At 45.9% G+C, this 549194-nt stretch overlaps 167 protein-coding genes across 167 annotated transcripts; 83 read left to right on the forward strand and 84 right to left on the reverse strand.

The window, feature by feature from the left end:
- Nucleotides 1-313: 313 nt before the first annotated feature.
- On the forward strand, nucleotides 314-4379 carry N7537_011387 (uncharacterized protein; the record flags this gene model as incomplete). Its single annotated transcript, XM_056902441.1, has 3 exons — nucleotides 314-1298; nucleotides 1402-2013; nucleotides 2065-4379. 3 exons carry the CDS (start codon nucleotides 314-316, stop codon nucleotides 4377-4379), a joined length of 3912 nt encoding a protein of 1303 aa, XP_056747728.1.
- Nucleotides 4380-10123: 5744 nt separating this feature from the next.
- Nucleotides 10124-10615, forward strand: N7537_011388 (uncharacterized protein; the record flags this gene model as incomplete). The annotated part of the gene is made up of 1 exon (XM_056902442.1): nucleotides 10124-10615. The coding sequence occupies one exon, from the start codon at nucleotides 10124-10126 to the stop codon at nucleotides 10613-10615; it is 492 nt and encodes a 163-aa protein (XP_056747729.1).
- Nucleotides 10616-11120: 505 nt separating this feature from the next.
- Nucleotides 11121-12216, reverse strand: N7537_011389 (uncharacterized protein; the record flags this gene model as incomplete). The annotated part of the gene is made up of 2 exons (XM_056902443.1): nucleotides 11121-11933; nucleotides 11995-12216. 2 exons carry the CDS (start codon nucleotides 12214-12216, stop codon nucleotides 11121-11123), a joined length of 1035 nt encoding a protein of 344 aa, XP_056747730.1.
- Nucleotides 12217-12645: 429 nt separating this feature from the next.
- N7537_011390 (uncharacterized protein) lies at nucleotides 12646-12831 on the reverse strand (the record flags this gene model as incomplete). The annotated part of the gene is made up of 1 exon (XM_056902444.1): nucleotides 12646-12831. The coding sequence occupies one exon, from the start codon at nucleotides 12829-12831 to the stop codon at nucleotides 12646-12648; it is 186 nt and encodes a 61-aa protein (XP_056747731.1).
- A 3282-nt stretch (nucleotides 12832-16113) lies between these two features.
- N7537_011391 (uncharacterized protein) lies at nucleotides 16114-16674 on the reverse strand (the record flags this gene model as incomplete). The annotated part of the gene is made up of 1 exon (XM_056902445.1): nucleotides 16114-16674. The coding sequence occupies one exon, from the start codon at nucleotides 16672-16674 to the stop codon at nucleotides 16114-16116; it is 561 nt and encodes a 186-aa protein (XP_056747732.1).
- Nucleotides 16675-17769: 1095 nt separating this feature from the next.
- On the forward strand, nucleotides 17770-18159 carry N7537_011392 (uncharacterized protein; the record flags this gene model as incomplete). Its single annotated transcript, XM_056902446.1, has 2 exons — nucleotides 17770-17778; nucleotides 17815-18159. The coding sequence occupies 2 exons, from the start codon at nucleotides 17770-17772 to the stop codon at nucleotides 18157-18159; spliced, it is 354 nt and encodes a 117-aa protein (XP_056747733.1).
- Nucleotides 18160-18728: 569 nt separating this feature from the next.
- N7537_011393 (uncharacterized protein) lies at nucleotides 18729-20106 on the reverse strand (the record flags this gene model as incomplete). The annotated part of the gene is made up of 4 exons (XM_056902447.1): nucleotides 18729-18809; nucleotides 19018-19592; nucleotides 19668-19812; nucleotides 19864-20106. The coding sequence occupies 4 exons, from the start codon at nucleotides 20104-20106 to the stop codon at nucleotides 18729-18731; spliced, it is 1044 nt and encodes a 347-aa protein (XP_056747734.1).
- A 1282-nt stretch (nucleotides 20107-21388) lies between these two features.
- Nucleotides 21389-22225, reverse strand: N7537_011394 (NADPH oxidase family protein; the record flags this gene model as incomplete). Its single annotated transcript, XM_056902448.1, has 4 exons — nucleotides 21389-21486; nucleotides 21545-21728; nucleotides 21782-21849; nucleotides 21901-22225. 4 exons carry the CDS (start codon nucleotides 22223-22225, stop codon nucleotides 21389-21391), a joined length of 675 nt encoding a protein of 224 aa, XP_056747735.1.
- A 5200-nt stretch (nucleotides 22226-27425) lies between these two features.
- On the forward strand, nucleotides 27426-27893 carry N7537_011395 (uncharacterized protein; the record flags this gene model as incomplete). Its single annotated transcript, XM_056902449.1, has 1 exon — nucleotides 27426-27893. One exon carries the CDS (start codon nucleotides 27426-27428, stop codon nucleotides 27891-27893), a length of 468 nt encoding a protein of 155 aa, XP_056747736.1.
- Nucleotides 27894-29093: 1200 nt separating this feature from the next.
- N7537_011396 (uncharacterized protein) lies at nucleotides 29094-29469 on the forward strand (the record flags this gene model as incomplete). The annotated part of the gene is made up of 2 exons (XM_056902450.1): nucleotides 29094-29313; nucleotides 29423-29469. The coding sequence occupies 2 exons, from the start codon at nucleotides 29094-29096 to the stop codon at nucleotides 29467-29469; spliced, it is 267 nt and encodes an 88-aa protein (XP_056747737.1).
- Nucleotides 29470-30478: 1009 nt separating this feature from the next.
- On the reverse strand, nucleotides 30479-30949 carry N7537_011397 (uncharacterized protein; the record flags this gene model as incomplete). The annotated part of the gene is made up of 1 exon (XM_056902451.1): nucleotides 30479-30949. One exon carries the CDS (start codon nucleotides 30947-30949, stop codon nucleotides 30479-30481), a length of 471 nt encoding a protein of 156 aa, XP_056747738.1.
- A 1367-nt stretch (nucleotides 30950-32316) lies between these two features.
- On the forward strand, nucleotides 32317-35198 carry N7537_011398 (NACHT and WD40 domain protein; the record flags this gene model as incomplete). Its single annotated transcript, XM_056902452.1, has 4 exons — nucleotides 32317-32410; nucleotides 32460-33853; nucleotides 34065-34514; nucleotides 34536-35198. The coding sequence occupies 4 exons, from the start codon at nucleotides 32317-32319 to the stop codon at nucleotides 35196-35198; spliced, it is 2601 nt and encodes an 866-aa protein (XP_056747739.1).
- Nucleotides 35199-37024: 1826 nt separating this feature from the next.
- On the reverse strand, nucleotides 37025-37468 carry N7537_011399 (uncharacterized protein; the record flags this gene model as incomplete). Its single annotated transcript, XM_056902453.1, has 1 exon — nucleotides 37025-37468. The coding sequence occupies one exon, from the start codon at nucleotides 37466-37468 to the stop codon at nucleotides 37025-37027; it is 444 nt and encodes a 147-aa protein (XP_056747740.1).
- Nucleotides 37469-37857: 389 nt separating this feature from the next.
- N7537_011400 (uncharacterized protein) lies at nucleotides 37858-40657 on the forward strand (the record flags this gene model as incomplete). Its single annotated transcript, XM_056902454.1, has 5 exons — nucleotides 37858-38625; nucleotides 38720-38843; nucleotides 38927-39107; nucleotides 39178-39551; nucleotides 39603-40657. The coding sequence occupies 5 exons, from the start codon at nucleotides 37858-37860 to the stop codon at nucleotides 40655-40657; spliced, it is 2502 nt and encodes an 833-aa protein (XP_056747741.1).
- A 1587-nt stretch (nucleotides 40658-42244) lies between these two features.
- N7537_011401 (uncharacterized protein) lies at nucleotides 42245-43263 on the reverse strand (the record flags this gene model as incomplete). The annotated part of the gene is made up of 2 exons (XM_056902455.1): nucleotides 42245-43145; nucleotides 43235-43263. 2 exons carry the CDS (start codon nucleotides 43261-43263, stop codon nucleotides 42245-42247), a joined length of 930 nt encoding a protein of 309 aa, XP_056747742.1.
- A 2449-nt stretch (nucleotides 43264-45712) lies between these two features.
- On the forward strand, nucleotides 45713-46774 carry N7537_011402 (uncharacterized protein; the record flags this gene model as incomplete). The annotated part of the gene is made up of 1 exon (XM_056902456.1): nucleotides 45713-46774. The coding sequence occupies one exon, from the start codon at nucleotides 45713-45715 to the stop codon at nucleotides 46772-46774; it is 1062 nt and encodes a 353-aa protein (XP_056747743.1).
- A 703-nt stretch (nucleotides 46775-47477) lies between these two features.
- N7537_011403 (uncharacterized protein) lies at nucleotides 47478-48078 on the forward strand (the record flags this gene model as incomplete). The annotated part of the gene is made up of 3 exons (XM_056902457.1): nucleotides 47478-47573; nucleotides 47622-47721; nucleotides 47786-48078. The coding sequence occupies 3 exons, from the start codon at nucleotides 47478-47480 to the stop codon at nucleotides 48076-48078; spliced, it is 489 nt and encodes a 162-aa protein (XP_056747744.1).
- Nucleotides 48079-49230: 1152 nt separating this feature from the next.
- N7537_011404 (uncharacterized protein) lies at nucleotides 49231-50303 on the forward strand (the record flags this gene model as incomplete). The annotated part of the gene is made up of 2 exons (XM_056902458.1): nucleotides 49231-49242; nucleotides 49506-50303. The coding sequence occupies 2 exons, from the start codon at nucleotides 49231-49233 to the stop codon at nucleotides 50301-50303; spliced, it is 810 nt and encodes a 269-aa protein (XP_056747745.1).
- Nucleotides 50304-52178: 1875 nt separating this feature from the next.
- Nucleotides 52179-53314, reverse strand: N7537_011405 (uncharacterized protein; the record flags this gene model as incomplete). Its single annotated transcript, XM_056902459.1, has 4 exons — nucleotides 52179-52256; nucleotides 52594-52761; nucleotides 52872-53072; nucleotides 53126-53314. 4 exons carry the CDS (start codon nucleotides 53312-53314, stop codon nucleotides 52179-52181), a joined length of 636 nt encoding a protein of 211 aa, XP_056747746.1.
- Nucleotides 53315-55115: 1801 nt separating this feature from the next.
- N7537_011406 (uncharacterized protein) lies at nucleotides 55116-55535 on the forward strand (the record flags this gene model as incomplete). The annotated part of the gene is made up of 1 exon (XM_056902460.1): nucleotides 55116-55535. One exon carries the CDS (start codon nucleotides 55116-55118, stop codon nucleotides 55533-55535), a length of 420 nt encoding a protein of 139 aa, XP_056747747.1.
- Nucleotides 55536-57031: 1496 nt separating this feature from the next.
- Nucleotides 57032-57856, forward strand: N7537_011407 (tetratricopeptide repeat protein; the record flags this gene model as incomplete). The annotated part of the gene is made up of 1 exon (XM_056902461.1): nucleotides 57032-57856. The coding sequence occupies one exon, from the start codon at nucleotides 57032-57034 to the stop codon at nucleotides 57854-57856; it is 825 nt and encodes a 274-aa protein (XP_056747748.1).
- A 2315-nt stretch (nucleotides 57857-60171) lies between these two features.
- N7537_011408 (DUF3723 domain-containing protein) lies at nucleotides 60172-63420 on the reverse strand (the record flags this gene model as incomplete). Its single annotated transcript, XM_056902462.1, has 3 exons — nucleotides 60172-62595; nucleotides 62820-62953; nucleotides 63003-63420. The coding sequence occupies 3 exons, from the start codon at nucleotides 63418-63420 to the stop codon at nucleotides 60172-60174; spliced, it is 2976 nt and encodes a 991-aa protein (XP_056747749.1).
- A 251-nt stretch (nucleotides 63421-63671) lies between these two features.
- N7537_011409 (uncharacterized protein) lies at nucleotides 63672-64812 on the forward strand (the record flags this gene model as incomplete). Its single annotated transcript, XM_056902463.1, has 3 exons — nucleotides 63672-64232; nucleotides 64288-64387; nucleotides 64442-64812. 3 exons carry the CDS (start codon nucleotides 63672-63674, stop codon nucleotides 64810-64812), a joined length of 1032 nt encoding a protein of 343 aa, XP_056747750.1.
- A 276-nt stretch (nucleotides 64813-65088) lies between these two features.
- N7537_011410 (uncharacterized protein) lies at nucleotides 65089-67341 on the reverse strand (the record flags this gene model as incomplete). Its single annotated transcript, XM_056902464.1, has 6 exons — nucleotides 65089-65425; nucleotides 65476-66613; nucleotides 66674-66821; nucleotides 66974-67168; nucleotides 67214-67264; nucleotides 67315-67341. 6 exons carry the CDS (start codon nucleotides 67339-67341, stop codon nucleotides 65089-65091), a joined length of 1896 nt encoding a protein of 631 aa, XP_056747751.1.
- A 701-nt stretch (nucleotides 67342-68042) lies between these two features.
- Nucleotides 68043-69828, reverse strand: N7537_011411 (ferric reductase family protein; the record flags this gene model as incomplete). Its single annotated transcript, XM_056902465.1, has 5 exons — nucleotides 68043-68143; nucleotides 68197-68386; nucleotides 68442-68509; nucleotides 68559-69288; nucleotides 69340-69828. 5 exons carry the CDS (start codon nucleotides 69826-69828, stop codon nucleotides 68043-68045), a joined length of 1578 nt encoding a protein of 525 aa, XP_056747752.1.
- A 2964-nt stretch (nucleotides 69829-72792) lies between these two features.
- On the forward strand, nucleotides 72793-73167 carry N7537_011412 (uncharacterized protein; the record flags this gene model as incomplete). The annotated part of the gene is made up of 1 exon (XM_056902466.1): nucleotides 72793-73167. One exon carries the CDS (start codon nucleotides 72793-72795, stop codon nucleotides 73165-73167), a length of 375 nt encoding a protein of 124 aa, XP_056747753.1.
- Nucleotides 73168-73300: 133 nt separating this feature from the next.
- N7537_011413 (DUF3716 domain-containing protein) lies at nucleotides 73301-74335 on the forward strand (the record flags this gene model as incomplete). Its single annotated transcript, XM_056902467.1, has 2 exons — nucleotides 73301-73337; nucleotides 73395-74335. The coding sequence occupies 2 exons, from the start codon at nucleotides 73301-73303 to the stop codon at nucleotides 74333-74335; spliced, it is 978 nt and encodes a 325-aa protein (XP_056747754.1).
- A 202-nt stretch (nucleotides 74336-74537) lies between these two features.
- N7537_011414 (hAT family dimerization domain-containing protein) lies at nucleotides 74538-75961 on the forward strand (the record flags this gene model as incomplete). The annotated part of the gene is made up of 3 exons (XM_056902468.1): nucleotides 74538-74574; nucleotides 74661-75395; nucleotides 75456-75961. The coding sequence occupies 3 exons, from the start codon at nucleotides 74538-74540 to the stop codon at nucleotides 75959-75961; spliced, it is 1278 nt and encodes a 425-aa protein (XP_056747755.1).
- A 246-nt stretch (nucleotides 75962-76207) lies between these two features.
- On the reverse strand, nucleotides 76208-77716 carry N7537_011415 (uncharacterized protein; the record flags this gene model as incomplete). Its single annotated transcript, XM_056902469.1, has 4 exons — nucleotides 76208-76565; nucleotides 76619-77222; nucleotides 77286-77578; nucleotides 77640-77716. 4 exons carry the CDS (start codon nucleotides 77714-77716, stop codon nucleotides 76208-76210), a joined length of 1332 nt encoding a protein of 443 aa, XP_056747756.1.
- A 1019-nt stretch (nucleotides 77717-78735) lies between these two features.
- On the forward strand, nucleotides 78736-80392 carry N7537_011416 (WD40 repeat domain-containing protein; the record flags this gene model as incomplete). Its single annotated transcript, XM_056902470.1, has 2 exons — nucleotides 78736-78738; nucleotides 79412-80392. 2 exons carry the CDS (start codon nucleotides 78736-78738, stop codon nucleotides 80390-80392), a joined length of 984 nt encoding a protein of 327 aa, XP_056747757.1.
- A 929-nt stretch (nucleotides 80393-81321) lies between these two features.
- Nucleotides 81322-82104, reverse strand: N7537_011417 (uncharacterized protein; the record flags this gene model as incomplete). Its single annotated transcript, XM_056902471.1, has 2 exons — nucleotides 81322-82006; nucleotides 82061-82104. The coding sequence occupies 2 exons, from the start codon at nucleotides 82102-82104 to the stop codon at nucleotides 81322-81324; spliced, it is 729 nt and encodes a 242-aa protein (XP_056747758.1).
- Nucleotides 82105-89439: 7335 nt separating this feature from the next.
- On the forward strand, nucleotides 89440-90604 carry N7537_011418 (uncharacterized protein; the record flags this gene model as incomplete). The annotated part of the gene is made up of 2 exons (XM_056902472.1): nucleotides 89440-89443; nucleotides 90336-90604. The coding sequence occupies 2 exons, from the start codon at nucleotides 89440-89442 to the stop codon at nucleotides 90602-90604; spliced, it is 273 nt and encodes a 90-aa protein (XP_056747759.1).
- Nucleotides 90605-92489: 1885 nt separating this feature from the next.
- N7537_011419 (NACHT and WD40 repeat domain-containing protein) lies at nucleotides 92490-96406 on the reverse strand (the record flags this gene model as incomplete). The annotated part of the gene is made up of 3 exons (XM_056902473.1): nucleotides 92490-94682; nucleotides 94744-96269; nucleotides 96325-96406. 3 exons carry the CDS (start codon nucleotides 96404-96406, stop codon nucleotides 92490-92492), a joined length of 3801 nt encoding a protein of 1266 aa, XP_056747760.1.
- Nucleotides 96407-100700: 4294 nt separating this feature from the next.
- N7537_011420 (protein kinase subdomain-containing protein) lies at nucleotides 100701-105192 on the forward strand (the record flags this gene model as incomplete). The annotated part of the gene is made up of 8 exons (XM_056902474.1): nucleotides 100701-100921; nucleotides 100979-101239; nucleotides 101283-101863; nucleotides 101918-101952; nucleotides 102000-102033; nucleotides 102108-102743; nucleotides 102795-104953; nucleotides 105001-105192. 8 exons carry the CDS (start codon nucleotides 100701-100703, stop codon nucleotides 105190-105192), a joined length of 4119 nt encoding a protein of 1372 aa, XP_056747761.1.
- A 3958-nt stretch (nucleotides 105193-109150) lies between these two features.
- N7537_011421 (glycoside hydrolase family 71 protein) lies at nucleotides 109151-110728 on the forward strand (the record flags this gene model as incomplete). Its single annotated transcript, XM_056902475.1, has 4 exons — nucleotides 109151-109225; nucleotides 109276-109801; nucleotides 109849-110074; nucleotides 110128-110728. 4 exons carry the CDS (start codon nucleotides 109151-109153, stop codon nucleotides 110726-110728), a joined length of 1428 nt encoding a protein of 475 aa, XP_056747762.1.
- A 3334-nt stretch (nucleotides 110729-114062) lies between these two features.
- Nucleotides 114063-114538, forward strand: N7537_011422 (uncharacterized protein; the record flags this gene model as incomplete). The annotated part of the gene is made up of 2 exons (XM_056902476.1): nucleotides 114063-114257; nucleotides 114311-114538. Coding segments are annotated over 2 exons (423 nt in total), but the record flags the coding sequence as incomplete, so codon positions are not given.
- A 9668-nt stretch (nucleotides 114539-124206) lies between these two features.
- N7537_011423 (uncharacterized protein) lies at nucleotides 124207-124686 on the reverse strand (the record flags this gene model as incomplete). Its single annotated transcript, XM_056902477.1, has 1 exon — nucleotides 124207-124686. One exon carries the CDS (start codon nucleotides 124684-124686, stop codon nucleotides 124207-124209), a length of 480 nt encoding a protein of 159 aa, XP_056747764.1.
- Nucleotides 124687-125579: 893 nt separating this feature from the next.
- On the forward strand, nucleotides 125580-126245 carry N7537_011424 (uncharacterized protein; the record flags this gene model as incomplete). The annotated part of the gene is made up of 3 exons (XM_056902478.1): nucleotides 125580-125649; nucleotides 125696-125931; nucleotides 125991-126245. The coding sequence occupies 3 exons, from the start codon at nucleotides 125580-125582 to the stop codon at nucleotides 126243-126245; spliced, it is 561 nt and encodes a 186-aa protein (XP_056747765.1).
- Nucleotides 126246-135715: 9470 nt separating this feature from the next.
- On the reverse strand, nucleotides 135716-137252 carry N7537_011425 (glycoside hydrolase family 18 protein; the record flags this gene model as incomplete). The annotated part of the gene is made up of 6 exons (XM_056902479.1): nucleotides 135716-135814; nucleotides 135867-136402; nucleotides 136457-136526; nucleotides 136571-136630; nucleotides 136679-137050; nucleotides 137109-137252. The coding sequence occupies 6 exons, from the start codon at nucleotides 137250-137252 to the stop codon at nucleotides 135716-135718; spliced, it is 1281 nt and encodes a 426-aa protein (XP_056747766.1).
- Nucleotides 137253-141322: 4070 nt separating this feature from the next.
- Nucleotides 141323-142409, reverse strand: N7537_011426 (uncharacterized protein; the record flags this gene model as incomplete). The annotated part of the gene is made up of 3 exons (XM_056902480.1): nucleotides 141323-141387; nucleotides 141428-141694; nucleotides 141866-142409. The coding sequence occupies 3 exons, from the start codon at nucleotides 142407-142409 to the stop codon at nucleotides 141323-141325; spliced, it is 876 nt and encodes a 291-aa protein (XP_056747767.1).
- A 1671-nt stretch (nucleotides 142410-144080) lies between these two features.
- Nucleotides 144081-144321, reverse strand: N7537_011427 (uncharacterized protein; the record flags this gene model as incomplete). Its single annotated transcript, XM_056902481.1, has 2 exons — nucleotides 144081-144114; nucleotides 144170-144321. 2 exons carry the CDS (start codon nucleotides 144319-144321, stop codon nucleotides 144081-144083), a joined length of 186 nt encoding a protein of 61 aa, XP_056747768.1.
- A 974-nt stretch (nucleotides 144322-145295) lies between these two features.
- Nucleotides 145296-147113, forward strand: N7537_011428 (uncharacterized protein; the record flags this gene model as incomplete). Its single annotated transcript, XM_056902482.1, has 1 exon — nucleotides 145296-147113. The coding sequence occupies one exon, from the start codon at nucleotides 145296-145298 to the stop codon at nucleotides 147111-147113; it is 1818 nt and encodes a 605-aa protein (XP_056747769.1).
- Nucleotides 147114-150397: 3284 nt separating this feature from the next.
- Nucleotides 150398-150694, forward strand: N7537_011429 (uncharacterized protein; the record flags this gene model as incomplete). The annotated part of the gene is made up of 2 exons (XM_056902483.1): nucleotides 150398-150442; nucleotides 150500-150694. The coding sequence occupies 2 exons, from the start codon at nucleotides 150398-150400 to the stop codon at nucleotides 150692-150694; spliced, it is 240 nt and encodes a 79-aa protein (XP_056747770.1).
- A 1885-nt stretch (nucleotides 150695-152579) lies between these two features.
- Nucleotides 152580-153128, forward strand: N7537_011430 (uncharacterized protein; the record flags this gene model as incomplete). Its single annotated transcript, XM_056902484.1, has 1 exon — nucleotides 152580-153128. The coding sequence occupies one exon, from the start codon at nucleotides 152580-152582 to the stop codon at nucleotides 153126-153128; it is 549 nt and encodes a 182-aa protein (XP_056747771.1).
- Nucleotides 153129-153635: 507 nt separating this feature from the next.
- N7537_011431 (uncharacterized protein) lies at nucleotides 153636-154199 on the reverse strand (the record flags this gene model as incomplete). The annotated part of the gene is made up of 1 exon (XM_056902485.1): nucleotides 153636-154199. One exon carries the CDS (start codon nucleotides 154197-154199, stop codon nucleotides 153636-153638), a length of 564 nt encoding a protein of 187 aa, XP_056747772.1.
- An 8242-nt stretch (nucleotides 154200-162441) lies between these two features.
- N7537_011432 (uncharacterized protein) lies at nucleotides 162442-164018 on the forward strand (the record flags this gene model as incomplete). Its single annotated transcript, XM_056902486.1, has 3 exons — nucleotides 162442-162457; nucleotides 162519-162921; nucleotides 163091-164018. 3 exons carry the CDS (start codon nucleotides 162442-162444, stop codon nucleotides 164016-164018), a joined length of 1347 nt encoding a protein of 448 aa, XP_056747773.1.
- Nucleotides 164019-169917: 5899 nt separating this feature from the next.
- Nucleotides 169918-170271, forward strand: N7537_011433 (uncharacterized protein; the record flags this gene model as incomplete). Its single annotated transcript, XM_056902487.1, has 1 exon — nucleotides 169918-170271. The coding sequence occupies one exon, from the start codon at nucleotides 169918-169920 to the stop codon at nucleotides 170269-170271; it is 354 nt and encodes a 117-aa protein (XP_056747774.1).
- A 1442-nt stretch (nucleotides 170272-171713) lies between these two features.
- On the forward strand, nucleotides 171714-172326 carry N7537_011434 (uncharacterized protein; the record flags this gene model as incomplete). Its single annotated transcript, XM_056902488.1, has 3 exons — nucleotides 171714-171747; nucleotides 171794-172060; nucleotides 172136-172326. The coding sequence occupies 3 exons, from the start codon at nucleotides 171714-171716 to the stop codon at nucleotides 172324-172326; spliced, it is 492 nt and encodes a 163-aa protein (XP_056747775.1).
- A 538-nt stretch (nucleotides 172327-172864) lies between these two features.
- Nucleotides 172865-173354, forward strand: N7537_011435 (uncharacterized protein; the record flags this gene model as incomplete). Its single annotated transcript, XM_056902489.1, is given in 2 exon segments — nucleotides 172865-172963; nucleotides 172983-173354. Coding segments are annotated over 2 exon segments (471 nt in total), but the record flags the coding sequence as incomplete, so codon positions are not given.
- A 4491-nt stretch (nucleotides 173355-177845) lies between these two features.
- Nucleotides 177846-178775, reverse strand: N7537_011436 (BTB/POZ domain-containing protein; the record flags this gene model as incomplete). Its single annotated transcript, XM_056902490.1, has 4 exons — nucleotides 177846-177985; nucleotides 178051-178067; nucleotides 178129-178245; nucleotides 178303-178775. The coding sequence occupies 4 exons, from the start codon at nucleotides 178773-178775 to the stop codon at nucleotides 177846-177848; spliced, it is 747 nt and encodes a 248-aa protein (XP_056747777.1).
- A 2658-nt stretch (nucleotides 178776-181433) lies between these two features.
- Nucleotides 181434-186641, forward strand: N7537_011437 (NACHT nucleoside triphosphatase; the record flags this gene model as incomplete). Its single annotated transcript, XM_056902491.1, has 4 exons — nucleotides 181434-182457; nucleotides 182547-183390; nucleotides 183446-184077; nucleotides 184147-186641. The coding sequence occupies 4 exons, from the start codon at nucleotides 181434-181436 to the stop codon at nucleotides 186639-186641; spliced, it is 4995 nt and encodes a 1664-aa protein (XP_056747778.1).
- An 867-nt stretch (nucleotides 186642-187508) lies between these two features.
- Nucleotides 187509-189526, reverse strand: N7537_011438 (uncharacterized protein; the record flags this gene model as incomplete). Its single annotated transcript, XM_056902492.1, has 2 exons — nucleotides 187509-188885; nucleotides 188939-189526. 2 exons carry the CDS (start codon nucleotides 189524-189526, stop codon nucleotides 187509-187511), a joined length of 1965 nt encoding a protein of 654 aa, XP_056747779.1.
- Nucleotides 189527-190950: 1424 nt separating this feature from the next.
- N7537_011439 (uncharacterized protein) lies at nucleotides 190951-191412 on the forward strand (the record flags this gene model as incomplete). Its single annotated transcript, XM_056902493.1, has 1 exon — nucleotides 190951-191412. One exon carries the CDS (start codon nucleotides 190951-190953, stop codon nucleotides 191410-191412), a length of 462 nt encoding a protein of 153 aa, XP_056747780.1.
- A 1201-nt stretch (nucleotides 191413-192613) lies between these two features.
- Nucleotides 192614-193179, reverse strand: N7537_011440 (uncharacterized protein; the record flags this gene model as incomplete). The annotated part of the gene is made up of 2 exons (XM_056902494.1): nucleotides 192614-192913; nucleotides 192964-193179. The coding sequence occupies 2 exons, from the start codon at nucleotides 193177-193179 to the stop codon at nucleotides 192614-192616; spliced, it is 516 nt and encodes a 171-aa protein (XP_056747781.1).
- A 1578-nt stretch (nucleotides 193180-194757) lies between these two features.
- On the reverse strand, nucleotides 194758-195186 carry N7537_011441 (ankyrin repeat domain-containing protein; the record flags this gene model as incomplete). The annotated part of the gene is made up of 1 exon (XM_056902495.1): nucleotides 194758-195186. One exon carries the CDS (start codon nucleotides 195184-195186, stop codon nucleotides 194758-194760), a length of 429 nt encoding a protein of 142 aa, XP_056747782.1.
- A 2481-nt stretch (nucleotides 195187-197667) lies between these two features.
- On the reverse strand, nucleotides 197668-202418 carry N7537_011442 (uncharacterized protein; the record flags this gene model as incomplete). The annotated part of the gene is made up of 4 exons (XM_056902496.1): nucleotides 197668-198382; nucleotides 198461-199018; nucleotides 199076-202050; nucleotides 202116-202418. Coding segments are annotated over 4 exons (4551 nt in total), but the record flags the coding sequence as incomplete, so codon positions are not given.
- A 568-nt stretch (nucleotides 202419-202986) lies between these two features.
- N7537_011443 (oxidase ustYa family protein) lies at nucleotides 202987-204092 on the forward strand (the record flags this gene model as incomplete). Its single annotated transcript, XM_056902497.1, has 4 exons — nucleotides 202987-203218; nucleotides 203305-203430; nucleotides 203495-203829; nucleotides 204060-204092. 4 exons carry the CDS (start codon nucleotides 202987-202989, stop codon nucleotides 204090-204092), a joined length of 726 nt encoding a protein of 241 aa, XP_056747784.1.
- Nucleotides 204093-205569: 1477 nt separating this feature from the next.
- Nucleotides 205570-206543, reverse strand: N7537_011444 (oxidase ustYa family protein; the record flags this gene model as incomplete). Its single annotated transcript, XM_056902498.1, has 4 exons — nucleotides 205570-205839; nucleotides 205907-206043; nucleotides 206099-206221; nucleotides 206276-206543. 4 exons carry the CDS (start codon nucleotides 206541-206543, stop codon nucleotides 205570-205572), a joined length of 798 nt encoding a protein of 265 aa, XP_056747785.1.
- A 953-nt stretch (nucleotides 206544-207496) lies between these two features.
- On the forward strand, nucleotides 207497-207763 carry N7537_011445 (uncharacterized protein; the record flags this gene model as incomplete). The annotated part of the gene is made up of 1 exon (XM_056902499.1): nucleotides 207497-207763. One exon carries the CDS (start codon nucleotides 207497-207499, stop codon nucleotides 207761-207763), a length of 267 nt encoding a protein of 88 aa, XP_056747786.1.
- Nucleotides 207764-209093: 1330 nt separating this feature from the next.
- On the reverse strand, nucleotides 209094-213381 carry N7537_011446 (uncharacterized protein; the record flags this gene model as incomplete). Its single annotated transcript, XM_056902500.1, has 2 exons — nucleotides 209094-211806; nucleotides 212795-213381. 2 exons carry the CDS (start codon nucleotides 213379-213381, stop codon nucleotides 209094-209096), a joined length of 3300 nt encoding a protein of 1099 aa, XP_056747787.1.
- A 417-nt stretch (nucleotides 213382-213798) lies between these two features.
- Nucleotides 213799-218242, reverse strand: N7537_011447 (uncharacterized protein; the record flags this gene model as incomplete). Its single annotated transcript, XM_056902501.1, has 3 exons — nucleotides 213799-216491; nucleotides 216543-217178; nucleotides 217258-218242. The coding sequence occupies 3 exons, from the start codon at nucleotides 218240-218242 to the stop codon at nucleotides 213799-213801; spliced, it is 4314 nt and encodes a 1437-aa protein (XP_056747788.1).
- Nucleotides 218243-219782: 1540 nt separating this feature from the next.
- N7537_011448 (nucleic acid/nucleotide deaminase domain-containing protein) lies at nucleotides 219783-221264 on the forward strand (the record flags this gene model as incomplete). The annotated part of the gene is made up of 1 exon (XM_056902502.1): nucleotides 219783-221264. The coding sequence occupies one exon, from the start codon at nucleotides 219783-219785 to the stop codon at nucleotides 221262-221264; it is 1482 nt and encodes a 493-aa protein (XP_056747789.1).
- A 2093-nt stretch (nucleotides 221265-223357) lies between these two features.
- Nucleotides 223358-223554, forward strand: N7537_011449 (uncharacterized protein; the record flags this gene model as incomplete). Its single annotated transcript, XM_056902503.1, is given in 2 exon segments — nucleotides 223358-223393; nucleotides 223408-223554. 2 exon segments carry the CDS (start codon nucleotides 223358-223360, stop codon nucleotides 223552-223554), a joined length of 183 nt encoding a protein of 60 aa, XP_056747790.1.
- A 400-nt stretch (nucleotides 223555-223954) lies between these two features.
- N7537_011450 (uncharacterized protein) lies at nucleotides 223955-224871 on the forward strand (the record flags this gene model as incomplete). The annotated part of the gene is given in 4 exon segments (XM_056902504.1): nucleotides 223955-224153; nucleotides 224171-224385; nucleotides 224439-224644; nucleotides 224691-224871. 4 exon segments carry the CDS (start codon nucleotides 223955-223957, stop codon nucleotides 224869-224871), a joined length of 801 nt encoding a protein of 266 aa, XP_056747791.1.
- Nucleotides 224872-226706: 1835 nt separating this feature from the next.
- On the forward strand, nucleotides 226707-227629 carry N7537_011451 (aminoglycoside phosphotransferase family protein; the record flags this gene model as incomplete). Its single annotated transcript, XM_056902505.1, has 2 exons — nucleotides 226707-226736; nucleotides 226790-227629. The coding sequence occupies 2 exons, from the start codon at nucleotides 226707-226709 to the stop codon at nucleotides 227627-227629; spliced, it is 870 nt and encodes a 289-aa protein (XP_056747792.1).
- Nucleotides 227630-228889: 1260 nt separating this feature from the next.
- On the reverse strand, nucleotides 228890-229417 carry N7537_011452 (uncharacterized protein; the record flags this gene model as incomplete). The annotated part of the gene is made up of 1 exon (XM_056902506.1): nucleotides 228890-229417. One exon carries the CDS (start codon nucleotides 229415-229417, stop codon nucleotides 228890-228892), a length of 528 nt encoding a protein of 175 aa, XP_056747793.1.
- A 2850-nt stretch (nucleotides 229418-232267) lies between these two features.
- On the reverse strand, nucleotides 232268-232543 carry N7537_011453 (uncharacterized protein; the record flags this gene model as incomplete). Its single annotated transcript, XM_056902507.1, has 1 exon — nucleotides 232268-232543. The coding sequence occupies one exon, from the start codon at nucleotides 232541-232543 to the stop codon at nucleotides 232268-232270; it is 276 nt and encodes a 91-aa protein (XP_056747794.1).
- A 253-nt stretch (nucleotides 232544-232796) lies between these two features.
- N7537_011454 (uncharacterized protein) lies at nucleotides 232797-233255 on the reverse strand (the record flags this gene model as incomplete). The annotated part of the gene is made up of 2 exons (XM_056902508.1): nucleotides 232797-233024; nucleotides 233076-233255. The coding sequence occupies 2 exons, from the start codon at nucleotides 233253-233255 to the stop codon at nucleotides 232797-232799; spliced, it is 408 nt and encodes a 135-aa protein (XP_056747795.1).
- A 3467-nt stretch (nucleotides 233256-236722) lies between these two features.
- N7537_011455 (uncharacterized protein) lies at nucleotides 236723-237445 on the forward strand (the record flags this gene model as incomplete). The annotated part of the gene is made up of 1 exon (XM_056902509.1): nucleotides 236723-237445. One exon carries the CDS (start codon nucleotides 236723-236725, stop codon nucleotides 237443-237445), a length of 723 nt encoding a protein of 240 aa, XP_056747796.1.
- A 1751-nt stretch (nucleotides 237446-239196) lies between these two features.
- On the forward strand, nucleotides 239197-239565 carry N7537_011456 (uncharacterized protein; the record flags this gene model as incomplete). Its single annotated transcript, XM_056902510.1, has 1 exon — nucleotides 239197-239565. The coding sequence occupies one exon, from the start codon at nucleotides 239197-239199 to the stop codon at nucleotides 239563-239565; it is 369 nt and encodes a 122-aa protein (XP_056747797.1).
- A 111-nt stretch (nucleotides 239566-239676) lies between these two features.
- On the forward strand, nucleotides 239677-240126 carry N7537_011457 (uncharacterized protein; the record flags this gene model as incomplete). The annotated part of the gene is made up of 2 exons (XM_056902511.1): nucleotides 239677-239728; nucleotides 239780-240126. 2 exons carry the CDS (start codon nucleotides 239677-239679, stop codon nucleotides 240124-240126), a joined length of 399 nt encoding a protein of 132 aa, XP_056747798.1.
- Nucleotides 240127-241527: 1401 nt separating this feature from the next.
- N7537_011458 (uncharacterized protein) lies at nucleotides 241528-242409 on the forward strand (the record flags this gene model as incomplete). The annotated part of the gene is made up of 1 exon (XM_056902512.1): nucleotides 241528-242409. One exon carries the CDS (start codon nucleotides 241528-241530, stop codon nucleotides 242407-242409), a length of 882 nt encoding a protein of 293 aa, XP_056747799.1.
- Nucleotides 242410-243935: 1526 nt separating this feature from the next.
- On the forward strand, nucleotides 243936-244952 carry N7537_011459 (DUF3632 domain-containing protein; the record flags this gene model as incomplete). The annotated part of the gene is made up of 1 exon (XM_056902513.1): nucleotides 243936-244952. The coding sequence occupies one exon, from the start codon at nucleotides 243936-243938 to the stop codon at nucleotides 244950-244952; it is 1017 nt and encodes a 338-aa protein (XP_056747800.1).
- A 2152-nt stretch (nucleotides 244953-247104) lies between these two features.
- N7537_011460 (uncharacterized protein) lies at nucleotides 247105-248404 on the forward strand (the record flags this gene model as incomplete). The annotated part of the gene is made up of 3 exons (XM_056902514.1): nucleotides 247105-247152; nucleotides 247218-247431; nucleotides 247485-248404. 3 exons carry the CDS (start codon nucleotides 247105-247107, stop codon nucleotides 248402-248404), a joined length of 1182 nt encoding a protein of 393 aa, XP_056747801.1.
- A 301-nt stretch (nucleotides 248405-248705) lies between these two features.
- N7537_011461 (uncharacterized protein) lies at nucleotides 248706-249304 on the forward strand (the record flags this gene model as incomplete). The annotated part of the gene is made up of 2 exons (XM_056902515.1): nucleotides 248706-248894; nucleotides 248948-249304. 2 exons carry the CDS (start codon nucleotides 248706-248708, stop codon nucleotides 249302-249304), a joined length of 546 nt encoding a protein of 181 aa, XP_056747802.1.
- Nucleotides 249305-250011: 707 nt separating this feature from the next.
- N7537_011462 (TPR Domain containing protein) lies at nucleotides 250012-251766 on the reverse strand (the record flags this gene model as incomplete). The annotated part of the gene is made up of 1 exon (XM_056902516.1): nucleotides 250012-251766. The coding sequence occupies one exon, from the start codon at nucleotides 251764-251766 to the stop codon at nucleotides 250012-250014; it is 1755 nt and encodes a 584-aa protein (XP_056747803.1).
- Nucleotides 251767-252856: 1090 nt separating this feature from the next.
- Nucleotides 252857-253939, reverse strand: N7537_011463 (uncharacterized protein; the record flags this gene model as incomplete). Its single annotated transcript, XM_056902517.1, has 1 exon — nucleotides 252857-253939. One exon carries the CDS (start codon nucleotides 253937-253939, stop codon nucleotides 252857-252859), a length of 1083 nt encoding a protein of 360 aa, XP_056747804.1.
- Nucleotides 253940-256854: 2915 nt separating this feature from the next.
- Nucleotides 256855-258520, forward strand: N7537_011464 (uncharacterized protein; the record flags this gene model as incomplete). Its single annotated transcript, XM_056902518.1, has 2 exons — nucleotides 256855-257666; nucleotides 257716-258520. The coding sequence occupies 2 exons, from the start codon at nucleotides 256855-256857 to the stop codon at nucleotides 258518-258520; spliced, it is 1617 nt and encodes a 538-aa protein (XP_056747805.1).
- A 22-nt stretch (nucleotides 258521-258542) lies between these two features.
- Nucleotides 258543-259005, reverse strand: N7537_011465 (uncharacterized protein; the record flags this gene model as incomplete). The annotated part of the gene is made up of 2 exons (XM_056902519.1): nucleotides 258543-258767; nucleotides 258817-259005. The coding sequence occupies 2 exons, from the start codon at nucleotides 259003-259005 to the stop codon at nucleotides 258543-258545; spliced, it is 414 nt and encodes a 137-aa protein (XP_056747806.1).
- A 1362-nt stretch (nucleotides 259006-260367) lies between these two features.
- Nucleotides 260368-261198, reverse strand: N7537_011466 (uncharacterized protein; the record flags this gene model as incomplete). Its single annotated transcript, XM_056902520.1, has 1 exon — nucleotides 260368-261198. One exon carries the CDS (start codon nucleotides 261196-261198, stop codon nucleotides 260368-260370), a length of 831 nt encoding a protein of 276 aa, XP_056747807.1.
- A 1964-nt stretch (nucleotides 261199-263162) lies between these two features.
- Nucleotides 263163-263437, reverse strand: N7537_011467 (uncharacterized protein; the record flags this gene model as incomplete). The annotated part of the gene is made up of 2 exons (XM_056902521.1): nucleotides 263163-263186; nucleotides 263240-263437. 2 exons carry the CDS (start codon nucleotides 263435-263437, stop codon nucleotides 263163-263165), a joined length of 222 nt encoding a protein of 73 aa, XP_056747808.1.
- Nucleotides 263438-263933: 496 nt separating this feature from the next.
- N7537_011468 (uncharacterized protein) lies at nucleotides 263934-266114 on the forward strand (the record flags this gene model as incomplete). Its single annotated transcript, XM_056902522.1, has 1 exon — nucleotides 263934-266114. One exon carries the CDS (start codon nucleotides 263934-263936, stop codon nucleotides 266112-266114), a length of 2181 nt encoding a protein of 726 aa, XP_056747809.1.
- Nucleotides 266115-266594: 480 nt separating this feature from the next.
- Nucleotides 266595-268070, reverse strand: N7537_011469 (uncharacterized protein; the record flags this gene model as incomplete). Its single annotated transcript, XM_056902523.1, has 1 exon — nucleotides 266595-268070. One exon carries the CDS (start codon nucleotides 268068-268070, stop codon nucleotides 266595-266597), a length of 1476 nt encoding a protein of 491 aa, XP_056747810.1.
- Nucleotides 268071-288068: 19998 nt separating this feature from the next.
- Nucleotides 288069-288525, forward strand: N7537_011470 (uncharacterized protein; the record flags this gene model as incomplete). The annotated part of the gene is made up of 2 exons (XM_056902524.1): nucleotides 288069-288170; nucleotides 288427-288525. Coding segments are annotated over 2 exons (201 nt in total), but the record flags the coding sequence as incomplete, so codon positions are not given.
- A 23521-nt stretch (nucleotides 288526-312046) lies between these two features.
- Nucleotides 312047-313914, reverse strand: N7537_011471 (uncharacterized protein; the record flags this gene model as incomplete). The annotated part of the gene is given in 8 exon segments (XM_056902525.1): nucleotides 312047-312106; nucleotides 312216-312291; nucleotides 312310-312358; nucleotides 312419-312591; nucleotides 312925-313007; nucleotides 313289-313316; nucleotides 313495-313649; nucleotides 313897-313914. 8 exon segments carry the CDS (start codon nucleotides 313912-313914, stop codon nucleotides 312047-312049), a joined length of 642 nt encoding a protein of 213 aa, XP_056747812.1.
- An 8694-nt stretch (nucleotides 313915-322608) lies between these two features.
- Nucleotides 322609-324267, reverse strand: N7537_011472 (Zn(II)2Cys6 transcription factor; the record flags this gene model as incomplete). The annotated part of the gene is made up of 4 exons (XM_056902526.1): nucleotides 322609-323322; nucleotides 323387-323461; nucleotides 323514-324115; nucleotides 324189-324267. 4 exons carry the CDS (start codon nucleotides 324265-324267, stop codon nucleotides 322609-322611), a joined length of 1470 nt encoding a protein of 489 aa, XP_056747813.1.
- An 831-nt stretch (nucleotides 324268-325098) lies between these two features.
- Nucleotides 325099-325923, forward strand: N7537_011473 (uncharacterized protein; the record flags this gene model as incomplete). Its single annotated transcript, XM_056902527.1, has 2 exons — nucleotides 325099-325351; nucleotides 325424-325923. 2 exons carry the CDS (start codon nucleotides 325099-325101, stop codon nucleotides 325921-325923), a joined length of 753 nt encoding a protein of 250 aa, XP_056747814.1.
- Nucleotides 325924-332349: 6426 nt separating this feature from the next.
- On the reverse strand, nucleotides 332350-335664 carry N7537_011474 (uncharacterized protein; the record flags this gene model as incomplete). Its single annotated transcript, XM_056902528.1, has 1 exon — nucleotides 332350-335664. The coding sequence occupies one exon, from the start codon at nucleotides 335662-335664 to the stop codon at nucleotides 332350-332352; it is 3315 nt and encodes a 1104-aa protein (XP_056747815.1).
- Nucleotides 335665-336149: 485 nt separating this feature from the next.
- Nucleotides 336150-337391, reverse strand: N7537_011475 (esterase/lipase family protein; the record flags this gene model as incomplete). Its single annotated transcript, XM_056902529.1, has 3 exons — nucleotides 336150-336280; nucleotides 336344-336974; nucleotides 337071-337391. The coding sequence occupies 3 exons, from the start codon at nucleotides 337389-337391 to the stop codon at nucleotides 336150-336152; spliced, it is 1083 nt and encodes a 360-aa protein (XP_056747816.1).
- Nucleotides 337392-338447: 1056 nt separating this feature from the next.
- Nucleotides 338448-339564, reverse strand: N7537_011476 (putative mitochondrial methylglutaconyl-CoA hydratase (Auh); the record flags this gene model as incomplete). Its single annotated transcript, XM_056902530.1, has 2 exons — nucleotides 339116-339564; nucleotides 338448-339018 (listed from the first exon to the last, which is right to left on the reverse strand). The coding sequence occupies exons 1-2, from the start codon at nucleotides 339478-339480 to the stop codon at nucleotides 338448-338450; spliced, it is 936 nt and encodes a 311-aa protein (XP_056747817.1). The 5' UTR covers nucleotides 339481-339564.
- Nucleotides 339565-339719: 155 nt separating this feature from the next.
- N7537_011477 (uncharacterized protein) lies at nucleotides 339720-343153 on the reverse strand (the record flags this gene model as incomplete). The annotated part of the gene is made up of 3 exons (XM_056902531.1): nucleotides 339720-342734; nucleotides 342803-342868; nucleotides 343001-343153. 3 exons carry the CDS (start codon nucleotides 343151-343153, stop codon nucleotides 339720-339722), a joined length of 3234 nt encoding a protein of 1077 aa, XP_056747818.1.
- A 348-nt stretch (nucleotides 343154-343501) lies between these two features.
- N7537_011478 (uncharacterized protein) lies at nucleotides 343502-346023 on the forward strand (the record flags this gene model as incomplete). The annotated part of the gene is made up of 2 exons (XM_056902532.1): nucleotides 343502-343707; nucleotides 343761-346023. 2 exons carry the CDS (start codon nucleotides 343502-343504, stop codon nucleotides 346021-346023), a joined length of 2469 nt encoding a protein of 822 aa, XP_056747819.1.
- An 866-nt stretch (nucleotides 346024-346889) lies between these two features.
- Nucleotides 346890-348506, reverse strand: N7537_011479 (uncharacterized protein; the record flags this gene model as incomplete). Its single annotated transcript, XM_056902533.1, has 3 exons — nucleotides 346890-346932; nucleotides 346989-347373; nucleotides 347441-348506. 3 exons carry the CDS (start codon nucleotides 348504-348506, stop codon nucleotides 346890-346892), a joined length of 1494 nt encoding a protein of 497 aa, XP_056747820.1.
- A 1891-nt stretch (nucleotides 348507-350397) lies between these two features.
- Nucleotides 350398-352322, forward strand: N7537_011480 (glutamyl-tRNA(Gln) amidotransferase subunit PET112; the record flags this gene model as incomplete). The annotated part of the gene is made up of 4 exons (XM_056902534.1): nucleotides 350398-350695; nucleotides 350751-350827; nucleotides 350883-351024; nucleotides 351073-352322. The coding sequence occupies 4 exons, from the start codon at nucleotides 350398-350400 to the stop codon at nucleotides 352320-352322; spliced, it is 1767 nt and encodes a 588-aa protein (XP_056747821.1).
- A 579-nt stretch (nucleotides 352323-352901) lies between these two features.
- N7537_011481 (arginase) lies at nucleotides 352902-354005 on the forward strand (the record flags this gene model as incomplete). Its single annotated transcript, XM_056902535.1, has 3 exons — nucleotides 352902-352988; nucleotides 353047-353630; nucleotides 353702-354005. 3 exons carry the CDS (start codon nucleotides 352902-352904, stop codon nucleotides 354003-354005), a joined length of 975 nt encoding a protein of 324 aa, XP_056747822.1.
- A 587-nt stretch (nucleotides 354006-354592) lies between these two features.
- N7537_011482 (uncharacterized protein) lies at nucleotides 354593-355334 on the forward strand (the record flags this gene model as incomplete). Its single annotated transcript, XM_056902536.1, has 3 exons — nucleotides 354593-354753; nucleotides 354888-355162; nucleotides 355231-355334. The coding sequence occupies 3 exons, from the start codon at nucleotides 354593-354595 to the stop codon at nucleotides 355332-355334; spliced, it is 540 nt and encodes a 179-aa protein (XP_056747823.1).
- Nucleotides 355335-355730: 396 nt separating this feature from the next.
- fcpA (protein-serine/threonine phosphatase) lies at nucleotides 355731-358295 on the reverse strand (the record flags this gene model as incomplete). Its single annotated transcript, XM_056902537.1, has 3 exons — nucleotides 355731-357846; nucleotides 357905-357991; nucleotides 358048-358295. The coding sequence occupies 3 exons, from the start codon at nucleotides 358293-358295 to the stop codon at nucleotides 355731-355733; spliced, it is 2451 nt and encodes an 816-aa protein (XP_056747824.1).
- Nucleotides 358296-359413: 1118 nt separating this feature from the next.
- Nucleotides 359414-360782, reverse strand: N7537_011484 (uncharacterized protein; the record flags this gene model as incomplete). Its single annotated transcript, XM_056902538.1, has 4 exons — nucleotides 359414-359702; nucleotides 359759-360413; nucleotides 360469-360619; nucleotides 360678-360782. The coding sequence occupies 4 exons, from the start codon at nucleotides 360780-360782 to the stop codon at nucleotides 359414-359416; spliced, it is 1200 nt and encodes a 399-aa protein (XP_056747825.1).
- An 801-nt stretch (nucleotides 360783-361583) lies between these two features.
- N7537_011485 (uncharacterized protein) lies at nucleotides 361584-363169 on the reverse strand (the record flags this gene model as incomplete). Its single annotated transcript, XM_056902539.1, has 2 exons — nucleotides 361584-362881; nucleotides 362935-363169. 2 exons carry the CDS (start codon nucleotides 363167-363169, stop codon nucleotides 361584-361586), a joined length of 1533 nt encoding a protein of 510 aa, XP_056747826.1.
- Nucleotides 363170-363980: 811 nt separating this feature from the next.
- rpt3 (proteasome regulatory particle base subunit RPT3) lies at nucleotides 363981-365659 on the reverse strand. The gene is made up of 6 exons (XM_056902540.1): nucleotides 365488-365659; nucleotides 365392-365433; nucleotides 365228-365326; nucleotides 364879-365165; nucleotides 364162-364825; nucleotides 363981-364105 (listed from the first exon to the last, which is right to left on the reverse strand). Exons 1-6 carry the CDS (start codon nucleotides 365643-365645, stop codon nucleotides 364087-364089), a joined length of 1269 nt encoding a protein of 422 aa, XP_056747827.1. The 5' UTR covers nucleotides 365646-365659; the 3' UTR covers nucleotides 363981-364086.
- Nucleotides 365660-368131: 2472 nt separating this feature from the next.
- On the forward strand, nucleotides 368132-371059 carry N7537_011487 (putative ARID/BRIGHT domain protein (SWI1); the record flags this gene model as incomplete). The annotated part of the gene is made up of 1 exon (XM_056902541.1): nucleotides 368132-371059. One exon carries the CDS (start codon nucleotides 368132-368134, stop codon nucleotides 371057-371059), a length of 2928 nt encoding a protein of 975 aa, XP_056747828.1.
- A 755-nt stretch (nucleotides 371060-371814) lies between these two features.
- N7537_011488 (mitochondrial 54S ribosomal protein mL49) lies at nucleotides 371815-372987 on the reverse strand. Its single transcript, XM_056902542.1, has 3 exons — nucleotides 372783-372987; nucleotides 372211-372596; nucleotides 371815-372149 (listed from the first exon to the last, which is right to left on the reverse strand). The coding sequence occupies exons 1-3, from the start codon at nucleotides 372934-372936 to the stop codon at nucleotides 372099-372101; spliced, it is 591 nt and encodes a 196-aa protein (XP_056747829.1). The 5' UTR covers nucleotides 372937-372987; the 3' UTR covers nucleotides 371815-372098.
- Nucleotides 372988-373198: 211 nt separating this feature from the next.
- On the forward strand, nucleotides 373199-374620 carry N7537_011489 (eukaryotic translation initiation factor 3 subunit E; the record flags this gene model as incomplete). Its single annotated transcript, XM_056902543.1, has 2 exons — nucleotides 373199-374343; nucleotides 374407-374620. 2 exons carry the CDS (start codon nucleotides 373199-373201, stop codon nucleotides 374618-374620), a joined length of 1359 nt encoding a protein of 452 aa, XP_056747830.1.
- A 1222-nt stretch (nucleotides 374621-375842) lies between these two features.
- On the reverse strand, nucleotides 375843-376341 carry N7537_011490 (uncharacterized protein; the record flags this gene model as incomplete). The annotated part of the gene is made up of 3 exons (XM_056902544.1): nucleotides 375843-376028; nucleotides 376117-376158; nucleotides 376225-376341. 3 exons carry the CDS (start codon nucleotides 376339-376341, stop codon nucleotides 375843-375845), a joined length of 345 nt encoding a protein of 114 aa, XP_056747831.1.
- A 1370-nt stretch (nucleotides 376342-377711) lies between these two features.
- Nucleotides 377712-378799, reverse strand: N7537_011491 (ArsA family ATPase; the record flags this gene model as incomplete). The annotated part of the gene is made up of 2 exons (XM_056902545.1): nucleotides 377712-378344; nucleotides 378410-378799. 2 exons carry the CDS (start codon nucleotides 378797-378799, stop codon nucleotides 377712-377714), a joined length of 1023 nt encoding a protein of 340 aa, XP_056747832.1.
- A 518-nt stretch (nucleotides 378800-379317) lies between these two features.
- On the forward strand, nucleotides 379318-379866 carry N7537_011492 (hydroxyisourate hydrolase; the record flags this gene model as incomplete). The annotated part of the gene is made up of 1 exon (XM_056902546.1): nucleotides 379318-379866. The coding sequence occupies one exon, from the start codon at nucleotides 379318-379320 to the stop codon at nucleotides 379864-379866; it is 549 nt and encodes a 182-aa protein (XP_056747833.1).
- Nucleotides 379867-382301: 2435 nt separating this feature from the next.
- atfA (bZIP transcription factor atfA) lies at nucleotides 382302-383794 on the forward strand (the record flags this gene model as incomplete). The annotated part of the gene is made up of 3 exons (XM_056902547.1): nucleotides 382302-382335; nucleotides 382396-383431; nucleotides 383491-383794. The coding sequence occupies 3 exons, from the start codon at nucleotides 382302-382304 to the stop codon at nucleotides 383792-383794; spliced, it is 1374 nt and encodes a 457-aa protein (XP_056747834.1).
- A 760-nt stretch (nucleotides 383795-384554) lies between these two features.
- Nucleotides 384555-386070, reverse strand: N7537_011494 (uncharacterized protein; the record flags this gene model as incomplete). Its single annotated transcript, XM_056902548.1, has 2 exons — nucleotides 384555-384917; nucleotides 384970-386070. The coding sequence occupies 2 exons, from the start codon at nucleotides 386068-386070 to the stop codon at nucleotides 384555-384557; spliced, it is 1464 nt and encodes a 487-aa protein (XP_056747835.1).
- Nucleotides 386071-386948: 878 nt separating this feature from the next.
- N7537_011495 (tubulin gamma complex associated family protein) lies at nucleotides 386949-390106 on the forward strand (the record flags this gene model as incomplete). The annotated part of the gene is made up of 2 exons (XM_056902549.1): nucleotides 386949-388197; nucleotides 388251-390106. 2 exons carry the CDS (start codon nucleotides 386949-386951, stop codon nucleotides 390104-390106), a joined length of 3105 nt encoding a protein of 1034 aa, XP_056747836.1.
- A 1912-nt stretch (nucleotides 390107-392018) lies between these two features.
- Nucleotides 392019-393431, forward strand: N7537_011496 (WKF domain-containing protein; the record flags this gene model as incomplete). The annotated part of the gene is made up of 1 exon (XM_056902550.1): nucleotides 392019-393431. One exon carries the CDS (start codon nucleotides 392019-392021, stop codon nucleotides 393429-393431), a length of 1413 nt encoding a protein of 470 aa, XP_056747837.1.
- A 523-nt stretch (nucleotides 393432-393954) lies between these two features.
- prs2 (proteasome core particle subunit alpha 1) lies at nucleotides 393955-395028 on the forward strand (the record flags this gene model as incomplete). The annotated part of the gene is made up of 5 exons (XM_056902551.1): nucleotides 393955-393961; nucleotides 394037-394096; nucleotides 394193-394287; nucleotides 394350-394562; nucleotides 394642-395028. The coding sequence occupies 5 exons, from the start codon at nucleotides 393955-393957 to the stop codon at nucleotides 395026-395028; spliced, it is 762 nt and encodes a 253-aa protein (XP_056747838.1).
- A 1579-nt stretch (nucleotides 395029-396607) lies between these two features.
- N7537_011498 (uncharacterized protein) lies at nucleotides 396608-397256 on the forward strand (the record flags this gene model as incomplete). Its single annotated transcript, XM_056902552.1, has 3 exons — nucleotides 396608-396620; nucleotides 396684-396915; nucleotides 396977-397256. The coding sequence occupies 3 exons, from the start codon at nucleotides 396608-396610 to the stop codon at nucleotides 397254-397256; spliced, it is 525 nt and encodes a 174-aa protein (XP_056747839.1).
- Nucleotides 397257-399836: 2580 nt separating this feature from the next.
- N7537_011499 (glycoside hydrolase family 18 protein) lies at nucleotides 399837-401438 on the forward strand (the record flags this gene model as incomplete). The annotated part of the gene is made up of 7 exons (XM_056902553.1): nucleotides 399837-399875; nucleotides 400003-400103; nucleotides 400163-400416; nucleotides 400471-400500; nucleotides 400552-400601; nucleotides 400651-400711; nucleotides 400777-401438. The coding sequence occupies 7 exons, from the start codon at nucleotides 399837-399839 to the stop codon at nucleotides 401436-401438; spliced, it is 1197 nt and encodes a 398-aa protein (XP_056747840.1).
- Nucleotides 401439-403417: 1979 nt separating this feature from the next.
- Nucleotides 403418-405638, forward strand: ace2 (putative C2H2 transcription factor (Swi5); the record flags this gene model as incomplete). Its single annotated transcript, XM_056902554.1, has 2 exons — nucleotides 403418-404105; nucleotides 404158-405638. 2 exons carry the CDS (start codon nucleotides 403418-403420, stop codon nucleotides 405636-405638), a joined length of 2169 nt encoding a protein of 722 aa, XP_056747841.1.
- A 988-nt stretch (nucleotides 405639-406626) lies between these two features.
- N7537_011501 (T2 family ribonuclease) lies at nucleotides 406627-408188 on the reverse strand (the record flags this gene model as incomplete). The annotated part of the gene is made up of 6 exons (XM_056902555.1): nucleotides 406627-406767; nucleotides 406827-406924; nucleotides 406998-407237; nucleotides 407296-407488; nucleotides 407563-407857; nucleotides 407911-408188. 6 exons carry the CDS (start codon nucleotides 408186-408188, stop codon nucleotides 406627-406629), a joined length of 1245 nt encoding a protein of 414 aa, XP_056747842.1.
- A 400-nt stretch (nucleotides 408189-408588) lies between these two features.
- Nucleotides 408589-409943, reverse strand: N7537_011502 (RMD1 family protein; the record flags this gene model as incomplete). Its single annotated transcript, XM_056902556.1, has 2 exons — nucleotides 408589-409551; nucleotides 409611-409943. The coding sequence occupies 2 exons, from the start codon at nucleotides 409941-409943 to the stop codon at nucleotides 408589-408591; spliced, it is 1296 nt and encodes a 431-aa protein (XP_056747843.1).
- Nucleotides 409944-410146: 203 nt separating this feature from the next.
- On the forward strand, nucleotides 410147-414250 carry N7537_011503 (CLH domain-containing protein; the record flags this gene model as incomplete). The annotated part of the gene is made up of 5 exons (XM_056902557.1): nucleotides 410147-410458; nucleotides 410514-410540; nucleotides 410589-411553; nucleotides 411606-413878; nucleotides 413967-414250. The coding sequence occupies 5 exons, from the start codon at nucleotides 410147-410149 to the stop codon at nucleotides 414248-414250; spliced, it is 3861 nt and encodes a 1286-aa protein (XP_056747844.1).
- A 617-nt stretch (nucleotides 414251-414867) lies between these two features.
- Nucleotides 414868-417130, reverse strand: N7537_011504 (uncharacterized protein; the record flags this gene model as incomplete). Its single annotated transcript, XM_056902558.1, has 3 exons — nucleotides 414868-416723; nucleotides 416810-416992; nucleotides 417055-417130. 3 exons carry the CDS (start codon nucleotides 417128-417130, stop codon nucleotides 414868-414870), a joined length of 2115 nt encoding a protein of 704 aa, XP_056747845.1.
- Nucleotides 417131-419971: 2841 nt separating this feature from the next.
- On the forward strand, nucleotides 419972-420805 carry N7537_011505 (alpha/beta fold hydrolase; the record flags this gene model as incomplete). Its single annotated transcript, XM_056902559.1, has 1 exon — nucleotides 419972-420805. One exon carries the CDS (start codon nucleotides 419972-419974, stop codon nucleotides 420803-420805), a length of 834 nt encoding a protein of 277 aa, XP_056747846.1.
- A 1952-nt stretch (nucleotides 420806-422757) lies between these two features.
- On the reverse strand, nucleotides 422758-425211 carry N7537_011506 (grainyhead-like protein; the record flags this gene model as incomplete). The annotated part of the gene is made up of 5 exons (XM_056902560.1): nucleotides 422758-423062; nucleotides 423118-424307; nucleotides 424377-424913; nucleotides 424982-425125; nucleotides 425198-425211. 5 exons carry the CDS (start codon nucleotides 425209-425211, stop codon nucleotides 422758-422760), a joined length of 2190 nt encoding a protein of 729 aa, XP_056747847.1.
- A 4614-nt stretch (nucleotides 425212-429825) lies between these two features.
- N7537_011507 (zinc metalloproteinase family protein) lies at nucleotides 429826-432366 on the reverse strand (the record flags this gene model as incomplete). Its single annotated transcript, XM_056902561.1, has 4 exons — nucleotides 429826-429922; nucleotides 429982-431849; nucleotides 431932-432027; nucleotides 432094-432366. 4 exons carry the CDS (start codon nucleotides 432364-432366, stop codon nucleotides 429826-429828), a joined length of 2334 nt encoding a protein of 777 aa, XP_056747848.1.
- Nucleotides 432367-433853: 1487 nt separating this feature from the next.
- N7537_011508 (uncharacterized protein) lies at nucleotides 433854-435064 on the forward strand (the record flags this gene model as incomplete). Its single annotated transcript, XM_056902562.1, has 2 exons — nucleotides 433854-433913; nucleotides 434063-435064. The coding sequence occupies 2 exons, from the start codon at nucleotides 433854-433856 to the stop codon at nucleotides 435062-435064; spliced, it is 1062 nt and encodes a 353-aa protein (XP_056747849.1).
- A 1473-nt stretch (nucleotides 435065-436537) lies between these two features.
- N7537_011509 (uncharacterized protein) lies at nucleotides 436538-437158 on the reverse strand (the record flags this gene model as incomplete). Its single annotated transcript, XM_056902563.1, has 1 exon — nucleotides 436538-437158. One exon carries the CDS (start codon nucleotides 437156-437158, stop codon nucleotides 436538-436540), a length of 621 nt encoding a protein of 206 aa, XP_056747850.1.
- A 2044-nt stretch (nucleotides 437159-439202) lies between these two features.
- On the forward strand, nucleotides 439203-440561 carry N7537_011510 (SDR family oxidoreductase; the record flags this gene model as incomplete). The annotated part of the gene is made up of 4 exons (XM_056902564.1): nucleotides 439203-439321; nucleotides 439402-439684; nucleotides 439765-439948; nucleotides 440002-440561. 4 exons carry the CDS (start codon nucleotides 439203-439205, stop codon nucleotides 440559-440561), a joined length of 1146 nt encoding a protein of 381 aa, XP_056747851.1.
- Nucleotides 440562-440770: 209 nt separating this feature from the next.
- On the reverse strand, nucleotides 440771-443248 carry N7537_011511 (putative DNA ligase I; the record flags this gene model as incomplete). The annotated part of the gene is made up of 1 exon (XM_056902565.1): nucleotides 440771-443248. The coding sequence occupies one exon, from the start codon at nucleotides 443246-443248 to the stop codon at nucleotides 440771-440773; it is 2478 nt and encodes an 825-aa protein (XP_056747852.1).
- Nucleotides 443249-443369: 121 nt separating this feature from the next.
- On the forward strand, nucleotides 443370-446046 carry N7537_011512 (RINT-1 family protein; the record flags this gene model as incomplete). Its single annotated transcript, XM_056902566.1, has 5 exons — nucleotides 443370-443516; nucleotides 443582-443829; nucleotides 443883-444188; nucleotides 444242-444386; nucleotides 444439-446046. The coding sequence occupies 5 exons, from the start codon at nucleotides 443370-443372 to the stop codon at nucleotides 446044-446046; spliced, it is 2454 nt and encodes an 817-aa protein (XP_056747853.1).
- A 273-nt stretch (nucleotides 446047-446319) lies between these two features.
- On the reverse strand, nucleotides 446320-448084 carry N7537_011513 (pyridoxal phosphate-dependent decarboxylase family protein; the record flags this gene model as incomplete). The annotated part of the gene is made up of 2 exons (XM_056902567.1): nucleotides 446320-447957; nucleotides 448040-448084. 2 exons carry the CDS (start codon nucleotides 448082-448084, stop codon nucleotides 446320-446322), a joined length of 1683 nt encoding a protein of 560 aa, XP_056747854.1.
- A 1523-nt stretch (nucleotides 448085-449607) lies between these two features.
- On the reverse strand, nucleotides 449608-450741 carry N7537_011514 (uncharacterized protein; the record flags this gene model as incomplete). The annotated part of the gene is made up of 1 exon (XM_056902568.1): nucleotides 449608-450741. The coding sequence occupies one exon, from the start codon at nucleotides 450739-450741 to the stop codon at nucleotides 449608-449610; it is 1134 nt and encodes a 377-aa protein (XP_056747855.1).
- Nucleotides 450742-450783: 42 nt separating this feature from the next.
- On the reverse strand, nucleotides 450784-451375 carry N7537_011515 (uncharacterized protein; the record flags this gene model as incomplete). The annotated part of the gene is made up of 3 exons (XM_056902569.1): nucleotides 450784-450872; nucleotides 450942-451226; nucleotides 451291-451375. The coding sequence occupies 3 exons, from the start codon at nucleotides 451373-451375 to the stop codon at nucleotides 450784-450786; spliced, it is 459 nt and encodes a 152-aa protein (XP_056747856.1).
- Nucleotides 451376-452184: 809 nt separating this feature from the next.
- On the reverse strand, nucleotides 452185-452640 carry N7537_011516 (uncharacterized protein; the record flags this gene model as incomplete). The annotated part of the gene is made up of 1 exon (XM_056902570.1): nucleotides 452185-452640. The coding sequence occupies one exon, from the start codon at nucleotides 452638-452640 to the stop codon at nucleotides 452185-452187; it is 456 nt and encodes a 151-aa protein (XP_056747857.1).
- A 1930-nt stretch (nucleotides 452641-454570) lies between these two features.
- N7537_011517 (uncharacterized protein) lies at nucleotides 454571-455204 on the reverse strand (the record flags this gene model as incomplete). Its single annotated transcript, XM_056902571.1, is given in 5 exon segments — nucleotides 454571-454741; nucleotides 454761-454877; nucleotides 454917-455006; nucleotides 455086-455111; nucleotides 455168-455204. Coding segments are annotated over 5 exon segments (441 nt in total), but the record flags the coding sequence as incomplete, so codon positions are not given.
- Nucleotides 455205-455761: 557 nt separating this feature from the next.
- On the reverse strand, nucleotides 455762-457933 carry nop9 (RNA-binding RNA processing protein NOP9; the record flags this gene model as incomplete). Its single annotated transcript, XM_056902572.1, has 1 exon — nucleotides 455762-457933. The coding sequence occupies one exon, from the start codon at nucleotides 457931-457933 to the stop codon at nucleotides 455762-455764; it is 2172 nt and encodes a 723-aa protein (XP_056747859.1).
- A 213-nt stretch (nucleotides 457934-458146) lies between these two features.
- Nucleotides 458147-459862, reverse strand: N7537_011519 (RCC1 domain-containing protein; the record flags this gene model as incomplete). Its single annotated transcript, XM_056902573.1, has 1 exon — nucleotides 458147-459862. The coding sequence occupies one exon, from the start codon at nucleotides 459860-459862 to the stop codon at nucleotides 458147-458149; it is 1716 nt and encodes a 571-aa protein (XP_056747860.1).
- A 276-nt stretch (nucleotides 459863-460138) lies between these two features.
- Nucleotides 460139-462661, forward strand: N7537_011520 (Golgi transport complex subunit COG3; the record flags this gene model as incomplete). Its single annotated transcript, XM_056902574.1, has 4 exons — nucleotides 460139-460362; nucleotides 460416-460755; nucleotides 460808-461827; nucleotides 461882-462661. The coding sequence occupies 4 exons, from the start codon at nucleotides 460139-460141 to the stop codon at nucleotides 462659-462661; spliced, it is 2364 nt and encodes a 787-aa protein (XP_056747861.1).
- Nucleotides 462662-462935: 274 nt separating this feature from the next.
- On the reverse strand, nucleotides 462936-467932 carry bck1 (uncharacterized protein; the record flags this gene model as incomplete). Its single annotated transcript, XM_056902575.1, has 2 exons — nucleotides 462936-463151; nucleotides 463218-467932. The coding sequence occupies 2 exons, from the start codon at nucleotides 467930-467932 to the stop codon at nucleotides 463031-463033; spliced, it is 4836 nt and encodes a 1611-aa protein (XP_056747862.1). The 3' UTR covers nucleotides 462936-463030.
- A 136-nt stretch (nucleotides 467933-468068) lies between these two features.
- N7537_011522 (uncharacterized protein) lies at nucleotides 468069-468479 on the reverse strand (the record flags this gene model as incomplete). The annotated part of the gene is made up of 2 exons (XM_056902576.1): nucleotides 468069-468258; nucleotides 468469-468479. 2 exons carry the CDS (start codon nucleotides 468477-468479, stop codon nucleotides 468069-468071), a joined length of 201 nt encoding a protein of 66 aa, XP_056747863.1.
- Nucleotides 468480-469170: 691 nt separating this feature from the next.
- On the reverse strand, nucleotides 469171-471072 carry N7537_011523 (Major facilitator superfamily domain general substrate transporter; the record flags this gene model as incomplete). The annotated part of the gene is made up of 4 exons (XM_056902577.1): nucleotides 469171-470105; nucleotides 470158-470771; nucleotides 470823-470892; nucleotides 471000-471072. 4 exons carry the CDS (start codon nucleotides 471070-471072, stop codon nucleotides 469171-469173), a joined length of 1692 nt encoding a protein of 563 aa, XP_056747864.1.
- Nucleotides 471073-473353: 2281 nt separating this feature from the next.
- On the reverse strand, nucleotides 473354-475232 carry N7537_011524 (alpha-keto acid decarboxylase family protein; the record flags this gene model as incomplete). The annotated part of the gene is made up of 4 exons (XM_056902578.1): nucleotides 473354-473443; nucleotides 473495-473702; nucleotides 473756-474983; nucleotides 475040-475232. 4 exons carry the CDS (start codon nucleotides 475230-475232, stop codon nucleotides 473354-473356), a joined length of 1719 nt encoding a protein of 572 aa, XP_056747865.1.
- Nucleotides 475233-475628: 396 nt separating this feature from the next.
- N7537_011525 (THUMP domain-containing protein) lies at nucleotides 475629-476903 on the forward strand (the record flags this gene model as incomplete). The annotated part of the gene is made up of 6 exons (XM_056902579.1): nucleotides 475629-475725; nucleotides 475774-475905; nucleotides 475983-476133; nucleotides 476228-476442; nucleotides 476582-476722; nucleotides 476778-476903. Exons 1-6 carry the CDS (start codon nucleotides 475672-475674, stop codon nucleotides 476901-476903), a joined length of 819 nt encoding a protein of 272 aa, XP_056747866.1. The 5' UTR covers nucleotides 475629-475671.
- Nucleotides 476904-478540: 1637 nt separating this feature from the next.
- On the forward strand, nucleotides 478541-479654 carry N7537_011526 (phosphotransferase family protein; the record flags this gene model as incomplete). Its single annotated transcript, XM_056902580.1, has 2 exons — nucleotides 478541-479451; nucleotides 479522-479654. The coding sequence occupies 2 exons, from the start codon at nucleotides 478541-478543 to the stop codon at nucleotides 479652-479654; spliced, it is 1044 nt and encodes a 347-aa protein (XP_056747867.1).
- A 399-nt stretch (nucleotides 479655-480053) lies between these two features.
- Nucleotides 480054-483340, forward strand: N7537_011527 (uncharacterized protein; the record flags this gene model as incomplete). Its single annotated transcript, XM_056902581.1, has 6 exons — nucleotides 480054-480140; nucleotides 480199-480538; nucleotides 480592-482166; nucleotides 482222-482777; nucleotides 482834-482955; nucleotides 483009-483340. 6 exons carry the CDS (start codon nucleotides 480054-480056, stop codon nucleotides 483338-483340), a joined length of 3012 nt encoding a protein of 1003 aa, XP_056747868.1.
- An 805-nt stretch (nucleotides 483341-484145) lies between these two features.
- On the reverse strand, nucleotides 484146-485183 carry asf1 (nucleosome assembly factor ASF1; the record flags this gene model as incomplete). Its single annotated transcript, XM_056902582.1, has 4 exons — nucleotides 484146-484536; nucleotides 484606-484914; nucleotides 484977-485016; nucleotides 485075-485183. The coding sequence occupies 4 exons, from the start codon at nucleotides 485181-485183 to the stop codon at nucleotides 484146-484148; spliced, it is 849 nt and encodes a 282-aa protein (XP_056747869.1).
- Nucleotides 485184-485692: 509 nt separating this feature from the next.
- rna14 (cleavage polyadenylation factor subunit RNA14) lies at nucleotides 485693-488974 on the forward strand (the record flags this gene model as incomplete). Its single annotated transcript, XM_056902583.1, has 4 exons — nucleotides 485693-486598; nucleotides 486674-487105; nucleotides 487159-488152; nucleotides 488202-488974. The coding sequence occupies 4 exons, from the start codon at nucleotides 485693-485695 to the stop codon at nucleotides 488972-488974; spliced, it is 3105 nt and encodes a 1034-aa protein (XP_056747870.1).
- Nucleotides 488975-489844: 870 nt separating this feature from the next.
- N7537_011530 (uncharacterized protein) lies at nucleotides 489845-490413 on the reverse strand (the record flags this gene model as incomplete). Its single annotated transcript, XM_056902584.1, has 2 exons — nucleotides 489845-490068; nucleotides 490137-490413. The coding sequence occupies 2 exons, from the start codon at nucleotides 490411-490413 to the stop codon at nucleotides 489845-489847; spliced, it is 501 nt and encodes a 166-aa protein (XP_056747871.1).
- Nucleotides 490414-492747: 2334 nt separating this feature from the next.
- On the forward strand, nucleotides 492748-496313 carry N7537_011531 (putative eukaryotic translation initiation factor eIF-2C4; the record flags this gene model as incomplete). The annotated part of the gene is made up of 6 exons (XM_056902585.1): nucleotides 492748-493332; nucleotides 493420-493545; nucleotides 493598-493719; nucleotides 493774-493985; nucleotides 494047-494225; nucleotides 494283-496313. 6 exons carry the CDS (start codon nucleotides 492748-492750, stop codon nucleotides 496311-496313), a joined length of 3255 nt encoding a protein of 1084 aa, XP_056747872.1.
- A 1326-nt stretch (nucleotides 496314-497639) lies between these two features.
- N7537_011532 (SAGA histone acetyltransferase complex subunit SPT7) lies at nucleotides 497640-501121 on the reverse strand (the record flags this gene model as incomplete). The annotated part of the gene is made up of 3 exons (XM_056902586.1): nucleotides 497640-498806; nucleotides 498862-499997; nucleotides 500050-501121. 3 exons carry the CDS (start codon nucleotides 501119-501121, stop codon nucleotides 497640-497642), a joined length of 3375 nt encoding a protein of 1124 aa, XP_056747873.1.
- Nucleotides 501122-501703: 582 nt separating this feature from the next.
- Nucleotides 501704-502415, forward strand: N7537_011533 (VanZ family protein; the record flags this gene model as incomplete). The annotated part of the gene is made up of 2 exons (XM_056902587.1): nucleotides 501704-501728; nucleotides 501784-502415. The coding sequence occupies 2 exons, from the start codon at nucleotides 501704-501706 to the stop codon at nucleotides 502413-502415; spliced, it is 657 nt and encodes a 218-aa protein (XP_056747874.1).
- Nucleotides 502416-503139: 724 nt separating this feature from the next.
- On the reverse strand, nucleotides 503140-504561 carry ptpB (tyrosine protein phosphatase PTP1; the record flags this gene model as incomplete). Its single annotated transcript, XM_056902588.1, has 3 exons — nucleotides 503140-503994; nucleotides 504047-504312; nucleotides 504393-504561. 3 exons carry the CDS (start codon nucleotides 504559-504561, stop codon nucleotides 503140-503142), a joined length of 1290 nt encoding a protein of 429 aa, XP_056747875.1.
- A 1091-nt stretch (nucleotides 504562-505652) lies between these two features.
- On the forward strand, nucleotides 505653-507339 carry N7537_011535 (uncharacterized protein; the record flags this gene model as incomplete). Its single annotated transcript, XM_056902589.1, has 2 exons — nucleotides 505653-506126; nucleotides 506197-507339. 2 exons carry the CDS (start codon nucleotides 505653-505655, stop codon nucleotides 507337-507339), a joined length of 1617 nt encoding a protein of 538 aa, XP_056747876.1.
- A 575-nt stretch (nucleotides 507340-507914) lies between these two features.
- N7537_011536 (putative serine--tRNA ligase DIA4) lies at nucleotides 507915-509504 on the reverse strand (the record flags this gene model as incomplete). The annotated part of the gene is made up of 1 exon (XM_056902590.1): nucleotides 507915-509504. The coding sequence occupies one exon, from the start codon at nucleotides 509502-509504 to the stop codon at nucleotides 507915-507917; it is 1590 nt and encodes a 529-aa protein (XP_056747877.1).
- Nucleotides 509505-510359: 855 nt separating this feature from the next.
- Nucleotides 510360-511254, reverse strand: N7537_011537 (cytochrome b561 domain-containing protein; the record flags this gene model as incomplete). Its single annotated transcript, XM_056902591.1, has 4 exons — nucleotides 510360-510854; nucleotides 510921-510983; nucleotides 511037-511071; nucleotides 511122-511254. The coding sequence occupies 4 exons, from the start codon at nucleotides 511252-511254 to the stop codon at nucleotides 510360-510362; spliced, it is 726 nt and encodes a 241-aa protein (XP_056747878.1).
- Nucleotides 511255-511730: 476 nt separating this feature from the next.
- N7537_011538 (uncharacterized protein) lies at nucleotides 511731-512141 on the reverse strand (the record flags this gene model as incomplete). The annotated part of the gene is made up of 1 exon (XM_056902592.1): nucleotides 511731-512141. One exon carries the CDS (start codon nucleotides 512139-512141, stop codon nucleotides 511731-511733), a length of 411 nt encoding a protein of 136 aa, XP_056747879.1.
- A 360-nt stretch (nucleotides 512142-512501) lies between these two features.
- N7537_011539 (putative acyl-CoA:6-aminopenicillanic-acid-acyltransferase) lies at nucleotides 512502-513700 on the reverse strand (the record flags this gene model as incomplete). Its single annotated transcript, XM_056902593.1, has 3 exons — nucleotides 512502-513134; nucleotides 513191-513595; nucleotides 513650-513700. The coding sequence occupies 3 exons, from the start codon at nucleotides 513698-513700 to the stop codon at nucleotides 512502-512504; spliced, it is 1089 nt and encodes a 362-aa protein (XP_056747880.1).
- Nucleotides 513701-514072: 372 nt separating this feature from the next.
- Nucleotides 514073-515593, reverse strand: N7537_011540 (glycoside hydrolase family 1 protein; the record flags this gene model as incomplete). Its single annotated transcript, XM_056902594.1, has 2 exons — nucleotides 514073-514206; nucleotides 514261-515593. 2 exons carry the CDS (start codon nucleotides 515591-515593, stop codon nucleotides 514073-514075), a joined length of 1467 nt encoding a protein of 488 aa, XP_056747881.1.
- A 335-nt stretch (nucleotides 515594-515928) lies between these two features.
- On the reverse strand, nucleotides 515929-518151 carry N7537_011541 (glycoside hydrolase family 95 protein; the record flags this gene model as incomplete). Its single annotated transcript, XM_056902595.1, has 1 exon — nucleotides 515929-518151. The coding sequence occupies one exon, from the start codon at nucleotides 518149-518151 to the stop codon at nucleotides 515929-515931; it is 2223 nt and encodes a 740-aa protein (XP_056747882.1).
- Nucleotides 518152-518940: 789 nt separating this feature from the next.
- N7537_011542 (putative MFS sugar transporter protein) lies at nucleotides 518941-520607 on the forward strand (the record flags this gene model as incomplete). The annotated part of the gene is made up of 2 exons (XM_056902596.1): nucleotides 518941-519915; nucleotides 519966-520607. The coding sequence occupies 2 exons, from the start codon at nucleotides 518941-518943 to the stop codon at nucleotides 520605-520607; spliced, it is 1617 nt and encodes a 538-aa protein (XP_056747883.1).
- Nucleotides 520608-522845: 2238 nt separating this feature from the next.
- N7537_011543 (uncharacterized protein) lies at nucleotides 522846-523145 on the forward strand (the record flags this gene model as incomplete). The annotated part of the gene is made up of 1 exon (XM_056902597.1): nucleotides 522846-523145. One exon carries the CDS (start codon nucleotides 522846-522848, stop codon nucleotides 523143-523145), a length of 300 nt encoding a protein of 99 aa, XP_056747884.1.
- Nucleotides 523146-524348: 1203 nt separating this feature from the next.
- On the forward strand, nucleotides 524349-525419 carry N7537_011544 (allantoicase; the record flags this gene model as incomplete). Its single annotated transcript, XM_056902598.1, has 1 exon — nucleotides 524349-525419. One exon carries the CDS (start codon nucleotides 524349-524351, stop codon nucleotides 525417-525419), a length of 1071 nt encoding a protein of 356 aa, XP_056747885.1.
- A 381-nt stretch (nucleotides 525420-525800) lies between these two features.
- On the reverse strand, nucleotides 525801-528803 carry N7537_011545 (GAF domain-containing hybrid sensor histidine kinase/response regulator; the record flags this gene model as incomplete). Its single annotated transcript, XM_056902599.1, has 1 exon — nucleotides 525801-528803. One exon carries the CDS (start codon nucleotides 528801-528803, stop codon nucleotides 525801-525803), a length of 3003 nt encoding a protein of 1000 aa, XP_056747886.1.
- Nucleotides 528804-528817: 14 nt separating this feature from the next.
- On the reverse strand, nucleotides 528818-532902 carry N7537_011546 (uncharacterized protein; the record flags this gene model as incomplete). Its single annotated transcript, XM_056902600.1, has 2 exons — nucleotides 528818-529862; nucleotides 529919-532902. 2 exons carry the CDS (start codon nucleotides 532900-532902, stop codon nucleotides 528818-528820), a joined length of 4029 nt encoding a protein of 1342 aa, XP_056747887.1.
- Nucleotides 532903-533874: 972 nt separating this feature from the next.
- N7537_011547 (uncharacterized protein) lies at nucleotides 533875-535415 on the forward strand (the record flags this gene model as incomplete). The annotated part of the gene is made up of 2 exons (XM_056902601.1): nucleotides 533875-534368; nucleotides 534431-535415. The coding sequence occupies 2 exons, from the start codon at nucleotides 533875-533877 to the stop codon at nucleotides 535413-535415; spliced, it is 1479 nt and encodes a 492-aa protein (XP_056747888.1).
- Nucleotides 535416-535784: 369 nt separating this feature from the next.
- Nucleotides 535785-538228, reverse strand: N7537_011548 (uncharacterized protein; the record flags this gene model as incomplete). Its single annotated transcript, XM_056902602.1, has 2 exons — nucleotides 535785-537903; nucleotides 537960-538228. 2 exons carry the CDS (start codon nucleotides 538226-538228, stop codon nucleotides 535785-535787), a joined length of 2388 nt encoding a protein of 795 aa, XP_056747889.1.
- A 422-nt stretch (nucleotides 538229-538650) lies between these two features.
- Nucleotides 538651-539706, forward strand: N7537_011549 (uncharacterized protein; the record flags this gene model as incomplete). The annotated part of the gene is made up of 1 exon (XM_056902603.1): nucleotides 538651-539706. One exon carries the CDS (start codon nucleotides 538651-538653, stop codon nucleotides 539704-539706), a length of 1056 nt encoding a protein of 351 aa, XP_056747890.1.
- A 349-nt stretch (nucleotides 539707-540055) lies between these two features.
- N7537_011550 (uncharacterized protein) lies at nucleotides 540056-540268 on the forward strand (the record flags this gene model as incomplete). The annotated part of the gene is made up of 1 exon (XM_056902604.1): nucleotides 540056-540268. One exon carries the CDS (start codon nucleotides 540056-540058, stop codon nucleotides 540266-540268), a length of 213 nt encoding a protein of 70 aa, XP_056747891.1.
- A 15-nt stretch (nucleotides 540269-540283) lies between these two features.
- On the reverse strand, nucleotides 540284-544427 carry atg11 (autophagy protein ATG11; the record flags this gene model as incomplete). The annotated part of the gene is made up of 3 exons (XM_056902605.1): nucleotides 544297-544427; nucleotides 544085-544196; nucleotides 540284-544021 (listed from the first exon to the last, which is right to left on the reverse strand). Exons 1-3 carry the CDS (start codon nucleotides 544362-544364, stop codon nucleotides 540284-540286), a joined length of 3918 nt encoding a protein of 1305 aa, XP_056747892.1. The 5' UTR covers nucleotides 544365-544427.
- Nucleotides 544428-544434: 7 nt separating this feature from the next.
- N7537_011552 (centromere protein H) lies at nucleotides 544435-545493 on the forward strand (the record flags this gene model as incomplete). Its single annotated transcript, XM_056902606.1, has 3 exons — nucleotides 544435-544783; nucleotides 544895-545066; nucleotides 545124-545493. Coding segments are annotated over 3 exons (891 nt in total), but the record flags the coding sequence as incomplete, so codon positions are not given.
- A 2724-nt stretch (nucleotides 545494-548217) lies between these two features.
- nhp6 (high-mobility group nucleosome-binding protein) lies at nucleotides 548218-548651 on the forward strand (the record flags this gene model as incomplete). The annotated part of the gene is made up of 3 exons (XM_056902607.1): nucleotides 548218-548290; nucleotides 548343-548438; nucleotides 548491-548651. The coding sequence occupies 3 exons, from the start codon at nucleotides 548218-548220 to the stop codon at nucleotides 548649-548651; spliced, it is 330 nt and encodes a 109-aa protein (XP_056747894.1).
- Between the last annotated feature and the right edge of the window lie 543 nt (nucleotides 548652-549194).

The following is a 549194-nucleotide window of genomic DNA, read 5'->3' on the forward strand; positions in this document are numbered from 1 at the left end:
TAAATAACACGAGGTTTACGATACTAGTATGGAAGGTATAGAGTTTAGAAGCCTAATCGTGACTGGAAGATTCGATGCAAATCGAGCAAACATGGCGATCCTGGAACAGGCAATCTGTCAACAATTCCCATCCCCACTACAAAAAAGATGATTGGTTGTGAGAGTATTTCGCCTCAGCCTCACCTGTCAACTCCGCCCCTCTAATGAACTCTGGCATTCATTCCCAAAATCTGGGCTCCACAATGTCCTTCTTTGTCGCGTATTTTCCGTGAACTCAAAAATAGGCTATTCAGTCTTCATTTAATATTCCGTCATGGCAGCTAGGGCCTCTCAATCCCATGACGATTACACGGTCGGGTGGATATGCGCTTTACCTCTAGAGATGGCAGCCGCAAAGCTCATGCTGGATGCAATACACCCGAGCCTACCTCGCCAGCCGACCGATCAAAATACGTACATTCTGGGAAATATCGGGGATCACAACATCGTCATTGCCTGCTTGCCAAGTGGCGCATATGGCAATGTATCAGCTGCAACGGTAGCGATGCAGTTGCTCTCGAGTTTCCATTCCATCCGGTTCGGTCTGATGGTCGGTATCGGTGGTGGTGTACCAAGCAGCAGCGCAGACATTCGACTAGGCGATATTGTGGTGAGCCAGCCAGCGGACATATCTGGAGGCGTGATCCAATACGATCTTGGTAAAGCGTTAAGCGGCGGTCGATTTCAGCGAACAGGGATGCTTAATCGGCCACCTAAGGTTCTGCTGACTGCCCTCGCTACACTCCAAGCCCACCACTTCACAGAAGATAGTCGAGTTCTTGATTTTATCTCTGACCTCCAAGGCAAAACGACTCCGCGAAGAGCTGCAAATTTCACACGACCCACTCAAGAAGACCGTCTGTATCAAGCAGAATATGACCATGGAGCATCTGATACATGTATCGATTGTGATCAGTCCAATCTGACTTCACGGTCGTCACGAGACCATGACGAACCAGTGATACACTATGGACTGATTGCCTCTGCAAATCAGGTAGTGAAAGATGGCAGGCGGCGAGATCAGCTAGCTCAGGACTTAGGAGTGTACTGTGTGGAAATGGAAGCGGCGGGGCTCATGAATGACTTTCCATGTCTAGTCATTCGGGGTATTTGTGACTATGCTGACTCACACAAAAATAAGGCATGGCAGGGATATGCGGCAGTGGTGGCAGCAGCCTATGCTAAAGAGCTCGTCTTAGTGGTTCCGATCGATCAGGTTGAAACTACCCCAACAGCACGAGACACTCTAGCAGACTCTGGTGAGAGGTTCTAAATTCTACTCCGTGGTACTCCATACCTAGTTCGCATCGATGACTAAATAAAGTTTCTCGTTTGTAGTTCAGCGCTTTAATGTCCCCCTAGACCTTACCTTAGTTCCTGTGATTGAGAACTTCGTGGGCCGACAAGACGAGCTGGACAACTTGTGGCAGTATTTACAACCGACAAATTCGTCGTCACGGAAAGTTGCGATTCTCCACGGGCTTGGCGGAATGGGAAAGACGCAGCTAGCAATCCGCTTCGCGCGAGATCACAAAGATAATTTTACAGCTATCTTTTGGCTGAGTGGCAAGGATCGGGATGCGCTCTTGCGATCGTTGAGCTTTGCCTTGAATCGAGTACCAGGACAGCTGGGGGAAAGCGGGGCGACCGATGACAGAGAAGTGGAGCAACGAGCCAGGCATATGCTACGGTGGCTGGGGTTGGAGGGCAACTCGCGCTGGCTAATCATTTTTGACAACATTGATCAATACTCTCCCTTGAACAGCACTGTTGGTAACGGATATGATATTGCAGAACTCTTCCCTGCAGCGGACCATGGCTCCATCCTCATCACCTCTCGACTCCAAGGGTTGACTGAGCTAGGAGAGCCTTTCCCGGTCCGCAAACTTGACACTCATCACACCATTCGGCTACTGCTGCAAAGCAGCGGTCTGTCAGCCAAGAACACTACAAGAAAGCTTGAAGGCGACTCAGGTACTATGGCGCTTGATTGATATATGTTATAGATCACGCTAACAAGTGTAGATATATTTGCTCTTGCGAGTCGTCTGGATGGATTGCCTCTGGCAATTATCCTCGCTGGGGCTTTCATGCGTGAGACTGGAACTAGTATTACCGAGTACTTGAAGTTCTACCGCGAAACTTGGTCCGAGCTACAGTTGCAATCAAGTCCTGGTCGTCAGTACCAGCAAGGTAACGTGCTACAAACATGGATGATATCATACCTTGAAATCAAAAAGCGGGACCGGAATGCAGCAGCGCTGCTACTGCTACTTGCTCGCTTTGACAATCGAGATATCTGGTATGAGTTGGTAGAAAGTGGCAGCCATTGCTCGGATGTCCCAGTTTGGCTCGAAAGGGCCCTTTCAAGCGGCCTCGCGTTCAAAGTTGGTGTGAAGACTCTGATCGGATTCTCTCTTCTTGAGAGTAAGCAACAAGAAGGAAGCTATGCGATGCATCCAGTGGTACAAGACTGGTGTCTCCACCTTGCTAGCACAGACGAAAATGTGAATTCGATCCAGCTTAATGAATTGGCACTGATATCTGTTGGGTACACTGTGCCCAGTTCAAGTGAAAGGTATTATTCAGCGCTTCAGCAGAGGCTTATACCACACGCCAATTATGTACGTTATGGAGATCTGTCAGGCGAAGATGTTGCGTTATGGGGCGCTTTTCACAGCCTAGGGAATCTCTACTCTAATCAGGGCAAGCTGAAAGAGGCAGAGGAGATGTACCAGCGAGCATTGGAAGGCTATGAGAAGGCCCTCGGTCCAGATCATACGTCCACCCTCACGACAGTCAACAACCTTGGGAGTCTCTACAATGATCAGGGCAAGCTGAATGAGGCAGAGGAGATGTACCAGCGAGTATTGGAAGGCTATGAGAAGGCCCTCGGTCCAGATCATACGTCCACTCTCAGTACAGTCAACAACCTTGGCCTTCTCTACTCTAATCAAGGGAAGCTGAACGAGGCAGAGGGGATGTACCAGCGAGCAACGGCAGGCTATGAGAAGGCCCTTGGTCTAGATCATACGTCCACCCTCATGACAGTCAACAACCTTGGGAGTCTCTACACTGATCAGGGCAAGCTGAATGAGGCAGAGGAGATGTACCAGCGAGTATTGGAAGGCTATGAGAAGGCCCTCGGTCCAGATCATACGTCCACTCTCAGTACAGTCAACAACCTTGGCCTTCTCTACTCTAATCAAGGGAAGCTGAACGAGGCAGAGGGGATGTACCAGCGAGCACTGGCAGGCTATGAGAAGGCCCTCGGTCCAGATCATACGTCCACTCTCAGTACAGTCAACAACCTTGGGAGTCTCTACACTGATCAGGGCAAGCTGAATGAGGCAGAGGAGATGTACCAGCGAGCATTGGAAGGCTATGAGAAGGCCCTCGGTCCAGATCATACGTCCACCCTCACGACAGTCAACAACCTTGGGAGTCTCTACAATGATCAGGGCAAGCTGAATGAGGCAGAGGAGATGTACCAGCGAGTATTGGAAGGCTATGAGAAGGCCCTCGGTCCAGATCATACGTCCACTCTCAGTACAGTCAACAACCTTGGCCTTCTCTACAAGAACCAGGGCAAGCTGAACGAGGCAGAGGGGATGTACCAGCGAGCACTGGCAGGCAAGGAGAAGGCCCTTGGTCCAGATCATACGTCCACCCTCATGACAGTCAACAACCTTGGTCTTCTCTACACTGATCAGGGCAAGCTGAATGAGGCAGAGGGGATGTACCAGCGAGCACTGGCAGGCAAGGAGAAGGCCCTTGGTCCAGATCATACGTCCACTCTCAGTACAGTCAACAACCTTGGCCTTCTCTACAAGAACCAGGGCAAGCTGAACGAGGCAGAGGGGATGTACCAGCGAGCACTGGCAGGCAAGGAGAAGGCCCTTGGTCCAGATCATACGTCCACCCTCATGACAGTCAACAACCTTGGTCTTCTCTACACTGATCAGGGCAAGCTGAATGAGGCAGAGGGGATGTACCAGCGAGCACTGGCAGGCAAGGAGAAGGCCCTTGGTCCAGATCATACGTCCACTCTCAGTACAGTCAACAACCTTGGCCTTCTCTACAAGGACCAGGGCAAGCTGAATGAGGCAGAGGGGATGTACCAGCGAGCACTGGCAGGCTATGAGAAGGCCCTTGGTCCAGATCATACGTCCACTCTCGATATAGTCAACAACCTTGGTATTCTCTACAAGAACCAGGGCAAGCTGAAAGACGCAGAGGAGATGTACCAAACAACACCGTCAAACAGTCAGACGGTCTCACATCTTAATGCTAGCAAGGCACGGCGGGCTATGGAGAAATTCGCTCGATGGTTTAAATAACAGGACTGAAACAATTTCATGCCCCATAATGGGATTCAAAATGACACTTATTTCTTTTCAATATATTCTCTATATGACTTCAACAGGGATCGTATAATCACAGGGCAAAGTAGAGAAGGCCACGGCGAAATGATTGATGTAACCGAAGCCTGAACATATGTATCTTGTGGAAAGACAATATACGAAAGACAAGGGAATTTAAGAGTCCCGTTCGGCAGATACAGTAAGACCTGTTTAGTGCTGGGCCTGGTATGTTTTAGATCCGTACCACTAATTGTATAGATACCCAAGTTGGTAATTTACTGGTTCCGCGTCATACAATTCACCCTTGGAACCAGATATTGAAATTTCACTTAACCAAATATGGATTAGCGTACCATGTGATTAGGGTTTGAAAGAGCCTCTATGTGTTGTTCGATATGGAAGGCGATAGCGGTGGGCACTGTATCCCAGTCGAAACAGTGCTTGACCGAGGAAGATTAATTTCTGAAGACCGAATAATCAAACAATGGTGATAGAAAATTGTACCATGCTGAAGAAAATCTTAGGGATGTTATGAAAGTACGCATTCATAAAAGCGGGCCAGCGATCATTGGATTCTAATGGCACTGTGGGGACAACGGCAAATAAACCTAACGAGTGCCGGTCAATTGAACCATTCAATTAACCCTTCAAGATTACCGCGGTCATTCCTTTAGCATCCTGTTACTTGTTCTAAGCCCCAGTGACGGATCATGCAGCTCCACATTGATTGACAGTAGCGTCCGCTCCTTAATGGGACCGGAAAAATATTTCAAAGCACCTTACAAATTTGTGTTCAACTTCTAGAGTTCAACTCCAGTCTGTCTGACAGCAGTTGTTTTAGACGTGTCACCTCTGTAAATGATGGCACTTCTGGGGGATAAACTTCTATTACTCGCCACCTTGGCATCAGATTGGAGAGAAATATGACAATGCCTTGTCTTTCCTGGTACGGTAGAATTCGAAAACAGTTTACCCCTCAAGCACACACTCTTTGTTTCTTGGCTCGTACCCGAAATGGCTATAGTCTTTATTCGGATAAGTGGTAAGGTAATATCCCCTCGTAACCTAGTGCTTGAGGGCGGTAATCGAATGACTCATTTCTAGCATACAATCATTGTGATAACAGTTCTGCCATAATTAAGTGGCGGTGAACCAAGCCGGACCTAGCGCGTGTCGGAATTAAGTTTCTCTGAATCAAGACGAAAGAGTTCGGAGGTATACATAGCTGATTTCGAAAAGTACTGTAAAACTGATTTCGAATATCACTGTATCTGGGTCAGACCTGGATCATTCCACCAAATCAGACCCATTTCCAATGAAGATTGGAATTCCTCAAGCGAGGAGGAGAATTGGCAGATAGAAGATGAGGATTGTTGGGACACAGAGGATGAAGCGGAGGAGTCTAACGCAATTGATGATGCATATAAGATTCTAGAAGGCGACTGGTAAAAGATGATCCGCGCAGAAAGCAATGGCGGAGGTTAGGAAATGGTTGCCTGATGTCGAGCCTTACCTTCTATCCTGGCCCTAGTTAAATGAAAATATGGGCCATGTAAAATAAAGCAACTTTGTGATACAAATACGACATGTTACCGGCAGTCCTCTAGTGTTTTATGCCATATTATACTCGCAGTATTATGTTTTTTACCTGTCACTAATGAGGGTTAGAAAAGTCATTACGTTTTAGACATAGAAGGCAATAACTGCTAGTGCTGTATCAAATTGACCCTGGACACTGACTCGCTTCAGCAATGTAACTACAAGATGCAGAGGGGAAATTTTGACAGATCGCCTGTTCAAAGCCACTCTGTTTGCTCAATTTGCATCGAACTCCACAACCAGTCTAGGCGTCTAATTCTAGACCCTTGTATTTTTCATACCGGTATCTTACGCTTCTGGTAGGTATTAGATTGTTAGTTACAAATCGACTTGTAATGCGCTATTCTCTCTGTATTAGCGTTTCGTCTCTGTTCCTGACGTTGAAGTATAACTGCTCCTTATTTTTCCAAGACCCAAATTGGTGAAGGGCTCTCGGAAACACGGTAATGGGTCCTCGGAAGTGACATCAATAATGAGGTGAACATTGCCTTCGTACACCTATTCTAAAGGATAGGTACCCAATACCCTGGGCATTCGGAAGTTGAGAGCCTCAGCAATTTGACTTGTTTCACTACCCTCAATTATGAGGACGTGCGGGGAAGGTGGCACGGTTTATTAAGTTGACTGAGGCCCACCTACCACACCCAACCAATCACTGTGCAACTGGGAGTTGACAGCTATACCCCTATTTTTTTTTTCGTTTGGATTACTAGCTGGAATTTGCGTATAATAGATTTTTATATAGAATAGATTGGAAGTCCAAGAAACCTAATTCATTAACTTGCGCTAATGAATTGGAATTAAGCGCGCAATGGATGCTGAACCCATCTCGCCATGCTGGGAGCATGTGCGTATTAGAGACCTCAAGAAAGACTTCCATCGACCGGTTGTGTATCCTACCAATCCGATTCTATTAAGGAACCACCCTTCTCTCTATATCCGATCGATGAATCTGACGTCACCAAAATCTAAGATGCGGCGTGGGATACAGCAATCTGCGCTAATTGCACAGGACATTGCGTTGCCACAAGACATTTATTTCTCAACACCACCGATCTGATCAGTAATACGTTTCCGCCTTGCCATTTACACTTACATATACAATCGGGCTGACCTTGGATCTTTTGACATTGAAAACAGAAAATTCTTGCTCATAGCCTTTTTATGTTAAAAGTACTCTGTAAGCCGTGGAATCAGGTTCAGCGGGTTTCGACAACAGTTTACCCATCGGACCCTCACAGTTTGTTTGCCAGCCGGTACCTGTAATGAGCTTAATAGTTATTGGGACATGTGGTAAGGTATCTTCCACTTATAGATCGATCAGCTTAATTTACGCGCTAGTTGTATTTGGCCTAGCGTTGTCTCGGGCACGGCCCGACAAACAAAATGTGAGTGTCTGAGTAGTAAAGTATTTACGAAAATCGCTGTATGCTGTTAGATGGTATGTTGTTAGATGGATGCTAAAAGGATTCATAGTTTGAGGGTTCATGGTTTAAAGTCAGTGGTATTGCCCTACTGTCCCCAAAAATGAAGTTTGGCCCTCGAGTGATATAGCCTGTCAGTTTATTCTTCATGTCGAATCGTCGAATACCAAGTCGAATACATGGTAGAAACCAGGTACTTCGAGTACCACGCATACCATATATTACGTTTAGTCATCATTACCGCACAGATTGTTGAAATAGTTAGTGAGTTTTGTCACTTTAGTTGGAGTTGTCAACATTGGTCATCTATACCATACATTGTTCGTACACCAGCTTTCTGTCACTTTATACTACATTAGAACTCGAAAAAAGTTTACCCCTTAAGCACGCACACTTTGTTTGTCGGCCCGCACTCGAACCAAGTAGACTTTATATCTAGACAAGGGTACCCTATTGGCCGCTTAGAAACAAACGGTACTTATGACCTAACCGAATTAGGCACCAACCCGATTTAATTACGCAACGGTAAACAAAGTGTGAGTGCTTAATAAGTTATGTGGTAAACAGTTTTTGAATTTTACTGTAGTGAAAGGAGTCAGGTTTAACCCTATTCTATAAGTCGTGCGTTGAGAATAACCAAACAAAACCTGACCAGGGGCCAGGCATACTTGTTGACACAGCTACGCACGGGACACAATTGGTTATCCACATTCAGGAAGGCCATTGGCTTCCGCGACGACAATTCAGTGCGCGTGTGACACTCAAGGAACAGCCACCCACGTCTTGGTGGACTGCCCAATACTGCAGGGACTAAGAAGAGAATCAAGAGAGAACGTTGGAGACGCATTCAACATCATGTCGAATCTGCTGGGAGGCTGTTTCGGGCTAGTAGGACGGTCACGGCTGTGCTAGATTTCGCAGAGGCGTCACAACGGTTTCGAAGTCGCGCGCCATGAGGGCGGCCTAAGAACTAAAACGTAGGAGAAAGAGTGTAGAAAGATTCACTGCCGGCCAAAAATTTGCTTATGTCACCACATGCACCGCCAAATACGGCTATCGGATAAGGCATTTGGCGGGAATTTGGTATAGGATTTCTTGCAGCGCCAGCCCCCCCCCCCACCTTCTTCGCCCTGTCGATTCGGTTGTTGGACATTAACCGGGGTCCCCCTGCTCTTTCAGTGGCTGCACTTGACCAGGGTGCCTCGAGCAGCAAGGATCCCCTGCTTGTTCAGTTGTTGGTTTCGACCAGGATACTTACACCAGCAGGGACCACCAACCCGTTCGTGGGTCTGACTTTTAGCAACAACAGCAGGGACCCCCTGTTTGTTCGGTAGTTGGACTTGACTATGGTGCCTTGAGCAGCAGGGAACCCCGGTTAGTTTAACGGATTTAGTGGCAACATGTCAAGATGGATCCTGGCCTTGAGTCCAATCCGTGGCCCGGTCAGGGGTAGCAGCACAAATTTTGTTGAACTTATAGGAGCCAGTTAAATGTGCCCCGTTGGCGCTGTTGGTGTGATGTGACCAACATATTCGTTGGATATGCACCATCTAATTAGGCAACATCAAGTCGAAGCCTGTGAACGGAATCACATCGAGCAGGGGCCTCCTATTTGCCCAGCAGTTGAGTCTTGATTCCATAACCCAACATGCAGCAACAGAGGTACAAAATATTCGAACCAAAAGTCGCATCAACCATGTTTCATTGTTCGTCCAGCAATCGAGCCCAACCTCCGGTTGAACCTGTAGCAGCAGAAATTTCAACTCGAACGTTTTGAATAGCCCAACCGGATGAGAGTAGGGCTCGGTAGGGTTCAGCAGGCACCCTTGTGCCCTTTAGTCAATACGGTTATCAACGCCCAACACTACAACGCACCTCGTCTCCAACCACCCACTGGCTCGATGGCGCAGTATGGAGCTTGCATACCAGCGAATTCGAATGCACAGAGCAGCCTTTTTGATAATCCAAAAGGTCAGTGCATTCGCCAGCGTGGAGGCTAGATGGGATGTTATTGGCTCAGACGGAGACTCTGTAGATCGTCAAACCACACGCTAACTGGTAAGCATTATTCCATAGTTGCTTAAACGGAATATTCGATCTGGCCATATGCGACATGTGATGGAGTACCAGCTTGTAATACGAGAACTAGGGTGCTGGCTCGGGGGTTACATCCGAACATGGTAGTAATAAGGAAAAGGAGGGGAGGGCCAAGGATAGATAAGACATTAACGTTCATAAACAATACTTGTCCCGCTCCCCGCAGAGCCCGCAGACTATTAAAGAAACAGACCCTTGCGAGAGGCTTTCATGCAAAAAGTCGCCCAACCATTGAAATCTGAGAATACAACAACAGAACAACCAGAATGTCAGTTGATAAACGCATGTTGCAAGCAAGTGATTACCGGAGAATATTACGGCGTTTGAATCGCTTGACCGACTTCGCTGGAGGAAAAAGGAGGGTAGTATGGTTTCCTGCTATCTTTAGCTGTATTCCAGCTTCTGACGTGTGTCTTCTAGCAATCTCTTGTCACGGGACATTCAAGGTGCAATAAGTTGGCTATTAACTACTATCAAAGCCTTCAATGTCTATTAAGAAGATTGGAAATGACACAACAAGCAACCAAAGTAGATTCGCATCTCAGTGAGCAGTTAAGGGAATTAGGTTTTGACTCAATTATATTCAGTCCCTGCACTTCCATGGACAGCTGCCTACCTAAAGCTCAAACCTCACTGAACAATGGCCTGCCGGTTGACCAAGATTTGCACCAAGACCACACCTCAACACGACCTTGGCCAAAGCCTCAGTCTTTACCATTGAAACCTAGCGATTCCCGTGAAAATCGTGGTGTGGTTCATCCAAACTGGGAAGACCCTCTATTGGGTCAAAGCGAGCCCCTCTTCGCTGGGCATTCTAGACCCCACTTCCCCCTCTACGGGGGACAGTCACAGCAAGTAGCCATACCGACGCTGGGGCCAAATCAACATGAAACAGTGACTTTGAATGAATATCGGGGGCACGCTTGTGAGCAACATCGGTCTGAACAACCAACGGACATCATGCCAGTATCATCACAGTTCATGACCAGATCTCCTCCGGCGAATAAAATCGAGCAATCTCTGGACAAGTCGAGCGAGCTAGAGGACGAGGAAGATTCATGGCCGACAGAAGGTGATGAATGGTGGACCTAAATGGATCATTATAAGATGGAGCTGCTGAGTGTTTACTATTTTTTTGTGGTCTGCTGCCATTCCCTGCTCCTGAAATCAATTCTCGGACAAGCTCAATCCCTTTTTGTTTATAACTTGTCCAAAAGTCTTGGCCTGTATAGATACTGGGCCAAGAGCAGTAAAAGATGAACCCATTACGGGCCGTTGACTAAGCTGCTCCAGGCATGCGTGCCGGCGCTTGTATCCTCCGATATAGGATCATCGAACAGTCATTCAACAAAGATTCTTCTTTCCTTGCCTGACTCAGCTTTCTATGATGAATAGGTGTGATAAAAAGCCTGTGTTAACCAATTTTCGATTGATTAGGCACCAAGAAAAATATACTAAATTACTGCATAAGAAGACAAAAAATGGGATTGAAAATGTAAGGAAGAGATATTTAACCTTCTTTAGAAAAAGCGCAAGAAATCCGACATAATTTGAGCCATATTAACAGTGAATGTCTTGACTGCAGTTCCATCGTCAACTAGTCAGTGATTGATCCGATCGACAACACAGAGGCAGCCGGCAGGGAATGCTTGCTAGGGCTCCCAGCTTCCACTACTGTTCCGATGTCAGATTCAGCCAGACGGGACTCCCCCTCAAAATAGCGCTCTTCACTTCCGACAAATGTCAACATATCTTGCTTTCGACTAGATGTCTCCAAAGTTGATTCCGAATGTGCGGACTCGTAATTGCGGCTTACCCCTGCCGAATCCACCGTGGTTTGATCAAAGACAACTCCAAACGTGTCCAAAACCTTGGAGCGGTCTGGGGTTTTCCTGTATTTGTGTTTGTGTTTGGACGCGAGGTGACAGACAAATCCGTGCAAGGTTTGAAAGTCTTGTTTTCCGCATTCGGAAACGGGGCAAATAAGGTGAACTAGCTTTCGATCGGAATTGCGCATCCAAAAAGGGCGTCCACCGTCATCCCTACCCGCTGGAACCCCATATTTATTGGTATCAGGACGAGTCCGATCGCACTTAGTATCGTTTGGTTCTAAATTCGACAAGTTCGAAGAGTTCTCCGCGCTGTTAGTAGGAGAAGGATTCTGGCTCGATAGCGGTTGAGACACCGGGGTGTGCGAAGGTTGTTGCGGCGATTGTCTGTTTTGTGGGTGTGCGAAGTTTTGTCGATGAAGGTTTTCTGAAACTTCAAAGCCCTTTATGCCTTTTGCCATAGGCACTTCACATTGAATTTGGGGTGCGGGTTGAAGAGGTGAAAGCCGGATAGGAGTAGGGTTTGGATGCATTTTCAACCGCATCTCTCGCGGAATTTGCCACCATTGTCTTCGCAAGTCCTGAACAATAATAATCCCATTAGATGGTTCAAAGTAAAGTAATTTTATGGACCAGATTTACATTGCTCTCTGTTTGGAGTTCATTCGTTACACGATTAAACTCGTCATCTTCTTGCTGACGGGTAAAGAGAAGATATCCTCGAGATGCCATTATCGCTTGTCTGTTGCGCTCCAGGTAATCCATTGCACTTTCTATCCTCATTAGCGAGGGTGATTGGTGGTCTCCACCGTAGAACCTTTGCACATGGTGGGTATTGTGCAGCTGTTGCCGTTGGTTTTGCATTTTTTGGGAAGCAAAAATATAGGAAATAACTTGGTGGTGAAAAATGCTTGTTTGGCCTGGGGATTGCAAGGTATTTATGACGGAGTGATATTGGAGCAAAAGGCCCTATTAGTATATCTATCGGACCCACACCCACAGGGTTCTTGATAAACATGTCGCGGTTCTCTTGGCTTCCAGTACTAGGGTGTGTTTCTTTGTGAGAGTTATGTTCAAACCTGTTCACATCAGCAGGAAGAGAACGTAGACAATGTTCGATGTTCAGACCTTGGCATCCCTCAGCGCCAGCTGATGTTGAACTTTGCTTTCAGCCCCAAAAATAACGCCAAGCTTAGTAGACCTGTCGCACTTACTCTGGACGCAGGTGCCGTAGCGCACTCAGGGCGATGGAAAATTTGGTTGCGCGTTTAGTAGCCTGCTAGACGATTTTCCTTAACCGTAGCCCCCGCCAAAGATCACGCCTAGCAGCTTAGGTTTGGGCAGGGGTGAGATAACCTTCTCGCTCATGCCCACCTGGTGGGTGCTGTTCGCATCTTTTCCGGGTGAGGTAGATGAGCTCGGTCTTTTCCGCTGCAAAACAGATCCAGTTCGTCGGGCCCATGTTTCGATACGCGGCATGTCTTCCGACTGAATCTTGGCTTGGTTCTCCTCGGCCGAACGGCCTACTCTTGTCAGCGGAAGTAAGCGTCAATAAAGGCCGATGCGCCACCGTGAAAGAAAACCGGTTTAATGGCCGCAGAGTTGAAGAACGCGAATAGGATTGCGCACAGGTCGTGTGCTAATCCCTCATTCGCTAGTGGGGTCACCTCTGTGGAAATCGTCGAATCCTCTACTCGCGTGGCGATTGCCCACGAAGCTAGCGATCCGCCTTCGCGCTACTGTTGGTATTCCCTTGCCCGGAGGCGGCCGTCTAGGCTAACATTGTTTAGGCCTCGTTCATCTGTTAATAATCTTCGAATTACTTTGCAATCCAAGTCAACCAACCAGAAACAAATACGGGCGTAACAAAGTCGGTCATACAGACGGGCTCGAAATCAGTTCACAACTTTACTCTCTTCAATTATTTTCCAAATTTAGTCCTGAAACACGAGTCTGTGTAATTTATTGGAAATAATCACAATGAAGTTTCCTTCCTAGCATCGCTTGGCAGGTCACCTGAAAGCGGGGTACTTTGACGGTTCAGACGTATGCTTGCGACTACCCCTTCTAGAAACCACCTAGAGGATAATGGCATATACGACATCATATGACGGGACAAATTCTGGGGCCCAAGTTGGGCAGAACCTTGGTCATATCACTACCCTACTCAGTTCCGTAAGTGGGGCGTATACAGCAGCGACCGGCATCGCCTTCCATTGTCGGAAACAGAACGATGTTCTTTCAACCCTTAATCACATGATTCGCTGTACCAAACTTGGATTGGGCGTACCAAATTTATTTTATATCTGACATGGTTTAATACCAGACGTAGTAGCGAAACGAAACAAGCCCCTCCACTTCGTAAACGACTAAACTTCACAGAGAAATACCTGACTCTGTATTGTTTCGTTCGATATTACGTAGTTATATCTCATATGTACGATCGGGTGCCCATGTGGTTTTTGGCCGAGTGGGTGTTTTTGTCAAGTATAAACGAGATACACTGAGGTAACAAATCATAGAACTGATCACAAACGAAAGAAGCGAGGGATAATGGTACCGAGTTGTGTCCAATATATTACCAATTACTCCCATCATTTGCAGGACGTACCCATCCTCAGTCCTTATGGCATCTTTTACCACGCTTAATGTCCTTCCCGCCACATCCAACCATAGCGCAGCAATGCTCTTCATCAGATATTCGCCTATTTTCGTTGAACCCATAGGAGCCACTTCAACATGTCTCGTTGGCCCTATTGGTGTAATTAACCTTCCAAGGCTGCGAACAGATTCACATCAAAAACCTACAGGAGTCTAGATTCCAAGTCGAAGCCTGCGGACGAAATCACATCGAGATTGGTCCTCTCCTCCTCTTCATCACTGATTAAGATTTAGTTATGTGGCTGAGTGACATATAAACGTTGGTTATACGAATGATCTGAATCGACAAGTACGGTTCATTGTTTGTCCAGCGATCAAGCCCAATTTCCGGTTGAACCTGTATGAGCAAGGATTTCAACTCTCATGGTTTGAATAACGAGACCAGAGAAGGGTGGTGATCATCAGACACTCTTGTGCCTTTCAGCAAATGTCAACACCCAATCCCAGGGCCGCTGGGTGTGTAGCCAGAGGCAGGATTTCCACGGACCCCTGGTCGGCTCCTGCGCCGCGGTGTATTGTAGGCGCTGTAGCCGGCGAAAAGGGTCGAAGGTCTTATCGCATTTACTATGGTGTTTTGGGGTGCAGCGGTTCGCTTGTGTGGGCAGTTCGCTTGTGAAATATGACGGAAAGCTGGTGTACGAACAATGTATGGTATAAATGACCAATGTTGGCAACTCTAACTAACTAAAATGACAAAACCCGCTATTTCAACAATCTGTGCGGACCATGATGACTAACTGTAATATGCACTTTTGTATGGTATGCCTGGTACCCAATGTCACATGATGTTCCCGGTATATTACCTGGTTTCTACCATGTATTCGGACTTGGTATTCGACACACCCCCCAGTTCTTAAAGCCTGCATTTCCTGGCTTCAAGAGCTGTCAATTCCTTCATTTCTGAGCCTTCCAATGGCTTCAATTCCATCAATTTCTGCACTCTCTTCAAGCAGCCTCTGTTTCTCGGATCAGATGACTGATCTCTCTCATCCCAATCATACTTACATGATTGTTTCCATTCGGTGTATTCGCCTTCTCGGTAATCTTGTCTTATGTATCTTTCTACTGCCAAGAGTTCCACCAAAACTGGTATATTCTCAGGTAACATAATTTTGATGATATAAAAAGTCAATATTTGTCACTAGGTAGGCGAAATGATGCAACGTCATCTTTCCTATTCATTTCAGACGCTTTTGTGGATGATCTCGGCATCATAATAGCAAACGGTGCATTTTCTAGTACAGTATAGCAGTTTCTTGTAATTTACAAAAGATATGGTCCCACCCGCGTTATGTAAAAAACAGTTTCTATTTTAGGAACAAGGGGATCGACGAATATACCATATCTGGGCTAGCGTGTTTCAAATTAGGGTTTGCGAATTAATGTCGAAGAGTGTGGAGGTAAATCTGATTTCCAATACTACTGTAGCGCGTGCCGTCTTGTAATCCGCCACTTTAACAGTTTGTAATCTTTGTTTAAAAAAAGCATCGAATTGGAAATCAGATAATAACTGTTTCTGCTGCTCTCAGGCAATGTTCAATACATGGATTGGGGGTGACGGCGCTCAAATGTGCAGGTACCTGGTGGGCGTTTCATCACATAGGGCATTTCATCTCACCGGGATGGGGGTTACTACTGTTTAACTGATTTCGAAAACTATTGTGGGAGTAGCGCGTAAAATATTGGTTTTGTACTTTGTACATAACTAGGTTTGCATCGATTCTTCCAGTCCAGGCGTCTGGTTCTAGATTGTATTTTTCATATAGCTGTTTCAAGCTTCTGGTATTTACAGCGACTGGACATAACGTGCATACGAAGAAAGAGCGCTCTCAGGGACGGCCTTCATCTGCTTGTTCCTCATAGCTGAAGAACTCCAAAGTGAGACCTCACATAATATTTTTGCTGCTGGGTTGGTCTTCCGGTAACCCGAGGCTAGATCGTTCAGCGAAGTCGTCTTTATGACGATGAAATGTAATGCATATGCTTAGTTATATTCAAGTGAGCCGTAGGGAGTCAAATCAATGTATTCAACTTTTGCATGAAGTTCCAATCTCTGGCCGCGAACAGCCTCCCATTCTGGCAAAGCTGTTCCCGCCAGCTTCAGATCCAGGCAGTGGAAATTCGTTCACCGGGTTTGGGGTCCCAATGTTTTACCCATTTGTCAACCGCTGCGATTTCACGGGACTGAGATTCTTCCAGCGAAAGTTTTAGATCTCGGACGGCTTGAAGAATAAAGTCATGTTCTGGTGGGCATGTGGACAGCTCAAAATAATAATCTAACAGACGCGACTGGGACTGAGACGACAAATTCTGCGACGCCTTTACAGTGGCTAGCACCAGTTCTTCATAGATCTCAGTGCACTCTCCATAAAACTCATTTTCCCATTGAATGCCGGTCAGGTCATCCGCAAGGATCTTCTGATATTCGCAATCTGATTGAGGTTTAGAACGCTTTGCGATTTGTAACCGGCTGCCGGTAGATTCCAAGGCGGTGCTAAAACCCCTAGCGTCTCCAACTTTATGATCCGCCGACGTTATTTGGGGACAATCAGGCTCAGATGACACCGAGGAACTGGTTCCATTGTGAACCAGCTGAATGTCCAATCTCGGCGATCCTATCGATCGACTGTAGATACTGGATACTGTCGGACTTGGAGACATTTCGTGAAGTACAATCAAATCACAGGAAAATCTACATAGCTGAACTTCTCATTAATAAAGACGGCGTTGGGCTGTTATCGCACGATCGGCTTATGCGGCTGTTGTACAGGGGGTTCTCTGCTTCTAGAGGCGCCCTTGTCAAGTCCGACTGCCGAACGGGGCTCCCTGCTGTAACCACACACGAACACAGAAACCCTATCCCATGTGATTTCGTTCGCAGCCTTCAACTGATTATGGCTAATTATCTGATGCACATCCAACAAATATGTTGGTCACACTAATAGCCGCGACGGGGCAAATTCCACTGACTCATGTGGGTTAAAGGAAAATTTGACCTGCTACCCCCCAACCAGACCATAAAATGCAATCATAGGCTGGATCTATTTCGGCACGTGGCCACTAGATCCGTCAAATTGGAAATACGTTCCTGCTGCGGTAGGTACCCCGGTCAAGTCCATCCACCGAACGATGAGGTCCCCGCCAATGCCATGGTGAAACTACGGTTTGTTGTCAAATCTGCGGGTCAATATGCAGAGGCAGGGGTGTCAAATAAAATCCAGGCCTCCTATTCGCTCTGTAGTTGGCCTTGACCGGGTGCCTCGAGTAGCAGGGACACCCTGTCAGTACGGTGGTTAGACGTGACCAGGATACCTGCTGCAGCAGGGATTCCCTACCCGTTTGGGGGTTGAATTAAACTAGGATACCTGAAACAGCAGGAATCCCCTGCCCATTCGGGGCTCGGACTTGACCAGGCTGCCAGCGACAGCATGGATGTCAAATAAAGCCTGCGAACGGACTCCATAGAGCAGGACCTCTTATTTTTCTAACGGTTGAGTATTGATCCTGTGACCCAACATGTAGCAACAAAGATACAATCCGAACCGACAGAACATCAACCACGGTTCATATTTCGTCCGGCGATCGAGCCCAACCTCTGGTTGAACTTGTAGTAGCAGGGATTGAAATTATATGGTTTCAATAAAGCGACCGCGTGAGAGTGGGATTCAGTGGGGTTTATCAGGTACCCTTCGTCTTTCAGCCAATCTCGGTTGTCAACGCCCAACACTGCAGGCACCATGGTCGGCGAAGGGCACAATGCCCTTGGTAGGTTAGTAGAACAGGAACTAAGAACAGGACTAGGTGATCCGCTGTGCTATGGACCTTCTACGTTTCCAATGGCTATCCTACGTGTTTGGCGATCCCCTGGGGCCAATCCTAACTGGACCCGAATGTAACAACGCCCGACGCATCTCGTCCCCGATCACTCACTGGCTCGATGGCGGGTCCGTGAGCAGCGCTAACCTCGCTTCTGGGCGGCCCAACAGGATAGGTGAGCCATTATGGGCCAAGCCTGGACAGGTTCTGAGAATAGTTCGCATGGTGGTAACACCTCATCACCTCTATGTCGACAGTAGCAAAGATTCACAGGGTATCCGCACAAAAATTCGTAAAGTTGAGCTATCTCGTGGGGCCAAATCGACGTAGTAAAGGCTCAAAACCGTACGCATGATCTTAAATCGCTGTACTAACAGTCTACGATTAATGAGAAAGAAAACCATTGGTTGAATTCAGCTAGCTAACTGACAGTTCAAGGAATACCGCATCCGTTAAACTTCTCCCCAAGACATGGGATACGTTGAGTACCTATGAAAAGGGGTGGTTTTAAACCATCCACCTTGCTCTTCCTTGTTGTCTAAAAACCAAGCGGCATCCTTATTCTATTTGCATCATCCCCGCTATCTATATTTTTCTATATAGTTTTCTCTCCCCCCAGGCAACGCGCTCAATGGCAGCTATCAAGGCTACCAGATCCAGCGATTGGACTTCGAAAAGAAAATTGATGCGACAAAAGCAATGCCGTCGTAAAGCTAGTTTGATGAAAAAGGCATTCGAATATAGTAGGATGTGCAGCGCAGATGTATGCATGGGAATTCGTATCCGCGAGACGGGCCAGGTACATATTTTATCAGCGGATACTTCAGGATTTTGGGCTTTCCTCAGCTCGCAATTAGTATGTCTCAAAATATGGCACTGATGGAAAGAATACTGACCAATTAAGAAATCCTACTATCCAGCCCCAATGCTAGTGACAGGCCAGGATCTACAGCAGGCTGATACCGATACACCGCAACAACCTATATGAAGTAGTAAGGCCAAAGCGGAACTTCCACCAGAAGAACCCTGTTTTCTCATCGTCAACCAGAAATTATTACATGCAATTACTATCTTGATAGTCTTTTCACAGAGAATATAGCCGTTGACAGTGCAAATATGGCTTCCGTACACAGTAGTTCTCCAGACGGAAGAGGGCTCCGTAAGGAAGAAGACTACATGGATACTTACCATGCCAGGTGTCCGAATCGTTGGCATCGGAAGCACATCTTTTTCTTGATCCCACGTCGCTCCACGCTCCCTATATACCGTTTGTCGACCACGAAGCCCTTTTTGATGAAATGCTCCACCCCCCTCTGGGGAGTCGAGCCAGATTCCCAGGGATGCAAACTTCCCGACGGCCTTGTCTGCTCTCTTGAGCCATGCCACACCCTCGATGCAGTAGCCTCGTTCTGCCGGATCGTTTTCTTCTGTGATTTTCTCTATCACCTGATTGTAGTCAGTTTCTAGGTTGAGATCCTCCGTTGGAGTCCGATGCACGACCACACCAAATCGTGGCTTTACCAGTTTCGTGTTGTTGCCCATTTTTTCCAGCCATTCAGTGTTGGTGCGGGCCATTCCAGCCGATTCTGGGTCCTTGAACCTAACGACGTAGCCTCTCTTGGTGGTGCCAACCCCGGCTAACTGGGCGTCTTGCGTCAAGACAGCGTTTGTGAGTGCGGTCTGGATATGGGTGTATGCTGCTTCGATTGAGAGGTATCGTGCAAAGGTGTTTCCGTCGGTGTTCTCGTTGTCTCTCGGGTCGACTAATTTCCTCTGGGTGCTGATTCAGATGCACCTCTGTTCTTTCTCGGGTCGCTGAGGGGCTGTTTGGGACAAACCGTTGCTACCCCCTGCCGCAACTTCGGCCCAGGATCTGGCTGGGGCCGTCGGCGGAGCAGCTTCGATTCGAGCTTGCAGAGCCTTGAGTTCCTCATGGAGCTTCTCATTCTGTTCCTGTAGGATGTGCTGATTATGTTTGACCTCCTGTAGCTCGTTCTAAGTGGCTTCAATCGCTGCGGTTTGTTGGTGAATGACGTCCCTCAGGGAGCCGATGAGTTTCCACATCTCAGTGGTGATTCGACCCGCCGAGTCCGACGGTGTGAAGGCATCGCCACTCCGAGTTCGCTTCCGGTTCTCGTTCAGCAGGTTCGCCGTCTCAGTCTCATCTGTTCTCTTAAGGGTACGGTCAAAGATACAGGCATACAGGGGGAAACTCTCAGACAAGGAATCCACGCCCAGTGGAAGAAAGAATGGAACGAGTCGAGCACCGGCGCCCATCTGCGTCAAATCAACGACTCACTACCGACCAAGTATACCACACGGTTCTTTGGCTCTCTGCCTAGAAGTCGAGCGTACTTATTGATGCAGTTGCGAACCGGACACTGCGGGTTGTCAGCATACGCAAAGGCCTTCCGATTCCGAGTCGACGACCTTTGCGTCTGTGGCAACGGGAACGCGTTCACCACGTGTTTTTAGATTGCCCAAGATTGAGAATTATAAGGAGAGAGCTCCGAGGGAATGTTAACGACGCTTTCAACGGCATATCAATACTGTTAGGGGGGTCAGAAGAAGGATCAAGAGGTAAGATTGACAGCGCTTCACGGGCCAAGACAGTGGACGCTGTCTTGGATATTGCTGAAACATCGCAACCGTGTCAAATTTGCGCGCCACAAGGGCAGCACAAACATAACAACGGCACAGAGGCTCTAGGTTCGCTTAGAAAGTGGTATACGATCCATTTAAATAGGAAGATATATATAGTAGTTGTAGGCTGCATATCATTTCGACCAGAGGACAGCATAAATGAAATACGCACCACACACACTGTACTAGCAAAAATTCATAGCCTTGCCCCACGAACGTCTGATTCAGATAGATAGCCCATGGACATATGTTTTATGATCGAAAAAAAACATAGTAGATCTCGAATCTAGTTTACGATATGGATGGAACAACCTCAGATTCAGTTTGTTACTTTGATTTGAGATCTTCCAATAGTACAGTAGGTTTCCAAAACGGTTTCCCCTCAGAATCCCACATCTTATCCTCCTTCAGCCCGTGGCCGAAGCCATGCTAATTATTACTTTGGATCCACCAGCCGTCACGCCAGCGCCAGGTCTCGGGTGGAGAATCGGACCTCAATGGGAAGCTCATTGTTATGTTGTTTACTTTCTGTTGTTTACTTTCTTAGAATCATTTCCAGCTGATTGTCTCTCCTGCCAAATGTATTACACTGCAGTTTGGGTACTCTTTTTAAGCCTTGTTTATTCTCACCAACAACGAAAGAGAATCCCGAAATCCAAAAACCAAACAGCAATACGTGTTAAATATCTTCTATTCCTCTTATGCCACATTAACGCTGGCATTTTCCATCGTCCCTTAGCTTCAAATTCACCGGCCTAGTTTCAAGTAACAGCTTCAAAACGTCGCCTCATGTCCAAACTCTGTGATACCTGTTCCAGGAGATCATTCGCCCGGTGTGATCCTATTCGCTGAGGCAAATCTTTCGCCACCATGCTTGCCACTGCCTAGATAAAGTTATGCTTTTTAGTTGTCCCAATTAAGGTTGGTATTCCAACTCAATCATTTCTGCACGCCGACCAAGGTACATTCGCATGGTTCCCCGAAGTTCGTCCCTCAAATCATCGGTTACGGAGGCTACGCAATGAATTGGTAGTCAGCAGTTTTCCACACGCATACATTCATGTAGTCTCACCAATCAATAGCATTCGGCCATTGCCTGCCCCCATTCCAGCAGACTTTCCTCTGTCTCCTTTCAATACTTCATCAATAATCCTCATGTAGTCAGGAGCGCCTCGGTAAAGGGCTGCCCGTCTATTTTTACCGAAATGTGTTTCCAAAACATCAGCCTCTGCAATGTGAATGGAAATATTAAGAACCTAAAAAAGGCTTGTCAGTCACAGGTAAAAGGTCACCGCAAAGAAGCACTAACATAGCCATTACCCGACACACCGTCTTCTAAAAGCTGATTTAGTAATTCGCTACCCGATTTGACAAATTCTGTTGACTTTAGTCCACTTCACGCACGCTCTGAGAGACAATGGCACTTACCCAACGACTTTGCAGTCCATATTAACTTTACATGGCGGACATTAGATGTGCGGGTATCGTAAGCGTGAATTATTTCTTTTGCATACGGGACAATAGCTGCAATTCCTGCTCCGCTCGCCACCAGCAAAATATCTTGAAAACAACCCACTGGTTGGTTGATGCCATGAGGTCCAGTAAAGAACGCAGGCAAGGACATGTAACCTGTACCAGCCCTTTTCTCAAGACGAACGAGATCTGCAGAAAGCGTTCCATTAGGTTGGATTATGAGGTCAAGGACCTGTTGCCTCTCCTGACGTGACCATGATGTCACCATGAATGGGTGCATTTGTGCCCATGACCATATATTGATTGTTGGCAACCATATCTTGATGTATTGCCCAGGCGAAATCTCGAGTGGTCTGGGCAGAATAAGGCACATTTTGGTAAGCCTTTCGCTTTGTACTTGAGATTCAGTGTCATCTTTGCGGAGGTCTGTTGCTTGATTTTCTATTTCGCTTGCTATAACCACACAAGGCATCCCATTGCCAGAGAAAAGACCGTTGCGATAGAGAAAATAGATTGTTTGAATCAGCGATGTGCACGCAAGAACCCCGAGGGCAATGTATAAACAAGTTCGACAAATTAAGCTATCATTTGGGATATGGCACCAAATCCCATAGATGGTTGTAATAGTAAAGGCCTGGTGAGACCGCAAAAATAATTTATACGAAAACCGTCTGAAGTAAGGTAGTGCAAGTATCGTAAGCACACCTAGCGAAGTCGCAGCCTATAATGATATGTTAGAAAAAGGTAAACATTTGGAGGGCATTTCTCCGATTACAATCGTTCTTGCAACCAGTTGATCATTACCACCAACCACACTGGTGCGAGCTTGTGTGAGCGCGTCAGGCGTTATGAGCGCAACTGCAATATGGAATACCAATGAAGCAATGACTATCCAGCCTACGGCCCGGTGTATGCGCTGACAATTCCTAAAAGATAGGCCTATAATATCAGCCATATAGCTTAGGTGCGTAGCGGGTATAAGGAATATGAAGTTAATCATAGCGAGAACTCCTGCCCTTCGGCTGGAGTCAGTCAGCGATATGAAATGAAAAAACATAAGAAAAACATTGACCGTGGCATAGCTCGTGTGTAATGCAACGCTAGCTCGAGTCAACGGACCAAAATATTTATGACGGTTAACAACATAAGGATAAGTAAGATGCCGGGAAAGTAGCACGGTTATTGCGTAAAAATGTGGCCTTAGGGAGTGAATGGCTACTAAGCTAGCAAACAATCCCACCATTATAAGAGCATAAATAGCGAGAGTGTCCATAATATCTTTTACCAGTGTCCTAAGAGCTAGAGGTAATAGCGCTACCCTCAGTATAAAACACGGGCAAAGCACCCTGTACGAAGCTTGCGCCAATCGAGATTTATTCACTGAGAGTAGAGGTAAGATTGAACAACCGGATGAGACAAACAACATCACCCCCGCGACTGTCATGACTCTTTATGAGCTGATTGGAACTCGAAGCTTACATATTTACCCATCAAAGTTCTTACTTCTACTAGTACCTACCATCGGAAGCTGTTCCACGAAGTCTCGCCCGCTTTAAAAAGATTTTCCCTTAAGAAAAGAAGACAAACAAAAAAATTCCTTGTGAAAATCAGCATAGCACTAAACTAATTAAGGGTCGCATAAATGAGAATAGTCTGTAAAAAAAGAAGTGATACACACACAATTTATTAACGCCCGGCGGCTAAGCCGAAAGGGCAACTATCTCTGATCTACTATACATGTCATAATATGTATAGTGCCGTGTCTCCTCAAAGCCCATACATAAAGCCTTGCAATATATGTCATCTCAGATGTCCGTGTCGCAGCGGATCCTCGTGGGTTAGTAATTTTGTTAGTAGGCTGAAGAAGTGATACAGTGATATTCGAAATCAGCTTTACCTCGACAGTTACTACGCAAAAATTTTAACACCCTCGGCCCCCACCCCCCCCCCTAAAATTATATAATTTTCTGCCGGTATAAAACTCCATGGATTCAAACTATCTATCTAGTACGGCGTATACCACCCCTAACTCTCAATAATAGCTTCCACCCAGTTCGGCATAGTCTCAGATAGATGCCTTTGGTGATCTAGATCTAACTAATTCCCATACAAGGTGCCCGTGGGCTGGAAACTTTGGCATTGGATCGTTTTGCCGAAGTCGTACTGAATCACCCCACTTTGACCGTCGGAAGGAATGCTGACCACAATGTCGCCAAGGCGAAGCAAATATCATTATTGAGACTTGGGGATCCCCTTCCGATACCAGCCATCAAACCGATTCGAATGTTCGGGAAGCTATGCATCATGTCTTCTACGACCCTTGCTGCTGAAGACGTGCCGTATTCTCCCATATGTAGAACCGATATCACAATATTATGTTTACCCATTCTACCCAAGGTGTAGTCGTTTTTGTTCTGAGGTGATAAATACTCCGGACCTTCGTGCTTTTCATTGAGGAAGGCTTGAGCAGCAACATATTCAATGTTGATGGCGCAAATCCAGCCCACGGTGTAGTCCTTTGGATCAGACGTCTCGGAGCTGGGCTAGGGTGCGTATTGAAGTGCGAAGTGGGAAGAGCTAAGACTGCGAAGAGCTTGAACTCTTCTTATCTTATTGCTTCCTCCTTAAACAGCACGGACGCGGGGCATACCTCCTGCCCGTTCAGTCACGTGATACTGTCATACAGTTGAGAAATTTGTCGAATACCAGGTCCAAATACATGGTAGAAACCAGGTATTATACCAGAAACGTCATTTACTATGGTGTTATGGGTGGCCCACTCACTGGTGAAATACGTTAACGTATTCGGCAAGCGAGTGGCCACCTTACCCCCCCAAACACATAGTAAATGCGATAAATTATAACTTGTCATCTCAACAACGGCAGTCTATATAAAGATTTCCTTATAACTTAATGCTTTTTAGGTAGTTTCTAGCCTCTCTAGGGAGTTTGGGGAATATATTTGACTTTGTGGTTGTGATATATATATTCTTAGCGTTCTGCACTGTAATTTTCAATACCGTAATAATGCACGTCTTCGATTCTTTTTAAGATTGATATATAGTATTTAAAATTCTTATCAATAGCTATCAATAGGTAATGAGATCAAATACAAACGTGGTTGTTGAGATATCAGGTTGTAATTTATCGCATTTACTATGTGTTTGGGCAGGTGGCCACTCGCTTGCCGAATACGTTAGCGGGTTTTTTATTTTAGTTAAAGTCATCAACATTGACCATCTATACCATACATTGTTCGTACACCAGCTTTCTATCACTACACTCAAAACAGTCAAGATCCTGAGGCTCACAGCTACCAATATACACTACGATATCTCCGTTTCACCAGGCGGTGGCGAAGCTCGCCTGTACATAGATATTTTCCTAGTTGTGATATTCTGCTTATCGTTCAGGTTCAGTGAATGGTGCGTATGTGACGACATTGTAGCCAGCTATCTCGCAACACTATACATACACCCTAGGCCTTTTCGCTTCCTAAACAACCACCGCCAAACTCCTAAAACAAAAAAGTCTCCACCCTACTTTTCCCTCCCCTGAACAAGAAGTCTAGGATCCCAAAGAGTGATTTTGTCTCAGTCCATGGGTACAATATATTATTCTAATACACAATGAATATTCAAGCCTAGCGCAAATGATCTAGATAGTTCGCAAAAGTGCTTTCCAAATCTTTTCTCTCGTCTGCTTTTCTTTTGACTTCATCCATGAAGACTTGCTTTAGTAGGTAAATACGATAGTAATACACACAGAAGGCAATCCCTGCCGCGAAAACGAAAGACCCGGTAACAAATGCCGTAGTGGTTGACGTTACCGACCATGAACCTGCGCGATTCGTGTATACGTTGATTATAGTGTTGGCGAAGCCCGTAAGAGAATTAATGAGAACAGGTCTATAGAGTATTTAGCCCAACTTCCGTTCACATTCCCCCTTCGACATACAAGAATATTTTAGATTTAAGCCACAAAAAATTGGGGTTCGTTCTCCAGAGCCAAATATGACCACATAACCCAAGCAAGCAGACGACTCCGGCAATAGTTAGTAGTGGGATGTTGAGAACCAATTTATATGTAATCTCCCCTATGCCATTCTTGCCTGCTGATGATCGGAGCGAGTTTGAGGTTTGTAATGAAGTGAGTGTATTTGGGAAAACCAGATAACCCGCAAGAAGAATCCAGGAGAAAGCCGCAGCGAGAATGTTCTTCAGTAAATCTACATCCTCATACTCAAGTATCATTCGTGGGTACGCAGTTGGTAGAGGAGGCTTTCTGGCTTCCGGAAAAGTGTTCTTAATACTTCTCAGTATTCTATGGTAGAAAGCAAAGCCTCGCGAATAATATTGCGCCTTGCATGCCATCCCAGCTTAAAGTCAATGAAGCCTAACTTGCCAGTTTGCGCCTGATAATTCCTCCGCATAGATTGCGTCTTATCTTTGTCTAAGATAGCAGGGCTCAATTGGCTTCTGCGGCAATACACAAGCCTTAGTGCGGAGTCTTAGCTTATATGTGAGTGATTCTTGGAAATTATGGTCCCTAGAGTTCCTTGCTGTTTACTGGGGCAGAAGTCTTGCTCGAAATGAAGATGGAGCGGAGAAAGGAAGGTACATGTCTTTAAAAATGGCAGATGCATCATTTGGAGGCTTCCGAGATGTCGGAATACGGGTTTCATGATTATTGAGGCCCTCAATTTGAGGCCAATGGTGATATCCAAATTAGTCTTTTCAAAAAGGTTATAGAGTACCGCAGGTAAGCCTTCGACTAACTTAATTGTGCGAAAGCATAGAGTCGCTTACATTATCAACCCACCTAGGCATAATCTAGGTCATGACCGTGCCATCTAGTGAGAAAATTTGAAGAACGCTGAATGTCAGCCTTGTTGTGTTCAACCCAGCGCCATTTGAATGCCAGGTGAAACCGGGTGAGTAAAAGACTAAAAATATTATTGGATTATGTCGGCCTTCCTCTCTGTCGGCTCATACTGTTAGTCTAAGTTGAAAATTCGTGAGATTCCGCTCCCCCTCTTACCGTCACATTTTCCGTACCGGCTAATATATCAAACAGCGCATGAAAATGAACATATCAGCAGAATGCAAGTCCAGCCCAAGTAAATCAGTTCAAGAACCCTATTTCTTACTGCCCTCTAAGGCAATCTGAATCGGCACCATTTGTACGTCTGCCAAAAGTGACGCGTCTCTTAGCTGCACCCCGACTTTCGCAGTTACCGCATAAAAATTAGTGACCATGACCGTAAACCGGCTTCAATTATCTATATGAAACGAGCTTTTAGTTCCCAAATCTTTGAACTCGTTGGAAATTGGGATTTACTTTCTAACTGCGCTGGATACCCCCATTTATTTAATCGTCTATTACCAAAGCTGGTGGATAAGCTTATTATAATGCCTTTAGCTCCAGTCATACCCAATATTTATTTTACTGTAGCGCTTCTGGCTAATTCTGTTTTCTCAATGGACGGCAACCGTGGAACTATCACCTTACATAATAACTGCCAGTTTCCTTTATATGTGGAAGGAGTCGCAGGGGTTTCGTACCTCAAGACTGAACTTCAACCAGAGACTAATATCTCTGATCCATTTCGACTGACTATCAATGGCACTGGGAACTCCGTGAAGGTTGCAACCTACGACGGAAGCTCCGATATCACCCAAATAGAATACAGTGCGTGTTTTCAAAATGATAGGCATATCAACTGTCATCCGTCTAATATGATATTCTACGATATTTCTAAGATTAATGGACTGTCAAATACGGGATACGGAATACGCATTGTGCCAAGCCTTCAGGGATGTGCCACTGTCGATTGCCCCTCTGGGGTTGAAAAGTGTGACATGGTCTATTACCACCCCCACGACGACTATGCCACCAAAGCCTGCGATGTACGCGCAGATTTGAATGTCGAGTTTTGCGCAGCATGAATAACCTTTCCGCAGACCTCGATTCTACAATCCCCGTGGCTTGGCAGTCTGGATGATAGTGGTTGCCCGCTAATGTATTGGATGAATTGGGTATTTTAAGCGATCTTGGAAGGGATCAGCAATTTACATCTGACTGTACTATGTTTATTTACAACATTTATCGTGCTACTAATCAGTATTAACAGTATCATTGCTGGATTAGAAGTATGTCACTAGAAGGTGATTAGCCCTCATCTTGTAGCATGCTTATGGTAGTTGTACTTGAGCCAATAACCTTGCACATGCATAGCGATTAAGGTATTTGGTTGGTGGTTAGTTGGACTGGTGCTGCTCACGACTATATACAAGTAAATCGAGGTCTTCCTCCGTAGCCATCTTAAGATGGCCGCAATATTGTTGTTCTGGACAAGATTTGGTTGTGAAGGACTCATAGGTGGAGGTGTTGGCTTCACCCTCCCTTCCTCTCGCTTTTCCTATGAGAATAATTGTGACCACTCGGTCCAGTCAGGCTGCCTGGTCTTGATGTGCCCAGCATCCTTCATCGAGACCAGCGATACGCTTAGTATGTCGACAGGCTTCATCAATCAAAGCTTTACTTCGTACAAGATCTCGAAGCCCATCTAGCCCATGGCTTGCAGCCCTTTGTACTGTATTATCTAATAGTATTTCTCGTTACAGTTGTTTTCGAAATTAGTTATACCTCCCCATTCTTACGAATTCTTTCCTAAAAGATAGATCGAAGAGGTGCTAATCTGCTTTCGGCTACCGCTTTATGATGTAGGCAGAATGTCAATTGTAATTGCTGTACCGAACGGATGAGTCACCGTTATGATACCGTAAAGCCCCATAGAACTTCGCAGAATCGATAAAAGCGATCTGGCATGATCGTTGGCCTGCTCTCTTCTTGCCTACTGTATCTGTCTTCCTCATTCTTCCCTTCTCCGTCGCCGGCTTCATACTACGCCTAATAACCATTATAAAGAAAGGCGCGCTTATGCTATAGAGCGAACTCTAGTAGGCACGTGTATTTCTCTATCTGCATGGCTTGGATACCTACTCGCTTGTATCTGTTCCCTCGCTACGTCAATTGCCCAGCTCTCCCAATAAGCAAACTGGGTGTTTTCTAGTGACCTTTTTTGGTTGTTAGAGAACCGAAGTGATCGAAGTCGATTTTGAAACCTCAGCAGGTGTCTACCTATGATGGCGCGTATCGATACTCAGCCGCTTGAAGACTCTCTTTTCAAGGTCATTGGCAAATTTATGCACTATCACGCTGTATCACGCGAGTTAGTGGACGCAGCCTCCGAGACTATCCATACCTTATCGCTGGCGCTGAACAATATCAAACTATCCACTCAAGAAGAATTGCGACCTCCCTATATCATCAACCAACTGAAAGACTCACTTGATTGGATAAAACGTAAGAACAGCGAACTTCAAATCAGGCTCCAAAGCTGACAAGCGTTTTCAGTAAACAAGTTTATAGAAGAGCAACGACTTAAAAGGCCTTACCCCTTGTTCTTATATAGGGCGCATATGCATGGCGAATTATATCCTCGCTTCGTTGATTGCATAGCAGAACGATACTGTGATTCATTCGGATCGGATGATCATATATTTCAAGAATGGGAGAGCGAAAGTGAGCTCAGCGAGCCTATCATGGCAATGGAGGAAAGACTCTCCACAGTGGCAGAATTAGCGGATGAGGTCGGAAACCACCTTCCTAGAAAAGCTAGAAGTTACGTAAAAAGCATTAGCCTATAACGAAATCTCTATATAAACTGCCGTTGTTGAGAAATCAAGCTGTAATTTATCGCATTTACTATGTGTTTTGGGGTGGGCGGCTCGGTGGTGAAATACGTTATAATTTCACTCACAGACAGTTCGTCCATTTTATCTGTATGTTTCAAAATATAAACCACGTAGGTAAATAGGGGATGAAATACCGGATTGATCCCAATATTCTTAGATGTGGAAAAACTTTTGCTGAAAGATTGGTGTCTAATACCAAGGTACGAATACATGGTCGAAACCAGGTATCATACCGGAAACATCATGTGACATTGGGTACCAGGCATACCATACAAAGTGCATATTACAGTTAGTCATCAATGTCCGCACAGCTTGTTGAAATAGCGGGTTTTTGTTATTCTTGCTAAACGTAATATATAGTAACTACTCGAAGTCATATGATTGTTCGTACACTAGCTTTCTGTCAATTGGAATTGGCCTTGGCCTTTTTTGCCGGCTAACCACGGTAGGTTCAAGGACGAAAATGAAGGCGGGGATGTCTTCCTAAAAGTAATGGGCAAATACAATAGTCCTTTAAGTTGCATGGCAGATTACGGAGCCCTCACTATAACAATTTTGACGATTCATTGTTTTAAGTTATGTAGCACTTCCCTACCAAGCCAGTGGCGAGCGAGGCCTTTGAGCCTCTCAGAACGCATGTTACAGTACGATGGGTCTATCAAATGAGTGATGTCTACCAAGATGACAGCAGTATATCATGAGGAAAACGGGTCCTTCCACACTATTAAAAGCATCGTGTGATTTTCCACCAACCAACATTCCATAAATTTAGGCTAATCTGCCAAATGTATGCTCTCGTTATCCGCTTCCTGAAAGGCTCGCATCCAGTCGAACAAAAAGCCGATGTGTTCTCTATCAACCCATAATGTAATCTGATATTGAGTGATTGAACGTCGTTGTCGGTGAATCTTTCTTTCATCTAATATCTCAGGATTGAGAGTATCATCCTTGGTTGATATTAGTGATATATTTCCAGGTTTTACTGCATCACTGACCTCGCTTTCATCCGAAGTGTGCGTGGATTGCTCGGTATCGCAATCAGGGGGTTCATAATCAGAATCATCTTCTGGCTTGGTTAATTGAATGTCATCTGGAACAACGAATTCTTTGTCAGACTCGGTTTCTGAACAAGATGGTTCATCTTCGTCATCAGTGAATTGAATGTTAATGCTTTTTTCCTCTTCCGATAGCTCCCGAATGATACCTAGTGCAGCTGGACTGCGGTAGGGAAATTCTGTGTCCATAGCGATCTGTGTCTAGTATAGTTGGCAGTGATCAACCTCTTGCAGCATAAAATCAAGACCAGAGAGTGTAGCAATCAAGTATAGATTGGGTTGTCTCGAATTAAAATTATATACACTCATACAGGACAGCCGATCTATATTTTCTCTTCAGACGTAGGGATCAAATTAGTGCATGTAGGAGAAAGGTCGGACCGCATTTCCTTCCGAGAGATTACCTTCATTGGGATGTAATTAAACTGAGGGCATATTTATTTCACAAAACTGTCTTGTAACACAAACATGTTGAACCCAGAACAGTTAGAGCAACGCTGGGCCAATTTCAGTTTATACGAGGATAGGTAGTGGACTGCAGTCAACTTGAGCCTCAATGGCTAAATGCCACAGTAGGGACCGCTTTCGCCTTCCATGTGAAATAACAGAGAGGAGCTTTGTCAAACCCTAATCACATGCGGTGCCAAGCCGTATACAGTGATATTTGAAATTACCACGAGACCGTTGGACCACCCCGCCCCCCCCCCAAGTTTATGAAACACATTCATCTGTTCAATCGGTTTATTATATTCTAACAGAAAGCTGGTGTACGAACAATGGCACCCAATCAGGAACTTGAGGTTGAGCGATCGCGATCACTAAGGACAGCGAAAGGGACAACCGATAACCAGATAGGTTGCGGAGGTAGAAATCGCGTAACTCCGCATTTTGTTCCTTCGCAACTTGTCGAGCAGCTTTCTTAGACCACCCCACGGACGCTAGCGCCCGGCTGATGCTTTGAATCGACACATGTTTCCCAAATTCATCCCAGAGGAAGAGAGCCATTTCGTCTTGATATAAGGCCGGCTTCTCCATTAAATGTTCGCAAAGCGCTTCTAGCATAGGTGGTGTGATACTCCGCGGTCGTCCAACGCCATTTCGAGGGGCTCTAACGTTCCCGAACACTCGCAGGTTGGAGCGAATGTGGAGGATAGATTGATTGCTACAGTCCGCGGCACGAGCCATCTGAGACGATGTTAGCGAGTTACTCTGGAGCATATGATGGATAAATTCGAGACGATGTGGTTTCAAATTCGGCGCCATTCTGGTTAGTGTGAGGCGGCTATACCTCCTGCTGCTAACTTACGTGGACTCTCGACGCGAGATCATAAGCTTCCCTACGGACCGAGAATAATCCGAATGGAATGACATCATACAGGGCTGGCAAATGGCGCTGAAGTGACCGTGGTTGAGGCTGGTTGAGGCTGGCTCGGGCCGACGGTCATTCCGATGACCGGGCCAAAAGCTGACATGCAGACACGCGATCCGTGTGACTTGAGGTCGTTCAACCCCACACGTTCCTTCTGAGTGCTCAGGTTCCTTTACTTCCATGAATCATGGGTTCAACCGCATCATTCCGTGGCTCTAATTATGGATCACAGATAGGGGCCAACTACGGTTCGGTCACGAACGAGTTTCATCTGCCATGGAGTATTTTACGAGTCTTTATTCCATGTCGGTCGTGCTAACCTTTGTACAGATCTTGACGACAAGTTATCCCCTGTGCCTGGGGCTGCGTTCGATTCATACGTAGATCAGCATGAAGATCGATGTCTTCCCGGCACAAGAACCGATCTCCTCTCACAGATCAGCGAATGGGCTGCGTCACCACAGGCCAGATGCATATTCTGGTTGAGTGGAATAGCGGGAACAGGAAAATCGACCATCTCTCGAACCATGGCAGAATCATTCAGCCTATCCCAATCACTAGGAGCAACCTTTTTCTTTAAGAGAGGCGAAGGGGATCGAGGGAATGCAAGGAAATTTTTCCCGACAATCGCAAGGCAGCTGGCGATCAATATTCCTGAGATCGCTCCAGTCCTCCAGGAATCAGTCTGCGAGAACCCAGGTATCATAACAAAAACAATGCGGGAGCAATTCGAAAAACTCCTTCTTCAGCCACTCCACAGCATCGAGCGCTCTAAAACCCCTACTCTGGCTATCGTGATAGTAATTGACGCATTAGATAAATGTGAAGGAGATGGCGATATTCGGCTAATACTCCAACTTCTCCCCCGGCTACAAAATCTAGCGGCTAGGCGTCTACGAGTTCTCTTAACTAGCAGACCTGATCTACCGATTCGTCTTGGGTTTTTGAAGATTGCCAATGATGATCATAGTGACTTTGTTCTCCATGACATCCCTCTTGAAGTGATCAAGCATGATATATCGCTATTCTTTGATTACCGATTAACAGAGATCAGAACAGAACGCTTCTTACCATCAAACTGGCCCGGCGACGAAGGTTTACAGAAGCTAGTGGCGTTATCTATTCCGTTATTTATTTTTGCTGCAACTGTCTGTCGGATATTTGAGGAACTTGACTGGGACCCGGTGGACAGTCTTTCTGAGATCCTAACACGCCAACATGCCCAATCAAAGCTGGATAGTACGTATCTTCCAGTCCTTGATCGTCTTCTCGGCAGACAACACGAGAGACATAAAGAAAAACTGGTTTCCCAGTTCCAGCAAGTAATCGGAGCCATCGTGACGCTAGAGAGTCCACTCTCGGTTCCCTCACTTGCAAAGCTTCTGGACCTCCCGGAGCGGCTTGTTCGTCTTCGACTAGACCCACTTCACTCGGTGCTTAGAGTGCCAGATAACGAAACGCTACCCGTGCGGCTTTTTCACTTGTCATTTCGAGACTTTCTTCTTGATCCAGAGACCCGGGAAAAAACCCCTTTAGGGATAAACGAGACAGAGACGCACTATAAGTTGGCTAAAAAATGCCTCCTGATGTGTCAAAGTCTACGAAAAAATATCTGTGGCCTGCCAAGTGATGGAACCGAACGTACAGAGATTGATCGCCAGACTGTCGATAGCAGTCTTCCTCCGGAGCTACAGTACGCCTGTCGATACTGGGCATACCATATGGTAAAATGCGCCAACTCGGAGAATATGATATATAGTGCTTTATTATTACTCAAGAGGCATTTCCTACGGAAACATTTCCTACATTGGGTGGAAGCAATGAGCCTCATCGGTCTTACGTCGGAAATACTAGTTAGGCATTCTTGATCAGCTGCAAGCGACAATATCTGTAAGTTGTATAGAGAGGTGATATAGTTCAAACTAACAGCTCTAGGGCAATGACCCTCCTTCAACATCGGATTTTCTTCACGATGCAAAGCGATTTATTCTGAAAAACTACCAGATTATTGATCTAGCGCCCCTTCAAGTTTATTGTGCAGGCCTTATATTTGCACCCCGGACAGCAATAATCCGTGCACAGTTCAAACGAGAGATTCCAACTTCGATATGCCAGTTACCACGAGTCGAGGAAAGATGGGGCCCCGAACTACAGACGCTCGAGGGTCATTCGGGTTTCGTTGAGTCAGTGGCCTTCTCGCCCGACGGCCGACTACTCGCATCTGGCTCTGAAGACAAGACAATACGGCTTTGGAATCCGGTGACCGGCACGCTCATCCAGACGCTCGAAGGCCATTCGGGTTCGGTTCAGTCGGTATCCTTCTCGCCCGACGGCCGGTTGCTGGCGTCCGGCTCTGGAGATAGGATAGTGCGGCTCTGGGGCCCTGTAATAGGCGAGCTCACCTAGACGCTCGAAGGCCACTCGAGTTCGGTTCTGTCGGTGACCTTCTCGCCCGATAGTCGGGTGCTGGCGTCCGGCTCTAGAGATAAGACAGTACGGCTCTGGGATCCAGCAACGGGCGTACTCACCCAGACGCTCGAAGGCCACTCGAGTTCGGTTCTGTCGGTGACCTTCTCGCCCGATGGCCGGCTGCTAGCGTTGGGTTGCTACGATAAGACCATACAGCTCTGGGATCCAGCAACGGGCGTGCTCACCCAGACGCTCGAAGGCCACTCGAGTTCGGTTCTGTCGGTGACCTTCTCGCCCGATGGCCGGCTGCTGGCCTCCGGCTCCTTCGATAAGACAGTACGGCTCTGGGACCCGGCGACAGGCGCGCTTAGCCAGACGCTTGAAGGCCATTCGCGTTCATTTCAGTCGGTGACCTTCTCGCCCGACGGCCGGCTACTGGCTTCTGGCTCCGAAGGTAGCATAGTGCGGCTCTGGGATCTAGCAACGGGCGTGCTCACCCAGACGCTCGAAGGCCACTCGAGTTCAGTTCAGTCGGTGACCTTCTCGCCCGACAGCCGGCTGCTGGCCTCCGGCTCCTACGATAAGACAATACGGCTTTGGGATCCGGCAACGGGTGCGCTCACCCAGAGACTAGAAGGCCATTCGAGTTCAGTTTGGTAAATGTCCACCTGATTAAGAACTCATGCTGCAGACGAAAAGTTTGCAAAAACTCGCGAACGAGACACTACAGGCTTGGCAAACTGACACAACGTCCAGCAGCCAAACATATTCTTTCCATTAGCTTCACTATAACCAATCGTTATGATTCCATAAATCCACCAATTACACAATTGTAACCCTGTCATTTCCTTTGTAATAAGAACCGACCTCGAAGAACCACTAAAATCCGTCTATTTGCTTCCCTATCCAAGCAATCAGCGATATTTGAGACCTTTTATATTTGTACAACTGTATCTAACGAGATCCCTTATTAGCTATGAACGGACCCCATTACTTTCTCTCCGTATTATAACGCCTTGAATATTCGTCACTTTTTCTTCTTATGCCCGTACTAAGAAATAAATCCTTTATTCGCCTTTCTGCTCTATTTCTACTTGAATCTTCCATATGCCGTCAAATAAAAACTTTCCTACAGTTTTACATATTCGAGACTTCATTGAACAAGTCGAGCGAGACCCCACACGACCCGGAAAGGGACTTGCTTTACAACTTCGTATTTCACTCAATATTCCCGAGAAAGACACTCAATCAGACGATGTAGAGCAACAAGATATACCGACTATGATCCGTTTCTTCTCCGACCATGGACGATCCGATATATACAACGAAAATTGCTTCATTTATGCCTAGGGTTCTTTCTTAACAGCCACGACACAAGACCAAGGATTCCATATCCTTCTCCACGCTCACACTGTTGATCGGTACGTAACGTTCAGTAGTCTCCCAAACACATACTGAATTTCGCTAGACATCCTAGGAATCATGAAGACTCTGATTCATACTTTATACACTGCCCTGAGGCTGCACAACCAACCGTAACCTTCCTAGGCATTATTAATAAGCACGCAGGGGAACTCAACAACGGTTCAACGCTACTCCACTACTGCCTACAAGTAACGGTCTATAATACTTCTTCTCGAACCCAACACACATTCCCAATCACTATATACTTCAAAAATAGTCCACGGTGGGCAAACTTCCCTTAATTAGCGCCACAAACCCAGATATTCGTTACAGGACGCATATTCGGCACTAATAAAGAAAGCCAACAACTGGCCATACTAACGGACGATATACACTTCCTACCCAGTATATCGCCGCCTATACCACCAAGTCCAACTTCAACAAAGGGTAAACGAAAGCGACCTAACCGTTGGGCCCAACGAGCTGGACCCAGCACGCCGTCCAGCTCATCCCAGATCCATGGTACACTCTCCACCCTTACATGCCAAGATGACCCTACTACCACTTCCACCGATCCGGTCACTCCTGACCATACGGAACTTGCAATCTCAGAAGAAGATGAGACTCCAATGACATAGCCAGATACAGTATGTCCCAAAACTGGTGCGCCCACCTACACTCTTCCATTGTGTTTCAGACACTAATGCCAAGATACACTAGTCTAAAATAGCACTAGAGCCGGAACATCAATATTCCTGCATTATTCGTGATACAGTACTGTACTCTACTTAAACTACAATACATCGTTCCGTACTTGTATCCGTAATCGATAATCACTGGAACCTTCTATACTGAAGCAAATAGTTTAAACATATGAGCCAGAGAGAGCCCTGCCGACCGGTTGATGAAATCAACCTTTTACTGTATTCCTTTCTATTCGTTATTCTCTCTGTGTTCCCGACATAGCAGGCGATACCGGTCGCTACTGTACTACTACTTACTACCACTACTATTGTAAACAGATAATTCAAGCGAGTAAGATATCCAGATTCTCAGCCATCCTTTGAGCAGTTCTGACTAGATTACAGACTCGATGAGATACCAGGTTTGTCGTTGGCTTGCTCAGCGATAACTGCCTGCGATTTGGAAAGTTCTTGCGATAAGATCATGATTTCCTGAGTCTGCTCCTCAATTGTACGCCGTTGTCTCTGAACGAATTCGGAAAGGTACTCAATTTCACCTTTCGCGCGTTGAAGGTTCAGGAGGAGGCCCGGTGCGGCTACTCCGTAGACCCCAGGCAGTCCCGCAGCCAAGTAATCGACTGCAGGGGCAAGCCCTTCTAAAGCAGTGGCCGTGCCTTTGAGAGCGGCGCTTAGTAAAGGGTATAAAGGTCCCTCTTGCCCCTTGGTTGGTAAGCATCTAGTGCCCTGATAGGGTCGACCCGAATTTTGCCACATTCGATCGATCTGTGAGCCCCAAGCTTCCGTATCAGCGGATGGCACGAAGTCGGCATTAAAAGAAGGCATGATTGGAATAATCTCTACAGTTGTTTATAGCTCTCGCACCTACGCGACACTTGTGCGTTTCTATAGCGGGGTGAAACTGGTGTAATTGGACTCACCTCGGGAAGACACTGAGTGGTGAACATAAAACCTTAAGCATACATCGATGCAAATTGAGCAAACATGGCAGCCCTTGAAAGGGCAATCTGTCAACAGTTCCACTCTCCACGACACAAAAATGATTGGTTGTGGGAGCATTTTGACTTCGCCTCACTTTTTAACCCCGCTCTCCACTCCTGAACTAGAGCATTTCATTCCCCAAACTTAGGCCGTATAAGGAATCTGTTTGTCTCATGTTCAGAGAAATTCATAGGGTATTCGATCTTCAAACTTAAACGTTCTTTTTTCTCATCATGGCAGCCAGGTCCTTACTATCCCATGGCGATTACACGGTCGGATGGATATGCGCTTTACCCTTGGAGATGGCAGCCGCAAAGCTGCTGTTAGACTCCATACACCCGAGTCTACCACGGCCGCCGAAAGACCAAAATACGTACATTCTGGGAAATATCGGGGATCACAAAATTGTTATTGCCTGTTTACCAATCGGTGCTTATGGAAATGTATCAGCTGCTACAGTAGCGATGCAGTTGCTCTCCACTTTCCACTCTATCCGGTTCGGTCTAATGGTCAGTATCGGTGGAGGGGTACCAACCAGCAACGCAGATATTCGACTAGGCGACATTGTGGTGAGCCAGCCAGCGGACACATCTGGAGGCGTGATTCAATACGATCTTGGCAAAGCGTTAAGTGGTGGTCAATTCCAGCGAATAGGGATGCTGAATCGGCCACCTAAGGTCCTGCTGACTGCCCTCGCTACACTCCAAGCTCACCACTTCACCGCAGACAGTCGAGTCTTTGAATTCATATCCGAAATCCAAGCCAAAATAAAATCGCGGACGGCTGCGAATTTTGCACGACCGACTAAGGGCGACTTTTTATACCAAACTGAATATGACCATAGAGCATCAGCTACGTGCGTCGATTGTGATAAGTCAAAACTGATTCTACGGCCTTCTCGGGATCATGAAGAGCCAGTGATTCACTATGGACTGGTGGCATCTGGAAATCAAGTAGTGAAAGATGGCAAACAGAGAGATCAGCTAGCTCAGGAGCTAGGAGTGTGCTGTGTGGAAATGGAAGCGGCCGGGCTTATGAATGACTTTCCTTGCTTAGTCATCCGGGGCATTTTGCGACTATGCTGACTCACACAAGAACAAGGAATGGCAAGGATATGCGGCAGCAGTGGCAGCAGCCTATGCTAAGGACCTTGTTTTAATGGTTCCAATCGACCAGATTGAGACTACTCCAACAGCACGAAATACTCTAGCAGACTCTGGTAAGAGTTTCTAAATCTAAATTCGTGGCACTCCTTAGTTGTCTGATATGAATTGATGACTAAATCAAGCTTTCCGTGTATAGTCCACCGCTTCAACATCCCCCTGGACCTTACCGCAGTTCCTGTGATTGAGGAATTTATAGGGCGACAAAACGAGCTAGATAATCTATGGCAGTATCTCCAACCAACAAATTCGTCATCGCGGAAAGTTGCAATCCTTCATGGGCTTAAAAACACAGCTAGCGATTCGCTTCGCGCGAGATCGTAAAGATGATTTTACGGCTATCTTCTGGCTTAGTGGCAAGGATCGAGATACGCTCTTACAATTGTTAAGCTTTGCCTTAAACCGACTACCAGGACAGGGTTGGGATAGGGAGGCGACTAATGAAGGAGAGGTAGAGCAACGAGCCAGACATATGCTACGGTGGCTAGCATTGGAGGGCAACTCGCGCTGGCTGATCATTTTTGACAACATCGATCAATACTCCCCTTTTAATAGCGCTGCTGATAAGGGATACGATATTGCGGAATTTTTCCCCAAAGCAGACCATCGCTCTATCCTTATCACTTCTCGACTTCAAACTCTGAGTGAGCTAGGGAAGTCTTTCCCAGCTCACAGGCTTGACTCTCATAACTCAATTGCATTACTCCTACAAAGCAGTGGTTTATTAGCAAGAAACACCACCAGCAAATTTGATGTCAATCCAGGTACTAAACCACATCCAAAAAAGACGTTACAGATAATACTAATATATATAGATCTCCTTACTCTTACCAATCGTCTAGATGGACTACCTTTGGCCATTGTCATCGCCGGGGCTTTTATGCGGGAAACTGGAACCAGCATCACTAAGTACTTGCAGTACTACCAAGAAGCTTGGTCTAAGCTACAGCGGCAATCGAATCCTGGACGTCAGTACCAGCAAGGCAATATGCTACAAACATGGATGATCTCATATCGAGAAATCCAGAGGCGTGACCCAAGGGCAGCAGACCTTCTACTGCTACTTGCCTGCTTCGATAATCGTGATATTTGGTTCGAGTTATTAGAAAATGCGTCTAATAGCTCCGAAGTTCCAGATTGGCTCGAAAGAGCCATCTCAAGTGAACTTGGGTTTAGAGATTGCGTGAGACCGTTGATAGAATTCTCTCTTGTTTACACAAAGCAACAAAAGGGAAGCTATGCGATGCATCCTGTGGTACAGGATTGGTGCGTCCACATAGCCAGCACAGATAAAAGTGTGGATTCCCTCCAGCTTGATGAACTAGCACTCGTATGTGTTGGATACTCGGTCCCTAATGCAAGTGAACGCGATTATACGAGGCTAGAGCAACGGCTTATTCCACACGCGATTGCCGTACGCAATAGACAGTACTCTGCCGACAATCTTTCCATTTTGGGAGGGTTTCATGGACTTGGCAATCTCTACTCTGATAAAGGGAAGGTGAAAGAGGCAGAGGAGATGTACCAGCGAGCACTGGCAGGCTATGAGAAGGCCCTCGGCCCAGATCATACATCCACTCTTATAACAGTCAACAACCTTGGCAATCTCTACTCTAATCAAGGGAAGCTGAAAGAGGCAGAGGAGATGTACCAGCGAGCACTGGCAGGGTATGAGAAGGCCTTCGGCCCAGATCATACATCCACTCTAGATTCAGTCAACAACCTTGGCAGTCTCTACTCTGATCAAGGGAAGCTGAAAGAGGCAGAGGAGATCTACCAGCCAGCACTGCCAAACAATGAGAAGGTCGCACATCTCAATGCAAGTACGGCACGGCGGGCTATTAAGAAATTCGCTTTATTGTTTAAATAATAAGACTGCAAGAATTGCATGCCTGTAATGCAATTCGGAAAAATGGCTACATCACTGCAGTTTATCTTCTGTATGACTTAAACAGGATCATAATATCACAGCGTCAACGTAAAGAAGGCTACGGCGAAATCATTGGTATAACCGAAGCCTGAATATATCTATCCTGTGGACGGACGATGCACGAAAGATACTATTAATTTACTCAGAGTCCCGTGCGGTAGATGATACCTGTTTAATGGTTAACCTGGTATGTTTTAGATCTGTACTACTAAATGTATAGATACCCAAGTTGGTAATTTACTTGTTCCGAGTCATACCATCCACGCTTGAAACAGACATTGAAATATAACTTTAATCAAATATGGATTAGCGTATCATGTGATTAGGGTTCAAAAGAGCTTCTGTGTGTTGTTCGACATGGAAGGCGGTAGCGGTCGGCACTGTAGACGTACATATACTGCGAAACCGGTGCAACCGCCTCCACTCTTCCAGTAACTCTCAAGAGAGACTAGAATATATTAGGAATAGTCCCGAAACATCAATATTCCTGTATCAGTCTCGATACCATGATCCACTTTCATTGAATACTGTGCCTTGTTTCGTAAACAGTATTGGCGACCCTACGTAACTAGAATTTTCCATTGAGATGCAAAAATGTCAAACACTGGATCTGGGGATTGTCTCGAGAACCTACAAGATCCAGCTTGAGATATCGATCAACTACAAAGAGACAGTGGACCTGTTTTCTTCACATTCTTCAGAACAGACTGAGAGAGGAAAGTCATCGGTGGCCACACGAATGCTCGCTGACCGAGATTCTCAGATTGAAGCTAAGCAGGTCTAAGGCCAACGTTGCGTCTGACGCCACATGGATCGTGTTATGTGATGTTCGGGCCTCCATATCGCCTTGAAAGATAATATTGCTAGCAAGATCTGGGAAAAGGGCCCTCATGAAATATGTAGAGTAAGGTGGAGTTCTCGAGACCCATGCTGATGTCCCTGACAATTTTCGCGAGAGGGTAGATTCAAACAGATCGTCATCTCGGAATCGGAAAGCCTTAGCGTATATTGACAACCAGCAGTGTCCAGTTCGCAACTGCGTTAGTAAGTAGACTCGGTTTCTAGGCAGAGATCCGTAGAGCCGTCTCGTGTACTTAGCCGGCAGTGTGTTGTCAATCTGGCGCAAGTGGCCGCCGGTCTTCGACTCTTTCCACTCTCTTTCCCATTGAGCGTGAATTCCCTGCCTGATGTGTGCCCTCTCGCGTGATAGCAAAGAGCAGAACGGGTGTGTTTTGCCCGGTATGGCTGCCTCCTTGGCCAGCAGATCGGCGGTTTCATTTCCGGGAATTGAGCAGTGTCCGGGTATCCATTGTAGTCGAATCGATGTGCCGTGGGTCTCGGTGTTTCTGGCCGCTTGTAGAATGGCATGGATGATCTGTTGTCCCGATTTGTTCCCTGGGTTCTGGATGGCTTGCAGTGCCGACATGCTGTCGCTGAGGGTAGTGGCAGATCTCACTCGCATGTGAGCTGTTCTCCAGTGTCGGAGAGCGACCCTATTGATGATATTGATGGAGTACAGGATCCCAATCAGCTCGGCGGCGTGTACGGACCATCGGTCCATGGGTCCGACCCGAATTCGTATGCTGTCTGTTGTTTCCAGTGATTCGTTGAGCATGGCGGCTGCGACGCCCAGATGACCTTGTCGTCCCGAGGCGTCCGAGTATACCACGATATCCGAAGTTGACCGCGCAGCCTCGGCTCTTTCTCCGGTGATTCGGTGAGAGACTGTCCGGTGCTGATGCGGACGCAGTTCTTGTCTTTGTCGTTCTGTCGGTGGTTCTCCTGGGGTTGTAGTTTGTCTCTACCGAATGCAACGGCCGCCCAGGAGCGTGCTGGAGATGGTGCGTTCAGCTCGTTTAACTGCGTCCGTAGTGCCTGAACTTCCCCCTGTAACTTCTCGTTCTGAGCTTGGAGCTCATTCTGGCTATGTCTCACTCCTCTCAGTTCGGCCCGAGTGGCTTGTATGAGGGTGGTTTGCTCGTCGATAGTGTGTTGCAGGTGTTCGATAATATGCTGAATCTCTTTGGTTGTCACCCGTCCGCTGCTGGTTCCGGTGTTGGTCGATTCCAGGGATACCGGGGCTGCGTGGGTGTGTTCGTTTTCCACTCGTACACGTATTCTAATCCGGACTGCGGTCGTTGGTTCAAGGTTTTCCGGTTCGTCGATCCTTGTTCCTTTCTGCGTGTTTGTGGTTTCCTCTGTCGATGAAGATGGCTGGCGATGAAACGCTTGGAGCTTTTCTATTAATCGGCGCTGATCCGTTTCACGACATTCATCAAGTGCATCGAATATGCAAATCCTCTTCCATGATATGTCGGCTGATGTTGCCGCTATCAAGATCCGCCAAAGCTCGTCAACTTCTTGTCGGAGCGACCCCCCATTCTTTTCCCAGGTCGGAATGGCATGTGTCAAGAGGTCAGACTGCTGGCTGAAGAGCTGATGAAGTACCGAACATAGTGCCGTAGCAAGATTGTTTTGTTCATCATTGTCTTTAAAGAAAAAGTAACATATTCTCACATTTGGATGGGAGGTCTCTGAGTAATCATCGATTATTGATCTGGCTAAGACAGACTTGCCACAGCCTGGGTCAGCCGACACCTAGAGAAGGTTGTTGCAGTTGCTCTCCCACCAACGGATGTAGTCAGAGCTCTAGAAAGCCCATCGACAGGTTCCCTCAGCTTGTTTAGGGTTTATGTTCTTTTGCTCCGCATAGTTGACGACCTTGAACAGTTGGTAACGGCGCTGTTGATTCGTTAAGACTCTTGCTTTCTGTTCACTAAAGTGTCGTTCGTTTTGACTGTATGCTTGATCTAAGCGATGTTGGATGCCTTTCAGTTCCTCTAAGTAATGCCTAAGTCAATATTTGCTGACAAGATTATCCTCTCCTCGGCTTCAATTCTGTTGAGAGGAATTCTCTGTAGGAGATCCTTCGTATATGCAGCTGCCACCATAGCTGCATACCCTTGCCACTCTTTGTTCTTGTGTGAGTCCGAATAGTCACAGATACCACGGATGACTAGACATGGGAAAGTATTCATCAGCCCAGCGGCTTCCATTTCGAAACAGAGAACGTCTTTCTCCGCGGCAAGCCGATCTCGGATATAAGCATCCTTCATTAGCTGATTGCCAGAAGCAATCAGGCCATAGTAAATGGCAGGGTCATCTTCGTCGTCAGCGCGCTCGCTTCGTAATACCAACGTGGAAGGATCAACCGCATACATAGCACAGTCAGCTTGGTGATGGATAACTTCGGGGAGAAACAGCCTATCCGTGATTGGTTCTGGCCGTTTGTACTTCCGACGAAGTCTCATGTTCTTCCTAAAAATGCCGTTGATGGCCTCCTCAAGCTGATGCCCTTTTCTCTCGTATTGAGTTCGGATACCCGTCATTGCAGCGCGTAAAATAGCTAGTGGCTGGTTCAAGAACTGTGTGCTGAAAACTTTGGTCCTGGATCGACTTGCCAAAATCGTATTGGAACACACCACTCTCGCCATCGCGAGGCGCACTAACCACAACATCGCCCAGCCGAATATCATGGCTCTCGCTTGGTACACCCCCGCCAATCCCGACCATGAGGCCGATCCTAATGTTGTGAAAACTGTTGAGCATGTTTGTCGCTACACTAGCCGCGGAAGCTGTTCCATATTCACCATCGGGCAAGACAGCGATGACAACGTTGTGTTCGCCCATCCTGCCTAACGTATAGTCGTTGGTATCGTTTGGCGACACAAAGCTCGGTTTGTCGTGCTCTTTATTGAGGAATTCTTGTGCGGCAATGTATTCCACGGGTAAGGCGCAAATCCAGCCCAGTATACCCCGCAGGATCTGACATGGCTTCCACGCGAGAGAAAAAAGCCTGAAAATCAGTTACCCGCGTGACCTTTCGAAAGTCCTGATGTCTGTGTGTAATAGAGGCCTAACTCAAGGGGACAACATATGTCACTATGAGCAAAGGAGAGCGGAGGAGGCTTGGGAGAAGGATAGAAGCCCTGTAAGACAGGGGGAAAATGTTTGCCAACCGGGGAGGCTCAGCCTCATGATGAACGCGACGTGCAGCAGCGGGCGGTTAGAGAAACGACGCTATTGGCAGGAGCCGTCTTCTCCATCCTACCGAAGCAAAGAAATGCCAAGATCAGCCTTGGAATGCACCCATCTTGTCCAATATATTTTGTGAGGCAGTTGACGATTGTTGGTAGAGATATCTTGACTTCGATGACGTCCCATTCCTGGGGAAGTCTGTTCTGCGATATTGGCAACGGGGCGCGCGGCACCGGAACCCCCTCAAGGCCAAGTTTGGTCGACCCACTTCCACCGAAAGGGGCACTAATAACAAATCAACACCGCCTTGACCTCCCGAGGGAGGTCACGTGTTGTCTAACGAGATGGAAATACCATGATCCGCACCATCAAACCAGAATATCATATGATACTATCGGGGACAAGGACTCACTATTCTGTGATTTAGGTAAACATCAGCATCTAATCTTCGAATCATGAGGGCGGTCATAACTCTGCGTCCTTGGCCTAGGTCAAGACCGCACGTAACAGCGGAAATAAAAAAACTCTTCGAATTAGATGCAAGGGGAAAAATGATTTTACGGTGAACATAATCTTGAAATTTATTAGTTGATGTGGCTCAACGGACAATTATCCATGGAAGCAGTGACTTGAGGGCGGCAACTATCGATGGATCTTTTCTAGCCAGTCGCCTTGCGAGAAAATAATCGGTCACGTGCATTATGCAATATTGAGCAAATTCCAACCAAAAACCAGGCCTTACAATGCTGAGCTCATTTGAATTGGTACAGTCACTACGCAAAAGTTTTAACACCCCCTTTGGCCCCACCTATATACCGCCTTCTATTATAGTATACACCGCCCTATATTACGCGCTAATGAAGCTCAACTATGGCGCGTATATCTCGCGTTTTTCTACCTCTCTCTGCTCTCTCTCTCTGTGCTCTCTCTCTCTCTCTGCTCTCTCTCTCTCTAGCAATGCCTGCTAGATCTGAGCTCACCCCGGCTCTCAGAGAGAGGATATGTGAGCTTCACTCGGCTGTCCACTGGGGGTATAAGCGTATTCACAACCGGTATCCATGGATTTCTCTCTCTACAATCCGGTATACGATTAAAAAAGAGCACGAACGGCGTGCTGGTGTCACAAAACCTCGCTCTGGTCGACCAAAGAAGCTTGATGCTACCGACAAAGTACGTCTTTTGGATGCTATCTCGAACAATCCACGTATTACCTACGAAGACCTTCTTACTGAGGTATCTCATAAAGTGAAAATTGACTCAATTCGACGTCTTTTGAATGCCGAAAACCTCCGGAAATGGAGATGTAGCTGGAGGCCTTATTTAACTGAGGAAGCTGCACTTAAACGACTCCGTTGGGCTTTCCGTTACCGACACTTTACTCCTAAGGATTGGGCCCGTGTTTTTTGGTCTGATGAGTGTACGGTTGAGCGTGGGATTGGTGTTCGTCGAGAATGGACCTTTGTACGTCCAAGAGACCAGCCGAAGGAAGGACAATGTCAAGGGTTACCACACCGAGGCAAGCAAGTTAAGCAGATGTTTTGGGCTGCTTTTTCGGGAGCTATGCGTCGAACAGGGCTTATCCCGCTCTTTGGGAATCCTGATGCTGAGCGTACTGGTATTACTGGCTTTGTTATTGAAGAGTTATACCGCCGGATTCTACCTACTTTAGTATTAAATGAAGGGGCTATTTTTCAGCATGATAATGCTCCTATACATACTGCGTATGTTGTTCGGGATGCCTTACGTGAGATGAATATTGAGGTTATGGAATGGCCACCACACTCGCCTGATTTAAATCCAATTGAAAACCTCTGGGCGTTGTTGAAAGCCAAGATATATGAGCTTCGGCCTGATCTTATATATATGCGGAACAATGACACAACAAAGGAGATACTGGTGGCTACGGCGCAGCAGGCATGGGATGAATTAGATCTAGATCATCTAAAGCATCTCTCTGAGACTATGCCGAACAGGGTGGAGGCTATTATTGAGAGCCAGGGGTGGTATACGCCGTACTAGATAGATAGTTTGAATTCATGGAGTTTTATACCGGCAGAAAATTATATAATATAGGGGGTGTGGGGCCAGGGGTGTTAAAACTTTTGCGGAGTCACTGTAATTTCACTGTAAATTACAACTCGATACATTCAGGAGGGATTTTTTCATTGATACCAACTGTTGATGTGAAAGGTTACAGACCGAGCAAGAGGAAAACATTTTCATCGGCGCTGCAGGCCCGGCTACTAAGTGATTCTGTAGTCTAGAGGCACCGGTAAAGACAAAGAAAAGCGGGTTTCGCTGTCCGAGACTGTGGAGCGCCACGGCTTACAAATTATGCCAGTTTCTTTGTTCAGGTGTGCGAGGAATACGTCACACATCGCAAACCACCGTGACGCGAGTCATGATGCTTTTATTTCTTTGTTTGAAGCAAGGAACAGTTCCGCCGGGCTCTCGGAGTTCGTTCCATGCTACGACCCTTCTTTGTCTGCTGAAAGTATGAAACGGATTCCAGCAGTCCTACCCACAAATAAACAGGGGTATGCATTGCGATATAGCACAATCAAGTGAAACCACGGTGGACATTGGCGCCAGAAGAGCTGGACAACCCGCGAAGTATAAATATACTCTAAATATTCCTCCCGATATCGAAACCCAAACGTCCCAAATCCTCTCGGGCTCATCCAAACTCAAAAAGGATCAAGATATTGCTGCTTCTTCCATTATGCCCCACAACTCTAGTGTTATGTTGAACTCGGCATCCACTAGAGCACCGGCACAGAGTTCCAATACTCGTGAGCAAAGATCACTGGCCCATAACGTATGATACGCAAGGCTATGAAGCTAATCTGTGACGACAGCCCAGCAGATGTTGCGCCGGTCTTTGATCACGACTAGAGCAGTCATGGCAAAGTTACTGCCATACTATTTTATGTATTCTCTTGCGATCAGATATATCGAGGAGCAAAGTGAGTCTTTCTGAGGAGCTTGAGAAGAGAGAACAATTTGCTTATCGCTCCATTTTTATACTAGAATCCTCTACCAGACGCGAGTTAGATTTTCCCCCATATCCATGGTGGGAGGAACCGCAGTGTATTCTCGATGCCGATAGCTTTATATCTGACATCGAAGAATCAGTCAAGGACCAGCCTGAGACCGATGGATGGTTGCTGGAGCGAGGCGAACAAGATTCTTTGTTAGACCCGCACGAGCATGACGATGTTGTCGTTGCGCAGCGATTTATATCAGCTGTGGAAGACTGGCTTCACAGAGAAGTGAAATACCCGGATGAAGTGAGCCTAGTTGACGGAGATATGGACCCTTGAGTGTCCAGAAATCATTTCCTTGAGATGAAGGTGAATTTACCTCCGACTGTATCACTGTATCTACAATATTTGTCTAGAATGTCAACGAGATAAATGGGCATGTTGATGTTGATGCTAATAGGAAGAAGATGGATCAGCCGGTTGCGATGGTGTTGACAGTTCATGTCTTTATTCATTTGATTTGTTGCTCCTGTTAATTTACAGTGATATTCGAAATCAGCCTTCTCTTTGTTCCTCGGGCTCCACCCAAACCGCACTAGTCTAGATTAAGATATCTTTCCGCCAGCCTTGGATCTGCTGATATACCTTCGACGAGCTCGCGTAAATTATAGTTAGATTACATACCTTTTTTAAAATACGACAGTGTAATATGATCTCAAAGCTGCGGCTGGCGTTGATGGATCATACGGCGGCCGTGATGCAAGCTTCTTTGAAATACGAGACGGGCGACTCTCAGTTCAACTCCGTGCTGCTATTCATATAGAAAATGAAAAGTTCTCCGACGATATGAGGCAGCATGGCAAAAATCGAAAAATCGTCTCATCGGACCACCGAGATGTCGGCAAAGACAAAGGTGGACAACATTTCGTGACGAAAGAAGGGATGCTTGACTGGATTCGATATGTATGACTTTATGCTTCTAGATAACTTTCAATCAATCATATCTAATCAATGTAGGTATATGATCAAACGAGGGGCTAGGAGTTACCGGGTAACTACAACCAAGCTCTCCTGGCGGAGTTATTTCATGTGCAATCATTGCGATGGGCTGGAATTGCTCGAGAACATATCTTTGTCGTCTCCAAGATCGTTTTTCAGTTCGTAAATGCCGCGCTGGCTTACGCTATAAAAGATGGGAAGGTTCGTGGAAATATCGGGAGCCTAGTGAGCACTACATTGGAGGCAAATGTTGAAGCCGCGGAACACGAACTAGAAAGAATACTTCAAGACGAGACTCGACAGCCAATCACGTACAATCATCATTATACGGACAATCTCCAGAATTCGAGAATCGAAGCCTCGAAGAGCCTTATTGAGGGTTCTATACGTGATGCGATCCGAAATGATTAGGACGGTACTCTCTACTTGCAGAAAACAGAAAAAGACTATGTTAGATTGTTGTCATCCCTCAAAAAGCGTATCATCGTCGATATGAAGGAGCAAGTATGTTCTAAAGCAAAGACTGACTTAACTACTTATTACAAGGTCAGTTTTCGGCTTTTTTGAGTGGAAATCGCTCTGACATCTTATCTACTAGGTTGCACGTAAAACATTCGTGGATAATGTCTGTCGTTAAGTCATTGAGCGATATATCCTAGCCCGGCTGGCTGAGGCGTTAAGTCCTATGACTGTTGGCTTGTATTCGGAAGAGGAGCTTATCAACTTGGCGATTGAGTCTCCGCAATTTGAATACCAGTTACACACAGGAATGCCAGCTCAACTCTTTTCGACGGGCACTCAACCGAAACCAACTTGACAAATACCTACACAGCTTGCCTCGTGATCTAGATGAAACCTACGAACGCATGCTTTTTGACATCGATGAAACATATGTTGAGGATGTACGACGTATATTGACCGTCCTTAGTTTCGCTATCCGACCCCTCACTGTTAGTGAGTTGATCGACGCTCATGCAATGGAACTTGGTGAATCTCCGTATCTCGATCGTGATGGCAGATCCTATGAGCAAGATGATCTTGTTTATATCTGCCTTGGACTTATAGAGATAGTGGAAACCGACAATGATGATGGACAAACGATCTCGACTGCTCGCATCGCTCATTTCTCCGTCCAAGAGTATCTTCAATCAGATCGTATCCGACGGCAGAAAGCGGAAGGATTTGCTATTGATATTGGATCTGCAAACACAGAACTGGCGCAAATCTGCCTGGCCTATCTTTTACATCCAACGCTTTCTGGGGGCATCTTGGATAAGGTGAAGCTTCGGGATTTCCCACTTGCTCAGTTCGCTGCCATACATTGGTATCACTATTATCAACTATCCCAAGAGGGGAAGTTGAAAGCTGAGAAGCTCCTGTTGAGAATTTTCCAGAACGAGACAAATTCCTTCGTGACCTGGGCTAGGTTACATGCGATTGATCTTCCATGGAAAAGAGATGTCAGCTTTGAGAGACGCGTGGATGAAATTTCTTCGCCTATACATATCGAATCCAGTCAAGCATCCCTTCTTTCGTCACGAAATGTTGTCCACCTTTGTCTATGAGTGGTTGTAATTTTACCACTTATCTAAATAGAGACTATACCTGTCGACCCGAGAAACAAAGTGTGTGTGCCTGAGGTGTAAACTGATTTCGAATTATACTGTAGTGACTTTGTATTATTTTACTAATAAAGTGTAGGCTTGACAAAAGCAGCTCCGCAATTTTACAGAGTTTGAGCAGCTCTCCCATAGTACTGATGAATGAATGAATGTCATGGGCAACTGAGGTAGGAGTGAATCTTGTCAAGTACCGTACTTTAAGTAACGTGGATTTTCTAGAATTTGAGCATATAATTTGAGGAAGACTAGAGCGCCGCGACTGGTCTCAATTCATTCCTATCTTCAATTTAGGAAACATATTTACGAACGGTCTTCCAAGTCTCCCAACAACTTCACAATTTCCGATTTATGCCATTTCTGTGCCCACTCTAAAGCGGTGTCGCCATTCGCATCCTTCACGCCAGTGTCTGCTCCAAGATGGATCAGAAGACGGATCGCTTTTAAAACAGGCAAAGCATGGCCAGGGACGCCTCAAGGACAGTGTGGCTTCCAGGAATCAACTGAATTCTTTCCAATACCCATCAGCGAGATGTTCCTGTATATGCGCCAGGCTAAATCAAAGACGGTCGCGGGTCTTCTGGCTTGATTTTCCACATGTCACTTTTTATGAACTTGATTGACTAAGCTTAAAATTGCTCATTCCTATTTCTGGAACGGCTCTACCAAAACCTTTCCGGGCTGCCAACAACCAGATGGACGGCTAACCCAAAACAATTTCGACGGTTCCGCGCGGAACCGTCGAAATTGTTTTGGGTTAGTGGGTTAGTGGGTCAGTGCTCTGTCATGTGCCATGCAACTTAAAGAACTGCTGCATTGGTCCCTCTCTTTTCAGGAAGATATCCCCGCCTTTCACTTTCATCCTTAAACCTACCATGGCTCACCAAGGAAAAAAAGGCCAAGGCCAATCCCGTTCAAAGAGACTCACAAACGGCGAAGTTATTAATTTCTTGAAGACTCTTCCGGAAGGCGGCTCCTTTGGCCATTTAGAAGAGAGTCAAGATGATTACCAGGACGATAATCAGGATGGGCGTGAGTTCCTTCGACATTTATATGTTTCTCTCCGTGGCCTGTTTAGTGCTACCACGACCTCTTCTCGCGCGAACCACACCAGAATCTCGGATATCAAAGAACTTAAAGTTCTTCCAAGCTTGCAAGATAAATTTCCACAATTCAACGAGGACCCTTTGAAGTTTTGGAAAAGACACGACACAACGCTAGAGCCGTACAATAGGCACGTAGCCTTGCACAGGACAAAACTTTTCCTTGAAAATGCGGCTCAACTTGATTCCAAATTTCAGGAACAGGAGATACTTCGCAGATTTGTATCTGTCGGGGCTTGGAAGCTCTTCCAAAGAGCAATTCCGACATCGGGAAAGCGCGTCATGAAGACGAGTTTGAAACGATTCCTGGACCATGTGGGCATATCGTATTCAGAAAGAGTTGACAGCAGTACTAAGGCATACGAGGACATCATTCGTCGTGGACAGAGATGCGAACATTTCTGCCTGGAACTTGCTCTCGGAAAACCAAGCGATGAGAATATGGAGCAGAGTAGCACCAGAGTTGAAGCTGCGGCAAATCAAGCAAACAGATATGAGATCTTTGGACCCTTATTCTTCTCTTCAATTCCCGGCGCAATGTAAGCACCGATATAGACTCACTACCTACCTTTGCTTACAGATTCAGATTTGATGACAAATCTAAGCTTGTGGGGGACGAATACAAAAACAGCATACACCATCTTAAGCGTATGGATATTTTGGAGGCATCTAAAAAGTCAAATGCTACAGATACGACAAAAGCATTGCTCGACTTCCATCAAACGTTCTTTTGGGTCAATGAAGAGGCACCCTCCTCAAAGAAGAGGAGGCCCGGCGGAGAAGGCCACGAAACCGCCTATAGAAAACGAAGCAGACGCTCCTCCATCGTCAAATCTATTCACCATATTACTCAGGGAGCAGAATATTCTTTCGCCAAAGCCGCGGGAGAAGAGATTTTCCGGTCTAATATTACGACATTTGACCCAATTCCTAAGAGGCAGGGTTTAGAGACCAGGGCATTATGTGAAGGTCAAACAGCCTCACCGGCAACTCGCCAACAAGGAGAGCAAGAAGTCGGCTTTATTCATGGTGCAGAAGCCCAGTCTCGACCCGAGATGCTACATTTGGCTGCATACTCCGGAAGCTCCATGGAATGTGTCCTGCCAGAATCTGCACAATCTCAAATAACGCACTTCGATGCTACTGCGCTGGATGTCGTTACTCTTTCCCACATCACTTGTCCAGAATTCTTTGACGCTACTACTCTCGATTTTGTCGGCCCATTTCTCGAGGCGGCCGAGCTCGACTTTGTCGACCCGGAACCACCTGTGTTCGTAAATCCATTTTCTTAACAGAATCATCTGTGTTCATAAATCAATTCTCTTCAGTCAAAAATTTCGCACGATCCGAATTAATTATAGCAGGATGTCGCTTAAGAGTTTCTTTCATCGACTAATTTCTGTTTCCATACTAGATATAAGACATCTCCCCCGGCGAGCTCCACGTGAGCTTTCTTCAAGATGCACACCTTCTTCCCGCCTATAAGGGGATATGTGTGCTTTCCCACTTTGACGTTACAGCCGTCACTAGGAGAAATCGGAATGAGCTCTCCAACCCCAAGCCCAAGCTCCCAACCTGAGTGACGTGTCCTAAATGTAGCAACGCGGAAATTCTGCGATCATCAGAGCTAGATTCCCCTGATGGAAAACAGAAAGAAGAACGCACCTGGGCGAGTCTCTTTTGAATCTGTCGAAGATTTGTTTCTGGGCATTGTTCGACTAGTTTGAGGCCAGCAACTTCGTTCCACTGCGCTTGTGGATTCGCCTTCAGCCATTCTTCCAAATCTGCCACAACCGTTTGTTCATGGCAGTCAAGGTCTTTCTGAATAATTCCGTCGCTGTCGGGCGCGTTCATGTGTAGGTATTGATGATCTGATAAATGTGTTAGCCTGCTTTTAGGAAAATACTGCGGTCGCCATAGGCAATAACGGACTCAGCAGACCTTTCCTAGGCAAGTAGGTATCATTAATTTCGTACTGGTGCGACACGATAGCCGTCTTATCAGAACAAAACCTCTCAGCAAGTGGGCAAGGCTGATGTGAACAATTCTAAAGGAGGGCTCCGCGCCAAAAGCTCACCTGGAGACACAAATTTTATTAAGCGAAGACTTCGGGTAGCAAATCAGCACCTAATCCAAATAGAAAGTGCGTTTTGGGCGTCATATGGGTCATGGAATGGTTGTTATTCCCGACAGCCTTCGTGGCCGCGAAGACGATGGCCCCGCGCGGGTCTTTATAACGTGAACAGCGGTAAAATTCGGAAACAGATTACCCCTCCGACACACGCTTTCTTTCCCATTGGCCCGTTCCATTAGCGCTAAGCTGAAATCGCCCATGGAAAGTATGTTGGTAGGATGTAAAATGGATGTAAAAATAGTGGGTAGTGTAAAATTTACATGCAAGAGTGTATATTACGGTGTGGTAACCCAACACCTGAAAAGGGTAGGGTTACTTGGCAGGGCCGGATACCCTGCTGGTCCAGACCACGGAATTCAAGGGGCACGGCCGCTTTCGAGCTTAATGCAAAGATAGCGGGCACACACCAAGCCCCCTTCACTTTGGGCCAGGTCACAGATTGGGGCCGTTTGCCCTTTACATTGCATGGTTTCACGATCGTACCAGAGTTTTACCCTTTTAGGATTTTCCTTTGGGACCCTAGAAAAAGGTTACTAAAGGGTATAACAGCTCGGTAGATAAACACAACAGTGTCATAATTTGTCAATGCCAAGGTATCAACCTTGTTAGAGGACCAAAACAGCGCCCACATGTCTCTTTTGTTCTTCCGTCGCACTGATACATATATAATGTGCCTAGGCCTTGCACTTCTAACTTGAACTATTTCACTTCGTACTTGGTTACGTGACACTCCTGGTCCCTCTAAGTTCTCCTGTCCTGCCTCGAGTATCATAAGTGCGAAACAGGCAAAATGAGCCTTAATCAGGGTGCGTTCTTTTTTATCGATAGAAACATTGCTTGCTTACCTGGATGAGTGTTTTCTAAGCAGAGGGTGCAACTTTGCCAGAAGGCTTATTTTCCTCAACCGGGACTCGCGAGAATCCAGTGTTGCTTGATTGCGATGAGATATCTACTGAGATTCTCTCCAGAGATGGAGACCGCTCCGGGGGTAAAGATGAAACAGATTTTGGTTAGTAAAACTATTTTGGAAGTTGCGCTTCGCCATTTAGTAACCAGTGGCTCATAGATGTGTCCCGGAATAGATTCAACAATCCCACCCCCACCCCCCCTATTTTGCGGAGAAAGGCTTCTCAGATTTTTTCGGGGCTTTCTGGATCCCATAAACGCCTTTGTCCTGCAAATTCCAACGTCCAAACCTCCCAAGAGGATCCGCGAGGTCTCTTCGCAAGTGGTAACCCTGCGACCGGAATATCCCTAGTTGATAAAAATGCTGCTTCTTCTATCGTTATCTTCGAGGATATCGCATGCCTTTTAGAACGGAGGGAAACTGATGAAGCTTCCGTGCTCAGGAGCTACGAGCACTTGTCGAGCACAATGAAGACAGCTTCAGCGTGTGAAATACAAGAATTTCAGTCAAAGGCGACAAAGTGGCTGGTAAAGTTTTTGGGGGTAAATTTCATCAGCCTCAGTGTGAGAATTATAGAGTCAGAACTGCTGAAAGGGGTTTCACTCCGGAAGGTAATGAAAACCTCGGTCAAGCATGATTTGACGGTCTTCGAAAAGCTGATGACCCGGGAGGCGTATCTCAAGAAAGAGCGCGATGACGCCTTTTCTTTTGCCATTACGCTGAGCCAATGCTTGGATGAAATTTGCAGACTCGAGGGTGAACGCGTGTCTCTTGTCTCGAACATCTTACGGAATATTGATTCGGCCATCCAGGGGTCATCTAAAGAGGATATCAGAATGGTATTTTGGCATGTTCGCCATGCATTGATCCGTGCAATTGAGAAACAGGGATGTTTCGAAATTCTGCAAATCATTGATGTCAAATACTGGTCTGAATTGACGGCGAGCTATGTGTGTTTAGATGTGGCATGTGCACAAAAATTCGCGAACATGGACATTCCCGATGACCTGAGAGGACGTTTGAGATATTTTTAGCCAACATCTTCAATTCCAACCTCTTTAGAGGTGAGTTACTGCCTCATAACCATGGAACAATATAGGAGCTATCGAGAAAATGAAGAGGGTGGAAATAGGGGTTTTTGCCACATCATGTCCCCTAGATGAAAAGCTGAGCAATATGAGGTCACTAGTGTGACATCTCTTCCTTAGTCTAGTGGAGACATTCTCACTTATGTATTCAGCAGGTTATTACACAGTCTAATCAATTGCGGGGCCCTCTGCTGCCCAGGGCATGAGCCCACATACATGCTAGCTCCTCTTCCCTCGCCAAATTATTCTCTAGCAACTACTGTATAAGGACCCATGTCAAACGTCACTCGCAATGTGGCGAATTTATTCCTCATTTTAGTGACTGGATTTCCAAGTCCAGTGAAAACAAAGATCAGTTGCTGTCTATAGACTCAGATTTCTCTCATGCTAAAAATAACTGACAACTCAAAGTTCCAGCATTGCCACACCAGCTCTGCGGCGCCAATAGAATGAATAGGGTTCTATCTCTCGGGGCTCCAATACCCAGAATTAATTAATCGCGCGAAGGTGATATGTACCTGGCTCCCCTTCGAAACGCCTGGTAGTCCCGGTAATGTTGCTTGGGACTCCTATGTACCAGCGAGCACTGGTAGGCAGGGAGATGGCCCTCGGCCCAGATCATATATCCACTCTAATAACAGTTAACAACCTTGGCAATCTCTACTCTGATCAAGGGAAGCTGAAAGAGGCAGAGGATATGTACCAGCGAGCACTGGCAGGCAGGGAGAAGGCCCTCGGCCCAGATCATACATCCACTCTAAACACAGTTAACAACCTTGGCATTCTCTACAGAGATCAAGGGAAGCTGAAAGAGGCAGAGGAGATGTACCAGCGAGCACTGCCAAACAATGAGAAGGTCGCACATCTCAATGCAAGTACGGCACGGCGGGCTATTAAGAAATTCGCTTGATTGTTTAAATAATAAGACTGCAAGAATTGCATGCCTGTAATGCAATTCGGAAAAATGACTACATCACTGCAGTTTATCTTCTGTATGACTTAAACAGGATCATAATATCACAGCGTCAACGTAAAGAAGGCTACGGCGAAATCATTGGTATAACCGAAGCCTGAATATATCTATCCTGTGGACGGACGATGCACGAAAGATACGATTAATTTACTCAGAGTCCCGTGCGGTAGATGATACCTGTTTAATGGTTAACCTGGTATGTTTTAGATCTGTACTACTAAATGTATAGATACCCAAGTTGGTAATTTACTTGTTCCGAGTCATACCATCCACGCTTGAAACAGACATTGAAATATAACTTTAATCAAATATGGATTAGCGTATCATGTGATTAGGGTTCAAAAGAGCTTCTGTGTGTTGTTCGACATGGAAGGCGGTAGCGGTCGGCACTGTAACAAGTGTAGATATATTTGCTCTTGCGAGTCGTCTGGATGGATTGCCTTTGGCGATTGTCCTCGCTGGGGCTTTTATGCGTGAGACTGGAACTAGCATCAATGAATACTTAGAGTTTTACCGAGAAGCTTGGTCAGAACTACAGTTGCAATCACGTCCTGATCGTCAGTACCAGCAAGGCAACGTGATACAAACATGGATGATATCATATCTTGAGATCAAGAAGCGGGACCCAAATGCAGCAGCGCTGCTACTGCTACTTGCTCGCTTTGATAATCGAGATATCTGGTATGAGTTGGTAGAGAGTGGCCATCATAGCTCTAGCGTCCCCGACTGTCTCAAGGATGCTACATCGAGCGCACTCGCGTTCAAGATAGGTATGAGGTCTCTCGTTGGATTCTCTCTGCTTGAAAGTAAACAACAAGAGGGGAGCTATGCGATCCATCCTGTGGTACAGGACTGGTGCCTTCATATTGCCAACACGAGCAAATATGTGAATTGGATGCAGCTTAATGAGCTGGCGCTGATATCTGTTGGATACTCTGTGCCCAGTGCAAGTAATAGGAACTATTCAGAGCTTCAGCAACGGCTCCTTCCACATGCCAATTATGTATGTCATCTAGATTGGTCAGATGACAATATTGAGGTATGGGGGGCACTCCATGGTTTAGGGGATCTTTACTCTAATCAGGGCAAGTTGAAGGAGGCAGAGGAGATGTATGAGCAAGCACTAGCAGGATATGAGAAAGCCCTTGGTCCTGATCATATATCTACTCTTAATACAGCCAGTAACCTTGGCAGCCTCTACTCTAAGCAGGGCAAGCTAAAGGAGGCAGAGGAGATGTACCAGCGAGCTCTGGCAGGCAAGAAAAAGGCCCTGGGTCCAGATCACGATACATAGGACTCGGTGATTTGCGGAGACATTGAACGCATTAAACATTGCAGATGCAAAATAGTGCCTGATACTTCTCTGTAATATATTTTGTAAATGATTCCTTGTGCTAGAGTAACTACATCAAACTTGTCTAACAATTGTATACATCCATGCTACAAAGCTCACTCCCGTTTGCCACCACCGTCGCTTTTTGAGATCTACTGAGTCTGTAGCTATTGTTGTATCTTATGTATATTATTCATTTCTAGGGATCAATCTTTTGGCGATCTCTCGATAGGTCAGGATGTTCCTGTGAGAGTTGCAATGACGCGATGGTGATGGTGCGTCTGGTATTGTCTCTCAGAGCTGTAATAGAATACTTAGACTTTTCTTCGTTTTGTATTATACCATTCGGCCTTGTAACGGATCGTTCAATACGAGGTTAACTAAATACGGCTTAGTAAATCATGTGACTAGGGTTTGAAAGACTACTCTATCCCCTGGCCTGGCTGTTGATTTCAGGTACATGGGGCTTCTGGTATTTGCAACGATAACCCTGCTGTTAGACGCCGAGTCATTGGTACCACGCTAGCCTAGCATGTGATGCTCCTCGACGTAACTCTCCGTCAAAGCGTCTGGATTGATATATCTCCTGCTACAGGCCAAAACACAGCGGCCAGTCGCCGCTGAACGAAAATTAAGTGTAATAGATCCGAATTCATCTCGTTGAACTTATTGAGGTCAGTTAGCGTAATTTGAATACAAGCGGGCCATGCACAAACACCAAGCTTTGTTGAACTCTCTTGTACTTGTTTCTGAACTGGGGTATATAAAAGAAGGACAGATTAATTTGATGTTCATGGATAGTTGAGATAAGTAGATAGTTCACTTGTGGCAGTTCAACACGGGCAGTTCAAGGCACGGTCCGACTTGAACACAGTTGGCGAAATCGTAGGGTTGGACTCGAACCTGGAGATGGTCCATGCTTTGGGAGATGCCAAGCTATGCTTGAAACAGGCTAGACCACAATTAGCTAGGCCGCAAATCATACCCACCCTTTAGAATAGAAATGTAAAATATTTGACAATACCATTACAGTACGCGTCTATCAAATACCGTCCATTATGCCCCACCGGAGCCTAAGCGGTTGCGACCCATATCAATCCACAATTCTACTTTCCTTTTCGTCGACGGTAGCGCGAAGAGATTCGATTTGCGTTGAGGAGTCTCTCTGCTTTGCCTTTTCGTTCTGGTTGGCAACAAACATATCTTCAATCGCAGTTCTTTTTGTTTCCTTGATTTCGAGAATCTCCGAAGTTTTTTCAGCTCTTCATCTTGGAAGTGATTCTGCTCACGCTGTTGGGTGATCTCGCTAAGCACGGCGGATGCGAACTGAGATTCAGTATACCTATATATTTGATGAAATTTTCTAGGCTACCACTATTGACCAAAGGCAAGGAATCATGCTTGCCTGAATCCAAGGATGATGAATCGATCGAAGACATAACGATATGGCTTTGATACACTGGCTTGAGGGCGTCTGGAAGGACCGAAAAACCGACTGGCCTCCAACTTGTGTCAGAGAAGACAGGGCTTATATATTTCCGTATTTAGTCTGCGACGTGTTCTCGACATGCATATGTCGAATAACCAAGCTACCACGTGTCACTCAGGACGTGGTCGCATCACTGAGGCTGCTCCTCTATTTTTATTGACGAGATTGCCGAAGATAATTCCCCAATTTAGGACAAATTATATCTGATAAGGTACTGTCTAGCGTCCCCAGAGCGCTGCTATACTGACATCCAATAAAAGCCTCTGCAGAGACCCGCTGCTACAGCAGCTGATGATTCAATGAAATCAGTCCTCACTGAACACCGTCCGGCTAAATCGGCGGTCGCAACCCGTATAGTCACCTCTAGACCATCTCAGGATTGGTCTGGGCCTAGAATGATTGGACTAGAAGAGAAGTGGCACGAAGAGCCAGTTCATATGACGTGTAGCCTTCTATGTCGCCTATGCTCTTCAGCAGGCCCTACTGTGACTGATTCCCTCTCAAGAGGATTTTCCCATATGCTGAGCCCTCTCGGAAAGAGCCTCTTATTTTCTGCCTTTTATGTGATCCTGACTCCTGAAATGAGCTAGCTAAAAACAATCTGTTATCAACGTCCTTTTATGTTACCATTTACAGGATACTCTGCATAGCTCTATCATAGACACAAAAGCAGTCTTTCATCTCAGTACCACACCTATTAGATTCCTCTCAGGGTGTCATATATCCTGTCTGCAGTACGCTCTTATTTCAAGCCACATAGGTCTATTAAGGACCTGAAAGGAGAATCTCATGAGAACCTAGGATACCTTCCACCCTCTACCCGGTCTAATACTCGAGATGCCATACCTAGGAGTTTCTTCTCCTTTACAACTCGACCCTCTGCCGCAAGCTTCTTCTCCTCATACTCGGAAACTATGAAGAAGGCGTTACTGCCATCAGCTGTCGCTGCACGGTAACATTGGGCTGGCCTCAGGTTGTGCAAATTCTTATCGTATAGGGAATAATTCTTCCATAAATACTTTTGCGCGACTCGTTCCAGCGGCGATGGATCTGACGGATCGACGCGGAGCCGGTCTGACCGTCTCCACTCTCCTCGTTCAAGGGACCAGAGCTCGATCTCAATGTGCTGTTGAGGGGGCCGCTGCTCGACCGCCCTTGAGGGCATAAGACCGGCCACGGAGGAATCTGGGACAGAGGTATCTTCAGCAACTGGAGGAGTGGGGTGGGGATCTATCGCAGATCCTGGCGTTCCTGGGCGCAGAGGTTCTACCAACGCTTCGTGGGTGATGGCGTCTGAAGCCACTACGGCATCCACGACATGCCCATGCGCGGGTTCCTCGGATCGGTACTCAAGGCGCAGTGGCGATGAATCCTGTCTGTCTTCTTGTGGAGAAGGCTTCCCGTTCCGTGGTTGCTCTAGTTCGCCGAGCTCCTGATGAAGCCGCTCATTTTCCAACCTCTCTTCTAATTGTTCCTGTTCTTCCTGAGCTCTTCTTAAACCAGCAAGAAATTCATCTAGATTTTCCGGTGGGGGTTGGCTGTACACTGAGGAATTGTTTGCCTCTGATTCTGGAGAAACTCGCCGAACTTCACCGTCGACCCGTGTCTGCTCGTCTGGAGCATCGTCTTTATTAGCCTCTTCGGCCATTTTTTGCTCTTCCTGGTCCTCCACGAGCGGAACTACATCCAGTGAGACTTGTGTGCAGTCACTCCTACTGTCTTCAACATCTGGCACAGCAGAGGCAGGGGAAAAAAGCGTGATAGCCATCGCTGGTTCGACCGGCTCCGGCTGGCTTTGAGGCCCGACTGACATAGGATTTTCTTCAGGCGAACTGCTCTGGTTTAATATAACCTGGTCATGAATTTCGTCTGGCAGTTCCAACTCCATTGGCTCTCGGTCCATATCCCCCGCCGGGCGCGAGACAGCTGGGTGTATTTGAAAATTTCGCCTTCGTCGACGCCTCGCGTTTTCCTTTTGGTCCGTCCGCAATGGCTGCTGACTTTCACTGTCTCTTCGCCCCATAATCACTTCAGCTATCTGCTGCTGTGGCCCCCCCTGGTGCCCGTGAGGTGGTTGGGGGTCTGGTGCGGGCGTATGAGTAACAGGGGGGTCGTCCTCTTCGACGAACATTGGCGAAGGAGGTATCTCCCCCATCCCTTGATCTGGATCAGTGTCCTCAGCTTGGTCGACATTGCTAGTCACCACCCGGGCAGACTTTCCGAAAAATGCAAAATATACACAACGGCGGACGAAAAAGCTGGTGACATTGTCGGCAACCTCAACATCAGCGTGCAAACGGTCCAAGAAAAGCAAGGGTCCATCTTGCTTGTGAGTCCGTGTTTGGGGTTCCCCGGCACGGGTTTTTGGCTTCATTGCGCTATCCGCCAGAAGGCCCTGAGGCTGCTCCGGTCGGTCGGAAACAGCCTTGGCGAAACAGCTCACAATCGAATTGACCAAAAGATCAAAATCCTGGCTATCGTATCGATACCGGTGGGGCTTTCGGGCTTGTAGGAGAGCCGATCGTGCGATCTGATGATCGGGTGAGCTCTTGATCAGTGCATCGATTTCAGTGGACTGAAAGCCAAGCTGGTGAGCGAGTTCAGCCATTTCGTAAATCGCCCTCTCGTCGGGCTTGGAACGAGTTGATTTTGCTAACAACTCGTCATCGCTCTTTGGGTCCGGGGGCATCAAGGTATAGTGCCTCATCGCGTAAAGCCATATTTGTAAATATCCTGTCTCGAGGCGTTCCATATCAGTTGCCTGTTGGCGGCGGAAAGTAGACTCTGATGTCTGGATGAGCGAATCCACTGCTCCTGAAGTCGCGGTTCCCTCTTCTGAGGGTGGAATGAATATTGAACTCATGGTTCTCCAGATCGACATATCGATCGGACCACAGAGCCGCTTGACACAGTGGGCACAGGTCTCCAGGTACTTGAAGTCTTCGAAAAAGGTATACAAAGACGGGATCAGGCCATCAAAATTCTGCATTCGAGACCATATGATCCGTCGCTCTTCGTCGCTAAATTCGGCAAAAGCTTGGCCGCTTAGGATCATTCCACAGGCAGTTCTCCCATCAGTGCGTGATTTACCGGGCGCCAGCAGCTGCAGGGGATTCACGGTATTCTGGTCGATCTTCTTCAGTGAGGCGTGGTCCGAAGCGACCAGGGAGGACCAGAAGTCCCAGATATGTTGCAGATAAGTTATAGTCTCCTATAGCGAACGAAGCGTTCGATCAGCAAGGTGGAAAGAAGCCAGGTTTCTAGAACTCACTTCAATGCATCCGGAAGCTATTAGTCTGTGAAGTACACTGATTCTCATCCCCCCGGCCAAAGCCCGGGAATCGTCAGTAGCCTATCAAAAGCACCTCGAATGCGGCGGTTTTTCTTATTATCCAACTGATCCAAACGCTCTTGGTTGCTGCGCGATAGACGTACAAACCATCGCTCCCGGAAGGTTTCATCGTAATCGCCCTCGTATTGTCGAATCTTACGATAGATTTCACCGTCGGTCGGCTTCCTTTCGTTGGCGTATTCCTCCACTAAGGAAGTTCTAAGCTCTGCGCCAATATCTACATAATTGTTAGCACATGATTACCCATCTTTTCTCGGCATAGTTACCATCGGAGTAAAGATCCACCGTCCACCAACGATCAGCGGGAGGTAGCACCTCAGCTCCGGCCTGGACACGGTGACGACCATGAAGCCCAAGTAACTGCCCTTCCAGAAAACTAATTCTGGGTAGTTGACGAGCATCCGTCGTTAATAGTGACTGCTGTGATACGTTGGCCTTTCTCAACGCATTGGCGAGATCATGTGGCGACACGATAGCAGGGACATGATTGTCAACATCCAGACGGCGACAATGGTTCTGGCGGAAGACCCTGCGAAGTCTATCCAAATTTTTATCATCTAAATCCCGAGGCAAAGGAGGATCGAATTGGATTTGACTAATGTTGACTTTCGCTGTTCCAATATACTTCAGTTGCCGCTCACTTGCCAGTTGCACCTCTTCTTCGGTAAACAAAATGCGGCTCATTGCAAGATAAAGCAACTGGAAAGAATGGGATCTCACGGCATAATTCAGGATCGATCTTCATTTATACTTGCCCCGGCCAAATTCAGCCAATCTGCCTAGCGTGGTACTTCTTTGTTGCCACACCCCTGCAGGGCCCCTCAGTGACCCGCAGCACATCACGTCAGGGAGCCGTTAAAAGACTACAAGTAGGGCTTTGCAAAGCTGTTTTTTCTTTACTTTCTCACCTGGATTCAACTGTGAGCAGCTCCATCATGAAGTCGAATGCTGACAAGCGAGCTACAAGAGTCCAACCATCTCAGGTTGCACTGCTTCTATCCGAGAATGAAGGAGTATCGCAATTTTCCGACCCCAAATCGATGTCTGGCAATTTCGTTCCTAGTTCCCACCCAACTAAATCCCCTCCATCCTCACCCCCAGAGCCTGGCGGCAAGGTCATCAGAGGTTCGCCACGAGCTTTGGCTCTTCAAGCGAACAGCCGTACTGGCTCGGATTTTAATTTGCGGAACGAGTCCCCTTGGGACACTTACAAGAAACACTACGAATGTGATCTAGCTGGAACAGTTATTGTATGCGTCCGGTCTTCCGATGGATGTGCTGCACGGGCGATTCGTCAATTCTCAAGCATGGACTGCGACAAAATCCTTAGAGTTCTCCGTTCGACAAATCATAAGAATGTTGCTTCCGTCTGGGAATGTTTTTGCACCTCTGATTCCCTGTATACTCTAAGCGAATTTGACCCGTTGTCACTGGATCATATTGTTGCTTGCAAGGCTTTCCCTGACCAGCAACAGCTGGCTGCTATTATGTCCCAGGTCTGTGCCTTAAAGCATCTTTTCATAGAACGAATGAACCGTTGACAAAGTGCAGTTTCTGGAAGGACTAGCTCATTTGGTATCCCGGGGCTTCCGTCATTCTTCTTTGGATTGCTCCAGCATTCTCATGAATCTTAGTGGGGAGGTCAAGATCGGTAAGCTGAATGCAAGAACGCCTCTTCGGAAATGTTGCCTGACAGAACAAACAGCGCGGGTTGACTGCTGTATCCCCCGGCAGACAAGCCGAGTCCAAGCGAGTGACCTAGCACCTGTGTCGAGAATCATGATGGAGTTGATGCAAAAATATGCCAAGGACGACGGGGCAGTCGGTATTGATGATCTTGAACGCTGGTCAGCTTGCCCAGCTGCCATAGAATTTCTTTCCGCGATTACCTCAGCTAGCTCCTTTGGAGAACTGAAAAAGGTTTGTGAGCCGCCCGGTAATTTCGCTCCGAACTCGCTTACTATTTTTCAGCAACCCTTTTTGACAGAAATTCGGTGGAGTCCCGGCGATCTCATCGGCCTGGCCTGGTTTGCTCTGATATCCGCTCGTACGTTCTACTCGTACACACAGAATTAAAATGGCAATCCAGCGTAAAGGATGGGAGCAGGGTAGGGTGCACAGTCTGAAGTCTTTGGAAGCAGTTGGGACAAGAGAGGGCATTTAACGTGGCATGTATTGCAGTTATACTGTAACTGAGCTTTAGAACCAAATTGAGTCTTTCGTGTATGACAGCAGACCAAAAATTTCAGGTACGACAAGAGCATTCGGCAACAATATAATGTGAGGGGGTATCAACGATTGATGCTTTATCTGGTGCTTTTTTAAAAGAGTCACGACTTCGGGAGTCTCTCGTCACATTAGTGCTACGTTGTCGGGATTCCAGCCGAGAAGATTCGTCATTTTGCGCATTGCATACTTTTCAGCGTCCACTGCTTCCCAGGAATCCTGGGAAAGTTGAACTTTCAATGCTTGTTCGTCCTCATTCTGAATGCGCACCAGTTCTTCGTGCCGGAGGAGACCGACATCATTGTTGAAGAGAAGTTCGTGAAGATCGTCCGTCACTTGTCCAAACACAAGAGATTTTACTATAGACTCTGACGCTTCGAATGTACGCACAGTCCCCGGGCGTGTTTTCTGAGAGAAAGCGACGAAAGCTTGAATCTGAGGATTAGTGAACGACTTGTTGCACCTATTTATACGGGTCAGCCAAACCACACGATGAACCAACGGGGGACATACATGACGTCAACCAAAGAAGTATTGCCCAGCAAAAGTATGCCGACTCCTAGAGTACCTGCAAGCCTCCACCACCATCTGCCGCGGCGAACATGGTAGCCTGTTACCCTATCGCGCCGGCTCTGCAGTGATTTCGAATAGCGGGGATCATCCCAATAAGCAGCGAGGATACTATTCAGCACTTGAGTTGCATTGGCCTTTGACGAGGAACAGGAAAGGTGCCTATATGGGTGTCTGCAAAGCTCCTCGTAATTGAAGTATAGTAATACCTGCCCGATACGCTTTGCGATGGGGTTCAGATAGGGTGATTTCTGCTCGTAATCAAGCATTCGAAGGTAGTCCGCAGCTGCATCTATGCCTCTCCATTGTACCGGAAGTCCCAGCGCCGTCAGTTCAAGTGTCTTATAGGAATTCCAATGGTCAAACAGCGGACGTAGTATTTGATCGAGATCCTTCGCGAAGAGGGAATGGGCGCTAGTGTCGAGAATGCCCTGAGTTCGATTGTCATCGAGCGTAGCATCGCAAGAACGTAGTAAACATTTTAAGCTTTCCTCCGAGGAATTAAGCGTCATTGGACCGATTAGATGGTCTCCTCGGGTGCCGATGAGCTCATTCGTGCTTTCTGTTTGAATATCCGAGAGTCGTCTGGATTCCAGGGAAATGGGTTGCTGCCTCACACTAAGTTCTTCAACGTCAAACGAAGGCGGCCTCGGATAGCATAAAAGCCCTTCATCGAAACCAGGCGCGAAGACAGGTTTGGGCGACGCTATCGTGGTGTCTGGCTCCGAGTTGAGAAGCGTTCTTTCGTCTGGATTCGGACAGGGAGTAAAAGGCGTCGAATAAGATGGTGTTCCATCGCCAGGTGTAAATGTGTTCGCGGGTGAAGTCATTGCAAGGTGTGAATGAGAATTACTGGCGAGAATTGGTTCGCCCATGGGAGAAGCACTTTCCGAGAGAGTGTCGGTAGTAATGAAAGAACAGTCCGCCAGGCCAACGTCGGTGTTCTCCGGTGAATTCAGATAATCCATCCACGATAGAGAATCAGCGAACATCGATGATGCGTCGGGTTTCGGACAAGGGCTGACAGGAGGCTGAGGTGGTAGACGTGGAGCGGGTTGAATGGCATCGGTGAAGCAGTTCTCTTCAAATACGGTGAATAGTTAGATAAGGCGAGAAAGATCGGTATCGAAGTCAGTATTACCTGATGATACCAAACTATCCTGAATGGGTTCTAATACCGTAAAACCATCCACAAATCCAGCAGACTCTAGTCCAATAGCCACTTTGTACATCTGAGGCCTCGTCAACTTCCGAAGCTGTTCCAAATCAGCCCCAAAGCGCCGAACGAGCTACCAAAAGTTAGAACGAAGAATAGTAACTGTATAGAGTGACTTACAGCTGAAAGATGCTTCCTATCCAAAGTGAAAGGGTTCACCGCCGCATTGTGTTCCTGATACGTCAGCTACCAGCACCTGGGAGTGCCTAGGGAGAGAGTGCTCACCTCGAAGTTGACCGTGACACCAAACGAGGTATGGCCATCGTTTCGATAAGTTGACGAGAAACACGACCCATCGAGGGCAGTTAGCATATGCCATCGGGTAAAGCCAGCCCATTTAGCGCGCTCCAAGACTTCCACCATCTGCCCCTTATCTAATTGCCCGACTTTTTCCAAGCTTTTGCCAAAACGGTTCACCAGCTATTCTTGGATGAGCACTGTTCACAAGCGATGTGAGGTTCTTACATCAGAGGAATCATCTTCATTCCACTCTTGACCGCATTTCGGGTAAGAATCCTTTGGAATAAATGAGAGGAAAGTATCGAGTTTAAAGAACGGGCAGTTACCTGGAGACCGACGTAGAGAAAGGTCATTGAGATTTTGACAGCCCAAAAAGGCTTTCAGGTATGACAGATAAGGAAATGAAGGCGACCTGATGCTGATGAATTTCGACACGGAAGGAGAGGACGCTGTTTGGCAGCCAAGGAGAGAATACCAGCCTGACTTCCTGGAAGAGGGAAGCAAGAGGCGGCAAAGGGATTTATAAGGGCTTTGGGGTGACCGACCCTCCAAAAAAGGAGGGTCTCTAAAAAACCAGGTTGAAATCGGCGCAATCGTGGTCCGCCAGGAAGGACAGGGGCGCAAGCGCCAGGTCGCTGCAAGAAAGACTCATGATGCACGCGTCCAGAAGCTTTTTGACACACGAAAGCATAGAATTTCTCAGAGCAAGAGGAAGGTTCTCACCCCAAAAGGAAGTTAAGGGTGATGAGTGGGTGAGAACTCGGTGATATGGGTGAGCGCTATCTTACGCAAGAATCTCTAACGGACCCCTGAACCCACTCAGTTTGCCCGCTCGCACCTCGCATCGAAATCAGGGCATGTGGCCAATCAGCTAGCACCACTGCCTTGACTGAAACGGACCACGGTCAATTTTTGTTACACTTCTCTTCAACATCAAGAAAAGGAAGACAGACTTTGCGAAACATACGAATAAAATGTAATTTCTAGACTATGAACTATTTCAACAGCATCTGCGCATCCGTTATCGAAATTCGTAATAATCCGCCTAGTTTTCCTACTCAGGCTGATATTCCAGCTCTGAAAGCTCAACACCCTGGTGGAGATAGCCTCTTGCAATGTCGCGTAAGCGATCTCTAAGACCATCGCTTGCGGAAACTATGTAAATATTAGAAGTGGTGATAACCATGAGTTGATGGACGTCTCCTTACCCATTACAAGTGTTCGACCTGGCTCATCCGGGATGTTCGGCTGTCTCTCTATCTGACTCCCAGATGCTTCGGTTGAGATTATTTTGCGATAATCAGGTAAGCCCTGGTAGTAGCATATCCTCTCATGTTTTCCAACCGGTGTTCTGCTATTTGCAAGACCGTGCTCCACGTAAATAGATATGCTGAGTATCTAGTGTAGTATATCGTCAGTGACAAGGACAAACTCCATGAAAGATTCAACCAACATAACCCTTATCTATGATATCATCTTCAAGGACATCATTGATCTGCTCTTCGGCCGTGCTCACCATTTCTTCCTCATTAGCTTCGGTCGGACGAAGGGCCGTGGTAAATGCACATACCGATGGAATCTACCTGCCAGACCAGATGCAGTCGGCGAGTATGGGACGTGCATGTATTGTAGCCATGAATCATTTTCTTGAGATACGGGATCGAAGTCGCGATTCCAAATCCGGTCGCAATTATCAGGGTGGTTTCGTAGGGATCGACGTCTTCGGTGAGTCCATGAGGTCCGGTAAATAAGGCTAATAATGATACCGAGCTATCTGTGGGCAGCGCACCATGGCGTACGAGATCTGCAGTGAAGCCATTTCGAGGTTGCACAAGTAGCTTCAAAGTATCCTGTCTACCCCTGGACCAGGATGTGATGGTGAAAGGGTGCGTCTGAGTCCATGACCACAAACTTACCGATGGCATCCAGAGGTTGATGTATTGACCAGGCTCAACATGCACTGGTCGAGGTAAAATAATTTGGATATTTGCAGCTGTGATTCTGGGGAGGCTTTCCCCTGGTATTGAGAATGATACAAGGGCTCGAGGAGCACCACGGCCGGAAAATATCCCGTTGCGATATAAATGGTTCGCCAACTCCAGAAGCGTTGTTAGCCCCAGAATGCCCAGTGTCACATAGACGTACAGTCTCGCTGAGCTAGTGTGGGTGGGAAAATGCTGCCAGGTGCCATAGATAAAAAGTCCGGCAAGTATCTGATGGCTTCGGAGAAAGATCTCATAAGACCAACGACGAAAGTATGGAATGGAAAACAGAGCAAGGATACCGAGTGCAGAAGCACCCTGCATCTGTTAGCAAATCCAAATCCAAAATGTATTGAGAGGGGTGCATACGATAACAGTGAGCCGGTTTTGTGTCTCAGCGAGAGGAAACCTAGATGTTTTGCCTTGAAGTTCGGCGATGATGTGGAATGACAGCAGAGCAACAGCTGTCCAACCGGTTGCTCGATGGATCTTACGGCAAGTACGCCAGGTGATTCCAAGCAGTCCGGCCAGGAAACCAAGGTGGGCGGTTGATAGAGGAAAGATCATGTTGACGAGAGCCAGCTCGCCTGCCCGGCGGCCCGAGTCTACCAGCGATTCGGTACGCAAAAAGACCAGAGCGATGTTGACGGCAATGTAAGAGAGATGGACGAGGATACCAGCTCGGGTCCATGGTCCAAGGATTCGATGCCTACGAACAAGGATAGGGAGGGTCAGATGTCTGGAAAGTAAAACAAAAAATGATTCTGTCCAGTCAACTAGGACATAGCGGATTTGTATCAGAAACAGGGCCAGAAATATGCCGCCCGCAGCAATTGCGTAAATGGCGGGTATCTCCATACTCTATGTGGAGATGTAACGATGTGATTGCGATTTCGAAGGAAAGGAGGGGGCGGGTTTACCTCACGGAGATGAGAGAATCAGTCCCATTTTATGTCATGAACGGTCACTGAGGAAGCCTTCGCTGCGGTGGGCCTCCCTGTGGGAAGAGGGTGGCAGGGGGGTGCACTTCAGTTAACTGCCATGGCCCCTCAGGGACCGGCTGGGAATATATAATAGGCTGTTCTAGCTCGAGCCAAACTATGTTCATTTCGGTGTGTATTTTATGCTGAAGAAACCATGGTCGCAAAACGTCAGTCAGAGAGTGTTAGAGCCAAATCTTAGCAAAGATATAGGCGTAAGCGAAGTTTGTTCAAAAAAGCGAAGGAATTTTTCCTGGAATGTGAATCTGATGTCTTTATGGCCGTCCGAATCCGAAAAAATGGGCAAATATATATATTTGATTCCTCCATGCAGAACCAATGGCTCAGAGACCTTTCGAACCTTGTACATACTACTTATTTTACCTTCTTCAATAGCCGAGTGACTAACAAATAGTACAGGAGTCACAATACCCTCGCCCTATCCGCGAATCGGGTGAAAGCCTAGAGTAAGCTTGACTTGGCAGCAAGCCTCATACAGACGAACCGACCTCCCCAACGAGCTCTAGATTATGAAAGACAAGTGCCGTGTTTGATGAACTAGAATACGCCTAGGCAATGAAAAATATGATTGGGTGCCAAGCTTGTGGGCGAGGGTAATAGAGTATATCTATCTTAGCGCAACTTTAGAACAAGGCAAAGGTTTCCCATTCGCGCTCTCAATAGGAGTATAATGCCAAAAAAAAAAAATAACTTCTTTACTGTACCAAAGCTCCCGTAAGCTACAGCGATCGGCGCCGCGTAAGTGGGGCCGAAATCTTGTTGTTCCTAAGTGCCAGATAGATAGCTGAAAAGTGATCATGGATGCATGCATCTGCGCCCATGACCATAAACTCAGTGAAGACTGCCATATGCTGATTTAGTGTACAGCCATTGCTTTGAATGGCCTTGGTAGAATGAGGCGGACTCGAACTGGCGTTGTCCTCGTGTGTTGACCTGCTTTTTCTGCATCGCACACATTCCTATGGCAAACCCCGTAACCAGAGAGACAAAGAAACTGCTCATCGCAAACAATACACTTGTTCCCGCAATAACGGCAGGAAATAGCGGTGACTGAGAGGGATTACAGACACTATGCTACCTGTTTTGATCTAGTGACACTCTCAGCGAGAGTAAAAGATACGATAATCACATGTTGACGTCCTAGTTATCCAGCTCATACCATGTCTGCGCGGTTCTTTATCAAAACCGGATACAAATTTTATAACCGAGATGAAACTGTGAGGTTGTATTCATCTACTGTACTACTACTTACTACCGCTAATACAGTAGCGACCGCGTTCGCCTTCCATGTCAGAAACAGAGAGATCGTCTTTCAAACCCTAATCACATGATGCGCTAATCCAAACAAGAATAGCGCGTATATAATTCGTTTTTGTAGTGAACAAGGTAATCAATACCAGAAGATTAAAATACCAGTATGGAAGATACAAGTCTACAATTTGACGCCTAGACTGGAAGTTCGATGCAAATTGAGCAAACATGGCAGCCCTTGAAAGGGCAATCTGTCAACAGTTCCGGTTGTGAGAGTATTTTGACTTCGCCTCACTTTTTAACCTCGCTCTCCACTCCTGAACTCTGGCATTTCATTCCCCAAACTTAGGCTGTATAATGAATCTGTTTGTCTCATGTTCAGAGAAATTCATAGGCTATTCGATCTTCAAACCTAAACGTTCTTTTTTTCATCATGGCAGCCAGGGTCTCTCTATCCTATGGCGATTACACGGTCGGATGGATATGCGCTTTACCCTTGGAGATGGCAGCCGCAAAGCTGATGTTAGACTCTATACACCCGAGTCTACCACGGCCGCTAACAGACTAAAATACGTATATTCTGGGAAATATCGGGGATCACAACATCGTTATTGCCTGTTTACCAAGCGGTGCTTATGGAAACGTATCAGCTGCTACAGTAGCGATGCAGTTGCTCTCGACTTTCCACTCTATCCGGTTCGGTCTAATGGTCGGTATCGGTGGAGGGGTACTAAGCAGCAACGCAGATATTCGACTAGGCGACATTGTGGTGAGCCAGCTAGCGGACATATCTGGAGGCGTGATTCAATACGATCTTGGCAAAGCGTTAAGTGGTGGTCAATTCTAACGAACAGGGATGCTGAACCGGCCACCTAAGGTCCTGCTGACTGCCCTCGCTACACTCTAAGCCCACTACTTCACCGAAGACAGTCGAGTCTTTGAATTTATATCCGATATCTAAGCCAAAATAAAATCGCGGACGGCTGCGAATTTTGCACGACCGACTAAGGGCGACTTTTTATACCAAACTGAATATAACCATAGAGCATCAGGTACGTGCGTCGATTGTGATAAGTCAAAACTGATTATACAGCCTTCTCGGGATCATAAAGAGCCAGTGATTCACTATGGACTGGTTGCATCTGGAAATCAAGTAGCGAAAGATGGCAAACAGAGAGATAAGCTAGCTCAGGAGCTAGGGGTGTGCTGTGTGGAAATGGAAGCGGCCGGGCTTATGAATGACTTTCCTTGCTTAGTCATCCGGGGCATTTTGCGACTATGCTGACTCACACAAGAACAAGGAATGGCAAGGATATGCGGCAGCAGTGGCAGCAGCCTATGCTAAGGACCTTGTTTTAATGGTTCCAATCGACTAGATTGAGACTACTCCAACAGCACGGAATACTCTAGCAGACTCTGGTAAGAGTTTCGAAATCTAAATTCGTGGCACTCCTTATCTGATTTGAATTGATAACTGAATCAAGCTTTCCGTGTGTAGTCCACCGCTTCAACATCCCGCAGTTCCTGTGATTGAGGAATTTATAGGGCGACAAAACGAGCTAGATAATCTATGTCAGTATCTCCAACCAACGAATTCGCCATCGCGGAAGTTGCAATCCTTCTTAGGCTTGGTGGGATAGGAAAAACACAGCTAGCGATTCGCTTCGCGCGAGATCGTAAAAATGATTTTACGGCTATCTTCTGGCTTAGTGGCAAGGATCGAGATACGCTCTTACAATCGTTAAGCTTTGCCTTGAACCGACTACCAGGACAGGATTGGGATAGCGAGACGACCAATAAAGGAGAGGTAGAGCAACGAGCCAGACATATGCTACGGTGGCTAGTATTGGAGGGCAACTCGCGCTGGCTGATCATTTTTGAGAATTTCAACTTGATGAGTGATGGAGCTTCAAATCGGTATGCGAACGTTCAGTGGCGTGGGTAACGGAGTTGGTGAGGCCCTCTTCCTCCCACTCTCCGACGAACCATGGACCGTGCATTATGCAACTCCCGGTTAGGATCCTTTGTGCCCATGTTGCTGCACGTCTCCCTTGTCGGTGTCGCAAAACCCACTTGACATGGAGACCTCCTCCGTCGGAGCCTCGCAGCTTTCTGGTAAGTCTCACTTCCCACTCCACACTGGCTCCCCCGCTTGCTGACTGACTTATGTAGCCGACCAGTCTCCGTCCCCTCACTTCGTCAATCTTGACGCTGAGGATGCCACCGAGTTGCCAACTGGGGTCGATGATGCCCTGCAACCAGTCCTTCCCGATGAAGTGCGAGGTATGCTGGCTGCGTTGCAGGAAGAGTGGTTGAGGATCGGAGGTGATGTGGACTGGCCCCAAGTTGATGATACATTCCAACTTCGTGCGGTCACGTCCCACAACCATCAGGTGGCCGTCATTGGCCAGTGCATCGGTGTCGCTGCTCCCTCCGGGGATGAGTGTGCCCGGTGCCGACGCAGTGCTGGCTGCTTTGCTTCTTGCCGAGTCATAGCTTTCCGTGAAAGCTCGGTCAAGAGCACTGTGGTCAGCCTGGGTTCCTGCATGTGTTGTCACTTCGTAGGTGTGGCTCGCGCTTGCTCCTTGCGCGTTGATGCCCCTGCCTGGGCTCTGGACGCGCTTCGTGTGCACTCCCCCGAGTTCCAGTTCCCGGCGGTCACTCCCACTAGCAAGTCCCCTACCCAGCCCCCAACCCAGCCCCCAATCCAGCCCCCAATCCCCTCTACTCCCCCTCGCTCTGCTTCTTCCCGCTTCCTTAGTTCGGTTTCTACCCGCCTGTCTCGCAAACGCCCCCGCATCTCCCCCTCCGCCGCCAATATATCCCCTTCCCCCCATGTTGAATCAAGCGAGGAAGTGTCCGAGGAAGGTGCCCCCATTACCCCTAAGTGGCGCAGTGTGCTTACCCGTGGACTTTTTGAGGCCTCCCCAGATGTTAGGTTGCGGATGGAACGTCGTTTAACGGAGGAGATAGCTCAGATGCAAGTTAACATTGGTCTTGTTCGTCGGGATTTGCGTGGTTTGGAGTCACTTCGGGGTCAGGAAGCAATGGAGCGAGCTGTAGTTAGTGGAGAAGTGGATGCTGTTTGGGCTGATCACATTGACGATATCTAGGTTGCTGGGCACTTGTTGAAGCTTTTAAATTGTACTTGCCGAATACCAAGACTGTGGTTCTATCAATGACTTCCTCGTAGTCCCTTGTAGATTGTCTCTTCGTAGTATTTCGTAAGTCTTCGCTTGCTCGCTTCCTTGCTGCGGCAGCGGAATCCTTCTTATTGCGAATCCATCTCATAGCGACGTGGCCTGCGGAAAAGGTATGGAGATGCTTGCTGCAGCGTTGGAGCGTCCTCCATGTGCTGATCTCCTTGGCCATCCTTTTCAGGGGCGTTGTCGTCAACTAAGTTCTCTCGTGGAACCTCTTCTACCTCTGTCCGGGTAGGTATCCAGTCCTCTCGTTGTGACTCCTCCACCTCTCCCTGGGTCGATATCCGGTCTACTCGCTGGGACTCCTCTACCTCTCCCTGGGTGGTTGTCCAGTCCACTCGTTGGACTTCCTCTACCTCTCCTTGGGTACGCAGTTTCTTTCAGCCCTTCTGTGAGGAGTATGACTGTGAGGAGTATGACTGTGAGGAGATGTTGCTTGATAATCAAGAATGGCGTCAAATTGACTATCTTCTACAAATCACTCGGCCATTCTTTGACTACACAACAGAGCTCTCGAAGACAAAGGAGGTCACAACACATCTTGTCTTTAAGATTTACAATGCCCTCTTTGATCACCTACTTGAAGTAGAGGCGCTGCTCAAACGCAAGCGTGTTCTATGGAAATCAGACATGCTCAAAGCACTCATATCTGGTCGCTTGAAACTTGATGAGTACTACTCTCAAACCGACAATCTCAAAGGACATATCTATGCAGTTGGGACAATGCTGGCCCCTGACAGCAGACTTCAATTCTTTCTATCTGATAAATGGGAGCCTCACTGGCGTGATACCTACCGGAAATCGTTCCAGGAGTTATTAATTCCGTATCAAGAGCGTCTTACAACGAATCAAGGATCGACCAATACTCCAACAATAGCATCATCTACTTCTAGGCTGAACAAGATGCTAAAGAGCAATAAGATATCCGCAAAGCCAGCTGGTGATGAGATGACTCAATATCTCGATAGTGGTATGTTCATAATCTATTTCTTCCCTATATAGGATAATACTAATATATTTATACTACTAGACCTAATTGATATTGAACCTCTTCAATTCTGGCGGGAGAACCAATCTCGTTTCCCTGCGATCGCGTTACTTGCTCGCGATATTCTCTCTATCCTAGCAACTGGTGCTGGTGTCGAACGGCTCTTCAATACTGCTCGGGATGTTTGTCACTACCGCCGTGGTCGTCTGAAGTCCGAAACAATCGAGGAGCTTATGTTGTTTCTATGTGCAATAAGATTCAATCTTAAGGATGCTGAGGCAAAGCAGCTCGAGCAGTTCTTTAAATTAGCTGAGATCGAGTCGGCGAAGGAGCAGAACGATAATTATACAGAGGATGCTGAGCTTGACCTGATTAGTGACAATGAAGAGGAAGAGGGAGTAGATAATAGACCGCGAGAGACATCTCCTTATTTAATAGATATAGATATAGAGGTAACGGAGCCAGAGTTACCAGAGACTGTAACTCAGAGACGGCCCTCAGGGAGGAAGCGTAAGAGCAGAGCAGATGATGATTTTGAGCAATATTAGAGAAATATATCCTGATTGAATTATTTAATTCATTCTCAATTTATTCTGGACGAGCGCTGTAAGCAAAATACTCAATATTACAAGCAAAAAATGCATTAATTAATCCTATTCCACAAGCTCGGCTTTTCTAGAGATGACAACGTCTTATAACAATAGGCGAGACGAAGAAAAAATACAGCAAACAAGGTATCTCATTCAGAAACTTACCACCAAGAACTCATCATCAGCAGTAACTGCATCTAGTTGCTAGGAACAGCCTCTATCAGCCTTGGGGGGTTCCACAGCCTTCGGAGTGTGAGATTTGAGACCCTTCTGCATAGCCTCCAGGTGCTCAAACTTGTACGTATCCTCACCCAAACTCCAAGCCATGACACCACCAAGCTTCTTCTCCGCGACAATTTCCTTGAACTTGCGGGCAATAATCTCTGGGGTATCCCAGGTCCAGAAGAGGTTGATATCGCTGTCAAAGTAGTACTGACCACCGCCCTTCTCGTCAGTCTTGCCATTTTTCTGGGCTTTGCGCCATGAGTCAGTGATAGAGATACCCTTGCAGATGCCGTAGTCAGAGAGGCATCCAGTCTGGCAGAACTCATCGGTAGTACCACTGCAGAGGGTTAGTTCATATATCAATTAGAAGTAGGGGATGGTTATACATACCAGTAGCCGGAAGCACTGCAGCATTGTCCCGATGGGCATTTGGCCATGGCTCCATATCCACATGATCCATCGGTGCTGTCTATCAGATCTTTAGGCGCAGCAGCAACAATGCTAGCCTCAAAAGTCAAAGTACCAGACTTGCCGTTGTCGGTTCCATTGTCGTTCTCGAGCTTGGCAAGATGACAGCCGAGAGGGCTCTTATCACAATCGGAGTTGGGGTCGGTGGAAAACCATTTAGCGTAGTATGCAAAGCCAAGGTTGAGCTTAGCGGGATCAGCCCCAATCGCGAGATACTCATTGATAGTGTCCAAGGAACCCTGGATGCCGCTAGCGTGGTTCGTAACGGTATCGCGGCGGTTGGTCAGATCGTAGGACATGACATTGATCATATCGACAGACTGAAATATCTTAGGATCCTGTTCCTTAGTGAAAGCGATAAAGTCCTGCTTGCGACCGGGTACTGCGATAGAGAGGATCTTGTCACCAATTTCTTTGCGGAGAGCTTCGAGGAAGAGAGGATAGGTTTCAATCTCGCCTACTTTCTCAGAGTTAGGCACTTGTTTGTAGTCTTGGCCATTACCACCAGGATATTCCCAGTCAATATCTGTTTCTGAAACTTAGTAAACTTGCTTCCTTTGAATCTAGAAACTTTGTAGACATATCTTACCAACACCGTCGAATCCATGTGCATCCAACATAGAAGCGACATTCTTGGCATATCTCGTGCGCGAAACCTCGTCCTTTGCTCCCTCAGAGAAGCCAGCAGTGTCCCCCCAGCCACCAATGGCGACCATTAGCTTGGTATCCGGGCTGAAGCGCTTGCGCATGGTCTCGGGGGGCTCAAATGGCTTGTATGCCTCCGGCGAGTCAGAGTTGAATAGCTTCGATGCAGCGAAGCTCATGATAGCATAGTCAATACCCTCAGTCTTGTCCTGGCTTGGAAGAGCAGTTATATGGTACCTTGGGTAAGAATTAGCTGTAGGTTCGGGTATATAGATCAATTCCACGTGTTTGTACTGACTCGTCAATGTACATGGCAAAGCGTGTAGCAGCCACAAACTGAGCGGCCAACAGACCAAGTGCGAGGTGTTTGAACATGATGAGAATCAGTCAGACCACAGTCGTGATGTGTCTATAGACAGGCAGAAGGCAGAACCGATGACCAGGAAAGAACGTGTAAACAGATACCCTGTCTGTCTGTCGTCAAAATTCGAAATGCAACTTCAAGCCGCGAATAAATTGAACCAAACAAGGGAGAATAGAGAAAGACATTAGTAGTAGACGAAGGTCAGAAGGTCAGGTATATATCCGAGTTCTGCACAACGCGTGGACGCCGAAATATGCCGGAACGATCGTCTCGGGGCTGTCAAACATCATTGGTAATCCAGGTATTAAGCGTAGCGGCCGCGTGGTGTGCTTTCTAACATACATAAGTAATCGACGGTAGAGTATTTTGATTAACAAGGGCGCAGTGAACGTTCGTTTGGCGAGAACCTTGCTAGTGAGAGACCTAACAAAAACCCTGGCTACATTCGCTAGAAGGGGTCGAGAGTTGGTACTTGGATTTTGATACCCCCTATATCTTCGATTTCGTGACCTAGGACGGAACATAGAGTTACAACCACGGCGATCCTCTCCAACAGCAGATCAGCCTTGCAAGCAATCTAGAACCCAGAAAACAAATTACAGTACGTCCCGTAACTGGTGTCACCACTACACTTTTCCATTGTTTCTCGAACCTTAATTGCCAAGACACGCTAGTCTATATTACTGGTTTTTCCGGGCTATCCCTGTCAGTGGGGCTTGTATTGTTTCGTACACAGAATACCTAGAGCGCGTGGGGTGTGTATCCACTTGTAATCTCGATACGGCTGATACCTCGATACCCCAATTCGAAAATCATCGTCCCTCAGTCCGCGCTAATATCAAATTAATCACCAGCGGCCACCCTGCGCGTTGACATCCGCTCCATTGTATAAGAGAAGTTTGACTATTTCTTGATCACCTCCCCATGAGGCGGAGTAGAGAGCTTTGCCGTAGTAGCCACCCTGCGTGTTGACATCCGCACCTTTACCAATAAGCTCTGGTGCTGACGCTGCGAGCCCAATACAGCAAGCATGGTAGAGCCTGGATCCTCACGGAGGACCAGGATTACTGTCCCAACTCCTATGAGCCTGATACAGACGAGCCTAGCGTTGGAATGCTGCTTCCTTTTCTAGGAATCTGACTGTCATCCAAACTACATCTTCGGAAGCCTGGGCGGGCGAACCATGGCTTGCCAAAAGTTCCGCCGCACGCCCTGCCATTAAGTTCGATTTCTCTGTTGCTACCCGTAATATCTGTAAGATAAGTCAAGCACGTCTTCGTGATTGAAATACTGGCAGTTGTGGTCTCGAATTCATTCTTACCGAGAAGGTACTCTTTGACGGAAAAGTGGGCAAGATGTAGCTCTTTCCTAGTGGCGTGAACGGCTGTCACTAAGCAGGGACAGTAATCTATAATATCATTCTCGCAAAACAGTCGGCGCTTGATGTCAAACCCTCGCGCCTCATTCTCGATATGTGTTGTTATTACTTCTCTAGCCTCAGCTAGCGTGATAGGTCGCTTAGAGTGTACTAGGAATTGTAGTAGACGTATCGCGTCACTTTTTAGCTCCGTCGGTAAGCTTGCAATCATGTGCCGATATGTTTCATTAAGATTTAGCGGCAAAGACTAGCCATCCAGAAGCTTGAGTTTCTGTTACAGGTATATATTGGACACAAGGTCTATGATAACATTCTAATATCACCACAGAAGCGATCAAGAGCAACGGAACTGCAGGAGCTGGTTCACGATGCGTACCGATTTATACGCTACCATCGAGTTGCAATCGAGCAGAGCCCTCTCCAGGCGTACGGTTCGGCGATGATATTCAGCCCAACGCGGAGTGAGATCAAGCAGCTGTTCAAGCACGAGTGGCCTTGTAACATCACAATTGCGCCAGAGATGGGAGATGACTGGGATGTGCACACCGGGGCCTGCCTGCAGACGCTGGAGGGCCATGATAAGTGGATCATGTCAGTGGTGTTCTCCCACGACAGCAGCCGCGTCGCGTCCGGGTCGGGTAACAAGACGATCAAGATCTGGGATACGCACACCGGGGCCTGCCTGCAGACGCTGGAGGGCCATGGCAACTATGTCACCTCAGTGGTGTTCTCCCACGACAGCAGCCGCGTCGCGTCCGGGTCGGGTGACAACACGATCAAGATCTGGGATGAGCACACCGGGGCCTGCCTACAGACGCTGGAGGGCCATAATAGCTCGGTCAGCTCAGTTGTGTTCTCCCACGACAGCAGCCGCGTCGCGTCCGGGTCGGACGACAAGACGATCAAGATCTGGGATACGCACACCGGGGCCTGCCTGCAAACCCTCACCGTCGGCTCTGCTGTATACAATTCGTCTTTCGACACCACCGGTTCTTCTCTTTTCACTGACGTTGGAATTGTCGCCCTTCGCGACTCGCCGACACCTACCCTTACCACCTCGAAAAACGTTGCGGCTTCAGAACTTCAATTCCTTCGGGCAAGCCAGTCGTCGGAAAGTCCTGGATATCAAGGTTATGGTATCAGTTCCGATAAGTTCTGGATCACACGGGGTTCACAGAATTGGCTATGGCTACCTCCTGCATATCGCCCAATCTGTTCTGTTGTAGGACGGTCTGGAATAGCCGTGGTGCTTGGCTGCCAGTCTGGACGTGTCTTGATCTTCGAATTCGCGCCTAATGATCCTAACTGAGTTTTCGAAACCAGCTATACCTCCATCCTCTTACTTCTTGATTCGGAGAAACTAAATCCGATACGCGCTAGGCTGATCTGGCCTACCTCCTAATGATTCTGGCAGAACTGTCATCGTATTGACTGTTTTACTATCAATAAGCAATAAGTTACCGTTATATTACCGTAATGCTATAGACCCATTTAGAATTGTTTTTAGATCAGGCGATCTGGCAAGATCGCCAGCTAGCCACTCTCTAGCCATGGTTTACGTAGGTGGCCCACTGGCTGGCCCACTTCGATGCCCAATCAATAGAAGCGTGGTACTGTAGTAAACGCTCGTCTCGCTCTCTTTCAATCATCACTCACGAGGACTCTGGTGTCCGCTTCCTGTAAATTGCACGACTCACCAACCATGGTGAACAGAGGGGAGGTTTTTATGAAATGAACGGCCAAGCCTTGGTATTTTCCAGTCCTCGAGCGGATTATCTTGCAATGCGGAGCCCGCATCGCTGCATTCATTGTGGCGGGTGTACTAAAAGGCTATTCGCGCGTTACCTATCATACTTATTCTGATTGCAACGATTTGAATTGCTAAGAAGATATGCGTGATATATTAGCAAAATATCCAACATGCTTCTGTGGCTACGGGATGCAGCCCAAGAGACACATCCGTAGCAGGTGCGATTGACGGGGAAATGAAGGCTCCGGAGTCAATCCTTCTATCACTGCACCACAGAAAATGTATATTTCTCGACAATATGATGGTCTACTCTGATACAGGAGGGCTCTGGTCTACGATGGCCCAGGCTCTCCACATATTTGCTAACTTTGGGTTTTCTACCATCTTGACTTTGCCAGGATTCACGCTTCTTAGATGTCAACATTACTTGTCTTGTATACAAAAACGCCTCCACGAGGAAAGCTTTCATCCATGCAACCGGCTTACTCCTAGTAAAATACGTTCGAGTTTAGCTCTGATCTTTCCCCGCTGATAGGGTCCTCAAAAGTGGCAGTCCGGAGGGGCTCCACCCTATGTAGGACAAGCATAGTCTCTTGGAGAAGGTCGGCTCCGAACGAAGGGTAGGCGTGAATGTCTTCGCTGAACTTGGGTTCTGCGCTTCGAAGGAAGCCTTCAACGGATGCCGCAGCCACAACACTTCGCACTGGATGCTCTCGAGGCAACAATGCTGCTGAGGCAATATGATCAGGTGTGAGATAGTAAGTGTTGGTATCAAAATGTCGCCAACACCCATTGTTCTGTGAATTAGGGCTGTGTTTCAAGATGTTCTTGATGTATTCGGCCACTGTCGTTTCCAAGCCAACAATATCGTACTTGTCTGCAAGCCTTGCGAGCTCCATGGCGGCCGAAATATGCTCTCCTGGGTCTTCTATCCCAAATCTGACAGTGCGTTGGTAAAGCCATTGAAAGAGTGCTTCAAGGCTACGCACCGAGACATCGTCCCCTGTCTCTTCTAGAGTGGCTGTCTGCTGCTGTGACTCAAGAAATTCACCGTTGAACATTTTCGAGAAGACCGACGATTCCGCGCAGAGAAGGCTTTTGGAAATTAGATATTCCTGGTTGCTAGGCTGTATTCGAAGTTTGACGGAAGGGCCTTGGTAGAGGGGAAGGATACTACAAAATAAAGTGGTCAGATAACTCCTTCCCAAAGACATCTCAGGCACTTACTTGGCTACGAAGTGCTCAGCACTTGCCTCGGATGCGTTGGTCATTGTTTTGAAACGAAGTGTCCAACCGTTGGTGGAACAGTATGGAGGCAGTGAGCACTAGACAGGCCAATGGTGAGAATGTCGTATCAGCTCATGTGTACATGTAACTCTAGAGCGTGCAATAATGCTGTGGCAGACAGAAAGAGGGAACATAGCAAGGCGCATTCTTGCATTGTACGGCCAATTTCGTGTAAAATACACCCAGTGGTGTCTTAACTTACTACTGTACTGTAAGATTCGCCTACCGGTCAAGAGCGGTCTGAAAAGCGGCCCCTGGCATCGGTCCAATCAGTACTCACGACTGCCGGAACTATTATCCGGGAATCAAGTCGCAAGAGTGCGGCGGTATAACTGAATTCGAATATTACTGTAACACAAGATTGTCCTTTGTACTCATCTATGACGCCTGAGTGGGTGATCTTGGCGTCCCAGTAGTCGACGGAAGATCTCCTGGGGGTACATGAAGTCGTGTACTTTCGCATCGGGACACAGTATTTTTAATGTTTCTCAAGAGCAGTGATACGAAAGGTGACCTAATCAACGTACTCACTATTTTCAGATAACAATTAGTATGTGGTGAGAGGACAAGGATGCGCGACAGTGCAAGTACCTCGCGGCTGTTTCATCACATAGGGCGTTTCATATCGCCGGGAGGGGGGTTAGTTCGTCGGGAGGAAGCTGATTTCGCTAATGACTGTAGTAGTATTCATTTAAACTGGCCCCTCGCCGAAGCGATATGCAGTATACGACAACTATATCTCCGAGTACTAGCCGTCAACCCTCGCTTCGCTCGGGTGGCTTCTCAGGAAGCTAATAAGCTCTGAAAAGGGTGAAAACAAAAAGCATATTTTGAGCAGGTATACATATTATGGTAAGCCTTTTTCTCGCGTTCTTCGTGAACGTCGTATCACAGTGGGAGTGTGTTCAAGATCATCCGTATCTGGCTATGTCATTGGAGTCTCATCTTCTTCTGAGATTGCAAGTTCCGTATGGTCAGGAGTGACCGGATCGGTGGAAGTGGTAGTAGGGTCATCTTGGCATGTAAGGGTGGAGATTGTACCATGGATCTGGGATGAGCTGGACGGCGTGCTGGGTCCAGCTCGTTGGGCCCAATGGTTAGGTCGCTTTCGTTTACCCTTTGTTTCTCGGCTCGTATCTAAAACGAGTGAAGCATTTATTTAGACAAGTGGTACAGTAGCGCCCGACATCGCCTTCAATGTCGGAAACATGGAGATGCTGTTTCAAACTCTAATCACATGCGTATCAGAAATAAGCGGGGCGGTCCTCGCCGAGCTTCGTCTTGCGAGTCTGCATGATCTGTATAAGAAGTTGTTCCGCCTCCTCAGCCCTACATCCTACATATCGGCCGGTGTTAGCTATATCTACTAACGCGTTGAAACGTTTCAAACCAAATGTTCTTTTCTTGTCTTGGGCACTTGGGTTGACTTCGATGTCGCAACAACTATTTGTAGTAGGGATCCCTGGGCAGGGATTGTTATTCTTGGATCAGTAATAATAAATATTGAATTTTATCGTTCAAAACCGAAACATGATCTAAAGTACGGGAGTAACCATGTAACCATATCTGGATTGAGAAGAGCATGTAATTCGACCAGCACTCGACACAGTTGTGGAGAAGCTTACGAAAGCAACAGCTCAGGCCGTCGACCAGTTCACACCAAACTCACGACTATCACCGTATGCTAAACAGCGGTTTACCCCGGACCTTAAAGCTCAACAGGTCGGCAGCAAGCTAAGGAACGAAATGCGGACTATATATATTATGAAAAGTATAGTAGATCAGAGATAGTTGCCCTTTCGACTTAGCCACCGGGCGTTAATAAATTGTGTGTGTGTGTGTACCTTTCATGTCGGATACTCTAAATTTATTTTGGCGACATCCAGGCCCCAAGGCTCCCAAGCACCATAAAGCTCTCACGACGGTATGTGGCAAAACATGACATGTGTTTTCTGACGACACTCTTTGCTGCTCTAGGAATTTTGACTCCCATAAACATATAACCGCGAATTTGATTGGATAATGCCCCCTGACATACACACGCACTATTAACGCCCGGTGGCTAAGCCGAAAGGGCAACTATCGCTGATTTACTATACATGTCATTATATATACAGTACGTCTCGTAAGTGTATGAGGAATTCATAGTAGACTAGCGTCTTTCATAGGAATGTAAACATTTCATAAATAAACCCAACAGTGAATAATCTTCATTTCATCGCGGAAAAATGAGAGCAAGAATAAAAAAAGCGGGTTGAAGGTTAATTGGAAAAGAGTGGTGATGGTTTAGAGTGGTCGATCGCGGTTAACCATTTCCCTTTTTTGTTAAAAAAAAAAAAAATTTTGGACTAAGTTCAGGTCCACATTCAGAGAATGCTTTTCTGGCGGGTCCCCAATGAATCCTTTGATCCTAAATAAATAATCGCATTTCCCTTTCGCAATACATATTTATACTTGGAATGGCCACAGCTTCTTCAGGTTGAAGAACTTGCCCAACCCACTACACGTACACAAGCCCATCGCACCTCCAAGATATCATGGGAAGATTCCGTCAGATTATTATGCGTGAGATATCCTGTCTTCATTACTTTGAAGTAGACTAACCACGAGGTTAGCGTGGAGGAAGGGAGCGCAAAATAAGCACCGCATAAAGCCTGATCCGCCATTCATTCTTAAAGTCTCTCCGGGCCTTCCACAGTCATGGCTGGATAAAAGGATTTTCACTCCTAAGTGGGAGCTAAGGTCAGACTGGGAAAAGGTCCCGAACCGGGCTTGTTATATCTATACTTTGAACAGCGAGGAAGAATATAGTGGAGCCGATTTGGCCGAAATCAGAGGTAGAGATTTCCACGAATATGAGAAGGGAAAGTATGTATACGCTCCTAATGGCAACGGAAAAGCTTTGTACTAAGCTTTACAATCCATTTCAATTTATTGATACCGTGGGGGAGTGAATGTGTTAGTGAAGGACCCTCATGATAAACTCTTTTTCTTCTCCTATTCAGATCACTGAAGTGGCACGTTGTATGTTTGAGGTCGGCTTGTGCTGTTGGGCTTACATGTATCTTACAAACTCAGGAGCGATTCAATGGGATTCTTTTGTCTTGAAATATTAAACGGGACAATAGTAATGGGTAATTTCTCTACAGGCTTGTGGTCAAAAAGCGAGGCAGCTTAAGGTGAAAAGCACTGGTGATTAAACGTTCCGCCCTCTGAATGGTGTGAATATATGGTACATATAATCTTTATTGAGCCATGTTATTAGACTTCTTTTAGTTATCAGTTATTATGATTCGAACATAAACAATCTCCAACCCAAATGAAGCGACTAACCATCGGACACTAACCTGGAAGACCTATATCGTATTTACCGTAAGGCCTTGCCAAATTCAGACTTGTCAAGGGAACAGCCCGATTGGGATCTCAAGACCGCAGTGCAAGCGGCACTCAACGACAACTTCGACGATGAGGGATCGTATATCAATGCTGAGATTGTCATCGCCCCTTCATGCTGTGAAAAATGACACCTAGAAAGTCGCACTTTGGATTTACCCAGCTCTACACGCCGGACAACAACGAGCGAGTGGTTGCTGAGTAAGGACTATGCCTTTAAATTCGTTTCGAGTGCGGGCTGAGAAACATAATTTGTCTGCGGAAGGGGTCAACTGTTCTCGAATTTCACTGTAAGGTAACACACCGATGACTCATCCTTAGAAATACAATTATTACGAAGAGGATTCTGTAATAATTACAAAGCGATGAGAAACAATTGGTTAACGCTTTTCGTATTTACTTTTCGGGAATGAAGTCGCAAGAGTGTGGAAGTATACAGTGATATTCGAAATCAGTTTTAACTCAATTCTCATACTCTTTATCTCCCAAGGACCCACCCCACACTCTAGTCCATATTAGGATATCATTCCGCCAACCTCACATTTGTGCATGTATCTTTGACGAGCCAGTGTAAATTAAAGTAATCTCATCTCTTGACAATCCCACAACCCATCACAGCTACGCCATGAGGGCAGCCTAATACCGCAAATGGCAACAAGGCCACAACAGGCTTTACCAGGTGAGGCTCAAAGTTCACCATTTAGGCAGTTTGGAAGAATCTCAGGGATCAATCAAGATATTAGAGACTCATTTGCCTCTTCAGACCCAGCCGGCCGAGTAGACCTTGCCAACTCCTAGACTGCGACATTGCCCGTCCATGGGCACTAGGAAGTGTCCACGGCCCGTGGGCATTTTGAAAATTGACGCTCACCGCCCATCATTATGCAAAATTAATGTAAAGATTACCCTACTAGGCTATTTTATGTACATAACTGATCCTTGGCAGTATCCACTCTGCCAAGAGTGCCCACGGATGTCTTGGTGACGATAAAAGTGTTTCCACTTTAATGGGTATTGTCGCAGTCTACGCATAACTTTGACAAGGATTTTCTATTTCGGCTGTATAAATCTGCTAGGTAATAGGTAAATTTTTAATTATGGAAGGAATTTCTATATACCTTGTACAAGTCACGTTTTTCTGTATGTTTGCATTGTTTACAGTTCCATGGGAGCAGAATAGCATGTCACTCCCATACCTTGGCACTCCCATGTAAGGTTGGCGGAAATATATCCGAATACGGACTAGTGCGCCTGGGGTGGGGCGGGAAAGAGAGTGAGAGTTGAGTTAACGATTTCGAATATCACTGTAACTGATTTATACATAGTCCCACTGTCTATTCAACGCCTGTTCCATACAACTTGGACATTATGTGGGAGATATTCAGCTTATCACCTCGGGTTGGTAAGGTGGTTATCTGTTCGCATAAATTATTAAAGAATCTCTGGGCCAGTGAGTCTTCTGGTAGGATATGTTTGCCTGCTTTTTGTTGAATAACTTGGCTAGCCACCCTGCATACCTTAGAACAGAAACTAAGTAGTTCAAAGTAAGAAATTACATGTTTTATAAGAGTCTTTCCATTTGCCACTAATCCGTTTCCCTTGGCCAGGATACATGCTGGACAGCTGTGGATAGTGGTATAGGGTTTATCCCGTGAGGTTTGAGCGATATTTGATTTGTGGGGAGTGGTGATATCAGAAAATAAATAGGATTTTTCCAAGATGTCAAGCGTAAGTTTGAATGTCTGTGTGGGTTTTATAACCTTTATGAAGACAGAGGAAGGCTTTGACGAGTATGAATGTACCACGGTACCACCCCAGCTGGAAAGTCTAACTAAGTCAGATTAGTTAATTGATGCCTGTTATTATTATCAGGCTATATTTACCCGGGCTGTTTAGCAACACATAATCTTTCGCGTAATCGGTAAGATTTAGGCACATTGAAATAACTCGCCCACACTTAGACCTTCTGGCACTATTCGAAGGTATAGGCACTTTAAAAATCCACCCTGTGGGACTAGTTTGCAGGCCGGGTATAATTTTGTCTGCCGTGGGACACCCGGTTTAAGATTAGACATTGTTTTTGATAGTCGTTGTTTCTTTTGGCACTGGATTTGCGAAAGAAATACATCCGAATGGCTAATGATAAAATGACAGAGATCTTCTCAATGCCTAATACCATTCGCTTAGGTCCCGTTGCCGCATTCTAGTCTTGCTAATCTTCAACTCGATGTCGAACCCTCTTTAACTAAACAATGTCATATTTGATCTGTAAAATACCAGTAAGTAGCTAGAAATGAATTTGATAGAATGTGACTAACTGTGTGCTCGATAGATTCCTTGTCAGAGCGAACCGAGCCCCCCGTCTGACCTTGTGGATACTGATGTAAGTAAAGTATTTATGCGGATATGTGTTCCAATGCTTACTAGAGTTCCGTTTCTAAGGCAGCCGATCTTTTAATCGAGACTGTACTTCATCTAGACCAACTAGATTCTTATTCCAGGAAGGCAATAGCGAATTATGTCGAACAAAAATGCCCTCTTTTCACTATCCAGAACCACGTTTACTGTGAACCACAAAGCTGTGAAACCAACTTACAGACCTTAACGTTGCATCCGCAAGACGCAACTTCTGAAGTACAGTCGACTTACTTTATAGCGCCAAACGCCCCGGCCGATCCGTCGAGACATCAGGCATCCGATAACGCAAGCCCAACTCCACAACCATCTTTTGATGCTTATCTAGACTACTCAGCCTACAACCCAGCTTGCGATTTCTTTCAATCCATCAAGGCAGAGATTGATCCTTTATACCATGGAGCCCTCGATTACATGGCATCCCAAAACATGCTTTTTGATGATATGGACCACGATTGGAGCAGAGCCACATGTGCCATCAAAGTAGGGTTATCATGGCTCCGACGTGATATGAGACAGTTCATTGATATCCACCTCTCGTCTTGGCTAGAACATGGACTTTGGCCAAAAGACCCAGTTTTTGAGAGGGACGAGCCAGGAAATTTAAAGGATCTCTCTTTGGATATGATATACACAGGTTTAGATAAAGACCCTGAAACACAGAGGGTTCTTCAGCGGCTGTCAAGAATCCGATTGTTCTTATGGTTTGAAAAATGCAGAATGATGTTTGCTGGTCGGGTCGATGGACTGTCTTCGAACCCGGGCTCTTCGGTAGTAGACTATCTCCTACGACACTACCATACCAACTGGGACAGAATGGATAAAAGCATAAAAGACACCTATCGGCAACGCCTCTATACAGAGAGAAGCAGAGGGAAACGATGGGCTCAAATGGTGAACTATCTCGGAGCAGGCATCCTTCTCACTTGTGGAAAAGATATGGATACTCAATTGTGCTGTCTTCCGCCCCTGAACCATTGATTGCATGATATTGATAAAGATTTACAGGAACAAGAGCACCTGTTCGATGAAGATGCTGCATGTTGCGGTAAATATTATCATCAACATTTTTCCAGCCTCACAATTAGTTGTGCAGGAGTTCAGCGAGGCCGCAGTGAAATTTTTGAGAAAAGACCATTTCTCGCAAGAGAGTTATCACAATTGGATTGCTTCGATTCAAAATCTCCCTCTAGAAGAAGGCCTTCAAGCTTCCGGCGAAAGTCAATTGCAACAACGACTATGGCATAATGTAGCTGACCTGGGTAATGTGGATTTGACAAGGGGTGAACTTGAGCTCTGATTTTATAACAATAGAGCAACTTCTAAATTAAACCATTATCGATTCGATTGGTATAGACATGCTTTAAATCGGTTTCACCTCCTTACTATCTTCGATTCTTTGCTGAACTCTACTTTACGTAACGACATAACTTTGGCGGTTAGCCTACACCTGATCCCTTCTCGATAGTATCTAAGCACAGTAATAAGTAACGGCATATAAATTGCACAATATGCGTATGTCTATTGGGTGGGCCATGGTCATTTTGGACAGGCAGGCACCACAATAGAAAGGGCTCCAGTGATTCTCGCAGTGGACGAATGTGTGTATAAATTGCAACTCAGGTAGGGTGACAATATATTTCACTAGACGATATCTCTCGAGAACAGAGATTTCCCCATTTTAAGAAAAAAGATCACTGCGTAGAATGCGCGAGACAATTAACCATACACATAAGAAAAATGTGTTGTTTACTTAGATAATCAATGCGCATTCACTTGTTATACAATATACGTTGATGATTTGAATGCAACAATCAAGGTCCAAAGCTAATAAATATATCTTCAATACTGGTCGCTACTGTAGCAAAATGTAACATTCGAACATATGAAATTGATCTAGATTATCCCTATGCAACCGTTTTATTGCAATATCTAAGCTAGAATATTTGCTTCGCTTGGTTTCCTCATACACCTCAAGACATTCAGCAACAAAAAGAAAATAGAATAAGTGGGGCTACTATATGATCGATCCCCGTCAAGCAAAAAATCCCACCTTCGTCAAAATAAGCGCTGGGACACCTGTAGCAGTTACAATGAAAATATTAATGTTGTAATATTTTGCATAGGGATATCTCTATCATATAGCTTACGAGAAGCTTGTAAAAAAAAAACTGCGAATGAAAGAATATAAAAGCATGGTTTATTAACTATCTAAGCTTCAATTAACTCAAAAGAAAACACATACTTGATCTAGAAACCTGATAAGTAGACGGATAAATCCAATAACTATCCTTTCTTTATATTGTCCCAGGAGATCTACTTCCAACTGAATTTGCTATATTGCAGATCTGAGCGCCTCTCTTTCAATATGGTGTCCCCAAGGCCCACTATTTTGCACAACCTGTAGGTGTCACAGACGTTGAGACTGTAGAAAATGTTGTTATTATTTTCAATGACACCGACGTTGACTCTGCCGACGTTGATCCTGCCGACGTTGACTCTGCCGACGTTGATCCTGCCGACGTTGACTCTGCCGACGTTGATCCTGCCGACGTTGATCCTGCCGACGTTGATTCTTCAGATGACATGCCCGAGTTCTCCACATCGCAAGAAGTCGGAATATTCTTCATATTAACAGAGCACTTTGCCACGTCTCCTCCAGAGTTCGCCCAGTAAACAGTTCCCCTTTTTGACTGGTCATCATAACTCAGAATTATCCATGCGGAGGTGCAGAGATCCTTCTGAATGGAAAAGCTTCTGGATGGCCAATCTGAGCTACTATGTCATTATGATATCTTCTATTTGAGAAAAATTATATACTTGCCGAACGAATTAGTTTCGCCGCTGCAGCCATGAACACCATCGGCTTTGATTTTGAATTGTTTATTCGCAGTCTGATCAAATGTAAACTTCTGTCCAAGGACAAGACTGGAACTTAAGGCAGCTATAAAGAGATAAGTTGGAAGCTGCATTTTGTACTGTGGCAACCGGTTTAAATTCGAATGATGGGCTTCCAGGGAAAGCAAAGCTATTTATAGTCATCAATAGAGATGATAAATAGGGTAAAGCAAACATAGTTATGAGCAATTCCTCTCTTTTTGGCTACACAGTAACCATTTGATTTTCATTCCACAGAGAAAAAGGAACACCGCTAATTTCTTGATACAGGTTACTCACAAATGCCGACAAGTGGAAAAAATGCATACATCTCATATAATAACTGTCAATTTCATTGGGCGCGGGTGGGCGATACAGGGGTGTTAATCTACGGACCCGAACTTACCCTAGCTTGAAAACTTGCTAAAAAACAAATATACTTTTTGTTACATGCATATCTGAGGGTGGGGAAAGTACGAGGGTAATTCATCCTACGCCCGCATTTCGGTTAAGGTAAACGTCGCGAAAGTAAGTGACAAGTTTGTTGAACAGGCGTTTCCAGCGTAGGAGGGGTTGCGAAGATAATGGGGGTATGTTAAAACTATCCTGTGAGGCAACACGGTGTTACACTTCGCGGAGGAATCGTATCGGTCGGTTTCGAAACCGCTCGCCCGGAGGGCAGCCGATTGGGAACAAGGGGAATTGAATCCCGAACGGCTTTCGGGATTCTCTTGATCCATCTTAGAAAGAGTTGGAACAATCTGACATGTGAGATACATATTTCTGGGGTATGTATTGTTTTTTGCATACAGTCACTAGCGAAATCAGCTTCCTCGCTACTGACTGCTTTTCTTCCCTCAGGCCCCAGTAGGGAGGAAGCTGATTTCGCTAGTGACTGTAACGTTCTCATAATTGAGAGATGTTGCTTCAATTAAATCGGCAATGCTTGAACACTAAGAGATTGATACAGACGCGCTCGAAATCAGTTTCACCTCTTTAGTCTCTTCAATTCTTTGTTGAACTCTGTTTTGCATGACGCCATACCCTTTACGGTTAGCCTACCCCTGACCCACACTTTTGGCAATATGTTAGTACGGTAATAAATTATGGCATAAAAATAGCTATCGTATCATGGTAGTATGGGCCAGGCCCCAGTTGGCAGGATTCGGTCGGTTGTTTGCCACAACACCTCTCATCTTGGTCAACCACGTTCACTCTCCTAACACAGTGGACGAGTAAAGACCTACGTAGATACAATACTGGTTGGGTAAAACTTTTCTGTACAACCGACTTATCCGCCCTACGAATTGCTGGATTCCTTGGGTCCCACCCTCTCTGAACCCTGGGTGACCAAAATGTGCTGAAGTTGATTTACTAGGAAATTGAGGACGATGATTAACCACTCCTATCCCAACGGTGATGAAGTTCGAGCGCAGGATCCCGATTCTTCAGATCGTGCGTTAAGTCTCTCTTAGGTGGTTAACTACCGGTTGCCCTAGCGTTTGAATGTATTGATCTGCGGCTTGAAAGCCCTCAATTTGATCGCGCAGGCAGTCCCGATTCGGGATTCTACAGTCTCACGACTTCTTTTTATTAAAGGCGATCCTGGGCATAAGCATATAGGCTATTCAAGATGAAACGTATATAGGAAAGGCACAGGGATCTGAAGCAATATAAACATTGATCAAAGGCGAGGGATGGGACTCTGTTGCGTAAGCGCGAGAAATATGACAACACCAGACGAACAACCGATCGCCAAATTTGTTGCAGACATAGTAAAAAGAGAGGAATGAGTTGGTCGGTAATCGGAAGGCAACCAAAGGAGGTTGACGCCATTATAGGTTATCCAGGAACGGTCTTCATTCAAACCATACCCGTGTTGCGGGAAGGTCGAACAGCGAGGAGTGGACGTGACAATACCAGTGAATCCTATATCAAATGTACCAATTGACGAGTGTAGATGATTGAAATTGACTTTATCAAATTGAAGGAAGGCGGAGGAGCTGATATGCAGTGTTGTTTCGCACTGGCCGGTGGCCGGATCCCAGATCCTGACGGTGTTATCATCCGACGCTGACGCGAGTCGGATTCCATCTTGCGACCAGGCAATCGAGTTGACCCGATGGCTATGCCCCTCGAGGGTTGACGCGCACTGCCCGGTAGCCGGATCCCAGATCCTGACGGTCTTATCATCCGACGCTGATGCGAGTCGGCTTTCATCTTGCGACCAGGCAATCGAGTTGACCCGATCGCTATGCCCCTCGAGGGTTGACGCGCACTGCCCGGTGACCGGATCCCAGATCCTAACGGTGTTATCCGTTGACCCTGTTACGAGTCGGATTCCATCTTGCGACCAGGCAATAAAGTTGACCGACTCGCTATGCCCCTCGAGGGTTGACGCGCACTGCCCGGTGGCCGGATCCCAGATCCTAACGGTGTTATCAGCGGACCCTGATGCGAGTCGGATTCCATCTTGCGACCAGGCAATAAAGTTGACCGACTCGCTATGCCCCTCGAGGGTTGACGCGCACTGCCCGGTGGCCGGATCCCAGATCCTAACGGTGTTATCAGCGGACCCTGATGCGAGTCGGATTCCATCTTGCGACCAGGCAATAAAGTTGACCGACTCGCTATGCCCCTCGAGGGTTGACGCGCACTGCCCGGTGGCCGGATCCCAGATCCTGACGGTGTTATCAAAGGACGCTGATGCAAGTCGGATTCCATCTTGTGACCAGGCAATCAAGTTGACCCAACTGCTATGCCCCTCGAGGGTTGACGCGTACTGCCCGGTAGTCGGATCCCAGATCCTAACGGTGTTATCAACGGACCCTGATGCGAGTCGGATTCCATCTTGCGACCAGGCAATCGACTTGACCCCACGGCTATGCCCCACGAGGGATGACGCGCACTGCGCGGTGGCCGGATCCCAGATCCTGACGGTGTTATCACCCGATGCTGACGCGAGTCGGCTTCCATCTTGCGACCAGGCAATCGAGTTGACCCAATGGCTATGTCCCTCGAGGGTTGATACGCACTGACCAGTGACCGGATCCCAGATCCGGACGGTGTTATCAGAGGACGCTGATGCGAGTCGGCTTCCATCTTGCGACCAGGCAATAAAGTTGACCCAATCACTATGCCCCTCGAGGGTTGATACGCACTGGCCAGTGGCCGGATCCCAGATCCTGACGGCGTTATTAAAGGACGCTGATGCGAGTCGGATTCTATCTTGCGACCAGGCAATCGAGTTGACTAAATGGCTATACCCCTCGAGGGTTGACGCGCACTGGCCGGTGGCCGGATCCCAGATCCTGACGGCGTTAGTAAAGGACGCTGATGCAAGTCGGCTTCCATCTTGCGACCAGGCAATCGAATTGACCCAATGGCTATGCCCCTCGAGGGTTGACGCGCACTGCCCGGTAGCCGGATCCCAGATCCTGACGGTCTTATCATCCGACGCTGATGCGAGTCGGCTTTCATCTTGCGACCAGGCAATCGAGTTGACTGAACCGCTATGCCCCTCAAGGGTTGATACGCACTGGCCGGTGGCTGGATCCCAGATCCTGACGGTGTTATCCTTTGACCCTGATGCGAGTCGGCTTCTATCCTGCGACCAGGCAATCGAGTTGACCGAACTGCTATGCCCCTCGAGGGTTTGAAGACATGGACTCCAATCTTTGTCCACCAGTGGCTCATTCAAAACCCAATCGGGTCTCTCCTTTTGATAACATCTTCTCGTGAGGCTCAACATGGGGCTAAAGATCAGAGGTGAACTGTATACTTGAAGGGGGCTACTTTCAATTGCTAGCCTGTGGTATCGAATGAACCGAGAGGCGTCTTGAACCCGATATAAAAGGGCAGGTGGTTCGCTTTTTCCCTAGTATAGTAGTTGTAACGTCAGAAGTAGAGATTGTTTCGGTATATGAGCAATTAATCACCTGAAGTAAGTCATCGAGCTTTAGCATAGCTGCTATGCCTTGCGATACGCTTCCTAGAATGCTCAGGGCTTCAAGCCAGTGAAGGTATTTCTTTTCTAGAAAATCACCTATACGTTTTCTATCACCAACGGTAAGATCATCTTTTTCATGGCATCCGCTATGATGAAGATGGTCAACCCAATAGACACACGCATATTTTGCAGCTGTTAATGGGTTCGGACTGGGTGGTATAACTTTCTCAATCGGGAATCCAGGAAACTTAAGTTGAAAGATATCGCGTCGAAGTGTCTTGAACATGGCTAGTAGAGAGCGAGAGAAAATTTTGTGGTGCTCAGTTTCTATACCTCCAGTAAAAACCTCATTTTGCGTTTCTCTAAGCAGAAATTCCTTTGCAGACTGATGGACGAAAATGATAGTGTCTTCGCGCACAGTTAGAAACGAGCCACAAATCGCGATAATCTCTGGTAGGGCTTCAGAGTCACCAGAGAGATCATCAGGTAGTTCAACAAGAGAGGCCAGTTCGTCAAACGCGATAGGCCGATACACTATGGACATGGCAGCCAGTATTCGCTTGCAGGGCTCGGCATCTTCCGAGTTACGAACCTGATCGATCATCCGATTGTACAAGGCATCCAGTCCAGGAGGAAACGCCTCCAGCTTCTTAAGAGCGTGCCTCCGCGATGTTCTATCAAGATCTTGACAGACCAAGGCTACCCAAAGGAATGTGCCTTGCGAGTTGGATAACAAGTGACGGCAGATCGTATCACGAGTTTCATCGCTATACTTCTTAACTTTCGCTAGATAGTGAACCTTGTGTTCAATGAATTTGCACACAGCTTCAGATATAGACGCCTCATTTAGCTCTAATGATATTGGAGCGGTCTGGGTAGTGTCAAGACGCTCTTCGATATCAGGCCAGTTGCGGCTTGAGACAATCCACTTTATCTGTGGGTAAGCAGACGGTATCCGAGTAATCAAGTCGAGAAGTGAAGGTAGCCCTGATGTGCACTCATCTAGCGCATCGATAATCAAATAGGTGCTTTGTAGGGCCGAGTCTTTCAGGATATCCGTGAAGATCCTCGAGAGGGCATTCCATGCGTTTATGTCCTCGAACAATGCTTTTCCCGCTTTATCATACTGTCTTTGTACATGGGAGAGAAGAGATAGCTGCTTCTCGACAAGCGAATATATCAAGCCACGGAGAACAGCCGTGGCATTATTGATTCGTACGTCTGTAGCTTGGCAAAAAAAGAACGAGACATTCGCAGTGTCCCCAAATGTTCGTGTTAATTCATCGATGATACCGCACAGCAGCATTGTCTTGCCTTTGCCCGGATCACCTCTGATCCAGAGGAGACAGTTGCTCTGGTTGTCTCGCCATTGTTGAAACCCCTCGTTGTCGAGAACCCAGCAGTATGAATCTTTGAGCAGCCCTCCGTTGGTGTTCTGAATACGGTCTTTGTCATGGTGAGGATCAGTCGTCCGCAGATCCCGCAGGCACGCTTGATTCAATGCTTCCGATTGTACTTGAGCAGTCACACCGGTTAGGTACGTTCTTTTAGAGTCATGCGCCCCACTCACAGAACTGATTAGTGATATGACCAAGGTTCTGTCCAACTTGGAACCCAGAGTTTGACCCGTCATATGATGTCGTGTATGCCATTATTGCAGCCAGGTAATTCTTAGAAGGGTTAGTCGGGAGCACATGGCTAAGTCGTTGAAGTACCCCGCTGAGGGGTATCGAGATATAGGGTATCAATCGTATGATTATTTCCAATATATTAAACAGTACTTCATCATGTGATTTGAAGTTACAATACGTTTCGATACTCTGAAATGTCCTAAGCCGAACACAGACTAGCGTGTTTCAGGATAAAGTTTGGCAAAGAAACGAAGAGAGTAAAATGGTGAAACTGATTTCGAGCACGTCTGTAAAAGGAAACAGAAAAGAGAACAGAAAAGAATTGATAGGAAATAAAAAATGTCTTCATTTCTACAGGTATTTACACTGAGATTGAAAGCCACCGTACATTCTTATAAGAGGTTACTCTCGCAGCTCTTCAATTCTGAAACCTGGAATCCCTCACAGAGATAGTTCACACAAAATCATAATGGCAAATTTCAACATATATTTTATTTCTTTCCTGCCTTATATTTTTGTCATAACATCATCCATCCTGTTAGTATTTATTGGGATCGGCTGTACGGGGCAACCAAGTTCTCAGAGCAGCTTATTCTTTGTAAAGGTCAACATCTACACTCAAGCTTAGAGGTCAATGCTTACAATGACTAGGCAAATCTGACCGGGTCCTCAGCTGAAGCAGAGAAAGTTGTAGGAAAAGCTATGAGTGGAGAATTACTGGTAAATGAGGTATCCTTGACATAATGAGCAAAGAACTTGTAATCTCACAAAAAAGAATAAATGATCAGATTGCAGGCATTTCTTATTCTGGTACGACAAGTTATGATGGACACAACGAAAGTAGTGTTACCGAAGACCTCTTAAGGTTGAAGTCAAACCTAGCGGATTTTTATGTGATCGGTCTTTGGGGATATTGCGAAGGGAGGTCCGATACATTGAGAAGGCAGATCACCAGCTGTACTAATCCAGAATTCGGGTTTTGGTTCAATTTCACGGACGTGTTCGGACTTCAAGGCCCATGGGCAGACAGGTTAAATCCGCCCGAGGTTCAAACAGCGGAACACGTCTATCGTATAGCGTCGAAAGGGATGAAATCAGCCTATATAATCGCTTTCATCTCAAGTAGTGTGATGTCTTCTGTCGGAATAATCTTTGGCTTGACAGTTCAGTCCTCCGCAGGGGGGAGTGTAGTAATAAATATAATTGCAGGAGTAAGTCATAATCCTCCAGTCGCTTCCAATGCAGGTCTGACATTTATGCAGATCTCTACAGTAGCAAGCATGATTGCCTCTGGGTTGGCTACAGGGGTCTATGTGTCCCTTGCTGAAGCTTTGAATGTCATTTCAACTGCAAGTGGTTTCCAATTCTCAATTGGCCGACAAATGGTAATTATGATGTGGCTATCGGCTTCGTTCTGCCTTGCCTCCTTGGTCTTCTCCTTGATCAATGGGAATGGTAGGAAATGTTCGCATGCCCCATCCCCTCGAATATAACTTACTTCCTTGCACAGGATGTACGTGCAACACAGGAAGGAAAGGTAACCCTTGAAGCCCAATAACCTTTGTACAAAATGACAGAAAGATGGTGTGCGAACAATGTATGGTATACAGCCATTCTCGAAATCGCCTTGACCAGTACACACTGAGACTCTCTTTCTCAGCCACACCGCCAAGGCCTTAGCGCAGATCATCTATTGAGCAGGCCGCACTTAGTTGAGGACGGTTGTAACATATATCTTGAATGGTATTGTATCCCCTGGTATAAGATTGCAGCCTGCGCTTTGATTCCTCGGGTATGAATCACTGTCCTATACAAGTCCCAATTTACGGCGGCCCTCAACTAAGTATGGTCTGTCAAGGCGATTTGAGAATGACTGTATTTTGTAACACGCTATTAGATATAATAATGGAGAACTCAGAGTTGTTGTCAATGAATGAAGGCTAATTCAACAGAAGATAGATCATTCACAAATAAAACAGCCCCTGATAACTACTATTATATGATGAAATGAATTCATGGATTGATCATGAAGCGGTGGCCAGGTCCTTGTTTCCCTATATCAGCAAGGTGGTAGAATTGAATACGGGCTCGGGATGAGCGGGATGCTTGACAACACAGCTCTTCAGCAACTCGATCGCTTGGGAGTATCACGTGCTTAGATGCTCTGTGCCAAGCTTCGCCTTATGAATATCCACAAGCTGTATATCTAGCTGATCGGCTTCCTCCAACCGTCACTGAGTCCTTTACGTCGACGCAACCTTAGCTCTGCTGTTAAGGCCTTATGGGAGCCACTAGGTTTTGCTCCCTCTCTGAGGGCCCTTTTCAGCGGTAGTAGATGATGACGGCAAGCTTCACGCGACCTTGGCCTATGATAACCAGAAAAATCGAACACCACTCCAGCCAAAACATCTAAAGACGCTCCTTTCGAGAACAGCCAGCGAAATCTTTCAAAATCGTCTTGCTCGTATGCTTCGCAACAGAGCCTATCGATACCACCTTGAACCTCTCGAAAAGAAGCACCATGATCGATCAACCAACTTAAAAGCTTTTTGTAATTGTGTGAACGAGCTGCGCGCTCAACCATGTCGCCACAAGGAATGTGCTTCAAAGATGCTCCAAGCTGGACTAGATTATCCACCTTTGGAATCGAACCATTCTTTCGATAGGCGTGAGATAAGATATGGCCTCGCGATATGTAATGACATTTGAATTGACAATCCTCGTATCGCACTTCCGAAGTATCGTTTTTAAAGGTCTGGATCTTTTTCAAAATGGGTGCAAGGGCCGAACAGCCGAACAAAGACCATGTCCAATGGCAAAGCGCACGGAAATGTAAGTAATCAGGAAGGTAAAGATTCATTGCGATCGATTCCAAGATCTCCTGCGGTAGGTCATAGAAAGAAGCCTTCCTCTTATCTGTATGGTCCATATTGAGGCTTGTATATGATATATAGTAGATGTTTGGTCTTGGCTCAATGTTAGAGGATGGGAGGCGTTCGAGTGTCACCGAATTGATGGCTGTTACTCCGGATTGTGGCAGGATAACGCGGGCTACATCCAGCAATATTATAGTAGCGACCGCAATCGCCTTCTACATTGTAAACACAGAGAGACTGTTTCAAACCCTAGTCATGTGATACGCTAATTCAGATCTGAATCGCTGTAATTAACCCGTTTTATATCTGACCAGGTAAATAATACTAGAATCTTAAATTACTAGTACGAAATATGCAGTGTGCTCTAGACCTTTTAGCCTGGAAATTCCAGGCTGGAATGTTCTATGCAAACCCTGCAAACACGGCGGTTTTTGAATAGGCAATCTGTCAACAGTTCCTCACGGTATGTCGCGCCCCTAGGAGCGTAGAGAGTCTGGTGCTTTCCGGTGGTCTGTTTGGGACCAGTTTCATGGGGAAGGCTGCACAGTACGGCTTTTCATAAGCCCCAAACTCGATATCAAGCATTTTTGGGCTCCACTTAGAGGCCACAAATCATTTGCTAATACTTCCCTGTCCGATCTGTCTACTAAAGAATACCATGGAGTAACGTGGGTCTCCGCAAATCAGCTCTAACCCTGTTTGCAGAAGATCTGTCTAGAAGCCTATCCTTTCAGCCCCACCCCTCAAACGAACTCGATTCATTCGCTCTGTGCATTCTTCTTTCTCTCACAGGTCACAACTGAACGGCGCTGCTGCCAGCAATCTTGAGAAGTCATGAGTGAATCAGAGAGATTATCTCGATGTAAGGCCACGAGACTCGACCCCATATTACCAAACAGTCATCAATGAGGCCTCTGGTGAGCATGAACACGTGTAGGTTTAGGCGCAGCCCAGGTGGGTCGGTCCGGCGCCATCTGATTGACTTTTACTGGGCAAAGTGAGACGCCTCACCAGCTGAAACTCGGTGTGCGGCTGAGACCTAGCCAGAGGGAATGACAGCTCACAATTCAAAAAGGGGAAAAAGATTGCACACCAGATGGCATGAAAAGGAGGGGCTGGATGGTTGCCAGGAGAGGATGGCTGTGCTTGTACATCCATTAAAAAAGCATGACGCCGGATCTGTGACGAAGGTGCATGAAACGACTTGGCATCGACGGCAAAGTGGAGCAGAATGGAAGAATTAAGCGATGTGATATGTTTGACATGAGGTGCGTTGGTCACGGGCGCATAGCTATCGACCCAACAAGACGCCGTACCTACCCCGCCCGGCGGCTTTTATGCTGCCCATCTCCAGCCCAGCAAACTAAAAACAATTTTCTTCCATACGTGGTCCTTCAGTTTCCAAAGCTAAAATTCCAGTCTGAAGAAAGAACTCAAAAATGCAGAAAGAAGCGACTATTCAGGGTAGGGGCCCAAACCCAGTTGACACCACTGGCCTATGCCTACTGTCCCTTGATGGCGGAGGTGTGCGAGGCCTCTCATCACTCTACATCCTAAAGAGTATTATGGACCAACTCAACCATGCTCGGGCCCGGGTCGAGCTCCCTCCTGTGAAGCCGTGCGAAGTGTTCGACCTTATTGGGGGCACAAGCACCGGTGGGTGAGTGAACTTCCAAGCGCACGCTATCTTTTATTTGACTGGCTAACTATCAGCTAGGCTTATTGCGATCATGCTCGGCCGGCTCGGGATGGATGTCGATAGCTGTATTGCCGCTTATAGCGATCTCGCAGCAGCAGTGTTTGGTGAGAAGCTGCGCTCAATTCCCATGAACTTCAAATGGGATATCAAAGCCAAGTTCGACTCGGAGAAGTTGGAGCGCGCGATCCAAAAGGTTATTGAGGACAGTGGTGCTTCCAATCAGGATCCTTTCAACGACGGCACTGGACTGAGAGATGGTACTGCGCGCGGATGCAGAACGTAAGTAGATGTCCAACCAGGGAGATGTCTCTAACCTAGCCAGTTTCGTTTGCTCCGCCGACCGCTATACAAAGGACATAGTTCGCCTGCGAAGCTACAGCCTCCCGCATGAGCCAAACATCAGCACAACCATATGCCAAGCCGCCCTTGCAACATCTGCCGCCTCAACCTTTTTTGAACCAGTTAGCATCGGGGATCGATCATTTGCTGATGGTGGACTGGGCGCGAATAACCCTGTGGACGAAGTGGAGGGCGAGGCGTCGAACATATGGTGCTCTGAGACGGGAGACTTGAAACCACTAGTCAAATGCTTCATCTCGATCGGAACAGGAAATCCAGGCAAGAAGCCGTTCAAGGATAATATGGTCACGTTTCTCGGGCAGACAGTCGTACAGATCGCAACCGAGACAGAGAACACGGAGAAAAGATTCATAGCGAGGTGGGCCAAGCATTATGATGAGAAGCGGTACTTCCGGTTTAATGTCGATCAGGGGCTGCAGGAGATTGGGCTTGAGGAGTACAAGAAGAAGGGACCGATGGAGGCGGCGACGGAGGGATATCTCACGCATATAGCACAAAAGTTTCGTGTGCGGGACTGCATTCAGAACATGAGACTCAAAGAAAGTGTGTGTCTCGAGGACTTTTCATAGCGAATAAACATTTAGCTGATGCTCGCAGACAAAACCGAGGACTGTTTCGCCACTATCATAGAAGTAGGCATATCATTGTTGGCAGGGCTTCGTCTTACTAAATTTCTCAGGAATATAAAATCCGCACTATTCGACAACAGCCAGGTACGAAGGCCATGAGCTGACCATAAAACTCCCACTTCCTGTTCTTGATCATTGACTTGTCTACTTTAATAAAGTTGATCGCTTCTATGTCCCTCTAGACCTTACCGCAGTGCCTGTGATTGCAAATTTCGTGGGACGGCAAGACGTGCTAGACAATCTGTGGCAGTATTTACAGCCGACAGATCCACCGTCACAGAAAGTTGCAATTCTTCATGGGCTTGGCGGAATGGGAAAGACGCAGCTAGCGATTCGCTTCGCGCGAGATCATAGAGATGATTTTACGGCGATCTTCTGGCTCAGTGGCAAGGATCGCGATGCGCTCTTGCAATCGTTGAGCTTTGCCTTGAACCGATTACCAGGACAGGTTTCGGATAGCGAGACGAGTCATGATACAGATGTGGAGCAACAAGCCAGACATATGTTACGATGGCTAGCATTGGATGGCAACTCGCGCTGGCTAATCATTTTTGACAACATCGATCAATACTCCCCCTTCAACAGCGCTGTTGGTGATAGATATGACATTGGAGAATTTTTCCCTAAAGCAGACCATGGCTCCATCCTTATCACTTCTCGACTTCAAGGGCTGACTGAGCTAGGGGAGCCTTTCCTGGTGCAAGGGCTTGACTCTCATAACTCAGTTCAACTACTCCTGCAAAGCAGTGGTCTATTAGCAAGGAGCACCACTAGCAAACTTGAAAGCAATCCAGGTAATATGGCACTTGATGAATATATGTTACAGATCATGCTAACATATGTAGATATCCTTACTCTTGCCAATCGTTTGGATGGACTACCTTTAGCTATTGTTATCGCCGGGGCGTTTATGCGTGAGACTGGAACCAGTATCACTGAGTACTTGCAGTACTACCAAGAATCTTGGTCTGAGCTACAGCTGCAATCGAATCCTGGTCGTCAGTACCAGCAAGGCAATATGCTGCAAACATGGATGATCTCATATCTTGAGATCCAGAAGCGTGACCCGAGCGCAGCAGACCTTCTATTGCTACTTGCTCATTTTGATAATCGTGATATTTGGTACGACTTAATGAAGAGTGGCCGTCACAGCTCGAACGTCCCGGACTGGCTCAAAAATGCTATATCAAGCGGACTCGCTTTCAAAATTGGTGTGAAGACTCTCATCGGATTCTCTCTTCTTGAGAGTAAGCAACAAGGAGGAAACTATGCGATGCATCCAGTGGTACAAGACTGGTGCCTTCATATTGCTAGCACAAACGAAAATGTGAATTCGATGCAGCTTAATGAACTAGCACTGATATCCGTTGGGTACACTGTCCCTAATTCGAGTGACAGAAATTATTCCAGGCTTCAGCAACGGCTTATTCCACACGCCAATTATGTACGTCATCGAGATTGGTCAGGTGACAATATTGCGTTATGGGGAGCATTCCATGGTTTAGGGCGTCTCTATATAGACCAGGGCAAGCTGAAGGACGCAGAGGAGATGTACCAGCGAGCACTAGCAGGCCGTGAGAAGGCCCTAGGTCCAGATCATACGTCCACTCTCGGTACAGTTAACAACCTTGGCAATCTCTACAAGGCTCAGGGCAAGCTGAAGGAGGCAGAAGAGATGTACCAGCGAGCACTGGCAGGATATGAGAAGGCCCTAGATCCTGATCATACATCTACTCTCGATACAGTCAACAACCTTGGCCTTCTCTACAAGGCTCAGGGTAAGCTGAAGGACGCAGAGGAGATATACCAGCGAGTACTAGCAGGCCGTGAGAAGGCCCTAGGTCCAGATCATACGTCCACTCTCGGTACAGTTAACAACCTTGGCAATCTCTACAAGGCTCAGGGCAAGCTAAAGGAGGCAGAAGAGATGTACCAGCGAGCACTGGCAGGATATAAGAAGGCCCTAGATCCTGATCATACATCTACTCTCGATACAGTCAACAACCTTGGCCTTCTCTACAAGGCTCAGGGTAAGCTAAAGGACGCAGAGGAGATGTACCAGCGAGCACTAGCAGGCCGTGAGAAGGCCCTAGGTCCAGATCATACGTCCACTCTCGGTACAGTTAACAACCTTGGCAATCTCTACAAGGCTCAGGGCAAGCTGAAGGAGGCAGAAGAGATGTACCAGCGAGCACTGGCAGGATATGAGAAGGCCCTAGATCCTGATCATACATCTACTCTTATAACAGTCAACAACCTTGGCAATCTCTACTCTAATCAGGGCAAGCTGAAGGACGCAGAGGAGATGTACCAGCGAGCACTAGCAGGCCGTGAGAAGGCCCTAGGTCCAGATCATACGTCCACTCTCGGTACAGTCAACAACCTTGGCCTTCTCTATAAGGCTCAGGGCAAGCTGAAGGAGGCAGAAGAGATGTACCAGCGAGCACTAGCAGGATATGAGAAGGCCCTAGATCCTGATCATACATCTACTCTTATAATAGTCAACAACCTTGGCAATCTCTACTCTGATCAGGGCAAGCTGAAGGACGCAGAAGAGATGTACCAGCGAGCACTGGCAGGATATGAGAAGGCCCTAGATCCTGATCATACATCTACTCTCGATACAGTCAACAACCTTGGCCTTCTCTACAAGGCTCAGGGCAAGCTGAAGGAGGCAGAAGAGATGTACCAGCGAGCACTGGCAGGATATGAGAAGGCCCTAGATCCTGATCATACATCTACTCTTATAACAGTCAACAACCTTGGCAATCTCTACTCTGATCAGGGCAAGCTGAAGGACGCAGAGGAGATGTACCAGCGAGCACTAGCAGGCCGTGAGAAGGCCCTAGGTCCAGATCATACGTCCACTCTCGGTACAGTCAACAACCTTGGCCTTCTCTATAAGGCTCAGGGCAAGCTAAAGGAGGCAGAAGAGATGTACCAGCGAGCACTGGCAGGATATGAGAAGGCCCTAGATCCTGATCATACATCTACTCTCGATACAGTCAACAACCTTAGCCTTCTCTATAAGGCTCAGGCAAGCTGAAGGAGGCAGAAGAGATGTACCAGCGAGCACTAGCAGGATATGAGAAGGCCCTAGGTCCTGATCATACATCTACTCTTATAACAGTCAACAACCTTGGCAATCTCTACTCTGGTCAGGGCAAGCTGAAGGAGGCAGAAGAGATGTACCAGCGAGCACTGGCAGGATACGAGGAGGCCCTGGGTCCAGATCATGCATGATATTACTCGGTGGCTTGCGGAGATGCTGAACATATTAAGCATTGCAGATGCAAAATAGTGCTCAATAATCCTCTATAATATCTTTTGTAAATGATACCTTGTGAACTAGTAGGGTAGATCTGACTTGCCGAACAATTGCATGTGTTCATGCTACAATGCTCACTACCCTTGCCACCGTCGCTTTTTGATATCTAGTGAGTCAGTAGCTAGCGTTGTATCGCATTTATATTAATTTCCAGGGATCAAGCTTTCGGTAGGTCGGGATTTTTGTGTGAGAGTTGCAACGACGTGATGGTGAGTTTGGTATTGTCATCTCAGAGCTGTAATAGTAAATTGGCACTTACAATACTTAGCCTTCTCTTCGTTTTGTATTATACCATTCGGTCTTGTGACGGATCGTTCAATACGAGATTAACCAAATACGGCTTAGCAACTCATGTGACTAGGGTTTGAAAAAGCTCCTCTGCGGTGTCCGACATGGAAGGCGCAAGCGGTCGTCACTGTAGCAATCTGGGACGTGGTGAGTGATTTGCTCAAGACAGTACCTGGGATAAAGTCTCAGATAAAATTTTGAGAGGATACTATCAAGGTCGGAGCTATTGTGCCTATGCTTTGTCTCGTTGCGAGGATGGTGAGATGAAAGGGACAACGTGGCACTGGTAAAGGCGGACAGCAGGGCTTTGGCAGAAATCGTATTATTGGAATACATGATTACAGAAACAAGGCGGTACAGTAATACTGTGCCCCTCAAAATGATGCGGCCTGTCGAATAATTATTCTACGCTAAGGCCTTGGCAGTGGGGCCATAAAAGAGTTATTAAGTGTTTATCGGTCAAGCCGATTTCGAGAACGACTGTAGATGACCAATGTTGACAACTCTAACTAAAATGACAAAACCCGCTTTTTCAACAATCTGTGCGGACCATGATGACTAGCTGTAATATGCACTTTTGTATGGTATGCCTGGTACCTAATGTCACATGTTTCCGGTATATTACCTGGTTTCTACCATGTAGTCGGACTTGGTATTCGACATAAAACTCTAATTCGGCCCAGTGATAAAGGCTGCAGAGCATATTTAACAGACAGGAGTAGGGCAATCGCAATCAACCCCAGTAGATGACCCATACTTTTACAGTATGGACGGATAGATAACCAAATAGGGTTCTCGAATCAAGTCGCAAGAGTGGGGTTAAAATTCTACTGTAAATTGCTCCAAAATCCCGTGCGTTGATTTATATCTAAAGGTGGAGTAATGTCACAGAAATATAAGTTTAATTCCCGCGTTCGGTACAGTATAATCCTCCCGTGTGTTGAACAACCCTTGCAAACTGTGATCGAAAATCAACGCACACTTCGTGCCATTTTTGCCCATAGCTTGCTTTTCATATGACTTGAAAGAATGACGTGCTTTGTCTTCATATCCTTGTTCAAAAGTGTAACCCTGCAACCGTTTTTTATGTCCCTACCCTTGCAGGCGGGACCATTCCACCTACCACGCGCATGTGGATGCGGCCTGTAGTCAGGATCCAATTCCGCGATATCGGATGACCGGAGTTCCTTTATCGCCGGATATATGTAGTAACAGTATTCCGAGTAGAGTCCTTGCTTTGTGATTGTAAAAACCTTTTCCAAAGGTAGCTTTACCGATTCATGACATTCAATAACATCGTAAATATTCAAGGTAATGCCAGACGGGAATCGCACCTCATATCTATTCTTGTTATATTTCCAGCCATGTTGAAGAGCGGCAAAGAACTTTTCACTTTTGTAAATGAGATCGCCTGAATAATCACCTGCGATAAGAGCAAGGTAGAGACGAGTTGACGATTCTCTCGGGCGATAGGCGCTCAAGTTATGGCCAATAAGAACTGGAGAACATCCATCAAATGTCAGGGCAAACTCCAGCCAACTAGTATCTTTGAAGATCTGTTTCCAGAGGATAGAACTGGTGTTTATGATGTTTTCGACATCTGCTGGCGTCAGAAAATCTTTGATACTTAACCAAATATCAAGTGGGGTTTCAAAGAGCTTCATTGTGAATGACTGGCACTGGTGCTGGTGTTGATACAGATCTTAGTATTTATAACTCGCAGGGCTGTTTCTGAATTGACTTAATCTTACAAAGTAACAAGCAAGAGCCCCGCATTCTTGTCAGGCCCCACGGAATGCACCCATACCTATGGTTATAGAGCTAGTCAACAACAGAATCTATACTTCGGAATTCTCTGAAAGTTGCGGTAGCCTAAAGCCCATACCCGTCCGACCCTCGCTTATTTCAAGGCAATAATACTTAGCCTCAATTTCATGCCTCAACGAAATACTTCGCCCCACTGAACCCTCTAAAGAATCCAACGTTAGAATGATGAAAATCAGCCAGTCAAGCAGATATCAGTTCTCCATTAGAAGGACAAGCTTTTTATAAGTAGCAAATCAACATTACCCACTAGTACGTACAATCTCTATACAACTGGCTCATTCGACTCTGGATGGCAGGAGGTTAACGAGGGGGAGTCATATTCCTGCCACGTCTCTGGACGAAAAGACTAGACACCATATGTTTGCAGAATTAACGGTTTAGAGCCCCGAGAGACCGTACAGGTATAATACAGAGGCTATTTCTATGCTGTTATTTAGATGTGTATCGGATTACTGCCAAGACAGGGGTTCGGAGGAAGATTAACTGTAATAGGTATAGCATGTTTCAAAAGAGGGTGTAATATCCATGTACAACTGGTAAAACTGATCTCGATCCATCCTGTACCAGTAAAACCCAACGAGAATGAAAGCAAGGTTAGCTGATAGCATGTTAGACGATGCATGTTGTACGTGTAGAGCTTCTAGAAGCGCGCCGGTGACCATGGCATGTATGGGGCAAGTTGAAAGAGGTCAGCTAATGACAGCGTCTTCGTCTTTTCAGTGCCAGATACCTCCGATCAAGTGGATTGTAACCGAAGAGGTATGTACTACTGGGCCGGGGCAGCCGTTTCATGGTGGGGATTAAAATTATACTCTTCTAAAAGAGGGAAAATAATAGAACCTTGCAGGATGCCTGCCAATGAATAGTCGAGCTTGGTGTTTGTGGGTACTCTGTGCGCATGAACACGCGGTGCACATAATTTGGGTCCATTTTCGAACGATTCAAGCTCTCGGTCGATGCATTTAGCTGTAATTCAAGAAATTAAACGAGGTCATGTTGAATGGAGTAGCTGGTGTCCATCGCCACTCGGGCAGTCGCCAGCCTTTCATCCGGCACTGAGTCTCGGAGATAAACGTAATACTGACTTCAACTTCAAAATTCCTCACAACAGTATTGGTCAAGCTGATTTCGATAATGCCTGTATTCTCTCTAATTACTGATCGGCTTCTAGATTGTTACAGTATAATTCGAAAACAATTTATCCTTAGGCACACACGGTTTGTTTTTCGGCCCATAACCGAAACCACATCAACCCCGGACGGTAAAGAATGCTTGGCTAAGAATATATATTAGATCACCACTGGTCCTGAACTACGTCAAGATGATTTCGGATACGGACCGAGAAAGCGAGAGTGTTTTCGAATTCTACTCTCTCGTAAACCTGAGCTTAGAGATAATACCCTACTTAGGAGAATGTTCAGCAGTTCAACTCAGTGCTGCCTCAGTGAATAGGCGAAGGCGAACTTCTCATTTTTTGCCATGAATTATTCCGTAGCTGACACGCAGAGCAGGAGACACAAAACCCCCACTGTTGGTTTATTCTCGCAACCGTTTTCGTTGAATAGCAGTTTTGTTCTCTTTTCAAGATAGTATTCAGTTGCTTCTTAGGTGAGGTAAGGTCGAGCTTCGTTGTAGCAGGCTTGTTTCTATTATATTGGCTGGGCCCTTTCTCGGCACTGCTTATTCAACCTGGAGAGCATTATTGATTTCATGTTCTCCAAGCTCATTGTGGCCCTGACGGGGTGCATACCCCTTGCTATGGCGTCCTCGCTCCCAATTAACTACACTTCTGAAGAAAACCACGGAAACAGACTTGTTTTCTGTCATTTCATGGTATGACGGTATAATCCATTGACTCCAAATTCATTGATAACAGTACTTAGGTTGGCATCGTTAGCAACCGCCTAGGTGCCAGTGACTACGACGATGATATGAAGCGAGCCAAATATGCAGGCATCGACGCTTTTGCCTTGAACATCGGGACCGATTCTTACACAGACACACAGCTGGACTTTGCCTATGAATCTGCCTCCAACAATGGCATGAAAGTGTTCATCTCCTTCGACTTCAATTGGTGGCAGATTAGTCAGGGCAGTACAGTCGGTGCAAAGATCGCACAGTATGGCAATCTTCCCGGCCAGCTCAAGGTTGATGGGAAGGTATTTACATCTTCTTTTGCCGGCGACGGTGTTGATGTCAATGCAATCAGGTCGGCTGCACGCAGCGATATCTATTTTGCACCGAATTTCCACCCTGGTCGGGGAGATTTTGATAATGTTCAGGCCGCTCTGAACTGGATCGCTTGGGACAATAACGGAAACAATGACGGAACATCTCACAACCAGCACACTGTTGCGGATGGTGATAATTCTTACAAGGCGGTACTGAAGGGAAAGCCCTATGTTGCATGTGAGTGGTTCGAACAAGCTTTTCTTCTGATACTGATGTAAAATTAGCGGTCTCACCTTGGTTTTCGACACATTTCGGTGGCGAAGTCTCTCTCTCCAAAAACTGGGTGTTCCCTTCGGACCTCCTCTGGTATAAACGATGGAGGGAGATCCTAGAAACCAGCCCCCGCTTCGTGGAGCTCATCTCTTGGAATGATTACGGTGAATCGCACTACATTGGTCCACTTTCATCGCCTCACACCGATGACGGTTCCTCCAAATGGGTTATAGACATGTAAGCAGAGACCCAAGAATCCAAGGCGGTGATGATGAATAACCCATAAGCAGGCCACATAATGGTTGGCTCGATATGGCCAAACCTTTCATTTCTGCTTATAAAGCTGGCTCAAAGCTGCCACTGGATTTCCTCGACGAAGAAAAGCTAATCTACTGGTACCGACCCACCCCAAAGGATGTCAACTGTAATGCAACAGACACATCAATGGAAGGAAACGAAAATAGTAGGAGTGGCGACTTCGTCCGTGCTCGACCCGATGGCGCTGATGACATGACCGACGCGGTGTTTATAGTAACTATGCTGGAGACGCCCGCGATGGTGCATGTGCAGTCTGGCCATAATACTGAAGTTTATGAGGCAAGGGCCGGAGTGTGGTCGCACTCTGTGCCGATGGGTGTGGGTGCGCAGAGTTTCAAGGTTACCCGTGAAGGAATGACGGTCACTTCTCTATGCGGCACTAGTTTGAGGGATATTGTCCACACCTGTCCCTGTGGAATCTACAACTTCAATGCTTATGTCGGCACTCTGCCCGCCGAGCCCTCTGCCGACCAGTTGCAGTCTGCTGGATTAACACGCCTGCTGCAGGGATTAGAAGCCCCATGTCCTGCAAGTACTTTAGTGGCTGGGACGGTTCAAAATAGAAAAGGCTAAGCATTCATCGGAAGATGTGTTTAATATAAATGGCTGAAGCAATTTGGAGTTTATCGTATTGATCCCAGTGTCAGGAGCTCACTGACAGGTATCTGGAGCGTTCGTTAGGTCGGAAATATGGTGCAGTGAAATCTTGATACACAGTAGTGTTCGAAATCGGCCATACCTTCAAAGTTGATTGCTGGAAAACCCTGGTAGACGCTAATCCCTTTTGAGGCACCGCTCAGTAATGCCGGTAGAAATATCACGGTATTGGCTTGGTTCCATTCGGTGAGTCATCGTATTATCACAGCAATTGCCTCATGCCTCTCCGTGGTAAGGTAAGGTAAGCCACGGATACTGATTGGGCAAGCGGTACGGAAAGCCAATCCCGGTTATGGTATCCAATCAGGACTCGCGATTCTCGGAGTTAGTCTCCGACAACCAAGTTATAAGAGCGTGGATGTATAACTGATTTCGAAAACTGTACCTCAGCAGGTTAAGCGTAGCTTGATCAAATGAAATATATCGAATGGAACACCAAATAGGAATGTGGGGATATGTGTGACCTGGGAAATAAGACCAACGGGACATGTTCATCAAGCTCGGATATGATTATGAGAGATAAACTAATTTCGAATATCACTGCAGCAGCTAGGATATCAGTACGAGTACGTGGGACAAGCGCTAACTATAACGTATTTCAATGTCCCGCGTACAACTCTCCGTCGCCGAATTGATGGAATAAACCACCGCATGACTTCACGCGCTAATTGCTCCAAATTGACTGAAATTGAAGAGGGATCTCTAGACAAATGGATTTTCTCTATGATCTACGTGGAGCAGCCCCCCGGCATACCACATATTCCGAATCGTTGGCGGCAACTCGTCCAAAAATTATGGCTGTGGGGGGGGGGGGGGGGGGGGGGGGGGTTATAAGACAACAGGACAAGGCGAACTGGAGTCCAAAAAAGCCGGGCACAAGAGAATCAATACTGAACAAAATAAAATAGAGTAAAATCGCTAAGTAAGAAACCAAAAAGTATCACTTATCCACCCCGAGTAATGAAGTTCCCCACTGTTCAAAATCCTCGCCACTGATGTGCAATCGCCAGTCTAATGCCTGCAAGCAAATGATCTCAACCTTGTTGATTTCGGAAATTTGAAATCCAGATAACTGGCTCCAGCTGAATACAGAAATACAATGGTCCTCTAAGTATTTATTTGCCAGCATGAGGGCAGCCAAGAATATTCGGAGGCTATCCTCCATCAGCTGCAATGGCAATACTCTTTTGGAACCGAAAATCCGTCCTTGCACGTTAGGCTGAATTTTGAAGAGATAGTACAAAGCTAGCGTCAACGTGTTTTGGCTGGTATGGGAACGATAAAGGATACTCGAGACGAATTGCCGTTTAAAGATCGTATCGCGAGATTGTGTTCCGTCTATTGTGCGGATGAATGAGGATTTGAAAGAGCACTGAGTTGTATCAATCAACTGCAGCGTAGCCTCTTCACCAGGTGAGGTGATTAGCTGGATATCAATACAAGCAGCGAAACAGCCTACCAAAGAGCTTCTTGTTGAGATTTGACTCTCGATCGGAGCTCTGATGCCGGAATGGTGAGTGGTAAAATTTAGTATAATTATTCACCAAACACCTGCGTAGCTTGGGAAAAATGACATGACCCTTTTTTGTCGCCTCGGGAATAGTACTTTTCATCATCTTCAAATGGATATCTTCTGCCTTGCCTCGTGAAGCAGCTATGCTCATATTTATCCTTTTTAAAATATTAGTAAGATTCCAATTGATGGCCATTGAGTGAGAAAGTCTTGTTTGCTTTGATACATGGCAAATATAGAGGGCTTTCTGTCTATGTATTACAATGTCAGCCTGTTTTCGGTAAACTTTCCTTGCTTCAAAGGAGCGGTTTGAAGATATGAAAAGAGTAACCACTGTCCCCTTTCGTTGACGGTGGTTTTGGTATTCAAAGTTCCCCCCGCAACCTTATTTGCCTAAAATAATTATAATATGCTGCTTCCCTGAGGTGTGCCGTTGTAGCCAATAAGACAGCAGTGGAGGGTACTCTGTTTGATTGGCGGAGAATTACGTCAATCAAGGAAAGCAGGAGACGAATCACATACCTACCTTCATTTTCATTCATTTAATCGAAGCGATGTATCTTGTGGGCCCCATTAAGCAAGCCAGTATAGGGGCGGATTTCAAGTCTCGTGCCTCCTCAACATCTTATAGTATTCCTGTTACAAGCTCATACAATAAGCCGTCTAGCTTCTTCAGTGACATTCCTCCTTCTCCGGAGTTCAATAGGCTTTCTAAACCTCCCACATATCCTCACGCAAAGGTGCGCTATTTTCGAATGGGCCCAAGAAAGTTTAAAGGTACATATGTCCTACCAGTTTCTACGGGTTGCCAAACATTTTTATATTGTAAGAGATTCTTGGGATGATGCTTTTGTTGCAACCAGCGGTCAGTGCCATCTCAGTTATAGACAAAACAATACAAAAGCAGCTTACAGGGGCGCTACGGAAGAGCTCCCAATATAGACTAGTCAATATTGGTTTGATCAGACGCGGAGGACAACATCATTATGGGCTTCTTTTGACCTCGGGATCTATCCTAGGTTGGCGAAAGACTGAGTGCGGAGGTCTAGTAGCAGTAATGGGACATGAGTGTTGAGGTAATCAGACTGCCCGTGTGAAGCAGCAAAAGGATACAAATTATGCGCAGGAGTCTGTGATGAAGGACCGCTCTTCTCGGGATTGGCCTCATAGCTTGGGAAGTGGATTGAATATCCGTCTTCGAACTGATAAAGCCTCTGTACCTGACTCTCAACGGGACATATCTGGCTACATTCATTGCATTGCATTGGGAGGGTGAGGTCTGAACATGGAAGTCTCGCGAAAATCTCCATTATTTGATGGAGGACCTTAGTCAGTTGGGACTCGACATCCTGTTATCATGGCAATATGACAGAGAGCAGACTATTTCAAGGCCATGACTGGAGAAAGTCTCGCATTCCTAGGTATCGCAAACACCTAAAGCATCAATTGGAGGGATCGAGATAATTGCCGAATTGGGAACAGCTCCTTATTGCGGTTAGGATGATAAAGTGTTCTGCGCCACCCAATGCTTTATTTATGTTATTTCAGTTTTGTGCAACCCAATCGGGTTACGTACATATCTCTGGGCGATGAATCACAAAAAGTAGTGTCCAATCGTCTCTTAGTAAAACTGTTGGATCCCGGGTATAAAATGAGCCTTATGCCCACCCAACTCGAGCTCAGTCGGACTTCTACTTTCCTCCCACCTGGGTAAACGCCTCTTCCTTTCAAGCCACAATGACCAGCTCTGAAAGAACAATTATTATTGACGATGACGAACTACCCCCGAGCTGGCGGCCAACTGATTCACAGGCCCAAATAACGTCTCCATGTATATCTCTTCAGATTCCGATTCCACCAAGTGATGCTACAAGTGGTAGCACAAAACCATCTTCCAAACGCAGAAGGGTCAGCAGAACACTCGACACTCTGGTATAGCCTTCTCTCCTAAGACACCCCGTTTTCTTGAGCTAACAATTCTCGAGGATACCTGTTTGAGGAAGCTGCGTAACACAGTTGACCAAAAAGATCAAGAAATTGAAATGCTGGGTCAAAAGCTTGAAGATCGAGATCAGGAAGTTGAGAAGCTGCAGAAGCAAGTTCAGGAACTTCTCCTACAGGAAGAGGAGCTTTCCCAACGACGTATTTTGGAGTGCAAGATTTGCCTCGAGCAGTCAGATGGTTGGAAACTTCGGCTTTGTGGGCATATGCTTTGTGAGCCATGCGCAGATCGAATTGGACAAGATCCATGCCCTTTCTGTAGAACAAAGTTTTCGGGGTTTGTCCAATGGTATCCCTTTGCATGATATATACCTGTATTTTCTATTTGGGTTCGATGCACTTAGTGATTTAACTCGAAATCGTCTTCTATCAGCTTAGGAATGATAATAATTCGCGAACTCTATAAAGCCTATAGTATATAACCAGGGGATAAGGGTCGGCAGCGTGTCAGTCATGGACTGTTAGGTTATTTTCAATTTTTCTCTTGGATATCAACATCGTTTGACAGTTCAGGCTTATCACTCTGCATTTTATAGTTAGTTCGGAATCCCCGAAATCTTATAATTCTCTTACAATTTCATGAGGTGGCCAGATAGAGTGGATAATCCGTGTTTGTCCATGAGTATGGCGTACCACTAGTAGATACCCGCGCACAAATCCCAATTTCCTTGCGATTTTGGAAAGAAGTCCCATTCTGAGGCAGTAGAGATGATCTGAGATAATTAAGTTGGAACTTACGACGGGGAAGTGGCTACATTTATTACATAGAAGACGCTTATGCTTATGCTTATGCACCTTGTCCACATTGCGCTTTTGTGCCCTAAAGCAATGACGCCAATTTCTTATCTCCGGTCAACACCGCCAGAGTGAAAATTATTGGTGCACAACATTCAGGATAATAAAACTCTTAGGGCTTCGTTGTTAATCGATGAGCTGTTCATCGAGTGGGGCGATTTTAGTATATCACCATACTAGTGCAACAAGGTCAGGTAAAATGATTCATTTGTTGCCTGCCGAGGCGCTGAACAATGATGGGTATGGGTATGGGTGACATCAAAAAAGTGCTTATTCTCTATTTCTCGACATTCCTCAATTGAACGGTTATGCCGTGTCTGTGCTCCCAATTTGATTTGGTATTGTTTCTCTTTGTCAAATTCAATATATACAACCAGATTGCAATACCTTGATACAGGGTTTTTATAGCCAAATATCAGGTGCCCATAGGCATGCGGCTCACCTACAACAAGTCAGTCATCATGTCCGCACTGAATGTGAAATATTGCGGCTTTGCTAATTCGATATCCCTGACGTTACTCATATATTGTCATGTAGGAAGATTGCTGTCATATTGTCTAGATTTAGTGCGTAAAAAAAGCCTATTATCACACTGTGTTTAAGAAACCAGTTCAAAATAGACAAGAGCAATTGGGAACTAAGATGAGTTAGCCACTGGAAAGGGGCTTGATTGACATCTTCCACTATGGTAACTCACAACAGATAGCAGCAAATGAAACATTTTTGGAACGTTGAAATGGACCTATGGTACAGACGCGCTCGAAATCAGTTTCACCATTTTGTTCTCTTTGATTGCTTTACAAACCTCTAATATTACTGACGCTAGCCCTAATGTGGCTAGAGCATATTACTTGCCCTTTTCCTATTCGACAGTCATAAATCGGCCAGGACAGATCTAGGCTTAAGTGGATCTGGCCAAGCTTCAAGAAAGAATCACAGAGAATAAAATGGTGAAACTGATTTCGAGCGGAGCTGTACCCATGGAGTTCTACTTTATAGAAACAGCAACACCGTTGAGATAAGATTGGTTAATCATCGTCCTCAATTTCCCAGTAAACCAAACATTGTCATATGGGCTACAAAGAATCCAGCAATTTGTGGGGAGACAAGCCGGTTGTAAAGAAATATTATATCACACTAGTATTGTATCTACGGATGTCTTCGCTCGTCCAGTGCGTTAGCAGAGTGGTTAACAAAGATGAGAGAGGAATAGTGGCCAGACAACCAACCACATCTCGCCAATTAGTTTGGTTGAAGTGAGATTCGAGATAGGGCATCGCCAACACGACGATAATACGAAAACTATTTTTATGCCATTATTCATTACGTATTAAGATACTGCCAAGAGTGTGGGTCCGGGGTAGGTTAACCGTAAGAGGCATGGCGTCATGCAAAACAAAGTTCAACAAAGAATTGAAGAAAGCAAATAAGTGAGACTCTCTGTACTGTACAGCGGACAGCCCACCGTTGCCAAATAGCGAACCACCGTTTCTCGGGACATTTTAAGTATCGGAAACCATAGCGAACGTCACTACAGTCTGTGCCATTTATGAAAATTGCAAATCTAATTTCCTCCGTGTCTCAGTTTTGGTTATCGAAATGTATGTGAATGAGTTGGATGCCAAGATGATACCGGGTTAGTGGCTCGAACGCGCCACAAAATATGTCAGTATGACAAGGGGAAAAAAGAGAACTTTAGGCACATGTTTATATACTATTCAACCTCCAGGAAACCGCGCAAAGTATGATCAACGTCACGTAGGTATGTGGGAGTAAATGTGAAATGTTGGAGAGTCATTGAAGTCGAAGCAATATTATAGGTCATCTGGGCCATACTGCTAACTAATGGCAGGTTTATCAACGAGTTGACTAAATGGGCGAATTAATAGGCCACACTCGGCGTTAAAATTCTCCAGCCCCCCCACCACAATAAGGGGTACAGAACATCGAACACTGCTGAAATTCTCGCATGACCATGGTAAGAAAACCGAGGGGAGGGGTGAAATATGTAGGGCATCAACGTTCATAAAACGGCCATGCCCACTACCCATCAATATCGCTATGTAATTGTAGCAACAGGAATCACAGAATACTACAGTTTGTCATCGACTCACAAACCTCGCAGGAGGAACACAGACAGACTGGCTTCAATCAATACAAATATGCAGCAAGCAGTTTACGCAATAACGGGCTCGAATAAGCTATTACCCGCATCTACGAATGGATATTAAAAGGATAATCCCATACATTTTATCTCTAAATGTAGCGAACGCCGGTCGTCGCTAGGTACATTCACACTCCCACCAGTGAACTATATCGACCAGCTTCCAAATTGGTTGAGAAGTTGGACCTTTGTGGTGGGCCATTGACGACAGAGGGCTTTGACTAGGTTGAGTAAATTACGTCTGTTTTCTCATATGGAGCTTTAGTCTATTAAAGACATACATTGCTGTCCAGCCTCACTGCCTAGATGTGAGACTTGTAATTTTGTTCAAAACACCGGGGCTGAGCTGGATAACACCTTTCTGTGATTAGGAACAATCCGTGAAGACATCATGGAGTTCGATGAGCCGGAAGGGTGGCTGAGTTTCTTGGAAAGCATCACTTCCCCTCCTACAACACATGCAGAAATACTAGAAGCAACAACCTCTAGAATCAGTAATGATCCTGGCTGCACTGTTGAGTTTGTTCCGAGGTGCGTGTGGTGCTTAGGCCTTGGTTCTTTTTCTGCAAAGTCTAACGCAAGCATCGCGTGTCATGGCGGTTTTGGTGCACATGGAGGCATAGATAGCCGGACCTAACTTTCGTGTTGGATTGAAGAGCTTCAAGCTGACAACAACCGCTTCAAGGCACATTCAGGAACTCATAGATTGGTTCGAAATATTACTCTAAACTGGTTTTCATGATTGCACACACTGACAGCGGCGCCATCAGGCAAGCGGGGCGAATCAGGTAAGACGTCACCGGAGGGGAGACCGGATAAATCCCACTAATGGCAAGGATGAAAGTCATTTGGAGCAAGTCTTAGAGAGGTTGGGCCCCAATTCCCGGCCTAGCTCTCAAAATGTATAGCTAACAGGGTCCGCGTCAGGTGCCAAGCACAGATTGGGTTAGTGCACCCCCAAAAGCCATTCTATTTATAGATGCTGAGTCACTCAAAAGAGAACTTCAGAAGACCTACATCCAGTGAGAATTCCCCTGGCAGACCCTTCCATATTGGGACGTTAACAACAAATGAGAAAGACACAAGGAAGATTTGAAGTGAGTTTTGCGCCTAGTTAGGAAGTAACTCTTGGCTTATCACGCCATATGGTAATTAGTCAAATCCAGCATGATATCGGGAGCAACCATGATTACCTGGAAAATCTCACAACATGGTCAAAGGAAGTCTCCGCACAAGTAAACCACGCATTTTCAACCCGCCCTCAAGCCCCACAGCGGGTAGAATAGAACGCCCGGGGGGGGGGTTGCATAGAAACAACGCAGGGCAAGGGAACTTGGAGGCGCTGCTTGCGGTGGGTCGCGAGAACTTTGTGGAATGACAAATCCATGCTTTTGCTATCGAGCCTAACTAGTGTTTATCCTACTCTACTGGTTACAGAAGAGCGCGAACGTACACGATCTCGGTGTTTCGTATCTCATAGGTTGTGTTCTGGGACCAGGCAAGGGGGTGTGGCGGTGCCGAGTGCATATGGGTACACCCTCCAGGCCAGCCAAACATACACAGCTCGCTAGCACCATATGGGAATAGTTAGTAAACATTTGTACGAAGCCATCAAAAACATGATAACTCACGGACCAGTCTAGTGATAAGTAAAAAAATCACGAATATTACGTAGGCGTAGACTTCTCAGAGGTGACATGCACAGTAGAGGTATTGAGTCATGAGTAACAGAAGATGCTGGCCATTGACTGGGACCCCTATTCTAAGGTAGAGCTAGTCATGTGGGATTACCGCTATCCCCGGTCTAGATCAACCGTAGTCCCTCGACCATTGGGATTTTTCAGCAACCCATCCCTCAATTTTTCGGCATAGCCAGGGTCGACTACAGCTCATTACGGTGTTTTAATTACCTCTCTTTGAGTCGTCAATACTTGACCTATGAGCGCCAAGACAAGGATATATGCAAAAAATCCCTAAGAATCAGTTCAGGTTATTTCTGGGTTATTCGAGGTCCCAGTAGTTGAGTCTGGTTGGGCCTGGATCGTGTGGAAATCTACTGCAGTTGACCCAAACCAGCACCAGTGAAAGCTAAATGAGCAGTGACCCCCTATTCGTCCGGCGGTTGGGTTTGACCAGGGTGCCTTGAGCAGCAGGGCCCCCCTGCCCGTTTGGTGGAGGGTTTGCTAGGGTGACTTGAGCAGCAGGGGCCCCCTATTGATTCAGTGGTTAGGTGTTGACCAGTTCGATGGTTGTGTCTTACCAGGATACCTACAGCAGCAGGGACCTCTACCAGTTGGTGGATCTAGTGGCAATATGTCAAACAGATCCAGGTCTTCACTCCGTTCTTCGTTCTTCGTTCTAGTTCACGGGGTAAGCAGCTCACATTTTTTTGAACACACAGGAGCTGCTCCGTTGGCGCTGTTCGTGCGACCAACAAATTTGTCAGATATGCACCAGCTAATTAACCAGCCTCAGTTCAAGGCTACGAACGGAATCACATCGAACAGTGTCTTGGTGTTAGTTGTGTGGTTGGGCTTAATCAGGGTGCCTCCAGCAGCAGGGCCCCTAGCAGTTCGGTGGTTAGACCTTGCCCGAAGTATCTACAGCGGCATGGATGTCGAGTCGAAGTCTGCGAATGGAGTCACATTGAACGGGTCTTCCTGTTTGTCTAGCGGTTGACTCTTGATTCTTTGACCCAACATGCAGCAACAGAGATACAAACAGTCCGAACCGAGAGTACAGTTTATTGTTCAACCAGCGATCGAACTCAATATCTGGCTAATCCTGTAGTAGTAGGAACTTCAACTTGGATGGTTTGAATAATTTAATCAGGGAAGATGGGGTTTAGTAGGGTTCACCAGGCACCCCTGTGCCCTTCAGCCAATCCCGGATGCCAACGCCCCACACTGCAGGCCCATTGATGCGTACGCCAGAAACAGCTTAGACCGGAAATCTGGTCCTTTGGAAGTTAGAGCCGGGGTTGTCATTGACCCCTGGTGGGTTCCTGCGCCGCAGAGCATTGTAAGCGCTGTGGTCTGCCAAAGGGCATGATGGTCTTCGTAGGTTAGTTGCATCGGAACAAAGAACAGGACTAGGAGATCCACTACTCTACAGACGTTTATATTTCTAATGGCCATCCTGCTGGTACCTCCGGTTCAATAATCTCTGGGTTGGTCCCCGCTTTGTCCCCGCTGACGTTGGTGGGCCCTTAGGACCAATCATCACATGACCCGAATGCGATAACGCCCGATGCACCTTGTCCCTGATCACCCACTGGCTCGATAGCTGGCGTGTGAGTAGCGCCAACCTCATTTCTCAGCGGCCCAATAAGATGGATGAGCAATTATGAGTTAAATATAGACGGTGCGCACAGATGCCGACAACTGTTTGTAAGGTGGTAGTATATCATCATCACCTCCATGTCGACACTAGCAAAAGTTTACAGGTGATTCCCATTTTCTACAGGTCGTTGAAGCAATTATGTGATCCAGAAAGTCTCTCAAAAATAGAATATTATTGCTAGTAGTTGGAGTACAGTATTTTTCGAAATCAGTTATACCACTCTCTTACAACTTAGTTGGCAGAAACTAATTTCTAGAGTTGTGAGACCTGATTGGATACCATGATCGCAATTGGCTTTTCAGACCGCTTCCTAAAATAGATTTGAAGATTTCTTTACCGCTGAGAGGCATGAGGCAATTGCCGCGATAATATAATGACCCATTGAATGCAACAAAGCCAATACTGGCATATTCATGCCGGCATTGCAGAGCGGTGCTCCAAGGTATAGCCGATTTCGAACACTACTGTAAGTAGGGTCCATTGACTTTGATCACTTAGTCTTCAACAGCAGGTGTTCGCTGTTAATTAGGAACTGGATCACATTCTGCACAGAGAGTTGAACCTGGTTGAATGAAGTATTAGTGAGTGCAGCTGCGGTTGAAGACATCAGAACCTTGGAGCTGCCTGGCTGCTCATGGCGGAGGAGGGCAGCTCGTTGCATGATGAATTATGGGCCATAGACAGTTCATTATCTCTTATATCGAGGTGTCTTAGCCATGTTTCATTTTATCTCACATTTCTAAATATGAGGTGTAAGGACCCAGCGGAATTGGAAAATGAATTCAACTCACAACCTTCTCCTTACCACCCACGAGGAGTCTTATATTATTCAATACCGATGCCGCAGAGAGGAAGTTGTCTCGCAATTATTTACTAGCAATAGAGGTGTTGATTAGACCTTCCCACAAAAGAACGGGAGTAACTAAATTTTCTAGTCGGTGCTTACTACGAAATGTGCGGCCGCCCCTTTTACAATTACTGTCATCTAGTCTGCTACTCTCTAGTCCGTTCGAGCTCTACATCCTTGAAAGCTATCCTTACTAGTCACCGCCGGTGACAACGTGCCGAGGCAAATTTAGACCACGAGACCATTCTGGGGCCTGCGCAAGTAGACTAGTTGCTCACAACTTGTTGAACGGACGCAAGGGCCAATGACATGTTCCCTTTTCGCGCTGTAGTGTGACCAACATTTCCATTAGGAATTTCCTTAGTTGATTGGCTAGCACTGGAAACATCCCGGTAGCATGGGAAGCCGCGCATAATTGAAGGAAAATCACTTCATTTTTAATTAGTTCAGACGGGTGTATTCTTTAAGGTCGAAACCACGTTTATCTCTCTGAGATAGCCTTGATACTGCCTGAACATTGGTATTTTAGCTCCGAAGAAGTCGATTATTTTCTTTGTCCGCGACAGATAAATCGACTTTAACACAATATACGCCGTAATATTAGACACTTGCGTTGATATCTTCGTCAATCACAAGATGCTGTGGGAGGATTATGAATTGGATGCCCTCATGCCATTCATCAAGAAGTCACGCAGACTCTCTTGGAATAAACGAACGGCTTTATGGAATAAGAGGTTCAAAACGAAAAGGACCGTAGAGTCACTTCGAGGACAATATAACCGTCAACGCCTTCGGGAGGAATCTTCCCCTGAATCGAAATCATCTCGCCTATCTGGCCGCATTTCAAAACCCCAAAGCATCACTGTTGGCAAACGGCCAAGTGATCAACAACTTCAAAATGAAACATCTCCGGCTTCGCCAGGTCCAGACATCAACAATGGACATGACAGACAAAATATTGACCAAAACCTTTCCCTGGACGAGATATTTGGCTTTTTCTTGTGTGAGGATATGGCTTGACCGCTGAGCTAGCAAACGAGGGCGCTAACATTCTCAAAGTGGTCGCTGCCGATGTCTAATAAGCGACAAGTCAATGAGCACTTTATCCAAAATGGCCATCTTGACGCGAAGATTTAAGGTATACAGTATTATTCCAAATCAGATTTACCTCCTCACTCCTCGAGCTTAATTCCCGAACCCTAATTTGGAACACGCTGGCCCAGATATGATATTTATCGATCCCGTTGCTCCTAGAATAGAAACCCTATTTACATGATGCGGATGGAACCTTGTGTTTCGTAAATCACAGAAAACTGCTATACTTCACTCCTCTTCTTTTCCCTAAGCAACAGGCTTCTTTTATAAATGACTCTTGACAGATATCCTACACTAGGCTTACAATATGGCCCTGAGACTTGTCCCCTTAAAGCTGCGTCTTATCCGTGATATGGTCGAGAGCCAGTCACTAACCACAACTTAAATGACCGAAGAAGCTAAATGCAGCAAGGTCACGATCATAAATATTCATAGAAACTTGTGGTAGTTTGGCAGAGTCAATGCACTCCCAACTCGCATGGGTCGGAAACCAACTGTACAGTAATTAGTGACCACTTTCGCCTTCCACGTCGGATAACACAGAGAAGCTTTTTCGGACCCTAATCACATGCGCTACTAAGTCGTGTTTAATTACCCTCGTATCCGAAACCCTCACATGGTCGAATGGTATAATACCAAACGAAGTATTGTAACTAACTGGCCATGTATTGTCACAGCTTTAAAATCACAATGCCACCTTCCCTCCCATCAAGTCATTGCAACTCACAGACCGAAAACATCCTAACCAACGAGTATATTCTATGGAGTGTTAGGTCCTATCTTCCATCGGCAACCTTGATGCATTCGATGTCTCTGCAAGTCGCCGATTCCCATGGTGGTCTAGACCTAGAGCCTTCTCATAACTAGTCGCTTGTACATTTTTCTACCTCCTTCAGCTTGCAGACGCGCTCGAAATCACTTTTACCTCTTGAATTCTATATTAACCTATTTGGCCCAGCGCTATGTCTTTTACGGTAGTCAACCCTAGACCAATATTCTCTATTTTTGTTTTATTGTGATAACTATAGCACCTATGACCCAAGCTATGTCGCGCACTGCATCATCTCATTCAAATATATATCTCCATGAACACTTTCTTATCAGCATAGAATCACCCAAGTCTCCAGTTCGTTCGCGTGGTGTTCCAAAGCCACAGCTTTCCGAGCTTACGTCTCTACCATTAGCTTGAACTTTACATGCTTGTGTAGCTGTCTCCGCTGTTTGGCAGCTGGGGGAACCGAACCGAATTCCTGACGTGTTGGGAGGGGTTGACCTGCTCACGGATAGCAATTCAGATTCAGACACGGTAAAAATCTTCACCACTTGAAAGGGATTGCCCTTAACGCTTTACTGAACATGGCTGTCAGGAGATTGAGGACAAGAAAAATGGCAAGTGACTGTGAGATGATAGTATTCTTGGCAGGAGTAATTTCGGAATAGGGTTCGAGAGACATCTAGGAGAGCAAAGCGGTAAAACTAATTTCGATCCATCGTACATCTCAGAATAGTAAAGAAGAGTGAAATCTGTAACCAATTTCGAGCTCTGGAACTGTTCCACCAGCGAGGATGATCAAGAGAAAAAAAAAAAAGTTGGAACGAAACCGCCGGCCCGTCGAGCAACACTGTTGCGTGTCCGGCTATAACCCTGCTTTACGATCTTTTTCCATAGAAGCGGGGCTAGTTGCTGTTCTTGGCGAAGCCGCAGGATTGCCGTCTGTTTGATTGGCAACCAGAGTTTGCCAGCTAAAAACTTTCTGCGACAAGATTCCGATTTCCTGGTCTCTGCCCTCTATTATGTAGTGTTGCTTGTGAACCAGTTTAATCAGATAGGCGATGTCGCTTCGTGCATCTTGAAGGTCTTGAATGAGAACTGGCACAGCTACTTCCTGAGTCCCTGAGAGGCCTATAACGATAGCGTCAATCTCAAGCGCAAGATTATCTAGAGCGGCAGCGGTGCACCTGAGCTTGGTACTGAGGGAAGGATGTTGTCTTGCATGCTGCCCGCCTGATAGGAAACTGGCGTCCCCGAACGCCGGCCCCGAGGGGTGCCATATTGCATTGTCGCGGGGACATATAATTCCAGTCGAGTGTGGGGCGGTGTGATAGGGAGCAGACATATGTTGCTGATCTCTGCCGTCGAATCTGGGTTCTAGGACGGCAATAGGGTAGTAATAAGTCTGTAGTTATGAGGGTTTTGTAAGGCTGAGATGGCTGAGGAAGCTACGCACGCTCAACTGAAACGTATAAAGAGATATGTCCCGGGTCGTGCTCTTTATAATATAAAGCTATACGGCTAGGGCGGATAAGACCACTAGACGGCCTCTTATTAATAAGCCCTAAGCAGCGACGAATGGTCGCAAATTTGATCTAGTTTGTCAAAATGCCCTTAGGCTCAACGGTATCTAGTGCGTATAGTCAATCGACTAGAGCGGCCAAGGCGTTCGTTACAACGGTTCGCAAACGAACGAGGTGCCCAGTTTCCTCACAAACAGACTACCAACTCCACTGGTAGAGTAGGGTTTATCATCGCCCTAAGATCAGCCAAGGGCCGATTGTAAGTAACAAAGAAAACCGCCATTTAATAGTAAATTAGAATTTTCCGGCAAATGCATTAAGTACTGGCTAATCCGAAAACGCCCCGGAAATTGCTTCGCATCACATCCTTTAGCCCATTACTTTAAGTGAGCCCTATTCCAGCCTTACCCGACCTTCTACTGGCTATCTAAAATATGAACGCTGTACAGAGGGAATATCGGGCCTACGAAGGTATAGCGGTCGAAGAATGAATGATTACTAGGACCCTAAAGCTGCTGCCCACAATCCCAATACATAGCATGAATTAGTAGATTAGTGGTCAAAGAAAAGAATGTCTGCAGCCAGTTGCCGAATATTTTACCAACAGTTGAACTTCGAGGTATCTTGGCAGTCTGCAGCGTCGGACTCGCCTCTCCGTAATTCAACAAACACCAACCTCGCATGACCGCCTATTTGGCCACAAGCTTCAAGTTACATGGTTGAGAACTCTGGTCAAACCCTAGTCAAAACTTGCTTCACAACATCACTAGGAGTTAAATCAATCTGTGCGTAGACTCTACATAAAGGGGCGTTAGATCTTGACAAAATCAGCAACTGCATTCGTTGTTGCTATGGCGAATTCGAAAATAAAGTTGGCTCCAGGCCGAGCAAATGATAGAGCACAGCAAGAACAGATTCGTAAGCGTCGGCATAATCTCTTCAAAAGGTTGAAAGAATTCAACGACCGCTACGATATGGATATATGGTTGACAATGCGAATGCCGAGCGGTTCGGTCTACACGTTTTACACGAAGGAGGACGAGGCCCCTCCTAATGAAGCCGACTTGGTAAGTGGCGGACCTCGTGAGCATCGTAAATGTTGTTCACATGCTGATGACGGATGCAGCAGATACAAAGGTTTCCGGTGATCCGAAAAACCCCGGCAGACTATGCCCCAAAAGCTGAGCGGCAATTTGTCGTTCGCAGCCCACCTATATTCTCGTTGCGGCGCCCCCAGTATTACCGCAATGGCGGCCACCCCCCAGATCTAGAAGCACAGACATCACATGAACCGGCCGTGCCCCACCGTAACGACAGAAAGGAGGAGCCTAGAACACCAATCGACGGTGATAACCAGTATATGCCAAGCCCATTTTCTTAGTTTTATTAGCTCCCACTTTTGTGCTCAAACATTCCTGGGAAAAAAACGAAGGCTCTGCTCATGCATTGGACCTTGCCTTGGTCACATATATATCTTGTTCGGTCTGAGAATGTTGGAGCACCTGATTACTGTAGCCCCTGGTCTCATGTTTCTGCATATTCTGAAATCCTGATACCCACTCCTCGTGCTTCAGGGTCAGACCTGTATTTATCGTACTGGCTTGTAAACCAATCTATGTATTATGATGCGTCACAGGATGACTTCCATTTCCATCCAAATTTCACAAGCAAAGCAATCACCTCATGTTTTACGACACATCTCGTATTTGACGTTTACGAAACCGGACAATGTAGCTAGCTAAAAGCCCCAAAGCAAGACTTTAAGACAAACTGAACAAGTATCACTTTCTTGAACTGTTCTCTTCAGGTCAGATATGCTTGATTGCATACCTCATTAATCGCAATGTCGTCCAGTACTATCAACATTGGCGAGATACTAGTCATTGAGAAGTGTATTCTGCTTTATTCCACTGTGTATCTTCAAGCATTTACGACTTAGTTCCCGGAAAATATATCCGAAGTCCACAAGTCATGATGGGCTGTATATCCGATGCTCTAGTTTTCAGAATGATCTCTGTATTTTAAAATACGACTATAAGAATGAATGTTTTCTACACGAAAGTGTTAACAGGATCGCTACCCTCGTTTCCACCTTTTTGTCTTCAAGCCATCAATATGTAGGATCAGTTTAAACGATGTGGTTCCACATTTTCATACTCGTGTGTTCAATTAGTTAAATTAATGATCAACTTCAGATACCTTTCATCCAGGTAGCATTATAATATCTATGTTGTACTCACTTGGCATGGCCTTGAACCACCACCATAAATCCACATTCCTTCTAATAATAAGGACTGGAATTTGCACGCCAGAGCGGAAAACCTTCACCTGCTGGCCTAGATAAACCCGATGCTGGTCTCGGCATCACAACCGTTCTCCAAGTGCAGATGATTGAGAGCTTATTACCTGAAGGCAAGAAGAAAATACCTCGAATACCCTACAGTAAATAACAAACGCCGTATAATGGTGGCCATGACGGCGATGATATTAGGAACTAGTCTTGCGGTAGGATTGACGGATGCAAAAGAGTACGTCAGCTTTGTGGTTTGCTGCGTCCCTCCTATTCTAATTTTGATGATAATCATTAGGCTAGATCTCCCGATCCTCAGTGGCAAGGCTGGGCCCTGGAAAGGCGATCTTACTTGGTATGACGTGGGACTCGGGGCTTGCGGGACCTGGACCCAGAACTCAGACCGGGTCTGTGCCGTCTCTCGTGTAATTTATGATGCTGCGGCGTTGTCCACAAATCCGAACGACAACCCTTTATGCAAAATGAGCTTGCGATTGTGGTACGATGGGAAGAGTGTGGACGTTCAGGTCGTTGATCGATGCGATAGGTGTGAAACGACAGATATAGATGTCAGCCCAGGCGCGTTTCAGGAACTCACTAATTTAGGAAAAGGCCGGGTCTCTATGACTTGGCAATTGATTTCAGGCTCTTCAGAGACAGTCAATAGTGGCTCGTGCCATTGAGTTGTCATGGTAGCCATTGTACTTAGGGATTGAACAACTCGGCTCCGCTTGTGATTACTATCGATAAGATATTCCAATGTAGAAGATATAGCGTAGTCATGTGGGATTGAACAAGGACGATACACTGTCATGTGTTAGGGCTAGCTGAATCTTGAATTCTTTGTTTTACATAGTTAGATCGCCATATTGACTGTGGCCGAATTGAAGCGCTAACCTGCTATACGAAGGTATGGTTTCTATAGTCAAACTCTGCCAGATCCTAAACAATCCATATACTTAATTTCTAAGGCACGTGGCCTTTTATTTATTGAACCTAGCGTATGCATCAATTTTAGAGACGATCCGTCTGTCTTGGTCCGCGAAGATTCTGGAGGCACCAAAAGCAAATCAAGAATCCAAGTATTGCAATTAACTTCAACAGTAGTTTGAGAGTATGTAAGGGCATGCAGACAGCAAAGTTCGCAATTCTAACTCAAGCGCCCTAGCGGCCTTCTCTGCTGCTCTTGAACACTGCCATTCCTGCCTAAGACTCGGCTCAGATCCCACACATGAAAGTGGATACAGGTATTTCGGATTGATAAGCCGCGATTAATTGATCTGAGAGAGTGACAGCTGCCGTCATCACTAGGCAATGAGCTGCGAAAAGGCTGATTTGATACTGGGTGAGATAACCTGCTCTCTCAGGCAGCTTTAAAAGGTAGACAAGTCCACCCATCGCATTATATATAGAGTACTTCAGATACTCGGGAGCGAGATTGTAGCGACATGCTGAGGGCAGCCAGTTTGCATAAAGTGCAGGTACAAGGGCTAATAACCCGAGGACAAAACATACAAATTTGAACTCCCATTGTCCTCGAACCGTACACGCGATTTGCGCAGCCCACACAAAGCCAAACGTCATGGAAAGGATGAGAATTGTAATCAAGAAGCCAGCCTGATAGAACTGATAATATAGAAATGGTATGGATGAGGTCCAAATTAAACCCAGCAATGCAACGTTTCTAAAGCATTTGAGGTCTGCGGACGAGATCCGATCCAGGACGGTGATAGAGCTGAATATCAAATTTCCAAGGAAGAAGTAAAGTATTGATAGGGAATCGAATATTCGGTTACTGATCTCAGAGAAAGACGAATGTAACAGTTCAAACAAAAGTCCAGTAGACAACAGAACAAAGTAAGTGATTGTTCCAGTACTTAATAAAATGATCAGTCCATCACGACGGTTAGTGATGGGTTGATAGTTGTTCATATTGAGATTCAATGAATATTAGACGTCGTGTAGTCAGATGCTGATCTAATCAATGGAGATTTGAGCGTAGCTAGAAGGTGGCGATAGCCTTCTTTATGTACTATTCCAAAGTTATGCCATTAGAACCGAGACGAGCTTGATAGTTAAACCATTGGTGGGACAACATAAATTTAGGAGTCCAATAAAAAGTAAGACCTTGTAGGCTGATATCCCTTCGTTCGTTTGATGAGTGCCCAGATAGACTAAAGAAAAAAAGCACGTTGCACCGGCGACCGTTTCCAACACCACACTCACGCCTCACTTCGTCATCTTATGCGAGGCGGACGTATTTAAAATGTATTTTGCAGGCGATAATCCCGTGGATGTTCCATTTACACTTGACTTAGATTTATCCCATGGATTATTGTTGTTGATTTGAGAACAACATGAACGGTAATGTATGATTTCTCCGTATATGAATTATTCACATATTTCCAAATTTTGCGAATATGAGTCTCTTAACGTATTTGTTAGGCGAGTTGCACAGTCCGCAACACATACTAAATGCGATAAATTACAACTTGACATCTCAAAACAGTGGCCTATTGGGGCCTTTTCCTTCCATGTTAATGCTTTTTGGATAAGACATAGCCTCTCTGGGGATTTTGGAAAACGTTCATGACCTGATAATCGCGATATATCTGGACCTATTGTTTGAAAGAGGATCTCTGTGTCCCCAGCATAGAAGGCGATACCGGTCGCTAGTGTACTTGGGAGAACTAGAGTACGTCTACGAAGATGAGTCTCGCAGTACATAGCGAAGTGCCTCGAGATAGATCAAATTCTTTCCAAACAAATTTGCCAGATCTAACGCTGACCTATTCTTCGGAATATGGTGAGCTAGGATGGATTGGCGTTATTTTGATTTCCGTTAATCAAGTAGTGGCGGTATTACTGATTTCGAAAAGTACTCACTAGAATTTCAAAACATTGTTTCTTTTTTAGTTCTATCAACAATTTCACTGGTTCGGAATCCGTATCTGTGACAGCAACAAATCGCAGCTCGCATTTGGCCAAATTCTTATCGCACTCGCATTTGCATATGGAGCGTTTTTGGCATAGAGATGTTACATACATTTGAAGAATGTGATCTTTCCAATGGAAAGATTCCATTATCTAGAATGGAAGAAAAGTCTTAGAGACGAACCTGTTTGTTACAGCCGATGGGCCTTAAAATATTCCTCTTACGAACAACGAGCTTTCCTTCTATGCAGCTGAATGCAATGAATACCCGACAATAGATTACCTACGAAGGAATCTGGCAAAGGAGCGGGCGTAAATAAATCTGAATATCAATTTGACTGAGCATGATCCGATAATTGACGCTTAATACACAAGGTATCGCTCTGCGCCTGTCTCACTCGCAAGACCTGGTGCATCAGGATCCAAATAGACCTTTATCAAGCCTACTTCTTCATAGACACAGTCTAGGCTGTTCTTGATCAGAAAGCTGAAATGAATCACATTGAGTACTACCAGGGCTACATACAATTTCGTGAGCGTGGCTTTCCTGTTGATTGCTTACTCACATTGAGAGAAGTATTTCAACGCTACCTCAAATAGTGAAATTGAGAAGCCGCATCGGACAACTCAAAAAGTGCGATAATCAGACGACTCTACCCTACATGGAAGTCAGTATGCGGGTGTACCCAAGCCTTGGACAACGAGCGTGATAACATCAGAATAAATTCTGAGGTGTGTATACTGTTGACCTTAGGCTTTTGATGGGGATGTATGAACTTGGGATTTAAGGTGTATATATAGCCTCACATTTCCCGCCGGATAGATTAATAAGGATATACCTCCGAACTACAACAATCTTCAACAGAGCGGGAAGAGGAGCGACCCAAGAGATTCCGCTCCGCGCCACGAAAAGCAGTCAGACCACATATTTGTGCCTGTTCCTGCATTGATTTCGCACGTTGAAGAACATCCCGCACAATCTTATAGTACTTTTCGTCATGATCGTTCTTGAGCTATTTCTGATTGTCTCTCTGTCTAACCTCCCATGGAGCGGTAGGTGAAGGGAATATAACCAACTTGATTAGAACCGAATGTACTTTAGAGATAGTTCATAACATACTTCGTATCGAAGGCCGTTGTGGTGTTTATACTCACCAGAAGATAGGAGAGTTCCGACTCTTGCTCCGTGGTGACATTACAGAGTGACGCAGGACATAAATGTTCACTTGTTAACCACTAGCCATACATTCCATCCTGATGCTTCAACATGGAGCATGAGTGCAAGGTGCATGTTCATAACCTTGGAGAATACCATCCAGTTGAAAGCAGGAGATGAGAATATACCTAGCTACAGGCATGTATGTGGAACTCAACGAAGTCAAATTTGGCCAAATACGTTGGAACAATACGTGTAGGAGCACGCCCGGGGCCTGTGGTGATATTTCGTCTTTTGGGTAGTTTTGGCTTTGCCCTTCTCCTGAACCAGGTCACAGGAATTTCTTTTCTTCAAGGAAAGCACAATAGAAAACACAACAAATAAAATAAAATGGTAGAGAATAAACGAAATCCGGCTGACTCTTCAAGTTTGTTCGTGAATATATTCGGTCAGGGCTTGACTGCGATCGGGCTAGAGCGCACTCGGAGAAGATCCACAGTGGATTAGATGCTGACTTCTTCCTGGCCTGTAAGACCAAATTTTGGGACATTTATTGACGCCTGAAATCCCCTTGCTAATTATTCCCAAGGTATGTAAGGCTTGGAACTGAATTGCTCCGTTCTGGATCCAAGACAGATTTCCAGGCTGCAAGAGCCTGCGCTTCGACTTCTCGAACCCCTTTCACAGCCTCCTCAAGCTCATTAGCCATCTCTTTAGCTGCAAAGTAGCCCCCGGGTGTAGGTGCCATATTTGAATTGTGTACTAAAAGCAGATTGGCTGATGCGGTGGAGACCTTTGTCCGCAGTTCCTGAAGAAGTGAATAGCAGGTTCTATGGAATCTGTTGATGGCTCGCTGCCGGCCAATCTCACGCACAATTGCGATCATTTGATCTTTCATATAGGGTAGACGGCAAAGTACTAACAAGATTTGTCTCATTCTGATTAAGGAACTGAGACTCCGGATTCTTCTATATATAACAGAGAGAAACAAATATTGACCATATGAACGTCATTGGTTCTTTAAACGTTAGCAAGGGTTTGCGAAGTCGATAGTTCAACAAGTGGAAACGTTCGGCGTCTCGGTTTGTTGAATATCTAGTGATAATTTCCAGGAGAAGATACAGGTTCCAGGTTAGGCAGCGTCTAAGGGGCTCATGACTGAGGGAGCTCTACGAAATCTCCTCTGCGCCAGGCGTATGGATATCGATATCTGCAGTGTTACGCGTCCCAGGGCTCATAACGGTACAGTATGGATGGATGGATGATTACAATTATCCCGACCCCTCGCGAACCATATGCAGTGAACAACTACTATCTCTCTTTCTACGTATACACACACACAATTTACTAACGCCCGGCGGCTAGGCCGAAAGGGCAACTATCTCTGATCTATTATACATGTCATGATATATATAGTACTGTGTCTCCTCAGAGCCCATACATAAAGCCTTGCAATATATGTCATCTCAGACGTGCATATCGCAGCGGATCCTCGTGGGTTAAATTTTGTTAGTAGGCTGGCTTGAAGGCGCTTCTCCAAGTGTTCAACATCCTATTTTCGGCAGTTGAAGCGCGTCTACCGTCTGTAACACGAGGTGGTTGGTGGGTTAGATCGGCAAAGGGGGGTGATTTATGTTCGTCGGCGTGGTTAGGTGGCCTCGAGTCGGCCCGTGGCGATGGCGAATCGTATTGAGGCCCGTACCGCCTCTAAGTTCGGCCTCCACTTCTGACCATCGGAAGGCGACTTTCCTCCTAGGAAGAAGGATATATTCCCTCGGTGGGTGTTGGTACATTGTAGTAGTTCCGTCCGGTGCGCTGTCCATTTTTGACATCGAAATAGGAAATGCTCCACGGTCTCTCTCGCTTGTCCACACGCACACTGGTCCGTGTCTTGTACTTTGATTCGATAGAGATATCCATTGAGTCTTGCCATGCCGGTTCGAAGTTGAGCTATCTTTCTACGTATAGACGCGCTCGAAATCAGTTTCACTTCTTTACTCTCCTCAATTCTTTCTCGAACTCTATTTTGAAACACACTAGTCTAGATCTGATCTAGTAAGTTTTCAGGACGTCGAATGTATTGTAAGGATAAATCACATGATTGCTGTTGTGTAACTTACCGAAAATTCGATTACGGAGAATATTCTCAATGCCATCCTTATCACGGCCCACAAGTGGGCTTAGACAACCATGGCTACGACCAAAGTAACCGGGGATGGGGGCATATTGTGAATTTCCTTCCCATGCGTCGCCTATCCGGGTTTGAATACTGTAGCGGCAGATGTAGTGCTGAGAGAGAAGTTAAGGAAGCTGGTTCTTGTCATAAAAAATTCAGAAGGAGGGCCCAAGCCGAAGCTTTTATCGAAGATTGGAAGGAATCTTATGCTGATGTTTGGCGGGAAACGATAAAGGAGATATTGGATCAGGGCCTCAGACCTCGCGATATTGAAGTTGTGAGAACTGGCGGTATGAAGTCCATCATTGAACAGTTTACGTACAAGCCGGGCAAATCTACCGAGATGGATGAAATTACGGAGAAATTCAAGTTGCTGTCCCTCGCGGAAGACAGCCGTGGAGGCTGTGTGTTTGGAAGAAGTTGATTAATTCGCTCGCGTGTTCAATAAAATGTGGTTGGATGTGATTGCCGCCCTATATTGGGTGGTGGCAGTTGAAATTACCCGAGAGAATAACGCTTGTTGTCCTTTGGTCCTCCCGGGTGTTGGATATAGTTGCGTTCTGGATTGCGGTGAGTGCTAGTTCCGCCGACGCTTCGTCGGGCGTGAACAGCGGGACGCATGCAAGGTAAACCGAAAAGATAAGGATTTGGGTGTCGGTTTGGTTGAGGGGGTGGGTGGCTCGCTGCTACCGCGGCCCATGATTTTGCCACGGGTGATGATGGGAGCGCATCGATTTGCGCCCGTAAAGCTCGAACTTCTTCGTGGAGTTTCTCATTTTGCGTATGGAGGACGTTCTGATCGTGCCTCACTTCTAGCAATTCGTTCTTGGTGGATTGGATGAGCTCGGTTTGGTAGGCGATCGTTTCGATACTATAACAATATAGGTTATCGGATTCTTTAAAATCGATATATAATGTTTAAAAACGTTATCAATAGCTATCGGCAAATAGCAAAAAAAAAAAAAAAAGACGTGGTCGTTGAGTTATCAGCGTAAAATATATCGTATTTACTATGGTGTTCTGGGGTACCCAGCTCAGGGGTGTGTCCAGCTCGGTAGTGAAATAAGTTACCCAATAGTTAGAAACCATGCAATCCTAACAGAATCTCATATTAGTTCCGCCATACTATTTGATCTCGTATGCCCATTTATACAGGATAGATCGAAATCGGTTTGACCACTTACACAGAGATTCATTCTCGAGCCCTTTTTCGAAACACTGCCACGGCTAGTCTAAAATAACACCTTTTTTTTCTAACACAGTAGTGAAAAACAGCACAAAATAGCTTCCGTAATAGGCTTTCGGGGCTTCTGGAATGCCGAGCCTGCAAACAAGGCAAACAAAAGGGAATGGCGGGTGTTGTAAACTGCACGTGACTGACAGTCTCGCTGTTCCTGGGAGCTTGGGAGCCATCGCAAATCATGCGGACGTTGGATCGGTAGCAAGGCAGAAATTCAGTTGCCTTTTTATCGTCTTTTACTGCCAGCAGTTATTATCCCGCACCTTCCAGGCACACGAAATCATTCCATCCCAAAATCACTTTTGCAACTTTATCGCGCGGTCTTTCTGCACTAAAAATGTCGTTGTTGGGCTCGACGAAACAACCACAATAGGATCAGTACAGTGTCTCCATCAGAATCATCCCATTCTGGTGTATCCTGCCACCAGAGGTGCCGTGGATGTCAACGTCGATTAGGATAGGGTTGGAGTTCGAGCCTGTTTGCTTGGTCGCATCACCTAAAACCACGCGATTGATTGTGGTGCCTTGCTTTGCTGCACGATGTAATTAGCCTGATTGGCTAGACTTATGCTCTCAAGACACTGGAGTCTATCGGCTCATTAACAATTAGTCTTCTGACGCAGATGAAGTCCATATGTACCTGAACTTCTATGCTGAGATTGCGGAGACTTTGTGGAATAGACCGGTCAGAAAATAGGTTTTATCATCGAGATATTTATATACGGGAACCTGGTAGAGGCTAGTTCGAAACCAAGCCTTGTTGGGTGAGTGAAGATGCTAATGATGAAAAGTAAACCCAGTAATGATTAATATATAATAGTAGCTCCTGGGAACTTTTGGCTTCTAATGTACTTTCGAGAGCTCGAATAAATAGGCAAATATACATTTTTAGAACTGGCTCCTGGGAGCAAAAAGGCCAGTTACATTACAGGAAGTGGCGTACATGCTTTTGGCGGATTAGATTGTGTATATTTTATCTAAATATAAACCAGTTCTCCTATAACTTACTATCGACCTATAGGCTGGAATACATACCAACAAAGACAATAGAAAGATTAGAAGCCAGCCTTCAAGTTATCATATTTGGAGGCAGGGTAGCTCAGCTGATTCTCGCTCTTGTCTAAAGCGCCAATACCCCCAAGGGTATCCACAACCTGCAAAATGGCAAAGTCAGTTCGATGGTCATACGTCATACATGAGACATACCGTGGTAATCAAACTTTCATCACCTTGTTTGTCACCGCTGAGCTCCCACCACATACCACCACCAAGGCCCTTGGACTTGATATACTCACCCTTCTTACGCGCAATCTCAGGGGTATCATAGCTGATGAACAAGCGCGATCTTGAGTTATAACAATAGCTAGCAGCTTCTTGATCCAGGTTTGTCACCACACAGCAGGGCCGGGGCAGAGCCTTATAGTCCCAAACACCATTTTCCCAGCTACCAACACCAACGCCACTGTAAGCTTGGCCAAGACCATTGGTGTCGCTGAAGGCCCGGCCGTACAGAGGCATACCCATAACAATCTTGTGTGGAGCCACTCCGTGCGAGGTGTAGTAATCGATTGCTTGGTCCGTGTTGAAGGGAGTGCTCCCTGGGTTGCCGTTGGATGGGTGGAGGTTGGCATCGTGTCCAGCAACTGTGTCCCAGCTTCCCGCGTAATCGTAGGCCATCAGGTTCCAGAAGTCAAGATACTGATCCATCCGAGCCAGATGTTCTTTATAGTAATTGAAAGGGCCTAGAACCTTGATTAACTAGCTTAGTTAAGTTGTTTCAGAGAAATGACACGTACCAGCAGGGGATGCAGCAGTGAGCAAGAAATGATAGCCGTCAGTATTGACTGAGCTGTACGAATCAAGCGCCTGAAAGAGTTAACAGAGTCAGCAAGAGACAAGCGTAAACATACCTCACGAAGACGGCGTAGGGCATCTACAAATTGGCCCGCTTCTTTATCATTGGCAGGGTACTATCTGATATCAGAATCAAATGCCGAAAAACAAGGTGACATACTCACTTCAAAATCTAAATCAATCCCGTCAAAGCCCAAGTTCTTCAGCAATTCGATAGAACTATCAGCAATCTTCTGGCGCCCTACCTCAGTCTCAAAGGCCGTTCTGAGGTTGGAAGAATAGGTCCAGCCTCCAATCGACAGAAGAACCTTAAGATTGCGATTTTTCTTTTTCAGTAGAAAAAGCTGCTTCACACAGCCATAGACATTGTTTCCAGTATCAGCCCAGGAATCAGTGGAGTAATGCTTGTCAGTGTCAGACCAACTATCCGACAGGATTACCTCGCCAGAGGCCTGGGCATTGGCAAACGCGTAGAGAACATGGGTCAGCCGCTCGACGGGGATATCTTGAGGCTGGAAATCACGAGCATAGATGCCCTAGCCATGCTAGTTTAGCTGTTGTGATCCATTGATGGCGTATATAAATGACACATACCCAATTCACAAAGTAGGCCACGGATCGATATCCGTTAAAATCACGAGTAGCAATGTCAGTTGAATTAATCTTTGTCAAGGAGGGATTGTAGGCAGTATTAGTCAGTCGCGCTAGGCCCAACAAAAATGGGAGAACAATGTGCATGATGGGGGATTTTCAAGGATATATCCGATGAAATGGGTCGGTTCAGCAAGCGCCAGAAAGGGAAAGTCTTGTTTTAAATGACTCCGAGGCAGTGAGAAGCCTGATTAGTTGTACTCGAGGTTGAAAAAAATGCCCTGGACAGTGTGGCATACAGCCATTATTTAACACCTCAATATAATTCACAGATGAGACTTTCCAGAGTACATACTTCAAACAAATTCCAGCCATTTGTGTATTGCGAGATTTGAACACAATGAATTCCACCACGATATTTAGAGTAGTCCACATGTGCGTCCTCTGAGCATCATTGGAATGAGGTAGCGTCACTTGAATGCCATCAATCAATTACACGGATCTGTCGCTGCTCCTTTGCACTACCACCCATTATTTCGTCTTCCAGCATGATAACCAGCCCAGCTCTGTCGCCGTTCAAACTGACACCAAATATCGTTTTTAGATAAGGTTGGGTTTTGGTTTATCCTTAATTACAATATAATATAATGGTGTAATTGGGTTTTTGATCTATTTGTTTCTACTAATATGACACGTCACTTATCTGATAATTTGTCCTCACGTTTATTTCTATCTCGCTATAGGAGCTTGAATCTAACCGATGACAGTATGGTAGGGGTTCAGGCGAATTGAGCTATATGCAATATGCCTGGCTTTCGACCTCTTTGAATAAATCATCGTCTTGGCGGGACGCGAAAATTACATCTTGAAAACAGTTCTCCGGTCCGCGGTAATGCCGGACTTGGTGTTGAGGAATATCAGTGGATCAAAGGACCCCCAAGAGCTCATATGACGTATTCTTTCGTCAAACGGTTGCAGCATCGTTTATCTGAGACCGTTAATGCAGATTGCGAAGTACTGGGTATACATGGTTCTCGAGGCGCTCTTTTGAAAGTTACGCTGTCATCACACGGGTATACTGTGCCTGCAAAATGCACCGTACCGGTATTTACGGAACACTTTCGGCATGCAGCTGCTGTATACGCCAGACTTCGTTCAATCCAGGGCATATACATTCCTCTCTACCTCGGAAGCATCGACTTGGCTCATCCGTACAGCTACGATGGTATCGCGTATCTCAGGCACATGATGCTATTGAGTCCGGGTGGGCAGCCTCTCGATCTGGCACTCAGGGCAATGAGTTAAGATTCCTTAATAGCCAAGATGAAAGAGTCGCTCTCACAGATTCACCGCCTTAATGTTGATCACAAGGACCCGGTGCCGTGAAATTGGTGCTACAATCCAGAAAGCAAAAAGGTTGTCTTTTCTGACTTTGAAAGGGCAGAAATCCTTACAGTGCCGACCGCTACCGCCTTCCATGTCGAACAACACACAGAAGCTCTTTTGAACCCTAATCACATGATACGCTAATCCATATTTGATTAAAGTTATATTTCAATGTCTGTTTCAAGCGTGGATGGTATGACTCGGAACAAGTAAATTACCAACTTGGGTATCTATACATTTAGTAGTACAGATCTAAAACATACCAGGTTAACCATTAAACAGGTATCATCTATCGCACGGGACTCTGAGTAAATTAATCGTATCTTTCGTGCATCGTCCGTCCACAGGATAGATATATTCAGGCTTCGGTTATACCAATGATTTCGCCGTAGCCTTCTTTACGTTGACGCTGTGATATTATGATCCTGTTTAAGTCATACAGAAGATAAACTGCAGTGATGTAGCCATTTTTCCGAATTGCATTACAGGCATGCAATTCTTGCAGTCTTATTATTTAAACAATCTAGCGAATTTCTTAATAGCCCGCCGTGCCGTACTTGCATTGAGATGTGCGACCTTCTCATTGTTTGGCAGTGCTGGCTGGGACATCTCCTCTGCCTCTTTCAGCTTCCCTTGATCCCTGTAGAGATTGCCAAGGTTGTTGACTGTGTTTAGAGTGGACGTATGATCTGGGCCGAGGGCCTTCTCATAGCCTGCTAGTGCTCGCTGGTACATCTCCTCTGCCTCTTTCAGCTTCCCTTGATCAGAGTAGAGAATGCCAAGACAGTGGACTGAATCTAGAGTGGATATATGATCTGGGCCGAGGGCCTTCTCCCTACCTGCCAGTGCTCGCTGGTACATCTCCTCTGCCTCTTTCAGCTTCCCTTGATCTCTATAGAGATTGCCAAGGTTGTTGACTGTGAGAAGAGTGGACGTATGATCTGGGCCGAGGGCCTTCTCCCTGCCTACTAGTGCTCGCTGGTACATCTCCTCTGCCTCTTTCAGCTTCCCTTGATCTCTATAGAGATTGCCAAGGTTGTTGACTGAATCTAGAGTGGATGTATGATCTGGGCCGAGGGCCTTCTCATAGCCTGCCAGTGCTCGCTGGTACATCTCCTCTGCCTCTTTCAGCTTCCCTTGATCTCTATAGAGATTGCCAAGGTTGTTGACTGTGAGAAGAGTGGACGTATGATCTGGGCCGAGGGCCTTCTCATAGCCTGCCAGTGCTCGCTGGTACATCTCCTCTGCCTCTTTCAGCTTCCCTTGATCTCTGTAGAGACTGCCAAGGTTGTTGACTGATTTTAGAGTGGATGTATGATCTGGGCCGAGGGCCTTTTCATAGCCTGCCAGTGCTCGCTGGTACATCTCCTCTGCCTCTTTCAGCTTCCCTTGATCAGAGTAGAGAATGCCAAGGTTGTTGACTGTTATTAGAGTGGATGTATGATCTGGGCCTAAGGCCTTTTCGCATCCTGCAAGATCTCGCTGGTACAGCTCCTCTGCCTCTTTCAGCTTCCCTTGATCTCTGTAGAGATTGCCAAGGTTGTTGACTGAATCTAGAGTGGATGTATGATCTGGGCCGAGGGCCTTCTCATAGCCTGCCAGTGCTCGCTGGTACATCTCCTCTGCCTCTTTCAGCTTCCCTTGATCTCTATAGAGATTGCCAAGGTTGTTGACTGTGAGAAGAGTGGACGTATGATCTGGGCCGAGGGCCTTCTCATAGCCTGCCAGTGCTCGCTGGTACATCTCCTCTGCCTCTTTCAGCTTCCCTTGATCTCTGTAGAGACTGCCAAGGTTGTTGACTGATTTTAGAGTGGATGTATGATCTGGGCCGAGGGCCTTTTCATAGCCTGCCAGTGCTCGCTGGTACATCTCCTCTGCCTCTTTCAGCTTCCCTTGATCAGAGTAGAGAATGCCAAGGTTGTTGACTGTTATTAGAGTGGATGTATGATCTGGGCCTAAGGCCTTTTCGCATCCTGCAAGATCTCGCTGGTACAGCTCCTCTGCCTCTTTCAGCTTCCCTTGATCTCTGTAGAGATTGCCAAGGTTGTTGACTGAATCTAGAGTGGATGTATGATCTGGGCCGAGGGCCTTCTCATAGCCTGCCAGTGCTCGCTGGTACATCTCCTCTGCCTCTTTCAGCTTCCCTTGATCTCTATAGAGATTGCCAAGGTTGTTGACTGTGAGAAGAGTGGACGTATGATCTGGGCCGAGGGCCTTCTCATAGCCTGCCAGTGCTCGCTGGTACATCTCCTCTGCCTCTTTCAGCTTCCCTTGATCAGAGTAGAGAATGCCAAGACAGTGGACTGAATTTAGAGTGGATATATGATCTGGGCCGAGGGCCTTCTCCCTGCCTGCCAGTGCTCGCTGGTACATCTCCTCTGCCTCTTTCAGCTTCCCTTGATCTCTATAGAGATTGCCAAGGTTGTTGACTGTGTTTAGAGTGGATGTATGATCTGGGCCGAGGGTCTTTTCATAGCCTGCCAGTGCTCGCTGGTACATCTCCTCTGCCTCTTTCAGCTTCCCTTGATCAGAGTAGAGATTGCCAAGTCCATGAAACCCTCCCAAAATGGAAAGATTGTCGGCAGAGTATTGTCTTTTGCGTACGGCAATCGCGTGTGGAATAAGCCGTCGCTCTAGCCTCGTATAATCGCGTTCACTTGCATTAGGGACCGAGTATCCAACACATACGAGTGCTAGTTCATCAAGCTGGAGGGAATCCACACTTTTATCTGTGCTGGCTATGTGGACGCACCAATCCTGTACCACAGGATGCATCGCATAGCTTCCCTTTTGTTGCTTTGTGTAAACAAGAGAGAATTCTATCAAGGGTCTCACGCAATCTCTAAACCCAAGTTCACTTGAGATGGCTCTTTCGAGCCAATCTGGAACTTCGGAGCTATTAGATGCCTTTTCTAATAACTCGAACCAAATATCACGATTATCGAAGCAGGCAAGTAGCAGTAGAAGGTCTGCTGCCCTTGGGTCACGCCTCTGGATTTCTCGATATGAGATCATCCATGTTTGTAGCATATTGCCTTGCTGGTACTGACGTCCAGGATTCGATTGCCGCTGTAGCTTAGACCAAGCTTCTTGGTAGTACTGCAAGTACTTAGTGATGCTGGTTCCAGTTTCCCGCATAAAAGCCCCGGCGATGACAATGGCCAAAGGTAGTCCATCTAGACGATTGGTAAGAGTAAGGAGATCTATATATATTAGTATTATCTGTAACGTCTTTTTTGGATGTGGTTTAGTACCTGGATTGACATCAAATTTGCTGGTGGTGTTTCTTGCTAATAAACCACTGCTTTGTAGGAGTAATGCAATTGAGTTATGAGAGTCAAGCCTGTGAGCTGGGAAAGACTTCCCTAGCTCACTCAGAGTTTGAAGTCGAGAAGTGACAAGGATAGAGCCATGGTCTGCTTTGGGGAAAAATTCCGCAATATCGTATCCCTTATCAGCAGCGCTATTAAAAGGGGAGTATTGATCGATGTTGTCAAAAATGATCAGCCAGCGCGAGTTGCCCTCCAATGCTAGCCACCGTAGCATATGTCTGGCTCGTTGCTCTACCTCTCCTTCATTAGTCGCCTCGCTATCCCAACTCTGTCCTAGTAGTCGGTTTAAGGCAAAGCTTAACGATTGTAAGAGCGTATCTCGATCCTTGCCACTAAGCCAGAAGATAGCCGTAAAATCATGTTTATGATCTCGCGCGAAGCGAATCGCTAGCTGTGTTTTTCCCATTCCACCTAGCCCGTGGAGAATTCCAACTTTCCGCGATGGTGAATTTGTTGGTTGGAGATACTGCCATAGACTATCTAACTCGTTTTGTCTCCCCATAAATTCCTCAATCACAGGAACTGCGGTAAGGTCTAGGGGGATGTTGAAGCGGTGGACTACACACGGAAAGCTTGATTTAGTCATCAATTCAAATCAGATAAGGAGTGCCACAAATTTAGATCTAGAAACTCATACCAGAGTCTGCTAGAGTATCTCGTGCTGTTGGAGTAGTCTCAATATGGTCGATTGGAACTATTAAAACAAGGTCCTTAGCGTAGGCTGCTGCCACTGCTGCCGCATATTCTTGCCATTCCTTATTTTTATGTGAGTCAGCATAGTCGCAAATGCCCCGGATGACCAAACAAGGAAAGTCATTCATAAGCCCGGCCGCTTCCATTTCCACACAGCACACTCCTAGCTCCTGAGCTAGCTGATCTCTCTGTTTGCCATCTTTCACTACTTGATTTCCAGATGCAATCAGTCCATAGTGAATTACCGGTTCTTCATGATCCCGAGAAGGCCGGAGAGTCAGTTTTGACTTATCACAATCGATGCACGTGGCTGATGCTGTATGGTCATATTCAGTTTGGTATAGAAAGTCGCCCTTGGTCGGTCGTGCAAAATTCGCAGCCGTCCGCGATTTTATTTTGGCTTGGGCGTCGGATATGAATTCAAAGACTCGACTGTCTTCGGTGAAGTGGTGGGCTTGGAGTGTAGCGAGGGCAGTCAGCAGGACCTTAGGTGGCCGGTTCAGCATCCCTGTTCGCTGGAATTGACCACCACTTAACGCTTTGCCAAGATCGTATTGAATCACGCCTCCAGATGTGCCCGCTGGCTGGCTCACCACAATGTCGCCTAGTCGAATATCTGCGTTGCTGCTTGGTACCCCTCCACCGATACCGACCATTAGACCGAACCGGATAGAGTGGAAAGTGGAGAGCAATTGCATCGCTACTGTAGCGGCTGATACGTTTCCATAAGCACCAATTGGTAAACAGGCAATAACGATGTTGTGATCCCCGATATTTCCCAGAATGTACGTATTTTGGTCTGTCGGCGGCCGTGGTAGACTCGGGTGTATGGAGTCTAACATCAGCTTTGCGGCTGCCATCTCCAAGGGTAAAGCGCATATCCATCCGACCGTGTAATCGCCATGGGATAGAGAGGCCCTGGCTGCCATGATGAAAAAAAAAAAAAAAAGAACGTTTCGGTTTGAAGATCGAATAGCCTATGAATTTCTCTGAACATGAGACAAACAGATTCATTATACAGCCTAAGTTTGGGGAATGAAATGCTAGAGTTCAGGAGTGGAGAGCGGGGTCAAAAAGTGAGGCGAAGTCAAAATGCTCTCGCAACCAATCATTTTTGTGTAGTGGAGAGTGGAACTGTTGACAGATTGCCCTTTCAAGAGCTGCCATGTTTGCTCAATTTGCATCGAACTTCCAGTCTAGGCGTCAAATTGTAGACTTGTATCTTCCATACTGGTATTTTAAACTTCTGGTATTGATTACCTTGTTCACTTCAAAACGAATTATTTACGCGCTATTCTTGTTTGGATTAGCGTATCATGTGATTAGGGTTTGAAAGACGATCTCTCTGTTTCTGACATGGAAGGCGAACGCGGTCGCTACTGTACTTTGCGGTCCATTCTGGTATTGATCTCACCAAATCGCAAATGAAAATGGATACCCTGCGATGAGCTTGGTAAATATCTGTGCGAGACAGGGTTTGCGAGTGGAATAAACAAGGCAGTGCAGGAGTTGCGTGGTTGGAAAAAATGACCGAGAGCCCAATCGCAGTCACAGAGTCCAGCCATTATAAATTTGTGATGATTGGATGTTCGTAGGATCTGTAGAAGTTGGAAAGTTAGTCAAGATCGAGTGAAGTTGGTTGAAAGCCCTCACGATGATAGTGGCTGATTGTACTCGATCTTCGGAAACTTTTGGGCGGAGTTCAGAGTTTCTGAACTTGGAAGAATCTGACCAGAGATGGTTTGGATCATTTTGAACACCTTTGGAATGGCACCGTAGATAAATCGCAGTAGACGACTCAACATTATTGAGATGGTACGTAGCATAATAAAGTCTATTTGTAGAAGAAGGTAGGAAAAGAGGGGATATGCAAGTATGAGATGCACAATTCCCAAGTGGTGAACGCTATATTCTAGGGGATAGGTCACAAGGAAGTATGTAGTGCCCATCTATTTGGTCAATAACGCTGACCGCTTGTTCTACGGCTACCGCTGCCGCAGGCAAGTGTCTACCGAGTTCTCTAAGCCTCGTTCCAGCGCCTCCATGTTTTATATACTGACGTTTCGAGCCCTCTGTTTCGTTGTATACAGTACTAGTAAACCATAGGAGAGGAGGGTAGTTCAAGTTCTCCAGACTCGCTCGAGGGTTCGGAATAGAGCGGAGGTGAACCTTTCGAGCGGGTTGGAATAATTTCTTATCAGAGACCTGGGGTACTATTACGATGCAACTTTCAAATGGCATACTTTACGTAGAAAGCTCCTGGGCATTACGCCGACGTCAAGCATACCCCAATCTCCAGGTTAATTATGTCTAGGATACGTGTGGTTTCTGTTAGCGCTGAGGTGTTTTATAGTGGTGAATTTAGCACCTACCAGACGGGTGAGGCTGCTAGCTGCAGCAAGTGCACGGGTTCTGCCTAACCTATGGCTTTGACGACATCAAATGACAGCCTAGAGCGCGGTCTGCATAGGCAATCATATAGGCAGCTATATTATCACTTCACATATAGCATCGTTCTTGGCATCACCTGTAGGGTCCTTTTACCTATCTCCTCCTTCCCCAATCTCCCATTCGGCAAGGAGAGATATAGCAATATGCAGAGGTTCCGTGCGAACTAGACAAACAGTACACAAAGTAAGGCCAGATTATGCAAGTATGTGTTGTCCAAACCCGTGCGGGGTAATACATGGGACTTGTGCTGATTTAAATACCTTGAGGGACTCAATCCAAATCTCGTTCATCTTGGCTATCATAATATCACCAATCAAGCAAAACAACAATGGGTTCTATTTGGATAACAGACATACCTCGCCCGGAGCTGACAGATGTTGAGAAGATCGGGCCATCCATCACGAATGTGGAGCATTTGTGTTCTTATAATTGGATTGAATCTTTCACCCCCACTATTGCTGTTCCCGGCTGCCCGCCTCTTTGGTCTCCACCCCAAACCCCAAGAAAAGTGGCCAAAGACTCTGGGCTCATTTATATTGCTCAAAACGCGTTTCGCCATCCTGAAAGTCCGCTCGAACCACTTTTTCGCTCGCTATACACCGAAAAGCCTGCATACAACATACACCAAGTTGACTTGATAACTGATCGAAATAACGTCCGCAAACTTCTGTCGTTCGTCAATCCAAATCTCTCTAGAAATGGACTGGAGCCTTTTACCATTGAAATCGAGACCACAAGCAATACAGCAATTTTTGGCCGGGCAGAATCCGAAACACATACATTCATCGGGCCACACGACTTCAGAGGTTACGGTCACGAGTTTGAGAAAGGTTTCACAACAACTCAAGTATCCGGCAGCACTGGACATCATCGGATTATCTCCTATAACTTGGGCGATTTGAAATTCATAGTACGCTACGAGACTGACGCTTACGTTGAAGCTTTAAAACTTCAACCTCAAAGTGTGGGTTCAGGACATGAGGATTTTCTGAACATGATGGAAAATCTGTCTCTTTCGCGACCCCAAACTTACTCTCGTCTTGCCACCGAGTCCAAATTAGTGGTTCAGAGAAAAGGAAAACTGGTCCCAATTAATTCAACTCTTGAGATCAAAACACGCGTGTCCCACAAGCCTTTCAACATCCAAGACGTTCTTCCACAGCTATGGGTATCGCAAACACCCAATCTTGTCCGTGCCTACCACAATGGTGGCACATTTGGACTACCGGAAGTCAAAGACGTCACTTGTGAGATTGCTGAATGGGAACGAAACCATGCTACTGACATTGGGAGATTGGTTGTATTGGTCAAGGGCATCATGAGAGTGGTGAGAGAGAATGGTGGGAATGCTGTCGTAAAATATGACGGTCGAAGTGACAGCCTTGCGGTTTTGAAGAGAGAAGGGAGCAGGATGTTACCCGATGATCTTTATTTGAAACTCGGCGACGAAACGGGACCGACTGAAACTGTTGAATCAAATTCTCGGAAAACAACACTCAAGATTGGGGATACTTTCCACAATGTTGACATCTCGTCGATACCATATTTATCAGCCTTTATCAGATTCCAACGTCTTTCCCAGCCGCAAAATGCTGAATTCATTCACGGCGATATTGCTTTGTTTGACGTTGCTCTCAGGGGCTTGGTATCAGGCTATCGGCAATGTTTCCGCTCTTTGCGAGGTGATATCCCTCAGTATCACACTCTCTGTGAGACATATGATTTCCTCGGGGTTGACGTACTTGCCGGACAATCAATTGATAATATTTTTGCTGATTTGAGGGCCTGCAAAACCGATTACCAACTCGAGTATAAGCGTTATCGAGCTGTAATGGGCGATAAATGTCGAGCACGGGACGCGGCATTTCGACTTCTATTCCTGATAATACATGGCGAATTCAGCGATGAAAATAAGGATCCTGCTAAGGTTTACAACGCCGTGTTATTCATTGTCTCGCATCCAGGCACCTTCAAACAGGGCACGAGAATTGCAGTGCGGTCGGTCTTTGAGGAGCGCTTTGTCGTGTCCACGAAGCAACGAAGCCAATTGGATCGTTGGAAAAAGGGAAATACTACAAACTCATCAGGCGACGAGAAAACAACCGAGGATGAATCTGATGAGCCATATCTTTCTGACGAATCTTAGCCAACAAAATTCGTGGGAATGGTTTCTTTATCGGAGGGAATTGTGGTCTGTCGTGGGATGCGAAGCATCGGACGGGCCACGCTTGAAGAGAAGACTAGGCAAGGCCATCTGCTTAACCAAATGACAATACACGCAGTTCCTTGTTTGCTATACAGTAGTAGTAGTAGTATTCATTTACACTGGCCCCTCGACGAAGCGATATGCAGTATACGACAACTATATCTCCCAGTATGTACATTGAGAATGATCCACTTCCTGACATGAGCTTAGAGCCTCGTCACGGCCTATCATGGCCCATTGCCGCTCCCATTGTTAGGCTGCCCTTATGGCGCACGACTCTGAAACCTCTGTGACGGTTGGTTTCCATACTTTATTCTACAGTGATATTCGAAATCAGATTTAACTCAGTTCTCACTCTCTTCATCTCCCGAGGCCCCACCTCAAGCGCACTAGCCCGTATTAGGACATTTTTCCGCTGGTCTGGTCTTTCTTAATGAGTCAGCGTAAATTACAGTGGTCACATAGTCTTAACGCACACAAGGCTTTCGGGTCTAGCAAGCAAATTGTTGAGGATCATCTGTCTGGTGCTACGTTTGAAGATGACTATGGTCTCAAGGCCGGCGATCAGGATGAGGATGAGGATTAAGATGACTGAGTGTTGGAATGATACTATGGATACTCAATGGTGTATCGAGAACTATTTGTCGAATACTAAGTCCGAATACATGGTAGAAACCAGGTAATATACCGGAAACATCATGTGACATTGGGTACCAGGCATACCATACAAAAGTGCATATTACAGTTAGTCATCATGGTCCGCACAGATTGTTGAAATAGCGGGTTTTGTCATTTTAGTTAGAGTTGTCAACATTGGTCATTTATACCATACATTGTTCGTACACCAGCTTTCCGTCAATATTCTATTTTCCCTCATCTCACCAACCTCGCACAGCAATTTCCATGATCTGCATGCTTGACAAGAGCTGTATACTTAGGCCCTCTTCCGGCTGCACTTACCAATTATGTATGCATATCCCTGGATGTTACAGTAAGCCCGGGGCAAGAGGGTGTAACCATGTTTACCTCGGAATTGCCGTCGGTTTCCGATGAAACTACCCTGTGTTGCGGCACGGCTGAATGTTGAATCTTGACTTCCTCTCCGAGGATCAATTGGTTGCGATCCATAGATCACAGCCGTATTGGACTTTGCCGAGGCGTCACAGAGGTTTCAGAGTCGTGCGCCATAAGGGCAGCCTAACAATGGGAGCGGCAATGGGCCATGATAGGCCGTGACGAGGCTCTAAGCTCATGTCAGGAAGTGGATCATTCTCAATGTACATACTGGGAGATATAGTTGTCGTATACTGCATATCGCTTCGGCGAGGGGCCAGTGTAAATGAATACTACTACTACTACTACTACTACTGTACAGAACTTGAACAGAAGACTTGCGCCTTTGCGCATTGCCTCTAGAGCTGTTACATATTCAAAGCTGGCAACGGAATTTAAATGAGGGGAAGAAAGCATTACATATGGAGCCTAGGTCGTGGCAATGAAGGCCAGCTCTTCAGAGAAGGGGTGGGTTAATTAGTGAGGCGGAGGCATACTACTCTCATAACCAATCAATTTTTGCGGCGCAGAAGGTAATTTCTGACAGACTGCCTGCTCAAAGACCGCGATATTTGCTACGTTTGCATCGAATGTCCCAGTCCAGCCGTCTAGTTCTAGCCTAGACTCATGTACCTTTTGGGTCCATCTTACGCGATGTGTATAGACCTGCACGAGTCGCTGCCTGGCAGGCAGATACTCCACTAGGCAGAAGTGAAATGAGCTGGGCCTTTAGATAGATCGATTATCAGACTTGGACCTCAATCCAGGGTTCAACTTTTATTTGCAGGGAGTCATGGTAAATGACGTCATCCATCCATACATGTTGTATCTAACTATTTTTTAGAGTTACCAGTGGGGGAAATTCACAGACACGATCAATTGAATCAACAGCATCAGCTGCCTTTTTGCAACAACATATCCTACAAAAAGGGCGAGGGAGAATAGACAAGATTGCCTAAGTACGTAAAAGAATATCACATATCTCGTGGAGAAACTTAAGCTGTTGTAGACTAAAAGTAAACTTCAGTTTCCAGACCTACCGTATCTAGGCATGTAAAGTGCATCACGACCCAAGGATGATGATAGTATATGGAACCAATACACCCTTTTTAGCCTCAAGGTTAGCTGCGTGACCTCAAGCTAGAACGCCGTTGGAAAGCCGCAATAGCTTGGGAAAATTCATCGGCTCCTTCGAAGACATCAGGTAGAGCAATTTGCAAAATGTAAGCCCCGTTCACTTTGTCGGTCACCATGCATATCCCTGGAAATTCGTTCAACTGCGACATGAGAAACTGTTTTATAACAGGTTCACTACCGATATCATTCCTTATCCAAGGTTTCTTTTGTTTGAAAACTGTTCGATCAGTGAGCTTGAGCCCATTATTGCATGAGGACTGGGGTAACTGGTTAGCAGTACATCTTTCTGTCTTTTGTCTTTTTGTCCGTTTAGAAGATCGCGAAGTAGAGGATCGTGTGGTCGCCATTTAGTTTATAATGTATTGCCTCGAAATTTAACCAGATTCTTAGTATTGAAAAGTGGCTGTTGTCTCACATGTCTCCAACAAAATTAACTCAATGTCCAAGTACTTGTATTTATAAGGATTCCAAGATTTATTCAACTGCCAGTGAGGTCTCCTCATAACCTTCCTGAAAACTCTTTCCTGCCCATTAATGTTTATTGCTGCAGTTGATTTCTAATGGATTGATTTTTTTTTCTTCTTTAACTGACTGTCTGCGAGGAAAGGGGACCACAAATCTCAATCTGGGGCATGATATTTGAGGAAGTCTAATCGGTCAACTTGCCGTCGAATCTTGGACGGATCTCCTATTCGTTCCTATGTTATCTGTTCTATATTACAAACTTTAGTTGTCCGCTACAAATCCTTTGGTCACATTCAGTGCTGGCAGTTCGTTAATCAACGGCACTGGACAAAGTGATATGATTGACTCAATTCCTCGAATATTACTAATCAATATTGAAGTTCAGGAACTTTCATCTGCTCCAAATTCCAGTCAGGGTAACTTGTTTCAAATCCTATAAGTATCAAGCCAACAGCTATTCTTATCTTGTGTCCAGGCCATTTTTGATATTCTTCTTAGTTAAGCAAAGGCGGAATTTATTGAAAATAATTTCAGTTGACCTCAAACCTTAGGTTGAGTTCCACATCCCTATGCATTGGCTGCAGGGCGTTAGGCTGTGGGTGACCCACAAGTGCGTAATTTGCCTATCTAGGTCAATACATAGCTTACGAAATTATCATATGTTAGTCTAGGACACATGGCTACCATTGGGAGATGTGAATGCAATGATTGCATTCGCTCTTCAAACCTCGAGCCATCCCAGTACCATCTTCCAATGCCAGTGTCTCGGCAAAGCGAAGTACTCCACTGCCAGCGCTGCCATGGCCGCCGATCGTCTTCCTACCATCGCGATTATCAGGAGGACCCTGCCACAAACCCTCCTATAGGCATTTGCTCTCGAAGAAAGACAAAATGTGCTGCGGTGAAAGCAAGCTTAGAGTTCTCTTGTGCACCTCATGACCTCCGGATCCATGAGTTGCCGGTGAACTAAGAATGTAGATGATAAGTCTTTTGCGCTGCAGAAGCCTATCTTCAGCCAACAAATGAAAGGACCTACTAGATTTTAACGCTCTTCGTTATAAAACATTGACTCAACACATTGACTCAACAATGTGTGACTATTATTTTACCCACAATAATAGACAACGTAGCACCTAGGTAAGTGAGGAATATCTTCTTAGGCACTATTCATGCAGCATTGGCCTATTGGGCTTGCTTACTCGCTTATTTTCCTCCTACTCTGCCGTGGATTGCGTTTACTGAGAAAATGTTGAATCTTGCCGCCAAAGCCTGAGAGAATCTAGATCATATTCAGCTGCATTATATATCGCATTCTCCACCACTCTCTCTTTTCTCAGTTTGGCGCACCTGACTATTTAGCCTTGTGTACTCCAGACCTTGCCAACTCCCGTCATTTGGTCCCATGGGAGTGCCAAGAGATGGGAGTGAGGTTCCAGTTCGCTCTCGTGGGACTGTAAACACTGCAGATACGTAGAAAGTCGTAACCTGCACAATGTATACAGAAACGCCCTGTACTAGTACAGACGGATGGATGGATGGATGGGTGGATTATTTTATCTTGACCGCTCTCAATATAAAGATGTATCTCAGGTCACGTGATGTACATAGGTCTATATAGACCTCGCCAAGCGCGGGTTTTGAACTGCATAGATCCGCCCATGGGTTCTTGGCGGGTACCCGTGGGTTGCCCAAAATACCCACAAATGGGAATAAACCGTGACTAGAACTGATTAGTCACCTAGCGTAATCTTGGTATTTTATTATTGTCACGCTCTTGGGTGGGTATTACACTTAAACAATGCTTTCGCCTTATCGGAATATATATATATCTACATAGCTCGATTTTCCTCACTGTGTTCTTTCTAGCTCTATTGGACCCTTTACTCCTCCCGGCAAAATTTTGTCCGATCTGTCTCATCACCTTCAACCAAGCAAGATTTTTTATAGGGTTTTAAATCGAGAATAATAACCCGCTACGGGTTATGGCACAGACTACTCTAGGGTGACCCTACTCTCTGGTGTTACAAGGGACATTGTAAACCAAGATTTAGATATCACATACGACTATGAACAGCCAAGCCCAAATATCGAACTAGTTGATGCTCAACATATTCCTTGTATGAGAAACTCTATCGATGAACTTATGAGGACTTAATGTATTCTAAGCCAAACCCACTATATCAAGACAATAATTTTAGACCTGACGAACTAAACTAGCGACATGTGATGTTCTCAGCGTCCTCCTAAAGTCGCGGGGGTTTGGGTTAGGTTGGGTTTTGGGTACCCGCGGGTTTACGCGACTCACGAACAGATAGATCCAAACGCACAACGCGACTTCAACAAAATCTACGTTTGAGCAGTCAACATGAAGAAATTAATTGTCAACCCTGATTACATGGACCATCAATATGGCGTTTTCTTCCTCGTCATCGCGATCAATGCATCAGGCTTTTAATCCTCTGCTCTCTATTGAGCCATCGTCTGACGTTTTCTTAGACTCGGACATTCAATCTTCTGTATGAGAATAAATTCCCTCCTTCGTGTCCTTAGCTGTCGTAGGACTCGCCACCGGTATACTAAGACGGCCTACAGCCTTTCAGGGCTCGAAGTCGCAACCATAGGACTCGCCCGTCTCGTTATCCCACTCCCAACTGAAGCCGACCTCAGCCACCTCGGCCAACGCAGTCGGCAGAGCCAAGTCGTATCTCAGTTTCAGCTGTGACGAGGTGTGTGCTTGATTCACCTACTAGAATGACTATAGAGAAAACACCTGACGACTTGGCTCTGCCGACTGCGTTGGCCGAGGTGGCTGAGGTCGGCTTCAATTGGGAGTGGGATAACGAGACGGGCGAGTCCTATGGTTGCGACTTCGAGCCCTACGAACACTTCGAGGCGCTACAGGAGACTATGACGTGGTTTCGCCTGTGGACCGGTAACGACGAAGTCGACGGCAGGCAATTCCGTTTCTTCGGCTCGACAGGGGCAGGCGACTATGTTGATTTCTGGCTGGTCTTACCTGACGCGGCGGTCACCAGGCAGCCCGTCGTCTTTATTGGTTCAGAGGGTGAGCTTGCTGTGATAGCTCAGGATCTCGGCGATCTGCTGTGGCTGTTCGCAAACGGTTCAGGCCCAGCTGAAGCACTTGACGATCCAGGGCGTGAAACGCAACAAAACCAGGCATTCCGGGCGATTGCAGAGAGATACGCCGCAGGGAAGAGCCGCCCCACAGCGGAAATATTCACTACAGCACAGAAGGAGTTCCCAAACTTCTCAGAGCTCATCCGCGCGATGTGTCGGTGAGCGGAAACTCGCCAGTACGAGTCGTCTGTCAATGCCGTCACAGGGTTAAGCAATATAGCCACTCCAACACGACTGATAGAACGCTCGCTACACGATACTAGTTTGGCCATTTGCTATATAGTCAGTTTTTCCTTGCTACTTATCATATGTACAATCATCTTACTCTGCTAGGGATTCAGGTTTCGCGCCATTTTGCACCGTCTTAGTGGTTATTCTTGACTAGGTTAGACGCTGAAAATGCGGCGACGACATGGGCATAGTTATTTTGGGTCAGTGATAATACATAACATTACAGTTCTCTTCCGTTTGAAATTTTACCGTTCAAAACCGAAATATGATCTGAAGTACGGGAGTAACCATATTTGGATTTAGGAGATCATGTGATTAGGGTTTTAAAGAGCATCTCTGTATTTCCGACGTGGAAGGCGATATCGAGCGCTACTGTACCATTGAATAAGAAGAAATAAAGACAACAGGTACTGTAGTAATACATGAGATAGTCGCTTTCTACCACCTTAGAATTTCGTCCATACTCCATGGCTCATCACCAACATCAAACTCGTCCGTTGGAAGATTCTCGACATTGGCATTTGGGATCGACGCACCCGCTTGCGTTCTCTGTGAAATAGGCACACTACCTACCACTTGTTGTACCGAGGGTATCCGATATTTATGTGCCCAGCCTGCACTCAGTACAGCCGGTTCCATCTGGCTAGTGTCCATTGACTTTGACCAGTTGGTCTCCGACAGCAAGTGTTCGCTGTTAAGTGATAACTGACCCACGTTCTGCACCGAGGGTTGAGCCTGGTTGAATGACGAATGGGTTGAGTGCAGCTGCGGTTGAAGAACAACAGACTCGTAGGTCCGCCCGTTCCTTGTGGCGCAGGAGGGCAGCTCGTTGCTTGAATGATTTTGGGCTATAGATACTCCGTCATCTCTATTGACTGGCCCTGATACTGGCAACTCAATAGCCAAAGCCTTCAATTGGGCCTCAAGCCTGGGGTTAATTTGATAGTGACATTTCACGGCCTCTAATTTCTTGACAAGTGTCGTCAAAGTGTCTTTGGCCATGTTGCATTTGATCTCACATTCCTCATGGCTTGGAGAGAATCGTTTCTGTAGTATGAGGTGTAAGGACAAAGCGGATTTGGAATATGGATTCTACTCACAACCATCTCCTTACTACCCACGAGGAGCTTTATATTATTCAATACCGATGCCGCCTTCGGTGGAAGAGGAAGTTGTCTTGTCATACCCAAGAGTGTTATGATGGTCGATAGTGAGAAACGGCCTCGCAAGGCTTTTTTACTAGCAATAGAGGGGTTGCTCAGTCTCCTTTCCCACAAAGGAATGGGAGCCACTAACCTTTCTAGTCAGTGTTCACCACTAATGTGTGGCCACCCACTTCACAATCACTGCCATCCCGTCTGCTGCTATCTAGGACGTTTGAGTTTTACACCCCTGACCAGCCTTGCTAGTCCCCGTCGTCGGTAACGTGGTGAGACAAATCTAGACCACGAGACCGTTCTGGGGCCTACGCGAGTAGGCTAGTTGCTCTTATCTCGTTGGACGGAAAGCAGAGCCAGTGACATATTCTGTTCTCATGCTGTAGTGTGATCAAGACTTTCGTTGAACATTTCCTTAGTTGACTAGCTTGAACGACCGTGTTGAACAAGAACTCTGCAACGGGAACAGTACGGAAACTGACTTTGCAACTTCTAGTCCTTATCAGTTTGACTTGGAGCCATAAGCCATTTAGTGAGCAACATATTGCATCGACCGATAAGTATATTCTCAGTTGTGTACGTAATAGAGGCACATGGATGAATTCTCTTCCCCAGCGGCCACTGCGTTCATTACATGTCCACCTTCTTTGCCGTGGAATTCGAAAACAGTTTACCCTTTTGTTGCACATAGTTTCTTTCTCGGCCCGTACCCAAAAGAAAGCCAATCAATATAAGGCTAAGCCGTAAGTTATTAGCCACTTATAGACCTAATTGACTTGCAGCCTATCTGAATCAGACTTAAATTAGCATCTGTTACAGGCTGAGAAACAAGGTGTGTGTTCCCAAGAGGTAAACTGTCTTCGAATTCTACCGTACCCGCGATCGCAGTATCTTCAAGCTATAGTTGCTAGTTCTCAGCTTGAAAGGGACCAATCCAGAAGACTCTCAACTCAAACATTGTACAGGGTTTTTTGCTGAACTAGAAGGCTTTATTGGTCAGAACGTTCATTCTGCAATCTCGCTTGGGCGAAACACCATTACACACAATGTACTACTCTTGAGAGATTAGGTCCCCTTAAATCTGAATAATATAAGCCATCGCATGGTTTCCGCGTTCAGACAGAGTCTCCTAAGACCCAATACATTTCTGGCATAGCTGAACTCGCCTTCAATCCCTACCTCCGTTGAGGAATAGGCAAATAATCCCGAACTGCCTTTTCCGTGAGTGGATATCTAAATAAATTCGCCTTCCACCACTTGAAAACATATTTTCCGTCTGCACCGTCAACCATATGGTGGGACCAACCCACTGGTGACGCATCTAGGTACCTATCAATATCTGAAAGAAGCGTTCGCTGTGATGACTGGATGGGCTGTGCATTTCACGGATCCTTTCTTATGGCTCAGGAAGTAGGGAGAGCATGTCGCTATTCAGGAAATAGAGGCACGACGCGGAAGACCACGCGTCTTTTGCACGAATGGGGTTCGGGAATATGCCATCCTATATTTGTCCAGTATGAGCAGCGAGGCATGGCGTACTTTCAGTATCATTCGGCAATACTTAATAACCTCGCGGGTTGGGAATGAAAAGTGGTAATGAGAAAATAATGGAGAAAGCTCAGCTGTGCTTTCGCCTAATGCAGTCCTATCAAAATGGAAAGTCGACAGGTCTTTTCTTTACTCGCGACGGTTCCTCACTCGCGATTCTCCTGGTAAACAATCTGTGGCCTAGATTATAAATGACGTAAAGTCGCATGACAAACGCGTTTTTACATGCCAATGGTCATACAGTACGTCCCGTAACCTCGCCTTATGAAATTTGAACTTTCTGATTAAGTTCTGTAATTCATGCAGGCCTATATTATTATTTCCACCCTTTGCCTAGTGTCAGGCCTGCCTCATCAGTCTTCTCACTTCGCGGATTCGAGGTGGCTAAAATCACGACAACACGCAAAAACCAGATGCATCTAGGCAGCGGGGTATATTCAGTTCAGATTGCATGACAAACCCACATTTATATAAAATAGATGCCTGGTTGAGCCGTAACAAGCACTCTCTGCCCGCCTACCACTGCCGGCGTAGGAGAAACTAAAGTAATTGTGTTAGCCCGGTATTGATACATTTAAGCAGTAGCAATAGAAGTGGTGCTAGTGCTGGGCAAAGCGGTGCAGGTAGATAAGCTCGTACTTTGGAGCGCTTTGTTGGGCGCTATCCTATTGCAGCTACAGGTAGTTAATAGATATTAGCACGCGCCAGGAACGACAATTTTCGAAGTGAGGTATGGAGGTATCAGCAGTATCGAGAGTACACGTGGATACACCCACGTGCGTGCTCGTTATTCTGTGTACGAAACAATACAGGCCCCACTGACAGGGATAGCTCGGCAAATCTATTGATATATGTCGAATACCAAGTCCGAATACATGGTAGAAACCAAGTAATATACCGGAAACATCATGTGACATTGGGTACCAGACATACCATACAAAAGTGCATATTACAGTTAGTCATCATGGTCCGCACAGATTGTTGAAATAGCGGGTTTTGTCATTTTAGTTAGTTAGAGTTGTCAACATTGGTCATTTATACCATACATTGTTCGTACACCAGCCTTCCGTCAATATAGACTAGCGTATCTTGGCAATCAGGGTTCGACAAACAATGGAAGAGTGTAGGTGGTGGCACCAGTTACGGGACGGGACGTAGTGTAGTTATATCGTATCTTAGATTTAAAATAGAACGGGCGGAAATAAGTAAAGTTATGGTAATCTATTTAATTGGAGCAGCAAAGATGTAGGAACGCGTCTCATAGATGTATAATTTTCGCTCGACTTCTGTAGCAACATCTATAGTTACCAAAAATAGACACCTACCAATAGGAATTCACTGAAAGTGACCACACAAACTACGTAGACCTTACTGAACCTTTAATATAGGTATACACTTCTAAAACATGTTTCGCATAGGAGATATTTCCTACGGCTTGGCCGAGGCCGTGATGGCACTTGTGACTAGGGTTTGAAACAAGGTCTCTGAAGGCGAAACCGGCCGGTACTGTAAGTAACTGGTCATAGATCAGTTACATATGAGACTGCCTAATGAGACAGCTTATGATACTGAAGTATCAGTTTTTTCATCCAGTGCGTCTAGTAAATGCACAATCAAGGCGACAGCATTCCAGAAATACGAATCGCAGGAACGCCCTTGCTTTCTACGATGGAGGAATTTCTTCAATACTAATGAAACCAACGGAGAATGCTTCCTCAACTGGCTGATGCGAGTCCGGGGTGAATCTCCGAACGCATGATTTAACGAGGCCAATGTATTGTAGTTGAAGTTTTCCAACACAGGGCTCCTCGAATTGGACAATGAATCAACCGAATAGAGACTTCGAAAGAAAGCCTGATTGCGTTTAAAGCTGTTCCTATATCGCTGGTTCCGTTTCGACCTTATATACTTCCGCTTGGTGAACAGATGCCACATTAGATTGGGTAAGATTCGTGAGACATCATGCACTGATGCCAGAAAGAGTTTTCTTATTTCAGTCTTCCTATTATCTTCCACAAAGGCTGTGCTGGCGAGCGATCTTGAGCAATTTTCTTTACGGGTATATTGAGTTGTTTGCTCGAGTGCAGCCATTGCACGCACCAATGCTTGAGTCCGAGGCCTCGGGGCCAAGTCCAAAGATGGATCCATCAGCTTGATAATCAGTAGGATCCAGCTGAATTCCTGCCAACTATGAGACTTCGACCACATGGCTTTCGGAATATGAGATGGGAATAATTCAAACAGCGGAAACTGGGAACGTTTGATGTGATAAGCGCACTTTGCAGAACGTTCTTTCTTCCTCTAAATGCGCGTTGTTTAGGCTGTTTCTTTTCTTTTCCAAATTCAAATTATAGAAGGAGAATTTCACACACCCCCCAAAAAAAACTATTCTTAATAATAGAATCGTGCTCTCCATGCTAGTGATGAACACTTAACTGAACCGGGTTCACTGCCACTCTCAATAAGACTTTCTGAGCCCATTGCCAACCCATCGCCGGAGGTACCTACACAGCAAGGATATGTTCCCAATTAAAATAGATCTCGCATGTGATCCTATTCGAATAACTGAGAGAGACTTTTCCATCTGGACTTTTCTATATTAACTATGAAGTGGAGATTGGGATCCCGAAATCATTCAAAGTCATTTCTTAGGGCCTGGAGAAATAATATTTCCGGCATATGATTCAGTGCGGATCATGAAAAGGCTGTCCTTAGGTATACATACCATTTCAGATTTCGCGGGCGGCCGGCAGGGTGTAGGCGTAGAATTAAAAGCATGGATCTGATTATCTCTCCTGATTCAAATGATAACGAACTCAGACTGTGTATTTGGCGGCCATCTTGAACAAACGGTGTCTCTGTCGCCGATTCTGTTGACTATCGGTACACGGTGGCTTTAGCTAGCTTTGAAGCATGCTGAATTCTTGATCATCCATTCTGATGAGATTTTAAATGCTGAATTGGCTAAAACCAGCGTTTTAAAATACAAGAGCCTGGACCTTGAACAGACTGTCTATGTTCTCACCTTACTGATGTGAACAAAGACTGAACAAAAATCCCAAAATCTATCAAAACTACGGACTTGTCGTTGACCCTTGCTCTGAGGGCCCTAGAAGCATGGAGAGCCCCCACATACTTGTGAAGAGTCCCTTTAGGTACGGCGTACATAGAGGGATGCAACTCATACAGTAGAAATCAAAAACAGTTTACCCCTAGGGCACTGACGCTGTGTTTCTCGGGCCGTAATAAACACGGGGCTTAGCTAAACCTGGCCGTCCTATAAAATAATATGTTCTGTGGGTGGTGATTGTCGTATCATATGTATATTCGTTTCTTGAGATCAAGCTTTTGGAAAACCTTTCAGTAGCTCAGGATGTTTATGTGAGTGTTGCAATGATGTGATGGTTAGTGTGGTATTTGTCAGTAATAGTAAATTGGCACCTACAATACTTAGGCTTTTCTTCGTTTTGTATTATACCAAATACGGCTTAGCAAATCATGTGACTAGGGTTTGAAAAAGCTACTCTGCGTTGTCCGACATGGAAGGCGCAAGCGATCGCTACTGTAGGATGTTGAACACTTGAAGAAGCGCCTTGAAGCCAGTCTACTAACAAAATTACTAACCCACAAGGATCCCTATAATATTGACAGCTGAGAGGGCATATACTGCAAGGATTTATGTATGGGCTGGAAGGAGATACGGCATATGTATATTAGGACCTGCATTGATAGATCAGATTTAGTTGCCCTTTTGGCTTAGCTGCCGGGCGTTAATGAATTGTATGTGTGTGTAGCTATTCTCTTCATCGTCAATTGCTTATATTTACACTTATATAGGGATTCCCTTGCCCCTGATTACTCAACGGTTGTTTCAAGACAAGACCACTCTCCTATCGCTCAGATTTCCAGTCAATAAAGGCAAGCCGAATTAATATCTACTTGTATCATCCCCTTCATTGAACAAGGCATATTCCCTTCCCCAGAGTGCTAAATACCTTATAAAATCAAATCTCGACGAGCGAGGCACATGGCCCGTGTTTTTTAACACAGTAGTTTGCACTTAATGATCAATGAAAATTTCATTTAAGCTTATGATCACTGTAGGAGGATGATAGCGTAGGTGGTGACGCCATTTTCGAGAAGTACTGTAGGATTGTAATGTCATACGGTTGCAGATATACGTGTTTACATATGTAGCACTATAAGTTGTTGGTAGGCACTGCAGCCTCCCAGAGCTGCATGTGCAAGAACTTTTGTCAGATTTCTGAGGAACAGAAACGCAGTATTCAGGCTAGAACTTATAAAGAGGCGACGAAGAACGTAGTGAATGCAATAGCATGGCTGGAAATTTATTGATTATAGTCTTTCCCCAATGGACTTTATCTTTATGCCTCTGTACATTATACTTTGTGCCGTCACTCTCGCGAGACACGCCTCCAACAAGTGATAATATATGAGGAACATAATACAATGAAAGGGTTTGGAGTCAAGTATTTTTAGACTTCTTCATACTATAACTCAGAAAGTCGTGATTCGATTGACTGCAGCCTTCATGCAGACTATCTCTGTCTCTAGACACGGATGGTTGCAGAGCGCCTCTCACTTCCGCATACAAACGTATGGGTTAGCTTATAATGCGGACAGATATTGAATTAGTCAGAGGCACCGGAAATTGTTTGCTGGGTTAACTTTATTCAACGCGTAAGCAATATTTCAGTAGGGTTTTGTCATTCGCAATCTTATGACAAATTGGAAGCATGCCTTTTCAGAAGGGGGATCTTGGTGTAACCCCCTAATTTTGGGAGACCATGCCTTTGACACTGATTGTATTCTCTCATAAATAGCGATAAAACCCACTCAATGAATATAAAGATGCATTTATCCGGTTCTGCTATTCTTTCAATTCTTGAATCCGTCGTGACAGGGATCAGTTATGGCTCAATGGCTACATCTTAGCAGAAACACCGATGGTTGGATCCTCGGAGTGGATAGTCGCTTTCGAAAGATCCTCATTGACATGGAGGACCCGCTTTGCCAGTTTCCATCATTGATATGTTTTATTGGAGGGCATTCAAAGTCTCAAGCATTACGTGCCCTTTTTCCATTCAACAATACACGCCGCAGCTGTGCACCATGCTTTGCCAAGCTTCACATAAGCACTAATACTACCAATACCCCTCATCCTATTCTGATTATAGATGGAGTGAGCGATGAATTAAAAGAAAAGGGGCTTGGTGGGAGCAGCAGGCGTTATGATAACCAGAGGACTAGTTTTGAGATCCGTCGGAAGAATTATCAGTCATTCGACGAAATTAGAGATACTATATATAGCCATCTGATTTTGCCTTTCACACATGTTGTTTATCTATTTCCGGATGATATTGGCGGGCTTGGAAAAATACAAGAAATATTGCTATCTTGGCTGGGAGAACTGAAAGATGGAAGACTACGCCTGGGCTTGACTCCCCAGGTAGTTTTGGTGCTGACCAACCCCGAGGTAGAATATCCAGCCTGGGAAGTCCTCTACAACACATTATCCACGTCTTTAGGTTCTTCCATAGCGTCGTCCTTGGCTATTGTCGATCTACGTAGTCGGCACGCCCTGTCCCGAGAAGCGAAATTTGAACCACTCCGTTCTCAACTATCACGCGATATTCAAAAAGCGCGACGCAAACGCGAGGCAGAACACATTCTATTTTCCGCGACACACCTAGAAGCACTTTTTAATAAGGCCACGGAACATATGGCATATCAAGGAGAGATTTCTTTCAATGCTATTCAAGCTGCTAAAGACCACTGCAAAGTTCCTCTTAACGCTTCAATTTATCTTCAAAACTTTATTGCCTCGGCGATAGATGCGGGTGAGTCCATACCTGCTATAGCAATGTATATCTCCTCCGCATTGATTATGGATGCATATCCGCCTGGCATGCATAGTAGGTGAGCCCTGTAATCTCGCCAAATTATTAAGACGTGGCATAATGCTTGATTTTCAACTAACAAGCCTGTCAGGATTTGACCCCCTCTTAATGTTCCAAACTCACTATGCCGAAATATGTCTCGCGGCATGGAAAGAAATATCTACAGCCGATGCCGAGCATGGACTCTGCGCTATTGAAGTCCATTTTTGCCTGTTGTTCAGAAATCTTACAAATGATTCCAAAACTGCAATGGTCCGAAAGTGCAGTGTTGCAAGAAGGCAATTTGGGTGGAAATACCTGAAATTGAATGTTACTTGTCTAAGCTGTCTTCTGCGGGGGACCGATGTAATTCTGCCTTGTGGCCACGCTATCTGTGAAAATTGCGTGCGCATATGGGGCAAACGGGCGGGAGGGGCAGAGTATCATTTCGAAGTATCATTTTGCATACTTTGTCCCAAAAGGTTCAAGCATACCGTACGTTGCTTACCTCCCACGAAAGGCCCTGATATCTTAGTTCTAGATGGGGGCGGAGTTCGGGGTGTTCGCATTCTCGCATTCTTGTGCAAACTGGAGAAAATGCGACAGTGGAGGCCATTACGGAATGATGTTCATTTTTCAATGGGTACAAGTGTTGGTAAAATAATTCTAAGTCCTGATCAAAATCCATATCGAACCAAGGCTAATAACTCTCGTAGGCGGATTGATACTCCTTGAAACCTCCGTTCAAGGCTCCAGTGCTTCAGAAGCTTTGGAGAAATTCAAACCACTTGCTCGTGAAATCTTCCCCTCTAAAGCACGGCACAAAGGCCGTGTAAGTCTCTTGTGGAATTTCATACGACACGTTTTGGCAGATGCTGCTTATGACTCCTTATCACTAGACACGGCTCTCCAACGGGCGTTTGGTAGCACTCATCGTTTTTATGATACACCTTTACCGACAGCAGGTGGTCGAATAGCTTTGACAGCTAGCCACATAGAAAATGACGGCAAGTTGTCTTTGTTCTCGAACTATAGGCGCCTTCGCCGGCCTGAGGAGGAAACTTCTTACATATCAGTGATACCAACCAAGTTGGCCGATGAGCCTGAGGTGTGGAAGGTGTGAGTAGCTGTATTATCCTTGGGCCTAAAGAATACCCATATCCGGGACGAAGTCTGTCTCCAACTAACATTGACTATTTCAGTGCCAGATGCTGTATTGCAGCCTTAGGGTATCTGCACACCCTGGTTCATGTTGTTGGTCTGACTTCTAACAAAAACTTTCTTCAAGATACTTCAAACCAAAATATATCCCTGGCATTGGAACATTTCAAGACGGAGGGATTCAAGCAAACTGCCCCTTGAGAACTGCCATCCGAGAAAGCATGAACATCTGGCCTGGTGCCAGGCGACCGGATCTTGTGATAAGTATAGGCACAGGGTTTGAAAAGTTCAGTCCTGAACGTGGGCAAGAGCAGAGCCAAACCCTTTTTAATAGTAACTTCGTGGGACGCGGTATCCGCACTTTTCTTTCCTCGCCCGCAGTAGACGGATACCGTGGTTTTGAAGATGCATTAGATAATCTTCCACCTGACTTAAAAGAAGATGTTTTTCGCCTCGACTGTGCTATTGATGGAACCCTGCCTGACCTGGACGATACGGAACGAATGGAGGAGCTTTCTGATATGCAATGTCACATTCCACAGGAGCTCTCGTTGGCTCTATTGGCGACCTCGTTCTTTTTTGAATTCGATCAAGAACCAGTGTTCCTGGATGGTCGATTCCACTGTATTGGATCAATTATGTGTTGTAAACCTGATCCTAACGGCATTCTCTCCATTCTAAGAACGGAGTTTCCATGCTCACGATTCGTGATCCGGAAAAGCGAAGACATCGGTCCTGTGGATAAGCATGATGGCTGTCATATTTGTGCTTATTACCGCAAAAAGGTTTCATTTACAGTTAGAAGTCTACATGAGGACTTTAAACTTGCAATCGTCAGCCAAGGGGTTAGTCGGAAGATTGGTGGGTTTCCGACATCCGTTGCTGCCCTCCTTGTAGCCCAACAAGCGTATGCGCCATTCGGGCGTTCTGATCACCACAGTGATCTTTGGCCACTAAACCGGCGTTGCTACTGTCATATCAGTTTGAATAAGCGTGATGGCGATAATATGTTTGACCCTTACAAAAGGAAAAAGTTGAAGCAAGGTAGGGTTTGAAACATTAGGTATTGGGAGCATTGAGACTCATCGGATGGACATTTCATATGGATGCTTCAATCATCTCTGGCCACAGGGACCATTATGAAAGTAGACATATCTATACTACTATTTTGCAGGGAGGAAAATGCCAAAACTTGTGTTCATCTTTAATCACAACTTGTTTTCACATTCCATATTATCGGGGGCATCTTCTGTATCCAACTAGAGATTATTCATTGAGCCATGTATATCCGAAATTCTCATCAAAAGCCTTGAGGCCATGTTCTCAAGTTCCTCCGCCTTTGACTTGCTGTCTTCAATGTCTTTCAAAAGCAAATCTCGTTCCTTTGTCCTGAAATTTTGCTCCTGTCTTATAATCTCCTCCATGCCACTCCTTTCGTCTTCCACTATTCGCAAACTCTCCCGTAGACGATTGTTGTCTGTATCTGCTGCCTTCACCTCAGCCTCCAATATAGCAATTCTGGAACCCCAATTGCGCTCGGGTGACGTGGGACCATCGTCCTATCGAAATCAGCACTCGGTCTCATTTACCTGGACTGTCGGTCTTGCCTGAAAGTCGAAAGCTTCTGTTTCTTTCGGTATCCCAAACCCCGATCTGTTTGCAACTGCTTCAAATGTTTTCCCAACATAGGACTGAAGCTCTTCGTGAACCGACTTTGGAAGCCCGCTCAATGAAACTTGGTTTGGGCTAGTTTGGAACAGTTTGAGCAATTCCTTATTTGACGGGTCCAAGACTTTCCAGTAATATTTGTCTTGACGCTTAGGCGTGAGCCGAAGGTGAACTTTTGTGACTCTAATGCCGGTCCTTTTCCCTGTGAAGTAGTAAGCAAAGCAACTCTTGGTACGGGTGATAGACGGGCCTTTTCACTAACAAATGTGCTCAACCAAGGTTTTTCGGCATAGATCCCTCTCCTCGGAGCGCGCTTTGTTACTTGGTCTTGGCATTGCCAAAGAACAGAGATGTCACACACCAAATACTGCAAGCTAATAAATCTACTTATAATGCATTCCAAAATACTAAAGAACTAAATCAATTATTCAGGAGTAGATATTTGTTCCCTAAGATGCAGGGGCTCTATCACTTAATCTTCTCGGCGTATAGCAGCTGAACACTATCCGAGAGTCAAAATAAAACGGTCAATTGTTGTTCTAGAAGAAGAACAATCATTATACTAATAGGATCACGCGAATTCTATCTTAGTTTAAACAAAGATATCAGATTCCCCCAGTTATTTTGTATGGTCAGTGTAACCAGCGATCGTGGTTGGCAAAGATGGAGAGGGGCAGTGGCCAGGCAACCAACCGCATCTCCCCAGCTAGTCAGTTTGGCTTGTTTGCAAGTGCGAGGTTCGACAGCGCATGGCAACTGTTGACCCCGGTCCAAACATATGGATGCAAGGATTATCATATAGAGGACGTTGAACTGGCAACTTAGTCCAGCAGGACTCTTTCTATAGACGCTATTGGTGCAATCTACAATCTGCTCTGGCTGCACATGTATGTTGAACCTTAACTTCCCCTGATCGACTTCCTATGCCAAAGCTCCCTCCACCCTCAGAAAGATAATGGCGCTATTTCCTTCTTCTGTAAAAGGGGGGGAACTCTTGTCACTAAATCCGCCTCTCCATGCCAGCTCTGATGGCCCTCCTCCGTGTCGACCCGCTCGGGTGAGTCTGTACCACACCACATCATCCCTATTATCTATTCCGGCTCATCCTAAAACGGATGTCTAGACCAATATATGTACGCAATAAATCACGACCCCAACGTTCAAATCCAGCACAGCAGATACTTGGGTCTGGTAACCGTTCGGTGTATCCGCGCGCGCCCCTCTAGGCTAGCTCGTAAATACTGATTTAATTGATTGCGCCTGCATAGAGAGCCAAGGTTAAAGCCTCTAAGAAGACCGCCATCAACCCAGTGGGCGACTAGGATCGGATGCGGGCGTGCGTTTCGCGATCGGATCCAGTACAAGATATTCCGAGCCTATCAGACGCGCCGTTTGCCACTGGGCAGGACAACAAGCGAACGAGCGCTATGACATTCGGGTCATGTGAAGCTTGACATCACGGCCGCGGATCATTGCCTGTACAAGAGGTCTGGAAAACAACAACGAAAATCCAAGGGCTGTCTAGGTCATAGTGACTCGCAAGAGAGTTATAAATTTGATGACAATGCTGATGGACCACAGAATAACACACCTCGGTGTCGTTTCTTCATACCACGCCACAGCTCTACGACGCTCATCAGAATCTCGCGCTGACTAGGGTGGCTACAATAATCCGCGGCGCAGGACATGACCCAAGGCTGGCGGTAACCCTGGTACCGGACATCCGGAAAACCAGATCCAACTACAGACGGAAGCCCGCGGATGGTCATTTAGGCCAATGGCCAGGAGCGACTAGGGTTCCCTGGTCTAGGCTATCAGTGCTGTTTGTGGCGAATGGCGCAACAGGCCATGTGGTGTTTGGGGTTGGCAACCGTAGTCTGTCAAGCGTTGAGCAACTTTTGAGTCAGATGTACCCGTACCTTTAGTTCCGAATTCAGTGATGGACTCAATGGTGGCTAGCACGGACAGATTATGGGGACTTCATGCCTTGTCGTCAAACATATAACTACCTTTTCAGTCACTAGTTTCGTTGTTATCTTTTTGTTGAACTGTCTAGACCGGGATGGTCGTTGACCCCTGTCGCCAAGCCTCACATGACCCGAATGATACCTAGCGCCAAATGGAAGCGCGTGATTAAGTTCGGTATTTTGTGATGGGTCCGGTCTTAGAGGACGCGCCCGCATCCCGTTCTTGATCAGCCATTGTACTTGGAGAGATTGAAAGTGCTTTGGCGCAATTAGTCGTCTCGGGCAAATTTAAGGTTCAACAGACGGCCTGTGAAACCCAAGCACATTTTATATCACACCAACAGCGCATATAGAAAGAGATTTGATTGGCCCCGTTTCATGGTAAGGGGGGCTGATATTTCGGACATTTGCCGCATAATTGCCGCAGGCAATGGCCAAGGCAAGATGGCAAAAACCGATATTTAGATTATGGAAAAATCATTAGGGTAGCATTACAAGGATTAAGATCCTGGAGATGTCTTAAGTAGTACTTAAGGTCAACCTGCGCTATGTACACTAGATCTATTCAGTATCGCGGGTCTCCAGCGAACACCTTTCCATTCAACAGAACCCTTCTGTCAATATGATAAAAGGAACTCATCCAGCACCCTCCCCCAATGACTCGGTGCAACAAAAGCGCGGTGTAGCGATTATGCACGAGTTGGCAGTCGCACTCGGAGGGAAACAAAAGGCCGTAAGTCCAACTCATGCATTACTTGATTTGTACTTACCGTCTGCCTAAGGTGCAATTTGTCCAAGATCATAAACCTTGTGCCCAGAAATACAAATTCTACAGGGCTACGATTGCTCAGCTACTTAAACAACTGGAGCAAATCCGAGACCAAGATCTGCCATCCCAACTGAAAGCCGACTTAGATACCTTGGGAGTCCAGTCAAGTCTACTTGTTGTGTCCAACCGGGATAAGTATAGGGAGCCTATAGCAAATAATTCACCAAATAGAGCTCGGCCAGATAATTCATCAGGTGGAGCTCGGCCAGGAGGCCAACAGCAATCCGTTTCGAATAGGGAAGTGCCATCGTCCCAGCCCACACCTACCCAGTCGGCTCCACAAGGTTTACCGAGACATGCACCATACGGCTATGCTGGGGACAATGCGGCCGCTTGGCACCGGAGTGCCGATCAACCGGAGTCAAGTCAAATAGGACTATCCTCATTGAATCAAAGCCAATATGCCATGATACCGCAATATTATCCTCAACAAACAGCCAATCAGGCAGTGGGTCCAAATCAGTTACCACCTGCAGCTATGGATCGGTATTATGTACCCAATACCAGTGTGCCTCCATACCAACAAAGTGTCCTCCCTTCGACAGACAATGCCAGACACTCTTCAAACCGGTCGAGCGACATAGAGCCTGGCAATGGTTCATGGATGACGGAGGACTTTGACTGGTTTAAATAAAATCTCTCGTCATTGCCGGGTTATGATAGTTGTGCCTTCTTCTTTCGAATTTCGTGAGCTAAGCTCGATCCTCCCGAAATTAGAATCAAATACCTCATACTGTAAGAGATCATCGTAGCCCGGAGGCGTGGATGAGCTTCTTTGGTTAGTATTAGTCCCTGACTGAAGTATACTTTAGGAGCCACCAGATGTACCCAAGTTGTATACGTCTCCTTTAGCCTTCGCTGGGGTCTTGCAAAGCTTTACAGCGGGCTCGCTGTAAACAATGGAAGCCTAGCCGGCCAAACTTACTTGTTAGTTTGGCCCTACTTAGCTTAGGAAGCGTAGGAAATTAGCCTTACCCCCCAAACGTCTGATTAATAAACACAGCAGCATATAAGATTCATAGTTCGAAAAAAAATTCCGTTTACAGTATGGATAGTACATTCTTAGGACCAGTTCGTTACAGTGATGTTTGAAATCTGTTGTGATACTCGGCGAGTGCAAACCAGGTACCAAGCAGACTCATCGTCATTGATTCCTCTGCAATTTATACGACGAACCAAGTTAATTGTCAATCAACTTGGATCTCTCAGTTTATAAGGTCCTGAATACCCTTGCGAAAAACGATGGACAGAATGAGGCATGAGAGTGAATTGTGAGAAAGGGTTGGATTGTCGGGCTTTGATTGGAGGAAAAGCAGCATAACAATTTGTATATAGAAATTTTTTACTTATTATGACTAACTGCGAATGCGCCGCAGAACGATGTCGAGTTCCACCAAACCTGTGTGGCTCTTATCGAATTCAACGCGACTACTATTTACAAGCTGGCCACTGCATATCCATGACTCAATTGCCACCGAGACTACCGACTCCAGGGCGTATCCCATCTACTTCACCTTGAACCACGTGCCCACCAGCGCAGCTTGGTGACATTTATCTTCCAGTGTATGTAGCTGGGTTCCTCAAGTCTCCGAATTTCAAATAAATGAGTGACCTTTCCGGCTTTCAAAATAACATGGTATTAAGCATTCACCGGATGAATATTCCACCGGGGGTAAACTTGGAATGGTCTACTCCGTACGTTGGGATAAATCAGGATATGTGTGCACTTTACATCCTAGTTTCTTAAAAAAGGTTATGCTAGCTAGTTAATAACTAATAAAATTGCCCGTGGAGGTTGTGGTCACATCAAGCGCGCTAAAATTAAATATATGATTGGCTTCTATTTCGTTCAACGACTATTAAGTGGATTAGTGCCGGCCTAGGCCCCTAAATGAATAGCCGGTCGACCCTTGTCTCCAGGTCTTGCCACTAGCGATAACGAGCGGGGAAGTGACCGGGATTTTGGGACTCGAGAGAATGGAAGGAGGGGTAGCAGATAGCAAAGGGGAATTTTTCGATACAAATAGGCCGGTAGTTTGTGACTCATGCTAGAAAATATCCCATCACTTCCTTTTTTAAAAAAAATAGTTTAAATCTTTTTGAAATTACTTAGGTATAATGAAGCAACTTCATCTGACCCGGAACGCGGCATTGCTATTGACTGAACTCAGGCACCTCATTGGAGAAGAGCGAATTGTGAGAACAATTCTTTACTGAACGTATTCTTTATCCTTACTTCTACCATCACAGAAACGCTTTTTCCGGCGCCATGAAGAGTGCGAGAGAAAGTGCCAAATTGCTAGGGATATCATGGTTCAGTTAATCAACATATTGGAGATAATTCAATGTCAGAGCAACATAGAATCCAGACTCATTGTCCAGTTGAAGGCATTGGGTATGAAATCGCCACTGCTGGACCCAGTCGATGGAGCAGATGGGGGACATTATTGCGTTCCGAATGTATTGAATAGCGAGGGGGCATCCTCCGCTATGTGCAACCCGCAGATCCCGTCCCATACCTGGCAACAGATTCAAGGATTTGATGATACTCCGCCGCAGGTGGTACTAGCCCATCACACATCCACCCAAACCCAGCCAGTTGGACCACCACACATGCCGCAGCTGAGGATCGACTCCCCGATGGAATCGAGGGTAGCTAGCGTATTGAACGAAAACCAGATGTACATGTATCCATCTATACAGCAAAAGGCTAGAATCGTGCCTACACCACAGGGAGCCCAAGCAGTTCCATCCCAGCCAAACGTCAATTTTGAGGAGCCTCTATCAACTGAATTAGACCTCAGCGTTGAGCCATGGAGTATGCACGAAAGCCTCAAGTGGTAGAGATTAATCTTATTTGTTTATACGCTACCTCATTATGCTTCCAAGTTTTCTCTTTTCCTGATTTAATTTTGCAAGGGCGGACCGTGGTAGATTCGTCCTCTAAGCAATGTGCGCAGGTTGTTGCGGCGATTTATGTTCTGAGAATGTGCGAAGTTTGGTTGATGAAGACTCTGAATCTCCAAAGTCTCTATTACTTTGCCATAAGCACTTCATATTGGATTTATGGTGCGGGTTGAAGAGGCGAAAGTCGGATAGGAGTAGCGCATGGATGCATTTTCTCTCGCTGAATTGGCCACCATTGTCTTCGCAACTCCTGAACAAGAATAACCCCATTAGAAGATTCAAACTAGGGTAATTTCAGGGACTGGACTTACATGTCTTCTATTTCCTTACACGATTAAACTCCTCATATTCTTACTGGCGGGTAATGAGAAGGTATTTTCGAGATGCCGTTATCGTTGTCTGTTACACTCCAGGTATACTAACTTGTTGCCCTTTCTATCCTTAACAGCGAGGGTGATTGGCCCGTCGGTGGTCTCTACCATACAGCCCTTGCATATGGTGGGGGTTGTTGTGCAGCTGTTGCCGTTGGCGTTGCATTTCTTAAAGAGCAAAATATATGAAATAACTGGATGATGAATAGTGCTTGTTTCGTTTGGTTTATTTGGTCATTGCAAGGTATTTATGACGATAGAGTGATAAAGCAAAAAGCCCTATTGGTATATCTATCTGACCCACACCCACAGGGTTCTTGATAAACATGCCAGGGTTCACTTGGCTACTAGTCCGTTAGAGTAACGGTCATCAACTAGTACTGTTCAAGTTTCCGACCTTTGTACCCCTAAGCGCCAGCTGACGTTAACCTGGCGGATGTTGCTACTGCACGTAAGCTGGACAAGGGTATGGTTAAACTGATTGATCTAATGCTGCAAGTAGTCACGTCAATTCCAATGGTGGAAGGTACAGAGGAGCTCCGCTCGCTCAATTTGTTCCCTACTTAATAATAAATACTGAGTGAACAGGGGCCTTCGTCCTTCCAATACGTTATTCCATTCGCATATTTGGACTCACGTTGGCTAACTAGCTGGTGCTCGACTGGTCAGAATGTTGACCACAGTAATAGCGATACGTTGGCATGAGCAGTTAGGAAATGCAAACTGCTACCTTGCTGGCACATACCATGGACTTTCTCGCAGAACTGCTGAAGTTCAGCGTTAACCTACTTCAGATCACCGAAGGCAGGGCTGCAGTGTGCTGGGAAGGGATGTAGAAAACGTGTGCTACCCGTTTCCGTGAGTCGCATATCGCAGTTCTGTCACCCGCATTAGACTGTTAATAAAAGCAATCATCCAGCACTATTATAAACTGCGAGAAACCGTCAGTCTATGCTCGTTACGATGACATCTTCTATCCATCGTGAAGCAATCTCGCAAAGTCAAAAGATGGCCCAGCGCAACGGTATGGCATTAGCAGGTGGTAGGTTAATGCTACAAGACTCAGACTGGCTGACGCAATTACCTAGGAACGGATCTAAAGCAATTTGACGAACAGATGCAACCTATGGATATTGGTCAAGACGATCTTGATGCTGATGAAGACTCCACATGGGATCAAATGAAATACTCTGAGGAAGCTGAAGACCAAATAGACATATGGGAATATATATGGGACATGGGAGATAGGACCAACAGGGCATCCTCATTATGTTCATCAAGCTCAGTTGTGTTTCTGAGGACGGAAGAGGATCCAAGAGAGATGGGAGGGCATATGTCCAAGATGAATACTGATGGTAAGTCCAATATATATTTGACACAAATTTGGATTAAACCGAATCTGCTTGGTCGAGACTGACAAATCATTGCAGACAAAGCGGAATTAAGGCTTGATGGTCTTCCTTGGCTTTTGAAGCAACTACAGATACAGCGTAGTGGGCAAAATGGCGATTCAGACTCTGAAGAAACAATGGAATTAGAAACGAGCAAGGTTGACATGCCTCAACAGGGTTCGTTGGGGGAAGAAGTTCTAACCAATCTGGAAGGGCCCGCGGCAGTGTGAAAGACCTAAGAAATGACGAATGAATTGACAATTTCTCTTTGTAGTAGCATAATACAGACGCGTTCGAAATTAGTTTTCTACACATTCTTTAATTCTTTGCTGAACTATGTTTTGCATTATGCCATGCCTTTTATGGCTAGATTACCCCTGACCCACATTTCCGGCAGTATCTTATTACGGTAATAAGCAATGGTATAAAAATAGCTGTTGTAACATGGTTATATGGGCTATGTCCATCTAGAATCTCTCAGTTGCAAACAAACCGATAGACTAGTTGGCAGGAGATTGGGTTGGTTGTCTGGCCACTTGCACGACTCATCTAATATACGTAAATACATTACTGGTGGGGTGGAAATTTTCTTTACAACCGACTTATCCGCCCTATGAAATGCTGGTTTCATGGAGTCCCACCCTCTGTTGAACCCTGGATGACCAAGATGTGCTGTTTTGATTTACTAGGAAAATAAGGATGATGATTTATCACTTCTATCCCAACCGTGATGAATCTCTAGCTCATGACCCCGATCCCTCGGACTAGGACTCGCAATCCACTGAACAGAGGGTGTTCACTCTTGAAGGCCATAGTGGTCCCATTAGGCCGATTGCCTGGTCGATAGATGGAAGCCTGCTCGCATCAGTGTCTAATAATAAGACAGTCAGTATCTGTAGTCCGGGCTCCTGGTCAGTGTGTGTTGCCTCTTCATATCAACTCCCCTGACTTCCTTCAATTCGATAAGGTCAATTCTGATCATCTACGCACGAGGACGGGTACGCTTGATATAGGTTCAATTGCTTCTGTCACATTTATGCCTCATCGCATTATTTTATCGCCCAAACAATATGGATATGGCTTGAGTCATGACCTTTCCTGGATAACCTACAATGAAGTAAACCTCCTGTGGTTACCCACTGAGTTTAGACCACAAGGTTCTTCTCGATTTGCTATGTCAGCAACAAATTTGGCGACCGGCTGCTCATCAGGTCACGTCATATTTCTCACCCTCAGAGAAAGGGGCCCTGTTGAGTAGCCTTTATAATACCTCAAATTATACAGCCCTTTAGGTTTCGTTATTAATAGCTTTTACGATTCTGTATATATATTTCTAAAACTTAGGCCTATGTAATCTTTTTGTTACGTACAGCCAACTAGTCCCAGCTATGTTAGATAGAATAGGGAAGATACTTCTCTTATCGTCCTGCAGACTTCCAACCTCAACGATCTGTCTCTCAACCTTACCGTTGCCTAACCGATCTATCTGTCATCCAGATCACGTGCAACACCCATTACCCAGGTTGCCCTAGGTTATCAGGAAAAGAGAACCCCCAATCTGCTTATTGAGTAAGAGTATAATCCGAACTGATCAGGACCCACCGGCAGAGGTTTTCCGGTACATGTGGTAAACTAGGCGGACCAAGCTCTCAAAGCTACGAACGCTATGGGACCTTAGAGATCTAACGTTTTGTACGGCATGTGAATCAGTTATAACGAAAATAATCATCCCACCAGTACAGACGCGCTCGAAATCAGTTTCACCAATTTGTTCTCTTTGATTACTTTACAAACCTCTATTTTTATTGACGCTAAGCCTAATGTGACTAGAGCATATTAATTCTCCTTTTCCTATTTGACAGTCATAAATCAGCCAGGCCAGATGTAGGCTTAAGTGGGTCTGGCCAAGATTCAAGAAAGAATCATAGAGATTAAAATGGTGAAACTGATTTCGAGCGGACCTGTATCATCTCTGCGGATGCCTTTGCTCGTCCACGGTTTTGATGAGTGAACGTGGTTGACGGAAGGAGAGTTGAGAGGTGGCCAGACGACGACCGAATTTCCTGCCAACTATTCTGTTTGGTTTGTTTGCATGTGAGTCGTTCTATAGGGAATTCAAAATGTAATTTCAAATTTTCGATATACGGATACAGAGGGTTTATCACTAGGAACTAGATCTCGGGACTAGCTGGAGGTTCAAGGCAAACTCCTCTCCGAACATAAAGGGCGACTCTGCTCCTGACCATTGAGGAAATTCTTTCCATTCCCCCGAAGGCAAACAAACAAAAATACTCGACTATCTGAACAATTCAAGAAGATTCTACGAAGGTTTGTCAGGCCTTCGAATAGCACCTCTGGGAAGACTGTCATCATAGCGGCGAATTTCCACCTTGATATAATCGGGAGGAGGGATTTCTTTGAGCCTTTCTTGTAAAATGGCCGGCTTTCTGCTATAAGACAAAACGGTTCGAAGTGTTTTGGGGAGGCTCGTGTAGTCACGGCCGAAAAAAGAGAAAGTTGGCTCCCTTTCAAACGACAAGACACCCAGACGAATCATTGAAGGGGGAAATATGACATCAGCAGACAGGTCGGACTCGTGTGCTGTGAAGTTTTTCAGAGAGCTGAAAGCCCCAAGTGAGGGTGCTCCGAGAACTTCACTCTTAGAAGCAATGCAACTATCTTCAATGTTTAAAGTGAGCTCACAAAGATTCCGTCTGGATGGGTAAAGAGCTTCGACGATTGCCGCCAATTTTGACTTGCGGCTTAAGGGTAAGTGGTGCCATAAATCAACACCTTGGAGTTTGACAGTCACTAGATTTTTGAACCGTTTCAAAAGCCTGAGTATACTCTCGTGGTTTAATTGACATTTGCCAATCTCCACATCTTGCAGTTCGTCTGAGCGCCATTCGATGCCCAAGTGGCCACTAAAACCTCGAATAAAAGTAAACCGATTGAGACTGAAGATTGTTTGAAACACCTTCTGCACATTTAGATCCTCTCCGAAATCGCAAAAACCACAACTCTCGAGGAGTTTAGCCGTGCTTGAATGAATTGGAATTGATAAAGAGCGAAGGTTTGTAGCCCGAGACAAAATAGGACGGAGGCGCTTTGCAAGCTTTTCCACATCCTCTAGCTGTCCTAATTCAATATCAATATGGTCGATTCCCCACCCAGGGGAAGGATTCTCTAAAGCCTTTGCAAGTTTGGCTAATCGTTCCCACAGACCTCGTTGGCTGTATAGGTCCGAGATAAAAACTTTGGGTATAAGCGGCTGCACCCGATTTTGGAATGTGGTCGATACGGCACAAAGTTTTATAAGGGAGTCACGACTCAGATAACGGCAGATTATGTATAATAGCTCGAGTGGCAAGAGTTGAATCATATTCTTGACCGATGAAGACTATTGAATATAATATATCAGCCACGTCAGACAAAGGTGGTGTTGTGACTACTTACTGAGCTTCTCTGTCTTTTTTTCTCCTTAGACCCTCCTTGATTCTCACTTAGGCGTTTTTGGCGTCGGGTTTGCATTATATAGGTATTGGGGGGGTGAGGTGACGAAGATTTTCAGAGGTAGGGTAATGATATATAAGTACTAATGTCAAAAATGCACTAAAGGGGGTGGCTAAGTCAGCCTGATCCCTGCCGTCAGCTACAGTAAGTTCAGCCATTAAATAACTACGTGCTCGAAATCAGTTTCACCTCCTTTCTCTCTTTAATTCTTTCTTGAACTCTATTTTGCGTGACGCCATCCCTTATATAGTTAGTCTACCCCTGGCTCACGTTCTTGGCAGTACCTCAGTACAGTAATAGATAATAGCCCAAAAATAGCTGTCGTGTTACGAGTGTCTAGGCTCTGCCCGGTCTAGAGCAACTCACGTGCAAACCTACTATTGGAATCAGCCATAAGCACATATATGTAACTTGTAGATAATTAAGAAATCATTCATGAGATACATAGTGAGCATTTCAGATGACATTCAGCGCGCCTCCTCTTAAGCTATCTTTTGATCCTTGAGTTTCTTCGCAGCCACCTGCTGTGCCTTTGCGTGGGCTTTCTTTTTATCCTTAAGTCTTTCGCAGCCGCCTGCTGTGCCTTTGCGCGGGCTCTCTTTTTATCCTTGAGCTTCCTCATGGCCTCCAACTGTGCCTTTGTGCGGGATTTCCTTTGTTCTTTGACATTACCCCCTGCTTTGAACTTTCGGTGGGCTGTTCAGCTTTGGTAATTTCAGCTGAAATCATGACTGAAGTAGCCACTGCTGTTTCCTTTGTTGCATTTTTCTCATTCCACATTTTGTCAAGAAGTAAGCATAACAGGTCAAATAATATCAATATGGGTAACCAGCTCATAATGAGCAGGAATACCATTAGTAGTAAAACACCATGAGTAGGTTTGATGAAGGCAACCTAGATAATATCATAAGTGATACAAAGTCTGGAATAGCGAACCTTATGTCATTCGAGTCGTTCAAACTTCTCAGTAGAATAGACGTGCTGTTCTGAGAAGGCCAACGGGCTCTTCAATTTCATTTTGTCCTTGCTGTGTCCTACTTGTCTCCACTTCATCTCGCAAGGCCTTGATCCGAATTGTTCCACCCATTTGTCACTTCTGTCATTCGGCCATAGCTCATATAGAAATTCATTACTTTCCTTGATCGTAGGATGCGCTATATTGATTCTCTGAACAGCGTTTTGATGGAGTAAGCCCCGAACTATGGGCTCTTCAATGAGTTGGTAATAAGATAGACCCAACGGATGAAATCGCTCTGGTGGTGGAGGTGAAAGCAGCGTAACCTTTTCACCTTGGGCTATGCGCCAAGCAAAGATCGCGGAAGCACCATGGACATAGTTACTCCATTGCCGAGAGTTCTTTCTCAATCTCAAGCAATCTGGGTGTTTCACATCTATGAGCCGCCCCATTGCTGTGGTTAAAGTCTGAAGTCGATGCTTGTCAGCCCATTCTTGGACTTTTTCGCGAGTGATTCTACTCCAAAGTACTTGGCCATTTGGAATCCAGTCATTTGTTTGAAACTGTTCAAGAATTTGGGCCGCTTCCTGGATAGATAGGTATTGTCTCAATATTCTGACAAGAGGCGCTTGAGCTGACTGTTGGTCCGAAAGCGATTGAATTAACTTTCACAATCCATCAGCCCGGTTGAAAAGGAAATGAAAGAACGCAAACCCCTTTCCCTTCTTCAGGGGTTGGAAAGTTTGCCAGAAGAGATAGTAGTATAATACTGATACTATTCTGTACGCGCCGGACGGACTCGGGAAGGTCTGCCTTGTCACCTAAGCAAGATTTAGCAACGTCATGACTTTGGCTGCCTTTTGTCTAGATCCATGGGTTTCATCTTCTGCAAGAACTACGGTGGCGATTCATGGGTTGTCGAAGACCTCGCATAGAACATGGACGGTAGTATATATCAAATGATCATCCTGACGTAGAAGCCAATCTTCTTGACTCGAAGGCTATATTTATATTAGCCCAGAGAGAGCAATACTCTTTTCGCCCGCCCTGACTAGAATCGGATGCACAAAACAAGCTTTATAATACATTTCTATAACCCTTGGATGGAAACATTCTGATCAAATTGATAAGCCCTGGTTAATATGTTAACTGTAATATTGATGTTACAAGACATTTCATCTTACTGTACCTGACTCAGCCAAATAATGACTAGTTAGCGTGTTTCAGAAAAGGTGAAGCTGATTTCGATCGCGCCTGTACCATCACTAATAATGCCTGGATTTACGAGCTATTCTCCTCAATGAGACGAATTACGTTGTCGTTGATATAATTTTGTTCGGCCTCTTCATCAGTGTCATACCATCCACCGAGCTCTGGGCACCAATGTGATACTTCTTCGATTTCAGAAAAGGGCTCGCTTTCTATTAAACCACTCAGCTGAACATGTCTGGCTGTATACTATGAGCGAGATATCAAAGTCGCATACCATTGTCAATCTGGAACCTGGAAATCAGGCTCAGACAAAGAAACCTCTGAGTGGTGCTCATAGATAGTGCTTACATACTGGCCGGCCACACAAGCCTGCATATCAAAGACTGTCCGTTTTTTCACCACCAGCAACCTCAACATTGGTTCCTCGTCATAAACTGCATCGGCATCTCCTCTTGCTTTCATGCACTGCCTACCGCATGCTCCAGGTTGTCCCCTGTGCACATATATCCCCCGAGGGCACACATACACCCTTTTAGTTCCCCATTCAGGGTAGTACTCCACGCTTGTATCCGTGGACAGTGTTGTAGGACATGGAGTTCCTTCATCTTCTTCGATGAAACACTCCACAGATAGCGCATAGAGATACTTTTTGTTTTCAAGCCATTCTTGGAGTCGAGCAATTTGGAAATACTTTGCCTCTTCAAGAAGGGCTAGATACAACGCGTGGTCATGTCCTTTGCTGATATCGTAAAATATCGGAAGCACCCTACGCCGAAGATAACGTAGGATATGTTCAAATAGAGTCGGATCTGCATCAATGAAGTAAGAACCGTCGGTCAGTGCATCGTCCCACCGCCCAGACAACAGGGAGGCGAAGAAGTTGCTCTCAGGTACTAGTGTTTGAAGAGTAGTGACAAATCGGCGCTCCCCCACCTGCAGAGTTATCTGTCTGGCTTGGGTGCGAGGTGGATTTTGGGCCGTGCCTTCATCGTTGGACATGTTGAAGAAAGTTATTGAACCTTGATTCAGCAATTGATAAACAAATGCCATGCAAAGACTGCAACGACTGCAACAGTCGTTCCACCGTTGCTTAAATAGTGATTGACGGACCACGAAAGATAAATCGCCAAAAGAGCAATGCCATCATCATGAAGTAATACACAAAATGACGCAATGAATACTGTATAACCTAACGGAGTGTAAATAACTCTTGAGAGACTGTTGTAAAATGCGTGCAGATTGACCCGGATCGCCATAAATGCAAAGTGGAGGCTCTCAGAAGCGATATATATATCCCTTGTCGGTATCCAATTTTCTACCGTTCGAATTATCGGCCTTTTATTAATCCGTTACCGAGGCTCTTGACCGCTCAACCTCCTACCAAAGTCATATAAAGAGGCACGATTTATCAAGTGACGCTAGGAAGCAAAGATTGGTCGTTTTGGTTCGGGCCTCCTCAATTCGTCGAAAACACAATAGGCCTAGTTTTCTCCATTGGGGGATTTTGCTGTCAATATTGGAGTGGTGACTCGGGTAGTATCAATCGTATGATTATTTCCGTTATATTACATAGTGCCTCATCATGTGACTTGAGGTTACAATACGTTTCGATACTCTGAAATGACCTAAACCGAACACAGACTAGCGTGTTTCATCATAAAGTTTGGGAAAGAACCGAAGAGTATAAAGTGGTGAAACTGATTTCGAGCGCGTCTGTAGTCCTTTTTGTTCCCATTTTTGGTGGTTTACAGGGACGCCATGCCTCCTAGGAGTGATTGACTCTATCGTAACTGCGGGATCCTTGGGATCTTTGGAGCAAACATCCTTGCTTGCTATGATATTGAGATTTTACATTTTAGAAGTATTGTACCATTGATGTAAGCTCCAATGTCCCTCTCACCGCCAGGTTGGACGTGGTGATAGAAATGCATGGGATGGACAGTCTACAGACTGTATTTACTACAAAATTGAGTGGAAGGTTAAGTTGAACAACCGAGTTTGGGTGAAAGATACGAAACAAGACTTGACACTGCGTCCCAGCTCTTACTGGGAAGAGATAAAACGGACTCTAGTAAAATTATACGACGGAAGATAGCCCGCACCCGGCAGGTGAGACTTGATGATACTGTTATGGTATTATCGGTCAACTCCCAACGGAATATTGATAAACATTTCGAGGGTAATAGTGTTGATTGGCAGGATGTGGAGAAACAGCTACTAGTGTGAACCCGTCTTTTTCATCGCGGCAAGACGACCCGGCTTCAGATAGCTATCAACTATATAGATGACAGCGTGTCGCTTCCTTCCAGCACTGACAAGAGAGGAAGATCATCCGTGACTAAGCGAATGCTCGCCGAACGAGACCCTCAGATTGACGCCGAGCATGCCTCTGGCCATGACTCAGTATGGAGAGATGTATACCCTATCATGCGATGCCCTGGGCCTCCGTGCCGCCATGAAGGGCAATATTGCTGGCAAGACCCAGAGGGCAAGAAGCATTATATATTAAGGACGCAACATTTAAAGGAGCTCAGACATGTGGAGGAGGGAGGACTTCTCGGTACCCATGATGATGTTCCCGACACCTTTCGTCAGCAGCTTTATGAGGATGAACATAAGTGACTCGAAAAGAAAAAAAGCTCGAATAACTCTTCAAACCATTCTACGTGTCCTCCGATCAACATCAACAACAATATTCTACAGGCGGAGTCATCGCAAATGCCATTGTCTACTTTGCCTGTCCATGACGCTGTGCTCGCCAAGCCTGACTCTATTGAACCAATCACGGTCCACGGCTTCCTTGACGGGATCAATATACGGAATGGGAGCAATAAAGCATACGATTTGACCCTTGAGAACTGTCTCGACGTCATGCAGATTTATGAAGACCAAGACCCAAGCTTCTTCGTTACACACGGTGTGAAGATAGGAGCTGCTCGAAGGTTTGTAGGTGATATCGGCCTCCGGGTGAAAACTGGTGGAGAAATCAATTACAGTACGTCCCATAACTGGTGTCACCACCTACACTCTTCGATTGTTTCTCGAACCCTTATGCCAAGATATACTATACCCGGTTGGGAATAGTCCCGGAATATCAGTATTCCAGTAATAGTACCTATACAGTATCGTACCCTCAAGGATACATGACTTTACGAATCGGCTTGTATGGAAAAGCTGGAACTTTCCATTGGCATGCAAACAAGTCAAACATAACAAGGTTGGAAGATAATCTGGAAAAGTGTCTTCCCTTCGCGACGACGTCTCAGCCATTCCCTTATGCTTCGCCACAAGAACACAGCCCCGTTGGGCCGTCACTCTTCCGTCCTTGTTCTGGACAAGTCAGTTACATGCAGGCAGCAAGATGGCCTGGCAATGTGGGAGGTAATCTCTTGGCATTGACCACGCCCAATCATGTCGCCCAGCCAGCTAGAGACCTCCGCATGCAAGCGCCCAGTTCAAGGCCTCACGAGGACCTGTTGATTTTACCTGACCTCGTCCTTTTCAGCTTTCCACTGTCCTTCTACAGTGGGATGCAAATCCGTCTAGAGGGTGTTAGGCCATAGCGACTGTCCTGCATAGCAACGAAGAAGGTTGCGACCTTTGACGGACAGTGATACACCCGGCTATCTGGCAGTTTCGTGCGCTTCCTTTCGCATCATGGCATCCCCGAGCACCCTAGATAGCCCCGACTACTATGAAATTGCCTGGATCGCTGCTCTTCACATCGAGAGGGCCGCTGCAGAAGCGATGTTAGATGAGGAACATGCAGCTCCAACCGGCTTCACTAGACACCAAACCGACGCGAACGTTTACACGTGGGGTCGAGTGGGAGATCATAACATTGTCATCGCCTCCCTAGCTTCTGGAGTCTACGGAACCACCTCGGCTGCGACCACGGCCTCGAGCCTGCTTGCCTCTTTGCCATCCATTCGTATTGGTCTTTTGGTCGGCATAGGCGGTGGCATTGCTCGACCGGACGAGGATCACGATATCCGGCTAGGTGATGTTGTCGTGAGCCAGCCCTCTGGGACAATGGGCGGGGTTTGCCAGTATGACTTGATCAAGGCAAAGTCTGGTGACAAGCGTGAGCGCAAAGGCTTCCTCGGACGGCCTCCGACGGTCCTCCTCAATGCGCTTAGCAGAATCCAGGCCTACCACGAACGGAAGGACTCCAAGGTTCCCTGCTTCCTTCAAGAAATGCTAGAGAAGAACCCGAAGATGGGCAAGAGATCCAAGCAAAATCCTGGATATATTCACCAGGGCTTCGAAAACGATCGCCTCTTCAAAGCTTCATGCGACCACACCCCCAGCCCGGACTGTCGGGACTGCGACACGGCTGATGAAGTTCAACGCGATACTCGAGATCATATAGATCCCAATATCCACTATGGGACGATCGCATCCGGCAACACACTCGTTAAAGACGCTACTGCTCGCGATCGTGTTGTTGATGACATCGGCGAGGATTGTATCTGCTTTGAGATGGAAGCGGCCGGCCTGATGAACCACTTTCCCTGTCTTGTGATCCGAGGGATCTGCGACTACGCCGATGCTCATAAGAACGATCGATGGCAACGCTATGCCTCGGCGACCGCCGCTGCGTATACCAAGGAGCTTCTGGCGTACGTGCCAGCTTCAGAGGTCAAAGAAACCAAGAGGGCACTGGAAGTGCTTCAGTTAGGTTAGTTCTTGTTTCGATTACTAGCTTGATTAGCAAATATACAAGATCGTATTACATTTGAAATTTGTATATGTCCTGATTGCGAGCAGTTCAACGACAGATTGATAGCGTGCAGCAGACGACATTTGCAACTAAAGCTGCAACTGATTCTATCGGGTCTGGTCTTCGCACCGATAGGATCAGGCGCTGGCTATGTCCCCCGGATCCGTCTACAAATGTCAACCACGCAAGGACGCTCCGCCATGAGGGGACAGGCGCGTGGCTCCTAGAAAACCCCGTCTTCAAGTCGTGGTACTCAGGGACACGTCGACATTTGTGGCTGCATGGGCTTGCGGGATGTGGGAAGACGGTCCTCAGTACGACCGTGCTTGATCATCTCGCGAATGGAAACGATGGTCTAATCCTTAGCTTTTTCTTTGACTTCAGCGACTCCACAAAGCAGACATGGGATGGCATGCTACGGTCGCTCGCTTTCCAACTTTACCAAGGCGGGGTCGGCTCTGCTACTTATCTTGATGCTCTATTTGAAGCACACCAGATTGGCAGCGGCCAACCTACGACAGAAGCACTCTCGGATATTGTTTGCAAGATGCTCGCAGCCCAGAGAAAGGTGTCTATCGTTCTAGACGCATTGGATGAATCAAAAACAAGGGATGATGTCATCCTGTGGATCAAGGAGGTAATATCTAGGCCGGATTTGTTCCACACCCAGTTACTTTGTACCAGTCGACCCGAGTCCGAGTTTCAAAGTTATATTCCCCCTTTAATAGGACAGGAAAACTGCCTACCACTTGAGAAGCCGGCTGTCAACTCTGATATCAGATCGTGGGTAACAGCACAGCTTTCTCAACGACGAGATTTTGCAGAGAAGCCTTTGTCCGAGAATATTCTTGAAAGGATCCGGACGAAGGTTGGCGACGGGGCCGACGGGATGTGAGATATTACTACATGGGTCAATATGCTTATGGTTTACTGACACCCTCCTTAGGTTCAGGTGGGCGTTCTGTCAATTGGACAGCCTGGCTCGATGTCGTCACGAGGCAGCTATGGAGAAGGCTCTCGTATCCTTGCCGCTAAATCTTAATGAAACATATCGGCGCATGATTGCAAGCATACCGACAGAGCTAAAAAGTGACGCGATACGCCTACTACAATTCCTAGTGCACTCTAAGCGACCTATCACGCTAGCCGAGGCTAGAGAAGTAATAGCAACGCAGATCGAGATTGAGCCGCGAGGGTTTGACATCAAGCGTCGACTATTTTGCGAGATTGATATTATAGATTACTGTCCCAGCTTAGTGACAGTCGTTCACGCCACTAGGAAAGAGCTACATCTTGCCCACTTTTCCGTCAAAGAGTACCTTCTCGGTAAGAATGAATTCGAGATCACGACTGCCAGTATTTCAATCATAAGGACATGCTTGACTTATCTTACGGATATTACGGGTAGCAACAGAGAGATTGAACGTGATTTTCCGATGGCAGGGTGTGCGGCGGAACTTTTCGCAAGCCATGGTTCGTCGGCCCAGGCTTCCGAAGATGTAGTTTGGATGACAGTCAGATTCCTAGAAAAGGAAGCAACATTCCAACGTTGGGCTCGTCTGTATCAGGCTCATAGGAGTTCGTACAGTAATCCTGGTCCTCCGCGAGGATCCAGGCTCTACTATGCTTGATGTATTGGGCTCGCAGCGTCAGCACGAGAGCTTATTGGTAAAGGAGAGGATGTCAACACGCAGGGTGGCTACTACGGCAACGCTCTCCAAGCCGCCTCCTACAAATGCGATCAAGAGATTGTGAAACTTCTCTTAGACAAAGGAGCCGATGTCAACGCGCAGGGTGGCTACTACGGCAACGCTCTCCAAGCCGCCTCCTTCAAATGCGATCAAGAGATTGTGAAACTTCTCTTAGACAAAGGAGCCGATGTCAACGCGCAGGGTGGCCGCTACGGCGACGCTCTCCAGGCCGCCTCCTTCGAAGGCGACCAAGAGATTGTCAAACTTCTCTTATACAAAGGAGCGGATGTCAACGCGCAGGGTGGCCACTACGGCAACGCTCTCCAGGCCGCCTCATGGAGAGGCGATCAAGAAATAGTCAAACTGCTCTTGGACAAGGGAGCGGATGCCAACGCGCGGGGCGGCGAATTCGGCAACGCCCTCCAGGCCGCCTCAAACAAAGGTCATCAAATGGTCGTTACACTACTATTAGACAAGGGAGCGGATGTCAACGCGCGGGGCGGCTACTACGGCAACGCTCTCCAGGCCGCTTCAGAGAGAGGCCATCAAAAGGTTGTCACACTACTCTTGGACAAGGGAGCGGATGTTAACACGCAGGGCGGCGGCTACTGCAACGCTCTCCAGGCCGCCTCGGCATGGGGCCACCAAGGGACTATCACGCTACTCTTAGACAGGGGAGCGGACGTCAACGCAGAGGGCGGCTTTTACGGCAACGCTCTCCACTCCGCCTCCTTAGAAGGCCATGAAGAGACTGTCACACTACTCTTAGACAGGGGAGCGGATATCAACGCGCCGGGTGGCCGCTCCGGCAACGCTCTCCAGGCCGCTTCAGTGAGAGGCCATCAAGATATTGTCACACTACTCTTGGACAAGGGAGCGGATGTCAACACGGAGGGCGGTGAGTACGGCAACGCTCTTCAGGGCGCCTCAAACAACGGCCATCAAATGGTCGTTACACTACTATTAGACAAGGGAGCGGATATCAACGCGCCGGGTGGCCGCTACGGCAACGCTCTCCAGGCCGCTTCAGAGAGAGGCCATCAAGATATTGTCACAATACTCTTGGACAAGGGAGCGGATGTTAACACGCAGGGCGGCTGCTACGGCAACGCTCTCCAGGCCGCCTCCTTCGAAGGCGACCAAGAGATTGTCAAACTTCTCGCAGACAAAGGAGCAGATGTCAACGCGCAGGGTGGCTACTTCGGCAACGCTCTCCAGTCCGCCTCCTTAAAAGGTCATGAAGAGATTGTCAAAATTCTCTTAGACAAAGGAGCGGATGTCAACGCGCAGGGTGGCGAGTACGGCAATGCTCTCCAGTCCGCCTCCTTACAAGGCCATGAAGAGATTGTCACACTACTCTTAGATAAGGGAGCGGATATCAACGCGCCAGGTGGCCGCTACGGCGACGCTCTCCAGGCCGCCTCCTTAAAGGGCGATCAAGAGATTGTCAAACTTCTCTTAGACAATGGAGCGGATGTCAACGCGCAGGGTGGCCACTACGGCGACGCTCTCCAGGCCGCCTCCTTCGAAGGCGACCAAGAAATAGTAAAACTTCTCTTATACAATGGAGCGGATGTCAACGCGCAGGGTGGGCGCTTCGGCAACGCTCTCCAGGCCGCCTCTGAGAGAGGCCATGAAGAGATTGTCAAACTTCTCTTAGACAAAGGAGCGGATGTCAACGCGCAGGGTGGGCGCTTCGGCAACGCTCTCCAGGCCGCCTCGTTATGGGGCCATCAAGAGACTATCACGCTACTTTTAGACGGGGGAGCGGATGTCAACGCGCAGGGTGGCGAGTATGGCAACGCTCTCCAGGCCGGCTCCTTAAAAGGCCATAAAGAGATTGTCAAACTTCTCTTGGACAATGGAGCGGATATCAACGCGCAGGCTGCCAACTACGGCAACGCTCTCCAGGCCGCCTCATGGAGAGGCGATCAAGAAACAGTCAAACTTCTCGTAGACAAAGGAGCGGATGTCAACGCGCAGGGTGGCCGCTTCGGCAACGCTCTCCAGGCCGCCTCCTTAAAGGGCGATCAAGAGATTGTCAAACTTCTCTTAGACGAAGGAGCGGATGTCAACACGCAGGGTGGCTACTTCGGCAACGCTCTTCAGGCCGCCTCATTGAGAGGCGATCAACAGATTGTCAAACTTTTCTTATACAAGGGAGCCGATGTCAACGTGCAGGGTGGCTACTACGGCAACGCTCTCCAGGCCGCCTCAGGAAACGGCCATCAACAGATTGTTAAACTTCTCTTAGACAACGCAGCGAATATCAACGCGCAGGGCGGCAAATACGGCAACGCTCTTCAGGCCGCCGTGGTTGAAGGCCACCAAGACATTACTGATATGCTCCAAAGAAGGAGCGGTATGGCACTGTCTTCAAAGCGGTCCAACTCTAGGACACCAACCAACCCGGCGAAACCTCGTTTGATGGAATTTGAACTTTCCGATTAAGTTCTATAATTCGTCCAGTAGCCTACATTATGGTGTCCGCCCTTTGAGTAGCGTCAGGCCTGCCTCATCAATCTTCTTCGCGGATTCGAAGTGGCCAGCGAAAATCATGACAACCCGCCAAAACCTGATGCGTCTTGGCAGCGGGTTATATTTAGCTCAGATCGCATGACAACTCCACATTTATATAAAATAAATACCTTTTTTGAGCCGTAACAAGCGCTCTCTGCCCGCCTACCACTGCCGGCGTAGGAGAAAATAGAGTGATTGTATTAGATCGGTATTGATACCTTTGAGCAGTAGCAGCAGCACACTGAGAGTGGTGCTAGTGCTGGGCAAGGCGGTGCAGGTGGATAATCTCGTTCTTTAAAGCCCTTTAGTAAGCGCTATCCTACTGCGGCCACTGGTGATTAATTAGATATTCGCGCGCACCGAGGGACGATGATTTTCGAATTGGGGTATCGAGGTATCAGCCGTATCGAGACTACAAGTGGATACACCCACGTGCGCCCTGGTTATTCTGTGTCCGAAACAATACAGGCCCCACTCACAGGGATAGCCCGGAAAAACTATAAATATAGACTAGGTGCCTTGGCAATCAGGGTTCGAGAAACAATCGAAGAGTGTAGGTGGTGACACCAGTTACGGGACGTACTGTACCTCGAATACTTGTAATTAGAAGTCATGAATAGAGGACAGTACAATGGCCTTATTTCTGCTTGGTTTCACACTAGCCCCTCCTACTAGTATAATCCAAATCGAGTATCGGATATGTCTAAGATGAGTATAATATTCCGCAATGAATCACGCTTTTGAGAAGTAGATAATAATTTTGTACTGAATATTCAGAAACGAACATTTAGTCTTACTCTAAATACTGTCTTCGGTTCCTAGAGGGCCCTTTAATTTCTTGAATTGTCCAGATTGGTCAGTGCCAAAGTCAAGAGAGTTTTGAGTTCGCTTCGTGATTCTGCGCATAATCTCATATTTTGCCTCCGCTGATGGGTAGCCAGGGCCCACTACTTTGGTATCCTCTCTAACGTTTCGTGACCTCTCCTCCAAAAGCGGAGTGACACATGAGTCTGCTGGGTCTGAATTAGATTCTGGTGTCTTGCAACTTTCGAGATATTGTGCAGCTAAAATACTGTCCATGGAAACGACAGTTGCAAGAGATTTCCGATCCTCAAGTATGCTTATGTGAGGAGTAGTTTGTTCATCCTGACCAACACCAATCTCAATGTCAACTGAATTTGGCGACTTAGCACTATCATATAAATCAATAGATTTAGGAAGTTTTGATCCCGACAATGATGTCTTCATCGATTCTCCCAGTACTTCATCATCTGGAAACTCGACCACAACGCCACCGGTGGCTATAATCGGGCTACTTAGGTGGGAGTTGTGTAGTGGCGGAAATCCAAATATTGCATCTTTCTTGTACCTTGCCACCATCGGCAAATAGGCTTTCTGGGCTGTAGAAGAGAAGATGGCCGACCTTTGCCTTTGCGGGATGCGTTGGCGCGGACATGCGCACACTATCGCGTCTTCATGGAAGAGGAGTCTATGTACCTCCGAAAGGCAGTCTACGGAATGCAGAATGGCAATATATTCCACTGACGAGCCATAAAATTGTGAAAAGGCATGACTATGCCCGTCGTCCCATAGAACCTGGATCGAAGAGTCCTCATTTTCAACAACTCTCACATGCCGAGGCATATCGTGAAGCTTCTGCTGGACCATTTGTGGGGATAGATAAAGAGACTTATTTGGCTTTGACTCACCGTAAATGATCCACTCCACGGAAGGGTTAATTAATCCCACTGCACGATGGTAAATTTCATGAACAATGTGCTCACAAAAGAAGGAATCGCTCTCGATTTGAGGGCTCAATCGCACTGGACAGTCACTATCAAGATGCGCTCTCTCAGTATACAGCCACTTTTCATGGATATATAGTGTGTTTTTGTTCTTGGAAAAGGCGATATCGGTTTCTTCATCCCCGGCACGCACATAAAGCACAGTAACATTTCTAGTAATAGAAGTCGCCACGAGCAAAGCCCGAAGGGCTCGGTCGAATTCCTGTGCAAACCGCATACTAGGTATCTGGATTACTTCAAATTCTTCTAATCGTCGCTGTAGCTCTTCATCAGGTGTGAGAATCAAGTTATGCTTTCGTAGTATTCTCCACAAAACTAGCGAGAGAGTCTGTGGCTGGAGTTTGAGATATTTCGTGATTGTCTCTAGGCTCTTGAGTTGGTGTTAGAATCTTATAAGTATGCTCTATATTGGGTAGCACTCACTTTGCGTCCGCTGTTCTCGTAATGATAGAATCCGGCGGTCTTTTGGGAGTCTTCTTTCAGTTTCGCCCAAATAATTCTTGCCACAATTTCCGTCACCAAGTCTTCAGCATTTTGGACGTCCATTCGTGTGGGATGATTTCGGAGAAAATCAATATAAAGTAAGAGAGCGCCTTCATTGCCTTTTCGGATGGCACTTTCCCAAATCTCGGCAATTAATTTTGACCTCCTCTCAGGTTCAATCAATCGACCAGAGCTCCAACCAGGGCTTTCAGTAGCAAGGTTGTAGCCGACATGAAGGCCACTCCCATTATTCTCACCTGGGCTGAATTCGATTCCTTTGAAATAGAGATGTCCGGCAAATCTCTCGTCTAGGATTAAGTCGCCCTTAAGAGTACGAATAAGGCCTATTGGGGGATTGACATCAATAGTAGCCCGCATCCAGCTCCAGAAGATGTCTCTTGTCAGTCTGCTCTCATCACGACTATTGTGCTTGCCTCCTTTTGTGATGAATACAGAAACATCCTTCCAGATCTTGGCTGTCAGCTGATGGGAGATACGACACTGTAGGTCTCTCTCAAGGCGCACCATGAGACGTTTGATTTTCCCCTTGCTCGCCGGTGTGACCTGGCAATAGAAATTATGGTTGAGCTTGCCCCTGAATCCAAAGTTCCAATAGGAGTTGTTTGAGCATATCTTTACATTGAAATCCTCACGACATAAAGCGAGAGCTGCCACTTTGAGCCCTTTGCCATAAGCTCCTGATAAACGATCATCATTGTTCTTTGTCGTATACCCTATTTCTAAACACCTTGAATCAAGCCTTGCATTAAAGTTAGTCAGTTCGACGCTTCCTTCCGATTTCTTAAATCGGATATATCCAGCCAGTTCTTCATATATTAGCGAAGCATGTCCATTATTTGCCTTTGGAACTAAAACAAGAATGGCCTCATCTGTCTCTGTCACATGAGGGCAGAACCCAAGGAGAGAGATTCCATGGACCTGAAGAATAGAATCTTTCCTGCAAGAACCGGTAAGTAAATATCACATTTAGTGATTCTCATAGATTTATGAACCAATTTTGATAAAGCTCTTTGAAAGCATCGTACGAAGTACAATTCGGCGCGTATAATCGGGTGAAACCAATTGGTTGGATTGACGGATCCAGAACACCGGTGCTATCAGTAGGAGTTTTCTGTTGTGTATCCATCTCAATTATTCCAAAGTTTGATGAAGTAAAGTATGAATTTGATGAAAAAGGTTATTAGGAGGACTTCTTTGGTTTGGCTTACCCTTTATATATGAATTAATCAAGACATTTGTAGTAAGTAACTGGTGGCATGTGACCAGTAAGGCTCAAACTGAATCCAGCCTATAACCTATCCCCGGATAAAGAAATTGACCCAGCGTTGCGGTGGGTGTTCTATACGCAACTAAAATTTTCTTTCTCAACATCAGCACTGTGTTGTTTATGTCGAGCCTTTTGGTAGAATCAACGTGCGCCATCGATAAAAGAAATTCCATTTGATGGACCAAGTGTATTGTTACCGAAAATGGAGCCGAACATATTCTTAGGTTTAGGATAAGACTGTTGACCTTAGGCTTTTGATGGGGATGTATGAACTGGTGATGTCTTCATCTAATCATAACCAGTAGCGTTATTTGTTGCACTAAAAATCAGTTATGAAGCTTTAAACTATTTGGATAAGAAAGGTCGTGTTTAAGATGTTTGTCTTGGAACTGGGTTCGGTAAAAGAAAGATGCCGAGGGTTTAATTACATCAGAATAGAAGATGCCTTGGATAATATCTCAGAAAATAAAGTGGTCGGTCTTTTCTCCTGCATTCCCTAATGTGGTCCCAAGGTCCGTCTCAAGAAAGGATAGACGGCTGTCACACATGAGTATACAAATATCCAAGTTGGAGACACCGCAAACTATACTTATTGTCGCTTTCTGGCCTTGATTTGATGCTACAGAATCTTCATCTCCACCAATCTTAATTCACGCAGATTGCTATGGATACAGAACCCCTCTGCCGCGTTCCAGTTGCGCTGAATAGCATTCGAGAGCTCTCGGAAGAGGAAAATAGCATCAATATTCAATTGACTGATGACGAAGATGAATCGTCGTGTTCAGAAACCGAGTCTGACAAAGCATTCGTTGTCCCGGATAATATCCAATTAGTGAATCCGGAACATGATTCTGATTATGAACCTCCTGATTGCGATTACGAGCAATCCACGCAGACTTTCGACGAAAGCGAGGTCAGTGATCCATTGAAGCCTAAAGATATATCATTAATATCAACCAAGGATGGTACCCTCAATCCAGAGATATTGGATAGAAGAAAGGTTTACCGACGACGACACTCAGTTACTCAATATCAGATCAAGATATGGGTCGATGGAGAACACATCGGATTTTTGTTTGACTGGATGCGAGCTTTTCAGGAAGCGGATAATGAGAGCACAACTTAGGCAAATGAACCCAAATCTGTGGAATGTTGATAACTTGAATATCACAGGATAGTTTTAGTAGTGTTGGAGGACCCGCGTCGTTCATGATATTGTGTTGTACCTCACGCAGCTGCAGCTCCACATCAATATAACCATGAAGAAAGAAAGAGCCACAGGCCAACAAAGCGAGAGCTCTCTTGATATCCGGGGTTGTCGATAACATCTGATATTCGCCAGGCTACAGATTAAAGACTATGCCTGTCTTAGTAAGCTGATAACTTATTGTATATTGTATTAATAATTGTATATTATTGCCTGCTTTTAGAAAGCGCGAAATAATTAGTACAATGAATCCAATACAACAACGTTAATCTGGGCAATCTTTGCCTTGGTCGCTAATATGGTAACTGTAAATATATCCCGTATAACCGCTACGGATTCCCCCTTTCGTCATTCATCCAGAAGCAGTTGCTCATTGGAACAAATATCTTATGAGTCACTAGCATAGCATAAATCGCTGTGTGCAGACCGTACGCACTAACTGGTATATAGAAACCCTACGCTATGGAGTGGCATACCCTAAGTCATCAGAATGATCTTACGGCGGCACGCTGCTTAGCCTGTGACATACAGGATGATTCGAAAACAGATTACCCCTCAGACACGTACGTTTTCTTTCACAGTGGCACACCCTAATCGCGCCAAGCTACAATTGGTCATATAAAATTTTCACACGAAACTTGAACTGCTACCCAACTGTTCAGACCACGAAATGGTCTCTAGGTCTACATGTACGGAGACAGTGGTACAGTATGTATGGATGAATGGATGGATGTGGTGATTACGCTAATCCTTTCCCTTTGGGCTATATGCAGTCTATCACTATGATGAATGTAAGCATTGCAAAAGGTGGCCACGCATGGAACGGAAGTATAATATTTGCTATGTGTTGCATTGTGTGTACGACAGAACCTTTCTGTCAGAATATGAGGGGAATCTCTTAGGACGAGCCTGACCTTCCAATTCTTCTCCCAGCATAATGATACGCTGAAGATTAGTTATATCCTCAGGGGTTGACGATGGTTTGAAAGGGTATGTTACTAAGCATCAAGATCATTGGTAAAGGTACATGTACGAATAACCGCTCAAAATATCCAAATCGGCAGTGAGAATAATGTACTGCACGAGGCTTTCCAGATAGGAACGCAGGTGTTTACATGTACTAGATTCCCACACTTGCGATGAATGATAGTAGACCACGGAAGTTCCAATTCAGTGGAGCATCCTGACTAAGTCTCACCGCTGCGCCCAAAGCGCCTTGGTCTTCCAAGGGTCTATGCTGGTTGCTGGTTGCTTCTCGCATGCAGCGTTTAGAGGTCTCTTGCGCCTCACAAGAAGCAGCGAGACCTTCATCTTGCTGTTGCGCTTGACGAGAAATTATGGGCTTGCTACTTTCTTTCGCTGTCCACTTGGCAATGTAATCTGCAGGGGTTTTCCGGGTAATAGGCAAGCCCTGGATCCTCTGGAAAGATATGTGAGCGGTGAAACGCAGTTCTTAATCCTGTCACATACAGCACCGATCTCCTTTGGCCACACTGCATCTTCCTCAGTAGTAAAGGTATAGATTCGCCTGCTTGGCATTCGCATTGCCATCCATATGTCAATTTTATAACGGCCATTAAACTCCGTCAATCTCTTGAAGAGATTGTGCCGTCGTTTCCGTATTAGTTCTTGTTCCCTCCGACGGTTCAATAGTGGTAGTGTTGTTTTGACGTGCTGTCTCGACATTTTAGTGATGCATAAGTCGGTGTCGAATTGCATTCGACTTGCAAGTTCTTATACTTCAGTTCCATTGCTGGAAATCCAGGCCAAGGAGGCAATATGCGAGTGATGGCTGGAGACCATTCTTGCAAAAGGTAGCTTAGAACACATATGATACGTAAGCACTTCCATCCATTCAAGCGTTCATTCAACGTGGTGATGATGTCTTAGCCAGAACAACCCCGTTTATCTGTCTCTGATACATTTTTGGCTAGTTTTCCCGCCCATGAATGCAAATAGATTAGTTACCTAAAATTTCCTGCTGCAGGCCAAAACACAGCGGCCAGTCGCCGCTGAACGAGAATTAAGTGTACTAGATCCGAATTCCTCTCGTTGAACTTATTGGGGTGAGTTAGCGTTTGAATGTAAGCGGGCCATAAACTAACACCAGGCTTTGTTGAACTCTCTTGTGCTTGTTTCTGAACTGGAGTATATAAAAGAAGGACAGATTAATTTGATGTTCATGGATAGTAGATAGTTGACTTGTGGCAGTTCAATGTTCAACACGGTCAGTTCAAGGCACGGTCCAACTTGAACGCAGTTGGCGAAATCATAGGGTTGGACTCGAACCTGGAGATGGTCCATGCTTTGGGAAACAGGTCAACAGAAAGCGGAACAGGTAAATTTCATTTTGAATTTCACAATACCATTTCTTAACTCGAAGAGTGTGGTGACCGGTATTGATGCCTTGATACGAACACTTTTCGCCAAGGCCAATTGCGGCTCCAGGTTTGCTCCAGGTTGGCTCCAGGTTGGCTCCAGGTTGGCTCCAGGTTGGCTCCAGGTTGGCTCCAGGTTGGCTCCAGGTTTGCTCCAGGTTGGCTCCAGGTTGGCTCCAGGTTGGCTCCAGGTTTGCTCCTGATCTGCTACTGCGACAAAGCTCAGGCAAGATATCCCTTGATGCCAGCAGGCAATATGATATGAATTTTTCGCCTGATAACACAGAAAGAGGCTTTCTCGAACCCTGTTACTAACTACTTATCAGCTGTTAGAGCTCCCTCGCCTCCTCCATAAATCCTTTTTCACCCTCTTGAGACATGAACACATGTAACTTTGAAATACTGAAACCCGACCAAGAATCCACATACTCGATATACCCTACATCTTTTAGTAGTATAAATAAGCCTTAGTCCAGTCATTAACACTCGATACTTGAATGCCCCAATTATCTGTTCTTGCAGTGATTGCATTTACCACAGTGTCGGCGTATCTCCTGATCTCGCGGTTCCTTCCCCTTACAGGGTATTTTGAAACAGGGAAGCTCGCCCCCTTTGACGGGGAGAAATGGAGAAAACGCCACTTTATAGATTGAAGCATGCCAGTAGATCTGCGATATCTCCTAAGCTAACCCCAGGAGTGGTGGAATCTCCCCATGAAACCTCAATCAACCAGAAATTGCCTTCCTCCCTCAAAGTCACCAGTGTGCCTATTCTCAAAGGCAGATCATCTCTCTGAGAGCAAGGACTATAGCACAACTACCTAGGGAGAGAAAACCAATCAAGATATCGGGGTAGTGAAAAGTTTTAGTTGAATATTAATGTGGGATCATGTTGAAACCTTAGGCCTCTTGGAAGGGGGAGGTTGGGAGGTCGACTGATCAGCAAACTGATGTCCCTGGAGAAGTTTCACTATATGGTGGTATCCTCCCCGACGAGCAGCCTGGAGGGCATTTCCGTCCTCTCCACCCTGGGCGTTGACATCGGCTCCTCGCTCTAGCAGCATCTGTGCGATCTTATCGTGTCCTCCAGAACAAGCAGCCTGGAGGGCATTTCCGTAAAGTCCGCCCTGGGCGTTGACATTGGCTCCTCGCTCTAGCAGAAGTTCCACGATCCTATCATGTCCATTTGATGAAGCCCACATGACCGGGTATGATTTTGTACCATCAGGTCTATTGACATCACTTTTATCCACACTAAGTATAGCATGTACCTCCTGTTCATGGCCATTCAAAGCTGCTAGATGTAGCGCACTCATTACAGGAGTTCCTTCATGTGGTCTGACTGCCTTCCAAAAAATGGGAAACCACATTGAGAACGGTTTCCCGTTTATGTCGTATAATCGATGCACTCGGTCGGTTTCCTTTTGGATTGAAGTCAAAGCCATGTTTCGTACGTGATCGGGCCAGTGTGCTGCTGATTATACTCCGTGACCCAAAATTAGTGGTCATGAGACTCCAACGATTTTGATCAGCAATACCACCCTAACACCAAATGACAATCTCGTTTGATTTCTTTTACTCTCTTTTCAAGACATAACAGCGTCCGCGCTCCACAATCAAAATTTCAACACTACATTCCAGAGCTAGAAACCAAAAACAGCGGGATCCACTTTTAGGTCCGGAATGGAGGTTATCCGCGTCACTTCATACCACCGGCGTGACTTCGATCTAGCGGTCGCCCGAACAAATCCCGACGGTCATAACCAGATACGCAGTTCGCTGCTTCGAACAATCCGTGCTACTTCCTCAACTCTGGGAAATCTTCAATCGTTACCGCTTGAAATTATCTATGAGATATGCTACCTTTTTGAAGGCAGTGTTACGCAACGAATATTTTTGTCTTAGGCCACAGAATAACAAGCTATATGGTTATTGCCGCAATTGGTTGGCTATTATTCCTTTCTCCAGGAGTGCGTATGCATGGCAATGAGGACTTGAGCTGGGAAGGGCCGGCGGCTACACAAACTCATCTGGCGAGGATAATAATTTACCCGCCGAGAGCGCTTACCTCTACATATCACCAGAAAGCCCAGTAGAGCACATTAACGACAGGCGTACGGGTGTGTTTATTTTAGTGATAAGTTATCTTATACATTGCTACTTCGAAAATTTTATATATAAGCCGTATGACCGAGAGAGCAAGGAAGAACGATAATGAATTCTCGAGAAAAGAACTAAGGCATGGCAAACAAGAATGTAAGATTGAGCATGTGGCACGCGAGATCACTATACAACTGACGGGTTCAGGAGCCTCTAACCATCCTTGTAGACTGTTTCAGTCGGAGGCTTTCCTACTTGAACCCTGGCATGAGGGAAGTACGTCATATTAGTATCATTGATCTAATGTGAGGCATCAACTATCGCACAGACTGAATGGCGCGAAGGTACAATTGATTCACGTATCTCAAGCACGATATTGCAAACAGTATTTTCCCCGGACAATATTCAATATGCTATTTAATTTTGAGAAGGTAGATGATAAGATTTAGTGGGGCTCAGATTGGGACTTAATATGGGACAACACGTGCCCGGCTCGAAGTGTGCCACCGATTTACCCCTCCCCCGCCACTAGACAGATACACTGGATTTCCGAATAATTAAATCTCAGCACCCCTTATGTTAGTTTATGGTTTATGATCTCCCTTTCAAATATTTCTATTGCTAACAGCTCTTATATATAGGCCATAGTGCCTCCTCGAATGGATACTTATGACCTTTCTGAAGTAGCCGAGCGGATTCGCTGGAAATGGGCTTTGATGGGCCCCCATTAATGGGCTGGGGTTGGGCTATGGGGTATCCTGAGGTCTACTCATGAGTATCCATGGGGGTAGCTTCCCTGTTCACGTGATGGTCCCGTTGTCCTGGAGCGGATGTGTAGTGTTGCTGATATGTATATCGAGGTACATATACACCAAACTTTAGTCCAACTCAGGGCGGATCATGCTCTTGCTCAGTGAGCATGATCGTGGCTTTTCTTCCGATACCTGGGGATGTCAGAGTATAGTATGTTGCACGTGATCTGATGACAGATAGATCGGTTGGCTCTGGGTGGCCCATCTGTGTATCCGGTGGGGCCCCAACTGATTGGTGACGGGTAGGTCCGTAACACTAACGTCGTAGCTCGGCGATTGTTTCTTCAATTACTTGTCGATATCACTATTCAGCAAAGAATCGAATGATGTAAATCAAAGTCAATATGGTAGGGAGTTTGTTGTCTGGCTCGGGTGAGTGGCCCGTTAAGGCGGAATGCGTCCAGATGTTTACCAACCAGCTTACTCACCCCTTGGCTAGAGTTGATTCGTGCCTCAGGCACCAAAGGCATCAACACGCTTTGGCCTTTTTGGTGTGCTAATAATGTTCAGACCTTTTTATGGACTACACGTCGACTTGAACAGAAAGACAACAAGCAGGAAAAATATTGAAACATTAGAAAAAACAAATGTAGCAAAGGGAAAGAAACTACAGTAGAATTCGAAAATAGTTTACCCTCCGGCACACAGACTTTGTTTCTCGGCTCGTACCCGACACAGGTCTTATCCAAATTGGGCCTAGCTGTTAGGAGAAATAGTCTTTTAGTGGATGTTAACTTACTACTAATCCACATAAACACAGACCCGGTTTCGGATACAAACCGAGAAACAAGGTCTTTGTGTCTGAGGGGTAAACTGTTTTCGAATTCTACTGTATTTAACAAGAGCAGAGACAGGCTGAGAACAAAGAATATAGGTCTGATCAAACTACTCAGCTGCCGAGAGAACTTCATGTTTTCCAACAATCCACAGCTCTCTAAACCAACTGTCCACCTCATCAACCAATTGCATCGGCTTGCCCTCTTCTACAAGCCTACCTTTATCCATCACAAAAACCTTATCGAAATCCATAACCATGTCGAGCCCATGGCTAACCATGACAACAGTGTATCCTGCGAACTCATACCGTATAATATCCTGCATGGTCTTCTGCGTCGCCATATCAACACCACGGTTAACCTCGTCCAAAATAAGAATACCAGTATCACCCGAAGCCTTAGTTGCGGAAGTGCGAGACTTGATGTAAGCATCCCCAATCTCGGCATCTAGATAGCGAGCATGAATACGCCGACGTAGGACCGCCCTTGCTAGGTTGAATAGCTGCTTCTGCCCATGGCTAAGCCTATCAGCACTCAGTCCGGCCGTGAGTCCCCCGCGCTCAGATACCAAGGACCATAACCCTGTCATCTCGAGTACCGCCTGGCACTCCTCCTCGTTTGCGACGTTGAATGGGTCGAGGTTTTTGAGGAAGGGAGTGCCATCGGGGAAGAATGTTGAATCCTGTGGCACTGCGATAATTCGTCGGCGTAAGGTGGAGCGGTCGATTGTCAGGAGTGAGACATCGTCAATGGTGAGTTCGCCAGTGCATGGAAGAAGTGGGTCTAAGAGGCGTAGTAGGAGGAGAATAATGGACGATTTACCGCTGTTGAAAGTAACCATCAGATTTAAGGACTAATGCATACCGATATAAGAATTTGCTCAATGATCACTTCAGACTTACCTTCCTGTTCTTCCGCAAATCGCTACTTTCTGCCCCCCTTCAATCGTGAATGTGAGGTCTCGAAGTGCAAGATTGTCTAAGCCTTCCGACTTCTCGGTTGATTCGGCACCGATGTATGATGTAGATATATTTTTGACTTCGATCCTACCTCTCACTGGCCATGCAGCTGGGGGAATACCATCCTCGCTAGGTAGATCTTCCGGAACAGTATTGTCGCTAAAAGACTTTAAGCGGGAAACGGCCCCAATTGAAGTCTCCAGCAATGTATACATCTGCACCAGAGTAGCCAAAGTTTTCCCAAGGGTCATGATTGACACCAAACTCGCACCGGTGAAGCCAGTACTGGGACGAAGCTGAGTAGTAAGAGTGACTACTAGTGATGCAATGATCGCCACGACTATGTCGAGCACAAAGGACAGCCATCGCTGTATCATGCTCAACTGATAAGCAGGACGTTGCGAGGTGTCTAAAAGGACATTGTTTACAGATACAGAGTCCTCTATCCAACCAAAAGCTCGCAGGGTGGCCGCGCCTTTGATCGTATCCAAGAAGTGCGTGCTAGAGACATTAAAGATTAGTAAAGGATACCCCAATACAGTAGCAAGAGAGACATACTAAAGCGGGCTCTTTGCCTCTAGATCTAAGAGCCGAAGCTGGCGAGATGTGCGAAGATAGAATCTTTGAACGCCGTAAAGAATCGCTACAATGAAGGGATAAGTGATGAGAATATAGGGAGACGATGTTGCAACCACTGCCGCCCCTCCTACGGCGATCCAGGTTTGTAGGGACGTATTGATCAAAGCCTGTGGAAGCTCGCCATCGAGAAGCGTCATATCCTGGGAGAACAGATTGGTAACGATGCCCGTGTCTGTCTGGGAGAAGAAACGCAGCGGTGCGGAAATAACTGTTCGCAGAGCGGCCTGGTGTAGACGTGACCCAGCGTTGCGAATGATTAATAGCATGCCGATGGCTGCCTCGCTGATGACTGTAGTCAAGGCCAGACATTGGAAAAGGGCGTATATACCAATGTAGAAAGACTTCGATCGAGTGAAAGAATCAGTGCTCCAATAAGTTAGCCAGATCGTAGGGAAGTTGTAAAAGAATCCGCAAAGAAGACCAATCAAGAAGAAGCTGACGAGCCAGAAAGTACCAATGCTCCGGCAGTAGTGTGCGAAGATGGAAAGGTCACCTAGTTTTCTGCTCGATTCCTTGCTATCGGTTTCGGCAATGGATGCTTCATCGTCAGTAGTGCTTGCCTGGGCCGACTTCGATTGAATCTCAATCCCAGACTGTGGTATCTTGGGTAATGTTGTTGTCCGATGAGATATAGCGTCGGCGTCAGCCTGGACTCCGAGGCTATGGACGTATTGGCGATTCGCAACAAGATCAGGGAAACGACCTTGTTCCACGACAGTACCGTCAGTTCCAAGTGCAACGATATAATCGGCTGATGGGAGGTGTCGGATGGCGTTTGTGCAAAGTATCACAACTGCGTCTCTTGTCTTGAGGATTCCTGAGGGTCCGAAAACATTATGGAAAATGTGTTCTTCTGTATTGGAGTCTAACCCACCAAGGGCATCGTCAAGAATGAGCACGTCGCATTGCAGATACAATGCTCTTGCAAGTGAGATTCGCTGTTTCTGTCCACCACTGAGAGCGAGTCCATCACTACCGATCTTGGTTTGGTCTCCTTTAGAGAGAAGAGGGAGGTCCTGAGAGAGCATTGTTGCTTCGATAACATTGGCATATCTTTCCTCATCGAAAGTTGAGAAGCCTATGATGGTGTCCCTGATACTTTCGTTAGGGAGGAAGGAAACTTGATCGCAGTATCCGATCCTGCGATATTTGGTTCGTATGAGGACTTCTCCAGATGCAATTGGGGTTTCTCCAAGCAAAGCTTTGCATAACGTCGACTTCCCAGATGCAACGGGACCAATAACTATATTCAAGCCCTGGGATATGGAAATAGTGATGTTCTTCAGAGTCAAGACATCCTTTTCCCAGCCAAAGTCTGCGTTCTTGATCTCCACAGTCGATGGCAATTTTTTACTCGAATGTTCTTTCTCAGACAATGCGTCTGTTCCCAAAATCTGACGGAAATCATCCCTAGGCTCTTTGTCAAGGAACTGCTGAATTCGTGATAGACATGAAAATGCGGCGAGCAACTGAGGAAGAACTTGGAATAACAATGACAGTGGTCCTGAGAGAAGCTGGAGATAGGACAGTGAGGTGAATATAGTCGTAACATCCAGTTCGCGGGATGAGAGAGCGAATGCAAAGACAGGGCCCAAGAGAACTGGCGTGAATCCAATTCCCACAGAACCTACGAGAAAAGCACGGAAGTGGCCTCCAGCCTTCAACTCTTCAAGACGCAGCCTCTGAATTGACTCTTCAACAGGAGCGGTGAGCCCTGATATCTTCAAGTGTTTCATATTACTAATGACATTCGCTGTATGGCCGACCCGCCTCTGGATGCCTTTCATCCAAGCCATTTGCCTCGGGCCAATAAAACGCATTAGGACAGTCGAGGTGACGATGCAAATAAGGACGACAACCACAGGAGCCACAAATGCCGTGCCAAGTTGGCGCTGAAGTAACCAACACACGATAGCTACCTGGATGGGATTTGCCCAGAACTCGTGAAGCTGCATGAGACCCATCCTGATCCTTTCGACATCGCTGCTCATAAGCGTAACAGCGGCCGAGTCGTCCGCGGCCGAAGTCTGTGCCTTGATCGTCTTGTCGTATATCGCAGAGACCAAAAGTGCTCGTGACATGAATAAGGCTCGTTCATGCAGATACCAATAAAGGGCAGTAGCAAGTGGCATTCCTATGTAGACCAGTATCGTAGCACCAATCAAGCCGTAGCCCTTATTGGTAGTCAAGTAGGTTTGAGGTTCCTCGAGCGAGTTCAAGACGGCCTCGATAAGCAAAGGCTGACACAGAGTAAATCCGATCAGGGCAATTCGAGGAGCCACGGGCAGCAAGATTGGGACTGCCAATGCCCGAAGAAGTGTTTTCGTCAAGCCGTTTTTGTCTCCGTGGAAATCGGCGCGCTTGATATACTGGCCAAAGGATGCTTGAAGGGTCTCCACAGCGACACTATTGTCAAGTGGAAACAGATCTGGTAGATTCAGAACCTTTTTGTATCCTGACCAGAAGAGAGGTGTGAGCCAGAAGAAGCTGCCTAGCCCATATAGCCCAGTGGTTTCTTCGGGGCTATGCGTTTTCCGGTCCCAGGAGAGCCAGCTCTGGAGATGCAGTGATTGCAACAATACCAGAACAGCCTTCCAGACGATGGCCGCAGTGAATATCCTCACATAGGTAATCTCATTGTAGCTCTGGGCTAGCAGCCAGAGGGATCGTACTTGTGCAATATCGAAGAGGACAGTCAGGGAGAGAAAGGCACTGAGCAAGATAGATGGCCGGGGTGAGCGGGAATGCTCCAAAGAACTCAGGGCGGATATGACTATCCCCACAACAAAGCTTAGCACGTCGGCTGTGATAGACAAGCCACGTAGCTCGAATGGTTCAATGCTGCCGATAACGAGGAGAGCAAGCTGCAAGACTGTGTAGATTGCCCCTGCTGCCTTAGTTGCCAAAAAATATTAGTCAAAATGTTTCAGTATTCAGTAGGGGCCTAATGAAGACACACAATCTTGGTAAATTGGAAGGTTGCGCCGCCCACTATTATCGGTCTTCGAGCGAGGTAAATGCCTCGAGGGACCGACAATGCAATAAAAATAGCGGACGGCAGTATCGAGAGGATGATTTTTTCGAACTTCAGCGTAAAGTCAAAGTTTCCGCGGCAACCTTCGACTGTAGGACCAAAGGAAACGTCGTTCACGCATCTTGACAATTCCATGCCAGGCACAGGATCAGATTGGGTTGCGGCTCTTTGGCCCGAAGAGGTGGGTACAGGCACAGTGCCAAGAGAAAATAAGTTTATAGGGGTTCTACTATTTCGATGTCAATTCAACGGGTTAAATAAGATTCTCTTTCTTGTTGCCTGTTCTGTGTTGACAGTTGCGTCGGCCAAACAACGCACTGTTCCCGCGCTTCCCTGAAATACGGTGGTGATTCGTTGAAGATAACAAAATTACCACCCCTGACAAGAGTGCGTATATCCCTGCAAATTTACTGTGAGGTATTACCCTACTAAGTGGAGCCTAGTTAAAGGAACATGCTGGGGAATATGTACTCCGTACCGAAATAGGTTACTGAAATTTAGTACATTATTTGTATTTACAGAGTACTTCATTCTACCAGGGTAAATTAGGATGATACCGTTGCCTAGCATGTCGCTAACAAATTGGTGACACTCTAAGACTGAGATGCATCTCCCTTTTTAGCCTAGAGAGTTATTATCCTGCACAGCTGCCCCCTCATTACTTAGATCACGAGTCCTATATAGGCAGCACGGATAGTCCTGGATATGAGCTATTGTTTGCTATTGCTTCGGTCAACTTGGCAAGCAGAGAAAAAGGTATCTAATTTTTTATTATTCACCTATCAACCCCACAAGAATGAAAGCGGGTCGTGGCTACTCCGGGGTGAGCGATGGCGACGACTCGGATGAGTTCGATAGTTCCTCCCACCTTGGGGGGAGAATTATATCTTACCGCGGCAGTCACTTCGTCCAAATGGCATGGAGCTTGATCTGCGTTCTTATGTTTCTCTCCGGAGGGATCATGATACTCGCCGCTCAGAGATGGAAGCCATCAGACAGAGAATGCGCTGCGCAGCTTAGCATCTGGTGTATGTATCTTGATAGTTGTTCTCGCCCTAATATGAGCACCTCAACTACATATTATGTTTTCTGACGCTGACTTATGTGTGAGAAGCACCATTGCTTGAGGCAGTCGAGTATGAAGAGCGCAACTCGGCCAGCACATTCACAATGGAGAGGTCGGGCTTCACAGGCACCCCTTCAAGGCAACTGGAAGCGAAATGGAAGAGTTTAGTGGAAGGTAGGCTCTATTTTGTCCCAGGCGAGCCTCAAGCAGAAATCTAGGCTGATTTACTGGTCTTTAGTGCCTACCGTTGTCGTCCCACCCGAGCGCCTACCCTCTCTTAACCGGAGCGCCGAGCAAGGGTTTGTGCCCACGTCCCCAAACTCTTCTGCCTATGGTTATGTAGCCGGTATAGAAGTTTTCCATCATCTTCACTGTCTCAATGTTCTACGTCAGTATGCGTGGCGTGATGCCTACCCTGAGGAGCTACTTCCTAGCCTCTTCAGGTATAATTCACCTTTCGCCGTGCGTGCACATGTGGATCATTGTACTGAGACTGTCAGGCTTGCACTCATGTGTAACGCCGACGTTACGCCATATCTTCTTTACGAGCAGGAGGCAGAGCCTGGTTCCAAGGTACCTGCCAGGGAAGATTTTCAAGCGTTTCATAAGTGCAGGAAGTTTGATCGTCTGTTAGACTGGGTCAATACAAATGGGGTAATGCCACCGTGGCTCCAAAAGGGTAATTCCACCTAGTTGACCCAATGCGCTTCAAAATATGAATATATTTAGTCTCTGTTAGCACCAAATGTACACCCATATCTCTTTCGTATTCACGGTACCTTGGATGCTAAAACAACGTCTAGTGCGTGCTCAACAAATTATTCGGCCTGATCTAGGGACTGGCCGAACATGGGGTTTAGTTACTTTTGAGGGGAAACTGAGACATGCGCGGAGGTCTTATCACGCCGATTAGAAGAAGGGTCTCGTCACTCAACTCTATACACAAAACGATTGGTTCCGCCCAGTTTGGCATCGATAAAAGACGGTGTGGGCTAATTACCACTTCCTGATACAAGAGAGAGAACTCCAGCGGGGCTCCGTCGGGGCTCCGTCGGGGCGCCAACAAGACCGCGAGAATCCCCTGTCCTTGGCGATTTGGAGTCGAATGTGATTGATGTAGTACCGCATTTTCGTGTTGATAGTCCATAATTCTCCTCATTATCAGTGAATAATAATCAGGTACGACCTTCCGCGACCACCTTAGCCTTGCGCCACGTCTCCAGGGTTAGAAGCTGAACGGAGTTGACTACGAATTACCCGGATAGTGAGACATTATTCGCCTCCTTATCTTGCACAAGAAAAATCTCATGGAAGGGCACCGTTGGCGTTTCCTGTCGTCCTCAAACTTGTTGGTTAGCCTTGGTCCCGCGGAGGAGCCATCCGGAGCGCATATGGTTCTTGCACATTTCTCCCTTCGATTTAATAAAACACCCATCCGTGTAGAATCAGTCTGTGGGCTTTTTTTGAATACACTCCTAGTGGATCATAACCCGCCTTACCCTAGCACGCATAAGGCTAAATAGATATGGCCCTAGGTACAGTGACTATTCATAAGTTTTAACACCCCAGCCCCACACCACTTTGATTATATAATATTCTGCCGTTCAAAAAGTTTCCTTCAATACCGTTGTATATCAATGTCCGTAGCTTTCAATGATTTTCTACACAAGGGTAAGTATAGTCTTATGAGGATGTTTCAAAACATCCGAAAACACGACATGAACTCGAGATAAATGAGGTCCACCAGTTCATTTGATATAGGCGGTATAGGCGATAATGGAAGGCGGTATATGAGTGGGGCTAAAGGTGGTGTTAAAACTTATGAACCGTCACTGTAGGATATAGGGTTAACACAAAACACCGAAACCCGAAGCTTTATCGGTGTTTTCCGCAATATACGGAGAAAATACAAACGTAAATAAGTCTCGGGGGCTAAGATCTCACCTCCGGCTGGCCGCATCAAAAGTTTTATTTGCGGGTTGCTTTTTCATTGGGCGTACTGCAGCCGCTAGTATGCGTATTGAAACACCACATGTACATAGTCCTTTTGTGTGCTAGCGCATATAGTTTTATAGCGCGTTTAAAATCTTAGAAGTATATGCTATAATTAGAATTTGTACTGAGACGTCCACGGATAGCTTCTAAAATTAACAGCTTTAGCTAGAGAGCTGAACTCCCGGTTTAATTCCAGCGATGATCAAGTTCTAATAAAAATGCATGTATCTACGACAAAGTTCAAGTCGCTGTGTCGTTGCCATAATTGCCAGCAAAGCAAGCAGTTATTCGTGACTGCCCCTGTCGGGCATTCGCTGCCTAAACAACCGTCCAATTCTCATCTATCCACCGCTCTATCTTCCCAAAATCCCTACACTTATGGTGCGAAGCAAAGTCTGCACGTCGGCCGGCTGCCCCTCCAATCTGCACGTACAACAATGAGACGTCACTGGAACACATGAGGGTGGCTCGCAGGGACTCAATACAATGGTCGACATGGATGCGGTTCTTGAGCTCGTTTCTCACCAATCCTTCCGGAGGCTCGTCATATTTACCTGCCTGCCACCATGTGTACATACGCACGATATTCTGTGGTAAGAAACTTAGTCTTAGCTTTTATCGGTCCAGGATAGAGAAGATAAAATAGGATTCTCACCAAGCAGTGTAGTTGATGAAATACCTCCAACAATCCAGTGTATCCAGGGCCAACGTCAGGAGGAACGTGTTGCAGGTTATCCGCTTCAGTTTTATTCAGCGTACTAAGTTTCTCCGGAGGAATTTCGACGCCATGCTCTGGGCGGAGTTAGATAAATGAGAACGATCTCAGGAATAGGATATTATATCTTACTATACGTTAAATTAAACCAAGCGGACTCTCTCTCTTCGGTTGGGGGCCCGCGGTAGATGCTGGTGGCATTGAATGCCCCGTCAAAGTCGTACTCAATATACTCGACGGCATCGAGTGCGGGTGCTGCGTTAAAATTAGGGTCGAATTCAAAGACTTGTACAGGTATCTTGTACTTACACCATGATGAAAGTTGCTTGGAGCACTGTAGGTCACTGGGATTGAGCTTCGTCAAGACAGCAACAATGAGAGCGCACACCAACAGACATAGTGCACTCAGGGCAATAAGCACCGGACTGGTCTTATGACGCACCCAGCCACGCAAACGTTGATGTCTTGAGAGAATTCGCTCATCATTCGAAATGTCTTCCTGGTCATGCTCTGTGATGGACTCGAAGTCTCGCGACTCAGATATGAGAGGGTGGTAGGTCACCTGTTTAGGCTCCATGATGCAGAAAATGATAAGTGCGAATTCTTGGATGAAAATTCTTGGATGAATAGAAGGAAATCGAGACGTGAGATGGGGGAGAAAACAAAAACGAAGGGGAAAGGGCTGGACCTTGAGTATTGAGTCTCTAATCCAAGTATCCAACCTTGGGACATCCTACATCATGTGTGTGAATAGGCCCGCATATCATTAGAGCTAGGTTACTAGTGGTAACGACTAGTTGCTTAGACACTCTTGTCTTCTCGGCCACTCCTCGGACCAACTGAATCGAGATACATGTCCATGCCCTGCTAAATTTCCCATTCGATACACCCATGTACATATGATACCTGTTCAGTTTCCCATCCAGCCCAGCCCCATGCCTAAAAGGTTACATTGCATGTCATTATCCCGACTATAGTAGGGTAACTATTGTGACACTACTTACATAATCTGGAGACAAGCTGTGGTCCGAATACAACATCATACAAAAGGACCGCGGTTATTAGCCTTATCCGGGGTTACTTCGGTGTTTCCCATGTTGACAACAGAACCCTAAACCAAGTTCATCCTGGTAGACATGAAGCCAGGGAATTTCTGCCTGCACATTACTGATAGTCAGCAGCTAGCCAGGATGTAGAGGCAACAGATTGGCTCCAATATACGCACGAAGATGATAAGAAGAGGACTAGGCTTCTCGGACTCGGTTAGCACGGCTCAAAGCGTGACAAATGTTCTCAACGACTTGACAGAGTCATAGGACATCCTGTCAGAGAAGTATAGCACTCATGCATTACAACTTGAACTCCGAAAATTCTGGGCTCCCCTCAAAGCTCACATATATAAGACGGTCTCCCGACGCACTCGTCTAGTCTTCGTCTTAAAACACATTATTCTCTCACAGTCTTGGAACCTCCAAAGTCTTCAGCCTATTTATTCACCGACCCTCATCCACATCCCTTTCTGAGTCCAAGATGAAGGTTACCTTTGCTGCAATTATGGTTGGCTGTGCGACTTTTGTCGCCGCCATGCCCGTCTCTTTGCAGGGCAATACTTTGGCCTTGACCATGGAGCGCAGGGAATTCACCAAATCTCAGCTTCACAAGCGTGCGGGATATGATGGAAATATCATTGACAGCGCCAACTACATCCTGGTGCTTCTCAAAGACGATGCCGAGGGTGTCGATCCATACCAGGATGAGGTTGATGCCGTTCAGGACCCGGCTGATGTTCTTGGTTAAGAGAAAGTTGGCAAACAACTAGCAGTAAGCCACTACGTGAAAATACTTCCCTCTGTATTCCCATACCTAACCGACTATATCTCAGCTGTGACTTGCGGGAAAGAATAGTTATACACTTGTTTTTGGTTTTTGGTTTTAGCCTTTCTTGGCACCTCTTCAGTCTTCGATTCGTGCCCATCTGAAATTCAACAAATGATGATAGCATGCCATTGTGGTCCCCATTTATGTGGTGTTTATTTCATGAAAATCAAATTCAACATCGTAGTGAATACTTGTTTAGTTGAGCGGGAAGTGGCATTGAAGGTATGAACATCTTAAGTTGGTATGCCACGGAAGTCTATCAACAGGAATTGAGTCCAAGAAGTATTATCGTCGTTTTTATATTTACTAGAGAAATGTCATATTCCACTATAAATAGATATCTCCTATATTGTGGAAAGCAAATAGCATTCATAGGCCCCTAATGCTAGAATATGGCATCATCCTTATAGGGCATAAGTGGTCTACTTGGTGTCCGAATTTAGCCATGCTAAACATCTCCTTAGACTTCGGCACAACCTATCGATAGGTCGAAAAGTAGACCTATCGGTAAACCCATATAGGTTATGGGTTTTTTGAAAGTTAAGGACCTAACCCATGGGTAACCCATGGTTTTTGATAGGTACCTATATAGGTCCAAAAACCCTATATCTTTTATAAATTTAGGGCTTGGTATATATAATTTTGCTTACTTAGTAGATTTCTAAAGTGTAGTATAGGGACCTGTGATTTACTACATCCGGTTAGTTTTGCCGTCCCTGGCCCAGCGCCCTAATATCATCTTGGCGCCAAGTACCGTAGCCTCATTCCTTTAATTTCTTCGCTCATCCACCCTTCCTACCATCTCCCTCGCAAGCCTATCTCTCCTCGCTTACCAGCGGCCTTTTCCCCCATATTCTTCGTTCTTCCTCCTTCCGTCCTTCCTGCTCCCTCGATCCAAAAATGACGCGCTTTCGACTCGACGGAATTGAAAGCTGGGAAGCGTCTGTGACGAGGATGATATAACCGCGACGACCACTAGCTCGGACGAGTGGGGCGATCCTACTTATGAGGCGGATCTGACGGAGCCGGACGATGCCCTGAGCTCCCGAAAACGTCTTCGTTTGGACGAGAACTGCTCTACCTTAGGGACCTTCCAACGACCTGGGTGAATTCTAGGACGATCCACTAGATAGTGATGGAATTGGTCTCTTCGAGATCCCCGAGTATTTTGACAAAGCTCCCGGTACGCTTAAATGACGAGCGCATTGAGGGCTAACATCGAAGTAGTTCCGAAATGGCACGATTGTCATCATCCAATGCTGCCCTTGCTTGAGCATGGCGCCCTTGGGGCAGATGTAAAGCCCCTGTACAGAGCGTCGAAGGAATCGTCCCACTTTGTATCAAAGAGGACGTCTTCCAAGTCTTCTCTACGCGCCTTTTCTTTCGCATAGTTAAGGGGTGTCTCGCCAAGTGAATCTTTGGAATGCATATCCAAGAAGTCTTTCCGTTGAAGGAACTCTACAAGCTCCTTGGTAAACGCACCATGAATGGCCCCGTGGTGCATGAAGGTCCTCCCGTTATAATCTTGAGCTGCTGGATCCGGGCCATCATTAAATAGATGCTCGAGAATCTCAGTGTCTGCTCCCTTATGGTGCATGAGGAGGTGGGCCAAATTTTCTCCACGTCCATTAACCCACCGTAGATCAGCACCGTTATTCATCAGTAGAAAGAATATGTCTCTCTGAACTCTTAGGTGAAATGATCCCACGTACAGGCCAAGGGATGAGTTTCCCTTCGCATCATACTGATTGACGTCGCAGCCAATCCGTATCAGGAAGTCAACCATGTTGAAGTTGGAGAAGATGGACGAGACATGGTGGTGTAATGGATTTCTGCCGTGATGATCTATCGAGTACCAGAGCTTCGAAAGCGCGCCGTCACATGCTGTTGTCAGACAATGCAGGACATTTAAGCGACTATCGCGCAATGCGTAGTGGAACGGGCTCAATCCGTCGCGGTCTTCCAACAAGATATCGTGGCCTTCATCCACAAGTTTTTGGACCACCTCCACGTTCCCTTGCTTGCTGGCAAGGTGGAGACATGTCTGATGACACCCGTTCAATCGTGAGCTAACTGCTCCTTTCTCTATGAGGTTGCATAGAATCGACAGCGAATAATGCTTGCTAAAGTCTATCAAGTGCTGAGGGCAATCCCCATTAGCATTAGCGATGTTGACGTCAATGGTTTCGCTCGCGAGGAGCGTGTCAACAATGTGTGTTCTAGCTTGATCGATGGCTCGATAGATATCAGAAGCTTCCTCATTTTCGTAGTCCGTGATCAAGTCTCTTAAGGCCTCGATGGTGTAATCACCGCTCTTCCATACGTCGTCGTATTCACGGCCCAGGATGCGGCTCCTGATCGCAAGATGGAGTGGAGTATCGCCAATATCAGATTGAGCATTTGGATCGGCCCCGTGTTGGAGTAAAAAGGCGGTCATCTTTGTGCATGCGTTCAAGGAAGAGAAATGTAGCGCTGTGAGGCCGGATTCTAGATTCACGCCAGCACTTTCTCTCTCGTCCTTGAACCTCCTGTGTGTGAACATGCTCACAGTTGTGCGTCCAGGCCATGATAGTCTTCGAATTTTGACTGTCAGATCGAGACTCCTCTGAAGAAAGACTTGTGCAAGTTCTTCATCGAGGTTTCCAACTGCGTAAAGGAATGGTGTCATGTTGTACTTATCACAGTCATATGGAGGGACTCCAGCGTCAAGCAGGAAATTGACAATTTTGCAGCCACTTCCATGACCATTCTTGCAAATAGTATGGAGGACGTTTTGGTGGTCGTTATTTACCGCTCTCACGCATGCTCCAGACTCAACTAGAAGTTTTATGGCTTCAAACTGGGAGTATTGGGCAGCAATGAGCAAAGGTGTTTGTCCCTGTGCATCTTTGACTTCCAGTCCATGCTGAGGGAAGGACGAGATTAACGGAATAATTCCCCAACGAGCGGCAACATGAATGGCAGAGATGCCCGTGTCCAAATCAGCCCCTGAGAATTGTTCCAGGTGGTTGTAACTCTCGAGCCACCATTTCCACGTCGCTAATCGGCCTTGAAAAAATGCCTCGTGCTCCTTCGGAATGTTGAAGTCTGTTTGAGCTAACCTTGCATGCTCTGGCCAGTGCAGCACTGAATAACCAAGGAATCCATGGCTAGGCTTCAAAGTTGATGTATTTATTTTTGGCCGGCAATGTTGAAGAATGACTTCGATGCAGCGATACGTCAGTGTATAGTTTGCTGCAGAAGAATTGATCTCTTGCATCTCCATCATTAAGAATTCTTGCACCGATCTGTGCAACATTCGCACATGGTCATTGTCAACAACAACCAACAAATGGCACAAGTCGATGATCTCTCGCGTGAATTGGAGGCGACTACTGGAATCTGTGTCAAGATGTAGGCGACATGCTTCAGCTACTTCCCCTATTGTGAGTGGTCGCAATGCGAATGCAACAGTCTCCAAAATCTTTTTAATCAGCGGGTAATCGTCTGGGCCGCATGTTGCTGCATCGAGCAGCAGCTTCCGATACAATTTGTATAACCCTCCTGGAAGATCCTGTAGCTTCTGGACTACTTTCCTCGACTGCACCGATATCAATTCATTATGAGCTATCCCGACCCAGAGGAAGGTACCCTCGGCCTTCTCTTCAAGAATTTGGCGTACTTTCTGGGCAACGGGATCAGTGTAGTCGTTCCTTCTCGCGAGGTCCTTCACTGTATCCTTGATCATAGATTGAAGATCCTTCTTTACCTCTTCAAATGAGCCTAGATCAACATAGGTGAAGGACGATAGGTAACTCTTGAGCTCGTGATTCGGACGGCTGATAATTAAAAAGTGCAACCTGGGTGTGTCTAAGCGGGTCGTGCCTGCTTTGCTGAACGACTGGGAAATTTGATGAGACAAGGTTTGCTGTGACTTGCGGTCGCATTCGTCCAATGCATCGATGATGCAGTATATCTCAGGGCTAGTAGTTGCTTGTCCAATATCCATAAGCAACGCCCACAAGGAATCAAATGAGGCGAAAAGTGCGTCTCCTCGAACGTGATATTTTGACAAGACCCGTTTCAAGACTGGGGGGTGCTGAGTAATGATCTGATATATAAGACCTCTCAGTATCGACGTTGCCTCTCTCCGGCGTTCCGAGTCAGCTTCGCAAAAAAAGCAAGCTAGGACATTATTCCCGCCGGCAAAATAATAACTATGCGGTATTTCCTCCACAAGTGTCACGGCCATCGTCGACTTGCCAATTCCGGGGTTACCATACAGCCACAAAATGTTTCGCTCCAGCTCATCATTGCCCTTGTCTCGCTGAAACCAAGTCTTGAGTTTGTCTGACTCTAAAAACCAGCTGCAAGTTCCTGGAGTACGATCCCCTTTTGTCCGTTTTATTGAGTTCATATCTTCATTAGGATCGGTGATGAACAGATTTGCGAGACAAGTTTTTTCCACCTCCCCAAAATCGGCTTCTATAAGATGATCAGTTGATGGGGATACTGCAAGGTGATGATCACATACCTTGATCTGACTTCTTCATGTCTTTCACTTGTGGAAGAAATGATAATAGTGCCTTCGCATACGCAGCTGCAGTAAGAGCTGCATAGCCCTGCCACCCTTTGTGCTTATGGGAGTCGCAGTAGTCGCAGATTCCTCGTATGACCAGACATTGAAGCTGATCCATGAGTCCGGCTGCTTCCATCTCGAAACAGAGTACAGGAATATCTTCTGCAATAGAGTCTCGCATCACAGCATCCTTTATAACTTGATTGCCAGACGCAATCAGACCATAATGAATTTGTGGTTCGCCATTCATGCGTGATTCACGCGAGACAAGCTGGTTTTTGTCACATAACGAGCAGTCTCCACTGCCTCCTCGGTGTTCGTATGCCGAGAGAAACAGCCAGTCTTCGCCTGGAGGGGAAAATTGCTTCTGGTGACGCCGCAAAACACCAGACATTATCTTGCCAAGCGGCAACTTCTGCAGCATATAGTCGCAACGTATCTGGGAGAGAGCGGCCAGCAGAGACACATGTGGCTTATTGAGTGATCCCGTGCGCTGGAAGCGGCCCTGCTGAGACGCTTTCCCATAGTCGTACTGGACCACGCCACCAGATGTTCCCATAGGTGTGCTAACGACCACATCTCCTAGACGAATATCAACATTCTTGGTAGGTACTCCCCCTCCCACTCCGACCATCAACCCGAACTTTACGGAAGGGAAGGTTTGCTTCAGTTGAGTCACCACGGATGTAGCAGAAGTTGTCCCATAAACACCGGACGGTAAGCAGACGACCACTATATTATGTCCACTCAGACTCCCAAGCGTGTAGATATTGTGGTCAGTCTCAGGTTTAGGAAGCGAATTGTGAAGGTGATCGAGCAAACATTTCGCAGCCGCCAACTCTATCGGCAATGCACATATCCACGCGACCGTATAATCATGCAGTAATACACGTCGACGCGGCCTTTCGGACATAGTGAAAGCAAACGCAGATTTTCGGTCGGCTTTTGTGGTACAGTGCCGACCGCTACCGCCTTCCATGTCGAACAACACACAGAAGCTCTTTTGAACCCTAATCACATGATACGCTAATCCATATTTGATTAAAGTTATATTTCAATGTCTGTTTCAAGCGTGGATGGTATGACTCGGAACAGGTAAATTACCAACTTGGGTATCTATACATTTAGTAGTACAGATCTAAAACATACCAGGTTAACCATTAAACAGGTATCATCTACCGCACGGGACTCTGAGTAAATTAATTGTATCTTTCGTGCATCGTCCGTCCACAGGATAGATATATTCAGGCTTCGGTTATACCAATGATTTCGCCGTAGCCTTCTTTACGTTGACGCTGTGATATTATGATCCTGTTTAAGTGATACAGAAGATAAACTGCAGTGATGTAGCCATTTTTCCGAATTGCATTACAGGCATGCAATTCTTGCAGTCTTATTATTTAAAGAATCTAGCGAATTTCTTAATAGCCCGCCGTGCCGTACTTGCATTGAGATGTGCGACCTTCTCATTGTTTGGCAGTGCTGGCTGGGACATCTCCTCTGCCTCTTTCAGCTCCCCTTGATCTCTGTAGAGATTGCCAAGGTTGTTGACTGTGTTTAGAGTGGATGTATGATCTGGGCCGAGGGCCTTCTCCCTGCCTGCCAGTTCTCGCTGGTACATCTCCTCTGCCTCTTTCAGCTTCCCTTGATCAGAGTAGAGATTGCCAAGGTTGTTGACTGAATCTAGAGTGGATGTATGATCTGGGCCGAGGGCCTTCTCATAGCCTGCTAGTGCTCGCTGGTACATCTCCTCTGCCTCTTTCAGCTTCCCTTGATCTCTGTAGAGATTGCCAAGGTTGTTGACTGAATCTAGAGTGGATGTATGATCTGGGCCGAGGGCTATCTCCCTGCCTACCAGTGCTCGCTGGTATATCTCCTCTGCCTCTTTTAGCTTCCCTTGATCAGAGTAGAGATTGCCAAGGTTGTTGACTGTGAGAAGAGTGGATGTATGATCTGGGCCGAGGGCCTTCTCATAGCCTGCCAGTGCTCGCTGGTACATCTCCTCTGCCTCTTTCAGCTTCCCTTGATCAGAGTAGAGATTGCCAAGGTTGTTGACTGTTATTAGAGTGGATGTATGATCTGGGCCGAGGGCCTTCTCATAGCCTGCCAGTGCTCGCTGGTACATCTCCTCTGCCTCTTTCAGCTTCCCTTGATCTCTGTAGAGATTGCCAAGGTTGTTGACTGAATCTAGAGTGGATGTATGATCTGGGCCGAGGGCTATCTCCCTGCCTACCAGTGCTCGCTGGTATATCTCCTCTGCCTCTTTTAGCTTCCCTTGATCAGAGTAGAGATTGCCAAGGTTGTTGACTGTGAGAAGAGTGGATGTATGATCTGGGCCGAGGGCCTTCTCATAGCCTGCCAGTGCTCGCTGGTACATCTCCTCTGCCTCTTTCAGCTTCCCTTGATCAGAGTAGAGATTGCCAAGGTTGTTGACTGTTATTAGAGTGGATGTATGATCTGGGCCGAGGGCCTTCTCATAGCCTGCCAGTGCTCGCTGGTACATCTCCTCTGCCTCTTTCAGCTTCCCTTGATCTCTGTAGAGATTGCCAAGGTTGTTGACTGAATCTAGAGTGGATGTATGATCTGGGCCGAGGGCCTTCTCATAGCCTGCCAGTGCTCGCTGGTACATCTCCTCTGCCTCTTTCAGCTTCCCTTGATCTCTGTAGAGATTGCCAAGGTTGTTGACTGAATCTAGAGTGGATGTATGATCTGGGCCGAGGGCCATCTCCCTGCCTACCAGTGCTCGCTGGTACATCTCCTCTGCCTCTTTCAGCTTCCCTTGATCTCTGTAGAGACTGCCAAGGTTGTTGACTGTTATTAGAGTGGATGTATGATCTGGGCCTAAGGCCTTTTCGCATCCTACAAGATCTCGCTGGTATATCTCCTCTGCCTCTTTCAGCTTCCCTTGATCAGAGTAGAGATTGCCAAGGTTGTTGACTGAATCTAGAGTGGATGTATGATCTGGGCCGAGGGCCTTCTCATAGCCTGCCAGTGCTCGCTGGTACATCTCCTCTGCCTCTTTTAGCTTCCCTTGATCAGAGTAGAGATTGCCAAGGTTGTTGACTGTGAGAAGAGTGGATGTATGATCTGGGCCGAGGGCCTTCTTATAGCCTGCCAGTGCTCGCTGGTACATCTCCTCTGCCTCTTTCAGCTTCCCTTGATCTCTGTAGAGATTGCCAAGGTTGTTGACTGAATCTAGAGTGGATGTATGATCTGGGCCGAGGGCTATCTCCCTGCCTACCAGTGCTCGCTGGTACATCTCCTCTGCCTCTTTCAGCTTCCCTTGATCAGAGTAGAGACTGCCAAGGTTGTTGACTGTTATTAGAGTGGATGTATGATCTGGGCCGAGGGCCATCTCCCTGCCTACCAGTGCTCGCTGGTACATCTCCTCTGCCTCTTTCAGCTTCCCTTGATCTCTGTAGAGATTGCCAAGTCCATGAAACCCTCCCAAAATGGAAAGATTGTCGGCAGAGTATTTTCTATTGCGTACGGCAATCGCGTGTGGAATAAGCCGTCGCTCTAGCCTCGTATAATCGCGTTCACTTGCATTAGGGACCGAGTATCCAACACATACGAGTGCTAGTTCATCAAGCTGGAGGGAATCCACACTTTTATCTGTGCTGGCTATGTGGACGCACCAATCCTGTACCACAGGATGCATCGCATAGCTTCCCTTTTGTTGCTTTGTGTAAATAAGAGAGAATTCTATCAAGGGTCTCACGCAATCTCTAAACCCAAGTTCACTTGAGATGGCTCTTTCGAGCCAATCTGGAACTTCGGAGCTATTAGATGCATTTTCTAATAACTCGAACCAAATATCACGATTATCGAAGCAGGCAAGTAGCAGTAGAAGGTCTGCTGCCCTTGGGTCACGCCTCTGGATTTCTCGATATGAGATCATCCATGTTTGTAGCATATTGCCTTGCTGGTACTGACGTCCAGGATTCGATTGCCGCTGTAGCTTAGACCAAGATTCTTGGTAGTACTGCAAGTACTTAGTGATGCTGGTTCCAGTTTCCCGCATAAAAGCCCCGGCGATGACAATGGCCAAAGGTAGTCCATCTAGACGATTGGTAAGAGTAAGGAGATCTATACATATTAGTCTTATCTGTAACGTCTTTTTTGGATGTGGTTTAGTACCTGGATTGACATCAAATTTGCTGGTGGTGTTTCTTGCTAATAAACCACTGCTTTGTAGGAGTAATGCAATTGAGTTATGAGAGTCAAGCCTGTGAGCTGGGAAAGACTTCCCTAGCTCACTCAGAGTTTGAAGTCGAGAAGTGATAAGGATAGAGCCATGGTCTGCTTTGGGGAAAAATTCCGCAATATCGTATCCCTTATCAGCAGCGCTATTAAAAGGGGAGTATTGATCGATGTTGTCAAAAATGATCAGCCAGCGCGAGTTGCCCTCCAATGCTAGCCACCGTAGCATATGTCTGGCTCGTTGCTCTACCTCTCCTTCATTAGTCGCCTCCCTATCCCAACCCTGTCCTGGTAGTCGGTTTAAGGCAAAGCTTAACAATTGTAAGAGCGTATCTCGATCCTTGCCACTAAGCCAGAAGATAGCCGTAAAATCATCTTTATGATCTCGCGCGAAGCGAATCGCTAGCTGTGTTTTTCCCATCCCACCAAGCCCATGAACGATTGCAACTCTCCGCGATGGCGAATTTGTTGGTTGGAGATACTGCCATAGACTATCTAGCTCGTTTTGTCGCCCCATAAATTCCTCAATCACAGGAACTGCGGTAAGGTCTAGGGGGATGTTGAAGCGGTGGACTACACACGGAAAGCTTGATTTAGTCATCAATTCAAATCAGATAAGGAGTGCCACAAATTTAGATTTAGAAACTCATACCAGAGTCTGCTAGAGTATCTCGTGCTGTTGGAGTAGTCTCAATATGGTCGATTGGAACTATTAAAACAAGGTCCTTAGCATAGGCTGCTGCCACTGCTGCCGCATATCCTTGCCATTCCTTATTTTTATGTGAGTCAGCATAGTCGCAAATGCCCCGGATGACCAAGCAAGGAAAGTCATTCATAAGCCCGGCCGCTTCCATTTCCACACAGCACACTCCTAGCTCCTGAGCTAGCTGATCTCTCTGTTTGCCATCTTTCACTACTTGATTTCCAGATGCAATCAGTCCATAGTGAATTACCGGTTCTTCATGATCCCGAGAAGGCCGGAGAGTCAGTTTTGACTTATCACAATCGATGCACGTGGCTGATGCTGTATGGTCATATTCAGTTTGGTATAGAAAGTCGCCCTTGGTCGGTCGTGCAAAATTCGCAGCCGTCCGCGATTTTATTTTGGCTTGGGCGTCGGATATGAATTCAAAGACTCGACTGTCTTCGGTGAAGTGGTGGGCTTGGAGTGTAGCGAGGGCAGTCAGCAGGACCTTAGGTGGCCGGTTCAGCATCCCTGTTCGCTGGAATTGACCACCACTTAACGCTTTGCCAAGATCGTATTGAATCACGCCTCCAGATGTGCCCGCTGGCTGGCTCACCACAATGTCGCCTAGTCGAATATCTGCGTTGCTGCTTGGTACCCCTCCACCGATACCGACCATTAGACCGAACCGGATAGAGTGGAAAGTGGAGAGCAATTGCATCGCTACTGTAGCGGCTGATACGTTTCCATAAGCACCGATTGGTAAACAGGCAATAACGATGTTGTGATCCCCGATATTTCCCAGAATGTACGTATTTTGGTCTTTCGGCGGCCGTGGTAGACTCGGGTGTATGGAGTCTAACATCAGCTTTGCGGCTGCCATCTCCAAGGGTAAAGCGCATATCCACCCGACCGTGTAATCGCCATGGGATAGAGAGGCCCTGGCTGCCATGATAAAAAAAGAACGTTTAGGTTTGAAAATCGAATAGCCTATGAATTTCTCTGAATATGAGACAAACAGATTCATTATACAGCCTGAGTTTGGGGAATGAAATGCTAGAGTTCGGGAGTGGAGAGCGGGGTTAAAAAGTGAGGCGAAGTCAAAATGCCCTCACAACCAATCACTTTTGTGTAGTGGAGAGTGGAACTGTTGACAGATTGCCCTTTCAAGGGCTGCCATGTTTGCTCAATTTGCATCGAACTTCCAGTCTAGGCGTCAAATTGTAGACTTGTATCTTCCATACTGGTATTTTAAACTTCTGGTATTGATTACATTGTTCACTACAAAACGAATTATTTACGCGCTATTCTTGTTTGGATTAGCGTATCATGTGATTAGGGTTTGAAAGACGATCTCTCTGTTCCTGACATGGAAGGCGAACGCGGTCGCTACTGTAGAGTCGGTGTTGTGACAAGAAGAGGTAGGTATGATGTTTGAGGGTCGTCAGTTAGGACAAGAGGGAGTGGTTGTAGCGGCCATACAAAGCAGTGCAAATCTCATCAGCGCCTAAGCGCCCACGGGCTTTTCAGATCTAGTCAAATCAGCGTCGAGCATCCCAGGCGAGGCGAGTCACATGTACGTCGTCCGTAGCCTCACCATAAGGCAGCTGAACAAGCTACCCTCATACACGAATCTGATCTAGAGTGCATACTATATCTGATCGCCATTTGCCATTATACAATTCTGATGTAGCCCCTGAACTATCGCCTCTTAAGCGCCAAGGAAATTCTTTTTCAAGAGCCGTTTTACACCTACGCTACAGGAAAATCTAGACGTACCGCCAAGACAAAAAGGGAGGGTGATACGGAAGTACCTTGCCAATCGGACCGCTCATAATCAGCAGGGATTCGTTCCCATTGGGCTCTGCATAAGGCGGGCAGAGACCCCTGCTGCTTACACTACAAACAGGTAAGGCGCCTGCGCCGAACGACAGTGGAGGTCCGCATATCCGTCCTACTAAAGTATACTAAGATCTCATCTAGTCTCAAGAGTGCCTTTCTTTTGGTCTCTCATATCACTTTGGGACTCGCACAATGAACTGTGAACCGCATATTGCTGCAGTGGTTTGTGCGGAGAATATTGCTCTCAATTACTTGCTGCATGAAGTTCCTGAGCCACCGCAACAAAAGCCCACCGAACGTTTTCGAGGCTCTGAAAAGCAGTACATACTTTCCTTCTCTAAAGAAAAGGAACTTGTGGAGGTCCTCTCCTTTCTTGCCAAAACTAAAGATGGATCGGATTATATCCCTGCCATGTGTGTCGAGCAGGACCCCAATGGTGCAGCAATGAAGTCTCTGCTGGCGATCAATAAAAAAACATATTCAGATGGGGATGGCTTACTTCAAAGTTTGAAAACTGGATTTGAGAACATTTTTCAAGTACTCAAAAAATCACTATATGGTTCGTTAGTCTCTGCCATTTGTTGTAGCGTCTGATTCGAATTTAGCCAGAACGAGGCAGCTCCACGGAGATCACGAAACAACTTCTAGAGATGATTGTGCAAATGTGCTCTTCTCGAATCGCTTCTAGATTGCGGCTCACTGGCAAAAAATGGGAAGACTCCAAAGCGTCCATCAAAGACATTCTGCAAAAAGCAACAGAAGGCACTCGGCAAATACTTCCCCAGAAGCTAATTCAGTTCAACCTAGAAGAAAGCCTGTCGATATTCAGAGCAGAATCCAAAAGCGTGATCCAGTCCGTCAACGCATGGTCCAATCATCGTGTTTCGCATCGTCTCAATGACATTGTGGAAAAGATGTATCGATTAAACAACATACATGGCTTGCAGCAACTCCTCCATCTGATTCCCTCTGGTCCCACAAAGGTGATCAAGGAGGCAGCCTTCACAGCTACTCTGCTCAACATCATTCGAAAAGTATCCAGATATAAAGAAGCCGCTCAGGTGCTTCATCGCATTGCTAAGAAGTTTCCTCTTGTCCGGAACATTGAGATTCAACTAGCAACCCTTCCCCAAGAGGCTTTCGATCGACCCCATCACCCGACGTACTCGCCGAGTCTTCCAGCCGTGCTGTCTCGTTTGGGGAAGATCAATGGTAAACAGTATAATATCTCCCAGATCTCCCGATTCATGAAAAATGGCAAGACCAAGAATCCGAATTACCAGTTCTCTGAGCAAACGAATAGAATTCTCCAAGAAGCCAAGATCCATGCGGAGATCCAGCTAATCGCCTACTGCGAAATTCAATCGCCTCCGCTGTTCCCGCGTGCCATCGCTTCCAGCAAGGATGCTTGTTTCTTGTGCCATGCATTCATCCAAAATCATGACAAGATGCACACATCACGCACACATGGAAGATTGTACCCTGGTTGGCGTCTGCCAAAGCTTTTGTCTTTCACGACGCTGGAGCACCGATTCAATGAAATCCTAGTGGACCACGCTCGACAGACTATCAGAGCTCGAGACAAAGGTCAAATGGGTGCTCACCCCTACCCGAATGAAAGTACCTTACTTCCTATGTTGGTCTCGGCGTCGACAATGAGCGCTGTACAAGATCCGGTCGAAATCACTACGGGAGCGGTGTCGCTTTCTGGTGTCTCTCCAGGCTCCAGAACCGTGGAAACAGCGGTCTCAACTGCAAATCCGCCTGGGGATTCTAAAGTATTCAGTGGCTGTGTTCTAGCGCCCAGCGACCGGTTGACTGGCATCATAACTCCGACGGCGCCATCGCCGTTCTTCCTGGCTGGCCCTCTACATATCCACCTCGAGATGGAAGGAAGTTCGACTTCCGAATCCATAACAAGGGGTCTTTCGCTCTCTATTGAAAGAACGGACGTCGAGCAGATCATAAAATTTCCTACTGGGTCTCTAATGGTGGACGTGGTGGAACTAGAGAGGGATATGACATATGCCCTCCCGGCGGACGGGACGTTCTGCCTCACAGCTCACGGTATCGCAGTGAGAATTGAGTGCAAGCAATGGAACGGGTTATACACCAGCCTTCGGGAGAGGTAAATCTTTTGCTGAAGTTAAGAAGGGACGAGCAACGGCCGTGGTCCGAGGCGGATCTAAAAGGGAGTATAAGTTCAAGGAGCTCTATTGCCTGTCTTACTATTTTTGTTTCCGCGGCTTTGTTTGCTTTCCCTCCTGTTGCTGCTCTCTTACTGTATATAGGGTCATGAAGCTGACTGCGACTGAATCCAGGTGATTATGTGCACCGACAATAACTGTAGAGTGACCTTGCTTTCAACCGCTACGTGTTGGGTCTCTCAAGCTTAATGCTGGACAAGGAACGAGATAGCGAAGGCTCGGCCTTCTGGAAGGGACACGCAATTGATTAGGACTGTTTAAGAAGATTGTTTGTCCGGAACGGCGGTGGGTGGCGACTGACCTTGGGAGGAAATACTGCTTAGTAAATCTTACTACGCACCCGTGGACCAATTGGAAATCAACCAGTCTGAATTGTTATAATGCCCCTAGCTGGCAATTTAACTAACGTATTTCACATGCGAGCTGGACACACAAGCGAGCTGGACACCCCAAAACACCATAGTAAATGCGATATATTCTACACTGATATCTCAACAACCACGGTTTTATTTTATTTTATTGCCTGCCGATAACCATTGATAAGGATTTTGAACACTGTATATTAATTTCGAAGAGATCTAAAATCTACAAAGCTGCGGTATCGAAAATTACGTTGCCAGGAGCTAGAAATATATATATCTCTCAATTATTAAGGGATAGAAATTCATTAAACTCTTCCTAGAGACTAGATGCCACCTAAAAAGTATTCTTTTATAAGGATAAGTCCCTATAACCTATGATTGTTGTGATACTATGTTGTAATTTATCGCATTTGTGTCCAGCTCGCTTGTGTGTCCAGCTCGCATATGAAATACGTTAAGTTAGTTAACTTAACTAACGTAGTTCCTAGCCGATCGGGTCACCCCATTTGAAATCGCGTATTTCTAGCCACCTACCAATAGACTACGACTCCCATAGGAGTTGGCAAAGGTCTAGGAGCAATATAGGCGCTATAAAGTGAACACGGATACGGAGGCAAAGGTTTAAATTCTTTGATAAATGACCTTAGAACAAGTATATTAAGGGCGATCAAGGCAGCGGGATGGGGATAAAGGGTATCAAAAGACCCCGGAAGAGAGGGCGGATAAGGTATCTTATAGGCGCTCGATTAGGCTGGCCGAGAAGGAGGGGGCCCTAAATTAGGATGCAGAGGGGAGCCATTTTCGGCGTCGTTTGGTCGCCAGTGGAAATAGGGGGAACAATCATTGAAGTCGAGCGTCAACAGCTGGACAAGAGGATAATAACTAACGGTGCTGGTTGGGTACAGAATAGGGGCCAGTAAAATGGAGCAGGCGGTCAAGCAACGGCTCGCTGTCCAAAGTTACGGGTGGAAAGGCGGCCGTTTCTGGCGCCAGAGGTTGTCATTTTCGGCGTCGATTTCACAAGTCCCTATATTCTAGATGTAAACGGCGGACCTGTGAATTACTGTATCCGGTTAGTTTTGCCTTTTTGGGTTTAGCACCCCAATACGCCGTCACGTAACCAACCTTCAATGCCGCCGACACAAAAGACCTGTCTTCGCTGCTCCTCCTCCCTTTCTCCCACTTTTCCATTATTCTGCCTCTCTATCTTGCACTCATCGCCGCCCCCTTTCTTTTACTCTGGCCCCCACCGAGTACTGCACATGCTTTTAGCCCGACGCACTGCCCCTTTTATTCTACCGGAGATGTCGCTCGATCCGACTCTCTGGTCGTTCTGACCAGCGTGGGCTGCAATGCTATCCAGTCGCTGAGGAGCAGAAACACTGGGATGATCCAGCCATCCACCGCATCGCATGATTGTGTGTCAATACTCTATTTTCCAAAGAACTCTACAAAGACATCTAGACCGCTTTCTTTCTGCTGGTGAGGCCTTCCCGTTGGGTGTCTGTTATTCCGCTGACCTCCCTTGTTGCGAAGTCTCCTAAATTGTCCTTGATGCTGCATGCTCCGCTTTATCCGCCCCATCTCAGGCCCCACCTGAGGTTACATTGCACAGCCCTTGGCGTCGCAGATCTACTCTCGTCCGCTTGTTTGCGAATGCCTCGACCTCTCCGGTCTCTCCGCACCCAATCGGTGAATCTTGAAAGAATACCACGGCGATGCGAGCTAATAGCGAAAATACCGCACACTCGCCTGACCTCGGTCGATACTGCATCATGCGGCCAATGCTGAACTGCAACCGCGAGAACCATGCCACGATCGTGCCGTCACCTACCGAATGGAGAGAGGGCTGACGACTAGTGTGGGCATATGCCGCAAAGGTCATTAGCGAGGGTAGTGGGAATTGTTGCCGGTGAACTACAGCCCGTGGTTGTGAAACTGGTGTGGTCTCGCGTCTTGGATGCAGTGGCCTGGATTGTAGGAGCTGGCATTGTAGGAGCTGGCCGAGATTTTCTGCGGTGGGTAGAAGGTGGATTCCGCCTCACGGGCGACCGTCGTCTATAAAGAGACTACAAATCCACCCAAGTTGCAAAACCAGAATTCAAGCCCCCTTCAAATTCTCCTCTCCCCTGCACCTCGTCCCCTGTCCCCTATCCCTCATCCCCGGTTCCGTGTTCTGTGTCAGCTTCCCTGTTTTATGAGTGCCCACAATCACAACATCCCGAAGGCTTTTTCAGCCCTCTCTTCCACACAATGTCAAATGTTAGTTTTCGCCTGGAATCCTTTCCAGGACAAAGTCTTTGCGAGATTATCGATATTTGCCGCTACCCAAGTCCTGTTTTGATGACCGCCACCCCGCCTCTCTCTAACCCTATCGACCCCGTCTCAAATCCAAAAAAGTCGTTCCTACAAACCTGGCCAGCATCCCCTTCCTGCCCGCCCCCCATTGGAGGTCTGCTTGGATGGCAGTCTACATTCGGACGCACAAACCACTCGACACGAGCCTGAGGATTTGGGCCGCGCCCCCTCCTGATCTCACGCTGAGACTTTGGACTCTGAAGACATTTTGCAATTGCAAGATATACCAGGCACCGAAGACGTTGATTCTGCCACGATGCCCGATAATGTTTGTCTGGGTGCTAAGCATCGATCCCCTGGTTTCGGATCGTGACTTGGAACCTGCCGTTATTGCTGGTCAGCACCACCTCAAGCTGTCGATTCTAGAAATACTACCTAGACTGGAGAGCTTCCAACCACTGAAACAATCGATACCGCAATCCTCGACGAGCATGTCTTTCTAGGTGGTGAGCAGATCCAAACAACGGAAATTGCCACCGACATCGCAACATGTCTAGACAGATATCTTGGAGTGCTCCCGCTCTCTGAGTCAAGATCCACCTCTTCAATTCAGACGACAAATTGCAAAGGGAACGGCGGTTCCTGGTCGCCAGTCCAAAAAAAAAAAAAAAAAAAAAAAAAAACGTTCGAGTGCTGGGAAGAGATATTCGAAAGTTGGTGCCGCCCGGTCCAATAAAGGTCTCCATCGTCGCAGCAGCGTTTCGTTTCCTACCGTTCATGCTCAATTCTCGGCCCTTCCCGTCGAAGACCGGCTAGAGTTCCTGTCCTGTTATTTGAGGGTGCTTTGTCTCATTATATTTGTACGTCTTTGAGCACAGATGCCACTGTATCAAGATGCATCGCAAACCAATATTCAGGCATCACATACGACTGTGGCCGGCCAAGCCCAAATACCGAACTAGGCGATACCCAGCATACCTCTTGTACGAGAAAATGTTTATGATGGTCCGTGGAAGAAGTATCTTTATTGGTGAAGCTCAGGGAAGAACAGAATCTTGCTTGGTCGGAGGTGACGAGACAATCTGCACAGAACTTCGCCAGGAGGAGTAAAGGGTCCATACAGGTGTACTGGAGAACGATGCTCAAGAAACAGCGGCGAGCTTTGGCGGATGCCACGTAGGTAAACAAGCTGAGGACTGTGGGTTGCCTTTGGCTACTTCTATCAATATTGTACGGTTGATTATACTGTTGCAACAGCCAAGGAGCTGTTCAGACGTAGAGGAGCGATGCAAATCGAAGTCAATATAGTAGGGGGTTCGCTGTCTGGCGGCGGGTAGTGGCCCGTCGGGGCGGAATGCGTCCAGATGTTCACCAGCTTACTCACCCCCTTGGCTGGAGTGGATTCATGCCTCAGGCACTAATGACATCAACATGCTTTTGGCCGTTTGGTAGGCTGACGTTCAGAGGCCCTTTGTTTCGTCGTATACAGTACTGGTGAAAGTTCTCCGGTCCCCTCCGAGGGCTCGGAATGGAGGTGATTCTTACGAGCAGGTTGAAATCATTTCTTGCCAGAGACCTGGGGGGTGCGAGGGTATTATGAAATGCACGGATCTGCGCTTTAGGTGGGGAAGGGGCTCTCAACTAGCCAATCTTTTCAGTCCTGCTGTACTGCAACCACGTTGTACACCTTTGCACGCCCTCCTTAAAACGCCTGGTTTATTAAACGTTTAGTCACAATTTCACCGCCCGCCAATTTTCCTCATGTTAGAAGTTACGTTGAACGCTTGTTCCTAGGTACTCTCTTAGTCGCCCCGGGGATCTATAGCTCCTAGGAGTGAATAATATAGCTCCGAAAAAGGAGAAGTTCCGTCGCATTGTCAGGCGAAATCACTGCATTGTAGACGTATCCGTTTGATTTGGATGGTATGGTTGACACAGAAGCTAGTAAGGGTGCTTAAACAGGAACGAAATAGCATAGGCCGAGAATGCTATTCTCTTCCTTTACTAAATTTAAGCACATCTTCCCCATACCATACGTCGGTCCAGCCTTACTCCAAGGTGGAGAAAGGAGTGACTGCGAGCCAATCATAAGTTAGAAACGCTTTGACCCCAGAATAAAGAAACCAGCAATGTTCTATGCTTGAGCCATTTAACGGTTTTACCAACCAAGCTATAGCAAATTTTCACATTTAATATACAACAGCGATCAAGATGACCATATACAGCCCGTTTATTGTAGTATTCAAGCTAGGAGATTTGCCTTGCTTGGGTTCTTGTTGCAGTAAGTAACGCATACAAAGTCAAGAAACGCCTCACAGTCAGATTTTTGACAGCGCCTACAGTGCTGGCGAGTGAATCTGGGTGTAGCGCAATCCATTATGCACAAGTATCTGTAACTATCCTGTCTACTATTATTAATCACGTCATTCGCCCAGGGCTGACCAGAGCCATGACAACGGGAGTTCCGTTAGCACGCTTCAGCCCGTAACACGATTGGCTCTCGGTGGCAAGTCAGAGCCCCCCCAGTTAGTTGGCAATTCCGGTGGTTGTAAGCTCTTGTAAGCAGAACGCTACGGGTAATGCTAACAGATAAGATGTTGGATCGGAAAAACTTCTATCCGGGGTTTCTTTATAATCCTGTGCAGCCCTTGAAGGGGGTTCGTCCCTCTGCAATAATCCCACATTTATTGCTATCTATCTCACTAAAATGGAACTATCAATACGCCCAATAGCCCATGTATGTTTATTCATAGTTTGTTGAATACCATTTACTGACATGTCTACGCCAAGCCACAAAGTCGTGACCCTGATGGATTTTTTCCACTTGATGGAAAGGACCTTAATTCCGTCACAGATGAGGCTCTGGCAGCTCTTCTCACATCTTCTCCTATCCTCCACCAGCTAGGTGGAACGACAGTTGTGCGGCTTTCAGAGACATTGATCATGAAGGGTGGCGGGAGTGTCATGACTAGTGAAGCGGAAATGCTCCGTCTTATTGCTTCCAGAACCACCATTCGAGCCCCAAGGGTCTATCGCTCATTTCAGGTCAAAGATGATACACAATATTTTGGTACATCTGGGTATATTGTGATGGATTTTATCCCAGGTCAACCACTGGATGAGAGCTGGAACAGCCTATCCCGTGACACTCAAGGGGAAATCGCTGCGCAGGTTGCTGAAATAATCCAAGAGATGCAGTCCATTGAGCTTTCACAGCCTGGTCCCACTGGTGGAGGACCAAGTCGGGGTCGGTTCTTCACAGATTATAGTGCGGGGCCTTTTATGGACACTGCTGGAATGGAAGCTTGGTTTAACCACAAGCTAGATATCTGCAAAAGGGTCCATCAAGCCCCGAAAGACATTCCGCCATTCCATTTTACCAAGTTTGTCCTTACACACAACGACATCAGTCCTCGAAACCTGATCTTAGATCAACATGAACAAGTGTGGTTGATTGACTGGGCATATTCTGGTGCATATCCTCCTGTCTTTGAAAGCGCGGCATTATCAATACAGCCATTTTTCACTGATTTCAATGAAGCGGTGTTATCCCTTATTCCACGTTACCCTGAGGAGGAAATGCAACTTGATTCTATTGCATATGGATTAACCACCGCGGCATTGGCCTAAGGGAGGCTTAAATGGAAGCGGACTACACCCGTCAGGGCGAACCCTATTAGAATTAGCTGGTTGAAGGAAATTTAGTTGGACAACAATGACATTAAAAATTTGCTCAATGCTAGAATTCCTCTTTAGTCGTTCGCTTCTAGGGTCGCATATTTAAAACACGTGCAATTTCTAATTAGTCCACCTAAAAAACAACAGACTTCAAGCATCTCATTCGCCTCCTTTTTCCCTCGGGGACAATACTACCTAGAAGTGGAGATAGGAGTCAGGGTCAATGATATCTAGTTTATTCCCAGAATAGCGACACTCAGGCCAAGTTATGCTGGAAGAACACAGTACTGAAATTATTGTTAGAATGAAAGGCATTGGTCGTGAATTGAACAGGCCATACGCGAAACTATCTCGGGCATCCGCATCAAAGCAAGCGAATATCATCAATGTATTCACCGGGACATTGTGGTAACCAATGGGTGCAGTAGTGTATTTCCATCGCCAAATGGGACAATAATGATTCCCGTGTGATACATACGCACAGCCGAATGGCGGGCAGGAAGATGGAAAGCTGCTTGCTTCAGTTCGTGAGGGATCCTGAAACGGCGCCCAGAAATGAAGTTGCTTGGAGACTCATCAGCAGACCCGATGGAGCCGCCTACGAACCGCCTATTCATTTGTGGGCAAGGTGCAAGAAAATATGTAACGAGAATCTGCAACAAGTGATACAAATGAACGGACTAACTAACTCAAAGCATTAAAAATACCGAAAATGGAGTGAAGACGAAAGTTCCTACATCCCGTATGCCACACCCTGGGACTCACTTGTTAGTCCCAGGGAATCCTCATGCTCCCGGGATTCCTGCTCAGGAGGCCAGGAACCGAAAAGCGCATGTTTTTTTTTATCGGTTGAAATATTTTCCAGCGGGTGACCCCACTGATCGCCCACTGGCACAAAGCGCGTCTGGGAACTATACTGTATGGCTCAGAAACTTATCCGCATGCTAAGTGCTTTACTACCATGCCTAATTTTCACGGTAAAGAGTTCAATGATTCAGCTGTATGTAATGACAGTTTCTTGTGGGTGGTGAAACCTGGCTCAAATTCAAGAGAAGGGAGGCCGCAAAATAATGGTGGGCACAAGAGTGAGTAGAAAGGACTGTGGGTAACAAAGAAAAGTGTGCAAGATAGCAAGGAATGGACCTGGTGGCCCGAAAGAAAACAAACAAGAAGGAAAAATATCGGGAAAGTGGGAAAGAGAAAAGGTGAGGCTCATTGGTAGTAAGCCCCCTGGTCAAGGGGAAGTGGTGTCTGATCTGGCCACAGCTTGAGAATTCCTGCTTTTGCCGCCGCAACCTGGGATGCGTTACCGACAAACTGAAGTTGGTATAAAAGATTAATCTGATCAGTAGTCCAGCATCTGCACCCAACTCCCATTGCATCGAATTCGTATTTATGACGCCCATAGCGAGTAAATTCCCCCCAAACTTGCCCCACTGACAGTCCAGGGGCAACATCGAGAATAAATTGGGCCTGGGCATCAGTAGATATTTCATAAGGCAATTCTGAGATGATGAGGTTGGCCTTGGAGCCTCCCCGAAGGACCGAGCTCGGAACAGTGTGGCTTGGCTGGCAATCGATTCGAACCGAGCTTGCGGGGGATGACGAAAGGTAGAGGCACCAGTGATTAGTACCCCCTGCCTTTCGATGTGGAACGGCGAGGATGCGCTTCACTGGCATAGCCAATATTTGAGCCTGGCGACTGGCAGGCACATAGTGAACGGGCTGAAAACCAGACATGGATAACGAGGCAAGACTAAAATGATAAGTCAGAATGACCAAACTAACAATGAAACAACAATACAGAACTCACAGAATTTGAGAGAAATTGTATGTACAAATTAGATCTTGCGGGCCAGAGAACACAGATGGATTGTGAAGGAAGTTGAGGAAAACGCGTCCTTTTAATAACCATAGATCCGAAATGGAGGCCCATGTTAATTGTTTAAATAAAACTAGTATAAGTCGTTTCATGAGACGCCCATTGCCTTACCCATCGCATAGGCGTCCGAGGATTGATGCTCCTCAGTCCGGCGGTTAGCCAGGTCCCACTAGATAATCACCTTTATCTTGCCTGAGAATTTTATATCGGTAGTTTCAGCCAATGAGAAATGTAAAATGCACAACATTTTCCATTATGTAGTATTAGCGCTTGGGTATGAGACCGAGGCGGGGATTGGGTATGTGCACAGCATTTAATTGACACACACAGGACATACTGTACTAAGATAGGCACAAGCCAATAATTTTGCTACTGTAGGCGCTGAACAAAGCGCCTCAACGAAATGCGATATTATAGGGCTAATGTTTTATTTTTGAGATTCTCCACTAAGTCGATCCTTTCCAGTATGTCCCCCAGAAAGTTTTACCGAAAATAGAAAAAGATCGTTGATTGTTGACCAGGTCTCTAGGCCTTTGCTCCTGTTTTAGACCTTTGTAATCACAGGCGATTATAAGAACTATATCTGAAGTCTGCTCATATGAGATCAGACTAGGTGGGAAATGCATACCAATCATAATGCTAGACTAAGCGCCACTAGGTGTGCTGTACACCAGGCACAGTATATCAGCTTCTCGTGGCAGGTGGTGGTTAGCGAATAGCATGGGATATAGCCATTATGAATCTAAAACCAACCCCCTGCGTCAGATTGAGAATGTAGAACGCGAGATCACTATACGGCTGACGGAGTTCAGGCGACGGGACGGCCCCTTGTGCGGGGATAAACTGCTGATTTGGGCAATATGCAGCCAGTTAGCTCGAGACCCCGGAAGGATGTAATCGCATGCATATGTGAGTTGTGTAAGACCGTACATCCCGTACTAGGGATAGGCATCATCACAATCTCGTGTTTTCTCACAAACGTACCGAAAGACCGCCCCGATCAGCGCGTAGGCTGATAAGAATAAGCCTAGACCCTCGGTTGAGGGGTACACGACACGCCACAATTTTGAGAGACGTTGGCCTGGGCCCTTGACCCACCTATACACGGGAATATAGCCAATCCTCGGCCGCTTATCAATCCCCGCACAGACATACAACGTAGGCACCCAAACTCAAAGATCCACAGTTTAATGGTCAACATTGAACTGTGGAGTCATCCTATCGACTCCACTTTGTGATGTTGAACACCGAGATGCGGGGATTTGTTCTGAATCTTACAACATCGATGCTGTGTCGATGGAGACCCAAAAGAAAGCTTGACACCAAATTATTTCATTCCTCATCAAAATGGATCTCTTAGTAGCCTTGGAGACAATACGCAATGCATCCGATGCCATCCTTCACTGTCATGCTGCGCAAACTATTCTGACGCTCAGGAGTGTCAGCCAACGCCTTCAGTGCAGGCTATCCCCCGATTTCCACGCTACTCCCTGGAACCAACCAAGCCCACCGTCTCCTCCACAATCGCCTCATCTTCTCGAAGTTGCTGAAACACCAGCACTTAGAGGCCGGCCTAGTGTCTCTTCCCAATCACTGCTTCAAGTACAAGCCGAAGTCAGAGACCAAATCGCGGTGCTATCATCGCCATCACAATCAACTCAGGTCTCTGTTTCGCATGTTTCTGCTCAATCGCCCAGCACTCCCACTACCCAGTTGATACCGACTAGGGAGACATCTCCATTACAATCAACTCATGTCTCTGTTTCGCATGTTTCTGCTCAATCGCCGAGCACTCCCACTACCCAGTTGATACTGACTAGGGAGACACCTCTTGGCGTTATACCTCCTAAGCCGATTCGTCCTCAACCTGATAAGATCACTGATTTGTTGGGCCGTATAAAAAAATCCGCACAATGGGTTTTTGAAATTAGTCAGCCGCCCTTCAGTCAGGTCCTATCTTGTAAGCGAGACATAAGAGAGGACCTACGACTGGAGCATGTCAGGCGCCTAGAAGGTGATCCAAATCTTGACCATAACGCAAAATTATTGAGAATTCTTGCAATCAGGTCCATGGCATTGGAATTCACAAATGAGGAGGTAGCTGCCGAAGTGTTTCCAACGAAGCTCGAGGAAGTTTATCGGCATGCACTTTCCCAAAGCCCTTCCAAACCTCGTGTCTTTAATTATAACACCGAAGAAATCTCGACGAAAGCGAAATCAGCGGGTCTAAAACATTTGGTATTCGAAAAAGTCATTGCACACCGTTTAAAAGAGTGTGGTCTACCAGATATGTGTGATGCCGTTTCTGCTATGTGTGGGCTGCATATAGAGAAATTCCGAAGGTTTCCCTACAATCAAATGTTGGGCTTTGCGAACATGATACTGTCACAAGAGACACAAGTTATGATTTCGGACAGTAAAATAAATCTTCTCGACCTTATACGATATCTGAGCCCATGGTTCCAGCAATTGCAGGTACATTATGACCGTGAGTGGGTTCCTACGACAATTTCTGCTAATCATTGCTAAGTTACTACAAAGTGATTTACTGTAGGCCACCCGTCTCTGTGATCGATTCAGGCAGACATAAGTTCCCACAGCCTAACCGTACCTACCACCCGGATAATGTCGTGGGTCCACGAAGCTCGGATGGCTCACGACTAGATAGCAATGAACTGCAATTTGAGGATTTCGAAATTCTTCAGGATTTAGATTGTTTCCAAGACACCGGAGATCTTGAAAACTTCAACCCATTGCAAGATATGGATGTCGATCTTGAAAACTTCAACCCATTGCAAGATATGGATGTCGATCTTGAAAACTTCAACCCATTGCAAGATATGGATGCCGATCTTGAAAATTTCAACCCATTGCAAGATATGGATGCCGATCTTGAAAATTTCAACCCATTGCAAGATATGGATGCCGATATTGAGAACTTCAACCCCTTGCAAGATATTGAAGGTTTTCAAAACCTTAATCATTTTCTATTTCCCAGTGTGCATTCAGACCCTGATGCTGACGAAACACTTCCGGACCATACCCAGTCTACGCCGATGGTGTCTATTCCCAGTTAATATAGCTAAGTGGATAATCAACAAAAAGGTCATGGGTCATTTCTCTCCTCTTCAACCGTATGTGCTTATTGGTTTCTTGAAATTTCAGTTTGAATAATATCCACAACATACTAATACAAGTATATATCTCCATTTGATACACATGTATCATATGTTATTTTTATTCCTGCTTATCTGCCTCGAACGCGACGAAAACAACATCAATTTCCTCGCCAGAGAGCTTCGGAGTATTTTCGATGTAGCAACAGTTATCCGGCGGTATTTGTTCCCCCGGGGGATAGAGAGTTGGTGTTCCATTTATTGGGATAATTAAAAGTTGTTTCGTAGGATAGTCCGGGTTCTGTATATTCGCCCCTCGGGAGAAATGGCGCACGGTGCAGCCAACCACCTAGAAAAGTTCATTAGCAGCTTATAGGATGACAGATATTGGCGCACTCACTTTCGAGCCTTTGGGCTGGAAGTGCGTTTGCATCGATTTGACATATCTCAAAAACTCGTCTCCTTCGTACCGCCAGCTCGCTGACGTTTTGTTCGAATGTGTCGCGGTGCCTTTCGCGATAAGCTCCCGCATAGTGTCAACAACTTGCTTGGATATTTCTGAAATAGGTTCGAGACGCATTTTGGATGAGCAGCGTCTACCATCTACTGATTGATATTCTTGATGGTTCAAGAGCGGGGTGAAGGTGGGGGAAAGACTCAAATGCAGACCGGCCTAAGATTGGGTGTCCAACCACGTGACCCGTCACGACTAATAACCTCGGAAATAACTGTTTTCTCACGACTCTACCTCGAGAATCAAGAAGATTAGAATCAATTGTTATAGAAAATTACCCTCTATTTAGAAGAATAAAATATAGTATGGCCTTTTCTCGGGACTACATATATAAATGTCCATTTACTACCCACGAATGGCTCAATCAACTGAAACCCCTTTCACCGTGATATCCATTTCATCTCCAAGTTCCAATAATCCAACCGGATTTATACTGTTTTTTTTTATCCACTGCTCCATATAATTTATCATTGATTCAAATGAAGAATACGACTGATTCAACCCATGGTAAACCTCCAAGGATATAACAACATATTTATTTGTTGCCTACCTTCAATCGCTTCCTTCGTGGGAAAACCAAAACCGACGACATTGCCAATCCCAAGAAAACAGAATTTCAATAAAAAGGTCGATCGGCCAGTATAACAACCCTATTGACGCTGCTCTGCTGCCTGAACCCTCTCCATATTTGCATCACCAGAAACAGCCATTGGCTTGCTAAGAAAACATCATGGATTGTATTCCAACTTGCTCGCTACGAAGACTGCTTCCCAGCTGGATTGATTATTTTCTCTTTATTCAAGACGATTCCCCGTCCGTCAGGGGAAACCAAGAAGAGCAGAGCGCAGAAGGCAGAAACATAGAAGCTATGAACCCTAATTCTAGATATTATCCACCACTATTTCACGGTAGTATTCCCTACCCGAAAATACATATCACTAATGTGCTCCTTCGTGTATGCTAAGCACGCTTTTCTTTAGATACCACCAGTCAGCCCGCTCCCACCCCGTCGGCTCGATCTTGGATGAGTGATACCAATATTCTTCCAGACCCCTTCTCTACTCCAAGTCACCTTCAGATCCCTAAAGAGGTAATCAGGAAGTCGCTGCCTATTGGATATTTCAATCATATAGAACCATGTAAGTAAGCGTTGGGTAACTCAGAAGGGGTTTCTGGAAACGCTGACAATGCAGATCCAATTTAAGGCCCAGCTACAGGGACCAGTTTTAGAATTTCAGCTTCTCAGTGAAATCGCTGAATTTGAGAGATACAACTGTACAGTCTGGACCCCAGACTCCGTCTTTAATATGGTTGTCCCTCCATTTGTGGAGTAGCACCGTCAGAGTTTCACCTGCTGAAATTTCACTACAAAATTGGGGTTGCAAAGCGTCGTCTAGTATAGGGCCGGAAATACGGTATTGAAAGAGATAAATATTTAATTCTAAGTCTTGGTATGAATTTGTATTAAGTAATGAAATGTTAATAGGCAACCAACAAATAGAGTAAGGATACCGAAGCCCGTTAAGATAGATCGGTATTTCTAATAATTTCCTAGTGTCTCTTTTATCCAAATTGCAAGAGAACTTCTTAATCCACGGGTTGGAGGTTATATTATAAAAGTAGATTGACTTCCCAGTGTGTCAACCGCTTGGAATCCAAACCAAATGACTCTTCATCTACATTAAATTATGGACGACGACTTGATTTCCCAGTTTCTGATCTACGCCCTATTATCATGGTTTGCCTTGATCATTTTCTGCATTTATAAAACTCGGCTTGGGCATATATTAAAGTATTACTGGACTGGCCGTGGCCCAAATGTATGTCTGATATTGAGATTTGCAAATTATGACAAACTGATCATATCATAGGACTAAGATGTCGCCCGGTCTCCAACTAACTACTAGTTGATATGTGGAACCATGTAAGTTCTAGTGTATTCTATCTTATTTCCTCCTTTTAATTAAGAAGTATAGTTGTACTGGATCAATTGAGTATAATGTACAAACCAATCGAGCTTTCCGGATTCGGCAGCACATGTCGTAGAAAAATATATAGTTCCGTATATCAGCACTAACTCCTCGAGTCCATCGTTTTACCACCCTATATATCCGACTTCCATGGTCGCAACACGTGCTATGAAGAGGTCTGCCTCTACCATGCAAGGAGACCCTAGTGTTACTCTTGTATGAATGTCTCCTATAACCGACATGTTTGATTTATTCTCGCTGAGATACCATCCCGCAGCGGAGTTTTCCTATCTTTCATTAACCGCAAGGGGCTAATATACCCTTGGATGGTGGAAGTTTTCAAGCCACACGCCAAATTTCACTTCAAGTCCGAACTCCCCGCTGGGATTGCAGGCCGCTGCTGTCGAATTCCTTCGAGTTCTACAGAACAAATTGGTTCTATCAGCAATAGGCTAGGGTACAGTGACGAGGAGCTTGACTTTATCTGGGAAGAAAGCAGCACTACTGGCCAGGATTGGGATACTATCTCTGAACAATTTAAAGAGAGATTCCCCTACCAGAAATGTTCTTCTGATCAAGAAATAAAATGGGAGTACTATCGCTTGCTCACTTCGGATCTGCCAGGTCTAGACCAACCTTCGGCCTCATACACCACTGAGGAAGTTTGGTTTCTCTGGTTTTATCGCGTTTTTTTTGAGAAGCAATGTGATGTTGTCTTGAAGAGCTTTCATACGCGATTCCTAGAACGCAAACCTGATACCATAACCCGTATACAGAACAATTTCTCTCAAAAGATCAAGTCTGGTACGATACCATGCCGCTGTGAGGTTTTCCTATCTTTCATTGAGCTCAGTGATCTCAAATTCCCGTGGATACTAGAAGCTTTCCCGCAAGGAAGAGCAAGATTTTCACCAAATTAAGACTTCCTGAAACCTGTGATCGCTAGTTATATATCAAATTACTCTTTGCTAATCATTCTATAATCACTCAAAATGTAGTGACCAGTTTCGGTTTTCCCCAGATAGGTAGGTTCTATTCAACGTGGCGCGTACGATATAATGGCGTCAAAAAGCCGGGGATCCCGCATAAGATCTAGAATAAGGTTTCTCTTGTTGATTCCTTTGCCACTACAACAATTGTGATAGGTCTAGTAGAAATGCAAATTGTCTTTAGCTTTAGCCTAATAAGCTTACTAGCGCTAGCTGTCTAGCACGTGTGGATGTAGTGACTTCGATCTATTGAAGTTCCCTGTATAGGATAGGTGCATAGTAAATAAGACAGTTGTTGTAATCAGTCTGATGTTTGCTCGTCAAGGAGATCTGAAAGAACTTTGCTGGTTGAGTATAAAGCTAGCCACTCTCCTAGACTTCAGCGATACAGACAAGGATCTCGATACAGTCATAAGAGTAAGCTAGACTCTTAATCTAGAGGATAATATAAATTAAATCATACCAGCACATTGGACAGTCTCTTCTCATTCTTCTTTTTATGTTTTAGACTTCTTCATACAGACAAATAGCCCCCAAAGAATCATTTGCGGGACAGTCATCAATACTTGAACCAATGAACATTAGTTCGCTTTTAACCGATCCGACGGTTTGCACACCGAAATCGACGGTCTTACCCGGTAGCACCCAGCAACATTCAGACCTATCGAGTGACTTCAGCAAACACGATAGCCAAGCCTACAAATACAATGACGAGGAACTTTGGTTTATTTGGTATCAACACGTTGTTCTTGACCAGGAATGGGACAATATCCTTGAGAGCTTCAACCACCAATTTCCGGGGCGACAACGTCCTCGTGGCAAGACACTACAAGCAGTGTACTATCGGATTATACAAAGGCTAAATTCTCTTATTGGGGAAAACCCTTCCACCGAATCTATCATTCATCACGCGAAGTTATCGTACCCGTGGATGAGCAGTCAAGTGCAATCTTCGAATATGCAATCTTCGAATATTTCCTTAACCAAGACCAGCTTCAAAGGTCGAAGGAAATACGAAGATGAGGAAATTTGGTTTATCTGGTGGAAACGCATTGCTCTCAAGAAATCATGGCGCGATGTCCTCAAGAGCTTCAACCGCAAGTTCCCAAATAACCGATCTGTTTCCATCCGCAGAATTGCATCCAAGCTCGATCGAGAGATCAAGAAGAACACGCTCCCACACCCCTGTCTGATTGAAGCTGAGGCAGGCATTTCCCATCTAGAAAAGGTGACATCTTTTATTACTCGCAAGACTCTGCCGTACCCGTGGCTGCTGGAAGCTTTGGAAACTGCTTAATCTTCTTTTTCATATGATAGGCCAGATGGATTTGAGCTCAAACATCCCATATGTATAACATCATTGAAGCATTGAGTGCCTACGGGAGGTGACTGATGTTTTTGCTACAAACGTATTTGATCTTTTCTATTTTCCGTATAGATTGCCGTATAAAATAAAGAGTTGTTAATGCGTGCTAATTGGTCATGTAAAATTTAGTCTAGCTTTGGCCTAAAAAGGTTAATACGCGTGGGCTCTAGCACGTATAGATCTAGTGACTTCGACCAATTAAAGTTCCCTGTTCAAGATAGATGCATAGTAAATAAGATAGTTGCTGTAATGAGTCTGATGTTGCTCGTCAAGGAGATCTGAAAGAACTTTGCTGATTGAGAGATCCCACCGCTATTAGGGTTAGATTAAAAGATATCGAGATATTGCCGATCTTTCATAGCCGCTGAACTATTAAAGAATACTAAGCTGGCTACTCTGCTAATTTATTTTCTCTACTCATCTCAGAAACTTCTCGCGATGAATAACTCTCCAGATACCGGATTTGAACAGATACCAATAAGCGCAATCGACAGGCTCAGAGAGTACTATCAGAATGTGCTTGAAGAGCTTAGCCTTGATGAGCTCCGCTACCTTTCTAGCATGTTAGGCGGGTCAAAAAGACGAAGCAGGAAAGGTATAGAGCCTCTACAATAAATTTAACATTTACTAACCTTCAAAGCAGATACAATCAAGTATATTCTTTTCGTCTTGCCCACGCAGCTTATGGCTCTTTTACATTTGGGAACCTCTCCCAGAACTTCGGTGAAATTAAGGGAAATATTAGGCGCAATCACACCAGTCATAATACTTGAAGAAAAATACACGAATAAGGAAATGGGTAAGTCTTCTTTTCCTATTCTCTATCATCAGAACTAAACTATGTAGGGGACAATGTGGCTGTCAATATTACGAGAAAGAGTGACGGCGGTTATACATTTGAAGTATGTCAGATGCGTGAGTGTCAAACTTCGGAGTGGCCATACACGAGTAGCCAAGATCGGCGTCCTAGCACTGCTCGGATCCTACATTCGCAGAAGTGTCAATCGACCCTTACGATGGAAATCAATAAGCATTTGAAATAGGTACATTCTGCTCTTTTTCAAGGTTCTAAATTGCCATTATAGATCACAATGCCCTTTATTCCCTTTTGATCAAATCAAGTTGATTTCGCATCTTTAGATATAAACCTGAAGTTTCAGATATCGCCATTTCTATCGACACATTCTCAAGAGGTAAGCAGGCTAGTCGTTAATATGAGTTACATCATTGCAGCACATTGGGTACTACTTCAAGATGTTGATACGGAGACACGAACCAATATGCCAGTTTCCCAAGCTTAATTTTTACTCCCACTGTTTTCAATGTAGTGCTTGGTATCAAAAGTGCAAGAGAGTTGGGGACTACTACTAACATAGGAACTAACTATCCCAAGGTTAAAAGCAAAAATATTCCATATTTTGTGGCATTCAATAGCAAAGAAGAAATCGAAAAATATTGTCAGAATCACTTCTAATTTCCTAAGTACTCGACGATCGTTCTGTACTGCACGCTTCCTCGGATCCCTTTACTATATTATAAAGCGAGCATTTCGTCAGGTTTACAACACCTTAACTTCTTCTGCCAGACAAGTCCTGTGATGTTAACCCTTCCCTACTATTAGAGTCAGGCTCTAACCAAACAAGGTTGTGCGAGATTGGTTCCCGTCCGATGCACTCGATGTTATGGAAAACGGCCTCAGCAATGTGGCTGTTGATGCCGTTTCCCTACAAGGGCTTTGCGCACAGCATCAGGCCCAGGATAACCATAGGAATCCGAAGGATGCACCCTTGGTGGACCTTGCGGTGCTTGAGACTGGTATTGTACGCGTTCGGGGGAAATATGGATTCATTCCATTAGGTAGCGATGATCCGATTATCTTACAACAACAGGCAGAAGACCTTGACTCGAAGAAAGTTCTTTGCTATCAGCGCCTAGACTCAGAATACCAGGAGCATAAAATCAGTTTGGGATATAGGATGCACGAGGGGTTACCCGACTGGTATGGTGGCCATATCCAAAACTGTCTCAGGCGCCTAGAGCAACTTGCATAACTCTTTGTATCGAACTTAAAGTATCCTGGTCGCTCATTTATCTCTCATTATATGCGCATCCGCACACTTCTGCAAACGTAGCATCAATGTTACTTCTCCACCATGTCAATAATGCCCGTCAAGCCTATCACTGGAACATTACTACAGCTTGTAACTCAATTCTGTAAGTCGGTTTGTTTTAAAGTGTGTAGCACATATCTAATTACCTATACAGTTGTTGAAATGAGTGACCCTCAATTCAGCATTGAAGACGACGCTGTCAATGTTTACATCGTTTCTACATCCCCATGGGTGCACGATGGGCCTATCACTACCGACGTTCTATACGGTATCCTTTCTCAGCATATAGGATATGTCCCTCGGGAATTCACGGACTTGGATTGTATGGTTGTGGTATACAGTCTTTTGATGATGGATTTCCTGCCTCCTATTGATCTGCGTATGTCGGTCAACCGCATACTTTACTCGCTTAATGGGAAGGACCTTACGCGTTATCTTACGGATAATTTGGATACCGAGGATAGCGATTTGCTAGAAAGTCAGCTTCAAAGAATTCAATAAGACTCTGGGGTGGGTGATTGGCTTTCTGCTAAGAACTGTCCTGATCCAATTTAGTTTGTATGTGTTACATTACTTTTATTCTACACACAGACTCCACCATAATCTACCTTTGGCACTGTGGTGGCCCTCGAATGTCACTCGCAAGGAACCTGATCATATGAGGTAAAAACGTAATTCTATCCAGTACGTGCTAACATTTTATTGCAATAGACTGTGTCCAACTACTAGTTCACATTCTCTGTAAACTCAATAGCTATAGCATTATGGCTGATAAGTCAGAGGAAGTCCCTAGAGTCAGTAGGTTGAAGAGTACCAAAGCCGCGCCGTAATAATCTTCGAGATCGCTTGAGTGAGGCCAATTTAGTAGCAGTCTAAGAATAAAAAAGGGAAGATATAGATTTAGTTATATCTAACAAACTATCCCATCTTCTGTAAGGGCTTGATAATCTTTTTTTCCAGTCAATCCTTTCCCCCGTGAGGTCAATGCGCGTCAGCCGTTAAGAATGTGTAGATCCGTTTACTTCAATTGCTCTCTATGCTAGGATGGGTGTAACAAGATAGTGCCTATAAAGGTTGTTACTAATCGGATCGTATATCATAGTATAAAACTAGTACGATTCTCTTTCTATCTAGGCCTACAGGGCAAAACAATATTGCTCTACCCTCAGGTATGCGAATCCCCATACTCGATTCTTACATACAAACTAACTTAGATTCGTATACAGAATCATAAGTCGTCAAATTTATTTTCAGAATACTGAGCGTAAAAAGGAACTAGGATTCTCACAACACACGTCAAATCACTCTATGCTATCCATTCGATAGTCACGTAAGACAAAATACAAAGGGGCTAGTTATGGTTCAGCCTAACAAGTAAGTCCTATTTCTTCACTAGAGCGTTTAACCAAGCGGGTCTAAACTTTATAGACGTGGCGCATACGATACAACGGGCGTCAAAAAGCCGGGCGTCCCACCTCTACCGCCGAAATAATGCAGCGAAGTCTGGGTTGTGGTCCTGTGAGTGCCAGTATAATGGGGTTTCGCTTGCATCATTCGTATCATGCCCCTTAGGAAGGTCTTTTGCGGTTTGGGTGTTTGATACTATTTTGTTTTGTTATCTTTAGGCTTGTCAGAACGAATTCTCAGATTTGTCACTCTACTATTGAAGAATTCCCCTTGTCTTGCTTTTTACAGTGGTGCTTATCATAGCTAGTGAGTGGCAGTCTAAGTGTGGGAATAGCGAATCAAATTCCCTCTCGAGCACCTAATATCTCGGAACAAAGTCTTGGCCGCCGAAGAGACTATATCCGGACCGAACGAGATATTGAAGGTTGGGGAATAGTCGCCTGGCAAGTGGATAAGAAGTCAGTCGACCAGGACCCAATATCATTGTTAAAACCGATGGACAGAGCATGGTATCCTGAGACATATGTCTATATTCATTGGTATGGTAGAGAAGCAAGTTGGGAATCGCGGCTTAATCTTCGATTCGTTCATGCTGGCGATGAGCTGAAGACAGACATGTTAATCTACAATGTGGCGAAGGAGCAAGAGGCTAATTACTATGAGGCACTCACAGGGGTGAGGCCGGAGTATCCCCCGGCAAATACTCATATGAAAAACAACCACTGGAGGAATGTGAATGCATACCGAGGTGCATACTGGTCTCAGCCACGTGCTGAGAAAAACAGGCGGATAACTAGAGTCGAATATGAACCAGTTATCCCGAACTCTGAAGAAATTGATGAGGGTATAGGCATGAGCAATGGTAGTAGCTTCCAAGAAGCCAATGAAGAAACTCAAGAGGGATACTATGATGTTGAGGGAGGACAGAAAGTTCAGGACGAAAGGGAACAACAAGGAGATGATATGGAAAGTTTTGAGAAAGTTCAGTTTCAGCGTGATTTAAGCCCCATCGAGGAGGAAGGTCCCATCGAGGAGGAAGGTCCCATCGAGGAGGAAGGTAGTGTTTCTGAGGGCGGATCCGTCTTTACGCCTAACGGTAGCCCTAGCCGATTTCGGTGGCATGGTCAAACACAGCAGAGATACGGTATATTTACTCCAAGAGCAACCAGGTCGCCTAGCTCTGGTTATATACCTCAGGGGGGTAGAGATCAGGCCCGGGGAATACCGGAAACGCCAAATAACCGGGGTATACTCAACCGGGGAAATCAACAATGGATACCACCACGGGGTAACCAGCAGCGACAGACACCACAGTCCAGTCAGGGTAGCCAGCAGCGACAGACACCGCAGTCTAACCGCTCCAACCGCTCTAATTAGCCGGGCAATCAACAACGGACACCGCAGTCCAACCAGGGTACTCAGCAGCGACAGACACCACAGTCCATCCAGGGTAGCCAGCAGCGACAGACACCGCAGTCTAACCGCTCCAATCGCTCCAACCACATTGACCATCGCAGTACGGAATCAATCACGGCGATACCTGTGAACAACCCTCGTCCGACCCAGGTGCAACGCGGTCGAGGCCGCCCCCCCCCCCAAACCGTACCATACCACGACGTAGCGCTTGACTTATAGGGCGGCCTTAAGTCTGTACAAACCTTCGTTAGTTATTTCATGCTACAAATCGTCATACCAGATCAATTTCAAAAGTTCAATTGTATAATTTTGATTAAATATTGTAATGGGGACATGGAATGGGAATTGTGGACCTAGGGACGCCGCGTGAGCGCTGTTCCAGGATTACTGCGAAATTGACATCCGATGGTAGGTGAAAGGGAATCAGGCCTGGACTGATCAGGATTCGTCGAAACTTAAGAGCGAAATTTGCTTTGACTTCAAGGACCAGGATAGCGAGTACCAGCAATACTCCAGATCTGCCCTGAGAGACTGGGCCAGTAGTCGTATGAGCTAGATATAGACATTCGTCAGTAGCTTATGACAAAATAAAGGCTAAGATGAAGCACAGTAAAAGGAGACGTGGAAACCGTAAACTTGTGAAGCCACCGGTGTTTATCCGGAAGGCATAGGAACAAGCTCGGGAAGAATTAGTCCTATCGCTTGATTGAGGTTATCACATATAACGAGTTCAACTTTAATATTTCATTTGCTGAATTTTGGTACTTCGTTTTAAGCACAAGAACAGGGGCGACCAATATTATTGCAGGAACAAACCCGTATCGGCCGGGTACAATGACAGCCATGAGGGCCGCAAAATCCATAGCATCGCTAAAAGGTTATTAGCAGGTCACTGAGAAGCCAGATAAAGCAATCTTACCCTCTCTTCATCTCGGACTAACAAGCTTGGCCGTTCATTATGTTCAGAATCATCGACGTAGTCTGGGTAACCTGTAGCGACTGTCAGGTCGTTAGGTGGAAAAGCAACTAAGGAGAGGACTGGCAGGGCCAAGGCGCTGAAGAGCAGGACCCTGATGCTGGTCTGCATTGTCGAAGCGTGGAAGGGAATGCTTAAGTAGTTGGTGGGGCTAGAAACTATTCCCTTTTTTATACAGTATTCAAATGGAGTTATGTGACGTAGGGAGATCTAGACAAGGGAAAAGGCCGGAAAATTTAGATCCTTGTACCCTACCAACAACACCAAATTGGCCAAGTCGGATAACCTTCCGATAGGTCAAGTCTCAGACTGTTGCAATGTGGGGTGGTATTGTGTGAATAGCAGTACTACGTGTTATCTACTCAGTGTCACGTTCTCACATAAGACGAAGTGACTTATCTTTTTTTCTTCTTCCTGCCCTTCTTAGCATAGCCAGCACTTCCATTTTGTTATCCTATTTCAACGTTTCTTCGGCCTCTCTTAGGTTTCCCGTTAACCTGTTACTATTAACATGTCTTATACCAACAACTCCTATTCTCTCCCCAGTAGTCGCACCGAAAAATGTGCTCCTGACCCTACGTACCCGAGAGGAAACCTTGAAGACCTTCGGAACCTTCTACTCAGTATTAGCGAGTGGTACACCGAAGGAAAGCGGAGTGTTTCACTTATAGAGGACTACCTGCTTGATGCGTGGGACGTACTCATTCAAACCTCGAAGATGACTCCCTCGACGAGCCCAGAACAAGACAGCCTCGTTGTTCTTATCTCAAGCATCAAGGAATTTGGAATCCTTCACCGCAACGAGAGAGATACCCAGGAACAAGAGACTACAATGTTTTCAAACGGACAGAAATTCTGGATCGATCTTCCTTATCTGGCAAGAAAGATGCAGCATTCATGGATTATTGAGTCACACCAGTATACCACTACCGAGCGAGCCAATTTCGCAGTGTTGACTGCCAAGCTATGCGCTGGCGGGATATGTGAAGCTGAGCTGAGCTTCGTTGCTCTCTGGTTACTCAGAGAGACACTTGAGGTACAGCGGCCTCTGACGAAGCAACTGGATATTCCGAAGAGCGAAAATTCGCTGTCAATCACTGAACTACTTCCTGCCTGCTTCTCATGGCTCTCGAACGCCAAATTCAAGCTTATAAAGTTAGTAGCGCAAAATTACGACCCTACTTTGTCTATGGTTATTGAATCAAATCACCAAATCCATATGGACATCGGAGATCTCGCAGCCAAAGCAAACATCACTCAACCTGGTTTTAGTCTTCCACGATGGGTGTTCTGGAGACTACGTCTCAAAGAGTTAAGCCGTTGTGGAGATGCAGTTATCGCTAAGCTAGCGGAGCAGAGTTTTAGCGAGATGGTTCACACCGGAGTTGTGTTGGGTATTGTTGTTCATGGCGAGAGGAATTACTTTGAAAAAGTCAATGAAGCACTTATTGCGGAGTTCAAAGCAAAAGGTATGACTGAAACTGTTGATGCAAGTGATATCAATATCAATATGGACTGGGCAGACTAACTCCTTGGCGAGGTTTGTTTTCTTTCAGTTTCAGGATCAAGCTGCACCCTTAGCAGAATCTACTTTGGTCAAGATAAAGTTCGCGTAGAGATTTATGTTGGTAATCAGTTTTTCCATATGCCTACATCAATTCGTATTCTCACTTTGAATCCTAGAATACGGTTCGCAGACACACTACGGACAGCGGATAAACATCGTCATGGCGTTCAAAGATTCCTTCTCCACCTTGGAGTAGCATGACCCCATTATACTACTATATATGCATTGCCGCTTTTCTGTTGCCGGCACTTATAAATAAACATCCGGCGCAATATTCTTCCGGTGGCCGATTTTTACGAAAGCTGATCGTACCGGTGAAGATGAATGTAGCTTTTCTTCCACATGAAGTCTTAGCATATTATGTAATTAATGTTGCATAGTTAACTAGTTATCCAATGAAAACCATGCGATCCTAACAGAATCTCGAGAATATGGGTCTAACGCCACGTGACGTAGGTAAACATGTACAAAGGTAATAATGTACAGAGGTAAAAATGTACAGAGGTAAAAATGTACAGAGGTAAAAATGTACAGAGGTAAAATTGATCCAATGTAAGATATAGTATTAAAATTTTGGAGTCAACTTATGCTACATATAAGACTATCAAATGCCTAACTTGACAAAGTATAAACCTTGAAAAGGACTTCATTTGTAAAATTTCTTCAATACTAGTATTCTGTGGATAATGAAGCCTTCTTTGAGACCTACCCTCAAACCTGGACCTGCTCCTAGGCTTGCTGCCAAGCCTACGTTACGAGCGCCCCAGTATACCGAGGAGTATTATGATATCGCAGAGCCACTCATTGCGTCCATCCTTTGGGGTCGCTTCAACGAAAAACAACAGGCCTCTATTCAGCTTGACTCTGTAAATGGTCAGATTCAAGCAAAGAATATCAGATATACAGTAATATTCGAAATCAGCTTTACCTCTACACTCTCTTGCACTATTTCCTAGAGACCCACATTAGCAGCGCTAGTCCAAGCTAGGAGACCGACCCGCCTACATTGCATCCAACAATGTAACTTTACGAATCATAGTAAATTACAGTAATTAGCGCATCAATTAATTACCTACGCCACCTCGATTGGTTTTTACTCTAGATCAAATAAGCTATATCTTTGAAGTTTATGATCACTGACAAACCAATCTTATGTGGTGTCCTATTTACTTCTGACAGAACTCTTATGTAATGAGAAATTTCTCACATGACACAGTAGCCCGATTAACGATAAAGATCCTGTATATCCGAACGAAGTGTTCTCTTACCTCTCATTAGAGGCAAGTTAAGAAACTCTGTGGGCATATCATCATAAAGCGCCCAGCCATATTCACCATATTCCTGTGCCTGTAGCTTGACAACAAAAACGTCCCCGTAAAGAAATCGGTCATTCAGAATTTCTTGGGGGAAGTTGGCATTTTCTGGAAGATCATCAATGGCAAAAGTGAAAAAGATGATATAAATCCCATTACAAATCGGGTCCAACTGTTCGGTGACTTCAAATCTCACTTTGTCCGCGTAACGCCATGGATCTGGGGTAGACCAATATTCTCGCATGTCTGGTACATGTCCGTCAAAAGAGAATCTATGGTTGCTCTGTGACGTCGTCCGTAGGGGCACTAAATGGGGAGATTGTCCGTCGGCAGGAAAGCGGGCAGCCATAATCGTGACAGGTGTTGGTGTGGGTACCTGCTCTTCTTGGCTTCTGAAAAAGCTTTGGATGTAGGCCCACATATTCACAACCAAGTCAATAGCTATAGGAACGTTAATTTGAGTGAATGCAATATCATTCGACAATCGCCTCGTACCAGGAATATAGTGGTAGATGTACGCTGATATTGCCTGCTAAACTGATAGTCACAAGAGTAGGCGATTTTCCGAAAGGCAACGAGAGATGTTTTGGCTCGTGACTAGCGTGGGAGAAAAGCTTGGATGGGCAAATAGTTGTTTAAGAGGACCAAGTCGTGCGGGGAATTCGATCAGGATCCTGTTATCTGGGTTATGTAAGCTTATTGCTCTGTTTGCTCTAATCCTTGCATGGGCCGAAAAATTTAGATTATCTTTCATCACTATTACTAGAATTTAACCTGACTAATCAAAGGTACAAGCATTGATGCAATATGGGCGGACCCGTCTCCTAACGTGTACTAGCGCTGCTAATGTGGGGCTCTGGGAAATAGTGCAAGAGAGTGTAGAGGTAAAGCTGATTTCGAATATTACTGTAAGGCCCCTAAGGTAAATGGATGCATCGATATTGCCGCTTTCAAGGCAGCCGCAGAACAGCTAAATCAAGCTTCAACAGCCTTTGCGGGAAGCAAAGACACCAAATTGTTTTTTATTGCCAAGCAAGACCTGGAAGAATGCATCAGAATAGGCAAATTGCCCAAGTCTTGGAACATTGAATGGGAGGTGTTTTTGGATTTTCATCGTGAACGAGTTGGTATGACTTTCTTCACGGCCGACCTGATCCTACAATTCTTAACCGATATACAGGTCGTTCGAACGCAGACGGCAGTCAGCATAAAAGTATTTCGATCGCTCAAAGGGATATATTTGAGGAAGAGGAAGAGGGATACAATGATGAGGATGTAGAGGTGGAATACCATGAATATTCCGGTGTTGATTATGAGGAGGAAGAGGAGGAGGCCGCTGTCCAGAATGGTTACTACGAGGACGAGAATGATTATAGAGATGAATACGATGATGATGACAATAGGGTGGAGGAGTATGGCGGACATACTGACGAAGAAAATGAGGACGGGTACGACGAATATAGCGGGGATGATAGCGAGGACGATGACAAGGATGAGGACTCTCACGAGGATGAGACCGATCAAGAGAATCCAGGTCATGATTCTATCGGCGAAGGCCCAAAATTTGCCTACCACACAGAGCGTGAGCTAGAGTGTGTCGATATTAGTTTGATCAGACGTCGAGCACAAAATCATTATGGGTTACTTTTGACTTCGGGGTCCATCTTAGGGTGGCGAAAGACTAAGTCCGAAGGTCTATTAGCAGTGATGGGATATGAATGTCGGGGTAATCGGACTTCCCGTGTGAAGCAGCACAAGGATACAAATGGTGCGCAGGAGTCTGTGATGAAAGACCGCTCGTTATCAATTCTTGGGGTTGGTCTGATAGCTTGGGAAGTGGATGCAATGTCCGTCTTTGAACCAATAAAGTCTCTCTACCCGACTCCGAACGGGACATATCCGGCTACATTTATTGCAGTGCGCTGGGAGGGTGATGTCTGGACATGGGAGTCTCGCGAGGATTTCCATTATTTGATGGGGGACCTTAGTCAGTTCGAAGTCGACATCCTGTTATACTTCATGGCAATATCTCAGGAAGGAGACTACCTCAAGTCCATGACTGGGAAGAGACCGAAATTCCCAGGTATCGCAAGCACCTAAGGTATCAATTGAACTGGAGGGACCGGGATGATTGCCGAGTTGGGAAGAGCTCCTTATTGCGGTTAGGATGATAAAGTGCTTTCCGCCACCCAATGTTTTATGTATGTTATTTCAGTTTTGTGCAATCTAATCGGGTCACGTACATATGCACGCATGATCAATCACACAAAGTAGTGTCCAATCGTCTCTTAGTCGAACAGTTGGCTCTCGGGTATATAATGAGCCTTATGCCCCAACTGTAGCTCAGCCAGACTTCTACTTTCCTCCCACCTGGGTAAACGTCTCCTCTTTTCAAGCCACGATGACCAGCCCTACAAGCACGATTCTTATTGAGGATGACGAACTACCCCCGAGCTGGCGGCTAACCGATTCACAGGTCCAAAGGACGTCTCCACGTACATCTCTTGAGATTCTGATTCGACCAAATGATGCTACAAGTGGTGAACCATCTCGCAAACGAAAAAGGGTCAATAAACTACCTGGCACTCTGGTATGGGTTTCTCTCGTAAGACACTCCGTTTTCTTGAGCTAATAATGGACCAGGACACCTGTTTCAAGAAGCTGCGTAAGACATTTGACCAAGAAATTGAAACGCGCGATCAAAAAGTTGAAGACCTCGATCAAAAGGTTGAAGACCTCGGTCAAGAAGTTGAAAAGCTGGAAAAGCAAGTCCAGGAACTTCAGAGTGAGCTTCTCCTACAGAATGACCGGCATCAAGAGGAGCTTTCCCGACGACGCATCCTGGAGTGCAAGATTTGCCTCGAACAGCCAGATGGCTGGCATTATCTACTTTGCGGGCATATGCTTTGCGAGCCATGCGCAAAACGGATTGGTCAAAATCCATGCCCTTTCTGCAGAACAAGGTTTTCCGGGTTTGTCTACTGCTATCCATTTGCATGATATATTTTCTATTCAAGACCGAATTTGAGCTCGATGTACTTAGTGATTTAACTCGAAATCCTCTTTTATCAGCTTAGGAATGATTATAATTCGCAAACCCTATAGTATATAACCAGAGGATAAAAGTCGGCACCGCATCAGTTGTGGACCCTGAGGTCATTTTCAACTTTCTCTTCGATATCAACGTCGTCTGACGGTTCAAGCTTATCACTCTATGTGAAGTCGGCTCCAAACTCGGTAGGACCTCCTGATGCAAAATAGGTTTTATATGGTTCAAATGCACCGTCACTATCTCTCGTGATTTCGACAGCTACATTGTCCATATTGTCCCTTGCGTAGTTTAGCTCCGGTTATAGAGACTAGGAAAAGAAGACTTAACTGAAATTAATTCCCCGGGTGTGTCTTGCCAAGACTGGATTGCGTGCCAAGGGACATGTGATCTCATTTCGATATCCCAGGATACCGAAATATATAAACTTACCCCTTTTTTGTATTCATCAATGGTGCCTAGTATATCACCCCTGGGGTTAGATTAGGCTGGCATGCTTCAATTTATAAAGCAGCGTATTAGACGTCATACAGTCACCCGCCAACGGAGCTTAATGAGATGTACCTTCACTACTAGAACTGACAACTGACGAGGTATTATATTCATCTATGGAAGCACGCCTCCACATCGGGATCATGAAAGTAGCCATCGACAAAGGCTAATGATCTGCTTTTTCCCACTTGGCTGCTTCTTCTGCCCACCTGGATGCTTCTTCGGAATCACTGATCTGGTGCGTTTTCTTGTAACGAAGTGTCAACAAGTGTTCGAGTTGGCAAAAAACCTCTGAGCGTGCGCCAATAGCACTTACCGCCTTGCGAGACCATACAATGGCCTCATCGAGGTGATCTATCATGTTTGTTGCTTCGTATAGAAGTCCGAGCTTAGTCCCGAGCTCATAGAAACAATCTCTAAGCAAATAATACTGAGGGCTGATGACCTTCATTTTGTTGATTACAATGTGAGCTTTGTTGATCGCATCCCCGAGGTCAGAGAGCCGTCCGATATGTCTGTATCGGGCTTCTAAGTCTTTTCCGAGATCGCGCATGCAATCTAACCACAATTCATCTTGATCATGGGTAATCTGAAGAGCACGTTCACGTAGTGAGATCGCGTTATCAAGATCTTCTATATTTTCCAATGTGTCATGTCGGAGATTGAAATTGAAAGCGAGCTCAACCAAGAGATCGAAGAGGGAAGGGGACTCTCCAGTGGCCTCTCTAACTGCTAGGGAAAGGTACCAAATAGCATCGTTGAGATCGGCGATAGTTCCTACAGAACCAAACCGTCTTCCGAGCCTTTCCCCGAGTTCGAACCAATACAGTACAAAATCATTATGATTTGTCCTGCCAATTTGTGCAGTACGAGTAAGTTGAATCGCTCGATCAAGGTCAGGTAAAAATCCCGTGGTTTGGAATCGAGCATCGAGTAGTCCCGCCAGAAAATCTAGGCGCATTTTGTACTCAGGATGGTCGTAAGTAGTCACCTTAGCCGCAAGCCAAGAATAGTCGATCGCTAAGTTGAGATCAACGATATCCTCTGTTAGATGATATCGCATATACAGTTGCATCCCAAGGTCCTCGAGGAGCGCGGGATCAACAGCGGCCCGAAGTGCTAGAAAGCCAAGCTGAAATGCTTCATCAACATCACCCGTCGGGTTTGTAGGCTGAACTGGAGCGTGGAAGCTGCTTTCTAGGGCGTATAAGCATGGGGAAAGCTGATCATCGCTCGTTTCGCGACATTGGCTTTGGTCTAGGTATTGGAATCGAGATTCGAATAATCCCACTAGACGATTTAGGTGCGCTGCATAGTCGACATAGGAAGTCGTTTTAGTCGCCAGCTGACAACACTGTACTGCTGTGCCGAGTTCAAGCTCATTGGGATTTTGTGTTTGCTGGTATCGAGCATCCAGCTGCATCCCAAGGTTTTGTAAGAGTGCAGGATTAACAGCGGCCTGAAGCGCTAGAAAGCCAAGCCGAACTGCTTCATCAATATCACCTGTTGGGATTATAAACTGATGTTGAGCGTGGGAACCGCTCTCGAGGGAGTCTAACTGTAGAGAAAACTGATCATCGCTCGTTTTGCGACATAGGATTTGGGCCGGGCAGTGGAACCGGGAATTGAACAATTTCACTAGACGATCTAGGCGTGCTGCATAGTCGAAATAAGTAGGCGTTCTAGTCGCAAGCTGGTAACACTGTATTGCTGCCTCGAGATAATTGGGATTTTGTGTTTGCTGATATCGAGCATCCAGCTGCATTCCAAGGCTCTCTAAGTGGGCGGAATCAATAGCGGTCTGAAGCGCTAGGATACTACGCCAAATTGCTTCATCGATATCACACTCCGCTGAGCTTGTAGATTGATCTTGAGTGCGTCCAAGGGCATCCGAGTGTGCGGGAATCCGGTCATTGCTCATTTTGAGAGATGGGTTTTCGGCTGGGTATTATATGAGGTAAGCTTATGGACGAGAATGATCAAAGAAGGTACTTACAATGACAAGTCTTCGCAGCAAGTGATTTGCGAGAACACAGATTGAACAAAGTTGAGGCCGGAGTCACGGAGTTTGTGGGCAACGATGCGGAAAGATTCTCGGGTATGTTGAGAAAAGGGTGTGGTGAACTACCTCAACGTGTGAGATTCGACACCTTTATAGTCCACCCTCATTTCGAAAAAGGTCCAAGGTGCAAGGCAAAGGGTACGAAGTAGGTATCAGGGAAATTACGCCTATTACGCAGCCCTTTAGATCATTGGCTTAATCAACTGATATGACGGGTCTCGACAGGCCGATTCGGGCTCCATAAACAATATAATTTCTATGTAGGGTATGCATTCCGAGCTATACCGTTGTGGGATTATGTGGACCTTCGATAATGGTAAGCATGACTATGTGTGAGCTCATGTATGCCGGCTGTAATTTGAATGCACATAAGGGGTCCTTAATGAGGCTTTCTTTACAGTCTTCTTGTCTCATAGGTGGCTCCTGGTAACTTTCGCTCCACGTAGTGAGCAATTACCACTGATCTACACATTGCAAGACTTTACTTTTTTTTCCTTGGAAAACCCATGTCTCCTAATCGAAAGGTCATATAATCCTAAAATGGTATAGCTCAGAATGCGCACCCTACATAGATATTACGCCGTCTACGAAGTCCGAATCGGTCTGTCGAGACCCGTCATATCGGTTGATTTGGCTAGATGCTGATCCTTCTTGGGTCTTCGGACTATAGTGATCGGCATGCTCTTGCCTTTATTCATACATGAATGGTGATGTTCTGTGACAATCCTCCCGCGAAATTCCGTCAAGGATTTTCCAGCTTTGTCGTGTTCCAAGTTGGCCGAAATTCTTCCAGCGCTTCCCTCAAGCCGTCACACGTCATACAGTCACCCGCCAACGGAGCTTAATGAGATGTACCTTCACTATTAGAATTGACAACTGACGAAGTATTATATTCATCTATGAAAGCACGCCTCCACATCGGGATCATGGAAGTAGCCATCGACAAAGGCTAATGATCTGCTTTTTCCCACTTGGCTGCTTTTCCTGCCCACCTGGCTGCTTCGTCTGCCCACCTGGCTGCTTCTTCACAGTCATTGATCTGGTGTGTTTTCTTATGACGAAGTGTTAACAAGTTTTCGAGGTGGCGAAAAACATCCATGCGTGTCCTAAAATCAGCACCCACTTCAGGGCTGATGGCCACCATTGCCTTGATTGCATTGTGAGCTTCCCTGGTCGCTTCCTGGAGGTCAGAGGGTTCTCCAGTATGTCTATATCGGGCTTCCATATCGCTTCCAAGACCTTGCAGGCAATGTAACCATGATTCGTCCTGATCATCGGTAGCTTGAAGAGGACGTAGTGAAATCGCCTTATCGATATCTTTTAGCTCTGCTAATTCCTCGAATCGGAGCTCTAAACAGAAAGCGAGCTCAATCAAGCGATCGAATAAGAAAATAGGATCTTTAGTGACTTTGACCGCTTGGGAAAGGTACTGAATCCCTTCGTCGATATCGGCGATAGTTCCTCCAGAGCCATATAGTCTTCCGAGCCTTTCTCCGAGGTCGGACCAGCGGCACACAATTTCATCGTCGTTATGATTTGTGGCGATGACTGCGTCACGAGTGAGTTGAACCGCATCAACAATGTCAGGACCAAATCCCTCAGATTTGAATCGAGTTTCGAGTAGTTCCGCCAGAAAATCAAGGCGCGTTTTGTAGTCGGGATGGTTAGAAGCAGTTATCTTAGTCGCAAGCCGAGAGTACTCGACCGCTAAGTTGAGATGATCGATATTTTCTGTTTGGCCGTGTCGGAAGTATAGTTGCTTCCCAAGATTCTCGAGGAGCGCATCGACATCACCTGTCAGTGAACTGTTTCCGAGAGCGTCTAAGCTTGGGGAAAGCTCCACTAGACGCGCTGCATAACACTGTAACGCTGCGTCGAGATCATTGTTCTCTAAGGGCGGGGACTTAACAGCGACCTGAAGCGCTAGAAAGCCACGCCGAACTGCTTCATCGACATCACCCATCGGCCTTGTAGGTTGATCTTGAGTGCTTTCAAGGGCATCTAAGTGTGCGGGAATCCGAGCATTGCGCATTTTTGTATGTAGGCTTTTGGCTGGGTATTATACAAGGTAAGCTGATGGACGGTCATGATCAAAGAAGGTACTTACAATGATAAGTCTAAGCGCCTAATGTGAGATTCGCAACAAGTGGTCGTCGAGAAAACAGATTAGGTTTGAACGGGCTCTGAAGGAAGCTTGGGCCGGAGTCACGGAGTTTGTGAGCAACGATGCTGAAGGATTCTTGGGTGTATTGAGAAAAGAGTGAGTTATCGATCACCTTTATAGTCCACCCCTATTCTAAAAAAGGCTAGGTGCGAGGTGCGAGGTAAAAGGTACGAAGCAGGCATAAATGTGAAATTACTCTAATTAAATGGGCCTATTACGCAAACTTTGGATTATTGGCTTAATCAACTGATATGACGGGTGGTCTCGACATGCCGATTCGGGCTCCGTAGACGACGTAATCTCTGTAAAGCGCGCATTTTGAGCTATACCCTTTTAGGATTATATTAAGGATTACTAAATAAGCTCTAAATGCGCCACGTCGCGAGTGACTAGTCCGTTTTTGGTTCTAAATTTAGAATTTTGTATGCCCAATCAGCAAGCAATAACAACTTTTTATTTCTATACCCTGATTTCTGGCAATTTGTGTTGGGTTTTGACTAAGATAAAAAAACACAATAAACATTGGAAACATGTAAGGAAACATAAGTAGCACTGACAATTCCAAGTTGACCTTAAAACATCAATAAGCTAACGTGAAGTATCAAAAGAAAAAGGATGGGTGACAAAAGGGCGTCCTTCAACATAAAGCATCAACGAGTTCCTGTAGGGTTCCCATTGGTTGCTGCCAATTATGTGGAGAATGCAGCATTTCGCACTTGGCATACCAATTGTCTTCTCCTCCATGCAGCGAAAGGCTAGTCATACTATATTCGCTTATGAGAACCGGCCCTTTCACAAGATTAGCAATGCCCTGGGTCTTAACAGGCTGCCCTAGTTGTAAGGCAAGCCTAGTTAACAAGCCCTCCTCGGTAATGGAAAACTCTTTATTTTTAAGCCAGCGCCTCATGGTGAAAGACATTCCTAAGAGTAAAGACTTCGGGGATCTACCGCGAATCGATAGATACGCGTATATTTCAGCAAACCTAAGTTGTTGTCCGTCTCGACCAAGCGCATAGAGGCGATAACACTCGCTTTGTAATTCCTTCGAAATAAGTTTGTAAGAATAACCTCCTATAGGGTCCAGTCTGTTTGTGCGCATTATTATCAAGTCTATCCTATGTTAGCCTCTAGCTTTAACTTAACAAAGTCATAACACGCTTCTTACCGTCAGGGGCTGGATAGAGACCTGGCTTCTTCGAGCATATTTCTTCCATCTTCGACTCCCGGGAAATTGAAAAAATGGACTGTTTGAATAGATCCCAAATGTGGTTACAGCTCTCGGGTCTTAGAAGGACTTCGTATATCTGATCAAGTGTAAAATGCGTAGTAGTGCTGCCTCTTCCGGCGCACAGAATCCATAAATTGTCATCGATAGGCTCATACAAAGTTTTATCGAGTCGTATGACAAAGTCTGCAAGTTATTAGCTAATATAGCCTCGCCTAGTAGGTACACTCTTTCTGACCATCTGGAACGTCATAGATGTGCGGCTTTATCTCTCTAAATTCTCGTAAGAATATATCAGGATCTAGGGGTCCTTAGGTTAGCTTTATGATAGTATTATGGTGATTTGAAGAGCGTACCACGAGGGAATGTGAATTCCATTTTTCTTGATCTGACGCTTGCTTTTCTTTAGGACATTTCTGGGAGAGGTCTTCGTCTTTATATACTTGGAATAGGTACTTACCCTTTTCACATCCTAGAAATGTTTGACATTCCATAATGGCCTTGACGAGCTGTTACGTTACAAAAATTGTTTATTCCACAAGCTGATGTATGTGACTTCCTAGGATACTGCGTAAAGCTCAAAAGCCCCCGCGAAATTGCCTATTTCGTAAGGGCTAGGAACAGGGTAAAATGTAGTGTTCAGCTAATAATTAAGGGCTTTGTAGCTTTAGGTTAAAGAGTAAAATTGAGCCAATTATATTCCTATACTGGGCCCTTGTGTCATTGGCCAGCTACTACTCCTTTCTCCACCTTGGAATAGCAGTAACTACTGTTGTTGGAAAGGGATCAGGGACTGTCAAAGGGTCAATGATCTGTCAATTTATATTTCACTCTGTTGGGGAAGAAGAATTTGCTGAAACGCCAGTAATAAAGCCATAGGTTTCCATCCCCCCCCCCCACATCCAAACTCCCCCACATCCAAACTCGAAGAATAGGCATCCAATTCAAAGGGTAATTAGTAGAATATCGTGATATTTCTATTTATGAAATGTGTATCAGGACTTATGTATTTGGCCACAAACATTAGCCATATAAACTGTGATTATACCGCGAAAGTGCCGGAAATATTTCCACACTAGCCGATCGGTCACTAGAGGCCCGGCTATCGACAATTAGATTACTTCGACAAGCCTGAGAATAAAGAAGAGCACTTACTGAAGACTCGATCCTTGTCTAATGTTTGACAACATGATCACTGACTTGTCATTTCTTGTTCAGATGCAAGTGTTTGTAGATCTGCGACAGAGCAAAGAGCAAACCAGCGGAATTTTGAAATATTAAATTGATCGAGAAACATATTCCACTAACTCGAATGAAGCGCAAACTATTACGTTCGCCAGTAAAATTGAAATAAACTTGGGAGCGTGAGTACCAGCCACTATGAACTGACTTTGGTGAATGCCAAATGCCATTACTGTATGAGACTGACCATCGTGCAAAATATATAACTTGTTTTAACATTAAACCCAAAATACCATCTAGGAGTCCGCGCAGTCTTATGAAAGACCATTTTGGATTAGTGTCCTGCAATACCGCTTAGTCTCCAAAGCCATGTCACATGTTTGGACGTCCTTTTCTCAGCTATGACATTGCCCCTTCTCCCTTCCCTGCTTATCATCCTACTATGGCCTATCTCCAGCAGCATCACTCCCAACCACCGGCATCGGTAAATAATAACACGAGCTGCCCTTCTAACGGCGATGTTATCGCAGTTTTGAAGACCCTGCCAAAAGACCATCCTTTTGGTGTTGTGGATGACAAACAGAAGCTCGAGTTTCTGCGTCAGCTATATGTGCCTCTTCGCAGACTGTTCAATACCACTACAACTAGTTCCAAAGCGAACCGCGACCGAGTCAAGAACATCAATCATCTCGAGGTGCTTCAAACCCTGCGTGACCGTTTCCCCCGCTTTGAGGAAAACCCCTTTGAGTTCTGGGAAAGTCCCATTGAGTCATTACCACGATATAGCGAGCAAGCAGAACGAAATAGGGCAAAGACTTTCCTGGAAGGTGCAGCTCAGTTAGATAATAATATCGATGAGCAACGCATTCTGCGAAGATTCGTGGCTGTCTCCGCCTACAAGCTGTTTAGACGAGCGATTCCGACGTCAGAGTCTCGGGTTATGACAACGAGCGTGAAGCGATTTCTGATTCGTGCGGGTCTTTCTATCTCAGACGATGATGTTGACAAATACGGTGACATCATTCGACGAGGGCAAAGACACACCAACTTCTGCCAGGAGCTTGCAGCCGGTGTATTGGTCCATAAAAGTGTGGAAGCCGTTGACATTAGCGATGGTGGTGTGGTAAACAGGGAAGAATACAATGAGATTTATGGGCCTTTATTTTTCCCATCTATTCCAGATAGCATGTGAGCTTCTATTCGACGCACAACCACTTCTCTACTAACTGCTTTAAAGATGGGACGATAAAGGTCTCGTTGGAGAAGATTTCAATCTGACCATCCAATATCTTCGTGGAATTGACATCAACAAGAAGTCCGAAGAATCAAATGCAACCTCTATGGCTAAGTTCTTGTTAGATTTTCATGCTAAGTTCATTTGGATTGCCGAAATCGACCCAGGACAAAGCTTGACAGGCAAAAGAAAGCATGATACGAAGATGCACGCAAGAGCTGGCGGAAAGAGAAGTAAGAAACGGAATCCAGGGTCCTTTTCTGCTGTCGAGACCTGCCACCCAGGGAGTACCGAACGACTTGGTGAATTTATTCCCGGCGCGCAGCTTCCCGCACGATTGCCAAGTGAGGGATCGTGTGTGCCCGATACTATAGGGTCTGCTTCAAACTATCTTGTGTGGCAGGCCTCAGGAGCCAGTCAATCCAGAGCAGGACCAGCGCAGCAAGCGGAGCATGGATCTGGGAATAACACACAGGAATCAGTCAGCAGTGAAGTTCCGTCCCGGTTCAACACTTTGGTTTCGGCTGCATGCTCTGCAAACCCAAGCCAAGAGGGATCAACTATGGATTTCGTCCGTCCGCAGTCACCACAAGTTGAAGAAACAGTTCTTGACCTCGCTGCTCTTGATTTCGTGACCCCGCAGTGTCCTATATCGAATAATGGGAATGTCCTTGATCTAGCGGATCTCGATTTTGTTGCTCCCTTGCTTGATATGACCGACCTGGATTTTGTTGATACGCAGTCCTCTTTCTTCCCCCACTTTTATTCTTTTGAACAAAATGTACCGCTTGCTCAAAATCAAGATTAGCTGGGGTTTGATTGCAGAATTCTCAGCGACTCGAGTTCTTAACCTTCCATACTAGATACAAAATATTTCCCTCAGGAATCCCCACCCGAACTTTCTTTGATATGCACATCTTTGTTCCATTTGCTAGAGGATACGTTCGGTCTTCGTATCTAATAGTACAGTCTTGACTGTGAGATATGGGAATGAGTTCTCCTTCTTTCAGCTCCCAGCCTGAGTGTGATGACCGAAAAAGAGCGACGCTGGAGTTCTGCATTTGTCAACACGTAAACTATCTTAGAAATACGACGCGTACTGACCTGCGCGAGCTGCTGGAGAATTTCCCGTAATTTAATTTCCGAACATTGCTCTACAAGTTTGAACCGAGGAGACTGCTTCCATTCCGCGTGTAAATTCGCATCCAGCCAGGTTTTCAACTCCTCCACAACCCCGTGTTCAACAGGATCAAGGTTTTGCTGGAGGATCTCGTCGCTGTTGGGCAAACTCATATGGAAAGGTAAGAGATGATGAACTTTTGAGAACGTGTAAGCCCTTATCGCGAGAACACCGTGCGCTGGCAACTTACCTTCAAAATGCTACAAAATTATAAGATACCTAAATGTGTATCCTGCGCGTCACTGCAAGGCAAAAGCAGTTAACCTCAGAGCGCTCGCCAGACAATGCGATCAAAAGGCTTTGTATAAGGTATGGCACGACTGCTGATTCCAATCTGCCTAACGGCCGGTCTGGCAGCAAGGTTAGTTTTTCGACTGCCCCGCGCGAAAATCCATCACGTGGTGCTCTGAGAGCCCCACCTGCTTATATCAGCTATAGTGGCCGGATTAAAGCTTTATCCTATTTATCTGACTACTTCAGGTTAATTTCATGTGAAAACGCAAGGTATACAGTCCCATGCGGGATCCATGGGAATCCGAAAGGGAATCCAGAAGGGATTAGTAAATGAGGAAATATAATGCTGCAGACAGGCGTAATGCATCCCACCATGTTAAATAACTTTTAATCATTTTGGGCAGCGCTGGCTGAAATTGCCTCTCGTTTAACAGGAAGTGTGCGATATCATTTGCGACATCACGATCAAAATCAGTGCATAACGGCTTAAGTGGTCCGGTGTTAAAGCGTCCGCTATTCGTCCCCACTCGTACCAAAACGCCAGTCCACGAGCACCCAATCACTAAGCGCCGTAGTGTCCCATTCCCACGCTCACTAGACATAGAATGTGAAGGAACAATGAAATTTTCAACCGCTAAAATACATGTTTCAATATGATCACATTTCTACTCTTTGCTTGATTACCGCGGGCAATTATAGTGCAGACACTGCGTCCGACGGAGGAATAGGCGGAGCTGTTACGGCCTAACATCACATGACAGGGGCCCAAGTCGGAATAATAAGGTAGTAATAATGAAAAATCTTGAGGCATGTTGGTCCTCAGTTCATTATACGGAGACGCATGCAAAATAGAAAGTAGTATTATGGTTTTCTAACTTTGTTATATAGCAAAGGATGATGTATTGGCGAGTCTAGAGCAATCTAGAGCGGACGTATGATTAGTAGCGATTCTCATGGTCCTCATTTCCCCCATCTCGTGCACACATTTTATGTTACTGTAACCGCTACTGTAGCTTGTGGCCCAAGCACTTCCAAAGTCAGCTCGTTTCAGACCCCCGAGATGTATAGATATACTCCGCAATAACGTTTTTAGAAAAAGGAAGACTACTTGAAAACACAATGTAAAATTGTTCACCTCGCTAGCATCTGTGTGAATCAGAGGACCAAAAGTTTGGGACAATTTAGGACCCATGAGATAGGCAAAGATAGCCATTGAATCGCTTCCTCATGCTAAATCATTTTCAATTGCTATCGCCCTGGACTATGAAACCTCCGCCACGCCCGGAATCCTCAGTCAGTTGGAGATGTAGACTCTCTAACTCCTTTTGCATTGACTCCCGACTAGCATTTCCCTGAAGGCATTCAAAGTCGAGAAGTTTTACCCCCCCTTCCGCTACGAGAAAGTTGTATCGGTTCGCATCCCCATGTAAAAATCCCAATTCGTGGAGTTTCCCCAGAGCTGTTTCACAGATATCTAGATCCTGAATGGAAGCAGGGCGTCCTTCTATTTTCTCTAATAGAAACCCCATGATGCGTCCATTTTCATGAATATGGCCGAGGAAGCGCGGCGTCAGCCCGGAATACTCCAGCAGCTGATATGCCCTTGTTTCTCGTTCGATACGAGGAATCTCCCATTCGAAACGAGCTATTTTAGCGATAACGGTCGCTGGCGTTTGGAAGATTGTTGGGAGAATCGGATGCAAGACTGCTTCGAATGCCGATGCCGTGAGCAGCTTGGTTCTCTCTAACTCTAGGCAATCAAATAGGGTGTGATGCCATTGACACTTGACGCCGGCTAGTGGTCGGTTCGAGATGGAAGTTCTCAAGTCGCCGCTAGTTTTGTCTCGCGAAATGTGGGCTACTGTCCATTCATCGTACCAAGGAAGACTCGGCAGGGACTGAATAGGGAATGAAAGCGTATCTCTATCGAAGGTTTTGGGAGATATGATGATATATTTGACTTGATTTCCGATTCGCAGTCGATATTCACTTTCGTAAGAATCTTCATCATCCACTTCCATGGAGAGGACAGCCGGATGCATTGCGTTCTCTGGATGTTGATAGGAAGACATTTGCCAATGCCCCCCTCACTATGGTCGAAAGCTAGGTTTATATTACATGCTTGAAATTACCTTAACCGCCGCTGTGCTTGCTATTTTTCCATTTTTGTCTAAAGGATCGACATCCTTGGAATTCACGGGATAGGAATGTCGAGCGGGGTTAGGCAGGCCAAGGAAGTCTAGACCCTGCCACCGTCTCAGCTCAGCGGCAAGGCCAGTACGCAATTTGCTCAATTAACTCAGCCACATATACATACCAGCGGTTAGCGCAACTTGTGCATATAAATCAAGTCGAGAACTCAGCAGGTGATCATCTTTACAGAGTCTTCTGCAGTAGTGATTTTAGCTCCGCGGTTACCTGAAACACCAAACCCTACAAAACCCACTCTTGGTGGATCTTTCATTGGTCCAGGGTTTTTTTTCTCTCCAAATTTGGAGGAAATGGAGTTAACTTGACAACAAACGACGACCGTGAACCTCGTATGCAACACCTGTGGTACTTTCCTCATCGTTATCTCAGTGTGCTAGAGTCGCCAGTTCCAAATGCTCCCGTGCTTCCTGAGCCAACAGGAACCGAGGCAATATTCGGCCTGGTAGATATAAAATGTTCGCCTGGGTCATCTTTCAAACAGTAGCAGCATCGGGTTTCAGTCAAGCTCTTCTTTTATTGCATCAGCAAGAAGCAAACGTTTAGAACGGCCCTCCACCACCTTACGAGTTTCTCGATAGTGCAAGTGAAGCTCTATTCTATGCACTAGTCGCTTCTACCGATTATCAGCGAACGTACAAGTCGTTTGACAGCAGAAAATCGTAAGGAGAAGATTATTCCCCATATCTAAGCTCCAATTAACTTCGGATACCTTAACAGGTCAAAATGTGCGATTCAAAGTATATCCAATATACGTGTGGCTGCAGGAGGGAGTGGGAGTTCGTCCAGTGTTCGGACCGCCAGGGAACAAACGTCAAATGCAGTCCAGTCAGAAAGGTATTTGGCAAAAACTCGAGCAATTACTGTTCAAGGCACCTGGTCAAGCCAGATGCAGAGGTGAAATTCATGGATCAAATGGGAGAAATCATCGAGGAATAAAGTACAGTATTGTACGTTGGATGGCTGGAATATGTCCGCTTTCTAGGCTCTCCTTTGTCAATTCTAGGTAGTGTGGCTGCAATATACTAGTAAATAGGCTCTATATGATGGTCATTCTCTTCTTCGAAAGTAGCCTCCTGTCCGAGCAGACACAGGTAGCTCGGGTGGCCGGTTTTTACCCTCGCCACTCGATCTCCACAGGAGCTGTGCCTGTTCACACCACTGAAAATGCCCCAAAAAGCTGTCTTGCGCATATACTTTGTCTCGAGCCTCGTATCCCCATTTCGTGTCCCTGGTGCCGATAATACCTTTTTCAATACCAAGTTGACACCCAGCACACGAAATCCCGCGTTCCACTCTGCAAGTCTGTTTGTCGTAATAAGGAAGTGCACACGACCCCATGAAGTTGATTTTTTGATTTCGGTTTAAGCCCGCTGGTTGGGCTTGCGGAAGTCTAGGCGGTTGCCGTCTGCAAGCCAAAGTGGCCTGATAGAGAGAAACGATCGTAATGCGGGAATTTTGTACAGATTCATTCATCGAGTATATTCCAGGCAAGGCCTTAAATGATCTCAGTTGGTCTGATTCGGCCTTGGTCATATGAAATTGCTTTCGGACTGAGGCGAGAGTCCGCACTTGGGTTTCCGAAGACCACTGGAGGCAATTAAAACAGCACCTCTTCCAAATTAGGAGGGATATAAACCCGCCGAATTCGCCGCAAAAATTGCATGCTTTAGTACATAATGCGTTGTAAAAGTCGAGTAGAGAAATGTGAATGGCAAGTCGTGTTCGTAACAAAGCACAGAAGAGGTTCAGTCCATAAGAGACTACCCTCTGATACTGCTGGAGAGAATCTACCATTTGTCTTGATCGGAGGTTTATTTGTCGAAATTTAAACAGAGAATGCATGTCCAGACTGTACAATGTGTCAAATAAGAGCTCGAGGGGTAGCCGATCGAGGGAGCCGACTCCAACATTTGATGTCCGCTGAAAGGGTGTTGCTATTGACGGGCGAATATCGACGTGTTCACGGAGCGAGAACCAGATAACGGATAGACAGTAGTCTCTGCGGTGGTAGGCGGTGGTTCGAACAATAGCTTCGGCTTGTTCTTCGTCGAAACAGTGTTCGGTGGCGGAACGATATCCGCGGGGCAAAAGGGTAGTCATTCTGGAGGTTTGTTCGGTACGGGGTACGGGGTGGAAGGGGTAAATCTCGACAAGAATCGCGACTCTCCAGTGTACCTCCCTGAACACTTCTTGGAGGCCAGTATTGTCATATAAAAGACGCGCTGGATCACGGACCTGGGTGGCTAGAATTCATTGCACGGGAATTTCAATCCCGTTAAGTGGGGTTTTATTGTTGATAGGAGCTCTTCGCGGACTTGGATACTTTTTCCTGATGACAATCTGGGTTTTGTACCCGCTTAGGTAATCCCATCTGGGCCAGCAAGTTAACTGTGTCGATTCTGGCAGGATAAATCACAGTGAGCTGTGATTGACTTTGGGCTAGTATGCATACCTGAATGTGAGATCTGAGTCATTTTCCGGAGGAAAGTATTTTCCGAAACCCGAGATCTGCTGGCAGAAAGCTGATCGGACCAGATCGTCAGCCGGGCTCTGACGCACTTGCGTTAAGGCATGACTTACCCTTTCCAACAAATCGATGGCCGACCACAGCTCTCCAAATTACAAAGATCTTTACCTTAGGGCAGAAGAAGGACGGAAGCAGGCGGAAGAACGCGAGAAGCAGGAAGCAGAAAGGAGGCGACAAGCAGAAGAACGCAACCAACAGACCTCTTTCACAGAGCTCTTACAGAACTGCCATGACCTTCTCTCTCGCCAATTGCGAGTCGAGACACCATCTCGCTCAACCACTGGAAAAATACCCCTTCCCACTGGAAAATACTGCCCAACTCGATTGGAACATTGGGCCGACTGCCCAGAGCAGCTGCTAAAGATCTACAGGTCTGTCTGCCAATATCTACAGTCGGAGCTAGGGCAGGCGCCACGCTTATTCTCGTCTCTACCGGAGCTAGAAGGACTTGGCCGTCGATTTGCCCGCAAGTCCCTCAGTAGTGAGCAAGATCTCGAGGCCTATGAGCGATTTGGGGTGGAAGAACACGTCCATGATATAATAGCCGAGTTATGCAAATTTCCAGCGGCATGTGACGAGTTCGGCCTCGGTGATGGAATCCAGTTCAACAATCACGCAAATTCTTTGAGCAGGAACGAAACATTTGAAGTGGATACAAGCCAGCTGTCAAGCACACCACACCCACGACCAGACCAGTTCTGCATTCATCGTGTCGACGGCAACACGACCACCGTGCTGACGACCGTCGAGTACAAGCCGCCTCACAAGCTGCCTGTCTCAACTCTTCGAATGGGACTACGACCAATGGATCTGTGGAAGAAAATGGTCAGATCAAATAAGATACCCATCGAACAGGATGCGAAGGTGAGGTACAATGCAGAGCGGCTTGTATGCTCTGCTATCGTCCAAGAATACCACGTGATGATTCATGAAGGACTCGAATATTCCTACCTGACAAATGGAATTATTCGTGTACTACTTCGTGTTCCACGAGACGAACCTACCACGCTGTATTACTTTTTTTGTGATCCCCACAACGAAGTGGACCCAACAGGCGATACAACTCATCAGCTGTCGAAGACCTCTGTTGCGAGGGTATTATGCCTTTGTTTGATGGCCTTCCGTTCACCCACACGTGGGCAAGAGTGGAGAAATCGCTTGTGTCCCGATCTTCATACGTGGGAAACAAGCTTTGAACATACTCGTTCGCAGATCCCGAGAAATGAATTACAGCAGATTGCTCACTCCGATAGCACTAACCCTGAGTTCCCGAGCCCAGGGTCTGGTTCGTCCTATGAATTACCGTCATCATCTCCGCTGCCGTCTCCTTCAGAGGGCCGTCGAGTGCCTACACGCTCTCAAACAAGCTGTGCACCTTCGGAGATCCGACCGCGCTCGCGGTCACCTAACTCGTCCGGGTCCGACACAAATCAAACTGGCCATAAGCGGAGGATCAGTCAAGTCACGCCTTCACCGTCCACTCGACGATCAGGTCGCCAGCAAGAGTCAATGCATGGCCAAGAAGAAGATCATTCCCGACGCCGCGCTGCACAATTTTGCACACAGCGATGTTTACTCGGCCTGCAGACCGGAAAATCACTGGATGGGTTGTGTCCAAACGTGGACTATCACCGCCGGGGCCAAGACAACCCGACTCAGCATCCTCTCTCGGCTGAAGATTTGATGCTTTCACTCAAGGGCCAATTGGACGAAAATATCGATCGTTGCATTCCTCTTGGCGGTTGTGGCTCTTACGGAGCCCCATTTAAACTGACTTGCACAAAATATGGTTACACAGTTATCGGCAAAGGCACCACTTCCGCGTTATGGAAAGAAGTTTCACGCGAAGCACAGGTATATCAGATCCTGCGTAAGGCTCAAGGATCTGCTGTTCCTGTCTTTTTGGGAACGATTGACTTGGCAAAAATCTACTTTCTACATGGTGCTGGACAGATTCGCCATATGCTCGTAATGGGCTGGGGCGGTAAGTGCACAGCCGCGATGGAGCTGACGCAACGGCTTCGCCGCGAGATTTACAAATCGAACAAGGAAATAAAAGCTCTCGGGATAATACATGAAGACCTCAGGCGAGATAATGTCCTTTGGAGTGAAGAGCTCGGGCGTGCTTTAATCATCGACTTTCACCGTTCTACCCTGAGATGCCGACTGGCTACGCAGCGACCGGGTGCCGCAAAACGACGACTATATCCAGTGGAGGCAGGAGATGCAAAACGTCTTCGGGTTTCGTGATAAGGAAATCTATTTTTTACCTGTTAATTTAGCGATCTTATTCTTGTGGCTCAAATTCCCATGGCCGCCTATATATTCCGAGGCGAAATGCGCTCTTAATTTATGTGCATCGACACCACCCGACTTATTATGTGAGCCGGACCCTCGGAACTTGAGAACTTTTCGGAATGATATGACCATTATAAGAGCATTGCAGACTGTCATTCAATTCTGATACCTAAGACTCGTGTACAAACCGAAAATATCGCGGTAAAGGTCCCGGGTTGTGAAAAACCCCTGAGAGCAGAATTACCTGCTCAAGTTTGCCATGCATGTCGTTAGATATACATTCCGTCAACAAGACCCTGCCTGCCAAACTCGCAAAATTTCTTATTCGATTTCGAGGCCAATTCTAAGTACTTATAGCTGACATGCGTTATATCTGCCGACAAAGCCTAAGCCTTGACTGATATTCGACGAAGACTAATAACTACTGCCAACTCAAACCGGGGAATAGCGGTCCACCGTTTGCCTGCGCCGAGGTGGACCGTATCGCGGTCTTGACACACCTTCGATGCCTTTGGTCTTGCCACCCACGGCTTGAACTGCCTCGCAAGGTGCGCCTCTGTATGAAGATCCGCTCACGTTAGAACTTTGCCCAGAATGCCCAGAATTTCCAGCCTTGCGGCCCTTGAGGCGTGTGCAATAGCGCACCTGGAGGGAGCCTTCCGACTTTCCAGGAAAATACTCTGCGATTCGCTTCCATGGCAGGCTCCGCTCTTCCTTCAATTCAATCAAAAGCTTGTCGTCCTTGGACAGTAATCGGGATGGCCCGGTCGTTTTCCTAGCGCGGGACCCTTTCTGAGGGGGTTGCTTGGAATCCTGGCTGCCAATTTTGTCTTCATAATGTGGCGTAGGTAAGCCTTTCCTGGTAGGGGTAGATTGCGTATCAACTAGTTGGGTGTTTGAGCTTGGATAGTCGTAGGAGATGTCCACGTGTTGACTCGGAATGGATCTTGATCCCGAGGTGGCATCTGTGTTGGCACGCGTAGAAACGCAGTGTGATAGAGCACCCTCAAACAGCCAAGAGAGGAACTGTAGCCGATCTTCAACCGAAAGGGCCGAGAATTGGGCACGAACGGCAGGAAATGAACCGTTTTTTCCACGACCGGGCCCTCTAGTAGGCCGAGAGGAACTATTGTTTGCTTTTCTCTTCCCTGTAGGTGAAAATTTCTGTACTTTGGAGGACTGGCGATCATGATCCACCGTCTCCTTTGTATTGTGTCCACTGCGCTGGAAAGACGGGTCTCGATTCGGGAAGCGAGAGCAATTCGAGGGACATTCGTCCAGATGTGTTGCGACACTAGTGATATTATCCGTTGCTTGGATATGCTCAGAATCAGGGCAGCCATGATCGCTTAGGATTGCGGGATCGATGGCTTCATTGCCTAGAAGGTCTCCAGTCCGGATGTGATTGCTAGAACCGAGGGCTTGAGCGTGCTGGCCAACAATAACGCCAGGGTCCAAGTCGGACGATTCAAAACCGGGGGATCGATGCTCAGCACCCAGACAACCATTATCGGGTATTGGAGCAGAATCGATATCTTCGGTGCTCGGTAGGTCTTGCAACTGCAAAACGTCTTCAGAGTCGAAGGTCTCGGCGTGAGGACTGGTCAAGGTGGTAAAGCTCAAATTCTCCGGCTCGTGTCGAGTGGGTTGTGCGTCAGAATGCAGGCCATCATCCATGCAAACCTCCAACGGCGGGCGGGCAGGAAGAGGATGCCGTCCAGGTTCGTGGGCATGAAGATTTTGACTCTTGGAGACGGGGTCGACAGGATTGGAGGGAGGTGGGGTGGGAGTCATCGAGACAGGACTTGGGTAGCGGCAAATATCGAGAGAATCTCGCAGAGGCTGGGCTTTGTCCTGGAAAGGATTCCATGGCCGAAAGGATTCCAGGCGAAAACTAGCGTTTGACATATTGTGTGGAAAAGACGGCTGAGATATTCTTCAAGATGTTGTGGTTGTGGGTAGTTATAAAACAGGGAAACTGGCAGAGAACAGATAATTGGGGATAGGGGATGGGGAACAGGGTGTAGGGGAGAGGAGAATTTGAAGGGGTTTTGGATTTCAGTTCTGCCATTTGGCTGGAATTGTAGTCTCTTTATAGACGACGGTCGTCCGTGAGGTGGAATCTGCCTTGTACCCAGCGCAGAAGATCCCGACCAGCTCCTGCAATCTAGGCAACTACATCCAAGAGGCGGGACAACACCAGTTTCCCAACCACGGGTTGTAGTTCACCGGCAACAATTACCACTACTCTTCCTTGCGGACGACCTTTGCGATGCATGGCCCACACTAGTCGTCAGCCCGTTCTCCATATGGCAGGTGAAGGCATGATCGGGGTACGGTTTCCGCAGTCGCGGTCAGGCATTGGCCGCATGATGCATCGTCGACCGAGGTCAGGCGCGTGCGAGGCATTTTCGCTATTGGCCTATATTCGCCGCACTGTGCTTTCGAGAATTCATCGATTGGGTGCGGGGAGACCGGAGAGACCGATGATAACGACAACCGGGCGCCACGGGATTCGCGACGAGGCAACTAGAGTTCTGCGACATCAGGGGCTGTGCAAATGTAACCTCAGACGGGGCGGATGCGGATGAAGCGGGGCATATGGCATCGAAGACAGTATGCCGGAAATTTGCAGATGCGATGGAGGCCGGTGGAATGAGTGACACTCAACGAACAAGGGGCTCTAGCAGAGAAGGCGACCTAGATAGCTTCGTAGCACGATGCACTATCACTTCCCTGGGAAAAGAGTAGGAGGGAGTATCGACACGAAGCCGAACGATGCGGCTGCGGGCTGGATCATCTCATCCCAGGGGTTCTGCTCTTGGGCGACTGGATGGCATGGCAGCCAGGCCGGCCAGAACGAGCTGAGTGTCGGATCGAGCGGCATCTCCGGTAAAATGAAAGGGGCAGTGCGTCGGGCTGAAAGCCAATGCGCAGGCGACGGTGGGGGCGAGAAAGAAAGGGGGAAAGGGAACAGGGAAGGAAAGAGAAGGGAAAGTGCGTCGACAAGTTGAGGGGAGAGGGCGAGCGGTGTTATATAGATGGATGGCAGATGGCCGGGGCGGTAAAAGCGGCCAGGGACGGGGCTAAACCAAAACGGAGGGAGAGTGAGGGCGCCAAACCCGAAGGGGCAGGGAGATGGTGGAGACGGGCAGGCGGTCGGGGGCGGCAGGAGGGCGGTGCAATGGGAGCGGATTCTGGCGCCCCGCTCACCGTGTCAACTAATACTTATATATTTAAAACCTAACGTAAGACTTACTCTTTAGGTATTTAAGGCTAGTCGAGCGCTACCTAAGAGTATAAAATATCTCCTATCTATAAACTTAATCTCTATTATAGACCTACGATATTATCTTTTAACTAAATAAATCCGAATACCCTCTATAAGAATTTATATAAGGGTATCCTAGTCGATAATAGCGTTACCTCAGAACTAAATAATAATCCGGCGATAGTTATTCGCTATCTCGCTTATTACCCTATTAATAAAGATTTCTAGCTCTTATCCTATAGCTTAATAGTCTTACTTAACTAATTAGCTATAACGGTTAAAATAAATTATTATTAGATTAATTAATTACTACTATTAAGGATTATCTTTAGACTAAAGGAACGGTTCTATCGATATACCCCCCTAGTCTAGATCTTTTTATATAACTATTTTCGATATATTCTATTAAGCCTTCTACTACTTAGAGTAGTATCTATTCGGGATTTAAGATTATATCCTATAACCTTACTATTAGATTATTCGATAAGTAGCGGAAGTTCTAGATTACCCGAATACTATAGCTCTAGCTATCGTTTTATTAGGGGGTTAGCTAAGTTTATATAACTAGTTAGCTATAATAGAAATCCTAGTAGGTTATTATACCTTATAGCTTCTTAATATAAAAATCTAAGATATCTAAATACTTTCTAGGCTAGCTTTAATATCTAAGTCCTTTTTATATCTTTAATAATATCTTCGCTTATATTTAAATTATAGTAGTAGATTATCCTTTTATATTCGTTAACTTTAAGAAGAGAAAAGTGATTCCTATAGTTAATAGGATAGTAATAAACGAAAGACGCTAAGGAATTTAGAGTATTTATATTTTTTTACCGATCCTCTTCGATATCCTTTATCTAGCTTACTAATAGATCTTTTACTCTTATTTTCTTTTCGGGTCTATCCTTATATAATAGGATACTTAAACTATATCTTATATACTATAGTCTATCCGATATTAGTATCGCGGTATATATAGTCTAAGAGTTTAGCTATATATTAAGACGAAGTAGCTAGAAAATATTATAAGATATTTTAGAACCTCTATAAATTATAAACGTATTATATTTATCTAACTTCTATCGACTTAATACCTTATCTTTAAGGCTTTTAGTTAATATATTAATAGTAACGTCGAGTTTTCTAGATAGTAATTTATCCTAAAGCTACGAATTAGTAGTATCGACGAGGATAATTAGGTTAGTACTTACTTATTTTAAAATATATTTATTTTATAATTCCTATATCTCGCTCTCTAATAATAGCTTTTTACTATTAAAATCCGTATAGAATAAGTAAAGATTAGGAAGACTATAATTAACTAGTCGTTAGAGCTATAGGCTAAGAGTAGTAAGGAGTTCTATATATTCGCGATTATCCTTAATATTTTATATCGTAAGATTAAGATCTATAGTACTTATTTTCGTATATTTCTTTAAAACTATTAACTATTAAATAGTACCTTATAATTAGATTTCCCTTACTAGATAGATAGACTAAATAATATACTTAGTCCTAAGTCCTTAACAATTTTTATACTAAGTTTATAACCTCGAGATAACCGATTATAAAGGGCTTTTCTTCTAGCTTCTTTCTCTATCTTTAGGATACTAAAACTAGGGTTAGGAGACTAATCGCGAGATTTATCTTATATTATAATTAGTCTAACTCTATATATACTCCGACTTCCTCCCTATATTTAAATCCTATTAAGTATCTATATAGTTACTTATCGATAAGTTATAATTCTTATAGTAAGTTAGATCTAGCTTTCGTACTACTCTAATACCCCTATATACTTAAGTATATTAAAGATAGTAAGTTAGACTTTTTTAGATATTCTTTTCTCGAGAATCTCTACCTAGATAGAGCCGTCCGACTATTCGATATTTATAACTATACTTAAGCTTTAGCTATTTAACGTCTCTAGGATTATTTTATAAACCTCCCTCGGGATACTATTATTATATATACTAAGCTAGTAGAGAGTTCTAGTTACCTTAGTTATTAACTCTAGAATAGGCCTAGGCCGAGGATTATCCTCGATAGCCGGTCTAGGCGATTCCGGAATAGTAGGTATATCGTTTTAGATAGATCTAGAATAGTAATAATCGTTAAGTAAAGTAGTTAGTAAATCTATTTTCTTTTTAGTATAGTCGACGCTTTAAATATCTAGTTTACTAGATTTTAGTAGACGATAAAAGGGGTCTTAGGTAAGCCTTCGTTTCCGCGGCGTTATATATTCCTCGGAGCTTTCTCGAATAGAGGTATCTTTCTTCTCTTATATAACTTCGGTAATAGTATTCGTAATATTCGGTACTTTTTTATATAATACTCGAATCAAAGTTCGAAACTAATTTAGTTAGTCGAAAGTTATTACCTAAATATTTATTTTCGTACCTTTAAGCTATCCCGAATTTCGAAGCTTATATAAGAAGCAAAGTGACTAGCTAGTAATATTAGCTTAGTCTATAAAACTTTTAATAGATCTATATCTATTACGATCTAGGAATAAATCTATATTAAATAATAGGAGTAAAAGGGGGTAAGTTTATATATTTCGGTATCCTAGGATATTAAAATAAGACTATATACCCCTAGGCCTATAGGCTAGTCTTAGTAAGACCTACCTAGGGAATATATTTTAGGAGTATATATTTTGATAGGGGTAGTTATAACTTGTTGTCGAACAATAAAGGACCAAAAATGACTTAATACCATGAACTTACTATACCGAGTAAGTGGTAAAATGAGTATATATTTCTAAAGAGCAATATACTTAACTATATAACCCCTGAATTGCTTACTAAGATATAGCAAGTAATTTAGGAAGTGATCTATAGGGGGATCCTATATATAAGAAGTGAAGTCATATAAATAACGGGACGGAGGAAGGGTAATTCCGGCTAATATCCCCCCCTAGGAGCCACCTTATAGGTTCTCTAGTATTACAAACTCAGCTTTCTTATATAAGTTATTCTATCACTAAGTACTATATATTGACTAGCCTAAGAGCTTTAACAAATAGCTTATAAGATTAAGTCGTAAGAAGTTTAGTAAGTCTATCTACCTATATCTAAGTAGTAGGAACCTAACGAATTGAAAAATAGCCGGTATCTACTTCCTAGCGTAGCTAGTAGTTATAAATATCGATATAACGAAGCTTCGTACGAAGCTATAGTTATTCCTTAGTAAGTAAATCAACCGTCTATTAGTTATTATAGTTAATTAATAATCCTATATTATAGTCGAGTCCGACTATATAAAGAAGCCTCTTCTACTATATTACTAACTTACTAGCTTCTAAAATAGTAAGTAGCTCCGCCTCTATTATCGACGTTATAACGGTTCTCTACTTACTAGCTTTCTAGTCGACTATAGTACCGAAAAGCTTATAGAGGAAGTCTTCCGAGCTTTTACGATTAATATAGTCGCCGAAGGAAGTATTACTTAAGAAGTAAAGCGCGGATATATAATACGTTAAATAGTATTCGAAAGCGAGGAATCGAGTATTATATAAATACTAGATTAAGCGATTTACTACCTCTCTATACTCTAGCCCTAGGTTCGTAAGGAACTCGGCTAAGTAGTTAGCCGCTTTCGCCGCGTTTAGGCGAGTAATAATAGTAGGGTAAAAAGTAGAACCGAGCTTTTATTAGTATTCGTAAATCTACTCCTTAGTTACTACTCCGGTAAACTTACTTATATAGCTTATAGGTAGTAGGGTTTTATACTTACGTCTACTAGTAAATCTATACTTTACGGCTATAGAAGAGATATATAAATCCTAGTAGAGCTAGAGTCTATACTTCTAGGTATCTCGGAGAATCTATATTCTAAGAAACTAAGCTACTTCTCCTATTTCGCGAAGCTCCTAGTACCTCTCTAGATACTACTTTAGCTAGATTACTTTCTAGTACTTTAGCCGGTAAAATACTATAATAATATCGTCGATATAGAAAAAGACAATTATACTATTATTAGTAAATAAGTAAGGATCCTCCGGGATAGGTTTAAATCCGAGCTTTTTAAGTACGCGAGTAGTCTTTTATTACTATAAGCGCGGTAACTTTCTAAGACTATAAAGTACTTTTAGTAGTCTCTAAGTATTACTTCTATTATAGAAGCCTTCTAGTATTCGGGTATAAATAGTATCGTTTAGATTACTATTTAGGAATATATTAATAGTATTAAGTTAAATAGTACCTAGGTTAAATACTATAACGAGTATAAAGATCGCTTATATAGTACGAGTAGTAAGTATTACTACTCTCTTTTCTTTAGAGTTAATAGTTTAGAGATTACCTTATATATAAATTCGTACCTTAAGCTTCGTTAGGAAGCTATTACTATCGAATTTATAGGTAAATACCTAAATAAGAGGAAGTACCTATATACTTCTATCTTATAGTCGGGGTTCTACTTAGTAGGTTCCCCTAATTCGAATTGATTCTACCTCTAAACCTATTATAGCGAGAAAACCTTTAGAGAATAGGTAGTTTAATATCTCCTTCTATATCGATAGTTTAGGAGGAAGATTATTATAGTATCGGCGAGGCTAAGATCGACTTATAGAAAGTCCTACTATAAATATAGTAAGTAGGGCCTTATAGTCTTCGGTATTGTTATATACGAAGTAGCTCTCTATATCTATATAAGTACGTACCTTTCGCTTTCTCTTACCTTCGATAATATTAGATAGAGTTAAATCTCTATAAATTAAGCTCCTTATTAGACGCTAGATTTCCTAAGTAGGTATTACTTACGCTTATAGGAAGGACCCGGGGATTTATCGTTATAGCGAGTTAGAAGCCTATACTTCTTCTTAGTATTAGTTGATACGGTGAGCGGGGCGCCAGAATCCGCTCCCATTGCACCGCCCTCCTACCGCCCTCGACCGCCTACCCGTCTCCACCATCTCCCTGCCCTTTCGGGTTTAGCGCCCTCACTCTCCCTCCGTTTTGGTTTAGCCCCGTCCCTAGCCGCTTTTACCGCCCCGGCTATCTACTATCTATCTATATAATACCGCTCGCCCTCTCCCCTTAACTTATCGACGCACTTTCCCTTCTCTTTCCTTCCCTATTCCCTTTCCCCCTTTCTTTCTCGCCCCTACCGTCGCCTACGTATTAGCTTTTAGCCCGACGTACTACCCCTTTTATTTTACCGGAGATACCGCTCGATCCGATACTTAGCTCGTTCTAGCCGGCCTAGCTACTATACTATCTAGTCGCCTAAGAGTAGAACCCCTAGGATAAGATAATCTAGCCCGTAGCCGTATCGTTCGGTCTTATATCGATACTCCCTCCTACTCTTTTCCTAGGGAAGTAATAGTATATCGTACTATAAAGCTATCTAGGTCGCCTTCTCTATTAGAGCCCCTTATTTATTAAGTATTACTTATTCTACCGGCCTCTATCATATCTATAAATTTCCGGTATACTATCTTCGATACTATATACCCCGCTTTATCCGTATCCGCCCTATCTAAGGTTATATTTATATAGCCCCTAATATCGTAGAACTCTAGTTGCCTTATTATAAATCCTATAGCGCCCGGTTATCGTTATTATCGGTCTCTCCGGTCTCCCTATACCTAATTAATAAATTCTCGAAAGTATAGTACGGCGAATATAGGCTAATAGCGAAAATACCTCGTACGCGCCTAATCTCAGTCGATAATATATTATACGGCTAATACCTAACCGCGACTACGGAAACCGTACCCCGATTATACCTTTACCTACTATATAGAGAACGGGCTAACAACTAGTATAAGGTATATATCGTAAAGGTCGTCCGTAAGGAAGAGTAGTAGTAATTATTACCGGTAAACTATAACCTATAGTTAGGAAACTAGTATTATCCCGCCTCTTAGATATAGTTACCTAGATTATAGGAGCTAGTCGGGATCTTCTACGCTAGGTATAAGGTAGATTCTACCTTACGGACGACCGTCGTCTATAAAGAGACTATAATTCTAGCTAAATAGTAGAACTAAAATCTAAAACCCCTTTAAATTCTCCTCTCCCCTATACCCTATTCCCTACCCCCTATCCCTAATTATCTATTCTCTACTAGTTTCCCTATTTTATAACTACCTATAACTATAATATCTTAAAGAATATCTTAGCTATCTTTTTTATATAATATATTAAACGCTAGTTTTCGCCTAGAATCTTTTTAGTTATAGAATCCTTTCTAGGATAAAGCCTAGCCTCTATAAGATTCTCTCGATATTTACCGCTACCTAAGTCCTATCTCGATAACTCCTATCCTACCTCCCTCTAATCCTATCGACCCCGTCTCTAAGAGTCAAAATTTTTATACCTACGAACCTAGACAGTATCCTCTTCCTACCCGCCCGCTATTAGAGGTTTATATAGATAATAGCCTATATTCTAATATATAACCTACTCGATATAAGTTAGAGAATTTAAGCTTTACTACCTTTACTAGTCCTTACGCCGAGACCTTCGACTCTAAAGACGTTTTATAGTTATAAGACCTACCGAGTACCGAAGATATCGATTCTACTCTAATACCCGATAATAGTTGTCTAGGTACTAGTTATCGATCCCCCGGTTTTAAATTGTCCGACTTAGACCCTAGCGTTATTGTTAGCTAGTACGCTTAAGCCCTCGCTTCTAGCAATTATATCCGGACTAGAGACCTTCTGTTATGATATAATCAGACGTAAGGCCATTCCCAGATTGGTGCCTCAGGCCTATAGGAGGTTTGACCTCTCCGGAGGGGGATCGCCTATGTTTCCCTACCCTTCCGAGGAGGGTTCCCCGCGGGAACGAGACCCCCGCTCTACGTATCATATTTCCTCCCGCTATCAATATAGGGAGACTATATATAAATTGGACTATATAGAGGAAGCCTGACGGCTCTTTAAGAAACAGTCTTGACTTTTAGGAACTACCTATCTTATTACCTTCTCCTACCTAATTAATAGGTACCTACCCTAACTTATAGAGTATCTTTTAACAATTCTATTTCTTCTTCTTTAATTACCTAGGAGAATAGCACTAAGAACTCGCTCTACTCCCACTATAGAGGAGATCCCGAACCCTCCCCGAACTACTAGGGAAATACCCCCTACTAAAGCTATTTCCCGGGCTAACCCGGTCGAACTAATCACCGACCTTAATACGAATCTCGTAGCGACTTAAGCTACTATAGAGAAGCTATAGAGACTTAAGGACCTCTAGGATTAGATTAAGACTCTTAGATCTTAGCTTATAGGCCGAACCCTAAACGAACCCCTAATAAGCCCCTACTAAAATATTTACGATACCTCTAGTAAGGACTAAGAAATTAAACTTAAGAGTATATCTATATTTACCCTTAACTATACCCTATAATAACGCTAAGAATAGCTCTTAGACCTATAATAACAATTTAAGGGAGCGCTAAGGCGCTACTACGATAATCGGACCTAGATTCTTAGAGTACTTAGTAATATAGATATAACTTATAGGTAGAGATAGTATAGATACGTTAACGAAAAGATACCGGTTCTACTACGAAACCCTAAGGAAGACTAGCCCTATTTTAAGGACTAGACCTTAACCCTTATTAAGAACGCGGCTACCTTAGAATCCGAGGTAATAGGCTAACTCGAGAAGGCCCGCTAATAGAGAGACGAGGACCCTTAAGAATTCTATACGCGTCTCGATACCCTAGAACGTTATTTCCCAAAGATAGTAGAAAAAGAGAGGGCTCTTTCTTTCTTTATAAAACTCTTATATAACCTCTAAGACGAAATCCGCCGCTATATTATTAAACTCCCTAAAACCCGGGAAGATATAATTGATATCGCGTATTACTTCTAGGACCTTAAGAAATCGGAGTCGAACTATAAATAAAAATATACCGAAACTATTAAGAATACGCTAAGAAAAAGAAACTCCGATCGAAATTCCTAGAAGCCCTAATTTATAGGAAAATTAAAATCTAAAGAGGATAAGGATATACTATCGGATAGGCGCCTAAACCTTATCGGGGATAATAGGAAACGTAACTAATACTTTAATTATAGAAGCGAAAAGTACTACTCTAATAAATACCTAAACCCTTCTAAGGGCTAAACAACTATAATAGTATAGTTAGCCCTATAGGGAAACGATAGCGAGACGGAGTAACTCCTATACCTCCGTCTTTTCCTATAATAGGAACTAGAACTCGGCTTTACCTTTCGATTACCGCCTAGAACGATCTCGAAACCTACGCGGATCTTAATAGTAGAGCTAAAGTTAACCTTATAAGCTTCTAATTCGTTAAGTAGTATAAACTTAACTAAGCGAAACTTACCGCGCCTCTTCTTTACGCTATTAACTAAAGGATAATACCGACTTATAGGGTATAGACTATCCTACTAAAAGCTACCGATTTAAGGGGTACTACCTATCGATTTACCCGCGCCTACGTAGTAATCGACCGAGACCCCCGACTCTCCGGAAGCCCTATCCTTCTCTCTATAATAACAATTTACGACCTTAATATCTATATCGTAGGACGAAGTAGCCTCTAGTAGTTTAGGATAGCTTCTATCGAAATACTACCTCTAGCCCGCTTTACTAAGGAAATCCGTAACCTTACGTACGTCTTCGCTATAGTTAAACTACCCGAAGAAGTATAGCTACCTATTAACTATAATACCGCCGAAGTATCGCCGGAATACTACTAATTACCTACCGAACTAGTATAATTCTAAGACTTCTTCTTATCCTAAAACTCGAAAACCTTACCTTCCTCGAATAAGTACGACTATACTATCGACCTAACTCTAGGAGCAAAGGTCCCGTTCGGTCCTATATACCCCCTATTATAAAAGGAGCTTATAGAGCTACGAAAATACCTCGACGAAAACCTCTAGAATAGTCGAATCCGCGAATCTAAGAGCCTTACCGGGGCCCCTATCTTATTCGTACCGAAGTCCGATAGGAGCTTACGGCTCTATATCGACTACCGGGGACTTAATAAGGTTTCGGTAAAAAATCGGTACCTATTACCTCTTATTTCGGAGATTTTAGACCGGCTTTCCGGCTCTAAGGTCTTTAGTAAGATCGATATTTAAGACGCCTACTACCGAATCCGTATTAAAGAGGGCGACGAGTAGAAAACCGTATTCCGAACCCGCTATAGATACTACGAATATATAGTTATACCCTTTAGTCTTATAAACGCTCCGGTAACCTTTTAAAACTATATTTATATAGCGCTTTATAACGTTCTCGATACCTTTTCGGTAGTATATCTCGATAATATCCTTATATTCTCCCTAGACTAGGAATTATATACGAATTACCTCTACTAGGTAATAAAACGACTATAGAAAGTAGGCCTCTACGCTAAGCCTAGTAAGTACGCCTTCTACTAAGACTAAATCGACTTTTTAGGGTTTATTATATCCCTAAGGGGCGTTTCGATAGACCCTCGCCGGGTTACCGATATCGCTTTATAGGAGATTCTTAAGTCCTATAGGGATATCTAGGTATTCCTAGGATTTTATAATTTCTATCGTAGGTTTATTAGGGATTACTCCCGAATTATATTACCGCTTACGGCCTTATTAAAAGATAGTAAAAATAGGCGAAAGCTAGGCTAGGTTAACCTAATACTTAGCGAGAAGGTAGCCTTTCGCCGCCTAATCGCCGCTTTTTAGTTAGCGCCTCTCCTCCGATACTTCGATCTATTAAGGCCGATTCGGCTAGAAATAGATATATCGGATAGCGCTATAGCCGGGATTCTCTTCTAACCGAACGAGAACGGGGTATAATACTTAGTAGCTTTCTAATCGCGGAAGTTTAGTAGGGCGGAGACCCTCTATAGAATACCGGATTAGGAGCTATTCGCTATTATATACTCGTTTAAATACTAGCGATACTACCTCGAGGGGAGTACTTACCTAATTAAAGTATTTTTAGATTATTCGAACCTTTAGGCTTTTATAAAATAGCTAAAGCTTAACGGTAGGTAAGTACAGTAGTACTTAGCCCTTACTCTATTTAATTTTATAATAAGATATCGCGCTAGGAAGAGTAATCCCGCGGATAGACCCTCTCGGCGCTAGCTACCGAGTAACTATAAGGTTAACCTAATCTCGCTATTAAGCCGCCGAATAGCTAGCGAATCGTAGACGACTAATTACTATTCTATTATAGTCTAGTCGCTAACTATAAGTACGCTTACCTTAAATATCCTATACTTCGAAGAGAATAAAGATAGGGACGAATCGATTAGTATAATCGATTAGGGGGAGCTTAGGCGTACGCGCCGTCTCCCTAACGCGTAGGTCGGGCTAGCTTACGCCTTTAAGTAGGTATATCTTACTAAGGTAGGTATAGACCTTAAGGAGCTTATTAGGTAACTTTAGGGCGAAGACCTAGAGACTTAGCGCCGAAAGACCGCTATAAAGTCGTCGACTCTAGGGTTAAAGAGCTAGAGTATAGGGCCCGAGGGCCTTTTACGATTTAAGAAACGTATTTATATCCCCGCGGGGAGTAATTTAAGAACTAAACTATTAAGTATTTACTATAATAACCCCCTAGCCGGCTATTTTAGGTATATAAGAATACTTAAGCTAATAAAAAGGAAATACTACTAGCCGAACCTCTACCTAGACGTTACCGAATATATAAGGAATTATTAGATCTACTAAGGCGTTATAGTAAGAACGTATAAGCTATATAGGGAGCTCTAACTATTACTAATCCCCTTACGACCCTTTATAGAAATTTCGATAGATTTTATAATAGGCCTACCGCTAGTAATATTCGAGGATAGATTAGTCGACGCGATTCTCGTTATTATTAATAGGTTTATAAAATAGTCGCTATTCCTCCCCGTTTTATTAACGATTACTACTAGAGACCTCGCTAAACTATTCTATAACTACGTTAAACTACGCTTCGGACCCCCTAAGAGTATTATATCCGACTATAGATTACTATTTATAAGTAAGTTCTAGTTAAAACTATACTACCTATTATAAATACGCCTTAGGCTTTCGATAGCGTTTTACCCGTAAACCGATAGGTAAACGGAACGTATAAACTAAACCCTTAAATATTACCTCTAGTGCTTTATAGACGATAAGTAAGTCTTATAGGCTTCTTTACTAAGATCTACCGAATTCGTATATAATAACGCTATTAACGTAATAACTAGTATATCTCTATTTTAGGCCCTACTAGGATACTTACCCGACTTCCGGTAACGTTTCGAGGGCGAAACTCCTTATAGAGAGGTCCTAATAGCGTCCGCGCGAGTTAAGAAATTAGAAAACCTCCGCTAGAAACTATAGGAATACTAGCGAAAGGTAAACGAAACTATAGTAAAACATTATAATAAGGACTACGTTCCGATATAATTTAAAAAGGGAGATCTTATTAGCCTATTAATAAAAAACCTTAGATTAAAAAGGAGTAGAAAATTAGTACCCCGCTTTATCGGCCCTTTTCGCGTCTTATAGGCTATCGGAAAATAAGCTTACCGCCTAAGCTTACCTTAGTAATATAATCGAATCTATAATATCTTTTATATAACCCTCCTCGAACTATAGAGAAAACTACCCGGAAAGGGTAGCGAATCCCTACTAATACCCGACTTAGAAGATAAAGAGGAATATAAGGTCGAAGAAGTATATAATAAAAAATAAATTAAGGATAAAAAATACTTTCTTATTAAATAGAAAGGATAGCCCTCGGAATATAACTAATAGGTTCCTTAGGGAGATATAGAAAATATAACTAAAGTAATATACTCTTACTAGAAGCGGAAAAAGGAAAAAAAACCCTTAGTTACTATAAAGAGATAGCGAAACTACCCTAAAAGATAAGGGAAACCCGGCCTATAAGTAGGAAAGGAGACGCCGAAACGGTAGTATAATAAAAGTATCTAAAAATATAACTAGGCCTACTCTTAAATCTCCTTTAAGGGAATAGGGAAATCTATTATAGTCCGCTCCTCTATCTTATTACCCCCGATAGAAGTATTATTATCCGTATTAGAGTCTAGGGTATCTTAAGCCTCGCGAACCTCCGCCGAAATACCTTCGTAAAATACCCGCTTCGCTAGGGTCTATAGAACGTATCCCTTATCTTTAAGTAAAAGACGTATAAGTCCCTTCGAAAAATAGGCTACTCTTTACTCTCGGGTATTAAAGAAATTAGGGGCGGCGATAGGAGGGAGCGCGGATCGACGGCCTACTAGAAATATATTATAGTCGGTCTAGGTTTACTACCGAAACTATAGTTAGAGAACGCCGAAAACCTTACTTAAAACCACCTTATTATATACCTTAACCTAGGCCTTATTGCCGGTTAACCTATACTCCTTATAGTAAGCCTACTCCGAGGCGTCGAAGGACTTATAAAGCTCTATTATCTTCTCGGCGACTACTTAACGGGTCTCTATAGAAAACGGCTATTCTAGCTCGCTACTATCCTTCTTAGTACTATTAATATTAACCTAGTTTAGCTAGAATATCTTATAGGCCTACGCTAGTACGTTACTTAGGTCCTAATAGTCGCCGAGTACCGCGGTCGCGGCCTAAGAATTATTAGCCGCTACCTCTATATATAAAACTTAGCGAAACCTATAGGAATATATATCGAAGCGTAGCTAGAACACTACTTATACGCGACGGAAGCCTTAGCGTCTATTACGTAGTTAATCTTAAAAGGGCGAGTCTAGTCCTCCTTCTACTCGGCGATTATAGTACGTAGGTAGTATATATACTAGAGGATCCTAATATAAATTAGGGCCTCTAAAAGAGGGCGGGTATTATATATAGGGTTTCGTCGAGGTATCGTAATATTTCCGGTACCTCGAAACCGAAGAAGAGCTAACGAAACGACGATTTTAATAAAGGGAAAAGGGAGGAAAGTAAGATATAAAGAGTAGAAGTAAAACGAAGAGAGGCTATAGGATTATAATAAAGGGACGCGTCCCCTATTCTTATAGGCGAGATCTTACTTTATTTGCCTACCTTACGCTCCTACCTATTCTATATCGTTTACCCTATTATATACTTCCTCCTAATTACCTATCACCCCGCGTGAGGGCACGCGATTCCTAAAGGAGGGATGATTTGTTATGATATAATTAGACGTAAGGCTATTCCTAGATTAGTACCTTAGGCCTATAGGAGGTTTAACCTCTCCGGAGGGGGATCGCCTATGTTTCCCTACCCTTCCGAGGAGGGTTCCCCGCGGGAACGAGACCCCCGCTCCACGTGTCACATTTCCTCCCGCTATTAATATAGGGAGACTGTATATAAATTGGACCATATGGAGGAAGCCTGACGGCTCTTCAAGAAACAGTCTTGACTTTTGGGAACCACCTATCTTGTTACCTTCTCCTACCTGATTGACAGGCACCTACCCTGACTTGTAGAGTATCTTTTAACACCTTCTAGGTAATAAAGCTATCGATCCTATAATCCTAAGCGATTATAACTACCCTGATTCTAAGTATATATAAGTAACGGATAATATCACTAGTATCGTAATATATCTGGACAAATGTCCCTCGAATTACTCTCGCTTCCTAAATCGAGACCTATCTTTCTAGTATAGGGGATATAATATAAAGGAGACGGTAGATTATAATCGCTAGTCCTCTAAAGTATAGAAATTTCTACCTATAGGGAAGAGAATAGTAAATAATCGTTCCTCTTAGTCTACTAGAGGGCCTTATTATAGAAAAAACGGTTTATTTCCTACCGTTTATACCTAATTCTCGGCCCTTTCGGTTAAAGACCGGCTATAGTTCCTCTCTTAGCTATTTAAGGGTACTCTATTATACTATATTTCTACGCGTTCTAATATAGATACTACCTCGGGATCAAGATCTATTCCTAGTCAATACGTAGATATCTCCTACGACTATCTAAGCTTAAATACCTAACTAGTTAATACGTAATCTACCCCTACTAGGAAAGGCTTACCTATAGTATAAGGGTCCTATACTAGGAAGACGACCGGGCCTACCCGACCCCTCTCTAAGGACGACTAACTTTTAATTAAGTTAAAGGAAGAGCGGAGCTTACTATAGAAGCGAATTATAAAGTATTTTCCTAGAAGGTCGAAAGGCTCCCTCTAAGTACATTATTATATATACCTTAAGGGCTATAAGGCTAGAAATTCTAGATATTCTAGGCGGAGTTCTAACGTAAGGAGCGAATCTTTATATAGAGGCGTACTTTATAAGGTAGTTTAAGCCGCGGGTAGTAAGAGTAAAGGTACCGAAGAAGGTATATTAAGACCGCGATATAGTCTACCTCGGCGTAGGTAAACGGTAGACCACTATTCCCTTATTTGATTTAGTAATCTTAGGTCTATACTTATTAGCGATATATATATATAAAGTATATAGGATAAGTAGAGATATAGTCTTAGTAAGTAGGCTAGCTTTATATATTCGTTCTACTAGTAAAAAAAATGATATAATAATCTTCTTTAAGTATAATAAATCGTTCTATATAAAGAATTATTTTTACGAAAATAGATTAACTTATCAAGCTCTATTTATAAGGTATAAAAATAGTTATATAAATATCCTTCTTTAAACTTAGAAAATATATATCGAAATCATAACCTTCCGTAGGCTTAGTATAGTAACTTAGAGCTATAAAGCAAATTAGTGACTAAGATATTATTCTAGTTAAGGTATATACCGTCGTAAATTAGACCTATAGGTATAGTCTTATATATACGATAATTGCTATACCTAGGGAATAAAGGGAGAATATAATTGACCTAATTAATACTATCTAGAGAACTTTATAGTATTTAGGAGCTATAGGGACTAGATATCGCTAAAATAAATTGAATATAGTAGTTGCTATAGATATAGGTTTTATATATATATACTAATATCGAATGAATTAAGTATAAAGAAAGCCTTAACTAGCGAGAACTATAGATATAAATAATATAAGCAAAATATTGCGATACTACTAAAATAATCTATTAACGAGAAATATCTTAGGTAGTAACTAATTTAACTTACCGATTGATAAATAGTTAAAGATAGAATAACTATTATACTAGTAAAAAATAAGCCGGTAATTATATAAGTCAAATATAACTATAAAGTTAAAATATATAGATACTATAAAAAGTATTAGTATCGCCCTAGCTCTTACTCGCTATACTTACTTTATTTAAAACGAGTAAAAGTAAAATAAAGCCGATTTCTATAGGAGATATCGAACGCGATAGATCTAATATTAGATTAGTATAGTTATATATAGCTAAACAAATTAATCTATATACTATTATTAGAGGTCGTCGTTATAAATACGAGTATTATAGATATAATTGAGCTAAGAATAATAATACTACCTATTATAATCTAGCTATAGATAAGTCGGTTTTTGCTCTACTCTATCTAGTTTAAAGTATTAGTATATAGGAGCTAGAATATAAGACTTAAGCCGGAGTAAAGCATTGCTATTATTAATACGACTAGTTAGAATATTAGGCTAAAGTCTATTCTTTCGGTTTTAAGCTTACGAAGATCTTTAATTATAGACTATAGCTTTAGCTATTATTTAAATAAAGATAGTAGTATAAAATATATATTTCCTATCTATCTTTTACTTATTTTTCTCTTCTACTATATATAAAATATATTAACTTTAATCGATATTCGATTCGTCGAATAACCTTACTTAGTAGTATTTTGATAGTTAGTAGTTAAGTTTAAGAAATATTATAAAATACTAGTAGATATTTAGTAGGTTTATACTAAATACTATATAATATTACTAGGGAGGTTTAGGCGAATTAAGTATCTTTTATTAATTATTCGCTAGGGTAACCTACTATATCTACCGGTACCGAGGCTTAGGAATCTACCTCGTTCCCCGTAGCTATATTATTCCTAGGAGCCGTAGGTCCTCTAGGAACTATAATCCTAATTCCTAGGAACGACTAAGACTATATCTAGTAAATATACTATAGATTCTTCTAGGGCTAGATATAGTCCTAGGAACGTAAGGGTCTTACTCGCGTAAAAAGCGGGGATCTAGAATTAATAATAATACTAAGGATATAAAGTATTTCTCTTAAAAGTAATAATTAATATATACGAAGCCTACCTTAGGTATAGAAGCGATAGCTAAGGGCTTAGAATTTAGAATAGGCTAGTTAAGATTATACCGCTCGACTAATAAATACTATATAAATACTACTAGATTTCTACTAGACTCCTATTCTATTCGCTATATCTAAAGCTAATATATATATATATATACTTTATTATATTACTCGCTCCTATAGCTCTTACCGCTTTTAGTAGTATATATAAGTTAGCGCCTTCTAAGAGTAAGATAACCTAATAAAATTAATATACTGTTATATAGTTTAATACGTAGCTTCGTATATATCTACGTATAAAAAAGGCGTATTATATAAAGACTATATATCTTCTATTAATATAGATAGTCCGTATAATTCCTAGCTAAATCCTAACCTAATTTTAATAAAATTTTCTTATATTTCCTACTATTTATCCCGGCTTCGAAGATATTATACGAGTAATCCTTAGGAAAGAAAATGAATAGATTAACTAGATACTATGATTATTCCTCTCTTATAATCCCCGAAGCATTATCTAAGCTATTCGAAGCGGCTAAGATAATTAAGCTTAGGAGATCTATTAAGCCGTACTAAAATATACGTATTAAGACTACCTTTTATTTAGCTAATAAGCCTAGAAAAGTCCCTTATACTAAGGTAGAATAAAGACAAGAGGAATACCGAAAACTTTTAAAGGAACTCCGAACTCGCTATAGGCTAGAAGTAGTAATTCTATACGCCCTTAGGCTAGGTCAGACGGCGGTTAGAAATATAAGGGAAGCCTACCGGCTCCGCCTCCTAGGTAAAGTAGTAAAGCATAGGGACAAATTTAAGTCCCTATTTATTAAAGGACTCGTTCGGACTAATTACTATAATAATTAGTATTAGAGCCTTTAATAATACGTTAAGGGTAATAACTGAATCTTTAGCTGACCGAATATCTAAGTATAACGAGTAATTAGCTAAAGATATATAGTTATTTTACTATTAGCCCTAAGCTTACTCTACTCTATCGCTAATTTCCTACCTAGATCTATCCCCTAGTAATATTATAGAGACTCCTATCTCCGAGGTTAAAGCTTTATAATCCGATACCGCCTTAGTAAGGCTAAATAAATCAAAACTAAGTATAACGAATTCCTTATAGTTCTTTAACGAAAGGACTAATATTGTTAGGTACTCTTTCTAGGAGAGTATTTGCGCTTTTATATAAGGATACTTATACTATTATAATGTCCGAATATATAGCCTCGAGTATTTAGATAATAGAACTATACGATACCGCCTCCCTCCTATTTATTATTATATCGATTATATATAAAGCGTATCTTTTTTTCGGAGCTTAGCGCCGGTAAGTAATATAAATAAGTAATATATACTTTCTTATTATACTTTTACGATATATTATACGGTAATAATACCGATTGTATAATACTACTATCCGCTCTTCTATAGTACGATAACTAAACTGTCTATATCCTTAGTTCCTACTATACCGACTATAATAATCCTAAGATTGTTATCTAAAGCTTCTCTAATCTTAATCGTACCGCTAGTAGATAATATATTAATAATAACTATAATAGTATCGGTAGGAGGCGAAGTTTGAAAGACAACTTTAACCGTTAGGCCGCGGATAAGTTTATAACTATCGTGACCGACCTATAGACGTTAATTATTGACCTAAACTAGCTATATAGCGAATATATAGCTTACCTATTTCTTAAATTTATCTAAAATTTCCTCTTCTATTATAGATTTCGAGACCTTTATCTTACGTAGTATACCGTAGTATCTTACCTCGGGTAGCGAGTAGGGTTACGATAAGCTTATCTAATCTTAAAAGGGAAAATACTTGGTTAGAAATCGCTTAGTTATAGTATAGAATATAGAGACATTATAGCTACTTTATAGTAGTAGTAGCCTTCGATAGATATAGATAAAAATAAGGAGTAATTATTATTTTTAGTGGCCTTATATTAGGTAGGGGTAAAGGTTAGGTATCTCCCTCGGTTCGTCTAAATCATAAGCTCCTTAGGTACGTGACTTTAGGTATTGTTAACTTATCAAATTGTACTTCTCTACTCGAATAAAATAGTCTTAAAGGGTATAGAACGGCTAAGAAGAAAGTTATCCTTAAACGGTATTATTTAAGAAATATTATCTTATCTTTCTCCCTATTTAAATATTATAGTTATAGAATTTACTTAGTAGTTCGAACGGAATTCTAGTAGGATTTAGGTAGAATTTCTGTAGGATACCTATATAACGCTATACTATATATATTAACTAATATAGCTTAGCTCTCGTACCTTCGTCCTCGGGTAAGCGATACGACTTAAAAAGAAGTAGGGATAAAGATATAAATAAGAGTAGTTATAAGCCTTTCTTATTTTATCTCAACTATAAATATTATATCCTTCGATTCTCTTATATATAATAAACGCTATAAGCGGAGATAGTTTATATTATAGCCCTTCCTAGATATCCCTTATAGATATTCTTTTTCTAGGTTTTAGTATAGCCTCTGCCTCTATATAGCAGCTGCTTACCGGTAACCTAGATAGCTATACTCGACTCCTTTATACGCTAGGAATACTTATCCTCTTTATTCGCTATATAGTCCGCTATATTAGGGAGCTAGTAAGAAGCTACTTTAGTTTATAATTCTTCCCTTATAATAGGATAAGTCTAATAGCTAGTAGCTTCGACAATCTATGTCTTATATTATAACGAAGCGTATAATATACTAGTCGACTAGATAGCTTACTAACCGTTTATCTATAACGCTTACTTAATAATTACTCGTATAAGATCTCTATAGCGAACTACTATCTAAAGTTAAGAAAAGAAAAAGCCTTTAACATTTTCGCCTTAGGATAGATCTTTTCCTTTTTAGTATAAGGGACACTTACTTATACTTTACTATACTATTAAAGACTATCGAGAAGATATCTATATCTCCTCTATTAGCCTTTATCTAAATATTCTTAAATAGCTTATTAAAGAGTGCCGAGAAAATTACCTTAATAATATTAATAAAAAGATTACTATCTTTAAGTACCGCGAAGGGGACTAGAAGAAAACTAGGTTAAGACTAGTTCGACCCGTCTTAACGGTTATTATAGATAAGGAAGTATAAGATAGCCTTCTAAGAGATATAAAGGACTTCCTAAATAAAGATATATAGAAGTAGTATACCGACCGCGGTATCCCCTACTAACGAGGATACCTTTTATATAGACCTCCTAGAACCGGAAAATCTAGCTTTAGTCTATCCCTAGCTAGGGAATTTGAACTAGATATTTATACGCTTTAACTATTAGGGATTTCTAATAGTAAGCTAATAAAGCTATTTTTTAAGCTTCCGCCGTACTATATCGTTCTCCTAGAGGATATAGACGCCGCTAGGATAGGGCGTAAGGACGACTCCGATATAGACTAAGAGGATAAGTCAACCTCTAGAGTCACCCTATCCGGTCTTCTAAATATTCTTAATAGTATATCGTCTTAAGAAGGTCGGGTACTTATTATAATAACTAATTATATCGAATATCTAGATAAAGCACTTATTCGGCCTAACCGCGTAGATAAGAAAGTATATTTCTAGCTTACCGATAAGAAGATTTCTACTTAACTATTTTATACGGTCTATAAGTAGACGGTAGACTATAAGAAGTCAAAGTATAAATTCGGTAATAAAGCGATTGAGAGACTTACTAATAACTTTACTTCTAAGGTACTAGACTAAATTTTTAGTCCCGCTAAAGTTTTATCGTTCCTATTAGAGTAAAAGAACTCGCCTTTTAGCGCTATTACTAGTATTAAAAACTAGATAGCGAAAATAAAGACTAGGAGCTAACTAAAGAGAGAGGGCTCTTAGGTATAAGAAGGACGTTAAGAACTAGTAATAGAGGGCACCCGCGTAATAGGGAGGTAAAGGGGTATAATACCGCGACGATAGCTAATTAGATATTAGTTTAATATTTTAGGCGTTTACTATTTTCCTAGTTACTTTCTCGCCCTTTAGGTACTTTGCTAGCCTACCGGTCTTTTTTTTTAGACTATCGATCTTAGGCCCCTACTCTTTTAGTTGTTTCTTATATTTTCACTCCTTAATTTAAATATGTTTATTAACCTATATCCCGTATTAATTAGTAGGCAACTAATATTAACTACGGAGACCCTAATATATTAGATAAGGCTTAAGTATATATTCAAGATCGCGAAACAATCTAATATAGTGCTATAATACTCTTAGATAAAGTGGATACGTTTATAGAGCGTCCGATTGCTTCCCTTAGAAGTTATAACCGTCTTTTAACTACCCTTTTTGTAAAACCTTGAATATTATAAAGGTATCCTATCCGATTCTTAGCCGCTAATCTATAGCCTAAATCAGTTCGATATCCTATATTACCGGACGCTGATATAGCTCCCGAAGCTCGTATACTTATTATATTAAACACCGAATAATTTCTTCGTCTAGGTATTTGTTATAATTTATTATTATGATTGTTGGCACTTTAGCAGATATAATATTATAGCCTATAATTAGGTTATAATATTTTAGTAGGGAAGTGGTATTAGGTAATCTTTATAGCTTATATAATTATATTATATAAGATATAAAGGGTTATACTTAGCTAGAATAGGAATTAATGTAAGAGGTAGAAGTCAAGTTGATTGTTGTTATGCTTATATTATTATAACATACTAGCTAAGTAAGGAATTTCGATTCCTTATATAGCTAGTTAGGAGGCAATTATGAGATAATGTAATATCTCATAATGTTATAATATGACTTCACTATATATGGCAAATATCATAATATGACCTCACTATATATGGCAGATGATAGTGAGTCATAATATAGTTTACCATATATCATATATCTAAGGATCACTTAGATAGTACCGGTAAAATATATATAGGCTCCTTTCCCATCATAATAACATATATATACCATAATATATATCCTATATATATATATATTATATAATACTATTATGCTAACAATGATAAACACCCGACCTTCTTAAGATAATCTTATATTATACGATAGCTAAGCTAAGAATATAAATATAATTTCTCCTATCCTATAATCTAACGGTACGGTCGTTAACCGAGTCGACTAGTATAGTGGTTTGTAGGATAACGGTCGTTATATATAGGTAACTATCAAGCTAGATAAGAGCTTTTGCTTGCTTTCTCTACGCCGACGCGATAACCACGCCAGATATTACTAGAAGTTGATTTAAGTATCCGACGGCGCTTTAACTATTTTATATCCTCTAAGTTAATAACAATTAACTAGCTACTAAGGTTATCCTATAATATATTACGCTACTTACTATTATTATAGATAACTCCGTATAACCGGAGTACGGTTAGAGCTTTCTTACGCTCCTAATTGAAGAAACTAGAATTCTTATTATTAATTATATACTGAAGTCGCGTTCCTAACTAGCTTAAGACTATTATCTAGGCAATTAATTCACTATAGTACTAATACGCGACCTATAGCTAAAATAATCTAAGATAGACGGGGATCTAATTTCCTTATAAGCTCCTAAGGTAACGATAATTGTTCGCCTCCGCTTAAAGGCGATACTACTTCTCTATTATAGTAGCTTTAATAACTATAGTATATCCGTATAATAGAAGAGTAGCTTTAACGAGGTAACCCGTCCGACTATAGATATAAAGTTATTTAAACCTATAGTTTCGGTTTCGGGTAAGTTGACGGTAAAGCCGGCGTATAAACTCCTACGGCCCTATAGAGTATCTCTAGCTACTATAGAGTTTCTAGTTAGGGTAATTCTTATCTAGGGGGTCTCGGTTAGTCGTACCGCGGATATAGCTAATAGTATAGTATAGCTATATAAAATACTCGTCTTTTCGAGAAGTCTCTTTATTACCCTAGCCGGCTTATATCCTTTCGCTTTCCTTAGTCGATTAGCGGTTATTACCTCGGCCGCGGCTCGACCTATTATAAGCCGCTACTATAATAGATAGCGAATATAATTCTTTATTACTATTACTACCTTCGGTCGATAAATGCTTCGGAGTAGATATACCTAGTTTATAGCGAGTACGGGATCGTATATTATATATCTTCGGTTCTAATTTCTAGTACGAGGGTCGATAATTAGAGGCTCGCGAGTCTTTATAGAGAGTTTTAGGGATTTTTCTTAATATATCTAGGTATTCGATCTCTTAGGTCTTTAGCTTATCGTATATTATATTATACTACTCTTAAGATAGAGGTTCGGCGGCTAGCGCTTAAAGGGTAAATATAAGTACCTAGCCGATAGCGGTCCGATAGAGGCGCTATTTATCGTCCGCCTATACGTCCTAATTCGGGATATATATAAAATATTAAATAACTATAGGATTATACTTCGGGATATAGAGAAAAATAAAAGCCTTCCCTATATAGATATAGCCGTATTAAAGCCTATTATCGATTATATATAAGAATATCTAAGTAACTATAGCGGCGATAAGGTAGGTAGTATAAAACTTAAACGTATCGCCTTCCTAGTTAATAATATCGCGAGCTAGATCTATCTAGTATAGACCCGCTACTAATTCGGGAATTGTTACCTTATACGGTACTTTGAACTCTATTATATATACTAGTATTTATCGTTTATTAGCTATAAGATATACGTAGAACTAGTCGGCGCGCTAATTACGTTTTTATATAGTGCTGTCCGCTCCTATCTCCCTTTATCTACCTCTTCTATACCTAGTATTCGCTAGTTATTAGGGTATCCGCGCGTCCTAAAGATTTATTTACTCTAAGCTGTTCTCTAGCGAAGTTTCTAATAGGTTCGCGCGGTTATAGAAGGTAACTCGGCCTTAGATTCTAAACTTATATCGAAGTAGTTTATTATCTCCTAACGTCTTAATAACCTTTTCTATAAAGTTATCTACTATATCTCGCTTAAAATTCCGAAGAGACGCTTCCGAATAGATCGGCCTATTTTAGATATTTATAACGATATAATCGATTTAGATATTAGAAGGGAATAGTAGGCGTATAGTAAAGGTATCGGTATAGTCGAATTTCCTCTAGATTTACTCTTAGAGTTAGGGGAAATCAAGCTAAGGGATAATACGCTTAAGGTAAAGTCGGTTAACGGGGTTAATCGCGTTACCCTAGGTTATAAGAGTAGTATTCGTCTTAACCTAGAGCGCTTAAGATAAAGAGTTGTAATAGCGATCGAGAAGGCGAAATAGTATATTTAGCTATACTCGCCGCTCTACCTTATCTCGCGCCTATCTCTCCTTCTTAAGTTAACGTTATAGCTCGGCGATTGTTTCTTCTATCGCTTATTAAAATTAGTATTTAGTAAATAATCGAATAATATAAATCGAAGTTAATATAGTAGGGGTTCGCTATCTAGCGCGGGGAAGTAGCCCGTTAGGGCGGAAAGCGTCTATATATACTAACTAGCTTACTTACCCCTTAGGTTTAAGTCGATTCACGCCTTAGGTATAAAAAGGCACTAATATACTTTAGCGTTTTAATATACTAGCGTTTAGGGTTCTTTAAATTCTAGTATATATATTAAAAATATTTGAGCTATAACTACCTAGTCCTAGTCTAAGAGCTTCTAAATTTGTTTTCCTACTAACGTAGCCTATAGTACGCGGTTTTATAATAACGAATATATATATAAGTACGACCGGAAAAGGGCTAGCGGCTATATACTAACTACTATTAGCTATAGAATAGATCAGCTACCTACTTCGGTTAATAATCTACTTCGATCAATTATCTATTTAATCTACTTCGATTAACGATCTACTTAGTATTTCTTTTACTACCGAAATTTTATTCCTTAGTCTCTAACTCTATTATAACGCGATTATAGAAACTAAGCTTTCTAATACTAGTATACGCCCTATAAGAATACGCTATAGCCTAGTTCCTCTTACTACTAAGGTAAGCCGAGAGTAGGCTATCTTAAAGCTTAGCTAATCTTACTATTTCGATATACTCTCCTCGCTCGCGCTATATTTCTCGTAGTTCCTTATTAAGTAGTAGCCTATCCTAATCGTATTTTTAAGGTAGGTCGAAGGAGGCGGGTATAGCTATAAGAAAGTCGGGGAACGTAACAAGCTTATAGGGAACTATATATATACCTTCCTAATCGATAATTCCGGTAATATCGAAGTTATTCTTATTTACTATAATATTACTATAGAGAAAGTCATTATAAGCTAGAGGGAATAGCCCTTCGTTATATAAGGATAGCCGGCTAGCTATCGCTTTAATCTATAATAGGAAGTTCTCGATAATTATTACTATCCGTTCCGCTAGGATTAGACCTCTCTATATTATACGTAAGATTGTTTCTTTATCCTACTTAAATTTAACGCTATCGGCCTACGCCTCGAAGAATACGGTTGCTATATCGAACGGACCGCCGATTCCTAGTAAGGGACTACACTTATATCTACCCTTATAATTCCGGATAATCGTCCCAATTTTTAGGAGTCGTAAGGAAGTCAATTAGATCTATAATATAAAGTAAGCGGGGCGAGCCTATAGGCCGGGCGTAGGTAACTAATATAATACTTTACGATAGAGCGGTAGAAGTTTTATCGGTACTCTTTAGGTATTATACTATAATAGGCCTCGTAGCCGCCTAGGGCGTCTATAGCGACGCTATTAGGGAGTAGCTCTATTAGTATAAAAGCGGCGCTTACCGAATTATTCTCGTCGAAATTATACGCGAAAACTCGAGGTACTAGTAAGCTAGAATATTCCTTAATAAATTGTATTATTATAACTTCGTTTTTAAGCTTAGTACTACTTATAAGGGAGGAAGTTTTCCTTCTAATATAGACCCGGGCCGCTTAGCGGGTCTTATCGGAGAATTCTAATAAACGGATAATATTGTTAAGCCTACTTATAACCTAGTTTAAGGCTATATACTTTAAATAGCTAGAAAGACCTAAAGCGATTCGATAGAGCTTATTCTATTAAGTTCGATAGAAATAATCAGTAGTTTAGCTGTTACTATTTTATAGGAAACCCTATATAGTAGTCTAAGAGGTTAAGTCGGTAGATATAATTATATAAATAGTAGATAGTTAATAGAGTAGAGGTAGAGGTTATAAACCGCTAGGACTTAAAGGGATTAAGAGTAGGATATATTTTTACCTATAGGTTTTTATAGGAGGACGAAAAAAAGGTAAGTAGAAAATTGAAAGATAACTAGCGGTATGATTTATCGGTAGAGACTTATTTAGTATATTATACTATATAGTTTAAAGAAATAAGGCTAGGATAAAAACGAGAGGATAGATTAATCGAGCTAAAAAGTAGCGAAAGGGCTATTAGTTAGCCGGAGTAGTAATAATAGGTTAATTTTATTATTAGTAGAGAATAGCTTAGAGCGAATAAATAGCGAATACTAGGTATAGAAGAGGTAGGGGAGAGGAGTAGCGTAAAATAGAGGGGGCTAGTATATACTATATATATATTATAGCTAACGAACGACCGGGCCTAGTTCTAGCCCGCTAAAATAAGGTACGAGATAGAGAGGGAGTATAGTAGAGTAAGATTATTCCGAGGGTAAGTGATTTAAAAAGAATTTATAGGGGATAGAGGGTTAAGCCTTAATATAAGTCACTACTCCGCTTTTCTATAGACCTATATATTTCCCCGTTCCTACTATACTTATATTATAGTAGTAAAATAAACCCCTCTTATTACTTTATAAACTTAATTATTATACTTTAGTAAGAGACCTAAAACTTATAGAGAAATACCTAACTCTATATTATTTCGTTCGATATCACGTAGTTATATCTTATATATATAATCGGGTGCCTATATAGTTTTTAGCCGAGTAGGTGTTTTTATTAAGTATAAACGAGATATACTAAGGTAACAAATCATTATAAACGAAAGAAGTAAGGGATAGTAGTCCTAAGCTATATCCGATTTATTACTAATTACTCCCTATTATTTATAAGGCGTACCTATCTATAGTCCTTAGGGCATCTTTTACTACGCTTAATATCCTTCCCCTTATATCTAACCGTAGTATAGCCTATATAAATACTTTTCGACCCCTAAGGCATTTTTTCCTTAATAGATATAAGTATATATATTATACGTATATTACTTACTACCGAGGTAAATAATATTAGACTCTTACCTTTAGATAGAGAAATAAATAGCGAAGTATAACTAGCGATAGATAGGTTAGCTTTAATAATATATCTAGATATACTTAGACTTACTAACGATAGTAGGTAAAATAACTCGAGATAAAAATTGGCTCTAATAGAAACACTCTTAAAGGGCGGGAGTACCTAGCCTTATATTATATATAGTACTATAATAGTAGCCTTATAGACTATATTAAATTGCTCCCTATACGTATATTAGAACCACTTACTAATTATTTTTTATTTGATTATTATTTATCGTTACCCCGGTAATTTAACGCTAAGCCCTACTAAATAATTGGTATTAAGTAGTATCTTAGTAAACTAGATAGTATATAACCTAGGGAATAGCCCCGTAACCTATTTTTATTAAGGTCCCTAGATAGAAAAAGTGTCTAAAGTAATACTAATATATTTAATATAGTAGGGATAGGATATATATACCCGGGTATATATATCCTATCCCTACTATACTAGTAGCTAAGCTATATATATCTTTCCGAATAAGGATAAGCTTAAATAAGAACTAGTTATATAAGCGTAGTAACTCTAGTAATAAATTTGGGCTACCCCCTTCTATCTAAACTTTATATAATACTAACGATAGGCTTTTAAGTAAGTCTTTTAAATATAACTAAAATCAACCTTTACTAATCTATAATAGATTAACCGAGTATTACGTACTACTCTTTTATATATCGAGCTATTACTCTATAAGGCTAGTAATAATATATAACTCTCGGGTTTATCGTAGATTTAGTAACTGACTTAACTAGTAAACCTACGACCTACTAAGAAAGATACTCGAATCCCTAGGGTAGATAACTACTTTTTATTAGATATTCGCCTCGAACTTAAAGCGGATAATTTAGGATAACTCTACTTTATCTAAACGTCGCTTATGGTTCTAGAGCTTTTTATTACAATCTAGAGAGAATCTAGACGAGAAGTAAGTAAATAAACTTACTAATATTACTAAAAACTAGGTACTTTCGGAAGAGAGAGTTAAAGCTCTCTTATTATACTTAGTTCTCTAGTCTAGCTATCCGTAGCTATTCTAGGATAGTAATATCCGCGAATAAAATATATTTCGACGTTGCTTTATTAACCTAGAGTATATTAGAGAGATTAATCTATTAAGAAGAAAGGTATTATTAATTATCTTATTATAATATATCTAGGAAGAGTAGCGTTAATAGCGTATTAACGGTAAAAGACAAAGATCTAGGTCTAAGAATTCGAACGTAAACCTTCCGAAAGCTAATCGAAGTAGGATATTTCTTCTAAGCTCCTTACGTATTATTATATAAAGACTTTAGCCGGATACCGATATTACGAAGTAAAGAAAGACGAAAAAGGTACTTTCGCTATATTCTCGGTTCGGATAGAGATAGTAGTATATTAAACCTTAAGGAATTATCCTTTCTCTGCCTAACTCCGCCGTAAAGAGGTATTTATACTATTTATTAATATTAAATAAGTACTAACTTTCTTAGTTTTAAGATATATCTATAGAGCTTAGTCGAATTTAAGGCTATTAATCTATTTATAGAAATACTACCTTAATATCGAATCCGATCTTATTTAGGGCGGGCTATAGGGTCGCTTATATCTTATTATTATAGGAGAATATAATTAGAGAATTTAATCTATAATACTCTACGAATAATAGTAGTTAAAACGCCTATAGGAGTTAGCTAATAGGTTAAGCGTACGAGCGATTAATATAGATTAACTATTCTATATAGACGTAGGTTCTAATCTATTCTCTTATTAAACCTAAATATCCCTAATATTCCCTAGCTATTCGATCGATAGGCTCTTCTATAGAAGAACCGATAGAAAGACTAGTTTTATTTCTAGACGGGTCGGATAAAATTTCGGAAGTATATACTTCTAGTTAAAGAGGGATTAAGTTCTCTTTAAGGGGTAAATAGACTACTAAGACTCTAAGTATTATAATAAGCTTAACTTATAGTATCTACGGATAAAATTCCCTAGGCTTTCTAATAAGTCTCTCCTATATATTAGTATTCCTAGAAAGATATTAATACTCTAAAAACCGATTGCCCTTAATTTCTCTTAAGACGTATTAGATAATACCTTCTCCTTCTAACTCTAAGATCTTATTAAGAGCTAATATAATCCCTAAATCTTTAGTAAATCTATCTTTATTCTCCTAATAAAATTCAATATTATAATATACAGGCTATAGTAAACCTTTCGCGGTAACTTTAATCCTATAATACTCTATCGGCTAGAACGTCTGTTATAAGTCACTTTAATAATCTACTCCCCTAATTAAGAGTAGGTATACTTCTACTACTTATAGTCCTTTCTATACCTTTAATAATACGAGTTTTATAATAGAGAGTATTTCGTAAGGAAACTCTATTATCCTAAGTATCCTAGATATTAATAATACTAGCGTCGCGATATAATACTTTGCGCTAGAGGCGGAAGGTCTAAGGAGAATAAGTAACTTCGGTTACGTTAATACTCCTAGGCTTTAATCAAGTCTACGCTAGGTAAATCCCTAGGCGCTAAATAATATAAGCGCTGCTTTACTCGGAATCGCTCTAGGAAACGAAAATAATATGCCTTTATCGATTTTTAATAATACTAATATTGTAATATTAGTATTTATATCTAAAACGCTAGATATATAACGATATCTTACTATAATAATTAATTAGGTGTTAAAGTTCGATTTCCCGTTTAGTATGTTCTTAGAAGTTATATACTTTCAATAATAAACACTAAATAATAATCCGAACGCTAATAAGTAGACTTATTAAATATACAAAACCTTACTCGTAAAAAAGACTTATTTATAATACGATATTATCTATTATTAATACTACTAATCGGCTATCCTCTAGAATATTAAGCGAATATTCCTATAGAATATAATAATAATATTTTATATCGACTTCTATTCCGTAGATCTATACGTTTCCTCGGATCGATATCGGTATTATTATTATAAAAGTTTCGGCGATTCTAGGTTAACCGGGAAAGTATACTACTCCTCCTTTTCTACTTCTTAATATCTTCCGAGACGAGGTAGAGGATATAGCCTTATATTTAGTTAAAAATATTTCGTCTTATAAAGTACGCGAGAGATCCTATACCTTATTTAGATATTCCTCTATAGCTCTATTTATAACTTTATAGTAGAGATTACTAGGTAGAAACCCTATTACTTTTCTAATTTTAGGTTTAGGGATAGAGTCGGTAATAGTATAGACTTAGTCCTAAGCTAATTTTACGGCTTATTTAATATTCTTAGATACGATAGTAATTACCGGCTTATAAATCTAGTTAGTTGTCGCTATCGGTCCTTATAGGGTAATAAAGCGAATATAGAAGAGGTCTTATAAAATCAGTGTAAGTAACTCGAAAGTTAGGTATATCCTCCCTAGGCTTATCTTATAATAATTATTAACCTATTTGCCTTTATAAGTAAAATCTACGACTTTAGTTAGATAAAGGAGGGGCTATCGCGGGGCTTATTATAGTCTCCGATCTTAGTACCCGACCTAGTATAACCTACCTAATCTAGTAAGCGAAGTTATATGATTAAATCTTAGCTTATACTATTAACGTACTTTATCTATCCTATTAGGTAGGTTCTAAGTATATAATAAGTTATATATATATAGACTAACTAGCGATTTGCCCTATTATTTGTCTTATTTATTTTATACCTATTTATTATATACCTAATTTACCGCTGAAATCTCTCCTCGATTGAAGCTAGACCTATTAATAGTGATTAAGTAATTAAATATTTATTAAAATATAGACCTAAATTACTTAAAGCTTAAGGTTACTATCTTAATAAGATAGCTACGGCAAACTTAAAATATTATAGGGATAGGATATATATACCTAGGCGTATATATCCTATCTATTCCTATCCGTAAAATAGCTATATCTATATTTTATCTAAGAAATTCACTAACTCCTATAACGCTCTAGAAGATAAAGTATTAAATGCTAAGTTATTATCGAGGATCAATTCTCTATTACTCCCTACTAACTATAACTAGATCTTCGGTTTAGAATAATAACTTAATAAAGGCTAGTATACTAACTATTTTTCTTAGGATAGAATAAGATACTACGGAATAAATTAATAGGATTATCGTATAAGGGAAAAAAAGGTATCTTATAAGAATTATTATTATTTCTTTAGCTACCTAGGTTTACTCTTATATAGTTAGCTTAGTATTAACTTCTTTATAGAATAACCTATCTCCTATAACTCTAAATCCCTTCGTAGCTTCTTAGTTAGCTTATAAATCTAATTAAACTTCTTTTTTATAGTAATAATTTCTAGGATAACTAGGCGGTACTACTAAGAATACGACTAAATAAAAATATTATAATAACCCCTTATCGAGCGGATACGATATCGCCTTCCTATAGCTAGATATATAGTAGCGATTCCCTAGTAGGTTTATAGATTTATATTAGTCTATCTAACTTATAATTAACTATAATAGATAATAAAACTATCTAAGTCCCCGATCTTATAGTTAATTCTAGAGGGGAGGTTGTTAGCCTCTATAATAGGAGTACTACGATCCCTAATAGTAAAATTTTCTTCTAAGGTAAAGAGATACTTTAGGGAGTAAGAGCTTTATATAGCGGAGCTACTAGTACGTTTCGCTTATTAGACCCTCTAAAGCCCTTATTCTTTATTCGACTAACTACTTCTTACTTAGCGGGAATACTTAGATATTACTCGATTGACCTTAGTTAAGCGTTTTAAAGAATTTTAGGGGTTAATATATAATTATAATATAATTAAAAGTCTAGACTTACTATTCCTAGTAGACTACGTTAATAGATTAAGTAGAATTGTTCGCTACGGCTTATAGGTTTCTAGGAAACCGAAGTCTATATACTATTATTTTTTGTTATATATAAAGATCTATAAGGCGAAGGAACTAGTACCTTAGGACTCGTTTAAGGGTTAGAAGAAAGTTAGAAAAGAAAGTATACTTTATATTTCTATAATATATAGTATTAAAGAAGACTTATCTATTTAAACTATTTTGTCTACTACTTCTATATCGGAAAGTATATAGGATTAATACCTAATTATTATTTTACGTACCGAGGTATCTAAGACTAGCTATATAAGTTCTATACTCGTCGCTTAAAACTATACCCTCGGGTTAAAATACTCCTATTATCCGATTTACTTTAGATCCTAAGTACTTCCTTCCTTACGATTTTAAAATAAATTTGTATATTTACCTTAGGATAACGTCCTTAGCTAAAAATAGTAAAGGTTTATACTTAGTTTATCGACTACTAATCAAATAGGTAGGATTAGTCGTATATACGGATAGGATAGCCTAGCTTAGATCTCTTAGAAAAGAACCTAATTATTATAAATTAATATAGTGCCGGTAGGCGATTAGTAGGGCTATTAAATAATAGCCTTATATTCTACTCTATTCCTAGCCCCTACGAAATAGTATATTTCGTAGGGACTTTTAAGCTTTATATAGTATTCTAAGAAGCTATATATATTAGCTTATAGAATTAAAACGATTTCTATAACGTAATAGCTCGTTAAGGCTATTATAGAATATTAGAAATTTCTAGGATATAAATAGGGTAAGTACCTATTCTAAGTATATAAAGATAAAGATACCCCTAGTAATATCCTAAAGAAAAGAAAGTATTAGATTAATAAAAATATAATTCCCTTATAGTACGCTCCTTAAACTACTATAATATTATTATAAAGCTAACCTAAGGTCCCCTAGATCCTAATATATTCTTACGAGTATTTAGACGAATAGGGCTATATATCTATAACGTTCTAGATAGTTAGAAAGAGTATACCTTCTAAGTAAGGCTATATTAGCTAATAACTTATAGACTTTATTATTAAGCTCGATATAACGAAGTACGCTTAGTATAAGCCTATCGACTATAAATTATAGTATCTATACGCCGGAAGAGGTAGTACTACTACGCTTTTTATACTTAATCGGATATATAAAGCCTTTCTAAATTCCGAGAGCTATAACTATATTTAGGATCTATTTAAATAATCTAATTTTTTAATTTCCTAGGAGTCGGAGATAGAAGAAATATACTTAAAGAAGCTAGGTCTCTATCTAGTCCCTAGTAGTAAGAAGCGTATTATAACTTTGTTAAATTAGAGCTAGAGGCTGATATATAATAGACTTAATAATAATACGTACGAATAGATAGGCCTCTATAGGAGGTTATTCTTATAAACTTATTTCGAAGGAATTATATAGCGGTTATTAACGCCTCTTTATACTTAATCGAGCCGTATAATAACTTAGGTTTACTAAGATATACGCGGGTCTATAGATTCTCGGTAAATACCCGAGGTCTATATTCCTAGGAATATCTATTATTATAAAGAGCTAGCTTTAAAATCTAGAGTTTTCTATTACCGAGGAGGGGGTATTAACTAGACTTATCTTACTACTAGGGTAGCGTATCAAAACCTAGGGCATTACTAATCTTATAAAAACGCGGGTTATCTAAGGCGAATATTATATAACTTAGCTTTTACGGAATAGAGACTATTAGTATACTAAGTATAAAATATCGAGTTCTCTATAATATTAGTAGTAACTAAGGGGAACCCTATAAGAACTTTTTAATACTTTATATTAAAAGACGCCTTTTTATTATCCCTCTATTTTCTTTAGCTATACGGAGAAAGCTTAGTATTTTATTTTCGAAGAATATTAGAGCGGTAAATTACCTTTAGTATATCCTAGCTATATATCTATATATAAAGCTATACTAGGTTATATTTCTATCTAAATACGCTTATTTTTATTATAGTTAAGTAATTGCTCTTATACTATATCCTATCCGTATACTTTTATAAACGTAGTACTATACTTAGGTTTAATAATACTCTAGAGCTTCGTAACTTTATAAAGGGTAAGGTAGGTTAGCTTAATAGATTAGAGGGGATAAAGGTATAGATTTATACTAGTACTAGGTAGTAAAGAAGGTAGGATTCTACTTAGTTCGGATTACCTATAAAATTTGATAGGAATTAAATATATTTTAAAGAAGTACCGCCGTAGATATATAGCGACGGGGACTTATAGTATAGATAAGGTAGAATAGGTGTCTTACCTAGGCTAGCTTACGTACCCGAACTTATATTAGAAAAGGGTAATAAGTGGATTATATAATATATCAATCAATAGCTACCTCCTACCTCTATATAACCGTCTACGCTAATATACGTATTAATAGGGGAACCCCGATTAGCCTCTACCTATTCTATACTAGTCTTAGCTTTTATTAGAGAGCTACTAGTTTATATACTTTTAGCTTATTTCCTAATCCTTAAGAGTCACTAGGTAGTATATAACTAGTAGATAAAGTGACTTAGACTAGAGGTTATAAAGTAGGCCCTCTATAGTAAGCTAGATTACGGCGAGCTAGTATTTTCGATATAAATATAGGAGACGTTTAAGTAGTTTAAGTTCCCTTATATCGCTGACTTTAGAAACCTAGGTAAACCTAATAGGTATAGTATAGAATATATCCCTATAGTATTGATATATTAGAGTTTAGGCCTACCTAGATACTATAATAGTAGATATATACCCCTTAAATAGATATTTATATAATTATAGCGCTAATATATAAGTATTACGTCTTATTAGGGAGCTTTAAATCTATATACTACCTATCGAGTATAGTAAATATCTTTATAAACCGTTTTATATTAAACCTTAATATTATCGCTATACTAATAGTATATTTCGGGGTCGCGAAGGTATTAGCGAACTCTCTTTAGCGGGTAAAAATAAACTAACTACTTAGGCCGACGCTAAAAATTTCCTAATAGAGCGGCTAGATTCTCTTCCCTTAGGAGAAATTAAAACTTAGCCGGGTAAAGTTTACCCTCCGAATATATAAGGATAGTTTAAAAGATCGTTAGATACGAGCCTTTATTATAGTAGCGTATCTATCTAAGGGGAAAACCTAAAGCGCGTTAGTAGAGCTCTTAACGCTTCGCCGTATAGAAAAGTAAGTAACTTTATAGTTACTAAAGTTTTATCTATCGAATATATAGATTCTAGTTCGGGTTTAAGCAATTCTAAGCTATATATTATATTAATATCTTAAAAGGGTAAAAAAAATGGCTAGTATAAATATAAGACTATTCGAAAGAGTAACGGCTTAAGGGAAGCGCTAGAAGAATTTCGGCTAACTTAGAATATAACGAAACTAGAAAATCCTTAACGGAATTTCGCGGGAAGATTGTCATAGAATATTACTATTTATATATGAATAAAGGTAAGAGTATGCCGATCACTATAGTCCGAAGACCTATAATACCTAGCCGAAAACCTATCTCTCAAAATGAGTAATGACCGGATTCCCGTATACTCGGATGCCCTTAGACGCACTTAAGATCAATCTATAAGCTTAGCGGAGTATGATATCGATGAAGCAATTTGGCGTAGTATCCTAGCGCTTTAGATCGCTATTGATTCCGCCTACTTAGAGAGCCTTGGAATGTAGCTAGATACTCGATATTAGTAAACACAAAATCCTAATAATCTCGAGGTAGTAATATAGTATTACTAGCTTACGACTAGAACGCCTACTTATTTCGACTATATAGCACGCCTAGATCGTCTAGTGAAATTGTTTAATTCCTAGTTCTACTGCCCGGCCTAAATCCTATGTTATAAAACGAGCGATAATCAGCTTTCTCTATAGTTAGACGCCCTCGAGAGTAGTTCCTACGCTTAATATTAGGTTATAAACCCGATAGGTAATATTGATAAAGTAGTTCGGCTTAGCTTTCTAGCGCTTTAGGCCGCTGTTAATCCTATACTCTTATAAAACCTTAGGATATAGCTAGATACTCGATACTAGCAAACACAAAATATTAATAAGCTTAAACTCGGTATAGTAATATAATATTATTAGCTAGCGACTAAAACGACTTCCTATATCGACTATATAGCGTACCTAAATCGTCTAGTAGGATTATTCGAATCTCGATTCTAATACCTAGACTAAAGCTAACGTCGCGAAACGAGCGATAATTAGCTTTCCCTATACTTATACGCCCTAGAAAGTAGCTTATATACTCTAGTTTAGCCTATAAACCCGACGGGTAATATTAATAAAGTATTTTAGCTTAGCTTTCTAGTACTTCGGGCCGCTATTAATCCCGCGCTCCTCGAGGACCTTAGGATATAACTATATATACGATATTATCTAATAGAGGATATCGTTAATCTTAACTTAGCGATCGACTATTCTTAGCTTATAGCTAAGATAACTACTTATAACTATCCTAAGTATAAAATACGCCTAGATTTTCTAGCGGGACTACTCGATACTCGATTCTAATCTATAGGATTTTTACCTAACCTTAATCGAGCGATTGAACTTACTCGTACTATATAAATTGGTAGGATAAATTATAATAATCTTATACTATATTAGTTCGAACTTAGGGAAAGGCTCGGAAGATAGTTTAGTTCTATAGGAACTATCGCCGATCTTAATAATACTATTTAATACCTTTCCCTAGTAGTTAGAGAGGCTATTAGAGAGTCCCCTTCCCTCTTCGATCTCTTAGTTAAGCTTACTTTTAATTTTAATCTCCGATATAATATATTAGAAAATATAAAAGATCTTAATAACGCGATCTTACTATATAAACGTACTCTTTAGATTACTTATAATTAAAATAAATTATAGTTAGATTATATACGCGATCTCGGAAAAGACTTAGAACTCTAATATAGATATATCGGACGGCTCTCTAACCTTAGGGATATAATTAATAAAGCTTATATTATAATTAATAAAATAAAGGTTATTAGCCCTTAGTATTATTTACTTAGAGATTATTTCTATAAGCTCGGGACTAAGCTCGGACTTCTATACGAAGTAATAAATATAATAGATTACCTCGATAAGGCTATTATATAGTCTCGTAAGGCGGTAGGTACTATTAGCGTACGCTTAGAGGTTTTTCGCTAACTCGAACACTTATTAACACTTCGTTATAAGAAAATATACTAGATTAGTGATTTCGAAGAAGTATCTAGGTAGGTAGAAGAAGTAGCTAAGTAGGAAAAAGTAGATTATTAGCCTTTATCGATAGCTACTTTTATAATCCCGATATAGAGGCGTACTTCTATAGATAAATATAATACCTTATTAGTTACTAGTTCTAGTAGTAAAGGTATATCTTATTAAGCTCTGTTAGCGGGTAACTATATTATAAATTAAAGTATACTAGCCTAATCTAACCCTAGGGGTAATATACTAGGCACTATTAATAAATATAAAAAAGGGGTAAGTTTATATATTTCGGTATCCTAGGATATCGAAATAAGATTATATATCCCTTAGTATATAATCTAGTCTTAGCAAGATATACCCGGGGAATTAATTTAAGTCTTCTTTTCCTAGTCTCTATAACCGGAGCTAAACTACGTAAGGGATAATATAAATAATATAGCTATCGAAATCACGAGAGATAGTACCGGTATATTTAAACCATATAAAATCTATTTTATATTAGGAGGTCCTACCGAGTTTAGAGCCGACTTTACTATTCTAGATAAATTAGGGAGTACTAGTAGAAGAAAAATAAATAAGCGTATCTCTACTAAATATTTTATAGTAGTTAAGAAGTAGTCTATTGCCTCTAACGAGTATCCTACTCCGGAAGAGTGTCCTATACCGGAAAAGTAGCCTACTACTAAAGAGTAGAATATTAAACCCGATACATAGCTCTATATTACGACTAGGAAACTCTATTAGCGAAAGAAAGGCGTAAAAGGAGTAAGGGGTTAAAGAAGAGAGGTTTACTTATCCTAGACGCGAACTACGTTATTTCAATTTTATTAATATAAATACTCCCTTCTTATCTTACCTTTTTAGTATTCCTTAATCACTATCTATATATTATATATTAGTAGCCCCTAAATAAGCTTACTATTATAAGCTCCGGTAGGATACGATTCTTATAAATAAATCGATCGTCGGATCACGTCTATCGTAGGAAAGACTATAGTTTTAGTATACCTAGATTTTCCTACGAATAAATCGATCGTCGGATCGTATCTATTATAGGAAAGACTACAGTTTTAGCGCGTATCTAGATATTCTTACGAATAAATCGATCGTTAGATCATATCTATCGTAGGAAAGACTATAGTTTCAGCGTATACCTAGATATTCTTACGAATAAATCGATTATCGGATCACGTCTATCGTAGGAAAGACTACGATTTTAGTATACCTAGATTTTCCTACGAATAAATCGATCGTCTAAATACGTCTATCGTAGGAAAGACTATAGGTTTTAGACGTTAAAATCTACGCCCTTTAAGAGAAGGGTTATAAGATTATCGGAGGAAATTATAGTTTATTATAGGATACGAAGTATCGGACGGGTAATAATATTAAAGTTATTCGGTATTAACCGGAGATAAGGACGTACTAAAGATTTAAGAAGGGTTCTCTAGGACTCCTTTCTCTACCTTAGAGTATAAACCAAGTAGCTAGGCTAGCTAATAATATCTCGTATTTACTAGCCCTATTTAGGTTAGTAATTAGGTCTCTATAAGCCTCTATATTATAGTCCTCTTCTATATAGAGCCTTCTTCTATACAGAGCCCTCGTCTATACGTAGTTCTCTTCTATATAGAGGTCTCTTCTATATATAGAATTTATTATTAGACCGCTAATTATAGCTATATTCTCGTAAAGTAAATTAAAATATTAGGATAATAATTATATAAAATCCCTAACCGAGGATAGGAAAAACAAAGGTTCTTTCTTCTACTTCGGTCTTATAACTTTATATAGGTTATTACAGTATATCTTTACTAACCTACTATAGATCCTAGTCTATTACTAGTATCGGGGCTAGATAGTAGGAGTTCTTAATAGGTTAGTTATCCTTTTATTAGAGCTATAGTTTAAGATATACTAATTGTAAGCTAAGGAAAGCCTAAAATCCCGAAGTATCCGCTGATAATATATATATCTAGCCCGTCTCTCGGATACGAATTCCTATATATATATCTACGCTATATATCCTATTATATTCGTATACCTTTTTTATTAGACTTATTTTATAGTAATATTGTTTTTACTGTATTAATTTTCTTTTCGAAGTAGTATCTTTTGACCTAGTAGCCTTAATAGCGGCTATTAGGTACGTTACCTTAATATCTAGGGGTATTTAGGGAGTAGAGAAACCTATATAGAAAAATATAGATAGAGGGGGCTCTTATAAGACTTAGGTCCGCTAATAGGAAAGGGCTTAATAAATATAAATATTATTATATAAAGAGGAGCTATTAATTATAGAACGCGAAAAGACTATAATATTTAAAGACTATAATATTCAAAGACTACGATCGGGAAAGTAACCGTATTTTAAGAAAGTTTCCTTTAGAAGGCCGAGAATAAAAGAATATAGAAGTAGCTATATATTATATTTATCTTATAGGCGCTTATACTTACATATCTTATTCGTATTGCGCTTTTGTACCTTATAACTATTACGCTAATTCCCTATATCCGGTTAATACCGACGGAGTAAAAAATTATAAGTCTATAAGCTTTAAGATAATAGAATATTCTTAGGGGTCTAAAATTTCGGGCTATAAATTTTATAATCACTTAAATTATACCGCCTCTTAAAATTTATGTACTATAATTTTCCTAAAGATCGAATATTCCGAATATAAAATTTTAAAGGGATCTTTTATTTAGGCTTATTTAAAGTTTAACCTTCTTAAAGTTTAAGTCTTATTATTTTCTCCTCGATTTTATCTACCTATCTTAGAAATTTGTTATTATAAACGATTTATATAATATTTAGGTAGTTAGACTAGAAGTAAGGCTTGTTTTTACTAGCCCTATAACAATAATATTAAAGTTGTTCGGTATTAGCCGGAGATAAGGACGTACTAAAGATCCTAAGAAGGGTTATCTAGGACTCCTTTCTCTACCTTAGAGTAGGAAGACCGGGGAGCTAAGCTAGCTAATAATATCTTATATTTACTAGCCCTATTTAGGTTAGTAATTAGGTCTCTATAAGCCTCTATATTATAATCTTCTTCTATACGGAGCCTTCTTCTATATAGAGCCTTCTTCTATACGGAGCCCTCTTCTATACGGAGCCCTCTTCTATACGGAGCCTTCTTCTATATAGAGCCCTCTTCCATACGTAGTTTTCTTCTAAACGGAGATCTCTTCTATATAGAGACTTCTTCTATACGTAGTCTTCTTCTATACGGAGACTTCTTCTATACGGAGCCTTCTTCTATACAGAGCCTTCTTCTATACGGAGCCTTCTTCTATATAGAGCCCTCTTCCATACGTAGTTTTCTTCTAAACGGAGATCTCTTCTATACAGAGACTTCTTCTATACGTAGTCTTCTTCTATATAGAGACTTCTTCTATATGGAGCCTTCTTCTATATAGAGCCTTCTTTTATATAGAGCCTTCTTCTATATAGAGCCCTCTTCTATACGTAGTTTTCTTCCAAACGGAGATCTCTTCTATATAGAGACTTCTTCTACACGTAGTCTTCTTCTATACGGAGCCTTCTTCTATACATAGATTTCTTCTATACGGAAATCTCTTCCATACGTACTCTTCTTCTATATAGAGGCTTCTTCTATATAGAGATCTCTTCTATACGGAGCCTTCTTCTATACGTAATTTTCTTCTATACGGGGCCCTCTTCTATACGTAGTTTCTTTTCTATACGGGACCTTCTTCCTTATAGGGCCTTCTTCTATATATAGAATTTATTATTAAAAATAGGATATTTAGTTATCTCTTTAAAGGCCAATTATCGACCCGATATATTCGTATTTACTAAATATACCCTTTTATAAAATACGTTATAACAGTATAATTAGTTATCGTCCTATAAACCAATTATAAGCCTAATAGGGGGTCTTAAACTATGATTTTCTAATTATAGCGTTGATTAATAGGTAGGCGATAAGACGGCGCGTAGCTAAGGGTTGATAGGTTAAGGCTCCTCTACGTAATATTAGTAGTATTCGGCTACTATATATAAGATACTAGAGGTCTAGGACCTTTTATAAGGGTATTTCTCTCCCCTTTTATAAAAATAATCCTACTTCCTTTATAAGTATAACTCCTCCTATTTATTTCTATATTCCCCTAAGGTTAAGTCTATCGTAAAAAGTATAACTTCTTATAAAAGGCTAGTTAACCTCTCTCCGGAGGAAACTTACCTCGATAATCCCTCGGATAAAAACGATAGTAAGTAGGAGAGGATTATATAGGACCTAGTTAAGCGAGTTACGTTTGAAAGAAAGTATATTAAAGATAAGCTTACCGATTAGAAACGAGTAATTCTATTATAAGCTAATTCTAGTAGTAGAAGCTATTATCGCTTCTAGGACTATATTCCTAGAAAGTTAAATAGAGAACCTAATATTAGGTCTATATTTCGTTTTAATATTAAGGACCTTTCTAGTCGATACTTTAGTAAGTCCTTATAGCCCTATTAAAACCTACCTTAAATCTTACTAGCTATAGAACCAAATAAGTACTATTATATATTATATATAGAGCAAATATTTCCTAAACTAAGTGCCTTAGTAGAGTAGGGGGTTTTATAGATAGAAGGCGGGGTTACTTAGCTAACCTTAGCTAGCTAGTAAATATTACGCTTTTATAACGCTATTAAAGATTAGTTCCGCTATAATAGCTATACCTTCGAAGTAAACCTATACGATCGATTCTAAAGAGTATATACTAAGTAAGAGCGGAAAGCTAGTATAATAGAAATCAACTATTAACTCGAGGCTTATAAGGGTAGTTTTTAGGATTATAAAAAGTATAGAGAAGTACTAGATAAACCGCTAAGAAAAGACTATTTTTCTAAAGAGCCTTATACTAGCCTACTAAGTAAAGTTCTAGCCTCTATAATTAGCGTAGGATACTTAGATAGAGATTTGAACGCTCGCTATAGTAAGAAGATTCGGCGTAGGTAGTACTATAACTTACTAATTATATTATTACTCTGATTTTATTATTATAACTCGTTATTAGATATCTTAACTAGGAGTAATTATTAATAAATTTCCCTAAAATCAATAATTATACGATCGGATATTTATATACTATATACGCTTAACCTCGCTCTATAGGATATATTTAATAGAGAAATAAGAAATATAGGATATTTAAGAAAGGGGTAGGCTAAGAGCTAGTAAAGGTAGGTAGGAGATAGTTCTATATATTCTTTATATATAGTTTAGGAGTCCCGATTTTAATATTAGCTTTTCCCCGTAAATATTATACTTATAGTATATATTATTTAGGAACGGCTTAATATATTTATTAACGAAGTATCGGCTAAGGGACCTAGGGTTCTTATATATTTTTAGGCGTTTACGTTCTAGTAGTCTAGTATTACTAAGATAAATAAAGTAGATTGTTAGTCTCTCTCCTAGATATTTAATATAAATAGAAGCGATCGCTTTAGAAAAAGTATTACTATTCTTATCTAAGGGGATAGGCTTCTACCTCTTAGGTAAAGCGGTAGTAGGTAATATATCGGTAGTATCGGCGGTACGTTTTTATAGGGCCTAAGGCCGCGAGGGAGTACCCTCTTCTATATTATAGACTATAATCACTATATTAATTATAGTAATTCGACGCTTATATTCTTTCTCGACTATTATACCCGGTAGAGTTAGAATACTATCGATAAGTATTATATACTACGGTATTATATAGCTAGTACGCTATAACGCCCCTATAACTTCTTCGTTAATAACTTTTCCGGAAAGTTATCGCTTACTATCGATTACCGGCTACTTATTTTTATACCGCTCTAGATTTTTACGAATTAATCGGTACTTTTACTATCCCTTCTTATTTTATAATTGCTTTACTACGCGATTATACTACTTATCTATATAATTAAATTTCTAGCGTAACTTTTTAATACCTTTCTTTTTAGCCTTCTACTACTTATAGATTGTTCGGGAATAAAGGCTACTCTATAGTAGAATATCGCCGAACTCCTACTATAATCTAGCGTATACTTCTTTATAGATATACTTCTTAGAGTCTCAAATTCGCTTTCTCGCCTATTTTCTATCTTCTAAAGTACGTACGCGGGGAATATCTTTAATATAGCTCGAATCCTTAAGCCGATAGGGTCTATAAAGATCAATCGATCGACTTATTAAGTAGGTAAACCGTATAAGCTATTTCTAAGCGGGTATACCCTATATAATTGCCTAGGTATCTACGTAGATACCTATACTATAGTACCGGATAAAAGTATTAATACTAGCGTACTATAGTATTACGTTCTATAATTTATTCGATATATCCGCTAGTAGAGAGGAACGTATTAGCTAAAAGTTATATATATATAATATATTACTTATAACTATCGTTAAACACTTTTACTACGCCGTATCGGAGATAATATAGCTTCGCGACTTCCGTAAAGCCGGTAATCTTACTACCTCGTTTTATTCTATAATATAGCTATAACCTAATAAGTCCCTTTTCGAGTACGATTCGAAGGCTATTAGCCTCTCGTACTACTTAGTAAAATATATTCTAATTAAGAATTTCGTCCTTTAGCTTTAATTCCTACTAACTAAGTCTATCTAGGATCCGAAGATAGTATAATTTCTTAGGGTAGTCTATTATAGGGCCGTCTTTTAATAGACTTTTAAATACGCTAATTCTAAATAGTATACCTAGTAGGAAAATATAAGGACTAAGGACTAATATAGGATTAAAGATAATCTCCGGAATCGGGAATATATTTCTAATTAGAAATAATAAGTAAAAGGGCGCTAAAAAGTATATAACTAGAGGAAAGATAAGTATAAGGAATAGCTTAGTAAGGGGATATTCTTATAACTCTTTTTTACTAAGAAATGATTTTATAAATTTAGGTCTTAAGTAGATAAAAAGTCGAGGACGTCCTCTATTTAGATCCCGAACTAGTATTAATTTAAGATCCTAAAAGCGAAGTTTTAGTAGCGCCCTAGGACGGCTACTAGTAATAGCGGCTAGCTAGTAGAAAAGGAGGAGTTATATCCGGTACTAGCTATAAAGAAAAGTTATCTCTATTATAGATAGGATTACTCAGGCAAACTCGGCTATATCCTCGATATATATAGTCGCTTTCGGTCGACCTTTAAGGGAAAGTTTCTTATCTCTAGTAATTATCGCGAGTACCTATAGAATATTAGTCGCGTATTATCTATACCGATCTCGATACTTAATCGGGATCTTATATTATAGATCTTAACTTAGATATCTTTACTAAGCTTATATCTAACCTCGGCCTTATAGATTAGATACTACTACTTCTAGAATAAGTCGAGCGAGCTTTTAGTCTTTACTCCTAGGGTACGATATCTATCCTTTCTATATCGCTAGTTATACCGCTAGGAGAAGAGAATCTTAAAGAAGCGTACCGTCTCCTCTATATTAGAGAGCTAGGATAAATATTCTACCGGACCGCGCTTTATACTATTATAGAACCTAGAATAATTAGCGAACCTAGTAATAGAAGCGGGATATTATAAGGATATCTTATCTATCCTAAAAATATTACGTCTTATCTAATCTCTCCTAAGTTTTCAGGCTATAGCGTTTTTATTAGAGCTAGGAGATATTAAGAGACTCGGCCTCCTAGAGATAGTATTCTAGTAGAAGTTACTTCTCTTTATCTTCTAAAGCTAGCTTATCTTCGGACTTATCTTTAGACTCGGATTCGGATTCGCTACTTAAGTCGAAGACGCTAGGTACGGTAGAGGAATTAGAGTCGGAAGCGTTATTCGAGAAGATCTCGGGTAGGCGTAAGTTAGTATTACTCTTATTATTAGATAGAGTAGGATATAGAGAAGGTATAGCAGCGGAATATAGTATAGGTTTAAAGAGGGGGAAAGAGTAGCGAAGACGAGTAGAAGTACGAGAGAATAGTCGATAGTAATATTATTTTACTTTAAGTAAGTCACTCGTTAGAAACCTAGAACTAGGGCTAGAGTTATTAAGGAGCGAGGGAGGACTATCGTTCGGGGCTATAGTAGTCGATATTTATAGAAACTTAGGGAAGTAGAACGGTAAACAGAAGAGCCATTTTTAGCTCCCCTCCGCTAGGAGGGTGACTAAGGGTAGACGAGGATAGGGCCCTATAGCGGCTACGGTACGAATAGACATCGGTCGATCAATAGGCCTAGGCACTAGGCACGGCCAACCCGAAGCATAGGTAGTAGTAAACGGGGTTGGCCGTGGGCTTTAGTGTACGTGACGCCAAGACCTATTATAGTGAGCGAGCGGCCTAAAACGGCGTCAAAAGCGGCCGTTTCTGGCCTCCTATTCACCGTGTCATCCTTAATTGTAGTAGTCTATCTCGTAGACTAATAGTCGAATCGGCCTAGTAAGTACTACTTCGGGCCTAATTATCTACCTTTATAGTTTATATAGAATAATTACTATAAAAGGCTTATTCTCTAATATAATAGGTTTATACGGAACTACTATTAACGGTATTATAATTAGAGATATTTCCTTACTTTCTAGTAGTAGGATCTCTACTAGTTATAGATTTTATAGAGCGCTTTCTAGTAAAGGTATAATACTTAGTAACGGCGATAGAGTTATCTAATAGTATTATACTTATTACTTAGAGGAAAAGGGCTTTTCTCTATATCGAATAGTTACTTATCGATTCTCTAATTCCTATAGTAAAGTAGGTTCTACTTCTAGATTAAGTGCTTATTATATATTAAGTGCCTATACTTCCTTATTCTATATAATAGGTATAATATTAGCTTAGCGAACTACTTACTTAAGCTCTACGTCGAGTTTATCTTCCTTAATAATTTCGGCGTATTCGACTTACCGGATCTTAGAAGGCTTAGAAGGATACTTCCTATAGTTTAGGTTTTTATTAAAAGTAGCGTTACGAACGTACTTATAACTATTTATACGCGGGAACTAGACCTTCTAGATATTACTTACTTAGTAACCTACTAAATAGCCGATTTCTACTCGACGATTTATCTTATCCGATTAAGGAATTCCCTATATCCTTATATATATATAGTAACTATAAACTCTAAGGTTCGAAAGGTTAATAGGAATAAAGGTATCTATCCTTTACTAGTAAAACTCTTATTATAGAACTATCTACTTTCCTAAATTAAGCTTTATAAACGATCTATTTAGTATATAAATAATAGCTTAAATAGCTTCTAGCTAGAGATTCTTAGGAAGTTAAGAATCCTTAAGAAGTACTCTTACTCTAGCGATAATTACCCCCCTAGATCGCTCCGCGAAGCTATTCTACTCTAGGGTTCTAACGACTACTTATTAGATTACGATCCCGTTTTTATATAGAAAGCTAATAACCTCGTAGCTAATTAAAGCCTTATTATTAGAGTAAAAAGTACGAACTAATAAGTTAAACTAAATTCGTATTTATAAAATAAATTATATAATTACTTATTAGTAGCCGCTCTTTCTTTTATAAGTAATCGCCTAGTAATAGCGAATCCTATCTATATAGAAATATAAAATCTATTTATTATCGTTATAAGCTTCCTAGAGTATTATAAGATTAAAGTATATACAGCTAAGTAGGCTAAAGAAAGTACTTAAACTCGGCGTAAGATCTATATAGGCTTATTACTTAACTAATAAGTCTTATATAGCTCCGGTTTATACTTCTTCGGAGTAGAAGGTAGGATTTATACTCCTTCTATTATCTAGGTAAGTCGTTCGATACGCTTACTAAATATATAACTAAGTCGTCGGTACTATCTTAATACTATTACTTTTAAAATAAGTAGTTATATAGATCGCTTAGTATTAAATAAAATAGTTATAAATACTACTAGAAATATAAAATCTACTTACGGAAGTATAAAGAAATTGCCTATCTCTTTAAGCTTAAAGAAAATCCTTCTAGTTATCTTATTAACGATAGTAAGCTTATTAAAGTCGGCTTTAAATCCTTTCTTCTTTATAAGAGCTACTAAAATAAGATTATAGTAAAAGCTAGGTAAGTACTCTACTTCTAATAAAGTAAGAGTAACGGGCTTACTAAAACAGCCTATTATCCGAAGTTAGACTTTACTAGTTCTATAAAGCTTAGTTATTATATCGCCGACCTTAAGAAAGCCGTCGACCTCTCTAAATTCGATAAAGAGGCTTTTATTATTAGTAATATACTTACTAGTTACTAAATTAACTAGCTATCGGTCCTTAATCGTATATCGAGGTACGTTTTCTATTAGAAATATAGTATTAACCGGTAGGAGAGTAGTATAAGATACCGGAGAGTATACTTATTTCTTAACTTACTCGATCCCTTACTAGGCTAGTATAGCTAGAAAGTAACTATCCTTATCCTTATCGATTACTATAAAGTAAGACTAAGTAGGTAGTTCTTCTTTAGTAAGTTTTACTTATAACTTCTTTACTCTTTCCTTCGCTTTGCCTTTTAGCTTCTCTCTATTCGTATTAATCTTCTTATTTACTTCTAGATCTAGTTTCTAGTTACTAGGCCTTACTACCTTAACTAGATATAGGTATATAGCGTATCGATATTTCTCTCTATATATATATAATAGTTCCTATATCGTTTTGCTTAACTAGGTCGTTTTACTAGCTAAGGAAGTATCTAACTTAGCTTTCTACTTACTATTTAGTATTATAAAAGCTCCCTATAGTACTTTACTTTTAGGTTTCTTCTTATTAAAAAGTACTCGCTCGGAGCGGTAAGCGTTAATTACGCCTATAAAGGTTACTAGTTACTCTACTTCGAATACCCTTATATACTATTAGTAATAGAACTATAGTTCGAGAGGTATAAGTACTTAGAGAAAGTTATAAATAGTATTTTCTTCTAACTTAGTAAAGTTAACTTCTACTAATTTATACTCTACATAGAGGTTCTCTATTCTTAGTAACTATATATCGATTCCTATATCTTTAACTAATATAAGAAATAGTTCGTTCTACTATCTCCGAATAAGTTATATACGTATTTTATCGGTATATAAGAAGCGTACTCGTAATACTTAGAGGAGCTTTCTAGTATCCCTTTCTTTAACTATAAGGCTTTATAGTTCTATAGCGAGAGTATTTCTAATTCTCTTAGAGATCTTATTAAGTAATAGTCTAATTATTCTATACTCTACTATATCGTCGTCGTAGTCCTTACGATTATACCTAAAGTCCGTTTAAGTATCTCTCGTTAAACGACTACTTATTACGTCCTTAGCGTACTTTACGTCTTACTTATTCGGGCGATCTAGCCTTACTAAAGGGTTAACTTACTTATCCTTAGGTATTATAGGATCTATATATCTCTATATATCGAGGCTTTATATAATTGTCTCTACTTATATAATCTAGGTTCGCTATTAGAGCGAGTTCTTAAAGATAATTCGTACTCGCGGTATACCTACTACCCCGTAGTCGGTAGTACTTATTAGAGCGAAGTTATCGTAGAGTGATATCTCGGCGTTAAATCGGTTTATTCTTATTAGTTTAGAGGGAAGAGTAGAAGACTAGAGGTCGCTTATTAATACCTTATAGTACTAATTGATATACTTACTATATAATACTTTTAGACTTATCTTCTAGCTTAGGGGTATTAGAGGCTTGACTTATTTAAGCGACAATATAGTACTCTAATAATGTTTTCAAAAAAGACGTACTAGCTAACCGGGCTTATAACTATCGAACAATGAAGGACTAAAAATGACTTGATACCATGAACTTACTATACCGAGTAAGTGGTAAAATGAGTGTGTATTTCTAAAGAGCAATATGCTTAACTATATAACCCCTGAATTGCTTACTAAGATATAGCAAGTAATTTGGGAAGTGATCTATAGGGGGATCCTGTATATAAGAAGTGAAGTCATATAAATGACGGGACGGAGGAAGGGTAATTCCGGCTGACATTTACTACTAACTCCTATAATAGCCCTACCGTAGTACTATAGTACTCCTATAGTACTCCTATAGTACTACGATATAGTATAATAATATAATATATCTCGGGGTCTATATTATCTACTTATTCTATATAGCTACCTAAAGTCTAATTTTCTAACCTCGGTTAGAAAATAGATAGTATATCAAATTATTATATAAAGCCTTCTATACCCTATATTTCTAACCTCGGTTAGAAAATAGATAGTATATCAAATCATTATATAAAGCCTTCTATACCTTATATTTCTAACCGAGGTTAGAAAATAGATAGTATATTAAGTTAGTATATAAAGCCTATATAATATATTAATTATAAAGGTCAAAATAAGATATAGGGTAATTTATCCGGTTGTAGTACTATACTATTTAAAAAAGGGTAAAATATAAGCTTTTACTATAGAAAAATAAAATCGAAACTATAAGGTATAAACTAGAAGGTATATATATAGAGTAAATATATATATCTATATATAATACTAGTATATTCTCTTCTATATAATATTAACTACTAATTCTATACTATTTTAGGCTGATTTTACTTTAAATCTACATTTATATAGTACTTAAAGCTTTTAATTTATTTTTTAAACGTAAGTTAATACGAATCTTAGTAGTAAGTGACTATAACTACCTCCTAATACTAATATATAAGTAAAAAATAGTAATTTATCAAAATAAGTCAGTATTTTATCTATCTATTTTGGGTAATCCTTAGTAGAATTATGCTAGTATAGCACTAAAACTAGTACTGCGACGGTGCTGTAGCACTTAGTGCCGTAGTACTATACAACAGCACCAAAATTGGCTTAGTCCCGTAGCACCTCGCAGCACCATATCGTAGCACCAAAATTGCCTTGGTGCTGCGGGACTTGTCAAGGCCTAGTCTTACTCCTAGAGTATAATCTAATATATCGGTTTCTATAATAATTAGTCGATTATAGCTAAATATAGCTATAATTATTTTTTTATTAAAGAGTTCCTTAAGGTCCTAGAATAACTTCTCTACTACCTTATCTTATAAGAATTTCTAATCTTTCTTAATAAGATAATAAAGTCCTAATATAACTCTAGTATATCTATCGATAATCTTCTAATAATAATTAACTAAACTAAGAAATTATTATACTTCCTTTATATTTTTAGATATCGGCTATTCTATAATACTTTTAATCTTATCTTTTTCTATTTTTAATCTATTAAGGATAATATAATATCTAAAATCGAGACCCCTACCTAAGTAAGAAAATATAGTTAGTACTATAATAGATAGACTAGTACTAAGTATATAGCTAGCTATACTTACTATAGAAGAAGCGTAGGCTAAGCTTAGTATATAGATACAAATACCTAGATCGATAGCGAGGATAGCTCTAGATAATAAAACTAAGCTTACCGAGTAAGGCTAGATAGCTACCGATATAGCTATCGATATACCTAATAATATAGCTAATATACTTATCGATAAAACTAATATAGCTAATATAGCTATCGATATAGTTAATAAAATAGATAATAAAATAGCTAGCTAAGTAGCTAGAGAAATAGTTGCTAAAGAGAGAACTCTAATATATATAAATACTAAGTTAGCAATAACTAGATTACCTACCCTATAGTCTATTACTAGACCGAGGGAGTAAATATCGAGGGACTAGATAGGGCCGAGGGAGTATATAGATAATCTACCTAGTAGCTTTCCAACCTCCCTACTACTAAGATTATTATTAGCATCCTCCCTACTACTACTATCTAGAATAGTATTAATATCTCTAAATCTATCGATTCTATCGAATCTAGTACCCCGAGAAACTATCCTATCGTCGCTAGATCCGATTTCTATAATACCGTCGATCGAAACTAGGGGGGAGGAGATAGATAAAGACACTAAGATAGAGCGTTAACTATAGTAAGAAATAGCGTACTCGCCGATACTAGAACTAGCACTAAGAGATATAGTAGGTAATATCGATATATTAAATATTATTACCGGTACTAGATCTAGGAAACTAAGGTTAGATCTAGATTATACTATATACCTATCTCTTAACGAATAGATAGAGCTACTAAGCTTACTATATATATTTACTATAGGTATAAATAAGCGGTTCGATACTAAGCTATATCGAGATAACCTACTACCGCCGCTAGAGACCTAGAATTAATTAAAGACCTATCGATTCGCCGAGTAGTTTAAAATAGCGGCTATATTCGAGGTCGAGATATTAAGGAAAAAGGAGACGTTCTCCTAGATTCTAATTCCGAACGAGCGAGGTATATAAGTACTACTACTAAACTAGATATTTATATATAAATTCGATACTAATAGTATACTAGAGAAGTTTAAAGTAAGAATCTATATTCGTAGAGATCTTTAATAGTTATTTATAGAGGAAAAGAGAGCTATAATACTAGCTATTAAGATAGCGAGGGCTATCTTTATATTAGTAGCCGTATTCGATCTAGATATAATATAGAGAGATATAGTTACTATATTTCTAAACTTAGTACTATAAAGTAAGATATATATAAAATACCCTCTAAGATTCGAAGTATTAAATTAATACTAGCTACTCTATAGAGCGCTATATAGATTACGTATATTACTAAGACTATAGTAGTAAGAAGTAACTAGGGTACTAGTAAAACTAGGCCTTACCTTAGTACCGAAAGATCTATATATCTTTATTACTACTAGTATTATCGTTTTCTTTTATATCGACGATATTATTATAGTAAATTATCCCGACTATATAGAGTAAGTAGCTTAGCTAGATCGAGAGATTAAGAAGTAATAGGAATTACGTAAACTAGATATAAGCTAGTTCTTAAATATACGAATTCTTAGAGATAGAGAGTAAAAGAAGCTTTAGTTATACTAAGATAGCTATATTAAGAGTATAGTAGTAAGGTATAATTTAATTACTATAAGGAAAGTAGGATCTCTACTAGCGGTCGATTAATTAATTCCGTATAATAGAGTAGCGTTACCGAGTTAGATTTATAGTTTCTAGGCTAAGATAGGATCTACTTAGTATATTACTACTATTACCCGGCTAGATACTATAAAAGCTATAGCTAAACTAGCTAAGTTCCTAACTAACTCCGGTCCTAAGTATATTAATACTATCGACTAAGTTATATAATATCTATACGAAATTAGGTACTAGGCTATCGAGTATAGTACTAGAAGTTAAGATAAAAATAACCCTAGTCTCTAGCTAGCTATAAAATTAATTGAATTTATAAGCGATATATCGTTTAGAGATAATAAGGATAGGAAAAGCTCCGAGGGTTATATTTATAAGCTATATAAGGGCCCTATAGATTAGAAAGTAACTAAGTAAAAGATAGTAACTACGTCGACTATAGAGGTAGAGCTACTAGCTCTAGCCGAAGTAGGCAAAACTATATAGTAGTAGCGTCGAGTCCTCTCTATATTAGGCTTCTAACCTAATCACCTACTATCTATTATATATAATAACTAGCAAACCGTCGATTTGTTAACAAAGGAAGGGGCGGCGATATATACGAAGCTCCGATATATTAATATTAATCGTTGCTAGATAAGATAGGAGGTTAGCGAGGGTCGAGTCAATATTAACTAGGTTCTAACTACGGCTATACTAGTAGATAGCCTTACGAAAGCGCTTCTAAGATAGAAGTAGTATCTCTTTAGAGAGCTGATTGGGATGAGAGAGATCAGTTATCTAATCCGAGAAACAGAGGCTGTTTAAAGAGAGTGCAGAAATAAAGGAATTGACAGCTCTTAAAGCTAGGAAAATGTAGGCTTTAAGAACTAGGGGGTGTGTCGAATACTAAGTCCGAATATATGGTAGAAACCAGGTAATATACCGGAAACATCATATGACATTAGGTACTAGGCATACCATACAAAAGTGCATATTACAGTTAGTCATCATGGTCCGCACAGATTGTTGAAATAGCGGGTTTTGTCATTTTAGTTAGAGTTGTCAACATTGATCATTTTATACCATACATTGTTCGTACACCAGCTTTCCGTCACAATACTCTATTTTCCCAACATCAAAATTCGGAAAAGCCCTCAACTGCCTTCATTTGCGATTGTACGATTTCGTGAAGCACTTTTTTGGATATATTAATCAGTCGGATGAGTATTAATCGTAGACTATTCGTTAGCGCGAGAATACCGCATAATCTCTAGGGTATGTTGGCATAAAGGTTGATTATAGGGCGGGAGAGCTGGTCTCGTGTCCGCCTGCCTAAATTAATGATATCGCAGCGTATACAGTACACACTTTTCATTATAATTCCTGGCAGGAGAAGTAGCCATTTGCTGAAACTTAGCCGCCTTGACGGGAGGATATGTTGGCCTGTTGCTAATCCCTAAATTTTATAAGGCGTAGAAGATAATACTCCGCCGCTATGGCGGGTTATTTATACTATTATATTCGAGGAAAAAGACCGATAGTAGGTCACTTTTAAATAGCGATACGTAGACCCCCTCAAATCTTGGAGAACGATCAGATATGAGATGAATTAGATACAATTGTGGACTGCGAGTGAGATTAATTATCACTTAGCCTCGAAATGGGTGGATTGTGTTTCTTCAGACGATAAGATTTAGAAATACTAGAATTTAAGCCGAAAGGGTATATGAACATCAACCGTATATGCGACAAGGAAAACGGACTGTGAATACCAGCTGTCCAGGACATTGTTTTCAGGAAATAAACGAAAGGAACGACCCGAAAAAAAAATTCATGAATCATAGCCTCGGTGGGCCTCCCAACCATCCTCCTGCATACTGCATGCCCATCCTCAGCCCTAGCCCCGTGCAAAGCTGTCAAGGCGATGGAGAGGCATCTTCAAACGCCTTGTACATCCCTTCATGTTGCAGTGCGATATGAAACCCATGCTGTTTTGCCACGACCGCGCCCATGAGGTGGTCGATAGCGTCCATCTCTGGGCTTTGCTTGATAAGGTTGTCATGCGCTACGTGCAAGGGTATCATAAAATTAAGGACCCCGTAGATTGGGGTCTCACTCCCAATGAATTGCTGAGACAGGCGAAGTATATCACTCGCTAGAACATGCTTGCGCTCGACCCGTCCCATCGCGGCTGATGCACTTATCAGGCCGAACGTCGCCTTCAACGATAATGATGTCGGTGGCAGCCAAGGGATTGCCAGCAAATAACATAACTCCTCTATCAGAAGGAGAAGCATGTGGTGGAAAGCAATTGCAGAAGCAGTCTGGAGACTAATTTGTCGCGAATAGTCACCGTCTGTTGATAAGGAAGGCAGGGAGATCTCTCGCCAATCCTGTAGCGCTAGTAGCATCCTTCCTGTGCGAAGTGCCAATGAAGCTCGTTCTGTGCCATCGGACAGTCTTCCGTTCTTCAAGTTATCAAGGCCGTGCAACAAGCCTGGAATGTCAACGGCAATATTAAGCAAGTTGTCGAATTTGTAGGAGATTTCACGCCCTACGGGCTTGATGACTTCTTTCCAGGCTTCCTGGGCTAAGAAGCAGGGATGGCGAAAGGTGCCAGCGCTGACAATCTGTGAGAATATTATTAGAATTGGCTGTGAGGCAATATAGTACTGAGTATAATTGTGTACTTACTATAATGTAACGGAACGCCTGGAGAATACGTCTGTTCTCTCCGGTACGATAATACTCTGGTCTTTGCATCTCGAGCTGCGACAGAGAATTAGCACAAGCAACAGCTAAATCGTGATAGTGAATTTACCAGCAAAGAGATTGCTCCATAATGCATGATCCAGGATCTGGCCTTGGTGACAATGATATTCTCATACAAACAAAGGCACATTATGCTCATAAGAACGCCGACGTCTAGCTGTCCGGGTCTGTGTAGAGGTGTGTTGAAGATATTACTATACCGGACGCCTGTCAATGCATTCGAATATGCCTTCATACCCTCCTCAGATGCGCGATAATCCACAGCCCTCCTAGAGTAATATGTCACTGTTAGTGCATCAATACACCTTTGCTGCAGTGAACCGTCTGGGACGTTTCTGTTGATAAATTCGGACAGAAGGTTGATCATCCCCTGAGAACACCCATCACCGATAAGGCGGAGCAAGAAATACTCCCGGAAATTTGCGTTCGAGTCATTGAGAAATCGAGGAATGGAAGGTTCTGTGCGTTGGTTTCGGAGTATTAATGCGTTACCACTCTCTCGGGCTAGCGACGCGGTAGCACCTCTATCGCCTGTCAATTGTCGTTGGCGGGTGCTTGGTGGTTGAAAAGGGACAATGACAACTGGCGAATTGTAGCCTTTGCAAATGGTGCCGACGCTCCTACACGGCCCGCAAAATGGCTTTTGCAGATCTAGAGCACGATATTGGCTGTTAAAGGCCGAAAACATGATACTGAACTGGGTGGAATGGGTAGGCGCACGTACCGCATTTCACTTTCCGGTCCCGGCATGTTTCGCACTTGAATGTCCGCCGTGCGCCCCGGTGAGATGGTGCTTGCTCCATGACCGAATGTAGAAGTTGCTCTTTTTGACGCCAGTTCGAGTGGCTCTATTCAGAGCACTAGGTCGACCCCTGACCACGATATGCTAGGCTCCGGCGTTGATGCCCAACTTGTTGGAGGATGGTCATGTGATTCTAGATGGCCAATCCGGTGTTCTCTTCTCTTTTCTTCCTTCTCCCCACGCTCCATTTTCTGTCTCTAGGATTCCTATTAGCATGCAACAAGACGACTTCAAAATTTTCCAAAATTCCACTAAGTACGGTCGCTTCAACGAGCTGCTGTGCGCCAAGATTTCGAAACGCAAATGCGGCTGATTGTTGTGCGATCTCCGAGATGAACAAGTATCCGTGCCTTTCTGCCCACCCAAACCTGTACCCTCTTTGGGGAACGGTGTGGGGGCACTGAAAGGCATGGATATGGTTCACTGCTAATATGGCAAGGGATGGACGCGTGCATGACGGCCGAAGGTTAATTGATTTGCTGTCGCACTGGATTTCCCTTCTAGGAAACCCAGCTCCTGCATGAGGAACATCTAGTGTCCCCACTTTTAGTGAACGACTGAACCACGCTATCAAGGTTGGCTCGTTATAAATTTGCTTTTTTTTTTAGCATGCTCTGACGCATATGAGCGGGCTTAAGTCGACTGGGTGGTAAAGAAGGGGGGGGCTGGGGTCCATGTGCGTATGTCCGAAGACATTGTTATAAACATACTGTACATGCCCCGGACGAGATCCCGCCAGGCCCTTATTTTCTTCCAAATGAGCATATAGGCTCGTAGCGGACCAGCATTGTTTGCAAAGCTTTTAATACGTCAATTCCCACCCTGCCAGAATATGTCAACACTTGTCCTCCTATATTTTCTCCATCTGAGTATAGCCGCTGCGGGCAATGGCTTCACGTATCCGCCTACCTCTGGTGATACAGGCGAATATGTCTCCAATTTAGCCTTCACTGTTGGCCAAAAAATATCATTGAAATGGACACTAGAGTCTGACAACCCTGTCGACTTCTGGCTGCTCCAGGATACTTCGGGTGATGGAAACGGCTGCCCCCTGAGTTATAGTAGGCTATGTCACAGAATTACACGTATGTCTTTCATCTATGATTTCTAACTCTGCTAGCCTCCTCGGGTCCTAACACTGTTTCTACATCTTCTAGAAAATGCCCCAAACAATGGCTCGTTCCCTTGGGTAGTCAACCGAATGGATATGACGACGTCGGATATCTACTACATTGCCGCATTCTATAGCACTACGCAGGGATTCAACACACATTATTTCAATATCACCGACCCTTCATCTCGCAATACTATCTCTACAACAAGCTCGCCATCAAGTGCAACTTCATCCTCGTCGGCGTCAGACGCAAATACGGTGGCCACGGCACCTTCGCATTCCGGATCCAGTTCCTCCACCGCCGTTGGGGCGATCGCGGGCGGAGTGGTCGGTGGCGTGGTGGGGATTAGCATCATTGTTGTTCTTGCCTTCATGTTATATAAGGCGAAGAGGAAAACCCGGTCGCCTGGCTTCCCCCAGAATGGTCTGGTGGAAGAGCCAGCGCCTCAGGATCAGTCTTCAGAAGACAGTGGGATGCCTGGGTTCTATGTTTTGAAACCAGAGATGGACGGTACTTCGCGTTCATATGAGTTACCTTCGTGATTAATGGTGTACACCTAATGAGAAAGTCCCCAATATATGGGAGGGAATATTAATAGAAAGAAGACATGTAGTTTCACCGATCCTTGGGGGAGTGGTTAGCTAGTGTAATCGATCTTGTTCTTCAATAGATGTGGATTTCACCACCGAGGGATCGCCTGGCAGTTCTGGGGGCAGCTGTTTCGATGTTAATTGTAAGGAGGAGCTATTTCATACGCAACAATTTCCGTCGCGTCCCACCCACGGTGGTAGAGAGTCTAGATCCGTCGTATAACCTTATCTCTTAGCTTACTTAGAATATATATTAATCTCTATATATAAAGTAATCCTTAATTATCTTTAGTAAGTTTTCTACCCTTCTCGATAAATTAATTAATCGTATCTTCCTCTAATATATCTTTAATTTTCTATAAAAAGTCGTTATCCTTAACTTCTATTGTTATAGCTAGTAACTACTTATTATATAAAATAGTACTATTAGAGTTTTATTTTAATATAGTAGGATCTATTACTTTAGTTCCTAATTTATAATCTAGTCGTCTATTTAAAGCGTCGGCTTATCCGTTCTCTATTCCTTTATAGTATTCGATTTTAAAATTATATTATATAAGGGTTTCGGCCTATCGCGCTTATTATCTTATTAATTTCTTTATTATAGTAAAGGACGTAAGATTCTTATAATCGGTTTTAACTATTACTATATATTTTACTCCCTCTAGATATACTCTCTAGACTTAGAACGCTAATACTATAGCTAATAGTTCTTTATTATATATATTATAGTTAAGTTCTACTAGAACTATTTTCCTCGACTAAAATATAACTAGTTAGTACTTACTATTAGTTCTTAGCTATATTAATCTTACTCTTAGAGTATAATCTAATATATCGGTTTCTATAATAATTAGTCGGTTATAGCTAAATATAGCTATAATTATTTTTTTATTAAAGAGTTCTTTAAGGTTTTAAAACGATTTATCTACTACTTTATCCTATATAAATTTCTAATCCTTCTTAGTAAGATAGTAAAGTCCTAATATAACTCTAGCGTATCTATCGATAATCTTCTAATAATAATTAGCTAGACTAAGAAATTATTATACTTTCTTTATATTTTTAAGTATTAGTTATTCTATAATATTTTTAATCTTATCTTCTTCTATCTCTAGTTTATTAAGGATAATATAATATCTAAGAAAAGTCGTTTTCTAAATATAGAATTCGTATTTCTTTAGTTTAAGAGTAACCTTTACTTCTCTTAGCTTCTATAATATAAGTCTATTATATTTAATATAATTTTCGAGTATTTCTAAAAAGACTAAGATATTATCTAGATATATAATAATAAAGATATCTAAATATTCCTTAATCGCTTTAAAGATAAAACGTTAGAATATCGCTAATATATTAATAAGGCTAAAAGATATAATCTTATATTTATAATATCCGAATTTAGTTCTAAATACTATTTTCTATTTATAGCCTAGTTTAATCCTAATATAATAATAGATATTAGTAATATTATACTTTAAAAAATACTTAGTATATTTAATCCTATCTTATATCTTATTAATTAAAGGTAGCGGGTATTAATCTTTAATAGTAATCGAATTTAGATATTAGTAATTTATATAAAGTCGAAGACTCTTATCCTTTTTTAGTATAAAGATAATAGGATATCTAGCCGCTAACTTTAAGGCTTAGATATATCCTTTTTATAGATTCTTTTTAATATATTCTTTAAATATATCGGACTCCTTCTAGGATAACTAATAGATAGATATAAAAGTTAGTTTAGTACCTTCTATTATATTAATCTTATAATTAAAAGGTCTATATTTCGGTAATACTCTATCGGCCGGTACTATAAAAATATCTATAAACTTCTAGTATTCCTTTAGAATCTAAGATATATCGCTAGTTATATATAGCTTCTTATATTTAATTATTATATAGTCCTTTAATTCTTAGTCGGATATATCTAGTAATTATTCTATAGTATCTAAGGTAACGCTTATAACTAATACTCTAGTCCTCTTACTTCGGGACTATTTACTACGCTCGTTTTATTAGATAGACTTCTATTAATATATCTTATACTTATTATATTCTTATATATATTTATACCTATCGAAGGTAATTCGTCCTAATTACTAATCGATACTTAGGTTATACTTCTTAAGCTATAAAATACCTAAAATAATATTATAGTCTTCTATTTCTAAGATATTAAACTATATTAATTCTAGGTATCTATAGATAAATATAGATAATATAATAGTTTCTTTATTAACTCCTTCTAAGAGTACTTCTCTATCGAGTCCTATAACTAGTATTATATATAGTAGGGATTTAGTTATAACTTATTAATCTTCCTTAAACCTTAGATTTATAAAGTTATTAGTAACTCCTAAGTTAATAAGAGTCTATACTATTCCTATTAATAGGTTTATATATAGTTTAATATATATTCCTAATAGTATTACCGCTAGATATATTACTAATCGATCTTTATAATTATATATCTAGCGCCTATTATACTAAATTTCTTAGTATTCTTTCGTCTATTATAGCTTCTTTATCTACTATAGTAGTCTTAGTTTAATATTATAATCTAACTTTACTAACCTATAAGTAGTATACGTTTCGTTATAGTATATAATACTAGCTATCTTACTATATCCTAGGTATCGTATATATCCTTTATACGTATAAGTAGAATTTTCGTAAGGGTATCCTACTAGGTCGTCGCCTTCCTCGATTATATTAATAAGATACTAGTCTAGTCTATTAAGCTATATCTTTCCTTCGAGATATCCTATAAGCTCTTTAGCTTCTTTATTATTATAATAGTTTATAGGGCTTTCTATTAGTATTTCTAGGATAGTTTAATCTATTCTAGGAAGTATATTTAGCGTTCCTAGATTACTATTAGCTCTAGGGATTAGGTTTTATATCTCTATAGGCCCTATATCGTTAGTTATAAGATATTTAAGGTTTTAGGATCTTTCTATTCCTATAACTATAGTTTTTAGTCCTAGTAGGTCTTACGACCGCTAACTAAGGTTTTTCTTAGCCTAAAGTCTTATTAGATCTTAGATTAGTATCTAAGATATATACTATATCTACCCTTAACTTTCTACTATATCCTAATCGATTTCTAGATAATCGATTTCTAGCTTATTAGCTAACCTTTTAATATATAGATTATCTATTATTATCTCTTTAGGATCTAAGCCTTTATATCTAGCTATAAGATCTTCTAAGAGTTCGTCTTTTAGGTCTATAATAACTCGTCTTTTCTATCTAAGGCTATTGATAAGGGTCTTAACCTACTCTCTTAGGTCGCCCTATTACTTATTAGGGTATATTTCCTCCTAATATTCCTAACTAGCGCTTATTCCTTCGGTATTAATACTTATATTAGTAGTAGCCTTTCCCTTTTAGGTCGCTTATAGTACTTCGCGTATTATTTATATATATTACTATTTTTTATATAGTTTCTTCTATTTATATTCCTTTATATAATATCCTAGTTTCCTATAAATAAAGTAAAGATTCTTCTAGCGACGCTTATTTTACTTATCTTAAGTAGCGTCTAATTCTATTAGCCTTAGGCTATATAGATTAGGGTCTTAGAGTATCTACTATCGGCGCCTATTACTAAAGCGGTTAAATCTATAAGTCTTACCCTTCTTCTATTAGTCTATTTATTATTACTTATATTATCGTTTATTAATATAATTATTAATCTTAACTATAATCGTAATAAGCTAGTCTAAGGTTTTTAGCCTATCGATTTATACTAATTTATCTTTTATATCGGACTTAAGTCCTACCTCGTAGTATAGGATATATATTTAATTAGATAAGTCTAAATAGGATATAATCTATTAGAACTCCGAAAAGTATATCGATACGCTAGTTATTTACTTAATCTTTTATAGCTTTTATTTAGCTATTCGAGTAGCGTTAATATCTCTAAAAGTTCTTTCTAAGTATTATCGGAAACTATTATAGTTATTAAAGATTTTAGTAATTATTATAGACTAGTCTTTAGATATTTTCTTATAGTAGTCTTAGATATATAACTTAAGCTAATTCTATATTTATTTATATAGATAGGTTAATATAAAAATCACTCTACTAGCTTCGGATAGAAGCTTAACCTTTTTTATATCGATATATATATCTATCTAAGTAAGGAATCCTCGAAGCTTAGTTCGGTTCCCTTTAAAATACTTAGCTTTAGGTAATATTAGTCTCTAGATAGTACTAGCTAGGGTAGAAGTAGTAACCTAAATATATATCTATATTAAGTAGTCCTTAACCTAAATATTATACTTCTCCTACTCTTATAGCATAGCTAATAAAGTCGTTACTTATTCCTTTAGTATTTCGATTCGGTTATCTTATTCGTTATTAGAGTTAGGGTCGTCGTATTTAACTACTAGCTTCTTTCCGGTACTAATATAAGATATATTATCGGTAACTCGAGACTTAATTCGAGATAGTTTTTAATATATTACGTACTAGCTAGCTAGTTATAGTTAGGTTAAATAGGTTTAGGGTATACTTACCTTAATACTCCTTAGATAGTCTAACGTTAATAATCGGGTCTTACTATAGCCTAAGTCCTTTTAAGCGATTAAGGAACTAATACTAGGTAGAGCGCCGAGTAGATCTATACTAGGGTATTAGTCTACTCGTAAGTATTATTAAGTTATAATTAAGTAGAGAGTTACTATAATCTAAAAGGTAAATATAAGTAATAATATATAATTAAAGACGAAGAACTAAACTAGATATATAAATAAGGATCCTTATATATCCCTAAGTTCTTCCTATATAGAATAGTAGATAGTAGAATAGTAGAATCGTTCTACTATTCTACTGTCGACCGTTCTACTGCTTATATAGTCACGTGTTACTGACTAACCGTCTTCTTCTATACAGCGGTTATCTGGTACGTAGAGTAACCTATGTAACGGAAATCCTCTATAGGGTAGATCCGCTCAGGGCGGATCATGCTCTTACTTAGTGAGCTTGCACGTGATCTGCTGATAGGTCTGCTGGTTGGCTCTCGATGGCCCATTGGTATGCCTGGTGGGTCACCACTGATTGGTGACGGATAGGTCCGTAACAACACTCTAGTTATATAAAGGACTATCGAAGCTATAGTATACGATCTTAATCTAGATACGTATAATATAGATTAGACTTCGACACTTCTTATTCAAAATCAAGGCGGCCGAGACTAACCGGTATAACTATAATAAGGGCTTATAAACACCAAAGTATATTCTTATATAGTATCCACGATATATTATTCCGCGTACGAAATTATAGGAGTAACTAGATAGAATTAGGATTAGATTCACAGATATAGACTATAATAAGATTATATCTAACCCGTAGGCTATCCGCTACATAGTCAACTTTATACACCGAATAGGTCTCCTCTAGTAGTTTCAATATATTAGGATCGAGGAGGACAACGACGATAACGAACCGATAGGCCTCGCGGCAATAGATCTAGGTATAGAAGACAATAGGTATTAGCCAATAACGATAGATGATACTATACAACGAGAAACTTAGCTAGAGTCGACTAACATACCAATCAACTAGCCAAGGCAACGTCACCATCAAGTGAAACTAAGGCAGGAGGGGGTTTACAGAGAGAGAAGTAAGAGAGAAGTGAGAGAATTGAGAGATAGAAGGTGGAGGGTACACTCCATATAGTCATTATATGTTATTTCTTATGTATAGGTTCGGATAGGTTTGGATTTATAGGTTATAGGAATGGGCTGATTCCGTACTCGCGAATTGGCATTTGTATACTCTATAGGAGAGATCCCAGCTCGGCGTTTGGCTTCGAGTTCTTGCTTCGGTTGGATGAAGCGCCTGCATAGTCATACGCAACTAGTTAGACTGCAATAGGTTAATTGAACTTTGATTGATTGATTGATTGATTGACAAATTTCCCCTCCATTCTACAGACGATTATACCACAGCAGACGAAAGTGTTATAGCATCTACTTGTTTGTAACTTACTCGGTATCCTGAAAGACTATAGGGTTAGGACCGTACAATCAAATAGATCCCTGATATCTTTAAAATATAATCCTGATTGGGATTTTGAGTGAAGCGTTGATAGTACATCAACCTTTCTGTTGAAGCTCCTCTAGATGCTATAGTTTTTGCCAACTCGAAACTCCGATTCACACCATGCTGTTAGGTATCACCCAAGTCTCAAAATGAAAGAAACCCTGATGCAAAATCAAACAAACCAGATGCAAGATGAGCAAGTATAAAAGACAAGGAATGCACCAGTATAATAACCATGTATGCAAATGCAAAAGAAAAAGAGACCAATAACAATAACGAACGTCAAAACACCAATACTAAAGTTGAAATATATTCCCATCACTGGTACCGCACCCCCAAACCAGCATAATTAGGGCGCACAGGGGAACTTCCACTCCGCGCACGAGTCCCATATACCTCCAGTCGCGGCGCAGGCGCAGGTGCATAGACCTGACCCTCATGCTGAATCAAAGGACCCGACAAATTGGGATGATATAGCTGATACTGCTGGGGACGCGGGGGCAGCACTCGGGTCGATCCATGCAGTCGGAGTCGTGCGTCTCGCACATCGACGCGGTGTCCCCCAAAATGCAAATACTGCACTGGATCGATCTCGGGGTTCCAGCCCGGGTTGGAATATTTCATTCGCTCATCCATGGAGCCAAGCGGTCCATGCGATGACACGGGTGGGCTGGGGTAGGTGGGATCTGACTGAAAAGCACTGCCCGCCAGGGGCGATTCGGTTGTCCAGCCAGCGGTCCCGGAGAGCATTTGTTGTTGATGCTGCATGCTCGATGGTGGACTTGGGATCATCTCGGGAGCCTGTTGGAAACTTGGAATTGGCGAGAATCGCGGGGGGTATCGTACGGGCTCGGTGGCCCATGATTGATGAGAGTAAGCCGAAGAGTCACGCGACATCGGCTCGGGGATAGAGCGCTCTGGGGCTGAACCCACGTGTTGTTTGGCATTAGATAGTGACAATGCGCTGGGCATGATTGCGGATGGATGAGCGATGGAAGAAGGTCTAGGAGCGCCCGAGGTAGGTATTGAGCCTTGTGCTAATTGAGAGGATCTTCTGTGGCTTGGAAGAGTAACAGAGATGTTCTCATCGTATGGAAGAGGTGGTGGGTATGGAAGGAGGGATGGCACGCTTGCAGATAGACTTTGTGGGACCTCCAGATGTGGTACTGAACCACGCCGAGAGGGAACCCGGGATCCAGGCGCGGTATGTAAACCTGATCCGTGATGATTGGGCATATTAAACTCAGGCTCGCTGTAGGTTGACTGACTTAGAGGCTCAATCATTAATTCGTCAGTGACCTCATGGTATAACGGAGACGTGAAGGCGTAGGCCGTTTGACTATCGAGCGACTCGGTGGACGGTTTCATCTGCAAGCCGCCATTCAAATGCAAACCGCTAGCTGGATCCAAGGCCGGAAAAACGGGAACAGACAATGGGAGTTTCGCTGTAGAGTCTGCCTCTAACCTTCGTCGGGTGACCACATTCGCATAGGTAGGAATGTTCTCTTGGTTTGCTGGTAGAGAGGTGATTGTAGGCTGAGGGGCGCCAGCGGACGCTTGAGAATTGCTAGACCGACGCACTGCAGCGAGTGCTTTTTCAGCAGCTGAAGCCATCATCAAAGAGCTCCCGGTTACGCCAGCGGCTGTGCGGCTTGATGATCCCTTGCCTTGGATGGAGGACAGTTTGACCAGTGGGGTGTCGGATTTTGTATCTCTAAAGCGACGGGGCCCTTTGTTTCGCCTCTTTGTTTGATTCTCATTGATTTGCCCTGGCTTTGAGCGTCGATTGACCACTTGCCATTCCCATAGGCCAGTGGTTAGTGGAGGACTCGATGAGGGTGGTGTATTGTTTGGTTTCTCTGTAGCTTGGCTCATTTGCGACATCGAAGGAGAAATTCGAATTGCCTCCTTGGCTTCCCCGTCCGTTTCATATCCCTCTTCGGATTCATACCCAGATTGTCTGAAGATATGTGGTGGGAAAAGCTCTAATCTGAACTGGGGAGGTGGCATAGCTATCTCCTCGGGAGACTCCGCTCGAGGTGACCCGAGATCACTCCAGTTGAAGGTAGACCGGCGCGATGGACCTTCGTCGGCTGACGAATCGCGGAAGGAGGAGGACGAGCTGCTTGACCTGTCGAAAACCGACTTCTGATTCCGTAGAGAGTGGTGTGAGGAGCTTGGAGACATGTTCTCTATTTCTTCGCTGATCATCCTCATCAACCGTCGCAAATTCTCTCGCGTTTCACGAACGATTAGTGGATGGAAATTAATTGCTGTCTTCTTTGGAAAGAGCTCAAGCAGTCGTGAAGCGTGAGTTTCGTACTCTCGATAGTCCCGGACAAGACCACAGTCTTCATAATGAGCCATCCGTCCCATAGCGGCGTCGTACGACGTGATGAGAAATCGGGTGGCAACAATCAACCAAGTATCGAAGAAACCAGGGTCATTATTGTTCATGATGCCTTTGTTCTCCTCGTCTTTGATTCGGAGCTCATCGCGACAGAACCCTTGCACCACACTGTGAATCTTGACTACATCAACTACCGATTCATGACGGTAAATGGAAAAAAATCCTTCCTGGCTACTCTCTGTCAGGGAATCTGAGAGTTCGGGAACGGTCCTCACATCCGAGCTCATATGATCGCCCTCAAAATTAGGCACGGACGACCTCTGCTGAAAGAGATCGGCATCTGAAATCCGTTCAACTAACCCGTAGTGAATGAGGGTTCCAAGTGTGGTATCGAGATCAGGATCTTCTCCGATTTGGCCGCTGGTCTGTATCTCCAAATTCTCAGCGGTCATAGCCGCTCGACCGAGGTTCAGAAGGCCCACTGGCACCTGGTGGCCAAGAAACGAGAGAAGATTAATCAAGTGCAACGCCTGCTTTTGCTGCAACCGAAACAAATCGTTCATAATGATCAAGAAAGGCTCTGCAAGCTTCTTGTCCGTCACCTGAGATTTGACATGATACTTTTCAATCGGTTTACCTGTTGCGTTGAGACGGTGCCCGATCGCATGGATTGCCAAAGGCAGACATTCGTAGTGCTCGACTATCCGGGTAGCCTTAGAGATTTGCTCGGGTGTCGCTCGCGTAATCCCAAGATCCTTAAACAAAAGCTTGCAAGCGTCTTCCACTTGCAACCGCGAGATCATCAGACAATATGGCTCGTACAGTCGCTGTTTTTTGCGCAGGGTTGTGTCGACCGAGGTGTATATAATACTGCACTGTTTGCTCCATGGCAAGACCTCCCTGAACTTATTGATATCGTCGTCACGGTCGAAGGTAACACCATCGAAGACGAGGAGCCAATCTTTGCGTGTCTGAAGCCAGAGGCGGACTGCATTCACATACTTTCCAGTCTCATGATACCCAGTGTTCACGGTCACCTTCTGTTCAATCAGCGTAGCTGCTTGTGCAATCTCCCAAAAACACTTGTACGTTGATTCGCGGGACTTGGCGTCAATCCAGAATATTCCGCCTGGGTAGCAGTCACGCTGAGTGAACACGTACTGCCGCGCTAGATATGTCTTGCCGGCGCCTGGAACGCCGGATATCAGGACGGCCATTGTCTTTTCTGGGCGTGCCTTGGCTTTGAACAACCGGCTGTGCAACACTTCAAGTTCTTTCTCCATTCCAAAAAAGGTAGCGTTGGGATGAAAGCCCGGAGGTGCCACGAATAGGGGCGCATCTTTGGTGGAGTAGTGGGAGAGTTGAAGAAGCTCACTGTTTCCCAAATCAGATACTGGGGAATTTCGGCCTTCTGTCGCAGGGGCACGCGGTAGAGATAATATGGATTCGCCTATGATGAAGTCAGCCAGCGTGACTCTAAAAAAAAAAGTGATAATTCTCATATTGAGAAGAGTGTAGGTCAGCTAGTTTGAGGACTTGAGATGGGAGCCACCCTGGGGACAAGACCAATAATCTCAGTACAAAAATGAAGAACACACTGTGCACTGTATGAAAAAAAAAAAAAAAAAAAAATAATAGAGTGGATTTGCAAAAGTATTTGGCTCCCTGGCTCGATAGCGAGTGGCCAGGGAAATCATAGACAGGCATTGGAATAACATGAGCAAAATAAAACCAAAGAGCAAAAGCAAACGTGGCTCGCCGGAAAGCTTCAGACAGGAGGCTCCTCAATCTCATAGTCCCTCAACGTGACAGCCACTTCCGGTGCAGGGAGAAGATATGAATCCCTACCGGTTCTGTTCAAATCAGGCATGCTTCGATTTGCCGGGTCATCTATTCTTGCTGCAATAGTCAGCATCCGAAGGAACACATATCAAAAAGGTACCAGATTTTCGAAAGACTCACCGTCATAGATTTCCCTAGCCTTGGCCTTCTTCTCCTGGGTGCGGGCTTTCTTCTCTTCCGCCCAGCGCTCCGTAATCACGGAAGGAGCCTGACGTGAGTACCGGAGAATTGCCTCCGCCACAACCTCATAGCCCGCTGCATTGTCATCGTCAAACTTGCACATATGGCTGTGGTCGGCCTCGATACCCGCCCGCTCAACACCCTCCATGTACGGCGCGGCTGAGTGCTCGTCTACGATCACTTCACGGGTACCACGCACGTCGGTGGACCGTGTTTCATGGAAAAAGTAGATGTGGAATCGGCCCATGATATCAACGAAGAGACTGTTGATGTGCTGCAGGGTTTCATTGTTGGTCCGCAGAGCTTTGACAAGCTGCGGAGACGCCTCCATGAACTTCTTGGGGAGCACAGCATTGCAGATGTTGTGCAACAACAGACCCCATTTTGCAATGTCAGATCCATTGTGAGGTGTGCCTAGGAAGAGGATACCGAAGGTGGAAACATAGACTGAGCGGAGATGCTCGGTCTTCTCACTTGAGAGACTACGAGAGTATATCAGGGCGCGCTTCACAATCAGGCCTCCTAGCGAGTGGCAGATGAAAATAATCGGACGTTCGGAGCAGTCTCGCAGCTATATGAGAAATTTAGGTCAGTTCTTGAAGCTTGATACCAGAGGAAGATGGCAAAGGCAAGAGCAATCAAACAAAAATCGAGAATATCGACCTACATTTCGATTAGCAGCGAGATTAGATGCAAGGGTCTCAGCATGGCTGACGACCGAATCACGCGAAGCTCCATCGGTGAAGGCAGTGACATTCGCATTGTAGCCGTAAGTAAGAATGCGGGGACGGAGCGAGGCAAGGACGTCCGGGAGAAGGTCGGTAGGCCAAAAGCAATCAGTAGTTTTGCTAGTCCAAGAGTCGTGAGGATGGCCGTTCAGGCCGTGAACAAAGACAATATCGATTGTTGGATCGTCGCGCGGGGTATAGATCTGCGTCAAGCCAAAGGCCTTGATGGCCTTTGGGTCGGCGATACGGGGCTTGGACATGGCAACGAATGGGACAATAACAGGGTCAGGATGCTATTGCCATAATATATGGAGTTGGGAGAAGAAGAATTCAAGAACCAGTCCGGTTGGCTTTTATAAATATGATGCAGGTGACTGAGGTGAGAGTGACTGGGGTAACTTGGGGCAGTGTGCACCCCTGACCCAGGTCACCCGCACTATTTTGGTCGATCCATGGAGTTTCTGCATCGGTTGTAAATCCCGGGTGACGGGCCGCATATTATTCTTCTCTATCATTTTTTTTTCCGTCTTGGGTTTTGGCCATTGGTGCTTTAACCCGGGGTTCCTTGCACTGCCCTGTCAGTTCGGGTAACCTGCCAGGTACCGTGCCACTCAGACCTCGAGTTGCCGTTATTCATAGGCATACATATATAGAATATGTACGATATTGCATCATTGCACCATTGATGAGTATGCCTTGTTCGGGGTATACTACCTCGGAGTATTCCCATATAGGTACCAGTGAGTCACGTTGAAGATCAACCACGGGAAATGAAATACTCTTATGTAATTTTGGCCCCAGGCCATTTTTAAACGATGCGGCTGATGTATATGCTTGTCATCTCATTTATGTGGTCTATATTGTAGCCTATTGAGGACCGGAGTCAGAACTATAGACAAGACCAGGCTATAGATCAGGCAGAAGCTTAAAAGCACAACCACAGAAACAAAATAGACCAGACCCTCGGGATCCAATGGAAATAGATCTATATATGCAACATATGTATATCACTGAGCCATTGTCTTATATGCGGAAATATGCTTATTAACATTGGGTTCCAACCTGGAAGGTTGCCCCCATGATCAGAACCATGTCCACATGATGCCTTGGTACTTGTACCTAATACTCCCCCTTCAGTAGTCTACCCAGTCTATTTAAATCAGTCTTTCTTCATCTGAGCTACCAATAAGAATAAACTGCACATAAAAGTCCATAGAATTATAGGGCATATCATTTTGATACTATAGGTTACCTGGGTGGATCACCTTGTTCTACACATATCACATATCACACAGCACTCATCCTATCACAGAACATTACCTTCCACGGAACGCCGGCTTCCGCTTCTCAACAAAGGCGCGCAGCGCCTCATACCGATCATCAGTCTCGACGACTCCCTCATAAGCTGCATTCTCCGCACGCTCACCCAGGGCATGAGCATCGACAGCCTGCATCGCCATCTTGATAGCAATAGGGCCACCTTCACAGATATCCAGAGCGAGTTTGATACTCTCCCGCAGGACACGTTCGCGGGCAACGCCCTCCTGTGCCTCCTCCTCGGGCAGCACCTCCACAAGACGATTACAGAGCCCAATGAAGTAAGACTCGGGTCCAGTCACTCGGCGGCCGGTGAGTATCATGTCCCGGGCGCGGCTGACACCAATAATCGGAGGCAGTCGGTACGTGCCGCCGGCGCCGGGGATGATGGCAAGACGTGTTTCGGGAAGAGCGACAACGCTGGAGGACGCGAAGACGCGAAAGTGCGTGCATAGGGCGAGCTCGAGACCGCCGCCGAGGGCTACGGACGAGACGGCGGAGATGGTGGGGATTTGGAGAGAAGCGAGTTTTTGGAAGGTGGCGCGGAGTTTGAGGAGGAAGTCTTCGGTTCTGGATAGTCGTGTTGAGTGGTTAGCTGCATATATTCGCGTAGATTCTAGCTTTAGGCCTGGGGCACCGGGCACCAGGGCACAGGATTGTTCCTCACTCGGCCATGCTCATGTTGGCGCGTTCTTTCAGGTCTGCGCCCGCGCAGAAGGCTGCATCTGCGTTACTCGCTACAACCAATGCCCGGGTTGGTCCGTTGCCTCCTTCGGCGGAGATAGCGTCCACATGCTTCGCGAGCGCGTCAAGTAAGTGGGTCGAGATCGCGTTGCGAGCTTTGGGCCGGTTCAACTGTAGCACGCGCACATGCCCTGAACCAGGGGCGGGGATTTGTTGGGTTTTGATGATGTCTTCTTCTGTGCTAGTGCTGTAGCGAGAGATGAAAACCCGGGTAGGTACCGCGGTCGCCCGGAGGTGGGCGAGGGGTGCGGAGAGGCGGATGAGGCGCGTTGACATGATGGTTGCCATTGTGCAGGTGGCAATTCAAAGATCGAGTAGGATTACACTCGACCGCGATATTAAAATGAAGAAAGATAGACTACTGCGCTGAAAAGTTCTCGGGTGGAAGTCGTTCTCGGAGCTCGGGTGTGGGGAAAGCTCTGAGGCCGACGATTACCGAAAAGCTACAGCGCTTGATGAATAGGATATACATGGGGTATCATATACATTGACAAAAGTCCTCTAAAACTACAATATTATATACACAGTCACTGACAATATTCTGTAACCTCCGCATCACTCGGCCAGTCCCAGCCTGTCCGGCTGATAAGGTCGTATGCTTCCACGATTAGGTCCGATGGTACCCGCGTGTCAATCCGTTGCTGTCGTCTTTCCAAAAACACCCTGATCGCCACAAGTGTTCGACGCATCATTTTGTCTCCGTTTGCATGTTCGTCTGCAGCTTCTTTCAATAGATCAGCTGACCGACTCATCCAGTGCAGCAGATGTAACAACCCTTCGTCATCCCCTACAGACCCCAGAGCCCGAACAAAGGCATGTAGCGTGGCAGGTGATGGGATTTGTAGCATTGAGGGAATATTGAGTGGTGTTTCGGAGGCTGTTTCTCCCGCAAAGACACTTCGCTCCGCATGCTCCGAGGTTTTGGAGGCTGGGAGAACAAGATGATCAAACTGATGCTTCAAAACCTGCAGCGCGTGCTGCATCAAAGCGTCAACCTCGTCATCGCCTTCGTTTGTGGCTTTGAGACGACGAATACGAGCTTTATGAATCAGTACAAAGCTTTGTTCGGCAGTGCCAGGGTGTTTCAGGGCAGCATCAATGGCTTTTGTAAACGCCACACATAAAATGCGGAATCCTTCCTCACCAAGTTCAACATCACGCTGTCGCATCCAGCTTAATGCTCTGAGAGCCTGGTGCCATGCCAATATGCGCTGAAGACTTCGGCTTCTTGGGCCATAATACCCGGTAAGGCGCTCCCGGGTCAGAGCAGATAAAATATGGGTCCAGGCCGGGGTGTAGGGAGTACGTCGCAATTTGGTCAATTGGATGGCGTGCCATAAAGCCCTTGGGTAGTGCTGATTACCTGGATGTTCCTCGGAATATGCGACAAGGTCCACTTTCGCACCGGTCGAGCTGTCAGCGGCTATCAATGCCGGGAAACGGTCGGCTGTGAGAATATTTCGATTACCGACATCCAGGCTAGCGATATCTGAATGTGTGCACAGAAACTTGATGAACGATGCAAATACCAAGTCCGGCAAGTCATGAAAAGCTTTAATGTCCAAGGTATCGTATGTGCGAGGCTTGCCCCGAACAATAGAGAGCGTCTCGATTTGAGCATCTGTCACGTCACCGCATTGGAGGTAATGCAAGCCCGAACGCAGAGAAGTAGCCGACTGAAGTAATAGGCCGAGGAATCTCCCAGAAGGCCGAAGCCCCCGTCCGCGCATATGATCAAGGAACTCATCCACGGTAGGTGGTTCTGTGGGCACGTAGATAATGTCACGAGCAGAAGCTGGTTCAGGGTGGACTTCGAGGCCATCTCCTGGCAGAACATGACTCAGTTGGTCAAACTCGCGTTCGATGGCATTTCGTCGGTAGATTAACTTCTCAGCCATGGCAGCGTAGATGGCACCCTTCGGGGGCAGACCACGGTCCTGATAGGAGAGAAAGCACGCCCAGGCTTCACGGACAGTCCTCGTAGAGCGAATGCGAGCAACCCACATTTCATGATGATTCGACTTGGAGCCATGTCTGTCCGGTAAAGCTTGTGGGCGACGCATCATAGCCCTCGTCTGCACCGTCGGGCTGTGATCTGTATCCCAACCTGCCAAAATCGAGGATATGTCCTCCCAAAGACGATGAGAATAACCAGCATCCTTCATTTGTGAAAGTACCTGCATCGCACGACTGAACATTCCTTCATTCCCACGCTGGGAATCAATTCCTAGTTTCTCTTCCTTCCATGGAGGCCACGATGGAGCTTTTAGTTCAGCAGACTGGCGCTCTTCGGATGTTTTCTTATGGGCCAGTTGGACTGCAACGACCGCTCGATATCCTTGTCTTGTGACGGGAAGGACGGGCTTATGGGTTGCCATGGCTCGAAGAAGCTCAAACTGCGCTTGCTGTTGGATAGATGTGGAGCGGTAAGGAGCAATGTTGGCCGGTAAGGAAAGTAACCAGAGACATTCATTAAACTTGACGGTTTTGGAGCGATCATCATGTCGAGTCACCAAAACTGACCTCTCGGCATCATCCAACCTGTGAGCTGAGAGGAAGCGAGCAAATGCACGTGCAATAGTAAGAAGTGATGGCGGCCACACGCGCCGAGCATGACGGATTAAACGAACTACCAAAATCATGCAGGTACCAGAATCGATTTGAGGCCGGAAGTCCTCGGGTGATAACTCGGGATTATTTTCGGTAACACCAGCAGGAGTTTCAGCGATGGGGAAGGTATGTCCGCTCATAAGATGCAAAGAGTGAATTAAGAGCAAACGGAAAGCGTGAGCATCGAGGTTTTGCTGTCTCAAAAGATGGAGCGGGATAAAAGGTGGAATCCTCGGACTAGTGGCGCCAGACTTGGCTCTGTCAGTTTCGAACAAGAACAGCCGTACCATTGCCTCGTGGGAATTCTGGCTCTTCATGATCCAGGCCCAAGCAGCCACATCGGCGGCATCGTAGCCACGCGATGATAAGTAGTCATGACTTGTGTTTCTGAATACTTTCTGGAGAGCAATATCCAGATCCTTCTCTGCACGCTTATCCGACGCAGATGAAAGCAGCGGATCCACCTCTCGTAGATACTCCCCAAGAATAACCGGCAGTGACGGCTTTTTTGGGCGGCCAACTGTCCTCAGCTCGTTCTGTCTTTGGAGTGCATATTTAGAGCGAGCCCGGACAAGCCCGGCTGATTGAATATCATATCCGAGGACGTGGCCAGTGTTTCGCAAAGCTTTGGAGAGATATTCGGCGGGCTTCGGTTTCACTCTGATGCTGGGGGTCTTTTCAAGCCTTTTCTCTCCGAGCGAGCTATCCACCGAGTCTTGGGGCACCGTTGTGCATTGTTCGTCGATTGAGGAATCTGGCCGCTTTTTGTTGGAATGATTACCGAGGTGTGAGGGTTGAGTGTCGATTGCAAGTGACTCGGGCACATTGAGGAACGCAGTGGACTGAAACGAGCGGAAACTGTCTGGGCTTAGGCCAACCAAGGAATTGCGCGAATAATGAACGGGAAACTTGGTGTTATGACGAGATATTGCCTAGGACAGATCATGAGCATTTAGCACAATATCCAATGACAGGCAGAGTCAAATTAAAAAAAAATTACCTTGTATAATTGACTATTGAGCAGGTCTGCTCTTAGCCGCGATACTCCCGAAAGGCTTCGGGCATGCTTGAAAACTGATGACATCCATGAACGTAGTCATGGGTGAAAGTGCCTGGACGCCACAGACCCATTCAATAGGCTCAAAGAGTTATTTGTCTCCGAAGATGAGAGAAGTCAAGTCAAGAATCGGAAAAATACAGCAATCGCGCGGCAGAAAATGGAGTCACGTGATGGATCGTCAGAAGGCGCGCCATTCCGAAAAGCGCAACCCAGTGAACGTTCTCTCCAACAAAACAGAAAAAAGAGAACACTTGACCTATTTGTTCGAGGGTTGCCTATTGCATTGATCATTGTCCTAATACCTTGGTCTCTATTGATAATTATTTCCACCTCATATTCCCCTCTTTTATTGTGGTGACGTGAGGGTTTTATCTTCCTCTCCCTTCGCTCTTCGCGATCCCCATCTTCTCTAAGGATTCGCTTTGACGCCCTACCCATCGAGGTTACTTGGACTCCGGTTGCTTTCCGAACCAAGTATCAACCTCAACACCAAATCGCCAGCAAATATTTATTTCCACGATCGCATCCTTCCAATCTTTACTTTCAACCTTCTGATTTGTGGACCCCATCCATTTGCATTGGAGGGGACCGCGTCAAAGCAAGTATCGTGAATCTTGATCTCGGCGCGACTTCGCAACCATGAGCGCCGACGAAGCTGGAGACACAACCCCGGTATCCGCCACAAATGGCGAACCGAATCCTGACCCTGCTACTAATGCAACCTATGGGAAACGGAAGCGCTCCACTCAGGACGACAAACCGAGCACTGATTCAAGTGCCACTACCTCGCGCGATCGAGCAAATCTTCATGAAACTCTACGCAGCCTGATAGAGCTTCTACTGAAGTAAGCTTTGATAAAAGTATATGGTTCTTAGTTTTATGCTAACAAAGTCACAGGCATGACACCGAACTCCAACTCCTCTCTTGCCCCTTCCCAGCTTCAACCACCAAGCCTCGAACGAAGCGCGCAAAGATTTCTGGCGATTCGGAAACCTCCAACATCCAAACAGGCGTCAATTCGGGCAAATACAACACATTGCAAGAGTTTCTTTCTGACATCGAAAGAGCATCAGCTGCTGTAATTGAACGCAATCAGACTCAGGCCAATGGTGTAAAGGAAGATGGGGCACCTTTGAATGAGGTGGTCAACCGGATCGCAGCATTCAAAAAACATATGAACAGCTTGATTGGCCAATCCTTCGTCAACCAACCCGAGGTCAAAACAGAGACAATGGAGGACGACGCCGACGAATCAACAGAGCTTCACGCGATAAATGTCTGCCAGCGAGAGGATAAGCCCGCCCTAACACTGTTCGGAAACCCAGCGAATCCCAAGCAGCTATTCTCAAGCCTCCAAAAATCGGTGAAGGTGCCGTTGCAGTCTGAATCAGGACCTGAAAAGTTTGTCGAAGTGCAGGAGGAGCTGCGCGAGCTCGCTCTGCCTAACGGCATCACCGCCACCAAAGTCATCCCTTACAACCTTGATGCGGCATCTCAACCAAAGCGAACATTTGGGGAGGTGTTTGCTCCACGCGAAACATTACCAAAGCTGGAACCTCCGCGTAAACGATCTCACCGGGCTAATTCGACCACATGGACGGATCGCTTCGATGCCACTTTCGATGTCAGAACATTTTTGGGAGAGCGCAGCAACTATTGCCTAGCACCCCTCCCTTCAACCCAGTGGCTTCAATATGGTGGAGTCACCTCATCGCCTTCCTACTGGGATCGTGTAGAAAAGCATACCGATTCGGATAATGTTCATCGACATGGCGATCCTGCCCTTTGGACTGGCCCCGATTCGTCTGCTTTCCAGGGGGTCTTCTCGTCATTTGCTCCTTCTTACGATAGCTCTGGCGCGATTGTACAGCTCGCTTCGAAGGATATGGTTTGGTGGGGTCAACGGGGTGCGGACCGCGTGAGCAAATTGCTGTCGGTCCCATGGGAAGAAGACATCGAACAAAATGACACCCAAACCGCTCAGCCGGGCAATATTGGCGAACTTGATGAGAGCATTCTAGATGAAATGGTTGAGTCATTCAACGCCCAGGACTTTGCTATTGACATCACGGAAACCGATCCGACTAGTGAAGTCGAATTAGAATCAAAAGAGATCAAGCAAATGCTTGAGGAAGTTTCCGACTTACTCGACACTCTTAGTTCCTACCAACGACTTCGAAGTTTCAAACTTCCCTCTGATCTGCAGCTGCCTAGTCAACAAGTGCCTGAGTCGAATGAAACCCCTGGCCTTGATTTGGGCGACGTGAACACGCCCTCTGAAGCAGAGACCCTTGTGTACGATACCCTTAAGTCAAGCCTTGCAGCAATCGTCAGCAACTTGCCACCTTATGCCGTCGCTAAATTAGACGGCAATCAGCTCGCTGAGTTGAATATCAGCCAAAAGGTTCTGGTTGAAACCCCTGACTACAGCGGCACCATGGAAAAGGATGACTTCACTTTGTCACAAGAAAGGGCTGCAGCATTGCTCGCAGCAGCCACTGCCGCAAATCGAACTTCAACACCCTCTACTTCACGGCCTAGTAATTACCAAGGCTCTCACAGTGCCTACAACCAACGTGCTTTTGCTTCCAATGCTCGAGTTCCGGCTCAGCCCGGGTTCCAGGTCACGCCGCAGCACGCACGGCAGCCCTCGGCGCCAACGACATACACGCATGCTTATGGCGCGGGTCGTCCACCAAGCACACCCAGTCAACGTCCAGGCAGCACTCCTCAATACACGCAAATGAACCCGCAGTACAGTCAAGGCAGCCAGGCTCCCCAATACCAGCGCCCTACTTCAAATGGATTTGCCCAAGTGTCTCCACAACCATACACACCACAGCCCAGGCAGCCGGGGACATTCAACGCCACGCCACAGGGACGTACACCCTACGCAACTGCAACGTCGAACCAGCGAGCTCAGTACCCTGGCCAAACTCCCTCACAAGCTGGCTACTCAAACTCCGCCGCCAGTGCTACATACTCTCGTAGTGCGGCCGAACAAGCTGCGCTGATGGACAGGAACAAGGCACAACTGGCAGCTCGACAGACAGGTCACAGTCCTTCAACACCTCAACCCCAAGGGCTAGATGCCCGTGCTTCCCAAGAAGGCAGCATCACACCAGGGAGCAAACCAAATGGCACACCCCTTTCGACCTAGAACCTGATACTTGCGCGAATTTGAGCATGTGGGCTTGCGTTCGAAATATTCAAAAATGTGATTTCTTTCTGAAGAGAGGCAAAACTCCAAAATTACATTCCTCTGCAGTGGGCTTTCTGCTTTATTGACTTTTTGCCTTTTTCCCTCTTACTGTTTGCGTTTCGAATGATGAGCTCTGGATGTGATCCGCGTCTCCGAATTTTTTTTCCCCCAACTGTGTTGTTAATGAACCTCTTGATCCCTGGCTTTGTATGATTTCTCTTTATTTGGTGTTGTATTATGGACTAAGCGATTGGCGTGGATGGTTTTACTTCAAGACAGGTTGGCCTGGGTGTACAGGCTACCATTGCGATACAGCTAAGTCTTGCTTAGAGAGTTACTTGTTTATTTCGCTTCCGATCCAATTCAATCAATATACTGCATACCAGTACACTTCGTGATTTCCGATGTAGCGATTCGACTGTAAAGGGGGATATTGAAAAAAAGAGCTTGCAGAGTGTGCCTAGAATCATATCTCATACATAGTACATTGTTCAATAGGATCCCCAATATAAAACACAAACACCCATCCTGCTATATCTCCCAGGCCACTGTATCTCCTGCCCAATGCTCATATTCCATTACATGCCAGGACCGAGGTACTCGTCTATCTGCCATATCCAATTATTAAAGCCGAAAAATGGACGCCATCTCTTTCTTGCGCGCTTAGTGGTGGGTACCCTCCCAACCTTCCCTTCACAAACAGACCAAAAGAATATCACTGTGAAATAGAGGGCGGGTCGCAAGGAAATAGAAAAAAAAGAAGATTCATAAGTCATAAGTTGATGCAGGCAGGATCCAATCCAAGCCGAGACAGACGGTCGAAGCTATGGAATGAACATAGCAGCAGTAGTCATGAAACCGAAGTATCTATCAAGAAAAGTCAGTCACAAATGCAGTCACAACAGAATCGGAAGCAATCATACATCGTAGCACAGCGCCAACCATCCCTCGAGTCGACCAGCGTATCAATACCAGCCGAGTAATTCGCCGCAATAGCCGCCGCGGCGCCACCAACAACCGTCACGACGACAAGACGGCCGGAGAATTCCGCAATAAGGCTGAATGCCAACAATGGTAGCAGGAGCGCGCCAGACGCTATAATAATGGCGACGTAGACGGGTGCGGCGGCGGCAGACGCAGCCAGTCGCGGGGTGAGGGCGACTAGATCCGCGTCGTGAATTAGGAACCGTGTCTCGACACCAGCGACGGGTTTGTTCTCTCTCATCCAGGTGCGATACCCCGTGATGTCCTGTTCCGAGGCTCGCGGGAGGGTCTGTAGGACTTTGCTATAGGCGCTGAGGGCGTTGTCTGCATACTGGTCAGCGGGCCTGCTTTATGGAATGGCAATATCGAAAATGGAAGGAAAGAAACTTACTGTATTGTTCGGTCTTTTGGATCAAAACACTCATCAGATCCATTCGACGGTAATGTAAAGATGAGTACGCCTGTGACTGGGCGTCTCGCCGACGTGACGCAGGTAATGGCTTTGTGCCTTCCTGCTCGGCGATGTCGACTCGATGCATTTCTTCATATTCATCTAGCAGGTGGAGATCTTCTTCCATTTGGGAAATCTCGTCTTGGAGGTGGAGAAGAACGCGGTGGTTAACGGTCTCGAAGCGTCGGTATAGCGGAGGAAAGCTCCCGCTCTCTTCTGAGGTGGACTTGGTTAGGTGCGAAGCTAGAAGACCGTATCCTGATGGCTCTTGCAATGCATGGGGGTCTCGTCTCTTTGTCGGTGTACGGTGAAGACTATCTTCTGGGCTTCTTGGGGGAGATGGTGGCAGCGGTGGTCTGTGGACAGCACCGCTATCTCTTGATGAGTCATGGTAGGTCGATGGTCGGGACAATTCCAGTTGGCCTTTTCCTGGTGAGATGTTTGCAGTCGAGATCGGGCTCGGCTTTCTGGTGGGTTGTCTCTTCCGGGTGACTAGCTGGTTGTCTGTGGAAGGCGCGGGCCGCGGTGCGGGCTTGAGTGGTTCTTTTGGACTTTTGGATACCACTGGAGCTGATTGGGCAACTTTCTTCGGAGGTATGTTGCCGCCTGCGACCAACACGCCGTGCGGCACAGTATTTGCCCGTGGCTTGGGAGACTGGATCTTGGTGGTTTGTATAGGGTCCAGCTCCTCGTCGGATTCGGATTCAGACTCCGACTCCGACGAGGATGCCGATGATGAGTCTGAAGACGATTCCTCGTTCTCTTCTAGGAACTCAAACACATTAGGCAACTTCTTCGCCGGCTCTGCGGGTTTCTGTGGTTGGTTCTCTGGAACGGCAGGCGCATTTAGGGCTTCTCTCGATCCGTTGGGTTGTTGTGAAGGCGAACTTTTCGCGACAGTTTTAGGACTTGTGACAGGACCAGCCTGTGTGTTTGTAGTGTTCGACACCAACGAGTATGTTCTCTTTCTTCCATCCTTTTTTGGCTTTCTAGTTTGGAGCGGCATGATGATCGGAGCAATTCGGAATCAACACCCGATTCATACCTCTTCAAAATATAGATATCAAATCAGGGCATGCCCGCAGGGAAAGGAAAGAAAATGAGAAATAAAGTACATGGAATGAATTGCAGTGATGAAATCGCAATGGAATTAGGAGTATAGGGACCCGAGGCATGGCCTAGGGGGAGAGTGGAATTCCAGGTCTCAGATCGAGTCGAGTGTCAAAAGGTGCGGAATCTAGGGGAAGATTGTATGATATCTCCAATTTTCCCCGCGAATTCCATCAGACATTCCCAATAAAAAGGGAATACGGTATTATTATAGAAACGTCAGCCCAAGTTTCACAGTTGGTAGGTTTTGTGTCAGCTGCTGAAAATGAGCCCAAAATGTTTTATGCCTGTCGAAATGTAGTCTTGTCATTCGTCACTCCAGTCCCCGAACAATCTGAAGCAACTTAGAAGCGCCGAGGGCTTTATTTAGATCGACCAATGACAATGGTGTTGCAAGGAGGTTCCTTGTATCCCTGTCGATCGTCTTTCTCACGATTCAAAGAAATCAAGAAATCAAGAAATAGGCAAATGGTGGATTGTCGAGTTACTGAACATTCTGAACAGTTCAGTGTGGGTCAAAGTGTGACAGCAAATCAGGCCATCTGCTTGATGCGAAACGAAACGCATGTGTCTGAAGTTAGAAAGGAACATGTAGTTATGCGCTGGTCGATCTTCCTTGCATCTGGCGGTCTAGCGAAGCGGGGGAATGTGATGCAGATATGTGAGCAGTGTACTCTGTACTCCGTACTCCTACAACGCCACTTATATGCCAGATTGCGTGCATAAAGCATGAAGTGTCAAGAATGTACTGATATGGAGAAGTTTCATAGTCGGAAGTACTGGTAGATTTGCGAGGATAAGAGGGTGATTGACAACTAGTAAATATAGAGATAGTCAACTACATAGATACATAGATAGATACATAGATATATAGATATGTTATAATTTTCAATACTATAATTGAGTTTAGAACGATTTTCAAATGTTCTATATCACAATGTTACAATGTTACAATGTATATTGTATATTGTATATTGTATATTGTATATTGTATATTGTATATTGTATTCACATCTGGCTTTTCCTATCTAAGCGGCTTTTACTAAGGTTGCTCACATGCAGCTAAACTCCCGTCTAAGCGTGCTCAGCAGACTCACTACGTATATCTCAGCATAGAGCTGCCGTCTTGATGACTAACGCAAGGTAGCCCTGGAGTGAATCAATCACGGTTATCCTATATGAGAGGGGATCAAAGATCTATGTGCAGATGATTCTGATCTATGTTGTATAGCCGTGAATATCTCGAGCCCACCACCTGTTTCAGTCTTTCCACGTTCTCCGATAGTCACAACGTTGGATCTTAGTGCTTTTTCTCTCTCTTCTTTTATAGCGGACAAGAATAGTCGGCCGCTTATGCAGCCTTCTCATGTCTTTTTGGATCTTTTTGGATGCTCGTTTTAGATGTCTTTTTAGGTGTATATGAAGGCGATAACAAAAGCATACTTTGTTAAAGACCTTTGATAAGCTCTGACATCTACGAAATGTATAGTAGTGAACTTTTAAGCGCAGACTTGGGTGGATAAGGGTTCATATAAAGCCTCTAATCCTCGCGCTAATCCTTCGACTTTTTCAACCTAATGCGATTCTAATAGTTTTAAGAGACACTTGAAATAGTCTTATCTTTTTCTTGTAAATTTGGAATTATTGTAACGGTATAAAAATGATAGTTGAAAATGGTGGGTTTAAAAACACCGAAGTCCAATGAATCGCCAAGTCCCCCCGAGCTTCTCCCGCAAATTCACGTCTTCCAAGGTTCAACACTCTAATACCCCGAGTCCAATCTCTCTATGCTTCGGTCATGGATTGGCAGCGGTACGGTCCGCTCTCTTTGCGTTCGACGCTTGACTCGGTCCTCCCTTTCATCCCCGAAAGCCCGATTCTCCTCCGCGCCAAATCGTTGTCTCCAACCGCCGGCCTCCGCAGATCGCGTTCCCCTCCGCAAACAACTCAAGCAGGAAGCTAAAGCGCTACGGTCACACAAGAAACAACGCAAGGAAACGGAGGAGGCTTCGAGGCAAGAATGGGAACTCACAGTGGGCGTGGAGATTCATGCGCAGTTGGATACAGAGTCCAAATTATTTTCCCGTCAGTACGCCTTGAAAGTCGGAGACCACGAGTCATCCTCTCATAAATTGAATAGGAGCAGCAACATCGACAAGTGATACTCCCAATTCCAATGTTGCGTTGTTCGATCTGGCGTTCCCGGGTAGCCAACCGGTTAGTGTTATGGTATACGATGCTGCGAAACAGAGCCCGGGCTGATCTGAGACAGGCATTCCAAATCGCAACACTCCTACCAGCTCTCCGCGCTGCCATTGCACTGAACTGCGAGATACAGCCAGTCAGTCGGTTTGATCGGAAACATTACTTCTACCAGGATCAACCGGCGGGGTATCAAATCACACAATACTATGGTAAGTACTGTCCCTATTTAACCCCGTGAAATATACTTACCTCTCTAGAACCGTTTGCACGAAATGGCTACGTTGACCTATTCGATTACGATGGAATCGCCCCGGAAGACGGTGAACGGGTTCGTATCGATATCAAACAACTCCAGTTGGAGCAGGACACGGCCAAATCCCAGGAATACCCGCCCTCAACACAACTTCTCGACTTCAACCGTGTGTCGCATCCTCTTATCGAAATCATCACCATGCCCCAAATCCACACACCTGCAACGGCCGCAGCATGCGTTCGGAAACTACAGGCCATTGTACAATCGTGTGGTGCCGTGACTACGGGAATGGAGATGGGCGGTCTTCGTGCAGATGTCAACGTCTCGATCCGACGCCGAGGCGAAGCACCCGGGGATCATCAGTATGACGGGATCAGCGGGCTGGGTCAGCGTACTGAAATTAAGAACCTCAGCAGCTTCAAGGCGGTAGAAGATGCCATCATTGCTGAGAAGAACCGTCAGATCGAAGTGCTCGAGAGTGGCGGTGTCATAGAAGGAGAGACACGTGGCTGGACGATTGGCAGCACTGAAACTCGCAGACTTCGTGGCAAAGAGGGCTCGGTCGACTACCGCTACATGCCTGACCCTGATATTCCACCACTGATCATTGGAGAGGACCTACTCTCTAGTCTCAGAGAATCTATTCCGACAGCACCAGACGCTCTTCTTACACTGCTCGTCGGATCCGAGTTTAATCTGCCAATCGAGGATGCCAAACCACTCATCGAGCTAGACAACGGAGCCCGCCTCGAGTACTACCATGATGTGGTGGATATCCTCCGCGCCCTTCAAGTAGACCAGGACGACAAAACGCGCGCCAGTCTCGCGCGGGTGGCGAGCAACTGGGTTTTGCACGAGCTGGGCGGTCTGGTGGCCAAGGCAGACCAGGCATGGGACGCGGAGATCGTCCCAGCTCGATCCCTGGCCCACCTTATCGACCATCTGCAGCGGAAACTCATCACCGGCCCGACAGCCAAACAGGTGCTGGCCACCATCTTTGACGGGGACCATCGACCAGTGCCGCAACTACTGGAGGAGGAGAATCTCCTCCTCCGGCCGTTGTCGCGTGAGGAGTATCTAGCGCTGGCGGAGTCAGTCATTGCTTTGAACCCACATATGGTCGAGCAGATCCGCAGCAAGAATCAGCTAGGTAAACTAGGTTGGTTCGTGGGGCAAATGATGCGCAATGGTGAAAAGGGCCGCGTGGAGGCACCCAAGGCAGAGGAGATTCTCCGGGAGTTGATTCTGGGATAGCTTGTGTAGTATAGTATAAAATGTATTCTATGTATTCTATGGCATCAATGATACCCTCATGACTTGTGACCAATACTGCCTTTCACTTATTCTATTTCCATGTAAACTCTCTCTCCCGGACCTCCGATACCACCCCACGGGCCTGCATAAAAAGGTCGGAAATGAAATCATAGAATTTCCGGTCTATCAGTCACTGTAACAGGTCAAAACAAAATCTTGTGGGACACCGAATGGCCCTAAAGAGGGGAGCTCTCCTCAACCTGTACTTAACGGAAGTGATGGAGATCCGGCGGAGTCGGTTTGATCGCTAAAAGCAGTTTTTAGCGACTTCGCGGGCATTGCGCGAGGAATGAAGGCACTGCCCCGGTTGAAGTCGGGGGAATATGAAAGATGTTTTAAGATAATTCTGAGATATTTAAAAGGAACACTTATCCCTCTTTTTTGCTCTCTTTTCAAAATAAATCTTCGACATCATCCTGATCTTATCCACAGAGCCTCCACTTTTTTTTTTTAATCTTATCTCGATCTTTTCGACAGCTTCTTGTTACTTCCATCCTACAGTCACCTACATTCTACACAATGACACAGCCTTCAACAATCACTTCGAGATTCCTCTCACACCCTAACCAACTCGGCGTTGTTGCCGTTGGTTTCAATGGTGGCCAGGTAAGACACCCCGTGGAACTGAAGCTATAGATCAATGAATCATACTAACTATTCACAGTGCAAGAAGGGCGTCGAAGCCGCCCCAATGGCCCTCATCGAATCAGGCCTCCTAACCCAACTCAGCGAGGATCTCGACTACGAAGTCCACCACGACAACACAGTCCACTACTACGAGAAGGACATCCCCGCCGAAGACCCCGACCACCGCGGCATGAAGAAGCCCCGCGCCGTCAGCGCCGTGACCGAAAAGCTCAGCTCCCAGATCTACAACTACGCCAAGGACGGAAAGTTCGTACTCACTCTCGGCGGTGACCACTCCATCGCCATCGGCACCGTCTCCGGCACAGCAAAGGCAATCCGCGAGCGACTGGGCCGCGAAATGGCCGTCATCTGGGTTGACGCCCACGCTGATATCAACGTCCCCGAGACTAGCGGCAGCGGAAACATCCATGGTATGCCCATGGCATTCTTGACCCGGCTGGCCCGGGAGGAGAAGAAGGATATCTTTGGCTGGATGCAGGATGAGCACATCGTGAGCACACAGAAGCTTGTCTATATTGGCTTGCGCGACGTCGATCGTGGGGAGAAGAAGCTCTTGCGTGAGAATGGTATCAAGGCTTTCAGTATGCACGATATCGATCGGTATGTTTTCTGTTTCGTTTTCCCTAGATGCGGGTGGTGATCTTCATGCTAACTTCTCTGTGCTCTGCTAGTCATGGTATCGGTCGCGTTGTCGAAATGGCTCTCGCTCACATCGGCAGCGACACTCCTATTCACTTGTCCTTCGATGTCGATGCGCTGGATCCTCAGTGGGCTCCCAGTACCGGTACACCTGTCCGTGGTGGGTTGACACTGCGGGAGGGAGACTTCATCTGTGAAGCTGTGCATGAGACGGGAAATCTGATTGCGATGGACTTGGTCGAGGTCAACCCCAGCCTGGAGTCCAAGGGCGCATCGGAGACCATTCGAGCGGGGTGTTCGTTGGTGCGTAGTGCATTGGGTGACACTCTTCTATAAAGACAATTCGATAAAAGGATAAAAGAATAAAAGAATAAAACAGAATAGAGAATATTAAAATGAGACTGAGAATTCAATACAATTAAAAGTATCGAGTAGATCAAAATAATCACGAACTCTGCCATCAAGTGAACACTAAATCCCCTGCCACCCCAATTTCCTAAATCTCCCCCCTCCCCGGCCTTTTGTTTTTTTGTTTTTTTTTTCCTTGATTTTCCTCCTTTCAATATTCTATTCTGTACATCTTGGCCTTACTGTCTTTAATCGATTTATGCGCAATTGTAAATACCCACGTCGCACCAACTCCAAATCCACAGGGCCTCCAGCGCTCAAGGGCGCCCAATGCGCTGTCCCAAATCACCACGCCTCACCAGAAACAACCATATGATTCTACCACAGATTTGAACCACTTGACTTCCGATCTGGCCATTCGATCCCAATTCTGCAGCAAAGCATAGGGCATCCGAGCCTGCGTCGGGCAGTATACAACAGTATAAAGCAAACACACTCCATCCAAAACACATCTCCAATCCGATACACACCTCCGACACACACATTTACTCCATCCACATCCCACAAACAATCCAATGGCAGTCCGCAAGCGCCACGAAGCGCGCCGTCGCTACCACTGGCCCGAACTCCAACTCAACATCTGGATTATGGTCGTGCTATCATGCTCAGCAACGTGTCTGGGTATCTTCTCTTGGTTCATGGCCGTACAATCGCAAATGCATCTCGGGACACCATGGTAAGTGGTTTTTATATTTATATCTATACAAATGTGGATTCGATACCATTCTCGGAGAATCCACACCCCACATTCTTCCCATGTCAGACGCGGTATACATTACAGAGATCAAGGATATACTAAACGATACCCAGGCTCTTCCCTTACATGGTTGTATCCAGTGCCCTCGGGGTCTGCTTCATATTCCTCATTATGGTGCTTGCATCGCGACACTTCCTCCTGCCGGGGATTATCATCATCGGCAGCTTTATTCTCCTTGTGCTGTGGCTGACGGGTCTGATTGAGACTTCGTTGCAGCTGTATGGGGTTGTCAGTAATGTGAATGATAACTGCCAGATCTATGTGAGGGATAATAAGTCTTGGGGGAATAATATTAATACCTTGGCTTGGTTGACGCAGAGTACTATATGTGAGTCCTTTGTTTTTTATCTCCCCTGTTTTTGATATTCTCCATAGTTGGATGACTGACTGTGTTAGGCAATTGCTGGAAAACTGCCTTTGCACTCGAACTGGTCAATACGATTTTCTATCTTTGGATGATGATTATGTCGTGGCAGGTTAATCGGGATGTTTATGATTGATTTGATTTTTTATGTCTTTTGTGATACCATTTTTTGTTTTCTTTGCATCTATGGCGTTGAAAGCGATATAGCGTTGGATTTTTGGGAATGTATGTTGTACTAATTACGAGATTTGGGTTCTATCTAAAAGGATATAGAGGAGTTATTCCAGATCATCTTGGTGCAGACTAGAATTCCCAAGTAGGTGATGGATAATATATCGAACTGAATTGTACAACTAGCTACTCAGAGGTACACACAAATTCCTGAGAATTACACACAAAGCACAGAAAGTCAAATGGACCTAATAAACGCCGTCGCTATGCCAAGAGCGCATTGCAACCGCACCCACACCGGTGATGACACGGCAGAAAGCAGACACGAAGAGAAATCTGAAAAGCACAAGAATCAAGTGCTCTATCCATTCTCAGCTGCAGCATCTGCCTCTACTTGAGAGTCATATCCTCCGCCCTCAAATGCAGCAAGCATCTCCCGTTCCAGCTCATCGTCGTCATCATCAGGGTCAGGATACTCGGGCTTTGGGCCACTGGTTCCTGCTGTGTCAGAGTCAGACGTTCCTTCCACAGCTGGTGTTTTTGGTCCGTCTGGGGAAACCTGGTCACTTCCGGAGACAGGAGCCGACGTGATTTCTCGCAGTTTGGTGTTGCGCTCGTAGGAGCGTTTGATGCGTTGGGAGAGCCGGGAGCCCTGTTTATCATGGTCCTCTCCGTCGTCGTCTCCAGACTCTTCTTCGTCGGTGCCGCTTTCGGTTTCTTCATTGCGTTTACGCTTCTTGCCTCCCGTGGATGGTTCATCTAATAAGGACTCGTTGTCGCTTTCACTTTCGTCATCGCTACCCAGGAAGTCCTTCAGTTCGTCGTGTACGACGGCTTGCTCGTCGGCATCATACCCAATTGGCGATGTCTCGTCCAGACCCGATGACTTGAAGATGTCTTCGGCATCATCTTCTTGTGTCCATTGGGACCCTGTTATATCCTCGTCTGTGGATGAAAGCATGGAGGCCTCAAGTTCGAGCTCACTTGGGGTCAGAGGGTCGCCTCGGTCGTCTGGGTGAAGTGGGAGGAGATATGGTTCTTCGTCCACATGTCTCCACTGAACTAATGCGTCCACAAGCCATTGTGTCGTCACAATCTTGATGTTGGGATAGCGAGTGGCTTCTCTCACCTTGGCAGTGCGATTGCGGCCAGCCACGAGGTGCGTTGTGCGAGCATTTACCCTTGATGAGATCACCACACCAAAGCTCTTTGCCCACAGGGAGATGTCTGCATTTTGGAAGTCTATGCCCAGAGGAAGCACGCCTGAAAATACCAACACCACCCCTCCAAGGATACGCCGTTTGATCTGGGGCATGATGTCTTTAACATCGGGAACCAACTTGAGATCCACGTCTTTGTCTCTTGAGTGGACCTTTTCTCCCCTTAGAGCTGCCACCCGACCCCCAAGAGCGAGAGTCCGCCTCTTGTCATATTCATCATAGAATTGAAGATGTACTTGTTCGAGGCGGTTTTGCAGTTGGTAGAGTTCTTGATCGTGATCCTCAAGGAGGTGGTGTCGATGTTTCACAGGTTCCTGGGTTTCTTCGACGCCAGACGATGCATCACTGGTTTCAGCAATATTATCCTCTGCGTCCAACTCCTTTTGCTTCTGCAACAAAGGTCGATCCTCCACTTGATGCAATATTGTCTCTTCTTGTGCATCAGTCTGTTCCTGTAGGAGTCTTGGGCTGTCTCCACCTCCCATGGTCACCAGCTGTTCTAATGCTGAGATCTCGGTCCCCTCTTGCGTTTTACCATTGACATGGTGTTCTTTGGTCTTCTCGGGGACCTTTGCTTCAATCTGAGGCTTGTTCGCTCCAATATCTTCCTTCTTTGGGAGGAAACTTGAATTGATATCACCGATGCCGACGAAGAAGTCATAAGGCGAGACCTTGATAAGATTGGGACTCCACCTCCAGATATCACCACGATCATCAATGATTACCACCATTTTTGTGTCCACTGGGAAGAGCCGTTGCAGGTCCTTGACCGTCAAACTTCCGCTCTCGTCACGACTAAGAATCCGGTCTCCAAAGAGCTTGCGGGTGGGATCAATGATATCAACAATATGTTGGGCATAAGCACGAGTACCCATGGTGTAGATGTGCAACTCATATATCTCGGCCACATTTTGCAAGAATTCCTCCAGTCCTGGCCGCAGCTTGATGTAGTACCAACATCCACGCATACCAGGTCCATCGTCAATCAATTGGAACTGTCGCACATCCTTCACAGCTTCGTGGTTTGGATTTTGCTTGTCTTCTCTCCATTCCCCCACTGTCGGATCAACAGTGGCATGGATGATAGTTTGATCAAGATCCACCACCAAGGTCAAACGCCTTGATGCTAGTAGCCGGCGCTTCGCGTCTTCTTCGACCCGGGTTGCTTCCCGTTCGCTGACCGTAAGTGTGACGTTATCATGGGCCATGGAGATTGGAGCGCGCATCGAATCTGTGATTTCGGTGTTGTACGTAGATCTGTTTGCGCGACAGACAGTTAGAAAGGCTCGTTTCCAGCTAAAAGGGGTATACATACTCAGTCATGTCCTTCCCGCACTCGGCGCAAAGTCCTCCAAACTGGATCTCGTGCGCGCAAGGCTCATCGATTTCGACAACGTTGACCCTAGCAACAAATTAGAGGGCATTCAGCAGTCAAAAGACAAGATTCAATATTCTCACGGTTCATCAATAATGTCTCCCTTTTGGATTTGCCATTTAACGATCTCTCCATCAACAGTCGATTCAAATCTAGTCGGGTATCTACGCTTCACCTCGACGATGTTCCCCAGTCCATCTCCCTCAGTGACGGTAGTCTGGTAGACATACCAAAACAAAGCCTCATCCCTCTCAACCGTGTCGCCAGGCTGTTTGAGCAACGACGTCACGGTGATCGGGTAATGTAGGCTGGTGGGCAGACGAAGATGCATCGTTGTTCTTCGTTCGCCCCCAGGCGCGATGCAATGTAAAAATGCTCAGTCGTTGTAGTACCGTTCTCCCAAAATATATCCCGTATCCTAGGTTTGTTTACGGTGCGCGTCGGGGATGTGTGTGAGTCAAACGGATTGATCGCGTGCGATTCCGGCTACGAAGCCATCACCGACACGCAACGCGTGTAGAGCTGGAGTCTATCGGGTTTCGGCGGGTATTCCAGCCTCTGACTCAGTGGTCCGGGCTAGATCGGTAGGATAGGTAGATGTGAATGGTGGTTTAGGCAGCGCAATGAGAATCGCCACTCCAAGGCGCGGATGAGAAAAAGAAAACTGTGCGCCTAGCACAACCTGGCGCGGAGATCAGAGGTAAGTCACACACCAGGCGGAATAATTTGCTTGAATTTGAGAAGGTGGAGAAGGTTGAAAGAGGAATGCGGGTTGCGATCAAAGAAAAGGGAAGCTCATTGAAGTTGTGCGGGGACTCGCTCGATCCAGATTGAACCTGGAGCTACTTCCGCTTATGTCATACCGGTACTTGAAAACCGGTATCTCCTCTTATTAATTGCATGAGATCTACTTCAGTTCAAGTATCTTTATTTTTCTGAATGGTCTGATATTAGTTAATGGCTTGATCAAGTAATCCTCGACGTAGTTTTATTTGTACTCTAGGTAGTAATACCGAAACCCCACTTGGGCTTTCTCTGACTGTATGTATTAGAAACTTGACTGTAGCTTGGTGCTTACCTGCACCTTAACCAGCATAAGCTCCAGCCAATCGACACTCGATTTCTTATATCTGGCAATTTGCCGAGGGATCTAGACATATGAAGTACTGAGGCCATTATGAGGGAATAATTATTCAATAACAAGGTCAAATGCAATAAGTAGATCTAAACCAATAAAGATATCAATTTGCAGTACCAATGAACGACAGGCCTCACGCTGGGGCTGTACCAGCAAAAATGAAAACCAAAAACCCTTAGCAATAGGCAAATAAAGTGCGCTATGAAACCATAAGTTCAACCCCGAAGCCACATGTATATACATAGCAATCTCTTGGTGTCACCTAGTTCTTTGATATTCACAGCTCACCGAGCCAGCGAGCATTGGGGAATTTATTTCGCCTTAGCCAGACCGACGGCGTTGTTACCGACATCATAGACACTGTACCAGCGACGCAGGAAGGCGTCACCCAAAATAGCAAGGGGACCCACAGGCTCGGGGAAGTCCATGCCCATGAAGCTGCTGATGCAGGAGCCCTGGACCTCCAGGATGTAGTCATAGGGGCCAATAGTGAACTTGTGGCCACCCAGGGTGAAGGTGAGGTCGGGTAACGACTCACGCTTGTCACACTCGACGCTGTACTGACCAGTGAAGCCCTTAGTGGCACCGATCTCCTTGTTTCTGTGGAATGGGTCAGCAAAGAAGTTACAAAGACAAGGGGAAAAAAATCAACTTACAGAAGCTCGGCCATGGTAGAGGGCAGGGCAATGAGGGAGGTACCAGTGTCCAGAATGACACCAGTGTTCTCAAGTTCAGCAACGTTGTTGCCAAGGGCAATGGAGTTGAGCTCGACCTCCCAGTAGGCCTTGCGGCGGAGAGGGATCTTGATCAGCTCGCCAGTGTAGTGGCTCTCGTCGATACCACCAAAGGTAGCGACGGAGTTATCGCCATCCTTGTTGGTGTCGCCAAGGTAGAAAGCGAACACAGGCTCATCCACGAGCTTCTGGTTGATCATGTGATAGAAGGGAGGGACCATCTTGTTCACGGAGATGGTATCATAGCCAAGGCCGAGAATACCATCAAAGCGACCGAAGGCAAAAGCCAGACCAGGCTCATTGGTAGCTTCGGCGAAGTCCTGTCCCTCGACCTTCAAGTCACCAATCTGGAGGGTGTCCTTAGACACGAAGCCGCTCAGGCTGCCAGATCCATAGCGAATCTCGAACTCGGTGCCATTCTGCTGATAGGTGCTCGAAGAAGACGAGTCATACTTGCTGTGGAGGAAGCAGGCAATAGAGCTACACTGGGAAGAAGGGACCCAGAGGTTGGAGCTACCGGTGTCAAGGACGACCTTGAAGGTCTGGGGAGGGGTACCGATCGAGATCTCGGAGAAGTCTGGAAAGGTCAGCGTCATCACTCAGACCGTAAATGGTCAGGGGCAGTATCTTACACTGAGCATTCAGGAAGTTGTCAACGAGCACGTCATGGCCACTAGCGGGATTTAGGGAAGTGTCGTGGAACAGGTCCTGGTGCTTCTCGGGACGAATGCCCATGTACTTCTGGCCCAGGTTGTGCACATGAGCATCGATGTTGTGTGTGTTCTATCAATCGATTAGCTTCCGGGGTACTTTCAGGGCATATAGATGATGATAATCATACCAGTTGCTCGGACAGAGGGACCTTGTTGAGCTTGAGCCTGTGAACCTCGGCGGCAGCACTGCCCAACAACGCCGAAGCTGTTAGGAGAGTGAATGACTTCATCATTCAATATGAGAAAAGAAAGCTGTAGATGTTGGATGCAAAGAAGAGAATGACTTGGGATGTAAGAAGGAACCTAGGAAGGAGAGGAGATAAGGGTAGATGGTAGATGGGGAAAGAGTGGAGGCTGGAGAGACGATGACGGAAGCGGGAGGGTCACACTAACCCCTTTTGGGCGATGGGCTCATGACATGGGTTCTCAGGCTACCCGGGGCATTCCAGTTCCTGACGTACACAATAATTTTCTTGTTTCTTAGACTATTTACTCACTGGGTTACTATGGCTCCTCTATGTTATACTCCGTACAAGATCGAAGCTGAGCGGGGGATGCGCTTTGGGCTGGTGCCTGGGCGTGATTAGCGCTATGATCGGACTGGTCGGAAGACACCTTCCCGGCGTACCTGACAGCTGCAAGTAGTTGATGTGGCAAAAGGCTACGCTCGGATGTTATTATTCTACAGCAATGTGTATTGCCCTGCCGTGGTAAGCCATAAAGTTTTGGATGTGTGCAGAGTATCATTACAGACCTTTGAGCATGTGTTGTCTAGGTCCATCTACCCCGGAGTACCAAAACCATCCAGGAAATACCCCGCTTGGTGTCTTTCAAAGGAGCGCATGCCCTTCCAGTGCTCTAAAGCCTGACTTACTACCAACTTTAATACGTGAAAACCACACCAGGTGCACATAAGAAGTTGCTTTCAGCAAGACCTAAGATATAATAAGTAGGGATACATAGGTTAGTGCGTCCATCAAGGTCTTAGCAAGGCGATACCAAGGCAACAGCAGGACAAAAAGTCAGTGGCTGGACTACTTCACAATCTTAAAATCACGTTCAATGATATGGTCAGCTCCGACACAGAAAGACCAGTCTAAAAAGTGACCGGACGCTGGGGCAAAACGGAAGAACCCAATCACATTTCCATCCTTATCCCAGATTGCAGATCCGCGAACACCATCTTGGAGACTTTCGGTGGACCCTTGGCCCATGTAGCACCAGCGAGTTCTAATCCATTCGAATATAGGTTGGCTAGAATTATCACAGGGAATTCGCTCACGGGTGTGAGGTCCACAAACACCTTCAGAATAACCAACAAAAGGGCTATTCATATAGACCATATCACCAGGCTTCAAGCTGTCAGCAGTGACGAAGTTTCGTAACTGGGTAGGTTGTATTCCGTCAAAAGGGCTCTCGAAAGTGTCATTCACATATGGGACATCATCATGCAATTTTGCTATCGCGATGTCTGTGTGTGCGATCTCCATAATGATTTGACCAATCTCTTCACCATTAGCACAGGGATGGAAAACTTTGTCGCCATGTGGAAACCCATGGGAAGCAACAGTGATATACCGCTCGCCGGAGTTAGAGTCCTCAACAAGTGCACCAGAAGTAGTGAGATACTCAGGTCCAGTGGGAGAACATATACCAGAGCTCAACATGACGCCGGGACGCAGTATATCATACTTGCTATTATCGACAACATCGGCAGTCGGTTCTGTGAGCCTGCGGGCTGGAAGTTGGTCTTGTGTCGGTCGTCGTACCTCCTTATCAAACAGATAAAAACAGGTGCAGCAACCGATCGAACGGGGAACTGCAGTAAGATCCGTATCCTCATTCTCCAGTACAATCATGAAGAAGTTTCCCCAGTACTGAACTTGGGTAATAGAGATTTGAGTTTTCGTAAAGAAATCGAAGACGAGTTCAAATGCATTGTCAACTTGAGAGGGTGGGAGGTGGGTAACGTCGATTTCAGCGTCCACAAAAAGACGCGATTTGCTCATACGTTTCATCGATGGCATTGGACCCTCATCATTCGGGTCCGTTGTGAAATATGGTTGGACTCCAGCAATGGTCAGCGGCCACGGTTTTGGGGGCAAGGAGCCGAGCAAAAACACCAAGAAATAGCCATCAAATAGAATTTTCTTCGTGTCAGGAAACAGTTGCATAAGCTGAGCAGAATCGCGGTGGAAAGTTTGCTTTTCACGCAGGTTGAAGGGTAGAACTATATGTCGAGACGGCGGAATCTGGATTACCGGAGACTCTGACTCCGGCACCTCCAATGGCTCTGGATGGGCATGCGTCGTCTTAATCTGGGACCTCCTGTCTAAATAAACCAATCAGTATATAACTCAAAGAGTAAACTTGGGGGAAACTTACTGATAGTAGCCTCACCTAGCGGGAAAAGATTTTTTGATGGTGCAAGCAAGGGTGAGTCACTCAAGCGGACAACTTCCTGGTCCGAAGAGAACACAGCATCGGGGGACAGGATGCATATTTGGTTAGGAGAGGACAGTTCAGGTGAGGGTGTCAAGGCTCGTTTATGTGTCACAGGTAAAGAGTGTGGGGTCACAACCAGAACTTCTTTGAGCTTCGTTGGGTTTTCGGTCGTCATTTTAGAGGAACAGGATCACAACAGCGAAGAGAAGTAGATGGACTTTGCAACAGTGAGAGATGTAGATGAGTGAGAAAGTAGATGACTTCCAGCCAAGTGAACCTTCCGTTCCTAATGGGGCAATGTGAGTGTGTCGTCAGTTGGAATGCCGAGCAAAGGTCCGCTCCTTTGTATATTCAAGACCCTAGCAGATGCTCGTGTCTCGGCATTCGCCATTTCTATACTCGACCTCCACGTGCAGGTAATTGGATACAATATAGTACCAGTAATGATGACGAAAGCTCAACTTATAGATACTTAGTGGGTTTCCTTTGCTACTTTGGCTTTAGCTGCGTCACTACGATCTACAGTTATGGCAAATGGATCAACTAGTGGTGCTTGTATTATGCGAGTGATCTAGGTCTCATTATATTGGAATCAGTTCCGGGTATAGTCCTTATTTTCTGTGCTATATAGTTGAGTGGTTTCGTTTCATTAATTCAAATGATATAGTGGCAGGCTTTTTAATTTGATAATTTGTTGAATGTTTTTTTGCATATTCTCGTGATTGTAGATGAATATATATCGTGACCTTTTCCCCTGAAGTCATCCGTATCGATAGCACAAAATATATCGCTAAAACCTCATCAGTGATTCCGTAGAATAAGAATAGAAAAACAGACATAAATGTATATAGAAGAACCTCGATTCGACACGCATGTTCAAGTAAGTGGTGTATAGGCAGGGTGTTACCAACCAATCTACGCTGGAAATCTACAATCTACATCTACAATTGAAAAGAATGAACGGAAGACCACGGGATCAACACATAATCCAAACACTGTGACACATGGCGCCTGCATATTATTGATAATACAACTGGTGAGGGAGACCAAGCTTTCGTCACCCATACCCACGTTCCCAAGAGACCCAAGTATTTACCGGTAGAAGTCAGGACTGCAAGCAACCAGTTAGTGGCATAGAAAACCCCCAAAAGAGAACAAGAAACATACCGATCATCATCCTGCCCAGTCTTGACCTGGACGGCATAAGCATCTTCAAGGTCTGATTGGATAATATTGTAACGGTTCTTGCGGACAGCCCGCAGACCGGCCTCCTGCATGATAGCAGCAATGACAGCACCAGACAAGGGGTCGTTGCGCACGATCAGGGCGTCGAGATCGACCTCGGGGGATAGTGACATCCTCGCGGCAATGGTTGTGAAAATCAATCGGCGCTCACGTCGGTCACGCAGGTTTGGGAACTCGATCTTTCGGTCCAGACGACCAGGACGCAGCAAAGCCGGGTCCAGGGTGTCAGCTCGGTTGGTGGCCATGATGACCTTGACGTTGCTAGTTTGTTCGAAACCGTCCATCTGGTTCAGCAACTCCAGCAGGATACGCTGAACTTCACGATCGGCACCAGTTTGAGCATCGAAACGCTTCGTGGCGATCGCGTCGATTTCATCGATGAAGATAATGGCTGGGGAGTTCTCACGAGCCATCCGGAACACGTCACGGACCATACGAGGTCCCTCTCCTAGATACTTCTGTACGAACTCTGATCCGTTGACACGAATGAAACTGGCGGTTGTGCTGTTGGCCACGGCTTTCACCAGCATGGTCTTTCCGGTTCCCGGGGGACCATAGAGCAAGACACCACGGGGAGGGTCAATACCTGCAAATTATTAGCGGTCTTGTTATCTGCAATGGATCTCCATCACCACCCACCGATTTGCTTGTAGAGTTCGAAATGCGTCAAGGGCAGCTCGACGGCCTCCCGAATCTCCTGTTTCTGCATATCTAAGCCACCGACATCTGCGTACGTCACATCGGGCTTCTCGTTCTCGCCGAGCATCGCGATAGAGGAGTCGGCCTCGGGAGGAAGAATATCGACAAGGGCATTGGAGTGACGGTGAAGGGCGACCGAGGATGAGGGCTTCAGCTTCTCGCGGTCGAGGGTGGAGAGGATACGGACGACGTAATTAGAACCGGTCGAGCTTTGCACAATGCCGGTGCTATGGATATGACTTAGCAAAATGACCATCTCAACTAGGGGCCCAGACACGGAAAGGCATACTTTTGATCGATTGCCTCCATAAACTGTCCGATGACCAATGGCACACTCTGTATGCGCTTGATCTCTTCTTGTGCCCGAACCAGTTCCCTCTTCAAGCTCCTGCATCAAACGACCGTAGTTAGCCACTGATACAAACCTCCAATGACATAATCCAATATGCATACCTCTGCTCATCCTTGATGTATTCCTCCTGGAGTTGGATATACCTGTGTTCGACGTTAGTACAGATCACTCCATCCAACAAACATGGTTAGACATACTCGAGATGTCTCTGTAGCCTCTTGAGGGTAGCATATTCATCATTTCCATCGGCCCCTGTGCCGTCGAGGGAATCCAAGTTGGCGAGGGCGTCGAGTGCGCCTGGCTTGGTAAGAGGCGTGACGTTGTTCGCCGGGTTCTCCACGGCAACGTCTCCCATGGTGGATACTTTAGGCAGCGAGCAAGATGAACAAAAGACGGTATATCTATCAGCTGAAAATGAAAGGGAAATGAGATGTGCTTTGAAGATGGGTTGGTGAATGACGCGCTGTGTGAAGGGCTCGGAGTTCAGCCATCTGGAGCTTTCGATGCTATGGGCCGGGAAGCTTATCCATCACGTGATACCGACCAGTCTTGCCAACGTTTATAGATTTAGTTCCAAGTGCAATGAAACATTCCATTACGAAGTCCCACGGCTGATTATTTTCTATATATTATGGTATATACGTGGTGTCCAATATTTCATCATTCCAAGGCTAGAATATTGTGGCAAATGGCGATACGGTCACACTACCAAATCAAGCGCCCGTCAATTACCTGAAACATTTGTATGCAACAATCTCACCTAGAACTGTGAGAAAAATTACACAGAGCCTTGGAAAGTCTCGACAGTCCTGGTCATCATTTCTCTTGTTGCCTAGACACCAAGTATACACTAATCTTGTCTGGGTGAGTGTCTCAATCCAAATCTATGGTCGGGAGGCTAGCGGCTGTCGCGGAATATGTAGCCCTAGAGCCAATAACAAGGATCTCAAGCTCATTTGCCTGGGTTTGTTTGTTTTATTGAGTGATCTGTATATGCACGGAGCATGTTGCCAGTTTGGACACCTGATCAGGTTCAAGTCAGGAGAATATCATATTGGACCGCTGTGCGCAAAGGCCATTTGAGACAGTTACGAGCATCCTTGTCATTGGAGTTAGCCATGTCCTCAAGCTTGTCTCCCCCCTCCCCCAAAGCCCTACAGAAGAGAAATGAAGAAAAGTTGATCCAATCATTTGTAGCAGTGGAGTCGGCCGGGACACGGTAGGTGGGACAGGCACCAAAGCCGTCATGATTTCCCACGCGGATCGAGTCGGATCCTTGCACGGGGTTCACTAAGAAACCTAGGTTAATCTACTCCTTAGTTCTTGACCTCGAATTGTTGGTGACTTCGGAGGATTGGGCGCGCATCGACATGATTATCAGACGCTAGTGCGAGTTTTATATAAGGAGAACCGCCCGCTGGTCATCGTCACGGCTCTAGATCTTTTTTTCCTTCTCTTTCTATTATTTCTTTTCCCCTTCCCCCCAGGTCTTAGTCTAACAAGACTCTATTCTCTCTTTTTTTTCTTCATGACAATTTTCCCCTTTGGAATTTATCACTGGGTGGTTGCTAACACTCAGACCATATCGGGGTTGGAGTATATAACCTAACCTGACTTGGTCAGACCGTTGGAATGGATCATCGTTTAGATGATTTACGAAATCTGAGGGGAAGATCGGGGTTTTATGGGAATTTTCTCCCAGAAAGAGATTTCCTTCATTCTCTCTGCTCCCTAATATTTCCGATTCCTTTCCTCTTATGTGTGGCCAGTCTCTTTCATATGCAGGTTGAGGCTGACGACACCCGCTTTGAACGAGATAACCAAACCAATGGGAAATCCAGACTAACACAAAGGGCCAAAAAAAAGGAAATACCAAAAGGAGAATGAGAAGGAGAAAAACGAAGAAAAACGAGAAAGAACTGGAAGAAAAGAACAGAAAAGACTAACCTAGTAACACAATAACCACAAGTAACAACCGGGTTACCTGCGAAAGCTCTGACCTGTCAGTAATTTTCCCTCTCCTCTCCCCACTTCCCCTTTCATCCCTAACTGAACGGATCTTGTGAATTGGTATGTACGCCAGTTTCTTATTTGTTTCGTTTGTCTTTTTATTTTATTTTTGGTTCTACCCATATTATATTACCTTATATTACCATATATTACATGTATTGATATCATTTGGTTGTGACCACGCACCCCCTTCTCTTTTTTTTTTGGTGCCTCCTGTAACCGTTGTGGTTTCTGGAGGAATACTCCCCATTATTATATCTTGGCTCTTTGAAAAAAAAAAAAAGATCAAGAGTGACGTTCCTGATCTATGATTTGCTAACATTTTAGTTTACCCCAGCCTTCTTACTTCCCTCCTTCCCTCCTTCCCCCCCAAATCCATCTTTAAACGCCTTTGCCTCCCGTGGTTTGCTGCCTTAGGTTTCAACACCACGTGACCACACCTGGCCAACCTCTGTCCCCCTTCATTATCCCCCATCTGCCAATTCCGGGACCCGGCTTCAGTCATCCGTATAAAAAGCGGAATTTAAGTCACTCCAGCCTTATCGGTATGTACCTCATTCCCTCCCCTCCTTCCCCCCATATTATCTCCCAATATTCCCCCATGGTTGTGCCTTCCCTCCCCACCTTCTCTTTGACCTGTGTCGCGACCGGGTCTGGGCGCGACTCCAAACATCTCATCCCCGACGCGTCCACCTGATCGTCCATCATTGGACAAAATTCTATACTTCCTTCATTCCTATATGACATCGTTGCACATTATAGCGATGGTGCATGCGCCAATCTTCACATGCTGACTCGCCCTAGGTAGATGGGTTGGCAAAACCGCTCGACATGAATGCCTGGCTTGCCGACGCCTCGAATATTCCTGGCCAGGATAATGGCGCCTTCCATCCATCCACTATAGATCCCTCTACTGCTTTCCTTCATGGCTCCCCGACCCCCCAGGATCCATCCCAATTCCAGCGCATGTTCAACAATGGCGTGCCGCGGAATGCTTCCCCAGGCTTCCACAATCCAAACCAAGTGATTCCATCCAAGCGAGCACGGCCAGAAGATGGCATGCCCATGTCACCTAGGCCAGTACCGGGTGGCGTGACGGGGTCGCGATCCCAAACCCCTCACCAGCCATTTCCAGGTTATCAAGGACCGGCCAATGGCAATCCGCAATTCCCGCAACACCCGACGCCGTACCAGCATCTTCAGCAAGGAGCGTCTCCGAATGTGACGCAGTCGCCCATTATGCAGGACTATGATCAACAAAGCGCTCGTATGGGAACGGCCTCTCCGAGCCCCTTCTCGCCCGCTGGCCCACACCCCGGACCCCATATGTCTCCATCGCAGTCGGACGGCAGCCGCGTGAATACGCCCCAAAACGCCAACTTTATGCAGGCGCAGCAGTTTGGTGGAATGACCTCGGGAGCTCCTCAGCCCTCGATGCAGGCGCCGCAGTTCAATGGCATGCAACAAGTACCTCAGGGCTACCATCAAGCTTTAGCGAACCAGCAACAGCGGCTGCATGCCATGCAGCAACAGACACGGATGAATCCCAACCCTGCACTGGCTGGACGGCCGGGTCCAGGCATGAACCCGATGGCCAATCCTCAGCAGCAGCAGCCCATGGGAGGAATGAGACAAATGCCACCGAACATGCAGTCGAACATGCCGAAACCCAGTAACCCGGAAGGATTTTTGCGGTCATTGCAAAAATTCATGGTCAGTCAGAATCTTCCGATGGACCCAAATCCAATTGTCAGTGGCCGTCCGATCAACCTCGTTCAGCTCTATGCCACGGTGATGAAGATGGGAGGATCAAAAAAGGTCACAACAACCAACATGTGGCCAGCAGTTGCACATCAGCTGCAGTTCCCCCAGATGCAATACCCTATGGCCGCCCAGGAGATTCAAGCTCACCACTCAAGGAACTTGGCTCCTTATGAACAAGCTTTTATCAGCTCACAGCAAAAACAAATGGCGGACCACATGCAGCAGCAGCAGCAACAGCAGCAACAGCAAGGCGGGATGCCGCGGCCGCCTGGTCAATTCCAGTCTCCTTCAGTTAAGCCTAATCCAGGGTTTGAGCAAGGTCAGGCAATGGCACAGTCCCCTCAGAATAATACGCCAGTTCATAATAATGCCCCCGGGAACCCAGTGAATGGATTCGCCACGCCGACGCACGCTCGAAGCCAAAGCAGGCCAGTCCAGACCGGACATCGGCAAAGCATCTCGAGGGGTTCGCAGCCACCAGTTCCACCCACTGAAGCTGCTGCTGGGCAATTGACAGCTCCTTCCCCGCAGTCCGTGAAGGGTGTCACGCCTGTTCCGGGCCAACAGCAGGCCGTACAACAAGAACAAAAGCCAGAGCAGCTAGTAAAACGACCTATTGAAGAAACCTTCAAACCCATGGTTCTGACAGGGAGTCGTTTCCACGGGCCCATTGCTGTTGATGAGATGTACCAGATTGGCGAGGATATCTCGAGACTAAAGCCAGACGTGCCAAGCTTTGCCGAACTAGGAGTGGTTGATATTCATGCACTGACAATGGCGCTCAAGTCTGGGATCTACGCTGAGATCCGGGTTGCCTTGGATACCCTGACAACACTTTCTGGTGAACCATCTGTTCAGATTTCATTGGAGAACTGTGATGACTTGGTAGAGAGCCTGATTGATTGTGCTGAAGACCAGGTCGACCTTCTAGCACAACACACCTTGGAAGAGTCGGATTCTATGCTTCTACGTTCCTATGATGAGGTCACACGGGACTGCCAGTCTGAAAACACATCGCTTGCAGATGTTCCCGAATTTGGAAGTATTGAGTACGAACTAGATCGGGCCGTCGATCGACTTATCTGTATCACCACCATCCTGCGCAATTTCTCGTTCAGCGAGACAAACTTCTTGCCTCTTGGTATCCCTCCTGTCGCTCAGCTGTTTTCAGCCGTCTTCCGGTACATGGGAACTCGCAAAACGTTCCTGCGGACAAGCCACAACACGTTAGACTTTATGAAGGATGCAGTGATCTTGCTGAGTAACTTGGCGCATGTTGTTCAAATCCCCGGCAAGGACGAGGCGCTGAATTTGTTGATTTTCTTGTTGGCGTTCTCGCCCGAACCTGAACCCACATCACCCTCCGGGAAAGTGATGTTCACTACATTCAACTCCTCGGTCGATCGATACACCCCAGCTGCTGTTGACGGGCTTGCCAAAATGTTGGCTAGAGATGATCCGAACCGAACTTACTTCAAAGCCATCTTCTCGGGCGATGGGTCTGCACCTGCCCAGCCGGAGTTATTAACACGCGCGTTTGGCCTTGCCATATCCTGTGTCCCCGACAAAAAGCCCATGGCCGTCGTGGATGCACGCAAAGTGTTTTTAATGCAAGGCCTTCTGTCAGCCGATGTCCTCACCACATTCGCCGATGGGGCTCTTGCCAAAGCATGGCTCGAGTCAGTCGACGGGTTCGCCGTCCATCTCCTGCGACTTTCCTGCGCGCTGTGCACAGAACGCATCCCACAAATCAACATGCGACAAAGAAGTCAGGCCGAAGCTGACGCATATGCCTTCAGCTCAATTGTCAACCGAGGACTGGGGATTCTACGCCGACTCGCGGAAAAATCAAAGCAAGTCGACAACACCTCCCCTCTCAACATCCCATCCGGAATCCTTCCCAGAAAAGAAAGCCTGCTAGGCGCACTGCTCCTTCCCAACATCGACGGTGGTGTTGTTCGCCAGCTCCTCACATATGCTCGGTTGGCGGAGTAAATGATATCTGCATGAACCTCCAATGTGCTGGTGACAGGTTGGTTTCGTACCAGTCCCGCCTTGGAGGAATCGGATCCTCTTCCACGTAGCATATACGACAATCTTGATTTTCTCTCATGTCATTTGTACTCATGTCGGCTGTCAGTCTTCCTATTTTTAACTTTTGGGCGCTGGTCGGTGATGGGGATTTTATTTTTTGTTCCTGTGAGATAGCGTTCTGTTCTGCTTCGGTGTACAATGCTCAAAATACCCTCGACGCAAATCGAGAGATACTTGCATCATGACCAACTGGCCTTTGCTTCGATTTAAATTCGTAATGTATCAAATCAGTGGCCTACCAGAGATTCGTAGTTGGACTCGGTCATGTCGAATCATCTAGTAGAGACAGAAGAGGGCAATACAAGCCCTATTCCGTCATCCGTTTGTCGAAGCAGTTTGGAATTTACAGTCTTGAATAAGTCTACCTGTGGCATACATTGGCATACTCCAATTGCAGACAGAAGCATACATACTGCGCACTGTTACAAGTTTCCTGAAGGGAAATGCATGTGGTCATTCAATGTAAAAGCACTAGCACCCATCGAGTCGTCGAAAATGTACAGATTGGAAGTGTTACAGGTAGAGAGAAAAGCAAGGGAACACGAAAGAAAAAGCAGGTGGACGCCAGAAGACACGACCAGATAGATAAGACACAAACACCAAAGGAAAAGAGGAAGAAAAAAAAGTAAAGAAAAACAACCCGAAACCGAGACTAAAGGTATGCACCGAGAGGGAAGAGGAGAGAGAGAGATCAAGAAAATAGATATTACCCATCCACATCAGGGACCACCGCGAGCGTTCGTTTCTTTCTTTCTCCTCCCTTGTTTTCGACGTGATGTGATTCTTGCTCTCTCCGATAAGTATGCTCTAGCATACCCCTCGCAATAGGGGTATGATGATGCTTTTTGGGGGGTGAATCTTGGGGCCATTCAAATGATTCCAATGAGCTCTTCAATCGCGAGCGTATGAGATAAGATTGAGGTATTAGAGAAGAAAGCATTTAGAATTTTCGCTCCTGGAGGAAGTTCAGAATCTCGGGTTTGCGCCAGCCCTGTATCCATATATCAGTTTCTGTCGCGTGATAATTAATTGCACTGTAGAAGCGAACATACCTTGACAATGATGTGGCCAGTGAGTCGGTTCAGAGTAACGTCCGGGTTAGGCTTGTTTCCGTCAACAACGCCCAGGGCAGCGGCTAGGTCGTTGCGGAGCGCGTCCAGATCGCCTTCGGTCTTCTGGAGCTTGGTGAGTTGCTTGGTGCCGCCGGCCTTAGTGACGACGTAGACGGGAAGCTGGTTGGAGGCAGTGCGACGGACGAAATAGGGGAGGTTGGTGAGCTGCAGGGTCGGACTTGGTTTCTTGTCTGATTTGGCTGGGGATGGAGTCGCCGATGGGGTGGTAGATTGTTGTTTCAGGGCTTGCGCTTGACGGCCGAGATGAGCGAGGAAGGTACGGCTTTGGCGGGTAGGGAGAGTAGGGAAGGAGAATTGAGGACGATCTGAGAGGGAGGGTTAGCATTGCGCCCTTTTCTCTGTTGAAACTAACACGGCATGGATGCGTGTTTTTTCTTTCTTCTCTTTTGTTTGTTGGTTACAAGATATTGCCAGACCAGAGGGTTCGGCCTTGCTCTTGTAGTTCTTAAAGATCAAGAGATCAAGATAAAACCGAACAAATCGTAACTTACGTGAAGCTGTCAACCTCGCCTGAGGACATAATGTGGAAAATGAACTACATGTCTGAACGGAAGCCACGGACTGTGCAGAGTTGACGCGAAGAGGAATGGTTGCAGCCTGCTTTCGCATGGCCGAAGACGGGCCCGAGCATAGAAGAGACGGCATTTCTCACGTTCTAAAGGACCGAAAGAAAAGACCTGGTTGGAGAAGATGGGGATATCAAGGCAGAGACTGGGAAGATCGGGGAGCGACATCTGATGCTCCTCTGCTCAGATTTTCTGCCACCGCTTGCCCAACACCCACTTCCAAAAAGGGTTTAGGGCCACCGACGCCCGCACAATCTGCAAATTCTCCATTGATCGCGGTTGGCCCTTTGTTATCCCCCTCTAGACCTTTAACCCCCTTCTGCCATCTTTTGAGATCCAATATGGCAGACAACGCCCCCCCTACTGCTGAGAGTTTGCTCAGCGGCTCTGCTACTCACCCGCCCAAGACCGCCGAGGATATCGCCTCCCAGCATGATTTGCTGCCCCGACTCATCCCGTACCTCGACCGTCACTTGGTCTTCCCCCTGCTCGAATTCAGCGCTACCGGCGATGAGGAGGACAAGGAAATTACCCGGGCGAAGTACGAGCTCCTGAAGCACACCAACATGACCGACTACGTCGCCAACTTGTGGCAGGAGATCAACGATTCCGACACCATTCCCGAAGAGTTTGTGAAGAAGCGCGAGGAGGTTCTGGCCAAGCTACAGCACTACCAGGATCAGAGCGAGAAGATTACCGAATTGTTGCAGGATGAGGAGGTCGTGGGCAACCTGCGAAGCGACAAGGCCGCTAACTTGCGGTTCCTCGAGGAGCAGCACGGTGTCACCAACGAGATGGTCAACTCTCTCCACGACTACGGACGCTTCCAGTACAGCTGCGGCAGCTACGGAAACGCCGCTGAGCTGCTTTACCAGTTCCGTGTTTTGTCCACCGACAACGACAAGGTTGCCGCCGCCACATGGGGTAAGCTCGCATCAGAGATCCTGACCACCAACTGGGAGGGTGCGATGGAGGAGGTCCAGAAGGTTAAGGACTCAATTGAGACTCGCCTGTTCAACAACCCCATGGCTCAGCTCACCAACCGCTCTTGGCTCATTCACTGGTCGCTGTTCCCCTTCTTCAACCACGACCCCGCCCGCGACGTCCTCACCGACCTCTTCTTCTCCCCCGCCTACATCAACACCATCCAGACCAGCTGCCCTTGGGTTTTGCGGTACCTCGCCGCCGCTGTCATCACCAACCGCAGCCGCCCCCACAAGCACTCCGGTGTCTACCAGAAGCAATTGAAGGATCTGATCCGCGTTGTGCGCCAGGAGGACTACGAGTACACCGACCCCGTCACCGATTTCGTCAAGGCCCTCTACGTCGATTTCGATTTCGAAGAAGCACAGAAGAAGCTTGGCGAGGCAGAGGATGTTCTGCGCAGCGATTTCTTCCTTGTCTCGGCCGCCGACGCTTTCGTCGATGCTGCCCGTCACCTCATCTCCGAGAGCTACTGCAAGATCCACCAGCGTATTGACATCAAGTAAGATATTTATATTGAGGAAATTGGCACGAACAACAAACTAACGGTTTCCTCTTTTTTTAGGGACCTTTCCACTCGCCTCGGTCTGAACCAGGACGAGGGTGAGAAGTGGATTGTCAACCTTATTCGCGACACCCGAGTTGACGCCAAGATCGATTACAAGGAGGGCACTGTTATCATGAACCATCCCCCTCAGTCGGTCTACCAGCAAGTCATCGAGAAGACCAAGGGAGCCTTCTTCCGCACACAAGTCTTGAGCGCTGCTGTCGCAAAATAAAAACACCATGACCTTGATGTTGAAAACTGAACTTTTCTCTGTTATGTGATTTCCAACTTGTTTCTGCCTGCCCCATTTTTTTTAGTGATCTCCCCGTGTAGGTCACAACACGGTTGTTTGGGGACTCCATGCAGAGTGGCATCCGGCTGGCGTTTTTTCGGGGGTCCACACTTATTTCTTTACCTCTTTAGTCTTGCAGTTATGCAAATCACTCTCTCCCCATATTTTTTTTCACTTCCTGTGTCGGATATTTTGCTTGACCTCTTTATGTATTGGCCATTTCTGACCCTGGAGGTTTGGAGCGAGGGGGTCCCCAAAAGCAGCCAGAGAATCATGGCGCCCTCATATCTTTTGGGGGAAAAGATGAGAGATGGAGATATGTAGTAGACTCTTTGATCTTAGGGTCTGATTTATCTATGCTGTTACGAATGGTCTATAGAGATGAGTGAAAGATGATGTCTTTTTTGACAATAACCCTTACTCCCAAAATATTCTTGTTCTAGGCTAGGCATTGTGTACAAGTTTATCACTGATAGCTCGTAAGTATTATAATGAGCATTGAACGTAAGTCCCGTTTGATATCCATCGATGTCCATCTCTGCCTTTTCCAGCCCCAGTGCATACATAGCCTCTATGTGGTTGAGGGGATCATCCCTTATCTTATTTTCCCTCTGAGACCTGAAAGATCAGTCCAGCGCATAGTTTGTTATAGGCTAACAGCTTCAAATTCGAGATTCTAATGTATTCAAAATCAGATTCGGCGTTATAACAACTAATAGGCATCCAAGACCACGAAAGAGAAGGGTATATCAGAACAAGACGAAAGGCACATGTTCCTATCAGCTCAAAACAGGGTTACCGCTATTACCCCCAAGAGCCGCTTCCATCCCACCTGGGCAGGATTAGTGTTCCTTTCCTTCCACTGGGGCATCCGGAGGATTCTGTAAAGGATTCCACCTGGGTAACAGAGTCTGGGTTTGAATACCAATGTGGCCAATATTTGCAATCCACGAGATGCTCCGGGACACGAAGAACGGGAGGGGGGTTATTTTTTTTTTTTAAAAAAAAAGGCCAGACGGAGCAGTATCAGGCGGCCATGCGGGAAAGTCCTTCCTCGTAGACGGACTCCTGGAACGGAAGGAAGAGCTAGAAAGAAGTAGCGAGTCCAATGGACGGAATCAGGGAAACAAAATTGGGCTCGACGACCGCCTCGCAAGTCTGGTTATGCACGCCTGCGTGTTCCAGGTTGATTAATAGGGATGATCTCATTGATGTACGGCTCAGACTGAGGTGCCGAGTTGTCGCTGCTGGAGCTAGAAGTCGAGGGGCCGCTGGTGCTGTGAGTCATTCGAGTAGCTTCCTGCTTCTCGTACTCTCGAGACATTACCGCGAGATCATCAATTTGTTCCTGTTCGAAAGACTCAGTAATGTTCGATTCTCCATATTCTGCATCTCTAGGTTCAATTCATGTTCAAATAAGGGTAGGGGAAACAAACCCGTGTGAGTGGTACGCCATTGATGAGGTAACCATCGCGTCCCTGCAATGATATCTGGTTAGACTGGGTTTATATAGAACGCGTAGTGGGAGCAATGGCAAGACGTACCTGGTAGCTGTAGGGTCTAACTGTTGCACTTGGTCCAAGGAAGTAATGGATATGGCCTAAGACAATATGTCGGGACAGTCCATACCCCGGAAGCCAGTATTGCTGGACAGGAGCCATTGTCAAGGCTAAGACGTGAGGCGTCGAGACGAGGCAAAGGAAGGGCTAGGATCTGATGTCAGTCGGCACCGACACACAAACGGACCGTGCCTAGAAGCTCTTTGTGGGACTTTTGGCACAGCTCAGAAGGATGAGACATGAGTATAAATAGGTTGGTTGATACCCTGGTTCAACAAATAACAATCCCACCAGAGACGGAAATGCATAAGACAAATCTCTATTGAAAATGCAGCCCCCGATCCTTCGGAGAATATGGTCTCACAACATGTCGACGGCAGAGAGGACCGCGCATCCCCCTCCTTCATCGAACAGCACGATCCACAAGGTCGGCTGCACATAGGCAAATGAAACCAACCGGTTACCCACGAATCCGGTAACACTCGAGCGAGTCTCCACGGAGGGCGGCAAGAATAAGAAAGCGAAACCAGTGGAGAATCACCACAAACGGCTCAGATCCTGTGCCTTGATCTCGAGAGGAAGGTTCATGTCGGAATGTTCGGGGGGCGGAGGACAAGAGGAACCACCCGCCTCACTTTATCAACCAACGAGGCCCAACCCTTTTTTCTCCTTTTTTTCTCCTTTATGTGTGTCAATTTGCAGCTTCTGACCGTCAAAATGGGACGGGATCCTAGTCTGCCCACTTTTCCCGCTGTTTACTACCGAGAACCCGGTCTTGGACGAAAGTGAGGCTTGCATGGAGGAGCATCGGCCTCGAATCAATCTCAGGGCGCATAGAATTGGAGTTTTCCCCTAAAAAGAGTGGACAGTGCACATGTAGGAGTATTTGGAAGAGGAAGAAAATCAGTTCTGACGTCTCCTTTTCTCTCACCGCAGATTCTCAAACCTATGCAGCGCCAAATTGGCTCACTGCGGTGGTGTCGTGGCACCACGGATTGTGGTTTTAGATCGCGGGGGCCACTGAGCTGCAGCGAGGACATCTGCAGCACTCGCTTTTGGGGTATGAATTCGCTTCAAGGGCATGGATCCTGTATTGCCAAGACTATGTTGTATATAGGGTGTTTGGTTGTCAAAACACAATGGCAAATGGAGAGGGGCTTAGGTGCGGGAACGATTGGAGTTCCTCTCTCGTGGATATATATATTAATCGGGGTCCGATATCGTTTACTGAAAAGATTGTGTGTGTTGTATCTCCGATCGACCGAGATGTAATCAAGAGGTTCATCACAGAGCGTTAGGATGTGACAGAATATGCATGGAACGCATTCATGTCCGTTAGCCCGGATGCTCCCGAGGTCTACATGGGGTTCAAACCAATCTTAGTCCACAAGGCGCTTCATGTAATATTCTCTAGTCTTTTCATAATTCGTCCGAAATGAGCGAAAACAAAATATCTCGCATCAACATCGCCTTTACTGCGGAGGCACATATGGGGTCACCAACATCTCACTGAACTTCTCCAACTTCTCCTTCCCGCGAACTTCCTCAACAAGCATTGGCATGCGGACGACATTGAAATCCTCATAGAGCTCCTCAATCTGATCGAGGTACTTCTTCTGCATCTTTCTCCGGGCAGTGCACTGGTCGCAACCGCTTCCTTCTTTGGGGAACAGCAGCTGGTTGACAACGATTGCGTGGGTATCGATGTTGTAGCTGGTCAATTCCTGGATCATACGTTCCGTCTCGTAGAGGGATAAGAACTCTGCAATGCATACACAGACAAAGGTGGTCATGTCGGGGTTCTTGAATTGCGTGTTGACCTCGCTAATAGTCTCGCGCAACGACTCCATCTTCTGCAGCAATTCATCCATATTCTGACCACCGGGAAGACCGCCACGAGCGCCCAGAATCGAGTTGAGCATCGGACCGAACTGGGTGGAGAGCTGGGAGAGCTTGGCGAGCGCCTTCTCGAGCACGGTGGGGAATTGGAGGAATCGAAGGGTGTGGCCGGTGGGCGCGGTATCGAACACTATGACTTCGTAGGAGAGTGACTTGACCTGCTTCAGGACTTCGGCGAAGGACATAGCTTCGTCAACACCGGGAATCTGCCATCACTAAGAGTTAGATTGACACGTAGAGTATATTGCACAACAACGGAACAAGCACTTACGCTGAAGGCAAGATCCTGCATCATGTTTCCCATGCCCAATCCCGCCATGGGATCTTCGGCCTGACCATCTCCGGTAGCGAGCAGATCCTGGATGCTTCCATTCGGGTCGATCTCCATCGCGCTCAGGTTTGAGTAGCCATCGATCAGACGGGCCTCCTTTCCGAACTTTTGACCGAAAGCGTCGCTCAGGTTGTGTGCGGGGTCGGTCGAAATGAGGAGGACGGATTTGCGGACTTTGGCCAGCTGGATAGCCAGCGAGCACGAGGTGGTGGTCTTACCGACACCTCCTTTTCCTCCGACGAAGATCCAACGAAGAGTGTTTTGGCTGAGAACCGACTGGAGCGTAGGCTCCATGTCGAGGTCGTCACCATGTACCACGGCGGAGGACATTGTGTATGATTTGTTGAGGTTCTAAATGTTGCGAAGTTTGGAGCTTGGAAGTTCAAGAGTTCCCAAGTTTGCCCCGCAAAATCGAACTTTCCGGAAGACAAGACTTTCACATCATAACTATTTCAACTTTCTCTTGTTTTTATATTCATGTTGTATACACGCAATTGGACTTAGATGCCATATATTTAGGTAGGGTTATAATTAGCCCCATTCATCTACTAATTGGAAAGGTTCCTATGGTACTTGGAGCTCTTTCGTTTCTGAACCCAGAGTTATCCTACTTCGAGTTCTCATATTAGAGATAATTCTATTTTCTACAGATAATCACTAAATTAGGAAGCGAAGAAGCTATACAACATACGCGAGTCATGGATCCCCAATTGATAGCTGCATGGCACTCTCCGCAGCCATCGGTATCCTCCGATGAACCTTTGATAGCACTGTAGAGCTCCTTCTTCCAGCGTATTCTTCTTCTTCCCTTTTCTCCTTCTCCTATATTCCATTATCCCTTTGAATGAATGGACTCTCCTCAAAATAACCAACAAATTGGTCGCACCACCAACCGCCTCGCACTTTATCGGCAACAAATCTCCCCCGCCCCGCACACCAAAGACTCAGACCTAATCAAGCAACAACCAACCACCATGGCAGCGCGCGATCCCATTACCTGTCATTGCCTCAACACTTTATCAGGAACACCCGCAGCCAACCTGCCAGTGACCCTGACCCTCCTCTCCACCCCGACATCCGCCACCAGCGGCATCTCGTTCCACGCAACTACGAACGCCGACGGCCGCGTCGCCAACTGGACACCAGTCGGAACAGCCTCGGAATCAGTCCCGGCTATCTTGGCTGCTCTGCCTGCTGCAGACAGCAAGACCAACTGGTCTGTGCGTTTTGACGTGGGTCCCTGGTATGAGGCCCAGGGCGTCGAGAGCTTCTGGCCAGAGGTTGAGGTTAAGTTCACTGTCAAGGGACGTGGCCACGAGAGTGAGGAGGGCTGGCGCCACTACCATGTTCCTGTCCTTCTGGGTCCTTGGAATTACTCGACTTATCGGGGTTCGTGAAGTCTCGGTACAAACAAGGGTTCCTTTTTGATGTAAATATTACAATCTTCCCAGGGCTTAGTGGATGGATGTCAATGGACTATCTCTATTGCAAAGGTGTTATTCCGAACCATGAATCTTAGCTATGGTTTTTGATTGCTCGTTTGTTGTCTCAAAGCTTTATGCTTTATGTTGCTTTAGATATATGTAGGCTGTAGGGTGCGCGGGTAGGCGAGGAGAACATCTTCCTGCTAAATAATATCCATAGTTCACTTGATCTCGGAAAGAGGAGCAGCACGCAGACTATGTACTTGGACTCCTTCAGATGAACTGTGGATACACTGAAGATCTTGTCAAACTTTGATATTTTTATCATCTACCAATTATACGGCGGAGTAAGTCCTCATTGATAAAAAAGGGTTAATATTGTAGTGCTTGGTTATGCCCTCAGAACTCGATTTAGCAACCTGCTCTTGGAACCTTCTGCCTGTGAAGTAATACTAGAAGTAACACTATCTTGACTGTGCTGCTATTAACTTTTGGCATAACTATATTGAGTTTAAATATAGTCGAATGTTTCACCCAATGCTGGTAATTTTGAGTGGTTCGATAGATATTTTGGGCTACTACTCGATATGAATTAAGCCCTCAAGATTCGTGGAGAACCGTGTCCAAGCTGATTCGTTAGTTGCAGTTAGACCTGTCTAACAATCGACAGGTGATGCCTATACTCTGTATGTACAATCAAGGTTGAAGGATACCAAGACTGTGGGGAAACCTTGGAACTCTCCACAACTCAATCCCGGCGAAATCGCCCATAGTGATTATGGTGGACTGCACGCTCTCGAGACACTACTAGTACTACTACTAAGTAGTAGTAGTTAATTGATATAACATACCAATTACTTCATACAAAATGGCGTATGGAGCACGTGGTTGGCCTTTTGCAACAATGTCAAGAGGCAATACATCCCTGAATAACAATGTTATGTAACGTAAAAAGTGCTGGACGCGATCTTGTGTACTCTGTACTCCGTATGCATACGCGTATGGAGTACCTATTGAGGCACTCGTGAACTGCCCCGTTGATTAATAATGCCCTGTTGGGGGCCGTAACAGATCGTACAGGCTCTGTACAGACCTTGGTCAGATACAATATAGAACCTTTTCCAGTCCCCCACTTGACACATATATTATGTACTATATTTCCGTATATAAAGATCAACATATCTACAAGTTGTAGAATTCCAGTGGCAACCTTGAAGAGAAGATAGAATCCTCACGTGCCATCGATTGCGTCATCATTTTCACCGCATTCTTTGGGTTAGGTGAAATCCTCGGCTTGGCACTGGGAAATTATCTTCTTCGATTGGGCAAAAGAGTATATATGACCCACAGCGGGAGAGATTTCTGTCGTCACCGTGACATAATGAATAATACTGGATGACCAACCTTGGAACTTGCCCGTATCAAAGATGCAAGCATCGACTCCTCTACCAGTAAGTGCAAGGATTGCGAAGGGTCAACTTATTATTGTACAATTTCCTTTTTGTCCTTTTCGAGCCAGTGATATTGGATCAGGTTGACTCCGCTCTCGAACTCGACAAATGAAGATTGACCTATTCAACCGATTCTCCACCCTATGGTCAAAATCCTAGGTAAGGGTGTCTCTTTATGGTATAGAATGTCTGAGATGGGGAGGAGGGTAGTCAGCCCATTCAGACACAACAGGCAAAATACGAAGATTGGCAGAGTACGGAGTACCAATAGCAACAATTGAATATTATGTACATGGACAAAGTACAAAGTACAACATGCCCCCCCGGTGGGAACGAAGGCCGAACCTGATTCGAAGAAAGACAGTTACCGTTATGTATGTTGGATATGTTGGATACCCACATAATTTGGTGTTCAATTTTTTAAAAATACGGTACCTGACCGTAATTGTCTTTTTTTCTTCTTCTTCAACTGCCTAAAATCCCCCAATTCCCTAAATTTCATCATATCCCTCTTCCCCCTACGTCACTCTCTTCCTCTCTCACTCAACTCTCACTCTGCCAGAAGCCCATTGTTTGTTTGGCTTTGCAGCATTTTATATCCATTATCTTTGAATAAGCCCGATGTCTGCTGCGGTTGCCCCAGCTGTATCGACTCTTCGATCAAACATGTCTTCCCCCATGGACTCGAAAGAAAAAGAAGGTTCGTGTGTCACGCTTTACATTTGCGCATTTTTCTAGTACTTTTGCTTTACACTGTGATATTTCCATATCGATGTTTCTCCCTTATTTCATGTTCTGCATTATACTTCCAGAAAAGCAAAAGGTCCCCTTATTTGGTTTGGTAATACGCCACTGCTCCCCGATCCTTAATTCCCCCAGTCCATTTGCCGTCGCGATGACTTCACCCACTGGCGTCATTGATTTCCTCCCCACCAACACATGAATCTTCCACGCACAATGAAGCCTCCGACTCGATCCCAAAACCGCAGTGGTACCTATTTGCGATCGCATTAATTCTTGGCGCGTTGCTAACTCGAACTCTCCCCGACAGACTCGCAGGCCGCGTCTTCACAGAAGGACCAGAAATCTAACGTAGAGCCTCAGACCTCGTTGGCGCCGCCTCCACGACCGGGTGCACCTACTGCGTCTGATACCCCCGACTACTTCAATTCCATGCACAATCCTTTCTCGCTAGAGCCCAATCCATTTGAGCAATCGTTCGGAGGGAATCCGGCCGAGACCCCAGGCAAATCGCTTCTTCCCTCCGTCGCTGCCCTCACTTCACCCGCCTTACCTGGAACAACCTCTGCTAGTGGTTACAATTGGAACAACTCCCTGCGCTCGGGGCCTCTTAGTCCGGCTATGCTCCCTGGGCCCACCGGCCCTAATGACTACTTCGACAGTATCGGTCGCGGCTTCCCTACCCCGAACGAGTCATCCCTCCGCACGGGACTGACACCTGGTGGTGGAGGTTCTATGTTCCCGGCCCCCAGTCCCAACTCACAAGCTCTCCTGCAACAACTTCAGAACGGCGGTGCCACTCCTTCCACTATTGATTTCCATCGCACCGCACTTGCAGCAAAGAAGAACAACTCGAATGCTCCTACCTCCAACCCCAGCGAGCAGGAACAGGCTGCTGCCAATATGGATGTAAAACCAGCCCGGCCCGCCGACTTCACTCAGCATGATGCGGCTGATGCGGCGAACGGACTGTTCATGCTGGCAAAGGGTGGCCAGGCAAACAATGCGCCGATGAACCCTGCCCAGATGCCAAATGATACCCGTGCTGCAACCCGACGTGTTTCCCAGAACACCAATGGTACTAGTGCTGAGGATGCATCTGATCACGAGCCCGCTAAACCCGCTAAGGGTAAGGGCAAAAAGAACGCCCCCAAGGCCCCTGCTGCCAATAACCGCCGCAAGGCCGAAGATGCCCCGAAGGGGTCCAACAAAAGGACCAAAGCCAACATGGAGATGCCCTCGGATATGGATGATGAGGACGATGACGATGATATGAAACAATTCCCAATGGATACCAAGAAGATGACTGATGAGGAGAAAAGACGCAATTTCCTAGAGCGGAATCGGTATGAATGAGATCCAACCTTGTATATTCAGGAACTTGGAATACTAACGTTTGCTACAGTGTCGCGGCTTTGAAATGTCGTCAACGGAAGAAGCAGTGGCTGGCTAACCTTCAAAACAAGGTTGAGCTTTTCACCTCAGAGAATGATGCCCTTACTGCTACAGTGACTCAGCTGCGTGAGGAGATTGTCAACCTCAAGACTCTATTGCTGGCACACAAGGATTGTCCTGTCTCTCAGGCCCAGGGGCTCGGTCCCCTTATGATGAATGGCATGTCAGCCGGATATGATCACCACGCGTATAATATGCCGCCCAACATGGGTATGCAGCCCGGTGGCATCCCTACACAGGGCATGCGTCGATGAGATAACTTGCTATGTTTCTCATCTCAAGATACCTATCTTGCTTTTCGCCGCATGTAGGAAATACAGTTCACTGCTTAGACCCGGCGGTTGATCTCTTCTTCCTAGGAGTTTGTTTTTCCTCGCGGGTTCCTTCGGCTAAGGCTCCGCCGATTGTTCTGGCATGGGCAGGTGTTAATGATCCTCACGACTCAAAAATGGACGGACTAACTTGGTGGTCTGGAATGACCTTTTTTTGAGGGTGTGTCAACTCGGCGTATGAGATGCTTTCTTTCGATTTATGGCTGCTTCGAGGTTGATGTTCTGCTTTATGATGTTCCCCCTTTTTCCCTTGTTGTATTTTTTTACCCTTTGCTTTTTCTCTTCTTCTAATCCTCTTCCTTGATGGCTCAGGGGAACCTTTTACCTTTCGCTTGTCTAATACTTGAGGGCACACCGGTGCATTGTTTGTTTTCCCAAGTGTGGGTTGCTTGTGTCGAAATATATGATTCCTGGGTGGCGTACGGATGGCTTTGTGATTTTTTGATGTGTTTGACTAGTTTCCTTGAACCAGATGGTTGAGCAAATGAATCGACAATCGCCTTGAAAGTGTATCATACATTCTCGTAGATCTTCGTTCAGTATATGCTGGATGTAGAGCGAAGTCATGCTGCTTCATGATTGCAGCTCGTAGCTCTGGGATTTATAGGAGTTGTATGTTCAGGTATCAAATATCATTAACGTTTTATAGTAAATCGTTGAAAGTCGTGTACACATCTCAAATCTAGAAAATTCTTGTCAAACTCGGCTTCATCCACATGGGCTTTTCACACGTGTTGTTCGCCCGCCAATTTTGGATCTTGTCGTTGTCCCATCCAGCCGTGAATCGCTCGGCAATTTCCAGCTTGCTCTTTGCTCCAAGTCGCAAGCTCCGCACAAACACACAGGCTCCAGCGGTGTCATAAGTGTAAGACATACACCAATCCCTGTCATGGCATGCCTGACGACAGGCTTCTAATGATTCATGTTGGGGTAGAGTATCAGGTTGCTCGATTATTCCACCCCAGGCTCCATTATCCCATCCTTTTCGCTCTGACAACTGTCCTAGACGAGAGTAGTCAACCAAGTCTGCGTAAAGTAAGGGCTTCTGTAATATGAATTAGCATGTGCACCAGCAGATTCGGCAAAAGAAATCATACCGTTCTATCCCGCCTATCCTCCCAGTCCGCCAGGCCGGTCATATCACCCAATTGTGATTTATGCATACTAATCGCAGGCTGGCACCAGTGATGATCATCACCAAAGGGAATCGAGTCCAGCGGGTGCGCATTGAACATCGGCCACATCCCAAACAACTCAATCCCCTTTTCATACAGCGCAAACCCGAGTACAGAGTCACCGCAGCAGTCATCTTTCACAGCCTGCATATACTGGTCGCTGAGTGATTGTCCACTAAACTGCCCATATTCACCAACCTCCCGCGCCACCAATGTATCAACCGCAGCTCGGGATAGCACAAAGCCCGAGCCACCGTATGCAAACCAGGTGACTTTTCCATCACCGATATCGCGGCCTGGCGCAGGCGATCCCATATACAGAGGGAACGATGGGTCGAACCGTTCCAGCATTCGGAACAGGTTATCCCACACGAAATAAGTATCCGTCTCCAGAAAGACGTACCACTCCGCGCCGGGGTTCACTTTCTTAGCACGTTCCACCATGGGAAGGAACTTGAATCGATCGAGTTTCCACCCTTCTGCGCCGTCGATATTGCTCTCACCGCGTTGTAGTGCTTCGTACGCTTCGAACTCCGGAGTCTGATCCCAGGCCGAGGGGGGCAGATCGGCTAGAATGTCGTGCACACGATAGCCATGGAGCTCGGTCTCTTTGTCTGATATAACTAATAAGTTGGAGATGCAGCGGGTCACAGAGGCCATGTGTGTGTCGACTCGTTTCGGGTCTTCGGTTGCGCTGGTTTTTAGGATAATCTGAATGCGCGATAGCATGTCTGATGGGAAAGCGTCACAGGTTGCATTTTGCGAACTCCCAGTGTAATCGCTGTCGTTCCCATGCTTGGGTTTCCGGAATCGAGTGCTCGTTTCCCATGTCCAGTAGTCTTTCTCGTTCGCAAGCTTGTCTTTCGTGCTAGGTGAGATGTCCTCTGATAGGCCCCCGTAATATAGTGTGAGGAGGAGGACGGTCGAGACGGCTAAGAACAAAGCAAGTAATTTGAGCTTTGCGTTACCTTGAGCTCTGAAAAATGGCCGCGCGGTCGCATAGGTAGATGTGCCTGTGTCCATATTGGGAGATTGTACATTTAGTTTACTAAAACAGAGACATGGAAGGAGAAAGGGAAGAGCACAAAAAGAATAAAGAAAAGAGCAAAAAAAAGTATGATTAATTAAGGCTTTGTTAGGGTTGCCTCTAGGGTGGCTCCAAATCCTACAGATCCTGTATGATCATGGACGTCACTATAGCGGGTCTGCTCTAAAATGTCCCGAGTCATGCCCGCAGTGTTGCGTACACCTTGGCTGCACTTTGACTGTACATTTTCTGGGCCTGAGCTCAACAATTACTGGAATTCGGACCGAAGGGCCCAAGTTCCTCGCGCATATTCCATGATGTATAATTCCATGATTGGTCGGTGAAGGCCTGCAGTCGTCTTAAACCGTGGTGGGCTCATGTGTAGATATTTAATTGCTGTGGGAAACTCACCGAGGAGATGCCTGTAAGATATCAGAGAGGGCCTGTATTATAAAGAGAGAATATGGAGTTGTTAACCTCGGGGTGTGCTGTAACGACAACCTTGGAGTTTTATATGACAGGGATGATATATCGGGTAAGGGCAAACTCAGATAACTAGCGATAGGACGATAAGGATGTATGCCTTAGGGAATTGGCACCAACACACGCCAAACATCACAAACACAAACATTCAAGCTTCAAGCTTGAGTCCGCGTTACGTCCATTGAAATACAATTTGGAAGGTTCATCTCAGACGTGTGTTGAAACTGTACAGTCTAGTAACAGGCTTGATTTGCGACCTTCTTCCCTAACCCGCTGCCTGACCGCGATCTCTTGCCCAGCAATTCCTCAAACAAAGCACCCACAGACGCCAACCACGAGCGAACAGATACAAGATACCGAACAATTCGCCCACTAGGGCACCGGGCAGACGATGTCAAATCCAGCTCGAAACCCTGCGCGCGGGCGCCGCTTAGATGACGCCCTCTCCCAGCTAGTCGACGGCCTAACCCCCGCGCTCCCGATCTCCGCCATCCAAGACGAAGACTACTCCGACGCAGAGGAAGCCCTCGCCTCGGCCGAAAGCCGCCGTCACCATGTCCTCATGGAGCGTGCCTGGCGCATCCTCGACACCCATGCCAGCACCAACGCCCCAGACCCAGGATCACCAGCGGGGCTTGGTGGACGGCGCGGAAGTCTCGCGGGGACAGAGAGCATCAACAACGCGCCAGATCTGATTAAGCGCAAGCTGCGTCGCGAAAATGTCAGCCCGGATAAGGCAGTTCGGTTTTCCAATCTCTACTCTCGTCTCCTGACGCAGCCTGTGCTGTCGCAGAAATGGGGTATCCTCTTTTTGCTCTACAAGTTGTCTGCCTCGGATGAGCCAGTGGAGGGCGGGGAACGAAGCCGAAGCCCGTTGATGGACGAGGCACATTGGCACAATATGTTGGGGAAGGGCGGTGCACGTCCAAGACGGGGTACGATGATCGACTCGGAGGATGAGGGCCCCGCTGTTAGCTCGTCAGCTTCGCAGCAACACCAACGCGTCCTACCGCCGAAGATGGAGCGGCAGAGCTCGCTGCGACATGATATCGATCGTGATGGTATAGACCAGGCTGGGCGCAGCGCGACTGAAATACCAACCACCCGCGTTGATGCTGGGGTGAATGACCGTTCCGGCGATGAGGATGTTCGTGCTGCCTCGCCTCGGCCCTCGAGTGCTAATCCATCGGGCCCGGCGAAAATGTCTGGATCTGTTGAGCATAGGCTCCTGCGCGACCTTCCGTTCAACTTACAAGGGTTGTCTTCGTCGAATCTGCAATTTAGTTCCTCGTCGAGCTTGAAATTGCCCTCGAATCTGTCTGCGCCAATTACTTCACTTCTTAATACGTTGGCGGAGCCTTGTCTGCTCTATAAAGGCCTGTCTGTGTTTGTGGGGAGCGAAGAAGGGGGGTTGGTGAACCAGAGCTTGCGAGCTGCCATTGCCGTTGAGCTGCGCGCATATCTTAGCTTGGTGGCTACACTAGAGGCGGAGATCCGACAGGCGCTGGCCGCGATTGGAGACGGAACCGAGCCTCAGGGTGTACGAAAGGGTGGCGTTACCTTGAAGAGATGCGTGGTGTGGACAAGAGATGCTACAATGGCCCTTCGACTGATGAGTTTGATTGTGGAAGAGGCTCAGAGTAAGTGCACAGAAAAATGACTATATTTTCTTAGTAGCTGACAAGTATCGCAGGCAAGAGGGGCGGCCAGTTGATTTCTTTAATCCACGGCTTTTCAACATCCCACGGAGATCCCTTCGTGTGCGCATTTGCTGAGAAACTTCTTGCACATGCGACTCGCCCATTCTACGACATGCTACGACTATGGATTTACGATGGTGAACTGTCAGATCCATACAAGGAATTCTTTGTTGCTGATCCAGAGTTCCGGCCGAAGACTGACCCCCGGCGGCTTGCAACTAGCGTCTGGGAGGACAAATATAAGCTCGATGATGACATGTTACCCTCAATCATCACCCAGGAGTTTGCAAAGAAGATTTTCCTGATTGGAAAATCCTTGAACTTTATCCGCCATGGCTGCGGTGATTCAGCTTGGGTGGAAGCTTATTCAAAGAAAGCCTCCAAGGAGCTTCGATATGGCGACACCGCCACTCTCGAGATCTCCATTGATGAGGCATATAAGACCACAATGGCTCGATTGATTTCCTTGATGAATGGGAAATTCAACCTATTCGATCACCTAAAAGCGCTGAAGAGTTACCTGTTACTGGGCCAAGGAGACTTCATTGCTCTCCTCATGGAGTCGCTTGCTACGAATCTGGATCGCCCAGCAAATTCACAATATCGACATACTCTAACTGCACAGCTGGAACATGCTATCCGTGCCTCCAATGCACAATACGACACCCCAGAAGTGTTGCGTCGGCTTGATGCTCGTATGCTTGAGTTAAGCCACGGTGAAATCGGATGGGATTGCTTCACATTGGAATACAAAATCGACGCTCCTGTGGACGTGGTCATCACACCCTGGGCATCAACTCAATACTTGAAAGTATTCAACTTCCTCTGGCGCATCAAGCGAGTTGAGTTCGCGCTGAACAGCACCTGGCGACGGTGCATGACAGGTGCACGAGGAGTGCTCGGCAACGTGGAAGACAAAGTCGGAGCAGACTGGAAGCGAGCACGCTGCGTGATTGCCGAAATGATCCACTTCGTCAATCAGCTCCAATATTATATCCTGTTCGAAGTCATCGAGTCCAGCTGGGAACAACTACTCGAGGCCATCCGGAGACCGGACTGCACGCTGGATGACCTTATCGAAGCACACACCAAATACCTCAACTCCATCACCCACAAGGGTCTACTAGGATCTGCATCCTCCTCGCGCTACGGCACCTCAACCTCAACCTCCGCCAAACAACCAGAAGAAAGCTTCCTCAGCCAGCTCCACCAGATCCTCAAATTCATGCTTGCCTACAAAGACGCTGTGGACGGTCTGTACTCTTTCTCCGTTGCGGAATTCACCCGCCGCCAGGAGATAAATGCCAAGATCGAGACTCGCTCCGCCCAGGGTCAATGGGGTCTCACAGAGCGTGATCTCCTCTCCCGCCAACCCAGCACCCGGATTGGAACCTCAATGGCCTCCCCGGACATCCGACCCGATAGTGCTGGGGTAGACGGCGTCAACACCCCGCTTTCATTATCTGGACCCAATCTAGCCGCCGACGACAACATGCTTGCCTCGCTTCGTGTCCGCCTCCGCGAACTCTCCGCCGAGTTCCGTTCCCGTCTGACTGTCCTCCTCGGCGATTTGTCATACCAGCCGGACGTGGATATGCGTTTCCTGGGCGTTGTGATGAATTTCAACGATGTCTATGAACTACCTAAACGGCGGAAGGCGGCTGGTCCGAGTGCTAGGGATAAGGAGAAGGAGAAGGAGAGGGAAAGGGAGAAGGCGAAACGGAGGGCTGCTGCGTCTGCAGCGGCTACCGGCTCCGGGACTGAGAGCTTTGTGCAGAAGGAGGTTCGCAGAGAGAGGAGGGATACTGGGGCTAATGATCCTGGGTTTGCTTCCGGGACTGGGACATAGATGTCTGCAGCTATTACGTTCCTCTTGTGAGGGCATCATTAATGCAATTGACGAGTTCCACGATATTTCCCTTTTTATTGAAGTGTATATAAGACTAAAGTGCTGAATACATACTAGAAAATCAACAAAAATCATACAATTGAATGCTGAATCCATCACTTGGGAGAGGTTGGCGGATAGGAGATCCACTATTCTCTGATATCAGCCAATAAAGCTCACTGTCCCCATGCCAAGCTTTCAGCCAAGATCTGGCATCTATATAATGTCAAAATCCAATCGACGATTATTGCCAATCTCCCAGATGGAGCATACAACTCCCTAGAGCCGCTCATCCAATTCTCTGCGGGGCACCTCGGTGGATTCTGGGAATTTGCCGTTTATCAAAACGACCCGGAGAGTGTCGAAGTGCTAGATGTCCCCGCGCCACGTATGATCCTCGTCGAGACCTTCGATCTTCGATCTACGCAGCTTTCCGAGTCCAGATATATGGAAGTATGGCATCTTGTAATGCATCAGTAAGCTATATGCTATAGATATCTCGGTGCCACAGAAGTCCATGTCCATGCACAAAGGTTGATCTGAAAACCCGACTCGAGACCTTAACATTATTCCCATTAGTCTGTTATAGATACTCATCATATCTTGTATTGATGGCCCTTGATAGCTAGTTGATAGCTAGTTGATAAAACTCTTCGATGTCGGTGTTAGTAAGATTTACAGTTGCTAGCCTTGGAACCACTTGGGACTGTCGGAGGCGGCGTGGTATATTTCGTGAATCTACTCTGGAACGAACGCCACAATCTACCGAACTATAGACTTGGATCTTCAGCGGTGGCTTCAGCGGTGACTTGTATAGACAGAAACATCACCGCCCTCAACTGCCATGGAGTATAAATAAGGTCGACCCCCAGATTTTCTTTTCTTCTTTTTTCCCTCTCTCTCTCTCTCTAGTGGGATCGTGCACGGGTTGAAAACTTCAAGTTATTTTACTTAATTTTTGAGCCTCGCAGCCTGACTATGTCTTGCTGTACTGTGTCATTGGGCTTACACTGCCCCCATACGATGCGAACCCTTTTTCATCAAATGTACGGCTTGTCCGGGCACCTGGAGAAGAATTTGTCTATTGTACATGTCCTAGGTACCGCGCTGTTGTCGTGTCTTCACGCGTTCTTTATGCAGTCTTCCGTTCCACTCTCGAACAAGTTAGACAGTCGTCCTTTCTTTGCTTTCTTTGAGGTTCCCTCCACGTCTATGACTCTCTACGACGTACATGCTTGTTTTCAGAGCTAAATTATACGTATCAAATGAGAAATCATCACACATTATATTGTGGAGCCAGTTGTTCACCGTTGCTGGAGCTTCGTTTGTCTTTGTGTCCCATAGCAGAGCTCACCTCTATTTTCCCTCTTCTCCCTAAATAGACCTCCATTTCTTCCCTCCTTGGAGATTTTATCTGTAGATCACTGTTACACGAGGAAAGTAATCAAACTCAGTGCAAATCAAACTTTCTACACTTGACATAACTGACTTGGTTACAGGACTTGAATGGTCTAGTTGGGGATATAGATATATAGCATCTGGATGTTACATCAACAGCAAGATCTTTAATAACAATTTTCTGACTGATGCCTCTGTACTCTCCACATCAAGATTGGTTCTTTTGATATGTTTCAATTGATGATTCCCTTGCAAGTAACCCTTGAGAGTATGTAGAAAGAGGAGACAATATGATTGGCCGGCGCAATTGATCGGCAGAAAAAAAGTAGTCTCCGCCCAACCGTCTTAGCACCACAGTCGAAGTCGCATTTACAGGCCCTGAACTTCAAATTCCAGCCTTCTTTAGAGCGTCACGCTCCTCTCAATTCTATTTTTTCGTTTTGTTAGACCTCGTCGCAACCCACCCACAGCAACGATGGCGCACCAGGCGGACGTCCAGTCCCCGGCGTCTAAAAAGCTCGTATCGAAGCCCAAGAAGTCGAAGGATTCTACAGGAGAGGAGGGAAGTGCAGACGCACAGGAGTCCACTCCCAGCAAAAAAGATACCAAGGCCGACAAGAAAGACAAGAAAAAGCGCAAGTCCGTTTCCGACGATGCGGCACCCGAGACCGACGGCGAATTGAAGAAAAAGAAGAAGCGCCGCCATACCGAAGATGACAACGACCAGAAAGACAAGGATGATGAATCACAAAAGAAAAAGAAGAAGCGTGTTTCATTCGGACCCGGAACAAAGGAATTCGACGGCGACTCCGAGAGTGAGTCGGACGATGTCGACAGCAATGATGCTGCCGCAACCGACGGAGCCGAAGCAGACACCGAAGACGCCGGGGACAAGGCTGTCGAAGAGATGAAGCAGCGCAAACGGGAGAAGAAGAAGCAAAGAAAAGACGGTACCGCCTCGGCTGCGGCCCCAATCCACGAGACGCCTATTCTCTCGTACCTGAGCCACTACCACCGAGCACGCGCCACATGGAAGTTCCAAAAGAACCGGGAAACCAACCTGTTCAAGCACCTGTATTCGCTTGAGCATGTCCCTTCTAAGTACAACACATCGCTGCTGGCGTACATGCAGGGCCTGAAGGGTGATGCCGCCAAGGAGCGCATGAGCAATGCTGCGAGGGACGTGATCAAGGCTGATATGGATCTTGACAAGCCAAAGGAAGATGAAGAAGCGGAGACCCAGGAGCCTTCAACAAACCCCAAGTACTTGGAAGCTATCAATGCGTTCCGTGAGTGCTTGCCAAAGGGAGATGAGGATCTGGACAACGTCAACTTCGGAGAAAAATTGGAGGGAGACGTCCAAAAGCGTTTGCCGAAAAGGCAGCGAGCAGAGCTGGTCTTTTTCGCTGTTGCCGGCAAGCTTTTCAGTGCCGAGGATTTGAAGAAGCCGAAACCGAAACGCAAGGCCCCCGAGCCCGCGGTAAACAAGAAGCGGAAGAACAGAACTATGGTTGTTGATATTAGCAGCAGCAGCGAGGATAGTGATGATGATGATGCCCCAGCTCCCAAGAAGGCTGTCAGCAAGCCTGCGCCGGATAGCGATGACGACACCTCGTCGAGCGGCAGCAGCAGCAGCAGCGACAGCGACAGTGATGACAAGTCGTCTGCTGCCCATGCCTCGGCCAAACAGGGTGCTGTGAAGACTCCTTCGTCATCCGCTCCTAGTGGTGCTGCAGTGCCGAAGGAGACCAAGGCTGCCAAGAAAAAGGAGAAGTTTGTACCAGTTCGTGAAGCAAAGCCTAAGCCTGCCGTGCCGAAAAAGACACAGAAGCGAAAGCTCAGAACTGCTCAGATCGAAATCTCAAGCAGTGAAAGCGACAGCGAATAGTTCTGACGAAATAGGATTTGGGTTGCTACCTAGGGTTTGGATGTGTATATATCTCTACCACAGCATTTGGGACGGTGTAATTATGTTCATGCCAAAAGTCATTTTATCCTCGTGTCGTCTAGATGTGCATTGAAGTATGTGTGTGTAGTAGATATCTATAGTTGTAGTTCGTTTTCTCTTCGAAGTTGAAATTTCACGCATCCTAGGGCGAACCAAAAATAAATAAAAAAAAATAAATAAATCTGAGTCAATCTCCTAATAGTCTACTTATAGGCCCTTGTTGACCTGTGAAATACCTCGAACTCACGAATAGTAGAAAACCCATGACCAAGTGTTGGTGAAGCCCAGGGCTGTTGATAGAGGAACCTGGAAGGCGGTGAAGCTGACCTCAAGCTTGAGCTCAGGCAGCTCTGGCACGCGTCACTGATCAACCCCCATCATCTCATCCTCTCGGACCCTCCTTCCTCATTTCTTTCCTTTGCTTCTCTTAATCTAGCTATAAAATACTTGAAGATCCGCCGTCATGTCTGGTATGCTCTCTCGTTGATGATGGCTCAGTCCAACCTCATGACTTCATCCCCGACTGACCTTGGTTCTCTCCGCAGGAAGCGCCTACGATAGACATATCACTATCTTCTCTGACCAGGGTCGATTGTACCAAGTTGGTATGTATTGTCCACTCGTTGATGATTCCACCTCGGCCTGCCCAGCAACCTCAATCCGTACACTGTCATCATGGCCGCTGACCAAACATCTCCCAGAATATGCATTCAAGGCCATCACTTCAGCCAACATCACCTCTATCGGTGTGAGGGGCAAGGACTGTGCCGTGGTGCTCTCGCAGAAGAAAGTCGCTGTAAGATGGATTCCTCGTCTATAGCTTGAGTGTTGCGCTCACGCTAATCTGCTGTCTACTAGGACAAATTGATCGACCCTACCTCCGTTTCACATGTTTTCCGAATCTCGCCTTCCGTAGGCTGTGTGATGACCGGCTCCATAGCAGATGCTCGCGCATCCGTCGACCGGGCCCGTGGTGAGGCTGCTGAGTTCCGGTACAAGTTCGGATATGAGATGCCGTGCGATGTCCTGGCAAAGCGTCTGGCAAATATCAACCAGGTCTACACACAAAGGGTATGTGTTTCCCACCACCGTGGAACCATCTCATCTAGAGAGACAGAATGGCTGACATGTTGCTCTTGAAACTTTCCAGGCTTACATGCGACCACTTGGCGTGGCTACGACCCTGATCTCTGTCGATGATGAGAGCGGCCCGCAGCTCTACAAGTGTGACCCGGCTGGTTACTACGTTGGGTACAAGGCGACAGCATCCGGCCCCAAGCAGCAGGAGGCGCTGAACTACCTGGAGAAGAAGCTGAAGAACAAGGATGCGGCCGCGGGTAGTTGGGAGGAGGTTGTGGAGCTGGGCATCACAGCCCTCAGCAATGTGCTAAGTGTTGACTTCAAGAAGCACGAGATTGAGATTGGTATCGTTGGTGGGCCGCGGGCCGATGGCGAGGAGGGAACCACTACAGGGTTCCGTGCCCTGACGGAAGAGGAGATTGATGAACGGCTGCAGGCCATAGCCGAGAAGGACTGAGCGAGCTGGGCCTGCAAGCTATGGATGTAAGCGACCAGTAACGGAAGGACAACGGTGTTTATTTTAGAGAAACAGACGATCTGTGAATGATAACTCAATTGTTTCCTGCACGAATACACTTTCGGCCCTGTTCGGGGCTCTCACCCTGCACCTTGACGCCATACTACTAAAACATCCATTTATTATGGATACTCGGGCATAAATCCATCTTCTTATCGCCGATACTACCTATGGATACTATAGCGTAACCCCGTCGGGTGGTCCGAGACCATATCCAGCCTGTCAAAACTACTGGAGAATCCGCCACCTGTGGAAAAAATTTTAGGGATGGACAATTCGGTATTGCCGGTTGGTCACAGCTTCTACTCCGTACGTGCATAAAAGCAAGGAGACAGTGGACGGGCATGCTACTCCTACGAGTCTGTTGTGCGGGGCGCCACATGTGGCTTAGCGGTGGCTGAATCCTGACAGCCCATAAATTATCCACAGATGCGTCCAATGGTCTTTTTCAATGGCCTTTCTCGGTATATGATTGGCGTTGCCAATTGAACTAGAGAGACGAGAGAAACTAATGTGGCTAATAGTAAGTCCCAGGCTAATAATAAGTGTGGCAAACTATCAGCTGAACCTGTTCACTCTAACTGTCAGATCCACTACACGTCTGAGTAGATCTCGTCTAATGCAGGTCCAAGGCTGAGGGTTCGACTTTTTTGCCCTTGCTCCATGTCTCTGAATTTTCAACAGGGGTCCCACGAGCCATGATGCATCGCAAAAAAAAAAAAGAAAAGAGAGAGAAAAAGAAAAAAAAAGATGGTTCCCCACTAAGTAGTTCATTCAATACTCTCCAATCATCATCATGAAACACCATCTCTCTCTTCTTACGAGAAACCCCAAATCGGCCGCACAGGAACCTAATCTCATATGCGGGCCAACTCTCTCTCCACTGCAAATCCACACCTCGGAATACTGTGAAGGCAATAGGCCAGTCCCTTTCCCACCTTTTCCCATGCGACATATGGGCCCTCCTTTCTGTCTCTCTTGCTGTCTCCACCGACCCTTCCCCTTGGAACAGGGATGGACCTAGTCATGCCGTAAACGGTTTCTCGGGAGCTTATGGTGTGGCCCGGTCCCATCCCAGCTGTGCTTGACAACCCGAGCTCCCTGATCGTGGGATCTTGCCCGTCTATTGGTGCAGCTCTTTCTCTTGGTGATGATGTATCCTGACGTCGGCTCCGCTGTAGCGGGCTGATAAATTCTTGGTTTCATATTATTATTATTTTGTACTATTCTGGCCTTTTTCCTCTTCTGGTCCACCGATGAGGGTTGTCATGTATGGGGTAAGGAGAAAGACACATAACCTTTGAACCAACTTATATCTTTCCCCTTTCCCCCCCGGGAACCGTTGGTGGCCTAACATTCTCGACTCCATGGACCATCAGTTCCTCTGACCATTGCCTTTCTTTCATCTCTCATTGGTTATCGTTGATTCCATTATCTATACTGGATTTTTGCCTTCTTCCTACTCGTCCATCATCCGGTCCATTTCCGGTCCATTTTATATACTTAATCTACCAGAAACATGGCAGACGGATGTAAGCTGACCCTCCCCAATCGTCTCAACCAATTACCCAAACAAGCCGCTAATGATCGTGCAGTCAATCAAGCCCGCGCTATGCGAGTCGCAGAGATAATCAACGACTACCGCACTCTCCTGCTCCACATCTCGCAACAGCAAGTCGAACCATCCCAAGAAGAATACTGGGAAGATGGCTTCGTAGTACTCCGCGAGTCCCTAGCCTCAGCCCAAACCCTAATGGCCGCCAATTACCAAGCCTGCCCGGTAACAGGGCAAGGGAACGTCGAGACCGAGAAAGCCGAGCTCAAAAGGTATATACGTCCTCATCTCCCAGCCTCCGATCATGTCAAGACGCTAACGACCCCCCTGCAGAGTCATACTAGACAGCAGCGCACGCCGATTCCAGGCGCACAAGATCTACCTGCGCGCCGCTGCAGCCCGGCGATGGGCCATGACCCGTGCCAGCGTCCTACGTGGCTCCAACCCAACGGCCCAGTTGAAGAGCGCAACTGCAACCCTCCATCAGGATCTGGCTCGCTTCACGGATCAGCATGTCGTAGCGGACTTGCGAGCTGCTGATCTGCGCGCTGGTCATTGGCTTGATGATGATCCATCCTTGGAGGCGATCCATCGCTGGGTCGCAGGCCGGTAATGGGATATGAAATGGACATGAAACGAAAATAAGAATGGAAATGGAAATGGAAATGAATGCATGTCGCATGGGGTTGAGGTTGGGAGCCTTTTTTTTTTTTCTTTTTTTTTTCTTTTTTTTTTTTTTTCGGATTTTTACCTTCTACTGATTGATGGGTGATTGGGAGCCTTGGGCTTTGTATGATTCTTTTTAATAGGGGGAGGCTTGTCTGAGATGGTAGGTACAGCGCTGGTCGTGAGTACTGCCTTGGAAGAAACAAAATGAGTTTGGGTTTTATTGCGTGGTTTTGGTTGTAGCTACGATATCCCCTCTTGTTTTTTTTTTTGGGTTGTAGGTCTGTTTGAGAAGTTGTACGTTATTTCTAAGAATCAATTTCTATCATTGAATACTCAATATACAAGATGTGCATAACTACTTGATCTAGTATTGAATAGATAACCCGGGAATTACCCGTGGACAGCCCTAATGGCCCCACAGGGATCTGACGCAATAGTACACCTCTCTAGTTACAAAGTACTTTGTACAAAATTCTCTCTCAGGGACTACAGACAAAAGACCGAAAATGATAAATGCAGGTCTCGTCGATCCTGTCGGCAATTAACACATGAACTAGACACCTGGGGCGCCGAGGCAGAGATGCCAGCTGAAAGATCCACCGTACATCCAAAGTGAAGGGTCAAGAAAAAAGAAAAACGTGGCACAGATCAAAGTGGATCATCAACTTGTAGAGATTTCCGACACGGGCTGCGAAGCTAAGGGCTTTAGTTCGGCTGTGTAGATCCAATCAGCACTACGAACGACCATATCGCGGCTCGAGTTCAGCTATGGATGGAATGTATTTTCAGGCGATGGTCCGGTTTTATTTTTTATTTTTTATTTTATTTTTTATATATTTTTTCCCCATCGTTTCTATAGTGGATTTGGTATTCCCACGTTTTTTGTTTTGTTTTCTCCCGTTAAACTTCTAGTGGGCTAACGGATCACTTCCTATCCATACATTTCGGCTCTTTGGTGTCTTCTCGGTTCTCGGTCACGGCACTCGGGGAGATAGTTCTGTGTCTGTTTTGCACGATCGGCACAACCGGCATTCGGGTATGAGTACGAGGTGGGGCATGTTGAATAAAGATGCTCTGTCGATCCTTGCAAATCGACTTTTTCGGCGACCTCCGATAGTTAGGTCTAATATTGGATTTGTGGATAAACAGTAGTACGCTCACATTTCACGATATAGAACTACGCATATCATGCATCGTATTGTGATCTAGGAATTCATCACATGGGAACAAGTGGAGAGAGCATTAGAAAAATAGAAAAAAGAGAAAAAAAGGAAATATATATAGGGTAACTGAATAGGTTACACCAAGACCAAGTATGTTTGGGGATCATGCATCGACCTACAATTCCATGCTAGAATCTTGATCTATAGGTTCGAGGATCATCTCATGACTAGAAAGAAAGGTGTGAAACCTCGAGTCCACGTGTAGTCTCGGTCGATCTTTGTCACATCACTCGCTATCGTGTTTAGATCACCACGCGGGATTGCCGCTTCTCCGAACATTCCTCGGCCTGAGAAGGTTGTCACTTGCCACGGGTTCAATGGTCGACCTACTGCCGAAAGAGTCTGGTCCATGCTCGATTCCCCAACCATATTTGAGGGCGTAAGTCGGCTGATCAGGGTTTGATATATTGAGGGATTGCGTGGCTTCGGGGGCTAATGTAAAGCTCCATTTGACGAAGAGCGTGCTCACTAGAGGCTATGAAGGCGTTTGTAGATCCTGCATCGCGATATACTTCAAATCATGAGATCTGCGATATTCAAAATATTCAACTTAACAACCAGTATAATCACAATGAGCTCTCATGACTTGTCAATCATGACTTCATATAGTATTGCTTCTTTTCTTAGGCGGGCCATGTCGCATTCTTACCTAGAGTTACATTCTTCAACATCACGAGTACTTGATACTTCATATCTTGTGCTTCCACGAAACAATCAAGTTTAAATTCAAAACCAATAAGCTAACACACTATTACATGAAACATATTAAGGATTGGCCAAGAATGGGGTTACATGCACCTTGAACAGGCGGAGGTGTCACGCACCACGTTTTGTTGGACCCTTCTGGGAATTTAGTAAACATACATATAGCCTCCCATCAACCTGGATTGTCTCCAGATTATCCAGATCATATCTTTGCTTGCACAGATACATCTCCGTTCTTCTATCGCGGATATCTTTTTCGATCTATACTTAGCCACTCTTGGTGCCTCGGTGCCTTAAGTTTTGCACCGCCACATGTGAGTCCCTAGGGCTGACCAATGACGTTGTGGCGTTGATCTTGCCCAGACCCCTAAGGTACGACAGTCCGCTAACAATTAGGCTGCGACATAAAAGTACTTTCTAGAAATACTTGCACGCTGCCTTTTAGTGTTTATATCCGAAACTCTCGAATATAACTTTTCTTCTGACTTGAAAGTGTGGCGTATCGTCTCAAACCCATTGCTTTGTTTACAACCCTACTTGTGGCTGTTCTTGTGCAATACTTTAACTATCCCCGTGCTACCCACCCCGCACCAACCATGTCTGAAATCAAATCAGTCGCTTATTTCGTCAATTGGGTATGTCTCTAATTTCGCTTGCTGAATTTCATTTCGTTCTCGACTGCATGATCCGCGTCCATTTCACTATGCCTAACTGGCTGGACATATACACCGCACAAAGCACCTATGTTGACATCCCTCACAGGCAATTTACGGCCGTAACTACAACCCACAGGATCTGCCTGCGGAGAAGTTGACACACATTCTCTATGCATTTGCCAACATTCGTCCTGAAACCGGTGAGGTGTAAGTCCTGCTTCTGACCCTTACAGACTGCACATGAATCTCCTGACTTAGAACTGCAGGTACTTGACCGACTCTTGGTCCGACCTCGAGAAGCATTACCCGACAGACTCGTGGAACGATGAGGGTGACAATGCGTACGGATGTGTCAAGCAGCTTTTCCTGCTCAAGAAACAGAACCGCAAGTTGAAGGTTTTGCTTTCTATCGGTGGCTGGACGTACTCGGCAAATTTCGCGCAGCCTGCAAGCACCGAGGAGGGTCGCACTAAATTTGCTGAATCCGCGTCACGTCTGGTTCTTGATCTGGGATTCGATGGTACGTTTCGTCGGCTAGGTACTGTGTACACTGTTGATTTTGACTGTTTCATAGGTATTGACATCGATTGGGAATATCCCAAAGGTGAGTTTTTGTCAAAACATACTTGAAGTACGAGGCTAATTTTATATCCAGATGATGCCGAGGCTGAGAACCTAGTTCTCTTGCTCAAGAAGTGCCGAGAGGTATCCTATTCTTCTTAAAACCTACATTGGACCAACTGACTGGAAATAGGTTCTCGACAGAGAGGCTGGTGCCGATCGCCGTTTCTACTTGACAATTGCCTGCCCTGCCGGTATGTCTATACCATATCTCTAACGATGGAAAAGTATCATGAACCAACCAAACTGACTGCTACAGGCCCGAGCAACTACGAGAAGCTTAAATTCCAAGAGATGACCCCAGTGCTAGACTTCTACAACCTCATGGCGTACGACTTCGCCGGAAGCTGGGACAGCAACGCTGGCCACCAAGCGAATATCGCCCACTCAGACTCCAACCCTGCATCTACACCCTTCTCAATCAACGCTGCTCTGGACTACTACATCAACGACGGAGGTGTACCAGCCTCAAAGATCGTCATGGGCATGCCACTGTACGGCCGTGCATTTGAGAACACCGATGGACCCGGCGCCCCCTTCTCCGGAGTCGGAGAGGGCAGTTGGGAGAACGGAGTGTGGGACTACAAGGCGCTACCCAGACCCGGGGCTGAGGAACAGTTCGACGAGGAAGCCAAGGCCTCGTACTGCTATGATGGCGGTTCGCGCACGATGGTTTCTTACGATACGCCCCATGTTGGGCAGGTCAAGGCGAGCTATATCCTTGAGCGCGGACTGGGTGGTGGTATGTGGTGGGAGAGTAGCGGTGATAAGGGTGGTAAGGAGGCTGATCCGGCGGAGGGAAGCTTGATCGGTATCTTTGTCGACGGTGTGGGTGGTGTAGACGCTTTGGATCGGTCGGAGAATGCCCTTGAGTTCCCCGAGAGCAAGTATGCCAATATCCAAGCTGGAGTACCGGAATAGGTTTGAGTGAGAGTTTGCACAGCTTTATACATCGCTATTCGCAGTACAGTGATTTACCAGACAGTGTGATAATATCCAAGTCTCCCAATTCATACAAGTCTATCATTACGAGAGAATTTCAAGTTTTCGGCGGACGCCTAGTTTTATTCTTTGTATTGACTGTAGCACATGGGTATACCAAGAAACCATCATCAACCAACGTCAACCGTGATATTCCAATCACTTCCCCCAGCCTAGAGAAAACCATGCTCAAGCTCGGTGACAGCACACCACGGCCCGACTTAGACCATTTATTTGGCCTCGTCGAAGACGTAGGTGAGGTGGCACTTACCGCAGTACTGGCGGTTGTGCATAGCGGCCATGAAGACACCGGCACCACACTATAAGAAAAGACGGATTAGCTTCTGTTGATGGGAATTCAAGGGCATTGTCTTGCGACAAAAAAAGTGTGAAAACATACCTCGGGAGCGGGGCACTCGCGGCGAAGACGCTCGATCTTGCCGTCACCGTCAACCTTGTAGTACTTGAGGATGGCGAGCTTGGTCTTCTTGTGCTTGTGCTTGATCTTCTTGGGGGTGGTGTAAACCTTCTTCTTGCGCTTCTTACCACCACCACGCAGGCGGAGGACGAGGTGAAGGGTCGACTCCTTCTGGATGTTGTAGTCCGAAAGAGTGCGGCCATCCTCGAGCTGCTTGCCGGCGAAGATCAGGCGCTGCTGGTCAGGGGGAATACCCTCCTTGTCTGGTGCGGGGTTAGCCTATGTCGCCATTTTGTATTTTTTTTCGAGAGCCTCGCGCATGTGTGCGACCGTGGCTCGTGGGTTTCGGTTGTGCTTACCCTGGATCTTGGACTTGACATTGTCAATGGTGTCGGAGGACTCCACCTCAAGGGTGATAGTCTTACCCGTAAGGGTCTTGACGAAGATCTGCATCTTGATGAAGGCCTGCTAGAAAGTCAGTGGGATGTTCGCGATGATGAAAATGTGGCAGGCAGAGAGAGAATGGACTGCATGCTATTTGCGCATGCTCATCACATTCCTATCTGCCTGTATAGGACCAAGACTCACCTCGACAGTCGTGTCTTCCTCAACCTTGCAAGATTAAAAAAGATCGTTGTGCGCGGAAGCCGGTTGGTGATTAAAATCGTTGTGCGGTCACGTGGGTGGGTCATATAACCGAAAGTAGTTTAGCCTAAAAATAAATGCTGACTGAAGCTAGTCACGTGGTGGGCGGTGAAGGACTGATAGAAAAAAGGTCGGCCCGCCATGGCAGAAAGCCCAACACGTGACTCTGAGAGATAATGCAAGGATTCATGCCTGAGGCCACATAGCTTTATCCCGTGTTGGACAGGTCGAATATCAAATATCAAAATATTGGATGTGACGCCATAGGGACCTATCGGCCTATCGGCCTATGGGTACTATATATGGAGCCAAGGTCTATAGAGTATGAGATCGACTTTGTTTGTATTGAATCTCCTCGGAAACCAACTGAGGAGTAGTTTTTATACAAGTCTACGTACATTTAAATACATTATTATCACAGGGATCAGTTGCCCTTGCAGTAAAAGTCGAATAATTCTAAGCAAGGCGATCATCAAAGGGCCCCAAAAAAATATCGAAGGGCAAGGGAGGCCCGCTTTTCGTCAGAGCCTTGGTTTCCCAGACGCCCGGGCTAAGCCGTTGCTATGCCAACGCCCCGATTTGTTGATGAGAACGGGTCTCTCACATAGATCTGGGTTCCAGAACCAAACTTGGGAAACCATTCATACATTCGTGTTTCTGCTCTTTCAGGTTCAGTTCAGAATCCACAGTGTGACAGGTTAACCTGAGCTTGATACTCTTGATACTCTTGAACTACTTCCGCTACTTGAGCTACTTGAGGCTCTAACAACTTCTCTTCTTCTCTATTGCCCCATTGCTTTCTTATTCACATACTGACACCTCAATCAGGACCCATCCGTCAATCGGCGATATAATCATGAACTCCAATGCGCTGGGAACCGGTCGTCATCGCCGCCAAATCTCCACACCAGTTGCTCCATACCAGCCCGCGCCAGTCATGACCAATATGCAACCCCGTCGGTCACATCGTCGAGGCCAGACTGTGGACTACAGCTCTTTCAGTCAGCAGCCTATGGACCGACACATGCCGAAGACGGTCTCGCAGCTGCGAGATTATTTTAACGAAAAATCAGGTTTCCCATATCAACAGAGGGATGTACAGCAGTATCAACAATATGCCCAGCAGCCCGAGCGATCTTTCGTTCCATCAGGAATGCACATGCAGCAGCCGTATCAATATCAACCTCACCAATCGCTCGGATCTGACTGCCAGGCTTTCAACCAAGAACAATTGCAAGCGATCCACACCACCACTGGCAGCCCTGCGCCCTCTTCTGTCGGTGCCCCGGCTTTGTCTCGATCAGCCAGTGAATGCTCCGAAAACACACCATTGAAGCTTGCCCTGCACCGTATCCAACAAGAACAATTCTCGAACCAGCAACAACAAAAATTTACTGGCAATTCCGATTGGGAATTGTTTCCTCAGCGCAACATGCCAATGGTCCAAAACGAGCAGGTGACGGCGTATGCCGGACAAATGCACCCAGTCTCTGTTCAACCAAAGGCTCCATCTGCGAAGATTCTTTCGCAAATGTCTACTGCTTGTATGGGACCTTCCTCTTCAATCTAACCCCACTGAAGCTAATGAGATGCCAGACAACTCCCCCTTGACCCCCGATTCTACCCCATTGAAAAGATCTATCGATTATTCCATGTACAGCAATGACCCAACACCTTCCAAGTCCCAAAGTTTCTCGTTTCCCCAAACCCCTGCCACCACTGAGATGCAAAGAGCCCAGTCTTTCCAAGGAGCCCCCTATGTCAATTCCGTGCAGATTAAGCAGCAAATGCCGTCTCCCATCAATTCCCCGGTTACCGCGTCCTTCGCCGAAGTTGCCGATATGCCATCACCGAGTTCTTATGGAATGACACCTCAAAATTCCAATGTCTCATTCAAATCTTCCACTGGCAGAACCAAGAAGCGATCCCCATCTACTGTGTCGACTTCCATCGAGTCAGCTGTTTACGATGGTGACCTTGATGCTCGAGTCAAGGCATCAGTCCAGCAAACCGGTGTCTCGACCGACGAAATCGCCAAGTTCATCTCCGGCCCCGACCCTAAAGATGGAAAGTGGGTCTGTCTATTTACAGGCTGTCTTTGCCGCTTTGGTCGGAAGGAAAACATCAAGTCCCACGTCCAAACCCATCTCGGAGACCGTCAATTCAAATGCGACATTTGCGAAAAGCACTTTGTGCGCGGACACGATCTCAAGCGCCATCTCAAGACACACAGTGGCAACAAGCCCTTCGTCTGTGCCTGTGGTGCCAGCTTCGCTAGACAAGATGCCCTGACTCGTCACCGCCAGCGCGATATGTGTGTTGGAGGCTTCACCGGTGTGGTTCCAAAGACTACCAAGCGTGGCCGTCCCCCCAAGAAGAAGAACAGCCGTCCCGATATCGACACTCGCCAGGCCAAGTCCACTCGTACCCGTCAACGTGTTGCTGAAAAGTCAACCTCAGTCGCTTCAGCCCAGACCCAGCCCACTCTGCAAGATGCTCCCGTATTCAACTCGCCCAACTACGCCCCGTCCACTGCCGTCTCGTCCTTCACGCCGCCCACTTCGCCCGGAGAAAGATACCACACAATTTCCCCGCCATGCCAGACCTACGACTCCCTCGATGCTCAGCTCGAGGATGACATGCTGCCCTTGTCGCCACCCCAACTCGCTCACACTAGATATGAGCAGGCAATGGCTCAGTACGGATCGAATTTTGGTTCCCAGGCATACTCGCAGGAATCCACGTACTCGCAGGAATCCCTCTACAGCGAATCTGCTCTCTCGCCTCGGGAGATGTCTTCTCCTCGCTCGGCGCCTACCCTGGCCGAATCATCCGTCGGCTCGGAGATCGATATCTTCATGACTCAGGATCCGTCCGACGACTTGCGAGAGGAGTTCGGCAATCTCGCTCACTCGGGTCTCCCTGGATTCTCGACTTATCAGTTCGTGGATACCACCGACTTCGCCTCTGTCTCATCCTATTACCCCGAGAAGACCTTCTCTGGTCTTCCCCACATGGATGATGACCTGACGGACCCAATCGACTGCTTGTCTAGTGAGTTCCTGGTGGATCCTTGAACAGCTTTTGGTACACAAAAAAAGAGCACGGCATATACGACGCGACTTATCATTTTCTTTACGGCGAGACTTCTTTGCAACGATACGGGACGACCTTGTACACTTTAATGACCCAGGACAAAAAATCGGGCGTTTACTTTCTCTGCACATTTCGGGATTTGAAACGACTTTGCGGACATGCGGGTGTTTCGGGCTATTTGCTTTTTGCCCTCTTTGCCATCCTTGCCCTTATTTCCCCCTGTATTTCTCCTTTTGTTTTGTTTTGTTTTTGTTTTTTGTTTTTTTTTTTTTTTGGTTTTGTTTTCCTTTTGTCTTTTTGAATGATTGTCTCAAGTATCGCGTCTTTTTGGCCTTGTCTCATCCCTTTGAAGATGTTCGACATATGGCGACGTGTTTATTCCCAGTGTTTACCCTTCTTTTTATATGTTTGATGATGCGATATGTATTTGATGTCTTTACTTTCAATGGATCTTTTCTGTACCTACCCTGTCAACAAGGTGACTTACTTGAAGGATTATTTTCCTTCGATGACAGCCATAATTGCCGATAGCCTGTACTACTATGTCGAACCTTTTATATGAACAACTTACATCCGGTTCTATATCATCTGTTGCTGTGTTGATTGTAAAATTGCAGGCTAATCATCTAGTTTATATTGTCTGGCCAAGGAAAAGAAACGGTCTGATGAAGAGCCACACAACCTAAGATGAAGAGGGCACATACCTTTTTCAAATCTGTTGATGTGCACACTCAACACTCGAAGTTGAAACTATTCGTTCAAAGAAAAGTGACACATACTAAGATACAAATCTAAGCAACGCACATTTATATTTGATATTTCTAATTATTCTGCTCGAAACAATCGGTGACTGACTATTCTCTCGCTTATTCCATGCCGGGATTTCTGTACAACTCTATATCACATCCCGATAGGCCGACCTAGTTTCCACTAGGAGCATAGGGAGGGAAAGTAATAGTGATAGCCCATCTACTTCGAAGTCCAGGTGATCTCGATCTCAATAGGCCGCCCCCCTTGCGAAGCATACACGTTACTCTGTGTACGCCCCTTGGGTGGATTGTCGGCATAGAAGGTCGTGTGATCACTGTAAGCGAGCTTACCATCCTTGGCCTGTATGCAGTGTGAGAACATGAAAAAATATCTTGTAAAACGATTTGGGGTATACATACGGTGAACTCGCTTGGTGTGGTGACGTGAGGTCCGCAAGCAAGGGCGTCACGCTCGAAGGCACAGGGCCCCTTGCTAGATTTCAGGGTAAATATATCATCTGCAAGATGTGATTTACTTCATGTTAGCAAACAATAGCAGAGGCATCATATGCGGAAAGCACAGCTACGTACCTGAGATCTTTTCGGCCCGGAAAGTCGCACAGGTCCCTGACGAAAACCATGTTCCGTAGCTAATGATGCACCCATGCTTTCTGTTAAGCCTCTCCACAATCAAGTTACCTCGGCCTGTAAACGGAGTACCTGGTGCCGTGGGCTCGGGGTGGCCTATGGTTGTCGTATGGGTAGGCTCGTGCCGAGCATGCTTCAGTGGGTACTTGATTCCCCTGGAGGGGCAATTGGACTTCTGGCCATCTGGTCATTTTGTAAGCCTGCAATCTACCAGAGTGAGTAACTTTGAAGGTTGACCGACCTGGGCCCGCAGAGACGAATTCTCCCGATTGTAGACTTCCTGCGATGTTGAAATGGTACCAAATCTCATTGATGGCGCCGCCTCGGCAACGGATAGTGACGGGATTTCCATGAGCTTGTTCCAGTGCAGCTTCGATATCGGCAAGAGCATAGGTTCGTGTCTGGGATGGGATGATGCCAGCATTGGCCAGGAACTGAGGTATGGGTATGGTCAGTGGTTTGATGCGAATATATATAGTCGGTCATTGGGCGCGAGAATCAAACCAACCTCATGAGTAGGCAACTCCTTATAAACCTCAACAGTCTTGTCGAAGTAGTCCACAACCTCCTGTTGCGGCAGATAGTCCGCATAACAATCTGGTTCCAGGGTGCTGACGCAAGTGCCGTGCTTGTTCCACTCATGTTGCCACAGATTGCTATCATCACCACGGAAATCCTTCCAATACTCGCTCATGTATTCAAGCAGGTCTCCCCGGCCCGCGTCAACTAGGATCAGAGAAATGTTGCTGTACTTGCGTTTGGAGTCGCAGAACTGGTCAAAGCCGCCGTTGCAGTGATCGGGCCTGAAGCGGTTAGTTGTATATTCATTCAATCTAAGAATGTGGTACAAACTCACCATAGGCCATGGATAGTCCATGCATCTTCAGGGCCGAGTGCAGGGTCGACATCCCAGAATTGCGTCTGTAGCATTTGACCGCCGGGGTAATTGAAACAGCAGGTGTCTTGACCGTGGTAATTGGCCAGGCAACTTATTTCCGAGACAGGGCATGATGATGATGTTCCGGGGTTTGCATTCTCGTTTGAAGTTTGCGAAAGCCAGAGCGAGCCGACGGTCTTGAGGATCTTCTGGGGTCCGGGGATCCCCATGAATTGTTGTGATGATCCCCGCATCATCGATGGCAGCTGTTTGTCGTAATATCAGGGAGTTATATTTGTCAAATTGAAACCGAGAAAAAATATGACAGTAGACAGGTAGATAAATACTAGGATGTTCGTATTCAGAGGAAGGATAGGTATACTCAGGAGACTACGAAGGTTGTCCGCGTATTATCGGAGTCGCCTCGTGCGGAGTTCCATATGACTAAGCGCGGGGACAGCTGATAAGAGTCACCCGGGCTTTGCTTACTTGCACGACAGCAGCCACATTTGATATTGCACTCGTTTAAAGTTGAAGATGGTCATTCAGAGTAATATTCTTACATTCAAGAGTGGAGGGGTATCATAGTTGGTTGGTCCACGGTGGGGAAAATATTTCACTGACCTTGCGCTTGTCATTTTCTGGCCCCAGGTGACCCTAGGCCTCCTGCTTGCGCGCCTCCTCCTGTTCATGTACTCTTTCTTTCCATAAACGTAATACTTCAAAGCCAACTTCAACGGCAATGAGCAGAATGATAATCCATTCGAGTCGGAGACCATGTGTCTCACTAAGGCGCTCCCGGAGTACACTTGCGATCTCTTGCGCATAGTCCATCTTTTCGTTCAGCAGTTTGATGCGAATTCCAACATCTAAAGCTCTGCCAGCCTGATCATAGTATCCCTCTAAGCCGAGCTCGTGTCGGCTATCCCAAAAGATATCAGGGAGGGAATCAGTGAGCTCGGAATAGAGATTGAGCTGTGCTCGGACACTTAGTAGCTGCCCAGTTTTGCGGAGGACAAAGTCTCGTGTAAAAGGAAGACGTGATCCTTGTGATAGAAGAGTCGGAATTGGCCGAGTCGATTCAAAATAGTTTGAAAGAAGACTTTCGAGGACGGCCAACTTCGTACTCCGGGCAAGACCTGAGGAAAATGCAACTTTGGTCAACACCGTATCGACGGATTGTTGCGCTGCTGGTAATCCCTCTGCATCCCCGTAGCCAGAGTTGGTTCCTAGTATAATTGTGTCCCCTTTGATCACACTGTTCTCCCGCTTGGGGTCTTCCACAAATTCGAGATCCTCGGTTTCCAATTCATCCACATGGGCACCTTCTGCCGCAGGCAAGAGAGTTCGTGTTGCTAGGAATGATGTGAATCCTTCCGGGAGCGACCACGCTACGACCGTACCAGAGGGAAACACAAATAAATCGCCCACTTCGTCGGATGGCAGATCTGTGCTTGAGGGATTCGTCATGCGCTGTATGGAATCTAACGGTATCTGAACATGAACGACTTGCGGGAAGAGCCCCGTTTCCAACGGATCCGGTTCATATCCTCGTTCTTGTAAAATATCTCTGACTTTGCGGATGTTGAATTGCTCGGCTACAGCGTAGGCGGTCACTGTCTAGAGACACCAAAACGATCAGTGGAAGAACAATCGTAGAAGATCTCAGTTATGCCAACCTTAGTCCGATATAAACCTTGCTCTTTGAGGAGCGCCTTGGAGTGAATGCCATCCTTCGACCTCTGTGCTTCTACCGCTACTCGCCGCAATGAAGTGGGAGCTGCTGGTAACCTGGGACCCCGTCGACGTTGCTTCTGGGTATCCGGAGAGAACTCAATTGGTTCATCTTTATTGTTCTGTTTTTGTTTTAAGTGGGCATTGGATGAGAAGAAATCCTTCCGTCGGGGAAGTGCCAATGGAGGAGAGACGTGGAGGTATTGGATCTGCGGTTGCGTAGGAAGCCGTATTACTGGGTGCTTGCAGCTCAAGCAGACAAATGGCCTGGCAAACATTGTGTGTTTGAGGAACAAAAACACCAGTGGTTCGGTCGATGACATCGTTTTGCAGCGCGGCCCGATACCCCGCTTAGTCATGGAACCAAGCTCGGGGCCCTGACCTACCCCGGCTCAACTGTAGAACCACAGAATCCCGTTTCCAGCTTGTCGCATTCCACTTTAACCAGCTCGGGAGCTGTAGGTGCTGTGAGGGATTCGCCATGGACGCGCCTGGCGCGACACCGCCGGACGAAAGTGCCGTTCAGAGCACCCCCAAGCACGACACATCCATACGAACCAGTTCACCAACAGACACGACTGAAGGCGCCCAAGATAAACACCAACGATACAACGACCACAGCCCTAGTAACAGTGACGATGGGGAAGAAGAAGAAGAGGCCGAGGAAGAAGATGACTCGGACGACGAGGACGAGGAGCCCCGCCTCAAGTACGCATACCTCACGAAGCACCTAGGATCAGTATATCGCAATGGGGATGCGACAAGCTCGTTCCTCGTAGCAGGAGATAAAATGGTATGTATTTTTTAGCGGAATCTATACTATAATAATGAGCTAACGTTGTACCTAGATTGTCGGGACACATAACGGGAACGTCGTAAGTTAGCCACACCAGCGCGCAGACATATGAGCTGACCTTGTCAAGCATGTTATGTCATTGCCGCTTCTGCAGTCTCTCCGTGTATACCATGCACACTCAGCAAGTGTTACCTCAATATCGATATCGCCATTTCCGCCTCCCCTCCCGAACCTCAGACAAGACACCTTCAGCAAGCAGACCGCAGAGGAATACAGACCATCCACACGATCATCTAATACCACCGGCAGTATCCGTGGCCAAGGAAAACTGGGTACTCACCCAACTGTTCCTCCAATACCATCGAACTCGATTTACATTGGAACCTCCTCAATTGATGGTCACGTTTGTGTCTCGTCGCTGGTAGACCCCAAGGATGTGCTATTGCGCAATTTTGGCCGACCAGTTCAGTCTATCGCTTTGTCTCCGGAGTACAAAAGTGATCGGGCATTCCTGTCTGGTGGCCGGGCGGGCGAATTGGTCCTGACGACTGGTGGTCGTATTGGAGCGACCTCCAACTCGACAACAATGGGGGGTGCGGCTGCCACAGCGTCAAGTTGGCTTGGATCCATGGGCCTGGCATCCACTAGTGGAAAAGATACAATTATCCACAGCGGTGAAGGGACTATAAGCACAATTAAATGGTCACTTTCAGGAAAATATGTAGCCTGGGTCAACGAGGAAGGCATCAAGATTATGCGGTCAAACCTGCATCTAGATTCCTCAGAGACAGAATTTGCGTGGAAACGAATCAGCCATATTGATCGTCCAAATCGTCCCGGCTGGGATGAAATGGCCGGTGTTTGGAAAGCACGCGCAGAATGGATTGACCAGTCTGCTTTAGACAGTCGGGACAATCTCGATCCAAATGACAATCCAGCAAGTTCAGAAATTCAGTCGACCGTGTCGACCGAGAAAGTGGAAAAGCTTGTCGTCGGCTGGGGAGGAACTGTTTGGGTCATTGACGTCTACCCCGAAAGGGCAAGCAAAACATCGAAGGGCGAGAAACTGGGCTCTGCAGAGGTTGTTACAATGTAAGCTGGAGTTTGCATGCGTTGAATTGTCCATCGCTGACTTTGAACACAGATTACGAACAGACTGCGTGGTATCTGGCATCTCATTGTATACGCCTCGTCTTCTTGTCATTCTCGCATATATGGAGACCGAGGGGGAAACTGCAAGTAACGGAAGAGGCAGTGGTACCCGCAATCGGAAAAAGGGCCTGGAACCTGAACTTCGTGTTATTGACATTGAAACCAAGGAAGAAGTTAGCGCTGATACACTTTCAGTAAACCGGTTCGAAGGTCTCTCGGCGTCCGATTATCATCTGAGTGTCTTGCCTCCGTGGAAGACCCCAGAAGGTCAAGTCGTCCAGCGTGGTGCCTTGGGGGCTCTTGGGTATGGGCTTTTGGATGCTACTATGTACTCTGCGCGGCTATTCAGCTCCGGCGCTAGCATCCGAAGTACCACAAGCAGTGGTGACAAGGGGTCTGGTAGAGTTGCTCCCTCTTTTATGTCCAAACTTCATGCGACCGAAGATGCCCTTCCGAAGGAGGTGCAGGAAGTTGCAGTTGCTCCTGGTGCCAAAATCTTTGTCCATAGCCCATACGACTGCGTTGTTGCAGTAAAAAGGGATCTTGCAGACCGTTTGTCCTGGCTTGACTCTCATGCCCAGTACGAGGATGCATGGCGTCTCGTCGATGAACATCCCGAAGCTGCAGGCTCGATACCTGACCTAACTGAAGTTGTTCCTGAGGCCGCAGGAGGGTCTCAAACTAGTTTAGGTGATTTTTTTGCTGATGATCGATCATCCATTACAACGGCTGGTCGAACAAAAGTTTCTGCTGCTGAACAGGAGAAGGCTCGCCTTGGGGAACTTTGGATCGACCAACTTGTCAGCGACGAGAAGTGGACTGAGGCTGCGAGCATTTGTGGCAAAGTCATCCGCAACGCCCCACGATGGGAACACTGGGCATGGACCTTTATCAAAAATGATAAAATCGACGAGATCACTTCGAAAATCCCGGTTGATTTAAATCCATCATTGGCTTCTCGGATTTACGAAGTCATTCTCACTCACTATGTGTCACGAGACTTGGTCAAATTCAAAGAACTCATCGAAATATGGCCATCCGATTTGTTTGATGCGAATGTGGTCACAGAAGCCATCGAAGCACAGGCGAAATCCGAGTCAGTGCGCGCCGGGTCTGAGGAGTGGCGGATCCTCACGGATTGCCTCGCCAAGTTGTTCCTGGTAGGAGGACACCATCGCGAAGCCTTGCGTTGTTATATACGATTGCAAGATGGAGATGCTGCTATGGCTTTGGTCCGGGAACACCGCTTGCTCGACGCAGTCACTGATGATATACCGGCCTTCATTATGATTCGGGTTTCCAAAGAGCAAATGCAGTCAGCCACGAAATCCGAACTGGAGGAGTTGACTTCGGAGCCCACGCGACTCCTTGTTAGTGAAGCATACACGGGAATTGTCCTCCCAGATACCGTGGTATCCCAGTTGATCGCCGCAAACCGGTTCCTGTTTCTTTATTTCTATCTCCGAGCGCTCTGGCGAGGCGAATCATTACCGCAAGACGCCTCTAAACCTAGGAGAGGACGTGGAACCCATGCTCGGGATGCAGCTAGCAAGCTTGCTGCTGATGAAGGTAAAGCCCTGATTGATAACTTTGCTGATACGGCCGTTGAGGTGTTTGCCGACTACGACCGGCCTCTCCTGATGGAATTCCTCCAAACAAGCATATCATATTCATTCGAGAAAGCCACATCCATCTGCGAAGACCACAAATTCACACCAGAGTTGATTTTCCTCTTGTCCAAGATGGGCCAGACAAAGCGAGCCTTGAACCTGATTCTATCGGATCTCAAGGATGTTTCACAGGCCATTTCATTTGCAAAATCACAGGGGGATCCTGATCTGTGGGAAGATCTGCTTGATTACTCTATGGATAAACCAAAGTTCATCCACGGTCTTCTTGTCGAGGCCGGAACGGCCATCGACCCAATAAAGCTTGTGCGTCGGATCCCAAGCGGGCTGGAGATTGAAGGTCTAAGAGAGGGCCTCACTCGCTTGATCCGTGAGCATGATCTGCAGGCTAGTATCAGCCAAGGTGCGGCCAGGGTTATGCAAAGCGAAGTTGCACTTGGGATGGACTCGCTGCGCAAAGGTCAGCGTCGGGGAATCAAGTTCGACGTCATTCATGACAGAGAGGAGGATTCCAACAAGACACCGACAACAAAGACCCAAGCTCAAGATCAAATATCTGTGAGCAGTGGTGCGAGAAAATTCGGAGGCCCTGGACAGGGAAGATGCGGCGGTTGCAAAGCCGCCTTCCGGGAAAACGGTATGATACTGACCCAACTCCATTCCATGTTTCCTTAAGTTATCCTTGGCGAGAAAAAAAAAAGATGCTAATGATAACCCTGCTACAGAGCGAGAGATACTCGTTGGCTTTGCTTGTGGTCATATTTTCCATCTATCTCACTTGCACGCAGACACATCACAGCAACAATCCGGCACGAACAGCCGTGACCGATCTGCAGATCTCACACCCCGAGCCATGTCTCCAGTCGACGAGAACCGGTCTGCTACCGCATCTCGCACCGTTGGTCCCAAAGTCACGACGGCAAGAATCCTGCGAGACAAGATTGGTGATGGATGTCGGATCTGTGCTCTGACGAGAGATATCGAATCCCTTGGTGAGGTTGAGGTTTGAACTCTGTTGGGGTAGGGGGATCTGTACCCATTCACGTCTGTCCTGTGTGTATACTCCAAGTGTACATACCTATGCATTCTCCTTGTTTCTTTGAGATACCCTGGCTTTTAGTCAAGCTACTGCACCCACTTGTTGGGGATATTAGCATTCATCCATTCTGTGAGGTTACCACACTGACCATTGTATTCATTTGTTAAAGATGTGTGTTATGTTCAATACTTTGGCTGCTCAACTACATACGTAGTACATTCTGTTTATCTATAACATTTGTTTCATAGCCGAAATGTAACTACCCGAATGCATTGTTTGGTCAGTTCTTTTGATTTTGAACTTAGTATTTGGTTGCAGATTACATATTACAAGATACGTGGAACATAATCAATAGTGAACGTTCTTGAAATTTGGAAAGCCATGCTTCAAATAGAATATGAGTCACTAATAAAATTTGCAAGATTAAGGGGAGCCAGTTGCATCCCATAAAAGAAAAACAGCCACCCATCAAAACCATAGGTTCCTCAAATTCCATCGCAAACACAATCATCGCATCAGGTACTATTCTTGCTACATCAGAAGATGGCTAGACTTGTCTCCTAACACGGGAATAATGTGTGGCGTTCTCACATAATCAAATGAAAGATATGAGAGAGCATAACCACAGTGCTCATGGTAAAGAGACGACTGTCCATGATTCCAGCGGCATTGGCACTGTTGAAAACAGGAGAAGGGGAATGAGTGCCACTGGAAGAAGTACCATGAGGAGATGGTGGGACAGTATCCTCCTGGGTGAGGGTAGGCTGTCGAGGAGGCACAACTGAAACCTTGGACTCGGTTGTGGTACCCTCGGCCTCAGTAACCACGGGCTTGGGAACAGTAGTCGTAGCCAGAGTGGTAACCTGCTGAGCAGGAGGAGCAGGAACCTTGACCACAGTGGTAGCCTCAACAGTGGTGGCGGGCGGAAGTGGGACCAGCTCAGTTGGCTGGACCACAGTAGTCAAAACCTGGGTGGTCTCCTGTGGGGGTACACCAGGAACAGTTGGATGCATGACAGTGGTCACAATCTTGGTGGTGGTGTACGGAACAGGAACAGGAGCAGTAGGCTGGACCACAGTAGTCAAAACCTGGGTGGTCTCCTGTGGGGGGACACCAGGAACAGTTGGCTGTATGACAGTGGTCACAATCTTGGTGGTGGTGTACGGAACAGGAACAGGAGTAGTAGGCTGGATCACAGTAGTCAAAACCTGGGTGGTCTCCTGTGGGGGGACACCAGGAACAGTTGGCTGTAGGATAGTGGTCACAAGTTTGGTGGTGGTCTGTGGAGCAGGAACTGTAACCGGGATCGGAGTCACAGAGATAGTGGTAGTCTCTACAGGGGTGGGGGTGTACACCTTGGTACTGATACATTTGGTGGTCTCAGTGCAAGGGACCTCAACTGTGACAGTGATCTCTTCAGTGGAAACCGGGACAGGAACGGGAACAGTTGTCTCCGAAACCGGCAGGGTGCTGGTGATGAGAACCTTGGTGCTGAGACACTTGGTAGTCTCGGTGCAAGGAACCTCAATGGTGATGGTGATCTCAGTGGTCACTGGAGTAGGAGCCAGCTCAGTTGAGTTGAGGCAAGGAGACGTGGTGTAATAGGTGGTCACATCAGTCACGGTGCTAGGAGCCAGTGGAAGAGTTGAGTTTGTGTAAGTGATTCCAGTGGTACCAGGGACAGGAATCGCCTTGGTAGGACGAGAAGATGTAATGGACCCAGTAGTTACTTCAGAAGTAGTTCCAGGAATCTCGGTGGTGATCTCGGTAGCAGTGCCAGGAATTGTAGAAGTGGTGTGATCCTCAGCAGTAGTGACAGGAACAGGAGCCACGCTGGTAGCATCGGGACTTGTTGTTACTTCAGTGACAGTACCAGAAACCATGGAAGTGGTGTGGTCCTCGGCAGTGGTGGCAGGAACAGGAGCCACGCTGGTAGCATTGGGACGAGATGAAGAAACCGACTCGGTGACAGTGGCAGTAACCGTGGAGGATTCAATGTTGGTTACAGAACTACCTCCAGTGGACACCTCAGTAGTATTGGGTACCGGAGTCTGAGGGGTTCCGGGCACGGAAGAGTGCGAAGTCACGAAAGTGGTGCTTGGCGTAGGAGTCTGGGTTGTACCAGGCGCAGAAGACTTGGTGGTCACTTCAGTAGTTCCGGGAACAGAACTGTGAGGGCCAGCAGGCACAGATGACTGGGTGGTCACCTCAGGAGTGCTGGGCACAGAAGTCTGAGTGGTAACGGGCACCGGGATCGACGAAGTAGTAGGCACGATAGACTGAGAAACACCAGGCACAGGGGTAGTGACCTGAGCCGGGACTGGAGTAGTAGACTCCATGGTGAGAGGTGTAGTAGAATTCTCAGAGGTACAAAGAACATCTGTGGTGACAGTTGTGGTCGGTTCCTCATGACCGCAGGTAGTGTGGGTAACAGTAACAGTGACTGGTATCAAGTTAGTTCATGGTCTAAAAAAAGAAGGCGAGGGAATTGGGAAATCCCCGAGTAGAGGATGAGGAGGCTGGACTTACTCAGTTCAGACGCGTGAACAGCACGACCAAACAAGGCTTGAGGTAAAATATTCACTGAAGGTTGATCAGCAACGGGAGATTTCAAGGTAGACCCAAACAGTGAGGTTAACTTGCCTTTACCAAACTGGTACTGCTCCCCAGTGTGGGGGTCCTGAAGAAAGACCGTCTCGATGTCATGGCATTCTGTTCGACGACAAGGTCAGTAAGTGATCAAAATGTAGCCAGTTATGGGCCATGAGAAATACCAGCCGAGGCAGCAACCATGGTCACCAGAGTGGTGACCATGGCCAGGAGCAACTTGAAACACGTCCAAGCTACCATCTTGGTGAAGACGAAGATTAATAAACGAATGTCAAGTGATGGCTTGATGGAATAACCAAGCAATCAATGAAACGAAGGTGAATGTAGAAAAGGGGGAACGAGCGTGAAGTGGAAGAGAAAAAGAAGAGAAAAGAAAGTGGGAGCTGGGGGAAGAAATAGTAAACAAAGTCACCACCTGTTGAGGAAGGAACGGTGCCCGTGACTACGAGGAAACACGTGCTGGTTTCTGATTATGTGCTTTCCATCTTTGAGGCAAAACGTATAAGGAAGTCACGACTGCCACTTATAGCTATAGTGAGGTACTTGACAGGGCAGTACTCCTGGAATATAATTTGAACATCACACCTCTAGGTGTGACTCAAATAGAACCTTAAACTGGATATACCGGCAACTGTAGGTGTACAACATAAGTGAGACAGTCTAAATCTAGTCCATTGACTGAAGTGGATGCAAAAGAAAAGACCCTTTGGCTAACATCGGGGGGTTTCATTCGGTAGAACCATGTCGTGGGCTACAGTATACAGGACTTCATGTCCGGCTTTAGCACAGAGATCAGCTCAAAACTAGCACCCTAAGACTCTCGGATGAACAGAATCATCTCTATAAAGAGGTTGGGGTATCACAGACAATGGTCTACGTGCCACATTAATAAGACAACAAAGGCAAATAGGCATAGCTATATTTTCCATTGTTATTGTCTAGCCATAGAGGTCCCGGACTAAATTTGAATAAGACAAAGTAGCAAAACATTGCAAGGATATGAACCTTTATAAAATTATATTTGAAGTAACGATTATTATTGGCATGACAACCTAAATTTAGATCAGACACTGTGAGAAGGCCAAGTGCAGAAATGGGACATCACTTTAGCATTGAAAATTGTTGATTATCAGCAAGTCTAGAACAGGGTTCTATTTTAACTCAGGGCTTAAGCATCAGCCCTATATTAGTACGAAGGATGGTCTATGTTACTGTCAGGTCAGGGACAATGGTGACACGACTTAGGGCATGATTTATCAATTGAAATTGCAACGACATAATCATGACATAAGCAACCGTGGATACCTAAGGTATTATTTGAACCTTATAAGCCCAATGTCAATATTGACTGTGAGAAAGATGACGTCTAGGTTAAGTGCAACATTTATATACTATAGACACAAAGTACGTTCCCATAAGCAGTGCCTAGCCAAACTAAATACCCACTATAAAAAGCGACGAATGCCGATCATAGTCCTAGCGGTTAGATACTCCGATGAAAAAGAAGAATAAAAAAGAAAAAGATCCAATCAGGGACATCAATCAGAGGGGCAAACGATATTCCAACGGATGATACACTCCGGCTACCGAAAAATACTAGTAGATACAGATACATACGTGAATGTATTTCTGAGATACCGGCTAATGGGTATGGTATGTAACCAGAATCCCCTATACCCGAAGGAGCGGTCACGTACCGGGACGACCCGCGTAGAGAAAAAGCGAAAATGAAATTATTGATTTTTGCCCCACTTTTAAGAAAGACTATGATATCATACTGCTTTCGTGTGGAATGCTTGGGAATTCAAGTGGAAGGAGTTTGAAATACTTAAAATTATGGCTGTGTCTGATCGAGTTTCACATTGTACAATACATATGACAAGTACCTAGACATACTTACGCTCTGTCTCTTTTTTCTCTACTAGTTCCCACCAAAGTCGATCCTTGCCCCTAATTACTATCATACATATATGTAAGCCATCCCACAACTACCTTTTTGTCATAGCAGTGGAAGTGATGTTCAGCATCTACAGCTACCTACAGCTATTTGAATGACAAGCGCTCAGATTATCATGCCGTGCATTCTACAGCATATGACTTGAGGGGTTCTCCAACAAGTATGTTAGGAGCATTTGCTTCATTATTACAAGTGATAATCAGCGTGAACTGGAAAATCTCGCTAAATTGGATGGTATTTAGGAACGGGTTCAAGGCGTAATACTAACCGTGTTTGGGAGTTTTCATGCACGGAGTGTAAAACAACATATTTGACTTAGCTATACTATCGGCAAATTGTCAACGGGTAGAGGTAGGTAGCAAACCAAATGCTCGCTATGCTATATGCTTGAAGCTGTAGTCGAAGATAGTTTGAGTCTCCTAAAATCAGAAGCTTTGATCTGAAGGCAGCCTAATATAGGAATTTAACTCTTTGGCCCTATTAAGACTTCAAGCGCTTAGCAAGACAAGCCGGAAATCAGGAAGTTATATAATTACAATTATGATTATTATGATTACTGTGGTGTTGCCGCTCTAAACCCCTCCCCCCTCCCCCTACGGAAACACAATATAGTTCTTTTCTTTCCATACTAAATGGGCTAGAGGATCTTTACTTGTGTATAGCCTTAAGAACACAAACCTAACTGTGGGTTTACTTATGATCAAAAAGTGGTAAGAAGTGAGCAATGAAACAGAAAGGGGAAGGTTGCATGGTAGATATTATCTAGGATAAATATGAGCTGGCGCACTTTTCAAGGCGCGAAGTTATTCTATGTAGTCGCTCATTTGCAGGGTATATAGAGTAAGGTATATGAGATATTTATACCCCACTTCTCAGCTCAACCAAATATTTTAATTTTTTTGTAAGTTTTTAGTGGTTGAACAGTGTTGGGTTTTTAGGACACGACTAAAACACACGATGTTATCGGCTCGCTTGTATTATCCATTGGGCTACGCTAACACGATAAGAGCAGCACTTTGTCAGCACTATAAGATCGCGTGCTTATGAACAATTTGTACCCCTCTAGGCAATCAACTACTCTAGTTCCTACGCATATATTCACAAAATCACTACCCAATAACAAAATGGTATCTCTATTATCTGCACATGAAATCGGCGAAGGCCTTCCCGTCTTGATCATCCATGGATGGCAGTTGGAGGGAAAAGGCGAGGAGGTGGACTTTGAGCCAATCTTCAACAAAACACCGGGACTTCGCCGGATTTACGTGGACCTCCCAGGCATGGGCACAACACCTGCGAATAATGTCAAAGATCTGGACGAGATATACCATCGCCTTGTGCAATTCATTGATTCTCGACTTGGGAGCTCGAAATTCCTGCTTGTCGGCTCATCATGTGGCGGCTACCTTGCACGTGCGATAGCTCAAAAATATATCGATCAAGTCGATGGTTTACTATTACGCGTACCACTCATTGAGCCCAAGGACAGCATGCGCGATCTCGACGCTTTCAGTCCTTTGGTTGCAAATGAGCAACTTATGTCGAACCTACCAGCCGAAGACAAGAAACTGCTTCTAAACGTTCTCGTTCAAACGCCTGCTTATGTTAAGACCTTAAAGGCAAAATACGAGGAGGTCTACCTTCCAGCGGAGAAAGCAGCAGATATCAAGGTGTTGGATCCGATCCGAACAGATCCAGATCGTTATCAGTTATCTTTTTCGTTGGACGATAAAAGTGCTAAGTTCTTTGCACCTACACTTGTTGTATGCGGTCGACAAGATCAAGTTGTGGGCTATCGAGACAGTCTTCGATTGCTGGAGCTCTATCCACGATCAACCTATGCTGTTCTTGATCGTGGTACGCACGGACTTCCTATCGATGAGACTGGGCTTTTTGAAGCTCTTGTTCGTGATTGGATAATCCGGGTTGATGAATGGAGGGGTCGCGCGGACAGTTAAAGGGACAGTAGCTCGGGGAGACCCGAATCATTTGAGCTCATGCTGTTCAACTCCAAAATGGATCAGAAACCCGCACAATTCAGTCCGTTTAGGAACGTGCTCAATTTACTCAGCGAGACAATGCGACGAGGGGTGAGCACTAAAACTGAAAGGGAGAGCTAAGAATTGCTAGACATTATCCTGTATATATGTACGATATTGTTTGAAATCCAGTCCAGTGTTCGGCAATGTCGTTGTAAACTCGGGATTGTGTTTTCCTTAAGAAACAGAAAATATGTTCTATCAGAAGGCTCATTAGAGAGAGTGATCTCATTACTAGGTATTACTTCGAGGTTTATACCTAGGGGTTGAATACTTATAGCACTTGGGTCGGGCGTCTCTACCCGGTATAGAAATACCACTGACTGTTGCCTGAGAAAAAGGAAAGATCAAATACGGAAAAAAAAAAAAAGAATATTATTTTCCTCGATTTAGCTGACATTCCAGGCCTAGGGCATTCATGGATACAATCTCGAAATGGACCCAAATACTCCATGCCTCTCGCTCTCGGGATCTGGAAGATCACGAAAACGAGAAAGTGATACATCTGCAGTGTAACCGATACTAAGCGTCGTAAGCCCATGTTGTATATTACAAAAGAAGTAAGAGTAAAAAACAAGGGTGTGAAAAAAGCCAAAGAATGTATGTACCACACGATCTAGAAATGGGTAACTACTCGATCTGGAAGCTCGTCTCGATATGGAAAAGACCGAAATTAAGAAGCCAACTGGGCATTGGCCGGGCGGGAGGGCGGCTCCAGGGCCGTCCAATGAGAGGTCTCACATGTACCCGAAGTAGCGGTTGGGATCTTCATTGCCCAAATAGTCAGTTCTCAACGGCCCTCTACCAAGTTGCTGGGAACCGGGGAGTGGATTACCAAGACGTTCGTCAATGTTTTGGTGACTTTTTAAGCCACAGTCCGTGTTCCTTTGGGTTGATGTGGAATGATTTGTGGTCCCTGAGGTGTTGATTGTTTTCTTTCTTGGCACGACAAACCAGATTTGGGGGGTTTCGAGCGTCAATCATCCCGTGTTAAAGTGGCGGCTATTGATGCCAAGAACTAGTGACCAGACGCATGATTGTTCCAAAAAATTTCCAGGGTGTCAAGGATTGGATGGCTGTTGGTAGCTTTATTGGTGTGGCCGATGAGATATAACAACTGAGTATTAGAGATACCTTGTGCCCAACGATAAAATACGGCTCTTACATGTAAGATTATAATTGAGGTAGCAAGGTCATCGTATTCTGCACTTGCATCATGGTAGCTGACTTGTAGTCTCGTCCTCAGGCAACTATCTATATCAAATGATCGAAATCCCGTATATAAGCACAGACAGAGACATGGATAGAGATCGCAGAAAAGTCGAACGCTCAGCTGGCAAGAACCAGCAACCAACAGAAAGAAAAAGGAAAATGGTTAACGTCGAATGAAAGACATGGAAAATCAAAATTGGAACAGGGTATCAACCTCGTATGCTCGGCCCTCGACCAGATCGAAATAATAACCATAACAAAATAGACAAACATATAAATAGTTCCATAGCCTATCGACCCATATACCGTCGTAGGTAAGCAACGCTAAATTTGAACAAAGAGATGTCAAAAAAAATCAAAAACATATTGTAACAGGGTATCGTTGCTCGGAGACTCGTTTATCACCCCCATGTTCAACGCCCTGTAGAAAAGAAAAAGTGAATGCCAGCCCATTGAGAAAAGAGATATAAAAACATAAAACGAGAAGACGAGTGCAACTGATGCACTCAAGATGGCAAGTTCGTGTGCTGCTGACCAGAGTCGAGAGATTGCAGTGGCTAGCAATGCAAGACAAGGCGAGTCGAAGAGAAAAGTTACTTTTGTATTGTGTTGGAATTTGAGAGGCGAATGAATGGTCTTGAGATGTATGCGATGCGGTTTTAATAGGTTAATTTGATCTCCATGGGAGATCCGGAAGCACTGCCATGGGCACCTGGTGTTTCGGAGATGTCGACGATCATGTCATGGCCCTCTGGAAGCTGGCGGACTACATCGTCATCCACTATGACTTGCATGCCTTTGTCATGGGCATGCATAATATTTGAGATTCGCATCGGATCGATGTGATATTTCTCGGTAATTTTCCTCACAAGGTCTTGAGCGGTGCGTTCCGTCAAATAGATTGCACGGTAGTAGCCCTCTGGGCGCTTCACATTTCCAGTAAATCGAACATAAAAGCATGCAACTGCGAAGAAAATTAGCAAACATATTAACGATCGGGTTGCGCTTGCAGAACTTACTCGGCTTGGGAGGGCGTTCCGCTGGAGGTCGGTAGGTCAAGTCTACACCCACGGCCTCTATGAAACCTCTTGAGACTTGATCTCCAGCAGGAATTCTCTGGATTGTGGTTGGGCACGTTGCTAATTTGAGTGATTGGGTAGGCGGCGAATTCGAAGACGAGGTATTGGTGTTAGGCGGCGAAGGCATCATTGACTCCAATTCACGTGTGCTTGAACGACTCATATTTCCGTACTGAGGGGAATCGCTGTCACCTGATAGCTGAATGGGATATAGGTCGGGATCATCGAATGTTTCACCGCGTAAGCCGAAGATGCTCACTGAGCGAGTAGACGAGAACATCTCTTGCATTGTAGCCAACTTGGCCTGAAGATCATCCTCCAAGGAGACTTTCTCTGGAGGAACATCGTCCGAGTCTATCGACCAAGTTCGCTTGTGGATTGAAGATTTCATAGGATTGTCGGATCCCTTTGCGGTAGCAGAAGTGTTGTTTCCCCGTTTGCGCTTCGCAAATCCCCCACCCATTTCTGCTTGGGAGATTTGCTGTTTAAGTTTATCAATGGTTTTTTTGACATGGGCAACGTCATTGGACAGCTTCCGCTCAGCGCCATGATCCCGGAAAAGCTTTACTTTGCAGTAAGACAGCTCCGCATCCCGCGATACACCCGCCTCCTCGCCCGGGGACAAAAGCTCGGTTTTGGCGCACAGTCTGACAGGAATTCCCTTCACGCCTTTGGAGTGGCTGAAATCCGTGGACAGGAAATTAAACCGCACGGGAATGTTGCAATCCGATGCCCCGCTCGCTGGATTGGCAGTCCAAGTGACGCAGAAACCGTCGACCGACATACTCTCGACTTGCACCTGTCGGTTCCTGTGTGCATCACCGCCACCTTGTAACGGATCCACATATTCAACAGCTAATAATTTTCCGCCCCGCTGATGGGCTTCTGTGGTACCACGGCCTTCCTTCCATAGTTGCCAACATGTTGCCGGTTTCGCTCGCTGCTCTCGCTCTTCGAAAGAAACGCGGACAAATGTTCTATAACGAAGCAGTTCGTGGTTGAGGATTGGTGGGCTCGTGTCGATAACTGAGAGATTGTATGCTTGGCCCTTATTGAGATACGTCACGGGAATTTCACTCAAGTTCTTCACCATGGCGGTCGGTGCTCGGAGGGAAACATTGAAGCGGAATCTAGAGTATGATGAAATGTGGGTTAGCGTTGAACAAAATTTTACCTGTGATCAAATCATTTCAACTCACTTTTCACCCTTGGCATAGGACATGTCACCAGCCATTTGAGCCGAAAAGTCCGTAGAGGCCGTCATGTTGGATGCCGTTTCGGTTTGTACACCATTGAGAGAAGAATCATCGAGAGTATCATCCATGGCGTCATATGCGGTGTCGCGGTGCATAAATGCGCTTGGTGCATATGACGGCTGCTGTGTGTATTGGTTCATGTCATGTACTGGATTCATGAACTGCGGGTGGAAGGGCTCAAAACCATTGCTGTGGTGATTGTGTACAGCTGACATACCTCCCAGCGGGGTCATCAGGTGCATCCCGGTTGGAGTGTGCAAATCGCCAGCCTGGTTATGGAACACCGCACCCATTCCAGAAGAAGTTGGGGTATAGAAGCCAGCATGCTGGTTGACAAGAGGCATCATGGAATATGAAGCTGATTCCATCCATGAGGGCGTCAACCCCAGTTCGTGCATATTTCGGGGAGTGCGGTCGTTGTTGGTGATGGGGAGCTTGATACCATGAGTTTCCATTTTCACATCGTTGTTCTCGGCCATTCTAGCAAGAATTGTTTTGTTAGTTTCCATTGAATGCATTTGACCTAGTGGAATACATGATATACATACCTCGAGGCCATCAAATGTTCACCTGCCGTCACATTGCCGGGGTCTTCAATTGGCCCACCCTCGCTGCCTCGCCGAGGGACAATATCTGAGAATGCTTGCTGGAAGCGACTGATGAACTCGCCATCCGGCTTCCGAGCACTTTTGCTGCATAGAAAGAATAAAACGTTAGAAATGAAACCATTATACTATTGACAACTTAAAGCGTAAAAAGCTCACCGGCTGTTAAACATCATTTATTTTATCAATGCTTCGCTTGGCCCAGGATAGCAAAGGAAAGAAACAAAAGGTAGCCACCGGTAAATTAGTGGCCCACTGCCAGCAGAGTCGGATGTGTGCTATCTGGTCTTCGGTTTGAAGTGGACTTATCGGGATTGGGGGCGTTCAGATGCCGTACGCAGTGTTCGATGGTTTTGAAGTTGTACGAAGCCTTGCGTCGAGTGAAAGGATCTATGAGGAATTTCGTCTGAGGGAATGCGCAAATGACTAGCTCGGTGTGCAAATGGAAGCTTGCGAGACTAGATCAAAAAGGTGAAGGTGAATAAGGTATAAGATCGATCCAAAACAATGTTTAAAATGGTAATGGATAAAGTTGCTTTCTTATAGGAGATTGGAGGGAATGATGTATAATTGGAGAGACGAGGGGTGGAGGGGAGATGACGATGTTTAAAAGGGAGAGGGGGGAAGAAGGAATAGTAAGGATGGCACGGTCAATGAAGTCCTCCAATGAAAGGTGTATAAAGAGATCCCACAAAACTGTCATTGAGCCACAGTGGACTTTAACAAAAAGGGGGGTCCATTGGATGTGCTCGGAAGATTTTAAGAGGAGTTTGATCTCGGGAGGAGGAAAGCTGTCGCCACCTGGGACCGATAAGAACAGACCACTTTTGGGTAAGAGGCGTTTTCTTTTTTTTTTTGTTTTCTTTTTTAAGAAAAAAAAAAACCTCCAAATTGACGAACTACTAAATAAATTGTATAATATATTTTGCTATGAATAAAGTGATTGGTAACGAGGGAAATAAATTATGGAGTAAAGGAAAAGGCCCGGGGACAGTTACCGAGCCACAGAAAGCCGTGCAGGGATAAGTGGGGAAAACAAGTGCGAGAACGAGTTGTAAATTTACCGTATATTTCCTGATCCCTTGCGCCTTCTATTGTACGTGTATCTATTTTAGAAACAGTATATATATATATATATCTATCGATCAGCTAGAAACATTTCATAGTTCGACGTTCGTACTATATGATCCATGGTTCCTTCTTTCTAGCATATAAAAACACCCGTGATCTATTGCCAGACATATGTATACCTCCCTGGCGCCAACAGGTAGTATGTAAATTTCTCAATACGACTCATGCTCATGGGAACTTGGAACCATTTCCCTATTAGGGCAATATATTTGTAGCAATGGCTATGCCCAAGTGGAGTGTCTAGGTACTTTGTACATGCAACGTTGGTAGTCTTGACTCAGTACTATATAACCATCATTTATTGTTCGAGACTTCAAATGCGTCAATACCACAATATATATCTAAAGTCTGACCTCATAACACGGTGTAGTACAACGTACAAAAGTACATCGGCCGTGAAGGGAAGGAGAAGGGAGGGAGAAGTCGTGTGAAACAGTGAATCTCTGGTAACTAAGCATGATAGGTAGTCGGCCTGACCGGATCTGCATCTAAACTGATATCATTCGGTTGTTCGGTTTGATCATATGTTTTTCCATTGGAATCCATTGTCTGGTTCCGGGGATATATCAATTGAATCAATTGCATCAATTGCATCAGTTGCATCAGTTGCGTGCTGCCTATCAAACATTTAAATTTATATTGATGATCTCATCTTCGGTCTCTCCCGGCTCAAGGAGACCCCATGAATGGAGGCTGTAGTTTCGTTGAAAATGGAGTGGTTTCTCTCGCTACCGGGGTCTATTATATACTATTGTATAAAACATAATTGTATACCAACACAGTTTATAGTAATGGCTATAGCTTGTCTACGGGTGTGATTTATACTCGGTATGAATGTATGTTGTAAGGCATGATGTGATATGCAATAAAATACAGCCACATACCATTTCAAAACAGTGCCGGTCAAACACAGCTCATTGCTGGGAGGCCGACCCACCAATGATATTGCTCAATCTATCCTTCAATGATCGGGCGGAGCACGTGCTGTAAGTACTATAAATACTCGGCATATTTGAATACATGTATATCTAGTACAGTGTACGTAAAGTTTACCTGCCTCAGCTTTCGATTTAAGTTATTGAAGCTAAAGCGCGGAATTAAACTCATTTCCAAAAGTTGTAAATTACTGGTTTAGCGTATGAAGCTTGGGCTTATGAACATCTAAGGTACTTTGTACACAATGTTATATAGGCATATAACCGAACGCCTTCTCCACTTGTATTACCTCATATAATAAGAGCGCGCCCACCATTGCTCGTCATTGATACCCTCTCCACTTTTCTTTTAAAACGGTCGAGGGTCTAATTAGACCTGACGTAACGACCCTTCTTCTGATTTATTATAATAGTAGCAGTGGAAGCCACGCCGTCATAAGAAACGTTTTCGGTGATAAAACATGGGGGGATGGATGGGTAGGCTAGATGCCAGCTACCAGCGGCTGCGTTGGAAAAGCCACATCCACAGTTGGGGGGGGGAGGAAACCCCCCAAAATGGTTGAATTAGTGTTATTATCGTTCTCTTGGAATCAATCGGAAACAGTAATCGAGTATTGGCCGATCTGGCATTGGTAGGAGCATCGCGATAGGACCTACTCTAGAACATATGCCACTGTACAAAGTACGGAGTTAAGTTGTACAACTCAATGTAAAGATTGTCGGCTCAACCCGCCGATCAGTTACATCATCTATACAGGGGTATAATGATCGAGCTTCACAAAATGGTGCACAAAGTACGAGTACGGACAGTTGGCCGATCACTTAGTGGTGTGTAAGTGGCTGATCCACACCCAACAATAAGGGAAAGAAAGTCAAATACGGTACGGAGTATCCAGTGGATCGGCAAAGGGAGAGGGGCCGATCTACCCTGGCTTACAGTGGTGGATGCTTGCATAGCCAGTAATACCAGCAAACGGTCTTGCCACTTTGATTTCAGGCATTCAGAGCTCTTTGGTAAATGGAATGCCCGCGGGCCCCGGTACAGCTTACGCAGCTTGTATCAGCCACAATCATTTGCCAATTTTGTTCCCACTCTTAAACGCGAATGAGAAATTCCTAATGTATGTATTAATATATATATATAAAGTATATATGCATTCTGTAATGATGTGTCGAATCTCCGTGAGAAGATTCAAAAGCTCATTGGCTGCTTAACACGTTCACTCGCTGTACTTGGAGAATGTCCATACTACTACTATGTAGAAGCATCATATGTATTTACTCTATGATGAGCTCTATCCAGACCATTGGTCACGCCTATATTTTCCGGAAGCTCGGATACATATCGTACCTATGGAAATATCAAAAGTTCCCCGGGTCCCCGGGCCGACTCATAAGGTTCAGATATGACGAGGTCTGTCCCGAGAGATTGGTGATCGATATTCTTTCACTCCACAATAACGGGGAGAATGCATTGGCGCTCGGATTGACCGGCTGATGTTTCCACCTACAGCGTAAGGTAATTGAATACTGTATGCACTGAACGACCTCCATAATAAGATGATCACACCTATGATTTCCCTGGACTAGATTATTGGTCATTGACTACGGAGTATCTTCCGCAAATAGATTCATCTCTACGACTGTACAAGTAAATGGACCATAATCAATAAATCAGATGTAAACTTTCTCCACAAGGGCATTGGTACGTTGTCAGTCTGAGCTTCGACAATCTCAACGCACATTCCACCATGCATTTTGACGTCTCTGCAGTACTCTCCTGACCCACATTTTTGCTATGAATCGTAGGGGTTGTTAACGTGGGGGCCATTTTATTTGATAAGACTGGGATTATTACGTGTTTTCGATGTCCCTGAGGGTGGTGCTTCCCTGGTTATACATGACAAACTGTTTTCTGCCTTTCTCTGCCGTTCGTACCAAATCATCGAGCCAACTGGATGTCGTTTGAGGACATACGTGACCCTATTGTGATCGAACTTTCTGAGCGTGCCTTAGTATTATTTCTTGTTTTTGGCAGTCAATCCGTTCAAGACAGTAATCCCCGACCCGTCAATATTCAGCAGTTACTCCATTACAATATCGTGGGCATGTGCTTTATATCTTGAACTGTTGGCATTTATTTACTCTGGATCGCAATTCTTGAACAGTGACGGTGGTTTCATGACATTATCCTATATGAACTATCCAACCAATATGAATGATGTCCCCTTTACAAAATGATCCGGTAGTGCTGTGTGGCCATCCGCGTGCGCAATGACTACGGGTAAGTGTAGTCCTATCCACCTGGAACCTGTATCGACCGCGTCTTAAGGTCGAAGAAAATATCACCATGTATACATGCAACCCCAACAACGCCCATGACGCCGATGTGTGACAGAAATAAAACACAAGAAAATATATAGACACAGACAAAATCTGACAGAACCTCGTGTATGTAGTGGCCAATGACCGGTTCTTGATCGCGGAATTGCCTGTTCCCTGGTTAGGGATGAAAAGAGGGTAAAAGATGCAAGAAAATGCAAGGCTTGGTACTGCCAAGCCGTTTAAAGGAGATGAATGAGGAGGATGCCTGCAGTCATTCGCAGTCTACCATGCTGTACGATGGTTGACCGGGTTTGTGGCTTGCCTCGAGGGACGGAAATGAGGACAAGGAGCTCCAAGAGCTGGAGGTGAAGGAATGTGGTAGACAGCAATTTGCTATCAGTGTTGGACGATCAATGAGAATCCATCAACCCATGATGCACAGGAGCCGGAGATTCCAGCAATCTTATAGCCCAAAGGAGGTATTAAAGTGTGGCTGTTTGAAGTTGGTCAGCATGGTTCAAATATTGCGAGAGAATAAAAGACGTTACATACCCTGAACCACCGGTAGCATTTCCATATATACCAGATTTCCTCCCCAGGCTCGTGAGAATTTCGATCCCATCAATCCAGAGACCAGCCCGGACATAGAACCCAAGGAGGATTTCACCGCGTCGAGTATCAAGGACAAACTCATCACCGCCAGGCTTGCCTCCTCGCTTGCCGAATAACTGACTGGTCGCATCCTCGTAGCAAAACTCGATACCATCCACTGCATAGCCATGGTAGACTTTGATCGATGTCAAGAGCTTTGTTTTGATGAAGGCACATTCCAGTAACACCTGCTCGGGTTCACTGCCTTCCATCGCCGACTGGCCTAATCTGCCGCTTTTGAAACCAGACTGGCTTTTGGGCAATTTGACCAGAGAATTTTTCGATTTCAAATCGCCAATGTTCTCAACAGTGTAGCTGCCCAGTGCACCAGAGCAGACAACTAGACGAATGTTCTTTTTCTTTTCCTTTTCGGTGCCGTACACACGTTGGCGAAGCTCGATTTCGGTCACCGCAACTTGTCGTGGCAGCCCGTTGGGGCTCGACTCGCTGTTCAAGTACTCAATGAAGTTGTGGCAGAATGTGTCACCCTCGGCATATAGTTCCATGAACGCAATCCCGGACGAAGCAGTGAACAATATCTTGCCGTTCTCGACTGGCCACACCTGAACGCTATCATCCGAAGTTGGAGAAGGGTCACTTGGGAGTCGGAAGCTGGGGTGGAATCGGAAGCGTAGCGCATCGAGGCGATGCCAGCTACACTCGTCGTTGGGCAAACACACTTTCAACCCTTGAGTCTTGGTGCGCGTTGAGAAAGGCTCTCGGGTCAGGAATGTTCTGTTCAAACGCACATAATCGCGAAGCATGACTCCAGACTCCTGGTGAGGACATCCGAAGAGATGGCCCACCTCGTGCAGGTGAGCACCGATGCCCAGATTTGCTGATTCCCAATTGGAGCCCGCCTCGTTACAGTCATTGGCGACGTGGGTCGTATCAGTGCGGGTGCAGTCGGTGAACGCATCCACGACTTCTTCTAAGCACGATGGATAGCTTTGGAGACAATGAGACCCAAACATGGCCATCTTGATATCGTCGTCGGCCGAACCTAAAGCCGCATGGCCAGTGATCATCTGGGATTGGGTATCCCAATGAGAATCGAGGAGGAGAACGGATACGTATTGCTTCTGGCCGGGCTGAGGCTGGAAATGATTTCGCACCGCTTCTTTAGCAATGGCGAATAACTCGTCTTTCTTCTCCGCTTTCTCGTTCTGCTGGGCGATATTAAGATCTCGGAGTTCGGCCACCGTTTTCTCGGTGCGGACTATGTGAACCTTGGCTTCATTCCGCATCTGGCCTTGGGCCAAGTCACGACGGCTCAAGCTACCAGACTGCCACTCTTCCTCAAATCGGAAACAACGCCGCCCGAAATTATTGCGGAACATCTGTTCACCGGTGAAGGCCTGCCAAAGATAGGCTGCCATGCGGTACTTTCGAATCGCCGTTTCCAACCCGTTTCCTTCGCGTTCGACCCTTTCCGGTACTGCATCGTATGTGCCGTCTGAATCTTTCCCCAGGAGGATGACCAGTTGCAATGGCGGGTTGTTGACCAGAGGAAGGTAGTTGATGCAAATCCAGGAGGAATGGATGGCGGGGTGGGTGCTGCCAGTGGACAGCTTTGGCGAGACAAAGTCAAAGCGCAAACGATTAGGACCGGGAACTAGATGAACAAGGACTTTAAAATGCGATGCCGTGACTGGCCAGCAGGTCGACGGGAAATTATCTTGGTGGTGGTAGACAGTGACGTTTCCGTCCAGCGGATGTTGCCTTGGGTCGCCGATTTGACCATACACGAGTAGTACTTTCTGGTTGACCTGCATGACAGTCAGACACTCGATTCCATTTCACTAGAGAAAATTATGCGCCCCCAATTCCTGTGCCGGCAGGCAAACATACCCATGAATTATCAGCCACAGACACTAGTCTTGGGGCGTAAGGCGAGACGGGAGCTTGTGATCGGTACACGCCATTGACTGAGGACGAGCTGCTACCCTATATCCCGAAGCGATCACAAGTCAGTATTGTCAGTTGTCGCGTGAATGAAGTACCGGCACATACAATAACGCTGTTTCTCTGAGAACTCGCCACCAGAGGCCCCGGTCGCTGAGTAGGCGGGGCTACACTGACTGCGCTGGTGGTTTCGGATTCATTGAGCGCAGGAAGACTGGGGGTTGAAATGGTTGGTTTGATCGATGACGGTGGAGTGATTGAGTTATGGGAGGAAGTGTCGATCGTGGATGATGAGTTCCCGGAGACCTCCTCCACACTATGGGATGGAGTCTTATGAAAAGTAGCCTTTGATCGACGCCGTAGGTCTTTGAAAAACGGCATGGCGAAGTTGAGAGAAGAGAAAAAGTCGAAGCTTCCCTGATGTTTTTTTTAAAGGCGGGTAAATTGTCAGGAACAGGGTAACCGTTTGCGGTTGACGACAAGTCGCCCCGCAAGTCACCAAATAGGGGGAGGGGAAAGGGGAATGGTTAATCTGGGTTTATAGAAGTGCACATGTGGTTAAAGAAAGAAGAAAAAGATCAGGGATCAGGGATTCTCCTTAGCTTCAAAATAATTATAATAAGGAGCTACTATACTTAGAGCACTTTTTAAAAAAAAAGCTCTAAAGGGCATTACGTACCCTCAATCTTCGCCTAACCTTCGCTATTATTCTGTTATCGGCTCAGCTCAAACTCTTTTAAGTCGCAATGTTTCAGAGTGGATCGGATCGCACTAATATCCTTAGCTTAGATCTTGTCTGAGAGCTCACATACCCGGCTATGGCCACCTGGGCACACCGGGAGGCCTATTATTCAATGTTTCAGGGTAAACCTCCTGTTATGCTACATTTTTGGGAAATGATTGGAGTTACGTAGGCTCGTGTTAAAACCTCCTCGAGGGGGCCAAGCGGCCAAGATTATTAGAAACTTGAAACACGGTCTCTAACAGGACTGCATAGATGGCTAGATACAGCCTCACGGCCCAAAGAAGAATTGATCTATTTCCTTATTATTTCTTTCCCATCTCACCATGTGGGCATCTAGAATGCTTATTTTCTCTCATTTCTCCCATTTTTTTTCCTATTTTTCCTATTTGTTCTGTCTGTTCTGTTTCTTGCCGGATTTGATACTTCATACACCTAATCTATACTGCTTTCGGCGATCTAGAGCATACCTCAGGGGAAGGACCTCATTCTCCAGTCCAAGTGGATCGGAATCTGTGGCTGCATGCCTGGTTTCTATGGGGATTCCGGAATAGAAAAAGAAAACATTTTTCTTCTTTGAGAATAAAGAGCTTTAGACTAGACTGTACAGAGTTTAGTAAGTAGATGGGAATTCAAGAGGGTAAATACATGTGGATAGATCGGGTTTCAAAACAGTTGTATCAAAAAATAATGAAATAATGAAACTAGATAGGGGGTACTGAGTTGAACTATATAATAGTTGCTAAGTACTCTAAGTACTCCAAGTACTATAACTATACCGTACCCCGTGTAGAATTCAAGTAGAATGGTTACATAGTAGATCTGGAAGAAAAGTAGACAAGAAGAATTTAGAAAAAATTAAAGACATATTCATATTCTTCCCCTGTATCTTCTGTTTGACATTTTCAACGAATAAGAAGTTTCTTTCTTTCAATCCCAATCTGTTCAAGTGCTTCTCCAGAATCGTTCTCCGAGTTCCCGCATTTCGCCAATCTCTCGCCCTTCCCTTTCGCCCTTGCTCCCCCCCCCAAAACCCCAACCTCGACTCTACATTCGAAAACGTCTTTCCTTTTTTTTTTTTTTTGCGTAGGGTTTGTCTTGCTTGTTTCATTGGGTTCCTGTTACAATGCCTCCATCACAGCCTGGTTCGGCAGAAAAAACCATCCGCAAAATCGATATCGCCCAGGTAAGAGATGGAAAAAAAAAAAAAATAGAGGCTGCGGATCCCTTGAGATGCAGCCTTGGCTATTGGTTCAAATACTTGCTACTGCATCCGAATGCTTCTAGATGATATTGTTGGTGATGTGGGACTGACCCTGGATTCTCTTCGCACAGGTTTCTCTCAGTCTGCAGGATCGATTGGGCCTTGCCAAACTCAAGTACCAACACGGTCGACTGCACGGTCTAAACCCGAGCCAGCAGGATGGCAGACCCGCTCTTGAGAGTGACAAGCCTTCCGACTCTTCGTCCGAGTTCTCACGCAGTCGTTGCGAGACTCCTTTCACCTCCCCTCCTCTCCAAGCCTCCACTTACTCCAAGGAGCTCCCTCGATCCGCCCGCAATAAACATGCCGCCACCTTCAACTCTCGAGTCATGCAGCCTATGCTGTCTGCCAGTCGAAAGCGCCTACGGTCTGACTCCGATTCCGAACGTCCTGCCAAGGCACCTCGGGTCTCGTGGAAGAGTTCTTACCGGCTGCCGGAATCCTCCCCTGGCATGAACCGACACCGTACGAGCCGACGCACACAAGCCCCCTTCATGTCCGAGGCTACAATCCCGGAGATGTCATCGCCTGTATATCCTGGACCGCCAGAAGAGATCGATCCCGATTTGCCGTTGCACAGTTTCCAGAACATGAGCTCGATCGTAGGCTCCTCTCCTCCACGAACCCCTCCTCCGAAACATATGCGATTGCCCCGAAACAACCAACCTCAGAACCACGAGGATGGTGCAGATTTGCTTTTGTACCTCGCCAACTCCCCGACCCCGGCTCGGGTTGCAAGGGGCAACGGAAACCAGGCCTTCCCACCTTCCACTCCGCCCAGCCAGCACGCAGTACTGCCCGGCATGACACCCACCATGGGTGGTGGCATGTTCGCCAACATCAGCACACCTAATCAGCAATTTAATTTCGCTGATTTCGTGAATGTGACCCCTAGCCCGGCGCAACCAACTTGGGGTGGCCGCACCCCGGGCAATCCCGGTCGCACCCCGCTTACTAGCAACAGAAAGCGATTGAACTTCGATGCCCTGGTTCCTCCAAGCAACACCAGCCCTCGACTTCGTGGCAAGGAAACAGGGCTGGCGTTACAACTCGGCGGCGAACTGCACCCATGAAACCCAATGTTTCTCTCTCCATTTTCTCTTCTCTGTTAATTTTTGCCTTAACTCCCTCTTAAAACCCCATTCACGACTTTCTTATGATCATGTTATGTACACATTGTGTTCATCCCCTATGTAATTTGCCCTCTTTCTCCGGTGTGGAGGCTCGCTTTTTCGAGGACCTGAGCCTCGATTGGGAGGGACTCTACCCAGACTTGCATCCGCAGGCGTTGTTTCCTTTTATATCTCTAAATGCTTTACTATCATGTCTTGCATTACCTCTCATTCATCAAGACCGTATGTCTTGTATTTTCTATGTCATCGTTTGCCCTTGGCAATTTCACTGTTTACTCCTATTTCTTTCTTTTTCTCTTCCCCTTGCCAGCATGCCTTTGATGAGACTGTTTAATATTTTTGTATGACCCCTATCTTGATATAAGGAGATGGAAGATGAAATGGAATATGTTCATTGAGAACATACGTGTATCTCAGCACAGCCTACGAAAACCACATATTTCACCTAGCTAGCTTGTTTTTATTACGCCTGGCCTAGAACGCCCCAGGGGCCCCAGTCCACTAGGTATACCTATCTTACTTGTACATAGGGAGACATAGCCTAGGATGAATCTCTGATTAGCTTATTGAAAATAAGTTGTTTCCCTTGGACCACGTAGTCAACCCCTCATCTTCACGTCCAATCCGGTCGCGTCTTTTCGCGTCACTTTCGCGTTGCAGTTTAAGAGGCTTTTCGGCAGCCAATCAGAGACGATGAGATTGAAAGTCAAATGTGATGTCATATAAGGCCTATTTGGCTTGTATTCTGCCACTAGCATATAGGTGTAGAATAAAGGACGTTAGACCAAATAGAAAGTACAGAGTTGCAGATATCCTGATCTACACGGGGCCATGTCAACATGAGATATTCTGAAGTGAAAACGCAGAGTAGTTCACACTCAGAAATCAAGGAGCCCAAAATCCGGGTTTGTGCCTCAATAATACTCGTTTGAATTCATAGTAAACACCTAGTATATCCTCTATCTTGTATCCTCTGCTGTCCTTTCCCTCTATCTCGTCGTTCAGTATAGTTTCTCGCTTACTGTCATGCTTAACTTGAAGCTAATAGAAATAATGCTGGGCGCAAGTAAGAGTAACAGATGACCGAAGGAGAACACCACACATACAAAATATTCCGGATATATGAACTAGTATGAAAATTAATAGAGGGGGATGTTGGGCCGCATGTGGCATGCATCTATAGAGTACTATATGATAGATAGGATATAAGATTTTTCTTGTCCTTCTCTTCGGCTCCTTTTTTCAAGAGATTCTTTTACTAGATATAAGCATTTATAACTCTTAGGGCCACGATAAACATTCTGTATTGGAAAACCCAGAAAGTAGAAATAGAGCAGAAGTATACAGAGGGTAGATTCAACCTTAAGCCTCGCGTGATTTTCTCTTCCGCTCGTTCTCAACAACATGCTCTCTTCATTCAACACCGTTCGCCTTTTGCGTCTCTGACACAATTCGTAAAACAACGTCAAGCAACTCTTCCGTAAGCTTCGCTAGCTTTGCTGGCGCAGTTGGTTGAGAACCAATTTCCTCCCATTTGCGCTTCCGCTCCTGTTGTTTCTCGACAGAAAACACCGGGCGCTCTCCGAAACAATCGCCGCCCTTCTCCTTCTCACAATAATTCACGTGATTCTCAACGTATTGAGATAACTTTTGCCTCGGCCGAGGCGTACCAATGTGCAACGATTCACACTCGTTGCCTTCCACAGGGAGAACGTTCCGCGCATACTTGAACGACCAGTTTGGTTGTCTACCAAAGTTCAACAGAACATGGTAATGAATACCTTCGGTTTTATGACTTTCGCGACAACCATAGTATGTCGCCATGGGCAAATCGTTCCGTTTTAGCATTTCGCCAAAACCCTCTTCGAACTCATCTTTCGATTCGATGGAACACTGCGAGTAGGTCAAGAAGACCCACTGGTGACGCAGACGAGCTTCAGTATCAACTGAAGACAAAGAAGTACTGCTTGCACTTCGTGAGAAAACAGAAGGCGTCTCCGACGCTTCCAAGCTTACTCTAAATCGACCGTACATTTTGTTATCCAAAATAATGTACTCATACATGAGGGGCATGCCCCTCTTTTATCTTATCGATAAAGTCACGTGTGACACCTGGCACGCTGTGCCAAGAATTACCTGTTGAGGTAATTCTACCAGACTCTCAGTCTTTTGCCAAGAATTCCTTCTTTGGGCTGCGGTCAGTCTCTGACCGCCCACGTACGAGGGGCAATACCGTACGAATACGCGTACGGTGCCGTTCGGCCGCGCTAACGCACGTATCCGGCCAATGGCCGGCGGTACCTCCCGCTGTCTGCGGGTCCCTCCCGGTATCCCAATTTCCCCCAAAGGGGTAAATTGAGACTCAGGCTCAAGTTTTTGGGGCAATGTTATATATCCGGTGGATCCCAAAAAGTTAACCAATCATATCCAATCTCGAAAACTGCTTGAACACCACCTTGGGTCAAATATATATATTAAAACATGCACTCAACACCAATCCAACATATAGCAACGACAGGGCTTCGCCCCCCGGGCTTTGCAATGTAACTTCGTATGCCTGCGTCCCAGTTTCTCGGATCATCCTCGTAATTGCACACTCAGATTGAAGGGACCTCATGAAAAACGGCACTTAGCGATTTAGACTCTGCTGTGTGAGAGATCCTTTGATTAATTTGACTCCAATGGAACCCTTTTTGGAGCCAGGGTGAAACAATCTCGGGAGAAACTGTAATCATCGTCGCTTGTGTCATAAAGCTCCATATCCAGTTGTCGGAAAAGCGCAGCAATAGTAATCTATAAGTCTGCATATGCCAGACTAAGCAATGTTAGAGCCGAGGAATTTTACCTGAGCGCGAAACCTTGCCTACTCCCTTTTATAAAAGAAACCATATATTTGTCTAAGCGTTAGCCTTTCTTAGAAGCCGTCTAACGACTTGTATTGAACTTTTCGGGTTTCGGAATTACGGAAGAATTCATGTTCATAAAGTAAGTCGCTGTGCTCATTGGAGTTTGTACTATACACGAGAATAGACAGAATTGGCTAACTATAAGTTTCACTGTTAATGCACTAGTTGCGAACGTGAGTCAACCCTGGTAATTATTCAAGGTATCTCTCCATGGATCTTGGTTACTAGTTACTACCTCTGGGGGATTGCATAAAACTGCATTTCATTTGACCGCTAGGTCAAAAGATTATAACCGAACCTAGTACGGTTGGAGTTGTCTGTATATAGCAGTATGTATTCTAGGCCCTAAGAAGCTAAAGTGATCACAATATCGACTTTATTCTACCCGGCAAGAAATGGCGCAAGATCAACAAATGGCATCTAGAACCAAGAAAATCCCGGAAAAAGAGGGTTTCCACCTGTGGGGGGGTTCAGAAAAAATGGAGGAAAATACCTAAAAGCCAAGGAGAGGTGCCTAAGTACAGCACAGCTTTCTAGACGTGATCCACTATCTTTACATTGTACTTTGGTTCATGCAGCTTGACAAATGCATACGGGGTGTATAGAGACACGGAGACTATAAGACAGCCCCTTAGACGATGTATTTCGTACTTAAAGGCTTACCTCCGTACCAAAAGTCCTGATCTTTTCAAAATCCCAAGCAGGAGTGGAAAAATACTGGCTCATATCGCAAAATGGGTGCTATCCAAGTAGAATGCCAAGGATGGAACTAGACAGCAATTGGTTCAAAGGTATGGGGGCATGGGGTAGCCTAGTGGTACCTGGGCAGATCCGTGGACCTATCTGCATCAAGCCCACACCACGTTTACAGATGCAGGTGTGCAATTTCTGCTTGAAAATCTTCTGTCGGAGTGCGTGTCACGCATAATTCCCTTATTCCGAGATGTCATACCACATCTGCCGCCATGAGAATTTCCAATAAAGGAAAAAGACCTTGATCGAGACCTTTACTAAGATCCATTAGTGCCGGTCAGGGTCGTCATAGTCGGTTTCGACCGGGCTGACAGGAGATGGCAAGAGGCTTATAAAACAAGTCGCTTTTCAGCCCGAATTTTCTCTCCAGCACCGATTATCGACATCATCAACATCGTCCAGCGACTTTCTTTGCCATCATGAGCCACCTGCGTCCACTTAGTTTGCCTAGTAGCGGCGTTGCTTTCGTTGCTGGTGCCAACGGAATCACTGGTCATGCCATTGTTGAATATCTTACTCGGCGGCCCGAAACCGAATGGTGAGAGATCTCGAATTCCTTGACATAGGACCCCTCAGATGGCTTTGTCTTTTTCTAACTAGAATTTTGGGGAAAAAAAGGTCGAAAATCATCATCACCTCACGCAGGCCACTCAACGCTCGCTTCACCGATCCCAGGGTTGAGTTCATTGCCCTAGACTTCTTGAACTCTCCAGCAAGCATTGTGGAACAGATCAAAGAACTCTGTGGAGATGTCACGCATGCATTCTTCACCTCGTATATCCACAACAACGACTTCTCTAAACTCCATGAGAAGAACGGCCCCTTGTTCCGAAACTATCTGGAAGCCGTGGATCAAGCTTGTCCGAAATTGCAGCGTGTTGTTCTACAGACAGGTGGAAAGGTACGCTGTGATCCTTCGATTTGCCGGAATCATTCCTTTGCCCCAGGTCTCAAAGATTGCAATCTCTAATTCTTACTTAGCATTATGGAATTCAATTTCGAGAGATGACATCCCCACTCGTGGAAGAGATGCCTCGATATGATGGACCTGAATCCATCTTCTACTACGAGCAGGAGGATGACATGTTTGCTATCCAAAAGCGTCGCCAAACCTGGAGCTACAATATCATTCGTCCCATGGGAATTATCGGATATGCCTCTCAGTGTACGGCACCCCAAATGTTTTCATTACTATGTGGCTGACGCAATGAATAACAGACATTGGCATCAACGAGGCTCTTCCCATTGCTCAATACTTCCTCATTTGTCGTGAGCTCGGCGTGCCTCCCAAATGGCCAGGAAGCTTGAGGAGCTACCTTCGGGTCGAGATCCAGTCTTGCGCCTCAGGCATTGCCGACTTGACCGTGTGGGCTGCTACCCAGGACTGCTGCAAGGATGAGGCGTTCAATCACAACAACGGCGATGTGATAGTCTGGAAGTTCCTTTGGCACCTTCTGGCTGACTACTTCAACGCCCCGCTAGGCTCGAGTGAGCCCACAGAAACCACTGAACCCATGGACATGCTTGAGTGGGCCAAGGATAAGCGCCCTGTTTGGGAGAGCATTGTGGCCAAGAATGGCGGTGACTCCGACGCTTTCCAGCTAGACTCGTTCGCCCTGATGAACTGGTACATCACACCTAGCGTGATGAAGACACCATTCATTAGCACCGTGCGCAAGGCGAGAAGCTTTGGCTGGACCCGTCACGATGACACTTACGACACGTGGCTGAAGACCTTCAAGTCCTACCAGAATGCTGGTGTCTTGCCTGCTCCCTAGACTGGGAGTGGCATATTCGATAGCTCTCGGTATAGCTAGAAGAGGGTTTCTTTATTTGAAACAAAAGCATGCAGTCAGATTTCCCGCAAGGTTGAAGTACTAATCTGAATGGCAACTCGCACATATATCAGCCTAGCGGCTGGGTGAGAATGGTCGAGGGCAATGTACATAGCATTTCACTATCGTATTCGACATAGACAAAACCCCATCTACTCTATTCCCTCCTCCAGACAAACCTCCCCAACTTCCCCAGCTTCCCCTGTCCGCTCCATCTGCTTGCGCCACAGCAACGCCAGATAATCCGATGAGGTAGCCTCATCAATAGATTTATCTTCACGAACCTTAATAAACCGTGGAAATCGCAGACTCAACCCGCGCTCATCGCTAACCAGCCCAATGGCAGCCGGGTACGTAGGACTGAGCGTGATATCCGCGAAAGCCATTTCCCATACTTCACACGGCTCAAACCACACATCTGGTTCGCCAGGATACTCCACGTAGCTGGGGCGCGAGATGACGTTCGTGCTGCCATGCGCGTACTTTTCTTTGTTGCTTTGGTAGAATTTGTCCGTGAACCCGGACATGCATTTCGTTACGGCTTCTAGGGTTCCCGTTTCCGGGTTGCGTACTGCTAGTAGGATCGGAGACCACCATTTCGCTTTACGGCCTTGGCCGTGCCATCCGGCTATCGGGATCAGGTCGAGGGTTTCGGAAGAGGTGCTGTAGTCCTTTTTAACTTTGAGCCAGGATTCGAGGCGTTTGTCTGGTTCGTAGGTTGAGAGGAGGGCTTTGCGTCGGGTGGGTTTCTCTTTGGGTTTTCCATGTTGGTTCGGTTGCTCGGTGGTTGTAGTGGCCGTTTCGTAGGGGAGGTTGTTGTTGACCTGACTGTTCGCACTGGGCTGGTTATCGAGGAGTTTAACCATGATTCCCTCGCACTTGACATCGATAGCAGATTTGAAAAACTCAAGGACAGTCTCGGAATCCGCTGATGTCGCATCCATGCTCTTCACCCAACCAAAGTGTTTTGGAATCTCTACAAAGAGGCTGCGAAGTAGTTCGCGGCGTTCTCGAAAGGGGCGATCTAGCAAAGGTTCGCCGTTGAGATACATGAGGTCGAATGCGAAAAGACAGACATTGATTTTGATGTCTCCGATTTCAACGTTCTTCTTTGCACGATTGGTCAAGACTTGGAATGGCTTAAGATCGCCAGTCTCACGGTCCACGGCAACTACTTCTCCCTCCAGGATAAAGCTGGACACACCTTCTCCCCGTATTTGCGGGACCAGGGAGACTAGATCTGGGTACTTCTCCGTCATGAGTTCCAGATGGCGCGAGAAGATAGAGACTTTCCCTTGCTCGTCACAGTGTACCTGCGCACGTTGCCCGTCATACTTGTACTCGCAGCTAAAGTCTCGGCCTTGGAGCTTTGTCAACATTTCCGACAGATCGCGTGTGATGCTGCCCAGCATCGGCCGTAGTGGGATGTGCATGGTTAGTCCGCATCTGGCCAAAAGCTCTTCTGTGGGCCCAATCTCTAATAAGCAGGGCACCATATCATTGTAATTAGGATGTCTAGCGTATGACGCTTTGACGATTTCTTCCGCATTGTTGTAGATTTCCGCAAGCTCGTCCTTCTTCAAGCGTGCAAATTGATGCGGACGAACCTCAAAATCCGCCCCGACTGGCTTGGAATACAAGACAGCTCGAGCGAGAGCAATCAGCATCGTCGTCTTGACTGCACCAATTCGCAGATTTTGGACCAATGTCCGGACAATGTATCGACTCTCCTCGGCGCCGCGCGCATCCTGTAGAAGCTTGTCGACGATCCTCTGCTTGGTCTCTTGACTACCAGGTCCTTTGCTAGTGGCGATTTTCTGAAGCGACTGGTATACTCCCTTGATTCTTAACGGCTTCGGCTTCACCAAAGTGAAGGATTGTCGTTTTTTGGCTTCGAATGCAACATCTCCTGCATCGCCATGCTTATCATAAAGGGTCTTGAGCCCTTGGCTATTGAGGCCGTATATCTTTTTTAGTGCCTTGGAGATGGAAGAGCCTCCCAGGCCTAGCTCTAGTTCATCGTAAGGAGGTGATATGGAATTGGTTGCTAGCCACACAGCAGGCAGGACACTCGATGGATCCCCTTCAATGAGAACCCGAAGAAAGTTGACCAGCGTATCGACAATCTTTATTCGACTGGTCGTCGCATTCGCCAGGACAAAGGCTCTTGTCAATAAAGCGTAAGAAGCATCCCCGCCTTCTGTTGCCCAATGAGACCGCAGTTCTGCTGCGTATTGACTCGCATCGAAGGTCTGGGGGCTTTGGTCGAGAGGAATAGCAAGGGATATTGTATCCTCCGTGCCAGCTGATGACTGTAGTGAGAGAGTGCTCTTCTTTGGTATCACCGGCGCTACCGGGGGCGAAACAGGCGAGTCTAATGTAGATGGAGCTGTATTGATCTGTGGGTCTGCTTTTGTATCTTCGGTAGGTGTGCTTGTATTTTCCTGCTCGTTCCACTCGGCCTGTAGCTTGCGTGCAAGAGCTTCATCAGAGAGAGTTTGCTCAGTGACATCGGGGACTTTTAAATTGATTTGTTCTGTGGTCTGTTGTCCTTTAAAGAACGACTGAATACTGCGAGTCGGCTGCGACGAATCTCCATTTCTTTTCCGCTTCTTTGCTGGACTGGACATTATTTAAAGTGTTGATAGTGTAAGAGCTCATGGTTGCCACTGCGGAAGACGTCAGATCAAAAGGCGGAGATCAACATTCGCGACACCTCGCGCTTCCGCAGTCAAGTTTTCCCCTTCAACGATGGCCTCTCACACAGAATTATCTTCGCATGAGCGGACTCGGGTCGAAGATTATTTAAATGACAAGATTCAGGTTTCTGCCGATCTGGAGAGTTTAGATTCGCTGCTCTCCAGTCTACGCGCGCAACAGGAGCTTCAGCGGAAGCAGGTACCGCCCCTCACAAACTCGACCTTCTCTCTAAACACTACTGATACATAATCGCGACCAAATAGTTAGCGGAAGCTGGCGAAGCACTTTCAAATGCGACAAAAACCTCTAATGACCATGCTGAAGCTACTCGAACGCAGGCTGAGGCGTTCACCGCGGAGCAAGCGGACATCGACCGACGATTAATGGCCATCACACAATCCGAAACCAGTGACGAAGCGGTACGGAGTCTGGAAAAGAGCATGGAGAAGCTCCAGCGGCTTGAATTATCCAAAGGATATGTGGAGTTGCTCAAGGAAGCTGAAGAATTGAGGTAATGCCACTTTCACCAATCGAGAGGGGCTGGATACTGAGACAGCAATACAGCAAGCAAGCTTTGGCAGACATTGCCTCCGAACCACGCGCCGCTTTGAAGCCCTATGCCCGACTACGAACCATCGTCGGACTACTGAAGGACGCCCAGCCTGCTGCCGAAGGGGCGGCTCCCCATCTTGTCGACTATACAGACAAACTAGCCTCTGCACTGAGACAACAGATGAAGACATACTTTAGCGACCGGCTGCAGAAGACACTTGAAGACTTGAAATGGCCGACAAGACAATTGAATGTTACCGACCAGCTCCTGGCCCAGTGGAGGCAAGATGTTGAACTGTTGATCGACCTGCAGTTACCGTATGATCAGTCCCTTCATGCCTGGATGCATATTCTAACAGTTTTCCTCTTAGTGAACTCCAAAGCCGTGACGCACTGGTTTCCGGGCTGAGCTTCGAGCCACCAGTCCTATTCCCGTTAGAGGTTATGGTGCATCATCTTGATCTCCGATTCAAATATCATTTTAGTGGAGACAAGCCCACAAACCGACTGGATAAGGTAATTCGGCCCTGGGTCTACCGCAGAAACAGATGTCTAACTTGGGTTCTAGCCGGAATATTTCCTCTCGCACATAATGGACCTTGTCAACCAATACGGCGGGTTTTTCGTCTCTTATCTGCAACCCATCTTCGATGAAAGGGCCGAAGCAGTCGGTCCAAGTCTGGAATGGAACTTTTACAACGCATCACACAGTTACATCACTGCATTGCTTCCTATGCTGAGACGGAAGATCAGCCTGTTCCTCCCCCAAATCTCAAATTACCCTCAATTGCTCAGCCACTTCATTCATGAACTGATGAACTTTGATAACGAGATTCGAGAAACATGGAACTATATGCCAGATCCATATGCGGACGACAATTGGAAGGGCGTGTCCTGGGAAGTGTTGACCAAACAGGGCTGGTATGATCGATGGCTTGAAGTTGAGAAAGACTTTGCGTTGGCGCGATACAAAGATATCATCGACACCGCAGACAGTGGAGAAATCGATTACGACGGCATGGAGCTCACTGCAACGAAACCAACAAAAGCTGCAATCCGCGTGAATGACCTTCTCGAAACCATAACCGAGCGCTATCAGCCCCTGTCATCTTTTAGTCAGAAGCTGCGGTTCCTCATTGACATTCAAATCACGATTTTCGACCAGTTCCATGAGCGCCTCTATTCTGCACTAGAGGCATACCTAGCGATGACGTCCACGCTTGGACGTACTGTACAGGGAGCCGACGGGCAGGCCAGCGTCGAGGGTGTCGCTGGGCTGGAGAGGCTTTGCAGAGTTTTCGGAAGTGCGGAATACCTCGAAAAGAAGATGGAGGATTGGAGCAACGATGTGTTCTTCGTTGAGCTCTGGTCCGAACTTCAAGACCGGGTTCAACAAAACCGAGATAGCGGTCGCAACGTAGCTGGTACTATGTCTGTCGCAGAGGTGGCGTCGCGTACCTCACCTGCAGTGGCCAACAACAACGGCGCCCAGACCACGACCTCATCCGACGGCGCTCTCTTCGATGAGACGGCATCCGCCTACCGTCGTCTCCGACTTCGCTCGGAAACTATCATCACATCCACCTTGTCCTCTAATATACTCGCCGCTCTGAAGCCCTACTCTCGCGTATCCACATGGGCAACGCTGTCGGTCCCCTCTGCCACAGCGACGGCATCTCCCCTCTCGCCCACTTCCGATCTCGCCCATGCAATGCGTGTCTTGTCCACGCAGCTCTCCTTCCTCTCTCGCGCACTGGGAACTGCGCCTCTACGACGAGTCTCGCGCCAGCTTCTATTGTCCGTCCAGAGCTATATCTGGGACAGTGTCCTAACCAAACACACCTTTTCCGAGACTGGAGCAGTCCAGCTTGCCAGCGATGTCGACCATCTGAGTCAAGTTGTGGATTCTGCACTTGGCGCGTCTAGCCAGGCGGGCATTTCATCGCAGACCATCAAAAGGCTCAGCGAAGGACTTCGTATACTTTGCTTGAGTACGGCTGAGCAAGGGGACGTCTCCGCAAAGGAGGATGTGCCTTTAAGGCTATGGGATGTGGAGAAGAGGCTGTTTAGGGATAACGAGAGTGCACGCGGTGTGCTTGCTGAACTAGATATCGACTCTTTATCGGAAGCTGAGGCTCGCTCCGTATTGGAACGTAGGGCCGAGATTGGCAGTTGATGGCTTTGATGTCACTCTATACCCAGGCTATTCTCCTTGCACAGAATTCATCACTACTGTTCATGTAGGTATAGTTTGAAACTATGCCGACTACTTTACAACCTTTACATTTGAGCTCCGAGATATTGGCTCATCTTGTTCTTAGGGTGTCAAATTGATACACAGCCTTATATACCGCACCAGAAATCTTGTATGTCGTATCCCGTCTCTCATGTCCATAAGCTGTACTCTATATGCGCAAGTAAATCAAAAGAAAACAAATCACGCACCTGCTCAAACGCGATGGACAACCGGCCCGTGTCCACGCTCACCAAGCCGCTTCTGTGGAACGGCCGAGTTACTCGCCTTCAAAGACTCAATAATGCCAGGACCTACCTCTTCAATGGCGCGGACAAGCGAATCGACGGTCTCCTTAGTCGTCTGGACATTCACCACACACCGGAAGAACTTCCCATTCCCAGCCGCATCCTCGTCCCCACTAGGAGGCGCAAAGTCCACCATGAAGCCCTTGCGCACGATGGCATGCGTCACCTGCTCAGTGACCTTGCTGTTATTCTTCGCGCGCTGTGTCTCATCCGAGACAATGCCGCGCGGGTACACGAACTCCTTGCCTGGGGCGTAGTAAAAGCACACCTGCAGACAAGGCGGAGGGTTCTCGCTGATAAGAACGAAATCGGGATGTTGCGCGATGGTGTTAGCCAAGTGCGCGGCGATGTCGCATGCCGAGTCGATCTGCTGCTGGTAGCCCTCGCTGCCGTAGTATGTCCAACCCAAAAACAGCTTGAGGGAATCCGCACGTCGACCGCATTGGAGAGTGAGGTCTGCCAGGTCCCACACTTCCGGGGAGTCGACTTCCAACTCATTGCCGTTGGCAGCGGGCTCGTCTTCTTCGTTGTGGAATAGATATCCCGCGGGAAGAGTGTTGGCTTTGTGGAACTGGCGCATATCGGAGGCCAGCAGGTACGAGCATGTGACCGGAACGCCGAGCATTTTGTGCGGGTTAATGGCGATGCTGTTTGCTTTCTCTGCGCCGGCTAGCTTATGCTTCTGACGCTGGGAGAAGACGAACGAGCCGCCCCAGGACCCGTCGATGTGGAACCACATATTGTATTTTTGGCAAATGGCTGCGATTTCGTTGAAGGGGTCGAAAGAGCCCATGACGGTTGTGCCTGCGGTGGCATTGACATAGAATGGCGTTCGGCCTTCGCTCTGCGCCTTCTGGGCCAGTTTCTCAAGCTCGGCTGGGATCATGCGGCCGACTTTGTCGATGGGAACGGGCCAGACGGCACTGCTGCCGAACCCGAGCATTTGCGCCGCCTTTTCCACGCTGTAGTGGCCGTGCGCGCTCGTGAAGAGCACGAACTTGTACCCGCCGTTTCCGTCTGTTTTTGTGCTGGGGTAGAGGTTGTTGCGCGCAATGACAATGGAGGTGGTGTTCGAAGCGGATCCGCCTTGCACGGAAATACCTCCTGCCCGTGGACCGTTCAACCCGAAGAGGTTCGCCAACCGTTGGCCGGTATATTTCTCAATGACTGTCAGTGCAGGTGACACTTGGTAGACGTGTACGTTGGTGTTCAAAGTAGCGAGGATGAGCTCTGCTGCCACGCCGGGCGCATTGGTTGACGCATACAGCTTGTCCAAAAAGCCCTGATGCCAGGTGTTGACCGAGTATTTCAGGACCTTTTGCAAGACCTCAATGAGGCCTTCCTGCTTGGTGCCTTTCTCTGGGATCTCGAGCTGGAGGATATCCCGCAGCTCTTCCGGCTTCTTATAGTCTACCAACGAGGTCCCAGCCAGTCCAGTATGTCCATTCGTGCCGTTGGTGCCATTCTTCTGTGTCGAGGACTCGCGAGGATCCTCGTCTGCGGATCGGATAAAGGGTATGAGAAGGTCTTCCACTGCTTTCAGAAGCTGGGCATATCGTATTAGGATTAGAAAATCGGATAAAGAATCTGGCGGGGTGCAGATCATTGCGACATGGAGTTTGACTCACGCTTTGCACTTCATCAGCGCGGTTAGGCTGTGCAATGCCTGACATTTGTGCAGATTTTTACGTTCTAGTATGTAAAAAATGCAATAGACAGCAGCGAGTCTATACAGAAGAGATAGAAAATCAAACAGGGCAAAAGGCGCAATTGAAAGGGAAAAAAAAGTTCACCCGGCGATCTCGGAGATGGCGACAATCCCGCAGAGCCTGACATCATCCATCTCTTCGGGCCGGGAGCATGGTCTATACGCAGTACTTAGCTATATTCATATTTTGAGGATTCTCATGGTGGTATACTTACAATTACCTTCTTATCTAGATTCCCTGCATATATCATATGCAGACAAGGATACTATAATTTAGGCTAATCTGCAGGAACCCGGTGCTCTCATGTGATTGTCAGGGAACTATATAAAAACTAGACTTCCAACACCAGTTGACAATAACAAAAGACAAAACGTCCCAGGCGCCCAAAGCTGGAGGCTCTGGTTACTTAGGGGTAAGTAATCAGGAGAGAAAACCCATGTGCACCTAGCGACGTGCCCAGGGCACTATTTTGCACCTAGCGCCGTTAGTCATTATCTTCTGTGATGGTTAACTGTTTGGCACCTTAGATTCTAACGTGATTTATCCTAGCCTTTTACTATAGTACCTATATTTATTCAATACTATAATACTACCCCTATACTACTATAAAAATATATAAATAACTAATAAACACCATTAAACGAATTAGTATATAAATTATTTTCCTAATATTTTCCTAATATTAGTGATAGTTAATAATTTCAGAAAATGGAAACCAGAATACACGTAAATAATAGTATTTAGATAATTTAGATAAATCAGCTAAATTATATATACTAAGACTTGGATTTTATGTAAATTCCGGTTAAAATAGGTTATTCATAGGTTATTCATAGGGTTTTAAACCGAGAATAATAACCCGCTACAGGTTATGGCGCAGACTACTCTAGGGTGTCCCTTCTCTCTGGTGTTACAAGGGGCATTGTAAACCAAGATCCAGATATCACATACGACTATAACCAGCCAAGCCCAAATATCGAACTAGTTGATGCTCAACATATCCCTTGTATGAGAAAAGGTTTACTATGGTCCGAGGAAGAGGTATCTTTATTGGTGCAGCTCAGGGAAGAACAAAATCTTGCTTGGTTGAAGGTGATGAGACAGTTCGCACAGAATTTTGCCGGGAGGAGTAAAGGGTCCATACAGGTGTACTGGAGCACGACGTTCAAGAATTAGCAGCGAGCTTTGGCGGATGCCACGTAGGTAAATATATTGAGGACTGTGGATTGCCTTTGGACTACTACTATCAATATTGTACGGTTTATTATACTGTTACAACACCTACAACAGCCAAGGAGCCGTTCAGACGTAGAGGAGCTACGCACCCAAAGCTGGCGAGATTTACTTAAAATTGCCTGGTCAGGCAGAAACAAACACCAGGCCGTCATATCCTGATGTCGAAAAACTAACGTAAGGGCAGAACCTGGGTTTAGACTAGACACTAGAGACAGTGACAAGCTGGCTTTTTGATTACCTATCGCTGGTTTCTATCTCGCATCAAATGGCCACATCTTGTCCGCCTTTGCTACTGTCATGTTTTCGCCACGGGACTCGGCTTCTTTGGCAGTCTGTATCCATTCATTATACGCTGTGCGATGAGCAACTCTCGCAGCGTCCCATGCATCATTCGAGATCCACCCGTCAGAATTTGTATCAAGGTTGTCTCTTAGCCATGACTTGAGTGCTTGAACAGCCTCAAAATCTTCATAGTCTCGAGCATGCTGTTTCAATTCCGCTTCTGTGGGAGAATATGGGCATGAGCCCTCTAGCCCCAGTTCCGCCCAGCGAGCTGAAAGCTCAATTAACTCTTGGCGAACAGCGACAGCGGAGTCTCTCCAAGTTGTGTGACAGTAGTGGAAGAGTCGAAAAAGGGTCGGATCAAGTAATCTTGCAGGGCGAAGCTTAGGAACAAGGGCTGTCATGACCACATCATATGTTTGATAACAGACGGAGGCATCTTTTAGTTCTCGTTCCTTTGGTCCTGAAATTTCGGTTTCATTTTGTTCGTTCTCGAGTGGATCTTCCTCGGTGACCCTTGGGAGTGCAGCAAAATCAGGTGTCTCGTTGGCATAAATAAACGCGGGCTCAATGCTAGTTGATTGCCAATCTATCAGGCCAGTAATAACGGTTGGTTCTTCGGCAGAGACGTAGATATTCCTCTTGTGAAAATCCGAGTGAAGCAGAACTAGTGTAGCAGCGTCCTCAATGCGTTTATCTTCAATCAACTTTTGTATCACCTCTCGACTTGTTTTCAATAGACGGATGTGATCTTGAATTGATCCTTGATATAGCAGAAGCCTACGATTATTGATGGCTTCTTTAGGCAAACGAGAGAAACCGGTATCTATCAAACCTTGACAATAACTTGTGAGATCTCTCCAAGGTCCGCAATTGGGACTTGGGCCACGGTAGAGTTCATGCTCCCCCGGATTTCGGTTCCAGAAAACCGGACTGCAATGTGGTCCCACACAGAAGCCCTGCTCGAAGGGAATCTTTGAGTCCGAGTCTAGAGGCGCATCTGCGAAGTATAGACTGCCATAGGCCGGGAAGTCTAGGGAAGCCATCTTTTTCATTGTCAATGAAAGCGCTTTAGTGCACAGCATATATTGTTCCGGGTTCATTTTATGCCACTCTTGATGTAATTGAACACCCGCCACATGCTCCTAAATAATATATTCAGTTCCGGCCGGATTGGAAGGATTGTCATTCCAGTCGAGAATTTTTGGTATCGGAAGTGAGATCTTGGATTGTACTATACAGACATAAATTAGTGAGCATGTCAGCTATACCCTCAAGGACAGGGGATACGGCTTAGCCTTACGATAAGTTATCGTTGCAACTTCAGAGTTGGTCGTTAACCTTGGCGGGCCAGCAATACCGGTAGGTACCCTTGCCACAACACAATGTCCATTGTCCATTGTTAAAAGGAAGACTCTGTTGAATCCACCTTCTCGCTTCTCATATTTGACAACGCTGGTGGCTCCCGGACATGTGTGAACAGCCCGCTCACACAGCACTGAGAAGTCAAACATAACGTGGCGAGAGTTTCGCTCGAGCTCGTCCCGATTGAGCCATCTTCCACTGGTATACGAATGCGGATCATGCCCTACAATGCAAAGCCAGTGACAAATTAACTCCTTGGCCAAGGCCGGTGAGTGTATGCTACTAACGACGAGTCAGTTCTTGCGAATCTGTTCCTGGGGATGTGCTGTCGAGCCAGGTATGTGGCGAAGGTACGCTGTTCTTGTTTCCCATGTCGGATAACGTCCGAGATGGGCAACGGAATCGACAATGTTGAATGATTGACAAAGGGACTCCTAACTGCCGCCCGACTCGGAGCATATCAGATTGCTGGTCTTCTTTTTCCAGATTGTCAGCTGGGGAGCTCGAGATTGGAGGTCTAAAGCGCCCCCTTCATACAGCCGATTGTTTGCCGTCTTGATATTCAATTAAATTATCTACCTTGACGCCCACACCTTACCGCGACTCAGTGCGATTCAAACTGCCTACCAATTATCCATAAACGAAGATGGGTCTTTTATATCGGCGGCATTAATGGGAGGTTATGTGACGGCGTATTGGGCGCTAAACCACAAAAGGTAAAACTAACCGTATGTAGTAATTCACAAGTCCGCCGTTTACATTGCAATTTTTTTGATCCCTAAGCCTGTTTCCAAGGATTTATTCTCTGATCAATGCAGATCCGAGTTGTCCATGGCATTAATTCTTGCTCGAGACTTCTTGAAGTTCTCAGTCATCTGCTCGGGATCTTTGGAAGTGCTGGATACCTTTACACCACAGCCAACAAATATTGACTGCTTCGGTTATTTCGAAAATGTCTTAGCTCGAAAATGTATCGGTAGATAAAAGTGCTCTTTCAATGATGCAGTATTCATAACCAGTTGACTTCTGCCATTCCATAGGTGCTAAACGGTCTTTCTCGGTATCCTCAACCGTACCCTCGTCTCGAACCCCCTTCCCCGCTTTCACTGTCCGACCCACATCTCCTTAGGCCGTCGTCGATCTCTCCAACAACATCTCCACCATAAAAATTGCAGGATGTTCTAGATACAATGCTTGCGGGAAGAGCAGATATGGCAGTGTGAGTAGGTCAGACAATGGGGGTGAGTGAAGCAGCGAGGGTGTCTGCATGAGTTATGCAAGGCATTTTCAGCTCTCTTGATGACATTTTCAGCCTCAGAAGTGTTGTCTTCGGATCCATCGCCCTCACCTTCTTGGGCAATTTTTGCATCCATGCTAGCAAAGGCACCGTCCAGCTCCGTGCAAAGATCGTCGCTGGCGATACCAACGACGACTTCATCCCCATCCTTCAGATAGTAGCCTCCATTCTCGGGATAAAGAAGCCCATCCGGGTGGGCCAGGGCCAGATCGTTAAGAGCCTGTCTGTCATGACAGACGATGGCGTCGCTTGGGGGTGTGGTTTGGTAACGGGTGAGACCTTCAACCATGGCTGTCAAGAAGCACAGAAATAAGACGAGGGAGGTGGAGATGGATTTCATGTCGGATGAAGGGTATTTCAAGGGTCTCTGCAGGGGTGTTAGTCATCTACAGCCTGACCCTTGAGGCATCCTTCCGAGAATTAGAAGCATAGGTCTTCGATAAACATACGTTATGCTTGACTCAACGGGTATTTCAAAGTCTAAATCGCGATAGCTCCAGTCGCACAGATCATTCGATGAATATGGCGAAATAAGGAGGCTGGCCTTGCTGCTGATATTTCCAGTGGAACAGAGGGAAGTGATGTGAGATTCAAAGCAAAAAACAGCGAGAAGGAGTCCTTCTTTTATTTCTTTGAGCCAACTAGCTAGTCTAGCCATCTAACTATCCCATAGACAGTTAGATACTTGACCATCGTCAATGCTACTCTGCTTCTCCACCTGGGATCGCCACTGTACCTCGAGTCATGGATGGATCCAATACGTAGTGACCAAATCCTGCCACGGGCGTTTTATTGGCCATTATCATGTTTTAGAGAGAGATCTTAGTAGCGCGTTACTATCATATTCCTTTTCTAGCAAGACGTGAGCGATTCTCTGAGACATGTATGCATCCACTGAATAAGGATCCACTAGGAGCGGCCTTCTAGCCTTGAGAAATGCTACCCTGGATTTTTATAATCCGTCAACCTAAAAAATAGCCCCCTCTAGGCCATAATTACAGGCCATGATTTCTGATGCGGCCTAGTGGTAAAATGGCTGTGTTTTTTTTCCACATGTTCCAGGATCGTATGATCTGACATGTTGTATATTTGACAATGTGGGAGTGAGCGAATATCAGGCTGTATGACCGGGGGTCATGCAGGGTGGATGTGATGGCCGAGCTTACCCGGAGGTCAGTTCCTGAGGGGTGTTTAGAATCTGACAGAAATCTGGCAGGACAGCAATGTATGGGTAACCTTCTCTAACTGACAAAAATAAGAAAACCGCAATATTTAACAATCTGGGCTGTGTGGTATGCTTCGTACCAATAGTCACATATAGACTGCGCCACACCCCGCAATCCGGGCCGAGAGCTGTAAACCGCACCCGAACCTAACTCTGTAGTTTACGATTCTAGGCTTGAAACCCCGCCTATCTTAACCCGAATTTGTATATAGTCTAGGTCTTAGCATATATAATTTAGCTGATTCATCTAAATTAAACAACTATTTAGTTACTGTTATTTACGCTTATTCTAGTTTGAATTTTCTAAAATTATCAACTTTCACTAATATCTCTGAGCGCTATACACCTGGGTACTAATATCACTTGAAATATTAAGAAAGATTTAATATACTTGTCTATCAATAGTATATACAAGTTATTCTTTCGAACTTTTCAAAAATTATACTTGACCATTCTTGATGCACGTAAGCTCTTTTTCTCTCGGTGGTCGCCCCATCCATCCACGAGGGCTTAGGGCCGTGGCATGGAATATATCGATATCCACACTCCCCGCAGGTGGGCGTTTGGAAATCACACTTGCGATGCCGGAGCTTACGGGTCCAACATCCGGGCGGAAATGGTCCCATGATTATAGCCCTGGTTACGTTTGTGTATCGTAGTAGGAAGGAGAAGGTATTCCTGGAGGTGGTATTCGGTGCGGTTGGTGAACTTGGGAAGAACGCCCGAAGATCATAAAAACAATGTGATCTCCACAAGGTCTCGAGGCTTCCATGTGGAGCTCGGCTTGACCTTCCCTCCCAGGTCTCTTTTGCGTCCTCTTGACCCTTTCTTCTGCAGGCCTCACTGGGCCAGGACGTCGTTAGCTGCCTAATGCGCTATAAATTTCGCACGCGTTGGTTCAATAAGTCCTTAATTGGAAGTATTGATAGTTTGACAAGCAAATAAAAGTGAATTATACCAACTCAGCCTCGATCAGACTCTCCGCAACACCGTACAAAGTATAAACCCTCACAATCCTCAGCTTAACTCCCCCTAAAATCCCCCTCTACTCAGCCTCCGTCCTCTCCCTCACTGAGAAATGCGCCAGCATTATCATATCCATACTCGTCGCCGCCAGCGTCGGCTTATCCTCACTAATCACAATCTCGTTAAACAGCACCTGTGAATACCCCTTAACCAAAGTAGGCACTAGATTCTCCAAAATATGTATACCATCCTTATCATACCAATCATACAAAATAGAATATAAATACTCCCTTCACTAGCTCCGGCGTAAAGAAATCATAAGCTAGTACCTCAAATACCCTCCCTTTATTACATTCTAAAACACTCGTAATAATAGGCTCCCGATCCTAAAGTATAACCTTCCCCGGTATATTTTTATAAAGTACTATAAAAGTAGTAATATCATAGCCCCGTCTACCACTAATATCAACTAAAAAAGTCTCGCTAACCTCTATATTAAACCCGTAAATCAGTCGCTACGAAATAGGGTAAAACCCCTCCTTGAACTAAGTCGCCTTCCTAGTACGGTAGGGACTTATAAACGAATCAAAATACCGTAGCTATAGCGGCGTGGTAGTAACCTAGTTAAAGAACGGTAAGTCGGTCCTATATACCTCCTAGAATAGTCTATCTATACCGCCCGGTATCGGAAGCCGGTATACGTTTTTCTTGAAGCTAGGAATATATTAAAAGGTAGCCGTGCGGTATTATAGTAGAATATGATACTATATTAGTACTATTCCTCGACGAGTCTATTAGTTAGGGTTGTCCCGTGAAACGTACCAGAGTGGAAGGCGAGGACGTTTATGCTTCGTACGCTACGTGTTCAGCCACCCTAAACAATTCCCTACGTCGGTCACTATATGAAGAGGGGAACGCTTAAGGCTGTATGCTCTACGGCATACGGGTCGATTCAGCACTCGTAACTCAGCTTTATACCCGATCTTGCGTACAAAGGAACCCAGGTACACTGCCCCTGGAAGTGGATTCAGAGAGGTGTAGGAGTGTGCATTCTCAATCCGTATCTATCTGCTACTTGTAACCTCATAATCTCAATGCTTACATAACAACATATGGAAAAAGAAGAAGAGGCAAGGGCAAATGCGTAGTGGGGAGCCTATTTCCCCACTACAATAGATATAAAGCAATAAAACAATTGAATGCATGAACGCCTTTTTGTATGAGTACATGTGTATTTCGTCCAATATGTAATTCTATCACCAGTATCTCTTCACCTGCTAGCCACCGCAGTTTGGTTCGCACCAGTAGCGCCAGCATCGGCCGCTTCCTTGGCTGCTGCATAACGGGCCCGAGCCTGCTCAATCTTAGACTTGGGACGTTCGGCGCCTTCATTGCCCTCGGTTCGCTCCTCAAGGCCCTTGGCCTTGTGAGTCCAATCGCGTCGGCGGCGCTTGAAAAGATCCATTGACCAGTTTCGCCAGACTGCGCGACCCACAAAGGAATCGCGGAGCTCCTGTTCATGCTGCTCAAGCTCTTGCGCCATGCGCTCCTTGACAAAGAAGATATCCTTGGTTGCAGTCCAGAGCGCATCCACCACGTGTGACCCACTGCTGCTCAAGGCAAGAGGTGTGAGGTGGCCCTGGAAACGGATGGTGAGCTGTCGCCGGATTTGGGGCGTGGAGGTTGTGGAAGTCAGAGCCTGTTGGAGAACGCGGGAAGAGGTGGGTTCTTGGGCAAGTTGTACGATGGTTTCGGATGACTGGGCTAGGAGACTCGTGTAGACAAGTTGGCTGAGAGGGCCAGGAACGGTCAACATAGCCTGTACCAGCAGAGAGCCATGCAGTTTCTCTGCTTTCTCGGCTGCAGATACCGGGGGTGGGCCCCGTGGCTTGCGCTCTTTTCCGTCGTTGTCCTCGTCCATATCATGGTCTTCAGATTGTGGGGCCTTGTTCTCGGAGGGGTTGAATTTGAGCATCTGTTGCAGTCGGATAACAGGATCCTGGCTATAAGCGCCCTCGAGTGCTTCGGCAAGAGGCTTTGTGTCGACGCCACGGACCACACACCGCTCGATCAACATTTTAGGGACAATGAGTCTTGACCGTTCAATCAGGCCCGGAACTTCGGGGATAATGTTGGTCAGGGCAATCTTCAAGTCATCCTTGCCGAGTCTTTCTAGCATCCGAAGAACCACATATCCAGCGGTACTATTGCGAGAGAGGGAACCGATTCGGTCACCCAAGTTGTTCCTGTAAAGGTTTTTGAATGATTTACCAGGAAGGTATCGCACCATCGTCTCTAACAGGCGAGAACCCACTGGGTCGTATAGGAGACCACGAATGAAAGCCGCGCTTTCGGATTCTTCCTCAAACGACTCATCGGGAACAAGTCTTCGGATGGTCGACTTAGGATCTTTGGCGCTGGACTTTCCGAAATGCGAAAGCTCCAGGAACAAAAGCACCTGAAGCACAGGATTTCCAACTGGATGAGTAGCCAGGGCTCGGAGATAAACATCATCGAGACCGGAAACCATGTCGGTCATGATCTTCTTGAGTGCCGGCTCAAACGCCTCTGGAACCGCGTGTTTCTCGGCTTTCGACTTGCCTGCCTTCTCCTCGCCCTGAACCGTCGGAACCTCAATTCTTTCCTTCTTGCGACTTGCGACAAACGACTCATTTGACGTGACATCAACCGGCTCGCCTGCAAGAACCAGCAGTAGCACTCGGATTGTGTGCGACGCAAATCGCTCCGTCAACAGATAGCCCCAATTTTCCTTCAATTCCTCAATAACAGCCATAAACATTTCTGCGAGCGACAGCTCCGGCTCTTCCTCTGCTTCTTCGTCCGACTTTTTGTGTTGAGATTTCGTCTTTTGCATGACGGCAGGCGCAGCGTGAATGAAAAGTGTCTCACAGCAATGACTGGCGAAGCGATGCTGCACTAGGTGGAGGAAGTGACCGATAAATTTACTGAATATCCGGCGCAGTTGGCGCGCGTCTGACATTGATATCAATTTCTCCATGAGTCTCGAACAGCCCTGACTGCAGGCAATCTTTAACTCCTTGCCACTGGCCTCCGAGTACACACTGTCGACAAACAAGCTGCGCTCTTCGGCATCCTGGAACTGGTTTAGCTCCAGCATTTCGTTGGCGCGCTGGAAGTACTCGGACTCCTCCTCGTCTAGAAGACCGTAGAAAACCATGTCTCCATCGTTATTAGGTTGCTCGCCTTCCTGCTCTTCGCCCTGGTCAAGGGGAATATAGTCCTCATTTTCGGCAATTTGGATGTTATCGTTGGCCTCGTTGGTCTCGTCCGCGTCGTCGGCAGAGGGCTTCATTCGTTTCGCGACCGGTTCTTCCTGAGTTTCCTCGAACTTTCTCTTGGAATCATCTTTTTGGGCTTTCTTTTCGGCCCTGCGGCCTCTCTTTTGTTGTTCACGAGGCATTATGGCGGTGTGTCGTGAGGGAAAACGGAGTTGAAGCGCTGGAAATTTTTTGGATAAGCGGTGGCCCAAGCGTCTCCGCGGTGATAAGAGTTTGGTTTGTTTGCAACACCGGCTATTCTATAAGACCAAAACAATAGGCCGATTATTGAGTAGAGCAAATTATAATTGGATTTCATATGGCATCACTAATATACAGGTTTCATTTTGTATCCTTTAAACTGCAGAATAAATGGCAGAGACATGGCGCCCACATTCAACACGCTGTTCCATGCTCACATTGCGCTTCCCGACCTTGCCCTTGTGACGAGGCATGATCTGCAATCGCGCCTCAGCTTGGGTCTTCTTGTTTTCGGGGGGTGCGTTGATGTAGGTGGGCTTGGGTTGGTTGCTTCGCCTTCCTGTTCCAAGCTGGAAATGCTCGTTGCCTCCCCACCAGAGTACATCATAGCCCCAGTCTTTAGATTGATCCAAAGAGTCCTTGGTAGTCTTACTGACACTGGTCTTGTTGTCCAAAATAGTAGAGACATGAGTTGTACCGACAGACATGGCCCTAATGCGGATAGGGGTCATTTGCTTTGTCTTCTCGTCATACTCGCTCATACCGCTTAGAGCTTTCACTTTGGTGGGCGAATCCTGCAAGTGAACCCATCTGCCATTGCCGAGAGTACCCCAAATTCCCCTACCACAGGCCCATGTGTCTGCAGTTACATGTCCAAGATCATGAACATTGGCAGCCTCTTCTTCATGCCCCAGAATGCGCTTGGAATCGATGGAGAAGAAGGTGTTGGCGCCACCAGCAGCAATGCTGGTAACCTTAGGTAGGTAGAGGTTTCTTCTATATAGTTTTTGAACCTTCATAAGGAAAGGAACATCCTTGAAAGGCTTCTCGGGCTCAAAATCAACACCCAATTGGCCAAATGAGTTGTCACCAAAGCCAAACATACGGCCATCTTTGGTTAGCGCCAGCGAGTGGTAGTCGCCACAAGCAATTTGAACAATCTTGGAGCCCTTAAGAGCTGCAATTTCATGGCAGGCATCTGCTGGCCCCTTGGGTCTGGTGGACCAGGTAAGTCCCTCCACACCGAGTTGACCAAGCGAAGGGTAGTTTTCGGTGGATGACGCCGCAGAGAAGACCCGACCAGAGCTTGTGAGAAGCAGCACATGTTCCTGGCCTCCACAGATTGTAGTGACCTTTTCACCAAGATTCAAAGATGGGTGCAGTACACGGTAGCTCAGATTAGACTGATTGGGCCAGAATGGAACCCAAGAGCTTTCCGTTGTCTTTGGGCCGGTGCTTTGTCCGTCCTTGGATGTGGGCAGTGAGTATACAGTCCCATCCGAGGATAGCGCGATGATTCGACTTTCGGACAAAGCGAGTGAGGTGAGATTCTTGCCGGTCAGAGTCACCGTGGGTTTGAAGTCCGACTCGGAGTACGCCTGGCCCCATTGAACTAGATCTCCGTTCTCGGTGATTGCTGCACCTGACTTTTCCTCGATCTTGAGATCTCTCAGCACCTGGCCGTCAAAGTACTTGAAGCGCCGAGGAATCTTGATGTCGGTATCTTTGGATCCCGGATCCACCACACGATAAACGTTCGAGCCCCATGTGTAGACGGCGGGGCTTTTCAGGCTTCGTTTTTCTTGAATGAACTGAGCTTGGAGATCGTTGACATCAACGGGCTCTTTCTTCGTAACCTCTGTGTTACTGATCCAAGCCTCCTTTCCACCATCAGCCAAGTATGAGTATCCCAAAAAGGCTGCAGTTCCTGTCACAGCAAATCCGAGAGAATTGCGGATCCAGTGCGATGACGGGCCTGGCTTTTGCGATTGACTGCTAGCAAATCGGGACCATGGCGCATTTACTGACTGAGCCGTCGAGTTTCTGAGGGGACGAAAAGCGAGGACGGAGTGCGTCGCGGGCCGTCGCATTTGATTTTTCAACATTGTAGATGATGGCTGGATCACCAGCTAGAGCATAACCAACCTGCAAAGGTAAGATGATATCCGGGGAAGCTCTCAATGCCGCGCCTGTGATTTGTTGCAGCATCCAGGCGGGAGCTCCCGGCAGAATCCATCTCGGAGTTGACCACATCACAGTTGGACTTCAATATCAAACTTGGCCTGAATTTCACTCTGGATAAAGTTGATAGAGAGAAATGAGCTGCGGGCTCACTCCTATCACACTCCCTGGGCCTTGACCGCACCATGTCTTCCACAAAGCAGCAGCGTGCCCGCCGCCAAACCGCCCCCTCTGGCCCGCCGCGCAAACCCACCGCCAAAGAAACTCAATCAAGCCTCCAAGCATTGGACGAGAAGTCACCCAGCGCTTCTGTGTGGAAAGCGCCAGGATGGACCAACGAACTTGAGTTTTCGCAATGGCTTAATGATGTCAAGGGTGACTTGATCGAGGAGAGCTATGACGAGTACCAGTATGATCGACATTGGACGGTGATCGGAGGTGTACTAATTTACTCTCCTGTAGGAACTGCTTGGATGAACTCGAACAATCTAAAGAGCACATTGACGAAATCTTAACGAACACCCTGACCCTTCTGGATGACCTATCTAGCTTGTCCGAATCATTCAAATCGGTCGAGACCCAAACGTCGAACTTCGAGAAACAATGTCAGGGGCTTTTGTCTGCCCAGGATCGGGATACAAAACTTGCGAATGGCATCCAGAACAACCTCCACTATTACGATTTCTTAGACCCAGCGTCGCGGCGGCTGAATGCTCCCGGCGCGGGGAGTACAGTTCGCGACAAGGAATTCTCAGATATGTTGAGGCGTCTGGACGTGTGCTTGGATTATATGGAAACACATGTGAGTGAGCACGTCGTAGATATTTATGCGGCTACCGCTTACCTCTACGCAGCCGGATCAAAAAGAGGCAGAAGTCTATCGCTCGAGATACCGCTTACTGCTAACGCGTGCCTTGACCCTTATCCGCGGCAACTTTGTATCTTCACTTAAGGATATTTACCAGAATGTCTCCAAAAAGATTTCAGATCAGCAGTTGAACGACACAGCTTTGTCGGCTCTCCTGTATGCCAAGTTCAGGGTTGGAGCACCTGAGCTGAAGCAGATTGGAGTCGAGATTCAAAAGAGAGCTGTGCCCCCGCTCAACCCAGATCAAAATAACGAAGCTGAATATCAAAGTCTGATGAATGAGCTGCACAGCAATTACTCGGCTACCCGTGCAAAGCTGATCATTCCGCTTGCTCGCAAGAAGCTCGGCGAAATCACACAGACGCCTAGTTCGTCCAAGGACCTCGTTGCGTTTGCTCGAGCTAGTATCAGTTATATTCGTGGTCTGTGCCTAGACGAATATGATCTATGGGGGGAATGGTTCCACGGACAAGGAGGCTTGTATGACTTCCTTGAGACGCTATGCGAACCACTTTATGATCACCTTCGTCCACGGATTATACACGAGTCTGATATCGTCAAGCTATGTCAGCTGTGCAATCTATTGCAGACTCGCTATTTCTCAGACCCAGAAGAAGAACTAGAACAAGTCGAGACGAACCATCTTGACTTCTCTGTTTTGATCCAGCCCGCTCTGCAAGACGTCCAGGCCAGACTTGTCTTCCGTGCTCTGGCTGTTCTGCGCGATGAAATCGAACGATACAAACCTCGCCCAGAGGACACCGATTACCCCATGCGCAACCGACAGGTATCTCTGACTGTATCAGACACTCAGATCTCGGGCAAGAAAGACACATCTGCGGATACACTAATCGACATGACGGCCAAACAAGGCGACGACACAGGCGAATCTACACAAGAGACAGACGGAAAATGGGACTTTGAGACCCAGACTGCCCTAAAGGGTTGGTATCCGACCCTGCGAAAAGCAATCTGGCTCCTGAGTCGGATATACCGCCTAGTGAATGTAATATGCCTTCCCGTAATAACTAGAACCACCTACCCATACTGACTATCCCAGTCCACCGTCTTCGACGACCTAGCCCACCAAATCGTACACCAAACAACCCTCTCCCTTCAAAACGCCAGCACCCTAATCTCCACCAAAGCCACACCAGCCGACAGCCAACTCTTCCTAATGAGCCACCTCCTAATCTTAAAGCAACAAATCGTCGCCTTCGACATCGAATACGTCTCCGCCGACATCTCGTTTGACTTCTCCGGCATGACAAGTACATTCTGGGAGCTGCGCGAGCGCGGCGGCCTCTTCAACCCGCGCAACTTGATGCGCCTCGTCGGCCACGGCCTCGTCCCGCGCGTCGTGGAGAACATGCTCGACGCGAAAGTCGAGTTGGATGGTCGCCTTCGCACAGTCATCAACGACTTCATCAATGCCTTTGCTGCGCGCATGACCGCCTCGCTGCCGGCTCAATTCGTTGATTCTCGCAATCTGGCCCGCGGCGAACTTATCCTTCCTTCTTGCCGCACTATCGAGAAGGAGATGCCGGGTCTGCGTAAGGTCCTGAATGCGTATATTGACGACACGCGTATGAAAGAAACACTTGTTGGGGCGGTCCAGGACCGCACTATCCAGATTTATGAGGATTTCTTTGAGAAATATACTTCCTCCGAGAAGACCAAGGGCAATTTTGTTAGTAAGAAAGGGAAGGGTCGGGATGATGCTGTCTGGGATGTTAATACCTTTGCCGAATGGTGCGAGGGTGTGTTCCGTGTCGGCGTCGCTGGGTTGCAGGCTGACATCCCCGAGGACGATGACGATCTCCTAAGCACCAGCTCTTAGGATTTGGATTCGTTCTTATGATCTTTTTTTGATATCCGCTTTTCGAGCATAGATACCATGTTGAATTGAGCACTTTTGTACATGTACAAGCTGAAGAATTGTATAAATTCTTGTTAGTCCTGACAGCAATTCTTACTTGTTGTAGTGTATCATAAGCAGACTGTAAAGAGGGAATAATCCAGTTCCCCCTGGTAAATGATATTATCCACAAATCTCAGGAAAAAATATATACAGCTGATCAAAGAATCCAGACGACAAATCTCGCTTGAAGCATGTCAAAAAAAGGGTATGTGCGGTCGATAGGAGAAAACGCAAAATCGTGAAGTTACTCCGAACCCAACGAAACAAGCAAAATCAAACCAAGGGAATTCAAAGAACATCGCGAATCTTCGCGTACAATTCCGTGTCTAGGAAGTTATAGTTCGCATCGGACTCGCAGAAGGGATGGCGGGTGAGCAGGGTTCCGGCAGTAGGACGTTCAGCCGAGTCACTGGGAAGATGTTAGTAAAGAAAATTCCAAAAACCAAGGTGTGGAAAGCGGTCCATGAAAACTTACATTGTAAAGCAATCGTACATGAATGCAAGAGCCGCGGGACTAATGTTCATAGAAACATCATCGGGAATCGGTGGAGCCTGGCTCAGACTGCCGAGTTTGAAGATAGCGCCAATGGCCTCCTCCTTGCTCCATGGTCGACGGCCCGCGAACATCTCCAGCACCACACAGCCAAGGGACCATATATCGACCTTGGCACTGTAGCCCTGGCCCTGGGACTGAATGACCTCCGGGGCCATCCAGAAGACAGAGCCTTGCATGGAGTTGGATGAGTCGTTGCCGTAGATGTCGTCTGTTTTCTTGGAGATGCCGAAGTCGGAGATCTTGCATGTGCCATCAAGATCCAGGAGGATGTTGTCGGCTTTCAAGTCACGGTGGAGGATTCCCTTATCGTGCAGGTATGCCAGTCCGCCCAGGGTTTGCCGCGTCAGTGATCTCACGACACTTTCTTCGAATTTACCATGCTTACGTAGACAGCTTCCGACAGATCCACCGGAGATATACTCCAGATAGATGGATATGGAGAATTCACCACGCTCGCATCCAAGATACTGCACGATGTTGGGGTGTTCGAGGTGCTGCATCGTGTCGATCTCCTGATCCAGGGCGGCGACCATCTCCTTGACACGGTCTTTGTCTGCCCCTGCAATTCGGGGATTGATCTCGACCAATTTGACTGCCAAGACTTCACCATTGTCTGCGTTCATGCCTAGGTATACGCGACCATAAGTACCCTTGCCGATGAGTTGACCACGGATGATGCGGAAAGTAGGCTGTCGCTGAGGAACAGGCCCGGTATTGGACGCCACTTGGGCGCTGTTTTGCGGGATCGGATCGAGTTGGCTAAGCCGGGTGCCTGGCCTGGGCCTGATTTGCATAATTTTGGCGCCAAACATCTTGGTACTCTTTCGGCGCAGAAGATCACCCGACCTTTGGGGACCAGCAGTGCTAATGCTGTTCGTTCGGTTTGCTCCCTGGGCCACCTGTCGAATGGATTTCATGCGAGAGAGTCCGCCGCCTCCGCCTCCATTACGAGCAAGTTTCTGTCGAGCAAAATTGGCAGGTTCAGGTGGTCTCACCGGAGCTGTATCAGGCGCATGGGTTGCATGAGGCATAGGTGGCGGGGCCTCCTTTTTCACGTCATGTTCGTTGATAGCCTTGGTATTGGGCGATGAGGGCTCATCCAAGTAAGGAGCGTCAAGATCAACGTCAGGGAAGAAGTCATCGAGATGGTCGATAACGCCCTCGACAGCAGGTCTACTTGCCCAGATATCTCGGGCAAATGACTCCCGCCGTAGTGGTCCAGGTCTCTCATCTTCAGGCGAGACTGGTCCCCAGGTACTAGAAACTGGTTCCTTCCCATCAGATGCCTCTCCGCTGGAACTGGGACCGGCAGTGCTTGGAGATTTGAATCTGACGGACAACTTTGATCTTAACTGATCTTTTGTGTTGACAGTGAGCGATGGCCTCTCCGACTTCTTTTCGGCCTCAGCTTGCGCTTCTCTCTGTTCCTCCTGGGCCCTGGAGGGTCGGACTTGGAATAGACCATCGTCCGAGTCATCATCTGAGTCATCATCTGATTCCTGTTGCTGCTGAGGAGTTCGCTGGAAGGATACCTGATTCTCTTCAAAGTCGAACTCTGGGCCAAACGACTTGTGAGATTGCAACCCTGGTCTCGGTGGGTCTTCAGAAACAGGCTTTTGGGGCGACTGATTGGCAAACGAGACAGGCGGTTTCTCGCGTTCCGTGGCCATCTTCGAGTCGGGCCTCGAAGACTCTGAAACATAGTCAGCGGGAGATCGATCAGGCCGCGCTGTGTCATGCATATACTGACCAAGGGTTGTTCTACTTGAAAATGTTCCAGTAGAATCAAATGATCCTGGTCGCTCAGACTCGGAGCTTGCACTGTCTTGAGTGTTGGCTGAAGGCTTAGATGTAGCCGGTACCGAAGGCAATGGCGTGCCAACGGCACTTGTAATGCGGCCAACGCTGGCAATTGCTGCGCCCAATGACGGCTGCAACCGGTTTTCGCGGCTTTCACGAGTGGTGGGTCTTCTGCTGAGAGAATTGACCTTAGTAAGAGTGTTGGACTCGATTGGCGCTGTTGGAGGTTTACGAAGTGGTACAAGCGAATCGCCCTTCTTCTCATCATAAGGCGAGATACGAGGACTGTCAAAGTCAATGATCTCGTTTCGCCTGTACCCGGTGTCACTGTAGGCATTCTTATTCTGCTGAGACAGCGGCATTTTGGTTTGCAAATACTGTTTTTGTTTGCGCTCGACTTCACGGAGATGCTCCTCATGACGAGCGAGCAAATCAGATTTGTCAGACCCAAGAGCTTGGGTTGCATCCTGTACAGGCTCTGCCGGGGATGCCCTCCCTGCCGAAGCCTTGAGAGTAGTTTGCCGAGAGCCCAACAATGGAGATTCTGGTCTAGTGCGATGCGGTGATAACCTGTTAAGGGCATCTTCGTCCAAGGGCTTCCTGTGGACCTGGTGGTGTGTTGCCGTGGGAGAGATATTGGACTTGTCTGTGAATGAAACTCCCAGGCCATCGACTCGAGGAGTATTAGATGGCATGGGAAGCATAGGAGTCCCTCGTACAAATAGCTTGAGAGAACCGTATGCATCCGACTTGTTTCGACGCGACTGTGCGAGGTTTGCGTCACTCATGGGATCCTCATGCTCACTCTGCCCGGGCTGAGTGAGGTAAATCTGGGCATTGGTCGGGTCGATCGCGAGGCTTTCACAGATCCCGTTACGCAACGACTCGTAAGAGTCCAGATCGGAGATGTCAACCAAGCGGAAATTCAAGCCATCCGTGGTGACAAATACCCATTTTTTCGTCTTTGTGGTCGCCGTGGATGGACGCTCACCGACCGACATGTCGCTGGAGTTGTAAGAAGGTTTTATATAAGGGAGGTAGGCCTCATTCGGGCGAGTTTCCGGGCTCGTCGTAGGTGACGAGTCTTCATGCTGCTGATCAGAAGATGGCTGGTTGGAAGTAGTTTTTGCCTTCTTCTTCAGAATGTTGGAGAAAAAGCCTTTGTGTTCTTTGGAGTATGAAGACGAGGCTTGGTCACTCCATTGCCGACCAGAGGCATCTTGAGGCGAGGGACGAGCACCCTCTGGGCCTTGCCTCCGAGTATCATAATCTTGGCCTTGTCTACGTGAATCATAGTACCGGCCTGTGGCGCCCCGACTGAATCCGGGGATCGACTCAGTGCTATTGCCCCGGGAGTGATCATACTGTCTCAACGTAAGATCCCCGGTGGATGATGAAAAAGCTCCTGTATAAGCGGGCGACGCATGCTGCAGGGCTGGGCTACCACTATTTGGACTTTCTTCATGGGGCCGAAGAGATGATCCCTGAAAAGTGCCCGATTCACTGCTCATGGATGGACTCTGGCGTCGATGGTCGGTGTTCATCCCCGACAAGGCGGTGCGGGTATACTCGGACCGCAAATGGTCAGCCCGCATCCAATTTTCTCGTGCCGGGGAGTCATTGTATCTCGGCGAATCGTGACCAGCAGGGACCGGCATGGTAACCGAACGTTGCCCAGGCTGCTTTTGGCCGTGGTTGGAGACGTGCAATGCACTCAGATGATCCGGACTCACATCATTGACACCAGGGATAGGGCCCGCAGAGCGTGGCTCGGGAAAATTATTGGAGAAGTAAGCTGAACTAGTCTCAGGGAACGCAGTCGCCGGCGGCTGCGTCTGATTCAGTGGTGTAGAGACGGTATAGTCTTGCGAACCATCATGGATTTGACGGATCAATTTGCGCATACGCTTTCCTTCATCTCGTTCCCGGCCAGGTTCCCATTTTTTGCCACTCCGGCCGACCTCCTTTGCCAATTGAGGATAAACCACTTGATGCATTTTTCCAAGATTTCCACGCCCGCCAGATCCATGTCCAAGCTCGAGAAAGTCAGCGCCTTCAAGCTCCAAGGCTTTGAATGTTTCCTGCCAATCGTTGGAAAATCCATTCTTCGCAAGCCAGAGGAGCACGCGATCCAATGGCCACTGGATCGCAGCTTCACTGTGAGATAAACCACCCAGCGAAGCACCGCTGGGATTATGGCGGTGGCTTGTAGTTTTGACAAGTTCGGTATTTTGAGCTGTCGCATGCTGCTGCGGACTGTCGTTGGACGTTAACTCATGAATGTTGCCATGAAGGGCGTAGGGCGAAGAAACAGTGCGGCCACCTGGGGTCTGGGGAAGGCTTGGGTCTGTTTTATACGGGATGGAAGTATTGATGTGATCGTGCATTTGGCTGAGACCCAACCGTTGTCTCTCGGCATTGGTGTGCGCATATGGATCATATGGAGCAGCTCTTCCATGGGGATCGAACAACCCTGGAATGCCAACGCCAATGGTATCATTCCCCGGTATGTAAGTTGCCGATGTCATAGGCTGATGGTCATGACGCGGAGGAATTATCGACAACTGTGCTGGTGGGCGACCGTATGTTAGATGCTGGTTTGGTGCGGGGGCAAGAGGTGGCGGCGGTGGGAAGCCTGGATTCAGCGGCGGTCTGCCCCAGTTTTGCTGCCACCCTGTTTGGGCTCCATAGGTCGCCCCCGGAGGCGGGCCAGGAGGAGGAGGTGGCACTATTGTTTGGGCTTGTGGGTGTCGAGGCGGAGGCGGAGGCAGGTTCATGTGTTGTGTTTGAGAGGAAGGCGGGGGCCCCGGGACATACTGCTGACGACCATCCATTGTGATAGCCGATGCACTAGATTTGCCTGTTGGCTGTAGTTATATCGCGCTATCTCGACTGCGACGTCCTTCTAAGGAGGCGTTTGGGCAGAGGTGGTTTTGGGGGTTGGTCAGGTATAATCATTAACGCATCATGCTAGACGCCCCAGGCACCAAACAGACGGTCGGATTTGAGGACTGGATATTCGGTCTCGTTGATCGCTTCGGAAAGGCAGAAATGAAGCGAATTTAGGTCGTCAGTGCGTGAGTTGGCATGGTTCGGTTCGGCGTCGCCGATGTTATCGCAGCTCTTGGGATTGCGGAACAGACCGAGATCGCGCGACGGGCTGGTACAAAGCCAAGATAATCTCAATAATCGACTCAAATGAAGAAAAATGTCTTTTGAATTCAATACATGGTTAGTCACCTGTCGAGGAGCTCTCAAGGGATTTGGAGGGCTGATGCGATTGGGTCGAAAGATTGGAAGATTGGAATCAAAAAAGGTCGAATGAAATCCAAGCAAGTGGAAGCGAACACAGAACACCACAACTCCTTACTTCCGACGCATTTCGGGAAACGAATGGAACTCACCGAGAATTCTGGAAGGGATAATATATCAAATGGCATATGAAATTGGCGTTTATATTGCTTTGATGTCTTGAGAGGGCTCGTCACGTGGCTCTTGGATTTTGTAACTTTCTCTTCCTTTTCAGGGTTATAGCAGAAGTAGTCGTCCTTAGTATCTAGGACACAGTACACAGTTAGAAAGAACAGTATAACATACGGAGTACTTTTCAATACTTTCTGCATGGGATACCGTCCAGACCCCTTCCGAGACCCTGAAATCTCCTAATCTCACCTTCGGTGGCCCGTGATCACCTAGCACCCGTTACGCGCCAATAACAGCCCTGTGGCGTCTGTCTTCGTTTTTGACCTGCTCTCTAGAAACGTTGGATGAGACATTCATGGTTTAGTGTGCCCCTATAGTTTCCATGGCCCGGAATACTAGTGTTAGCAAATCTTCTACGGAGTTCTCCGTACTTTTACTACTAGAAGTAATAGAGCCCAAAGTCTGTCACTTGGAAAACAGAGTTAAAAAGGCATAAATAAATTAAATTATATTGCGCTAGTAGCCCAACAGAATACCTGTGAGGATTGTTTTGAGAAGTCATAAACATTCACAATTGCGGACATCAAGTGTCCCCATTTGTTGTACACAAAAAGTCGAGTCCAAATTTTGAGACTTTATATCTCCAGATCTAGAGAACAGTACCCTTGTTCTGTTCCTTGTCCACCCTGTAATGTCTCCACATAACGATACACGGAACAGCAAGCACAAGAATCGCCGTCGCAGCAATGCAACCGTACTTCTGACTGTAGCCGTAGGCGAAGTTGATCGCATCACGCTCCTCAGTGCCGGGCAGAAATTTCATTTGAGCAACATAGCCACCGGCATAGATGGTAGCCCACTGGTTCTTAGCACTCTCCGGCAAGGCCTCACGTAGTCCCTGGGGGAAAGTATTGGCGTAGATGGCAGCGGAGACGGCATAGCCAATAGCACCACCCAAGTTCGAGAATAAAGAAACCAGCGAGATCATCATGGGGATACCCTCGCGATCAGAGGCACACATGACCGCCATCTGCTCGCCGATGACCATCATACCTCCAGCAAAGGCAATGAAAATTTGACACATGATAACGTATCCGATGTCGCTGTCCAAGCCACGGAAGTGGATCATCAGGCCGGCGCCGAGGGTCATCAATGGAAGAGCGAAGAAGAGACAGCTGTACTTGAACTCCTTCGCGTAGCGGATCCAAAGCCCGAAGATCGGGGACCAGAAACAAGACCCCACTGTATATATAGCTGTCATGTAGCCGGTCATCGTAACATTGAGGTTGTATACGACCATCACGAAGTAGTAGTAGTACAGATCCCAGGAGTAGAAGCTGAAATAGAGGATAGCCGAGAGACCACAGGCGCCAAAGACGGTGCGGTCCCTAAAGAGCTGGTAAGGGATGAAGTGATTGCGGGCGAACCATTTTTCCCAGGCTGCAAAGACGAAGAAGAGGCAGAAGCCAATAACCAGGGGCGCGATAAAGGCGGCCTCGCCGTATTGGGCACGGCCGTAGTTGGCCAAGCTGAAGGGAAGGAGGAACAAGATGAAAGCCGCCATCAGGATGAAGGCACCGATAACTGCAAATTCGGTTAGTGGCTTATTAAGAACAGAGGAAATATCTATACTCACTATCAAACTCATGCAAGTAGTGAACGATGGACTGCATGGTAGTCCGGCCGCTAACTGGACGCCGCAAGATACCCATCTTCCGGGCCTTGTTCTCGTAGTACTTAAAGACACCAGCCAGGGGCAGGAAAACAAAGGGCATGATAATAGCAAAAGAGCCGTAGGCCCAGCGCCAGTTGGAAGTTTTCAGGAAATGCGTAGCAGCCAGGGGACCCGTGAACGATGTGCAGATAAAGGGCGTGGATGCAAAGGCAAAGGCGAAGGCATGGTTGCGCATACCCGAAGTATCAGCAATGAAGATGTCCAGGATGATATAGATCGCATCATATCCAACCCAGTACAGAACGTAGCCGGCAGCGTAACTGTTGGCATTGTTGCAAGCAGCAAGAATGATAATACCGAGGATATACACGCCCGTGAAGATGATGAGACCTTCAGCACGTCCCCATAGTGTCAAGATCTTTCCGATGGGGAGCTTGAGAACTCCACCGACAATGCTTGCCAGAATGGTGGCTGTGCTGACCTGAGAAGCATTCTGGAAGTTGGAATACGCATAGTAGAGGACGTTGGAGCCAATAGAGGAATGCAAAGCCAGCATAAAGAAGCAGATCCAGATCCTATAAATGTTAGAGTCTAGTTCGTCCGTCGTTCGTTTTCATGGTATTTACCAGGCGTAGGTCGCGACGACAGCCTTTTTGCTCCAAACCAAAGCAACGGCCTCAGCCTTGCGCACACCATCTGCAGCATTTGCGCTGACCTCGTCGGGATGTTCCCGGATTTCCTTCTCCGCACGACCCAGGTTGTTCAGGCAATCATCAACCGTATTCTGCTCCACATTTTCTCACTTTCTTGAGTTGGGCGCAGGTTCTCGACGATTGCACGGTCCTTCCGACCACGAGTCAGATTGATGACAACCATGGCTTACAAGCGAGGGTCTGTCTTATAGGGGCAGCCCCGGGAGAAAGGATTGAGACTATGAGAAAGAAAAGAAAATAAAAAGGACGATCCGAGGAGTTCAACTATATATGGATCAATTAAAGAGATTTTTTAGTACATTTATTCCTTTTGGAAGCTAACCAAGAAAGTGTAGCTGAGACTTGTTCATTGTACATCCATGGATACAGGTGGTTAGTGCACCAAAGTACCCGAGATGAAGGGATCAGATAACCCAAGCCATTGACCTAGACAGGAAAAATGGTCCAGTCGCCACTCAACGTAATCTGGAAGAGTGTGAGATTCACCGGTGCTTTTCGCGGCTGAATTATGCCGATACTATTCTGCGCACAATTGGTTTATGGGCCATCGGTCAGGTCCGGCTTGTCTTTAGGGTTTGGCTAGGCAGGTGAAAAAAGCCGTTTTTGCCGGCAGTCGCGGTAGGCTGATTGATTGATTGATTTGCTGCTTTTTTTTTTTTTTTTTTTTTTTTTTCCCTTTTTCGCCATCTATTATTTTCCCAACCTTGTATTTTAGTTGCAACTTGGAAGTAGTAGGTAGATACAACTGGGATATCCAAGGGTACCAAAAAGCACAAGGAAAACACCCTGCTCAAATACTAATCCTTCTACATCATAAACTCCAAGACATATTGCATTACCGGACCCGTGAGACCTCCAATGAAATGCAAAACATTTCGGGCGCCATTGGCATATTTTGCGCGAAGTGGAGAGGAAGGCGACAATCAGATGTTTTTCGGGGCTCCACCCCATATCAGAAGGATGTCACACGACGTAGAGGTGACCTTTTAATAGATACTTTGTCATAACGTCAAGCCTAAGATGGGGTGTGTAAGCTAGAAATGATGAATGGATAGTTACTAGTTTCTGGACTTAGTCATAAGGGTACTGTGTATTTCTATACACTTTCGTATCCATCTTATCAGATGAAGATTATCAGATCAATTCTTAAGGTTCAAACTCAAATGCCGACAGGTGTATGCCGGGCGCTCTCAGGCCATTCGTTCCAAGTTTCCAAGTTTCTCAACTCTCGGCAGACGCGGCCACTACCGAGAGATTTATTTCTTTTCCGGTCTTGGAGGAGCAGATTTTTTTTTCTCTCAGAGTTTGTTTCCTTGCCGAGCCAACCTCGGCGGATCCAGGTCTATATTTTCACACTACGAAGTATAGACAAGTTTTGCTTTGGTCAAAATGTCTCACAGCTTTGCCATAGCGTAATCTGAAGTGTTTACCGCCAGTGTCCATATCTCTTCTTCGCCTTAAGGCTCTCATATAGATTGTTGCTGTCCTCATACTTGCCGGGAGTGGATGGCTCGTTCGGATAAGGTTTTCCTTTTGGCTTAGTCTATTTTTTTTTTTTTTTTTTTTTTTTGCTTTTTATTGTTCCACGTGGATGATGAACCGTACTTTAGTCAAATAAGATTAATACAGCGTCCGAGGGTGAGGCTCTTTGGCTTTTTCTTCTCTCACTGGCAGGCGTACCGACCTTGAAAACCCTAGCAGAGGCAAATATACTTAGAGACGAACCAATTAGAAAGGGAACTCGCATCTGGTAACCTAAATTTCTTCCTGGGAATCTCCAAACAAGGTTCGCCATTCTCGCCAAGCCAACGACTTGACAACATCGAACTAGTTCCACTGAGGTATTGGAGCCTACACATGGAATGCATTAAAGGAAAAGCGCCACTTCCTACTTGTCATGAACATGATGGCATATCCAGCCTTACAAAGAAAGTCTGAATCGCCCCAAGCGATGTGCCAAGTCAAGTCATTGGTTTGGAAAACGAGACGAAGCAACAAGAATGAGCAGGATCCACTCCAGGAACCTTGGAAACATCTGGCTTTGTAGTTCATGCAGCTTTATTTTTGAACATAAGGTGCTTATTTTGACATTGTAGCCGGCGCTATCCTAGCCGAGGACGATGGGTTGGCTCAGCGGTTTGCATATCCCATCTACTTTATAGCTTGGTAGAGCTACGCCGGACATTATTTAATCATGGTAGACTATTAAGAATATGGAAGTTTCATTGTATTTCGTGAGTGAATAGCGGAGATGTTCGTGCTACTCAATAACAAGCGTTATTAAATCAGCTGGTATGTGGCCACTCTATTTCAAAGTAAACGCCGTAAAAGTGGAAAACAAACTGCCAAGGCCCAGATAATCCAGAGTTCAGATATTATGCTGTTTTCGTGTGCATCGTGACATTACGATAATAGGCATAATATGTTCTCGCGCTTCGAATAACTTATTGGCTGTCGTTGCGATGCGCAGCGGCCTCGGCGGTCAACTTCAAGGCCGCAGGGGCATCGTCGCGAGGCATGTACAGCTCGACCAGCTAGATAGTGCGTTAGCAGAGAATTTGAGACTTCGTTGTTTTGATACTCACTCGAAGCTTGTCGGACACGTTGAAATCCTCGTCAGCGAACAGCTGGTTGAGTTCGTCACGGGTCTTGATACGGTAGCCTTGGTAGTTGTCCTTGGCTCCGAAGACTGTGGGAATGTTGGCAAATTCCCACGGCTGGATGTCATTGTAAACTGCGTCCCATCCGTGGATGTATCGCTCGATAGTGTAGCCATCGTTGCAGATAACGAAGCTGGAGATGGTCAGTTTATGAAATGAGACTTATGGGTTGGTAGGGATGCTTACACAATAGGGTTCAGCTTATTCTTTAGAATAGTGCTGAGTTCCTGCACAGTGAGTTGGATACTTCCGTCGCCGATGAAGAGGATGGTTCGGCGGTCTTTCTGCTCCTTAGCAGCAAGAGCAGCACCCTGGCAGGCTCCCATGGAATATCCAATGCTACCCCAAAGAACTTGGCTAATCGCAGTGACGTTCGCGGGGAAGCGAGTTTCCCAGATACCAAAGTTGGCAGTGCCAGTCTCCGTAAGGACGATGTCCTTTTCCCTTAGCCACTGTCCGACGATCGGCCAGAGCCACTTGTGGGTGATGGTTTGGTCGGTAGAGACTTGTTCGCTTTCGGGCAGCCGGTTCGTGATCAGAGGGATATGAGCAGGGATCAGAGGATTCATCCGCTCAACCACCTTCCTCAGAACACCTTTCATGTTGATATCGGGATACTCTGAGTACCGCACTCTCACGAAGGTACTGTGGAAGTCAATGGTGTTCAGCTGTCCAACACGATAAGTGAAACCAGTGGTGTTGAAATCGGACTTGATCGCTCCAATGCTCAGAATGAGGTCAGAGGACTCAACGGCCTCACTGACTCCAGCATTGGACCCGTTACCAGCATAAACACCGCCGAAGTTCTTGTGATCCTCGTTCACGGCTCCCTTGCCCATTGGAGTCACAAAGGTTGGCAAGCCAGACTTCTCCACCAAGTCGCGCACTTCTTCTAGTGCGCGGTGACGAATGGCACAGGCGTCAACCAAGATGACAGGGTTCTTTGCGGCATGGAGATACTTCAGGACAACATCGACAACATAGTCCTCCTTCTCCGGGTCATTCTTAGGCAGTGAAAGATCAATCGGAGTCTTCAGGCGATCACCATTGACCTTGACAGCGACCATATCAGTTGGCAGAGTGATGTACACCGGACGACTACGAATCCAACATTCACGAATCGCGCTGTCGATCAGAGTAGCTGCGTCATGGGGGTCGTTCAGGTGTGCGACATAGCAGGAGATACCCGCGCTCATTTTGCTAAAAACATTGAAATCTCCGTTTCCGAGAGTGTGGTGCAACAACATTCCATCCCTTTGAGACCCCGTGGTGGGCTGGCCAACGATGTGGATGACTGGGACAAATTCGGAGTATGCGCCTGCGATGGCATTGAGGGCGGACAACTCTCCAACACCGAATGTGGTGACAAGGGCACTGATACCATTTACGCGGGCATAGCCATCGGCAGCATAGCCTAAGAGGGACTGGTGTCAGATCCAAATCATTCGGTCGTAGTAAAGCATGTCTTACCGGCATTGAGTTCGTTGCAGTTTCCAACCCAGCTGAGATCACATTTAGGCAGGTAATCCAATGCTGCAAGATTGTAGTCACCGGGTAGACCATGCACTGAGCGGATTCCAACTTCACGGAGACGTCGGAATAAGTACTCGGCAACGTCGATGGGATTCTCTAGCTCCCTGGTGGCAATATCGGTAGTTGCCATGATGAATTGATGTGCTTGGGGGTGGATAAATAGATGGAAAGATAATGATGAAATGGTGAGAGGTGAAACTAGAGGGATGAGAGGTGTTATATACCAAAGAACATGAGTTTTCTTGCTTCCTTGATGGCAAAGGTGAGACCATTAACTACGTCATTGGTTTGATGTCATACCACCACTTTGCTATTTTTATGATATTGGATGTTGTGCTCAAATGTTATTTAGAGACTAGAACTCAAAAGATAAGAGATTTGTTTTATTATTTAGGATCTTTAAACAATATACCGCATATAAAATATCGGAACATAGTACGATGTATTAAGCATCTGTTGTTGAGCCCCGGCTAAACCCAATCACAACCATCTCCCGGCCGATCACACAAAACTCCCACCCCCACTACCTCAGACCACCATCCTAACATATCAAAGCTTGGTTTGTCTAAATGGGGAAAAGAGCTATGCCTGACAAATCAAATCGCTCGTCAAAGAAGAAAAGGGTTAGTTTCTACATCTTGCATTGCCAGAGCACTAACTAATGGGATTAGGGTGGTGGTGGAAAATATGGGCCGCAGAAAAGTCGCGTCGCTATTGAATCTGGCGATGTGGGTGTCTTTTTGACATGCGATATGGGCAGAGAAGGGAAATGTTTATCTGAGGCAGTGGATATCTTTTCTCAGGTGGGATGATTTTTTTTTTTTTTTCCGTTTTCTCACACCGGAGGTCATTCCTACAGTTTCGTTGACTTTTTATCTAGGCCATTGAGGGCACTGAAAATCAAGAGGAGGAGGAGCAAGATACCGATGATGAAGATATCGAGGCCCAGATCCGAAGGGAACTGGAGGGCCTACAGCCCAACAAAGATAAACGTCGTCAATTCGAGCCCATGCAGATGGAAATGCCCTGTGGTAAGTCGACGATTATGTTGTATTCCCAAAACAAACGCCATTTCGCTTATGCGCTCGGCCCTTGGAACGATTGATTGGTGCTAATCTCTAATAGTGACATTCATGCGTCTTGATCCCTCAATAGACCCAGTGAAGCTTGTGCACCGTCTGTGTATCGAAGCACATGCCCACCCGGAAACTAAGAAGAGCCGGTGGATTAAGCGCATGCATCCAGTCACGTCAATCCGCAAAACTTTGAGTGTGGATCTAGCGGCTTTTGCCAAAGAGATTCTCAAGCCTCATTTCCATTCGGGAGGGCCGCCGAAGACGGTGAGTTTAAGGCCCCCTACCTTCCCTCTTTGGGCTGTTGGGCAGTCGGAGATACTACTGATCTGGGAAATGATCCGATCCTACTTTTTGCTGTGAGGAGAAATATACTTTGAGCATTGCTGACTTGACATTTATTTAGTACGCCATTCGGCCTACTGTGCGAGGCAATTCGAAGCTCAAGCGTGACAGTATTATCAAGACTGTTGCTGATGCTGTCGGACCTGAGCATCCAGTGAATTTGACGAACTATGACCTAATGATCCTCGTCGATGTTGCCCAAGTGAGTACCAGAAAACAAACCCTATCCTACCAAATCTTCAACTAACTCGTCACAGAATGTGATTGGAATGAGTGTAGTGCAAGGTGATTACGATAAGCTGAAGCGGTTCAACTTGGCCGAAATCTACGATCCTTCCCCAAAAGAAGAGCCAGCATCGACGGCCATTGAATCTAAGGCTTAGTATCAATGGCACAGTACTTTCCACATTAGGCACCAAGTTACTTTAGTGGAATCTTTTTATACATACTATGACCCATGTTACTAGTCGTTTTCTCTTCTGTCGTTCCGATCAATTCAACAAGAGTATATCAAAAAGACCAGGAATCCAGTCATTCGGCGTCATCCAGAGCATCGAAATAATCTCAGGTGGATTGGATGCAGGATGGGCTCCAAGTTACACATATTCGATATTGGGTCCCGTAAACAATAATGTTAGTCGGAGAACCTTCTCCACTTGACATTATTGTCGAGTTTTCCGTAATCAATCTACTATCGTTAAAAGAATTGAAGACCATTAGAGGATAATCGATGAGACATCCACGAAGAAAGCTGGAACCCCCTTATTATATTTATATTTTATATTTTATGTGCTTCTTTGGCTTCCTGGAGTATTGTTTTATCGTTTGGGGGGTTGAAAAGGGAAAAAGGAAATACTCTAGGAAGTTGGAGTGGATATATAATTGACACGACATCAACTGTATCCACGCTAAAAGCACACTACTTTATGTTGAACCCCCCCCCAAGTCTTTACTACACATCACATCTCCTGCAGCTAGCCCCGAAAGATGCTACATAAAGATGCTACATTACGGAATAGAGGACCCTAAAATCCTGGCCCGCGACTGTGCAGTCATAAGCCATCCACAGGCCCATAGGTCCCGGCGGCATGGACGAATCAACTCCATAATTCAAAAAGAGTCAAAAAGAATTATAAAACAGAAGATGGGAGCTATATGGAGATCTAAGGGTCTACTTCAGAAAGTATTTGTAACGCAAGTCATTTAATTCAAGAAAATCTCCGGTGGCTTGGACCCAGGGAGCGTTCCATACCAGTTTCAGAAAATAGAATCGATTATCAACCCGGAATAGACCGTCCAAGTCCACCGCAAATAGGGAAATGAGTGAGCTCGGTAAGGAGCCGAGACGAAGAAATAGAACTTTGGACTCTATATTTCTGGATCCACGGGAAGAATTCGGCAAGGGACGATTGTGATTGGTTGAAGGGTCAAGTGCTCGGATGATCAACTTTCTTAGAGCGGGATCCTTAGGCGAGACTGCTTCACTTAATTTGCTTGTTCCCATATTTCTTGTTACTCGTGGGCCAATGTGATAACAGAGTCCGTAATCTCGCTTGCGAATACTTCCCTAGCGAAACATATTCTTCCAATTTGACTCCGCAGTCTATCTTCGACCTAGGATAAAGCTTCTCTGTCGTATCTCGCGTGGATAAACCTAGAAGCGCGAGTCATGGCGTTGAAGACACGCTGTCACTGTCCTTCTATTGCGGGTTACGTATGTAGACGATCATGGCGGTCCAATTTGCCCCATTGATATTCAACTCCAAGGAGTAACTACTCCGTAGCCCGATTATGGATTCATTTTCACATACTCTTTGTTCTAGAAGCGAGACTTGCGCCACATCTGCTGGGATATATCTCCTCGGCATATATTCGTCCTTGCCTTGCAATGTCTATGACTCGCGATAGCGTTGTTCATACATCACCCCGTGTCAATATATTTTCCAAGGTTCATGAGTCGTAGCCTTGCTTATATAGCATCCCACTCTGTTTACCAATCTTCCCTACCGAATAGTTCACGATGCAACAACTTAACTGGAAAACATGGTCTGCGATGCCATCACTCAAGGGAACAAACGGCAGCGAATCTTTTCATCGGCAGTCTCGTGCCGAGGTAGACGAATACCATAGACTGGACGATGTCCTCTCGCTGCTGTTTCCTTCCACAGTTCGTGTGCAGCACTCACATCCTATTTTCGGCCACATGCACTCATTGCGGCGTCTGACGCTGTCGAATGGAGCTCATTTGTTGCTCAAGGGGTCTCCATCATCAAGGACCGCTCTCCTTCGACGTGAGCGGTCGTTCCTCGAAACTGAAGCCCAGTTCCTTTCCCTTCTAACGCAAAGTGCAAACCCTTGTATCCCTCAGCTCTATCATTATGATCCCCACGGAAGACTCTGGGGATCTGCCTACTTGATCCGACAGTACATGAAAGGGAAGAGTCTGTCAGAGATGGAAGGCGAGCTCACCCCTCAGCAACGTGACGGTATCGACCGCCACTTGGGCTTCTTAGTGAGCGCCATCGGTCAAAATGCGGCCCCTGGTTTTGGCTCTTTGCAGCAAGTGGCATTTGGCGCTGGAAGATCCTCCTGGCGAGAGGCCTTCTGCGCTCTGTTTGAAGGCATTCTTCGCGATGCCGAGGACATGTTCATCCACCTTCCTTACTCGGAGATCCGACATGAACTCAGTCGCCTGGCACCTGCTCTTGAAGATGTTTCGCTGCCACGTCTTGTGGTCGTGGACTTTGGTCGACCCTGCCACGTTTTGGTGAACGAAGAGTCTGGACAGCTATCTGGTATTGTGGACTTCAGCAGTGCCGTGTGGGGTGATGTGTTGATGGCAGAGATTTTTGCGAATGCATCCCCTGCAGTCTTACAGGGAGCAGGGATGGCGATGTCCAGGACAAGGGAGGAAAATATCCGGCTGGTGTTGTATGTGTCTGAATGCTGAATACTGTCTCAATTACTGTGCATTGTTGCTAACTCTTTCTTTTCAAAATAGATATGGGTGCTACCGGCTGGTGTCCCAAATCACTGTGCAATATTATCGAAACCGAGACGAGACGAGCGAATTTGATGCGCGGAGACGATTGACAACCACGATTGAGGAAATGACGAGGCTTAAACTGGCATAACGTGGCAAAATGATTTAACTGAGCGCTTTATATGTCCGACGTGATACCTAGATGATCACCATTAGACTGGTTCTGTTGCATAGCGAGCTTCCTTCCAGCGACGGGCCGGCCCTATATAGCTGCATGCGATTTGGAGTCTTTATCTTTTTTGCATTGATAGCGTTTTTTTATCAAATTGTTCCAAGCGAAATAAAATTTGTTCTCATATCAATCTATGTGTTATAGAACAACAAGACCTTGGGAGAGAGAAGAATCAAGTTGCCTTCAATGCCAAGTCGGAACTGATAGGGCGATAGGGCGGAGCGGGGCAGATCCGTTGTTTAGCTTCTGCATGGCGTCAATGGTATTCTTTCTCCGCACTTGACCATTTCTACTTTTTCTCATACACCTCTATCGCAGATGGCTCAGTTCCTGCGAGGAAAGCAAGCTGGTATCCAGAAGGATCTGTCTGAGGGCTTGTCCCCGGACTTGTTCGTCCTGGACGATGTAAGTTCTTGGCATCCCAGGCATCTCTTTTTTTCCCAACTGACACCGCTGTTCTCAGTTCGCACGATGTGGTGTGAACTCGCAGATTAGTACCATCGCATACGATCCTATACAATCCCTCATCGCAGTCGGCACCAGTGATACCCAGTTTGGAAGCGGGCAGATCTATGTCTTTGGGCAACGACGAGTTTCGGTGGTCTTTGAGTTCCCGCGGAAGGCGTCTGCGCGGTTTCTTCAGTTTTGCGCCGACAAGCTGATCAGCATCGACTCCAAGAATGAAATCTGCATATATTCCTTGGTGACTGGGCGCATGGTGGTTTCCTACGCGCCACCGGGCCAGGTGACCGCTTTGTTAACGGACCCTTGCTTGGATTATGCGTTTATCGGCATGCAGAATGGTCCGTAAATTGATTAGGGAACCGAAAAGAACCGAAAATTGACACGTCAATAGGTGAAATTATTGCGTACGATCTCGATCGAGAGTCCTTGACGCCCTTCAAAGTTCCGAACTTGTGGTTGGAACGAAACCCCCGCGCGCGGTTCTTCCCCGTCGTCTCCCTGGAGTTCTCTCCTCGAGACATTGGTAAGATCCTAGTGGGATATCCAGAGGGAGCGGTGACATTTACATTCAAGCAAAATCTTGCTCAAAAGTATTTTGTTTACGAAATCCCTCCTGGGGCACCGGGTGGAGACTCCCTACCATCCCACGACGTGCGCAGACCCAAATTGACCAACGCGATATGGCACCCCAACGGAATCTTCATTTTGACTGTTCATGAAGACTCGAGTCTAGTGCTCTGGGATACAAAGGATGGGCGCAAGCTTCATGCCCGGACTGTCCAGACTCCGAATGTCGACCAACCAGGTGCTGGTGGCAGACCAGGCTCACCTGGAGAGGCTACTGGGCCCAAAGAACGGATCACAAAGGTTATTTGGTGTGTCAAAGACAACCCGGATGATACTGGTCTTTTGGTGGCTGGTGGTCGACCAGTAGGTGATCAGACCAAGGGCCTCATTTTCTTGGACATGGGCTCGACGCCCAACTACCAGACATCCTCGTGGCAAATTCTATCTACTTATCTCGAGAGGCCACGGCGACAAATCAACCTCTCTGTCCCACCGGGAGCTAAGGTTGTCGACCTTTGCCTGATCCCTCGATCCTCGCCCTACTTCAATGGCGCCCATGACCCAATCGCACTCATAGCTATGTTATCATCGGGTGAAATTATTACCCTGAGTTTCCCCAGTGGACACACAATCACTCCCACTAACATGCTTCATCCGTACCTCACCTTCGTCCATCCATTTGTAAACAAAGCCGTGCTTACTCCCGTTGATCGGACGGTGTGGCTTGGTCTGAGAGAGCGCCGGTCGCAGGGACCCAGATTTGCAATGGGCGGCGTGGAGGCGAAGAACCCTCTCAAGCGCTTTGAGAACCGCAATGTTATTTCGACCGCACACGCAGATGGAACCGTCCGTGTCTGGGACGGTGGCCACGATGATGAAATTGAGAACGGCGACGTGGTTCAAGTTGACCTTGCCCGTGCCATAGGCCGAGTCGGCAATATCGAGGTGACCGAAATGTCTCTCGCCAGCGGCTCAGGCGAGATGTCTATTGGACTCAGGACTGGAGAGCTTGCTGTCTTCCGATGGGGCAACAATCCCTCATACGGGCGTGAAGAGTCTCCTGGTGTCAATGACGGGCCAGGGAAGCTGACTCCGATAACCAAGCGGACTGACCCTGGTCTCAAGACAGGAATGCTACCTCTAACTCTTTTGAATATGCAACAAGGTCCGGTGACGGCGTTGAAGCATGGGCAGGTTGGATTTGTAGCGGCCGGTTACCAGAGTGGTACTTTGGTGATTATTGACTTGCGTGGGCCTGCTATCATACACACCGTACACATGTCAGACCTCCTTAAGGGACAGAAGCGGAGTAGTTTCCGCAGGAACCGTGGCTCGGATGAAGTCCAACCAGAATGGCCCACTCAGATTGAATTCGGTGTCATGACTTTGGATGGCGAAGGTACCTATGCACAACTCGGGCTAGTGGATTAGACCATGTACTAACTGTGCTCTAGACTACTCGAGCATTTGCTGCTTTGTCGGCACGAATAGGGGCAATGTGGCAACATTCAAGATCCTTCCTGCTTCCAATGGCACCTATGAAGCTGCTTTTGCTGGGTCATCGGCTGTTGAAGACAAGGTGATCAGTGTCATTCCCATCGATGCCGAGTCTGGTGGTCTTGCTTTGGCTACACCAAGTTCAGTCGGAGGTTTGAGGAGTGGTACGAAAACTAATGGTGTTGTCATTGCCGTAACTGCCTCTGGCTGTCGAATCTTCAAGCCCCCGACATCAAAGGGTGCCCACAAGGCATGGGATGACTGTCTCTGCGACTCAGCAGCCGTTGTCAAGACCGAGGGACGAGGCTACAGCTTGGTTGGTCTCTTTGGTGACGGCCACGCACGAGCTTTCTCGATCCCAGCTCTTCGAGATATTGGTTGCACCAAGATTAACCATATCGCGGATATGCGACGCCTCTCGGAAGCTTGCATTACCCCTACTGGAAACATCATGACATGGGTCGGCCCTTCAGAGGTCGGAATGTTCAATGTTTGGGGAGGTGGAAACGGCCTGTATGCGTCCCCCATCAATTCGCTGAAACATGGTGCTAATGCTAACTCATGCACAGGCACCCCTCAAACGACAAGCTTTACAATCCAGAAGCCGTGGTTCCCCCGCGTCCAACCATCACGAACGTCCAATGGATATCCGGTACACAATATATTTCACCGGCTGACATGGACATTCTAAGTATGTCAACCCCCGTCAGTGCCAGTATAATTGTAAACTAACATCAAATCTAGTCGGCGGTCCGGAGCGACCACCATCGAAGGGGATGGTCGAACAGATGAAATTCGAAGAGCAAGAACGCCGAAGAGCACTAAAAGAAGGACGGACCCCACCGACACCGGCACAGGGTAGTAGCCAGGAAGGCTACTGGTCTTACATGTCACGTCAAGTCCAAGAACGCACAGAGCGTCTCGGGATTGTCGGAGATAGCATGGACAGGCTTGAGGAGAACAGCAGCGGCTTTGCTAGCGATGTTAATAAATACGTCCAGTCACAAAAGAAGAAAGCTGTCATGGGTGGTAAGTCGATCTTCCTCCAGGTCCACAGACCTATGTGTAGTGTTTAACCCCCTTGCATAACTGTCGCTGACCGGTCTTTTGACAATAGCGCTTGGTTCTAAATTTGGCTTTTAGGCGATATCTCCTACCGAATACAAGGTTTTCTAAAAATGGGTGAACTATACATCCTAGGAGTCTACATTATTTTTCCCGGCGTCAGGCTAGTTAGGTCATGGTGGGATGTGACAGATCACTTAGCAATTTCACCCCTCCACTTGACTCCCCGCTTCAAGCTGGATCCACTCGTACAATTGTAGGTGTTCGTTTGTCTCCTTTGGCAAACTTAGAGCAGAAGCTATCAAAGCTAGTTCTAAGACATAAGTACACCTAGCTACGTATGAAATGAAGAAAAGTACATAACAACAATGACTTTGATAAAGTGAGACACAAGTTCTCGCTAGTACGTAGTAAGTACATCCGTAAGTAAGGTAAACGATAGACTGAGGCTTCGTTGTAGTAAATAGTTCGGCGGAAATACAATATAGTATTTCATATATTCAAGGCGATTCGACATTCATCGATGCGAAGTGGGTTTTACGTGGTACAAAACGGCCTCACAGCTGTGCCTATTACTACAAGTAGATATTCAGAGGAAAGGGATGGATATAAACGGCTGACTGAAGGTCAGTGGGATTCAAAATTATACCAATTCTATTTCATAGACGTATCGTCAATGCCAATTCAGGGTAAGAACATGGAAAATCAGTCCAAGGGTCGTAAACATTGCGTTCTGGCTGTCGTTAAATAGTATTCAAAAGAAGAAGAGTTTAAAAGCAAAGAAACCACTCCTGCGGGTCGGTGGGACACCATGACTTAGTGCACCATGAGCTCGGGCTGCGGCTGGTGAGTAGGCTTGGTGGCATCGTCCTTGTGTTCTGCGTCGTCGCCCATCTCGACATCGTCGTCACCATCGCCACCCTCTTCCTCATCAAGATCGTCCTCATCGTCGTCACTCTCCGCCTCAAGATCTTCACTTTCGGCATCGGAGATCTCTTCTTCCTCGTCCTCCTTGCCAGCAGGGGCCTCGGTGCCTTCCATTTCATGGTCATCACCCTCGGCGGGCTTATTGGAGTCCTCGAGCTCCCTGAGGAGCGCAGCCTCGAGCTCACGCTCCTCGGCACCGTAGGCTCCACTGTCATCGTCGAGACCATCGGCCTCGGGCTGGTCAGGCGGGTACTCGGCGGGGGCAGAGTCATCAGAGTCCCTAAGAAAGAAGAAAAGGTAAATAAAAGCCCCACTTGGTATGTAAACAAACAAAACGAGGGATTCTCACCATTTGATGGCAAAGCGGGTCACACGGGGCTTCTCGGCGAGGACATTGCGGCGAATGCGCTCAATAACGGGCTTCGCAGGGGGCTCGGCTGCCAGCTCCTCGCTGTCGTACTCGTTGTTCACGTAGTAGCCAACACGGACGAACTCTCGGCCATCGTAGCTGCAGGTGAGGAGGATGACGGTGACGCCAAGCATCTCGGAAGTAGGAATGCGCTTGACATCAGGTGCGTCGGCCTCGAAGATGAACTTGTTCACTCCGACCGGGATGGGACCGACGAGGAGGGAATCGAGTTCTTGGTCATACTCGGAGCTGCTATAGTTAGACCCTGCGGGATTGGTATGAAACAAGGAGTGTTGGGAGGGTGGACGTACGAAGTGGCGGATCCGACGTAGGTGAGTTTCCATTCCAAATCTGAAAGAACTTGTTAGAAAACTCGACTGGAAAAAAGGGAGAACAAGCGAATACTCACCCTTCTGAAGCTGCTCAAGACACTCGAAGGTAATTTCGAATTGGTAAGAGGCGGTGAAAGGAGCCGGATTGTTGAGGTTTTTCACTCCAAGGAGTGAGACGACAGACATCGTGATAAGATATGAGGGTATGTACGGGGAATTAAAAAGTCGAAGAGGCAAGAGTAGAAGATTGTATAAGTAGGGGGAATGGAAAGAAGAAGAAAATAGGGAAAACAAGAGAAATTAACAGGTCCACAAGAATGCAGTTTACTCTTTAACCCCTCTAGATCAATGCGAGGAGAGCCCATCGATCGACGCGCCTTTCGCGTCCCTCGCATTGTCCTCACCGCCCGCACGTGACCCCAATTTCACTACCCGGGCAACTTGCATCACAGTCATCGCAGCTTTGCTCACTCCTTCTTGGTCATTATATGCTATTAGATACATTGCGGCTGAGGGTTATATCGTCAAAAGTGGCTGTGCTCCACCTTAACCCTCGACCTTCGGAACATTTGTCTTTATTTTAACTCACCCTGATATCACATCGCGCAAACCCTGCTTCGGCTTGCGCCGTGACCTGACGTTCCTAGTTGCTCACTTTTCCTCGACCTTGCGGTTATCGCATCAATCACCCTATTATGGCGGACGATGAAGCTGAGGCTGCCTTCTTCCAGGCTCAAGCCTTGAATACTGATTCCCAATCCCCCACCGTGGAGCAGGAAGGTGATAACTCAGACGCAGAATCGGATGACTATGACCCCTCACTGGCATTGGGGGATCAGTACTCGGCCTCATTTCCCGAGACCCAGCAACCTGATGCCGGTCCCGCTGATGCAGCCCCCTCGGATGAGACCGAAGATTCCATCCCCAACCCGACTGTCGCCTCCGATGCAGATGTCGCCTCAGACGCAGACGCTGGCCAGATTAGTGATTCCCCCGATCCTTCTCAGAACCCCTCACGTGCTGAGCCGTCGACACCCGCGCCAGCAGCTGCTGCTAAGGCACAGCCCAAGACCCGAACAATTGGCGGATTTGAGGTTGATGATGACGAGGATGATGAGGGTGATGCGGAGTATGAGCCGCCGGCTGTACTTGGGGGTGAAGATGTCAATGCTGTGTCTGTGACCATGTCTGAAGATCCCAGCTCAGGAAATGCAATGCAAAACACTTCCCCTGATGTATCATCACACCAAGCTGAGCAGGCACCTGCCAGTGGACCAGATGTTGCCAATAGTTCTTATTCTCCTGATCCTGTCTATAATATCGATCCCTCTTCTGTTCCTGTCCAATCTCAATGGGCTGCGCAAGACTTGCAATCCGGAACCATGCAGAACAGTACTGTTCCTACTTCTGTACCTGACTCTCCTGCTTCAAAGGGTCGTCTGGCCCATGACCGTGTCGGCATGCTGGAAGACCGGATTCGAGAGGATCCCCGAGGTGATATCCCTGCTTGGTTGGAGTTAATTGCCGAGCACAGGGGCCGCAGCAGACTAGACAGCGCACGCGACACTTATGAGCGGTTCTTGAAGCTGTTCCCCATGGCGGTAAGTCTTCCCTTTCCGTGTCCGTTCTTTTTCTCTCTTGGTAAGGTACACGATTGCTAATGGGATACATCTCAGGCCGACCAATGGGTGGCCTACGCCAGCATGGAGTCTGAGCTCAATGAATTCTTCCGCTTGGAGCAGATCTTCAACCGAACGCTCCTGGCGACACCCAGCGTTCAGCTCTGGTCTGTCTACCTCGATTACATCCGTCGTCGTAATCCGTTGACAACAGATGCCTCTGGCGAGGCACGGAAGACCATTTCATCTGCATATGACATGGCCATTCAACATGTTGGCATGGACAAGGATTCCGGAAACATCTGGACAGACTACATTGAGTTCATACGTTCTGGGCCAGGCATGGTGGGTGGCTCTGGGTGGCAGGATCAACAAAAGATGGACCTACTGCGAAAGGCCTACCAACGAGCGATTAGCGTGCCGACCCAAGCTGTTAATACTCTCTGGAAGGAGTACGATCAATTCGAGATGAATCTAAACAAGCTCACGGTAAGCTGGACGGAACCAGAATCCAACTGGCTTGTATTAACATTTTCTACCAGGGTCGCAAATTCCTTCAAGAACATTCGCCGTCCTACATGACTGCGCGTAGTTCATACACCGAATTACAAAACATCACCCGCGATTTGATTCGTACTTCTCTTCCACCACTACCTCCTGTTCCTGGCTCTGAAGGCGATGTTGAATATTCAGCACAAGCTGATATATGGAAGCGCTGGATCGCATGGGAAAAAGAAGATCCCCTAGTACTGAAAGAAGAAGATCCTGCTGCTTACAAGTCACGTGTGGTGTACTTCTACAAACAGGCACTCATGGCACTGGCCTTTTTGCCCGAAATGTGGTTTGATGCAGCCGAGTTCTGTTTCCTGAACGATATGGAAGATTCCGGCACAGATTTCTTGAAGAAGGGCATCGACGCGAACCCAGAGAGTTGTCTGCTGACATTCAAACGTGCGGATCGACTGGAAGTTACCTCAGATTCGGAACAAGATTCCGCCAAGCGCGCTGCCAAGGTCCGGGAACCATACGACAAGTTGCTTGATGCGCTTTATGAGTTGATCAACAAGGCTCGCAACCAGGAAACCCAGGATGTTGAACGAATCGAAGCTTACTTTGCTCCACAAAACATGGAAACCCAACCCCAAAATGAGGATGAAGATGATCCTGAAGCCAAAGAAAGAGAAGCCGCCAAGACGGCACAGATTGATGCTGCCCGAAAGGCCCATTCCGTTCAGATCAACATTATCTCCAAGACTGTCTCTTTCGCATGGATTTCTCTCATGCGCTCGATGCGTCGGATCCAGGGTAAAGGAAAACCGGGAGAAATAGCTGGCTCTCGCCAGATTTTCGCTGAAGCGCGCAAGCGAGGTCGGATTACCAGCGATGTCTACATCGCGAGTGCTCTGATGGAGTACCATTGTTACAAAGACCCTGCGGCCACCAAGATCTTCGAGAGGGGCGCAAAATTATTCCCAGAGGATGAGCACTTTGCGCTCGAATATTTGAGACATCTGCTCGACATTAATGATACCATCAGTAAGTCGATATGCCAAGTTTCTAAGAGACCTACTAACCACTGCCAAAGATGCCCGAGCCGTGTTCGAAACAACTGTCAGGAAATTGACATCGAACCCGGAAAACGTGCACAAGGCTAAGCCCATCTTTTCCTTCCTCCACGAGTATGAATCACGCTACGGCGACCTCACCCAAGTGATCAACTTGGAAACCCGCATGCGTGAACTATACCCGGAGGATCCTGCTCTGGAACAATTCGCCAATCGTTACTCTAACTCCAACTTCGACCCTACTTCCGTGCAACTAATTTTGTCCCCATCCCAGACAAAGCAGAAGACACAGATGCCAGGAATCTACGCGGAATCCCACGGTTCTCCCATAGCCAGATATATGGATACCTCTCTCAACTCACCTAAGAGACCTTATCCTACTGATGAATATGATGAAGACTCGGGGCGCCCACGAAAGTTTGTCCGTGCTGAGTCACCAATGAAGAGCGCGCAAGCTCGGCGTCTCGAGCAGCCGAAGCGAGTACAACAGTTGAATGGCCAAAACGCCTCATACAGACCCCAAGGATCTCCAGCTCCTCTGCCTCGTGAAGTGGTGAATCTCTTGAGCATCCTGCCTTCTGCGGCTGCCTACAACATCACCCGTCTTTCTCCCGAGAAAATGATAGACCTCCTTCGCCACGTTGAAATTCCTTCCGACATTTCCCAAATACAGATCCCGCAAACTGCACACGGACCAGGTGGAGGTCAGAACCCCTACTCCGGTAAGATCATCATCTATCTCTCCCATAATAACATTCTTACTCATACGACATCTCTAGGTGCTTACCGTTGAGCCTGTGGTTGCTTCTTCTTCTCTGAGGACATTCATTCATTTGCAGTGTAAAATCCCTTGCTCTCTGCTTTTGCAATTTCATTCCCCCGGCGCGCAAAATATCCAGATTTGTCTTTTTTAGGACTTGATGACCCAGCTCTTTTTTTCCTGGGGGGCATTTCATGAAACATGGTCGGGGCATACGCAGTTGTTCAGAGCCCCCTTTGCATCTTCTATCGGCGTTGATCTATCTGGCATTTTTTTTTCGTCTTCTTTTTTTTTCCAAATAGGGCCACAGGCCACCAATTTCTGCTTGCTGGTTGGGCCCGCCGAACCATGCTTTGTACAGAAAGCAGATAATCTCACAAATAAATTAAGCAAGCACTCTGCGCATTCACTTTTGTAGATTCTTAATCATCTTGGAGTACCTAAAACTGGCCCCCTCCTTTGCCCATAGATATTGCCTTCATGTCTGGACGACCGATTTTTCTCCGAACTCCCGTCAATGAAGTCGAAGTGTAACTAACATTTTCTCGGAATAGCAGTCCTGGCAAAGAGGTAGAAGAGTTGGTTGATTCGCCTGAAAGTCAGAGTCTCGTCACTCTACAGACACTAGGGAAAGAATAAGTTATCCAGAGAGCAAAATCATTTCATGGGTGTCCATGCAGTTTGTAATAAGCTTAAAGCAACCCCTCTTGGCACCGATGGTGGCATCTGCACAAGCAGGGGTACTAAATGGGCCCCTACGTCATTCTATACTCCACAAAATAGGAAGCCCTAGGAAATGTCCTTTAGCTTATACAATTGCGACAGTGATGGGAAAAACTGGCGACTGTCACCCCAATTCGGACACATAGACCTAAATCTATACATAAGGTTTCATACTCTGTTTCATGATACTCCGGCTCGAACGGCTCTCGACCTTTTCAATGGCTTCTCAGGGTACTGTTCTTGATGGAAGTCGGTCACACACCCAATGGGGTTATCTTCAAGGTTTTGATCGCAGCATGTAAACGTAAAGCAGTGTGGGAAATCCTTGCGCATCCCATCGGTGTCCACCTCAAACTCATCCCAATTGTCAGCAAAAAGATCTTCGCCAGTGGGCTCATTTTCCTCTAATTGCGGGTTAGCTTATTGAGCATACTGTACTGGACCGCGATCCCAATTTTTTGCACAATCGTACCTGGATGATATCGACAGGCTTTCTCCGTATTAGTCGTAACATCGAATTCCTTCTCGCAATGGATGCAAACCGCGTAGCGCGGTACTGCTCTCTTATTGCTATCAGAGCTCTCTTCGGTATCGGTTGCCATTACCAGAAAGTGACTCTCGGCTTCTTTGCGAGCCTGGTCGTTTTTCGCGCAGATGGATTTGAGAACCACGCGCAGCCTCTGATCGGACGCGTCGTTGATCGCGCGACCGAGCGTTGTGGCCTCGAGTACTTCCTCAGTGATTGGCATGAGGGTCTGTCTTATGCTGGTTGGTTTGACTTTGTTACTTCGTTGACCAAAACTGTAAAGTAGTGGGTTGTTACAAGATTTGTATTAGTTAGTTAGTTTGGATTAATTAGTTAGTAGTTCGGGGGGAAAGTACCAAAAAGAATAATGGGCCCGTGCCGCGGATATAGGGTATTATCTTTCGTATCTTTTTTTTGCTACATAATGTAGCCCGGATCTTGAAGACGATTCCAGCCCTCTCTTAATATTAATATTGAAATTATCACTAACATTCACACAAGAATAGTCGGCCATGTCTGTGGCCTCTATCCTTGAGTACGACATGACCCAGTTAGATCGATGGCAGTGTTCTTAAGACGTCCTTTCAAACGTCTTTCTACATGTCTTCTTACAGGTCTCATTTCAGGTATTTCTTTCCCTTGTTAGTTTTATAGGTAGATGGCAGAAAAGGTGGAAATAGGCTTCATTTATGCCAACAAATTCTATGTATATATAGCCTTTGAATTTGGTCAAACCACAATAAGTCAAACCCACTAACATGATAGATAGGTTATCCATCATGCCAATTACTTATAGGCCATCCAATTATCTAGAGAAAAGGTTGGGTTGCGTAAGGGCAGTGGAATCTCCATAGTCTTCGGAGACTATTTATTCGGTTTCGTAGGTAAGGTGAAACTGCGACCTAAGTGAGGACTGGATATTGAAAACTACTATGGTCGACCTACATTGAAGTATTTGAGCATTTCTTACTTTGGCTGCACTCTGGTCGCACTTCGTGTGATAGAGGTCGGTTCCTTCTTTGAACTAGGTCATGTCTATCTGAATCTGTCTCAGCCTTTATCGAGCCTGAATCGTATGACACTGCCTTATAGGCAGGTAACAAAACAGCACCAAGAACAACCGGCTCTGTCAGCTTCATAGCCGCTCTGGAAAAACTCACTAATATAAGGAAAATGACTGCTCTTACCCAACCCGTGGAAGTAAAGATATCGTTGTACATAGACTACCCACTAATGGATCGATTGTGTTCATCCTGTTCGCCTCTATCTTTGGCTCTGCACCGCTGCTTGGAGATGCCACGGACACTCCCATTGAGAAGATACTGACCCCACCAAAATCTGATTCAAATGTACTTTGGTTTGTCCCTAGGCCTTTCACGTAGCCCTATATGTATCCTCTGTTTGCAGAAGTCGACAGGTATAGGAACCCAATCGGAGGGTTGCATCTTGCATCTTTAGTCCGTTTATTGCACGTTTTTATTCCGACTGACTGTTGGCTGTTTACCCTATCTCGGGTACGGACAGAAGGGCTATTTCGTCAACTTCTGTCTGACACGCTACTCAGTTGCTTAGTAGACTACCCATCCGGTGCCATCATGCTAAACATCTTTTCGAGAAAAGTGTACCATAAAATGTTGGGTGTCACGCCAATAGCACCGCAACCAATGAGCCTTGCTCTAGGCGGCCTTTTCTCCGATCACCACTGGAACAAATCGTGTCCCATGAAGATTGACAATTCGCACGCAGAGAATAAGCAAAATGCACACCCGCCCCTCCTAGGTGTGTTTGAAGCAGCGGAAAATCTCAAGTGAAAGTGCGCGATATCCAAGTACTAAGATACTTAGTGTAGTCAGACAAACGCTAGTATAAACAAGTACTTTTAGTTCACCTAGGGCGGGCTTTGATCGCAATTGTGATATTATGCTATGCTAGGTCCGCTATCTCTGTGGTAGCTTCCACACATGGAAGAGTTACCTATGTAGGTACTCGTGCCCTAGAATATAGTTACATCGATCTACAGATCCTACCTCGAAAGGTAGGAACTACACGCTCGTTCACCTCGAGAAGGAACACACCTCCGCGCGCGCTCTACCTTCATCTATAAAAGCAGCTCCCTCCCTCGTTGATCTCTTCCTTCTTCTCTCTCCATCACTCTCCATCACTTGTCTTCAGCAATTTGGATTCCTGCATCTATCTGCATAGTCCAAGCCGAAGACATTTCTCACTTTGACGTTTAATACGTCTGACTTTCTCTGTGATCCCCCCCATATCAGTTTCCACGACAATCATCTCTGGCTCACCGAAGATTTTGACTCTGTGTAAGTGATCACTCTCATAATACCTACCCCTCTTTTATGCCGAGTCCAAGCGAAGCAAAAACGAACGGTTTTTGCTTCACTTTACATCGCCGAGCAGTACGATCACTCAGCTGTTATAACAGCCTTGTTTTGTTTCATCCGTCTTACTTGATGACTTCACATCTGCTCAAAAGAAAACAAAATAAAAGGAAATAAAACGTTGACTAACGAAAGGTAATTGATAGGAGCGCTATTTCACCATGGGTCCCAAAAAGCCCATGAAGCCCTCAACTGAGGATGATGAGGAGTATAGGTCTCGTTCCGGGCACCGCTCTACTGCTGCTACGAAGACATCTTCAAAGCCTCCCCACTCTTCTTCATCCTCCAGCCAACCCAAGCTCAACCTTGAGCTTCCTTTGCGTCCCTCTGCTCCTGTGGCAAAGCCCTTGGACCCGCGCCAGGCCCAAGAGCTGCGTGACCACAAGGCAAAACTAGAAGATGACGCAAGACGCAAGAAAGAAGAAGAAAGCACTGCGTGGATGCGGCGAACCCGATATGACCCTGAGTCAGGCGAATACCGGCAGCCTAAAAGCACTGGTTCCAGTAGCAGTGACTCTCCCATCCGTCGAGTTGAGACCCCTCCAGAATTCCCGGCTAACTGGACCGCGGAAGAAAGGGCTAACTATGAGCGTCTTGCAAGAGAAGGAGTGAAAGTGGCTATTTTTGAGCAACACAGACTCGACCAAGAGAAGGTTATCCGGCACGCAGATTACATGACAGTTGCTTGGGATGGCTGCAAGAACATTGACATTCCCTGGCATCGATTCAAAGTCAGGCCTTCTTCTGTAAGTTTGCGACCGATGATTCCCAATAACTCTACATCTGTGGAGAATGAGTTAGGCTAACCCCCTTTTTTTCTTCTTTCTTTCTAGTCTGCCCCAGAGGAGACTCCAATCCAGCGTCGTATTGGCTACAACACTTCTGGCAAAGAGATCGAGGTTATGATGAATGCGTACCCGATCACTTCTTTCCCAGACAAGGCAGTTTATCAGTATGAGGTGAGCGTTTCTTACCCCTCTTCAATGAAATTGTTTGCTCATCAATTACTAGATCAATGTTCTCCACGGAGACCAAAATGAGACTGACCGGCGGGTGTTGAGAAAGTGCTGGAACAGTGAGACTCGAAAGGCACATATTCCTGATGGCATCTGGGATGGTGGAAGAATCTGCTGGTAAGCATAATATATTTCTGATTGCTGCTATAGATTTTCTAATCTGTGTTGCAGGTCGCTGCGCAACTTTGATGACTGGAATGAGATTATCGACTTCAAGGGTGACTTGACCCGAGACATCAAGACTCTTGCTACTGTTGATGAGTTCAAGAGGAACCCTGCTTTCAGAATGTCAGTCATTCAAAAGCGAAAGATCAACCTGTCAATGATCAACTCCTGGCTGCAAAACCGCCGTGATCTGGACGAACTCGTAATTGAATCTCTGAGTAAGTGCTCCCTTATTTCGCATATTCCTCTGTTTTTGATTCAGCAAGCTGATAATGACAGGCTTCCTTGACCATTTGCTCCGCGAATGGCCCACTAAACAATTTGCTGCAATCAAGCGGGCCTTCTTCTTCGACAAGCTTGGAGATAACGAGGAGCTAAAGCAAGAATTTTACCAGCCGCTTGCCAACATGGGTGCTTCCGTTTACCGAGGCATCTACCAAGCAATTAAACCGACTCCTGTAAGGCTCCATCCGTTGATTCAAACTAAAGATTGGAAAACTGACGTTCATTTATAGCAAGGTCTGATCCTCAATGTTGATGTCGCTCACTGCGTCTTCTTTTCTCGTATTAGTCTTATGGGCTACATGATGAACGTGAATGGGTGGAACGATATGTCGACTCTAGTCAGGAACCTCCAGTCAACTCGCGACAAATATGGTGGTACAAAGGAATCGAAGTGGTTTGCTCAAGTGAACAAGAAGATTCAGGGGCTTCGAGTGGCACCCAACTATGAGGGTTGCCCTTTCAAGATGAAGAGTTTCATTGTCAAGAGCTTGATTCATGCAAGACCCAAAGAGTTTTTCATTGATTATTACGACAAGGCCACTGGGAAGTCTACTCGAATTCAACTGGAAGAGTACTTTATGAAACGGTACAACCTCCGCCTCGAATATCCCAACATGCTCTTGGTGGAGATGCAAAAGGAAGAGGTCCATTATCCAGCCGAGTTCCTGGTCATCAAAGGCCTCCAGCGATACCGCTACAAGCTTACTGATGCGCAGGCGGCACAAATGATTCAATGGTGTGCAACCAGGCCTCCGAAACGTTTAGCCGATGCTCGCCAGTCCAAGGAACTTCTCCAGCACAAGAACGACCCGATTCTGAAGCTTTACGGTATGAAGATCAGCGACCAAATGATCAAGACCAAGGCTCGCCTGCTTCCAAGTCCTGAGCTTCAGTTTGGGGGCAATCGCAAGCACAACCCTCAGCATTCGGGAAGTTGGGATCTCCGCGGTAAGAAGTTCTACAAACCCAATGAAAAGGCCCTTCAGGCTTGGGGTGTCGGGTTCTTTTCGGGACATCGAAAGTCAATCAGTCAGGATCAAACCCTGAGCTGGGTTGAGCAATTTGTCAAGATGTACAAGAGCATGGGTGGTGAGGTGACTGGCCGACCGGTTGTCAAGGGATTGAGCGAAGACGTTGGCACCAGTGTCAAAAAGCTCTACGATGCGATCGCGGCGCAGAACAAGAGAGAACCCCAGCTCATGGTATTCATTGTTCCCGACAAGGATTCTTGGGTCTATCTTCGTCTCAAGAAGTCTTCCGACTGCCGATATGGCACCCCCTCTCAAGTGCTTCAATCTGCACACTGCATCACCAACAAGCCTCAATATCACGCGAATGTTCTCATGAAGGTGAATGCGAAGCTTGGTGGTATTACTGCCCGCGCTGTCCCCAAGTCAAAGAGTTCAGGTCTACGCCCGGGTTCCATGATAATTGGGGCAGATGTCACTCATCCAATGATGGGTGTGTGGACCCCATCGTTGGCAGCTATGTCGGTTTCGGCAAATTCTACTGCAACTCGCTACATGGGTGGATGTGAGACCAATGGAGATCGAATTGAAATTATCCGGGATAAAGTGGTCGAGTATGTCCTACACCCCATGGTTGCTGAGTGGAAAGCAACTGTTGGGGATGGCAAGGCTCCTGAGTACGTCTACTATTTCCGTGACGGTGTGTCTGCGTCCGAATACCAGAGAATTCTTTCAGAGGAGGTCCCTGCGATCCGCTTTGCCATTGCACATGCGTGTGGCCAAGCGATCTGGGCCGGCAAGATGTGTGTTGTGGTTGCCAACAAGCGCCACCACCTTCGAGCGTTTCCTGACCCCAAGAATCGCGCGGCCGCGGACACCCACGGTGGCCCCCTACCGGGCACTCTTATTGACCGAGATGTAACTAGCCCACATGATTGGGATTTCCTGCTCTACACGCACATTGCTCTGCAGGGAACTCCCCGCCCAGTCCACTACCATGTCCTGTTGGATGAGATGGGCTTGAAGCCCAATGATCTCGAGGGCATGATCAATGATCATTGTTACCAGTACATCCGCTCCACAACCTCCGTGTCTGTCCACCCTGCAATTTACTATGCCCACTTGATTTCAGTTCGTGCTCGCCACCACGAGGATGTTCCCATTACCTCTGGGCCTCAAAGTGGCCCCGAGGTGAAAATGACAAACCCGAAGCCCAAGGAACCCCGAGCCAAGAGATTGCTTCCTATTGAAGGTACCGCAAACAGGCTGGCTCTGGGTATGTGGTACGTCTAACTCACCTGTAACATTTCTATGGTTGTGGACAAGATTCATCTTGTTCACTCCATGATGTTGCCGAATCCCATCTGAGGGATTTGTTCTATGACTCGGTTTTCTCTATCTGCGAACTGCTTTGAGTATTACTCCCCACCCCCGGGCTTTTTTTTTATGTTATTGTTCGAACGGAATTTCCATGGCATTACCTTTATGATGCTACTCTTCCGGATGGCTCGATCTGACCGCTGCGATAGGTGTTCACAAGAACATCTAGACTAGTTGCATGCTTAAGGTGGTCTTGCAGTCCTGGATAAGCCATAATTCCTTTTGTTTGTATCTTAACAGGCTTTGTTTTTGATTTCATCATTCACGCTTCTCGATCTGCGCCTGGTTTTAATGGGCTGTTGTATCTACAACTTGGCCCATTGTATACCGAGGCTGATCTTCAGTTCATGACGAATTACTTTAATTTCTTTACTATGTTGTTAACCCAGAAAAATACCAAAAAACCCCGTTCGCGGGAACTCTATTATCTTGTGCACACCAAAGATTTAAAGCAATTAAAGGTTGAGTAGACGTTTTCGTTCGTTTTCTACACCGATATATCTTTAATTGTGGAATAAATCTTAGTAAACTTAGTAAATGGAGACATTGAAACGATTACAAGTGGATTGGCTTTCTTTTTATGTAGACATCTCTAATATAAGACTATCGGATTGATATCTCATAGAACTTTGGTAGAGCCATGGTTGGAAACAGTTCCTAGTACTCACTTCTCGTCGCTTGAAAATTACTCTTTGCCTAAGCTAGTACCTAATAGCGAGATACAAGTCACAAGAATCGGTCTGAATTGAATAAATCTGAATAGGTATTCTGTCGAGAAATGAAAAATCCCATCAAGGGACATTATGATACAAAGAGACTAAAATGGGGAAATTACCCACTGCGCCTTTCCAGCCAAGGACAGAAAAGAAGGGAAAGGAAACGCAAGGAAAAAAAAAAAAGAAACAGGTAAAATACAAGGACTGGCTTATGTATCGCTGCAAGTTTGAGAACCAAAAGATAGAGTCCCCCAATAATCAAATAATCAAATATTGGGTGCCAGCTGCTATTGCTGACTCGCTCCCTGTTCGTCAATAGTACCGTGGCAAAGGGACACAAGAGTCTGTTCTGATCTGGAGAGAGACGGGTCGCAGATATTAAATATCAGAATAAAAACGCAAGTAGGTATGGTATGCAAAAACTAAAAGCATGCGACGCAAGATAAGGAGAGGAGGTGTGAAGGAAAGAATAAGGCCATGTTCGTAGTCAACCATAGACCTACCTGACCCTGGAAGTTACACATCACGCTCCGTTGGCCATAGATTCACCAGCACCATCACCAAGGCCGGTGTCTTCGGTCTTCATATTGGCATTTGTTGCCGGGTCACCAGTTGCCGGGTCACCCGTTTGGTCGCCTTCACCGTCGGGGTTGAAGTTGGGCATTTCGAGGGCCACACCACTGTTCTTCTTGGATTTCTTCTTACTTGGCTCTGCGCCGCCAGATTTGGATGCCATCGGTGGAGCGACTCGTTTCTGCGGACTGGATGTAAGACCCGAGAGACTAGACTGGGGGATTTTGCCAGAGGCTGGGAGACGGGGTTTGATGGCCATGGGCCGCTGCTTGGGAGGGAGCTCCAGGTCTTCCACAAGAGGTTCATCACCGTTTGCGTCAAGCTTGCCTTTGAAGAATTCCTGTAGCAGTCCGATCTGGCGAGATAGGTTGTCTGTTGAGATGCGTCCATATGGGGGCGGAGGAGCGAAAAGAGTAACGGTCGGTGAAACGCTCGTGCTTTGTGGATTGGCTGCATTGAACATACGATTCTGAAGCAGATGTAAGGGCACACTGAGCGTGGAAAGGCCAAACTCCCGGTCCAGGCCCAGTTCCTTGAAGCCGAAGAAATCCTCATCAATATCCTCAGCAAAGTCACCGCCGACGAACTGTTCACTGCCATCGGCAAATGCGTTTGAGCCATCTTCGCCGCCTTCAAGGGCGGGTCGAAGGAGTTCCGTCAGGAGTGACCTGAGGCGATCATTAGCAGTTGTGAGCTTGGTCCCCAGACGATCCACATCGTCCTTGATATAGCATTCCAATTCATCTATATGGATCCCGACGGTGGACAAGGTGTGCAGAACGATTTCAGCATGAGTGTACGCAGGTTTCCATTCGGCGGCTGCAGGGGTAGCTTCATGGGACTCGGTGGTAGGAACCTTCGGTGTTTCCATATAAGACTTGAATGTGGACCCCAGCTTATGGAAAAAGTCGGCGGCAATATCCGTAACCGCTTCGAGGGCAGAGGGCTGGTATTCTTCAAAGCCGGTGTGATAGAAAACCTTAGCGACTGAGCGCTGCAATGCTGCTCTACAAGCCCAGGGGGCAATGACAGGGCCGTTGTCATTCATGACATGTGGTTCGATGTCTTGCTCCTGAAATGGCTCGGGTTGATATTTCTGGAATTGATTTTGGTACATCTAGAGAAAAATTAGCCAAGATACTGGGCCATAGCAGCGCAATAGGGTCGCTTACCTGGGATTGAAGCTGCATCTGCTTAACAATGCCAATTTTTGAGCAGATCTTACGAGTTTCTTGCATCTGTCGCATGTTCGAATTCATCTTGCGGGTCAACTTGCTATCCGGTTGGATAAAACGACCTTTTTCAAGTATATGAAGGAACTCTTCAGAGGCATCAACAACATTGCCTTGCGCGTCCTCCTTCCAGAGTAGCCGATCAGGAAGATCAGGAACACCAGACATGACATCATAATAATAAGGGAGCATCTGGTCTTCTTCCACCTCAATGCCTTCTGCAAGGCTCTCGCCTGCGGCCTCGGGTTCCAAGGCTTGAGAGTCCCCGTCGCGAGACTTGTCAGCTTCGATAGTAGCCTGTTTCTGGTGTCGAAGCCATCGGCGCATGCCAGCTTTACTTCTGAGTAAAGCGGGTTCTTCGGAGTTGAGCTTGTCTCCGCGGAGGAGACGATGTCGCTCCGCCGCAACGCGCGCTCTATCTTTCTTGGTGACTTGCTTCCACACTTTATACTCGGGGTCTTCCGGTTCTACGCCGCCGGAAACCAACATGGCACTGAGCGCAGTTGTCGACGTACTGGGACCGTCGATATCCATTGAATCGTCCTGGCTCGCTGTAGCTATCGCTCCTGGACCAGCAGGGTCAGACGGCGTGTTAGATCCGGGAGGTGGTGTGGAAAATCCATTTTGACTAGCTTCACCAGCAGCGTCCGAATCCGCGCGAGCCAGGGCAGGCGGCTGAGTGCTGGGGGCCCTGGCGGGACTGGGAGTATTGCGAGATGGGGCTGTTCCTTTTTTGGAAGTCTTCTTGCCAGGAGCCTTTCTCCCTCGTGAAGACATGATAGGCTCATCGTCACTCTCCTCGGCGCCATCGTTATCGGCAAGCTGGAGTCGACGTTCTTCGGCCTCAACTTCCGCACGGTCTCTGATGACAATATCTGGAATCAGAGGGACAAGCTTCTCAGTCTCCTTGCGCATGTAGAGTGCGTGCTTCCGGAGAGGATGTTCGGTATTGGTATTGTATTTCAAGCAATTCGCCCAAATGAGGGTGAGGTCATCGACGAAGTCTTGTTTCGATCTATACTGCAAGCCTTTTAGCTTTTTGGTCATTGATCCAAGGTCCATCGGGTGCTTAATGACTAGAAGAAGTTAGTAGATGAAACAGATCGTTGCGGTGAAAGGGCCGCTTACTCGTATGATAGTCTGGCGCATCGCGTTTGTTGACGCGAGTCAAAAAAGCAGTTGAATGTTCTGTCATGGCTTTGAGCTCACTGAGAACCTTTTCTGCAGCTTCATATAGCTCTTCCTGGCCGACCTTGTCTTCGTTCGCCCATTTGCTGCGATTCTTGCGAACCTCACTCAGCAAGCTCCGAAGTTCAGCATCCGATGCCTGCACCCGGTCTCGCTTCTTATCAATTCGTGCGATAAGGTTTTTCAGAGTCAAACTGGAAGCGCCCAGGTTGGTATTACTCAAGGAACTGTAGCCATTGGAAGCCCCCGAGACATTGTTGCCGCTCATGTTAGCCTGACCGGATATCTCTGCCTCAACTTGTCTCTCTGACTCCTCCAAGCGCTGTTGATCAAGCATAGCATCCCGGTCATTCTCAAGGGTGTAAAACAAAGTGTGGAAGCTTCTTCTGGCGGCCTCCTCCGTTGCTTTCTTGTCTTCCTCGAGTTGCTTCCGGAGATCCTCCATTGTCTCCTTCTTGGGCTCTTTCAGTCCATCTGCTATCAAGATACCGGGACGGGATGCCAATGGCGCGGCACCATTAGGCTCCTGTGGCGCAGCGGCCGACTTGGTCTTTAGAGGTGATTCAGCAGCATCGTCCATTTCCTCGTCCTCGTCATCATCATCGTAGTCATCGTAATCATCGTCGTCAAGCTTGCGAGCAGATTTGCGTGGGGCGGTGGAAGGGGGAGGCGCATCATCGACGCGTTCGGGTTGAGCTTCGGACGCCTCAGTAGTTTCCCCGGACGCAGGGTTATCGTCCGAGTATCGTCCAGAGAACAGCGCACTTATTTTCGCCTCACTGCGGCGATACAATTCACGGAATTGAGCAATGCGCGGGTCCTCTTCGGGCGCGGTATCGGCTTCGGATGTCGAGCTTAGGTTCGGCGCTTCGGCGCCAACAGAGCCGCGTATTTGGGGCGTCCGGGAGCCAGATAAAGTCTTCACTAAGCCATTGGCTGGGCGAGGAGAGTCCTGAAAATCATCTGGGGGCCGGATATTGCCCGGAGGCCAGGCGTTGTGGCCGAGCGACATGCTCGCTCCAAAACCCCGGTTCTGGGGCGGGCGAGACTCGATTCTCCGCGATTAGGATTACGGGCCGATCGGACGCGACACAGGGGTCGGGGAAGGGACAAAAGGCATAGAGATAGAAAACACCCCCGGTAAAATTGACAGAAGATGTCAAATTGGCAAAAAATGATAGCGTGGGGGAGAGGTTTGATGAAGAAGGTCCGGGGGAGCTTCATAGGAAGTTTCTCTGGACGGGGATGAAGTACAGGGCATGAAGGCGGAGTCAACCGGCAGATCTTGTCTCATTGTCATTCTTTCGACTTGGGATCAATCGCTATTGTTCACATCTTGTCTTATTTCAATATATTATTATCTATGATCTTTACCTGAGTTTCATGTGGATTTGTCTGTTCCTGTATCAGATTTCCACTGTTCTTTGTTGTGAACGTCCCTCATTGCTCCGCATATGACGCACAAGGCATCAGCTGGGGCCGAACTCCTCCACATTTGACAGCTCTCCCGAGGACAGGACAATCACTTTCACACAACAAGAGTTTCAGTCAAAGCTTCTTCTCACTTTCTCCCTCACTGACCCGATTCTCGACCATGCGCATCCGCTATCCTTTCGCAGGTAAGCTTTGTTGACTGACCATTCTGGTTCCGGCGATCTAACTAACCCGCCTCAGGTGCCTTCATCTTCCTGCTCTTCTTAGCTGGTTACATCGGTCTTCTTCCACACAGCACCTCTTCAACAATACCAACACAGCTTCAACCCAATGACAAGTTCCTCCACCTCGTCACATTTTTCCTACTCTCAGTAACATTTTACTGGGTCCTGGACACTACCCGTCGTCGCACGCTACACGTGACCCTCGTTGTTTGCACATTAGGGCTGGGTATTGGCTCTGAAGTTGTGCAGGGTTTCCTTCCAAATGGTCGAGACTTCGATGTCTTCGATATTGTCGCCAATGTTGTCGGTAGTGTAGGCGCCGTCGGACTTTGTAGCTGGTACCACCGACGCATGATGGAACGCCGCCGACAAAGTCGGTATGGCATGATGGAGGAGGGCACTGAGGACGTCGAGCTCGGTGGCGTCGGGAATTCCCGTCGCGACTCAGAAATTATGGGCCCGCAGGAATCCGGTGTCATGAGTTTGGAGCAGGAAGTCGACAACTGGGATGAGAATGCGGTTGAGACTTGGGATACGGAAGAAGCGCCGAGTCCTGAACGAGAGGCTGCAGCTCCTAGTTATCATGAAACCGGCCCTGTCGGTGGCCAATCGGCTGCAATTCCTGCTGTGGCAAAGCGTATTGATTAAGGTTACTTTTGACCGGAGAGAAACGTGTACTTTTGCGCTTTGGAAAGAAGAAGCCATGCGCCGCCTTCACATCTTGTTTTGCTATACTCTCCGTTCTTATGATGATGGATTTCATGTCTTGGTCTCACGTCGGTATGATACCAATCTCGATTTTGTGTTCAGCAGTGCGATTTTGTTTATTGCCATGTTTTATGTTGTTATATTATGCCTTGATGGGGATGATTTTCTATGGTGAAGATTGCAAGAAATTTCTCGTTATTTTCAAGGGATTGTACAGTAGCGTGGGCTCACTGGGAATATGTGGAAGGTACTACATAGCCATGAAAATGCTAATAACGAAATCTGATCCCCGAAAGGCCTATGATAGAGATAGTTATTCGGCAAAAGTACAATGTCCCAGGTCAGTCGGCAGAGCATACAATATCACCAATTGGCTAATATACAGTGACTCTAGAGCGAGACTGACAGTGCTAGTCAATAAGCAATATAACTACATCCAAGATGATAACCAAAGTAACAAAACGGGGGGTATTTCAACAGGAAAGAAAAAATATATAGCAGGGGGTTGGAACAAGGCATAATTCAGAAACAGTCGCAAGTTCAAAATCAAAATCAAGTAAACACCGGATGCCATGAAGGGATGCAACATAAACATAAACTTTCCGTCCACAGTTCATGATTACAGATGGGACGAAAAAAGGTCAAAATGAAGATTGAGCTGGCGTCATTCATTATCAGGATCAGAAAGCTCCGGTGTACCGGACCGACTTCTCGTGGGCGTATGAGCGCGATCTGGGACAGCTTCCAACTCCGGCTTGAAAGTTGGCAGGTAATCTGCCTGGTCATTCAACTTGGCAATTTTCGCAGATCGTTCCTCGCTGCCGTTGGGGGAGTCCATGTTCCAGTCCGTAATCTTGCCTAGCTTCCGATCGGTTTGTTCACGGAGCACTTCGTAGATAAATTGCATTTGCATCTCGTTGTAGACCATCATCATCCGTTGCTCGCGCATCTGATTGACTGTTTCGAAAACAGGGTCGACCTCTGGATGTTCCATATCCAACAAATGCCCTGACTCCAGTTCGCACAGCAAATGGTCAAGCGCAATGAAAGTTCCTGTCCGACCAACTCCTGCGCTGCAGTGCACGATTCGCGGATTATCCGGGGTGGATTTGGAGGCTGACAACTTGATCAAGTCGAGAAGGGCTTGGCGATCGCTTCCTTCGGGTTTGGAGTAATCGGCCCAGCCAGCGAAAAGGAAATGCCAGACAATCTTTGACTCCGAACCGATGGCCAGTTCGAGTTTGCGGATTTCAGATCGTGATCTAGCGTCGAAAGTTGATTCCAACAACGTCACCCTACCCAGGACACCGGGTTCTGTTTGCTCGCTCTCATCGAAGAGAACGTCCGAGTCATCTGCCAACAGGACCATTGAAGCCTGCTCTGTATCCAATGGGAAGTATTGAGCGCACTTTTCTCGGCCGGCTTCAAAGGTTTGGGTAAGCATCACAATCACGCCGACCTCCTGGCTTTCATGGAAGACCATGTGCCAAAAGTCCGCGAGATGTCCAACTTTGGGGCCCTGATTAATGGTAAGCAAAATATATGGTTTTATGATAGAATGCGCAACCTACCTGGGTTGCTATGTACTTCCTTCTTTCCCGTGTCACCGAGTCTTCCAGTCTGATCGGAGATGCATTGATAAAATCACACTCGCCCTCGGCCACCCGCAGATGGACCCGACAATTTGCCCACGCCTGGACGTTAAAATACCGATTCCTGTCTTTAACTTTTTGGTCTACCTCTAGGGCGAAGGGATGAGCGAGATCATTGGCCAGCAAACCCTCGGCGAGACGTGTGCGCTGCATCCATTCCAAATCCTCGAACTTGTCATGGATCTCTGCATGAGGAAGCGGTCAGTCACATTCCACGTGCAGGGTTGTATTCTCCGATAGGCGTTTTATGCACCACTTCACTCACCCGAGACAGATTGACACAGGAACGGTGGAACATCTTCCGTGTTTCCAGCTTCCAGCTTCGGGTTGTCTTGATCCGCACCAAGTATGTCGAGCCCCGCGTCGTCATTTTCGGGCAGTCCGCGCTTGGTCGCCTGGACGCTGGTGTCGATCTTGATATTCGGATGCGCCATCTTGGCGGCCGCGATCCGCTGAAATGCTCGAACTTTACCGATGACACCACGCGCTTTCCTCCCGACAGTTCTAGCTTTGGATCGTTTTTTGTGCGGGGCAGAGTCGAAGGAAGGAGAGGGCGAACGAGATGGATCGGTTCTCACGCTGTCAAAATCCGCAGACACTGATGTTATCTGCAGTGATGACAGATCGGGACAGCTATAGAAGCTGTCCCGAGAAGATGTGTCCAGGGCCAGATTTTTTGAGGATCGCGGGGGTTGGGCGTCGAGGAAGTGGAGGAGAGCGTCGCAATAAAAGTAACCTAAGGTGTGTCAGGCCGTATACTCCCGAGTCCACCTGATTGATTTTCGGATCAAAAGGCAAATTTAAAAAGACTACAAGAATAAGCCGAGGGTTTAAATGAAAAGAAGAAGACCAGTAGGGTAAAAAAAAAACAAGTCGAAACTGGAGACGGGCTAAAAAGGAGAGAAAGTGGAGGGGCGCATTAAAAGAACAAAAGCTCCGAGATGTCCGAGTATATATTATATATTATATATTATGTAGTATAGTATGTAGTTATAGTGTTATATTAGTATGTAATATATAACTATAAACTAAACTAATATAAGAGAAACTATTTATGTTTTCATATTCAAAGCCATGTCGCATTGGTAATTGGGCCCTTTGCCACTCGAATTCAGCTGCTTGCGGCATCCCACATTCATAAATAGTACATATATACAGTATTTAAGACCTATTAATATTGTATTTTAGTTTGTAACTGAATTCTGATAGAAACGGGCATCTTTTTAGGATCGGTTTTACCCCTTTATGACCTTGTATGACTCTATTATACTTGTATACTCTTTGCTTTGCTTCTTTTACTTCTTTCGGCGGGGAATGCCTGAGGAACTTCATACTCTCTCTCTCTCTCTCCCTTTCTCTCTCTTCCATCTTCCTCTTCCTCTTTCTTTTCTTTATCATTCTCTCTTTTATTTCTTCCCTCTTTTACAATAATCTCCAATTTCCATCCTCGATCTCGGATGACGCCCTCTTATCCTGACAGGTGTTGAACACCCCCCGGTTCGCATATGTCAACAAATCAACAGAAATGGTCTCCCAAGCTCAGATCGTTGATCGCACGACCGCTCAAAGCACTGCTTCCCTAGTATCACGTCCCTCAAGTAGACGACACCGTTCCGGTCGCTCGCACCATGGCGGCTCTTCGCATCCCTCCTCGAACGATTTCCCCATCTTCACATACACGGGTGACACCGAGGTCGTGATCCGCACCGGATCGCAAGAAAAGCGTTATCTCCTCCACAAATTGATATTATCACAATGCTCTGGTTACTTTGAGGCGAGCACCAATGAGGGCTGGTCGCGCCAAATGGCATTGGGTCCGTCGAAGCCGGAGGGGACACTGTCGCGACTGAGCGAGGACGATGATTTATCGAGCGGGTCAACGTTGGCACCGTCTGATAACGGTGGAATCTCAACGCGACCAGGAGAGAAGAGACGCTGGCGATATGAACTTGACTGGGAAAACCGCGCAGAGGATGAAGAGGCGATCCTTGTTCAAAAGGTATGCCTCGCGCCGGCGCGTCGCATAATCTCATCTTTGCCAACAATACTAACGTCGCGCGTTGAAACAGCAACCAACCTATGCCCCCATGTTCAGTGGCGACCAAGCCGCATTTCCTCCAACGGTGACCAAACCGTCCAACGCCCATGCAGGCTTCGTTCGATCTATGGCGAACCTAGCAGGGATGCAGTCGGTCGCCCACTTACCGCAGACTGGGGAACACGCCGTCGCGGTCGATCCCTTAATACGTGACTATGACAATCTACTACGAATATTTTACAATCATGCCCCCATTCTCAACGGTGTGAACATCGCTTCGGCATATACAGAGTGCAAATCCCTCCTCGCGTTGGCCGATATGTACGATGCGCTGCCAGTGACAGGGCCCCGCGTGGACCACCACCTACTCGGCTTTGGATCTCGACTATTTAAACAAATCGCCAAGTATCCACCCAGCTACCTGAAGCTGGGATATCTCGCCCGTAGCCGGGTGATCTTCTCTGAAGCCTTAATCCACGTCGTCGGCCAGTGGCCCGCCGCCCTACCAAGTCTGCGAAACGGCTCCTATGCGCCTTTACCAGACTCACTACTAGATGTGATCGAAGACAAAGTAGAAGATCTCGACGAGCTCAAAGCGCGCGTTGAATCCAAGCTCTTACGCCTATCCTTGACTACCTCGCGCGGCGAACGTGTCGGCCCGTCAAATGCATACCTGGACTGGCTCGCCGTATGTCTCTTCCGCCAATGGCTGATAGAAAGCACCACGCCACCGCCAGCTCCTATTCTTAAAAACTCGGGTCCAAGCGATGGTCCCGTCCAACCTACCGCATCGGCGTCACACCCGGCAAGCACGTCGCGATCAAGCACTTCCCCAGACCCGTCCGCGCGCATCTATAGATTGATCGGCTCCTCTTCTCCGCAGGCATACCTGCCCCACGATGAGCTAAAACGCTTCCTCAAACTCCATCCTACATCCTCCTCTGGCTCGCTGTACACACGCGAGACTCTGAAACGCTTCGAGCGCAAGATGGACGAGATGAAACGACTGGCACGGGATATCGTCAAGCCGCTGATGCGTAATTTCCTCGAGTTGGAGTTGAAGAGCCCAGACCAAACAGCCACTAGCACCGTCGGTCCTCGTGAGAATACTCCGGTGGGGTTGCCATATCTGACATGCACCCGTGTTGAAGATATAGATATACCTTGGAAATGATCCTGGCAATTTCTTGGGATCTATCTATTTGACTTACGTTTGGTCCTTAAACTTTTTTTTTTTTTTTTTTGGATATCTCTGCCCTTCTCGGGGTTTTTGACGTTTGGTTATTTCCTTTTTTATCTGCCATCCTTCTCAGGCTACTGGTCTTGTCTGACGAAAGAGACCAGGTTGTACTCCTGTCTCTGTGATTTGCAATGATGTGATGTTTATGCTTACTTGATTTATGTTGTTTTGTTTCTGATTCATGTGTTCACGAAGTCATGATTGGCCCTGTCCCTAATTTGTTCTGTTCTGTTTCTATTTAATACTCTGCTCTATCCTGCCCTTAATAAGGCAGCGATTGGGGGTCTTGAAGACCTCGTTTTTGTCTACTATGTTTTAGAGATACCAAAAGGTCGCAGGTAACGCAATGCAAGATTCATGAAAATAACCACCAAGTCTTTGTATATTATAGGTAGTTCAAATGAAGCAGACTTGCAATAGATGAAGTACATATATGTCCGCCACGTCCCTAAAAAGTACATAATATACAGCGTCTCCACGAGGAGAGCGAGAATAACCCCTTAGCGCATCTAGTTTCGAGCAATACTCTCCATCCCATCCATCCAAGGCCGCAAAACCTCAGGAATAACAACAACACCCCGCTCAGAATCCCACCCATTCTCCAAAATCGCAGCCAGCACACGCGGAACAGCCATAGCAGTCCCATTAACAGTATGCGGGAATCGTGACTCCTTAGCGCCACCGCCACGCACCCGAGCCGCCAACCGCCGACTCTGGTAATCCGTACAGATAGAAGCAGAAGTAACCTCACCCCAAGCCGACTCCAGATGATGAATCTCAGGATCAACAGGCGTAGCAGTACAACCGGACGCCGCGCGCAGACGAGACGGGAAGAGCGCCTCGATATCTCGCTTGCGCGTCGCGCTAGCCCCCAGATCCCCACTCGGCATCTCCAGCACGCGACAGGGCAAATGCAGCGCCGTCAGAATCTCCATCTGCATATCCAACAGCTCGTTGAACATATCGTCCGAGCTTGGAACGGCCCCGTCCACGCTATCCGCCCAGCCGAACAGCTCGACCTTGGTGAACTCGTGAACGCGGTACAGGCCCTTCGTATCGACGCCGCGGGAACCCGCCTCGGCGCGGTAGCAGCGGCTCGCGCCGACCAGCTTGATCGGTAGCTCGGAGGCGTTCATGTCACGCCCCGCGTACATGGCTGCTAGAGGGATCTCGGCGGTGCCGGTTAGCGAGCGCTGGGGTTTGGTGTTTTTGTCGCGTTCGTTTTGCTCAATGGACCAGATCTGTTGCTCGTTGTGTTGGTCGCGGGGTTGGAACCCGCATGCTTCGGCGATGTAGGAGTAGACGAGTGAGGGCGGGGCGACGGTTTTCCAGCCTCGGCGGCGGGCTGTGCTCAGCGCGTACTGGACGAGTGCTTGTTCCAGCATTGCGCCTTCGTTGATCAGGAAGTACCAGCCCCATCCTGTTGTTGTGGCGGAGCTGGCGAAGTCGAGGAGTTTGAGCTCTGTGCCGATGGTGACGTGCGACCGGGCTTGGAGCTCGGTTTGGGATTGCCGGGTCCAGGTGGGGGGTTCTTGAGGGTTGAAGTTGAGGTATTGGACGAGAGTTGGGTCGTGTCCGATGGGTGTGAATGGAGAGGAGAGGTTTGGGAGGGAGAGCGCTAGTCGGTTGATCTCTTCGGTGCAGGTTGCTTTGCGTTCTGTCATGGACTGCGAGTCGTCCTTTAGGCGCTGAGCTTCTGACTTGAGTTCGGCTAGTTCCTCGCTTGGACTCATGCCCTTCTCATTGGTGTTTCCATCTGTGCCTTGTCGAGTCGCAATGTGTAGCTTGGCGATGGTCTTTTCTAGTTGCTTGATGCGGGATCGAGGGGTTTTCAAGTCGTGATCGAGCTGCCTAGCTTCCTCTGATAATTGTTGAATCTTTGACGGATAGCCGGCGTGACCTGCATAGTTGCGATCTATGCAATTCTGTGCGTAGAGGTCGGCATTTTGGCGGATGTGTTTGACGTCCGGCGTGGGCTTCGGAGCTGTCGCGGGTCGTAATATGTCTCGATTGCGTCGGGCAGAGGAAAAATTGCGCAGAGATGCTCTCAGTCCATAAGAATTCCTGCAATTGAAGCAGACATATGAAGTGAGCGCCATTGGATTTTGGGGAAGAAAAGAAGTGAACAGGCAATGAGTGGTGGATAGTGGATCCTCTCGCCTTAACCCTTTTGGGGGATCGGCATGTTCAATATGTACTTCATAAGTACAGAGTATCCAAAGTCACACCAGCATTGCCAAGGATATTTAATTTGGATTCAATACTTTGATATTTATCAATATATATCCCTTCTTAGGGAATGTCACCCGAAAATGTAGGATAGAAGCACCGAAGCGTCACATACCCTTGTCAACGAAGAGCCAAAGGCTCCGAGCAGACGACAACTATCCAAATCTCGCACGATCATACTCGATACTCGTTGCGGGTCTGTTATGAACGAAGATCAAACACATGCATTTGCTAACAAATCTTCTTGATATTCTCATTTCAAACTTGGTAGGCAATGTCTGTCAAGAGTTGGGACGGTAAAGTAGAATCCTTCCGAGGTCTCGCTGGTTTCAGCTGTCTTAACCACCACTTTAGACCACACTTTTATTGTTAATACTATCACTGTACTAGGTAACGTGTATTTGATACAGAAATATTAATCCGATGCATGGTTACAGGATCCATGAAGTGGCTTTTTTCCATATCAGAGTTCCCCTTTCTGAACAAGAGAGGGGATTCTGTCGGGTGTCCGAAGACCCTAAGACCCTAACCTTCAAGATAAAACCGTGTTATAATAGATTGCAGAGCAAATATTTTATAAATGACGCTGCAGTATCGACTCCCGGAGAACAGGGTGAGTCAGTCACTCCGTTCTGGTCATCGGCTCAATGTTCACATCGCTAAGTTCACATATTCGGTTCATGAATGGTCCGCAGTATTGTTGAATCACCCTCTCATTGCTCACCTCACAGTCCCAATTTACGCTTCTTAATCCTCGCACCCACTCCAGCGAGAATGAAAACGACAGAAACAAGTACACCCCATAGAGGAATGTGAATCGCCGTCACGTTGTAGGTGGTCTGCGTCGCCGCCACGACAGTCGCCACCTCCAGCAGTAGCAAAACATAGCCGCTCCAGCGATGATACTTGTAAATGCGCTTCCCAGCGTCGACACTGCCGAAGACGGTGACCGGCAAAAAGTACTGAATAATACCGACCACGGCTTGTAGCACGATAGCGATGTAAGTGATCAGACCTAGAATGCCATGGGGAGAGACAAAGTGCGGATGAGAGCCCTTGTTAACCTCGATAATAACAAAGGCAGATATAAAAAGGGCCACGCTGAGTAGTTGTAAGATGTAGTGGATGCGAGTACCGGTACGCTTCTGTTGCGGGGTGGCGGTTGGTTGTAAAATGAGAGCTGCTTGGACTTGAAGAAGAAGGGCAGAGCTGCCGAGTAGCTGAATATCCAGTTAGTGTTGATATTTTGATATTTTGATATTTTGGTTGGCTTCTTATCTCCATACTGGATGCGGGGTGAATAGCGAGAGGGGCAGGGATAAGACGCCTTGCCAGACCAACGCTGCTAACTGTTTTATTTTATTAGATTTCTGATCTTCTGAATAGTTTAGAATGCTCTCACAATCCAAATCCCTGCTTGCGCGACACTCGCTGTTCCTGAGTTTGAAGTCAGTTATGGGGGTTCGACCAGAAGCTTTCACGCTCACCTGTGAAGAGATTCCGATAAATTCTCTCGTCGGGCTTTTGTGTGACATCGCCTGGATGGCCCAATAGAGGCTCATCTTCTTGCGATATAATTGTTGCGGGGTGCTCTTGAGGAATTCCTGTTGCCGAGGCCATGATGAGTGATGCGCATATGAAGTCAGAGAAGGATGAGACAAAGAAAGAGATTGTGGGCGGTGGCCAATAACCCTTGCGTTTCTTTTTTGCTTTTTTCCCAGATCTAAATACATGTACAACGTATATATGTTCTGTGCGAATCACAAAGTACTTGATTACTAGAATGATTCGTGATCGTCGCTATCAATGACGTTTTGCATAACATCCGCCTATTACGGAGAGCTGAAAAGGCCATTCAGCTGCATTCTATTGCAAATCTGACTTGGCAAAAAAGGAAAATATAGGGATTGGGCTTGTTATGTTACTCCGTATTAATATTGAGTCTCACAAGTACGTGGCCATCTTACTATGCTGATACTATACTACTCTAGAATACTACGTACCATTACTCGGGACAAATTTCAACTGAATAATTTCATTGATCTAAACATCTCTAAAACCCAAACGCTAAAGGGCTAAAGCACTAAAGATCGCAATCAACGCCTAGGCTCAGGCGAAGGGGCACCACTCCGGTCACCCCGATCAGGCGAAATCCTGTGCTCAATATCCGCAGGGACACAAAAGTCTAGAAAGATCATCATGCTCTCGATCTCAGTGGCGACTCTGTGAATGCTGGTCGGGTCCATGGCAAGAGTATCTCTGAAATAGCGCACCCGCTCATAGAGCTTGTTGCACTTGGCAGTCCAATTAGGGTTGTCGTAGTTATAACGAGCCTGTCCCGCCATTCTCAGGCCCTCAACTCGCAGGAGCAGAAGAGCCAGAGAATTGACAACCATCTTTCGGCTCCCCTTATGGTTGTCCTGGAGGATGTTAATCTGAGCGTGCAATGTGGTCATGAAGTGGCGTCGCTCCTCTTCGTACGTACCATGGAAAGTGCGCGCATACATGGTGTTGGTGGGAAATAAGAGTGATACAGTATTGAATAGAGTAAAAATTGTGAGGCTTACTTGTGGTAGTGGCTTTTGTGCTGATTGCTTGGAGTCTGAGTAGCTGGTAGATGATGAGACATGTAAAGGTGGTGCATCTGGCCTCTTTTATACCTTTTTGCAACCATTTAGTCGAGTATTTGGCCCAAGAGAAACAAAGCAACAATGATCTTTATGGATTCTTTATATTCCAAACATAGCACAGATATTCGAGGTAAAGGATTGGTATTTGATAAAGCAATTCTATCACAAAGTCATATCATCTTCCTTGATATATAAAACACCCATTCAAAGCCTATATTCAGCTGCCTTTCATGATATTCACCAAGGCATTGTCAACACAGGCCCTTCCTCTCCAGATCCAACCCTTCCAAAGACCACCTCCGCTCCCAGATTCTTCGGGTCCAAGTTCATAACAATGTTGAACAAAGAACTACTTCTATTCGAGATATGGCGCGATGGATCCTCCTCGCAACATATTGCCTGAGGCTTGTTATATGTATCGGAGAAGATACGTTCTCGCAACAAAGCGGGTGTAATAGCATCGCCCTGAACACCACCTTGAATTAACTCTTGCGTCAACTCCCCTAGCCGCCGAAGCCGGATAGGCGACCCGGATAGCCAGGACGGCTCATTCACATAGTGATTCTCAAGAAAGTGGTTGGTATGTCTGATAATCCCCGATGCGTCCTCGGAGATATGCTTGTCTCCCACGGGCGATAGCTCAAGCCCCAGGGCTGTGGTACTATCGGCACAAAGGATATGCTGGGCAGATGCAACACCACCCAAAGACTCGAGAGTCTTCACGGCATTGTCGACAGAAGTACTTTCTAAACACAACCGAAGCGCAACATGAATTGGGACCTTGCTACTGAGCATCGGTTTGGCGCGGATTGCGTTGAGACCAGTTCCGACGCCGTTAGTATTGAAGCCAATCTTGCCGACGATTCCTGCCTAGCCATAGTTAGTTAGTTACATGTCTGAACATAGATACACACAGGTGTACTCACTTCGGTAACCATATATATAGTAGGTTTTCCAACCTGCTCAATTGATACCATTGCTAGGTTCTTCTTGACAGTCTTCGTCCAGTCCCAATTCTGAGAGAGCACTCGCGTCGTCTCATTTTTCTTCCAGCTTAGTGTTGTGCAGCCATCGGAAAATCGGCCAAGAGCTATCTCGCTTCGGCAGTTGAGCGTTATGATGTCGAGCACATCTAACCCGGCGCCCTCGGCGATACCTTCCATCTCCGTGAATAGATGAGGTGTTAGATTCTGTAGCGTGGGTTGGAATTCGGTTGCGACCTCGCGAGCATCTTTCCAGGCTAGTTTTGAGGTGTACTGGAACATGGCGTCGTAGATGGATATCTGACTGTGAATTTGCTCTCGCAATGCGCGACCATGTTGTAATCCAATCTAATATGAGTCAGTTGAAGTTATATGTGCAGGCGTTGATATTGGGCCATGTACTTCTCGAGGAGTGCCCTGGAGCTTCAGCTTGATCGGCTCATTTTCAGACATTTTGGATATGTATAGTCACTGTACAGATGATCAAAACCAATGCTATTACCAGCTATTTAATTGACTTGAGGCATCAACGGTCGGGCCGGGTTCCCCTCAGTTGGAGTCATTCGGGGTCTAGCCGATAGGCATCGCATGACCTGCCCTAACTGGCTACAATTTGAGATTCCAACAAATAAAATCACTATTCTATGGTGTTACACAGGGGGGTAGTGATGACACCAGTCTCCAATACACCCCGGTGTAAGGCTTGTCTCGTATATTTACTTATGTAGGTGGTGTGGATTATTACAATATATATAATACCGATAATGCTGTCTTTCTTGCAAGCATTTCATTGATATTGACTACTTATATTCCTATATAAATCACCTATGCATCGTTAATCAAATGCTTGAACAACTTGTTCAGGTAATACGCAGACTGCTTGGGATAGCGAGTCTTTTCTTCAGACTCATAGTCGATAAATGTGGAACCAAAGCGATCCGCATACCCAGCGGCCCATTCTAGAGAATATCAGTCAATTATTCATATAGTGGACGAAGAAAACAGCCACTTACCCCAATTATCAGTGAATGTCCAAGCGAAGTAAGACCGGATATCAACTCCGTCTTCCTTCACAGCCCGCGCCAACGCATTGCCGACATAGCCCTCAAAGAACTTGATGCGGAACTCATCATTAAGAACCTCAGGTGTGGGGGCTGTTTCACCCTTGGCGGTAGTACCATTCTCAGTGACATAAATTGGCATCTGGTATCGCTTATAGATCCAATTCAACAACTTCCTGAATCCCCCGGGCGCAGCCCGCAGCCACAGGGTGTCACTTTCCTCCCCACGAGACACACCTTGCTTATTCTCATCAAAGATCTCCACATTGCCCTTGTGATCATTGATATCAGGCGTAGATGTTGTATGCTTCACAAAGAAAGTCGTGTAGCTATTCATGCCATAGAAGTCCGAGCTCCCAAGCACAAGCTTCGATTCCTCTTCCGTGAACCTCGGCAACCGGTCACCGAGCTGCGCCCGCATAGATGCAGGATAATCACCTGTCTTGTACAACGGATCCGCAAACCAAGCAATCTCGAACTCGCGCGCACGCTCCGCAGCCTCTTGGTCGCGTGGGTCCTCCTCATCCCACGGCTCGGACCAATTGCCATGCAGCGTGATGCCAATAGTTCCCTTCTGCTGGGGTTGGAACTCCTCCCGGTACAAGCGCACAGCATGGCCATGCGAGACGAGTTCAGTATGCGCGACGGTGAACGGCTCTGTGGATGAATCACCCTCGGTATTGCGCTCACGGAAGGACGATCTACCTGGCGCGTGGACACCCGCTGCATAACCGGCGAGGGTATAGACGCCCGGCTCATTGTATGTAATCCAATGCTTGACGCGGTCACCGAAGCGCTCGAAGCAGACGCGGGCGTAGCGCACAAAGTCCGGCGTATAGGCGTCCTGGTTCAGCATGCCACCGTACCGATCTTCTAGGGCTTGGGGGATATCCCAGTGGAATAGGGTGAGGAAGGGGGTGATTCCATTGCGGAGGAGTTCGTCGATGAGATCGGAGTAGAATTTGATTCCTAGTTCGTTGACGGGGTCGTCGCGGCCACCGAGGGGGATGATACGAGACCAGGATAGAGAGAAGCGGTAGGCGTTTACACCATAGGACTTCATGAGTGCCACATCTTCGCGGTAAAAGTCGTAAGCTCGGACGGCGTCATCGGCTGTACTTCCATCGGCGATTTTGTCTGGTGTGTGGCCGAATGTATCCCAGATTGATACGCCTTTGCCGTCCTTGTTCCAGGCGCCTTCTATTTGGGCTGCTGCTGTGGCGTAGCCGTGGAAGAAGTCAGGACGAAGTACATTCTTGAGATCTTGCACTGAGTTTAAATCCATCTTGCTGTGTTGCTTCTGTGTTGGGACTGGTGGGATTGTGACAAGGGTTGACAATTTATTTTCTGAGCTCGGAGCTCTCATCGAAGATGCCCCGCAAAGACATTATCCGGATAAAATATCATTGTTCTCTTCGATTTACCCCGAGATTGGGATATGCGGGTGTTGCTCCGTGGTAGTTTAGGAAGTGCAGGGACCTTTGCAGTTACACAGAGGGGTGACGGTGGGGATGTCAACACTTCGAGCACGAAAGTACGAAAGTACCTTAAGATATTAAAAGATGCTCTTGCATAGAATTGAGAATTGGAAGCTATAGCTTGATTGATTCATTGATATATCTAGTTGATCCTATGTTTACCACCACCAGCAATCTCTACTTGTGACTCATTGAAGTAAACAACCGCAGTCTCTCCACGTTTCGAAATGATAGTCACTTCACCTATAACACGGCCATTCTCGAAATCAAATTGCAGCTCAAACCCACCACGCGCCCGCACTCCCCGGATAGATCCAGTCCAGTCCCTCGGACATGCTGGAAGGATGCGAATTACTCCAGGCTCATGGGATTGGACTAGCATTTCGATAATACCCGCCCCACCACCAAAGTTGCCGTCAATCTGGAATGGAGGGTGGCTGTCCAGCAGATTGGACAAAGTAGACCGGGACAAAAGCAAGTCTAAATGCCTGCTACATTCCTCGGCTTCGAGTAACCGTGCGTGTAGGTTGAGCAGCCACGCACGACTCCAACCAGTATGGCCACCACCATGCTCTGCGCGTCGACGTAGAACTACTCCGCACGCTTCTGCCAGCTTGGGGGTTTGTGAAACCGTGATTGCATTTCCAGGGTGTAGGGCCCACAGATGGGACGTGTGACGGTGTCCAGGCTCGACCTCAGCGTAATCGGTAGCCCATTCCTGTAGATACCCAGAAGGGGAGATCTGCATCGGCGGGAGGCGGGATTTTGTAGCTTGAACTGCTGGAAGAAGGGCATCATCGAGACCAAGTCTCTTTACACAGGACTGAAAGACGCCCAAAATAGCATCTATGATTTGGATGTCGATCGTCGATCCTTCACACAATACGCCCTTTTGACCCTTGTGGTTGTAGAACGAGTTCTCTGGAGAAGCAGACGGACTGGTGACAAGGTATTCACCATTGGCATCCTCGACTAGGAAGTCAAGGAGAAACTCCACGCACCCACGCAGGGTGGGGAACATCCGACGAAGGAATCCTTCATCGCAAGTATATTGGAAATGATCCCAAATGTGGTAGCAGAGCCATGCACCACCCAGAGGCCAGATGCTTGCCGGCATCCATCGATCAACAGGGGCTGTATCGGCCCAAATATCAGTGTTGGAATGGGCTGTCCATCCCCGACATCTGTACATGATCCTAGCTGTGGCTTTTCCGGGTTCAACCATGCGTTCCAGTAAATCAAACAAAGGAATTTCACATTCTGACAGGTTACACACATTTGCAGACCAGTAGTTCATTTGAAGATTCACATTGGTGGTGAACCTGGAGCCCCATGCCGGATGGAAGGATGGGTTCCAGATACCCTGGAGGTTTGCAGGAAGTGATTTGTGTCCATCCCGACTACATGATATCAGGAGATAACGATTGTAGTTGTGGTAGAGTGCGATGAGCCCTGAGTCTCGAGAAGTCTTTAGGCGTTGGTCGGTTGGGATTTCGGGAGCGTCTGGCCCAAGTTGCAATTCCATTCGGTCGTACAAAGACTGGTAATCCGCAACATGACGGGCGCGGAGGTCCTCCAAAGAGTGGGCCAAGGCATCCTCTGAATCTTGCTTGGTTCGCTGATCAATGTCTTCATGTCGAAATGTTGTTTGCGCCGCAATGATCAGCAGTGTATCACTGGAGTTTACTACTAGATTATTTCCAATCTGGGTAACTGTACTCTCAGCACTGTCGCAACGAACTGACACGATGCAACATGCTCGATTACTATTCTTTCCCCCAGGTGTGATATGCATGGTAATGGAGTTGCTGGTAGCACTGACATCGTCAAGCCACTCATTTGTTTCAAATTCCAAGTCACTCATGCGGGTTAGACGAACGACAAACTCAGCCTTGCTCGAGGAACGCAATCTGATTGCAAGCACATCATCCGGGTAAGTGGCCAGGACTTCACGTTCGAAGCGAACACCCTGGTACTCATAGCTGACATGCGAGGTAGCAATTGTGAGATCCAGCGAGCGCCGATAGCTTGTTACCTGCCTGGGATCATGTCCCAAGTCCAAGAATAGGTTTCCTAGCGGCTCATAGTTCCGCTGGCTGATCGGGTTAGCGAAAAACGCCAGCTTGGCGATCTTCTCAGCTTCGACATGGTTCTCCGCGCGTATAGCCTCTCTCAGGCGCGGTAGATACTCGAGCGCGTCTCGGGGGTTGCGATCTTGTGGTCCTCCGTACCACACGGAATCCTCATTGAGCTGTAGCATTTCAGTATCGGTGCGTCCATACACCATGGCGCCTAAGCGCCCATTCCCGACTGGCAGGGCTGAATTCCAGTCCTCCGAAGGTTGCTGGTACCATAATTCCGACATGCTCAATAACCTTCAATGAGTCCGACCTGCTGGTCTGTATTGGGTTGACGTATCAATATGGCTTATCCCTGGCGAACAAGGCGGCAGTTCGGTCCGTCAGCCGCGAAATTTGAACAGAAGACGCTGAGAGCCTTTGAATCAGATAGATCATACAAGCTAGGAGCTAGTAGAGTGATCTGAAAACCGATCCGATTTGCCAAGAGCAAAGGATTCCGGATAATCCTGCTGGTAAGCGCCAGCTCTTAACTCTTTCTCCGGTTGTTCCCCGGATTCCAGGCTAAATGTCTCCCCCAGATTATCCCCCTCCTTGTGATCTAGGGTAGATCCGGCCACTCCAGACCAACACTGGGGAAATATTTAAGCGATATTCCAACCAACTAGACGCTAGTTTCTCCCCGTAGTCGTATCTTACTGGTGAGAAATCCCTAGGGCACATGGCAAGGAAAGGCAATTCAGGAATTGACGTACAAAATGTTCAGCGTGACCCCTATTACCCACCAATCACTATCCATTCTGGTAGTTATATCGTGCCACGAGCTAATCTAGTTCCAAACTCATGTCTTCTCCGTGGCGAAATAGGTCGTTCGGCAACAGCCTGGATGCTGACTGTTAGTTTGTCGCTCCCCCTAGCTTCGTGGAGACCGATTCACCGAAGCAGAAATACCCCCGTATATCCCCACTTTTAGGTCGAACTTGACTGCAGCTCGAGGGCTCTTGACCCCATATTTTTGGGACGATCATTTCTATACTCTTTCAATTCCATTTAATCGAATCTGCCAAACCGGAACAATGGCCTCGGGTGCAGCCTATGCGGAGGCCAAGCTGGGCAAGAGCGTAGATCCGGAACATATCGAGGAGATTGTCCTGGCACGGGTGACAGAAGAGGATCTATGGAAATTGTCCGAGGATTCCCTGACGCTACGGTCATGGACCGGATTTCGCCTGGGTCTCATCATGTTGGTCCATGGTTGTAACCAAGCTGGCTTTGGAATCGACTGGGGTGTCATCAGCGGCATCAATGCTTTGGATTCATGGCACGACTACTTTGGTTTCGGGAGCAGTGGTGGCACATATGGTTTGATCAATGCTCTGATGCAGATTGGTATCGTCTGTGGAGCACCCTTCATGGGTTTGGCGGACGTGATCGGTCGTCGTGGGATCAATTTCACCGGCAACGCCATTGTCATCTTCGCATCTCTCATGCAAGGCCTCGCCACGAACCTTCCCATGTTCATGGCCGGTCGATTCTTCATGGGATTTGGTACCTCACTCATGTCGAGCTCTCAGTACATTGGCGAGATTTCGCCTGTCCATCTTCGTGGTGTTATGGTCGGCTTTTTTGGCGCATGCTTCCAGGTCGGTAGTCTTGGTGTGCTTGGTGCCATGATTGGACTTACCGAGTTGCCTGGCAACAACTCCTGGCGTGTTCCCCTCATTCTTGAGGCTCTATTCCCTACTCTTGTCTGCCTAGGAATATATCTTTTGACTCCTGAGTCGCCCCGTTATTATGTTTTGAGGGGCAATCGCCAAAAGGCCAAGGAAGTCATCGCCAAGTACCACACTACTAGCACCGACATCAATGAGCCCATTGTCGATATTGTGGTGAGGCAGATTGAGGAATCTCTCGAGAATGACCAGACTGGCTACAGGGCTGCCTGGGACTATCGCGTCTTCTTCACCAAGACGGCCCGTTTCCGTCTCCTGGTTTTGTTTTTGTACTCTCTCTTCCAGCAATGGAATGGAGGTGGTATTATCACGTACTATGTGAGTGATTAGACCAAGGACATCTTATTCAGTGACTAATACCTTTTTAGATGGTTCCTTCATTACAGCAACTTGGAATGAAGGGCGAGAAGCAGCTACTTGGTGTCAACATTGGCACCACCGCAGTATATTTCGTCTTTACAGCCGTTGGCGCTCTCATAGTCGATAGGTTCCGCAGACGAACCATGATCTTTGTGGGTCTTATCAGCATGATTATTTTCCAAACGGCTACGACAATCACGTCGTGGCAATACATTGTTCATGGCACTGCAGCGGCGGCGGCGCTCACCATTCTCTGGATCTTCCTTTACCAAACCTTTTCAGCCACATTTGTTGCAACCATGCACAACCTGTATCCAATTGAAATTCTCTCTCTGCCACTTCGTGCCAAGGGAATGGGTCTTTACGGTCTGATCCAGGGAGGTGCCGGAGCTGCACAGACCTACGGAATTGGCGTCGGTATCCAAAAGGTGGGTTATAAGATTTGGGTCGTGTACATCGTGTACAACTCGATTCAGCTCGGCTTGTCGTGGTTATTCTTCCCAGAAACTAGCCGTTTGTCTCTAGAGGAGATTAACACGGTGTTTGAGACCCCAGGAGTCCACCCGGTGAAGATGTCTTTGGATATTGAGAAGGCCAAGAAAGCCAGAGCGGCGGCGGGCCGGGATGAGGAGGGCAGTGATGATCGATAAACTTTCAGTAGAAGGGAAGCTGCTTTTATTAAAGGGAGCAGAGAACATAATTCAATGTATATTTCCCGTCTTTGTTTCAGCTCCAAGCTCTAGACATCAGAGCTGATCCAAACCTTAGCACTGATCATCTCAATGAATGTAATGCAAACCTCTACTATTACACTTAGATCAAGACAAATACACAAGTGGAACAGTTGAAACGCGTCGAACCCGATATAAGCCTGTGGCTACCCGTCGGAAGGGTGCTTGTTCTGTTACCCAATTTTCGCCCTCTATCTTCTCAAACGTATAAGGGACATCAGAAACACGAGTTCTGAAATATTTTGTATCCCTACCAACTTCCCAAAAGGATAGTATTAGCTTCAACTCCAAGCTCGGATCTACAATTGAGTGACATCAGATGATCTTCCCGAGCCCTAAAGTGCCCAGACTTTAGCCCATTTCCCGCTGGGATACCTTATGGAATCCTTTTTTTTTTTTTTTTCTCCGAGACTCATCGCCACTAGCCCAGAATTCAATCACGGCCCATAGGTCCCCTACATTTCGGCTTGCAGCGTTGCACAAACAAATCAGGTACCGAGTTAGGACTTTGCGCACTCCGATCCTTTTCCTTTTCCTTTTTCTTTTTTAGCTCCCTCTTTCTAGGTGGGAGGCTATTCTGATTAATGGCTTGAGCTTTCAATTGGTATCATGTGTTATGTCAAGAAAAAAACAAAATAAAAACAAAATAAATGGCCAACGGTCAACGGGTTTGCTGCTGTCTGTAGTATCACAGATGACCTGGTGTGTGCTTTGCAGCCCTAATATGGTTATTCTTGGAAGATTTGGATGGTGACGCAAGCCAAAAAGAGACAAAAAAGAGAATACGTAGCTGAAGTATACAGTTAAGCTGGTTCATGGGGTCTTTTCCCTTCGCTCTTTTTATCCTTTTATGCTGAGAACACATGTATGTCTCTGGGAGAAGAGAAAGGTCAACGGTATAATTGCCAGTTATTTATAGTCTGGGCCAGACACTGCATGAATACCAGTGGCATCAAGGGATATTACTCATCTTCCCTGCAGCTATCCAGAGTTCGCAAAATAAACAATAGTCCATGTTAAGATCTTCATGAAGAGCATAATGAGACGGGCAAGGTGGAAATGACGGGCAGGCTACATCAACTCTATTTTCGTGTAATCCGGTTGCTTGCCTCTAATTGACCTGATTGACCCTCGTGGCAACGATATAGAACCGCTAAGGTTCTTTTCGATTGTCTCTCGGCTGAAGAGACCCGGATCAGATTGTTTGGTGCAAACAGCCAACTCTGTCCTATAGCAATTGAGTTATAAAATGATATATAAATGTCCACAGTACAACCACACAACATACAGATGTCTTCTAATCTACAGACCCTGATACATAGAGATGTGCGCACGGCCATACGGACCGAGACGGGACTGCATCTGCCGATTAATGCTCGATCCTCCCAGCAAAATTCCCAGAGTCATGCACGTCCAGTTGCGCGGTCTGGCGATTCAAACATGGTGTTACCATAGCTTTTGCACTAAAAGTGCCAGACAAGGCGGCAACTTAGATCGATTGGCTCGGCTTCTCATCACGAGACAGATGGTACTGTCGCCAAAAAGCAAACGGGTCATCGCCGCTCAACACGGGATGCGCAGGTCTCTACTTCGAGTACCGTTCTTTTTGAGAAGAAAGTGTTGGGTTGGGTGAAATTCTCTTACGTGTATGTTGCATGTGTCTTTTGATCTCCTTCTCTTTCCGGGATGGTTTGATTGTGGCCATGCCTCCCCCTTTTCTGCGCTGCAGTGTTGAGGGGTGATACATCCGGCATGTCGGGTACTGGAAGGGCGATGTTTCCTTTGGACAATGACGATGAGCATGATCTCGCCATGATATAATTGATCAAGTTTTCTCTTACCCTTTTCCCCCTATAGCCTTTTCTTTTTCTCGTCATTAATTTGGAACCCTTTTGTTTCGCCACTATATTTCTATGTTTGCTTCAGGAGTGTTCTAGGCGTGACATTCTCATGAATCATTTGGTTCATATTTGAACAGATATACATACTTCGGTGTTTGAACATAATACCCTGCATATTATTTTCACTTCTTTCAAACTCCCGACAAAACCCATTGCCAGAACACGGTTATAAAATTAGTTCATTGCCTGCATCGACAACCAACCCCCCTCTCTTATGGTCCAGTCCGAGATGCCCCCGAAGAGTACACAAGACAACATGGTGCCCGAGGCAAAAGGAATCAAGTACGACGAATGCGAGATGGCCCTCTTCCGCGCCAAACTATCGTATCATGCCACGATTGATGAACGAATGGCCTCACAGAATTCAAACCTGACTTCGATCGCGGAAGCCCAGGCTCGAATCCTCAAGGGATGGGAAATACAAATGCAAGGCACGAAGGATTTGGCTGGCAAGAACGAGGGTCGCTCTGAAAGTGATAAGAGAGCAATGGCACAGTATGCATGGAGGTACACGGCTCTGGAGAATGCTGCAACCAAGACCACTGGAAAGGGATAGCGACAAAAGTCCTTCTTTGTTCTTTATTTTTTATTTATTTTTTATTTTTTTATTCCTTCTTGCTATTTGCACCCACCATATTAAATGATACGAAGGCATTGCTGGCGTTTGTTTAGAAGCTTCACAGTTTAGTTTGATGTGCTCATGCTGAAATACTATGTCGATTTCTTCACACTGATATCTGCTCTGGTAGTCTGGGGATGACCTCAGGGGTCCTCGTTTCTAATGTTTTATGTTCTAGAGCAGTTGATGCCTCTTGCCCGCTTGAGGGCTATGTGTGAGGACAATAAAATTGATTGCCTGGTCCCGGTCCTGAAATTCTGACTCGAGGGAGAATTCGTTGAGTGTCGCACAAGCAGGTTGGTCAACATTGCAACAGTAACGAAACCTCGTGTGCACTCATACGAAGGACTCGGGTGTCCCATTTGGTGAAAGACGTTCGGGATATACGGGAATCAGCAATACGTTCACAAATCACTGCGCCATTGTATAACCCTGTGTACCGGCAATGGTAGATACCCTGCTTGACTTGATTCCATTTCATTTTACCTCACTCCTGTCTGGTGATTGAATATACTGCACTGTATGGATGATATACCATGTAATGGGAAATAACTCAAGCAGAGCGGCTATTGGGATAGTGGTCTTGAGAGCGTCAGAACCAATTGTGAGTCTTATTGGTCGAATTTGTGAATTCCGATGAACTCCGGGCTCTCTGTGTATTGTGCAGGAAAGATATTACTGCCGCCACAGTGGGCGCAATAGGCGCAAATTGAACGTTTTGGATTCCTTTGCTTTCTGTGGAGTTTGTGACTTTCATTTCTGGTCAATGAGAGACTGCCATTCGGATAACGGCGCTCATCGGAGACCTCCGATATGGCTCGCCAGGTAGTGGGTCAACAATTCAACTCCGAAACCAACTCCGAAGGACCTCAAACCGGCATTGGATCTAGACTTAGCGGTTACGGGTGAAACCTTCAACGGAATACCGGGAAAGATAGGCTCTGATTGGCTCCGACGAGAAGAGGATAGAAGAGGAATGGGGATTGTCGACGTCGGGGAGTAATGGAAATGCGTTTCGAGGCGCAAGTCCCTTATCGATAACCCCCCCACTCTGCTATTTAAGTATACAGTCACGCCTACACTCTCTTCGACTTTTCTTTTGAACTCATTAAACATATAATTCATACAAATCAATCCAAAATGCAAGTCGCTGCTACCGATATCGACCAGGTGTTCGCACACACCACCAACCTAGCCTCGTGCAACCTAAACAGCAAGATCCTAGCCTGCTCAAACGACTACTTCGCTTCAGCCGATAACCTCCTAACCCCCACTCCCTCCATCTCACGCCCCGGCGTCTTCGTCCACACCGGTGCCTGGTACGATGGCTGGGAAACCCGTCGCCACAACCCCGATCCCTACGACTGGGCCGTGATTAAGCTCGGCGTCGCCGCAGCCTACATCCACGGCGTCGAAGTAGACACCGCACACTTCATCGGCAACTACGGCGAGAAGGCAGAGCTACAAGCTACACACGCACCAGAAGGTAGTGGTGTCACGGATGCCCAAATTGCAGACCCCAGCTTCGCCGGCTGGAAGACTCTTCTCCCCGCTTCGCCTTGTGGTCCCTCTCAGCGCCACGGGTGGAAGTTCGACACCGAGATCAGCCAAACTCCTTACACTCACTTCCGTTTGCTGATGTACCCCGACGGTGGCTTCGCCCGTCTCCGTCTTTACGGTCACGCTATCCCCCCTCCTGCCCCGGCCATACAGGCTGCTTCGGCACCCATTGAAGAGCTCTCGTCTGCTCTCAATGGAGGTGTGGCTCTTGCTGCCTCCGATGAACACTTCACCCCCTCGTCTAACATCCTACTTCCTGGTCGTGGAAAGGATATGGGTGATGGATGGGAAACTGCTCGCTCGCGCGCTGCTGGCCACGTTGACTGGGCTATTGTTAAGCTGGGTCTTCCTGGCTCGGTCTCCAAGGTTGTTGTTGACACCAAGGACTTCCGTGGAAACTTCCCTCGTGCTGTGCGCGTGCACGGCTTGGTTGCTGGCGCTGTTGGTGACGGTGTGCCCTCCGCCGATGACGCCAACTGGGTTGAGATCGTCAAGGGTGACAAACGCTGCCAGGCAGATACCGAGCATGTCTTTGGGCCGGATGATCTCACTGCTGGTGGTGAAGATACTCGGGTGTTCAGCCATGTCAAGCTGACCCTTGTTCCTGATGGTGGTGTCAAGCGATTCCGCATCTTTGGTCGTCGCGCTTAGGCTTTTGTCTAATATCATGAGAATGAGAATTATGTATATAGCTGATATTCTAGACGTAAATAATGCATTATGTTCAAATGTCCAATTCACAACATCTCTGCGAGGATATCCAAGGAAAAGTATGTTATTGATCATGATTATGAGCGGGAAACACCATGGTTCTAGAGAAAAAAAAAAAAAAATCAGATGCACGATTCTCATAGAATCAGCCCAAAAGAAACACTAGACAACTACCTAGGCAGTGAATGACGAGATGGGGGGGGGGGGGGGGGGGGGGGGGAAATCAGAAAAAAAAAAGCTAAATAGAGGTAAACTCATCGACCCCAATGACGCCTAACTTCTATCTTTGCAAACTCGGGTATAAATTAAAATTGCATGGACTCATTTCTTTTCCAGTGACAATACTTTCGGTTCATCTGAAGCCGAAGAAGAGTAACTGGTAGGTGTTCCGGCACCACCATCTATACTTGCTTTCGAGCGCTTTTCTCGGATAGCAAGGCGAGACTTGGGGTAGGATGGCGGCGCAGGAGCGAGATATCGGTCCAATAATTCGCTCAAAATGGGCGAGCGGACCGGTTTCGGGAGGTAATTGTTCATGCCAGCCTCGAGGCATTTCTCGCGATCACCTTCGATGGCACTTGCGGTCATGGCGATGACGAGCACTTCGTTTACATTCGGGTCGGGATCCCGTCGCAGCTCACGGGTCGCGTTATATCCGTCAAGAGTGGGCATCATCACGTCCATGAGGACCACGTGGAATGGGTTGCCTTCTTGAGAGCTTGCACGTAGAGCATCGACAGCTTGTTTGCCATCGCTGTATGCGTTACATTGGAGGCCAAGGCCAGTGACGAATTTGACGGCGATCTTTTGATTGATTGGGTTGTCTTCGGCAATGCAGACTCGGATCTGATCACGAGGGATTTGGGTGAGGTCGCGAGCTGAGGACCGACGGACTTCGTTTTCTGCATTGCTCAGATCTTGTGACCATGCAGTCTTGACTGCCGTCTTCTTGGGTGCTTTGCTAAAGACCAAGTGGAATGTCACGGTCGTTCCAACTCCAGATTTCGATTCAAGCCAGATAGCTCCACCGAGAACATCTTCAATGATAGCTTTACAAATTGACAGGCCAAGTCCACTTCCGCCATATGATCTTTCTGTGGATGCATCAGCCTGTGAGAATGGTCTGAAAAGGCGAGCTTTTTGTTCATCTGGAATACCGATGCCGGTGTCGGCGACCGAACATTCAAGGCGAACCCGGCCTTTGCCCTCACGTGCAACCCTCGCTTTGACCGTAACTGATCCAGCAGGAGTGAACTTGTAACTGTTGCTGAGGAGATTCATGAAAATCTGATGGAGACGAACAGGATCGCCAAGAACAACGAGCTCTGGTGGTACCTTATCGAGGTTCTCGATAGTCTCTAGGCCTCTGTCACGATGTGTGTACCGCAAAGCCCGGATGACCTCCGATATGGTCTGTTTTAGATTGAGTGGGACCGTGGAGATCTTCATTTTTCCGGCCTCGAGCTTCGAGAAATCGAGAATGTCGTTGATGAGGGTGAGCAAGGTATCAGCACACACACGAATCGATTCAACGTATTCATCTTGCTCCTTGTCAAGGAAAGTTCCCTTGAGGAGTTCCGATAAACCAATCACGCCATTCATCGGAGTACGCAGATCGTGAGAGATATTGGCGAGGAAAATTGATTTGGCCCTTGCTGCGTCTTCCTTTAGTTTCACATTGTGCTTGGCTTCGGCCTCCGCATTCTTTGCCTTCTGTTCGGCCTCGCGTGCCAAGGCCAATGCACGCTTTTGGGACTCAATCATAGAGGCATTCTTGGCGCTGACCTTGCGAATTTCACGGAAGAGCAACGCGTTGGACAACGAAATACCAATCTGGTTGCAAAGCAGATGCAGGACCACAACATTGCGTTGAGTGAACCAATTTGGTTTTCCTTCCAGATGGATGACGCCGAGAAGGCGATCTCCTTGTACGACTGGCAATGCGATAACAGACCGACCCGTGGGGTAATTTGCCAGGTACGTCTCGCTCACGTTGGAAAACCGTTCATCCTCGAGAACGTTGTGAACAAGAACTTCTTCCTTTGTGCGCATGACATAATCCGAGATATGCAAGGCCATTCGATCCTCCATTTCCGAGAAAGGGAGACCTTCTGGGAATGATTTCTGGCCCTTTTCCGAATCACCTGCTGCGGCAATTGCAAAGCCGTTGTTGTCATCAAAGTCTGTAGCAATGATGGCAAAATCGGAACCGTTGCAAGACTCCAAGATGATCTCAAGCATTTTCATGAAAAGCTTGTCAATTTGAAGCTCGGACGACATGACTTGGCTGGACTCGAGAATGCTGGACAAGTCAATAATGTCTAGCCCGACACTTGATATGTCTAGAGACCGTTCTCCAGCAGCAACACCGTTTTGCTCAATCCACTGTTGTCTTCTCTCATCCTCTTCCATCTGCTGGGGGACCAGAATCTCTTCTTGCACAACATCACGGCTGATCTCAAGAAGAGAATCAATAGTCTGGCAGCCAACATCGACGGTTTTTGCTGAGGTGGCCGTCTTGAGTAACCATTCATGCTTCTCAGCAAGCTGCGACGATTTGCCACCGGCGCCAATAGCGCTCCAGGAAGCGATAGCATCTTGGATTACAGCACGAGCGGCCCTCTTTGCTCCACGTCTGACCAAAAACTCGCCCTGCAGCTCGAGGGCCAAGGCTTCTTCAAGGGGCCAACCATGGATTTGACAATGGTCGATCGCAGACTCGAAACTCTGGATGGCACCGCTATGATCGTTGCGAACCTCGGAGATCAGGGCTTCTAAAATTAGAGCCCACATGCCATAATTTACTTCTGATGCATCTCGAGCAAAATCGATCTCGGCCTTGTATTCCAACAGTGTGTCCATCTTGCCGTCGAGATATCCTTGGGAGGGATTGTCATTATGAAGTGTGAGGAGTGAGGCTGCCAGATAGAAATAAATCACGTAGGACACGCGTGCTGACCAAAGCCTGTGCCTGGTGAACAAAAGTTGAGTACCCACTTGAATCGTTCTGGTGTGGTGACCGAACAGAAACAGGGGGATCATGGCAAGACCCCAGTAGATGTCACGGGGTCTATCAGCATTGGTAGAGTTAATATCCAAGTGCATCATATACTCGGATGTGTTGTGATTGGCATCTGACATGATGCCGTCGGCAGAGCGGGATTCTGTCTTGCCTTGCAGAGCGCGTGAAACTTGCTGAACTGCAATAAGACTAGCCCCACCGCGGGTATCTTGTTTCCATTTGGGAATTTCCTCGGGGGTCTCCAAGCAGAAAGTTTCCAGCTGCGCCATGTCTTGGCCCAGATACAATCGAGTCATGGCCATTGATGAGATGCTAATCAGGGTGAGATATGGGTCACCCATTGAGAAAGAAGCCTCGAGCGAAGCTTCCAAGGCAGGTAGTGTTGACGCCATAGGAACACGTAAATGGCTGACGTAGAGATTGTGAACGATCGAGCCTCTGCTCTGAGTCGATAACTCAGGGCAGAGCTGAGTAGTTCCAGCGAAAGATCGCTAAGTCTCGTGCCAAACTCGGTATCTTTGAAGCGACCCAAGGAAATCATGGCAAGATGGGAGCAACCTATCGCGATCTGTGTGAATCCACCCTTGAAGATATGAATGTTCATCACTTCAAGCGCCATCCGATAGAAAGTCAATGCATCATCCCAATACGTGACTGTCATCGCTTCCGCCATGACTGCGCCGATAGTCACTATAGTGGGGTCCTTGGAGACTGGCTTTCGGCCAATAGAGCTCATGTCGGCAGTTTCGAGATAGGACTTGAGGCGCAGATAGGCAGCATCGCACTCCTCGTAAGTTGTAGGTTGACGAAGATGGACTCCAAGCTCATCGAGGCAAGTGAGAAGCGATTCCATCGAGCGATGATGATCGCCTATCTGAGCAAAGATTTTGGCTTTAATGATCCAGGCTCTCGACTTGCTTACGGCGTCCTTGCCATGAACAAACACCTCGTTGATCAACTGGAGGGCATCGTCATTGTGACCCTGGGACCACGACATCTCAGAGGTCGTGATAAATAGCCGCATGGTTTCATCGTAATAAACATCCGGTTTGAGGTCATTCCACATATCATCCTGAAGTAAAGCGATGCAATGACGGAAGTACCAAAGTGCAGACGGCCGCGCGCCCGACTGGAAAGCAGTTTGTCCGGCATCCCATAAGATCCGTCGATATTCGAGCCGTCTGGCCACACGAGACTTGATAGTCTGTGACGCAAGTGCCACATGATGAGCCATTGAATAGCGACTGCGATGGTCGTGGTAATATTTCATTAACACTTGTGAAACGATGAAATGCATATTTTCTACATTTCGTCCCTCACTCAAAGAAAGAGCAGCTTGTGCAAGTCGTTCATTGCCGAACCTAGGGAAATTAGTAAGAGTTTTGGCTATAGCAGTAACCAACAGTAGATGCCTCACCTAAACTCATCGTCGGTCTTTCCCGTGTTCAAAAGGTTCGCTTGGACCAAAAACTGCAATCCAACAACTATATCACCCTCTGATTGCCTGATAAGTGTGACATTTTGCGGTGATGTGAGATCAACGTCGTCATCGTCATTGCTCGAATAAAGAAATTCACTTGTCAAGAGCTTTTGCACCAGAGAAAACGAGAAGGGGCTGCCCAAAAGAGATCCCCAGACCATGATTGATCGGGCGGCTTGAGGGATGTCCTGAAGACGCTTGGTAAGAAACCCAAGTCCAAGCCCTTCGCCGTAGACAGGAGCCACAAACTCCGTAAATATCCGATCAAGGTCGAATAACCACTTTGAGTCCTTCCATGAATACCAAATGCAGTTCGTTCTGTAACAAGTGTCAAGCATTACCCGAACGTAGAAGGGGTTTCCTCGGCTCTTCTCCTGAACAACCGCACAGAGTGGTGTCAATGTTCGATCGGGTTTCTGGTGCATTGTCGTCGCTACAATCTCCATGACATGCTCCTCTTCAAGGGGCTCGAGTGCGATTCGCGTGATCGTTGGTAGATCCTGCGCAAATAGAGATCTCACCTGGTCAGATGGAATCTCCTCCTTGCGGCTTGACAGTATGAGGACACAGGGGAGCTTTGCTTTGATGATTTTCATTACCAAGTCCAAAGTTTCGTCATCTGCGTGTTCGAGATCATCAAGACATATAGTGATCAATTTGAAATGACACAACGTTCGCAATATCTCGAGGAATGTCTCCATAAGCCGCATGTTCTTCGAGGCAGCATTTGCCAAAAAGAAGTCTTGGGAAGTCTGCCCTTGATCCAGCCCGGGGATTTTGACGTGCTTTGATGGCTCACCCTTATCCGGCATGAGAAGATTGGCCTTTGCTTCAGTCGGTCTGTATTTCGCGCCAGGGGACATCAACTGCTCGGGAAGATCCAAAACTCTGTGTAGAGTAGGCCACATGGGTCGCAAAGCCATTCTGACATTATTGTGGTAATCTGTGGTGACATCGCGCTCGGAGAAAATTTGGCGTAACAGACTGGCCAATAGTTTTGCAAATGGTTCAAATGGGACACGTTTGGCTCGGTCCAGACGAGTAATTGCTATGCATCCAAGTTTGCGAACTGTTGGCTGTATCCGATTTAAGAGGTCTGTTTTTCCAATCCCGGCGGGACCGCTGATTGTGATCACTTCACAGCGCTCGCTGCGACGAGACTTCCCATTATTCTTTGGCTTATTCAATGAATGGAGGGATCCCGACTGGCTAACAGTGTGGTTTGTTGATGGTTGACTGGGAGGACCGATAGAGGGGTGACTATCGCGGTCTGTATTATGAGAAGACCGAGAATGCGATGGACTCTTAACTCTGCTGGAAGGTGCTCCTGGGCTTTGACCATACACATCGGGGACAATTGTATGCTTCGGAGTGGAAAACGACGTATCACTACCCGGCGCAGATTCATGGGTGTTTACCTGGGCGAGATGATGACTGGTGACATTGGAAGACGATCGAGGAGGCAGGTGAAAGGAGCCAGAATCGCTAGAGACAGAAGCAAACTCCAGGCTTTCAATACGGCTTTCAGAGATGGACGAAGCCGATGTGAGAGCGTGCATTGTGCCGGGACTTTGGGTTCCGGCTTTGGCCATGGCAGCCGCTTGGCGCTTATTGACCTTTTCGATGATATGGAGGATCTTGTCATATTCTTGTTGCCGGCCGAACATCTTCGTTGGGAGAGTGAAAAAGGAAGACACGTCTCCTTGCGCAACTTGGAAATTGCTCAATGCTTCACTGTCACCATCACCAAGCAACTTCGCAATTTGGGTCAAGTCTCTCTTCACAGATGAAATTGTGTGGTAGCGATCATGGACTATCTTTTGGGTCATTTTTTGGATGACGGCCGAGAGTGCATCTGGAATATCCATTCGTTTCCCAGATACTGGCACCAATCTCTTGCCTAGTACATTTTGTACCACATCAACGGGGTCGGTTCCTTCAAATGGGAGTTTCCCCACCAGCATGGACCAGAAGAAGAGGCCCAGCGCATAAATATCAGTGCGACTATCCGGCTCTGTGGGCATCCTTCCAGTCTGCTCTGGGGCAATGAATTGCAGCTTGTACTTTGCTCCAAGCTCGCGCGAAACAGAGGACCAGCCCTCGCTGAGAACGTTATCAAATGATCTGGCGCCGTTGCCAGTGTTTGCGAGTTTCACTGCACCGGTCTCTGCACAAAAATGGAACGCATCACCTCGGATTTCGCCATGTACTGTCTTTAGGCCATAGTGTAAAATCTCCAGGCAATCGCATGCTCCGATTGCAAAATCGAAAAAGGCTTGTAGTGAGACCTGCTCACTGGGTGTAGCATTGTTATCCTCACCTCTGGACCCTGCCGCAAATGAGGCAGGACCAAATGTGACTAGATCTCGCAATCTGTCATGGCCCGGAGACTCAAAAATCGCAACCAGCAGTGTCTTCGAGTGACCATCATCTGGCTGTAACCTGATCAAGTCAACTGGTCGTATTGTATGATTGCAATCCGGATCTGACGATTGTACAATTGACCTGAGCATGTGAAACTCTCGTTCGAGCCGGATAATGTTGGTTGAGATTCGCGCGATGACCGGTATCCATGTTTGATCTGTTTCTAGGCTATGGTGGTTGGAAAGTGAAATCTCACTACTGGTTTCGCTTGCGCTCAATCTTCGCAAGGCACGGGCGGATGGGCGGATTTCTGTGCGCGGGGAAAAGCGCGTGAGGCTCGACGGTCCGGAGGAGGCGGGATTGGAGGAATTTGCGAGAGGAGTTAAAACATCCGGTTCTAAGGCATGGCGGTATCCTGAGATATGCCAGTGATTGTATGTCGAGTGAAACGGTTCGATCGCCTGGTCCCAGGTATATCCAGGCAACTGCCCCAATCGTTCGAAAAGTCGGACTGGTGGGAGCGGCAAGTCGTCGCTAAAAAGAGTACTCTCCTCCATGTCTCAAGTTATTGAGTTGTCTCCGCCCGACTTACTACCATGAACACGTCCCGGGGCGATCGGTCAAATTGAGTAGTGGGGGGGTGATGAGGATGGGACGATGGGGAAAGCGGACATGCAAGATGCAAAGATGCAAGCATCCACAAGATAGATTATGCTCAGTAAAATTTACAGTGGACAGACAGAGAAGTGTCGCCTTTAGGCGTGCAGAGTGAAGACATCAAAAACAAAAGAGCCTGAAACAAACCAGGGCAGTTCTAGACCTAGAGATGAGGATTTTGGCCTGAGGCTTTAGCTTAGTCATCTCACTCGCCGGATCAGGGCAGCCGATTGGACTTGGCCCCGGGAATTTATATCAACGTTAATATACGCTATGGTATCTTGGGGGAATATCACTGCTCAGGTCACTGGGTGTTCATGTCTGACATGATTGGAAAATGGCCCAGGGGGGCTATGTTTTCTTTTCTGGAGCTAAATATACCCTACGGCTCGGCATATATAGCAAGCCAGAAACGGCCATCGTTGACGCCGTTTTTAACCATAGCCTTCGTAAGTATGTGCCTCTCATAAGTGGAAAAGACAGTATTGTATGCCCATTCACCTTCGATGGCAAGGATCGTGATTGCTATAAGCTTGTTCGCAGCCCATGCTGCAATATCAAACTATTTCAAGACTAGGTAGTCTATAATGTCTGGCATATCCTGACGACAGTCTACTAATAAACCAGCTCAACTTAATTCCAGGACAACCGTCATGATACACAATAATAATGGTACTAATCAGATCAATGTGAGACATCTCAGATTTAGGGCTGGTGGGGTACAATGCTCCACGTCCGGACCTCGGCACTGACGCCACTCAGGCACGAAAACCGGTTTGACATCTAAGGTTAAGATCTTTAGATCCTCTTCTTCTCACCTCAATTTTCTTTCTTTCGCAGGAGCGAGTGCTCAGAGTTGCTCCCTTTGCACCATGAGCTCGCTTAGGGAACCTCTTGGCCTCGTAAAAGCGCTGTTGGTCCGCATCCCGCTGATCCTGAAGACCATCCTCCTGCATGGCGTTCAAATGTCCCCCGTCAAGGGGAAACAGGACATGCGCACCGAATTAACCGTCGCCATTATTCGCTCATTCATAAAAACAAAAGCTCCACTCGGAAAAGTCCAGAAACAAGGCATACGCGACCCTGGAGTCAAGGGCCCCATGTGGGTGTCTAAGGTTACCCTCCCGCAGCCCGAGATCGACGTGCGCGATGCAATACTACATGCAATCGAAGATCTCAAGACCGGCGATGGGACTTACGATATCCCCACAACTATCGCCGTCGAAGCCGAATGGACCGGTTACCGCGCGGGAGTCGGAAAGAAAACACCAGAGCCCGATCTCTCAGAAGAGGAGAAATACAGCAAGCTGCGCGAGGAATCACCGTCTGATATGACGATCTTATATTTCCACGGAGGAGCCTATTTGTGAGTGTCACTCGATCCATTAACAACCGCGCAAATAGCTAACGCATCAAAATGAAAAAAAGCCTTTTAGATCCCTGCAGCCACCGCGTCCCCGTCGCACACCTATCCCACTTGACCGGCGCCCCCGTCTTCTCCGTCCGATATCGTCTCGCTCCTCAGAACCCATTCCCAGCCGCGCTTGTCGACGCCTTAACAGCATACCTCTCACTCCTCCACCCTCCACCAGGCTCCCTCCACAAACCCGTGCCAGCCGACAAGATCATATTCGCTGGCGATTCCGCAGGCGGGAATCTCTCCCTAGTCCTCCTTCAAACACTTCTAACCCTCGACCGCGCATCCCGCACAATCCGCTTCCACGGCGAAGATGTGCCCATAGAACTACCAGCAGGCGTCGCAACCATTTCCCCATGGTGCGACGTGACGCGTTCCATGCCATCTACCAGCGGCAATGCACACCTCGATTATCTCGACGCACCGACTGTGCCCTCCGATGACCCAGCTGTCAAGACTGCATTTACCCCGCCCCCTTTCGCGCCAGACGATATCTGGCCCACGGCCCCGCCCCGCGCTGACTTCTACTGCAACGCCAGCATGCTGAGCCACCCATTGGTGTCTCCGCTCTCTGCCCCGGCTGTTCTCTGGAAGGGTGCACCGCCTATATGGATCTCGACTGGCGAGGAAGGCCTCACGGACGAGGGTCTCATTGTAGCGCGCCGCGTTTACCAGGCCGGTGTGCCTCTCGTTGCGGAGATGTTTGAGGGTATGCCACACTGTCACGGTTTACTTATGATGAACAGACCAACTAGCCATCGTTTATTTGAGGGCTTTGCTGGGTTCTGTCGTGATGCTGTTGCCGGCCGGGTCATGTCGACCGGGAACCTCACCTGGTTGGGCTTCAAGCTCCAGCTGACAAAGGAGATCCCGATTGAAAAGGCCTGTGAAGTCAGTGATGAGCAGGTTGCAGCTCTCATGCAGAGAATGACTGCTTGGAAGCTAGAGGGAGAGATTGAACTACAGAAGCAATGGCGTCCGACAGCGCGGTTGTGACTTGTTTTATATGGGTTTTTCTCCTCATTTCGCATTATAATACCCTATTTGTATTTTTAATGATACTGCTGATAAACTGTTTCTGTTATAGATGGGGGCCCGATAGGGCCAAGTCCCCTACCCTATACTAATTGGCCATTTATATGGCTACTTAAAAGACTTCGGATACTTGATTACTTTCTTAGAGAACAGGTCTCTGCAGCAATGAATCGCTACCCGGGATTGCATTAGATAGTAGCTCAAACCATGCCGAATTAGAACCACGACCAAAATGGACTACTGTGAGCCACCGAAAATCTATTCACCCGGTTCAGAGCGAAACGCCAAAGAAAGTAAACGTCGTGGGAAATTAAAGAACAACTTCGGGTACTAAAGGTATTCATCGTTGTCCATTGCATCCTCCCCCGACAGTTGGTCATTGTCCAACCTCTGCGGGGGTAGGTTCCGAGCTGACCAGACAGGCTGCACTGGTTGCACGGGCTGCTGTGTATAGTGAACCTGCTGCGGTTGAGACACAACGTCCTCAGCTGTGGGGGCTGAAAGCCACGGGAAAGCAACTGGCGTTCCGTTGATGCGAATTTCGCCAATGATATTTCCAAGCTCTGGCGCATCATCCACGTAGCCATCCGAAAGACCCATCAACTGCGCCACGAGCCGAGAGAAAGCAGTACAGATAGCGAAAATGGGCGTAAAAATAGTCGACAGATGTGACCAGCGCCACAACATTGTGACAGTTACCCAGGGATACAAAGGCGCATCAGGCTGCAGGCAGTAGCCTTCGCAGCTTTCGGATATCTCGGGATGACTATATTGGTCCCACATCAGGCATTCGATGATATACCACGATAGTGAGATGATGATGAACCAGCCGAGCTTGGTGGGCCGAAGGCGTTGTGATCGCGGGCTCCGGTTCCACAGCCGAGGAAGAGGTATCGCGGCGTAGACTCGTCCATCAGAGTGCGTGCTACAGCCTTTGCAGGTTTCCCCTGTGTGCAAGTGCGATGGTTGCGGGCTCTTCTTGGTTGAAGGGCTCACCTGCGATACAATTTCGGTGTCTCGTGTAACATGGTCTTCTAGGCCGTCGAGCCCTTTCTTGACTTCGTCGATATGTCTCATTAGAGAGTTGAGCTTGACATTCAATGAATCCAAGTTGACCACGTCATTATTGTCTTTTGAACTGGCATTTTCGAGCTGAGCGAGGACGGCCTTTTCGTAAGCTTCGTCGTCTTCCACGATTTTGTCTTCACCTGACCCGGCGTCCATAAATGCTTGAAGGGACTCGATGGTATCATCCCCGAACTCGACGTCTTTGCCGGAGCTGGCATCCTCGATGACCGTCTCCAAGGCACTTTTAGGTAGATGAGGTCGCACCAACGGGGGCCTTGACTCCTTCCCAGGAAGTGCTTCAGGAGGGGGCTCTTTCTCTGTAGTCTGAGAGGGCTTTGATTCCTCGGCTTTCGATTTGACATCTGTTGGTTTTGTAGGAGGTGCAATATCTTTGGGCTCATTCGTTATGCGTGGAGGAATGATATCTTTCGTCAGATCTTCGGGAAGCTCGATCTTCTCAGCCACACGCTGTGTCATGGGAGTATCGATCCACGCGCCAGTTACCCGAGGGGTCTTGTCATAGATTTTGCTTTGAAAAAATTTGAGTGGCTCGGGAGTTTGGACATGATCAATTTTTGGAGTTTCAGTTCTAGAAAGTTTTCGTAGTAGATCCCGGGAGTCGCGCTTGTTGGGGCTAGGCCTCGCGACTGACGAGTTTTTGTACACAGTGATTGGGGAATTGGGGATTGCTTCGCCGCCACTAGTGGGTGAGGTCAGCTTTAGACCAGACTGAGTTTCCCCAAAGTCCTTCTGCGTTGCCTGCATATGCGGATTGGCGGTACGTTCTTCAAGAGCGCTTCTAGCCGAAAGTGTGCTCCGCGCCGGAGAACGAGAGATACGCGTAGAATTGGGCGCTTGGGTTGCTTCCGTGATAGTTGGCGACCAGCGTCGACGTGCTTTTTCCACTTCTTCTTCAGAAACACTACGCTGGGTAGGCTTTCTCTCCCATTCTTGTCGGTGACCTGCGCGATGGCCCCAGCCAGCGGGTATATTCGGCGAAGGAACACCGTTCCTGTCAGCCTCTGGCACGTCGTGATCCACCTCAATCTTATCTTCCATTCGTCTTCTCAAATTATCTGCCGTCAAGACATCTCGTCCGACCTGAGCCCTGCTGAAGACCGGCGAGCGTTGGCCCGTGACGCGTTTTAGGCGTTCTTCATCTTTGGTATAGTCCCTGCTCTTGTGGGCTCGAAGGTTGCCGAGTTCATCGCCAAAACCAGCGTCGGAGAAGGGTGGGCCATTGGTAGATCCTCTACCGTTATTTGTGTCCTTCGATCGGGAGGACGAGGGGCGACTTCGGCTTCCGGAGCGTGCACTGTACTGCGGCTCCCAGTCATAGTCGCGCACAAGATCGGCTAGAGCGTCATCTTCGTCAATCCGCCTATATGCATCCGCGAGTTCTTTAGGGGGGGAGAAGTCTGAGAAACTGGCGAGAACGCGTTAACTGGTTGCCGCTTCGATCGCGGGCTTGGTGATGTCACGTAATGGTATTCGTCGTCGTATGTGGCGGACATTGCGTGTTTTGATGCGTCTCGATATGCATCGGCTAGAGATCTTGGGCGAATAGCGTGTCGTGGATGCGGACCATCTTCCTGAGGGGGTGATGGGAGCTTCGTAGGTATATCGTAATGGTCGAATTTCGAGGCGCGTCGGAAAGGTGACCGTTGTCTGTCTCGCGAGAGTCGATTGTTTTTATCAAATGACATGGCCGAAATACCCCTTGCAGCCTGCAGAGGTTCACATGTAGGCAAAATAGTGTAAAAGGGAGAAAGACGCGGTTGTCCTGCACCGTGAAGAAATGACGGAGGTAAATACGCTCTCATTTCCCAATGTGGTTAGGCCCGTCTGAATTCCTTCTGCATTACGTCGACTCATCCGACCGACAATTTGTCTTCTCAACTTGTCTTTTACTCTTTTTACTCTTTGTCCTCGAGACCTTATCAGGAGAGTATTTATAACCTCGTGATGCTCAAATGACCCTTTTCTTGTCTTGACATGTGACACGTTCACTCGCCCCATCCTTGAAAGCTTCGATAAAAGCAACAAAACTCGCATTCCAAACCCTTGAAAAAAGCTTCTATCAAAAATATCCAGCAATTAGTGGAGTATACATCTATCAACCTCCATCATGGCAAAATCATCACGGCGCTCAGGTCGCGGCAAGACGACCCCAGCGTCATCCGGAGCCTCGACACCAAGCTCCGCATCTTCAGGCCCGATTCCACCATTCACCAAAGTCCCGCAAGTCTTGCAGCCGTTTGTCGAACAACTCTCTCCCGACGAAGTATATCTAGTCCACATCGACATCTCAGCAGAGGAACTGAAGCGGCAGACCTTCACCGTACCCCTCATCGTCAACCTGGTAGTAACTGCTGTGATTGGTCTACGGATCTACATGGGAATCAGTACATATCCAGCCCTCGTGGCAACGCTCATCGGACTTCAAAGTTCCATGACTGTGGACACGGCAGCCGCCTCGTGGACAGACTCGGTACAAATCATTCTTCGCCGGACGGTTACTATATGCATCGACTACTTCCTTGTGACCCTGTTGTGGTCATGGCCAGTTAATTTCATTAGAGGGCCCGTGCGCTGGCGTCGCGCCATCGGTTTCCGTGAGCGAGAGATCATTGTCCGCCGCAGTAACCGCAGTTGGAGCAAGGAGCTCGAGCGCAACAGGTGGATCCGCGAAGATGAGGTGCGTCGCGATAAGATCGTCGCCGCTGTGACCCCCGAGCGAATCGGAAAGACTGGTTACTTGCTCGTGGACGAGGATTGGAATCTAGATTATGCGGCTATGGTTCGCGCTCATGCTCTTGTTGATCGCACTCGCAGAGGCGATGGTGTACAGATGGATGAGTTCCGCACTGCTGTGTTGGTTAACACGGATGCCGATGGTTGGCTGATCTGGCGTGTCGAAGATGAGAATACCCCCACGGGCGAGAAGCGATCAATTCAGCGCGACCAAATCCTCGCCTTCAAGGAGAAATTGACTGAGATGGGTAAGGAGGATCTCTTCCTCCGTTGGGTCGAGCTAATTCAATGGGAGAGCTCACGGCCTGGTGGCTTCACTGCGGAACGGCAACGATCAGCGATGCTGCAAGCGAAGCAGATGTTCGAAGATGAGAACGTGGATTTCAGTCAATTCTGGGATGACATGGGCGGCATGGAAGGATTAGACTAATGATTTATCTTTCATGATCATGCCACATCTAGATTTCACTCGATCCCGGCTTACTCGCCATGTAAAATGCTTTGTATATTTAGTTTTGTTTTGACGTATGTTTCATAAAGCTCGACCGGCACCTCATGCCCTACGTCCTTTCAAGTAGATCGATATATTCAAGTGTAAATTGCATTGTTGGGTATCTGGACTAAATCAATGTCAAAAGCAAATGGACGTGTATGGGTCCCCGGATGGGGCGCAATCTGCGCAGGGGACAAACCAAAAAAAAAAAGAAGAAACAGAACGAAAAGAACAATGCAACGCCCTATTACTGCAGAGCTTGTAAAATAAAGCAAGAAAACGGTCTATGGTACGCCACCCTCGAGTCGATAGTCAAGAGACCACAATTTCTCCCACGGGCGAGGTCGTCGACGATCGGCCGTCGACCGAGCGGGAGAAGAAGCGATGCCACTTATATTTGGTTGAGCCGATGCAGAAAGAGGATCCTAAGCCAAAGAAACCTATTAGCACCCGAGGCCAGATCATAAAAACAGACCCGGAAAAGACGGAAGATAACTAAGTCAATCCCTACTTTTCACGGGCCAGAGAGCAGGTCACGGCGAACCTCGTTGACGGTCGGAGCAGCCTCTCGAGGCTGCGAGCCGGCGTCAGCTTCGGCGGGGCGTACAAGATCAGTCGTGGATTCGACAGCGTGCTGCGACGGCGTGGGGGTACCCCGTTTGGAATTCGAACTCTCGCGACGGCTATCAAGACTTCTTGACAAGGTTTTGGCAATGGCACCCTCGTCCGTGCCACGTTTGAGGCGGATACTACCCTTGGCATCGACGTGCGCTGATGCAACTGTGCTCTTCGCTATGCCCGGTGTAGCAGGCGCACCGGGCTTCTCTTCTACGGCCTCGAGGAGATACCAACGGAGGCCGTCTGAAAGCTCAAATGGATTCTCGTCGTCTAGGGAGGTGCCATCGCTGGCGTCCCCGAGAGAGCGACGGTCTGGTGCGACGCCATTCATTGACTTGGACAGATCTACAACTCGTTCCTCGATCTTCGTGATGCGGGCGAGAAGCCAGTCTCGAGCTTGTAATTTGTGGGAATCTTGCTCGCGTAGGAAATAGTGTGGTGCACCCACGTTGAAGGCTGCCCAGGAGCGAATGGCTTGATTCCGTGTGGGAAGGAAGAGAGCAAGATCGCCTTCTTTGAAGGATCGGTAGGCAATCTTGTCATGGGCGTCGCTCTGAGCTCGGTGGTATTTTTCACGATAGCCTCGAGCTTCCTTTTGCCATTTTCGGGCTAGGAGTTCAATGTCCTTGACGCGTTTGACAATAACATCACCAAATAGGGCAACGTCGAACTGAGCTAGACTTTCCATGAAAGCGGAGAATTTAGTCTCTTCATCCTCCAGGTTTTCAGCTTTCATCCAGTCCAAAAGCGCTGTATCTGGCTTCAGGGATACAATCCCTGACTGGGCGAGGCTTTCGCCTAGGCCCACCGATGCACTGAGCTTCGAAGCACGCTGGACGACGAGCTGACCATCTTGCTGGATAATAGTGAAACCTAATTGCTCGAGCATCCGACCCAGCTTCTCAACCTGTGCGAAGAGTTGATTCGAAAGCTCGAAGGACTTGGTGCCCCGAGCTTCAAATCGTGCTACGGACTGTTCCTCGGTGTCCGAGGTGGCCCCTGCTTTTCTCTCCCATTCTGTGGCCTGATCTTTCAAATTTCGAGCTTCACTCTCGGCTTCTGCCAGCTTCTGTGACAGCTCTGCCTGTTTCCGTTCCTCTTCGGCGATCTGTCCACGCAGCGCTTCAGAGCCACTCTCTCCAGCAGCTATTTGAGACTGCAAGGAACTGAACTTGGATCGCTCTTTGTCTAGTTCGCCGGTCAAGTCTTCCGAATTTGATTTCACGCGTGAGAGCTCTGCAGTTAGTCGCGATAATTCACCCTGGCATTCGTCGAAGCTCTTTGTCCGCTCTTCTGCCTCCGACTCAAATTTCACAATTTGTTCTTCGAGGGCCTTGTTTTCAGCCATTGCCTGGGATGCATTTGATTCTGCGCTCTTGGCGTGGATCGACAGACCCTCAGAGAGAACCTCAATGGCTTTGATTATGTCGAGAAGTTCGACAGGCACAATGCCCCCGGGAGAGAGGTTCATGAAGATAGCTTGGAGGGCTTGGTAACTGTCTTGATGCTTTTGCTCGAACTCCGCTTGTCTGTGCTCGAGATCATCAATATTAGCCTGGAGGCTTTCTTCTCGCTCTTGCCGAGTTAGAATTTGTGCGTTGAGCTCAATAATTTTTCGTGTGTCCTCGGCGGAATTGGCATGGGCATTTTCAAGGTCGACTTCAAGCTGGTGTATGCGATCGTCAATCTCTTGTCTTCCATGCTCCCTGCTATCCATAAGTCGATCAAGCTCTTCTTCCATTTCCTCAGTACGGAGTCTGAACTTCTTCAACTCCGAGTCCAGGTATCGGCGCTCATCTTCGAATTCGCGTTGGCGCGCTTCGAGGTTGCCTATGAGGTCCTTTTTGGTGGATTGAGCTTCTTGGTACTTGTCGGAGTTGGTTTGGCGCTCAGTGTGGGCTTCCTTATGGAGTCGCTGGACCACATCTCTCTCGGCTGCCAGCTCTGCTTCAAGCGTAACAATACGCTGGATGAGGGCTTTGTCTTCGGCAGACTGAGTGGCTGAGACTCGCCTCGAAGAGACGGATGACCGTCTGGAAAGTGCATCAGGGTGTGGAGATGCAGGTGAACCAGGGAAGTCTGGGCCGAAGGTGCCGCTCGGTGGCCGGCTGAGATGACTTTGACGATGCAAAAGATCTTCCAATTTCCGAACACGACTGTCAGACCCCTTGAGCCGTTCTTCTAGCTTCGTTTTTTCCTCTTGCAAGCTACGCACGGAGTCATCGGCGCGTAATATAGAGCTCCGACTCAAGTCAAATACGCTGCCTTGTTTGAACGCTTTGGCCCGTCGTCTTTGCTGCCGAGTGGGTGCATCCAGCTCCTTGAGTTGCTGGGTAAGCTGTTCCGCTAGGTTGGTCAAGGAATGGGTGGTCTTTAAATCGTCGATGTAATACTCGATCTCTTTCCGAGCTACATCAGGCCATTCCTCATCCTGACCTTGAAGGTTGACTTCGATTCCTGGTGTGGTGGAATCAGTCACAGTCATAAAGTCTCCCATATTTTTTAGCCATTTTTTCCTACGGCGTTGCTCTTCATCTCTCAAAACCGCCATCTCCTCAGCCAGCGTCAGGGAATCAGTTTTGATCTTATCGCTCCATTCTCGCCGCCGCACAGATTCGATAAGAATCGACCCATACACCATTGGCATCTGGAAAACAGAGTAGATAACCTCAAAGGCATTACTCCCTACGTCCAGATTGACCATTCGTGCATGGGCGTCGGCAAGTCTAGACTCAAGGGAGGAGATCGTGCGCATATGTGCAATGGCCGATTTCTCCGCGGCCCCCCGGCGCTGCACAGCATGCTCCAGCGCAACTTGAAGCTCGACGCTGATCTCCACCAGCGAAGGAAGAAGGTCCTTGGTATGGCTCAATGCAAGCCTTGATATATTGGCCAACGTTTTCTGGTTGTTTGGGAGACTGAGAACATGCTCATAATCAGACCCGATCTTCTTCGCAATAGTCTCCACTTCTTCCAGCAGTCCATCCACCTCGTCAAAATTTGAGCCAAGAGCCTCGTCCACAAGTCGTTGAGTGTCCGAGGCGATGTCACTGATTGTTTTCTCGATGTCATGGACGCTACCAGCAAAGGCCGACGACACAGATGCCGCCTCTGATCCAGCCCGTTGAACCTCGCCTACGTCGACAAAGTCACGCAGCGTTCCGGTTGGTCGATCCTTGTCCATTTTGGGCGTAGACGGGCGTCCAAGAAGAGGGAAATCTTTCCGCGCCGGTATGTTGTCCAATGTGGAAAGAGCTCGTTGCCAGCCATCTAAAGCAGCCTGCTGCTCTTCTAAAAGGCTATTCGCCCACGACTGTGCCTCCTGGAACCGATGCTCTAGGTTACCCACATGAGACTTGAGATTCTCTAGAGCCACGCCCACCGCGCGATTTATAACATCGGTTCGTTCGTTATGTTCTCGGAGGTTCTTGTCAATTGCCCCACAGCGACTAGACAAGTCCAGTGCCCAGTTGCGCCGTGTCATATAGAGGTTCCGCCATGCCTGGAGGTCATTCACGTCTTTGAGGATAGCTGGCGGGGTACCGGGTCGGAATGGTTGGGGAGGAGGTAGTTCCGGAAATTCGACGTCGCCTGGTTCACTGACGTATTGTCGGTCATATACGAAGATCTCGTTCTGCGATGGTTGCCTATGAGTTAGCATAATTCTAGGTCATGATTGATATTGATAATCTCGCACCTCGGTAGCGAGCGTTTGGATCTTGACATTCTTTCCCCGGGCGGTCATCAATATTTGCCGTGGAGGTGGGATGGATGTATTGCGAACAATCCATGACTTCAAAGCATCGGGACTATAGACGATAGACAGGCGTCAGCTGGAGTCCGGATAGTTCATTCAAACATAGATAACCAGATAGTAGACAACATCAAATAGAGATATTGAAGACTTACGAGGCAAATGCCACTGGATCAGCCAGGAAATGCTCCCCAGTGTGAGCAATGTAGATGTGCAACGACATTACCCCCCTCTGCACCAGGCGAGCTTAGATGCTCAGTAAGAGAGAAAAATGAGAATTATTTCCTAAAGAAGATACACGGAAGGGAGAAAAGAAAAAGTATGAGAGTCCTGAAGCCCCCGATCAGGCTGGTCAGGACGTTGAAGGTTGCTCCGCAACCTCGTGTGGCCAGGGAAGCTCGCCCACCGCCTCCGGTCTCATCTTCTTATCACCAGATACGTCCGCGTTCATGGGATCTACATCCATGGCTGCAAAACATGGCCTGTCGCTGCCTCACCTGCAATCTGGTGAGGTGGCACTACTAGATTATTCTACAGATGACTCTCGCGATGTCGTGACTTTATCGGATAAAGAGACCTTGGTGTTGCAGCTCTACAACCAAGTCCAGGAACAACAACTAGAAAAGGCATTTCTCGAACAAGGTACACCTGATAAAGGCTTCGCTATACTTAAATTCTTGTTTTTTTTTTCCTTTTTCGGTCCTTTTTTGCTTTTTTGTCTGTCTTCATTTCTAATCGCTTTCATCCTATTAGAAATGGAATCATTTTCGGGCGCAGATACCGAAGAACAGCTCGCAATAGCCGAACGTGAGCTCCTCGAGGCGCGATCTACTTACACGGTCAGGAGGAAGGCCGTTCGCACTATCCTCGTGACCGAGCCTATTCTCAAAGCTGTTCACCTGAAAGCTGCCACCCCTGCTGAGAGGTACGTACCCACGAAAAGCCCTAGAGTTAGGTCGAAGTCTAATAGAGGCATACACAGAGCCCTTCTCTGTCTGGTGAATCGTCGCGATGTGCTTGCGCTTGCACATGAGAATCTTGCGTCGGCACATGACTTGGTGATGAGGCAGCTCTCGAACCTAGAAGTAAAGAATCTACAAATCAATCGCGAAAACCAGGAACTGGTGCGCCAGCTACTAGAGCTCACGGAAGAAGATTCATCCTGGAGAGAGAAGCTTGAAGACCCCGAGCTGCTGTCGCACCTTGACAGTTTTGAAACAGATTTAAAAGCGCGCAAAGCTCAGTGGGAGACTATGAAGTCTATTGCAAGTGCTGTAGTTATTGCCAGTGGACTAAATTGGGCCGATGACAACATGCTGCGCGCGTTGGTGCTGGATGAAAGTGATGACTGATGTTTTTCTTTTCGACGCGTTCGGATGTCCGTTTTTTTTTTACGATCCTCTAATTCATTCCGGCCCCTAACTGTAATTAGGAGCATAGGTGCTGTACAATAATACCCAAGTCTCCGGAACATTCGATTCCTATTTCTTAAGGGGGAAAAAAAGAAATGGTAATTTTGAGCCGAATAATGTGGACTGGATAATAATTATTACCAGGGCAACATGCTGAGTCCATCAGTACTGCAATAATGACGGCTATACACAGCGGTGTACAACACTTCGCGTCTTTGAAGTAAGGGCTCTATGCTCGGATAAAGACATAACTAACTAGCTCCCTTTATGATTAGTTAGTAGAGATCAGATATAAAATGATTTGGAGCGCACAATACAGACGCGACTCTATGACGCTTTCCTGTCGGAAGGCGTGGAACTGTAGTACATTACAGGTGGATTAGCCCGTACACTCAGTACTCCATTACTGCAGTATCGACGGTATGTGTACGGAGTAAAAAAGGGACATCTTTGCTGAGGGAACACCAGAATGTCCACAAATGGTCTATGCGTTTTTATGGATTTGGCAATCTCTACTCTGTACGGCGTACGGACTTTTGCTTTCGATCCGACAATCTGGCAACTTTAGCAAGATGTTAGCCTATAGAGAAGACTGTCTAGAAGATAAATGAGGTATTCCGGCGACTTGAGCGGTAGGAGCGTGCTAGATAGAATATCCATGCTAAAGCCTACTCATATTGGGTAAGAAATCCATTCTGAATTTAGCTTGTGATGATGGTGTGATCCGGCTCTGTAAGGAAGGAGTCTAAGCTTGATCATTTATTCTAAGACGTTCCATGTCCATACCGTTTTACTTTGTAACCTATCAGTCTGGGCATGGGTAACCCTCGAGCTAAGAAAACAGCGATACCATGTTCACCCATGCTTCTCACTCTAGAACACATGACTCTTATCAACAAGATAACTAGTTAATCAATGTCAATAGTTATGTACTTCAATGTTCCTTAGGTTCCTAGGTACCTGCCCAGCCATGTTTTCAACTGGGGTTACGCTAAAAGGGTACTCCACGCTTATGATTGAGCAACCATTCGCCCTTGCCTGAAGATGATAGTTCAATACTAACACTTATGTACACACACCCGGAGGCACACTTTGCGTCTGTGATAATTAGTGTTTGCATCATTACACAAAATCCTCAACTGAATGATAATATCAATGGTTTTGACACCGAGAGCTTAAGTAGACCTTTTCTGAATCCTTATTTTATCGATTAGAGGAAATAATGATGCTAATGATAGTGAACTGGGACTGTTTTTCTAGAGCCGTAGAGGTACCGCGTATAACTTATGTACCTATGCATAACCTTGCGACTCGCGGCCAAAGCGATTATACGCTATACCATATGGAAGCAAGTTCATAATGTCCAATGTCTGTACGGAGTACACAAGCATCCTGCCTCAAACTGAATATGTTATGAAAATGTTTGATTGTTATTTCTATATCCTTCCGCATGTCTCTTAGAGGTGTTTCTCTGGGATTTTTATGACATACATTATAGCCTACTTTGCAACAAACATAAGGGTAAAAGAGTCTTGATGCCTATACTATTATTCAATAGAATAAATTTCGCAATAACTATAAGTGAACTATATCAATTAGATGATAAACACTTGTTGTAATAATAGGTACGAGGTACTTGCCGAGCAGACGCTTTTACTATAGTATTACCGTGTACCGTATACCTGTACGTTTGCGCGGTTTATTAATATGACGGAGCGCAATCCACAAGTCCCAGATGCCGGAATGATGGTCTCGTTTCATAACGCCGTATTGAATTCTCTAATTCATTCAACTGCCCACAAAGACTTGCCTATGGAAAAAAAAATGGAAAAAAAGAAAGTGCATGGATTTATCAATTTCAAACGATATAAATGGAATTTTTGTAGGTAAATTAGGGAAATAATACGTAAATTTCGAGGAATCAGTTGTAAATAGTATAGTGGCCAGTGTAAATTACAAGTATTGAACCATACGTTGCTCTTCAGCCAGTCAGCGAAACCAGCGAAACCGTGCTTGCCTTTCCCTTGCTGTGGCCCCCCTCTCTTTGCTACTACTACGGCCCTCCCCCCTCTACTCTTCTCTTCTCTTACTATCTTCCTACACTACTACAACTCCCCCATACAAAACTCCCCTTACAAAAAAAGGTACTGCATATCAACCCCGAGTTCTATAAATCAACACTTCTGAAGCACATTTCCTCCACCACCACCACACCCCCTTTTTTTCCCAGTTCTTTTAGTCCTTGGAATCCTTTATCTTCACCTCATTGCCTGTCTTTTTTTTTCCCAATTTGCGCCGTCCTTGCGGTCGCGCGCTACACCTTGATCTATGTTCTTGTCCACCTAACTAACATGAAAACCCACAGTTCCCTTTTTTTCAACATATTCTAATTCGTGATCATCGAATTCATGTGAGTTAATCTTATCCCTATCGTCTCGAATCTCTGTTTTCCCTCGGTCGCAAGTGGTTGACTTGCGCGCAACGCGTCGAGCAAACACTCGCGTCCATCCTTCTCCCCTCTCACCTCCCCTCTAATTTCTTTAAATACCATGTCAATTGCGCATACAAACCTCCACTGGACACAATTGCACCTTTCGTTTCTCCTGCAATACATCTATTGTGGCAAAAATCCTCAGAAATCGCATCTAACCTTCATCAGTCATCATGCCTAAGGACAGCAGCACCACCAAGTCTACTCGCAAGGCCCCTGAGAAGCGCGTCCAGCGCCGCAAGAAGGGTAAGTTAAAATCAAACAATCAGTCCCCGGCTTATACTAATTTACTTACTAGACCCCAATGCTCCCAAGCGTGGTCTCTCCGCCTACATGTTCTTCGCCAATGACAACCGCGACAAGGTTCGCGAGGAGAACCCCGGCATCAGCTTCGGTCAGTGAATCTACTTCCCCAGCTTCGTTGTATATATCTAACATTCCTACAGGCCAGGTTGGCAAGCAGCTCGGTGACAAGTGGAAGGCTCTGAGCGAGACCGACCGCAAGCCCTACGATGCTAAGGCTGCCGCTGACAAGAAGCGCTACGAAGAGGAGAAGGCCGCCTACCTCGCCAAGGCTGATGAGGAGGAAGAGGAGGAATCCTCTTAAATGCCCTCTAGCTTCACTTCGTCTTTTGCCTCTGGGCGTTTGTGTTTCTCTAATGGTTCTCCTGATTTTTTTTTTCGGACGGTTTCGTGCACGGTTTCTGGGTTTGGAGGACGGCTGGGGTTTACTTTGCTTCTGAACTGTGCCTCTTTGCTCTTATCGGGGGTATTAAGTTATCAATGGGAGATCTCAACCTTTTAAATTGGTGCCAAAGCATACTTCCAAGTAAATTTAAAACGATCGTAAGAAAAGCAAGCAAGCGTTGGCAAACTCACTTGCTTGTGGGGATGATTCAAAAGTAAGCTTCAGTCTGTTGTGCAAGGGATTTTCTCCGCGCTGTTCAGATTGACCTCACTTCGGCTCTGGTTTTTGGCTGCCGAGCTTCGGGGAAGCTTCGGGAGCTCTCCAGAGCTCTTGAGCTTTTTTGCCCCGCAAAACCGGGCGGGGTTCACCGCCTGCGTCATTCACCGCCCCAATAATCCGGGGTCGAAGCTCGGAGCTTAACCTTGAGTTTGTTTCGAATGCTGTGGGAATCTTCCAAGCAAC

The sequence above is a fragment of the Penicillium hordei genome (genome assembly GCF_028827395.1).
Source record: "Penicillium hordei strain IBT 12815 chromosome Unknown utg000006l_segment0_segment0, whole genome shotgun sequence".
NCBI lineage: Eukaryota > Fungi > Ascomycota > Eurotiomycetes > Eurotiales > Aspergillaceae > Penicillium > Penicillium hordei.

Excerpts from the sequence above, each read along its gene's own strand:
- N7537_011488 (XM_056902542.1), bottom strand. The coding sequence starts at position 372,936 with ATGCCGTCTCTTCTATGCTCGGGCCCGTCTTCGGCCATGCGAAAGCAG. Across the intron at positions 372,597-372,782 it reads GGCGAGGTTGACAGCTTCAC|ATCGTCCTCAATTCTCCTTC; the intron begins GTAAGTTACGAT and ends CCTCCCTCTCAG. Across the intron at positions 372,150-372,210 it reads CTGGCCACATCATTGTCAAG|GGCTGGCGCAAACCCGAGAT; the intron begins GTATGTTCGCTT and ends ATATGGATACAG.
- rpt3 (XM_056902540.1), bottom strand. The coding sequence starts at position 365,645 with ATGGGAGACGTTGCCGTGGAGAACCCGGCGAACAACGTCACGCCTCTT. Across the intron at positions 365,166-365,227 it reads ATGGAGGCAATCGATCAAAA|CACCGGCATTGTGCAAAGCT; the intron begins GTATGCCTTTCC and ends TCATATCCATAG. Across the intron at positions 364,826-364,878 it reads CGAACTCTACAAGCAAATCG|GTATTGACCCTCCCCGTGGT; the intron begins GTGGGTGGTGAT and ends AATAATTTGCAG.